The sequence below is a fragment of the Zootoca vivipara genome, chromosome Z (assembly GCF_963506605.1).
Source record: "Zootoca vivipara chromosome Z, rZooViv1.1, whole genome shotgun sequence".
NCBI lineage: Eukaryota > Metazoa > Chordata > Lepidosauria > Squamata > Lacertidae > Zootoca > Zootoca vivipara.
Window position 1 is genome coordinate 23593840 of NC_083294.1, and position 509050 is coordinate 24102889.

The following is a 509050-nucleotide window of genomic DNA, read 5'->3' on the forward strand; positions in this document are numbered from 1 at the left end:
CTGAGGAACTCCAGCCCCTGAGCCTATGTTTGCTCAAAATATCATACAGAATGGCAGCAGGGTTCTAGCAGCCAAGAAGGGTTTTAGATGGATGTGGCAAATTGTGGTAAGTTTGATTTGGTCTCACTGACAATTTAACTGAGCACCACTGGCTCAGGTAGATCATGCAGAACTGCTGAGCAGCCCCTCTGCCAGTTGCTCTAACTTATCAGGAATATGCAAGCAACTGGAAAGCATGGAATGTCAGAGTGGGGGAGAAAAAGGCAAGTGTCACTTTTGTGCTTCACAAAATGACCATATAAAAGGGAAGCATGAAACCATTAAACCCAGGGACTAAAATTCCCTACCTGCACCAGTGAACAAGAACCACCTAGTCCAGTGGTTCCACACATAGCTGCCAAGTTATCCCTTTTTTTAAGGGATTTTCCCTTATGCTGAATAGGCTTCCTCGTGAGAAAAGGGAAAACTTGGCAGCTATGGTTCCACATGTACCACTTGAAAATTGCCAATGGGCTTAATGATTTTCCTGTCTGTTGTAGCAATTGTAATGCACTGTGCTAGATGCTGTGCTGTATGGTTTTAAATTGCATTTAAACTGCTTATTTTATTTATTTTATTATATATATAGGTATACTCTTGTATTGCAATTTGTATACCTAGGAAAGGCTGCATTAGTCATTTTCGCTGACAAATCAAACCTACAGGATCTAGGTAGTTTTCTAGTTGCCGAGCAGGCTGATTACCATATGATCAACCGTCGGCATGTTCTAGGGCAGGTTTCTTCAACCTTGCCCCCCCCCATACATAGTTATACTACTACTCCCATTATCCTTGATCATTGGCTTAGAAGATAGCTAGGGATGAGGGTAGTTATAGTCCAACAATATCCAAGCACCCAAAAGTTGAACAACACTGATTCGGAGTAACAAAAAAGGCCAAAAAAGTACCATATTGTAGCATTGAACTAATTTATAAATAGGTGGGGTCCAGTTTTACACATTTCTGTGTTGACATATATATTATAAAATGTATTGATATGAAATACTGTAACCATTCAGTGACCACTGTTCCTCTGTCTATGGTCCTATTAAATGGAGTGTCAAAGACACTTGCTTGAGTAACAGGCTCCAGCAGTGGAAAACAAGGAGCTCTAAAAAAATTATCCATGGGTGTAGCCAGGGAGGTGCAGGCCCCCCTCCCTAAATCAAGTAAATAAATAAGATAAATAAATAAGATAAGTAAATAAAATAAATAATCAAGTAAATAAATAAATAAATAAGAATACAGTACTTAATTAACATCAAGAAGAGGTGGCAAGAATACACAGAGGAATTATACCAGAAAGATATGGAGGTCTCGTACACCTCAGGTAGTGTGGTTGCTGACCTTGAGCCAGACATCCTGGAGAGTGAAGTCAAATGGGCCTTAGAAAGCACTGCTAATAACAAGGCCAGTGGAAGTGATGATATTCCAGCTGAACTGTTTAAAATTTTAAAAGATGATGCTGTTAAGGTGCTACACCCAATATGCCAGCAAGTTTGGAAAACTCAGCAATGGCCAGAGGATTGGAGAAGATCAGTCTACATCCCAATTCCAAAGAAGGGCAGTGCCAAAGAATGCTCCAACTACCGCACAATTGCGCTCATTTCACACGCTAGCAAGGTTATGCTTAAAATTCTACAAGGCAGGCTTAGGCAGTATGTGGACAGAGAACTCCCAGAAGTGCAAGCTGGATTTCGAAAGGGCAGAGGAACCAGAGACCAAATAGCAAACTTGCGCTGGATTATGGAGAAAGCTAGAGAGTTCCAGAAAAACGTCTACTTCTGCTTCATTGACTATGCAAAAGCCTTTGACTGTGTCGACCACAGCAAACTATGGCAAGTTCTTAAAGAAATGGGAGTGCCTGATCACCTCATCTGTCTCCTGAGAAATCTCTATGTGGGACAAGAGGCTACAGTTAGAACTGGATATGGAACAACTGATTGATTCAAAATTGGGAAAGGAGTACGACAAAGTTGTATATTGTCTCCCTGCTTATTTAACTTATATGCAGAATTCATCATGCGAAAGGCTGGACTAGATGAATCCCAAGCCGGAATTAAGATTGCTGGAAGAAATATCAACAACCTCAGATATGCAGATGACACAACCTTGATGGCAGAAAGCGAGGAGGAATTAAAGAACCTTTTAATGAGGGTGAAAGAGGAGAGCGCAAAATATGGTCTGAAGCTCAACATCAAAAAAACCAAGATCATGGCCACTGGTCCCATCACCTCCTGGCAAATAGAAGGGGAAGAAATGGAGGCAGTGGGAGATTTTACTTTCTTGGGCTCCTTGATCACTGCAGATGGTGACAGCAGTCATGAAATTAAAAGACGCCTGCTTCTTGGGAGAAAAGCAATGACAAACCTAGACAGCATCTTAAAAAGCAGAGACATCACCTTGCCGACAAAGGTCCGTATAGTTAAAGCTATGGTTTTCCCAGTAGTGATGTATGGAAGTGAGAGCTGGACCATAAAGAAGGCTGATCGCCGAAGAATTGATGCTTTTGAATTATGGTGCTGGAGGAGACTCTTGAGAGTCCCATGGACTGCAAGAAGATCAAACCTATCCATTCTTAAGGAAATCAGCCCTGAGTGCTCCCTGGAAGGACAGATCGTGAAGCTGAGGCTCCAATACTTTGGCCACCTCATGAGAAGAGAAGAATCCTTGGAAAAGACCCTGATGTTGGGAAAGATTGAGGGCACTAGGAGAAGGGGACAACAGAGGACAAGATGGTTGGACAGTGTTCTCGAAGCTACGAACATGAGTTTGACCAAACTGCGGGAGGCAGTGCAAGACAGGAGTGCCTGGCGTGCTATGGTCCATGGGGTCACGAAGAGTCGGACACGACTAAACGACTAAACAACAACAACAACTTAATTAACTGACCAACTGCATCACAGATAACTTGGTTCTGCCCACTCCATAAAGCCTGCCTCCCTAAAATAAATTCTGGCTACGCCCATGGAACTCTCTGTGTTAAAAGGAATAAAAATCACATGCCAAGTTGAGTTCAAATCAGTCCCAAGAAAAAGCTACATCCTAAATCTTGGGGAAAGGGTAAACAGCTTCCTTGGAAAATGGAAGGGACTGTCAGAATCCCCTACCCCCACATGTTTCCTCCTCCATTGGTAGTTCTGGGAGAAGAAGCTGCTAAGTGATTTCTCAACCTGATGTAGTATTCTGAAGTGCTGGCCACCCAGTCCCTTTGCTGGAGAGGTTTGCTTGTACATTTTGTTCACATCTTTAATTGTGTCACACAGCAATATTGATGCCTTCCAGAGCTTGCCCTGTTCCTGCAAACTCATGGTCCCCTGAAGATTCTCAGAGGCTTTCCGCAGCTGTACAAAGTATGTTTTCATTGCAAAGGGATAAAAATGATTGGACTGCTTTGACAGGTATCAACTGCCAAGCACCTTGCAGCCAGACTCCCAGCTGGAAGGGAAATGCTTTAAGGCTGCCAGCTCACCAACTAACCTTGCCCATCAGTGCCTCAAGCACAACGTACACCCCAGACAGTAACCGAGCCCTTGTATTTATGAGTTTATGATTTATGCTGTGGCACTAAATGTACCCTCTGGTTAACAGAGTGACAGAATTGCAAAAAGCACAGAGATCCCTGCCTCAGGGAGCTGAAAGACCTCTGTTGACTGGGACTTTTTACACAATAGCAAGTTAAGAAGCTGTGAAATTGTTTCTCACCCATTATGTTTCAAGTCACCCGATGCATATTACCCATTTGGTTTCCCTGCACCTGCAACTCCCTAGGCTCCAGTTCATACAGGCAGCCCTACTTCTAAATACCAGTTGCAGGAGACTACAGAAGGGGAAAGTGCTCTTGTGCTAGGGCTTTGTTTCTGAGTTTTGCAAAGGCATCTGGGAGACAACTGTGAGAAGAGGTTCCTGGACTAGATGGGCTATTGCCCTGATCCAGCAGGACTCTTCTCATGTTCAGGCTACATGGTTCTGTTCACACAGCCTGCGGCATCATAATATGTTTTGGAAATGGGTGCTCCCTAAAACTAATCCACAGTATCAATTCAATGGGTTTGCCAAAGGGCCCCTTTTCATCTTCAGTGTATGTGGTAGTGGTTTGTTCCAACATGGTCCTTTCCCCATGCCTCCTGGGAACATTAGAAGCCCTAAGGTTCCATGCCATATGGCATTAACTGCCTCTCCATGCCAGCATCCCTCTCCTGCAAAACTGGAGCAACACTTGCCTTGGAAAGGAGCTGCTTTGTTATTGCAGTGCAAAAGGTGGGGAACCTCAGTTTGTGGGACAAATGCACCCTCCAAGTTCTCTATCTGGCCCTTGGGAGTCTCCTCTAACTATATCCATAGGCCTCACCCACTCCTGCTGGCCCTGTTTTGAACCCACCTTGATTGATTTTGCCTGGCTGGAATGTGTCCTTGAACTCTGATGGTACACAGGGCCAGCCCTATGGCAAGGCTGGGTGGCGCAGGGCACCAGGGCGCCAGGGTGTGTGTGCTGTACTGCTGGCCTGCGGCAGCCACGCTACACCCACCCAACAGCCGCGCTGGGAAACGGAGCGGGGGGGCGTCAGAGGGATCTTCGCACCACGGCGCCACGGCGCCAGATATGCTTAAGACGGCCCTGATGATACATCTTGCTTGTCTGGCTGCAGACCCTCCAAGTGTCCTTATTTTCCAGGGACAGTCCCAGGTTTACAGGAGCTGTCCTGGTTTCTGTTTTGACCCCTATTTTGACCCCTATTTTCATTGGAGAAATGATGGAGGGCATGGAGATATGCGACCCCCAAGCCAAGGAGACAAGTAACTATACATCTTTTAGAAGACATCTGAAGGCAGCCCTGTATGGGGAGGTTTTTAATGCTTGATGTTTTATTATGTTTTTATATATGTTGGAAGCCACCCAGAGTGGCTGGGGAACCCAGTCAGATGGGCGAGGTGGTAGTAGAAGTAAAGGTAAAGGGACCCCTGACCATTAGGTCCAGTTGTGACCGACTCTGGGGTTGTGGCGCTCATCTCACATTATTGGCCGAGGGAGCCGGCGTACAGCTTCCAGGTCATGTGGCCAGCATGACAAAGCTGCTTCTGGCGAACCAGAGCAGCACACAGAAACGCTGTTTACCTTCCCACTGTAGTGGTACCTATTTATCTACTTGCACTTTGACATGCTTTCGAACTGCTAGGTGGGCAGGAGCTGGGACCGAGCAACGGGAGCGCACCCCATCATGGGGATTCAAACCGCCGACCTTCTGATCGGCAAGCCCTAGGCTCTGTGGTTTAACCCACAGTGCCACCTGCGTTCCATAGTAATAGCAGCAGCATTGAATTGGACATCCCTTTTTTCATCAGAGAAATGTTGGAGGGTATGACAGAGAGAGATGTGTGTGCATAGAAACTAGTCTACAGTACAGAAGAAGAAAAATATGTTCATTGCTATGCCCACATTTGCCTCTGGTCCTGCCCATTACTGGTATGTGGCCCCAAGAAGGCTGCCCAGGAGAGAATGAGACCCTCAGGCTGAAAAAGATTCCTAACCCCTGTGTTAGGTTTTCAAGTGTTGCATGTAGCAAAATCTATGAAAATAATTATAACAACTGATCAGGCTATTGATAAAACCTGACACTACCTCATACTTTTAAAATAATTGATCACAAGTTATGGTGCTTGGTCAAGGACCCAGTGGACAAAACACAGGCGGCAGAAGCATTAGGAGAGGAAAACAATGCATAAGCGTGTTTATATGCCAGTGCTAAAAGCCTCCTGGCCAAAATGGTGAATATGCAGAGTGTGTTATATAAGAACATAGATATTGTTGGCACATTAGAAACACAGCAGAATGGCCTGGAGACCTTTTGGAGAAGATTGAAGGAGTTGGATAACCTGGTGAAGAGACAGTTAAGTGGTGATATGATACTTAAATAGTTGATGGGGCACTTTTTGTTTGTTTGTTCCAGAGCAGCCTTTTGACTCTGTCAGGCCACCCCCCTCCTTCGGTGCTTTTGCCTGGCTGGAACATGTCCTTGAACTGCAAAAATGCCTCTGGAAGAAGACTGTGCACAAAACTCTGACTTTTGAGCAGCTGGAATGTAACCCAAGGCACAAATGTAAATGGTCACATCCATTGCTTTCATTACTTTTGCATCTGGCCCTGCCTACCACTTGTATGCGGCCTCTGGAAGTTTGCCCAAGAGGGCATGGGGCCTTTGGGCTAAAAAATGTTCTCTGCCCCACTGCATGGGAAAAATAGGGATGGACTCAGGTTGGGTGAGCAGAAGGCTGTACGTTCCAAAAATGAGTTGCATCCCTTTGAGCATTCAACTCAAAACATAAAAAGCTTTGGGGATGGGGTGTGAGAGAACAGTGGCAATAACAGTTTGGAACACTGCCACATTGGAGGGGGGTCAGCACCATTAGTCACTGGTTATTTTATTTTTTAAATACTATTCTTAAAAACAAGCTGTCATTCTTTAAATTGACCCCACCACGACTACAAACTCTGTTCCACTGCATTCTTCCTAAGCATAATATGAAAGTTTCATGCCCCCTTAATTAGGACTCTAGAGGCAAATCTTCCATGATTTTAATTCCCTTGCAGATGAATCCTTAAGGAGCAAGGATCCTGTTTTGTTTTTGTTTTTTTGTTCATTTAACATGGGTAATGAATGAGGTCATAAAGTTCCATAAAATCCCAGCTGGACATTCCTGATTTATAATGCCACGGCTGTTTCAAGCAGGATCTCAGTGCCTGTTTCTTCAGCTCACATTCACTGGAAGCCATGTATCAACATGTCCTTTCAAAATATTGCTTATCTTGAAGATGGATATTATTCATGCCTACCTGCAGCATAACTAGGTCCTGGAAACAGAAGCTTCTGCTTGAACCTAGCAGAAAATATTAGGTAAGGAAATGAGATAGCTCAGTCACTAGAGCATGAGACTCTTAATCTCGGAGTTGTGGGTTCAAGCCCCATGTTGGGTGAAAGATTCCTGCATTGCAGAGGATTGGACTAGATGACCTTTGTGGTCCCTTCCAACTCTACAAACCTATGATTCTAAGAAATACAGTATTTCTTTTGTTCAAGGGCTTAGTCAGGCATAGGCAGAGTAGCCCTCCTGCTGCATCTCACTGGCCTTCTGCCTGCAGCCGAACACAGCGAAGCAAACTTAGGCTGTTACACCATGCATTTAAAGCACACACACACCCAAAACATGGGAACTGTGGCTTATTAAGGGTGCTGGGAGTTATAGTTCTGTGAGTTGTAAACTACAGTTCCCAGGGTTTGGGCAAGCTTTTTATATATGGTGTGTACACAGACTTAACCACCAAATCCTGTTTGGGCATGAAAGGGGTGGGGTGGGGAACAGAGGCAGCAACACATAGCTGTCATTTTGCTGATAAACAAATACACTCTGGTAATCAAGTAATTGGAATATTAGCAGCTATATACTGTGGGAGAAGCGTGCACCAGCCATGCTAGAGCAGCAAGCTAGCTTAGGGGCTGTAGGGCAGACTACATGGCACACCTCTCTAGCCACAGAATCTGCCACCTGAAGCAGCTGCCTCCCTTTGTGTCATGGTAGGGCTAGCCGTGAGGATGTGGCTGCAAAGGAATGACCAGGAACTTAAAGTGGATTCCCACCTGTTCCTTTGCAAACAAGGCTCATTGACAGTGCCAACAATTGGGAACTCCTTAGTAGAGCTGAGGAAGCTCAGGACTGTACAAGCGTGGACAATCAGCTGATCATAAAGCCCTGCAATTCACAAGCACCAATGATCATGGCAGCACATGGAAGGGCCAGCAGCTGAATGACAGCGCATGCAAAACCTGCTACCTTTGACTGCAGTAGTTTGATTTCTAAGGAAAACAGATCACCTGACATCACTATGACATTGCATAGAGGCTCCACTCACCAGTCAGGGTTGGCCACAGGGATGGAGGAGGTCCTGGATTCCATTCCTCACCCCTGATCTGCAGAGTCCTTCCTAAATTGCCCCTGCTGCCCCCTCTATGCAGAGGGGTGAAGAACCAGGATATTGCCCTCCCCGCACAGGTAGAATGACTAATTACAAAACTGCTGTCTACAAAGCAAAACCTCCTGACCTGATGGATCAAGCAAGCCACATGGTATGTGGATGGAGATGGAAGCTAAATGCTTACGGAAGCTAAATGTTGAAAACAGAGGAGCAACTCTAGGCATTAAGACCTCTGGGAAACAGACACCTCACAAAATCATGCATCTGGTCACCTGCAAAGGGCTGCTAGGGATTGTCCCACATTTGCTGGAGGTAAAATGTTTGTTTTGGCTGTGCAGTTTTCTGCTAATTCTGCTGTGTGATGAGGCTATTCCCCTTGATGCTGCTTGTAGCTGTTCTATGGTAGGTTCAATTTTCACTGTGTAACTTTCTCTTTTGTTGGTGGGGGGGGGGCACTGAAATCTCTGAGAAAAAGCTCGGCCTTCCATATGTTTTCATGCATGCTGATGACTGTTTCCCTACTTTACACATCCCAGTTGCCTGGCAACTAAGCTATTGGCCCTTGCTAGTTCATTGCCTACTAGCATAGCCTGGCAATACATGTACCCCGATTAAGCTCTAGTCGCACCTTGTTATGGATCATGACTTGTGATAGAAGGTGGCTGTGGATGTGCATTTGGGTGCAAGATCTGAATGTACACCACAGTATAAAACTAATGTTATAGGGATGGATGGTATCTGCATGCAGATGTTTTCCATCCACATGGCCACACCTTCACATTTTGATATCTATTCCCATCCCTCTCCTGATCCAACTATAGCTTCACTTGATTGGTGCAAAGGAAGTAGGGCTGGCCCAAAACATTTTGCTGCCTGAGGGAAAGAACAAGTTTGAACATCTTCCCCCATTCCATATACAGATGCTGACTAGACTGGTAGTTAAATGTTACTTCAACACTGGCAATGGGATAGCATCTTCTACAGCACCAGAGAGCAGCAGTCTAGTCCAGGAGAATGTTACCTCCCCCCACCCCCAGCATCTGCTACCTGAGGCGCTTGCCTCGTTACATCTAATGGTAGAGCCAGTTCTGAAAATCAATATGTGCGTTACAGGCAAGGCCAGCCTATAAGGTTCTTAAGTGGGTGGTTACTGACCAACTTCAAGCACTATTAGATGGGACTGATTTTATAAATCAATTTCAGTCAGGGTTCAGGCCAGGTTTTGGCACTGAAACCACCTTGGACCCTCTGTATGGTGTCCAATGTCAGGAAAAAGACAAGAAAGTGTGTGCTCATTGATTCTTCTTAATCTTTTGGCAGCTTTTGATACCATTAATCATAGCATTCTTCTGGGGAAACTGTGAGAGTGGGGTGCATTGTTTTGTGATGTTTCCACTGCAACTTGGATTGTCATCTCCAGGAAGTTGTGCTTGGCAGATACTGCTGCTGTGTCCCATATAACCTCCAATGTGAAGTTCCGCAAAGATTGGTTTTATCTCCCATGTTGTTTAACATCTACATGAAACTGCTGCATGGGGTCAAGAGTTTTGAAGTGCATTGTCATCAATATGCTGATGACACACAGCTCTACTTATCCTTTACTGCTCAGTCAACTGTAGCTGTGGATAAGCTGGATCAGTGCCTGGCCTTGGTAATGGACTCAATAAGAGTCAACGAAGTGAAGCTCAATCCAGATAAGACAGACACTGTTAGTGGGTTGTTCCACTGCCTGCGCGAGTGGAATACATCCAACTTTGCTTGGGGTTACACTCCCTTTGAAGGAACAGGTACACAGCTTGGGGGTACTCTTGAATCTGACACTACCATTGACAGCAAAGGTGGTTTCAGTGGCATGGAGTGCCTCCTACCAGCTTGGGCTGATGGCTAAGCTACAACCTTATCTAGATGGTGATAGCCAGGCTCCAGTTGTCTATGTTGGGTAACCAGCTGAAGAATGTGGCATTTAACTCCAGTTCCAATCCGACTACCGATTTGCTTCTGGGCCTAATTCAATGTGTTGACCTTTGAAACCTTATACAGCTAAGAATCCCTATACTTAAAGGACCACCTCCCCATATGAAACTGTCTGGGCCCATCACCTGAGGACCTTTTCTGCAAGGAAGTTCAGAGGATAGTGATAAGAAAGCAGTCCTTTGCAGTAGCTCCCCATTTATGGGATGATGCCAATAGTACAAAGTCATTCCTAGACCCTCTCACTGGGAAGCAATGTACAAACTGAGTAAGTCTAAACCTAAACCTTTATTTCATAATGGCCTCCTTAGCAACAACTATTTTAGAAGGTTACAACGGAACATGATTCCCTCCACCCAGATGTCTCTGCTATATTCTCTCAGTGGTTATGAGCCATGGCTGAGGATGGCAATCTCATTAATGCCATTTACAAACCTTGACTCCTGTTTTCACTTCTCAATAGTATGTATCCTTGCACCCCTCTCTGGCATTCTTGCAGTGTTATTTCCTGGTGCAAGTTGCTGCAAAATGCACTTTTTCATCAATTTATTTTGCTGGGGCCCATCCTATTGAAGGAAACAACAGAAACAAAAGCAAAATTGGAATGTTTTTTTCCTACAAAACAGGGCAAGGTAGTCAAGTGGCCTCCTTTACAGAGGACAGTCCTCTATTTGACAGTGTCTACTGTTTAACGGTAGGCTTACCATACGTCAGGAAAATTCCTGACATGTCCTGGTTTTCAGGTGTAAAAATGGAGTCGGGGGGAATTTTGCCAAATCGGCAAAATGTCAGGAAAAACCTGGATGTGTGGCGATGTGATGGAAAAAGTAGCAGAAACAGCTCCAAAAGCTTAAAATCACTATTTTATGGGGAGGTTTTACTTTTTGAAATATGGCAACCCTATTAAAGGAAGAAGTTGACACCACCTCTACAAAGTTAGTATCTGCACAGCAGACTGAGTGGGAACTCAGTCTTGGTGAGATGTATTATTTCCAAATGTATGCATGTATTTAGCATGTGCAGATTTTATGCAAATCTCTGTCTCTGGTGACATATTTTGCTCTGGTGACAATGCATTTGTGGCTGCTTGTTTAGCATTGCTCTTTTTGCCATTCCAGGGGATAACCTTTTCCTCCACGCTGAGAGAAATCCCCCAAAAGAAAAATGACCAAATCCAAAACTAATCCCTTGCTTCCTACTTCCACATTTACTGTATCTCTTAAACATGGCAGCAGGCAGGTGTATTTTTGCAGTATCACTTGCTATCACTGCTCACTTGGAAACAGTTTTTTATTTCTTTATTTGTTTGCCGTTACCTTTTCAGTTCATGGATGGTCTTTGCCAAGCACTTATGCAACTTAGCAGTGAACCTTTCTGTTCCCTGGAGTGCCCGGTTTGGCACAGGGATCTTTTGAACACAGCAGATGCAATTCTGCCCTCGGGTAATACTAAACATTCTGGATCTGTCCTGTGTTCAATCCAAGGGCAGATTCCTGTTATCCTTCTCAGCATTTCACCCCTGGTCACCTCTCATCAAGTAATGGCTAGTAACTGGAAGTGGCATCATGGCATTCAGAATGCTCTCTATTTCAGCATCTTGACTTTTATCCATCATTTTTAAGTTTTAGGATTTTGTAAAATGTCATGGCAATTAAGGAGAGGGAGAGAGAGAGAGAGAGAGAGAGAGAGAGAGAGAGAGAGAGAGAGAGAGAGAGAGAGAGAGAGAGAGAGATGTTCCCTTTTTAGCCATTATACTTTAATTTTTTTGCCCTTCACTTTTTATTTGTTATAGTTATAGCAAGGAACATACATAAAACACCCACCCACACAACTGGTCATAAGGCAGGCACAAGACAAAATGTTACCCATTGCCATAAAATCAACAATCAAAAAAAGAAAAGCAGCCATTGACTTATTTCCCAAACAAATGAACCCAATAACAATGATATGTATTTTTTTTCTGATAGAGAGGGAAATGGTGAGAGATGCATTCAGCCAAATAACAACACATGAAATTATGCAAATAAGGAGTTTGCTTGAACTGCCATGCATATTGAAAGAACATGCATGTTGAAAGAGAGGCATGAGGTCTTACACCAAATACATACCAGAGACATGTTTGGCAATTATGTGTTTTACAGCTCAGCAGGGCCCAGGCACACATAAGAACATTGTTTATTTGTTTCATTTATATGCCACCTTCCCAACTGCCAAGGGTTCAAGGCGGCTTGTGTGGTTCTCCACTCATTTAATCATCACAATGACTCTCAAACAATGCATCTTTTTTAAACAGGGGAATTGCTCCATCCCCTTGATAATTTTGGTCCTTTTGACACATTTGTCACTGCAGTGAGGTTCAAACGACATGTTAATTGGAAGATCATTAACAAGCTCTATCAATGTTTACACACACGTTAACCAAAATGCTGTTATATGGGGGTTGCAAAAGTACTTTGGGGTGGGTTATTTACCCTTTCCACTACACCATGGTGAGATACCACACAGTGGAAGTTTCTCCTAGTACCAGTCACCACATGGAAGCAGACAGTTTACTATTGCAAAAGCTAAGGCTCAATAACCACACTGGCTCTCAATTAGGGTTGCCATATTTTTTTTAAAAAAAAAAAAACAAACAAACCAGGAGACCACAGAAGATCCAAACACTGTGGAGCTTTTTTTAAAGGAAACCACCCAAAATGACTTGCCTAAGATCCAGAACAAAGTGCCGCCTTTCAGAAATCCCCCCCGGATGTCAATTCCACCTTTGAAATCCAGGTAATGTCCGGGAAAATCTGGATATATGACAGCCCTATCTCAATGTCACTCTGTCAACTGCAGCTAGACAAGAAAAATGAGATGAATCCGTGTCTTCTGGGAGGTTTTGTGGATTGGGGTCAGAAGGCAAATAAGGGGTCAGGCGAGGCAAATAAATGGGCAGTGGGCACACCAGTCGGAAGGGCCCCACTGAAGACATCTTTCCCACAGGCCCTCCAAAACCTGGATCCAAACATGGATTCACAGCCATGGATCTTCTCCTTCTACTTTGGCCTAAAGACCAAGGCCAAAACATAGGAAGTAAAGCAGGACTCCTCTTTGTGACTGTTTTTCTCCATGTAAAACCCACCAGGGATTATTTTCTCCTCCTGTTTTCACACAACTGGAAAGGTCTGCCTGGCTAGGTCTGGCAGGCAAGGAGAGGCTGACCTGACTCCTCAGCCCTAAAAAGAACAACAGCCGAGATGAGAGCCTCCAAGCCAGGCCTCCTGTGGCAGGCAGAGGCACAAATGATTCTGGAGAATTAATATGTAATCTGCACCTCAAGGAGGGCCAGAGGATAATGAGCAGAACAAGCATCAAAAAATCTGTGTTTGGCTCCCTGCTGTTGCATATTTGTTGGAAGATTAACTGCATTTGCTCGAGTCAGAACTGTCTGATGGAATAACTCAGCCCAGTTTCAACCTATTTTCCTCAATCCCCATTTGTACTCTTTTCGAATAAATCCAATGATGATGTTTATTCTGCAGCTATCCATGGGCCCTAGTGCAATGGAGTGCACACAGACAGCAGTTAGGGCTCCAAACCTATAGTCCTGTGGTTGGAGGGAATCCAGTAAATCATGCCAATCATCTGTTTTCAGAGGGAGCAGGAAGAACTAAACTCAGCCATCCCTGATGGCTGATGTGCATTCACTGCTTTTCTAATCGCACTCCACGGAGCCCTGACAGCTAGATTAGAGAAAGTACCGTACCCCATGGGCAACATTTGCTTGCAAAGGTTCCTCATGAATATGCTCCCTTGAGAGTCAGTGTGGTGTGCTGTTTAGGGTTCTGGAGAGGCTTGCCAGGTCAGGAGCATTCCAGACCCTGAGATTTAAGGGCCCAAACTTGAGACCTGGGAGACCTGGCCCCAGATGATGTAATGGGGGCAGGCCCTGGAGATGGAGGTTAATTGGCAGAATGGAGAGGAGGGCCAACCCCCCCCCAAAAGTGTCTATTCCAGGGGCATAGCTGCCAAGTTATCCTTTTTTTAAGGGATTTTCCCTTATGCTGAATAGGCTTCCTCGCAAGAAAAGGGAAAACTTGGCAGCTATGTCCAGGGGTCTTTTTCAGCCGGGGGGGGGGGCAGTCCACTGTCCCTCAGACCTTGTGGGAGGCCGGACTATTTTGGGGGGGGGGGAATGAATGAATTCCTATGCCCCACAAACAACCCAGAGATACATTTTAAATAAAAGCACACATTCTACTCATGTAAAAACACACTGATTCCCGGAATATCAGTGGGCCGGATTTAGAAGGTGATTGGGCTGAATCAGGCCCCCGGGCATTACTCTGCCTACCGATGGTCTATTCTATAATCTGCAGCCAGCTTCTATCAGGCTGAAACTTGCAAGCTCCATACACCATTTGGAGAGGGCCAGGCAAGCCTGGAGACTTCAGGTCAGACCTGGTGGTCTAACAGCCCTGGTACAGACCCATGTACAGCAGTTAGAGCCCCTTGGACAAAAGTGGGATATAAACACCAATCATAAGGCACTTTTCCCTTTTTTTGCATATTTTATATTGCAAAATATAAAAACAGATGAAATATAAAAATGAACAGGAACAAACATAGCACACTAACCAAAGCAAAAAAGAAGTTGTTGTCTGCCCACAAACTCTAGCACAGGGGTCAGCAACCTTTTTCAGCGGTGGGCTGGTCCACCATCTCTCAGACCATGTGGTGGGCCAGACTATATATTTTTGGGGGGGAGGGGGGAATGAATGAATTCCTATGCCCCACAAATAACCCAGAGATGCATTTTAAATAAAAGGACACATTTTACTCATGTAAAAACATGCTGATTCCCGAACTGTCCATGGGCCGGATTGAGAAGGCAATTGGGCCGCATCCGGCCCATGGGCCTTAGGTTGCCTACCCCTGCTCTAGCACTACAATGGACATGAGAGTTGGCAATAATTTTATATCTTTATAAAAAAAATTAATAGCACTTTTGGCATCTGTTGTTCCAGAATTCCCACAGGTACCACCAGTTTGGCTTTTCTATTGAAAACCATCAGTCTCTCAGCACCTGAGTTTGGGTCATTGCTGGATTCTGTGGTCATGATGTAGTGACTAAAATGCCATAGCCTGACTGTTAGAATCCCCAGTTCAATGCACACACACACACACACACACACACACACACACACATGCCCCCCAGCAACTTCCCCAGATAAACAGATGGCAAGCTGCTTTTAAGGAGGCAGGACACAGTCCTGGGGTCACTGTTATGGCATCCCTGGGTACAATAGAGCCCTTGAGAAATAGCCAATGGAAGCCTCTGAGTCACCTGCCCACTTTGCTTCTTTCATCTCTCAGAATTCCAAATGTACCCAGGGTGGTGTACATGGTGTGGGTCTGTAGAGGATGGCAGATCAACCAGCAGCCACTTCCTTTTACAGAGGCAGCTGGAGCTGCATCCCATAAAGCTCAGATGGCCAAATCAGTCCCTGTGGCTCCTTCTGCCAGTTCAATAGGGCAGAACTGGCATGCAGTTCCTGACACACCATTTTTATGTCCCAGATTTCCCTTTGGACCATTTGAGATGCTCTCTCAAAGATGCTAACTGAAGAAGTCACTCGCTCTCAAACCTTCGGCATGCCTTGCAGATAATGCCACATGGAACTGTGCCTGCAATTTGCAGAAATGAAGCTTGCATAGGAAAATACTCCTCATCTCTTTGGCACAGAGGATGTTTCCAGCAAACCTATCTACTGAGAAAGAGCTCACGGTGACATAAATGGCAACTCAGGCAGTAGATGCTGACAGCGGAAGGAACCACGTCCACCCTGATTACAATTTTCATACCTTTTAAGCGTCCTCTTCAGAGATTAACATCTCATAGGCAGCCATTTGGTCTTCCTCAACTTGAGTTTTAGAAGGTGAAATTATTTCTGACGTTCCAGCCCTCTGCATCCTTGTAGATTATTTCACTCCTCTTGAAAGCTGAAGCCTTCACTGCTGTGCCTTTATAAATCTATACTGTATTGGGCATTAACATCACAACCCAGAGCTCAGAGTTTTTTCCTCTCCTCTGGCTTTACTATTCAGGTGGAATTTGTTCTGTGTGCAACAGTGGAGCAATGGGAGGAAGTACTGGTAGCCAAAATCCTGACTTTTAAATTGTTGGGGCATTTGGAAGGGGAGGGGGAAATTACACTACATTGCGCTGGGAGTAAATTAGGGCACATTGACAGGATGATCACCAAATTTACTAAGGTTTTGCTAAGGATTCAGACATACCTTTTATTTTGCATTCATGATTATTTGGGCTCATGGTGGTATCGGGATGGTTATATGCCAAGGCATCCCCAAATTTCGGCCCACCAGATGTTTTGGACTACAATCCCCATCTTCCCCGACCACTGGTCCTGTTAGCTAGGAATCATGGGAGTTGTAGGCTAAATCATCTGGAGGGCCACAGTTTGGGGATGCCTGTTATATGCAATCCTGCCTTCATTACTGTTTGCACCTGGAAAACCTATGGGGTAGTCATACTGCTTTGTTTCCAATCACTGCATGACTCATAATTCCCTGCCAAAAACCTGTAACTTTTTGTACAATAAATGTTCCAATTTTGGGGGTCTTTCTTTTGTTTAAACAGTCAGAACTTCCCTTGAACAATTCTGGGGCCTATGGTTAGTTAGATGAGAGTTGCTAGGAGACTCCTGTTTCCCTCACAGAGCACCAATTCCCATAGTGGTTTGATAATCCCTCTTCCTAGGGAACTGTGGAAATTGTAGTTCTCTGAAGGGTCTCCTAACAACTCTTAGCATCCTTAATGAACTACAGCACCCATAATTCTTTGGGGGAAGCCATGACTGTTTGATGTGGTGTCCTAGCACTTTAAATGTATGGCCTGAATGTGGCTGAATCCCTTCCTAGTCTTATTGTATCTTTTTAGAAATGATTTAGAAATGGTGCACCAGGCAGAAAGGCTATCAGTTTAACCACCAATGTATTGAACATTACTCAAAAGCAGAAATTATATTTGAAAGGTTATTTAAAGAATCCTACCCCCTTACCCAGATGTATACAACAAGAAACCATCACTGCAGAACCACAACAGCAAATGAGAAAGAAATTCCATGAACCTATTTGGAGTTTGAGAAGGTAAGCAGTGAGTTAAAACACACAGCATCAATTAAACCTAATATAATATTTTAATAAGTTGTTGGCACACTAAGCCGCTAAGCATGTTTACTCAGAAGAAAGTCTCACAGACTTTGATAGAACTTACTCCCTAATAAGCATGCCCAAGGTTGAAGTTGTAGTCTCTCCTCTAGCTCCCACTGTGCGCTGACCAAGGTGCTGAACCCATCGCAAGTTCGATACTCAGCTCCATTGCCTGCCAGGCCAGCCTGCTGAGCACGGCAGAATCCACCCCCGTGGGAACAGCAAGTAGTTCTCAAGCTAGAGTCTAGCTTGACCTTTCAGAATTAAAGCTTGCAAGGAAGGGAAATGAGCCAAGTGACCTCCCACCTTGCAGTCACTTGGTTTGTTAAAGCACTGCTGCTGAGTGTACAATATCTGAAGTTTAGTGCCTTCTATTCAGTTTGCTAGATGGGCTTTATGTTCTGCTCTCTTGAGTCATGGAACCTTTAGAGTTGGGTGGGATCTGGAGGATCATATAGTTTAGCCCCCTGCAGTGCAGGAATATACCGCTGTCCCTTAGGGGATCAAACAAAGCTGCAACCTTGATGTTATTAGCACAACACTCTTAAGAAGTGTGCATGCACACGAAAAGCTCATGCCAATGACAAACTTAGTTGGTCTCTAAGGAGCTACTGGAAGGAATTTTCCCCTTTGATTCAGTGAGAAGTGGATACAGGAAAGTGTTATAAAAATGACCCCGCGGATGCTTTCCTGCTGGGCGGGTGGAAAGCTTTTCTAGGAAGGACCTTTCTGAGCAAAAGCTGCTATTTTATTTTATTGTTATTCAGTACACATTATCCTGCCTCCCACCAGGTGCTTAGGGTAGCATCCAGTTTCTCTCCCCTCAACTCCTTTTAATTCTCACATAATTCCCACCGTGAGAGAAAAAGCAATGTGATTGGATGTCCTTTTATGCTAATCCTAGGAGAAATAGGATGTGTACGGATGTGTGAGAGTGACTAACCTGGTGTCTCCCTTATGGCTGTCCTTTTATTCTCCCAGCCCTCTTTTAAAAAGTAAAATAAAATATGATTTTAATATCTTAAACCAAAACACTGTTTATGTGTTGTGATTTTTTAATTAACAGTCATCTGGTTTTATTTTTCTCTGTGCTGTAAATGCTTAGACTGTGTGTTGTTTTATCATACCATATTTAATTGTATTTTGTCATTTTGTTTTGGGGATGGAGTATTAAGGGAGGGGTAGAACTTCTGGTCAGGGATACACTGAGCTCCTTTTGCAGTAGTTTGTCCACCTTTGATCCTAATCCTGCACTCAGCTCTCATCTGTGGCTCCTGGAAGCTGTCAGCATGCAACAGCAGCCACAACCTAGTAATGGCTTCTACTGGCCAGCTAAACTAGTTGAGAGTAGCTAATGCATCTCAAACCCTCAGTGAATTAGGGTCTTCCCCTGCATGCAGACAGGCTCTGGTGGAATGAGTGGACAAGACCAATAATGGTCCAATGGTCAAGAAGGCAGTTTCTGCACATGCTGTAGAGCAGGCATAGGCAACCTTGGCTCTCCAGATGTTTTGCAACTACAACTCCCATGAACCCTAGCTAACAGGTCAGGGATCATGGGAGTTGTCGCTCCAAAACATCTGGAGAGCCAAGGTTGCCTAGGCCTGCTGTAGAGGGAAGTGAGGGACAGGTAGGACTCATCAACCTGGGAAGGTAGCCCAACTAGGGGAAGGAATCCTAAACCTCCACTGCATTGTGGGATTTCTTCCAAGAAAAGAAAAGGCTCAGGAGTAAACACTACAGAAATCTGGAGTGGAGTGCCTAAGATCAGGCATCCCCTAACTTCGGCCCTCCAGATGTTTTGGACTACAATTCCCATCTTCCCCGACCACTGGTCCTGTTAGCTAGGGATCATGGGAGTTGTAGACCAAAACATCTGGAGGGCCGCAGTTTGGGGATGCGTGCATAGCTGCCAAGTTATCCCTTTTTTACAGGGATTTTCCCTTATGCTGAATAGGCTTCCTCGCGAGAAAAGGGAAAACTTGGCAGCTATGGATGCGTGCCCAAGATGGCTGGTGCCTGGTACAAGTATCAAACTTGGTGTTTCACCCTCACCAGTTTGGCTTCTATGAAATGAGTGCTGCAATAGTAAATTATGTGATTGGCCACACTCCAACGGCACCCATTTTCTGGCCAGCCATGCCCTCACAGTCACCATTTTGTGAATGTGCCCCAAACACTTTTCCAATACCATAGAGATTGGGGACCCCAAATGGATTAGGCTAAGACAGAAAAAGCAATTCAAGCGCGAGGAGGAAGCAGAGGACCTAATTCACCAAATTTCCCAGGTTTCCCACTATTTCCCAGGAGCACTAGCTAGTACAAGCAAATATGTTATTTAACTACCTAACAGTAAATATTGCCATAATGTAGAATTTTCAGTAGCTATTTGTAGTGGACTTGGGTTCAAATGTTGACTCACTTGTGAACTCACATCATGATAATTGCCTCGCAGGGTTTGTGTGTGTGTGTGAAGTTAAAAAGATTAGAATATTAAAAATGCAATTGCTTCCTGCCTCTCAATTGTCTTCCAGCATAATAAGCTTCTAGCCTTTGTAAATATGCCAAATAAAAAGGGATTATTTGCCTACAATTATCCTGGCTTTCTGGTTGCAAAATGTCCTTCTTCGCAACAAATTTGATTTCATTTCTGCAAATTTATTCAGCGGCTTAATTTCAGCCCTGTTTATCTAACCTTATTTTGCAGATTCCATGCTGCAATCCTATGGATGGTAAGCCAGGCAAGACCTCTCTCCAGTTCAGCAGACATGGAGTTGATTAGCACTCTACATGACTTTGCTTGCATTTAATTCATCAGCAATGCTCATTTGAATGCATCCAAAATGCCACGTCGAAAACTACAGCTACAGCCAATAGCCATGATTGAGATTTTTTTTGGGGGGGGGGAGCAGTGTTTGAACGTGGCAAAAATTCCAAAGACCCTTTATAAATACTTTCCAACTATTACCGGTAAGAATAATTTTTTTAAAAAAAAATCAGTCTGAACTAAAAGATTCCCTCCCTGTCCCTCCTAGGCATTGTCACCACCAGCAATGCTCCTGGATTTGATCCGGTAGGCAGAAGGGTGCTTTCAGGGGTGGGGTTGAGGCAGCCAGAACTGCTACTGACACTGGCAAAGAAGGAGGGTAACTCTATCAAACCCCCTCCTGTGCAGCTTTGAATTGCCATCAAGGCAGGTGCTAGAGAGAAGAACTGTGTGGCAGGAACTGCCCCGTGTTTCTGGCATGCTCGTTGCCACCAACTCCGGTTCTGATCTGGGGAGGGAGTACTTCTTTTTATCAAGACAGAACCATCACTGACATAATCTGTAACTTTAGGAACTGCAACTTTCCAGAACTTATGCTTGAGCTTGCATTTCCCTTCTCCCTCCCCATTCCTTTTTCCTCATGTCATGTCTTTTTAGGTTGTGAGCCAAAGGATAGGAACTGTATCTGCATCAGGCGGCAGAAGCTAAGGGGCTGCAACAGTACCACGTCCTTGTCTGTTCTCTGTTGGAAGGCAGAAGAAGGAGTGCCCTGTATCTCCTAAACTAACCAGCACCCCTTGGGTGTGCAGGGCTTTCTCAGGGCAGACATACTGCTTTGTCTCCAATCAGTGCATGCCTCATAAGTTTCAACTGGAATCATGTATTGTTTCATACTGCATATGTTTTGAAGCTGGGTTTGTTTGTTTGTATCATGCTTTTATTGTACTATGGTGCCAGACTGCAACTCTAGAAATGTGGTAACACTGTAGAAACATCACAGAACAACTAATAAAGTGAAATGATGTGGGGACAGTCCAGTATAAATCCACCACTGATACATTACTAATTAATACACCAATGATATACTGCAGAAAACACCCACCAAAGACCCACATGCACACACAGTCTGGAGGGGGCTTTGGTCTGTCTACCCAGGTGTTATCTACTTTTGAGTGGCAGCAGCATCTCTCCAGGGTCTCAGTGAGAGACAGTGTTGTACAGTGGTTAGAGTGTTGGACAATGACCTGGGAGACCAGAGTTCAAATCCCTACTTGGCTATGAAGCTCACTGGGTGACCTTGGGCCAGTTGCTGACTCAACCTAACCTACCTCACAGGGTTGTTTTGAGAAGAGAAAATGAGGAGGAGGACTATGTATGCCACTTTGAGCTCCTTTCAAAATGAACTGGAGCCCCAAATATATATATATATATTTAATTTAGGCAGAAGATAAATGAATAACCTTTATGATTTGGCTGATATTTCTATTTTAGCTGCTCCTATTTCTGGGGTAGTTTATTATTATTCTGTTTCTTTGTTATCAGTGTTTAGAAGCCACCCTAAGACAGCATTCTGAGGCCAGCTTGCAGCAAAGAACAAAACATATTAAAATTCAGGAACAATTGTATTTTGAACAAGAACACTATTATAATGTGCTAGTTCCAACATTATCCTCATCCTTGTTTGAAAACTCATCTCAACTGGGCTAAGAGAAACCTGGCTCTAGGCTAGATGTCAACTCTTTCATGATAAAGGAAGACTTTTAAAGGTTAGATGGTGATTTTAACTTGCGGGGAGGAATAATTTCAGTGAACTGGGGTTGATCTGCAAGGAATTAAAAGAGAATTGTATGAACTAACATCAGTTTGTGCCTCGAGCACTGCTTTTTCTTCTCACTATTAATATGACTACAACCATCTGTGAGTGTTTGGTCTTAAAAAAAATAATCCTGCCACACTTCATCCATAGGCTACAATTTGTGCCACCTAGAACCAACAATGGTTTAACCAAGGGCAATATTTATTTATATAGTAAAACTTATATGCCACTTAATTGTTGTTGTTGTTGTTGTTATTTTAAAAAACAACCCTCTAGAATGTTTAAGAAACACAATTTGATTGTATTTCAACCATTGTTTCATATAACCATGGAAATTAATTCTGATAACAAACATATACTCAGTCTAGGCTTGACTTTCTTAGCATTTCACATGTTCTGTGCTTCTGTTCCTAGGTGAGTTTAATCTTACCTACTGGAAAGCTGCTCTTCAGTCAGATTCACAAGTCTTGAAACTTGTTCCACATTATTATAAGGAGGTAATTTATTATTAGGTAAGAGCCAAACAAATGTAACCAATTCCACTATTTATTTATTTATTCATTCATTCATTCATTCGTTTGTTTGTTTGTTTGTTTTGCAAACAAGAAAGGCTCAGGAGTCTGGTAAGGATACGCCACCCATTTGCAGTTCCTCCTGGAGGCAGGACGTCGTCAACGCAGCCAAGAAGACGGCGACAATCTTCAGCATCTGCGGAGAAGAAACGTTCAAGATTCCCGAGCCCTCCTCACACCTGAAAATATTGCGACCGTTCCCTACGACCCGATAATGGAATGGATGAAGGAGTACTTTTCACCACAGCTCTCGGTGGGAGCATGTCACAACGCCGTTTATGCAAAGCAGCAGGACCTGACATTCCAGGTCGCCCTAGAGGAGGCACTGGTAACTGAAGCCGACAAGAGGTCAGCGCAAGGATTCTGGCCGAACTCGTCGTCCCAACTGAGGGTCTACCATGAGGACCTCACCAATGACTCGGAATCTGACAGGGAGGACGTGCACTGAGTGCAGCGGTGCACACAAGCCGCACTCCCACAACAACAGCCTTGGCTGGAAGAGGGAAATTGCGCAAGCTGCGGGGAGAGCCACGAGCGGAGGTCTTGCCATTCCCACAATGCAGAAAGGCGGGACACATCGCCCAGGTGTGCTGTACCCAGCCCACCCGACACTCCGCATCAGATAGCCAACCCAGGCCCCACAGTCTGACACACCAAGGCAACGCGACAGAGATCACGGACTGTGAGGTATACCAGTTGCCTCATTCCAATGCGGAAAAAATTACATTGAGATACAGATAGAGGGAGCCCTGTGCCGCATGGAGCTCAATACAGGCTCTACTCTGTCCATAATCTCAATATGGACATTAAGGAAATGGAGGCCCCAAGCTTAGGCCGGCCCTATTCACCCTCTGGGACTTCCAAAAATGCAAGGTCCCCATGATGGGGGTGGGAACCTTCAATGTACAATATCGAGGGTGGAAGCGGCAGTTAGACTTGATCGTGGTCAAAGGGCCCTACATTAGCTTAGTGGGGTTGGCGTGGTTTGGGCCACTGGGGCTAGCCATCACTGGAGTGAAGCGCACCAGCTCCCACATGGACGGCATATGCAAAAAGCTTCTGGAGGTTTTCGACGGGGTGTTGGGATGATACACTGCCCGCGCCCATTGGCCTACAACTAGACCCCACCGTACGGCCCATCAGGCTCAAGGCCCGCCAGGTCCCATTCATCCTGAAACCCCGCATAGACGAGGAATTGGACTGGCTGATGGAGCAAGGATTGCTCGAGCCAGTGCCTAACACCCCTTGGGAAACCCCGATCATCACGCCCGTCAAGCCCAACAGCTTGGTCCACATTTGCGGACCATAAGCAAGGCAGAGTTTAGAAAGGTTGCTTTCTCTTTGTTATGTTTTTGATGAACCACAACACACTGGCAAATGCCAGTGAGAAACTATTGATCCATAAGATGCAAGCTGTAGAAGCACTACTTGCAATATATTTTCCATGAAACAACAGAGTTCTGTTTTTTATTTTTATGCCTGGAAGAAATGAAGGTCTCCAATCAACAAAGATTCCTGTTGTTGTTGTGCTTCAATGGTTTTTCCATTTGGCCCCTGAAAAAGAACTGAACTAATCCCACCTCCTGGGATTAGTACCAGAACTTGTAAGCACCAAGTTCCTATACCACCTTTCCCAAAGGAAACAACAAAGCAGCACAACAATATTATTAAAGCAATAAAAATTAAAAAAAACATTTTAAAACAGTCATATAACCTCAGGTTGCTTCATCCTGCTGCATAGCAACAGGAAAAAAAATTCTGCCTGAGGTGATGGTGGACACCCTTCCATCTACAGAAACCGACTGGACAGAAAATGATTTTTTTTTCAATACTGGCAATGAGGCAGGGTCCTCCACAACACCTAAAAGAGCAGACTGGTTACTGGGGGGTGGGGTAGAATGGGCCATGTAGCACTCACACAGCTCTGTCCTCTAAACAGAGTCTACAGCTAGATGGCTCAGGAGTTTACCACTATTGTCCCCACCCTACGCTGCAACAACTGCTGCCTAAGGCAGTTGCTTCACTCTTCCTAAAAATAGAACCGAACGTGCATAGAATCACAGAGTTGGAAGGGACCCAAGGGTCATCTAGTCCAACCCCCTGCAATGCAGGAATCTCAGCAAAAGCATCCATGACAGATGGCCAGCCAACCTCTATTTCTAAACCTCCAAGGAAAGAGAGTCCACCACCTTCCAAGGGAGTCTGTCCCACTGCTGAACAGCTCTTACTGTCAAAGTCCCCCCCCCCAAAATGTTTAGTTGAAATCTCCTTTCTCGTAACTTGAAGCTATTGGTTTGAGTCCTATCCTCCAGAGCAGGAGAAAACAAGGTTGCATCATCTTCCAAGTGACAGCCCTTGAGATATTTGAATTTGGCTATCATATCTTCTCTTATTCTCCTCTTTTCCAGGCTAAACACCCCCAGCTCCTTCAACCGTTCCTCATAAAGCTTGCTTTCCAGGCTCTTGATCATCTTGGCTGCCCTTCTTTGCACATGCTCCAGCTTGTCAACATCCTTAAGTTGTGGTGCTCAGAACTAGACACAGAATTCCAGGTCTAGGTCAAGGCAGAATAGAGTGGTACTATTACTTTCCTTGAGCTGGACACTATAATTATGTTGATGCAGCCTAGTGTAATTCTGTTGATGCAGCCTAGAATAGGGAGATAGGGAAAGATACAGGAAACTGAATGCAGATTTCAAAAAAAAAAAAAAAATAGCAAGGAGAGACAAGAGGGCCTTCTTAAACGAGCAATGCAAAGAAATAGAGGAAAACAATAGAATGGGGAAAACCAGAGATCTGTTCGAGAAAATTGGAGATATGAAAGGAAAATTGGAGATATGAAAGGAACAAAGATTACCATAATAAAGGACAAAAGTGGTAAAGACCTAACAGAAGCAGAAGACATCAAGAAGAGGTGGCAAGAATACACAGAGGAATTATACCAGAAAGATATGGAGGTCTCGTACACCCCAGGTAGTGTGGTTGCTGACCTTGAGCCAGACATCTTGGAGAGTGAAGTCAAATGGGCCTTAGAAAGCACTGCTAATAACAAGGCCAGTGGAAGTGATGATATTCCAGCTGAACTATTTAAAATTTTAAAAGATGATGCTGTTAAGGTGCTACACCCAATATGCCAGCAAGTTTGGAAAACTCAGCAATGGCCAGAGGATTGGAGAAGATCAGTCTACATCCCAATCCCAAAGAAGGGCAGTGCCAAAGAATGCTCCAACTACCACACAATTGCGCTCATTTCACACGCTAGCAAGGTTATGCTTAAAATTCTACAAGGCAGGCTTAGGCAGTATGTGGACAGAGAACTCCCAGAAGTGCAAGCTGGATTTCGAAGGGGCAGAGGAACCAGAGACCAAATAGCAAACATGCGCTGGATTATGGAGAAAGCTAGAGAGTTCCAGAAAAACGTCTACTTCTGCTTCATTGACTATGCAAAAGCCTTTGACTGTGTCGACCACAGCAAACTATGGCAAGTTCTTAAAGAAATGGGAGTGCCTGATCACCTCATCTGTCTCCTGAGAAATCTCTATGTGGGACAAGAAGCTACAGTTAGAACTGGATATGGAACAACTGATTGGTTCAAAATTGGGAAAGGAGTATGACAAAGTTGTATATTGTCTCCCTGCTTATTTAACTTATATGCAGAATTCATCATGCGAAAGGCTGGACTAGATGAATCCCAAGCCGGAATTCAGTTTGCCGGAAGAAATATCAACAACCAGATGACACAACCTTGGTGGTAGAAAGTGAGGATGAATTAAAGAACCTTTTAATGAGGGTGAAAGAGGAGAGCGCAAAATATGGTCTGAAGCTCAACATCAAAAAAACCAAGATCATGGCCACTGGTCCCATCACCTCCTGGCAAATAGAAGGGGAAGAAATGGAGGCAGTGAGAGATTTTACTTTCTTGGGCTCCTTGATCACTGCAGATGGTGACAGCAGTCACGAAATTAAAAGACGCCTGCTTCTTGGGAGAAAAGCAATGACAAACCTAGACATTATCTTAAAAAGCAGAGACATCACCTTGCCGACAAAGGTCCATATAGTTAAAGCTATGGTTTTCCCAGTAGTGATGTATAGAAGTGAGAGCTGGACCATAAAGAAGGCTGATCGCCGAAGAATTGATGCCTTTGAATTATGGTGCTGGAGGAGATTCTTGAGAGTCCCATGGACTGCAAGAAGATCAAACCTATCCATTCTGAAGGAAATCAGCCCTGAGTGCTCACTGGAAGGACAGATTGTGAAGCTGAGGCTCCAATACTTTGGCCACCTCATGAGAAGAGAAGACTCCCTGGAAAAGACCCTGATGTTGGGAAAGATTGAGGGCACTCGGAGAAGGGGACGACAGAGGACGAGATGGTTGGACAGTGTTCTCGAAGCTATGAACATGAGTTTGACCAAACTGCGGGAGGCAGTGGAAGACAGGAGTGCCTGGCGTGCTATGGTCCATGGGGTCACGAAGAGTCGGACACGACTAAACGACTAAACAACAACAAGAAGAAGAATAGTGTTAGCTTTTTTTGCTGCTGCATCACACTGTTGCATATGTTGGCTCTGAAGACTCAATCAATCCATCTTTATTGAGGTCAAAGACCAGATAGCAAAGTTAACAACAGCAACATTTGCCACATCCTCAGCCCTGAAAGCTATCAACAACAATCAGCAGCAAATGGTGCAGTGGGGCTGTGTTGCTTACTTGACCTCCCTCCAGCTGAGCCACTGCTGCTTGTTGAGCAGAGAGCGGGAGGGCAGAGGCAGAAATAATGGTTGTTGTGGTGCAAATACACCAGCAGAGCCAATCCAAAACCCCTGCTAGCACCATGTTTGCACCATACCCACCTTGCCTTCCCCTCGCACCCTCCCCCTTTCTGCCCCAGTAGGCAGCAGCAAATCAGCCAGTAGGGAAAACAGCTGAGTGGCCCAGATCCACTTTGTCATCCAATACTGCCAACATTCCATACCACTACAAAAAGTTTAAACCATGAAGCTATATCTAGTTGTTGTTTTCCCCCCCAAGGCTCTGTGCTTGCATTAGCAAAAATAAGAGCTTAATGTTCCGGGAAAGCCATGTCTCTGCCTATACAGCAGAGACTACGGAGATGCATTTTGATTCCTCTGACAAGGCTGACTTCCAAGGCTCATTTGTCTAGAGTGGAGGTGAATATGGTGGCACAAAAACAACTTAACCCAGTGCTGTGTCTCCCAATGTTACCGCTATTGTGTTCCCATTCCTCAGACCAAACGTATGGTCCAGTTCAGTGCCTCACAGATTGTGAGTTCAAACATGTTCCTGGATGGTGGTTGCACATCAAAGGGCACTTTCTTTCTTTCTTTCTTTCTTTCTTTCTTTCTTTCTTTCTTTCTTTCTTTCTTTCTTTCTTTCTTTCTTTCTTTCTTTCTTTCTTCCTTCCTTCCTTCCTTCCTTCCTTCCTTCCTTCCTTCCTTCCTTCCTTCCTTCCTTCCTTCCTTTCCTTTCCTTTCCTTTCCTTTCCTTTCCTTTCCTTTCCTTTCCTTTCCTTTCCTTTCCTTTTCTTCTGACAATGCACCCTCACTGTTGTGTAGTGCCATACAATGACAGGCTCATTTTCTCCGTCTATATCAGGGTTGGGGAACCTGTGGCTAACATTTCTTTGCTGAACTTCCCATCAGTCCCAACCAGTAGGGCCGATAGCCAGCAATAATGGGAGGTGCAGTCCAGCAAGATGTGGAAGGAGACAGGTCCATGGCATGCTTCAGTTCTACAGTAAACCTGCAACTGACACACATTTAACTTGTGCACATGCAGCTTTACGTGTGTGGCAAATATTTAAAAAATAAAAATAAAAGGGGGAGGGAAGGAAGTGGGTTTCTGGGAGAAATGACATGCTGGGGTAGCACAGTCAGTACAGCATGAGATTCTAAATCTCAGGGTTTTGAGTTCGAGCCCCATGTTGGGCAGAAGATTCCTGCATTGCAGGGGGTTGGACTAGATGACCCTTACAGTCTCTTCCCACTCTATATAGTTCTATGGTTCTATTATCCTTATTCCACCCACCATGAATAGGTGCGAGCCCCGGAACATAATCCCCATGTAAGCTGCAGGCTTACCATACTCAAATATGTACTGCCCACATACATTGACAATAAAAATGGAAATTAAACTTGTTCAGTGGTAACTACGGGTGTGACATTCTTGCATTTGGTATTGCTAGAGGGGAGAAGTAGGGCTTCAAAGGTGGTGGAAGATGACAGGGTAGCCCCACTTCAAAGCATTTCAAAGCGCTGTTCTAATAATAGCTTGAATGACTGATGCTTTGGGCCAGCTGGTTAAGTTTGGGATCTCTGAGCATCTACTATATATACATTAATCCTACTTTAATTGCTCTGCCAGTGCTCAGCAAATGGCTATGCAGGTGTTCACACAAAGCCGCTGAATTTTAAAATGGAGCCTCTTTGGCTATTTTCATGCCTCTTTCCCCTTCACTTTTCATAAAAACACACGAGTTTCCTGGAAATAATATTTGCTGAGCAAAGTCCTTTTCAGAAATTCACCTCCACACATTAGGCATTCGCTTGAAGGCTACACATTAGCCCTTGCCCCTCCCAGAGCATCAATTGCTCATGGATCCTGATTACATGGAGTGCCTGCATATAAGATGCTGTTGCTGCTTAGATGCCTCTTTGCAAAGGTTGGTGCTTAACACATAAACATCAGGAGAAGGGGTGATGGGGTATGCAAGGCTAACAAGTGCAGTTCCACTCTGTCTCCATGTGCAGGGCTAATGCATGGAAGCAGGTTTCTGAATAAGGCTCTTGACTATAGAAGTAATGCAGAACACATATTTCAAATCAATCATGGTAACTTTCCCATAGAGTTACAGAACTCGGGGGTTTGTAAGAACTTCTTAGTGACTGCCTCCATTCAGTAGCAGATCTTCAAGCACCGGGGGGTGGGGTGGAGAGCAGGCGGGGGCGTGGCTGGTGTGCAGCCCGTAGGGGCGTGGCATGCATCCTGGGGGCATGGCATGCCACCTGCCAGGGCGTGGCGCCCAGTGCGGGCGGAGGGCACCCGCAATGGCACCCCACCGGGATCACGCTGCCGGGGGCAGTGCTCTCCTCTTCCTCCCCCAGTGCCTCCACTGTACCTTGACTGTCACAATGACAATAGCCAGTGCATCTGGGAAATGTAGTTTAAAGGGCATCTGATATAAACCCAAAGGCAAGGGTGGGGAACCCCAGCCCATGGGCTGGCAGCCTGCAGCAGGATTTCATCCACCCCTCATGGGGCCCTTCAGCCAATCACCTGTTCAGAAGGAAGCAGATGAAAGGGAAATGTGCTTCAAGGTGAGAAAGGCGCAACTGCAGCTCCATCCTCTGCAGAGAGGTAGACGTGTTCTTTGCAAATGTGCAAAAGGCGGCCATGCTTCTCTAGCATGAATGTTAAGCCAGGCATTTGCATTATAACATGAAGTCAGCTTGGCGTGTGGGGTCATGGCTCAGGACGTATGTTTTGCACAAAGAAGGTTGCAGGTCTGATACATGGCATACCCTCCAACCAGGACACGCAAAAAAAGGAGGGGTGTCTTCTCGGGCTACAGCCCCATGTGAGTCACATGGCCTGCGTGAGATTGCAGCCTCAAAAGACATGCTTTTTCAATGCCCCAAAACACACACAAAATTCTGTATTCTGCTCTGGTCAGACCTCACCTGGAGTACTGTGTCCAGTTCTGGGCACCACAGTTCAAGAAGGATACTGACAAACTGGAACATGTCCAGAAGAGGGCAACCAAAATGGTCAAAGGCCTGGAAACGATGCCTTATGAGGAACGGCTTAGGGAGCTGGGTATGTTTAGCCTGGAGAAGAGAAGGTTAAGGGGTGATATGATAGCCATGTTCAAATATATAAAAGGATGTCATATAGAGGAGGGAGAAAGGTTGTTTTCTGCTGCTACAGAGAAGTGGACACGGAGCAATGGATTCAAACTACAAGAAAGAAGATTCCACCTAAACATTAGGAAGTAATGACAGTAAGAGCTGTTCGGCAGTGGAATTTGCTCCCAACGAGCGTGGTGGATTCTCCTTCTTTGGAGGTCTTTAAGCAGAGGCTTGACAGGAATATGTCAAGAATGCTTTGATGGTGTTTCCTGCTTGACAGGGGGTTGGACTGGATGATCCTTGTGGTCTCTTCCAACTCTATGATTCTATGATTCTAAGATCATGGGGCCCAAAATGGCCGTTGTGCTCTCACATGAAAAACGGGGTGTTTTACTAGGACAGTTGAGGGGTATGACATGGCTGTTAAAGGGTCACGGAGCAAGTGATAAGAAAGACCTTTGCCTAAGCCCTTTGATGGACACTACCAGTTACTGAGTGTTGACTCAGCTAGAAGACACCTGGCACCTTCATTATACACCTTTAAGCGCCTGGCAAAAAATTTCCTCTTTAACCAGGCCTTGGGTTGATTGACATCCAATGCTCTTTTAAAATGTGTGTGTGTGTTATTGGGTTGTTTTTGTTTTGTATTTTCTGCTTTTATGTTGTGCTTTTATCCTGTGAACCGCCCTGAGACCTGCGGATATAGGGCAGTTTATAAATTTAATAAATATTTAATAAACTATTATTTATAAATAATAGTAGTAATAATAATGCTAACAAATATTCTGACCTGGAAGCTTCTGGGGTGCAAGTTAGCTGCAATCCTGGCCTGCTATTTATCCATATAAGCAATCAGGAATCACACCCATACAGCTTCCTGTGGAAGAGATGACTACTTGTCCTATGGTCAGGGATAGTTTATTTAATTTGGAGAAGTGCCTTTTCTTCTTTGGCTTGGCTTTGGTTGTGTGTGTGTGTGTTTACCAACTAATATACTGCTAAACTTAGAATAAGCAGTGTTGACAGCAGTGCCTTGAAAAGAGGGGTGCCGTTGTCGCGACAAGAGAATATACAGCATTTGATTTGGATGCAGGGTGTGAGTTGACAAATTTCCTGGTTAACAAGAGTTAGGCAGAGAATAGCAACCTTCAGAGAGTGAAGGGAGGGAGCATGTGAATTTTATATGAGTGGATTGCTAATCAGAAGGGATATTTTTCAAAGGGTTTCTGGATCACGGTCAAGGGCTGACATAGTGTGGGGAGTAGTTTCTACCAGGAAAATAATTCTGGCTTCTTGTGATAAGTTTTATTCCCTGATGTCTACTAGTACATCTCTTAACATGCACTTTATGCAAGAGAATAAAAAAACCTGTTCCCTCACTCCCCGTGAGCTACTGTATATATGGAGTTCAACACATTTTCGGGCTACTGTGGGAACATTAGTACTTCCCATAGCAAGCATTTAATGTTTAGGTGCCATATACTCATATACTGTATACAATGCATGCATATTTAAAAGCTGCTGTGCAAATGATTATGACATATATACAGGTGTTTAGAAATGCTTATACTGTGCCCACCCTTTGGGATGTATCCAGTGCAGTGAAAGTAGACCCACTGAAATTAAAAGGACCTGATTAGTCATGTCCACTAATTGCCCTGGATGCACTCTTAGTATAATTAACACTGAAGTCAATCCATTATACAGTAGCTGCAGGAACCATTCCCACAGCAAATGTTCCTTTTGGAGCTCCCATTATTATCTTCATATACGAAACTGCCCTACATTCAGTCAGAAATCACTGGTCCATCTATCTCAGTATTGTCTGTACTGGCTCTGCAGGGTCTCGGGCAGAAGACATCCCCAACTCTACCTCTAGTAGTTCATCTTGATATGCAGAGCTTGAGCCAGTAGTGGATGGGGGGTGGTCACACCCACCTGATCTCTAGTTGCCCATGTTGCTGATACATAACGGGGATGAAGAAGGGGCTAGAGGCTGGGGAAGCTGGTGTGGTGCAAATACACTAGTGTGCCAATGTGTTTGCACTTCACCAGCCTTACACCCCCCTCACCCAGCCCCCTCTATGTCCCAGTATGCAGCAGCAACATGGGCAACCATGCCACTGCTCCACTCCGCCATTCGCTGCTGCCTTGAGCTGATACAAATATGTGAATAAGCTCACCATAATGGGGATTTACAAGCACCAAGAGTCTGGCCTGGTTTGTGGCTTCTTCTTCCCACACTCAGTTGTAGAAGCATGGCTGTTGTGAGCTCAGCAGTCATGCCTTTGCTCTCACTGGACAAAGAACTCACACTCAAGTTATGGTTTCTGCCAAAAACTTTAATGCTCACATCACATGGTACACAGACAAGTTAAGAGTTAAAAGGCACAGCAGTGGATTGAATGGCTAGGCAAGCTAAGACATTGATCCAACAGTTGACATGCCCCTTGAACTAAGTAGGGTGGGCAAACAAATGGGCACTCCTTCTGGTGGGCTGGGCCTGAGCCACCTGTTCTTGCCAGCACTGATGTGTTCTAGCAGATGAGACTGTGCCAGCTTTGAACCAGACTTTTCCCCCTGATGCCTCCTCTGTAGGTGGAGGTTCATCAAGAAGAGTGGATGGTAGGGGCAGGTCTAGCAAAGGAAGTGAAATGCAGGGGCGGGGGATCCTACAGTGCTGGCACTGACTTCCTCTGACAGCCCGCTGGGTCCCTTTGCCCAGATCAGACTTGCAACAATTGGCCTCCTCCCCAGTCACTTCCCAGGGCAGAGATTTGGCCCATCCCAACTCGCTAGGTCCTTTCCATGGTTCATCAACCTTCAACTCTTTAAGCTCTCCTGATCCAGCTAGCCCTTCCAGGATGTCTCCATGGGACACATGACAGGTAGAGCATCTGCCTTGCATGCAGAAAGCCCCAGATTCAAACACTGGCATCTCCAGGTAGAGTTGGGAAGGAATCCTGGGTGAAATCTTAGTGGGACACTGCCAGTCAGAATAGATAGTACTGAGCTTGATGGACCAATAGATCCAACTCAGTGTAAGGCATCCCTATGTTCCAGCATACCTCCCTGTGGCTTGGCTCTGTCATGTCACATACCGTGGGAACTCTTCTTAAGAAATATTCAGCATGTGAACCACATGGAGGTTACCAAATTGTGTCTAAGCTGGGCCTTATGCTAAACAAAACAGCCTTGGGTTTGCTAATAACTAATATCCCAGAATGTCACTTAAGCTCCCCCACCCTTTAAAAAATGGTTGTGGGGGAAGTTGAGGGTCCTTTTAGCAATTTCTATTTAAACCAAATGATTAGTGAGCACACTACCCTGTTTCTCATATTTTAAGACATACCCATAAAATAAGCCATAGCAGGATTTTTAAGCATTCAAGGAATATAAGCCATACCCCGAAAATAAGACATAGTGATAGGCGTAGCAGCAATGCCGGCCACGGCAGGAGGAGGAGGAAAAAAATAAGACATCCCTTGAAAATAAGCCATAGTGTGTTTTTTGAGGAAAAAATAAATATAAGACATGTCTTATAATATGAGAAACACGGTAGGTGCTCTGCTGGTTCCATTAAAGACCAATGTCTTTGGCAAAGTCAACATCTGTCACTGTGATGCATTGTTTTGATTCCTGTTTGTTCCCTGGATCCTTTGAAGTCTCACAGTGGTGAAGTGACTCAAGGGCAACTGCCCAGCTTTCAGACTGAAAATGCAGGAGCAAGGAAGTGATTTGGCCCTGCTGGATTCTGTGTGCACCACTTGGCTGAAATCTGGGAATTAGGGGGTGTGAACATGGGTGCAGTGTAGGACTGGACCTTGAGGTCTGAGTCTAAAGCCCCAGGAAGACACCCCCCCCCAAATGACCACGCAGGAGATGGCAAGGCAGCAACACCAAAAAGACCCTGCATTAGAACCTAGACCACCATGAGCACCACCAAGCCCACCTGGGCTGACTAGCTTAGGACCCAGAAGATCCAAAGCCACCACCACCCATACCCCAGAGAGCTTCCCACTTGATGCCACAGGCAAAAGAACTGCTCCCCAACCACCAGTGGCACTTTGCTGGGGAGCTCCCTGTGCACCAGCTCAACCCCTCCTCATTATGATGTTCTGGAGCAGAACATGCAGCTAAAGTCAACTCTGTAAAGTACCTCATCTTAAACATATCCTGTTTATCTATCTAAATGGTGAGCATGGTTCTCCTCTCCCCATTTTATCCTCACAACAACCCTGTGAAGGAAGTTAGGCAGAGTGAAAGGGACTGGCCCCCAAGGTCACCCAGTGTGTTTCATGGCTGAGTGGGGATCTGAACCCTGGTCTACCAGGTCCTAGTCCAGCACTCGAACCATTACACCACATTGGCTCAGCAATTTAGAAACAAACATTACCATCTGTGAATCCAGTAACCAGATTCATGTGGCTCACAAATGCTTATTATCCACCAGCCACTGCTCAATTCTCTCCACTACACTTGCAAAAGGTAACGTCCAACGAGTAGCTCCTCTCCCCCCCCCCTTTCCTTTTCCTTTTCACCAGACTTGATTATGAAACCTGTTTCTCTCGCTCTGTGTAAGTACATGCTCATTACCTAAATTAGAAATAATAATAATAATAATAAAGCCTAAACCACAACAACAAATGCTTTAATAAACTAGGGGAGCTTACACAGATAGGCAGCAGAAAGCTTTGCCTTAAGGCAATGTGTGACCCACGTCTCTATTCTCATGCTAATGCGTAGAAGTCTTCCTAAACACCATCTGCTCCTCGCAAGGTCTCAGCCTTGGGCACAGAGAATCTGTTGGCTTTATTAATGCTAGGCCATCCAGAACATTAGTGACACATTGCTTGTTTTCCATGGTAATAGGAGTTCTAATTGTCACAAACGTATAGGGATTGTCGCATTCAATAATGCACCAGAATAAGGTGATAGCTCCCAAGTGATTGCTGCCCAGTACACAAAGGAACCATCTTGCAGGCCTTGATTTGTTTGAGGAAAAACCTGTCAAAGGACCTTCTTGGTGCTTTGTCTCCCCCACTTCTCTTCCACCCACTCCACTCCCAAAATCAATTTGCTTCCTCTGAAGGTTATTTCCCTATAAGCATAAAAATCTATTGGTTAGCATGTGTTATAGCTTTCCAAGGGGCCTTCTGTATGGCAGAGAGACAGCTATTTGTATACGGACTCGAATAAGCTGATGCCATTGTAAACTAAAAAGCTTCTAAAAATATCTCATGGTGCCATAAGAGCACATTTATTTTTCTTTATTCATGACCTTTACAGAGAGCAAGGCAGGGGCAGTGTGAACTTGCACCTGCTTCATGATCTTTCTGTGGCAGAGACACAGAGCTGGCACCAGTGGCAATTTCCAGTAAAAGCTCACCGATTTCCAGTGAGGTCTCGTGTGCTTCGCAAGATCTTGTGTGGTTTGGGCAAGATCTCATCAGAAATTGGTGCTGGTGTTGTGCTGCTTCTCTGCCACCCTTGCAATGGCTGGGCCAGCCCTGTACTATGGCTTCTGATACTATAGACCAGGCATCCCCAAACTTCGGCCCTCCAGATGTTTTGGACTACAATTCCCATCCTCCCCGACCACTGGACCTGTTAGCTAGGGATCATGGGAGTTGTAGGCCAAAACATCTGGAGGGCCGCAGTTTGGGGATGCCTGCCATAGACAGTGGTATCCTGCATCCTGCTCAGTGCAATCAAATATTTATATGAAGCTGCTGGGAGTGGTCACTTGGAATTTGGGGGGTGAGGTACACTGACAACACTCACCTCTGTTGACAGCTGGCACAGCCATTAGATGAGATGAGGCCAACTCCTCAGGTGGCAGAATCCCCCGAGGCATCTCCGCTATAGGTGCCCTGTCTGCCCTGCTAAGCTGTATAAGTATCATCCATGGGAAGAGGAATCCTAATTGGTACAGTAAAGGGAACCAATGTATGCATGCTGGTATGCCCATAGGGTTCCTTCACACAGCCATCAAGCATAGAACGGATGGGGCTCTGTGTCTACATTGGCAGAGGGGGGTCTGGCTAACTGGTTCAACCCCTTGTCTCTCACCCCACCTGAATCCCTTTGAAAGAACACACAAGAATTCCCAAGCAAAACATTTACTTGAGCTGGTTTGCTAGTTACCAAGTCTGCTCTCCCAAGAATGAATGAACAGAGCAGAGCAGAATGAAAAGAGTGGAGGACTTGGTCCGAGTTCTTGTCCAGCCATGAACTCATTGGTTGATCTTGCTTTAGTCAGGCTAACCTAACTGACAGGTTTGTTGTGAGGATGAAATAGTGAAGAGAAGAATGGTGTATACATTGCCCTGAGCTCCATGGAGTATGGGCAGGATAAAGTGGTAGGTAAGAATTAGTTTTAAAATACAATGGTAACTTAGGTTACAAACTTAATTCATTCTGGAGGTCCGTTCTTAACCTGAAACCATTCTTAACCTGAGGTGCGCTTTCGCTAATGGGGCCTCCCGCTGCTGCCGCTGCACCACCAGCGCACGATTTCCGTTCTCATCCTGGGGAAAAGTTCTCAATCCGAGGTACTACTTCCAGGTTAGCGGAGTTTGTAACCCGAAGCATTTGTAACCCGAAGCGTTTGTAACCCAAGGTACCACTGTAATAGGCATTTGTGGGTGTAGTGGTTAAGAGCGGTAGACTTGTAATCTGGGGAACCGGGTTCACGTCTCCACTCCTCCACATGCAGCTGCTGGGTGACCTTGGGCTAGTCACACTTCTCTAAAGTCTCTCAGCCCCAACCACCTCACAGGGTGTCTGTTGTGGGGGAGGAGGGGAAAGGAAAGGAGATTGTTAGCCGCTTTGAGACTCCTTCGGGTAGTGATAAAACGGGATATCAAATCCAAACTCTTTTTCTACTACACAACCAACGTCCAGGTGAGCCAAATCTTCATAGCATCAAGAACAAAAGAACACAAGAAGAATAAGGCCAGTGGCCCATCTAGTCCGGCATCCTGTTCTGACAATAGCCAACCAGAAAGCTGTGGGAGACCTGCATGCAGGACCCAAGCACGAGAGCCACGCTCCCTTCACGTGGCTTCCAGCAACTGGAATTCAGAACTGTGGAGGCAGAGCACCGCCATCATGGCTAGTAACCATCTGTAGCCCATGAATTTGTCTAATCCTCTTTTAAAGCCATCCAAGCTGGGGGCCATCACTGCCTCCTGTGGCAGCGAGTTCCATAGTTTAACTATGTGCCGCGTGAATAAGTACTTGCTTATATCTGTCCTTTTATCTGTCTTCCAGGCTGTGTGCAGGTGAGCAGCTGATTTAGCAAAGCTTAATTTTAAGCAGTACAGCAAAAATGCTTCAAGCCGGCGATGTGCTTCCTCTCCATTTCCTCACCCTTGTCGTTTTTTCATGTTTTACAGCTGCAATGTAAAGGTGGCATCGCACACCCTGCCACCATCTAGGTACTGTCAAGTGCTGAGACTGGCAAGATTGCTGCTTTGAAAATCCACATTGAGTTCCTTTTATACCGGGAAAGGGGGGAGGATACCAGCGGAGTGTGTGTGGCCTTTTATTATAGCCTTTGATCAAAAAGGCAGAGAGGAAGCGGCAAAAACATATGCCTGTTAAAAATATGTGACATTAACTTACTTATTAAGTTTTTATTCCAATCCTCTTCCACAGATCTCCACTACTCCCTCCTATTCTGTACTCACAACAACCCTGAGAGGTAGGCAGGGATGAAGGAACAATTGCAGCCAGTTCACATTGTAAAGACAAACCCACCGTGTATGCAATTTCTGAAACAGTCAAACCAAAGCATAGTCTTCAAAGTTCTCCAGATTTTGCAATGTAGGTCTCCAGCCAAGTTATGTATACAAAAACACAGATAAGATGATAGAGTGGGCATACATTTTTAAAAATAACAATAAAAAATGCATTATATTAGAGGATATTGCTTTTTTAAAAAAATGTGTGTATTAAGAGAAATTTGCATCAAAATGCTGATGAATTATTGTGAGGACTTTTGTTTTAATTCTTTTTGTTTCCTTAAAAAAAATCAAAAACTGATACAGAAATGTGAAGAAGTGGACTTAAGATTGGGAAAATGTGAAACTTAAAACAGACAAATTCACCCATCCTTTGGAGTAAGTTAGGCTGAGAAGCAAGAACTGGATGAAGGTCGCCCACTGAATTTTATGACCATGTAAGAATTTATGCACCTGGGACTCCCTGGTTCCATACCTAAACTTCCCAATATTTTTACTTGCTTGCTTGCTTATGGAAGTATTTCTATCTCACAATATGATAAAATATCAGGATGGTGTACTCCATAAAACACCATAAAAACAATACAGATCATCGTTAAAGTGACTGGCAAATGAAATAAATGAATAAACAGCTGCAAGAGCTGGCATCACTAAATGTCTGACTTCTAGTGGAGGCCACGTGGGTCTCTGTAACATGAGGGACAAAAATGAAGTCCCACTGGGTGGTCTCTGTGATCTCAGCTGGGATATAAGGTCTCAGACCAGTGTGGTGTAGTGGTTAAGAGTGGTAGACTTGTAATCTGGGGAACCGGGTTCGCGTCTCCACTCCTCCACATGCAGCTGCTGGGTGACCTTGGGGTAGTCACACTTCTCTGAAGTCTCTCAGCCCCACTCACCTCACAGTGTGTTTGTTGTGGGGGAGGAAGGGAAAGGAGATTGTTAGCCGCTTTGAGATTCCTTAGGGTAGTGATAAAGCGGGATATCAAATCCAAACTCTTCTTCTTCTTCAGACAATCCTTAAGGTATCCTGGACCCAAGTTGTTCAGAGCTTTGTATGTCAACACACAAACCTTTATTTTGGCCCAATAGCATATGGTCAGCCAGTACAGATGACATTGGCTTCCCATCATTCCTGACCAGTGCAGATGTTTTAGCTGAGCTGTCACACACTGTCAGCTGTCTGCCTCCACCAGCAGTTAAGTCACTGCGTTCTGCACTATCTGGAGTTTCCAGACCAGGTGCAGGGGCAAGACCACATAGAGCACCTTGCAGTAATCCAGCCTTGAGGTCACCAATTGATGGACTACAGTGTCCAGGTTATCCTGGTTCAGATACAGCCATGACAGGTATACCAGATGAAGCTGACAAAAGCCAATTCTCTTTCCATTGCACCACAATCACTTTCAAAATATGCTCGAAAACAGAGATATCCATGACCTTCACTCTTTTTCCAAGGAACTCTACACACCTTACTCCAAACTCCTTGTGCATTTATGTTTTCCTTAAATCCCGTCTTTTATTCCTTCGATTTCCAGGGAGGGTGCAACAAATCATAAAACAGACAGGAAGAATAATCGACAAAGAAGCATTTACAATTTGAGCTTCTGAAGCCTGCTTATATCAGACTTCACTGGAGAACTTGTGTTTTTGCAGAAAAACAGACTAAGCAACTTGAAGATAAAAGGCCAAGCTGGTTTCAGCTTTAGAACTGCCACCTGTAGGAATTGCTACTCCGGGTCCCATGTGTCCTACTTCACAGAGTGCAATCCTCTACTTGAAAGTAGCATATGTTTCAGGGATGTGGAAGCTGTAGCCTTCCACCTGCTGCCTGAAACTCAGGAGAGCTGCTGCCAGTCAGTGCAGACAATACTGAGTTAGATGGACCAAAGGTCTGACTTGCTCTAAGGCAGCTCCCTATATTCTCCATTGTCTGCAGACCCTGCCCCCTAGGATTCCCCACCCCCTTGGTGTGACTCAGAATGTGGACTTAGCATAGAGGTATAGATGATGCTTGGCCCTACAGGTGTAGCAGATCTGGGCTACTCTCATCATTAATAAAACCAAGTGCCTCAAGATCAGGCTTCCATTTTCAAAATTCATTCCATGGGCATCTCCAGGCATCCTTTTTATTGTGCTTTCTGGATGATTTGTGCTCATGATGGTATCAGGGCAGTTATACGTGATTTTGCTTTCACCGCTGTTCATGCCTGCAAAAGTTTCAGGGTAGATATACAGCTTCATTTCCAGTAAGTGCATGCCCCATAGCTTCCTGCTGAAATCCATAGCTGTCAAGTTTTCCCTTTTCTCGTGAGGAAGCCTATTCAGCATAAGGAAATTTCCCTTTAAAAAAGGGAGAACTTGACAGCTATGCTGAAATCCCGTAGCTTTATCGCAGAGATACCATCGCCCCCATTCTGGAGAACCTGGCCGACCTCCCAGATAAGGCCAAACTAAAGGCCCTACTATTAGGAAAGGAGCAAACGTTAACTCAGACGGTAGCCAGATTCTGCATGCAGATCTGCAGGACCAGTCTCTCCCCCCCCCCCCCCAGAACAAGACAGCCATTGGAATAGCAAACTCGGTATTGGACTGTGGGAAGTAGTTCCTTCGCTCAGGTACGAAACTGAGAACTTTGAGCAGCACCAGGGGAAAGGCTAGCTGGACTCGCCCTCTGGAAACATAGCCCCTTCAAACTCATAGACTCTTATATCCACCCTGAATGACAACTCCCATAGCCTTGTAAAGCATTTTTTATTTTTAATAGCTGGTATATGACCGTAATAAAGCTTCATTGACTGAAACACACACAGACTGCATGACCCGTAGCAAATGTTTCCACAAATGTGCCTGCTTTTGCCCTCTGCTCCTCTCCCTCCAGCCTTCTTTTTTCCTTCTCTGCTGGGGCTCCCAAACCACCTCCAGTTACTTCAAGCAGTGGTGTCAGTGGCAGAGCGGTATGTACACCAGTTTCTCTTTTGCCTAAGGTGGCAAAATGTCCTGGGCCAGCCCTGCTGGAGCAGCAGGATATGCCTGGACAGCAAAGGGAAAAAAATACTAATTTGGAAGGAGTCTATGCTTTCTTTTAAAAGCATGTATGGGGTTTCTAGCAGCTCATTTGGGTTAGAGGTTACCTATGAAGTTTGCGTCTGTACATAGGCACACATGTATTATTGATTTTATAACAAAATGATATAGATCCGTTTCAACAAAACCTGTGTTTTGCTGGAGTGAATTAATGTCATTTTGTTAAGCAATAATAAATGCCGTTTGTTCCTAAATCAACACAAGAGCTAGATGCATAGCTGCCAAGTTCTCCCTTTTTTAAAGGGAAATTCCCTTATGCTGAATAGGCTTCCTCGTGAGAAAAGGGAAAACTTGGCAGCTATGGCTAGATGTGGCTGTCTGGGGTAGTTGAGAGAGAGTTGCTGGCTTGGCTAGCAATGTGATGAATATGGCTGACTTCTCATTTTGCAGTGTGTGTGTGTGTGAGAGAGAGAGAGAGAGAGAGACAGAGACAGAGAGACAAGGCACCTCTTCATACAAAGCAGAGCTAAACTTCATTACAGAACTTTACACATCTGAAAGAGAATGGGCCTCTTTCATTCCAAGGGTGAATATTGCTAGATGTAAAGAGCAGATCACTAAATCCTTAGAGCATATTATTATTATTATTATTATTATTATTATTATTATTATTATTTGCATGTCGTCCTAATGGTTCTCCTGCATCACAAACTGAGCTAGAAACCATTCACTGTGCCTGTGAGCAAGCGGGGTTAATCCTATCCTTCACAGCACCTGTCGTGTTATGGAAGACACATGACACTTCATTATAAACGTCAGCCACCCTCTGTATCAGATGAGCCACAAGGTCACTCGCCCACAGAATGTCACTAAAAATCCAATCAATAATCACCTAGTTTTTTAAATACATTGTCATGCAAAGGTCAAGGTTCACCAGCCTGTCAGAAAAGGTTTCATTAGTAAAATATGAATTGCCCTGTTAATTGAAAAGAAACCAGGGCTGGTTAAAAATGGGGTTGAATGGAAGCCGGACGCAACATGGAAACCCAGTTGCTGTAAAAGAGAGAGAGAGAGAGAGAGAGAGAGAGAGAGAGAGAGAGAGAGAGAGAGAGAGAGAGAGAGAGAGAGAGAGAGATCCCCTCACCTTCCACTTTCCAGAACAAGGTAACACGAATTTACACATTCTAGTGAACTCAGCTTTCCACCCAGAAGCTCTCAAGGCAGTGGAGGTTGCTCCATTAGGGCAAATGGGGTACCACTCCATCAGTCTCAGTCTGCCCCCACCCAGCCCCCACTCACCTGCCTTCTTACAACCAATCCAGGGCATGATGATGGCTGTCAGCTGCCTCCACCTCCAAAATAGGGATGGCCCAGCATTACTTAAGCTACAGGAGGAATGCCTTAATAGTAACTTTGACAATGGAATCAAGTGCCTGGGAGAGTTACAGGTGCTCCCTCAGTCTCCAAGCAGGGGCTTGGAATAGAGGCCAAACCTGTAAGGCCTCTTCCAACTGTATAATTATGAGATTTATTTAATTCTGTGTCCAGGGCGGCCGTCTACCAGCTGCATCTGGTATGCCGGCTGAGACCCTACCTGCCCGCAGACTGTCTCACCAGAGAGGAGTTGTGCATGCCCTGGTTATCTCCCACCTGGACTACTGCAATGCACTCTATGTGTAGCTACCTTTGAAGGTGACCCAGAAATTACAACTAATCCAGAATGTGGCTGCCAGACTAGTGACTGGGAGCAACCGCTGAGATCATATAACACCAGACCTAAAATCTGGCACCCAGTATGTTTCCAAGCACAATTCAAAGTGTTGTGCTGACCTTTAAAGCCCTAAACGCCCTTGGCCCTGTATACCTGAAGGAGCGTCTCCACCCCAGTGTTCACCCAAGACACTGAGGTCCAGTTCCAAGGGCCTTCTGGCCAGGGCCGTCTTAAGCATATCGGGCGCCCGGGCGTTGTGGTGCGATGATCGTGCCGGCCCCCCTGCCCTGTTTCTCACTGAGGCAGGCAGGCGCAGCGCCCCCCTGCGCCACCCGGGCTTGCCTTAGAGCCAGATCTGCTTCTGACGATTCCCTCACTGTGAGAAGTAAAGTTACAAGGAACCAGGCAAAGGGCTTTCTTGGTAGTGGAGCCTGCCTGTGGAACACCTTCCCGTCAAGTTGTCAAGGAGATAAATAACTATCTGATTTTTAGAAGACACCTGAAGTCAGCCCTGTATAGGGAAGCTTTAATGTTTGATATCTCACTGTGTTTTTGTATTTTGTTGGAAGCCACCCAGAGTGACTGGGGCAACCCAGTCAGATGGCTGGGATACAAATATAACAACAACTTCTATCCAAAGGTGCACTAGAACCTTAGAGCAAATACTGTAATGCACTGGCCCACAAATATCAGCCAAGCCTCATCTTTCTACTTGCAACCAGTCTAGAGGGTAGTACTGCCTGTCAGCTTCCTCTTCCTCCTTAGTCTCAGTATTACCCCTGTACAACTCAGCACAAAATCAGATTATTTGGCTCTGGCTCCCTGCCTGACCTTATTCCTGCCAGATAAAGTACCGTACTCAAATTTGTATTATGGTTTCTTCCAAAAACTTTAATGCTCAGATCAGTATAGAAAGCAAGGCAACAGGTTAAGGCACAGCACACCATAACTAGGCCAAAATTAACTGGGCCCAAACTTACAAAATGTATTCCAAAGGTGAGAAATGTCAGTTTCCACACCTAGTCACAAAGAACTAGGTGCACAAATACAAGATGGGGGACACCTGGCTTTCTAATAGTACATGTGAAAAGGATCATAGAATCATAGAGTTGGAAGAGACCACAAGGGCCATCCAGTCCAACCCCCTGCCGAGCAGGAAACACCATCAAAGCATTCTTGACATATTCCTGTCAAGCCTCTGCTTAAAGACCTCCAAAGAAGGAGACTCCACCACACTCCTTGGTAGCAAATTCCACAATTCTAGTTGATCCTAATAAAGGTGTTACCCTACTACGGCTTTTCAATGAAGGAAGGGCACATCCTATTTGGGGGAATCAAGCTCCAGTCTCTAGGATTCATAATCAAAATCAGAGGTACCTCAGGATAGGCATCCCAGATGACTAAGTTCTACCCAGAATGAGTATACACTGTAGAGGTCTGTGCCAGCATGAATCCCTCTGGCCAAATCAGATTCAATCACGACAGGTTGACTGACAAAATGAGCTCAGCTAGCTGATTCACATTAAAAGAAAAACCTGAAACCAAGCAATTGCAGTGTGAGCTGTGAATGCAATCCTTAATATCCAATCAAGAGCTTAACTTTTATTAAAACAATTTTAACAAGAGAAAACGTAAAGGGCATAGAATAAAATGATTATTCTTTTCTCCCATGACACAACTTGATTAAAGGGTATGACAGAGAGCATCCTTTTGGATGTGATGCCAAATAACAGAAATAATGGACCAGCCACCCAAAAGAGGTTCATCTGGCTTTTTCCATGCCTGCTTTTAAGTGCACATTGAAAATGGTTTTATTGCAGTGGGCTTTTCTTCTTTTTAATTAGGGTATCCAGATGATGCACTTTAGTGCTGTAGCTGGTATACTTTACGGTTGCAATTTTATTGCCATTCTTTGCCATGGTTTTCTGACGGACTCACAGCTTGTTTCATTGCATCTTTTTTAAAGTTTCTATGCTGCTACAAAATGGTGGGATATAAAAGTTGGGATAAATAAAATAACGATGTACATGGCTGAGCAGGGCTTGAGAGCTTGGAGCTCCATTATCTGAATCTTTTGTTCAAAGCATCTTAAAATCCAAGCTGACATCAGCCACCTGGTCTCCTGCTATCATGATGTCGGGTCAGAAAAAAAGTTGTAACAAGAGGTCATGGGGGGGGGGACCTGAGAAAGGTACTGGTGCTGTCACTAGTAGCCACATCTTTAACTTATTATCTAGTGCAGGGGTAAGGAAACCTTTCGGTTCTGTGGGCCAGTTCCTTGTCATTAAGATGTCATTACAACACCATGTGATTGACAGGTGGGTTATCCTGCCTACTTGTCAAAATCAGTGGTGTAATTGTTCGTAGTTGCAAGGAGGGATGTTGAAGACCCATTGCTATTTCTGCATTAGGATCTCTGTATCCAGCATCCTACAGCCACCCAATTAGCATGGGCACAAATTTATGCTTTCTTTTCCCCTCCAAAAGAAGCTGACAAAGGAAACAGGAGATCTTCAGCTTTGTCTCTCTACATATATACTAGCATGATGAGATCTGCAATTTATAGCTCATTCTTAACATTCGTTGAAGCTTAAACTGGGCTTTTACCATAAGCTGCTTAGGAGCAGCATTTAGCTACAAAAGTTGAAGCCCCCCTCCCCAGCTTTTGTTGGCTGAGAAGGAAAGTAAGAAGCCTGTGATCTAGATCTTGGGCAATCAAACGAAATAAAAGTGGGGAAGCTAGAGGGCATTTACAGATAAAAAGGTGGCAAGCTGAGTAGCTAGCTGGAACCTCTCTCAATGAGTCAATTCATTGCACCAGATCTCAGGGACACCAGACCATGCCTGCCAACTGCACTTCACCCAAGCTTCCAACAATCACTGACCATTATGACTGTCAAGAGCATCAACAGAGAAGCAATAAGTTAACAACAAATCTCTGAAAGATTTGCAACAAATAAATGAAAACTAAAATGCAATCACAATGCTCAATTTCTATATGGTACTGAAATAGAGGAATTTCTATACTTCTAATGAAAAAATGCAAATAAAATTCAAGAAAATAGTAAAACAATAGTACAGACAACATGTCTGGGTACAGGGTAAGCCTGCATTAATACAAAGTTTTGTGCAAGCACCTAACTCAGCCCCAGGGACCAAATGTGACCCTCCAGGTCTCTTTATCTGGCCCATTGGACTGCCCTGCTTCGCACCTTCCTGGGCTGGAATGTGTCCTTGAACTCTGATGACCTTGCTCTCCTGGACAGAGGGTAGAGAAGGGTGTGTAAGTGTGTGTAGAAACTAGCCTACTGTACAAAGGTAAGATTAACATTCATTGTCCCACGTTTGCTTATGGCCCTTCCCAGCACTGGCATATGGTCCCTAGAATGTTTACTGGAAGGGAATGCAAGCCTTGGGTTGAAAAATATGCCCTAACCCTGTTCTAAGGCATAGCATTGAGGTGCTTGCCATGTGTCTGAATTTCAGAAAATAGGTGCTGGGAAAAAGCCCTTCTGCAGGTGGCCATGAAAAGGACCTCAGGTGTATGTGGCATGGTCAAATCTGCTTCTCCTGAAGACTGCTGTGATCTGGCGGGCACATGCAGGATAAGGCAGTTCCTTAAATAGACTGGTCCCAAGTTGTTTGGGGCTTATATGCTCATCAGCAGGAGTTTAAACCTTTGATAATACAGTGGTACCTCGGTTTAAGTACACAATTGGTTCCGAAAGTCTGTACTTAACCTGAAGCGAACTTTCCCATTGAAAGTAATGGAAAGTGGATTAATCCGTTCCAGACGGGTCCGCAGAGTACTTAAACTGAAACTACTCAAACTAAAGCGTACTTAAACCGAGGTATGACTGTACTTTTATTACCTTACTCTGTCTCTTGAACTAAATCTCAATAGAGCCAAGAATTTCTCTCTTTAAAAAAATCTCTATCTTCTTTACAAAGTAAGAGCAGCCATCCATATTAGTAGTAGTAGTAGTAGTAGTAGTAGTAGTAGTTAATGTCATTAATTATACCACCCACATCTCACTAGCAAGTACTAGTACAGGTTACAACAATGGAAAATTCAGAGTTGAAAACTGTTAAAACAAATTGCAATCACAGGAGTAGGCTGAAAACACACATCTCAGGAGCCAAGGGTAAAGAGGTACATCTTCAGCATTTGGCAAAAGCTGTATAGTGCCAGGCAGAACTCAATGGAGGAGATCTTCACAACTTACGGTAGGTGCTACCATAGAGAATGCCATGTACCAAACAAGCCCCCCCCCCCACGGCTACCCTCTGAGGGACATGGAACAGCCAAGAGGGTCCCCTCTGCTGATCTGAGTAAGGAGTATCTATAGGAAAGGAGACGAGACAGTCCTTCAGATATCTAGAGCCCATGTTGTTTAGCACATTAAACTGATCACCTTGAATTGGGCCAGGAAACAAACTGCCAGCAAAAGCAGCTGTTTGAGAACAGGGGTTATAGGAGGCCCAGGGCAACCGCAGCCACCACATTTTGGACCAGCTGAAATTTCTGACTCATCTTCAAGGGCAATCCCACATAGAGCACATTGCAATAATCCAGTCTGGAAGTTACCAGAGCATGGAGTACTGTGGCCAAGTCATGCCCTGACCAAGGAAAAGCTGGAGACATGAATCATAAAGAGAGCCTGCAGATTCTATTAGAAGATTTCTATATAATATTTCTCACTCTCTCACAGAACTTCTTGTGTTTCCTCAGTTATGTCATTTATTCTGTGCCCCTGAGAGATATTGATTCAGCTCAGCAAGCCTTCAATGACTTTCAAGGGAGACAAATTTTAAGAAAAGTCCAATGTGCTTGCTGGGCAATTTTAATAGATTTGAGGCCTGCCAGTATAACTAGTCTGGGGACAGTGATGTGGATCATTGCTCAATATCCAATGCACTCATTTGTCTTATTTGCAGAAGTGGGCAAAATGTAAATCAGGATCTACTGGTAGACGTCTGAGTAATTTGCAGTAGATCAGAAGGGATTCTGATTCCAAGTTGTTTAACAAAAGCAGCAACAAAAGGGGGTGTCTGCCCCACCTTCCACATAAACTTACAAGAGCTAAAAAGAAATAGAGCATATATTACTTTTACGTGTCTGACCAGGATTGCCTAAACATTTTTTTAAAGGCACTGAAAAAGAGTGAAGGCATATGCATGATGTCAATAGACAGGGAGTTCCAAAGTGAAAGTGTAGGTGCAGCTACACTGAAAGGTTGATTTCTTATAATGTGGCAGCTGTAGTTTCACAGATTGAATCATCTGTTGGGTGGGCATATATGGGATAAGGCAACACTGCAAGTGAACAAAATAAAATGCCCATTTTGCTCCTGAAGTGAACACATGCATGATATAAGTATACATATTCATATGATGAAACACAGGCACTTGCAATTGGCACAGTTTCCTATGCAGAACTTCAAATCTCAGCACACGAAAAGACACATGTGCATTTGTTCAGGAGAAAACAAACACTTAGCACAGCCCTCCCAGGATCGTACCATGTCAGTATGCAAATGAGGCAAGCACATAATGGAATGCTATAAGGACTGTAAGGTAAGGATCACAGTAGCTTTCTCCCTGACATGCTGGCTTACTTCACGAAGAGATTTCCAGAGGGCTAGCTATGTGAGTCTGTTGCTAAAACAACAACAAGGGCCTTCATGGCACTTTAAAAACTAATACGGTAAATTTTACCATTGCACAGGCTTTCATGGGTGAGAGTCCATCCGATGCATGGACTGTAACCCTCAATTGGTACTGAATCACAGGTTCAAGCAGCATGTAATTCAAAACCATTTTTAACTGTACTTGCAGCACTGGTGGTCCTTAACTCCTGTTGTGTATGTACACATGATGCAGCACCACAGTAGTTCCAGCAAGTAAGGTTGCTCCCATAGGAACATAGGAAGCTGCTGACATAGGTCTTACACTGACCTAGTATGTGATGAGGTCTTCATTGTTCCACCTAGCTCTGTATTGTCTACACTGACTGGCAGTAGATCTCCAGGATTTCACAAAGGGAGTGTATCCTAGCCTTACCTGGAGATGCAGGGGAGTGAACCTGGGACCTTCTGTGTGCAAAACAGATGATCTGAGCTATGGCTCCTTCTCTTAAAAAGAAGTAAGATTCCAGTCTTCATGGTTATGAATGAAGTGCTGAATTAAATAGAAACAAGGGAGGCTGCCTTATTCAGCAGGTGCTTTCTTTGCCAACTTTTAAATGCCTGCTGAAAATGCTTTTGTTTTGCCAGGCTTATGCAGGCAATTAAGAGTACATCCCCCACAATGGTCTATTGATATTTGGATTTAATTCATTTTTGCTTTTAACTTGTTTTCAACTTTTTATAATTTTTTTGTTTGGTTTTATGTTTTTATATTGTTGTAAACCACTGTAATAAAACTTCACGATACAGTGGCATATAAATATTCAGTGGGTTAACCCCACATAATTTAGGATGGTTTTGTTTCCAAGCAAACATGCATCAGATGTGTCTACACAAGGGACTGAGGTCCACAATCCGAGGCATTTTTACTTGGGTGTCATTTAATTCAGTGGGACATAATTGAATATCTTGGTCAGAATTGTGCTGCTTGTTTGCAGTCCTATGTATTCTTCATAGGAGGCATGACTAACTGAACACAGGGGAACTTACTTCCGAGTACGCATGTACAGGGCAGGGCTGCCCACCTGCGAGCAATGCCACCTGGAGAAAGTGGGGAAACATTTTGCACTTGATCAAAGTGGATGAAATTGGCCAGGGGGTGCCCTCTCTCATGGACTGCAGAGGGAGTTGAGACAGATATTAACAGCCTTGGCTTACTGCTTGATAGGCATCCGTGTAGGTTTGTTGTTTGTTTGTTTGTTTGTTTTGCTTTGTTTCAAACCAAGTGTTGTTTCACAGGGAGGCTCAGGCACCCGCAAAGACAGTAGCCCCTTGCAAAGAGCGAGCGAGCCGGCTAGGTAAACAGAGGCACCATCGTCAGCAACCAACGCATCATCCACCCCTTTTTCCAGTGTTACAGACCTTCTCTCTCGCCTCTTATGCGCTGGAGGAAAACACCGGTCGCCCCTCCCTGGCGCTGCTGAACGGAGAGCGCCGCGCAGATGCCTCCTGGAGGGAGAAGAGAGAAAGGATGCTCAAGGGCTTGGCTTACGGAGGGCGGGGCAGGGAAATATCTACGGCCCCGTCAGCTTCCCATTGCGCATAGGAACGGCTGGGGAGGGGGATGTTTTCCCCTTTTGACCGGAGGGTGTGTGTGAGGAGATGATCTATTGGGATTATTCTAATATGGGGGGGGGGGCGCTTGATTCCTGCAACCAGGCGGAAGTGAAACCCTTCCCCTTTCCTCCAGTCAATGAGAGCTCAGCCGGGTGGAGGAAAGGGGGTCACTCCCCTATTCATCATCTCGCCGAAAGCCAGGCATTTCACCCGCCGCTCTCAACCAGCTGCCCGAAAGAAGGAGCCGGGTTTTGAGGCAGGGCTGACATCCAGAGGCGAAGAGCGCCAAGACAGGTGGCTGGAGGGTGCGCTGGCAGGAGCCTCTTTGCAATCCGGTGCATAGCAAGAAAACTGCGTGCCACACCCCCTTCTTGTTGCGTTCGCTCACCAGGTAGTGAGTTCCACTGAGTACAAGGGGAGAATGAGCCATTTTGCAGACATGCAGCCTGAACCTAATAATGTTAAGGTGAATTATGTGTTATACCAGAGAAAGTGGCTGCAATCGACTGACCTGGGAGTAAGCCCCATTGAGCTCAGTTGGATTTACTTCTGAGTAGATATGTAGGCTTGCATAATTTATTGGATTACTTTGACCATGCTTGGGGTATGAAAAGATCTTAGCATGCAACACGGCATGCTATGACCAATAAAAAAATGGAAAAACCCCGCTGTTCCTTTGAACATCTTTTATTGTTGTATATTTTATTTAACAAGTCTACATACTGTAAACAGCATATCTGTGTTCTGCTCTGGTTTCAGTGTTCCATTGTGCCAGAAGCGGGTTAATTATGCTGACCACATGACGCAGAAAACCCGTCTACGGACGGACGCCAGCTCCCTCAGCCTGTAAAGCGAGATGAGCACCACAACCTCAGAGTCAGGGGTCCTTTACCTTTACCTTTACCTTTACCTTTACCTTACATACTGCTTAAGACCATAAGAAGAACTTGCTGGATCAGGCCATTCCCCAATCCAGTCCAACATCGTGTTCTCACAGTGTCCAACCGGGTCCGTGGGAAGCCTGCAAGCAGGACATAGGCACAATAACAGTCTTCTCTCCTGTGGTTTCCAGCAACCAGAATTGAGAAGCATCATTGCCTCTGACTGTGGAAGTAGAGCATAGCCATTGCGACTAGTACACATGGAGAGCCCTTTCCTCCATGAAGTCTGATCCTCTTTTAAGCCATCCAAGTCTTGTGGGAGAAAGTTCCACAGTTCAACTGTGCTAGACAAAAAAGGACTTTCTTGTATCTGTCTTGAACCTTCTAACATTCAGCTTCCTCAAGTGTTACAAGAGATGGAGAATAGATATTTCTCTATCCACTTTTCCCAGGTCAGGTATAATCTTATGAATTGCTATCACATTACCTTGTGTTTGGAGGAGAAATATCCAAGTGGTGCACAATGTACGTACCTTAAAACATCATAAAGAGAGATCAAATACAAAAGAAATGCAATGAAAATCCCACATTATAGAATACTGTATTACAGAAGTAGGGCATTGTCTTAAGGACCAGAAGAAAGCATTCCACATGAAAACAAACCACAAAAATACAATGAAAATCCCACATGTTCAAAGATCATAATTAGCAAATAACAGGGTATCCTTTAAAACAGGTATCTTCTACGTTTTCAGGCCCAGGACCCACTTTTAACCCAAACATGCATTTGGGGACCCATTTCTTAATCTATTAACATATATTTCCATGGTGGCTGTGATACTGCTGCAGCACACTTTGGATCAGGTCACAATCCACTAACGGAAAACCGGTGCTCTCAAACTTCAGATTAAAACATTACAATTCAGCTAAGAAGAAATATAGAATTCAAATGTATGAGATACAAAGCAACACACACAAAGTAATCTGTCTCTAACACAAATCTGACTCTATCACTAACTTGGTGCAAGAAATGGAGATTGATAGAGCTGCCCATCCCTAAGGTGGCTTATTGGCCACAGGATAGACTGCATGGCAAACAGCTCTGACCTACAGCTTTTGCTGCACCCGTCCCAAAATCTGCTGCCTAAGTTTGCTGCCTTGCTGTACCTAATGATAGAGCCGGCTCCACCCACATCTATAGGTAAATATGGCTAATATTCTGTAATATTTCCCTGCAAGGGGTGGTGGTAGCTAGGCTTGGCCAGAGCATCTGGAAGAATATTGCCCCCAGAAAAAATACATTTGTTGCTCTCTTTCTTTGTCTGCCTTTTGGAGAGCCCCAAAGATCTTTTAGCTTTGTTCCAGCTGGCATTTGGATGATTTATGCTGCTGCATTTCAATAACTGTTTTATCCACTGCTGCTGTTTTTAATATTGTCATTTTATCTGCAGCTGAACTTTTTATCTGATTGTTTTTATTTTTCTGATGTTATTTTAATGCTGTTTCATTATTTTGTTGTTTTAATAATATGTCACCTTACTGTGGTGCTTTCTTTACTATTTTGTAATCGCATTGGGGGATAATTTATCCTGAAAGGCATTTTAAAATCTTTTAAATATAATATTTTTGGGGAAACTATATATGTCTACATTGGCGTCGCAACGGGGTCATGGGGGGCAGTATGCCCCGGGTTCCATGTCTGCCGGGGTTACAAGAAGTCACCTTGTGGGGGCTCACGGTGGCGTGAGCAGCCATCGTGCCGCCGCAGCCGCATGTGGAGGATCCTCTGTTCGCAGCTGCAGCCGTGAGCAGAGGATCCCGGCGTCGTTCGTACAGTGCTGGAGCGGCGGCGGCGGCGGCAAACCACTATACAGCACATGTGCGGCATTGCTGCATACCGCACATGCGTCGTACGTATCGATGCCGCACATGCTCCCTGCGTAGCGAAGACCACCCTGGGTGTCACGATGTCTTCCTTCTCCCCTATCTGTCTATCTATCTATTGCCTGCAGCTCAGAAGGAAGCCTTCTAAACCTATATTTAAATCATGTACCCTTTGCCCTCAGCATGTTTTGAAAAAAAAAAATCTCAATCAACAATGAACACACACACAGCAATCACACCAATATGCATACTCAATTTCACCTTAGTATGGGGGGGCAGCTCTTATCAAAAATTCAAGGGCAGAGCTGCATGCTTATTTTGCAGGGAACAAAATAAGTAATGCATTGATGGCATCTCTTAGTTCAACAGAAAAATGAATAGATGCATAGAGGTTTTCTTGCCAAGATCACAGCGAGGTTAAAAGTGGGTGTTTAACCGTTAACACTGCTCCTGTAAGCTTACCCTGCATGCAGAATATATTTCACTCCTTTGTGGTAGGTAGCGCCTTAGTGACCTCCTATGGCTGCTTGGCACAGCCACTGCCTTAGACACTGCAGCAGTGGCCTATTCAAAATGCATTCCTATATGCACCAGCATGGGTAACAGAGGCTGCACACACACACACTATATATTTAAATTGCATGTCTTCAAATACTGACAAATTCAGCTGCACAATGATAGCTGATTGGGAGTTCTTTTTTTTTAACTGATTGATTATTTGTTTTTTTAAATGTATTTATTAAAGATTTTCAAACAACAAAGACATACAAAAATACAAAACACAAAAAGAAAATACAAAACACAAAAAATACAAAAAATATAAAAACAAAAATTCTAACTTATAACCCTTATTTCTAATCTATTTGCTTCCTCCTTCCTCCTCCTTCTGCGATTCTTTACATATCATCTGTAGTAAACTCTAAATCTAGCATACCTATTTCACACCATTATATTAACTACAACCTCTATTTTATCTCCCTCACTTCCACTAATTCTAGTCAATTATATGCTTATTCTTTAAATAAATTTTAAATTGCTTCCAATCTTCTTCTACTGCTGCTTCACTCCGATCCCGGAGTCTCCCAGTCAACTCAGACTGTTCCATGAATTCTATCAGCTTCTTCTGCCATTCGCCCACTGTTGGTAATTCTTCATTCTTCCAATTCTTTGCAAGTAGAATTCTTGCGGCTGTTGTGGCATACAGAAAGAAAGTAACATCCTTCCTAGGTATTTCATCCCCTGTTATCCCCAGTAAGAAGGCCTCTGGTTTTTTAGGAAAGGTGTTTTTCAACACTTTTTTCAGTTCATTATAAATCTTTTCCCAGAAGTCTCTCACTTGGGGACACGTCCACCACATGTGGAAGAAGGTTCCTTCTTGCTTCTTACATTTCCAACATTTATTATCTTGTTTATGATAAATCTTTGCTAGCTTTACCGGAGTCAGGTACCATCTATACATCATTTTCATCAAATTTTCTTTTAACACTGTACACGCGGTAAATCTCATATTATGCTTCCAAAGCCTTTCCCAATCTTCCACCATGATGTTATGTCCTACGTCATTTGCCCATTTAATCATCACACATTTTGTTTGCTCATCTTTTGTATGCCATTCTAATAATAAATTATACATTTTTGATAAATTCTTACTTTTTGAATCTAACCATTCTGTTTCCAATTTAGACTATTTCATTTGAAAACCAACTTTTTTATCCATTTTATACATTTCATTGATTTGATGATATTGTAACCAATCATTTACTCTACTCTTCAACACCTCATAAGGTTTTAACTTCATTTGATCACCTTCCTCCATTAAAATATCACTGTATTTCAACCATTTTGTTGACATATTCAATCTTTTCTGCATCTTAGCTTCTGCCGGTGAAATCCACCTGGGTGTTTTGGGTTCTAGCAGATCTTTATACCTATTCCATACGTTATACAAGGATTTTCTAATAATATGACTTTTAAAGCCTTTATGGACCTTAACTTTATCATACCATAAATATGCATGCCAACCAAACACATTATCGTGTCCTTCCAAGTCAAGTATATCATCATTATCTAATACAAACCATTCTCTTAACCAGCCAAAGCCTGTTGCTTCGAAATACAACTTCAGATCTGGCAGGGAAAAGCCTCCTCTTTCCTTAACATCCATTAAAAGTTTGTACTTAATTCTTGGTTTTTTTCCCTTGCCAGATAAATTTTGATAATACCTTTTGCCATTCTTTATTCTTTTTACCATTTATAGCCCATCTTTCAGGAGATCGTTGGTCCATTTAGAACATGAGGGTGGCAAAAGTGCAACTGGCAGGATCCCTGCCAGTGGTAAGCCCTGAAATCGGGCATTGCACAGTGGGAAAGAGCTGAGCTTGCCTGATTCCATTGGAACCTGAGCTGGCCATGGCATCAAATCCAATTGCTGCACCAGGTCCAGACTGCAGTTATGCCAGACACCTAACAACAACAACAACAACAACAACAACAACAACAACAACAACAACAACACCTTCTACCTAGGACATAACCCTCAACAGGGATGCAGATGCAGTATTGATGATTGCACTCGGTTAAACCCTGCCAGGCAATATCCATAGTTTGGGTTTTGCCTGAATAAACTTTGCACTAGTCAGGACAGTACTTTGGGGCACAAGTTGAGGACACCTACTCAACAGAATGAGCAGGAGAGGCCACAAGTCCAGCTGCAGGATTGTGAAGAGCGGGGCAGCTGGGTACACTTGCCCTGGGCTTTGGAGGACTAAGCTGACTGGGGGGCCCTGCCAGGCTTATTCTGTCATGCCAAGAACACTCCCTGCCTTCTGGACTTCTACCCCTGGCCTCAGACAAGCTCTGTGCAGCTGGGTTAACTTAAGGCAATTTGAAGTTAAAATTTGCATGTGCTGATTTATAAGTATAGGTGCAAATTTAGAAATAATTAGTATGATTTAAACAGAAAGGTTAAATCAGTTTTTTTAAATTAACTTTTATTTTTATAATTTATTTAAATTATTATTTAAATAAACTGCAGCCTGCGGATTCCTGTGGGGCTGGTCAGTCTATTGTCCTGGTTCTAACCACTGGTGGGCAATTTAAAGGCCCCTGCTTGCTCTCCCTTGTTATGGTTCTTTGGCCATCCATAAGATACACTGCACTTGGACTGGAGAGTCCTGCAGTCTGGGAGTGGTATTCCAAACATCAGGAGAATGCCAGGTTGGCAAAGCCTAGTGAAATTTGTTCAGGATCTTCAAAATAATGGGCTAAATACCATACCCCTCAACTGTCCCACTTTCTGCGGGACACCCTAGAAGTACAGAAGCCATCCTGGCTGATTGGTTCCTGGGTTGCCCTGTTTTGGCTCCTGCAAGATTGCAGCCCCAAAGAAAAACATTGGGGGGGGGACCATGTTCTCACACGAGTCACATGACTCACACAGGAGCACAGCCCTCAAAGAAACTCATTTCAGTTTTCCTCTGCGGTATGTTGGAGAGTGTGTAACAACACACTATAAAATATTTTAAAATACCATAAATAAACTATATTTCTCATTGTTTTATTTGCCAAATTCACTTCCTGCTAATCGTGTTCTTAATGCATTGCCAGAAGGATCCATTTGAACATGCCTTGCACTGAGTTGGGCCACTGGTCTGGGGTAGCCTGAAATGTGCACCAATGCGGATTTCCTCCCCTTAATACAAACAGGAGGTTCAGGGAAGGGGCAACATTTAATAGTACTGTAGTAGCTGTTGTCTAGACCACAGTGAGAGGGAAGGATAAAATATTTTTTTCAGATATAAAATTGACATCGCACCGCAGGGAAAACCTTTGGAAAGAAAATTGTATTCAGTAGGTGCTTAAACATCATGACACTAGTGACCTGCCTAAATAAAATAACATATTTCATGTATCGTGGGACCACAGCATGAGCCAATAGTTCAATCAAAACTGCTTAATTGTAATGCTGGGATTTCTCCACTAAGTGTCAGTATTCCCTCTTAAGAAATCAGAGAGGGACACTATTAAAGTCCCCAAATACCACTGTAACTAACAATGGATAATGCCTTTTTAATTGCCAGTGAATCTTTGTACTCTTTAATGCTTTGTTTATTTAAACAGCTACTACTTCATAACACAATGGGCTGCAGCGCTGCTTATTTTGAATTTGCCATCACAGCAAGATGCCACTAACCATCAATTAAATGAGGCATCTTGCTCCAAGAGAATCCTTTCCTTTTAAATTTTTTATCATAAGCCGCCCCACAGAATGTGCCTTGGCAGGTAACTCATTTATCTGCTCCATTTTTGCAATCCCAGCGGGCTGAAGAGTTTTCCAAAACAACTGCTCTGGTTAGAAAGCAGAATTTTCAAAATCCGTTGCCCTAGCAGCAAAGTAAACATTATAAAACAGGTAATCTGTTTGATGTCTGCTTGAAGAATGTTGCCTTTTACATGCTTGGGGTTTTATCCAATGCTATACTTACTCAGAGTACACCCACTTAAATTTATGGACATGACTAAATTGGGTCCATTAATTTCAATGGGTCTGCACTTTGAGTAAAACTTAGCTGGATAAAATTATTGGGATTTTATAATGTGCTTTTCACTGCTGAAGATGCTTCACATTTATTACCATGTAATTCTCACAAGAGCCCTGTAAAGTAGGCAATAATAACAACCTCCATATTACAAAGGGGAGGACTGAGGCTGAAAGAATGGCTTGCTTAAGGCTACCTAGTGAGATCATTCTAGAAGCAAGATCATCAGCATTGTAAGTTTATTTGTATGCTGCTTTTCCATGGTAAAACCATGCTCATGCAGAATAAAATATGATGACATTTAAAGACAATGCATTAACAATTACAGAAGGCAGGTCTGTTCAGTTCACAAGGTCCCACTTCATGGACCATTTCTGGATGTTATTCTACACACACACACACACACACACACACACACACACACACTCCTGTGCACCCACCAATCATTTATAGGATGCTTTTCAATTTCACTTATTTATTTTAGTACATTTTATTTATCCATTCATTTGTATTCATTCATATGCCACCCTTCAGCCGATAGATTCCAGGATGCTGAACAACATGTACAGGGAAACTATAGCATTAGCAATAATAAAAGGTAGCAAAATGCAGCAGACTTGTGGATACCTATGCCCCCTTTTCATTTAAGAAGTATAACATCATAAAATGGCTGGTGGGGGAACACAGCAAGGGGTTGTGGTATCAGTGAGTGGGCTACTCCTCAGGCCCAGGTCTACTGCCTGAAGCAGACCAGCCTTGGTTAGGATTTATTGTGCAGGGAAATTGAAAACACCATCTAATGATGAATAAATAAGGGAAATCAAGGGTGATGAACCTGATGGCCTCCAGATGTTGTTGGACTACAGATCCCATCACCCCTGGCCAGTGGCCATGTGGGCTGGAACTGATGGGAGCTTCGTTTCGAGCAACATGGGGGGGGGGCCACACACACCACAGGTTCCCTATCTCTAAACTAACACACTATGGTAGTTTTAAGGAGGAAAGCCAGTAACAATACAAATTCATAATAAATTGGTTGTCTTTTACTGAGTAGGGTAAGAAATATGGGTTCTTGTCTAAGTTAAGTTATGGTTTCACAGCGTTCTGAAAATTTAAATTGGTCTGTATCCAATGCTAGTCATACTCAGAGCAGACCCCCTGAAATTAAAGGACTATTAATTTCAAAGGCTCTATTCTGAGTAGGGTTTGTTTGGCTACAATTTGGAGTCCACCAGTGAATGCAGAAATTGCCACATAACTTTTCTGCTACCTGTCTGCATGCTTCTTGTGAACATGTTATAAAAGCATCCCTGGGGAGGGCAAGAGGTGGTGGAGGGGCATACATTATTCCAGCTAGTTTTTTGCAGAACTACGGTAGCTGCTGCAAATCTGCCATCAGTGCTCACTCATGGTAGGCTCTGCCATCCTCTTGTTGGATGAAGGAAGAGGAATCAGAAGATTCACCTCCACATGGACTGCTACACTGGCATCTTCAGGCTAAACTGAGAGTCAGGGAGAGGTAATCAGCTTTTGAGGAAGAATTTTCACCTTTGTACCCAGCTCCTCAAAAGCCCTGTGCTCCTAAGAACAAAGTTCTCTGAGTGCAGAGACAATGTGACATCAGCCACTCTGTGTCCTTTTCCAGATATGAATGATTTGACCATATCTTCCAAACTGACTGTGCAGCTTATTTCAAGCCAACACAGCCACATTTGCTAATGTTGCTAATTTGCCAGTTGCTAATATGAAGGGTGGGCGACATATTTACATTCAAAGTATCCTAGGTTCAATCCCTGGCATCTCCAGGGAGGGCCAGGAAAAACTCCTGTCTGAAACCCTAGAACAGTGTTTCCCAAACTTGGGTCTCCAGCTGGTTTTGGACTACAATTCCCATCATGCCTGACCACTGGTCCTGCTAGCTAGGACTGATGGGAGTTGTAATCCAAAAACAGCTGGATATCCAAATTTGAGAAACACTGCCCTAGAGAGCTGTTGACAGTCAGACCTACTGTAATTGCCCTAGATGGACCAGTGCTCTGGCTCAGTATAAGACAGCTTCCTGTGTTCCCAGGAATCTAACATTTTAGATGGCTAACCACATCAGAGCAATGCCTTCTCCCTCTGGTATCAATGTCCCCCACTTCAGAAAATGATTGATGATTTAATTAAGATCTAGACGATCCATGTCTCAAAGGATTGGGAATTGACACCAGCAAAATACAATCAAACTGTAAAAGGCAGCCGTTATCCCAGGACAAAACCTGCTTAGGGTCAGGAGTCCAGCATGCAGATTGGGGTAGAATTAAACTAGTGGAAACTTGATTACCCCCACCCCCACCCCCATATAATCCTCACAGGAGATAACATTTCAGTATGAAAGGACAGTAGTTGGCATTAAACTTTCAGGGAGTGAGGCAAAATTGAGAGAGAGGAAGAGTGAGAATTATGAAATAGTGGGTTGTTGAAGCAATGCATTCAGGATTTTTGTTTGCCTCCAACTTTATCATAAGCAACGAGAGTTTACAATTCAGTCAGGCCACCTGTCCTAAGAGCTCAGATGGGTGATTCTGTCCATTTTATTTTCTCAAGGGTGATGGTGGATTCCCACCCACCAACACACACTTAAAGTTCAGTTCTCCATATTTTCATAGCTCTGTGTTGTTGTTTTTTAAAAGTCCTCGTGAAAATTCACCAGCATTTCAGTGTGAATTTCTCCTAATATACAATTTTTGTATGCAATTTTGCTTCATTCTTGCAAAGCAATCTTACTTAATATACCTATCATTCTAATATGTTATTCTCATTATTATATGCATTTTGATACACGTGCTACATTTTGCTACACGCTGCTTGACTGGATTGCAAAATTCAGAGAAGCGTGAATTTTGAAGGACAACTGTGTTTCAGTTCTCCTGTGGTTTTGAAAAGTGAAAATTAGGTAGGTTCAGGTTCACCTTCAAATGTGAAGTGAATCAAATTATTCCCCCATCCCTACATGTGACCCTTTGCTCTGGGAACAGAACCAGCCAGTCCACAGCAGCAGCCTCTTAGGATCCAGCCAAGTCTCGTTAATGGCTGGTCCTCACCATCACCACCCCCTCCTTTCCACCCACCGGTTGTAAGGGAAGGCAGGGGGGCTTGTCTGATTGTATCTGTGACCCTGGCAGCTCTTCACAAGCGGAGACAGCTGAGTCACTCATATTTAGAAAAATATCACAATTGACTCTATTCAGCCCTGTGGAGGACCCCTGTTGGGTATTCACAGTTAAACATTAGCAAACCATGGCCTTCTCTGGAAGCCTTTGTGAAGGGCTGCCAGAACCGAAGATTGAATTAGATGACCTTCCGCAAATCCTCATTTGCACTGCCAATATCTTTGGGAGAGAGAGGGAAAAAAATAACATTCTTCAAATCCTCAACGTCCATAGCCAAATTGGAGGAGGCAGCTTTTCCTATCTCACTGGCTATCCCAAAACATCAGCCCTGTGAATGTGGTTCAGAAGGATGCCCTCATAAATGAGCCCTGGGATTATTTATGTCTCACAACTTTACTTAAATGTGAAAACCATTATTATCATGTCATCATAACCATTATTATTTCTCATTTATAAACTGCCTAACATTTACTAAACATTGTACAGATTTTTTAAAACACCAAACACACAGATCCTGCCTTAAGGTTTACAATCTAACAGGCATGGCACAAGAGGGAAAGGGGATGGGGTGGGAAGGGGAAAACAAAAAAATTCAGGAACCAGATCTTATGTTCTGTCTGGATGTTCCAATCCCACAGGTGATGAGGAAGAGTGGGAAGAGCATGACAGATCTGGCTTCAGTTTCTCTCACTCTCCATGAGTTGCACAAATAACTCCTGGGGAGTCTGGCCTGAAGTTCTCCATGCCTGTCACAGAACATGACAAGGACAATGAGAAGGGCAAAGTTGTCATGCTCACCTCTACTCTTGTTTGAGTGGTTTGATCTGTAAGGGGGATTAGAATGCCTATGCTTGTTCTGTGAATAACCAGCTTGAATGGAAGCATTTCAGCCAGTCTCTCAGCAGAGCCAATTGAGTGAGCCCCACTGCCTCTCCTGTACCCTGGGTGTGGGTCAGTGTGCGATGTCTTCATATATATATTTATGAATTTGTCCATTCTGTTTGTCAGACACCCAAATAATGATACTTCCTATGTGATCTGCAGCTAGAGACAAATTAAAATGGCACATTCCAAAGGAACAACATTCCACAAAGTAAAACCATCAGTCTGAGCCAGAGAAAAGAATTTAAAGCTCGAAGCAAAAACCAATGAATACAAAACCTTCTTAAAAAAACAACAAAAACAAAAACAACCCACGAGTTAAACAACCACAGCACCACACAATACTGGAGATTAAAAGTACAGACTTTTTTAAAAAAATTGTAGGAATAAAAAAAAAGAAATAGAAATCTTTTCTTAGCAGCAAAAAGAAGGCATTCAGGTGTGCAGCGGGTGAGCCTCCTTGAAGAAGGCATCCCATAATGCAGGGATGTCCAACACGTCAATTGCAATCTACTGTTCGATGGCAGGGGGTCTGTGGTTGATTGTGGGATCCTCCCCCCCCCCCGGCAACCAAAATAAAAATAAAAAAGCTCAACAACTTTGGAATCCTAAAAAGGCCCTTTATCTGGTGACCATCTTTCATTGTTGCCACAGTTACCTGTATCAGAGCAAATTTATTATTGTTGTTATTATTAGCACAGCAACTACAGCTATAATTATATAAGGTGCCTTAATCTGTTATTTGGGATACATTATATTAAAACAATTCAATAGTTCTGCATTCGGCAAGATTTGGAGCCTTAGGAAGATGCAGTCAGCCCCAAATAATTATAGCTGCTTTGGTGCCATTTTCCTAACTGCAGCCTATTCCTCCTGCAAATAAAATCACACAGTGAATGTGATAAATTACATAGTGAATGTGACAGTGCTGTGACACCATGTAGCAAATATATTTTGGTTATCTGACAACTTTCCAGAGCCAGTTCAGAGTAAGGGCAATGCTTCTTGTCCTCACTCTGAATGGTCATGCACTTTTAATCTTGTTTGCAGTTTGAACAGTTTTTTCTTCCAGCAGCTTTGCTCATGCCTATTGGGATGCTTCTCTGGAAAGGCTTTTCATAGGTCTGTGGGAGGTTGCTGGTAGGGGAAAGCTGATAGGCTTTATATTTGAATAGTTTAATATATGAAAATAGCAACAACTATTGCTGATGCTAATAACCCACTGTTGTTGTTGTTGTTTAGTCGTTTAGTTGTGTCTGACTCTTCGTGACCCCATGGACCATAGCACGCCAGGCACTCCTGTCTTGCACTGCCTCCCGCAGTTTGGTCAAACTCATGTTCGTAGCTTCGAGAACACTGTCCAACCATCTCGTCCTTTGTCGTCCCCTTCTCCTTGTGCCCTCAATCTTTCCCAACATCAGGGTCTTTTCCAAGGATTCTTCTCTAGCGTGCATTATTAGCTGTAATCCCTGCAACAACCATGTAAAACAAGGTAAATCTGTATTATCATCCCCCGTACTGCAGATGTGGAGAATGAGATTGATAGAGAACTGGGAACTGGGAACTTCCTGATTTATAACTTAATCGTTTTACTACTCTGCTCCACCAGTTTCCAAAAATGGAACCAAAAAGTAGTTGTAATTAAGGACGAGCAGAAGAAGATCGAGAGGTGGAAAAGGAGGAGGAGGAGGAGAGTCATAGCTCGGTGGTGGAGCATCTACCTTGCTCACAGAACGTCCCACAATCAGTTTCTGTCATCTCCAGATAGGGCTGAGAGAGAAGCCTCCTGGAAACCAGGATAGGCCTTTCCAGTCAGTGTGGACAATACAACATGGACCTAGTGGCGGACCTACAATTTTGGGCCCCTGAAGCTTGACCCGTCACAGGGGGCCCTTCACAATCAACAACAAGGTCTGGGTAACCACTGCTATCTTCAACAGTGGTTATTCCATGATACATCACTACACCTTTATAACATCTGCAGTACTGACTCTCAAGCTCTGAGATTGTTGAAATATATACAACAAAAAGTGACCAATTTGAGTTGTGTGACTCAAATTGGGTCTCCTAGACACAAAAAAATTAAGCAGCGTGGACTAAAGTCACTTCTGGGGCTCGTACAGGATTAGGGGCCCTGAAGCTTAGGCTTCGTTAGTTTTATAGTAGATCTGGCCCTGCATGGGCCAGTGATGTGTCTTAGTAAAATGCAGTTTCCTATGTTTATAATATGTCTTTCACATGAAATCTATGCCACAGTGCTTGTACCCAATGCTAATTCCACTCATAGTAGAAATTAATAGACACAACAACTCAGGTCAATTAATTCCTTAGAATATTTATAGTCTGCCAACTCACCAAATGCCATCAGTATAAATGGTTTCACTACTTTTCAGAATTTGTAGAGAGTTTGTTGGTTTTTTAGAGTTTATAGAAATGGTTTTAATGGTTTTTAGAACTTGTATTTTATCTTATTTTCATCTTGTTACACAGCTCTTTGATAGCCTCAGGCTCTGAAAGTGGTTTATAAATTTGCAAAACAATTTTTTTTAAAAAAAGACTGAAGTACTGTAGTAGCAGTAACAATAAAAGCATTTAAACATAATAAATGTGTAACATAATAAGATGCAAGACAAATGACTAACACTGAAAAAATTTCTCTTAAAACTCTTTGGTGAAAACAAAAACATTTTCAGCAGGCGATGAAACAGCAGGATCGTAGATTCCTTCCTGATTTCAATAGCAACAGTGTTCAAAAGCACGTACTGGTGCCGTGATCCTAAGAGCCTTGGTAGTAGAAATTTTACTCCATTTTAACCTCTTACGATGGATACAAAAAGGAACATTATATTAAGCAGCTTCTGAGTATTAAATGCAATCGACCATCCTATGACTCTGGGAATTCGCTGTTTATTGGCAGCATAAATTATTTGTTTGGGGGCACCACACCCCCTCCTGAAATTCTCCTCCACAAGCCCCACTGAAATGAATAGAAATTGTGCAAGAACACCCGATCTCCCTTCCCCCCTCTCTCTGTATATCAATGTTCCCTGCTGAGTGATGCCATAATTAATCAAGCTTTCTAGGTTTTAGATAATTGCTGGACCCCAATAAATTGGTTTGTACTGGCTTGAGTCCAGGCCTGATAATTTCACAGCCTTGTGTGTTCAGGCTAAACACTGAGAGGTGGAAGGCAGGACAGAATGAATCAAAGAAACGGTTGTTGTGTGACAGGACCCTTAGTATTGCAAATGGACGGACACACACACACACACACACACACACACACACACACACACACACTGTTATTAACTGTTTCTTTCCCTTATGGTTACTATTTCTATTTCTATTTTTTATTTTGCATTTTCATGTAATAGGATTATAGGTGCTTGCTAGAACTTAAGATTTATCCAGCACCTACTTAAGATTTTCATCAGCGTTGAACTAGATTCCCTTGACCTTAAGGATCGGCACTAGCGGCCAATATGCTGCCGAGCCAACTTTAAGGTCTGGTTGTTTTAATTATTGTATTTTATTTCAGAACTAATACCTGCTCCATATTCAAAGAACCCTCCAGTGTTACACAAAACTAGAATATAAAATGTAATATAGATAATAAAAACAGTCTTAAAAACTTCAGAAGTTTTGGAAGAAAAGAATTGTCACTGGTGGACTGGGATGGAAACATCCGATTCCCCTTTCTGCCAGTGAGGCCCCTGATTGGCCCATTCAGATATGGAGTTTTGGCAGACAATTCCTGGTGTGCAATGTGGCCAGCTGGATAGTTTTCAGCAACTGGGTGAGTCCGTGTGTCCTGGCTGCCAGAAATGGTGGCTGACCTGCGAGGTGGCTGCAACCACTGCCCACCTGGAATAGGGTAGGTGACCATTTACAACAACTATTGAATACATAATGATGTTGAGGGTTACTTCTACAGGTAAGAAAATTCCAGAGAACTGGTGCTGTAAGTCAGTGTCTGCCAGTGAGGCATAGTGGTTAGAGTGTTTGACTAGGACCCGGGAGACCAGGGTGTAAATACCCACTTGGTCCTGGAGTTCACTAGGTGACCTTGGGCCAGCCACTGCCTCTCAAGCTAACCTACCTCACAGGAGTGTTGTGGGGATTGAATTAGGAGAGGGAGAACGATTTTGCCACCTTGAGCTCCTGGGAGAAGAAGGTAGATGATAAATGCAGTAAATAAACAAATAAAAGCACATGCTCAACACACTGCACACTTTTCTGCAGGGGTATGTGGTGCCATTAACAGGTCTTCATCCATAGATCTAAGCAAGCCATGTGGGATGTTGGAAGAAAGGCAGCTTCTTAGATACGCTTATTTTATTTATTTCACAAAAATTATATAACACTTGATTGTGAAAAAAGAACCTCAAAGCAGTTTACAAAAAGAATAAAATATTGAAATTTTTAGTAAAAAAAACTCCACACAATTAAAAACAACTACTTTAAACTACATTGTGAAATTTGGAAATGTGCATATTTCCAGGGCAGTCTCGAGCAGGTCGCGCGCCCTGGCGCTGAGGGGCAGAGATCGCTCCGGCGCCCCTGCCCTCGCAGGGTGCAGCATGGCTTCCGCACGGCTTTGCCGCGCAGCACCCTGCCTACCAGCCCCGTGCCACAGGGACTCTACCTAGAGCCGGCCCTGCATATTTCAAAGTATGGCTGTGCTTCAATTCATGTATCATCTCAGGAAGTTCATAAAGGATTTGCCTTTAAAGGCAGACAAAAAATGGGTTTCTTCCCTATCTCTGTCCATAACACACATTTCCATTGATCAGAGGACCTACCACAATGGAAGCTGAGAAACACCTTTTAGGCAAATTCTAACTGCCCTGTACTGTGTCTTTCTTGGGCTTTGTTAAGGTCTTAAGTTCCTTGGAGACAAGCTACACACAGTGTTCAGTTTTACTGGCCTGTCTTGGGGTCAAGGGGAGGGGGACTCCTGACTTGCCAGCAGTGTTAAGTCTCCCATGCCCTGCTACCAAATTAAGGGGAGGGGGAAATAAGCTGTCACTTGTTTCCCTCCAGACAATGATGCCTTTTAAAGATCTTCTCACCCTTTTTCTCAGATCATTGCTCAGGCTTTCTTCCCTGATCTCTTCCTATTAGTTCCATGGGTCACAACAAGCACAGAGACGTCAAAGTCTGACCAAGCAGATGATGTGACTTGAGTCAGGAGTTTAAGCCAGTCTTCACAGAATGTCAAGGTGACCATGACACCTCCTAACCCATGGATGGGGAATCTGCAGCCCTCCATATATGGTGGGGTGCCAATTCAGCCCCAGCCAGCATGATCAGTGTGGTCTGGGATGATGGGGTTTGGAATCTGACAACATCTGGAGGGCCACAAGACTAACCCAATCATCTAAATGGAGTGGACAATGAAGAATGGAAAAGGGAGAATTAGCTGCTTCACCCATCCACATCCACAAATCTACACTGGGACATCATTCTGCAGAGGAGGTGCAAGAAATTTTGTTTCTTGAGGACAACAACAAGACGGCACCCCATCTTGTGTGGGGAACAAGCTTAGTGGTAGAGTATCTTCTTTGCATATGCCCAGGTTTATTTATTGGTGTCTCCAGATAGGGCTGGGAAAAGCTCTGGCCTGAAACTCTGGAGAGCTGCTGCCTGTCAGGGCAGACTATATTGAGCCAGATAGACCAATCTGTAGGAGCAAGGACTTGGTAAGAGGTAGCTTCCTACGTTCCTATTTGCAAACACAGAAGCCAGCAACACTGACAGCTGAACCACACTTTTATGCAGGCAATAAGTCAGGAAGGGACCTGCTGTTGCATTGGGCCCCCACCCCCACCCCACTCCTTCTGCACTGCTGGACCCTGGCCTTCACCTCAAATCCCTGTCCTAGTAGCACCACCAGTGCTGGACATCTCTTTGCTGCACAGCTTTTAGAAGCAGAGAACCCTTGCCAGAAGAAGAAGAAATCAAGAGGACAACTCCACCCCTCTTCATTTCTCACCTTATGTAAATTGTGATTACAATGCACAGCTCTTGTGTCCTGTAGCTTTTGCTCATTCACCCTGTGTCCAGGCAAAAGGGAGACTGAAGGGGAGATGGCATCTTTTACTTGGGGAGGCGGGTGTCTATCTGTCTCCTTCACGTCTTTCTTTCTACAGCTCTTAGTTACTTCAACCCAATTTCCCTGGCAAACAGTCAACTGAGCTCACCATTCAGAATGCACGGAAATTGTGGCTACCAAGAGGACATCACAGTCCACGTTAGAGAGAGAAGAGGGGGAAAGCACCTGCATGCCCCAGTCCCACCTTGCTAGAGATCCCTGCAGCAACCTGTAAGGAAAGGCAGTTTTCACATGCTCAGGGACTCTGAATCGGAGTGACTTTCCTTTAACACCAAACAACCAATCATAGTAGCGAATAAATAAAGGTGTATGCTATGAGGTGAGGATATTGGCACCAAGAAGGGTGTGTGTATGATCGTGTCATTTGTGACATAAGAGTGAGCTTTCTGAGGGTGCAAATCAGGAATGAGAGATGCCAGCATTTGGTTCCTAATGGGGGGATTTCCATTTAAGTTGTTTTAGGGAAGCACATTGTCTGTTTCACTGTATGTTAAGGCCCTTCCTCATGCTGGGATTGTGCAAACAATGAAGAGTGGGTTATAAATAATTTAAATACTATATAAATAAGTAACTGTTTAAGTGGCATCATTCCCTTGCTTGGCTGCTTCACTTGCCAGGCTAAAACAACACACACACACACACACACGTTTGGTGTGCTCCCTCGCTCCCCCCCTCCCCATGCACTTTGTTGACCCACTCCATCCAATGTTTTCTAGCAGTGGCGCTGTACATCACACAACATCGGTCCTCGTTCGCCTCCCCACCTTCACTGGCAATAAGGAAAGGAACCCCACCCGGCGCTACCTTTGTCAATAGACATTTGTGTGCCAAGAAAGTGGGGGGTGGGGTGGGGGGCGGCGGCAGGAGGAGGAGGAGGAGAAAGAAAGCCAGGCCTGTGGGAGGCGCATCTCAGCACTCAGTCAGGCGCGGCTGCTTGGAGAGCCGCCCCGACAGGAGGATCTGTGGTGAGGCGCGCATCATCCACTCGACGGCTCTCGTTGGCAAGAACATTGGGGGGGCGGGGAAGGTGGCGGCAGCGGCGGTGGGCGGCCGGCACAGCAGGTGTCCCTCGTTCTCCGCCCCCCTCCAGAAAAGCAGAGCCTTCGCACCCTCCCTGATCTCTGGCCACTCCAAAAGCTTTGGAGAGATCCAACGGTCCCGACGCCGCTCGCCTCTCTTTCTCCGCGTTTGTTCTTGAAACGGCAGCCGCTCCTTCTCTGCTTCTCTGAAAGCTGCTCTCGGTGAGATTCCTCCACCACCACACAAACACACTTCGATGGTGAATACCACCAAGTGAGCAGGCCGGTGCGATTCGTCCCTTTGCAGTGGAGCAGGAGCCCTCCGTGCTTGTGTGCATTGTGAAGAGCGCGCTTCGCTTTTAGGAACAAGCCGCGCCTCCCGCCCGGCGTTTTGGACCAGTTCAGGGCTGAGGGGAAGTCGCGGAATCTGCCGCTTGAGAGGGTGGCAAGAAGCACGCTAGAAATTGACAAGTCAGGTCAGTATATCGGGCGGCGGTCCCTCTTTACTGAGCAGAAGTCAAGTCAACGCCACGACCAACCTGGTTGTGCTTTGCCTCCGCAGAAAAGTGCGGACGACCCCCGTCTTTGGTCCTCGACAGCTGCACGTGTTGCAACAATTTCAGGGTGCAATCCTAACTCCACCTACTTGGGAGGAAGCTCCAGTGAATTCAATAGGGTTTCCTTCCCATTAGAAATGGTTAGGATCGCTGTGTGTGAGAGTTACAATCCAGACATGTCTACTCAGCAGCAAGTGCTAATGCGTCCCAAGCGGAGTGTGCTTAGGGCCGCAGTTTTACAACACACCCCTAGCCTTGCACATGTCGACAATGAAAGCAAGCCCCATTGAGATCACTGGGACTTGCCTTCCAGGTAAGGCTTCATAGGCGGCAATCTTTCACACGTTTACCTGGGAGTAAGTCTGTACCACTGAATTCGGGAGTAGCTTTAGGCACAAGACTTTGTTTGTTTGTTTGTTTGTTTGTTTGTTTGCCTCCAGAAGCCTAACGGGGCTGTGCTTCTGAATACCTGTTGTTTGTGGGCTTCCCAAAGGCATCTGGCTGGTCACCACTGAGAGGAAAGGATGCTGGACTAGCTGGGCCCCCTTTGGTCCAATCCAACTGAGCTCTTATGTCATTTTGTGGGGGCATGCTGTCTCTCCAATGCACAGTAAATAGGCTCTGGGAGGTTAGCCTTGCTTCCTTTGAGATGGATATTGTTTGCCTAGCTGCAGTTGGAACTGATATCTTTTTTTAAAAAAAAATCCCTTTGTATATTGCTTGAAATATCTTGCAAAAGACAACAGGGAGAGAGAGAGAGAATCTTGTGGCACCCTTGGGACAGCTGTGACAAAAGGCCAAAATGAAACTGTGGGTCTTTAAGACGCAGCAGCAGTGAGACCATGCAGTGAGACCATCTCTCTCTCTTGTGTGCGTGCGCGTGCGCGTGTGCGTGCATGCGCACACGCATACTTGCTTGCTTCCTGTAGCACAATAACTAGGTCTCCCATCCTGAATTTTTCATTTAAAAAATTGACTGAACACACTGATGTAACAATAGTAGCAGCAAACCTTTCTTTCATTCCCGCCTTTCAATATACACTTGAAGCACTTTAGGGTCCTATGCACACTTACTTGGTGGGAAGTCCTATTGAAAATAGTGGTGCTTACAACTGGGTAAAGATGGATTGGCTGCTGCATGTGTTTGAATGGTTCTTTACCTTGCAGCTTGTCCTTCTGGCCCCTTTTTACCTGCCTCCCACATGCCCCATTGAGCAGAAAGGTACAATCAATCCCCCAAGCATCCTTTCTGCTTAAGAAACCAGTAGGCCCAATCCAAGATACAAAGAAGCCACCTACAGTGAGCCAGTGATGAGGAAAAACACTCTGCACATGATCTGAGGCACATGCTCCACATATAACAAAGGAAGCTGGTGTATACCAAGTTAGACCATTTGTCTGTCTAGCTCAGTATTGCCTCCACTGAGTGGCAGAGGTGGTCCAGTGTTTCAGGCAGGGAACATCCCAGACCAACCTAGAGATGCCTGGGATTGAACTTGAGATCTTCTGCACTTAAAGCAGATGTTCCAACACTGAGATAAGCATTGACATTGAATTAAACTGCCCCTGTGGCTGAGTTCTGCATTTCATTAAGCCATGCCTTTTGCTGGGGAAGCTTAGGTACTGGTTTCAGAAGCTCAGTGATGGGGGAAAGCATTTTGTAAAATCTACCAGGTTCACTGGAAACAGCTATAGGGTGGATTCTGGTACAAATGTAAACCTTTGAGATTAGGTGAGTGACAGGAACCCCCAGCTCAAATTGAGCTGATTGGATACATATCTGCAAATTCTTTGTACTATTTAGTTGGTATCTCTTTTTTGGACGGGGGATTGCCCATACCACCCCAGCAGCATTCTGTCAAAATCCACCAACAATTTAATGATGATATATGATCTTGGTAACATGGTACTGGAATGCTATCCTGGCACAAAACACAGTCAGAATAAAGGGACAGCTAAATGAAAGGGTCTGCCTTGTCACCAAAGTTCCAGGTAATTGGGGTTTTTTAAAATATAGCTTAGAGATTGAATAAGGGATTCTTGTTGAAAGAAACAAAATAAAAAATTCCTTCCAGCAGCACCTTAAGAAGTGTGCATGCACACAAAAGCTCATACCTATGACAAACTTAGTTGGTCTCTAAGGTGCTGCTGGAAGGAATTTCTTTTATTTTTTGTTTCGACTACGTCAGACCAACACGGCTACCTACCTGTTGCTGAAAGAAGACACAGCTGGAGGGCTAAAGATTTGTGGTTTCCATCCTAAGATTGGACACAGACCTTATGAGCAGATCTTCTCCAAAGGCATGGTGGAAATTCAGCTAAGCTATGATAGAAGTAGTATTTAGAAATTTCTTTTGCTTTCTTCACAACATGTGAAATGCTTTGCCATTCTTTTCTCACTTGTTCTCACAACAACCCTGTAAGCAGGTTAGGTGGAGGGAGTGACTAACTCAGAGCTACTTCAAAACATTGCAAAATTCTGACCAGTGTTGCTGCCAAGGAATTGGAAAAACACAAATCTAAAGCCCCACTGGGATGAGCTCATTGGCTGAGCACATGGTTATCGCAGAAAAAACAACCACTACAAGTCTTATGCCTTTGCAGCTCTAGGTAAGGTTCGGAAGCAGCCCCATCCAGAACCCTGGAGAGTTGCTGCCAGAATTTATAGATAATACAGTACTGAGCTAGGTGGGTCAATGATCTGAGCAGGTATTAGGGAGTTTCCTATGTTGGAAGGTCATTTTAGAGGTGGGGAGATGCTGGATTCTGGAATCGCACAGGGTGTCACTGAAATTTGAGACACCAAGTTCTGCCACTGGTGACCACAGTGTTCCTGTCTCTCCTCCTTCTGCTCCTCCTCCTCCTCCTGGGAGTCAGTGGTAGTGCAGCATTTTGGGAGACCAGGGTTCAAATCCCATCACCTCAATGAAGCTCACTGGGTGAGCTCAAGCCAATCATTGCCTCCCAGCCAAACCTACCTCACAGGGTTGTTGTGTGGGATAAAATGCAGAGGGGGAGAACCATGCATACCACCTTGAACTTCTTGGAGAAAAGGTGGGATATAAATGCAATGCAATAATCTGTCCATGCCTACTCACCTCTGCTTTCTGAGTATGCAAGCAGTGACAAGGTTGAGGAGATAGATCTGCTATCTCTCTGCTTGCCTTGCACTCTCCCCTGGGTGATTGTGTGAGTTGAGTCTGGATAGAGAAAGCATGTGGATGGGGAGCAGGGACAGTGGTGAAGATGAGGTTGGCCTACCCAGAGACGTAACTTGCTTGGTTTTGCCATACTCCAGTCTTTTTCAATATGGCGCCCTTCACATATTTTGAACTCCCATCACTCCCAGCCAGCCTTGATGGGGCTGATGACAGTTGTAGTCTTACACATCTGGAGGACACTGGACTAGGAAAAGCTGTCGCACACTGTATTGGGTAATATTGTGCACTAACAGCCTAATCCATTTCCTTGAAAGCAGATGTCCCCCCCCCCAGGTTTTAGCTGTTGTGAAAGGGGGGGGTGCCGGTCTGATGATGATGATGAGGGGTGGAAACAGTTGCAAAAGCGGGAATTAAAGAAACTATTGCTGAAAACACTTTTAAAAACCCCACGTGATTCTTATTAAAATTAATCATGTATATTTATAAGAGTGGAAACTTTGGATTAAAAAAAAGGAAATTAACAAATAGTTATGCACATGCAGAGCATTGTCTTCTGGAAATTCTGGTTTTTGTAGCATTCTTCTCATTAAGCAACTTTTAAAGAGGATGAATGGGATTAAAGGTTGCATCAGAAATTCCAAAACATAGCATGCACTGAATGTAGCTCTTAATTTTAATTTATTTTAATTCTCAGAAGCAGTTTTCATTAATCTGTAGGAAATAGTATCAGACAGCTTCTGTTGTTTCATCACCACCTTTTTATCTCATGTGTTTGATAAGAAATGAGAAGCTCTAAGGTTTTTAAAAGCAGTAACACTTAAAAAAAAACCCCAGAATTCCAATTGTTTCTTTTTTTAAAAAAAGTCCATGCATGTCTCCATTAACTATGCATATATGTTGAGACACCAACAAGCAAAAATGCTGAGTTCAATTTTGATCTGCTCAAAGCATGATTCCAGTTCCTGTGGTATGAGAGCTTGATCAATGTCTATTATGACTGATCTTCCCCTGCAAATTTGACCTCAGCAGAGCATTGGGTACCTTGCAGGGCATGGTCATTGTCCTCCCTCAGATATAATGATAAATTATGGTTTATTATGTAATGAGAATGAACCTGCAAGATCTTTAGGTTCAAGTACTCCCTGACCTTCTTCTGAAGTGACTCTGAGGAGGAGACAGAAGTTTTTGCTTCTATTTTTAACTAACCAGAGTTTTGTCTTTTCATATGAACCTCAACAAACTGTGATTAGTCTAAACTTGTTTCAGTATACCATAGCTAAACTGCAGTTAACTGAAAATGAAAAGCTAAAGTTTCCTATTTCCTCCTTGCGGTGTGCAGAAGAAGAAGTGAGGAGAGGGGGGCAGGCAAGTGCAAGCTTCACACAGCCTCATTCACATGATAGTAAACTAGATGTGAACAACTCCACATTTTGACTGTGGGAAGGGCCAGAGCTAACCCAGTACTCTCTTAAAAAGGTAAAGGTAAAGGGACCCCTGACCATTAGGTCCAGTCGTGACCGACTTTGGGGTTGCGTGCTCATCTCACATTATTGGCCGAGGGAGCCGGCGTACAGCTTCCAGGTCATGTGGCCAGCATGACAAAGCCACTTCTGGCAAACCAGAACAGCACATGGAAACGCCATTTACCTTCCCGCTATAGCGGTTCCTATTTATCTACTTGCATTTTGATGTGCTTTCGAACTGCTAGGTTGGCAGGAGCTGGGACCAAGCAACGGGAGCTCACCCCGTCACAGGGATTCGAACTGCCGACCTTCTGATCAGCAAGCCCTAGGCTCAGTGGTTTAGCCCACAGCGCCACCTGGGTCCCACAGTACTCCACACACATAATCTCCATTCCATCCTCACCTAGCAGGCAGCCGGGGAAGTGAAAGTTTCCTCTTGCTAGATGTTTGAACTGATCACATGAGCAGGCTAAGATGAGACTGAGGTTGGGCCATAGGTGGCCCAACTATGCACCAAACCATCATTTAGCATTGTATCTGCACCAATGCATAAGATGAAAGTGTGTCCTAGAATCTCAGAATCTTTTGCAATCCCAAAGAGATTCTGCAGTGGACAAATCAATGTGTCAGGAGTTCCCAGAGGGTAGGAAGCTTGAAAAATGCTGCACTAGCAAAAGACCTCTACAGAGTTCTCTCCTGCTCCAGCAGTTCAGCTAATTTCTAGTCTGAGTCTAATCATCTTTGAGGATTTCATTGTAAATAGCCTTTGGGTTTTCTTCTACAGCTTCAGCTTTCTTTGACAGCAAATGTGTTTTTCCCCTCCCCCCCTCCTTTTCTTTACAGCAAAGATGAGGAAAAAGTGGACACTGGAAAACGTTAGATTCCTTTTGGCCTGTGTGCTCTGCCTCCTTTTCATCGAGGGAAGTAAAACAGAACAAGGAAAATGTGAGTAAAACTCTTGTTGAAGGCCAGCTAGAATCCTGCTGTCCTTGGTTTCATTAGCCCTGACCATGCATTCATCTGTGTAGAATGGGGAGGAATGTTGAAAAGGTGGATACAGGACTCATCCCAACCTCCAGGTGATCAAGAGCCACTGTACTGTACTTACACCTGGATACATGTAAGCTCCTGCATACACAATCCATACCCTGGAAAAATGTGCATGTGGTTCTGCACATTTGTATGTATCAGAATGGTTCAATTGGTTGAATGTATCAATTGGTTCTGCATGCACACGGCCCTTAAACCTGCAAAGGGCAGAGCCTATGGTATGGGCAGCTCCAAGAAAGCCCTGGGAAAAGTGCTCTCTAGTCGGGTCAGCCTCCAGGTCAACCTCCTCTGTGGGTTGAACCTGGAAGGCTTATCTGACACCAGTGGCAGACAGATGGGGAATAATAATAATAATACGGTAATAATAATAATAATAATAATAATAATAATAATAATAATAATAATTTATTTATACCCCGCCCATCTGGCTGGGTTTCCCCAGCCACTCTGGGCGTCTTCCAACAAGACATTAAAAAACACTGATCTATTAAACATTAAAAGCTTCCCTAAACAGGGCTGCCTTCAGATGTCTCCTAAAAGTCTGGTAGTTGTTTTTCTCTTTGACATCTGGTGGGAGGGTGTTCCACAGGGCAGGTGCCACTACCAAGAAGGCCCTCTGCCAGGTTCCCTGCAACTTGGCTTCTCACAGAGAAGGAACCACCAGAAGGCCCTCAGCTCTGGACCTCAGTGTCCGGGCAGAACGATAGGGGTAGAGACGCTCCTTCAGGTGTACTGGACCAAGGCTGTTTAGGGCTTTAAAGGTCAGCACCAACACTTTGAATTGTGCTTGGAAACGTACTGGGAGCCAATGTAGGTATTTCAAGACCGGTGTTATGTGGTCTTGGCGGCCGCCCCCAATCACCAGTCTAGCTGCCGCGTTCTGGATTAGTTGTAGTTTCTGGATTAGATTGTATGCAGAGATGCAGGCCAGCCAGCCCACCCATGAGCATAGCTGTCAACCCTCCCTTTTTTTGCTGGAAATTCCCTTATTCCAGCGCTGTTTCCCGCTGCTATCCTGGATTGTTAGATATACCGTAGAGACTGTCCCAGGGACAGGTGAGGCTGCTGCTGATCCCTTATTTTCAAATCCGAAAGTTGACAGCTATGCATGAGGCAGGGTGAGGCAACTGGCTCAGGTGGCAGGATCCACAGGTGCAGCCTATCCTTATGTAGATCTTTATTCTTTCATTCACCCCTTCTTCCCTAGGTGGGGGGGGCACCATTTTGTAGTTCACCTCAGGTGCCGAAATGTCTTGGGCCGGTCCTGGCAGGAATGCAAGGGGGAGAAATTAGATTTGGTCCACATTGTAATGAAAATAATAATAATAATAATAATAATAATAATAATAATAATAATAATAATAATATATTTGTACCCCGCCCATCCGGCTGGGTTTCCCCAGCCACTCTGGGCAGCTTCCAACAAAGATTAAAATACATTAAAATGTCACACATTAAAAACTTCCCTAAACAGGGCTGCCTTCAGATGTTTTCTAAATGTCAGGTTTATCTCTTTGACATCACCATTTTATAGATCAAGCAGGGAAAAATAAATACACTAAATGGACAAAAGTACAAAGATTCACAAAATGTTTAGGAGTATGCATACCTCTGTGTGCCCCCCCCCCCGGAAAAATCACTCTGTGAAGCAGTTTACAATAAGTAAGACACATTGCCTCTCAACCTGTTCTACCTCACAGGCTAAAATGGGAAGGGAAAGAACCATTTACTCCACCTTGAGCTCCTCAGGGAAAAGGTGGGATATAATTGCAGTAGTAAATTGAATAGTAGTTATGAGAGCAAGGGCATCTGGAAGGAAGAGGACTGCGGGGGAGCGCACCGCCTCCGGCAGCGCGATCCTGGTGGGGTGAAATCACGACTGTCCCCCTGGGCACCACGCCTCCGCAGGCAGTGTGCCATGCCCCCAGGACGTGCGCCTCACCCCTGTGGGTTAAGTGCCAGCCCCGCCCCTGCCTGCTCTCCACCCCCACCCCGGTGCCGAAGCATGAAGCTCCGCCACTGCTCAACAGCACATCTGTATTGGCTGGGGATGAAGGAAACTGTAATCTAGAACATCTAAGGGTACCAGGTTGGGGAAGGCTGATCTTAGGGATCCATGGATAGGGGTGGTCTTATTTGTCCCCTGGCAGATGATGACACAGCTTAGATATTAGGTTTCCAGATGGAGAGGCAGGTGGAGCTGTAGATGAACACAAGGAGAGGCTGGCTGCTTGACCATCTAGCTTAGTGTCCTCTTCCCACAGTTCTCAACCAGATGCCCCAAAGTGAAGCCCGTAAGCAAGACCTGAGTGCAGCAACTAATTGTGCTCACCAACAACTGGTATTGATGGATTCATTCACTGCTGATTGGCAGCAAGAATCCCCACCCACAGAATTTTCTCTCTTGTAGACAATGAATTCAGGAACATTGAAGAAAAATGAAAACACTATTTCTCAAAATCCAGTCTTAATAGTTGGCCAATAAAGCACAAGTTTTGGTTAGAAGCTCCCAGGATGAAAGCAGTGACCACCACTATCATTGTTGATCCCCATCCAGCACCAGTGATGTGGGGTAGACTGTTCTCTGAGGGAAATGTTGGGGAAAGGAAAGGGAAAAAATGTTCTGCTACTTTTTCCACTACTTTATTTTTCCATGATTTTTTTTCCATTTGTAGAAATGCATCAATCATAAAATTAATTACTAACATAATGAATGAATATGATGCAAGCCAACTTGAGCATCTGGAAATGCATGCAATGCCAGCTCAATCCAAAATGAAAGCTGCAATTAAACAATGTCAGGTGACCATCCCTAGGAAATACATATACTTATGTGCACAACTCTTCCAGCACAGGTCAAATTATCATGTTCATAATCTTAACATATTTATAAGCACTGCAATAAAACTAATACGGAAAATGAACTTTGAATTTGTTTGAATATAACATTTACAGCATAAATCTATCCATGTCTACTCAGAAGTAAGTCTAACTGAGTCCAGAGGGACTTAGTGGGGATGGGGGGGGAATTGATTCACATTTAATAATTTGGGACTGGTTTCCCCACAAGATTGCCTAACTCTGCATGTTCCTACTGTTACATTTGCCTTTGTGCTAATCATGTTTAACTTTTTTTTCTATTTAGCTAACTGATAAATTTTATTTTATCTTGAATGAACTCTTTGTTTTCCCCAAGAGTGTATTTTTCATTACCTTGTCAAGAATCTAATGTAATAGCTGGAGGGTCTGTTTTACCTCAGATATAACAAATGCAGAGCATGCTTCATTCCATTTTAAGCACTGCTAGACACATCACCGAGGTTACCTGGGTTCCATCCATGACTTTGAAATCATGTGTTGAAGTTTTCAGGTCATATTTATCTAAGATAAATCAAATAAAGGATGCAATACCATTTAAGGAAACAAATTGTTCAGGCAGTTAGTAAAACATATTAATGAGGTCTTTGGAAACAAAAATACTGTATATATATATCTGAGAATGGTTTTTACCAATCTTAGCAATCTATGGGACATGACATTGCTTGCCAAAAGTCATGAATGGTAGGTGACATACTTGGCGATCACTGGAAATTGTTCAAGACATTTTGCTGCCCCCATTCCATGTACAACCCCACCCCAGACTTGAGTAACAGTTAAATCTGGCTTTGACATTCCTTCCACTGCACCTGAGCAAAGCAAGTTAGCTTAAGAAAATATGAAGAGCCCTCCTGAATTAGACCACGGGCCATCTACTCCTGCATCTTGTTCTCACTGTGGTCAAGCAGATACCCCTGTGGGAAGCCTGCAAGCAAGCTCTGAGTGCAATAGCATTCCATGAATCTGTCTCATCCTCTTTAAAAGCCATCCAAGTTGGTGGTCATCACTACCTCTTGTGGGAGCAAATTCCACACTTGAGCTATACATTGTGCAAATAAATGTCCTCAATTTTCCAACATTCAGTTTCATTGGATTACCCTGAGTTCTAGTATCATGAGACAGGATATGCACTTTATGCATATCAAGAATAAGTTTATGCACCTCTATCGTGTCCCCTCTTACTCATCTTTTCTCTAAACTAAAAAGCCCCAGATGTTGTAATTTTTCCTCACAGGAGAGTTGCTCCATCCCCTTTGATTGTTTAGATAGCCTTTTTCCTCAACATTTTCCACCTTGGGGGCAATAGGACAGACCATGTAGAATACATAGGGCTAGATGTACATGTGCCAGAAGGAACCAGCAAAATGAATTCCACTAGTGCAGTGGGACTCCCCCACCCTCTCTTTCCTCTCTCCTCACCACCCACCCAAAAATCTGGGAAGTCTGGAAACCCCCAGAACAGTGCATGGCAGAAGGTGAGGGAGATTATTCTGTTGGGCAAGCTGAAATGCTTGCACTGACAGGGCAATTGGAAGAGCACAATGTTGAATTCTTACCATAGTTCTGTCCACTCTCTGCCACTGCCTCACTCTGTCTCATGGTAGGGCTGGCCATGGAAATCTCATTTGAAGCTGCTTGGAAACCATGGAATTCCCTGCCTTACCTGCCACTTTTCTCTGGCTTATTTCTTGTATTGCTCAACATTATGTGATAGTAGTTGACCATAGAACAAGCATATTTCCCAACTCTAACCAAACTTCCCTGGCAAGTAGAGGGATACAAAAGGGAAGGAGGAGATGGACGTGATCCAAGGGAGGCATTCTCTCTGCTCGGCTGAGCTTATTCACAAGAACGAGCTGTGCAAATAGCTTTGTCTAAAGCAGGAGCATCACCAAGGGGCTGTCGGTGGCATCCCCAGTTCACTGCTTCTCAGACATGAAAGCCTCATTCATCCCACAGCCGACTGAAGTGGAAGCAGATCTTTTCACACAAACCACCACAGTGCTCCACACAGCCTGCACTCTGTTTTTAGACAGGAGGAAGGAAAGCAGATCATATTGGCCAGGCTTAAATGACCATCTCACAACAACTCTTCTATGGTGCAGAAGTTATCAATCTGAGGTCTGTTGGCCAATACTACTTTGCAAGCTCCTTCAAGTGCTTTCGGGAAACTTGCAGAACTGTTAAGAATGCATGCAGGTCCTGCTATTCAAACACTCGGATGAAAATTCACTTATCCAAACACAAGGAATTAGATCCCAAACCTTGCTATACACAGCACAGGTTCAGATATCCAAACAGTCGGACCTGCATGTAGTACTGTAAACAAATAAGCAACCTTAAACAAGCATTACTATTTTGTGCTTTGCTGCTAGAAACTATGGTGGGTGGGAGGGAGAGGAGAGGAGTGGGAGGGAGGGAGATTTGACAAATAAGAGAATTTTTCCCCAATAGGGATCAATGAAATTTTTCAATTCATTATGCAAACATTCACCTAACAAACAATTTCCTGAGAATGCATTACGCTCAGATAGTGAGACTTGTGAATATACCTACTTGGCCCTGCATTTGATTCTATTTATTTCTGAAAATGGAGATTGAGACCGCTTTGCTCAAGCCAAAGTAGAGTGTGGGCTCTTCATCCTTTGCCACCCTCAATCCTAAATACAGAAGCAAAATGAATGCTGAACCTGAGTTGAGGTTTTAAGTTAAATTCCACCATGCGTCACAAGAGGCCTCTGCTGACTAGAGGCCATTCCATTAGAAAGAGAAGACCACAGCCACTAAAATATAAGTTGTATGTGTGGTTTGATTTGTAGAACAAACAAACAAAAACTTTATTCAGTGGTTCACCAAGACCCTCAGCAATTTCCATGGGAGTGACATTAAAAAAATAAAATGTTTGAGAACCACTGCTGTGATGTATGTCATCTCTTGTGGAGATACTTCAGAACAATAGGGGGTTCAAGGTGGAACCATGGGAAGAGTGTGGCCAAAATAAGAGAAAACAGATTTGCATAACATTTGCTTATAGTGATTTCTATGTATAAATGCAAATTTAAACAGGGGTGTATGTCATGCTAGTGAAAGATACTGTGACCAGGTGGTTGCTGTGCCTGACAAAAGAAAGTACTTCACACAGCACATAATTAATCTGTGGAACTCACTCCCACAGGAGGCAGTGATGGCCATCAACTCTGAAAGAAGGATTGGACAAATTCATAGAGGACAAGGCAGTAGCCATGACAGTTAGGTTCTACCTCCACTGAGAGGGGCCTTCGTCCCCTGAATACCAGTTGCTGGGAATCACAAGTAGACAAAGTGTCGTTGGACTCATGTCCAGCTTGCAGGCTTCCAAAAGGCATCTGTTCAGCCACTGTGAGAACAGGCTGCTGGACTAGATGGGCCTCTGGCCTGATCTAGCAGACTCTTCCTATGTTCCTATGCTCAGTCTGCTATCCAAGTGCTGATTGTTGATGGACAACTTCAAGTGCCCTCCTGCTCTCCCTTCTTAGTGTTCTTTAGTTTTAAACAAGACTTGGGCCAGGCAGCCCTGGAAATAGACAATGCCTTCAAATGGAGGCCTGTCCTCTGGCAGCTTGTTCTCTATAAAGGAGGACACTATATGTGGGTGGGTTGTTTGGTACATTTACCCAATAGCACAACCTTGAGGTGGTTGGTGGTTTTGTTGTTGTTATTGTTTTAAGGCTTTAGGGCCGTTTGGCTAACTGTATGTCTGCCTGGAGAGAAGCAGGGTCTTAGAAAGGAAGGCAAGCAGGTTAAACAGCACACAGAGAGACACAATCAGGTTCAGTGGCTCATCGCTGAAGGCAAAGCTAAGGACAAAGGCTAGAAGATTCAACCAGAAATGGAAGCTTGCTCTCTTTCCCATTTCCTTTAACAGCAAATGTTTGGCATCTTTTAAAAAATAAGTTCTGGCCACTGTGGGAAAACAGAATGCTGTAGTGGACAAAATTCTTTTAATGTTAATATTCTGGCAGGGTGCATTTAGAGCAAGAGAGGGGAAGGGAAGTTAGGAAAAGTGTTAAGCACCCCATTGCTGCCATTCCACTCTGAATTTCCTCTTCTGCAGGATGTTATATTTCTCCTCCTCCTCCTCCCTATTTCTCTTCCTCTTCTTCAAAAATGGCATTTGGTTTTCCACAAAACATTCTGTTCATTTTCAATTAGAATCTAAAATAGAATGGAATGATAAAATATGCAGTAACAGAGTGGAAACTTACAAAATTAAGATCAATTTCCAAATGCAATCTCCAATTTGGAACCGCTGATGTTATCTATACTTTGACCATCTTTATGCCTACCGTACTTGCTTTTAAAGTTTTATTTTACCACTAATTTCTTATGAGTTATGGAAGCCATGTGAAGGTATTAGTGGCTTAAGCAGGATTTAAATCTTGCTAAATAAATAAATAAACATGGGGAAGTTTAGCTCTACAGCAAGATACCCCCAAGGGCCATTGCTCAGGGATAGAGCATCTGCCTTGCCTTCAGAAGATCCTAAGTTCATCTCCACATAGGTCTGGGGATGTCTTCTGTCTGCCTGAAACCCTGGAGAGCTACTGCCAGTCAGTGTAGACAATACTGAGCTAGATGGACCAATGGTCTGACTTGGTATACAGCAGCTTCCTACGTTCCTAAAATGATGGTTACCCCCTTGCTCACCCTTCACAGCTTGGCCTCTTCTCTTTTGCAGACTCAGAGACTTACTGTGTGTTCCAAGATAAAAAGTATCGCGTAGGTGAAAGGTGGCATCCATACCTAGAGCCCTATGGGATTGTCTACTGTGTTAACTGTCTCTGCTCAGAGGTACGTTCCTTGAAGCTAATTCTATTGCTTTTCAGCGCTGACAGTCAGATGGTGACCATTGTGCACAAGAGAGGAATGCCCTTTGTTATGATGGGCAAGCTATATATCACAGGGATTGCTATAAACCTGATTTTTACAATTTAGTTAGTGATCCAACTAAAAGATGTCATTCAGTTTTGCCTTTTGAAGTGAACTAACCTGATTTCTACTGCCCTGGCTAATATGTAGAGAGGGGTACAGTTATCGTTTGGGTTTTGCATGCCTTGGCTCAATCCTTGATTCAACAATGCGGCAAAATGCATGTTAAAATTTGTGTTTGGGGACTGTAGATTTAGAAGTGTCTATGAGAAAATACATTCAAATATGCATTTTTAAATAAAAAAAATCATAGATTAATGCAGAATGGAATGGACATGGTGAATGGGTACATCAATCCATCCCTGCTCCTAAGGGTATCTCAAATTGAACCCCAATTATTTTGCCCCATAGAATTCAATGGAAGTTATTGAGGATCATGACGACCAATGTCTGTATAAACTCCACCCATTAATTTGCATAACTCTACATTGGGCTCAATTTCTTGCTCACCATAGTGGAATTTTACATGAACTTGCCTGAAGTTAGGAAGGATATCTTGCTTAGTTTATTAATCTCCATCCATAAAACGGGAAATCTATTGCAAGGCCGGGATTGGTAAAGCGCTCTACATGTTGAGGGTGCTAAACAGAAATAACCCTTCTTCTCTTCAACTTATTTCTCCAGAATGGGAACGTGTTGTGCAACAGAATAAGGTGCCCGAACTTACATTGCTCCAACCCAGTGCATGTGCCACAGCTCTGCTGCCCACGGTGTCCAGGTAAAGTCTTATTTCCAGTATAACAAATCTCCTTAACTGCACTCGGCTCAGGATGCTGCTGGGGCAGAGCAAACAGACAAATTCCCCATCTAAAAATAACAATGGAATGCTTTCATGCAGCAAACGCTGTTATACACTCCATTTATGACAAGAGAGGCCCATATTCTCAGGAGATGCCTGGCTGAGGGAGCCTGGAGGGGAGCCTGGCCCTCCCCACAAGCCGTCAGTACCATGTCTATATGGCCTCTGCTCATTTTATCAGAGCAAGCTGGCTAGATAAATCCCACATCAAATGGTGCTGTTCCTCTGTGCATGCAGAGCACTCAGTTTTTGTTTATCTTGCACTATAATCCACCTTTTAGGAGCTGTTTTGCAGGCACAGTCCTGTTTGTCTTAGGAATTGTATTTCACTAGAATGCAAGAGGAGCCTGACTGCAGGATCAGGCCACCAAAGGCCCATCTAGGCCACATTCATGCAGCATACATTTAAAGCACTTTTATACTGCTTTAAACAGGCATGTCTTCTCCCAGAATCCTGGGAACTGTGGTTTGTCAAGGGTGCTGAGATTTGTTAGGATATCACTATTCCCCCTCACAGAGCTGCAATCCACGGAACTCCCTGTGAAGGGGTATTGGCAGTTAAACCACTCTGAGAACATATATTAAGAAAATGGGGGTGGGGGTGGGTGAAGTCACACCAAGAGGATGTTTGGGTCTGCCATGTTGATTCAAAATGACATCTGGAATCCAAACAACGGTGAAGTTTGCTGCTCCCATTTTGGGAACCCTCATGCCAAGTTTGGCAATTATATCTCGAGAGTTAGCCAAACCTATTCCAAAAAACTTGTGCAAGAATGCCAAAGTCCTATTGTTGGTCCACCATCTTGATTCAAAGTGGCAACCATATATTGACATCTCCCTCATCTTCACCTCAGGGCCCCTTGTGCAGTGGCATAGCTAGCCACTCGGGTGCCAGGGGCAGTGCACATGCCCTGCACACAGGTGCCACTCACAGGGGATGGGGCTAGCTGCCATGGGCGGGGCTAGCCACCCACTGGGCGCGTTGAGCTGGGACAGGGCACACTGTGTGGAGCCTGCAGGGAGTCCGCCTGCTGCCTCCCCCTCAGCTGGAGGGTGGCCAGGAGGATGGCAGTGACTGGGGAGCTCTGCAGGCCATGTGCTGCATGCGTCCCATGTCACATTCTGCGCTGGAGGGAGCCCTGCAGCCCCAGTGCCATCCATGGTGCTCCACGCTCTCCACTCCCCTTCCTTTGCTACTCCCCTTGTGCTGAGTTTTGCGGTGATATTTTGAGAGGCAGTCAAACCTACATCAGAAAACAAGCGAAGTCATGCCAAAGTGACGTTTTGGTCCACCACTGTGACTCAAATTGGTGCTCAGTGTCCATATATTGTTGGATGTTACTGGACTACAACTCCCACCATCTCTGGCAATTTGGCATGCTGGCTAGGACTGATGGGAGTTGCAGGTCAGCAACATCTGGGGAGCCACCCTGCACTGAAGATGTCGTCCTCGGGGGTTGTTAAATTCCTTGTCCCCCAGTCCCAGGGTCCTGCTCTAAATCCTACTGGCAGATTACCGTATATCAAAGGCTGGCCCATGCCCAAATGAGTAGAAAATTGCCGTTGAATGGTTGTCTGGGAGAGGCAGTAACCCTAAATAAAAGCCATATACAACTGGAGCCTTTCTTGCAACGTAACATAGCTTCATAATTAGGCTGGGGAACTGTAAATCAGAGAAGCAGAGAGCTGGTGATGTTTATGGCTATATAAACTGGGTCATACGCTGTGTAATAAACTCCTGCAGACTGTACATTTATTATATGCTCATTGTTAAGAACCACTGTACAATGCAGACAAGGCAAGATCTCTCTTGGATTTGTTGCAAAATTCCCGACATGGCCTAATGTCTGGTAGGCTTGATGCTTGGCCTCTGCTCCTGCCACCGTCTCTCCAGCTCCCTGTTTCCAGTTTTAAAAGGGTATTAGTTACACAGGGTTGCAAAGGAGGTATTTATTCAGCATTCTCCAGAGGGCTACAGGGTTGCTTTGTTGCTGATAGCAGCCAATGTAGAACAGGACAGAACACTGGGACTGAGCAGAGGCTCTTGTACCAGTTTAGTAATTCATGTGGGCAGAATTTCATCTTTATCCACGGAGACCAAAACAGCTGCTCAGGCTGAGCAGAGAGAGGGGCAATTTCATTCAGCTTCCTCCTGCCTGTGGGAAGATCCATGTGACAAGTGCAAGCTCTCCCTAGCTAGGCTGAATAGGTGGGTTCATCTGGAGCAGGGGCGGGAACCGTTTTTGTCACCATGGGCCAGGTGCTTATCAGGATCTCCCTTATGAGTCAAATTTCACAGATGGGCAGGGCCACCCACCTATCAGAATACCTTTTGCTCCCATCAGAGAGAAATCAGGCTTGAATGGGGAAGGAGAAAGAAGCTCCCCCATCCCCTTTAAGCCCAATTTTGTTGCAGTCTTAAAGAAAGAAGGAGACTTTTGAGAACATTTGCGATTCTTCATCCACCCCTTAAGGTCACAACAAAGATCAAGCTTCACATGGATATGTGGGAAATAATAATAATAATAATAATAATAATAATAATAATAATAATAATAACAACAACAACAACAACAATAATTTATTTGTATCCCGCCCTCCCCTGCCAAAGCCAGGCTCAGAGCGGCAAACAACAGGTAAAAATAGCACAGTGTACATAAAATCGCACAGTCAATTAATTAAAATACATTCTTGAATCAATTCAGAATCAAATTAATGTCAACCATTGGGTTAGAGTTCTATGAAGACTACAGAAGGAGAGAAGGGGGTCAGACTGTGCCTTGGCCAAAGGCCTGGTGGAACAGCTCCGTCTTGCAGGCCCTGCGGAAAGATGTCAAGTCCCGCAGGGCCCTAGTCTCTTGTGACAGAGCGTTCCACCAGATCGGGGCCATGCCCAAAAAATCCCTGGCTCTGGTTGAGGCCAGTCTAACCTCCCTGTGGCCCAGGATATCCAAGATGTTTTTATCTGAAGACTGTAAGGTCCTCCTTGGGACATACCAGGAGAGGCCGTCCCGTAGGTACGAGGGTCCTAGGCTGTGGCTTTAAAGGTTTAGGGCTTTAAAGGTTAAAACCAGCACCAGGAAAAGGTTTTGGGAGTCTCTCTTTAATATCACAACAAGTTTGAGTTTAAAAGGGAAGGAAGAGACTTCTTTCCTTTTCAGTGTGGAATTTGGAAACCCAATCAGATGAGTGGGCTATTACTACTACTATTACTGTTACTGTTACTATTACTATGATGCTGATGACCTCACCAAGAGCTCCTTGATGGAGCTCCATAGTGTGCCCATTCACTCTCCTGAGTCCAGCACTAAGAAAGTTTGTGATCCTGCTTAGTGCTAAGTTTGGGTGCTCCAAAGTGTTGTATGCACAGGGTCTTGCTTAGAAGGCAAGAGTCGGACATGACTAAACAAGTAAACAACAACAACATCAATTAATTGTCTCATGTAATGTTGGTCACATTATGTTGGTTACAAGCCATTTGGAAACCTTTTGCCTACAGCTTCCCATAAATATCACCACAAATTTGGCACATGCCCATGAATCATTAGCTCTTCATGTATACTGTCACACATGGGATTTATTATTAATACCATTCATACTTTTAGAGACTTGCTATAAGCATTGTAGGTATGTTCAGGCTTTCATTTTTACATCTGAAAATAACTAAGTGTTAGTAATCCAACTAACAAACAAATCTTTAGGATTTTAACATGACTGCTTGACCGTGAAGTAAAACAAATTTCCAACAGGGATAAATAAGACCTGTACACAGTACTCCTTAGCATTGCCACTGGGTCTTCCACCTCCTGCTTTGAACTCCAGTTATATTTGACTGGATACCACCATCTTTGGCCATGTGGGTCAGACCATCTGGCTCCAAGAACTTTTTTTAGCTTGTGCCCCAGACTATATTCAGCCTTCCAGGAACTTTTTATGATTAGCTACATATTTATGCTCACATTCCTGTGAATTTATGGTTTTTCGGGACGTCTCAAGTTCAACCTGTTTTCCTTCTCACTTTTCAGTCCTCCTCCCTTTTATTCTTTTGCTATTCCAGTATGGAAAGAACAAAAAAGCAAGTAAAAGCAGGACAGATAAGACACAATTTTTGATCACCCACATAAGGACAAGGAGAAGTTGAGACTGGATGCCACATTTGGTGTTTTTGTTTTTATTTAACAAAATGTATATACTGCTTGATTGTGGTAAAACTTCTCAGCGGTTTAGAAGAAATATTAAAATCGTCAATAAAATTAGTTAAGAAAAATGGAAAACCTTTAAAGATGATTAAAAAATTAACAGTAAAAAATGATTAAAACCTATCAATACCTATGTGTCGGGATAGACTTGCCTAGACAAAAAAAGTTTCAGCAATCACCGAAAAGCGTAGTTCTAAATCATCCTTACTTTCTCATCTCCTTGACTGGCATTTAATGCCAAACTGGACAAGATATGAGTTGCCCAAATGCAATTAACACACCGAGCCTTGGGTTTAGAGCAGTGTTTCCCAGATGTTTTCAGACTTCAGTTCCCACCATCACTGACCACTGGTCTTGCTAGCTAGGGATGATGGGAGTTGTAGTCCAAAAACAGCTGGAGACCCACATTTGGGAAACACTGTGAGTTCCACTCTTTCTCTGCCTGCCAAAAATTCCCCACATTGAACCTGCTTTTCCATTTCTAAGGCATTGGGGTCCATCAGGGGCTAAGAGCAGCTTCCCTAGGAGTACCCTAAGGTGGGCAGAGTCAGCCCAGAAAGCTTTTCACTGAGAAGGCTGTCACCTGCAGTTCAGTGACTCACCACATGGGGTAGCCACACAGAGATTCTAGCTCCTGGGAAAGGCAGTAAATTAGCAGCATGATTATGATTGTGGCAATGTTTAATGGATTAGTCGCCCTTTGATTGGATTGGCTGGAAAGGTGCCCCTCAAGCTGTTAAGGGCTTTATATACCAGTAATAACACATTGACTTTGGCCAGGTAACAAACTGGCAGCCAGAGCAGCTCTTGGAGCAGAAGTGCAATATGCTGGCAGGGTTTCACTCCTGCTGTCAATCTTTAACAAGTAATTTCAGCCACCTACAAGCAGCTACCTAGTGCATGTGGCTGCTCCTGTCATATGCACTGAAATCAACATGGCAAGATCTGCTGGGAGCAAATTATCGTAACGATGTGCCATTGCTCCAAGGGGGAATTTTTTTTACATATTTCGTGTAAACTTCATGTATTTTCCATTCCATTCGCTCTAAGACTAAAGGGAAATTGAACATAAAATTTGTATATATGCTAAATATATAAATCCCACCCAGAAAGTGACAACACATCATGAAAACCTGTCACTCTCAGGGAATTTGCTGCATTGATTTCAACGTGCGTCGTGGCATCAGGAGTCCCATAAGCCAGCCAGCTGCTCTTAGGGAACAGAAATCACTTCGTAAAACAGAAAAAAGAAGCCAGATAGGCAGCCTTTAGACAACCTTTTCTTTTCTTACATAAACGTGTTCCATGTATATCTTAAAGTATTTATATTAATTTGTCCTTTAAAACCTGCATTGAAATAAGAGGGTACAGACTTTAGCTCCATCTCATGATGAACTGGCCCAATATGGAGGATGCCTTAGGCCCTTCCCTAGACAAGGGCCCCTTTTTACTAGGAACTTTTCACCGCTGGGCACTGACTGAGGCCCACATCCCAACAGGGGCTCCACTGCTGATCTCTGGAGCTTCCTGACCCAACTTACCCTCCTTGTTTTTCCTCTCTGCTCACCTGCCTTCTTGGAGTGGCCAAGCACTGAGAGGAGCAGTGATTGTGTGCTTTGCTTTTAGTTGATGTATGTTTGTCCTTCCAAGCCTCAGCTTAGAAGTCTGTGTGACTGAGAAAAGGAGGTACTTCTTTTAAATAATGCAGGCGGCACCAGGAGCTGCTCTTGTGTGGCTTTAATTGCTTTTTAAATATTGCCGAAGGGAGTGAGACCCTGCAAGCATATTACACCTCCGCCCTGAGAGTGGTGTTGGCTGCCAGGCCAAAGTCAAGGTGTTAATGTTGAAATGTAAAGACCTTAACAGCTTGAGGGAACAAGCTTTTTTTTTTTAAAGGATCACCTTACCCCATGTATGTACGCTTTGATCTATGGAACTGGCACTTTTGCAAGTGCCATATAAAGTTTGCTGCAAGGCAACAATCCTTCAATGTGGCAACACTGATGCTGTGGAACTCCTTGCCTTTGAACATTAGGTACGTGACTTTGCTGTGCTGCTTTTGGTGCAGAGTCTGGGAGCAGCCACTGAGAAGATCCTCTCCCATGTCTCTACCAAGCACATTTGTGAGGGTGACTGAGAGGATGGCCTCCCCTATCCTTAGTTCAAGGTGGAATCTTCCCCATGGAATCTGCTTGGAATCTTCTATCCTCTAGAGCAGGGATGGCCAACTCCCAAGAGTGCAATTAAAAACTGGGGTTCAGGTCAAGGTTGTTGAGCTTCCTTGGGGGGAGATAGTGATCTACCAGTGATCTACTACAGACATCCAGTGATCTACCGGTAGATCACAATCTACTTGTTGGACGTGCTGGGGCTAATCGAAATGGAGGCTTCCTCATGCTCTCCTTGAATGATTTATTTAGACCACTATAAAAAGAAAAACGCAGGAAATTAAATCACATGTGCACCCACAAACATAAAACCATTGAGGAGGGAAAGCTTGAAGAAACCTGAGCATCAGAATTGAAACTTCACCAATAACTTGATACAGTTGGGTTGGCCATGTCCCGCACGCTGGTTTAATCACTCCAAGCGGTGGGTGATCTTGCGTGTGCTACTGGCTGGCTGTGTTAAAGGACAAGTTGCTGGAATAGATTGGCTTTTGCAAGCTTAACGGAGCCCTTGAAGTTGCTTTCAAAAAGCATTGGGTAGCATAATGTGTTTGACACCTGCGCCTTAAGGCTGCACATATGGAGGCAGTTAGCATCCACATTTGCTGTTGCTTGGTGCTGGATCGCTTCCCAATCCTGTCTCATTGCTCTCAGCCACTGCTGAAAAAGTAACCCAGTGAGTTGACTCTAGAAAGCAAATCTTGGGCTCTCACCCAAATCACTTTGTATTTTATTTAAATATTAAATTACAGCATGCTGGAGGATTTGAGGCTGGAACTGCTGGGGTTCGATTTATCGGCAGATGGATTCCCCATTTGCTTCAAAGCACGTTTAAATCCTTGGAAAGTTTCCCATCGGCTTTGAAAATAACATTGCTCAGTAGCTCTGATGTTAATTAGTAAAAAAACAAACTCTCCTTTTAGAAAAAAAAATCAGGAGTATTTTTTTTTTTCGATCAGGGAGTTTATGCTCCTGGTTTGAATATCATTTCTTCTTTCAGTGTTTAAACCTTTTGCTATTTTGACTATTGTCATTTAGAAATTTAAAAAGATTAGCCAGGCAAATACAATTTTTCTAGCATCAGGTTCCTTCCATTTCCCTGTTACCTCTTCGGAAAGGATATATATTGCATTTATCAACCAGGATTGAAGAAAATAAAAGTTAGAGTAAATTTTGAGCAAGTCTATTCCCTGCGTAAGTCAGAGCATCAACCAAACCCACATACGTCCAACACTCATAATACATTTACTGTATGAAGATTTGTCCTCATGGTGGTATTATGGTGGTATATAGGTGTTCCTGTTTTCAAAAATGTTTGCAGTGGAAAGGTTTTGGGACAGTCATGCTGCTTTCTTTCTAAGTGGTGCACGTCCTGCAGTTTTCCTGAAATGCTGTAACTTTTCATAGCACAAACGTTCTGATTTATTTATTTTTCTCACTTTTGTTGCGCTATACAGTGGTAACTCGGGTTAAGAACTTAATTCGTTCTGGAGGTCCATTCTTAACCTGAAACCATTCTTAACCTGAGGTACCACTTCAGCTAATGGGGCCTCCTGCTCTCGCTGCACCACCGCTGCGCGATTTCTGTTCTCATCCTGATGCAAAGTTCTTAACCTGAGGTATTATTTCTGTGTTAGTCTGTAACCTGAAGCATCTGTAACCTGAAGCATCTGTAACCCGAGGTACCAATGTAGTTCAAGAGTCCCTGTCCTGTTAGCCGTAATACAATAACACTGGGGAAGCATTGCTAATAAAGCAGAACTGTGTGCATGATCCTGTATAAATCCACAACTAATGCACTATAATTGTGCCAAATACGTTGCAGAATTACATCTGCAAAAAAAAAACACCTCACCGGTCCAGCAGGTGAGAACTCTACACCTGAGTTGTACTTGCTCCTGTTTGCCCTTGCCTGAATGCCATTTTAGCTTTAGAATATCTTAAGAGAGGTGTCTCCTGAACCCCATATCTATTTTCACACTGTGGACCATTTTTGTATTTCATAGTTGAGCTCTATATAACCCCTTTACATGTACTGAGTGGCACAATTCCTGCTTTTGGACTGGGTCTCAAAGTGCTGAATATTTTAATATTTCGGGCATGGGATGTGTGGCAGTAAAAATGCACCAGGGACATATAGATAACAAAAGGAGCCAACTAGGATTTAGGGGATCATATAGGCATGTGAGACTGTAAGTTGTTTGGATTTTGTGTACAACACAGAGGTCCTGGCATTTACTTTTCCTGTTACTTCAGAAGGTGGTTCAAAGGCTTTGAGGTGCCCGCATGACAAAGTAAATGGTTCACAGAGCCCTCCAAATGTCACTGTTTAGCTCATATGCCTAAAACCTGTAACCTCTTGCTCCTTTGGTTAAGTGCCCAGCTTAACAAATGAAGAAGAAGAAGAAGGGGGGGAACAACCCAAAAACCTCATGCATTCCTCAGTAGCACAATAATTATGGAGAGTTTCTTTTTACATGATTTTATGCCACTGATGTAAAAGAACTGCAGTCACCCGTGAATTCTGGAGGTCAAGGAAACCCAATTGGGGGGGGGTCTTTTTGCACTGGGCCTGCAAACCCAATGAATTCCTTGCATGCCAACATTATTTCAGTTCTAACAAACAAACACTTTGTTCTTAGTGCTACATAAAGCTTTTATTTCAAATGGCTGTGCATGAAAGCAAACGTATAATATTTCCAGTGTGTAGGGGAGGCTAACTAATCCTATGCCCTAGAAGTACATCGAGCAGAAATTTGGAATCATAGAAAGATGCCGTATACTGATTCAGACCATGGGCTAATCCAACTCAGTCTTGTCTACACTGATTGGCAGAAGTTCTCCAGGATTTCAGGTTGGGAACATTCCCAGCCATACCTGGAGATGCTGAGATTGAGCATGAACTAACACAGAGATTGAGCATGAACTAGCAAGGAATAAGTGGCTGCTTGAGGTTATTAAAACCAGAATTCTGTTCTGTGAAGTCCTCAGAGACACAAACTCAAATGAACAACTAGCCTTGTATTGCCTGTTGTGACACACAGTGGTTTTAGGACAGAGATAGCCAAAATGGTGCCCTCCAGATGTAATAGACTACAGCTGCCGTTAGCTCCAGACATCATGAACAATGATGATGGGAGCTTTCATCTGCCAACTTCTGGAGAGTACCACTTTGGCTGGCCTTTAACAAGGGTCTCAATAGAGGGTCTTTCATTGCCATGCTAGCTAAGATCTGTTAATGAAGCCAGCCTAGTGCATTTCAACTACAGCGCCCTTCAACATCAGCCAGCGGGGCCAATGGACGGCATGATAGCTCATGGTTGTGGGTTCAAGCCCCATGCTGGGTGAAAGATTCCTGCATTGCAGGGAGTTGGACTAGATGGTCCTCATGGTCCCTTCCAACTCTTTGATTCTAAGAATTCTGTGATTCACTTCATTAATTTAATGTGCTTATATGCTCCTTTTTGTCACAAGTGATCTCAAAAATGCAGTTTACATTTTTTTAAAAAAAAATCATATTGCAAACCACAGAACACAGCTGAGAGGGGAGCAAAATATAATCAACTAGTTATGAAGTCCATTAAATTAACGGGTGCTAGAACAGACCTGTTGCTCTAGCAACCTCGGGGACATGTGCAGAGCTGACATTGCTCGCCCGCCGCCACTTGTAACGGCCGCTGCCGCTTAGAAGTAAGTCCACGCGAGAAGTAAATGACCTCGCGAGTGCGCCTGTGTGGAGACAGAGCTCGCGAGCACGGGGCTATCTCGCACGTCCTCTGGATTCTCTCGCGAGAGCTGCTCCAAACGCTGAGAGGCTGAGCTCCCTTACACGCCGGCCAACACGCTCCGTCTCTGCGCTCCAAGTCCCAACGGCTGTCCATGGGGCACATGCGCAGTAGCGCAATCCCACGGACACAGGGACTGGACGCAGAGACACTTGCACTTTATTATATAGGATTTCAATAGCCGAACCACAAAATTAACACTACAAAACAAAACCAATTCAAGGCTCTAAACCATAGTTCCCAAAAGCTAGAAAGAGCAAGCAAACTTCCATTGTGAACATTGAAGTCCCAACAGACTTGTGACTATCCATGATTCCAGGAGAGTGTTCCAGAGCTGGGGCACCAGTACTATATTAGACCCATCTGGTTTTTCCGCTTCTCCATATGCCTGACATGATGGGAGCTTAAGTCCAAAAATGTCTGGAGGACACCATGGTGGTACCACTGATTTAGCTGGTGGTGCTCTTCCTGGTGTTGCACTTCCTGATTGCTCAGGGAACCCTGGTTTGATCCCTGGTGCTGGCCATTGTGAGAACTGAGTGATGGACTAGGTGGGCCTTGGCGTGATGCAGCAGAGTTCTTCTGATGTTCTTAATGAAGGTGAGGCAACAGATCTAAGAGATAAGGCAGTCTCTCATTGGGGGATTAATCTGCCATTACTACCCTGTTGGGGTAGACAGAGCGCAAGCAGAATGTTCCCTCTGTGAGTTGGGGAGCCCTTCTACCTGCCACACCAGAGGAGACACATGAGATAACTTTGTTTTGTAAATTGCTTCTTCTTTCTGCACTCTTGCAGATGATTCACTTTTTTCTGCTGGCAGTAAGATAACCCGGAAGTCCTGTGAGTACAATGGTACAACCTACTACCACGGGGAGATGTTTGTGGCAGAGGGGCTCTTCCAGAACAGACAAGCCAACCAGTGTGCCCAATGCAGCTGTTCCGTAAGTCACGTGATTGTGTTAAACCAGTGTTGTGGCCGCATTCCCTTCTGAGCAACTTTCCAAGGGCTTTGTGCCAATGGTGGGCAGGGCCAGAGGCAAATGCAAGCCAAGGAATGTTAATTTTAACTTTGTACAGTAGGCTAGTTTCCACATCCACACTCATCTCCATCCAGACAAGCAAGAAGGATTATCAGAGTTCAAGGACGCATTCCAACCAGGCAAAAATACTCAGGGTACAAAGTTGAACCAGGAGAAGGTGTGTGGTCTGGGGAGAATTATTTTTGAGTGTGTGGAATATTTTATTAGTTTTATAATAGAATGACATCAATCAACTTCAGCAAAAACCTACAGAGCATTACATTCACACTTCAGTCACATCTGAGCACATAACACCAATCCTGGCTTGACTGCACCAGCTACCAATTAGTCTCTGGCCCCACTTCAAAATGCTGGTTTTGACCTATAAAGTCTTATGTAGCTCAGGTCCTTAATAACTACCTCAATGACCTTCCCTCCCCATGTGACCCAACCTAGCCCCTGCAATTTGTCATCTGAGGCCTTTTCCTGTAGCTCCTGCTACAGGAGGTCTGGGTGGTGGCAATATGAGAACCAGGCCTTCTCAGTGCTGCCTGCACACTTGAAGAATACTTTGCTGAGGGAAACTCACCTGGCACCATTGTTGCATATATCCAAACCAAAGGCAAAATCATTCCTCTTTAATCAGGCCTTTGGCTTTTAAATATCTATGGCCTTTTTTTGTGGGTGGGATGTTTTAATGTAGGAGGGTTTTTTAAATGCTGGTTTCCATGTGTGCATTTGTTTTTTGCTTAAAATGTTGCAAGTCACTTTGAGTTGCTGTGGCAAATAAGTGACTAATAAATTTATTGATGTTATTAATAATAGAAGGGAAATGGAGCAGGGACACTGTCAAGTAACTGAATCAGTGAATGCATTGCCAAGGCTTCAACTATCTATGACACAGCTTCTCCAGTTGGGTGAGGAGAGTAATATATATCCTTTGTAAGTCACTTGGACCTCTGGTATTGAACCAGTTAGATTCTTTGCTCCATTCTCTATTTTAAAAGATTAGTTATCCAACATGGAACATTTCTCAGAAACAGTTATGAGGTGGGCTGCAGAACCTGTGATGGAGCAGGTGTTGCTACACTACAAGCCCCGTCATCCCAGACTGTTCACCATGCTAGCTGGGGTTGATGGAGGTTGGTAGTCCAACAACATCTGGAAGGCCATATGCCCCCCATCCCTGCTTTAAGGAATTTATAATCTTCAAAGGAACTCCAGTGCCCCCCCCCCAAAAAAATACCTTTCGAAAGCCACAAGAATAAGCCAACTGGGCAGTTCCAGCCTGTCACACATTTCATAGTGCTGAAGGGAATAGGTAGGATGCACCTCTTGTTGCTACTGAGATTCTCAGTCCTCCTCTACATCTGATTATTTGAGAGGTCAGTGACATGAGAGTGTTATGAGGATTCCAGAGCTTTGATATGTATAGAGAGAGACAGCAGCTCATCATTTTAAGCTTCGTTGCAATTAAATAACGCTTCATAAAAGGTAAAGAATGTACATGGGATTGTTTTGCTGTTATGGCAACCATCTGCCATTTGAATCTGTGCGCCTGCATCACGCACTAACTAGCCCTACCTTTGTCTTTGTGTGTGTGTGTGTGTGTGTGTTTAATGGCAGGAAGGAAATGTATACTGTGGCTTGAAGACCTGTCCCAAATTAACTTGCACCTCTCCAATGTCCACACCAGAATCATGCTGCCCAGTTTGCAGAGGTAAAATATAAAATATATATGTATGCAATTTCTTACATTCCAAGCCCAACCTGCCCATCTCTTGAGAGAGCTCGACAATTAAGCATGTTATTCAGGCAGGTGGAATGTCACTGTTTTCTTCAGATACTGAATTCATCAGCATGACTACTATAGCTGGAGGAGCCTTATCAGCAACTTTCCCTTAGGTAGAAGGAAACTTAGGAACATAAGTATAAGGAAGATACCTTATATTGAGTCAAACCACTGGTCCATTGACCTCAGTTCTGTCGGCACTGACAGCAGCCAGCCAGAGTTTCAGACACGGGTCTGTTTCGCAACCCTACCTGAAGATGTTGAGAAAGCTCTAAGCACTGAGCTATGATCCTTCCCCTAAAGTTACTTTTACACAGGAACCTGCCTTGCCAAGAAGCCAGACCATTGGTCCACCTAGCTAAGTAGTGTCATAGCATTAGATACCTGTAGAGTTGGAAGGGATCCCAAGGGTCATCTAGCCCAACCCCCTGCAATGCAGAAATCACAATACTTAGTTGTCAACACAGAGTTTCCTAGGAAGAGGAATTGATTGGCAAAACAACTTTGGGACTTGTAGCTCTGTGATGGGAACAGGGGTCTCCCAACAACTCTCAGCACCCTTAACAAAGGACAGCTCCCAGAACTTTAGGGGAAGCCATGACTGTTTCAAGTGTCATGGGAGTGGTTTGGTTTGTGTGCCTTGAAATCCGCAAGCACTTCTAGCCACCAGTACTAGATGCAGAAGTGTGTGGCACAAGTCCTGATATTGAGCCTGAGCCTGGAAACCATGAAGACCTGGAGCCCAAGACCCCAGAAACATGCCAAAAGTCAATTATCTTATTCAAGAGTGAGGCTGAGGCTGTTTCAGAATTTAGGACAGTTCTGTTTCCAGTTTAGTTAAACAGCAGAAAGCTCCATAGAGATGTCCTCAGGCTATCATTGGAATATAACTCCTCCACGTTGATATCTTCACTTTCATTACACGCAGGGACATCAGGGTGGGGAATCACAAATGGCCCCAGTAATTCTTGACATCATTGTCTCTTGACTACAGGAGACAGGGAGTCTTCGTGGGACAACCCAGATGGTGACATCTTTCGGCAACCAGCCAACAGAGAAGCTGTAAGTGAAGTTCATGATCTCATCAAAAGAAACAGAACTCTCCCACTGAGTTGTGCACACACCCAAGGCAAACATGGCTGTTGTGTGTTTTGTTCATTTCACACCCATCCTGTTTCAAAAGGGGAATTTCTGGCAGATGTTTTCATAGTAGTGAGACTTATCTTTGTGATTGAGACATCTTCTGGGAGTTGAATAGTTGACTAAATTGATAGAAAACTTAAAGCTAGTTTTGAAGTTCACTGGCTTGAAACTGGAAGAGGCCTGGCTTTCTTTTCCTGGAAAAAAGACAAAGAAAATCTATCAAAAGTTTTTAGCCCATAAATAGTTGAAATGCAATCAAGGGCATGAGTATATCTCATGTATCTGGGGAGGAGGGAAGGGGAGAAAACATCTTTTGTTTAAGAAAAAAAAATAGCAGTGAAGGAAACATAAACAGTTGTTTATTTTCTGTGGTTGGAGTATACTGAATTGCCAATCAGAACAGCGCCTGTATCCATTTCTGTGGCCACTGAATCAGCAAGCGTTTGGGAGACTTTTGGGGTGGAATGCAGTGGTAGAGTGATAAATTTCAAAGGTCAAAAGCAGAAAGTGGAACAGACAGCCTCAGAAGGTGGCGGGTTCTCCTTTGTCAGAGGCTATTAAACAGAAACTGGATGGCCACCAATCTGTGATGTGGTAGCAGCTGATTTTCTGCTTTGGCAGAAATACGGGGGTGGGGGCTAGGTGGCATTCCAAGTCCCTTCTGACTTCATGACTCTGTGTCCAGTTGGGGACAGGCCAATCTTAGGATCTTACAGGAAGTGGTTCTTCAGGATTTTGGAATAAGAACCTTCCTAGCCTTACCTGGGAACACCAGGGATTGAACTTGGAACCTTCTGCATGCAAAACAGATGTTCTGCTAATGAGCTGTTGCTGTTCCCCTTCCTGTGTTGGCCTTCTTGCTGAGATGGAGGTAGCAGAACTCCCCAACAGCTCTTTGACCTCTGGCTAGTGATGATAAAGAATGCCTCCCCAACCACAGCCGCAAGGCTACAGAAGTTTGGAGCAAAGTCCTTGCTCGGAGGGTGTATATCCAACTCATTCTGAGGAACTAAACCTGGGTCTGCAGTGATTTTGGTGTCTGTATTATGAAACCAAACTGTCAGATATTCAGTCCAGCAGAACTGATTGTTACAACAGAGTAATTTGAAATGAAAGCTCAGTATTTTGAAATGTGAGGAGCAAAACCTAACAAAAACAAACAAATGCCTCTCTGTGCGTGTGGGGGGGGGATGAATGTTTTTGTTGCCCAAAATAATGGCTGTAATCCAAAACAGATTTAGCCAAACCTAAATCCACTAGAATCAATGGACTCAAGTGCCCTCAACTCTGCAAGAAATTGAAAGGAACCCCAAATTACTAGCTAATCTGACAAGGGGAAGAATCTGAGAACCCCAAGTGTTAGAGCAAATAATTGATCCCTACCCTGGGCTCTTCTTTGTCTTTTAAAAAATGCTCATACCATCTCCCAGCTGCCACCACCTCCGCCCAACAACACCAACAAAGTTAAAACAGTTTCCAGGACATTACTGAGTAAGAAATGACCACCATTTTAAACACAAAAAAAACATAGAAGATTCTTCATTGGCTATTTACGTTGGCCACCAGTGCTGCATCACCAAAGAAAGTCCACCATAAACCCTATGGGGACTTACCAGACAACACTTTATTGAGAGCTCCTGTTACTCCAGAGTCATCCCTATGTGATATTAAGACCTTTAGCAAAATGCATCTGTGAAGTATCTATGACAACTTTGGGCAAAATCAGCATAGGCTGAGATTTAGGTGTGTTAGACTCCATCCATAGGAAAGCACTTATGAAAGTAGCTTGTGGGGTGCTAGCCTATGCATATGGTAGCGTTGCCTGGGGATAAATGGGGCACTGGGGCAGGCAGCTGCATTATTCTTCCCTGAAAAGCTTCCCAACATCCCCAAAAGTGGATTATGGTTGAAGTCCAAGAGAAGAAGAGGTTGTACCTTACTCTGTACTAAAGGTATTGGTGCATGGGTGGGAAACCTGTGGCCCTCCAGGTATAGCTGTTGTTAGTGCTTATTTATCTCACAAGATTTATATGCCACTTGATTGCAATAAAACTTCAAAGCGGTTTGCAAAAAGAATGTATTAAGAAAACCATGTGTAAAAAAATAAATAAAAGTTAAAAACAACTGTTTAAAACATTCAAAACATAATTAAAATCTGCAATAAGCTAAAAACCAGATTAAAACATGCATCAGTCTTCTACAGGGAAATAGGCAGAAGGGCTTCTCAGTAGTGGCACACTCTCTGTGAAATGCCCTCCCTTCAGATGTCAAAGAGATAGAGGATTACACAACTTTTAGAAGACATCTGAAGGCAGCCCTGTATTGGGAAGTTTTTAAGGCTTGGTGTTTTTAGATATGCTGTAAGCCACCCAGAGTGGCTGGGGAAACCCAGCCGAATGGGTGGGGTATAAATAATAAAATTATCATCATCATCATCATCATTATCATCATCATTATCATTATTACAAATCTAGGTATGCTTGCTGAAACAAAAATGTTTTTAGCATGCACCAAAAAGAGTACAGTGAAGACATGCTGTTTATGAACCTATTTCCATTTAACATCTTGATGTTGTTAGACTCCAATTCCCATTAGCCCCAGCCAGCATCGATCCTTGTGCAAAGCCCAAGGAGCTCAGATTGTACCCAGTCTTTATCAGACATTTGTTATGATTTGTTTGCTGGGAGGTTTTTCAACAAAGCACATTCATCCAACATTCATCCTGATTTACTGAAGTGGCATTTAAACTTCTTCCCATTAGTCCTTAGTTAATCCCACACTTCTCAATGCCTTTTCCCATTACTTTCCTAACTGCAAAGTCTGTTTCTTTTGTGGAATGGGTTTGTCATGCTAGGGCAACTGAGCACATTAATCCACTTTAAATGCACAAGCCTAAAGTTCCTTCCTGCAAAATACCAACAGTCTGGAGGCACCCATGGACAGAGCTACCCTCCTGGAATGTGGTCCTGACAACAGGGGCTTCATAACGGAGGTCAAAAGATTGTTCCTCTTAAACAGATCACTGGCAGATCACTGGCTCCCCCCAAACAAGCTCAACAACTTTGGCTCCCCTAAAAAAAGTTCAACAGTGTTGGCCTGCATCCCCAAGAAACATGGCTGTCCTTCCTAAAAAAAAAGCTCAACAACAACTTTGACCTGAACCTCAAAAAGGGCGTAGGTCACTGCCAGTTTTTAACTCTATGAGGTAGATCGCAGTGTCTTGGGAGTTTGCCACCCCTGCTCTAAAACCTTCAGTCTCATGAAGCTCTCCTATTCCTTTTCTCAGAGGGCTTTCCCCTCCCCTCTCTCTTTCATGCAGAGGCACTCTCCTCATCGCTCCCATTATGACCCTCCACCCAGCAATTCCCGACAGGCAGCCAACATTCCACGGGTGCCTGGTGGCAGAAGTAACAGAGGAGCCCTGCCGGATATGCAACAGGCCTCTGGGACAATTGTACAGATTGTCCTCAACAGCAAACAGAAGCATGGGCGAGGTAAGGGGAATGTAATGTCTTGTTGTTGTTTTGTAATTGTCTTCTTCTTAGAGGGTTTGGAGGAAAGAACCCAGCACCACTTACACACAACTCAGAAGGCCCCAGATTCAAGTCTGTGGCTGGAAGGGCTCCTAGGCAATCTCTGGGATTCCTGCACATTTTATGGAGCTTCTACAAACACCTTTGGTAGCTTGCTTTTGCTGACTAGTGAAAGCATTTTTATTTCCCCAACTTTTTTATTTTAATCATTTTTTTTCTCTCATCAGCATGCCATGCTGCACTTTTACCTGGAAAGTTTCAGGGAAGGATGGGGTCCTGAGCTAGGTGTAGCTAAGAGTGACTTACACTGGTCAGGAGTGGTGCCTTGTTATTGTCAAACATCAGCCAGCATTTTATTATAATGGAATGTTTGTTCTCCAGGTGCAGGGGGGGGACTTTAATTTTAGTATATTTATTGTTTTGCTTACATTCATATCCAACATTTTTCCATCATAGAACCCAAAGCATGTGGTACCCAGTAGTCAAACGCCCAGGCACTGACTAGACCAAGGGAGCATCTGCTTCGCATGCAGAAGGTTCCATGTTTAATCCCCAGCATCTCTAGGTAGAATTTGGAATGCCCTCTGCATAAAGGGATGCAGGTGGCACTGTGGTCTAAACCACTGAGCCTTGGGCTTGCTAATAGGAAGGTTGGTGGTTCGAATCCCCGCAATGGGGTGAGCTCCTGTTGCTCAGTCCCTGCTCCTGCCAACCTAGCAGTTTGAAAGCACGTCATAGTGCAAGTAGATAAATAGGTACCGCTCCAGCGGGAAGGTAAACGGAGCTCCCGTGCGCTGCTCTGGTTTCGCCAGAAGCGGCTTAGTCATGCTGGCCACATGACCCGGAAAAACTGTCTGCGGACAGTTTAGGCTCCCTCAGCCTGTAGAGCAAGATGAGCGCCGCAACCCCAGAGTCGTCTGCAACTGGAATTAACTGTCAGGGGTCCTTTACCTATTTTACCTCTTTACCTCTTTACCTTTTTACCTCTGCATGAAATCAGTGTGGACAATACTGAGCCAGAGGGACCAATGAATCTGAATCAGTATAAGGCAGCTACCTATGTTCCTATGCTATGCCTCTTCCAATGTGTGCAGCTTCAGCAAGGTGGCAGGATTCATACAGTACTGCTGCAGAAATACATGTGAAATGACTGGAGGCCGTTTCGGACCATCATCAGCCAGAGGTCCTGTGTATCAAGTGGAGAGCAGGCCCACATGCATGTGCATCCCATGTGCTTGATTCCAGCAGTTTATCCACCCTTTTATGGGGGAAGAATTTGCAGGGAGTAGACACAAACCCCATCAGATTTATGCCCAAACAAATACTGTGTCATGTGTTACCTAATAAATGCATTCTTGTTGTTGTTTGTTGAGCATCATCAGTGTGCATGGCACTTTACAAAGAATAAGAGGGCAGGTCCCTGCCTCTAGGAGCTTGCAATCTAAATTTCAGCAGGGGGGGGGGAATAAGATGGAAGTAGGGCTAGATAGGGATATAAATTTCTACCCCACCCCACCCCCCCAGTTACATGGGCATAAGCTTGTTTAAAGTTAGGGAGGATGAAGCATTCTCTTTCTGGTTTTTCAGATATTTTCATTCCTAAGTCTGTTGCATATCATTTCTGCATGAATCTGCTACTTTAAAACAACAACTCTGCATTAAAATTGGTATTTCAGTATGTACTTTTTGAAGAATCTTCACAAAAATATGCATTTATAACCCTGTTTTATCCTAAAACTTGCATTTTTACATGCACCTTAGTACACCTAGGAATGAAGGAGAAATTTGATTCTGTTTTGCATTTAAAGGCAGAGCCACCAAATTTGCACTTTCTTAAGCAATATACAAACCGGAAAAAAACTGTCCTCCAAAATGCACACTTCTTCAAATTTTGCATTATATTAGGGGTAACAGTTCTGCAAAAGATGTGTATATTTGGTAAAATTGAATGCAAATATGTGTATCTTCAAATGAATTCACACTAAACTCCTGGTGAATTTTCATGAGGACATTTGAAAAAGAATTCACAAACTGATATGGAAATATAGTGAACTGAATTTAAGGCTGGAAAAATGAGAAAGTGAAAGAAAGCCAAATAAACAGGTTCATAAGAATGTAAGATGAGCCTTGTAGACCAGCCCAGTGGCCCATCTGGTCCAGCATCCGATTCTCACAGTGGCCAGCCAGATGCCTGCAGGGAGCCTGCAAACTGGACATGAGCAGAACAGTAACTCTCTCCACCTGCAGTTCCCAGAAACTGGTATCCATCCATTTCTAACTGTGTCACAGGATAACCACATTCCAATCTGTATATTAGTTTGCAAGGTCCAGATCAGAAGTCATGCAGAATGAATTCTGCAAGCATCCTTAGTTATAGCAGAGCAAGGGCAGCCAAAGTGGTGCCCTCTAGATGTTGGACAGTGCCTTTCATCTGCCCTGACCATTGGCCATGCTGGATGAAGCAGATGGAATTGGAATATCAACCAACTGTCTGGAGGGAGCCATATTGGCTATCCCTGCAGTAAAATATGCAGACTAAATGATTGTGCCAAAACTTTAATCACACACACACACACACACACACAGCAGAACCCTCCCCCAACTTATGCATAGGATTTCGCACTAGTGATTGTGTGAATGATCCCAGAGGTTTGCAAAGTGAAACCCAAAAGGGTAGTAGAAAGGTTTTGAAGTAGAAAAAGCAGTTCTGCACAAAGCCAACAGTCCATGGGCTCTTAAAAGTGGCCTGCAATATGGTAAAAGCCTTTGATTTATGGCCAGCTAATCTTTCAAGGTATTAACTAACTGAAGGAATGTTGGCTATAGAGTCTATTATCCACCTGAACAATCATGGAATAACATTCAGCTCAGGCCGATGTTTCATGTTGGATCTCAAAGCAAGAAATCCCCGCCCGCTGCAATGTCTCCGACCTCCAGTTCACACACGAAGATATCATCAAAGCAATTTCTAACTGATTTGCTTCAGTACATAAAAAGCCTCCAAATGAATAGCACATTTCCCATGCACGGTACCACATCAATGGGGGGGCAGTTTTCGGGGGCTTGTATGTGCTTCTCACAGAGTCCAAGGTTACACACACACACACACACACACCCCCGATGGAAGCAAGAATGCTGATGAGGTCTTTTCCTTTTGTTCTATGCAATTAGTGTGAGTGTTATTAATTAACTGGAGAGGTAACTTCAAAAAGGTCATGGGCATGAATGCCATAGGATTCGAGGTTCTTATGGCCCATTGTAAATGCAGACAAAGGGCTCCGCTTTCTACAGGCACCCACCATCTCTAGCAAGAGAAGGGCATGCCAACATCAGTGATCCCTCTTCCTCCCCACTTCCAACAATGATTTTTGGAAGTTGCCCAAAATCTTGTTTTTTTTAAAAAATGCAGGCATCTGTGCTGGCGTATTTGTAGAACAGGGAATCCAAATAGCAGCAGTAATAGTGGTTGAGATGTCAGATTTTACCTGAGAACTAATATTGAAAAAGAGGGACGGGGGGTCCAAAGTAAGACTGCAGCCACACCCCTAATTTAGGAACATACAAGGGGAAGGTAAAAAGCTAACTGCAAGATAAGGATGTCAAATAATTTCAAGGAAAATAGAAATGGTAGTGGAGATTACTAATGTTTATTTATTCATGTCCAGAACAGAAATCAAACCAATGAATACGATTAGTATTCACTGTTGTTGCTGCTACTGCTTCTTCTTTCAATCTGCAAATGATACATCATTGATTATGTATTGTCCTCGTTTGCATTGCATTTCCTTTGCATGGAAATGAACGGAATGGAATAACACCATAATTGACATATTGAATTGAATAAATTATGTAAGTTACATACTTATGCCACAGAAGAATGTGAGATAAATAGCATAATTTCTGGTGAACTGTTGAACTGCAGCATAGTAGAAACAGTTCTGCTAGTGGTGAATATAGGGCAGAATGGGAAATGATGCCTTCTTACATCCCTTGTGTCAGACTACATCCTTCGGATGCAGAAGCTTCCCGGCATCTCCAGGTTTGAGGGTGAAAGAAAGACCCCTATCTGAAACCCTGGAGAGTCACTGCTAGTCAGTGTTGAAAAATTGTGGGCCAGGTTGACCAATGATCTGGTTTTGAAAAAGGCAGTTTTCTATGGTTATTTGGTGGTGATAGAATGTATAGAGTCTTTTGAGACTTTTGATAAGAGTCTTTTGGGACTTTTTTAAAGTGGTCACCTCTAGCTGGCAGAGACATGGAGGCAGCCGTATCAGTCAACAAGTGAACAATTGCATGAGGCTTGCTATTAAGCCCGTGCAAATAGATCAGACATATTGCTATCTACTGACTGGTTGGCTACTTCATCCAGGGGAAAGAGGGGATAGAACGTCTCATTGGGTGAGAGGCTCCCCTTTGAAGTCACGGTCTTATTATCACACATTTGGCGCCAAACGACACAACTCCAGATTCCTGAAATACCAAATCAATGACCATGAAGTTCATTGCAGATGTTTAGAAAGGTCTGAAAGGCACATTTGGATGCCAGCCAGACAAATTGGTTACTCGGCTTGGGTTTGTAGACTTCTCACAGCAAGATGTGCATGGCTTTTTCAAGTCCTAATGCAAAAAGTATTGCTTTAATTATTATTATTTAAATAGAGACACATTTAGGTTGCAGTCCTACACATGCTTGGGCTGCAATCCCAGCCATACTTACCTGGCAGATAACCACATTGAATTCAGTGGGACTTACTTCTGAGTAGACATGCTTAGGTTTGCAACCTTACTTGAGAATATTTAGTGAGTCTTACATTTGAGTAGGCATGCACAAGACTGCAGTATTTATGGATCTCCTAAACACACATGCATACTGTATGTGTTTAGAATCAGGGGTCAGCAAACCTTTTCAGCAGGGGGCCGGTCCACTGTCCCTCAGACCTTGTGGGGGGCCGGACTATATTTTTTTTGGGGGGGTGAACGAATTCCTATGCCCTACAAATAACCCAGAGATGCATTTTAAATAAAAGCACACATTCTACTCATGTAAAAACACCAGGGAGGTCCCACAAATAACCCAGAGATGCATTGTAAATAAAGGGACATATTCTACTCATGTAAAAACACACTGATTCCCGGACCTTCCGCGGGCTAGATTGAGAAGGCGATTGGGCCACATCCGGCCCCCAAGCCTTAGTTTGCCTACCCTACTGTATTAAGCATTGGAAGCTAAACATGCCTTTAAGATTACTAGTGACATATAAAACTGCAGCAAAATGTTGCTGTGTACCTCCTCACCTCCTGACAGGAGTGCTCCTGTTTGGAATCCCAACCTGTCGGCCATGTTAGAGGCTCAGACAGGGCATTTGCCTCCCCCACCCCACCGACTTTCAGCATTACAGTACTTGGCTATTGAGCATGCTGAGTTCTCAATGGTCTGTTGTGCATTTTGTTTGTTTTTAAACAGTTGCACCATTGGCTTTTTATTTGCAGACCATAATATGTAAAGGATGTGTACAATTGTGAAGAGATAATGGGAGGCAGATTAAGAGTATTTGGCTAAAAATTGTAGGAGAGGGAAACAAGGTTGACCTTAATGCTATAGACCACTGAGCAAGACTGAAGACTTGGAGCAGATTACCAAACATTCAAAAATGAGAGATATAAGTAGTCATAGGAGGCTTCAGCTGCCCCAGTATCTGTTGGAACTCAAACTCTGCCAAGAATGTAAGGTCAAACAAATTCCTCAATTGCCTCGCTGACTATTTCATTTCCCAGAAGGTAAAAGAAGCAGCAAGGGGGTCTTGGACCTGGTCCTCACCAACAAGAAGGAACTTATCAACGAAGTGGAAGTACAGGGAATCTTGGGAGGAAGTGATCATGTCCTTCTAGGTTTCATTATACAGTGGCAAGGGAAAGTGGAGTGGAGTGAGACAAGCACTCTGGACTTTAAGAAGGCTGATTTCAAAAAGCTTTTAAGGGACTATTGGTTGAGATTCCATGGTCAGAAATGCTCCAAGAGAAGGGAATCCAAGAGGGATTGGAGCTTCTTAAAGGTGAAATATTGAAGGCACCAAGGCAGTCAATTCTAACAAGAAAGAAAAGTGGAAGGCATTTAAAGAAACCAGTGTGGTTGCAGCTTAAAGATGAGCTGAGATTTAAGAAGGGCATGTATAAGAAACAGAAGAATGGGGAAATCACGAAGGAAGAGTATACACAAGCAGCCAACAGTTGAAGGAAGAAGGTTTCTCAAAAACAAGTCATGCAAGACAAAACTCATTTCTCTTTTTTGATAGAATTAGAAGCTTGTTGGATCAGGAGAATGCTGTGGATGCAGTGTACAGTATCTTGATTTCAGCAAGGCTTTTGATAAAGTGCCACACAATATTCTTGTGGTGAAGTGGGTAAAATATGGGCTGGAAAATGTTCCATGGTTTTTGAGTAACTAGTGGGCAAGGTTGTGGCTACTGTATCCCTTTTGCAGCTATATAAGTTCTACTTGTTTTGTCCTCCCCCCTTTTTTTTCATCACAGTTTGTGTTTCCAATGGAAAAACCTACTCCCATGGAGAATCCTGGCACCCTAACCTTCGGTCCTACGGAATCGTGGAGTGTGTGTTGTGCACCTGCAACGTCACCAAGCAAGAATGCAAAAAAATTAATTGCCCCGATCAATATCCTTGCAAGCATCCAAGGAAAATTGAAGGGAAATGCTGTAAAGTCTGCCCAGGTATGGATAACAGGTTGCTTTGGGTTTAAAAGGGCAGCCCACAACCCCATTCTCAGACACTTGAGTCTTTTAGCATCTGTGGAACAGGGCACAGGGGAACAGCCACCACCTGACAGACATTTCAATCTAACCTAACCCTAACCTACAATGTAGGATTGTTGTGAGGCTAACAGGGGAATCCTTGGAGTAAACGAGAGAATAAAAGGTAATACGTAAAATATGAATGCATCAACCTATTTCCCTTATAGATGAAATTGGAAGTCAGAACCTTGACAGCAAAGAGTACTTCTGTGGTGAAGAGATGCTCCCTGTCTATGAAGCTGTTCTCTCTGAGGAAGGAGAAACCATACGCAAGATAGCACTGGAGACAGATCAACCACCGCAAGTCAAAATCCACATGTGGACCATTAGAAGAGGTGAGCTGAGAACATTCTCTTTCCATTATTAAGGCATGTGTTTCGGGGTGGGTGGGATGTATGGATCTGTGTTACAGCACAATCCCAACCATGCCTACTCAGAAGTTGTATTGAATTCAGTGAGGCTTACTCTCAAGCAAGTGGGTTTTGGACTTTAGCATTAAAGCAAGCAAAATGGAGTCAGGTATTTTTAAGAACTTAAAGCAGAACTTGGCAACCTGTGGTTCTCAGCCTTATTCTATGCAGATGGTAAGGAATGGGGGAATTGGGGGGAAATGGATAAAAGGAGTAGCAGAAAGTGAGGGAAGCTGAGAAGGTAGAGAGAGAAAGAGTGTGGCAGAAAGAGAGGCGAGGAACGGGAGTAGCAAAAGGAAGACATTTAAGACAATCCATTAAAGGGGGGGGGAATAAAACACTAAACAAGACAATATGCTAAGAAGTACCTCCCCAGAAGATTGCCGTGCCTATGTAGAACAAATTGAGAAAGGCATTCTATCAAGTATCTAGGTCAAAGTTCACCAACATAGTGCCAACAGACACCAGTGTGCCTGCCAGTACCTTCTATGATACCTTCAGAAGGTTTCCATAAATATCCCCTTAAAAATTCACATCAAAGGAGAGTCTGCTTGTTCTTCCTGCTCAGTTCCTCTTTGCACAGGCTCAGCCTCTCTTAAATTGAATATTGCCCCTTCAACTACCCATGTTTCATTTGATGCCCACCTTTCCATCTGTTCTAAGCAGAGAATAGGGGTAAAGAGCTTCTCTAAATGAACAAGCATGTTGGTGGCTCATGTAGGTGCTTTCTCCCCCTACTGATGTGGGGGGGACATGCCTGCAGCATTTTGTGACCCCCTCTTTAACAGAGATCAGCCATTACACTATGTCCCTTCAACATCCATCTGAGATAATTCCTGCACAGCAACAATTCTGTGATGGGTCCAAAACTATTGCCCTCTGGTCCAAAATTTTTGGAAACCCATGATCTAGGTTAATGTCTCCCCACTCCCCCTGCACCACCTCCAAATGTGATATAAAAACAAGTTTCTGCATCTGGCACTAAAATGAGTTGTGTCCCCTTAACAGACTAACCACTTTATTCTGACACAACTTTTCATGGGCAAACAAGGGTAGGCACTCTTCAAAGTCTACTTGGTTGTTGTTTGGTTGGCTTGTTGGTTTTTACAAGGTACACAGGGTTGTGTTGAACCCCTGTATGTTTTGACTTCTTTCTAACTTGTTAAAACATTTTAGCAGAAAATATGCAGACCTGCTCCCCCAGCCCACAATTGATAAGAGATTTGCTTTTAGTCAAGCCAGGGTGAGCTGAAGCTTTGTGGATAAAGCGAGGAAAGCCTGTTGTCAGATCTGTCTGTATGAGATGATTCTGTTTGACACTGGAGCAAATGGAAACATTTAAAGCCTATCAAAAATCCTGATAATTACTGGTGCCCAATTGCTGCACAATATGGTGCAGTTCGCGGGTGGTTCAAGCTGTGCGATCAAGTTGTGCAAGGCCTGGTGTCAAGAAGCAGAAGGTGGTTCTTGAGTGTACTCTTCTAACCATTTGCTGCAGGTATCCTGAGCCACTTTGACAAGGAAACAGTATCCAAGGATGAGTTCAGCGAACTACGCCACTTCAAGCAGATCACAAAGACCACATTGAGTAAGTCAAACACTTTCTTTGATTTTTCACCAAAACTTAGTTTTGAAGAAATATGTTATCCTACGCACACGCACACGCAAACACACAGACACACATTCCATACGCAGAACCTGGACCTTTATATCTTCAGTCTGAAGTAAGTCCCACTGATCTCAATGTGTGCGTAGGGTTACATCCTCAATTTACTAATTAGATTAACCGTGCCATAGTCCCTGAGAGGTTCGGATCTGATCGTTTTGGGACATAAAGCAAAATGATCATGACAGATGTTTATATAGGGTTGCCGTATTGCAAAAAGTGAAAATCTGGATGTATGGCAGCCCTCATTTATAAAATTATGCATGGCATGGAGAAAGTGGCTAGAGAAATGTTTTTTCTCCTTGTCTTGTTACAATAGAACTTGAAGCCGAATGCTGGGAAATTTAGGAATGACAAAAGCAAGTACTTCTCCATGTAGCGCATAGGTGAACTTTGGAACTCTCTTCCACAGGAAGCAGTGATGGCCACCATCTTGGATGATTTTTTAAAAAAAGTATTAGCCAAATTCATGGAGGAGAAGGTTATCAATGACTACTGGCTGTAGTGGAGATGCCACAGCCCACAGTTGAAGGCAGTAATGTGTCTGAATACCAGTTGCTGGAAATCACAGGAGGGGAAGGGTGATCTTGTGTTTGAATCCTGATTGCATGCCTCGCTGGTCACTGTGAGAACAGGATGATGGGTCATTGAGGATATCCAGAAGGCTCTTCTTGTGTGCTTATATGAACTAGCACATCAAGCAAATTAATTTTGCTTGCCAATGTCTTGATAAAGGGTGCTTCCACATTGTCACTATTTTGTGGGAGAAATTTAAGCATGTATCAGAACTTTAGATTTTCACAGTTAAAGACTTTGTCACCCTAGCAAAACAAAACCACTTTTTAAAAAAGAATCTGACTTTTTGCAGTTTAGAAAGTAAGACAGAAATGCATTAGAAAGTGTGAACAAATAATAGGAAGACCTATAAACACCCAGCAAGCAAGTCAGGATGTCCTTTGTCATATATTCACAAGGCAAACAAATCAGAATGGGTGCTTGATCTAGATGGGATATAATCTAACTTCCACAGAAGTTTTCTGCAAGCAAATCAAGATGGGTGCCAGTGCTGAAGCCTAGGGCCTCTAAATCTAAGGGGCTTCCGCGGCCCGCCCACCCACCCCCCAGCAGGCAGTTTCCCGTCTCCCAAAATTGCAAACCCAAGACTTCATGCAAGGGCAGGGCAGCTCGGGTCCAGCAACTATGAGACTCAGGGCCAGCCAGTGGGGGCCTATTTTTGGACCCATGTGCTAGGTCGTTTTCAGCAAAGCCCTTCAGAAATCAGGCCTGTTATTGAGTTCTTGTGCAAGTTTGTACAGCTCTCTTCTGGATTTTTTAAAGGAAAATTAGAAAATATTTTGATGAGGTTGAGAAAAAAGCATTTTGCACATTGAAAGTGACAAACATAGACCAACAAATTTTGATGAAGTTTTGGATGATTTTGCTATAAGGAAGGCTAGGGAAAGATATTTTTAGTCTTACTGTATTTGATGTTTGTAGTTTACTTCTTAATATGTATTTTAAAACTGACTGTTTAATGACAACAGTTTAATGGCTGTTTAACGACTGTTTAATGATAAAAGTGCCACACTGTCAGGTAACCATGATCATATTATTTACACTTCCCAGGCAATATAATTTGTAAACTCAATGTGTGTGTTTTTTTAAGAATAACATTACCACTTCATTTTCCTAAAAATTAATGCTTATTCCACAAAAGTTTTTACAAAGTTCAGTTATTGCAAAAGTTTTTCAGTGTCAGTTTTAACATTTATGCATTTTTTAAAATCACCATGGTATCCTATATAATAAAGTCCAAGTTGTCCCTGCGTCCAAGCTGTCCCGTGTGTCCCTGGGTCACTGCGCATGTGCCCCAGGGATACAGGGATTGGACAGCAGAGACTGCGCGCGCGCACTCTCCCCCCCCCCCCGCCTCCTCTAACCTCCGCTCCCGCCAGACACCGCCTCACTGCAGGGCACGTCAGGGAAGCGAGGGTGGAGGTCGGCGAAGGCCTCCTCACAACCCTCCCTGGCCGTGAGGAGCGGCGGTTGGAGGAGGCAGGGGGGGGGAAAGTGCGCGCGTCCTTCCTGTCGGCAGCTGGGGGAGAGGAATGGAGGAGGAGAACGCAGCGCTTTCTCCTCCTCCGTTCCTGTCCCCCTGCCACCGACAGCAAGGGCAGGTCCCAGGGTTCGGAGAAGCACTGCGCAAGCGCTTCCCCGAACCCTGGGATGTCTTCTTCCTGTCGGCGGCTGCGGGAGAGGAACGGAGGAGGAGAAGGCAGCGCTTTCTCCTCCTCCGTTCCTGTCCCCCTGCCGCCGACAGCAAGGAACAGGTCCCAGGGTTCGGAGAAGCGCTGCGCAAGCGCTTCTCCGAACCCCAGGATGTTCTAGCGCCTGTTATTAAACGGGCTGAAATACACTAGTTTAACAATAATATCTTATGTCCTTTAGAGGAGAAATTGTGAATTGCAGAATTTTAAATACCCGTCATCATCCTTGGCTTCACTCAATTTTGTTTATAACACTCTTCTATTTTCTTCTATTCGTGAGGGTGGGGGATTGGGAGGGGCCTCACAAGTGGAGTAGCCTAGGGCCTCATTTCATCTAAATCCGGCCCTGGTGGGTGCTCAATAAACAGGTTGTCTAGAGAAGCCCACAATCTGACCATACCAAGAAAATTTCCAAGGCTGCAACTTTTGAAAATATTCTGATCCTTATTTCATTTGTGTGAATCAAGGGGCTGTTTACATGATCAGTGGTACTAGACAATCAAACCCTTGATTCTTTTCAGCCTCTGATTTGTTTACATGTACGTGGAGTGAGTCAAAAGCTGAAGCCTACTGAAAGTCAAGAATGACTGGCAAAATTAAGCCTTCTTAACTGATCTCTTCCAGGAATTTCTGATATGTAGAAAGTGGGTGGGATACACAGTTCCCTAGAGCCAAATTGTAATCTGACCAGAGATAGTCAGCAAGAGCTAGAACACCCTAGAATTCCATGTCTGTGCCGCCAGATGCCTTTGCTCTCAAATTGCAATCTCTGGATTATTATTTTTTTGCTGTGTACAGAAGACCTTGGAGGTATCCAAATAGATTGCACTGAATGAGCATGATGCAAAAAGGAAAGCACCTGCCTCTGTCTATGCATTGCTTCATATGTTTCCACAGTTAGTTGTAGGAAAGAACAAATAGCAAACAGGATTTTCTCTGTTTTCTGTCTGTAGCCATTATTAATGCCTTTGAAACAAACCCACAAGAGATTTTATTCAAGGGCTTCCCAAATAATGCCTAGTTTGACATCAAGGCTACAGCAAAGAATAGCAAAGTAGGCATGTAAAGTTTACCATTGCACATACATCTCTCAGTCTCACTGCACTTCACAGTTCTAGAGCTGATGTTAGGCAACTGAATGGATGGACTGACTCCTTGAACCTTGTGGTTTGAGTCAATATGTAGTTATTTCATTGGTATTATATCTACAACAAAATGTTGCCGTGTGTTTCCTCACCTCTTAGCAGAAGTGCTGCTATTCAAGCTTCCAGACAGGCAGCCATGTCCTCCTCCAAAGATAACTATAGGTCACATCAACAGCGTACATTTCAAGCACATGGCTTCTCCCAAAGAATCCCAGAAACTGTAGTTTGTTAAGGGCACTGGGAACTGTAGCTCTATAAGGGGCGAACTACAGTTTCCATGATCTTTTGGGGGACTGTGCAATACTAATGTAAACCAGTGAGACCCAAATGTCTTTAGGATGACAATTCTCTTAGGAAAGACATGAACATATAGAGGCTCTTCCCATCAACCTTCTGGGGTTCAGGTGTGCTTCCATGTGATAAAAAGCTTCCCTGTGCTGTAACATATTTGTTTGAAGTGAAATATTTGTTTGTGCTTTGTTTTAGGCCAGTGGAAAATATTCAGTGAAGGAGAAGCTCAGATAAGTCAAATGTGTGAAGCTCGGGTGTGCAGGACAGAGCTGGAAGATTTGGTAAAAGTTTTGTACCTGGAGAAGTCTGAGAAGGACCACTGCTAAGAGAGAAACGCCAGAGAGCCAATGAAGGCATGGATCTGCAGCTGGACTGCGGGCTTAATCTGCTTCTCCTAAAAGCCCTAAAAGCCAAACTTATAATGCGAGTCAATATTCATCTCATGCCCAATGTAACCTGCTCCTTCATGTAGATCTGTCTCAGGCTTTTCAGTATCTCTCCAAAAGACTTAGGAGGCTGTGTTACTGGCAGGAGACAACAGGAGGGTTTAGCTTCGTGTAAAGGGCCGTGGCTTTACTGGTTTGGGAAAAATAATAATAGTAATTAGATCTGGCAAGCTTAATGATCAAGGAAAAGGCCTAACAACAAAAATGAAAATGTTCTTTATGCAGATCTGGAAATGACTCTGACAGCAATATTGGAGAGCTTGGAATATAAAGTGAGATTTCAAACTAACAGGTACCATGGCTTTTGGCACAGTGCCTCTGGGGCTAATGACACATTACATGTTAAAATGTACAATACTGCCTTGATGCAGGTCTTGTTTTGTTTCGTTTTAAGAGCAAAGCAGCTTCAAGAGTGGGGGCAGGCAGGCAGGCAGGAAAGGTGCTTATCCCTCATAAACACACATGTGGAAAACACCCACCCCTGCCCGGGTGGAAGTAGCTTGGAGAAATGATTTTAGACATCATCATCAAAAAATGGCTGGTGATGAAAGGGTTAAGCCAGATGCAGGGAACATTTTTCAGCTGAAGGGTTACATTTCCACATGCGCAACTTGCCATGGGCGGATGTGGTGATGGATGTGACTCTTACCTTCACAGAGTAGGCTCCAGTCCAGCCATGCTGCTTTCTGGGCCTGCATCTCTCTATCCAAGCAAGCCAAGGACATTTTTACAGTTCATGGGACATATTCCAGCCAGGCAACAGAACTGGAGGAGAGTGTAGGGCAGGGTGATGGGAGTGTAGCCTGAGGAGAGTTCCAAGGGACAGAGAGGCAGGGGCGGGGCATAATTTGCCTCTGGACCTGAGGTTCTCTGACCTTAGTTTAAGCACTCCCTGTCCCTTCCTCTGCTTCTCCACTCTTAACCTTGCTTTCCAAAAACTGGCATCAGGGTATTGTTGCGTGCATGAGCATGTAATGCCTAGTTTTCCTGTTCTGTTGAAATAGCAGACATTAGCACAAATTACTCTATTTTTCTACTAATTTGAAGGAAAGGCTCCCTTTTAAATCATTTTCACTCATTTCCAACTCGGTATAGGTAGCTCAAAGCTGTTTTCCAGTGGTCCCCTTTAGCATGCATTCTGGCCGCTAAGCAGCCTTAATGAAGTCATAATCCCTGGAGCACATGAAGAACTTTAAACTGTTTATGATGCTCTGCAGGGGTGGAGAAGAGGAAAAAAAGAAATGGTGCATTTTGTGAATGATTTTTTAAAGAGTAAATGGTAGACCAGGGGTCCCAATCCTATGCATTGGGTAGCTGGGAAATGAAGAGTTGCAGCTCCTTGACATACATGTTTCTGCTATTTAGTCTTTAAAAAATACATTCACGAAATTGCTAACTAGTATCATTAGGGAACCTTCCAGTCAACTGCTGTTTTTCCAGATTTTTCTGCATGTTTCCACATGGCATCATTGTCATTCCATTGCTATTCTGCAACATTGCAGTCATCAATACTACTTTTTCTTCTGTCACAAAATTTCCAGCATTTGTGGAATTTCTGGAACAGTTCTGCAATATCTGCACTGTGAGGAAGGTGTCATGCAATTTCCCAAATTCTTTTTTTTTGGGGGGGTGGGTTTCAGCAGTTTCTGTTTCCCGTATTTTCTCTATCCTTTTTGATACGGTGACACTAAATTAGAGGATAGCTCAGTCTGAAACAGTGAATTCAAGTACTGTAGTTCTTGCTGCCTATACTCCTAAATTCCCATAGAGTCAGAATTCCAAGTGTTATATACCATACCTACATCCACACAGACAGACACCCCAGCTGCAAAAAGCCTCTCAGTAACTTGTATTTCTGCTCATAATTCTGAGATTTACTGGTTGGTGGAACAAGAGAATGGAAGAGGTGTGGCTACAGGCACAGAACTTTTCTCAGTGTGAAAACATGATATCAACCTCCAAAGAACAATGACAAGTGACCAATCTGGCAGTCTGCTACAATTTCACTCCAGAAAGAAAACAAGAAGTAACAGTAGGTATAGTGCTGTAAACAGTATTTCTGGAAGAGCTCCCAGTTTGGCCTGGGGAAGGAAGCATCATTTCTTGCCAGAACTGCAGGCCACATTCCCACCAATCCTTTTAACTATACCAGTTCCTGCTTCATGCATTCAGCTACACCAGGCATGTCCAACAGGCAGATCATGATCTACCGGTAGATCACTGGACGTCTGCGGTAGTTCACTGGTAGATCATTGGTTCCCCCCAAAGAAGCGGAACAACTGTGGCTCCCCTAAAAAAAACCTGAACATTTTATCTCCTCCCTGCAAAAATTCAACAACTTTGACCCGAACCCCCCCCCCAATGGACCTTCCTCCTTCCTAAAAAAAAAGCTCAAGAACTTTGACCTGAACCCCAAAAAAGGGGGTAGATCACAGCCAGTTTTTAACTCTGTGAGTAGATTGAAGCCTCTTGGGAGTTGGCCACCCCTGAGCTATGCTAATGGCTTTACTGCTATATCATTTGCACACATGGCTTTCTAAGCAACCTCCTTGCCATCAGCTTCTGTCCATTATTTGACACCATGTAAAACGGAAGGTATGAGCTGATGAATATTTTAGGTTTGGTTCAGTTCAGGAAGGTAGCGCTCAGCAAAACTGGCAAATGCCACAGCAAGGAAGGGGCCCTACCTTAGTGGTAGAACTCACACTTTATTCCAAGTTTAGTCCCTGGGTTCAGGCTCCAGGTAAGACTGGACTGGGTGGGACTCCTGCTTGAATCTGTGGAGAGTCATTGCCAAGGGATAGACAATGTGGAGCCCACCAGATGCTATTGGACTGCAGCTCCCATCACCCCTCAACTAGCATGGCCTATGGTCAGGGATGTGGAAGCTGTAGTCCAGCAACCTGTCTTGCCCTTGTTGTAGAGGATACTGAACTTGATGGTTTGACTCGGCAGAAGGCACCTTCCTGTGTCACAGTAAAGTTACAGCAACAGCTGGTGCACATTTGAAGTCTGCTGTGTGGGCTGTCATAGCCGAAGGCCTACTTTGTCAGGTGCAATGCTGGAGTTGTATCCAACACCCCACCTCCCCTTCCTCCGCTTCTCCCCATACACACACAAAGACTGTTCCAGAGGAGCCCCCCCAAAAAACCCTCTGGAACAGATTTTGCATGAGGGAGTTGTAGCAGGGAGGAGAGGAAGGGGAAGTTATGTTGTGAAGTGGTAGTTGTTTTGTGAACAGAAGAGAAGCGTTGGATTTCAGGCCCGGCTCTACGTAGACCCCCGGTGGCGCAGGGCACCATGGCGCCGGCCCACCAGGAGGGCGCCGCGAGCTGCGCCCGCCCGCTGGCCGGCCGGTCCGCCGGTCCGCTGCGCGTGGCGCCCATCTGCCCACCGCGCTGGGGAACGGGGCGGGAGGGCGCCGGAGAGATCGCGCTGTGCCTGCCCGCCTGCCGCGCAGCAGTGCCGCGCCCACCCGCCCACCGCGCTGGGAAACGGGGCGGAAGGGCGCCGGAGAGATCCGGCACACCATGGCGACAGGGGCGCTTAAGACGGCGCTGTTGGATTTAGGCCCACCACAGCCAGAGTGGTCTACAAAGTGATTCTTCCCAGACACTGAAGTATAAATCTGGAGCATCAAACACATCTCTCAGTGGAAACTTAACGAGCACTTAGGCCTAATTATTAGCAGATAAGGTGTGGTATACCTATTTCTGGAGTATACCACTGTGAAGTGGGACGTTCATGGAAAGTGTACAGTACTTATTTTTTATTTTTGAAAGAAAAGTGAATTACTTTCTGTATTTGTGACAAGAAAGGTGGGGTTCAGACTGTGTATTTATTTGTATGATAACAACTTTTAAAGGAAAAGGAAGCACCAATATAGTGAGTTTGCTTAAGATTAACAAATATACACCATAGCCTGGGTTTAGGTTGGGCTTCTCCCCACCCACTTCCCAAGACACATACTTGTAACCATTATTTATGTATTTGTTCTATCACTTTTATAAGTTAATAAACTTGAAGTTGTTCCAAACAGGAAAGTTTCTTTGGGGATGGGCCTAACGTGCAATTTCATTGTCTTAGACAGTTGCCATTTTGTAAAGCAGTCTTTGACACAAAAGAGGCAACACATATTCTAATCTTGACGGTTTCTCAGAACCAACACCTACTTAATGTATTCTTTGTCTGCAGAATGAGCCAAACATTTTCCATTATCTATCCTGGTCTTTCCTCTAAGGAACTGAGGGAGACATGCATAACTTCCCCCTCTGTTTGGTCATCACCACAACGCCATGAGCCATATTAGTCACTGACTGCTGGTGACCAATGAAAGGCAAGCTGGGTTTGGTTTATTGAATTTATGAATCGCTTCCCACAACAAAAGTCCCAAAGTGATTTACAACAGGAATGTAAAACAGTAATAAATATACATAAACATATTGAAACATAACCGGAGTAAATCATCCATTCATTGATGCTACCCAAATATGTGGAAAAACAACAACATATTCGCTGGGTACCAAATGATAAATAAAGTTGATGCCAGATGACCTCCTTGGGTAGAGCATTCTGTAGATGGGTTACTAATATAGAGAAGGCCTGTTCTCTCAGTTTTACTCACCAGACCTCCCTGAAGGGCCTCAGTTGATGATATCAGGGTCTAGGAAAGTTCATATGGGGAAAGGCGATGTCAGGTACCAGGGCCCAGAGCCATAGAAGGTCAAAAACAGCTGTTTGAACTGGGTCCAACAAAATCAGCAGTCAGTGCAGTCAGGCTAGAACTTGTGCCTTCTTGTCTCAATTAACAATAAAACTAGCACCTCTTGCACTTGCTGTAGTTCCTGAACTGTCTTCAAAGGCAGCCCCACAAACAATGCAGTGCAGTGCAGTAGTCATCATCATCAACACTTGATTTGCATTCAACAGACCATTTAATTTTATAAAAATCGACAATTACTAAAAGTAATAAAAGTACACATTAATACAACTGAAAAACACAGAATCATAATGCTGTGTGTGTGTGTGTGTGTGTGTGTGTGTGTGTGTGTGTGTGTGTGGATGAGAGAGAGAGAGAGAGAGAGAGAGAGAGAGAGAGAGAGAGAGAGAGAGAGAGAGAGAGAGATAATAGATATAAAAACAATAATATAACAATAATTTATTATTTGTACCCCACCCATCCTGCTGGGTTTCCCCAGCCACTCTGGGCAGCTTCCAACAAGATTAAAATACATTAAAAAGTCACATATTAAAAACTTCCCTAAACAGGGCTGCCTTCAGATGTTTGATAGATAGATAGATAGATAGATAGATAGATAGATAGATAGATAGATAGATAGATGATAGATATAGATACAGATGATAGATAAATAGATTAGATATAGAGTCATAAGTGGCTTAGTAAGGATGGACGTAGTCAAAAACTTTGCCACTTGCCCCATGACTGGAGCTCTGGAGCAAACTGACCATAAGAGACTCAGAAGAGTGGCCATGCAGTGACTGTATAATGGGATCTATTAGGTCTTTCCTAACTCCTTGCCAGAAAAGGACATGGAAGATAGACTCCATCTCAACATTGTTACAAGGGCAGCATCTATAGTTCCTTGGGTACCTACCTTCTAACAAATTGGAAGGAATTTGCCAAAAATAAAACCTTCCTACATTCAGGGATACATAGTTTACCATCCCAAATATGGCAATCAATCTCTGCTTCTGCTTCTGCTTCTTCTCTTCATTGGCGATCACTTGTAGCCAAGTAAGATTGTCTTCCATAAACACGGTTTATTCTGGACCCACACATCCTTCCACAGTGAGTACATTGGTTTCGAGGCGGGAGTTGATCACGGTGTGGATTTGCCACATCCACTGGGGGAAGCAGGATCCCTGTGCAATTCCTTGGGGCGCTTGGAAATCTATATCCAGAAAGCCTCTGTTAAACAATTGATTTGGCACCCTTTAGAACCCGAGTTAATAGGTAAGAAGGTGAAAAACCCTTGAAGTGACCTTTTGCACCACAGCCTTCAGCCAATGTGATTCAAAAGAACAGAACATTAACTTAAAATAGGGTAACCAGACTTCCCTGTTTCCTGGGGACAGTCCCCAGATTTGCGAATAAGTCCCCGGACAAATTCCATCCCCGGAATGTCTGCAGATTTCATCTAATGTCCCCGGGAAACGCAGCAGCGGCAGTCTCAGCAGCCTAGAGCAGTTGGATCTGGCTGGCTTCAGGAGCTGCTTGGAAGTCCCCATATGATGGTGGTGCAGGGGCTCTAAGATGCAGCTTCTGGGCTGCCTCCACCTTCCTTGACCCCAGCAACTAAGCTGTGAAAGGAGGCTTCATGCTGCCTATCAGAGCTCGTGTGCAAGCAGGAGGGGGCAGGGATATCTCAATTAGGCAACAGGAAGCCTCCCTTCCCCGCCCCCTCCTGCTTGCATGCAAGTACTAATGGGATTGGGGGTGCTCTGATGGGAAGGGAGGCATCGTGCTGCCTGAGAGATCCCTGCCCCCTCCTGCTTTCATGCAAGTAGGAGTTGGGATGGGGCTGCTCCAAAAGGCAGTGTGAAGCCTCGCTTCCCAGCTGAGGGATCCTTGCCCTCTCCTGCTTGCACACAAGTAGGAATGGGATTGGGGCTGCTCCGATGGGAAGGGAGGCATCGCACTGCCTGAGCCTCGCCGCCACCGCTCTTGGCCCTCCTTCTCTGCCTTCCATGCCTGACCCACCGCGCACCACTTCCCCACCACCACCACCGAACCAACAACTCAAGGGCTGCTCAGGCTCATGGAGAAAGGAGACAGAAGCCTCAGAAGAAGGGAAAACATGGTGGTTGAGGTCAAGGTGGCTGCCACCCCTCTGCCACTGCCATCGCTGCAGCATCAACATCCCGAACATGTACCGGTAGTATGTATGTATGCATGTATGCATGTATGTATGCATGTATGCATGTATGCATGTGTGCATGTATGCATGTATGCATGTATTTAAAGTGTCCCCGGATTCATTGAAAAAAATATGGTAACCTTACCTTAGAAGCCAAGGCATTAGGAGTAAACACAAGATAGCAGCAAAGCCAAAAAATGAATAGAATAAATCCATGCTAGGCACTTTAAAGAGTTCAGGCTGGCTTCCAGATTAAGGGTGGCTCAAGTGGCATGCCTTGAAATGTTGAATATTAACCTTAAGGGGGTGGAGTTTTAGTTCCTTTGAATGAATGCTTAAAATCAGGAAACCAAGTTTGTGCCCCAAAAATAATATTTGGCTTTATAAACCTGGATAGCTACTGGAAGAAATTTCCCATCCTTTTAGAAAATTGTTTTTGTTCCACGTTGGTCCTGGCATATTTCCCCCATACCCTCCACCCTTACAGTTTCATGAAACCATATGCCCAGATATTTATTGGAGGAAACTTGTTCAATTCTATTGTGCCCCATACAATCAAAGAATCTGAATTTCCTCTATGTAAACAAACAAACAAAAAAGTACTTTGGTTTCGGAATAGTTACCGTAACTGTTAATATATTGTTCTTACAATACGTATTTATAATTGCAATTTAGTGCTAATTTCCGTGTTATTTGCAAACAGATTGTTCTGAAAACAAGTAACACAGAAATAAGAGCTAAACGTGCCCTATACAGTATTGTGCTATATTTCCAGAAGTGGCTTTTAAGCTGTGTTTTATACTCAAATATAATGCAGAAATTAACTGTTTGAGAAACATCAGGGAAATGGAATAAACTGCTGTGTGAATGCAGCCAATGACAGCAGATGTCACTTAACCCAGCATCCTTGCTTTTTAACCCAATTTAGCAGCAGGACTAAATATGGAGTCAAATAGGTAGGAATAATACATAGTATGGTCCTTCATGAGTACTCCTCCATGCTGAAAACAACCATACAGAACCTCCATTTACTTTGAATGAAAAGCTAGAAAGTCAAGGGGAGAGGTTTATCTGAAAGTGCTTCCTCCCATAATGACCTGCCTGTTGGAAGTGCTACCACCCTCTGTGGTTCAAGGGGTGGTGACACATGAGAGGGCATTCTCCATGGTGACTCCCCATTTCTTGAATGGATGCTTCTTGGGCCATCACCATATGCTTTTTCAATGATTGGTCAAGACACACATATTTGCCCAGGCCTTTGTTTGCATAGGTGTTTCCTATCTTCCTATATTCCTGTGCATGGCTGAGCACTGCAGTTCTGTCCCCCTGTTTTGTTATCTTCCTATTGGTGGTGTTTGTAGTTTTACTTTATTATTTTAAATGAACATTGTGCTTATTTTAAGTGTGATGTTTCTGTAAGTCAGAGACCCAGGGACCATTTGATGAAGGCTGGGCTATAACTATGTATGTATGTATGTATGTATGTACTGTATGCATGCATGCATGCACCGTATGTATGTATGTATGTATGTATGTGTGTATGTATGTATGTATGATGTTGTAGCCTAGCCTCCTTCCTGATGAGATGTTGTTTTTCTGGCTGCTGGCATGCAGAGAGAATTTGCTTTACAGTGGTACTTCAGTTTACAAACAAAATTGGTTCCGGAAGTCTGTACTTAACCTGAAGCGCACTTAACCTGAAGCGAACTTTCCCACTGAAAGTAATGGAAAGTGGATTAATGTGTTCCAGACGGGTCCGCAGAGTACTCAACCTGAAGCGTACTTAACCCGAAGAATGAGTGTAATAGGTTCTGGAAGTCCGTACTTAACCTGAAGCGTACTTAACCTGAAGCGAACTTTCCCATTGAAAGTAATGGAAAGTAGATTAATACGGACAGGTCCGTGGAGTACTTAAACTGAAAATACTCAAACCGAGGCATACTTAAACCGAGGTATGACTGTAGTTTTTTACAACGATACATAGGAAGCTTCCCACAACTATGACTACAGCCTGAAGTGATATATCTGAGGAAAGGCCAATCTGTGTTTGTACAATTGAAATCACCTGTAAGCCAGTGTAAGTGGAAATACAATTTACAGAATTTGAGGATTTTGCCAGCATCATTTCACCTTGTCCCCGCAGGCCCTGTGCCATCAGCATGGGTGCAATGCATCCTGGGATGATCATAAGCCCAGTTTAGCTCTCGGGTGGAATTTCAAAAACATTGCCACTTAAGCAGTCAAAGGTAAGGCCTCCCTCAGGGCAAGAGGTTTATGTACCAGGCCTGGCTGATGTTAAGAAAAAGAAGACTTATTTCACAACATAAAAGAGCTAATGTGTCAGCCGCTAAAAGCAGACAAACAGCTTCAAGCACAGTGGCTCTTTTCCCAGCTGGTTTATGATGAAGAAGAAATAGATTTATTACATGTTGGGCAGGCAGCAGGGGGGAAGTAATCCTAATCCCAAATATATAATCAAGAGTTGATGTAAAAATTTTAAAAAAGGTAGTGGAGGGATCTGCTTAATTGCACAACAGATACTGGTACGTAAGCAAGCCTTTTCTGTTACTGCAGCCAACGGTGACTGTTAATTTGTGCATGAAATTAATCCTCTGCTGCTCTGATCAGCTTTCTCGTTGTTTGTTAACACAGCCAGTATTTTGCTGATCCAATGACTTAAAAAAATAAAATCACACCCAATGTTGTATCAGCCTGTATAAGTGTCTGAAAATCCAGTAAAATCAAAGTCCTGTCAGTGATCAGAACTTTGTCAGATTTCATCTTTGCCCTTCCCTACACTCTCCAGAACCAATCTTGTATCCACTCCTGCCTTCCCAATTTCCTCCAGGATTTGCCCCTAACTTTCCAGTTGTTTACTTCCCAAGGCCTCTCTACCCTCTGGCCCAAGCTAGAAGTGATGTTAATGGCATCCCCTTTCACGTGTTAGTCTTCAGAATGAAATCACTACATGAGGGAGAGCAGAGATGTGGGAGTGGAGATCCCACCACATTTGCCTTCTTGGTTGCCCTCTGCCTGCAGTGCTCTAGAATGCCTGCTCTGGAATGTGGAACCCTGATTTTCCAGGGTTCTGTGTCATGCAAGGGAAGCTACATGATAGAACAGCTCCCTGGTGAAGAAGGTAGCCCTCCAACTTGTGGAGGGCATCAGGAATGAAGGGTGGAGCTAGCACACTTGTTCCCTACTCTCAATACTCAGTATGCTGTTTTAATTGGGAGTAAAGCAAAATTTACCTGAACCGGTGGGTGGGTGCGGCAACAGACAGAAAGGCAAACTAACTTTTTGGTAAAGTAGATAACTTGCTTTTAGGCTTTACTTCCTGTTGGTTCTCCAATGTAGTTCAAGTCAGTCTGTATGAACAGAAGAACAGAAGGGGAGCCTGCTGAGTCAGGTCAATGACTCATTTAGTGCAGCAGTCTTTCCTTACAGTGGCCAACCACATGTTTGTTGGAAGCCCCAAAACAAAACATGAGTGCAACATCACTCTGCCCACCTGTAATTTCCAGCAACTGGTATTCAGAGACATACTGCCAATATGACAGTGAAGGTAGAACATAGCCATCACAGCTGGCAGCCATTGGTAGCTTTGCCCTCCCTTAATTTGTCTAAACTTCTTTTAAAGCCATCCAAGTTGGTGGCCACCACTGCCTCCTGTAGGTGTGAGTTCCATAGTTTAACTATGTGCTGTGTGAAGGAGTCCTATATTTTATCTGTCCTGAATATTCCAACATTCTTCGTGGGATGTTCACAAGTCCCAGTATTATGAGAAAGGAAGAAAAGTGTTTCTGCCCCAAAGGGGCCACAGAATATGTACAGAAGCAGACCTTCAGACTTCCCTGAGAATCTCCTATGCTCCCCCATAGTCAGAAATGACATTCTGATGAGTGCATCCCAAATGAACATGCATTCAAACACAAAAGAGACTTATGAAATGAGACAAAGACCAGCGGTCTCACTTAGGCAGTAATCCTTATCATGTCTAATCAGAAGTCTTATAGAACCATAGAGTTTTAGAGCTGGAAGGGAATTCAAAAGGTGTTCTCCAAGGTAGGTGGGTTTAGGATTGCAGTCTGAGATACATGCTAGGTAATATGGAACAAGATGCACTAGGTAAGAAAATAAAAATGGTATATCTACTTAGTGAATTAAGCCCATGTCTTGCTGTGTGGGTAAACAGTTGCATACGAGGCAGCTGTAAACTGAGTGTGGCCGGCAATGCAATCAGCCCCCCTACCGCCAACTAATGAGACTCTTTCCTTTATTACATTTTATAGACCTTTAAAGGCAGCCTAGGAAGGATTATATAGGCTGGCTGTCTACCCACGTCTGTCTTTCAAAGTGCCACCAGCATTAACACCATGCCTAGAGACCCTGATTTCTTGGGGTGGGTTAGCCAGTATAATATAAAAACCAGGGAAAGCAAACCATGTTCCACCTCTTTTCTCATCTCCTATCCCAACTCCAAAAAAGAAAGACTAAAAAAAAAAGTTAACAGTGAGTCAACTGGAAAGTGTTTTTAGAAATCCTGGAAAAAGCCTTTCTTTGGCCATTGAAGTAAATGATACCTTTTATTCCTATTACAAGCGGGAGTGGGGGGAGCTTTAAAATTGTGCCATCATTAGAAGAGGGAGAATTAAAACAAAAGATGCATGTCAGTCTGGACATGATAGTTTTACAATCTCTATAATAAAATCTATAATGATTTCAAAAGACTGCAGTGCCATTGACACATATGCCAAGGGAATGGGGAGTTGTTCCTTTCTTTTTTTAAAAAAAGGAAGATATCAAGGATCTCCAAGTGTGCTGTCCTTTGGGTCACTTTGACTCCATTTCTGCCAGCTCTCACTGACTGGGGGCTTACCCATATTTCAGTTTACATTGCGGCTTTCCCTTGGGAAAACCCACTGTTTAGCGTGGAATCAGAACAAATGGCAATCCATTGCTGTTTGTTCAGATTTATCACTAAAGAGTGGGTTTTCCAGGGGAAAGCAGTGGGGCAAAGGCAAAACTGCTCACGCCTGTGGAAGTCACAGGACAAGTGGAAATGCGAACGAGCTGAGATTCATACAAAGTCTTGGTTTATCAACCCAGTAACAAGAGTAAAAGTGGTATGCTCTTCTGTTCCCTTGCTCACCTGTTTTGCGCTTCATTCCTGGCATTCCATTAAACCAGAGTGGCACGTTACTGGGTAACTGTGATTTAATTTACTGTTATTACTGTGAACTTCATAGCTGAATGGGGAGTTGAACTCTGTTCTTCCAGGAGCTAGTACAACACTCTAATCGTGACACCACACTGACTCTTCAGTGTTACGTCATCCCTGACCACTGGCTATGCTGCCTAGGGGCTGGAGAGGGCTTGCTGTTGTACAACCATGGAAATATTCCTCTTTCTTTATTATAATTGCTATCAGGCACTCAGCACTGTGGAGATGCCAAATTGCTGGCGAGTGCTTGGTGCTATATAAATGTGGGAAATGTACTCTAGTCAGGTTGCATGGCAGGAAGGGATGCATTTGATGGTTTTGTCTTAGTCGCCGAAATGTCTTGGACTGGCCCTGCTGACAGCACAGCTATTTTTGCGAATTTTCCTGCTAGTCAGTTCATTCTTTTTTAAATGTTGGCATTACTTTCAGCCATGTGCCGGCTATTTAGGCAAATTATTTAAGGAAACGTTACCCTTCTGTGGTGTTAAGTCATTATGTTCAACAGCTGCAGAAGTTATGTTGTTGCAAAACTGTTCCAAAGGGCTGGCAGTCTGTCCTTTTGATGCTTGGTGGCGTTGGGAAAGGAAAATATCTGGAATGCTTTGGAAAATGGGAGAATGTGTCTTTGTGCAAATGTGACTCAGTGTGCATGTTTCCATGTGAAGTCCGTCCCCCCCCCCAAAAAAAATAATAATAATAATGAATGGGGTGTTATTACGTATCTTCTCCCAACTACAATCCTTTATTAGGGAAATTTTTCATTTCTTGGTACAGATCTGATATTTGATGCTGCAAACTCTCACAACTGAGGCAGAATGCACAATAGAACGTAAAATAGGCTAAGTTCTCATCAAACCAATGACTAGCTATGCTTAGGAATCATGTCTGACCACAAGGGTCTTTGCTAAATCAGAGGAAGTAATTTACCATCTTTTTTATTCATGTAAACAATGAAGGGGTACCAGGTAATGAAGACAGATTTCCATATTTGAGCTCCTTTCGTCTGTCTATTGTGCTTGTCTGTCTATTTCTGCTCCACAACTAAAACCCCAGATCTTACTCCATCAAAACTTTAGAGTAAAATGTATGTGAGCAACTTCCACAAATGCAGCTACAAGTAAGAACATGATTAGATCTTCATGTGACACGTTTTGCACTGTATCGGGAAATATTGCCAGTAATGCTAGTCAAAAAGGTTGATAAGAATAACTTATTGAACTAAAGCAGAGTCTTCCTCAAAATGAAATGTTACTGATCAGAAACCCATTACCATTGTAGTGGCTACAAATCGGTAAATTGTCAAAGGATTTCCACGGCGCAATCCTAAACATGGATATTCAGAAGTCTCTCCCATTGAGTTCAGGTTAGGAGGGTATAACAAGGCTTGAGGAACCCCATTTGCTTGTGGCCCCACCCAAAAGGCATGTGGCCCTCTGAAAACTGCCAAGAAGAGAATGCGGCCCTCCCACCCACCCCACCTAATTCATTCCAGTAATATGAACTGCTTAAACAACTGATCTAGCCATTGCAGGTGTGGATAGCATGCCCAGCGTGACAACCAAAGAGGCCACCCAGAGCCCCCAAGCCCCCCATCAAACCCTAGGCCACCCTCTACCTCTCTCATCACCAAGGAAACACAACAAGTAAATAGTAAGAAAACCCATACAAGTAACGCTGACACAAAACCACACACATACACTAAACAGAAGAATAGAAACATAACCACTACACCCCACGCAGCACTCCCCCTCTTTCCGCCTCTTTTCTTTCTAACCTAACCTTGTATGTATCATTAATGTCTCATAAGAAATGCAACTGAATTGTAGAAATCACAACTTGAAGAAAGAGACATCACAGTTTTTGTATACTTAAGAAATATTTACTGTAATAAAAAAACATTTTAAGAAAAATATTTTAACTGTTTATTTTTAATTCAACAGCTTTACTGCTTTTAAAAACAAAAACAAAAACAAAATACACATCATGGACATGGTAGGTATAAAAAGAAAAAATAGTGTGTGAGTGTGTGTAATATAATACACTACACACACACTTTTTAAAAAAAAGATGAAAGAGTGTTAACAAAAAATTGCAAGGAAAAGGGTAGGGTGGGGATGAAGTAAGTCATGAATGAGGAAAACAAATGCGGAAAATATATAATTTGTACCAACTATTCATATTTCTCTACTCGTACCCAGTTTGATCTCTGTTATGTTAATTCATGTTATGTTACTGATTAATTTTATGAAACAGCACATTTTCAAAAGTGGAAACATTTCCATGGAAAAATATAGTCATGGAAAATTTTCCAAGCCGGGGTGTGTGTGTGTGTGTGTGCAAATGCAGAATGGCAATTTTTCCATCGGATCATGGCCCAAGACCCACACTTGGAAACCTTCACCCTGGAGGAGTCATTCTGGGACACAAACTCCTCCACTACTGGAAGGGGAAGAGCATGCAAAAGGCCCATGTTTCAGTCACTATCACATCCAGGTAAGGCTGGGGAAGGTTCAGACCTGAACCCCCAGAGAGCTGCTGCCCGTCGATATAGACCAGAAGTGGGGAGCCTTTTTTTCCAGGCCAAGGGAAACCTTCCATGGGCCAGTTGCCCAAGGCGGTGGATAGAGCAACAAATGTAAATGTTACCTTTGTGTGGTAGGATAGTTTCCACCCACCCACCCTCTGTATTGACAGATGTGGGGCAAGTGAGCATGATTTGGGGCACGTGGCCTGGCAGGCTAAATTTTACTTGAAGGCCAGAGGTTCCCCTCCCCTGACTTTTAAGCTACGCTGAGCCTTTGCCTCTGTGTTTTTGAAGTGACTCTGCATCTGACCTATTAGCTATCAGTTAAGGTAAAGCACAGATTATGGTGGCTGAGAAGCATCGGACACAACGTTGGTGGACTATGAATGGAACTCTATCATAGCTCAAATTAAACAATTTAAATATTTAGAGATCACTTTTACTAGTTCAGGGAACTTGAAAGTGCCTGCACAGTCATCTAGAGAAAATGCTGGCCAAACAATTAAGGTAATAGTCAATTCTTATTTTGGCAAAGGAGGTCAAGTAATTCAGCCTACACTTAAAGTTTTCAGACGAATGCAGTGTAACAGCTGGTCTGTATAGCTCTGGGTAACAGATTTGCAAACGATTGAATCTTTTCAAAATCAATACCTGAGAACAATATTTCAAGTACCTAACTGTACACTATCTTTCCTGTTATCATCATTGGCTATTTTGCTAAAGTTGGCATCTTTAGTACACAGTATAAGATAATTTATTATCTTGCTAATTAATTGTTTTAAATGCACAGTGCTGTGGGTTAAACCACTGAGCCTAGGGCTTGCTGATCAGAAGGTCAGCGGTTCGAATCCCTGTTATGGGGTGAGCTCCCGTTGCTCAGTCCCAGCTCCTGCCAACCTAGCAGTTCAAAAGCACGTCAAAATGCAAGTAGATAAATAGGAACCGCTACAGCAGGAAGGTAAACGGTGTTTCCGTGTGCTGCTCTGGTTCGCCAGAAGTGGGTTTGTCATGCTGGCCACATGACCTGGAAGCTATACGCCGGCTCCCTCGGCCAATAATGCGAGATGAGCGTGCAACCCCAGAGTCGGTCACGACTGGACCTAATGGTCAGGGGTCTCTTTACCTTTACCTTAAATGCACATTTTATATTTGATTTCCTTTTGTAATGTTTTCTATTTTTAACTTTGCTGTGTTACATGTGCATTCTGTAGTGACCTTTTTAATGTTTTATTTTGAAATCTTTAAGATAGTATTTCAGTTTCCTGCTAATTATGTTGAATGTATACTTTTTAAAACTTTATTTTCTAATGTTTAGTTCTGGATACATGTGTGTATATTGGTATAGAACTGATAACAACAACAATGACTTATTGGATCAAGTTGCCATATGGGGAGTGCCAGAAACTTTCCAGGTTAGCACTCATTAGCATTCCAGATAGTAGCTGGGTTAAATTAGTCCATATGTTGATAGCTACAACAGGATTTCTCAATAGAATTTTAGCTAAAGCAAGGCGAAAAGCAAGTTTTGAATTTGGTGAAACAACATATTTTGGATTTATATTTCCATAAATTGTTTGGAGAGATTAACACACATCTCCCTTCAATTCAAGACTGGAAATTAGGAGCTCCCTCCCAACATATATAACAAAACTTAAATATCCACAGTGTCAGAGATTAACTACCTTGGCTAGAATAAATAGCTTTGCTTTTGCAGCTATATTAGGATGGTTCAGAGGGCTTCCACTAAAAGAGTGCTGGCGTCAGTGTGGAACATACAATGTAGTCAGAAATTCACAGCAAAGTGCTTGCAGGGGGAAGGGAGTGGGCGGGAGAAGATGTAGTGGTCTTTTTGCTGATAAACCAGATCCGTAGGGACATATTTGACTTAGCTAGTTTTCTAGGGCCTGCATAGGAGATGTCAGCTCGAATAATGCAGCAATGATTCTCACCATTTATGTACCTTTGGATGTGCTTGGCTATGATGTATTCATTATGATCAGGGTAAATGTGAGGATAAGTGCCTGCATGTCTTTTTTTTTAAAGAAAAAAGAAAAGGAAAAGGCACTGAGAATGTAAACAAAGGAGAACAAAAATAGCCGAGCCTGTGCAGATCAGGTTGCTCTGTACCAAAACAGAAGAGTAAAACTTTCCATTCCCTTTTTGCAGTATGTGCTGGAGACCAACAATAGTTTCTGCAGAGAGCTGAGTTCAGGATTACTCCTGACATGTCCTCCTCATCCCATTTTAGCCTCTACTAAATTAGAAGGGTGGTTTATATATATATATATACATTTTCACTGACTAGAAGCAGTGATTGGGCAAATGAAATAAATGGAAAATATCCAATGTTAGCTCTACTCATAGTAGACCCAATGAAATTAATTGTCATCGCCAACTTAGGTCTATTACTTTCAGTGGGTCTACTCTGAGTAAGACTGCAATTGGGTATCTCTCTTGGCATTTATAATGGGAAGTGAAGCCTCTCTCATCATTTTCTCACCATCATCTTTCTCCAACCCCCAGTGAGTACTGTACTGTAGATGCAACAGTGGGCTTTATCTTCCTGCCAAATGTAACATTACTGGAAGGTGACGAGAGATAATGTATCAAGCGGGATGGGGGGAGAAATGCAATTTAGTTCCTATGATGGGAAGCCTACCTGATTCGCACCTTCCAAAACAAGATATGAACCAAACACAGTCACCCTTCAGAATTCTCAGTTGTCCAAGTTATACAATTAAGTTGTGCAGTCAAATAATGTCAACAAAAATGCATATACTAGGGTACAATGTGCACACAAAAAATCATAAATTGGTGAAAGTAACAAAAATGCATTATTGTAGAGGAAATCGCTTTGCAAAAATGCAAAGGACTAAAATGCTGGTGGGTTTTCATGTAGAGTTTGGAAAAGTAAATGACCTGTCTGGAACGGATTAATCCACTTTCCATTACTTTCAATGGGAAAGTTCGCTTCAGTTTATGAACGCTTCAGTTTAAGTACTCCGCGGATCGTCTGGAACAGATTAATCCACTTTCCATTACTTTCAATGGGAAAGTTCGCTTCAGTTTATGAACAGACTTCCGGAACCAATTGTGTTCATAAACCGAGGTACCACTGTACAGGAGATGTAATGATTAAAAAACCAAGGCTGCAATCCTAACCCCATTTACCTGAGTGTAAAGCCCACTGAATTCAATGGGACTTACTTAGACAAGGGTGGAATCTAAACACATATAAAAACCGTTCTGCAAATGCTTCTTTTAAGCATTTTTTAAAATACATTGAATTTTCCATAAGGCTCACCATCGCCATCTAGTGCCACTTTGTATATTGCACTTAAAACACACCAAAACGTTTCATTTGTAGCTGTATAGCTGATCCAAGTTCTGAAGAAGTGTGCATGCACACGAAAGCTCATACCAAAATAAAAACTTAGTTGGTCTTTAAGGTGCTACTGAAGGAATTTTTAAGCTGAATCCAAGGTTAGGATTGGGCTGATAGGGCTGCAATCCTATAAACATAGTGCAAGGAATCTGTGGTCTTCCACAGTTTGGACTCTACCTTCCAACTCCAACTCCAATGGCCATGTTGCTGGCTGAAGATGATGTGAATTGTGGACCAATAATATCTGGAGGAAGACCACAGGTTAACCACCCTTAATACCTGCTGGAGGCAACTCCAGTTGAAGTCAATGGGCGTGCCTCTGGACAGACTCTCTACAGTGCAATCCTTTGCATGTTTACTCAGTGGGAGTTCTCCCAGATATATATGTACATAGGGGTGCAGCCTTTACTACAAGTACAATATTATGAGATAGCTTCATCATACAGGCAACCCCTACCATTTACGTGTCTTCAATAGGTGTTTTACCATGCACACACACATTGAGCTGAACCCGGAAGTTACCTGAAAATGTCATAGAAATGTCATTCAAAGGGGGCAGAATGGGACAGGGTCTTTGCATGCTTTTGCAATGGTGTTTGAAATATACATGATTTCACTTAGATATTTGGTGCCTTGGAATGTAAACCCCACGTAAATGAAGAGTTGACTGTATATAAATAGGTACTTCATGCTTGCATAAAACAGGAGCATAGGTCAGTGGAAGAGCATATTGCATATGTTGTTGTTGTTTAGTTGTTTAGTCGTGTCTGACTCTTTGTGACCCCATGGACCAGAGCACGCCAGGCACTCCTGTCTTCCACTGCCTCCCGCAGTTTCGTCAAATTCATGTTGGTAGTTTCAAGAACATTGTCCAACCATCTCGTCCTCTGTTGTCTCCTTATCCTTGTGCCCTCAATCTTTCCCAGGGAGTCTTCTCTTCTCACGAGGTGGCCAAAGTATATTGCATATAGAAAAGTCCAAGTTCATTCGCTGCCTGCACCCAGTGGGATCTCAAGTAACAAAACCAGAAGGACCTGGAGCCATGTTCAGTAATACTGGACTGGACTACATGGACCAATGGTTTGATGCAGGATATGGTCCTTTTACATGTTGAGGGTTATGACTCGAATTAACCCAGCACACTAGCAGAAGCCTGCACGAGGGCTCCCACTAGCACAATGGGGCTTTCCCCATCTCCACACCCATCTGCTCAGGGCGGTCAGTGTAGGAGCAGTGTAGGGAAGGGATTATTCTGTTCAAGCATAAAAGCATTTGCTGATGGAATGGTCAGAATAGCACAACATTGAATTCCTACCTATATATCCATATTCTCAACATCTTTCATGCAGATTGGGAAGATAGAGATTGTTTAACATATTTAATAGTCCACATACAGGTAGTAATGGAAATCTAAGAACTTTTCATTCCCCCAAAGCATTGCCTCGCTGAGCTACCACTACACTACTGGAAGAAACTCATTGATGAGGGCTCTTCTTACTTAAAAAAACAAACAAACAAGCAGAACACCTTAGACAACTAATATTAGACCTTGAAATGTCTACTCAGAAGTTGGTCCTGTTGGATTAAATGGGGATCCCTCCCTAGATAAGTGGAGGTTAAGTGGAGTTATGACTTCAACTGTGGTTGCCTGGCTAAACTGAATTGCACACATAGACCACAAGACTAGGGCAACCAAAAATGGAATTTCAAAGGTGCATTTTATATATTTATGGGGTGTGTATTTTGCTTCTTGACAACTGGAAGACACACATAGAAGCACGCACGCACACACACACATGCACACACACACACACACAGAGAGAGAGAGAGAGAGAGAGAGAGAGAGAGAGAGAGAGAGAGAGAGAGAGAGAAGGGAGAGAAAAAGAGAGGGAGAGCGAGAGAGCGAGAAGTCACTGAGAAAATGAAGCGCACCAAAATGAAAGCCCTTCTTTCCCCTGCTTTGTCCCACATTCATTTAATGGCATTTGCAAAGAAGCAGAGCTCCATGGGTTGCACCCAGAAAGTGCCATTTTCACTATTTCTCTGCTCCTGCATTTCTACACATTTATTCAGTGCAGCATTTGCCATTATTCCCAATTAGTTTCACAGAGTAGATTCCGAAAAGGAGGGATGGGAAGATCAGATTTGTTTTGTCTAAACACAAAATTGGGAGAGTTGTGAGATCCTCCAGTGACACAGATGTTTATCTAAACATCTACATTCCTTTCATGCCGTGCTCATTTTTATGCAATGGAAAAAAACTTCACACATTCAGTGGTGGGTATCTCATTTTTCTGGGAAGAGAAATTTTAACAGTGGGTAGAGTAACTCTTTCACCTGCGGTGCTATCCCAGCTTCACAGCTTACCTTGTCCACATATATATGCTGTCAAGTCTGGATCAGCCAACCATCTTGCACCATTCTTATTTTAGGCATGCTGTCCACCCTAGGGGAAAAAATGATAAGAAGCATATATGCATGTAGGGTTTACATGCAGTTGCAAAACTGTCCCAGGGATTAGGAGGTGATGTGTTCTTGGTGTCACAGCTGCTAGACAATAGGCACCCTCCACCACCATTCTCTCCCCTCCCCAGTTCAAACCAAAATATTACTGAAACATTACATTGCTGCTTTTTTCAGTGTTGCTTCAGGACAGAAATATGTATTGTTGATTTGTGCTAAATGTGCTGTTCAAATGCACTGCTTAAATGCTTAGCATTTTGTTTTCTAGCATATTGCTTCTTGTTGATTTGCAGCTTGCTACGCAAAACATGATCTTATTCTTCCTCCAGTGTCTCAATAGTTTGGCATTTGCACTTTTTGAACATGGTTTCGTGTGTCTATCCAGTTGCACATAGGGCAGGTACATCCCTTTTTATAGTGCTAACTTCGCTGAAGTTGGCAGCATGGGATAAAAGCAGGAAGCAGAAGAACCCTTGTGAAACAGGCAGATTAGTGAATAAGCAGATATGTTCACAATCCCTTGCAGCATAGTTTTAATGAATGAAACCTCTGCTAACAATAAAAATGGAAAGGCAAAGCAATGTCAGGGGGCTGGACTAGATGACCCTAGTGGTCCCTTCCAACTCTATAGTTCTATGTTTCTGTGTCAGACTATTTGTCCATCTAGCCTAGCGCTGTTCACTTTGACTGGCAGCAGTTCTCCAGGGTCTCCCAGTGGAGAGGAAGGTGAAGTTCAACTGCACCTGTGCAAATCCTTGCACTAATGGATCTATTTAGTTGCACATCACCTGTTCGCATCACCCTGAACTCTTTCCCTGACAATCAGGGCATCTTTATGTCACAACACTGAACAACATTCTTTTTTGCACCTTGCTTCATTTTAGCAATTCCTGGCTAATAATAAGAAGAAGAATAAAGAATAAAGAAAAGAAACACCAAATTAAAAAGCCTGACTTTACAAGGGCATTTCAGACAGAAACAACAGAGGTTTTGGCCAGCAGGGCTGCATGTTGAGAACTGCTGTTCCTTTCCGAAACACTCTTGTACATTCCAGAACATCAGCTCCTCTTACACTAAACAAAAGTACATATTTAATTTGGCTCTCCCATGTTGATGTTCAGTTGCTTTTTGCTGGAAAAAATGAAGCATAATTGGACTAACTCAGTATTGTGTATCTCCATTTATGCTTCTTGGGGGAGTGACAAAATAAGGCAGCAAAAAAGGGGGGAGGAAAGGGAAAAGGTCTAGATGCGTGGGGGTTTAAAATTTTGTTTTCTTTTGTTTCTTAAGATATGGCTATGAAAGCAAACAGAAGAATTTACATGCTGAGAGTCAGCAAAAAAGAAGAAAGAAAGAAAGAAAGAAAGAAAGAAAGAAAGAAAGAAAGAAAGAAAGAAAGAAAGAAAGAAAGAAAAGAAAAGAAAGGAATAAAAAAGGCAACATTTTAAAATACTAACCCTAATGGATGAAAACAGCCTGAGAGTTGGCAGTAGAGATCTCTTTGTTGATCCCTAGTTAGGGTTAGACAGAGCAGCCTAAGGCTGTCGCATTTTATTTTCTCTGGCACTCAGTCATCAATCCATTTCATCCCATTTTCAGCAGGTTTTTTGATAAAATGCATTATGAGTTCTCATATAAATTGCATGTATTATATGCATTTTTGCACTCAATCCCCTCCCAAAAGCTGAAGTTCCTTACCGTTTTAGATTATGATATGTCAATGATACAAGTTTTAATCCCAATATAGTATGCCTTAATGTATTTCATAGAGAGCCATTTTGCTTTGGTTTTATTTTCTGTGTATGTAGTTAATCTAGAATCTTTCATGGGCTACAATGGAGAAAGCAATGAGTTCCATTCAACTAAGTTCCACTGAGAAAAGACCCACTGAAATTAATGGACCTGAGCTAGTCATGTCCATTAATTTCAATGGGTCTACTCTGAGTGTGACTAATATTGGCTACAACCCAATGTTTTCTTCTCTGTGAAAGTGAATGTGGGAGTCATAGCCAATCAGGAGCCCTGTCCATGCAAGACTCTCTAACGTGACCAATGGAACATTCAGACATGGGGATTATACTGCCATGCTATGCGGACCGTGACACAACAGTGCATGTCATCGGGCATGCCACACTGACATCCACCCTTTTATTCACGTGTGTGCTTCTGTTCCCCTGCAATTCCCTCATGTTAATGCCATTCTGACAATACAATAAAGTGCCAAAGATTAATCAGCAAGGAAAAGAGGTGGAAATCACAACATAGAAGGACCAGAGAAGAGCCTTCCAAAGCTAGGAGATTAAAGGGCACTCTCACCCACCCTGTATCACATGTTTAGGGACTAGAAATATGAACAGATAATGATAAATACTCTAAAAGGAGAGGGGTGGCCAGACTTGTCCCAACTAGAAAAATTAAGGCTGCATACCATACCCTATTCTAACTATTCCAGGGCTAACAGGGAGCATCTTCCCTTTCCTGGGGCAGCAAAAAAAATCAGGTCAGAGCTCCTGGCTTCCTTAAACTCAGCTGAAACTAGGAGCCACCCAGTGCAAGAAAGTCAGCAAGTGGCTTCTTCTCATTTTTGTTTATGCAATGCTGCCACCTAGCAACTGATTTCCAGAACAGGACTTAGATGATTTAACATTCATCTAAAAGCAGTTTTATTTATTCCCCCTCCCCAGCTTTTTTCCCCCTCCCCAGCTTTGGCCCATCCAGACTTGCCCATAAATTCCACATTTTATGTAATCCATTTGTGCCCCCTTGACATTCCATACCCAAGCATATATTTGGATGTGATTTTTAACCTGGAGCCTCTATGTTCATTTCCCCCATTATCCACTATTTGTCATTTCAGGAAATCCTGCTTCTGTAAGAACTGTTCCACATAAATAAATAAATCTCACATTTAAAAAAACAACAACACAGAGAGAGACAAAGAAGTCTGGTCGGAGCACTTTTAAATCATTTTCGTATTTTCTGATGGTGGGCAAGCTATGGATTTTGCTGGCAGAAATTGGGGACAGCAGCAGTTTCTGGTGACCATTGCATGGATGTGGAGTAAGGGAATTAAAGGGTGCACAGGGGATACATATTCCACATTAAACTGTGGTGTGGATGGGTTCTTTGTATTTAAGGCTGCCTTACCTTAACAAAGGAACTGGTTTGGCTATGTGCAAAGCACATAGGGAACCGTCTGCCTATGTGCAAAGCACCTGTGCAGCAGGGGAGGCATTATAAAATTAGACTTTAATTTGAATCAGCAGTTTTGAGCTAGAGGACTTTCTGTGTTTCTTTTCTTTCTTTTTTTAAATAAAGTTTTTATTAACGTAAAATCAAGACCATAAGCACAAAGCAGAAGAGCAGTACAGAGGCTGTATTTTTCAAATAAATGGAGAACAGCCAATGAAGAAAAATAAAGGAAAACACATCATGAAAGCCAGATCTGGTTGGGCAAGATAATTTTCTATATCTGAATTTGACATATAAGAAATAAAAGCCCACCAAACAGCACATAAATGTTACAGGTCTTTCTTACCATAAAACATGAATCCAAACTCCACATATTCTTGTACCGCAATAAGAGGTTGAAGTCCTGCAGTGTTTTCCATCTCTGAACCAATGAAGTTCTCTCTGCAGCCACCATCCACATAAGAGGTTTCTTAGATTGGAAAGTTGCTGTTTGATCACCCTACAAGTTCAAAAGGAGAAGTTGTGGGGAGGCTTGGATAAGGATTTAAAATAATAATAGTTGCCACTTCTTCAAAAATTTCAGTCCAAAATTTAGATGCCACCATAAGTAGAAAAAGCACCACACCAACCCTTCCCCACCCCTTTGTTCTGCAAATTCAAAGCATTTTTTAAATGAAATGTACTCCAACAACATGCGCCTTCTGCTTCAAACTAGTCTTCATCATGCCATTCCTCTCCCCCCTACCCCTTCCCCTTGCCATATTTCCCACTGTGCATCTCCCATGTCAAACTGGCTATGAGCCTGGTAGTTGCAGCATTCTGGATGGTGTCACCTCTCTCCCTTGTAAACACCTGCTACAAGCAGCTGCTGTGGGGCATAAGTGGGGAGAGTACTCAATAGATGGGTCATCTGCAAGCGACCAAGCCAAAAGCAGAGCAAGAGGGAGAGAATTGCCCGCCCTTTTAAATCTGGCAGATGCCCCTTTCTTTGTGGAATGCCAGGTCACCTCAGAATATTTTGGCACAATAGGAAAGCTTCTGGGGGGGGGTGACCTCATTTCCTGAAAGGAGAGGGGTACATCCCATTTAAAAAGTGGCACAGCCAGGATCTGATTTAGGTTTGATGAGGCCCTAAGCTACTGAAGGTAATAAAAAGGTAAAGGTAAAGGGACCCCTGACCATTAGGTCCATTCGTGACCGACTCTGGGGTTGCGGCGCTCATCTTGCGTTATTGGCCGAGGGAGCCGGCGTATAGCTTCTTCCAGGTCATGTGGCCAGCATGACAAAGCCGCTTCTGGCAAACCAGAGCAGCACATGGAAACGCCGTTTACCTTCCCGCTGTAGCGGTTCCTATTTATCTACTTGCATTTTGACGTGCTTTCGAACTGCTAGGTGGGCAGGAGCTGGGACCAAGCAATGGGAGCTCACCCCATCACAGGGATTTGAACCACCGACCTTCTGATCAGCAAGCCCTAGGCTCAGTGGTTTAACCACAGCACCACCTGGGTCCATGGAGACCTTTATATGTCCAGCTGTCCTTTGTCAACATAAATTGTCGCTGTTTTTTGTGTTGAATATATACTATATTGTAATTTATGGACCCAATAGGTATCTAAAGCCATTTGCACATAACAAAATATGTACTTTATCAAAGTAATTGTTGAACTGAAATACAATTAAGAAGAAGTATATTAATAGTGAAATACAGTTAAGAAGAAGTATATTAATAGTGAAATACAGTTAAGAAGAAGTATATTAATAGTGAAATAATTATTATGCTCTAACTTAAAATGATGTTTTATTCATAGCAAACTTAATAATGCAAACACATTGGCATTTGGCAATAACAAAAGTTCCTTTAGAAACACAATTTACAAAGACTCATAATCTAGTCTAGTTTTGGAACGCTTTGGTTTTGGAACAGACTTCTGGAACAGATTAAGTTTGAGAACCAAGGTACCACTGGATATAGAAATGAGCAAACCAGTGATGTTTTAGGGAGCAGGCTAGCAGGCAGGGCTCATTACTTACATCATAGGAGCCTACACAACACAAAACACTGTTGCTGTATGTAGGTTTTATTTTATTTGTTTTTTATCTTATATTTTGGAAATGTGCGTCCATTTTTCAACCTTTATTTCCTCCCCCCCCCCCGAGAGTGGGGTCCTAACCTATACCGTAGCTTGTTTAGCTTATACATAAATCCAGCACTGGGCACAGCACAGCCTTATAGGGGAAGCAAGTACTTGGGTTCTGATGAGGAATTGTTGTTACCCCTTTGGGGGGCATTTCCCCCGCATGTGAAGGAGTTCACCATTCTTGCAGGCCCTACCTGTTGTACTATTTACATGTTGGGGAGGGAGGGGGTCCAAATCAGGGACCTGCTGCAATTTAGAACACTGTGCAGGTGGCAAGAACCCCCCCCCCAAAGGGCTACTCCCTTCTTCTGCTGGAACTCCCTTCAGCCCCTGCTATAGTCCAAAATATCTGGAGCACACTAAATTGGCAGAAGCTGTTCTAGGCACTGTGCAGGGATTTAAGACAAACATGGCAGACAGGCTCATGATCCAAGAGGAGGAGGAGGAGGAGGAGGAGGAGGAGGAGGAGGAGGAGGAGGAGGAGCTTAGATAGATGACTCTCGGGTGATGGGTTGGCTCTAGGATAGGAAAGCCCAAATGGCAATTGGTTCCAGCCAGAATGTGGTTCAATGTTTTCCCCTCCCTCAGGTTGTGGGCAAGGTCACTTAATGAAATCTACAAGCTCCATCTCCAAAAATGGACCAGTACTTAAGAGAAGGTGACATCGCCGCCATGTAATCTGAGCACCAGGTTCTTCAGAGTCTGTACTCAAGTATTTTCTATTATTTTTATGTCATGGGACTGCATGGATAGCTAAGGCTCTCCAAGTATATTGCTGAAAGCAGCATTTCTAGGGCAGTGTAGGGGGTTAACAGAATATCCGGTCCTTCCTCAAGGTCAGAAATTGCTGAGTGGTTGCTGCAAGCTCATCCTTTTAACAGTGAAGGAGACAGATAGTAAGAGACTTACCTTAATCAGCTCATATTCATTCCAATTTCTGCATAATCTGTCACCTCAACGCAGACGCTGCTCTCTGATAACACTCAGAGTCTCATACTCTATTTCCCACCAATGATCTGGAAGGGTGCATAGTTCAATGGCACGGCACATGCTTTGCATCCAGAAAGCCCCATAAACAGTTCTCACAACATCTCTGGCTGAATCAAAGATCAGCACCTGGAACAATCCTTACCTGTGACCTTGGAGAACAGTTGCTAGAAGAGGAGACAAGGGACCATATTAGTCTAGTGCACAAATCTTGGGTCCATGGGCACCCACAGGAGCACGGCAAGAAGAGCAGCTTCCCCCTGTCCCAGATGAACCATAATGCCCTGATTACCAGCTTTCATTTTAAAAAAGGACGGAGGGTATGTTTCTAGCATTTGTAGAACCTGAGATACAAGGCAAAATGTGCAGGCACTATTCTCCTCATTTGTTTTGTGAGTAACTCACCTGCTGCTGCTGCCTTTTGGGAATGTGTGAGTTTTAATTTGGAATTCTCCTCCTCCAGCATCACCACCCTGGAAAAATTCCTGTGGGTGTCCATATTTGGGTCTCCAGTTGTTGTTGGAATACAATCCCTATGATCCCCAGCTAACAAGGCCAATGGTCAGGGGTGATGGGAGTTGCAGTTCAAGAGCTTAGTCTTCCCACATGCCACTTGTAACAGTTGTTGTTGTTACTGTTGAAATCAGTGGTTGAAATCAGTGTTGTATTGGAAGGTTCAGTGTGCCATCTTGAATCAAAATGGCACCCGGTTTTATCCAAACACAGATGAAAACATGCTTCTTAATCTCAGGAACCATTATGCAAAATTTGGTGAGGATACCTTAAAAGGTGTCCAAATGCATAGTGAACAAAGAACAGATTTTTTTAATTAAAAAAAGTTTTATGTATGCTGTTGTACTTGCACATATTTTTACCATGCTGTAAATTGCTCTGAGATGCAACATGGGAAGCGATTCATAAATGAAATAAAAAAACAAATGAATAAGATAATAAATAGTCCAAACCCTGTTAAGAATTCACCTTCAGGGGTATTTTTTATTTATTTATTTTGCCCCTCGTATCTATACTCTCCCTGCATTGCCATTGTTCTAATGTTAAGCAACATGAGCCCACAGCTGCTTGAAGAAGAAAGCTCCTCCCTTTTAATCTATTAAACCAAAAACATATAATTCAACAACATGTAGGAAATAAAGTAATAAAGAAAAAATATATATAATTGAACAGAAATTGAAATTAAACATATATTTGGGGTCATTGTATTCACAGTCCCTGGGAAGTATAACTATTGGCACTGGAAGGTCCTTTTTCTGGTATAAATGTTTCTGCTTTAGTGATTGTGCAGGCCCACTTCTGACCCCATGTAGTATCCGATGGGTTTTGGCAGGGTACTCACTGTGTGAGAAAACCTTCCAGTGGGTCTACTCTAATACCAGGGCTCGTCCACCAGGCAAGATGAGTCAATTGTCTTAGGCAGCAGGATCCACTTTAGACAGTATATCCCTATGTGGATCTTTCTTGCCCCTTGTTCTTGATGTAGAACTTCCCCCACCTGCTCTTCCCTGCTGGAGAGGGGTCTATCTCAGGTGCCAAAATGTATTGGGCCAGCCCTGCCTAATACCACAAAGCAGCAGGAATCAGGATAAGAACAACAGTTGTGTTTACTGGTGAACAGCAGATACACTCAGTATAGCACCTAAGACTTGCTTATGCAGGCAAGGCTGTGGCTGTATACACCCCACCCCTCCCCAAGAAAATATTAAGTAATCCTGGGCATTGTCATTTGTTAAGGGTTCCTGGGAATTGTAACTCCATGAATTCTTTTGAGGGAGGGGGGGTCTATGTGCTTTGAATGTGCTTTAAAGCTATGGTGTGTTCACAGCCTAAGACTCCCAACTTAGTTCCCAGGAAACTATGGAGGGAACCACACCCAAACAGGGGAGGGAGTTTCTATCACAGACTAGGCACGTCTCTTTAAAGATACAAGCCACACACACACACACACACACACACACACACACACACACTGAAGTAGTATCAGGCAGTGGTCATCAGATTGTACAATATTCTCACTTAAAACTGAAGAGTTGCTAAAAATTCCAAATAGTGGCGTATCTCACTGTAGGCACCAGTATTAATACTGTTGTCCTCATTTATATATAAAATAACTTTCTGCCACATAGTTGAAAACAAACATTGCTCTCTGCTATGCCATACGTTCTGAATGAATTCTTCAGCAATAGCTGTGAACCAGATTTGACTGTGCCATAAATCCTTATTCTATCCCTCTAAACATTTCCATTTTATTACCAACCTTTCACTCCCTCAAACAAACAAACAAACAAAACCAAAAAAAACCCGGCCCTGGCAGCTACCAATATATAATGAATCAATTCTTTCTTTATGCAATCTATTTTCGTTTGGACCGTCCCATATCCTTAATAACGCTAGCGACGGGGAAACTTGATACCACGCCCCTGCAGACTTTTTTCAGACTCAGCATCAGAGTGTCTTTTCGTTATCCAGCTGCCCAGAGGCCAAGGGAGAACCAGCCAGTAGAAAAGGAAGCCCTGCTACTGATGGGTTAAAATGTGCAGACATCTGCATAATGTCAGGACGCTGGAACACTGTGAATTCTCAGAAGCAGGGACGCTGCCGTAATTCAGCGCGTCACCCAACCCAAAAAGAGAAGGATGATGAGGGCAAATATAGTGGTTCTTCGAGCGCGTTCGCCTCCTCCTTTTAGGCTGGGCTGTTAAGGGTTAAGACGAAGCGTTAAGGGGGAAGCGTTGCTGGACGCACAGGCCGGCTCATGTCCTGTCAGTGGCGAATTCGCAATTTCACTCCCTTTCTGAGAATCCTTGCTCCCTACTGCCAGCAATTTCTTGCTGTGGTCGTATACTCCAGCAACCCAGATTCTCCACCGTTCCGCAAATTCTTGCTCAGGTTTCAAGCAAGCCACTGACAGCAGCCTGTCCTATTTTGGGGAACGTAGCCTCCTCGACTGCGGATGCAGCTTAACAATAACGCAGGAAGCATGTTAAAGAACTGCAGCTATTTGCCTTGCACGTTGTGTTCATTTCTCTTTATATCTCCATTTTCCTGCTCCGAACCCATAAAGGACAATCTCTCTTGCAAACAAAACCCCCAGAGCCTAGTTAGCGGGACCGAAGGCTCCCAGACACGGATTGCCTGCCAGCCACAGCACGGTAAGGACATGGGCACTTTTGGCTAGTTTTGCATGGCAGTTTGATGGAGCTTACTGAATGTGGTTCTTCCCACCTACCCACCCACCCCGTTTGCATCCATCATTTCCAGATCAGATCTCTCGGCATGGCAGGCAGCCCCTGGCAGTCCCAATCTCCATTTTCATACTCTGAAATCTTCCAACCTTAAGTAACACATTTAGATTCGACGCGTTCCTCTCTCCATTCTGGAAACTGACGACGCACATCGCCAATGCTGTTCAGTTCCATTCAGCTTACCCAGAAAAAAAAAAAAGCATGTCGGGGTTTTGCTGTCGTCGTCGTCATCGTCGTTCTGTGTAAAACCTTATCGAATCCTAGTTGCTTTGCTTGCCTGGATTGCTTTAGATATTAAAGAAGGCTCATTTTATCCGTGCTTGGATATATCTGAAGAAGTGTTTCTGGAACAGAACCCACCACTTTCGTTGGGGTGGTGTTTCTGTCGCCAACCTTATCCAGAAGCTTTTCTTCCAACGTTTGGATACCTTCTTGCTAGATTTAAATAGGTGTCTTGACTGACTGACTGACTGACTGACTAAAAAAAAAATGCAAACGCAGCAACAACGCTTCAGGGCTATTTTACACATTACTCAGCAGCAAACCCATGTTTGCCCATGAGTGTACACACAGCAGGAGGTTGCGCCAAGATGAAGGTTTGGAAGGATGTCATTGTCACATTCACACATTCTGAGCTGGGGGCTGTGTGTACATGTGATACATTATACCTTTGAGGTGAAATGTGGAGAGGCCCTTATATGGCAGATGCAAAGGGTTTTCTTTGGCATCTCCTTATTACACGTGCTGTAACTCAGTTGTCGAGCATCGTATTTGCATGCAAAACGGTCCCAGGTTCAATCCCTGGTTTCTCCAGGTAGGTCTTGGAAGGACTCATGCAGGAACCCTGGAGAATTGCTTCCAGTGGGGTCCCAGCAGCTCTGCACATTAAAAACAGTGTCATATCATTTTAAATGGCCATGGCTCCCCCAAGGAATCCTGGGAACTGTAGTTTGTTCAGGGTGCTGAGAGTTGCTGGGAAACCCCTATTGTTCCCTCACGGAGCATCAATTCCCAAATGGATTGGGAATTGCAGCTCTGCAAGGGGAAAGGGAATTAGGAGGCCTTGTTTGGCGATTTATTTGTTTACAGGGTGCCCTCTAGGGAATTGCCCTTACAAGACAGCTTACATAATCATGAAACACACACAAAATGTTTGAAACAAGAAAATCCAGACAGCAGCTTAGCAATATTTTTAAGCGCTGATCATTTTCTTCACATGTTCCTAAAGCAGCAATATGCATTCCATTAAATCCACACAATGTAATTGCTTTAACTTGTTTTACGGCAGAGGTGGCGAGCCTTTGGCATTCCAGATGTTGCTTGAGCATAACTTCAATCAACTCTAGCCAGCATGGCTCCTGGTAAGGGATGGTTGGAACTATATTCCAGCTATCCTTCAACATCTGCATTTCTTTTGATTTTGCAATGCAGGCCACCAACCAAAATAATTTGTGCAGAGATGCATGAAGTAACATACAGATATACATTGTATTAGGCGAAATCATGATTTGCATTGAGAGGGAGAGCTGAGGAAAATAACAACTTTGGGAAACCAAAATTGACAGATTATTCCATCCCTGGATGGGTGTAGGCATTCTTTCAGATAACCTGATCCAAAACTTTAGGGCTTTACAGCAGAAAACCAGCACTTTGACTTAGGCCCAGAAATGCCCTGGCTTGCATGATAAACTTACAACTAGTTTAGGATTTGCATTGCTTGTTTAGACCACCTGGCCCCAACCAGGATCGAGGTAGCCATGTTCTCCACCAGTTCAAGTTCCTGAACCATCTTCAAAAGCAAACCCACATACAAGACATTACCTGCAGTCTAGGATGAGAAAGATGTTGGGTGATTATGGTGCTTCTTTGCCCAAGGAAGGCTTGTGTAACTAAAACAATCATTTATTTAGACTTCCTATCATTTTCCAGCTGCCCACTCAGAGCATAGCCATGCTGTATTAAGACTGCTAAACAATTAGGAATTGCAAGGTTACTAATCTGGATAGCTCACTTGGTTAGAGCGTGGTGCAGATAACACCAAGGTGGCAGGTTCGATCCTCATATGGGGCTGCATATTCCTGCTTTGCATGGGGTTGGACTAAATGATCCTCAGGGTCTCTTCCAACTCTATGATTCTATGATCTGGTAGTGCAAAATGGCCAGCACATATTACACTGATTCTGTACCAGTAAATTGGCTATTTATTATTTCATTTCTGTGTTCGGTAAAGAACACTGGTATTAATGTTTGATTCATTTTCCATATGAATCTGTCCAGGCCTTTAATATCAAGCATACTTTTCCATGTTTATTTGTAACAGAAGAAATATTTTAATAAAAACTAATTAAGAAAAAATACAAAGCTCAGAGACTGTGCTCTTGGTCCCATCACTAGTAAGTAGGGATGGATGAATGTCAGCGTCAATTCCTCTCAGTTTCATATTTTTCCAATCTTAATTTCAATCCTCCACATTTCCACATCAGTTTGCAAAAAAAAAAGGTGGGTGGGTGGGTGGGTGTAAAAAGACCTCAGGAAAAATCACCATCATTTTAATGTGGATTTCTTTTAACATGCAATTTCATCTAATATACTCATTTTCACAATCTTCCCAATATAATGCATTTTTTTATAACTTTATACATTTTACGGTTTATCCCAGTGAATTCAATTTTGTACACACTGCTTGGCTGCAGAACTGCAATACATGATTCAGGGAAATGTGAATTTTCAAGAATGGTTGTGTTTTGGTTCATTTATTGTATAGTTTCAAAAAGTGTGATTTAGGTAGATTTGCAAACAGAACAAATTTCTCCCCCATCTCTGGTACTGTATTAGGATATGAGAGTGGAGAGATAAAGCAGGCCTGGCATCAGCTATTGGTCAAATGGAGCATTGGCCAAGGGCACCCAGAATCTTGAAAGGACCCCTCACTACCCAACATAGCCCAGCTATGTTGCCATTCACTGTCCATGGTGCCTACCTGCCAACTTAAGTTACCAAAAATATAATGCCCTACCCTATACAATACATCTATGAAATGCATTGATTCCATAGATGCATGTTGCAGGCAGAGCCATACCCATCCTGGTCAGGTGATAATCGGGGGAGGGAGAGTGGGGTTCATTGTCAGCCCCATGCCAAGGGCCCATCAAACTGTGGACCTGGCACTGAGATAGGGTCATTCACTGCAGGTACTTTGAAGGTAAGCTCAAATACTTTGTGCCAAATCCAAGGGCAATCAGTGTTGGTGTGCTCGGTGCTGAAAATTTCTCCTGCATCTTGTTTTGTTTTACTTATCCTCTATCAATTAATGAGAAAAGATCCTTCATTTGGTAAAGAGAGAGAGAGAGAGAGAGAGAGAGAGAGAGAGAGAGAATATTGTGGTTGGCATACAGAATTTTTTTCAGGCTTTCATTGTGGTTGAGATGGCCAAGGGTGGGTTTTGAGTGTTCTTCCTTTCTGCCCACAAATCATCATCCTCTCCAAGTGCCCACGCTTTCTGAAACCCAAAGAAATCTACAGCTGGGATTTCCTGTATGCATGGGGAACCAGGAAGGTTGCCTACCATGACAGCTGTTCGTAATTGTTTCTTTAAGTGAATAATTTTTAGTTCTTTTTCTTTTTAAAAAAATCAGTGGATGATGATGATGATGATGATGATGATGATGATGATAGTTAACTCCCCCAGCTTCCACTAAAACTCACAGAAGACCTCATGATGTAACTCTTCCCAATGGGCCTTTTTTAGAGTAGGGAGCTGGGGAGGCTCATGGTGCTGGAGAAACGTTTAATGGAAAGGGGGGGACACCCACCACCCACAGCCAATTCACAATGATATGGTAAGCTCAACCCTACATCCACCAAGATTTTGGGAAAATTCTAAAGTACCCTGACAACGAGGAAGGTGGAAGGAAGCCTCTTTTCAGAGAAAGAAAACTTTAGAATAATTGAAGAGCGTGTTTCAGCATATCACTAGTGAGTGTAGGAGTTTGGGGTGGAGCATCAGAGCAGAAGTTCATCTCCAGGTTCTACTGCCTCAGGAAGTGAGGTTGATGGCTACCAGGAAAAGGGCCTTTTCAGTGATGGTGTTCATTTATGGAATGCACTTCCTAGAAAGGTTCACCTGGTGCCTATGCAATGGCTTTTTAGGTGCTTTTTGTTCTCCAAGCCAGTTTAACTAGAATGGGCACATATATCTGGTGCATTAGATATTTGCACCAATGCAACACAACAACTACTAAATTAAAATAATACTCTCCACTTTAAAGCCTTGTTGAAAAATGAAGACCTTCAATAGGCACTGCAGCAACAACAGCAACAACAACAGCAGCAGCAGCAACAACAACAACAACAACAACAACAACAACAGAGATGGCACTTGTCTGATATGTAATGGGGGGCAGTTCCTAAGGGCAGATGCCACCACATGAAAGGAGCACTTCAAACATTGTACAGAACAGGGCTCGGGATTGGATGATATCTAAAGGAGACCCTCTTCTGCAGTGCACAGCGATTGGTTAGGTATTTTAATACAGTATTTTAGCTGCTGCACTGGTTTCAAATAGATTATCAATAGTTTTTATGACTGGTATTTTTGTTATTTCATTGGTAAACATTTGCATAAATTTGTATTTGTATATTTCTGCAAACTTCCCAAAGTTTTGTATACTTAAGGGTGCTTAACAAATGGTAAACAGTTTTGGTGGCTGAATTCAAGATTATGATAATGATGGCAAAGATGGAGTTGTCAAAGTTAAGGGCAGAGATGAGAAAGTTGCAATAGTCAAAGCAAAAGAAGATGAGAACATGGAACAGAGGAGGGAAAGGTCATGTTTTGCAATATTGTACAAAGCAGCAAGGTTTTACAACAAATTCAATATGGGGAGCAAAGGAGAGAGAGATAATGGCTTCATGCCTGAAGAACATGGTGAATGGTTATATTGATAGAATATGAATATATCATGCGGGATTGGATGCAGTGGCGGAGAGCAGGCGGGGGCAGGGCTGCCGCGCGTCCCGGGGGTGGAATGCGGCACCCGCAGGGGCGTGGCACGCGTTCTGGTAGCGTGGCATGGCGCACGTTTTGGGGGTGTGACGCACCACCTGCAGGGGCATGGCGCACGTTTTGGGGGCATGGCATGCCATCTGCAGGGGCATGGCACACCTGGGGTGTGTGGCAGGGACATGGCATGTGTTCTGGGAGCGGGGACAGCCACAATAGCACCCTACCGGGATTGCGCTGCCCGGGGTGGCGTGCTCCCATTGCCCCCCTCTTCCTATGTGCCTGATTGGATGGAGGACATTAGCTATAATCACAGAGAGGTAGAGTTGGGTGCTGTCAGCTCTCATTAAAAGGCATGAGATTTGACCACACCATGCAAGATCAGGGTGCAGACAAAGTAGCAGAAGACTACAGGTGAATCCTTGAGAGGCCCACAAATATGAGGAAAACAGAGAAAGAGTGTTCCCCTGTAGAAAAAACAGGTTGGGGAAAAACAGACTGAGGACTGGAACCCAGACTATGTGATGATGCCCTTTGCAAAAGCCTATGCTGCCTTTCCACTCATGGACATTTAGCACAAACATCAAAGTGTCCTCAATAAAGACTGTTCACTCTTTGCACACAGCACTGATATGACTTTATCAAATCAAAATGACTTTCACTGTCAGTTATATGCAGAAGATAACGCAGCTATATCTTTCTACCCCAAACCACCATCATCATTTCTGTCCAACTGTTTTCCTGATTCTTGGGATAGTGGATAACCAACTCAAACTCTACTATGTCCAAGACATTTCTCACCAAGTCATTCTCTCCAAGATTATTTTCCATGAACTTTTTCATTTCCTACTATGACCAGCCCAGGGCAGCACCTGCAGGTACTTGATAAAGCAGCTTTGATTTCGCTAAGCTGTTATGAGTTTGCCTGGGAACCTTAAAGTGCCTAGGGTGCAGCAGAATAAATTGGGAATTCTTGGTCAATTGAACTAGTTTCAGTCTGGAGTATAAATTTACTCTAAAGCCAAATTTCTGCAAGGCTACCCAGCAAAACCATTGCTGGAGTGGGTTTTAATAGCTGCTGCAAAATAGGTGGGAATCCTTATGCAGATGCTGCAGCATGTAAGGAGATCGTGATGGCACATCAGAAAGCAATCTGTCAATTTCAGTATTTGTATTGGAAGGGTGACCTTGGTGCTAAAAGCTTCTCACTGTGGTATTTGCCTTCCTGCTGGTGTGAGATTCTAAGAGGCAACTTGGCAGCTAATTCCAAACAAGCACATGAAAGGCTAGCCAACTTCTTTGCAAGAGATCACAGCATTTGGCCTACATTTGGCCAGTCCACCCATGGGGCAAGGTGAGGTGACCTGCCCCCCACAGTAGAATCCAAAGGGGCAGCAGATCCTGATGCAGATTCCCACCCCACACCCACACCCCACACCTTCTTCCCTGGCAGGTGCCATTTTGTGGTTCGCCTCAGATGCCAAAATGTATTGGGCTAGCCCTGGAACTGCAAGGTGGTCATACTGGCCTCAGCTGTGTGGCCTATCAAGGGCATCCATTTACAAGCAGAAGCCGGGCCAGAGGCATGGATCTCACACCACTCCTGGCTGCTCAGTTAAACAAGCTCTCATCAGCAAATCAGAGGGTGAGCTTGATTTCACTCTGAAAGAAGGAGGGTGAAGTCTGTGCTTGAGCAAGGATGTACATATACTAGTGTATGTACATATATTTCTTGTAGTGTGCATGCACACGAAAGCTCATACCTATGACAAATTTAGTTGGTCTCTAAGGTGCTACTGGAAGGATTTTTTAAATTTTGTTTTGACTACGGCAGACCAACACGGCTACCTGCTTGTAACTAACATAAGGAATTTTATGCTACACAGGATTCATTTGTATGTTTCTGGAAGGAGTATTTTTAGCAAAATGCAGCAATTGATTCATTTTTATTTTATTTTGTGTGTGTTTGTGAATATAGGATTTTCTCCAACATTAGTCCTACTTAAAGGTGTGGGATGGGTTTTAATAGATAGGAAAGGATATTTTATTGCAATTTATCCCTTCAGGTGCCCATGTGTATGGGTTGCACGTGCAAAGAGATCGGCTTACCACTTTGTTTAAAATGTGGGGCTGAGCAGAGTTCAAAGTCCCATCCTTAGCAGAAAATTTGAAAATGTAGGAGGAATTAGGCTGTGAAATCTTTTAATTAACTAAGTTCACAACCCACAGAAATAAACTGGCAGCCAGTATAACTACTGGTTGAGATGTGCTCAATTCTCCAAGTTCTAGTCTTCTAGTTCTGAGCAAATGACCTTAAGCAATTTCAGCTTCTGGACACTTTTCTTAGGCAGTCCCATCAAAAACCCATTTGTAAGAATATATTGTGCAATTTCTGTAATGGGATAATACCTCCTGTTCTCAAAATAGTTTGTGGATCTAAACCACCAGGCTCCCTGTGAGCAATTAGTGGCTATCCCCAGGTCTAAAGAGAGAATTATCTAATGTTAACATGTGTGCTTGAGAGACCCCTAAGACCTCCAAACATGCTTTCAGAAAGGCAGGATCTTTTACTGGAGTCATATGGCATGCTATCCCGAGTATGTGCATCTGTAAATACCAATACACCAAAACTACTGATATTTATTCAAAAGAACAATAGGTATTTGTAATGATCCATTGTTGAGTCATGCCAACATATACAGCCACGAGCTGTATTTTATGATGATCATGCTCCTAAATGTGAAGCAATAACCGTTCCTATGTTAAAATGGGGAAATAGCAGTGGAAAGATACAATACAAATATAGGTACAATGTTCCATCTTCTAGCACTCCAGAATCTGCATGTGTTCATCTGCATGTGATGGTATGCCATCAACAAAGCTTATCACTTAGATGGTGCTCTTGAATAGATTGCCTTGTTGGGGGCAATTGCTTTGGCATGTGGCTTCTTGTTTTGACAGAGCAGCCGCATCGGGACACTGGTCTCTATCGGCATTTCTGCAGGACTTCCAGCCTGATGCAGGAGTTTTAAAGTTCCAAAACTTGGATCTCATCATCTTTTGTTTGCCACTTATTTTACCTTGTTATCTTTATTGCAACCCAGCATTTCTGGTGATTTAGTCAGTAAGGTTCCTGTCATTCAGTGGCCTTACCGGTAAGAAGGTAAGGCATCAAGGGGAAAGTATGATGGCAAATATGGTGCAGGCATGGAATTTTACCCAAGGTCCTTAGCCAGGCTAACCTTTGGTTAACTTCCAAACTCAAAATTGAGGCTGACAGTTGAATCGCTCACTAATTCACACTGGTATGAATTGCAAAAAAACCCAAAGCTTAAAATGAAATCCATGCCAATGATTATTATACACATAAATGAATGAGTGTCTACCAATTTGACTGCTTGAAGTTTGACCGGTTTCATGGAAGCTAAACCAAGCCTTGTCATTTCATACCACTAGAGGGTGCCAAAGCATTACCTAATCCAGCACAATTTCCGATTTGGGGCACATGGCCTGATTCAATCTGTTACCATCCCATGAGACAAAGTCAAATCATATCCTGATAGACAAATGTCTTTATTACTATAAACAGCCAAAAGGATCCCATGAATATGAAGCAGGCTTTGATACTTCTTGTTGTTGTTTAGTCATTTAGTCGTGTCTGACTCTTTGTGACTCCATGGACCATAGCACGCCAGGCACTCCTGTCTTCCACTGCCTCCCGCAGTTTGGTCAAACTCATGTTCGTAGCTTCGAGAACACTGTCCAACCATCTCATCCTCTGTCGTCCCCTTCTCCTAGTGCCCTCAATACTTCTTAGGTTAGTGGTATTGGAAGCTCTGGAGTTATTAAGCAGCAATTCTTCTGTCCAGCATGGTTGGCGAGTTTTAAACTCCATTATGAACATTGCAGTCCCCAGTGCATCAGAATTCGGCAAATATTGTTTGAAGGCACCAGTAGCACATCTTGTCAGAGGGTGGGAGTGTGGGTGTGAGAGAAAGGCAAACATAATCACCAGATCAAGGGGGTGAGTTTCCTACGCTTGTTTGTTGTTGTTGTTTAGTCGTTTAGTCGTGTCTGACTCTTCTTGACCCCATGGACCAGAGCACGCCAAGCACTCCTGTCTTCCACTGCCTCCCGCAGTTTGGTCAGACTCATGTTGGTACGGTAGGTTCAAGAACACTGTCCAACCATCTTGTCCTCTGTCGTCCCCTTCTCCTTGTGCCCTCCATCTTTCCCAACATCAGGGTCTTTTCCAGGGAGTCTTCTCTTCTCATGAGGTGGCCAAAGTATTGGAGCCTCAGCTTCACAATCTCTCCTTCCAGTGAGCACTCAGTGAGCACTCACTCGCTTGTTTACTCAGAAGTAAATCCCACTGATCTCAATTGGACTCACTCCCAGGTTAGGTACATATCATCTTGCACTCTCAAACATAAAGAAATTGTCACACCTCATTTATAATTAACCTGGCCTGGCTACTTCACCTAGTTCTGCTTTGTGGTCCTGTATGATTGCGGCTCCTTCCCTGAGCACTTATATGGTGCTTTTTCTCTGTCTTCTTTCAAACCCCTTCTCAGAACCTTCTTTTCTAAGAAGTCTATGGTTTATCCCTTTAGGGCACAAACCTGGCGTTTCTCACCTACCCTGCTGTGGGGTTTTGCAGAGCGTTGGGGCCACAACCACATTCTCAGCCCTACTGCTTGCAACGGGGCAGAGGGTCACCTCCACCCAATCCAACCCCCTTCCCAGCCTGGCAATAGGGATGGTTGGGTTGCTCTGTTAGTCCCTGTCTCCCACTGAAACGAAGCCCATCTGTTTTTAACTGAAAATACTCCTGTACATATTATCTCCAGCCCTATTCAGATGATGGTATTATTCTTTTCTTATTTTTAAGTTCACACAATCTGTTAATGCTACCTCCAAACTGCCTTTACCTGTTTCTCCAACAGTAACCCATTAGTCTTCTAACTATTACCCAAATAAGGTAAAGGGTAAAGGGACCCCTGACCATTAGGTCCAGTCGTGACCGACTCTGGGGTTGCGCGCTCATCTCGCATTATTGGCCGAGGGAGCCGGCGTATAGCTTCCAGGTCATGTGGCCAGCATGACAAAGCCGCTTCTGGCAAACCAGAGCAGCACATGGAAACACCGTTTACCTTCCCGCTGTAGCGGTTCCTATTTATCTACTTGCATTTTGACGTGCTTTCGAACTGCTAGGTTGGCAGGAGCTGGGATCAAGCAACGGGAGCTCACCCCATCACAGGGATTCGAACTGCCGACCTTCTGATCAGCAAGCCCTAGGCTCAGTGGTTTAACCACAGCGCCACCAAATACTTTCCCTTAAATACTTCTCAGCAAGACTCCATCTTATCCTGTTATCTCACCCCGGGCATTTTATACGTTTGGCCTTTTACAAATGACATTTATAATTTGTGTTCATCGAATTTTATTGTATTATTTTTGGTCAAAGCTTTCACAGCAGACAGTTGGTGTTTCCTCTGCAGAAAAGTTGCAGAGTTTTTAAATAGAAGTGATCATATGTAACTCCCTGAAGCATTTAAAAACATATGTAATTTCCATAGGGCCAGGACTGTCACACGTAGGGAATCTGCATGGAATCAAATGGTGTCATCATTAACGGCTATTTCCATACCCTATGACTGACATGAAATCCACAGGAATCCCAGTACCTCTGGCTATTTCATCCATTTCCTCACAGGAGGAAAAGCTATTTACTAATGGAAATATTCCAAGGACTCCCCTCTGGTACCTTCAGGAAGTGCATCACGGACCTTGCTTGGCTCAACATGGGACTGCAGAAAGTCATTTGCAATAGGCATGCATTAATGTAATACTGTACATAGCAAAAGAGTTAGGAAGTGGTAAATTGAAGACAATGTTCTTGCTGCTACAATCCAGAGCAAATGTCACGACCACACTTAATAACCATCTCAATGCATGCTTATGGAATCTGGTAAATGCATAGAGGATGAGGCTCTCAGTGGCTGTGATGGCTCTCTTCTTCGTCCACTGTCAGTGGTGATATGCCTCTGGACACCAGCCTCTGGGAATGGCGAGTACTGAACCCTTTTCAGCCTGGGGGCCACATTCTTATCTGAGCAATCTTCCAGGGTCCACATGCTGGTCGTAGACAGGGCCAGAGGCAAAACTGGGCAGAGCAATTAATGTAAATTTTGCATTTACACAGTAGGCTAGTTTCTACCCTCACTCATGAATAATAATAATTTGTAAACTGACACACCTGAACAGACACCTGAACTGCAAACCTTGGTTCATACTATAAACTTCATTTATAACATTAATTAAAATGTGACACCAGGAAGAGCAGCAAGCCACCGGCAAAGGGTAAAGGTAAAGGGACACCTGACCATTAGGTCCAGTCACGGACGACTCTGGGGTTGCGGCGCTCATCTTGCTTTATTGGCCGAGGGAGCCGGCGTACAGATTCCGGGTCATGTGGCCAGCATGACTAAGCCGCTTCTGGTGAACCAGAGCAGCACACAGAAATGCCGTTTACCTTCCTGCCAGAGCGGTACCTATTTATCTACTTACACTGTGACGTGCTTTCAAAATGCTAGGTTGGCAGGAGCAGGGACCGAGCAACGGGAGCACACCCCATAACGGGGATTCGAACCGCCGACCTTCTGATCGGCAAGCCCTAGGCTCCATTAAACATTTTACAACGTTATATTTTATAATGTTTAGAAGATCAATGCAGATCCAGCCTATATGCTAAGCCAAACCTTGGCTTAGGTACAATGTCATGTTGTGCTAAAAGGACCAGGAAGGAGTAAAGCTCCTCTCCAGAAGCCAGAACATTTTAACAGTCTCAGTAAGCCATAGTTTGGCTTACTATGACGTGCAAGCCAGGCCATTGACTCCCTGAGTGCCATTATGTTCCATATAAGCCTTCTTTCTTTCCACCAGCAACTCCTCTATTGAGGTAAAAATAAATATATGCGGTGCTTTTTTTCTAGAAAAATAGGTGCTGGTACTCACCATGAAGTTGTTACAAATAAGTGCCACACTTTTTAATCCCCAAAAAGAGGTGCTGGTACTGTGTACCCTTGAGTACCCCCTTTTTTAAAAGCACTGAATATATGTACATTCCAGAGACTTGCTTGCACAAATTTTGCCAGTGTGTTTAGTAAGAAGTTAGAGGAGCTGTGATAAATGATCTGATACGAAGTGTTTTTTGGTCTCCCTGCCATTTCATTTCATTCTCTTCAGGGCCCTGCAACTGGTTATTTAATGCCAGACCACACATATTTCTAGATAATATGTTATTTTAAATGTCTATTCATTTTGAATTCACTCACCATTCTTTTCATAAGCAAGCAAGGATCATAATGGACTCATCTGTTATTCATGCAAATGTCAAATGGGCTCCCACAGGAATCTATTTTATGATGTTTCTCCACTAGTTACCAGCAAACTCTAAATCAAATGCCAGCCCTATAACTGTTCATCAGAGGGAAGGCTAAATATTTTCCTTAGAAGTTTTTTTTTTAATTCTTGGGGGCAGTACATGAGATGGGAAAAACAGATTCCAAATGGGTAGCCTTGCTAGTCTACTTTATGGAATGAATTCCCGTTGCAATACAGAAGAACCCAAAGTGGTGAATTTCTGTAACTTATTTAAAATGTACCTTTCAGGCCAGGCATTCCCCAAAGGTCAATACCAGTTTTTAAGTGATATATGTACTGTGCGGTATTTAATTTCAGCTTTTATAGCCCACCTTGCTCAACATGGTTCTCCCCCTCCTCATTTCATCCCTACAACACCCCCCACACACACACACACAACTGCCCCATCCTAAGTAACACAGGATCTGAGTAGGCACCATTTTTGACCCCAGCGAAGGTGCACCGATTGGGGTTGGGGGCTGACATCGTACAATATGTCACAATGTTGCATCTGGGCATCACGCATGACCTCACGGCATTGTGTATGATACCCAAACATTAGAAGGAATGCCCAGATGCAACAATGCTACTTCCATGGCTGGTGGCTCCTGCTCCAGTCACAGCCACAGGTTAGGGGGCTGCTTCCTCTCTGTAGCAGGAGAAGGATCCAATGTCCTTCTAGAAGCACACTTCAGGTCTCACGCCAGTGGCCTGACATGCCTCGTGGAGGTGGCAGCAAGAGGCTGCACATCACCTTGGGGGCGGGGGGACTCAGCCCCATCAAATACATTGGGGGGGGCTGAAGTCACCACAGCCCCTGCCCAAGAGTCACATTTCTTCTTAGCCAACCTTTGGGAGGCTGCATGCCATGGTGGGCATGATCACTAAGACAAAAGACAATGCCCACCAAGGTTATGCCAAGTCAAAAGTTGGTATGACACCCAGAGACACCCAGAAATACACATGCGCGCGCACACACACACACACACACACCTCCCTTTCAGCTTCTATTCAAGCATAAATTTCTGGAGGGTAGGTAATCTTAAGTAATCTTCCTGGGTTCCTAAGTAATCTTCCTGGGTTCATACTTCCCTCTTCAGCTGCATTCTCCAGGAAGATCACCCTCCACCCTGCGTGAAAGAAACCACAGTGGGGAAGTTGAACCCCGAGCCTCAATTTGGCTACCAGAACTTTTGCGAACACATTTTAAAATGAAAAGTATGTATTGCTTTCTGTGTCACCCTGATTAAGAGCAGAATAAGGCAACTGGAGTGTGTGCAAGAATACTCCCCCTTCTCCTTCCATCCTTTGGCCAATTGCACCTTTGGGTAGGCAGGAAAATGTCTTCATACTTGAACTAACATGCACTGTCTAAACACGGCTGATGATAAGATATGAGAGAATGTAGGGAGAGCTCCTTTGCATCAATAAACTAGCAAGGGCAGCAGTTAATCAAGTTTCCCAAGCCAGTTAATCAAGTTTCCAAAGAGCAAGTGTGGAATAATGAGTAAGGCAGGGAAGATAAAAACTAGCTATTAACATCTGTCCCTTGTAACATATTGTATCCCTTCCCCACACTTTGGTCTGTCAAGCAAACTGGAATTTAAGAAAACAAATTAAAAGGTAGTAGGTTTCCAGGTTCCTTTTGATGTAACAGAGCTTAATTAAGGTTATGGCTGTTTATTAAGTGCGTAAAAGAGGGGTGGCTTGAATCATTTGAGTGCCTGGGGCAGAAAAAATGACACAACCCTCAACACAGTGTGCAATCTGGTCTTTCCGAAAGCTTCTGGGGTAAATAAAAATAAAAAATAAAGATAAAAATCTATTCCAAATGAGTTCACAATGGTCTGCATCCATTGTTCTCCGTCTGCTGCCACAAGGGCTCTTGCACAAATAGACAGGTGAAATCCAATGCAACTGTTGCATTTGCAGAAACTCATTGGAAAACCAATTGTGCAATCTGTTGTGCAACAAAGTCAACAGCAACCTGCTTATGTGCCCTTTAGTGCAGCAGCACATGATGTGACTTTGGCTAGAACCCAATGAGTTCCACCACATTTCATGAACACTAAATGTGTATAGAATGGCACGCACATGCAGACAAACCTCACCACCAATGTCCCCACATGGGTGAGCATAAAGAACTGAAGGGGACTTTTACATGTGTTTCATTTGTTTGTTTGTTTGTTCATTATTTAACAAGATTTATGCACTGTTTGGGGTTTGTTTGTTTGTTTGTTTGTTTGTTTGTTTGTTTGTTTGTTTTAAAAAGCCTATCCAATGCTATTTTTCTAGAAAAGAGAGGTGCCAGAACTCACCATGGACACCTCCCTTGTTCTCTTAGAATGCCAATGGTGCCCACCTGAGAGGTGCTTAGAACTGAGTTCCTGTGAGTTCCGGCTGGAAAATAAGTCCTGCCTATTATGCAGTTTACATGTTCAGCTGAATATGCTTACAAACCTGCACATGATCCTTACTGAGATTCCTGATCCCACAGAAGCTTCAAAGCACATTCAGTCAAATCCATTCAGACTTTTGCATTCAATGCATGAAAGTCTCTGAGAGGCGCTCACACATGTGGGGACATTAGAATCTTAGAATCTAATAATTCTAATAATAGGAATCTTAGAATTGGTAGGTACCCAAGGGTCATCTAATTCAATCCCCTGCAATGCAGGAATCTCAGCTAAAGCATCCATAAGAGGTGAGACTTGTATGTGCACTCCCAGCCCTCTACACTTTTCGCCTTCACAAGAGGGCCAAAATATCAAATGAAAGTGATGACGGTAGCATTTGGGGAGGATGATCTGAAATTCATGTGGGAATGTTCTAGGGTAAAAATATCTATAGCATGGCCAATGGTGTGTGTGTGTGTGTGTGTGTGTGTGTGTGTGTGTGTGTGTGTGATGTTCCATATTAATGGATAACATAATGTCTACTTCACAGGCTGCTTTTTTAAATTATTTTACCATGATGTTTGAAAGCACGAGCAAAAAGCAGCAGTTCTGGTTGAGCTAGGGCCTTGTAGAACTAGCAGTTGATGGACCGGTTTGCCAACATTCTGCAGTGGAATTACAGAGGGGTAGGGGTGGGCGGAGGCTGTGTATCTACATGAAAAGCCAGATGCAGTAGAAAGGAAATGACAAAATGCTAAGGGTTGTAGATCTGTTATTTTTTCCCCATCAGAAAGAAAGAAAGAAAGAAAGAAAGAAAGAAAGAAAGAAAGAAAGAAAGAAAGAAAGAAAGAAAGAAAACCCAAATGCCTTTCTGCAAATGGAAAACTTACCAATCAGAATACATCCTGCCACTTGGCGCAGTGCAACTGCTTAGGCACATGTTGTATTGTTTAATACAAACTGTATGACAATCCTGGTTTTGTTTCTATACTGTATAGTCTATCACCCTCATGCTGTTTTAATCTATCGAGAACTTGCCATTGCCGAAAGAATTAATTCCATCAGGTAGTGAAAAGCTTTCTGCAATGTGCAATAGTGGGTGGGTGTAGTGTACAAACTGATCTTTGTAATGAAAGAAAGGGTGTCAACAGACATGACTTTATTTTTCCGCTTCCTTCTGCTGCTCTCAGTGCCCATTGACACAGCCTCCTCATCCATAACAAAAATGATTCCTCCAGTGAGAGTAGCCACACTATGTTAAGAGGTGTCTAAATCAGTGTAGCTTTTTAAGGTTCTGACTGCCATCTTGATTCCGAAAGACATCGAATCAAGGCTTCTTTTTCAGCCAGATCTCACTGGAACTCAGTTCCATCACATCTCAGGTGGGCACCATTGCCATTATAAGAGGACAAGGGAGGCATTCATGGTGAGTTCTAGCACCTCTTTTTCTATAAAAATAGCACTGCATCCAATTACAGCCAAACACAGGCAAAAGCTTCTTCTTCGAACTCAGCAACCATCATGAATAATTTGATTACTGTCCTGCTTCAGATGAAATTTGGTAGCCATAACTCACAGGTGCAATCCAAAAAGCAAGGTCACAGTTTAAAGGAAAAACACAAGGCCAGCCTGAAAGACTATGTCCAGAAACAGGGTAAAAAACAACAACAGGGAGCTTAAACATAAGCCAAAACCTGCTCTCTGGAACAATTTGGCTATATCTTAAGAGGTGACCAAATCAGTGTGCTTTTGACAGGTTTGGTCCACCATATTGATTCAAAATGGTGTCTGATGTCAATCAAACGCAAGCAGAAAAGCCTGCCCCTCATTTTCAGGAACCATCCTGCCAAATATGACACAGTATATTGTGAGGTGTCCAGATGCATAGAGAATGGATCAACATTCCAGAAAATATAAATAAAATCATACACAAAAATATATAACCACTGGGTATAAATAATAAATGTTCAGAATAATTATAGCCAAGTTCTTGCCACATGAAGCAAACCTGCACAATTACCTCCTCTGGCCTCTGGAGTGCCTCGAGGCCGTCCATCAGGTTCGCAGGGTGGGGGTGGGGTCCAACAGCTCCCCGGTTGCTGCACTGGTGGCCCCCAGTGTCTGGGCGGTGGCAGTGGTGGTTTTGGTGGCTCAGGAGCCCGTCCAGCAGCTCCTGCAGTGCTGGTCACTTTCAGGAGTTCCGCGGCTCTGTGCTGACCGCCATCTTGCCTCACCAGAAGTCCACAAGGCCCCCAGAGATGCGTCGCCGGCGGCTGGAAGTGACGTCCCGGCATGCGTCCACGTGTCACCGAAAATGCCTATGCGTGTCAGTGGTCACACGCGTGTCATAGGTTCGCCATCACTGCTCTATCTACCTACTGTATCTATACAAAGAGATAGAAAGCAATGGGACAAAAGAGAAAAGGGAAGGATACTTTGCTTACTGATCTCATGCTTGGATGGGCCCTTTTAATGCTTTACTCACCACTCCCAGCTTATTGCTTCAGTCCTTAAAATCAGAGACAAGGATGCATACTGAACCACTGTGCAGATGATTCTATAGGTCCTGTTGGAAATACATGTTGGTTCATGGAAAAATAGGTATGAGGTCCAGCTCCGAGGGCCTTCTGGCGGTTCCCTCACTACAAGAAGCCAAGTTACAGGGAACCAGGCAGAGGGCCTTTTCGGTAGTGGCTCCCACCCTGTGGAATGCCCTCCCACTAGAGGTCAAAGAGAACAACAATTACCAGACCTTTAGAAGGCATCTCAAGGCAGCCCTGTTTAGGGAAGCTTTTAATGTTTGATGGATCTCTGTATTTTAATGTTTGATGGATTTCTGTATTTTAGAATTTCTGTTTTGTTGGAAGCCGCCCAGAGTGGCTGGGGGAACCCGGCCAGATGGGCGGGGTATAAATAATAAATTATTATTATTATTATTATTATTATTATTATAGAAAGGAGAATTCTGGATGCCAAGATCCAAGTTTGGGGCAAGTACTCTATGGTGAAAGAACCCCAGCAGAGATGTTAAAACACAGCATATGCAGCAAAGTAAAGCATGAAAATATAGGTTTAAAATATGTCTTTGTGAATTCCAAAACTTCACTCTTCCCATAAGAAAATATCACATGTTTGGTAAGTTACAAATTGGTTTACTTACAAACTCTTCAATTCAGCCCTCCTCACATGCTGAGCTTTTCAGGTAGACTGTAGGGAGGGGGGGGGGAGTGACTTGATTACCTAGTCCTACCCAAGGTGAGCTAAGCCTGGCATGACAGCTTACTGAATGGTCTTAACCCCTTCATGCATTAGTTAGACTTAAGCATGTTGGTTATATGATGATGGTTATCTCACAAAATACATGTGTGCTGTGCAGGAAGTGATTATGGGGAAACACTACGAATACTGTACTCCTAGAAATATAATTTAAGAGTTCTCTCTGTCCTTCATAAAAGTTGGTGTGTGTGTGCGCCCTTTTCCTTTCAATCTTGGCACTAAATCGGTCTCTCTCTTTTTAACGGAAATGTCACTTGGGTGTAGCCTTTGAATTGTATTGAATGCAATACTCTATCTGAAGTCTCATTTCTCCCCAGATTTACAGCCTTAACAAGACTTTGCCTCTTTACTTCAGAGACATCTATTTTCAATCCTTATGCAATTTCCCCTTTTTATTTCATTTTTTTTATATAGCCAAGTGTCAGTTCCAGACATCTTGTTATTTTGCAGCATAAAATGGGTCTTGGGGTGAATCTAAGGTGATCTGTGGAGCTGCTAACCTGCAGTGCAGCAAGATAAACTGCTGCATTTGCCACTTGTGACTGGACAAATTGGGTACAGATTAAGTTCATTTATCCCCCGTGCAGAATTGGCCTTTTGCTCATTGCTTTAAAGAGATGTGACTTGATATTCATGCTGACTTAATGCTTTACATACATCTTCCGATGCTCAAGCAAAGTTGCTAGCTAATCAGGAGAGGTGACTGTTTGCAGGGGCATGGGGGGGTGGAGAGGAGAGAAAATATGCAAAAACAAGTGGAATAGAAAAACATTATATGGACGGAGAAACCAAAGGAGTCATCATGAGGTCATAAAATAAGAAACATCGAGGCAACAAAACAGTTAACAGTATATCCTAATAATTTACCTGAAGCTAGAGACTCATAAAAGTGTGGCAGGTTTTCAGAGTGGATAGATTTCAGAGGACAAAAAGCAGAGTCTTTTTTTCAGTGGACAATCTCTTATGAATTAGGTAGATGTGGTTGTATATATAGCCAATCCTGATTAGATTGATTCCCTTCCAAATGGATGCCCTACTACAGGGATGGTGAAACAATGGCCCTCCAGTAGTTGTTGAGCTCCAGCTCCCTGAGCCAATGTGACCAATGGTCATGAGTGATGGGAGTTGTAGTCTAGCAACATCTGGAGAGCTACAGGTTCCCCACCCCTGCTGTAGTCTAAGGCATAGATGGAACACCCAGTGAGCTCAGGTTCTCTCATTCATTGTCAGGACTGGTCCTACCATTAGATCACCATCTCTGATCATTTAACCATACTCACTAGTGCTGATGGGAGCTGCAGTTCAATAACACCTGAGAGACAAAACAGATTCCCCATCTCTGTACTGAAATATTTTGCAATGGTGCTAGCAATGGTAAAAGTAAAGACATAAGAACATAAAAAGAGCCTGCTGGATCAGGCCGGGGGCCCATCTAGCACAGCATCCTGTTCTTACAGTGTCCACCTGGATAGCTCTAGTTACAGGTAGGTAGCCGTTTTGGTTTGATGTAGTCGAAACAAAATTAGAAAATTCCTTCTAGCAGCACCTTAGAAACCAACTAAGTTTGTCATTAGTATGAGCTTTCGTGTGCATGCACACTTCTGTGTGTATCTGAAGAAGTGTGCATGCACACGAAAGCTCATACCAATGAAAACTTAGTTGGTCTCTAAGGTGCTACTAGAAGGAATTTTTTAATTTTGTTTCAACCGGATAGCCTATTAGAAGCTCACAAGCAGGATGTACCGTAAGTGCCCCAGCACTCTCCTCACTTCCAGTTTCTAACAACTGGTATTCAGAACCATACAACCTCCAATCAGGCTCATGCAGAGCTTGTCTGAGGCCCAAGACAGGAGTCTTGTTAGAATAAAACAAAAAACTCAAACAAAAAAGCAGCCAATCCCTGCCAGGAGCCCCTGGCCAGTTTTGCCCTCTGAAGCTCAGGGCAAGTGTACCTGGCTGCCCCACCTCTGTACAGGCCTGCCTGCAGCTGTGGTGCAGAACATACCCACAGGGTTAGTAGCCATTGATGGCCTTATTCTCCATGAATTTGCCTCATCTTCCTTTAAAGTCATCCAAGTTGATGGCCATCACTGCCTCTTGTGGGAGTGATTCCTATAGTTAAACAATGTGCTGCGCCTTTTTTTAAATCCATCCTGAATCCTCTAGCATCCAGCTTCATCGGATGTCCCTAAATTCTGGTGTCATGAGAGAGGGAGAAAAACTGTTCTCTACCCACATTATCCATTCCACGTGTTAAATTATACACTTCTATCAGGTCACCTCTAGTTCTCCTTTTCTCTAAACCAGAGCTTTCCAAACATTTCATGTTGGTGACACACTTTTCAGACATGTATCATTTCATGACACAGTAATTCAGTGTTACTAGCAAACCGGAGGTTAAACTAACTCCTTATAAGAGCGACCGCATGACACACTTACACTGCAGCCGATACACTAATGTGTTGCAATACGCAGTTTGGAAAGCTCTGCTCTAAACCAACAAGCAAGCTTTCCCCGTATGGGAGTTGTTCCATCACCTTGACCATGTTGGTTATCGTTTTCTGAAACCTTTCCAGCTCTGCAATTTCCTTTCTTTTTTCTTTTTCTTTTTTTGGTGACCAGAACTGTCCACAGTATTGCAAATGCAGTTGCACCATGTAGGTTTCTCAGGGCGGCCATACATCCAAGTGCCCAGGTGGAATTTTCAGCAACAATTTCAGATGTCCAGTAAAACCCGTGTGTTTAGCAGCCCATATTGGAAATGTTGCCTTTTTGGCAAATGTCCGGGAAAATAGCTAAAAAAACAACTTCTCTTTTTTTTTAGCTCAACAACTTTTATGTCCAGATTTTCACTTCTTGAAATATGGCAATATACAAATCTAGGTTTGTATAATTTTATGCCATTTTGATAGCGGCAGTTTTATTCTCACTTGCCTTTTTCATAGCTTCTGCAGGGATCCCTGCCCCACCCCAGTGAAGGCGACTTGCTCCTTGCACGCTGTGCTCCCTGGACAACGGCACGCAGTGAATGGGCGCAGATAGAGGGATGTGGGTAAGGGGTGACCTCCCAGTGCAGCCCGGCCTGGCACTCCTCACTGTGGCCATCAGGGGGGCTTCTCCTGCCAAGGGCTGCATCAGCCAGCCGGGCTCCCCCCTGCATAGACGGGCAGGCAGTGCAGCTCAGCCTTGCTTGGCTTTAGTTGGGAGGTCGCTCTGATGGTGGCTTGCCAGCCCCAGGCACCAGCAACCCACCCTATGCCACTCCTCTGTCCCCTTTCTCCTGTCAGCTTGCACCACACTGTTCCTCCCAGGTTTTTACTGTCTCTGTCTTTTCTAACATCAGCCAAGGCGTCAATCTTTTGATGTGGTAATGGTTCATTATCCCAAGGCCATCACCTCACAGGAAACTAATCTGACTCCATTACCTTTTACACTTTTTTATGCTTATTGCATACTTGTTGATCCACCAGGATTAGGGATGTCTGCTGCACAACACATATCGTAAGACAAACAAGTCTGACATCCTGTTTTAACATACAGGTCCTAATTAAATCCCAACATTTACTAAATGCAGGCATTTAGCACCCTCAAACTTACAACAGTATTCTTTTATGTGCTTGCCTTGCTAGCCTTGTGGAATGCATTCATTTCCTGCATTCAAGTCATGTTCAGACTTAGGGTTGTGGGTTCGAGCCCCACTTTGGGCAAAAGATTCCTGCATTGCAGGAGGTTGGACTAGATGACCCTTGTGGTCCCTTCCAGCTTTAAAATTCTGTGATTCTATGATTCTAAGTGTGTAGCACAGGGCTGGAAATTGAAGAGGCTTGAAAAAAGTAGTTGAGGCGCAGAAGTGGTTCAAAGCTTTTTTGTCTCTGGGCTCCAGAAGCAGCTTAGATGCTCTCAGTGCTTAAACTGCTTTCCTACAGTCTCCTTGCACACTCAAAAATCAGATTTCCCCAGGTAACATATGCCTCCAGTGTTTTCCAGAAACCAGATAGATATTTTGTATCTAAGAATGAAGAGGAAAAGAAACCCCACCTAAAGACATAACTCAGTCTAAGGAATAAAATTGTTTCCCCAAAAGCAACAGGTGTCACTGCTAGTTGAAGCTAAGCATAATAAGGCCACACTTTTGATGGCAACTTTAAAAAGGTATTGAGGCAGCAGGTTTAATTTTCCTTTTCCTAACTTTCACTTAGTCAATACAGATTGCAATACACATTTTGAGCTTGCCTGTATTGTACTGGCTTTGCAAGTAATGATCTAGTCCAGTGTTTCCCAACCTTTGGTATCCAGCTGTTTCAGACTACAATTCCCATCATCCCTGACCACTGGTCTTGCTAGCTAGTGATGATGGGAGTTGTAGTCCAAAAACAGCTGGAGACCAAAGGTTGGGAAACACTGATCTAGTCATTGCTGCTATGAGAATGACACCATTCTTGTAGTGAGACCGTCACCTTTTGATGACACATATATATGCCTTCCTATGCTTCCATCATGAGTATTGGCCAATTGATGTTTTAAGCCACTAGACACTTAATAGAGAACTCTCCAAGAAAAAATTCCCACTTTCTGTGAAACTACTCTGCCAATTTGCCTTCTCAGCTTGGGACTACAGTACAGTGGTACTTCGGTTTACAAACTTAATCCGTTCCGGAAGTCCGTTCTTAAACCAAAACCGTTCTTAAACTGAGGCACGCTTTCCCTAATGAGGCCTCCCGTCGCCAGTGCCCTTCCACCCTTCAGATTCTGTTCTTAGACCAAGGCAAAGTTCTCAAACCAAGGCACTATTTCCAGTTTTGTGGAGTTTGAAAACCAAATCATTCTTAAACCAAGGTACCACTGTACAAGGTTGGCTGTCCTACCAAGACATTCTCTCCTGTTTCTTCAGCACAGGTCTATCTGATTCCTAAAGGGCCTGAGACAACAAGAAAGGAGACACCTGGAGCAAAGGCATTGTGTGGCTTGTGCTGAAATAGGTTGTCACATACTTAACTGTGACAGCAGGAAACCAAATATTTTCACAGCTGCCATTGCACCTGTTACCTGTCATCCATTGGATTATCTTATTGTCATAAATGACCTGGTGAATTGAAAGCCACTTTGCAAAAATAATAATAATGAAAAATAATAATCCAGGGAAAGGTTGTTGAGTGAGCAGTTGCTTTCCAGCTTTAGGTTGAACTGGATATCACTGATGTTTGGGAGGCTTGAATTTCCATGAGTTTCCATTATTTTGTGGGCACAATTTAAGCTGCTGCTGCTGTTTTTTTATAAGGACTTTAACATACAAACCCTCCAAATGTCCCTATTTTTCAGGGACAGACCCAGATTTACAGAAGACGCCCTAGTTTCTGATTTGATCCTGTAATGTCCCACCTTTCCTTAGGACGTCACTATTTTCGCTGGAGAAATTTTGGAAGGGTATGGAGTTATGCAACACCAGAGCCAAGGAGATAAGTAACTATACAACCTTTAGAAGACTTCTGAAAGAAGCCCTATACTGTATAGGGAAGTTTTATTAAGTTTTTATATACTGTACAGTATGCTGGAAGCCACCCAGAGTGGCTGGGACAACGCAGTCAGATGGGTGGTGTATTATTATTATTATTCATTATCATTGATCAGACAATTGTCGGGTGGTATGCAAGAATTTCGACTAAAGCATCCATGACAGATGGCCATCAAACCTTTGCTTTAAAACTTCCAATGAAGGAGAGTCCACAACCTCCCAAGGGAATCTGTTCCACTGTCAAACAGCTCTTACCATCAGAACTTCTTGTACCTTGAATCCATTGGTTTGGGAACAAAAGAAAACAAGCTTACTCCATCTTCCATGTGACAGCATTTAAACTGACATTTAATGAACAATGTACAGAGTTGAAAGAGCAATGACATTAAAAAAAAACCCACTGGTAATACTCAGCTGAAGTTTTGCTGAGGACCTGTTGAAATTAAAAGCCCTAACTTGCTCTTGTTCATTAATTTTAACGAATCTCCTCTGCGTAAAGCCAAGTTGTATATTGTTTTTGTAAACTGCTCTGTAAACTCTGTGGAAGGCCAATGTAGAAATCTTTAAGAAAAATGAATACTCAACAAAACATTTTTAATGGCTGTGATTAGGCCAAGGTGAAATAACTTGAATATTTTATATATATATGCATTTAGGCTGTGATCCCATAAACACTTAGTATCTGGAAATTAGTTCCATTGGGGCTTATCTTTGGGTAGACACAGATAATATTGCAGTGTTAAATAAAATGCTTATTTATTTATTTATTTATTTATTTATTTATTTATTTCCTCAGCCTCTTATTAGGCATGTGGAGAAGGATAGAAACTGATAGAAATATCCACTGTTAAATATTTAGAGAGATTATTTATATCAGTTTTTATCCAATTCCCACCCAGTTTGGCCAGCAATGTCATTTCCCCCAAATGACACCCACCTGTCCATCAGTTGATACCACTGGGTTACAGGATGGGTGAAGGTCCATCCTGCTGAGTGCAGTGGGATAATGTTGGTGAAGCAGACTCCGGCACAGAGCAGGTCTGAACCCTCTATCTATCAGCTGATGAGCAGAGAGTTCTATCCTGCTAGGTGCCAATTCACCAGCACGTTTCCTTTGAGGAAAATGCTGGCAAACCAAACCCCTCTGCATTACCTGCCAAAGTTGGTGTGCAGAGCAAGGGGAGACAAAGATCTGGCCTGATGGTCCCTCTCTCTGATTTAACAGTTAACAGAAATGATCTAGACAACCTTAAGCTTTTTGAGGTTGCCATTGATCGCAATGGGAAAGTTACTCATGGCTGACTGAAATCAATAGGATTTTAAAGTGCTGAGGTTTGTGTAGACCAGGGGTTGGTCCCTACCACCCACTAGCAGGCGTTTCAGGATTCTAGGTGGGCGGTAGGGGGTTCTACGGCACAAGCTGAATCCTCCCTCCATTGAGCACTGGTGGACGGTAAGGAAATTTTACCATTAAGAAAGATGCATTAGTGGGCGGTAGGTATAAAAAGATTGACTACCCCCAGTGTAGACCATGTTCTTTACATTTAATGTGATCAATATATAGGGTTTAAAAAAAATATTTAAAAAATCCTTCCAGTAGCACCTTAGAGACCAACTAAGTATGTCATTGGTATGAGCTTTCAGAAGAAGTGTGAATGCACACAAAAGCTCATACCAATGACAAACTTAGTTGGTCTCTAAGGTGCTACTGGAAGGAATTTTTTTGTTTGTTTGTTTCGACTACGGCAGACCAACATGGCTATCTACCTGTAACTAGAATACTGTATACAGGGTTGTTTGCTACTGTTCTTGCACTCACAACCTCAATTTCATAATTTCAAAGAAAAAAGAGACCATATTTGGTCTCTAAGCATACCTGAGCAGAGGCGCTGTCTTGCACCCAAGATTGGGGGGCAGTGCAGTGCTCAACGTTGCATCATTGGGAGGAGGTCGAGCTGAGAGCCCAGCACGGTGTGGTTTCCTCTCTCATGCTCAGGAGATAGCCACTGAAACATGCCGTGTTTGACTCCGTACTTGGTTCCTCCACCCCCTCAAATGCCAGCAGATTTTGTGAGGGGGAGAAGACACCTCTGGCCCTAGAAGTTGGTGTGCCTGTAACTGAGCTATGTTAGCTCAGCACATGATTGGAAGGAAATCCCATCCAGAAGTTAGGTTCAAATTTAGTGGATGGAATGTTCCTTCTGTGCTCAGTCTCATGGTAGTGGTGAGGTGCACTTAGGCAATTTTTATCTCTGGATTTAATGGTCCTACTTTTTAGAGGGTCAGTGCTTTCATTAGGCCAACTAGGCAGCCACCCAGGGCACAGACCTCAGAGGGGCACAGTACTGACCTTTGAGGGGCATAGTTTTGTATAGATTAGTTTTTGTTTTATAAATTTCTGGTAACATTTTACTTATATTTTATCATTTTTGAAGTCATTCATTAGAATTGCTTTTTGTTTTTTTCCTATAAGACATTGTTTTTTTGAAAACTGAAGTTAGAAATTTGTTTCTGGGGGGTGCAAAATAGCCTGGCACTGGCACTGTTTGAGGTCAGTGTGTTTTATTCCTAAATGTGGTAAGCAAGATAGCTACTGTATGCTGAGAGGACCCTTGGATTTCTGCCCCAGCATCCTCCTCAGATGACCTAGGTGCTCAGACTCCTGGTATTAGAGCGCTGTCATGCCAAAGATGTATCTTGACAAACACTGTGCAGATTAGGCTCACTGTGACTGTCACAGTTCCTTTGAGATACTTTTGGGGCAATACTCCAGTTTGGATAATTACATTTTGTCTCCCCACCCCCTGTTGCTCTTACAGTTAAGATGATGCATCTCCTTGTTCTCTTCAATCATTATGTAGCACTCTTTTGAAACAGCTGCCCAGATTCGCTCCCCCAAGGCTGTTTCAGCTAGGAATGATTCACAGTTTCTTAAACTGATAGATATGAACACTTTTGAGTTCCATAGGATGGAAGTGAGCCAGTCAAAGAAAATGGGGTACAATTCATCTCGGGTGGGGAATAAGGTGCCGGTACTGTGTATCGTTGACTGCCACCAGAAAAAAAAGCACTGGTTTTACTACTTTGCTGTTTGCTAAACCACAGAGCCTAGGGCTTGCCGATCAGAAGGCTGGCGGTTTGAATCCCCGTGACGGGGTGAGCTCCCTTTGTTTGGTCTCTGCTCCTGCCAACCTAGCAGTCCGAAAGCATGTCAAAGTGCAAGTAGATAAATAGGTACCGCTCCGGTGGGAAGGTAAACGGTGTTTCCGTGCACTGCTCTGGTTTGCCAAAAGTGGCTTTGTCATGCTGGCCACATGACCCAGAAGCTGTACGCCAGTTCCCTTGGCCAGTAAAGCAAGATGAGCGCCACAACCCCAGAGTCGTCTGCAACTGGACCTAATGGTCAGAGGTCCCTTTACCTTTACCTTTTACCTTTGCAGGAGAATGGTAGAGCTTCATTTCATTTACAAATTATCCAGAAAACTAAAGACCAGTTTCAAATACTTTATACTATCTTCTGGATCACTTAATAAGTACATGTATTATAGACTTATACTGTTATAAATTGTGGTGTATGTACAGGAATACAGGCTTTCATAATGTATTTTGGATGGTCTTCAGGTAAATTAAAAAAAGAAAGAAAGATAACAGTTGTTATTGCAAAAAAAGAAAAACAATATTTCCAACTCCACTGCATTACTACAGCGGCTGAGGTCCTACCTGCCTGCACACTGTCTCGCCACAGTGGTACATGCACTGGTTAACTCTTGCTTGGAGTACTGCAACACGCTCTACGAGGGGCAGTCTTTGTGGGTGTCTTGGAAACTACATATAATCCAGAATGCAGCAGCTAGACTGGTGACTGCGAGTGGATTATAACACCAGTCCTAAAGGAGCTACACCACCTCCCAGTATGTTTCTGAGCACAATTCAAAGTGTCGGTGTTGACCTTTAAAGCCCTAAATGGCCTTGGCCCAGTATACCTGAAGGAGTATTTCCATCCCCATCATTCAGTGTGGACACTGAGGTCCAGCTCCAAGGGCCTTCTAGCAGTTCTGGTGAAAAGTTACAGGGAACCAGGTAGAGGGCCTTCTCGGTAGTGGCACCTATCCTGTGGAGTGCCTTCCCACCAGATGTCGATGAGATAAATAACTATACAGCTTTTAGAAGACACCTGAAGGCAGCCCTGTATAGGAAAGGTTTTAATGTTTGATGTTTTTATTATGCTTTATATTTGTTGGAACCTGCCCAGAGTGGCTGGGGCTACCCAGTGAGATGGTTGGGGTACAAATAAAATAATAATAATAATAATTCTTATTCTTATTATTACTACTACTACTAGTACACAATCCTAGGCATCCCTACGCAGAAATAAGTCCTACTGCGTTCAGTGTGTCTGATTTCCAGGCAAGTGGATATAGCATCAAAGCCTTAGTTTTTCAAATTCTGAAAGGTCTCTTAGGAACCAACTAGATTTTATGGCAGCAGATCTGGATGTTTACACATTGACCTTCCTCAATTGTATAAAAAGGAGTGGAGTGGGTGTTTTTTGTGGGTAAGGACTACAGAACCTTTCCTTATCTGCTGTTTGTTCTCTTTGGTGCTTTTATTCTCCTCTGAGAGAAAAGAACCCCAGAAGAACTTTTTTTAAAATACCAAGGTGAGAAACCATCAATAAACAAGAGATGTACTATTTTCTTACTGCACAAATCGCTATTCTATATTTGTCATTATGCATCCTAAAAAAAAGAAAAGCCTTCTATATACAGAAGAGTTGTTAAGGACCCTAAAATGATTAATCATGTTCAGTTGGAGTGTATCATTCATAATTGTTTTAAGTATTCTAAGATCACAGTCACTGTTTCTGTAAGGTCACCGCATAGCTATCTTGCCGCTTAATTAGTTCTACGCCTCTGCTCCATTTACAGCTAGTGCCCTAGCAATGTTGATCTCAGGAAGTAGTAGACCCAATTTAGTGTGACCAGAATGTTGAATGCTATGTAGAGCAGCTGGGAGTTATCATTTAACCCCCCTGAATTCTGTGGGATAGTAAAAGCAGGCTGCAAACTAGGACACAGGTGAATGGAGACCAAAAAAACAAACCCCAGGCCTCTATTCCAGAGACTGACACCACCAAGGACAGGACAAAGAGAGAACCTTGAAGGTTCACATCACAAGAGCCCAACTGGATGAGGCCAATAACTAATCTTGAATTTGGTTCTCACAGTGGCCAATCAGATGCTTATGGGAAGCCCACAAGAAGAATCTTGATCATAAGAGTACTTTCTCCACTTGCATTCTCAGTTGCAGTGCTTCAGAGGCATACCGAGGTGAAGCTTGTACTGCCCCACCCCAGCTACAGGTAGAGGAGCAGAACGGCAGGTGGACAAAAAAGCAAAGAGAGCTGCTGCCTTAAATACTCTGCTTGAGAGCTTCCTGGAGGGCAAGTCTTGCATCACATACACATCATACATTTAAAGCACTGTTAAACAACTTTAACCATCAAGTCTGTGCACAAAGAATCCTGGGAACTGTAGTATGTTCAGCACGCTGACCTCACAGACCTACAGTTCCCAGCACCCTTAACAAACTGCAACCCCAGGATTCTCCATGACTGGTAAAGCAATATAAGAGTGTTTTAAATGTATAGTGTGAATGTAGATCAGCCTGCTATAACGACAAACTTTTAAAACTAGTGTTTTACATAAAACAGTCTTTAAAAAAAACCAAACACTGCTACTAAAAACAGTGTTCTGGATTTGATATGAGTCTGATTACTGTGTGCTGAAGTATTGTAATATATCATTAATCAAAAGGGGTTGTGAGTGGCTTTAAAATAAGTTGCTCTAGCAATGTATGATGAAGCTGCAGAGGTGGTATGATCTGCCTTAAAGGCCATTCCCTGAACATAATGACATCTTGCCACACTAGATTAACTCCCCTGCTTCAAGGCTCAGATATATAAAAATACACCCTATATCTCACATTCATGTCACTTGGCTTGGTTTTAAAAGTCAAGCTTCCTATGGCTCTTGTGGGAAACTACAGGATTTCAACATGGAGGATGTTGTTCACTGCCCATTTGCCCTTAGGAAGAAGCCTCAAAGGCAGCTATTACTTCTCCCCCACTAAGTATACATAGGATTGTCACTTAACTGTTAAGTGTCAATGGGCAATGTTAAAAGCTGGGGTGGGGTGGGGAGAGAGGAAGGAAGAACAGTTTCAAATAATTATTTTATTTTGCTTGTTTATATGTATCATTCTAAAACCAATGGAAAAAATGTATGCACTTCTTGGGCTGCTTCACTCACCTTGCCTATAAAGGATGCCCTTCTCTCTGGTGGCGTTTTTGGGAGCCATGGGCGAACCCTTCCCACCAAATAATCAGTCACAAGGTAGCCAACGGCAGATAGCAGCTTGCACTTTGCTGGTTTTTTTTGGGGGGGGGTTGGGGGTGTTTAAAAAAACAGGATCCTCCCAGGCTCTGGCTTGCTGACTCAGACTTATACATTTCGCCTTCCTTCTCCAAGCCAACTCAGGTCATGTGAATTATTTAGTAGGGCATTTTTCAGTTCTCTCCGAAGGGAGGGGTGGTTGGGAGGCAGGCTGAACTACAACCTTACAGACAGTATACCTGGTTTTGTGTGTGCAGTGTGTTTTTAATAATGCGATTAAAACGAAAAGGGGAAAAAAAGCGCAGACCCAAGCACCGTCGTAAGCTGAGGCTATAAAGGCTTTCCTGACACTGAGAAACGAACGCGGAGTGGGGGAGGGGGAAATATGGGATCTGGAGGGGATTGTCAAAATGGGACAAGGGGGAGGCTACTAATGTTGCTCTTTCATTTTTCTCTCGTTATACCCCTTCTTTTCCCCACTGTGTACATCAACGCCGCCCGCACCCCAATTCCCACGTTGTTGTTGTTTTAAATTTCCCAACACATCTCCCTCCGTTCTCCTCCACATCCCTTTCCCTTCATCCTTGTTGCTCGGCCATTATTCCCTGGGTCCTTCTTCTCTCCCTCCCTCCTTCCATTCAATCAATTCTCCCTCGCTCCTTCTTCTGCCGCGTCTTCCTCGCACACCGCTCCTTCATCTTTACCTTCCCATCTCCCATCTTCCGCTTGTCCTCGCATCCCCCTCCTTCCATCTCTTTCATTTCTCCTTCCCCACATTTATTTCTTCGTTTGCTGCCCCCACATCCCCCGTCCCTTCCTCCTCCATTCTCCTTCCCCACATCCCCGCTCCCCTTCTCTCTTCCTTTCTCACGTCCCCTCTACTCTTTCCCGCACATCCCTCTCTTTCTCTCTCTCTCCCTTCTCACATCCTCCCTTTCCTCCCCGCTTTCTTTCTTCCCTCCCCACATTTCCCCCTCTTCTCTTTCTTCTCCTCATCACACCCCCCTCCATCTCTTCCCCTCACCCCTCTCCTGCCTCCTCGTACTCCCTCCTTCTCTCTCCCCCCCTCCGCTCGCCCCTTCCTCTCCCTCCTGCCCGACTCCCCTCCTCCCCGGCTGCAGGCGGAGCGGGCCCGGCAGGAGGCGGAGGCGGAGGCGGGGCGGGCGGGCGCACGTCCCCCGGCCGGCGGAGCGGCCCCCCCGCCATGGGTCGGAAGCGCTGCGTGGGGGGAGACGGCTCCAAGATGGCGGCGGGTTGCTGCGGGGTGAAGAAGCAGAAGCTCTCCAGCTCCCCTCCGTCGGGCTCGGCCGGCCCGGGTAGCGGCGGCGGCGGCAGCTCGCACTGCGGCGGGGCGGCGGCGGCGGCCGGGTCCGGGGGAGGCTGCGGCGAGCCGGGGTCCCTTCCTGCGCTGCCGGGGGGCGCCCCCCGCCTCAACGGCCTCGGGGGGCTGGCGGGGGGCTCCCCCGGCTGCGCCCTCTCCCCGCCGCTGCCGCCCAGCTGCGGCGCGGGACCAGGAGGCCTCTCCGCGCCGGCCGCCGCCTCGCTCCTCTCCTCGCCCGGGGTCGGGCCCGGCGGCTGCAGGAAGATGGTGGTGTCGGCCGAGATGTGCTGCTTCTGCTTCGACGTGCTCTACTGTCACCTGTACGGCTACCAGCCCCCGCGGAGCCCCCGCTTCACCAACGACCCTTAGTAAGTGAAGAAGGTCCCCCCCCTCTCCTGTCCGCGGAATGAAAAGGGTGCTTGCTTGCATTTGTGGGTGGGAAGCCTCCCCTTGGAAAGACCCCTCCCTAAGTTCAGTATGTGTGTGTGTATGGGGTGGGGAAGGCGGTGCGGGGGGGGGGTTGCTTCTTTAATGACCTTTGGCTCATAGTTTTATTTATTCCCCCCGCTTTGAAAAGCCAGAAGTCTGTAGGAAACCCCCCCCCAATGTCATTTGCCTGTCGTGTACTCTTTCCCCCCCCCCACCCGCTTTCCCATCTAGTTCTAATTCGTAATATTTATAATGGCTGCGATCCCTCTGTGCATTCATTGAACCTTTCAGTAAGCTCCGTTCCACGTAGTGCAGGTTTGGGCTGTAAGGTGGGTGCCTGAAAAGTGTACTAATGTAAGTATGCTTACAGTGATGCAAAGTGGTAGCGTTAGTATGGATATGTGATTGCACATATATTAATGCAAACAATGCGGGAAGCAAGCTTTTCCTCTCCGTGTATTTTTAAAAAGTGTACCAAGAAGTATCCGGCAACCCTTCCCGATGACCCTCCAATACATAATGCTCCTCTTGTTCTAGCACAATGTAACCCCAAACCGATTGCTTTCTGTGTAAGAGCCCTCCCCCTCCTGTTACTAGCAGGTAGCTCTCCAGTTTGTCTTGTTGCTCCAGTGTGCTGCTCCAACTACTTTTGTTAGAATCCCCCATATTTTTCCTGCTCTAAGAACAACTTCTCTCTCTCTCTCTCTCTCTCTCTCTCTCTCTCTCTCTCTCTCTCTCTCTCTCTCTCTCTCTCTCTCTCTTTCTCTCTCTCTCTCTCTCTCCCTACTCACAGCCATTCTTCTCACAAACCCTAAAGCCTTACTTACTTTATAAAAACATGCAACCTTTTATCTCTGATAGCACTCCTTTCCAATGTTACTGTCCTAGTGTGCTCCCCCCCAATGTATTTTTCACCCTGCCTAAAACGTCTGACCTAGATCCCCACAGTGCTCCCATCTGTATGTAGCAGGAATCCCCCGCCCATTATCTCTAATTACTCTTCTATTGTAAGCAATAGTGAATATTTCAGTGCATCTGAATGAAATTGCTCCAGTCTAGTGGATAGCATCCTTCTCCCTCTAGGGAAGAACTAGCAGGCAGAAAGAGAATCCTTGACACTTCCATCCACCTGCAAGTTTTTCATCTGAGAATACAGCCCCCTCCCCATTTGAGAACAGAAGTAAACCCAGCTAAGGGGGGGGTGGACCAAGGTGGCTGCAATGGAGAGTTTCATTGGCATGAGAAAAGTTATGTATTCTTCCTCTCACCTGCCAGTTCTCCCTGCATTCTCTTACCATAGCTAAAGTGAGTTTAGTAGTAGAGTTTGCTAAGGTAATTCAATAGTTTTGCCTTCAGACCAACTGCTTCATCAGCAGCAACCTTTAGTGAATAATCCCTTACTTCCTTCCCATATAGCTTTCTCTTAGCTGAAATATAACTCCTTCTTTCTCCAGTGAGCAGTTCTGTAGCTACCTCAGTTGTGTTCCTTGGCTTCTTACACTGGCAGGAGTGGGGAAGAACTTCCCTAATGTCCCTTTAGGACCATGCACCCCATAATTCTTCCACCCCCACCACCCCACATCAAGCATAAAATTCACAGTGGATGTCCTCTTTCAAAGTACAGCCCCTCATTTATTAATTTTAAAACAAAATCATATACCACCATGTTTTCAGGTTTTCATAAGCAATCACTCAATAACATTTATTATATTTATATAATATGCTCAAGGTGGCATACAGTTCTTCCCTGTCTTTTTTACACTCTCAGCAGCCCTTTGAGATAGGTCAGGGATAGCCAATGCAATGCCTTCCAGGTGTTTTTGACCTCAGCTCCCATCATCCCTGACCACTGGCAGTTCTGGCTTGGGCTGATGGGAGTTGTAGTCCAAAATATATAGTAGACACTATGTTGGCTACCACTGAGTTACTCCAAGAGATAGTGCCTAAACCAAAGATAGTAGGTAAAAAAAAGATTGGCAGTGTAGGCTCCAGGGAAGGGAATTCTATTGACAGGGTACCAACACTGAGAAGGCTATCTCTCAGGTTACTGGTCAGACTGGTCAGACCCATAAGAGAACTCATTGTGGATAGTCATGCTCTAGGAAGCCAATATACTGAGGCTAAATATGTCCAAGAGATGTTGCAGCTGATGGAATATATTTTATGCCACAGAGGCCACTTGGGTAGCTGGATCCAGGAACATTCTTAGACTGCAGACTTCTTTCTTATGAGGAGTACAGCCCTGTAGAACACCATCTTCCTGAGTGGTGTTCTACAAGCCATGCATCCCCACATAGTAACTAGCATCTATCCAATCCATGCATCCCCACATAGTAACTAGCAAACTAGCATCCCTACAACATGTTTGAACCTGTACTGCAGGTTTTGCTGCAGGATCTTCACCACTCTATATTGCAGAAACATTGTTGCCGTATAGTTAAGGTGGAAAGATCAAATGACATTCTGCTATTGTAAAGTCTTGCCACTGTAATCCTAATAAAATCAAGACTATTTGTCCAAATTATCTAAAGGTTAACACAGAAAATCTAAATGCTAAGCACACTATAAATCCACATTAAAAATAAAATCTGATAAGAAATTACTGAGATAAAGCAGTTGTTTAAAGATTCCCCCAATAAGTGCAAATTTATCCACTTTGTGACAATTATTTGCACATCTAAAATATACCTTCTGTTTTTCCCTTTTGCTGGTTTAGATACACTCAAAAATTCAAGGAAATTGCAGAGGTCTTCTCCTTCCTGCTTTGGTGAAAATCTGTTGTGTATCCATAAAAATGTGAGGTTTTAAAATTTCAATTTCAATCCATCATTTAAGTAAGGGCAAGTCATATTTCAACACACATTCAGGGCTAGGTTGTGCCGGGTGAAGCTTCTCAGTTGAACAATCATCTGCTGCCAGACTGACAGCACAATCTTATACTAGCCTGCTCAGAATTAAGGCTCATTTAGTTCAATGGGATTTACTATCAGGTGTAGGATTTCAGCCTCAGGAAGCTTGCAAAAGCCAGTAGGTCTGGGAAATGGGGGTGTAGGAGCAAGAGGGAACAACAGCCTGTATGTAGTGGTTGGTTGTAGTGCTTTGAGTTATGTGTATGTTTGGATTTATTTGTGTGAAGTGATTGTAAAGGGCTGAGCCTGAAGCAGTTTTTTTGTGTGTGTGGTTTTGCATTTGTGTAAAAAGGGGATTGTGAGAAGTGCCTGTAAATGGTTAGACCAGGAGTGACCCAGACCACTTCAGGGAGAGCTTGATGGCTAAGTAAGGAGTTGAATGCAGTGTATATCCATAACCATGTACAGTATATTGATAATTTATTCAAAGAAATTTGCTATATAAGAAACCATTGAAATAATAATAAGCACTGTTTGCTGCTTTGCATAGAATCTACTGTGTGCTTCACTAAACTATTCAATACATATATTGTGAACTTTGTATATTTATCAGAATATTTTTTTGATATGTTTGTCATTGAGATTGATCTATTTGCCTCTGAAGCCAGAAATCTGCATAGCTAAACACAAAACTAAACATGAATATCTCATATCTGTCTCTGTATTCTGTTCAGTGTGGCATTAGACCATTGAATTAATTTTCTCTTTGCTGTACTGTATCAGAGTTAAGTTATGAGTTCTCATAACCTCTTAAAGATGCACATTTGCCATGACATAACCACATTAGTATAGGACGCGGGTGGCGCTGTGGGTTAAACCACAGAGCCTAGGGCTTGCCGATCAGAAGGTCAGTGGTTCGAATCCCCGCGACAGGGTGAGCTCCCATTGCTCGGTCCCTGCTCCTGCCAACCTAGCTATTCGAAAACACGTCAAAATGCAAGTAGATAAATAGGTACCGCTCCGGCAAGAAGGTAAAACAGCGTTTCCGTGCGTTGCTCTGGTTCACCAGAACCGGCTTAGTCCTGCTGGCCACATGACCCGGAAGTTGTACGCCGGCTCCCTCGGCCAATAAAGCGAGATGAGCACCACAACCCCAGAGTCATCCACGACTGGACCTAATGGTCAGGGGTCCCTTTACCAAACCACATTAGTTATTGTTTGTATGACCGTCCTACAAATAGGAATGTAAAAGGATAAGAAAGTATATTTTACTTAGTGGGTGAAGTGAGGATTCTAATCCAGGTTACTGAACAAAAATAAGGAAGCTTGGGAGGTAGCAATTGTTCTTGATTGATTGATTGATTGATTAACATAGCACACAGGATTCTGACCTTTGTGTGGCATAGAAAAATGCTGTACAGCTGTCATACACATTGCCCCTATATACACAACACCCCTCACACAACATTTTCTGTTCAGTCAGGAACCTTATTTTCTTTTCTATGAATTGCCTGCCTCATCCTAGCTAGTTTACCTTATCCCTATGTTTCAAAGTACAGTCATACCTCGGGTTACAGCTGCTTCAGGTTGCGTCTTTTCAGGTTGTGCTCCGTGTCGAACCTGGAAGTACCGGAGCGGGTTAGTTCTGGATTTTGATGTGCAGAAGCGCCGATTCACGACTCGCGCATGCGCAGACGTGGGGTTGTAAATGCTGCGGGTTGCGAATGTGCCTCCCGCACGGATCACGTTCGCAACCTGAGCGTCCACTGTACTTTCAAGCCACCTGTGTTAGAATACTCTGTCCAACAGCAAACTTAGATGGTGAGTGCTGATAACAATGCAGCCCAAACGGCGGATTGAGAGATTTGTGAAATGTTGAGATTAAAAGAAGTACAATTAAAAAACAAACTGAAAACCTAACTAGATTTAAAAGCAACGCCACACCCCAACAGATCTGTGAAGACTGACCACATTTAGTAGCTATGGAATGTTGAATGTCACCTGGAATAGAAAAATGAAGGGTGGCGGTGGAGTAAGTATCCTGGAGGAGGGCATGGCTGCCTGATTGACAGGAAATCTGAACTTCTTCCAGGAGATGAGGATACACAGCCACATTTTGTTGCAGCTCCCACTTGTCCCACTTACAGAATGCTGTCTTATATTACTTTCAACCTTCACTTCACGTTGAGCCTCCCATTATGCTATGCAGAAATACCTCTGTATTGTATTCAAGTGTTCAGTGAACTGGAAATTCCTTTCCCCTCATGTCATCATTCAGTTGCTGTACAGTTTCTAGGTCCTATAGATGCATCACTTCACTAGTGGCCACTGGTGAAGTTGTAATCTCTGGTTATCCCTCCTGCAACTGTGGGTTGAAACAGATGGCCAGTTTCCATGTGGTTTCCAATGTACAATATTCCCCATGGCAGCTGTAACATGAGAGGCAGATGGTTTAGACTCTGGCCAGATGGAAAGCCAAGTGTAACTGCCCTCCATTTCTCTGGACATCCGAACAACTGTAGTTGTTGGCTTACCACATGACTGCTGTCTTTCTCAAGCTGTATTGGCTTCAGTTTCACCAAAATTCTTCCTGTGTATTGAACCTCCACAGTTACCAGGGCAGTACCTATGCTGCTATTCTATGAGAGTTAATCATGATGTGCTGAACATAGAATTCAGCTTCCTGGAATTCTGAGAGTTTCTACTCCCTTTTGTCTGCAAAGGTAGGCTTTGAGATATGCGACCAATGCCTGCTAAAATGTCAGAAGCCAAGGAAGTTGATGAGTAATATTTTAAGCTGTGGGAGAGGAACAAAGAGGGAGAGAGAACATGCATCCCTGCCAAAAATGCTTCCACTTTCAAAAACATATAAAAACAAGAAACAGTTTATGCCTTTTGGTGGTCTCCATGCTTCTTCAGCTTCCTGAATCTCCCATTCCTTTCCTCCTCCTCAGCCTCTTCTGGACTAGGAATGGTGAAAATTCCATACCCCACAAGCTGTATGACAAATTAAAATGCACACACTGTGTTTTAGTAGTGACACGCACCCTACTAGGGTTGCTGCTGATATGTATTGCTGAACTCTTGCCCTCACCCACTGTCTGCAAAAGTGAATACCTTATTCACATATAGGAGAAGACCTGTAGGTCCATGGCCATGTGAATGCTTGATGTTCAATTCTAGGCATCTTAAGGTAGGTTTGGGAAAGACTCCTGTCTACAGATCTATGGTGAGAGCACAGTTACCTTACAGCTTTGGTTGCTGTAAAGCAGGAAAGGGGCATCCAAAATGATAAGTGGGCTGGAGTAACTTCCCTATAAGAGTTGTGACTTTTTTTTTGTTTAGAATGAAATAGGGTAATAGGGATCATGTATATAAAATATTGTGTTGAAAAGGATGGCAGAACCTTTTCTTTCCCTCTCATACTACAGAAACCTAGGGTCATCTAATGAAGCTATAAGGGTGACAGATTCAAGATACAGAAGACAAAAATGTTTTATATTGTGAAGCGCCCTGAGATCTGTGAATGGAGGGTAGTATACAAATTTAATAAATAAAATAAACAAAAAACAAAATAAAAACTAGTTATTTGCAAAGCACATAATTAAACTACAGAATTCACTACCACAAAATGTGGTGAGGGACCTCAACTTAGATGGCTTTAGAAAGGCATGATACTCAGATGATGGGCATATATTTTCTCCAGGATCAGAGCAAGCTGCCTCTGAATGCCAGTCTCTGAGAACAGGAGTGGAAGATTGCTGTTGTGCTCATGTCCTGCTTGTGAGCTTTCCAGAGGCAACTATTGGTCACTATTGGAAACAGGATTCTGGACAAAATAGCTCTTTGGTCTGAAAGGGCTCTTATGTTCTGAAAACCCTGGAGGGCCAATACAATACAGTATCTTCAACCCTTTCAGACCCAGGACCAGGGTGGATTTGATTTAAATCAAATCGCTTTAAATCACAATTTAAATCACTAGTCAGTAAGACTTGATTTAATATTTTTTTTTACAGAAAGACTCATTCTTGCTGGTATAATTTTAATATTTTCAACCTGTTGAAAGTTTCATTTTTGGAATAATAAATTTTCAGAGTAGTTTTTTTACAGTTATATCAAAATTACTGATTTGATTATACTATTAGAAATACATAGACAGTTAATTATGAAATTATTGTGAGGTTTAATAAGTTAACTGTTTATATTTTGACAACTTTTCTATTGTACTTTATTGGAAGGAGAAAAATAATCATTTCCTAAATAACAATTTAAACAATTTATTTAACTAAACCAATAACATTATAGCATATGTATCCGTTTGTTAACTGATGTGGTTAAATGATTTAAAAAAAAAAACTTGCACTGAGTTTTAGCACACATGAGAAACTTAAAACAAATCCTTATTTCCTGATGGAAAATAAGCCTTTGGACTATAATGTAACTTATATAGAAAACTATCTTTAGAAATATTTTTCCTACAAAATACTTTTATTTTAAAAATCCGATTTCTTTTATGTTTTTTTAATAAAAAAACATTGATTTTTTTTTAAAGTCCCCAGGACCCACTTTTAACCCAAGCATGCATTTGGGGACCCATTTCTTAATATTTTTTGCATGCTAGTAGTGCTCCTGTTGTGACCCATCTTGGATCAGACTCCAACCCAGCACTGAATAGCAGTGGTGTAGGTAATACGCACCTAAAGGGATCAGTGCTGTGGCTTGGCATAAGGCAGCTTACTGTGCTGCATCTTGAGAGTTACATGCCCAGCCTCCTTATTCCATGTGCTGACTTGTTGGCTGGCCAGTAAGTCTCTTATCTAAGCCTTCTAGCTTCCTCCAGTGATTTCTGCATCCCTAACTCTTCAATGATTCCTAAACAAAACATATGCTCCTCTTCAGAATGTAATCTGAGCTACTCCTGATAGATTGTGGATCATTAAAGCCCACCATTATGTCATTCTTGCTAATAATTACTTTATTTCTTGGATCCGTTGCATAGGCAGGCTTGGGCAGTGGTTAGTGTCAGACAGTGTTCAAAACTTCTATTGTTCTAGGCACATTTTGCAACAGGGAATTTCATTAGCTCAAGCAGTTTCTGAGCTCGGTGCAGCACTGCTGCTAAGATTTTAGATTAAAACTACAGAGTGGAAGGAAAGGAGGACCTTTTTCTGCTTCCCCAGTTCCAGCTACTCTACGAAGACTAGAGAAGAGACCCTCTTAAGAATATTAGGGGGGAGGGCAGGGGAAGGAATAGACCATGTGGAAAATGAATGATATTTTAGCTGTAGTTCATTCATTTTCAACTTTGTATTCTTGTTATATCCCTGCAACGGGGTGAGCTCCCGTTGTTCGGTCCCAGCTCCTGCCCACCTAGCAGTTCAAAAGCACGTCAAGTGCAAGTAGATAAATAGGTACAGCTCTGGCGGGAAGGTAAACAGCTTTTCCGTGCACTGCTCTGGTTCACCAGAAGCGGCTTAGTCATGCTGGCCACATGACCCAGAAGCTGTCTGTGGACAAACGTCGGCTCCCTCAGCCTATAGAGCGAGATGAGCGTGCAACCCCAGAGTCGTCCGCAACTGGACCTAACGGGCAGGGGTACCTTTATTCTTGTTATAAAAAAGCACATTCCGTTGTTGCCTCCATAACCTATGTTTATCTCAGTTTCTAACATTGGTGTCAGACTAGACTAAAGAAGCCCAGATTCAAATCCTCACTCAGCCATGAAACTCACTAGGTCAGGGGTTCCCAACAAAATTTTCTCGAGGACCCCTCATCGAGCCGCTATTGTGACAAGGACCCCCATTAATTCCTAATCCTAAATCTAATTCCTAATTAATTTTTCCAGTAAGCTTAACACTGATCTTGGAAGGGTTAGGTTCAAGGGACGCCGACGATTTAGGTTCAATGGACACTGACAAGATCGGTTCGAGAGTCACTGACTTACTTGCTTGAACATCAAATGCATTATCTTCCTCTTCATCTGTAGGCCTTTGTCGTTTTAACGAACCACTTTTTAACCAACGGTCCATTTTTAACTATGCGAACTGTAGCTTCCGCGAAAAACAACGCTTTGTTTACAAACACTACTGTTTTGCAAAGAGGCAGCGCACGCCAGGGAGGAGGGAGGGGAATGGAGAAGACAGGGTACCTGCGCAGTAGCGCACAAATGAAGCCGACGCGCGCAAAACATCTTGGGGAGGTGAGCGTTAGTAGAATGCGCGCGCTGCCTCTTTGCAAAACAGACTCTGCGCTAGACTCTGCTCATGCAGGAAGCGGCCAAAACAAAAAATCTGTTATCATACGAAATATATTTAATATATTTTTCATTCTAATAGCATCTTGCGGACCCCTCTGGCATAGCTCGCGGACCCCTGGGGGTCCCCGGACCACCTGTTGGGAACCACTGCACTAGGTGATTTTGGTTCTCCCTCCTTCCTTCCCTCCCTTCTCCCTTTGTGTGTGTGTGTGTGTAGGTGTGTAGGTGTGCAGAGTGGATAAAAATCAATGATTTTTTAAAAAGGGATTTTTTTTATTTAAATCAAATTTTTTTATTTAAATTGGATTTTTTAAATTAAATGCTCTTGGAGGAAAACAAATCTTTCTAAAGATAGTTTTCTATTTAAGTTACATTATAGTCCAAATGCCATCAGGAAATAATGATTTAAAAAAAGTTTTTCATGTGTGCTGAAAAAAAATGTTTAACCACATCACTTAACAAACATGGATACATATGCTGTAATGTTATCATTTTAGTTAAATGAATTGTTTAAATTGTTTTTAAGAGAATGATTATTTTTCTCCTTCCAATAAAGCACAGTAGAAAAGTTGTCCAAATATAAACAGTTAACTTATTAAACCTCACAATAATGTCATAATTATCTGTCTATGTATTTCTAATAGTATAACCAAATCCGTAATTTTTGATATAACTGTAAAAACTACTCTGAAAATGTATTATTCCAAAAATGAAACTTTCATCTGGTTGTAAATATTAAGATTATACCAGCAGGAATGTCAAAGAAAAAAATATTTAAATCAAAGCTTACTGACTAGTGATTTATATTGTGATTTAAATCGTTTTGCTTTAAATCAAATCCACCCTGGTGTACATGCATGTGTGTGCCTAAATTATCACAGGGTAGTGGGGGGCGGGGATCCATGCAGGCCATCTAAAGCTCCTTGTTGGAAAGGTGGGATGAATGTAAGAAATAAAATTATAGTTGTCCTGTGAACATGTTTGAAAGCTAGGGCAAAAGTGCCTAAAATAAAATGAGTTATGAACAGGAGTGAGTTTTCCTTTCACAGTGTTTTGTAAAACTCTATTCTGTCAGTATAGTTTTCTGAATGACTCCACCTTTTCTACTGATAAGGTTTTTTCCCCTCTATAATAGTATTTCTCATGCTCAGTCTGTTTTATTAACAAATTTCACTAAATACCTTGCCTGCTCTCCATAAACTAGTTCCATAGTTGCTCAGTGTATCCTTCTCTGCCACTGTGCTTTAAAAAAAAATTCCTTTGTGTCACCAAGAAATCATCTACCATTCTACAGTCCATAGTTGCTATGGTTGTAGCTCCCCATTGTACAGTATGAGTATACTGTATATATATAATGCTCTCTCTGCTTCAAGCCAGCTAATGATTTTGACTTCACCTGTGATGCCATATTAACCAACACATCCATTGTGCAACCAGTAATGCTGGGTGGAGGCTTGTCGCTGACCTTGTCCTGTGTATCTAAAGCACAGTGCAAAGTTGGAGACAATTCTTTGCTCTCTTCTCCAATTTCAACTTTGGAGATTGGTTGGGGATTCTGTGTAGTCCGTTATCAGCCTCCCACTCTGGTCTCTATCCCTACCCTTCATCTAGCTTGGTGGGGTAGAGGCAAGGCTTGGTTTGCTGATCTTTTGGAGTACCCAATGAACTTCAGCACAAGCTGACCCAAATCTGCCTTCCTGCTCCAACTTAGAGCTGAACGGGGAAGGCAGAGGCAAACTTTGGCTTTGTACTTGGTAGTCCGAACTCCCAGTGGGCATAGAGCCAAAGTAAATCCAAGGCTTCCTCTGATCTTTGTGGCTGGGGAGAGAGTGGGAATCCCCCCGCCTTGCCTGGGAAGAAGCCTAGACCTCCTCATGCTTGTGAGGTTGTGTGAGCCCTTGCAGTGCTGAATAAAATTGTTGACCCCTGGGAAGAAAGCTCCACCAGGGAAGCTTCAGACTGCCAAACATAGCTGTGTTGTTATACTTGGCCTTAGTTATGTGCTTACATGTCTCATTAAAACAGGCACTTTGAACCCACACAATTTTGGGAACACTGAATGGATTTTCACCAGACCAGCAGAAGGCACACCTTCACAAAAAAATTGAATTGTTAAAATAATCTGAACTGCCAAAAGATTAAGATTCAACTATGTTTTCAGTGGATACAAAAATGCAAACAGAATAAAGACTATGGTTCAAAGCAGGCTTTTAAACTGCGAGAACTTAGTCATTTTTTATCAGATGTTCTAAAATTTGTTCAGTCTATACCCCTCACCAGGTAGATTTTCTGTGCCAGCTTCCACACTGACAAGACAAATTGTCTTGATTGTTTGATCAATAGATTTTTAGGCTTTGAAATGACAGAATGCCAAACTGGTGGTCACTTAACTTAATTTTAGTGCGGCTCTTGTACCTATGGTTAAGAGCTGTGGTGAATAGCTTGAATGCTGCATAGCACCAGCCTCTGATTTCCTGTGTTTTCTAGAGGCCCCTTGATTATTCTGAAGACAGCTCTTGGTGGGGACCAGAAACAGTAGTCTTTCCAAGTGCAAGAACACCTTTTCCCATTCTAAGTTTGGTGCCTTTCTGTTCTTACTCATGGCTGTTCCTTCTTACTGTATTTCCATGGCAGTCATGTCGTGTCATGGTGGACCATATTTTAATGCCTTATTGTGAGCATGCAAATAGCTTCTGCTTTGCTCCTTTGCTAGTGGAAGCAACAAGCCACTGTTCTTGGTTTGGCCCTTCAAGCCCAAGAATGATGGTTTGTTTCACTCCAAACAAAACATAATTTTAAGCAATTTTTTGATAAAAACAAACCACAATCCTCTGTTCAGCTGTAAAGCTAAGTCCCCTGATTTGTTTCTCTTGCTCTAGGGGAGGAGCAAATGGGAGTGTTTTCTCTGTTCACCATTAACTCTGAAAACTAGGCCATTGTCAGTAGAGTGATGAGTGCAGGATACTTGAGGAGGCTCCTTCTTAGACCACTCACCCATCTAACTCAGTATTGTCTAGTCAAAATAGCAATGGTTTTACAAGGTCCTTGGCAAAGGTCTCTCTCAGACCTGCTACCTCATGTCATAGCATAATGTTTCCCAAACTTGGGACTTAAGCTGTTGTTGGATTACAACTCCTATCATCCCTAGCTAACAGGACCAGTGGTCAGAGATGGATGGGAGTTGTAGTCCAAAAAACAGCTTGAGACGCAAGTTTGAGAAGCATTGTAATGGATTCCATGGATGAACACGGGGCTTCTGCATTCAAAGCATGTGCTCTGCTATGGAGCTATGTCTCTCTTACTAGACTATTAAAAAAACATTTCAAATTTAACACGTACTATTTGAGATTCAAAGTGCTGAACACCATGAACTACTCAAACAAATGGTCGCTTTTCAGCTCCCACTTTCTAGCAGCATCCCCTGAAAGTGCCCCTCCTCAGGATCTGGACTGATATCTTCAATAGGAAATACCTGCTTTCTGGGTGGATTTCTCTGGGGTTTCAGGAATGCTAAGATTCTGCCTCCTACTGCCTTTCAGTCCCTTAACAAGCATCCTTGCCTATGCAAATGTGCATGTACCCGGTAGTATTGAATTTAAATAGACCTCTATGTGCTTCTTAACCTTTGTAAGCACCAGTGTTTGTAGAGCCTCTTAATTTCCCCCAAACTCTAGCTAATTATTGCTAAAGCTGCATATGTGTTTAACATTTTGATTACAGGATTTCATTGCTTTAGAGGGTCTATCATCCACCTGTTTTGTGAATTAAGGATTGCAAAGAAAATAGAAGAGACTTGCACAGGCCCACTGTGCTTGATCTTGCCATTTGCTCCCTCTCCCCTGAGTTGTCATTTGATTTTAATAAGGGTTTTCTTCCCAATAGATTTTGTGTGGGTGTAATTTCTTAGGTTTTCTGCTGGAGTAAATAAACTGTGCACAGATACCTAAGGAAAATCTGTGACTCTATGAAAATTCTTAAAAGTGTGTTTAATTCCACATGGTTAGCTATATTTCTCTGTTGCAGGGAAAACAAGAGTTTGTGGCACCTTCAAAACTAACAGATTTATTGTAGCATAAGCTTTCATGGGCCAAAGCCCGCTGTCAGATGCATCAGCTGAAGAATACTGAGTTTCAGCTTTGCATTTAATTAATGTGTGAGAAATTAATTCCACCTACAGGTTAGTTTGTGACTACTCTAAAAATAATATTACCCATGGAACTCCCTTCATTAAGCTATTTAGAGATCACTCCCTGGAATGCCACAGTTATGAGTTTTCAGTGCTTAATGTTTTGATGAAAAATAAATAATTTTGCTTGCACATGAATGTTTGGTCACAAGTAATTTCAGTTTGGTTTTATGGGAATCAATTTGATGCTCCTTAAAGTTTAGAATAGCTCAAACATATTTCAAATCCAGCAAATTTATGTTGAATCTGATTAAACTTGCATCATAGAGTCTATTTAAAGGACTATGCTCTGGTTATGAAACAGTGATGAAGGCTTACTTCACCATCAGTGTCAGCTCAGGGCTGTCTAGTAGGGCTCTTTAAGGCAATGAGAGAACCTTTACAATCTCCTGCTTCTTCACTTACAGATGCCTCATCAGCTTGCTATGGCATTTTTGCCAGGCACTTTGAAGATGAAATTGCCTGTGTTAGGTCTGACTTGGCTGCTGCTGACATGGAGAGTATAGAACTGCAGTGTTCAATGCCCTGTTCACTCACATTTGGTTAGGTAGGTTTTAGCTGTTGTTCGCCGAAGATTCGTCAACAAGAGTTTTGTCCACACAGCCACTTGCTTGTTGGATATTGGCGACTTATGGCTGGTGTGGAAAAGTTTGCACTTTCAGTAATGGCTGTAGCCAAATGTAATATGTTGGCCCCCTTTAAATAGGCAGAGGTCCAGATGTCACTGAAAAGCCATTATTTGATCTGCAAGATTTTGGAAATTATTGGCCAACATCTCATTAACTTCTAAGTAAGTTAGTTGGTGGGTCGTCTCAAATAAATCTCATGTTTTACTAGATTAAACTGATTTTTCTGGATCCTTTGGTTTTAGAACTAGCTGTGGGGTGGAGATGGCTTTGGTGGGTGACCTGAATCTGAGAGTGGGAGGAGGACTTGAGACCCTGTTAGTGTTCATGGTCTTGAAAGACAGTAAATGTAGCTATTTCACCTGTAGGTCTTGGGAGAATTTGGAGGTGTTTTCTGTAACTTATTTTCCACCTCATAGGTAGTAATTTGTGAAATTCCTTAAGCTTTTATTCTTTGCTGAATTCTTTAATATCTGCCTTGATTGGGTTTGTTTGGAAATTTTGAGAGAGGTGCCTATATAATAACATTAGATTCTAATTTGGATCCAGGAGCAATTGTCTCTTCCTTGAATCAATGTCTATAGGCTGCATTGGATTAAGGTAAAGGTAGTGTGGTTGCTGACCTTGAGCCAGACATCTTGGAGTAGGGAATCAAGAGATAAAAGGAACAACTGGCAAGTTTGGCCTTGGAGTTCAAAATGAAGCAGGGCAAAGGCTAATAGAGTTCTGTCAAGAGAACAAGCTGGTCATCACAAACACTCTCTTCCAACAACACAAGAGATGACTCTACACATGGATATCACCAAATGGGAAGCATCGAAATCAGATTGATTATATTCTCTGCAGCCAAAGATGGAGAAGCTCTATACAGTCGGCAAAAACAAGACCTGGAGCTGACTGTAACTCAGATCATCAGCTTCTTATAGCAAAATTCCAGCTTAAACTGAAGAAAGTAGGAAAAACCACTGGGCCAGTAAGATACAATCTGAATCAAATCCCTTATGAATACACAGTGGAAGTGAGGAACAGGTTTAAGGATTTAGATTTGGTGGACAGAGTGCCTGAAGAACTATGGATGGAGGCTCGTAACATTATACAGGAGGCAGCAACGAAAACCATCCCAAGGAAAAGGAAATGCAAGAAAGCAAAATGGCTGTCCAACGAGGCCTTACAAATAGCAGAGGAGAGGAGGCAAGCAAAAGGCAAGGGAGATAGGGAAAGATACAGGAAACTGAATGCAGATTTCCAAAAAACAGCAAGGAGAGACAAGAGGGTCTTCTTAAATGAGCAATGCAAAGAAATAGAGGAAAACAATAGAATGGGGAAAACCAGAGATCTGTTCAAGAAAATTGGAGATATGAAAGGAACATTTCGTACAAAGATTACCATAATCAAGGACAAAAGTGGTAAGGACCTAACAGAAGCAGAAGACATCAAGAAGAGGTGGCAAGAATACACAGAGGAATTATACCAGAAAGATATGGAGGTCTCGTACACCCCAGGTAGTGTGGTTGCTGACCTTGAGCCAGACATCTTGGAGAGTGAAGTCAAATGGGCCTTAGAAAGCACTGCTAATAACAAGGCCATTGGAAGTGATGATATTCCAGCTGAACTATTTAAAATTTTAAAAGATGATGCTGTTAAGGTGCTACACTCAATATGCCAGCAAGTTTGGAAAACTCAGCAATGGCCAGAGGATTGGAGAAGATCAGTCTACATCCCAATTCCAAATAAGGGCAGTGCCAAAGAATGTTCCAACTACCGCACAATTGCGCTCATTTCACACGCTAGCAAGGTTATGCTTAAAATTCTACAAGGCAGGCTTAGGCAGTATGTGGACCGAGAACTCCCAGAAGTGCAAGCTGGATTTCGAAAGGGCAGAGGAACCAAAGACCAAATAGCAAACATGCGCTGGATTATGGAGAAAGCTAGAGAGTTCCAGAAAAACGTCTACTTCTGCTTCATTGACTATGCAAAAGCCTTTGACTGTGTCGACCACAGCAAACTATGTCAAGTTCTTAAAGAAATGGGAGTGCCTGATCACCTCATCTGGCTCCTGAGAAATCTCTATGTGGGACAAGAAGCTACAGTTAGAACTGGATATGGAACAACTGATTGGTTCAAAATTGGGAAAGGAGTACGACAAGGTTGTATATTGTCTCCCTGCTTATTTAACATATGCAGAATTCATCATGCGAAAGGCTGGACTAGATGAATCCCAAACTGGAATCAAGATTGCCAGAAGAAATATCAACAACCTCAGATATGCAGATGACACAACCTTGATGGCAGAAAGCGAGGAGGAATTAAAGAACCTTTTAATGAGGGTGAAAGAGGAGAGCGCAAAATATGGTCTGAAGCTCAACATCAAAAAAACCAAGATCATGGCCACTGGTCCCATCACCTCCTGGCAAATAGAAGGGGAAGAAATGGAGGCAGTGAGAGATTTTACTTTCTTGGGCTCCTTGATCACTGCAGATGGTGACAGCAGTCATGAAATTAAAAGACGCCTGCTTCTTGGGAGAAAAGCAATGACAAACCTAGACAGCATCTTAAAAAGCAGAGACATCACCTTGCCGACAACGGTCCGTACAGTTAAAGCTATGGTTTTCCCAGTAGTGATGTATGGAAGTGAGAGCTGGACCATAAAGAAGGCTGATTGCCAAAGAATTGATGCTTTTGAATTATGGTGCTGGAGGAGACTCTTGAGAGTCCCATGGACTGCTAGAAGATCAAACCTATCCATTCTTAAGGAAATCAGCCCTGAGTGCTCCCTGGAAGGACAAATCGTGAAGCTGAGGCTCCAATACTTTGGCCACCTCATGAGAAGAGAAGAATCCTTGGAAAAGACCCTGATGTTGGGAAAGATTGAGGGCACTAGGAGAAGGGGATGACAGAGGACAAGATGGTTGGACAGTGTTCTCGAAGCTACGAACATGAGTTTGACCAAACTGCGGGAGGCAGTGGAAGACAGGAGTGCCTGGCGTGCTATGGTCCATGGGGTCACGAAGAGTCGGACACGACTAAACAACAACAACCAGTCATTCATCATGCAATGAAACCCTTGTGACTTTACTGCTGCAAAGCAGTCTTAAGACATTTTGAAAGCTTCAAACTGGTGTAAAATATAGCAGTCTTTTACAAATGTTTGGTTGTAGTTTCATTGGCTTTCTATTAGCTTACAGGTTTGCTTCAAAGTCTTTGTCATTAGCTGTCTAAAGCATTTAACAGCTGAGAGCTGCTCTATGGTATCTGCAGGAACGCCTTCTTGTTAGATACTTCTCCCATTTAGGCTCTAATGGCAAGGCCTTATTTCAGATCCCTTTCTGTTGGGATGCATTATCCATGAGGGTGTGTAGGAGGTGTGTTCACTTTTTCACAACTTTTGTAATATTAAGCTTCTATAAGCCGATGGGAAAAGCTGGAATATTTTTAGGCCTTTGTCAGACAATAAGGAAATATTAGGGTTTTTAATATTTACCTTTCGGTATACCAATCTTAACAAAGGCTTTTGGAAAAGCAGCATCTAAATTATATTACAATAAAATACAACTGAAAGTGAAAACAAACAAACCACTAAAAAAAGCACCTGGTCAGACCAGTACATTGTTTGCAGGTTAGCATTTAAATCAGGGGTCTCCAAACTAAGGCCCGGGGGCCGGATGCGGCCCAGTCGCCTTCTAAATCCGGCCCACGGACAGTCTGGGAATCAGCATGTTTTTACATGAGTAGAACGCGTCCTTTTATTTAAAATGCATCTCTGGGTAATTTGTGGGGCCTGCCTGGTGTTTTTACATGAGTAGAATGTGTCCTTTCATTTAAAATGCATCTCTAGGTTATTTGTGGGGCATAGGAATTCGTTCATATTTTTTTAAAAAATATAGTCCGGCCCGGCACGAGGTCTGAGGGACAGTGGACCGGCCCCCTGCTGAAAAAGTTTGCTGACCCCTGATTTAAATGGTAATGCTCAGATGTATCAAAGCATGGGGCAGAGATAGCAAACTGATTATTAGAAAAAGAATACCAAGCTGTGTAAAACATCCACAACCTGTTCAGGTGGCACAACATAACTTCAGCTTTTGATGTTGGGACATATGAATAGTCTAACTTTAGCAAAATGTTTATGAGTTGGGGGCCTCAGTTATAAGAAGTTGAATGTGGCATGGGTGTAAACCAGGCACCTCCAATCTGCGGCCCTCCAGATGTTTTGGCCTACAACCCCCATGATCCCTAGCTAACAGGACCAGTGGTCAGGGATGATTGGAATTGTAGTCCAAAACATCTGGAGGGCCAAAGTTTGGGGATGCCTGGTGTAAACTGAATTTGAAGAGTGGTTTGAACACTTTAGGTTCTCTCCCTGTCCCCTGCAGTACATTCCTCTTTGTCATCTTCATCTGTTTAAGCAAATGGATAGACATTTTACTAAGTAGTGTGAGCCCATATAGTAAGTGCTTCTCGATCTTTTGCACGTGATAGGCTGTATTCTTACAAGTGTTTCAACATTACTCTTATCATAATCTTAAGTATATTGCTGTAAGATAACTTTATATTAATAATTTTAAATTTGTAAAATATACATCTGGTTATGACTTCATTTCCTAGTACAAAGAGATGTGGCTCATTTATCATGCTACCACCTTTACTTGCCTGTTCACCGGGTGTTCCTTTTCCTGTGTCTGGCTTTTTGTCTCAACTCACGCCTGAAAATTGTTCCTAGGAACTGAAGCTGCTAGTGTTGACAAACTTCCTTTGCCAATTTGGATTTCTTTGTTCTCAGAGATTGTATTCTTTAGGAGCCAATTTCCAACATGACTCTAATAAAATCAGCTGCCCTTCGTATCTAGAGCATGTCAACATGTTTGGTGTGTTTTATATTTCTTTTCCCTCAGAACATGTAGAAGTGTGTTCAGACAAATACGAAATTTATGCAAATATGAATACTTCCCCTTGACTAATTTCACATGGCACGTCAAATCAAGGATCGGGAGATCAGAAATGAGACTTAGGTTTATGAGTGGCATATTCCTATTTAATTTAGCTACTGTATTAGATCAAAATCTGCAAGTTATAGTTAGGGATTTTCCTCTATACCAAAACGGACAATCAAATTCAGCCAGCAATTTCTGATTCTGATTTGGAAGGCAGCTTCTAAGCATAGTTCACCATTATAACAAGGTATGTTTAGCATTATACAGGAATTGATGGGGGGATACATGTGTTATGTAAACTGCTTAGAGGTTTTTGTTGATTAAAGTAAAGGTAAAGGCACCCCTGACCATTAGGTCCAGTCGTGACCGACTCTGGGGTTGTGTGCTCATCTCGCATTATTGGCCGAGGGAGAGGGCGTATAGCTTCCAGGTCATGTCGCCAGCATGACAAAGCCGCTTCTGGAAAACCAGAGCAGCACATGGAAACGCCGTTTACCTTCCCGCTGTAGCGGTTCCTATTTATCTACTTGCATTTTGACATGCTTTCGAACTGCTAGGTTGGCAGGAGCTGGGACCGAGCAACGGGAGCTCACCCCGTCACAGGGATTCAAACCGCCGACCTTCTGATCTGCAAGCCCTAGGCTCAGTGGTTTAACCCACAGTTGATTAAGCAGTATATAAATATTATTAAATAAAAAAGAGAAGGGAGAAGGAAGCCAAGGGCACCTTGGCTCATTCATAATCCACCAGGCCCTGGTTTGGAGGATTGTTGAAATGTAGTGTTTCAGTGTTGTGCTAAAGAATACCCAGATATTTGACCATGGCTATTCAGCCACCTTTCATCTGGTCCCTTTTCATAGTATTCCCACAGAATCCATACAGTGTGGAAGATGTGTATTATTTAGTCTGCTGTTGCATCTGTCTGTCTCAAGAGACAATGGAGTATGCCTCCAGTGGTGAAGTCAAACAGCTGTGTTAGCAGCACCAAAGTGACCTCCCCAGTACACAAGCCTGGGCAGTGTATATGGAGGTCCTAGGCTGCTCAGTTGACAAGACCTCCCTCTTGGCCTTGCTGATGTGGACCAAAGGAAAACAGAAAAATACAGTTGGCTTCAGCTTGGCTGCAGGAGCACTTGCAGAATCTGTTTCACCGGTGGGAGGGGTGGAACAGGGAAGGGACTTCTCCCTCTTCTTCCTAAATTCATGTGGATCATCTACTTGAAAATTCTTTTCTGTTAATTCATCAATCCTTCCATCCATACTTGTTGAAACACCTTTGGGGTTACGAATCTCCTCTGTCATTTCCAAAATTATTGTCAAAATCAAGTCCCACTGTGTACTATTCTTCTCGCAGTCCAGAACATTCTCTTCCTTCCTGTTGATGCTTTCTGCCTCCATAATTGTGGCAGAGCAGGAAGTGTTGTTGTTGTTGTCCTTATTTTATATTTTCCAAATGTAAAAAGCATAAAGTCCCATCTGAACTGGATCCAACCTCTATTTCTTTACTTTTCCCCCTTATTATGCAGTCTCAAATTCAACACTGAGTAGCCTTAAAGTCTATTTTTTAAAACTTCTTCTTTTGCTTGTCTGTAGCACTCAGTCTCAGTCTCATACAAGCAGGCACATTCTTTTCCATTGTGACGTCATAAAGACGGCTAGCCGGTCCTTCCTTTGACCCGACTCCAAGTTCACCGGGAGGTTTCCCCTTAACAAATCACAGTCTTTTACAGAGATTTTAAAGCACTTTTTCCTTTTCCCTTACTCTGCATTAGGAAGAAGTTTCCTTTTAAAACAAAATTTCTGAGCTTTCCAAAACTTTACTGCATCGTCTGATACTCAATTTGGGGGGGGGGGCTGATTTCCCTTTTAAGCCTCCTCCCAGTGCCAAATTTCTCAGTCCTAATCGGAAATTTTGACGTATTCCAAATCGATCTTTTGATGGGAAGAATCCGCCGCTTGCATGCTGGAGGCTCAGAGCTTCGCTGCGCGGAGGTAATGTTAGTGCTCAAAATGGCTCCCGCGACTACAACTCTGCTGGCTCTTGGGGCTCTTACGAGCTTACCGGGCAGCGGAGAAGTCGCTCCTGGAGCTCCGCCAAGCTATTTTGCCCCCGGGATGCTCTACCTGGGGTTCTATGGGGGTCCGTGTCGCCCCTGCGGAATCCCCCCCCACTAAGCCAGAAACCTTGGAGCGCGAGGTTTCTGCGCCTCTCCGGCAGCGCGGCAGACTGGAAGTCCCCTGTACTGTACTTTCAAAACAGATTGGTGAATGTACCTTGGTATTAAAAGCCAGGAAGAGGGTGTGCCAAGTTGTTGAAAGGGTTGCAGAATGAATGCGGAATTTAAACTTCCTTGAATTAGCAAGATTTCTTGGAGCAAATGAGGAGAAATCTGTTGCTGGCCTCTCTTAATTTGCAGATCTTCACTACAATATCTTAATAGGTCCGGCTAGAATCTTGGTTAACTGATTAGCAGCACCAAAATATTCAAAATGTCACCACTGTAATTATTGTAGAAGTGGCAGTATGGAAAAGGAGCAAGAGCTAAGGCCTAGAGCCCTATAAATTTATATGAATTGTGTTAATTAAGCTGATATTGATAATAGACAAAGGAATTGCTGCCCTCCATCCCATAGGGCTCTTGGTGTCAGACAAATCGGCTGCTCTAGGGTTAGCTATCTAATTCATTGCTCTGTGTTGCATTTTACTGATAGCCACGCACAAAATTAATTATTTGCTAGTTGGTGCAGATATGATACCACTCTGAAATAGAGTGGAGAAAGTCCACTGCAGAGCATCTCCTTTGCATGCAGAAGGCCTCAGGTTCAATCTCCAGGATCTCTAAGTTGGACTGGGAAATATCTCTGCATGAATTTATTGTGAATTCAGGTGATAGTAAAAATGCATTTGGGAACCACAGGTTAGAGCGTCAACTGAGCTTATTCCTGGAATGGGGTCAGATGTTGTGTGTTAGTTACACTGAGACTGGATTACGGCGGTGCTCTTTCCTTTGAGCCGCCTTGAAAGTATTTGGAAAGCATTTGGAAACTTTCAAGTGATGCAGAATGCAGCAGCAAAGGGAGCTGGTTCTTAGGAACATGCATTGCAAACCCCTTGCTCCAACAGCTATGGGCTTTCCGTTTGTTTTTTGACACAATTCAAGGTATCAGACCTTTTTAAGCAACTTAGGTTCAGGATATTTTATTTCCCATTTCATTCCAAATGATCCTGTCTTATTATAAAGATTTGTAGGTGAGGCACTTCTTTCTTCCTGCCGCCCCAGTTGTATTCTCCGTGGCTATACTATGGTTGTGGAACTCCCTACCTAGGGAGGCTCATGTTTTCCGTCCAAAGGTCTTTTGGCATCTATTTACGGTAAGATACTCCTTTTTTGGCAGGCTTTGTACTTGTTTGAGCTGAAAGGCTTTTTACTAATCCTATGATGTTTATATTTGTATCTGCTGTGAGCTGTCTTTTAGTCTGGAATTTTATTATTAGTGCTAGATACAGAAGTTTGCTTTGTAAGTGTTGAACACCATTTTAGGGAACCTTGAGCTGGTGTAAACAAAATAGATGTAAAGGCAGGGTTTTTAATTGATATATGAAAATAATTAATTCCATTTCTTCTTCAAGTCCGTTCCCTGCTTCTTCCTTGCTCATAAGGCCCCCATCTCCCTGTTTGTCACTGCTGCAATTTAATTGTCTCTATGACGACTGCCTATGTTACACCCAAACAGGTGATGCAAGCAATATTAATCGTGCTCTGAGGCCTCCACAGGAGACTGAAGTCTGAGATTAAGATCTTAGGTATTATACTGGTCATATATTTCTAAACTTCAATTAAAACTAGTCAGTTTTAGCCTGTGTAATCCTCCCTTGAGAGACTTTCCCAGAGCAATCTCCATTGAAGATTTAAAGCCTAAGGGGTAGGCGAGCCTTGGATTACAGAATATGGTTTTGTGTTTAAGGCATATGACTGCAGCCTGAGATAACTGGCTTTTATCTGTGTCTGTCTCTAACATAGCCACCCTAACGTGTTTCTCTGAAAATAAGACACAGTCTTATATTTATTTTTCCTTTAAAAAAACTCACACGGTGGCATATTTTCAGGGGATGTCTTATTTTTATTACATGTCCAGCCTAGTCTCTTCCTTGGTGGCCTCCAGAACTGCGCCTATCACTATGTCTTATTTTGGGGGTATGGCTTATATTGCACAAATGCTTAGAAATCCTGCTACGGCTTATATTATGGGTATGTCTTATTTTCGGAGAAACAGGGCAGGATGATGTAGGTCGAACTGTGCTGATGAATTTTTCCACAATATTTCCTTTCCCTTTTTCTCTTTCCACCCCACCTCTCTGTTGTTAAGTGATTCTGCACTAGATCTAAAATGTTTTTAAAAGGCACTTGTGTTCACAGCACAGTTAAAATTAATGGCAAACTGTAGGCAACTGACAGCTCTGAAAAAGCAAAGCTGAAATGTTGCAATCCAGAAACTCATTCATTATCATGTGCGAAAGTTTAGGAGGTATAATCTTCCTGGTAGGGTTGCCAGACTCAATAGAGGACAAGACTTCTGCGCCTTTAATTGCCCTGTTCTCTTTTGAGTCTGGAAACCTTAAAGAGAAACCAGCAGACCCTTTGCTTGGAAATTAAACAAAGGGTCTGCTGGTTTCTCTTTAAGGTTTCTAGACTCCAAAGAGAGCAGGGCAATTAAAGGCACAGAGTATTAAAAAATGAACATTACAGGAGGCTTCTAATTTGGAACAACAATCTCTGAATGTTGTTTTTTCAACTACTATGCTAAAATTCTGTAGACATAAGCCAGTGGACGTGATAGAGTTGGTGTGGTGCAGTTGAGTGATATGCTGGGGTCAGAAAGTGAAAACCATACAGATCTGTGCAAACTCTGAGTTTTCCTTGGCAGCTGAACGACAAAACGGCTGTGCTCTCGGGAAGTGGAGTTTGTCACTGGCAGAAGTAGCCATAACTTATGTGCTGCTGAGCTTGTATTCCCAGTTTACTCTGTTGTTGGCTTCCATGTTAACTTCTTCATTCACATTTCCTCAGTGACTCTTTCCAGGCTTACCCTTGTTTTTTCTTCCTATGTTCTTCATACTGAGGATAAAGTTAATCCTTACACTGATTTGGCCAGATGTGCTGTAACTCCCATTATAGTTTTAAGCAAAAGGGTCCTTTTCTTCCCTGCTGTTTAAACATAACATAATCCAAGGTGTTTAACTGTCATGGTGACACAATGATTATCTAAAACACTATACAGTACACAGTTTGCATCAGAACAGGCTGTCCTAATTTGATCTAGGGGTCTTGTCTGCATCTTGTCTATGATGGTTTGACTAAGCTCCTGATACAGTGATGGAGAACTTGAAGTGAGTGGAAAATAATATGTTTAAACCAGCATGATGAATAGAGTATGAAAATTGATGATGATGATTTTGCTGCAGTCTTTTCCAGGACTTGGTTTTGGCATTGGCTGTACTATTAATGTCAGAGATGTTCAGTAGCAGATGGATCCTTTGTGTATCCTTAAACTGAAAGCAGTAATAAGGATGAGGACATCCACTGCTTTATTTTTAGCCAGCTAATACAAAGTGTAAGCATTCTCCTGTGCTTGAAATCAGTAGCAACTAGCTCTGTGATGTGTCCACTACCATTGCGATGTGACTCTGGAAGGCCTCAATTTATCTCTTCCCCAAAAGGATTTATTTATTTGAAAATATGAATATGCTGCATTTTCCAAGGATGAACTCTCTCAAGGTGATTTAATGTGATCAAAATAAAACACATAACAATAATACAAAATAGGAAACATGCAGCATAATTTCAACAAAACACCCTCCCCCACACAAAGTGAGCCAGCAGTAGTGCAGCGTCCGAGCAAACCCCAAATCTAAATACAGTTCCCCCTGATTTCTCCATTACATTGTGTAGCACATAAAGAAATGCTACTCATGTACAAATTATTCATGAAACAAATAAAGTTTCCAAACCTTTCTAAAGAACTGTTGTGTAGTAGCTTCCTGATGGTCAGTAGGAATGAATTCTAGAGCTGTGGGGCCACCACAGAGAAGACAGTCTCTTTCACACTCACCAATCTAGGTGGTAGGCAATTGAGGAGGGCCTCTCTTGTTGAATGTTAAGGTATAGTCAGGTTACTAGAGATGCAGGCAGTCCTTGAAACCATTTAAAGCTTTTAAGATCGAAACTAGCCTTTTTAAATTGGCTCAGAAACACACTGACAACCAGTGCAGCAGATATTATGATGATGTTGCATGATCTGACTGCTTTTTCCCCTCTGGCAGCCGCATTTTCAAACAGCTGAAGTTTCCCAGCTTTCTTTAAAGGCAAATCCATGTAGAACGATTGCAGTAGCCAAGCCTAGATGTGACCAGAGCATGGATTATTCTTGCTAGGTCTGCTCAATTAAGTTGGTGCACCAGCTGAAACTTAAATCACACACCTTATCACCCCCAGTACCCGAGCCTCCTTGGCTGTTTGCTCCTGAGATGCTTCTCTTTGCCTTGGCCACCTCCTCACATTTGTGTTGGAGAGCTCAACTCTTGCCTTGACACAGTGTGTTTTTTACATGTGTTGGCTGTACTGTATAGCTTTTCTAGCTCATTGTTAGAATCATCTGTACAAATGCATTTTCTGAGCATCCAGGGTACTAGTGGAAGATTCAGAAATAATGACTGGAAGATTTAAAAATGTGGTATCCATGAGTGCCATTCAGTATTCTTGCACCAACCAAGCATCCTAGAAGAAAGGATACCAGGCACTTCATTGAACTCTTGAGAGCTCAGAAATGGTCTAAGAAAAACTGAAGGAGGCTACCTATCAGTGGCACACCAATAGTACATGAGAATAAAACTATCCAGGTTTCTGTTTCTGAAACTGCATGCACAATAATAACCATGTTGATGTTGGAGAGAGGTTGTGTATAGGGGTCTAGAAGTCAGATTCTGTGAGACAGCCCTTTTCATGATTCTGGTTTTTCAAAAGTAGACTTAGATGCAAGCTTTAGAGCAGCTACCCTTACATTATGTTATTTGTGTATAAGCTTGACATTTGAAAAGCATTCACAATAAAATCTTAATTCTCAGCCCTTTGTGACAAAAAAGCTTTCATGAAGCATTTATTAGTTACATTTGAAATTGACATTTGGTAGCAGGCATCTAGAAATACAGTACTTAAAAAATTGATGTTAGAAGCATAGAAAAGGTGAATTGCTTTCACAAAAGAGATGTGCTTATTTCAATTGTCTTAATAACAAAACATTATTCTTTTACACTTCCTAATCATATGTTGATCATGGTGCTATACAAGACTATATTGATGCTAATACTGTATATCTATTACTTCATTCCAAAACAATAGCCTACTCAGATATGAATTTGCAAGGTGGGCTAAAGGTTCTCTTTCTAGAAAGGTTTCAACATTCCAGGGTTAGGACAAATCCTTTGTTCAGATTCACTGAATCTACTCCTTGAGATCCACCAGTTTGAAAATTTCTTCCATTGACTGCAACCGTGTGGTCTGCTCCCTGAGAGAATTTCCAGACACCTCAACATGTAAGCTTTTATTCTGCCAGCAAACTGAAATTTACCCATCCTGTGTGTATTTGAGTTAACGTTAATATAATTTAAAGATTTAGCTCCCCTTTTTTGTTTAGTATTTGATACTTAAATGTGCATGTTTTCGAAAAACACAAAAATAACTTTGTTTCAAATAGTGGTTTTATGTTTCCTAAATTGCAGAAGTCGCTTTTGTTTAGTTCGTGTTTCAAATACAGTGGTACGTCTAGTTATGAACTTAATTCATTCCGGAGGTCCGTTCTTAACCTGAAACTTTTCTTAACTAGAGGCGTGCTTTCACTAATGGGGCCTCTTGCTGCCGCTGCACCGCCGGCACACATTTTCCGTTCTCATCCTGGGGCAAAGTTCTCAACTTGAGGTAACACTTCCAGGTTAGCGGAGTTTGTAACCTGAAGCGTTTGTAACCTAAGGCATTTGTAACTTGAGGTATTGCTGTAACTTTAATAAGAGGCTGTACCCAATAAAATTAAAGGAGCTTGAGGATGAGGATCTCAGAGCCTTTGTCTATAACAGGCACCCCCAAACTGCGGCCCTCCAGATGTTTTGGCCTACAACTCCCATGATCCCTAGCTAACAGGACCAGTGGTCAGGGAAGATGGGAATTGTAGTCCAAAACATCTGGAGGGCCGAGGTTGGGGGTGCCTGGTCTATAATCTTTGAGAATTCTTGGAGAATAGGTGAGGTCCCTACAGACTGGAGGCAGACAGATGTTGTTGCCCCATCTTCAAAAGGGGGGGAGGGAGAAGACCCTTGAAACATCTTAACTCTATGATTCTATGCTTCTATGCATCTGATGGAAATGGTCTGCAGTGCATTTTTTGCCTCCAAAACTTCAGAGAGGAGCCAAAAGGATCGGGTGTATCAGCAGAGCCAATAAGGTCTTCCCATCTCTCCCTCAGACTTTTTGGAATGGCTGCTACTTGGCAACAAGTTTTAGAGGAGGAACAACCCAAGGCAACTAGTCTGTCATTAAAAGTTAAAAATGAACCAAGACAATAGTCTAACTTTTTATTTGTCTAAAAAATGGTAGTAATTTGTGAGTATGTGGAGCTAAACAATCAAACAGATTAAATGCTCACTCAAGGGTATTGATATGTGGTTTCTTGTTCTTTTCAGTCTTCTAGCACCACTCATATAATTTCTTGACTTCAATTCTTGGATAACTACACTACTGCATTAGGTGCCTTGAGTTGCTCTTAAGAGGTTTTGTACTTCCTGGTAGGAGGTATGAAGCTGATTCTGGGCTTGTGAAAAGATGACTAATTTGAAGGTGGAAGCCATCCACACACACACACACACACACACACACACACACACACACACACATATATATATATATATATATATATATATATATATATATATATATATATATGAAATGTGAGATTCTCAAAACAGCTGTGTGATGAGATCTCACTGTCAGAGCAGATGGGTAGGAAAAGTCATAGTAAGCTCCTTTATATGTACTTGGTTGAATATCTAATTTATGCTTGATCCTTTTTGACTGAATAGCAGCATTAAAATGCTTTGCCTAAATAAATAAAGTACTATGGGAATTATTTCCTTTATTTTGTTTTACTCATTTCCAGCTAGTGCCCCTTGCTCTGTCTGCTTCAGAGACTGCAGTACCAGCACTTGATGAATATGCTCAAAGTAATCTATGAGCACAAGTACATGGGTGTAAAACAGAAACCCACTAATGGACAAAAATGCCATAATGCTTCCACCAACCTTCCTTCAAACTTCGGGATGCTGTTGATTCTTAAATTCGGGCATTTTATGCTGTACTTTTAACTCCTAGCCCATAGCAGCTATTGCCATTATAGAAATCTCAGAATTTGATTGAGATCTTGTTAACTTTATTCTATAAAGGTTTGATTTTAGATGAGATATAAGAGATATAAGAAGTTGTAGCTACTTGAATAATTACTTGTTTGTTATTTGTTTACCAACCAGTGTCAGAGGGGAGGTCGTTTCATAGGTGGCTTTCAAGAACAGAGACAGTCCTCTCTCAAGTTACCATATAATAAATTGAAGTACAGCCAGAGAGCCTCCCTGATTATCTTAATTTATAATCAGTATAGATCAGTATAGAAGGAGTATAGAAGAAATATAGAAGTATTTACCATATTTGCTTGAATGTAATGTGCACCTTTTTTGGCCAAATTAGGTTGTGAAAATGAGGGTCCACATTAGATTTGTTGGCACAATTATATTTGCAAGCAAATATCTGCAAGCAAACCTTGGTTTCAAGGTTTTGAAAATTGAGGTGCACATTAGATTCAATGCCGCATTAGATTCGTGTAAATATGGTAGATCCCAAGTTTATTCAGGCGTTTTGAACCATTACAATCACCTTGAATTGGGTTCAGCATATAGGCAGCCACTGCAAGACTAGTGTTATATATTCTCAATAACCTGATATGCTCAATAACTGAGTGACCATATTTTGCACAAGCTGCCATTTCCGGACAGTCTTCAAATCCAGCATTATGCAGAGCATAAAATAGCAATCAATAAATGCTGCATGACTGCTTTGAAAAAAGCAGCCCCACATCACCTCATCTGTTGCTCTGTAACATCTAGTAACATCACAAATGTGATTACATCTTACTTTATGTTTTAGACATTATGAAAGAAGGATGAGATGTTGGGTTACTACTTTTGGTGGCTATCTTACCACTTCCATAAGGTCCAGTTTATTTTGCAACTGGTCAGTTCATGTCTTCATGAATACTAGTAAGAGTTCATGCTGTCTTGTAGAAATCCTGTTACAATAATAACAACAAACAACAACAGCAACAAATTATTTATTCCCCACCCATCTGGCTGGGTTTCCCCAGCCACTCTGGGCGGCTTCCAACAAAATGTTAAAATACAATAGTCCATCAAACATTAAAGCTTCCCTAAGCAGGGCTGCCTTCAGATGTCTTCTAAAAGTCTGGTAGTTGTTGTTCTCTATGACATCTGGTGGGAGTGCGTTTCACAGGGCGGGTGCCACTACTGAGAAGGCCCTCTGCCTAGTTCCTTGTAACTTGGCTTCTCGCAGTGAGGGAACTGCCAGAAGGCCCTCGGCGCTGGACCTCAGTGTCTGGGTGGAACGATGGGGGTGGAGACGCTTCTTCAGGTATACTGGACCGAGGCCGTTTAGGGCTTTAAAGGTTATAAAGCAACATGTGTTAGTAGCTTAGTAAGCTGCCTTCTACTGGATCATGCTATTGTCAATCTAGTCTGCTATTGTTTACTTTTGATGGACAGCTCCTCTGCAGGTTCTAAGGCAGAAGTCTTACCCATCATCTGCTACATGTTCCTTTTGAGTGGAGATGTCAGGAATACAGGGCATTTTGCTTTCATAGTATGTGTTGAGTTTGCATTTAATTGTATGCTGTGGGTGGGACACATGAAGCTGGCTTCCATCTTCCTCAGTATGGTCTACACTGACTGGCAGCAGGTCTCCATGGATTCACACAGAAATTTCTTCCATCCCTACCTTGAGATACTGGGGATTAAACCTGGGACCTTCAGAATCCAAAGCATAAACTATGCCACCGAGCCACACCCCTTCCTTTGGGGTGTTTGCATGTAATAACATCTGTTGGAACTTTCAGTTGTTTTTGGCTGCTAGTGATAAACTGGTGTAGAGTTTATCTTCTGGTACATTTTTTGAAAGAAAGTATACTTGGCAAACCTCCCCTGAAAAGTCTTTATAGATTAAACAATCTTTTGTAAGCACATGCAGTCATAGCTAACTGGCTAAGATATTCACTGTACTTAATTACTTTTGGAGGATGGGCACAAGATTTTAAACACTTTTGTTTATTTGAGTTGAGTTAACTCTTGGAAGTTGCTGACTCGTATCCTGCAGTCTACCAGCCTAAAATAACAAAGTAGAGAAAGAACCCAATCTGCAGGCAAAGCAGATACTGGCTGCTAAATATACAATTGAGTTCTTAAGTGGAAGGGTTTTGGTGGGGGGAATGTGAGAATGTCCAGGAAAGCAAAGAGAGCTAGATGCATGGAATAGGTAAAGGAAAAATAGAGGCTTGTTGAAGGAAAGACCTTCTTGCTGCACAGAAGGTCCCAAGTTCCCTATCTGAAACTCTGGAGAGCAGCTGCCTGTCTACATAGACAGTACTGAGTCAGATGGGCCACTGGTCTGACTCAGTACTAGACAACTTCCTATGTTTCCTGATTTCTGAGTCAGAGAGAATACTGTACTTAAAAAGTTCCCTCTCAAGGTTGACAAGCAGGACTTCATCAAGGCAGGGTTCTTACGTTAAAATTCCGCTTTTCAATGTGAAACATGTGACCAATCAAGAAGCTAGAGGTGATGAAACAGTGCAGTTATAATGAATGCCATTGACAAGGCTGGTGGATAGGAGACAGCAATGGGGACTCAACACGACGGTACCTGTTGTATGATTTTTGGGAGAGCCAAAATCCGACATGCACTGACTTGATCCTGCTCACCAGCACTTCAGCTAGCATGTGTTCATGCATGGTCTCGATGAGTACATCTCCTGTTACTTGCTTGGTATATATTTGGAGAAACGCCATACAGTCAGTCAATCCCCACATGCCTCTCTTCTCATATTCATTGTCACATACTTGGGCTATTGAAGAAACAATATCTGCTACGTTAGTGTTTCATGTTTGCCTAGTGATATTTGTGCTTCATAAAGGAAACACATGAAAAAATAATAGAAAAGTATTGTAGGAAGAAAATGTTTTCTTGCGAATTCTGAGGTGTGTGGTGTTGAGATGCATCTCACAATTTGAGTGCCATGTGACAGCTACTTTAAATCAGGCACCCCCAAACTTGGCCCTCCAGGTGTTTTTGGACTACAACTCCCATCATCCCTGACCACTGGTCCAGTTAGCTAGGAATGATGGGAGTTGTAGTCCCAAAACATTTGGAGGGCCGAGTTTGCCTATGCTTGCTTTAAATTAATTTTGTGTAGTACCTCTTTACCCAATGTTCCACTGTTAGGGGATGATTGTTTGCCATACAGATTCTCCTTTCTCCCTTCCCCACCAGATATTCTTGGTGGAAACTAGATTACTGCAATGTGTTCTATGTAGGGTTGTCTGGAAGCTTCAGCTACTGCAGAATGCAGTGACGTAACTGCTGATGGGGGCAGATAGAATGTGGTACCTGCGCACTGGCTACCTAGCCAAATTCAAAGTTACTGTTTTGACAGACAAAGCCCTAAACAACTTGAGCTCAGGACACCTGAGCCCTTATATCCCAGCTGAGGGATATATCAGTTGTTCCCTGTGTTACAGAGACCCAGCTGGCATCAACCAGAAGTTGGGCATTGAGTATTGCCCGTACTATATTGTGAAAGGTTCTTCCACCAGACATTAGGCAGGCACCCTTACTTTCAGACATCTCTTGAATACCTTTTTAATGCTGTAGGCATTAATAGCTGTTTAATTTTTAAGTTTTTGATTAGCTGCTCACTTTAATGATTTTCTGTATTGTTTTTAATGGTGATTTATGTGTTAATGTTGCACACTGCCTTGATGTTTTATTATAAGGGGTACCGAAAAACTTAGAAATAAATTCCTGACAGCAACATGGAGCGACACAATATGGGGCTGATCGGTGTAGCAAGCTGGAACACATGGAAGGCTGTAGTGTATGGAGGAGGTACAGTCTGGAGTCAACTGCAAGAAGTTTCCATATGGTGGCTGTCAGTCAGCACCAGCCTAGTATGTCTGTTGAAGAACAGGCTCTTTGAGCAATGAACTTCTCCCTTCAAACAGAGAAGATAGTCCTAATTAGAAATACCAAATTTTCCTCATGGTATCCACTCTTGAAAATGGAGCATTTTAGAGCTGTTTATCTGACCAAACTCTCACCAGCTTCCTTACGAAATGTCGATATTGAGCTGCATCCAGCTTTTTTGACTCTCTAGATTCAGATGTTTTAAGTGTGTGCATTTCAGGTTTTCTTTTCATACATCTTGGTTAATAAAGTTTTCTCTTGGCTGTGTTTTTGGAAGTGGCCCAATACTCACTTATGCTATAAATAGGTATTTCAGTCTATCCTCAAATCTGCTAACTTTAGCTGCTATGGACTCTCCGAACAATGTCTGAAAGAATGTGCTTCATGGAGAAGTTGCTTAGTTGGCATTATGTTTCTTTACTACAAAAATAAAGTTAATGCCCACATCTGTGCTAGTGACTTTTCACCGTTTGTACAAAAGAAGCAAAGATAAGTTGAGCTTGTTTGGTCATGTCTAAAGTAATTTCTGCAGCCATCACTTAAACAGGGGAGTGGAATCTGCGGCCTTCCAGATGTTACTGCACTTGATCTTAGCCAAAAGGCTGAGAAGTGATGGCCCTCCAGATGTTGTTTCACTCCAGTACCTATCAGCTTCAGTCTTTATAGCCAATGGTCAAGAATGATGGGAGTAATAAACCAACAACATCTGAAGGGGGAGTGCATTGGCTATGCCTGGCCTAAAGATTGTTGTCAAAAGAGAAAAAATGAGTTGAAAATTCCATTTGCTGATTGCAAACACACAACAGGACAAATTAAAATATCACCTCTGAGAAAACATGTGGAGAATGCGCAAAGCTGTGAACATGCAGCTTTATAATATCTGCATTTACAGTCATACTTTGGAAGTCGAACGGAATCTGTTCCGGAAGTCCGTTCGATTTCCAAAACGTTCAAAAACCAAAGCAGAGCAGCCAATCAGAAGTCCCGTTAGACGTTCGGCTTCCAAAAATAGTTTGCAAAACGGAACAGTCACTTCCAGGTTTGCGGCATTCGGGAGACAAAACGTTCGAGAACTGAGCTGTTCGAAAATCAAGGTACGACTGTATTGGTTTTATACAAGTCCAAGAAATTTCACCCATGGGTTGATATGCTTTATATGAGAGAGTTCTAGCCTTTCCTTTTCCAAGTCTTGTTACATCAATGTGGCCTTTATTCCTCTTCACTTCTCTGGCTTCCATGTGTTTTCCCCACTCAGCATCCCCACTTCCCAGTTTCTCTTCCCATTCACTACTCAAACTTCTTTCCCTTTGTGAGCATAGGGCAGGCCTGGTTCTGGAAAACAGGCCAAATTTCACTTCTCCCTAGGTCTATGGTAATGACCACTGATGAATTGGGAGGGCAAGGAGATGGGGGTGGACAATTGTCCCATAAATTTGTCCATCATAGAGGCCATTTTTGTGAATTGGACTAGGCCTGCTTTTGCAATTCTGCCCAGGCTCTGCTTACCAAAGCAAGGAGTGCAGCTTGCTAGAGATACAGCTAAGTAACTTGTTGCTTCTCCCTACTTCCACCAAAAAACGGGGGTGGGGGGAGTAAAGCAGAATGGAGACAATGCATCATGTCTTATCTGTTTTCAAACCCATTTCCTTGCTCAGGTTGAGGGGGAGGGTTAAGCATTTTTAAAAAATGCATCACCTTCATAGCCCTTTTCCTCCATATGGGACGGGAGGAGATTCATTTTCTCCCTGCCTTCCTTTCATGGATCATGGTGGAATTAGGAGAATCCTAAATATGTTTCCTATGCCGCTTTCCAGGTTACAGTAAACTGACTGAATGCTGGAAAATGACTTTTATATATCAGGGTGCAGAGTCTGTGATCTTCTAGGTGTTGTTGGATTACAATTCCCATTACCTGTGACTTGGGGTAGGAGAACAACATCTGGAGAACCCACAGGTTCCCCATCTCCTATACAGATTCTCCATTGTCTTGGAAGGTGCCTAGATTTGCTGTCATTTGTGCAGGTCAGGTATATCAGTTCATGTAGAAAGGGAAAAGTCATTATGGATATCCCTCCACCCTGAAAAGTGTTTGCATTTTTGAAAATGCAAAGCAGCACCTGCAGGGCATGTGGTGAGTTGCATTTGGTGTCCCTCAGAGGAATAATTCAGGCATTTGCTGCTGAGAGCATGACAGATCCTGGATCATTTACTCTTGTAATTTGCTGGCTGACTACTAAAATAACTTGCACATCTTTGATTTTTAGAGTACCTCCAGTGACATTGTATGAAAGTAGGTCACTGGTGCAGTGTATGGAATTTGTTGTAAAACATTAATGAGGGGGTTGCTTATGGTGGGATTAAGTCTGCAGAAGTAAAGTATACTATCATGAGGCAGTGATGGGAGCATCTGAACTTCTGAACCATTTTGTACTTCTCAGTGGTTCACTTTCCCTGTTTGCCTTCTGCTTTACACAGCAACTGAGGATAATAATCCCCTACAAAAGGTAATCCATAAGTATCTGGAACATTAATCCTCAGACTATCAGTTTCAAAGAAGAAAAATACTTTCTTGAGTCCAGTTATTATAGACGCATATTGCGGTGATTCAAAATAATGTCCAATGGGGTCAGAATAATGAAGGGGGGGGCATTGAAAGTAAGCGATGAGGAGGCTTCATCCTTTTCCTGAAATTTCTTACCCACAGTGAGAAGTATTTTATATAATTAAGGCAGGGTTCTCTTTGGGGCAGATATCATTGCCCAAAGCAGTGGTTTTCAGACTGTGTTCAGCAATCACTAGGATGGCAGAAAGCGCAATAGCAGTTTCTCAGTGAGGACATCATAGGTGGTGGGAAAGCTTCCCCTAAATGTTTTAATAAATAATATAAACTAACAATTCAGTTATTCCAATAATAGCATTGATTTTATATTGTTTAATTAGTGTAACCTCTGTTTAGATCAGTGGCTCAATGCATCAAGAATCCACCCAATTAAAAGCCTGACTAAAGAGTTAGTTATGGTAAAAAACAACCAGTGTTGGTACCAGATGGATTTCAAAAGGAAGGGTATTCCAAAGTCTAGGCTGTTTCACTTCCAGTTTCTTAATAATACATTATGGTTCTGTGTCATCAAAACTCCATGTTACATATCCAAGATACTTACTGTATAAACCCATTAGCAGCTGTTGTTTCCAGGTCAACTCAGAATGCTAGCAATTAGCTATGAAACCTGAGCCCAGTACCATAGGCATCATGCTCTGCCATATGGCGTGTACCTGTAAGGGAGTCTGTTAAGATCTCAAGGAAGGGCCCTGCTCCTGATGGCATCTGCCACTGAATAAAATATGAGTGAAATATGACTGTTCGGTTATGGCACCATAGCCATGAGACTCCCTTCCAAGGGAGACCCACCAGCAGAGATTTGGGGTGTGTGTGTTTTTTTTTAATCTTTGTTTTTGGCCTGTGCTGGTAATACCTACTGTTGGGGCTGAAGGCCACTGAACACAAACTGTAAAGTTTGCTACTATTTTCATTAGTCCTAATCACTTTCATTAGACCTAATAATAAAGGTATTGATCAGCTGTGGACTCAAGATGATAGTTTGTTGTAGCCAGCTTGCATTAACTTCTGATTTTCAAATAAGTTTACTATCCTACATGGTGGACACAAATTCATGCTAACATAAAAGTCTTACAAACTTAAATCGGTATAGGTATATGCAAATAGACTCCATATACATGAAATTGTTTGTGGATTGAGCTAACTTTTTGTTTTTGTAAGTCAATTTGAGTCATTTTTATAAGTAAAGTGATGATGATGATGATGATGATGATGATGATAAACAACAACTGGAGCTTATGTTGAAATTCATGGGGAAAACCCTGGTTGGTTGTCAAATGCTTTACAATGCTTCAGCCAGTTTTTTTTTTTTAAGAATTCTGAATATTCCTCCCTAAGCCTGGGAAAATTAGTGTGATGAATTCTCTTAAGGGTATCCATCACCATAAACTGTGTGCTTCTATTAATACTTGAACTTCTTGTGTGGTCTATGTAAAGGGTTCTATGAGTGCGGCACCCTGACTGAATTTTGCCTTGCGTTGAGCTCTGAGCAGCAACACTTTCTGCACTTCAGCAGGTTGGTGCACTTACAATGAATAGCCAGCGTTGCTGTGAATAGCATTTGCTCTCCTCCTGTTTCTGAAAAAAGGCTGTCTGCAAACAGTGGCTTTGGCTCAGAAGTGGCAGCTTTTCTTTTGTGCAGACTTGTGTGCTTCCCAGCCTCACTTGCAGAAAGTTCATGGCACTCTTGATATTGAGGACCAAAGATTTTCCAGACACTGCACTGGAATAGAGTGTGATGAGAGAGATCTTTTTCATAGAAGGCTTAAACTACTACAGCCGTACCTTGGTTGTTGAACAGAATCCATTCTGGAAGTCCGATTGACTTCCAAAAATGTTTGACAGCCAAGGCACGGCTTCCGATTGACTGCAGGAGCTTCCTGCACTCAGTCGGAAGCTGCGGAAGCCACATCAGCGTTCAGCTTCCAGTGAACTTTTGTAAACCGGAACACTCACTTCTGGGTTTGCGGCATTCAGGAGCCAAAACGTTCGGAATCCAAGGTACAACTGTATTTTCCCTAAACTTATGATAGTTGATGAACACTTCATTTATGTTCTTTTTCCCGATTCAAAAATCTTCACTCTCATCCTGGAAAACGTTTCCTTTTCCTGTGCGAATTAGGAAAGTTTTCAGTTTGAATCAGAAAATTTTATAATGTCCTAGAGAATGATCTAATTTAGCACATTTGCTTTACACTGTTTAGAGAACAAAGCTAAAAACCTGGAAACTGCCAAGCTTTCCATTCATTGTTGCTAATGAAATTAGGAAATAGAAAATTTCCTGCAGATAAATTAAGTGGGGCGGGGGGTCCCCACTCCCTGTGTGGATACATTAGTCACTCTCCTGGGCACATTTCGTTCAATGAATTGTAATTCTGCTGCTTTCCTTCATCAGCTGAATGGAATGATTGAGAAGTATCTTCTGAGGTACTGCAGAAATCCTTTCCTGTGCAGCTCAGTCTACCTACATGTAATTGCATATTCCTCCTGTTTTACCTACCTTCAGGCTTATCCCCTTCCACTATTATCTCCCTTTTTCCTGTTTCTACATTTTAAGCTGCTTGAGGCAGGGACCTTTCTTCTTCCTTGCTAAAGGAATACATGGATGACACTATATAAAGGACAGAGGTGTGTTTAGTTAAACACAACTGGTTCCTCTGCCTAAGGGGCACTGCTGGGTGTCGCAACTATGGTGTAGTGAATTGATCAGAAAAGAAGGCAAGAGGCGCCCGGAGGAGGGGGGCGGCACACCGAATATTGGGCTTGTACAGGCCACCACTGAAATTTGGAAGACAAAATGCTGCCCATAAGTTTGTTTCTCACAGCATGCTAGCATTGCTTTCTTGGCATGGCACTTTGGAATTACCAGCGTAAACAGACTAAAATTACTGATAATTGCCTACTTTCTCAATGTAACTTGCTCTGGCCTGCCTCAGAGTTTCCTAATGCACTTCTGCTACCTTTCCCCATCATTGGGAGATGTTCTCTGATTTCCTCCATCCTGTTCTTTCTAAAGCAGGGATGGAAACTCAAACTGCCATGAGTACCAACCAACCTGTTTCCCTATCTGTGGTATAGAGACCAGTGGATGTTGAAGTCTGCTGACCTGGTTGATGGTTGGCTTGCTCTGGTTTTTTTTGGGGGGGGGGGTAGGATGTCTTTCCTTCTTCATTGATGTTCTCCTATTCTGTTATTTTAATCATCATTCTGTGGTTTTATATTTTATGAGTGCAAACTGTAGCAGCCCGGGAAGGAACATTATCTGTGGCAGCCCCTAAGCTATGCAGTTCCCTCCTCACAGAAGCATGGCATCTTCATTGTATAGCTTTTATCGTGTGCTGAAGATGCACCTCTTTATCTTGGCCTTTGACACTGGAGATATATTTTTATGACCCACCCTATTCTTCAGGTTGTAAGTTTCTTTAACTGGTTTTAAACTGGCATTTTATATTGTTATAACCTACCCTTAGACCTTACAGTCAAGGGTAGATAAGAAGGCCAAGAAATAATAATAGTAAGGCTAATGAGATTTCTCTTCAGCATATTGGGACGGAAATCTACAGCCTTCTTCATGTGAAATGCTCCTGTTTTCCCCACTTTAGCTCACAGTTAACCACTTACCTGGCCACTTGTGGAAAGTTAATTGTTTCTAGGTGTGTGTGTCAACGCATAATTCAGAAGTGTGTGAGTCATCAAGAGGGAAGGGGGTAGTCAAATTTGTGGATAGACTTTAAACATTTTTATCCTACCTTAGGGGGGGAATTGTAGGCAGCTTTCAATAAAATGGAAACATCACTGAAGTAGAATGCTATTATTCAAAACAAATGTGGTAAAATTAGTAGTACTTGGAATAAGCAGAAGCAATAAAATCTCAAAATCTCCAAAAGCTGACTCCACTAAAGTCAGCTTTGCTATTTATTCAAAGCCTGGGACAGATAGAGCAGATTTAAACTACCAGGTCTTAAAGTTTCATTTAAAACAGCTTGCTGGGGCTGATAGGAACTGTAGTACAAAACATCATGAGGGCACCAGGTTGTGGAAGGTTGATCTACAGTCAGAAGCAGTAGTGAAACATGTTGTGTATTGTACAGTGTTGCATAGGAAGTTGGAGAAGTGCTTGAAAAGTATTCTATCCTTCCTATTCATTTCCTTCCACTAACCTGTGTTTTTGACACCTCAACTACAACAGCATTCAGGGGTCAGCAAACTTTTTCCGCAGGGGGCCGGTCCACTGAGACCTTGTGGGGGGCCGGACTATATTTTTGGGGGAAAGATGAACGAATTCCTATGCCCTACAAATAACCCAGAGATGCATTTTAAATAAAAGGACACATTCTACTCATGTAAAAACATGCTGATTCCCGGACTGTCTGCAGGCCGGATTGAGAAGGCGATTGGGCCGCATCTGGCCCCTGGGCCTTAGTTTGGGGACCCTGCTCAAGGACATGTGCAATGAGCCTTGAGGCATATTTATAGTAATACTGTTAACAGCATTTCACAAGCATAGTTTTGTTCTCAACTATGAGGTGGGTGACTTGATTTGATCACAGTCAGAACTCCTGTCATGTTCTCCTTTCACCCTTCCTCTTTCCCAAACAGCCCACTCTTTGTAACGTGGAAGATTGGTCGAGACAAACGATTGCGTGGATGTATAGGTACCTTTTCTGCCATGAACCTGCATTCAGGACTCAGGGAGTACACGCTTACTAGGTAAGATTTTGTTTCTTTTCATCTTTTAATAATAATGCCTTTATTGTCATTGTACAACCTGTGTTGTACATCTTTTCATTTATCTCAGCCACACTCAGCTGATAGGAATTTCTGATCACTTGACATGCAATAGGTTTTTCTCTCACACAGTTACTGATTCCATAGGCCTGTTGTCACAAAAACTTGTAACTGGTTTCTGTTTGTTTGTTTGTTTGTTTTTTGGCCTAAAATTTTCTGTGGCTTTTGTATAACAGACCCTTATCATAGCACCTTTCTCCAAAAGCACCTTTCTCTGAGGGTTTTTTTTAAAATTATTTGAGGAAAGTGTGACACAAAATTTTGTGTGTGTATATAAAGCTTGGATGCACATGTTCAACATTCTCAAGCAGCAGCTATTATCACTTCTTCTCCAGCAGTTGCTTCCAATCAGCTGCAGTTAACTTAATCCTACACATTTCCATGACACCTTATTTTTCAGTGACATCTTGTTCTTGAGTGGGAAGCTGCTGGACTGGAGAGGTAAGTAGTAATTAACCCTTCACTTCCCTGGCACCTGATGCCACCTGTGAGTCACAGCTAGGCTGATACATACTTTTTTATTCTTCTTATAGCAGTGGCCAATAATAGAATTAGTATCTGGACTTCAATCTCTTAGATTTTTAGGTTATTTTCTGTTTTCTGAAAGATGGGTATACTGGATCAGAGTTAGCTAACTTCTCTGTTCTTACTGCGTTCCTTTTCAATCTTCAGGCAGTGGTCCAGGGACTGGAGATGTATTTTGCCATGCAATCTATTTACTTGAGTCAGCTGCCCACACTGGTGTCAATAATTGCACAATTGATTTAAATTTGGGAATTGCAACAAAAATTTCCAATGTGTGTCGTAAGAAGAGTACTTCTGTTCAGGGCTCCAGGGAACAGGAACCTTTCAGGTCTTGCTAGGGCAATGTTTGCATGAGACAGAGACAAGAGATTTGGCACTCCCCATCCAGCCTTTGGGACTCTCTCCAGCCCCACTCCAAGTCCTCCTTGAGTGCTTTGTCTGCCTGGAATATGCCATTAAAACGTTTACAAAGCCTCATGGTTGCCTGGATGGAGAGATGGGGGAGTATAGAAACATATGGCTTTTGCATGCCTGGATGTGACCTGCTGTATAGAGGTAATAGTCACATCCATTGCTCTGCCTGCTTTTGTCTTTGGTTCCACCCACCACTGACATGCAGCTTCTAGAAAGTTGCCCATAAGGGAATATGGCCGTTGAGCTGAAAAGGGTTCCTCACCTTTGTGCTAGAAAGATCAGGTTGCAGGTGCCCTGAAAACTGTCAAGAGACACCCCCCCCCCCCCGAGAGTCTCTGCCTGTCACAGTAGATAATATTGAGCTAGTTGGACTAGCAATCTTCTTCCTGTGCTCTTATTGTGCTTAAAGGTTCAGGTTTCAGGCTGCCAGTCCCAAATGTTAACATTTCATATCCATGCGGTTGGGGGTAGAGAGTGGGAGAGGGAAACAGGGTCCTTCCGGAAACATCCCTATACAGTGGATGGAGGGGAATTATTTTTATTTTAATGATGTACATTCCTTCGACACTGAGTGCATACATAGCGTCATCTTGGAGTCCCTCGGTTTCTCTGCCTGGCACAGATCTCTTAGTATGTAGACCCAGGCCATTGAGCCCAAGCTTCTACAGCCGCTGTCCACCATGAACCAGCAGTTGCAGCAACAGCAGCAGATATGTGCTATGTTTAAAATAATATTTTATTCTTTTGCTGTTGTTTTAAATGTTGTTTTAAATGTTAAGTTGTTTTAAATGTTTATTTTATATTTTAGTCTATTTTGGAAAGTTTGATTTTTTTTGTTAACTTCATTTCATTAAATGTGTATTCTGTACTTGACCTCCTTTATTATGTTTTATTTTGAAATCTTTAAGTTGTAGTTTCCTATTAATTATGTCCTTTAGAGTTGATTTTTGTTTGTAATGTTTTGATTTAGATCGGGGTTTTTTGATGTTTTAATGTAGGTTGTAAACTGCCTTGAGATTTTTTTCTTACAAATCTAAAGTGGTATAAAATAAAATTATTATTAATAATAACAATAACCTCTGCCTCACTCCAGGATCCTTTCTGTAAACTGTTCACAGCTTGATCAAGCCTGTTCCTTCTTCACTCACCTCAAATTTCTTTCTTTCCCCCCTTTCTCAACTAACTACTCTACATTCTGTACTTGTTTTCAGTCTATTTACAACCTGAAACTTCACAGGTGCTTGAAAGTCCATTTTTCTGTTGGTTTGTTTTATAAATGATTTCATTTACAGGCTCATATACTTCTCTATACCTTGGAAGCCTCCTGAGCATGTACAAAGTACACCTTTATTTCTGGGTGGCCTTGTTTCACTTCCGGACTGAAAACAAGTTCAGATGGTTGCACACTGCTGATCAGCGCACTCATGGTGTTTGAAACTATAAAGGAGAGAATCACCCCCTCTTTGCCTTACTTTTGAAAACTGTTCTTTCCCCTTAAAACTGAATTGTTTCGGTAGCAACGTAAGAGGAAAAATAACTATTACTCATACTTAATCTAAGCACAACTGCAAGGGCTTCTGATTAGGCTTGTAGTTATGTGATGTTGAATGTTATCTGCTAACTCTGTTCTATCCTGTTTCCCCTTCATTATTGTTTTCTTTTAAACTAAGTCACGAACCAAGTATTACTGCAAATTTATTATGCTATTTTTGTGATATACAAATGGCATGATACTTGTTCTATTTCTTTGTATCACTTGTTATTCCTATGGTAATAAAAGGTAAAGGACCCCTGGAAGGTTAAGTCCAGTCAAAGGTGACTAGGGGATTGCGGTGCTCATCTCACTTTCAGGCTGAGGGAGCCAGCGTTTGTCCACAAACAGCTTTTTGGGTCATGTGACCAGCATGACTAAACCGCTTCTGGTGCACAGAACTCAGTGACAGAAGCCAGAGCACACAGAAACGCCGTTTACCTTCCTGCTGCAGTGGTACCTGTTTATCTGCTTGCACTGGTATGCTTTTGAACTGCTAGGTTCGAAAGTATACCAGTATTTCTATGATTGTTGTATATACAACCCAATGATAGTTATTTTTAAAGTGAAACTTAGCTTGTATTTTTAAAAGACATTTTGTAATTGATTTTATACTTGTAAGCTGCTTAGAAGGCACATTGAGTAGTAAATTGATATAAATAAATAAATAGTAGTTAAAATCTGGTAGCTCTACCAGACTGTGGAAAATTATAAAAATTACTCTGTGAGCCAGCATAAATGGGCTCTCACTTGGCCAGAGACTCCTCTGTCTGGCAATAGATTGTATCATTCCATAATTCTTTAAATGGGAACAATATTAGAGCTAGCAGCAAAGAGTGGCTGGGGCAACCAAGTCAGATGGGCAGCGTACTACTACTACTACTACTACTACTACTACTACTAATCCTTTAGCCCTTTAATTCCCCTTTGAGTTCTGAAGGTGAAAGACAAAGCTGGGACACACCCACCCACCCACCCAAAAAAATCTGTCCCAGGCACATACTTGCGTAGCACCTGAACATTTGATATGGGTGCCCTGGAGTATTAAATATTTTTTTTCACAGGGCAGACCATCTGTAGATCTGGTACTGGTTTCTTGAATACTCCCACCCTCAGTCTTAGTTAAAAATTATAACTTCTTTTTCCTTTTTACTGTGAATACTCCATATTTTTGCTAATACAGTAAGCTTGCAACTTAACGTGGGGGTTACAGTCCAGGGATTATGCCCAAAGCCAAAATAGTGTTTTGTCCAAACCCTTTGGATCCAGTGGTGGCTGGGATTGCCAAAGTCATTTTCCCCAGAACCCTGCCCCCTTTCTTCCCCTTTGGTTTTTTTCTTCCTTTGGGAACATTTCCCAAAGAAAAGAATATATACTGTTGTCAGATTGTATGTAGCCATGGTCAATTATCTGCAGAAGGCCTGTGCAATCTAATTTTTCTTCAGTCTGATACAGAATTGATGCCAACAACGTTTCTCATAAAAATAATTGATACCTTGCCATTAGTGCCTTGTAATTTGCAATATTAAATCACAAGAGCCCCAGAAGAATTCTGTCTTCTTGCTAATGAGTCCACTTGCCTGCCCACTTTGTCAAAAGGAGTCATTATCTCTGGTCCTTACGATGCCCTTGGGAGACCTTCGCCCCATTACAAAATGAGGAGCTGGGTGAGTTGGGAGAAAAGGAAATGTCAGTTCCCTGCACTGGATACAGACTTTTGTGATGTTGTCCTGTTGCTGAGCCCAATGTTGACTTTTCCTGGGTTCCCTTTTGAAACTTTCAGAATTCCTAGAATAAAGGGATCAGCTACTCCTTTTGGAGCCAGTTTAATAGGATCTGAATAGCATCTTTTATATGTTGTGGAAGCAATGCCTGGATGCCAATAACTGAAGAATTTGCTTTATCAATGTGGAAATGGGAGTTGGATCTTATGGTTCCCAGCTCTGATGACCTTGAGGGGTGGGACAGTTTAAGGGATAATCTTCACTTCCAGACACAAAAGGATCTAGCTTAACAAATAGTAATGTGTTGCATCACTGGCATGAGACAAATCTGTTTTGTGCTTACCCTGACTACTCATAAATTTATTGCTGGCAATCCAACTCTCTTGCACACACTGAAGGAGAGGAATCTGAGGGCTGTGGATTTGATTTTTCATTGAGTATTTTTGCTTTCTTGTGATTTGTCTGGACAGTTTCACAAACCTTTGCTATTCAAATTCTTTTTATGCTTTATAAACTCAGCAACCTTCCTTTGGGAGAGCCCTTTTTTGAGGAACTGCTACAGCCCTGTTTGCACTTTCTTTGAGGGGCTATCACCTTTGTACTGTCCCCAGTTGATAGCAGATGTTCAAAGATGCACTGCAGGGGACTGGCTTTTGGAGACCATAGCTTAATAGCCCAAGGGCCAAACTACACATGACAAGGACATCCATGTTTGTTCACATCTGTTCAATTCATGTACAAAGTGTGGGAAAGTCTAATTCTTGCATGCAAATGCCGTTTGAGTCAGGGGAGCCAAACCCTCTGCCTTTTCTGCCTTACTGACCTGCAAACTTTACTGGGTTACAATAATTTCTTAACTTGTCCCCAACTTATCTGCTCTGATATGAGAAGTGATCGCTGGGCTTGTGTGCTTTAAGTGAGGCCGGAAGAGAGAGAGGCTACCTAGAGAGGCACAGCAGAGAAGACAATCAAATTGAGAGCATGCTTTGTTGTAGCCCCAGCTCTGAGGCACTGCACTACGGCAGGTTCAGTCACTGAAATAAGTTTAGACTGCCTGGTAGGTCACAAGGTGGCAGTTTTCAGGACAGTATTCCTGTCTTGGCAGGTGGTAGGCATATAGTGGAGTGTGCTTCATGTAATTATCGCTGTGGGTTTTGTAATATTACATTTTGCATTTCCAGAATTTCAGCTTTTTGAATCGATTGCAGGAAGTTCACCTGCTGGTATGCTCAAAGACTGTGGCTTCATATATTTCCACATGGTTGTCACAGTAGCTTCTTGCTTTACATTTTTGTGCAGTAGTTAGAAAACAGCCTGGGGCAGTGTTTGCCAACCAGGTGCCCTCCTGATGTTCTAGGCCGCAGCTTCCTTCAGCCCAGCAAGTATGGCCATGCTGGCTAGGTTTGATGAGAATTGTGGTCCAAAACATCTGGAGGGCACCAGGTTGGCAAAGGCTGGCCAAATGATCTTTTGAAAAGGTGATCAGGAAAAAAAGAATTGAGAAAGAATTCTATGCCTGGTAATGTCACTCTTTGTATGTAAGGAATAAATAGTGGAATTGGTATTTTCAGAACTAACTTTTTATGCTAATATTTTTATTAAAGGGAGAGGTGAGCCAAGGGCACTAGTGTAACATGTTTCCCCCTCATTCATGAAGTCAAAGGTTGCAATGTGATGAAAAATCAGCTTTCCTAACATTACTGGCACTGATTCTGCCCCCCTCCCTGTCCTTTCTGAATGACATGGAGTGGAGTTCTTGTTAACTGGCCACATCACACAGATTATGTAGAAGGGATGAGACTACCCACAGTGAAGAACATTTCTGGCTATATGTTTCATGGATTTTTCTTTTGGCACAGTCTTTACTGTTATTCATGACTATAAATGTGATGATATGGTAGTAGGAGAGAGTAATGTTTTATTTAAAAAAAATATGCTGAAGCATTTGTTGTGTTTTGCACCCAAATAGTGTACGACAGACCAAATGTATGATTTTGAGTAAACCAGCAGAATGTGTGATTTATAGCAATCTAGATTATGAAAAAAAATGCCTTGTGTTTTCCAGCTTCTTCAAGAATTTACTGACCTTGGAAGCAGTTTACTACACCATTTCAGAACAGGTTGACAAACTATTTTTCATGTATTGTTGAGCAGTCGTTCTTAAGGTTCTCCCCTTGAATTTGTTATGGTCTTACTATTTTTATTTTCTTTAACCCCATTTGGCAGGGGTGGGTGGAGAAATTCTCAAATTGAAGTTCCCATTATCCTCTAGAATGCTAGTCAACCACTGGGTTCCTTGGGCATTTCTAGTTTTGAGACCTATTTCCCATGGATCCCTGTGCATGGAATGCTTTTGGCCCAGAGTCCTGCTGTCTAATTAAGACTTTGCAGCAGGATCTTTCTGGTGCAACTTAGTAAGCCTAAACAAGGAAAGATAGAGGGGCATATGCAGCATCAGTGAGGTAGGGACTGAGCCAGGCAAGTCCATTCTGAACTGGGCCTGACATTTAAGCAGAGATGGGGGTTGTCTTGGTCTGATTCAGCATTTATTTGAAGACGCCATAAAACATAAATTCATAGTCCAAACCGCTTTCTGGGCATTCCTAAATTTAACATTGTTACCACCTTCATGTCATGAAGGAAGCATGATTTTGAGCAGGTGTTAATTGACCAAGAAGTTTTGCTAGCCTTAGTGTTGATGGTAATTTGTATGTTAACTGACAGGGGTAGGGTTGGAGTTTTAAGGTAGTGGAGTCCATGATTCTTGGCCTAGCAGGATTCTTCTTGACTGCAATATAGATCTATTCCACTTCTATGAGAGGGGAATGAAGAAGAAACTAAATTTGTACCCCAGAACACAGATAATGTGCATGCATGTATACTGTTTAAAGTAGTGATGTAAGCACTTGGAGATAATTGCGCTTTCATTTATTGCACTGTTTTTGGTACTTTAAAGAAGCCAAATACAAAATTTTCCTCAGAGTTAGTGCCCATGTATCCAAATTCGTTCCTATAAATTAAGACAGCTAAATTAGTTTTAATGTAATAGAAGCATCCATATTTCTTTGAGGGTTTCCCATAAAGCAGAGCAAAGAAATAAACCCATGAAATACAAGAAAGCACAAATAAATGTGATATCTTCATTGACTTATTTGATTCACAATACATAATCTAATATTTTTTTCCAAGTTATCTAGTGTTCATTCATTTTTGGTGCCTTTGGTCATACTGACTCTATGTTGCAAGAGGTCATCTAGCTTTCCCAGATGATGATGATGATTTCTGTAGCACTTTCAGTGTCCATGTCACTTTACAGAGTACAGAAGAGCATGTCCCCCTGCCTTTAGAGCTTGCAATCTAAAATTTGACATGTGGGGAAGAGTTGAAGGGAGGAAGATATGTTATACACCTGGGTGTTATTGGGGAATAAAGACAGGAGCCAGCATAACTGGTAATTGTTTTAATAATTCCAGTCTAGACATGCACTCTTCACTGCAAGATTCCTTTTCGAAGCTCTTTACAGCTTATATTTTCACAATGAAGGCAGCCTGTTTCACCTACTGATACTATTTTAGCATTTTGCATTGAGCCTATTCAGAGACCACACAGTGACATGACCAGCAAGCCCGGTGGCCTAAGTGAGAAGAGCTATCTTGTCAGGACTCCAGAAAAGGTGAAAATATTGGGGCACTTGAAGAAGAAGACAAATGGCTCCTTGCACACCAAGGGTTGCAAATTGGAAGCAGCCTCCCTTTCCCCCTGCTCAGTGCAAGGGGCATTTGCTGCCTCAAGATAATAGTAATGGGCACTAGTTGCATGGGTGTAAAATGGAATTAAGATAAATTATTTGAGAAACAGCTCAGTCAAAGGCATTTTAGTTGTGATGAAGCCTCCACTTAGGAGTCAGCATGCCACTACATACCCATTTGTTGGGGAGCAACAGCAGGGTATGTTTATTGTCATCATGCCCTGCCCTACTTGCAGCCTTCCTAAAAGCTCTGAGAAACAGGATGCTGGACTAGATGGACCCCTTACTTTGATTGAACTTGGCTGTTTCTGTTTTCTTTGTTCCTTTCCCTGTGCCTAAAGTGGGTGTAATGCTAAACCAGGATTGATGCTAAGCAGGTTTGAACCATATAACAGTAGTTTAAGGCAAACAAAAAGTGAAAGGGAGAAAATGCATGCTGCTCATTTGCAAACTTATAGCTAGTAGATAGCCTGGGTTAAAACTGCACTGTTCCAAAAGGTCTTAGTCAGTAGTTAAGACTGAGGGACCATTAGTATATGGTTCCCTTGACTGGGTGGATGGGAGTTCGCCTGCTCTTGGTGGGGTTACACTCCCTGTGAAGGAGCAGACACACAGCTTGGAGGTACTTCTGGATCCTTTGCTGTCACTTCAGGCTCAGGTGGTCTCAGTGGTGAAGAGTGCTCTCGGGGGACCACCAGGGGTCATCAGAGAGTCCGGCGAGGTGGTGCAAGGGGTCGGATGCAGGGAGCTCAGAGCACCACCCAGGAGAGTCCGGGAACTTTGTGCCAAAGTGACAGGCAGGCACGGAGCTCTGCGGAGGGAGAGGTCTCGGACGCTAGAGACCCTGGTAAGCGCTTAAGTGGCTCAGGAGGGGCGGGGAATGTAATCGCCCCGTCTCCTCAACAACGCAGGGGTCAAAAGCGTTGGGAGGAAAGGAGGAGACTTGGGGTTTCCAAGATACTGTGTTGGAGGCGGTCCCGCCAATCACCACTTCCGGGATCTGAAAGTGACTGAATGGTCATGGAAACTTCAGCTCCGTCTTGTACATATGTGTATAATAAAACTTTGTAAATACACCGAAGTGGAGTCGGATGTTGTCACTTGTGGAAAGCACAACCAGTGTCCTCACAAGTGCCTTCCGTCAGCTTTGGCTAGTGGCCCAGCTGTGCCCCTATGTGGACAGGGATAGCCTAACTAATGTTGTCTATGCTCTGGTAACCTCTAGGTGAGATTACTGCAATGTGTTGTAGGTAGGGCTGCCTCTAAAGACAGCTTGGAAACTTCAGTTGGTGCAGAATTTGGTGGCCAGGTTACTCTCTGGCGCAAGATGTTTTGAGCATATTATACTGATCGTGGCCCAACTATACTGGCTGCCAATTAATTTCCGGGCTCAATTCAAAGTTCTGATTTTGACCTATACTGTAAAACCTTAAACAGCTCAGGAACTCAATACCTCAAGGGCCACCTCTCCCCATATGAACCCACCTGGAAGCTGTGGCCATATTTAAGGCCCTTCTCTGTGTGCCTCCTCCACAAGAGGTCCAGAGGGCAGCAACATGAGAACAGGCCTTTTCTATGGTGGCTCACCACTTGTGCAGTGCTCTCTCCAGGGGGGCTGATGTGGCTCCTTCATTACATATCTTTAGACACCAGGTGAAAACATTTCTTATGAACCAGGCCTTGGGTTGTTTAACATTCTATGGCCTTTTAAATATGTTCATGGGATGGGGGCTATTAGTGGAGGTTTTTTTGTTTTATTATTTTGTGTTCTCATTTTGTATTTTTATGTTGTGAACTGCCCTGTGATCTTCAGATGAAAGGCAGTATACAAATTTAATAAGTAGTAATAATAATGAATAATGATGGGTTGGGGCTCTTTCTCAAACAGAAATCCTTGAAAATTTTAACATAATTGCCCTTGAACTGCCAACAGGTGCTTTTTTTTTCTTTTTTGCATTAACACCATCATTATGCAACAACTGCAAGTCCAAACAGATCAAATCTATACAGTACATGCATTTGAAAATTAACAGTATGTGTAGCAATAGACTCCTTGCATTTGGAGTGTGCCTACCAAAAATGATTTGAAGGCTTTTGGGCAAAGTATTCATAGCAGTCATTGCCAGGCAACAGTCTTGTCAGATGATGGCAGGCACTGGGCACTTCATCTTTGTATTAAATACATTCTTCATGTTTTTGCTACTAACTGTCTCCAGTCAGTGGAAAGATAAATTTGACTCACTACCCAGGGAGGCATGCCCATCCTTCTTTATTGTGACTTGTTGTATGGGAGAATATGAATAGAATAATTTATTTTGGAAGAATGTAGTTCAAGGGAGCTGGGTTTCCTTTTCCTTTCCTGCCTCCATGTAAAATGTTGATGCCTTTTGCATTCTCCACTGTATAAAAAAACCCTAAAATTTCCCAGGCTCATGGAAATGTATTAAACTTTGCCTTTCAACTCTGTTTCAGTTTTTGAATTGCAGTTTCCTTTCCTCACTTGCACACCCTTCCAGGGTCAGTTGCCCCAAACATGCCTTTTCCTTTTAATGAAATGAAAATTTGCTTATTTTTGTATTAATATGTTTGAAATATTTGTGCACAATTTCATGGGCAACTTTCATGACATAAACTAGGGGTTCCCAAACTGTGGTCCACGGTCAGTGAGTATCAAGCTGTGGTTGCACAGTGTGACTCTGAAGAACAGCAGGACCAGGAGCTGCTCAGTTGTTCTCATCACTTGAGAACCCAACTGGCTTCTTCTCTCCTTTGTAGAGGGTGGGGAGGACATGGGTGTTGTTCTCTCTTCACTGGGGATGAAGGGAAAGAAGGAAGCCAGCATCTGTTGCTCCTGTGGAAAGCCTTTGCTAGTCCCGCCCACCCTTTGAGATTTGCAGTCATATTAGGTTTAAAAGAAAAGTGGGGAGAAGTCTCCCACCTACACATACAAATCCCTCAGTAAATTCCTCTCGTTTCTGTTCTGTGCATACTTTCCTTAGCATTCTAAGGTTTGTCAGTTCTATTCAAGAAATGTAACCCGGGTTTCCTGTTCAGTAGTTAAGATTTGAGTATCAGAACAATTTGTTTTCTAACAGATAGGAAAGGAGTGTGTACACACAATAGTACCTTTCTGTCTGTCAAGCATGTAGGCTTCTGGCGTTTTAGTGCTAATTAGCAAAACAACAACAAACAAACAAACAAAAACCCCAACCCCCTGTTTCATTAGGCTGGCTTATTTAAAAGTGCTGAAATACAGGTATTGTTTCCTCTTCAGCATGTGTAGCCCTTGACTTTTATAATATTGGCTGTGCAACTAATGTCTGAAAAATTATTTTCTTGTGTCTAATATTTGGTGCATGTTAGCCACTCTGCTTGCTTATACCTTTGCACCAGTCTTCCCCAACCTGGTGGCCTCCAGATGTTTTGGACTGCAACTCACAGCCTGCACCAGCATGGCCAATGGCAGGTGATGATGGGAGTTGTGGTCCAAAGCATCTGAGGGGGACCAGGCTGGGGAAGGCTGCTCCTCACTGTTTCCCAGTTCTCATTTTAAGTGTCTTGTTATCCACATTACATTGAGGGAAAGTGATTTCTTAACTTGTTATATATTATTTTTGTAAGAAAAATGCTAAGCAGCAGTTGGCTTTTCCATGAACTGCAGCATGATGACAGAGCAGCAGGTAGGCAATGTAGACAGGCAAGCAACCAGTGTAGGTTTTGGGGGGGGGAGGCGGAAGAGCTGCAGCGGAATAGGTAGGGCAGTGCAGTCCCCTAGCAATCAATTCCACTGCTCCGGACACAAACACCACTATTTCAGGGGTTATTAAATGGGTTGTTCCTTACAGTGGCACCTCAGAACTCAAACGTAATCCATTGCAGAAGACCGTTCAACTTCCGAAACGTTTGAGTTCCGAGGCATGACTTCCGATTGGCCAACAGCTAGCTTTTTGCACAGCAGAAGCCACATTGGACATTCATGTTCCGAGGAACGTTCGAAAACCAAAGCACTTACTTCTGGATTGTATGCGTTCAGAAGCCAAAATGTTCGCGAATGGAGCCATTCAAGTTCCGAGGTAACACTGTATTGGTTTGCAGTGGATGATTCTCTTCTTAGACTTCCTTAGTCTTACTCCTGTGTGACATGGCTAAAGACTTTTAAAATAGTATGATTTCACATGCTTCCCAAACAGTATGAAGCATAAAAAGCTTTCCTAAAATGTAAACTGTTAGCACTTTACATAGTTCAGGGTCTTACTGGAGCCCATTATTAGGAAATTATTTCTACTATTTTTGAAAACATGATGCACAATCAAAAAGCTCTGGAATTATAACTCTAAATATTGACCATCTGGCCTGTGCAATCATATTGATGTAGAAATAATGAGATATGAGATAATAATCAAACTGAGTAGTTCTGCTTTGGCCTGCTGATTTGATTCTTTTGGGTACACTGCAGTAATATATTCCAACTTTTCAATACCAGTTGCTATGAACAGTACAGAAAAACATTTCCTCCTGCTGCCTCAGAACTGGCTGTTTTTCTCACTTCTATATTGGTTTCTAATATTAGTTCACAAAGCCCCTGTGGGACTGATTGGGGGTCACAGAGTATAAGTCCACACATACAGTACAGGCTTTGTTGAGTAAAGATACATCCTGTGCATATGCAACCTAAGTTAAACACCCCTTCAGTTCTTAGCCCTTTGGTTATGCTCTGAATCATATTCAGGTGACATTGGGCTGTATCCCATCTTGGGTCTCCACTACTGCAAGGGCTCAGAAATGCTAATGATTAAGTGGTATATAAGTGTCTTAAATAAACAAGCAAAATAGAATTTTTAGAGTTGCGCAACAGAGGAATCCAACACGATATTTACCAATTCACCCCACATAAGCGGGGGACCTGTTGGGATGATCTGCCACCAGAGATTTACAGACTCAAAAGGATGCTGCCAAGATGGTGTTGAGAAAGGTCGTTCTTGGCTGAGCTCCGCAATCTGTTTTAATTATTTAATTGGGGTTTGTTTGCTTTTTGTGTGATACTGCTATTGCTGGCTCAGCAGCAATCTACCGTAATTTATCAGGGGCTAGGACCTTTTCAGTGTTGTTTTATACTATGAGGAGCCAAGAATCATTAACCAGGTTTAAAGGGAGTTCAACAACTGCAGGTCTTCTGTCCCTTTGGGGTTCTTGTTGTTTTGTCTTTACAGGTTTTAAATTTTATTCTAAGGCAGGCATCCCCAAAGTTCGGCCCTCCAGATTTTTTAGACTACAATTCCCATCATCCCTGACCACTGGTCCTGTTAGCTAGGGATCATGGGAGTTGTAGGCCAAAACATCTGGAGGGCCGCAGTTTGGGGGTGCCTGTTCTAAGGACTCAAAGGGATCTCTGAATGCTCTGAGGGATTTTCTAGTTGGTAGATCTGGTGAATGTCCTGAGGCCCTTGACTTGCTATGGAATGGTGAGATTCAGAGGGCTATAGATATAATTGCTTCTGAGCATACTCTCTGACACAGTGGAGTACATTCGGCTCCCTGGTGTACTTGGGAGTTACATGTGAGGAAACAAGTCAAGGACGGTTAGAGTGCAGTTAGTGCAGGGGTTGTCAGCCTGGTCCCTACCTCCCAATAGTGGGCGTTTCAGGATTCTAGGTGGGCGGTAGGGGGTTCTGTGGCACAAACTGAATCCTCCTTCCATCAAGCACTGGTGGGCGGTAAGGAAGTTTTACCATCAAGAAAGGTGCATTAGTGGGTGGTAGGTATGAAAAGGTTGACTACCCCTGAGTTAGTGCAACAATGACTGGACACATGCTAGAGCATGATGGTGAAAGCAGTGAAGAGGGCCTGCTTTGGTGGATTCTTGAGAAACAGCCCAGAATAACTCTTCAGGGTGGTCCTTTGGCTGTTGACACCTATAGTATATCAGTGGATGGAGTCTGGGACCCCCAGAAACCCTCCATGTTAAGCACTTTGAGGACAAAGACATTCTTCTCTTTAGCAAGCTAGGTGCCATGACTGATGCAGTCCCAGAAGAGATTTCCAGTGCCCCATCAAACCATGTTCTGTGGGATCAGTTTCAGTTTTTGCAACCTGATTACATTGACGTAGTGCTTGCACGCACCTAACAATGTGCCCTCTTCATCCTTCCTCTTCTTGGCTGATTTAAACTAGCTGGGGTGAAGCATGACTGGCTGAATTCAGGGGGTGGTACTGCCCACCCTTGAAGAAGGTGTTAGTGTTGCAACTCCTGGAAAAAACCCATCCTGCACTGAATGGTACTGAACAACTACCATCCTATTGCAAATACCCATTTTGGGGAAAGGTACTTGAGAGGGCTGTGATGACACAGCTGCAGGCATTCTTGGAGGGAACTGGGTTCAGACCTTGCCTGTGATACATAATATAAGTGCCAAATTGCAATGTAAATTGAACCTGAATTAACAGTCGTGAAACTTTCAAAAGCTACTTCTGGCATGTAAGCCTGAAACTAGAAATGATGTAGACTCAGATCGTGTTGAAACCATGTGGGTTTTTTAAAAAAAGAATTTAAGTGTGATGCAATTAAGGAGTGCTAAATTCTCTCTCTCTCTCTCTCTGCCCACTGCTTATCACCCCTCCACCAGGTGCTTTTCTCACTTTCAGTGTCAAGAGCCTGGTTGAGAAAAGGCATAGAGGATAGAGGTAATCTGTGGATTCAGCACCACTTCCCTATATGTTCCTTTGCTCTTAAAATCAACCTTGCCCCCTGCTTCATCCATGATTGCAGTATGTTTGTACTTCTCAGAATAGGTCAGCCACCATTATGACTCCACGTGTCTTGGCAGGGGCGTAGCCAGTATAAAGACTGGGGGGCAAGAGGGGGGCCAAGGCACGGGAGGGGAGAGGCCACAAAGTGGGAATGTGGGCGGGGCTATGGAGCCCAGGTGAAACTGACTCGGGTCTCACCTAGGCGCCGCAATTTCAAAACTCCTGGCTCCTGAGAGGGAGGGGGGCGGTGAATTGGGCTCAGCGCTTCCACCGCACTTTAAAAGTTGCCCATGGACTTTGCAGCAGGTCGCCAATGTCCCAGTTGAAAATAAACATCTAAACGGAAACATGCAAAATCCACCCCAGCCGATCCCCCGGGGGCCCCTACAGCCCCCTCCCGTCCTGCTCTGATTGCCCCAGAGAGCCAGCAGCAGCTCTCACCCCAGGGCTGTCTTAAGTGTCTGTGGCGCCATGGTGCATGGATCCCACGGGGGTCCCCCCGCCCTCTGCAGCCAGAGGATGCCTATTGGCAGCGAGGCTAGACTCTCAGACAGCAGCCCCGGAAAGAAAAAGACCATTGTTGCATCACCACTTTTGCCTATATGGGGAGGGAAGGGGAGGAGGGGGGTCGGCGAAGTCGCCTCAATGGCCCTTCTCCCCCGGGACTCGCGCTGCCTGGCCGCCAAGGTGCAAAAGCTGCTGCCTGCAGCTTCGAAAGGCGCGCGGGCGCTGCTGAGGGCTCCCGCGATCCTAATTCCTTGCAGGCAGCAGGAGATCACAAGGGAGTCTTATCTTGCCTTCCTCTCCCCGCCCCTGGGAGAAGAAATTGGGCACAACAGAATAATCTCAGAGTCCAGCAAGTCAGAGTTCTGGCTGGCAGAGCAACTCACCAGCGCACAGTCGGCTTTGCCAAAGGCGCGGCAATCTGCGCCCTGAGGAGCGCGCAGCGCCGGGCGGCTGCGCTGGGCTGAGCAGGCGCTGCTCCTCGACAGAGGCAGCTCTGCTGCCGCCTCGCTTAAGGCTCCGCTGCTGGAAAAGGAGCAAAGCGGACAAGGCGGCCTCTGTGCTTTTTACGTAGCAACGGCAGTGACAGCGCCCCCCTGGTGGCCTGGCGCCCTGCGCCACCATGGGCCTCCTCAGGGCGCAGATTGCAAGCGCAGCAGGAACAGCATCCGCAGCTGCCGCTGAGTTGCCCGCGCGTGTGGCGGGGCGCGAGGAGGATCCTGCGGAGGGAGGAGGGAAAGAGGGGGGGAGGAAGGAGGGACGAGGAGGCCGGTGAGGGAGGGGCGCATCTTGGCCAGGAGCAAGGCGAGGAGGCCGGCCGGGAGCCCAGGCAGACGGACGGACGCAGAGCCGCTGCTGCAGAGGCCCCGACCTTGTCCACCTCCTCCGACTGCCGGGTGCTGCACCTCTCAGCTGTTTTTTGCTTCTAGGGGGGCAGCTGCCCCCCTAGAAGCAAAAAACAGCTGAGAGGCGCAGCGCGGCGGCTCCAGCTCCCGCGTGAAGCTCCAGTGGTGCGCGGGGAGCGTGAGCCTGGGGCCACCGCACTGTGCCTTCTGGGGGGGCAGATGCCCCCTGCCCCCCTGCCTACCCCCATGTGTCTTGGAAATAGTTCCTGTGTCTAGTGTATCATGCTAAGGTCAAGGAAAACATGTAGACTAAATAAAGATGGGAGTGCAAGAAAAAAGGTGAGAGGGGGGAAGTTACACATTGCCTTAATGAAGTCACCAGCTCTTTGGAGACCTTCCCCCAAACACAGTATTAATATTCAGCAGATGACTCTGTAAAATTCAAATGAGCCAGCTGAGGTTATACACGTGTCCCTTTCTCTGGCAGCCCACTTAAGTGCAACACTCCCCCTGATATTCCTCTTCTGCTTGTGGTTTGGCCTGGATAGTCCCCCATCAGGTTGGATGTTCTGTGGACTGGGGAGACCAGGTGCATTTACTGCTGCTGTGAAACCACTGTGCATTATGGATTGTTTGAGCTTGGATGCTCCCCCAGCAGTGACTTTGCAGGCTGCTGAAATAGTTGCTCCAGGGCCACTTTTCTCAAACTCTCAGGGTGTCTCTGTGTGTGTTGGAGTGGCCTTTCCAGGGATGGTGTCACGTGCTGGGCCTGTTGCCCACTGAATCTGTGTAACTGCCTGCCAGATTCATTTGCAGGAATTTGTACACCACTTTTCAGCAACTGCTCCTAAAAAAAGCAATTCTACAAAACAAATTAAAATTTGCCACAGAAAACAGCCATTGGAACAGCAGGAAACCAGCCAGGAGGGACAGACTTCCAAAAGCAGAACAAAATATGTCATCTTTACTTGCTTCCAGAATGCCTTGAGAGAGGGAGTCAAATGAACAGCTCACAGAGGAGTGTTTCAGAGCTCTGCTGGCCACTGGAAAAGACCAATATGACTTCGTCATATGATGAAATTTGAACCAAGGCATCACTGACAGATCTTAAGCTTAGACTGGGGATACCCCATCAATTGACATAGGTACCCTCTTGTCTGTGTCTGGTGTTGCAACTTCATGCCCCAGCATACGAATCACCTTCTATGCTAGGAAAGGAGACAGCTTATACCTTATCTTAGATCTGAGCTATTTTATCTGAGAACGTTGTATATTGTTTGAACGTTTATTTTGTGTACGCTCAATAGAAAAGATTTGTTGTACTTAAAGCAAGATAAAGATAGAGGCAACCAAACAGCCCACACTTCCTTTTCAAAGCTGCTTCTCAAACCGTGCTGTTCTCAGACTGCTAGAGTCTTGGTAGGTGAGGTACATTGTATTGCATTAGACCCGTGTTGAGGGTCCTCAAGCTCTCAGGTCCTTGGAACTCCTCCCCTCAACTCTTTGCAGGGCTGCAATCTCTTCATACAGTCCTTAAGGCATCTCTAGCTTGCCCTCAGACCTCACCATGGGTCACCCCCACTTGCTGGCCCTGCTTCACATCCTTAGTGTTTTGCCTGGCTGAACTCCTGATTATGCCTCTTGCTTGTCTGGGCGGAGGATAGAGAAGTGAGTTGCAGTGTTTGAGGTGAGTGAAAGGTTACATGATAGAAGTTTATGAATTTATGCATGGAGCAAGTGGATAGAGAAAAGTTTTTCTCCCGTTCTCTTTAATAATAATAATAGTAATAGTAATAATATAACAAAGACCTTACAAATACAACTGTTCCAGAGTCTTGGAACAAGGAACAGCGTAATGGATGCCAGAAGAAACCCCAGACTGTCAATGTGGTGCCAGCAAGCAATTCTTTTCGAATCTCAGAATAATCAAGAAGCAATTTACTCCTGATGCATTTGATTGGGTGATAACCTTCCTCGTTGGTTTTAACGGGACAAAAGCTGTATAAAATTGGTAACTAATTCTGACATTTTTCTGGGAGCAAAGCAGTGGACAGGTTCTCTGCTGGCCTTCAACCTCCAAGATCTTTTGGTAACATGGGTGGAGCTTAAGGCAGTGGTGGGTGGGACCAGAACTAAAAGTAGGTGCAACATCCCCCCCCCGCCACAACCTGTTTTTCTCTGTCGTTCTGACACCTCCCCCTCTCTCTTCACACTCACTTATCCTCCACCTCTCTTTCTGTCACCCCCCCTTTTTTCTAAAATCAGGGCCACGAGGGATCAAAATAATAATAATAATATATTATTATTATTATTATTATTATTATTATTATTATTATTATTTATACCCCACCCATCTGGCTGGGTTTCCCCAGCCACTCTGGGCGGCTTCCAACAGAAAAATAAAACACAGTGATCTATTAAACATTTAAAGCCTCCCTAAACAGGGCTGCCTTCAGATGTCTTCTAAAAGTCTGGTAGTTGTTTTTCTCTTTGACAACTGATGGGAGGGCGTTCCACAGGGCGGGCGCCACTACCGAGAAGGCTCACTGTCTAGTTCCCTGCAACTTGGCTTCTCGCAATGAGGGAACCGCCAGAAGGCCCTCTGTGCTGGACCTCAGTGTCTGGGCAGAACGATGGAGGTGGAGACGCTCCTTCAGGTATACTGCACCGAGGCCATTTAGGGCTTTAAAGGTCAGCACCAACACTTTGAACTGTGCTCGGAAACGTACTGGGAGCCAATGTAGATCTTTCAAGACCAGTGTTATGTGGTCTCGGCGGCCGCTCCCAGTCACCAGTCTAGCTGCTGCATTCTGTTTTTTTAAAAAATATTTTTTATTAGATTTTATCAAACATTTAAGAAAGAACATCACAGATTAACATTTTAACGAAACAAACATATAAAATACAAAACAATAAACAACAATAAACACATCTCATCTCATCACATCTTATTAAATCATTTTCTCTTTTGCTTCCCCAAATCCCTTCTAACTGATTTTCATTTTAAGATCATCTATAACAGTTTCTAACTCATTGCATTTAATTTTCATCATCATATTTTTCTTGAATTCCTCTTAATTTCCATCTTTTATTTAAAAACTCTCTTTTTCTACTTGTAATCTTTTACTTTTTTCCCTAATGCCTTAACATCAATATTTCCCTAGATCAGGGGTGTCAAACTCAAATTCATCGGGGGCCGCATCAGCAGTTTGGTCACCCTCAAAGGGCCAGTTGTATCTGTAGGACTATGTGTCCACTCTTTATTATCATAAATTATTGTCACTGCATTCAATTATTACTGTTTTTTGTAATAATGTAAGTAATAACTAGCAGAAACATAGTCAGAATAATGGCAAGTAGATATTCAAATGTACAATTATTGTACAATTTATTGAAAAATGATTTTTGGTAACTGCACTGGGTGAAATAAAAAAATTCCTTCAGTAGCACCTTAAAGACCAACTAAGTTTTTATTTTGGTATGAGCTTTCGTGTGCATGCACACTTCTTCAGATACTTTCGTGTAGCTTTCGTGGGCATGCACTGGGTGGTGGAGGCTCGCTAGGGTTTCATGCAGGACCTTTGCAGAGCTACTAGTACCTGGAGATGCTGGGGTCCTTCTGCATGCAGGACAGATGTTCTGCCAGTGAGCCACCACCCTTCACCAAAGGGACTGGCTGAGGTTGACTCACTGGAGCTGCTCTCCTGGTTCCAGGGTTTAAGGGCCAGAAGTATAAAGCAGCATCCTATGTTTCTGATGAGAGGGAGGGGAGGGGAGGGGAGGGAGGGAGGGAGGAAGGAAGGAAGGAAGGAAGGAAGGAAGGAAGGAAGGAAGGAAGGAAGGAAGGAAGGAAGAAAAGAGGGAGTGGGAGGGAGAGAGGAAGCAAGGAAAGAGGGGAGAGAAAGAAGAGTAGGAAATAAGGAAGGGAATAAAGAAGGAAAGAAAAAGAAAGAGGGAGAGAAGACGGAAAGGGAGAAAGATGGAAGGAAGTAGAGGGAAAGAAAGAATAAGAATGAGGGAGAGGAAGAAAGTTGGGAAGGACGGAAGGAAGAAAGGAAGTAAGGAAGAAAGAAAGAAAGAAAGAAAGAAAGAAAGAAAGAAAGAAAAGAAAAGAGGGAGCAGGAGGGAGAGAGGAAGGAAAGAGGTGAGAGAAAGAAGAGTAGGAAAGAAGGAATAAAGAAGGAAAGAAAAAGAAAGAGGGAGAGAAGACAGAGATAAAGAAGGAAGGAAGGAGAGGGAAAGAAAGAATAAGAACGAGAGAGAGGAAGAAAGAAAGGGAAGGGGGGGTCGCCGCCTTGATTCAGCGCCAGAAAAGAACGCGAAGGGACCCAGGGGCAAAAAGCATTTCCCCGGCCCCAGCTGTTTGTCGGCGCTTTGTTGGCGCGGCGCTTCAGCAGCAAGGTCCCACTGCTGGGTCCCGCTGGCTGGGGCGCTCGGCGGGCCATATGACGAGGTCTGGCGGGCCGGATTTGGCCCCCGGGCCTTGTGTTTGACACCCGTGCCCTAGATGTTCAGTCTTTTATTACTCAAAAATGGTTCCCTAAATACACTGTGAATTTTTTCCAATCCTCCTCCATTCTCTCATCCGCTTGATCTCGGAGTCTTCCTGTCAATTCTGCAAGTTCCATAAAGTCCAACATTTTCATTTGCCATTCTTGTAGAGAGGGTAATTCTTCTTTCTTCCAATATTTCACAATTAATATCCTCGCTGCTGTGGTGGCGTACATGAACAAAGTAACATCTTTTTTGGGGAGTTCTTCCCCAACTATACCAAGTAAAAAGGCCTCTGGTTTTTTCACAAATGTGTTTTTATATATCTTTTTCATTTCATTATAAATCATTTCCCAAAAGCCTTTTATCTTAGGACATGTCCACCACATATGATAGAATGAGCCTATTTCCTCTTTACATTTCCAGCACTTATTATCACCCTGCATTCTGGGTTAGTTGCAGTTTCCGAGTCACCTTCAAAGGTAGCCCCACGTAGAGTGCATTGCAGTACTCCAAGCGAGAGATAACTAGAGCATGCACCACTCTGGCGAGACAGTCCGCGGTCAGGTAGGGTCTCAGCCTGCATACCAGATGGAGCTGATAGACAGCTGCCCTGGATACAGAATTAACCTGCGCTTCCATGGACAGGTGTGAGTCCAAAATGACTCCCAGGCTGTGCACCTGGTCCTTCAGGGGCACAGTTACCTCATTCAGGACCAGGGAGTCCCCCGCACCTGCCCGCCTCCTGTCCCCCACAAACAGTACTTCTGTCTTGTCAGGATTCAACCTCAATCTGTTAGCCGCCATCCATCCTCCAACTGCCTCCAGACACTCACACAGGAGCTTCACCGCCTTCACTGGTTCTGATTTGAAAGAGAGGTAGAGCTGGGTATCATCCGCATACTGATGAACACCCAGCCCAAACCCCCTGATGATCTCTCCCAGCGGCTGCATGTAGATGTTAAAGAGCATGGGGGAGAGGACAGAACCCTGAGGCACCCCACAAGTGAGAGCCCAGGGGTCTTAGCGCTGGAATTCATGGACATCCAATGAAGCTGAATGTGGGAAGATGCAGGATAGATAAAATAAAGAACTTCTTCATGCAATGAAGAATTAGACTATCAAACTTGTTGCCACAGGCGGCACCAACCCAGATGGCTTTAAAAGAGGGCAGGGTTATCAGTGGTTACTAGCCATGATAGCTATGCTCTACCTCCACAGTTTGAGGCAGTAATGCATCTGAATACCAGTTGCTGGAAACCACCGGAGAGGAGAGTGCTCTTGTGCTCAGGTCCTGCTTTCATGTTTCCCATAGGCATCTGGTTGGCCACTGTGAGAATAGGGTGCTGGACTGGATGGGCCGCTGGCCTGATCCAGCAGGCTCTTTTTATGTGGGTAAGTGTAAAATGTAACCTTTTGTAGATAGGTAAAATTTGCATTTGTTGCTTCGCCCACTTTAGACTCTGGCACCACCAACTACAAGCATGTGGTCCCAGAAAGGTTGCTCAGATGGGCATGTGGCCCTTGGTCTGTAAAATGTTGCCCTCCTTGTTTTAGATCAACAGAAATACCAGGTATGTTATGCTGAAGTAGGTGTGGGCAGTTTAGCCACTACAACTATGAGAACACATCAGGTTACTATTTATTGGGGCTGCATGGGAAGTGGCTGGCAGATGAGCTTTCTGGGTAAGGCAGCTTTGGAGGAGGGAGACAAATTTCCCCTCCTCTTTTACCCCAGTCCCTCCATTTTCCACAAACTCTCCCAGGACTCTTCAACTTGTCAGCTTCATAAATTCGGTGTTGTTGTAAAAATAAGAACTTTCTCCCTTGAGTGAAAGCAAAACAACATAAAATAAGCATAGCATAAAATGTCTAGGATACTGGGGATGCAGATTCTAAACAATGTATTGGAAACTAGTAAATGCCTTTAAAACTTTCAAGAGGACTGAAAAAAGATCTCATGGAGAATTTTTCACTCCTGTTCTTACTCAGGGCAAATATCCAATTCTCTGTTGTAACATATCAATTCCATGTGCTTTTTTATTTCTGTCCTCTGGTATGACCTCTGTCTCAGCTGGCAGCCTGTGTGATCTTAACGCATTTTCCGGTTCAAAATAATAATACATAGGAAATTCAAGTGGTTTTTTTTTATTATTTCCTTTCCTGCCTTCAGCCAGTGTTCAGGATGTACACATAATTCATAGGTCTGGATATAGGGCAGCAGTTGTTTTGCTGTCTAGTCTCAAGCATAGACACTGGCTATGTTGGCACATCACGTCTTGTGCTTGTGCTGGAAAGAAAGAACTGCTTGTTGCATCTTCTGGACCCAGAATTGTTGTTAACATGAACCAGTTTCAAAAGCCATAGTTTGGAGTTGGATTGTTTGAAGCTAACCACAGTTAATATTAACCACAGTTCATCACTCCCCATAATACAAAAACCAGTTGTTAACCAAACCAAAAAGCTTTCCAGACAACCCCTGGCAGCATAAGTGTGAGTGCATAAGACCAAGGCTTATTGCAGCTCATTCCTACTCACACAAGTTGCACTAAACCATGGTTTAACATGATGTGCAAAATCAACTTAGATTTTGGATTTCAAGTTTTCTTCTCAAAGGTGGGAAGGGGACTGCCTGAAAATGATCTCTCTCAAACGTCTTTACAAAAACGAATAAGAATTTTGCCTGTTCTCTCAAGAGCAGTATTTCTCTTTATACTATCAGATGAAAGAAGCTGTTGGTTTGGCTGCTCTTTTGATAAAGCTAAATTATGCTTATTGCTGCTGGGGTTTCACTAGGAAAATATTGATTGTCAGTATAACAAGAATTCCCTCGCTGCCTGTTAGTGGCCTCAGCCAGCTAAAACCTGGCAATGGAAAAATCAATAGATGTTAACAAACTCCCTCTGTCTCTAAATTAATGTCTGTCTTCATAATTCTCTTGGTTCCTGTCAAGGGAAATCCCAGGGAATAGATGTTCCATGGTGGCTGGAATAAGGGACTGATTTCAGGGAAAGCCCTACCACACCACACATTCCTTTGCCCTGAGTCAAAGATCTGGGTAAACCATGACCCATCTCAAGTTTCATTTGCTTCCAGTTGGCTCTTCTATGTGCAATGCCAGCACCACCCCCATGATGGAGGACATGGGATGTGCTGGTAAATATTCAGTGCAGAATTTTGCTGGGAAATGCTTAGCAGTATCAGCAGCTGTGTGTGGGATTTCTTTTTTTGTCAGGCCATCCACAAAGAGTGAGGCTGTGCCAAGATATTATGAATCCCCTTAGCTTAGCTTCTCTGGGACATTTATAAATTCAACAAAACTAAAACTGTAAAGCTATGCCTGGACTGTATCACTTTAAGTGTAAGTGGGGGATTTGCACATTCAAATGCTGATGGGTGGGTGAGTTCCTTGCATATTTTTAAAAAACTTAACCCATCGGCAAGAAGGGTTTGGTTTGTCCTCTTTCCTTTTCTGAAGGATGCCTTCTTCCCTCTAATTGCTTCTTTGTCTCTGCTATTTGACCATCTGGCCTCATCTTCACCCTGGTGGTAGTTTTCTTGATGAGCAGTAGACCACCTAGGTGAGCTTTTAATAGTATGCTTCTGAACAACCCCAAACATTCTGGTGAGACTATTTTCTTGAATTGGCCTTTCAGCTTCTTTCTTACCAATACCAAAGTCTCTTTTGAAGCCAAATATGACTGTGTGTGATTTACTTGGCTATTGGCCACTTACATATACAGTCATACCTTGGTTTTTGAACGGCTTAGTTCTTGAACGTTTTGGCTCCCGAACACAGCAAACCCAGAAGTGACTGTTCAGGTTTGTGAACTATTTTTGGAAGCCGAACGTCAAATGGGGCTTCCGCAGCTTCTGATTGGCTGCAGGAGCTTCCTGCAGCCAATCAGAAGCTGTGCTTTGGTTTTCGAACATTTGGGAAGTCAAGTGGACTTCTGGAACAGATTCCGTTCGACTTCAAAGGTACGACTTTATGTTGAATTTGATCCCAGTTTATTCAGCAACACTTGCATCTTGAACCAGGTCCTGGACAGTGTTTTAGGGTACAGTCATTTAGGGTATCTAGAAATCTTAACTTTGTCCTAACTGGAACAGTAATGTACCCATTCTATCTAAGGGTAAGTGAAATAACCCACCACTACAGCATTTTCTCTTTTGAATGCCTCCTTGATTTCCTTTTCCATCTCAAAATTGCTCTGGCCATTTTGGTCAAGGGAACAATAGCGTGCCTCTAGTACTGAATCGCTCATGAGACCCAGTTTCACTTCCCACTGTTGAATCTGCCACTTTGGGGATTTCTGGCTCATTGGGCAAGAAGTCTTCTTTGTTCCTCACATATGTTATCTTGTAATCCATATAGGAGCCCTGTATTATCGGTAAGTATTATTATTTCCATGAGTGTAAGGGACTGAGGCCAAGATAGAATCTAAGGCAAATTAATTAATTTGTGGCTGAAGTAGGAATCACACTAAAGAATTTCTGATTCACTGTTCATTCTCTTAATTCTGATTCTCCACCAATTCACAGCCATAATAAACATCAGTTGACTTTTCCTTGCTCTAAGAGTGGGACTAGTTTTACTTTAATGGTTCCCTCTGAAACTGGATTGAAGCTGCTTGCTATTGAACTCTTGGGGCATGGCAATATTTTGCATAGCTTGTGTTATAAAAAGGGAATGGGTGTGGGGAAGCAAGTAAAAAAGCAGGCAGGGAAGCCCTGACTCGTGAGTTCTATTCTTGGCTGTGTCACTGACTCATTGCAATCATTTTGCTGAAATGTAATGTTGGACTTGCCCTCTGGCTGTTAAAAATAAAGTGGGGAAAGCTCTCTTTCTAGAGCTTTGCCACCACTCTGTAAATACTTTTGGTCTGCTGTCAAACTGAAAAAATCTTAATTGACTCACCATATTGAGTTTGAACTTTGGGTAATTAAATGGATTAAAGTTGCATTTGAAAAATGATAGTTCTAAGGGAAACAAACAAACTTTGTTTTTCAGCTGATGCACACACATGTAGCAGTAGGCATTCCCTTTCAGAACTAAGCATTCCCTCTTCTCCATTGGCGAGGGAGGGCTTTTTCGCTCTACATTTTTCATTTAAAAAAATTTTTAAGCAACAATGGAATCCTTATTAAATCAGGAGTATCTTTTTGTCAATCAAAATTATTTAATTGGTTTAATGCACCAGATTAATCTATCAGACACTACTGCTCTACTTAAAAGTCTTGCCCTCACTCAGTAGCCAACTTAACTAGACTACTTCGTGGAAGCTGTGTTGCCCAGGTGAAGGCAGCTGGTTTTCAGTCCAAATTCAGTAAACCAGTTTTATATTTGCACAAGGAGAGGTATCCCTTTTTGCAGTGTGCATCTATAACATCAGTAAGGTTGGGAGAAAATAAAGCTCTCCACAAGTATCAGCCCTACTTATGTATCTACATAATGTATCTATCTGTCTGCTCACTATCTGAAAATTCACTTATCCCCATTTAAAGAATTATGCACAAACCTTGCTATATGTTCTGCAGATTCACTTATCCAAACAGCCGACTTCCTTACTTCCTTGTTTGTTTCTGCTTTGCCCGTTGGCAGCAGCCATTTTTGGACAGAAAATGCTCCTTTGGGGAGCAATATTGGATATATCAGAGAACAGGAGAGTTCAGACAAATCCGTTAGGGTTGGGTTTTTTGTTTGCTTTTTGTCTTTGTCTTTCTTTTGTTGAATGACTGCAGTCATTTCAGGAAGAAACCATGAAGAGAGTGGGAGAAAGTGTGTGGACAAATCCTGCATTATAAATATTTCTATAGGAAATAATGGAAATCATTGGCTCATTATGCAAATACTCTCTCCTAACAAACGATTTCCAGGAAACACATTGTGTTCAATAAACAGGACCTACGTATCATTAAATTGTTAAAAGACATCAACTATTATTTTAAATTTTCCATCTACCGTCCATGACAGTCTTTAGAATTACCTTTCCAAGTCCACAATCAGGGTTTTCTCTGGTATATTCCAACCCACTCAATCCCACCCCCAGTTTGCTTACCCAGACAAGTTATATTTTTAAAGCCATTGTATTGCCAAGCATTGCATGCATCTCTTTTCTGGTATGCCATCTTGAGGGTGTTTTGGTGTTTGGTTTTTTTAGATGTTTATCACACATCTAAAATTAGGTGATGAACATTTAGCATCCTTTGCCTTTGTTCTATAATGTTCAGAACACATTTTGAATTCCTGACAAATGCCTCCCTCATGCTGTTGGTGATGCTCAATTAAATTTTATAAATAATTTATAAATAAATAACTGGGACTTGCAACAAAATGTGGAGTTTTCCTGATCAGGATTCCAAACACTTCACTCAATTTCATTCTCTTTCCCCTTCCTCTTAGAGTGTTTTTTTTTAATAAATAAAAAAAACCACCACCACCACCAAATATCTTTTGAACTTCTCCAAAGCATGACATTCCCCCAAGGCTGCTAAAACTTCTGCCCCTCTTGCGCATGGGTGGTGTGGTGTCTCTTTGGCTACATGAGTGGCACTTAACAGTCTGAACATTAGAAACAGAGATGGTTGTGGTGGTGATGGCAGTGATGATGGCAGTGATTCACTCCAATCATGTTTTGCTGAAATGTCTTCTGTTAGCAAAGAGAGCAGAAGCTGTCACTCACCCTCACTTGGGTGTGAAACTTTCCTTATGTTATTGCCGGCATACATCTTTGTGGGCACTTTAAAAAAGTTTCACTCATGCCAGGTTCCACTCAGTTGCTAGTAGTGTCATGCCTCTTCCTGCCTTCTGCTCCAGGCAGCAAAGCCATGCCGTTTGCACTCCTCCCCAATGGTTTTGGGCAAGTGCTCCACTACTGGCTTTGCACTGGAAAGTAGTACTAAGTAGGAGTACACTTCTCAAATCTATACAGTGGATGCTAGTATCACTGTGGGTTGTGTACCACTGTATTGGCCATTTGTTTTGTGGGGTAGCCTTCTAATTTTCATTGACCTTTATGTTTCTTAAAGCCTTACTCAGGCAGCCACATGCCTCCGAGCGCTGAAATGAGAGGCAGCTGCTGTCTCAAAACTTTTTGTTCGCATTTGGCAACATCCCAAAATGGTGATGGGGAGCTGGTTTGATATGCAGTGCTGGGTTGGAGGTATGTCCTGAACTGAGAACAGTATGTCACTGATGTATATTGGTGACATGAAACACCATTTGCGTATCATTTTCATGATTGAGGTCATGCTGTTATTTATGCAGTCCTTAAAAGTGTACTATTATGCTTAGTACTCTTAATCTGAAATCATTGCCACCAAAAGCACAGGGTTGTAGCCATTATTCCCAGAGTTAGTCAGATTAGACTAACAACGGGTCTGCTCTGAAATCATAATTAAAGTTGTAGGTGGATCATAGTAGCACATACCTCTGAAATGTCATGATTTCAAGAAGTGAGACCTTAAGCAGCAGTCAATCTTAACTATAGTTTATTGAAACAAGCCACCTTCATAAACCGCAGTTTGAAGTTGAACTGCGGTTAGCAAGAACAGAAGAGAAGTGTAAGCCTATGGCTCACCCAGTCCTGCTTATGTAATGCTAAGCCATAGTTCAGTATTGTGTCTGGATGTAGTTGTTATTGCTTTAACTTCATCCCTGCAACTAGGAATCACAAATGGGGAGAGTGCTGCTGTCACACCCAGGTCCTGCTTGTGGGCTTCCCACAACCACCTGGTTGGCCACCTATTAATCCTAAAATAGGTGCTGTCCTGTGGGTTGTGGACCGAGATGACTACTTATGCATTTTGCAGACTATCTTAAATATCAAATGTCAAAAGCTATCCATTTGGACTTTCCTCATTGTTTGGAAGCCCTCAGAAACCAAAAGGTTTTTAAAACCATGTTGGCATTTTCACTGCTAAGGGTAAATCTTAAAATTAGAAAGGAACAGGTATGTTAGCATAATCTTTGACCAGGCAAAGTATTGCAGTTTGTAGTTGACACACAACCACATTGCAAATCCAAATAAATATAAAGCTATTACTGCATTGTGGGGGGTTGGACCAGATAACCCTCAGAGTCCCTTTCAACTTTACATTTCTGTGATTCTATTTATTTATATCAATATTATAAGTTAATAGCTCAGTCTTAACAGGATTTACTTAGATAGGAGGAGTTCTCACTGTGTTCAGTCGGTCTTAGTGTGTTTTCAGGATTTCATCCTAAAAGTATTACTTGGAAATGTCAGAAAGCATAATTGTTGCTTTGATGACATTTTGATTTAAAGTAGTAAGGGTGTGTGATTATTCGGCCTCCTTCCTCCTCACTCTGGACGCTGGGAAGTGGAGATGTGGCCACACAAGGAAAGATGAATCCCAAAGCAAAGTGATGACCAAGGTCCCCTTCAGATTGTCAATATTTTGCAGGAGGGAATCAGCTGCAACCTGGCAAATGTAGGACTTTTTTGTTTTTGTTAAGGCAAGTGACAGGAAAATTCACTAGAAAGTGTGAGGAAACAATCAGTTGGCAAGTCATATAACCTCAGTGCAAGCAAATCTGGGTGAATGCTCAATAACCAGGTTGCCAAGAAGCAACCTTGTGAACAGAAATTTCAGTTGGCACCAGGCTAACCTTTTCTTGCTGGTGGCCTTACTTGAATAAAATGTGATAGTTGGCCCAGCAGCCCTTGTTCCTCTGACTAGCAGCAGAGGCCAGAGTGTGCTTTCCCTCAACTTTCACAATCCCCAGACAACTGCAATTGGCAGGAGGAGGAGAGAGTTCTTTATCTTGGGGGCGATAGGGTAGAAAGAAGAGCAAGCTACTTGCAACTGCTGCTTCTCTGCCTGATGGATGGGTCGAGGTTAGTCTTCCCTCTCTGTCATTTTCTTCCTGGGATAGTTTCACTTAAATCTCTGTCATTTAAATTCAGGAAGGAAATTTCTTCATCTTTCTCTGACTGTGCCTCTGCATGTGTTGTCCAATAACATTGTTTTGTCTTCCTGTAGTAATGGCTGACCACTCAGTTCAAACAGAACAAATGTTCCTGCAGCAAAATGTACACCTCTGAATTGTCCCAAGAAACTCACTGTCCTTTCAGCTCTTTTGCTGATGGCCAATTATCTAAAGCAAACATATAATTTACCATAGACAAGGGTTTCCACTCCAGAGAGATGTGGAAAAAACTCCACCCAACTGCATTTTGCTTAGTCCAGACGGATCTGTGGTTACTTCACAGGCATTTCAGTGCTTTGGGAGTCTTGCTTTGTGTCGTTTTTGGTCACAGCTGTTAACAGTGCTGTGGAGTTTATAAGATGGCTCACACCCAGGGAAGATTGCCCTGTGGAGAGCCCTGTGGCTGGTTTGCATCCAGCTGATTAGCACAGCTTCAACTTAATCAGAGTACTTTTGTACTCCAGTGCAGCTAGAAGCCACTGAGGCAACAGATAAAAAAAAGAGCTAGAATCCTATTTGCACATGGCTGATCACAGTTTTGTAAAGTGGTGGTGGAGAACCAGTTAATGCAAGATGATATTTCTGTTGCTTACTAACTCTGCAGCTGTCCTGAAGAAATCTGGGGAAATCTGTTGAGATGGAGGCTGCAATACTAAACTTAAATTGTTTGAATATAACTCCCATTAAAATAAATGGGACTTCCTTCTATGTTGGGACAGACAGACACACACACAATCCATTTCCACCCACACTGTACTTTGCCCACAATTGGTTTGTATGGGAAATTCCTTTGATTTCACAAATGGCTTATGTATTTATTTCTGCTGCAACTTTCAGTTCTTTTTGTTTGTGTAATTTTCCTCCATTTGTGTAATGCATACACATGAGCAATTCACATTAAAACACCCTACAAACACTTCCTTGTATGCAAATAACCTTTGATTTTTTTAAAAACTTAAATGGAAGGATATGTGCTGCTGTTTACCAAAAAACTTAAAAGGACACTATTTGTAAATGAATTGGAAAACTATTTGCACTAAGGTCCATTGCTAACAAGCTGGGACGTTTCTGTTAACTAAAAGAAGCATTGAAGTGATTGTGCATTTCGCTGTGGGGAGCAGACAGGTGACTAATAGACATGGCTTACCTCAGGGGTCAGCAACCTTTTAGAGCCGTGGGCTCCACTGTCCCTCAGAGCTTGTGGTGGGCCGGACTATTTTTGGGGTGGGTGGGGGGAAATTAATGGATTCCTATGCACACTGCACATATTGTATTTGTAGTGCACAAAAAACAGGAAAACAATACAATATTTAACATAAAAATGATTTTAATCAACACAAACTTATGGCTGCTACGTGTGTCTTAAGCGGCTCCAGGCCAGTTCTGTGGGGAGAGAGCGAGGGAATTATATTATTTTATGGTTCTGAAGGTCTCAGTTCCGCGCCACAGCATATCCGTTCCATTCTGAGACACTCTCCTCTCTGCAGAAGGACGTGTGTTCTCTGCTCTCCCATCTTGGAGGGGGAGACGCATTTGGTAGTGGAGTTAAAAACAGGGAAACAAGGCTTCATACACCCCAGAACCCTGGAAGGGTGTCTTAGAATGGAACCACTTGCTGCGGTGGTGGCAGAAGGAGCAGTGAGCCAGGAGAGAGCCGGAGAGGGGCTGCCTTAAATCGAGGCCATCAGGCAATCACGCTGGCACAAACAAAGCCCAGGCCCCTTCCTCTCGGCTCTAGGAGGAGGGAGGGAGGAGGAAAGAAAGCTGCAACTAATCAGAGGAAAACAATGCGGCTGCCACCAATGAAAGGCTAGCCCCCTTCCTCCGCAGGGCGGGGGAGAAACCGGGAGGGAGGGAGGAGGCGCCGCTGTCAGGGTGAGAGAGAGAGAGAGAGAGAAAATGGCGGAGCCTGTACAATATGAATCAGAACCATGTGGCGATTTCTGGACCATCCACGGGCCGGATCCAGAACCCATTCGGGCCAAAACCGGCCCGCAGGCCCCAGGTTGCCGACCTCTGGCTTACCTGAATAGGAAGAAAAACCTCACACACAGTAGCAAACTTCATGCTTTTTAGAAAACCAAGACGGAAAATTGGTGGAACACAAGTACATCAGGGCCACTCTTCAGCTAGGACAAGGTAAATTAAAACTGTTAAATTCAAGGGGAAATTCTAAGAATCTATGCTTCCAAGTAATAGATTCAGACTATAAAGAAGAGTGTTCCCAATAAGAACACTCAGTGGGTAATCTTGGCTTTAATGACTATCCCATTTATTATTAAACCAGACTTCTCAGAAATTTTCCTCTTATAAAAGCTGATGAATATAATGGTCTTCTGAAGGCCAGAAGAGTGCAAATAAACCTAGAATGCATGACAAAACCATCTTCCTGAGTAAATGCAGGCGTTTAAGAAATAGCTGCCAGTCTTTAATTTGCTGTGTACAAACCTATTGTTCTCTAAACTTATTACTTTACAATACACTGTCTGTACATATTTCCTTTACTAAGTGGCAATGGGAGTGAAAGAGAAAACCAAAATGTTTAATGTTGCAGTTCACATTTTGAATTCGAAATTTTACTTCAAAATTTGAGTGCTTTAGATAGCTGATGCCTGTCATTCATTTTGTGTTCGGTGCTCTAATGCAAAATGCTGTCATGTACCAAGGAGACATACTGTCGAATATGTATAGTCTGAAGAAAAGTAGTGCTTTTTTTTTTTTTTTAATTTTAAAAGTCATCTTTATTTCAATCCTTTAAAATGCAATACATCAAAAAAACAACAACACAACAAAAAATAATAATAATAATAATCCTAAATAATAGTAATAATATCAAACTTCACAATTTACATCTACTAATAAAGCATAAGAAAAAGAAAAGAAAGAACAAAAAAGAGAACTGAATAAAAATTACTTCCAGATCGCAACACATCGCTTAACTTTCCCTTTCCCTTCACTTGCGATTCCTTACTTCAAAGTAATATATGCCTCTATATTAGAAACTTTATTTTAATTACTCTTCTTATTCTCTATGTTATTTCCCAAGGCTATCTAATTTAAACAGACCATCAGTTCCGTTTTTATATCTCTTTTTTTAAAATATTCTTCCACCCTCTCCCATTCCCCTTTAGATTTTTGTTTTGGAATATTTCTGATCGCTGCTGTCATCTTCTCCATATTCATAAATTCTATTAATTTTAACTGCCACTCCTGAATTGTGGGTACTTCTTTTTTTCTCCATTTCTGAGCTACCAATAATCTAGCTGCCGCACACGCATATAAGAAAATATTTTTCCTGTCATTTGGCATATTATCTGGTAATATGCTTAATAAAAAATATTCTGGCTTCTTCCCAAAAGTGATTTTCAACATTTTTTTTAATTCATCATATATATTTCCCCAGAATTTAAATATTTCTTTGCATCCCCACCAGCAATGAAAATAGTTCCCTCCTTTGGCATCACATTTCCAACAATTATCATTTTCATTCTTATATATTATTGCTAATTTTTGTGGGGTCAGATGCCATCTATATACCAATTTGAGCATATTCTCTTTTATGCCCATACAGGCTGTGAATCTCATTGAGTTTTTCCACAAATTATCCCATTGTATTTTGTAAATTGGTCTCCCCAAATCCTGGGCCCACTTTGTCATTGTCTCTTTTATTTCTTCGTCTTTTAATTCCCATTCGAGGAGAAATTTATAAATTTTTGATAATGGTTTCGTATTATTCTCCAATAATAATTCTTGTAATTTTGACTTCCCTTTCCCGAATCCTATTTGCTGATGTTTTTTAAAAAGGCTTTGTATTTGGTGGTACTGCAGCCAGCTATTGCAATACGGTTTAATCTCTTCATAAGGTCGTAACTTCCATTGCTCATCTTCTCTAATTAATAAATTCTGATACGTCAGCCATCTCTTGTTTGTACCTTTCCCTCCAATTGATGTCATCTCAAGGGGGGATGCCCACCATGGTGTTTGGGGTTCTAATAATGGTCTAAATTCTTGCCAAATTTTAAATAATGATTTTTTCGTCACATGATTAGCAAATTGTCTATATTTCTCTTTTTCTTCCTGGAGTAAATAGGTGTGCCATCCGGCCACATTTCTAAATCCCTCCAGTTCTAGGAGTTCCTCGTCCTCCATAACTATCCAGTCCTTAAGCCAGCACATACATGCGGACGCATAATATAGCCTTAAATCGGGGACCCCCCATCCTCCTCTTTCTTTGATGTCTGTAAGTAATTTATATTGTATTCGTGGTTTTTTCCCCAGCCAGATAAATTTACTTAACTCCTTCCTCCAACCTTCAAAAATATCTTTTTTCCCCAAAATGGGTAACATCTGGAATAGGAATAGAATTCTAGGTAAGATTGACATCTTAATTGTAGCAATTCTACCTGAAAATGATAAATTCAAATCTTTCCATCTTTCCAAATCCTTTCTAATTTCCCTCCAAACTTTCCCATAGTTATTCTCATATAACTCAATGTTGTTTATACTAATTACTATGCCTAAATATTTAAATTTCTTCACCACCTCCCAATCCAATTCCGATTTCAATTTGGTCATTTCTACTTGTCTTATGTTTTTGAGCATTACCTTTGTTTTATTCCCATTTATTTTTAACCCTGATACTCCCTCAAAAACTTTTAATACTTTTTTCAAATTTCCAATTGACTCCTTCGGTTCCTCCAACATAACAATCATATCGTCTGCGAATGCCTTTATCTTGAATTTTTTATCTCTTACTTTTATTCCCTCAATTTTGGTATCCTTTTTAATATCCCTCAATAGAAATTCTATTGATAATATAAATAATAATGGTGATAAGGGGCAGCCCTGTCGCGTTCCTTTCTCTATCTTAAATTCCTCTAACACCTCCCCATTTAGGATTAATTTAGCTGATTGTTTATTATAAATTGAATTAATTCCTCTCATGAATCTTCCTCCAAGTCCAATTTCTTTCAATGACCTTTTCATAAAATCCCATGATAGAGAATCGAATGCTTTCTCTATATCCAAGAAAACCAGGGCTGCTTTCTTCCCTGGTGACCAATCTAGATATTCCAATAAATCAATTAAAATCCTGACATTCTTTGACATTTTTCTCCCCGGGAGGAACCCTTGTTGATCTTGCCCAATGATCCTATTCAATATTTTCTTTAATCTATTTGCCAATATATCTGTAAAAATTTTATAATCTACATTGAGTAATGAAATCGGTCTAAAATCCCCTACCTGTCTGCCTTCATCTTCGCCTTTAGGAATTAATATCACATACGCCTCTTGCCACGATTTAGGTATAGATCCTTTATCCATAATATCATTTATTACCTTTTGGAGGGTTTCGCCTAATTCTTCCTTAAATATTTTGTAATGTCTACTTGATAAGCCATCCGTCCCCGGTGATTTTCCTAGTTTCAATTTTTTTATTGCTTCATATATCTCTTGTTTTGTTACCGGTTTATTAAGCAATTCTTCTTCCTTTTCTATAATCTGAAATTCCTTCCTCTTCGCAAAATAGTTGTCCAAATTTCCCCCCCCCCTATTTTCTTTTCCTCATATAATTTCCTATAATAAGAATTAAAACATTTTTGTATTTCCTCAAGCTTCCTCAACTTCCCTCCTTTATACATTATCTCTGTAATTAATCTTTCTTTTTGGTTTTTCCTTAATTTCCATGCTAATAATTTCCCTACCTTATCTCCCCATTCAAAATTTCTTTGTTTAGACCACCTTATTTTGTTTTCAATTTCTTGACTTACCAATATAGAGAGTTCCTTTTGCAACACCTTTAATCTCATCAACTTTTTTTCATCCCTTGGATCTTTTACCAATTCTTTTTCCATTTCTTTAATTTCCTCTTTAATTTTCCCCATATTTTTTCCCTTTCTCTTTTCACTTTGCTTTTTTGCTGAATATATAATCCCCTCACGAAGGCCTTACCTGCGTCCCATGTTGTCGCTAGCTCCACCTCCTCTGACACATTAACTTTGTAAAATTCCTCTAATAATTTTTTAACTTTTTTGATAAAATCTTCATCATTTAATATCCTTTCATCCATCCTCCATCTATAATTTCTCGTACCTTTCTTTTTTATTTTCACCATTATTTGATTGTGGTCGGTTATTGACTTAGCTAATATCTCACTTTTAGCTACGTTCTGTGCCAACCCAGGTGAGAGCCATATCATGTCAATTCTGGAGGCAGTCTTTTTTGCTCCTGAAAAATAAGTAAATTTTCTCTCTTTGGGGTTTTCCCTCCTCCAAACATCTTCTAAATTATAATTATGAATTAAATTTAAGAAAACCTCTGGCAACCTTCCTCTGTCTCCTCTCCTCTTCCCCGATCTATCTAAATCATTTTGTATAACTCCGTTAAAATCTCCTAGAAAAATTATCTCCTCATCTGATATGTGCTCCCCCATCTTCTTTCCCAATTTCTTGAAAAATTCCTTTTTACACCCATTTGGAGCATAAATATTCACTACACAAACCTTTCCTTTTGGCAAGTACAGACGCACCCCAACCATTCTCCCTTCGTCGTCTTGGAATAATTTTTCTGCTTTAATCTTTGGTTTGACATAGATGACTACTCCTCTTTTCTTCTTTTTATGTGATGAAACAAATTCCTCACCTAATCTTTTATTTATCAATACTCTTTCATGTTTCTGGGATACGTGGGTTTCCTGGAAACACATAATATCCCATGTACCTTTTTTAATTATATGTTCTACTTTATTTCTTTTCAATTTATCATTTAAACCATTAACATTCCAGGAGATGATATTAAGATCCATTTCTTTATTAATTTTATTAAAATAAAAATCACCAAATTTTCAAATTTCGAAAGGAAAAAAAATATTGAAATTCAAATTCGACAATTTCCCAGATTTCCCGCCCGGGATCTGGTTTAGAGGAGTGTGTCTGTACTTCTTCCGAGTCCTACCAAGAAAAAAAATTTCTGAGGTTATTTTCACAATCTCTTATTCTATGGGTTACCCTTTTATAATTAAATTCCCCAAGATAGAAGCAGAGGGGGGAAAGCGAGAAAGAAGAGAAGAGAAGAGACAGGAAAGCTGTTCTTTAAACAATGAGTGCTCCCCCCCCTTCCAAAGTGGGAGAAGCCACCCCCCCTCCTTTGAGAGAATTACGCTTTTAATATTACTTATTTTAATTTTACTTTGTTATAGGAGAGATGCAGTAGTCCTTAAGAAAATTAGTCACTTTGCTGAATTTAATTTTCGTCTTCCTCCTTGTCTTCTTCCAGTTCTTTAAATAATTCTTTCTTGTTTCTGTTGCAGAACTTCTCCGCCCCGTCCACCGTTCTGAAAGTTCTTTTCCTTCCTCTGAAAGTAAAAGTGATTCCTTCAGGGTACTCCCATGTAAACCAAATCCCTTGTTTCCTTAGGGCATCTGTCACTGCTTTGTACCCCTGCCTCTTGAGCCTGAGCCTCCTCGGAATCTCTTTAAATATGGCCACCGTTCTTCCTTCAAATTGCAAATTATTTTGCTTTTTCTTCTGTAAGATCTTATCCTTGAGCAGCATCGAGTTCAGGAATATCATAACGTCTCCCGGACCTTTAAAGTTTTTCGCTTTGTCCACTTTTACTCTGTAGATTTTATCTATGTCCAGGCTCAGATCTTCTTCTCTTACTTGTAGCCATTCTGCTAGGCCTTTTATCATTTTCTCCTCTATCTGTTCGTTTGACGATTCCGGGACGCCTCTTACTCTCAAAACCAGCTCTTTCTGCCTCATCTCCAGAAGAGCTATTTGATCCTCCAGGTCTTCTTGTCTCTTTCTCAGCTTTTGTGTCATTTCATCCTCTTTCTCTCTCTCTGCCCCCAGGTCTTTATTTTCTGCAGCTATTTTTTTAATTGCTTCATCTTGTTTTTCTACCTTTGTGTTTATGTCCTTCACTGCTTTATCCAGCTCTTTATTCTTACTATGTAAATCTTTCATCTGACCAGTCAGTTCTGCTATCATTCTAGAGTTTCCTTCTACTTTGGTCTCCAATGAATCTAGTTTCTCATTTAAGGTTTTATTCATTTCTATTATCAGTTCTTTTATATCCGATAAAGCTTCATTTTCCCCTGCATTTGGATTTGCCATTGTGATTGACTGTCTCCTTGTTGTGCTCCCTGTCGCTGCTGTGGAATTTACTGTATTTTCTTTGTATTTCCTTAAGGGCATTTTCCTTTTTTTTTTTTTTACCGCTTTCCAGTTACCCAAAACAGAGTCCTAAGATTCTCTTTTCTTAGAGAGTACCCTTTTTTTTAAAACTCTAACCAGACATCTCTTTCCTCTGTAGCAATAGCTTCAGAAGGGGTGTGATTTAAAGAAAGTTCGGGGGGGGGGAGTGAGGTTTTAACAAAGTCACACATTTAATGAGACAGTGTATCTTGGCAGAGTTCCAGCTTGTAACTTTCCTCCTCTCACAGCTAGATCCTTGCAGCTGTTGCAGTGAGCTCTTTGATCTTATCTTGCCTTTCCTCCGTCTCCTCCTCCTCCTCTCTCTCTCCCTTCGCCTTTCGCCCCCTCTCCGTTGTCTTTATTCTTTGTTCTTGGAACCGGAAGAGAAGCTTTCAAAATGATTTTACACAGCTCACAGACTCCATCTTGTAATGGAGATCCAAGTTTAGTTCTTAGTTCTTTATTTCGTTATTACGTCCGCTCTCCCGTCTCCCTCCTCCTCTCTGCCTTCCCCTATCACTTCGGGAGTTTGGTCTGTTCCCCGTAATAAAGTTGCTTTCGTGTCTGGGAATGTCTTTCGCAAAAAATCAGCGATGCGTTTAGTGATCCCTTCGACTTAGCCTCCCGACCGTGGTCCGGTTTTAAAAGCTTTTAAAAGAATTCTGTCACACTCACGGTCGGTATATTGTCTTGATACTCTTTGTCGAAGAGCTTCGGTGCTCGCTAGGCGGATTTTCCGGGCGCCGCTGCAGCAGACACTTTGTAATCGCCGCCCAGTAGCCACCAAGTAGCGTTCGCGAACGGCTCCTCTCCGCAGCTCTCACCGTTCAATGAGGTGCCGCTGCCGAGTTCTGCCGAGTTTTCGCTGCTTTTTTTAATCTCAATGAGGGACCCGTACCCCCACCTTTCTTTAGAAGGGTTAAGGCGCCTCACCCTTCTAATTTATATCGCTGTCTGCTGTTTTTCCGCTCCGGTATTGCAGGAGCTCTTCTTACAGCGATCCGCTCCCTAGCGCACCCTCACCGGAAGTCGAAAAGTAGTGCTTATTAGGGCTGAGCGACATCAGCTTTTCAACATCGCAGTATATCACCACCCAAACATCGCAGTCTGGCGATATACCGTGATGTTGAAAAAAACAAGCTGCATTGGCCTCAGCCTGCAAGGTACTGGGTGAAATTGCTACAGCTCTCACTGTGGGAGCTGAGGCAGTTTCACCCCAGCACTTAGCAGGCTGGGACAACGCAGCTTGTTTGTATGGCTCAGCTAGGGTGCGAGAGGTCTCCTCTTCCCTGGCAGAGCCATCCCCGGTGCTCCCTCTGCTTGCAGACGACCTGGGAGAGCACTGGGGGTCCTTTTTGCGGCTCTGCTGGGGATGGGGAGGATTCCCCATCCCCGGTGCTCGCCCTGCTTGCGCGGGAGCCAGCGTCAGGCTGGGGGATCCTTTAACTGCTCAGTTGAGGGGAACCGGCAACCACACACTCCTCAGTCGAACAGTTTAAAGATGCAGAGGGAGGAACAAGATGTATCGGCAGAGTGGGACTGGGTTTCACTCAGCGATATATTGCTGGTGAAACTGCCACCGCTCCTGGGTCCCTCTGCTAGCAGGAAGTCACTAGCTGGCAAACTCGGGAGCTGTGGTGGTTTCACCAGCGATATACTGCTGAATGAAGCCGACATCACGGTCTGCTCCTCATACTGCTCCTGGGCAACATATTGATATATAGCCCAGGCCTAGTGTTTATGTGGTCAGCGACTATGTGGGATATGATGTCACACACTATGGGTGTCTTTAGGAAATAAATGTAATAAATCAATAACATCAAATGTTGAAGTTCAGTATAACTGGGTATCAAATATGGATATTGCACATTATGGCAGATTTTTTATGTTCAGAGGCTAGCTATTATAATCAACACCACAATTTTCAAAGAAATATTTGGAGCAAACTTCCACCCCTAGGTATAAGTGAGCACACATACAGATTTTCTCTGCTCTTCAGGTTTGTGCGCTTGCCTCTTCCAAATATTGTACAGTACTCCAATGTTCTTTCAAATATTGTTTGAAATGTATTGTCATTAACGATTTCTCTCCAGTTTATCCCAATTCTTCATTTAAATCCGTGATGTGTCATACTTTCTACTCTCTAGTAGGAATATGGAGCTGTTGCTGATTATCTCATTCACAATCTTCTCACTGACTAACCATTTCTCTGTTCCTCAAAACACCTTGTGCTCCAGAGCTGCGATACATGCCATTTGTTCTCTGCATACTGCAATTCTGATAGCAAACTTGTAACATCTATGTGACATATTCATCCTTAAAATATTAATCATTTATGTCTAAAAGCTTTGACGGTTCTGGACTTTGGTTAGCACTGAGAGCTGTTTCCATAATGTTTTTCTCCCATTTGGAGCATGGTCTTGTCTTGTACACTCGCAGGGGATGAATTGCTTGATCCATGGGTTGCTTCACTCTTGCTTAAGCTGACTGGGTGCTGGAATCAGAGGGGTTCAGGTCCACTTGGCCATGGAACTCACTGGGTGGCCTTGGGTTGGTCATTGGCCTGGTTTGCACGTAACATAGCACATAGCATAGCACCTTGGTTTAGTGCTACATGAACAAGCTACAATGAGCTCAAAGCTGAGATTGCAGATTACTGCATAGCCTGGTTAGTTAAACAAATCAGTTTCATAACCCATGGTTTGAAGTTGGTTTGTCTGGAAACTGATCAGAGTTTGTTTCTCTGTTCATAACCACAAACCAGGATTTGTGTAAAGTAAAACTAAACTCTGCAGAAGTCCTTCTGGGAGAGGAAGAGAAGGGAGAGCTTGTCAGCCTAAGACTTTGCTTAGGCTCATTCCAGCTTGTGCACATAGCACTAAACAATGGTTTAGTGCAGGGCTGGGGGCCTGTGGCCCTTCAGAAGTTGTTGGACTCTAACCCCCATCAGTCCCACCCAGCTGACATCCAGGGATATTGGGAGTTTTAGTCCAGCAACATCTGGAGGGCCGCAAGTTCCCCATTCTTGCTTAAAGGTTATGTGTGAATTTGGCCAGTTTCACTTGGCCTAATATAACTTGCAGAGCTTTCTAAAGATACAGCTGGCAAGGAGGGGGAGAACCTTTATCCACCCACCATGAATTCCTTGAAGGAAAGGTGATAAATGTGACAAATAACTAAACATATGGTGGAAAGAACAGTTTTAGTGTCCAGAAGCTTTCCATTTAGTGCTAAGAATTTATTATTAAGGCTAAAAATATGTTCAGCTGTGCCGTTTCAGTGCATTTGTTTACCATAAGGTGCATCAAAATCAAACCCCCCCCCCTTTCTTTTTTCTTTCGCAGTGCCCTTAAAGATAGCCGATTTCCCCCAATGACGAGGGATGAGCTGCCACGGCTTTTCTGCTCAGTGTCTCTACTTACTAATTTTGAAGATGTCTGTGATTACTTGGACTGGGAGGTAAGGATTCTCAATCTTTTTTTTCTCTCTGTGAAAAGAGTTGCTGCTTTGTTGAGCACAATTTCTCTGTCTTTGTTAAAACAAACTATGACTAGAATACTTTAGCATAGTCGCTTAGTACTGTCGTCCTTCATTAGCGTTTGTTTTGCACTGCACTAGGGTAAACATGCACAGAGGAGATGGTTATAGACCTCTACTTAATCAAAGTAAACATATGGTGTTCTTCTGGAACAGTGTGTAGCCTGGCAAATAAGCTTTCAACATTGCATTTAACTACAAGCACACGGAATTTCATTTTTTTCCTTTGGCCAACCTTCGCCCAGATCATATCTAGCCACAGTACTATCTCGGAGGCCCATTTCTCACTGAGACAGTATATATTTGTCAGGAATTCCAGGTGAGGCCCATTTGGTGGGATGCTTCTCCTTATAAGAAAATAACTCACACTTAAAATAAATAGTCATCAGGACAGAGGGCTTTAAAGTATCCTTCCCAACATGATGTTTTTGTGTGAGTAGGAATCATTCCTGCCATGTGAAGTACTCCAGCCCAGGCACAGTGAGAACTAGGCCTAAGGAAGAAGTTTTGAGAACCATAACTGAAATGAGAGTGTCCTTGGACAAACACGGTGCAGGCCACACGGGAAGAACCACATAAATGTGCTTTTATCTCTTTTATTCCATAAATGTTATGGATGTGGCAGCACCTAAGTGAGCATTTGCCATTTAAAAACTGCATGTGGTTCTTTGCAGAACATGAAAGCTTGCAGGACAAGAGCATTTTCAGCATTTTTTACATCTCCTCATTGCAACAGCCAATTTATCTAGGCCTCTAGGGTGCCTAGATAGGTTTCTGAAAATCATGTCACTTGCAACAATAATGGGCTCCTCGTGGTAATTGCAGAGTGCTACGTAAAATTACAGCATTTTGCTTATATGCCTCAGATGAGTTCTAATGTAGGGTTTTGAGTGTTCCTGATTAAGTGACCATTAATGTTTCTTTTTCCCCTCTGTCATGCAGGTTAAAAATGTGTAATATCTGCCATGGTTGCTTTCACTGATAAGGCTGTAAATTACCTTTAGGGTTAGTCACTTATACAACGCAGAAGAGGAGGAGAATGCACTTCACAGATGGAAAGGGCTTCTGATTGCCTGGGATTTTATACCCCTTTTTGTTCTTGTTTTTTTAAAAAAACAAAACCAAAAAAACAAACCACCCTTGAATGTCAATATTCAGGCACAGCCTGATCTTTGTGGATGTATCTACAATGAGAAAAGGTTCCTCTCCCCTCTAGAAATTCTACTGGCTGTTTTATAAGCTGCAAAAATAGAAATGGAGTTCTTGGTTGTATCATGGTTCAGATATTAATAACTATAATGTTCCTTTGCATGCAACTTCGCAGACTGCCAGTTGGCTGCTCCTTGTGAATAACCTGTTGCTATTAACTGCAGTTCATTTAATTATTGCACTCAGATAAAAATGTACAAAATTTCAATAACAGTAATTAGTAGCAGAAAACTGGATATGGATATGCTTAGAAACTACCTTTGTGACGTTCAGATAGCTAACATTTTAGAGCAATTGAGCTGTGAACAATGTAGTAAAGTACACTAAAGTACTCTGTGAAGAGCATTAAGTTCTCTAAAGATGCACTTGAGGTTTCCTAATAGTCAAAATATGGTTTCAGGTCTCTTCAAAGCAGCTATTGCATTCTGAAGCTAGCATTTAAATAAGCAAAAGGATACACAATTAAGACCAGTTCTCAGTGTCAAGTTTGGACTTTCTTGTTCATTCTAGTACATTGCCAAATGTCTGTCCATATAATATAATCAAGTTGCTGAATGTCTTCTGGTTGCAATGGGCTGCAAAGCAAAGTCCCATAGGGTTTCACAGATTACTGTGTAGCACACACAAAAAAAAACCCAACAACCTTCAGGTAACCATGTTTGTATGTAGCTCCAAGTCAAAATAATGGCTTAATGGAACAAGCAAACATGTTGGGGTCCTGCTGTTTCGCTTAGTGTTATGTCTGAACCTGGGCTTGTAGTTTATCTCTCTCCAGACACACCACAAACAGTAGTCAAAGGTTTGTTCTGTAGCATGCCACTCATGTGTTTGGGGAGGTAAACCATGAGCAAACCTGTGGCTTAGCTCACAGCAGGGCTGGAGGAGGAACAAAGTTGCCTCTTCTCTCTTGGACCTGCACATTTGCTTGTTCATGCTAAGCCATAGTTTGGTTTAATGTTAAGTATGAACTGGACTAGTTTGATCTGCAATCCAGAAGAGGCAGCGATGGCCACCAACTTGGATGGCTTTAAAAGAGAATTAGAGAGGTTCCTACAAGAGAGAGGTTATTAGGTTGCTAGCCATGATGGCTATACTTTGCCTCCACAGTCAGAGGCAATAATGCTTCAGAAAACCAGTGGCTGGAAACTGCAGAAGGAGAGAGTGCTGTTCTGCTCAAGTCCTACTTGTGGGCTTCCCACGGGGGCATCTGGTTGGCTAATGTGAGAACAGGATGCTGGACTAGATGGGCCACTGGCCTCATCCAACAGGCCTCTTTTTACATTCTTACATGCTGAAAACTCTAAATTCTTACTGTTTTATATTCAGTCCTTTTGTTGGGGAGGGGGCAGGTAGTCAGGGAACTTAGGACTGAGCTGCACATTACCTAGGCAAATCTACACTCAGAAAATTATTCCTTCTCCTTTAGAAGTGCTCTCTCTGAAACCCCCATTTTCACTCACCCAACTTGCTTCCATTCTCTGAGCTTAGCTGATGGGGAGGATAGGCCAGGGGGTTAAAAATGGCACTGAAGAACCTTTTCAGGAGGCAACCAACAGTTGTGGGAAAGTTTTCACCACCCTTTTCCACCAGGTGATTATTCTCTGCATGTGTTTCCCCACTACAATACTTTCCTCACAAGGAAAAACACAAGGTTCGGAACATTCGGATTTCCTTATGCTGCATCGTTCCACCATTTAAAAGAAATCATAAAGGGATATGACTAAGTTCTTCCTCCAGCACCTGAGGCATTATGCCTCCAAATGCCAATTGTTGGGGATACTGCTGTTGCACTCTAGCCCTGCTTGCAGGCTTTCAATAGGCATTTGATTGGGCACTTTGAGAACAGAATGCTGAACCAGATGGGCCTTTGGTCTAATACAGCAGGGCTTTTCTTATAGTCCTATAGATACCATTCAGGATCAAAAAAAAGTAACCACTCATTCATTAACACTTAGAGGTGCCACATAATGTACTTAACCTTTGCTTGGTTAGGTACTCATTCTAAATTATAACAGTTGGGAGAAAGAAGGAACGGATTTCCAGGAAGATTGGCGATTAGTACTTAAATGTCAGAGAGTTGGGACAGCGGAAGTGGCTGACTGGTTTTTAAATGTGTTTTCAAACTCTTGGCATTTATTTGAAGGGTCTTCACATTGAAAACTAATTGTTCAGTGGGACTTGGGGTGCCTTCCCCCCTTTATTTCCTAGTATCCTTTAGGCTGTGGTCCCCTGTATCATTGTAGGCAGTGGTGAAAAACCATTTCAGTCAGGGTTGTATTGTCTCATGTCATGGGCAACTTTCTGGAAACAGCATGCCAGTGGTGGACAGCAGCACAGACAAAGTAGGTAGGACAATGTTTGTGACATCTATCTTTGTACAATGGGCTACATTCCAGTCATACAAATGTTTGATAACACGGGAAGAAGAGGACCCACTTGCACACTTTTCCATGCAGGCAAACAAGAAACATTTAAGCCAGACAAGGCTCTCAAGGAAGGTGAGGAGGAAGTGAAGGAAGTGGCCAGAGAAAGGAGGCATGACATTAGGAGTAGCCTAATGGCTGAACAAGGAAGTGTGGAGGGCAGCATTTGGTTCTCGGACCTGAGGTGTGTGTCTCCCCCCCCCCTGTTTTAAGCAAGATGGTAGCATCCTCTGAGAGAGAATGAATTTTATTGAAATATGGGACCCTAAAAGAATTATTCCCCTCTGACAGTGAGAGCTTATACCATCCATGTTTCTTTCAAGGAAGATGCGGTTATGCAATGTGAATGGCCAGAGGTCATTTCAAGAATATGAAGAGAGAATGTGGGTCTTCCATCTGGCATAACTGCTTATTTCCAGGTCCTCCTGAAAGGAGACCTTTCTTCTGTAGGCATGCTGTTAATGATATTGTGGGAGCTAATACAACAAATAGCTGACAGGTGCGAAACTACCTATAAATTTCAGGTGCTTAGATGGTTGAATGTGGTGCTTTTTATGGCAAGTGAAGCTAAGGATGTAACTCAGGGATGCATCTGCACTTTGGTGCGGGCAGACAAAGGATCCCCTCCTCCCACTGGACAGTTTAATATTTCCCCCTGAGAAATACATACCTCTTCAGTGGAGGATGAGTGAATTGGCTGTGCTGTGGGTTAAACCACTGAGCCTAGGGCTTGCTGATCAGAAGGTTGGCGGCTCGAATCCCCGAGACGGGGTGAGCTCCCGTTGCTTGGTCCCAGCTCCTGCCAACCTAGCAATTCGAAAGCACGTCAAAGTGCAAGTAGATAAATAGGTACCGCTACAGCGGGAAGCTAAACGCCATTTCCATGTGCTGATCTGGTTCACCAGAAGCGGCTTTGTCATGCTGGCCACATGACCTGGAAGCTGTACGCCAGCTACCTCAGCCAGTAACGTGAGATGAGTGCCACAACCCCAGAGTCGGTCACAACTCGGTCAGGGGTCCCTTTACCTTTTATCTCTCATATGTTGTATTTTCCCCCCCCCCAAAAAATGGGGCTGTTCCACCTGTTGTTCAAGTATAATTTGCATGTTTTCCCAGCTACTTGCCAAAGAGTCACTTGGGACCACAGTGTACAAATGCAGGCATTTTCATTTGCCCCATTCATTCTTCCCTGGCATGGCTTTGTGGAACGCACCCTGCTCATCAGCTCTTGCTATTAGGAAACTGGGTGTGTTGTTACTGTCTGCCTGTCAGAGCAAGGGTTTCCTACCCCACAAACTTTGCCAATGTCTTAGTGGGGGGGGGGGAGCTGATGCATTACATAGGGTAAAAGAAATGCCAGTAGCTAAGGGCTGGTTCAAATGCAAACATATTATTCATCAAAGCAGTCTGACTGGCCCAGGGACACAGACACATGGAAGAAGAAGTAAAGCGATCAACTGGCCTCTGGACCATAGCTCACTGGCAGAATACATGCTTTGCATGCAAACAGTCTAAAAATTGATCCCCGGCATCTTGAAGTAGGTCTGGCAAATATTTCCTGCCTAAAAATTTGGAGAGCCATTGCCAGTCAGTATAATCAACTCTCAACCTAAGTGGATTTAACTTGCACAATTTCAACTTTATGCGCTTGGCAGCCAGCCAACTCAAATCACACAAACACACAGAAGGCAGAGAGCTTAAAAGCTCTTTCTGCGCTCTGCCTTGCTTACTGTGCTCCAGAAAACTCTCATGGTCTCTGGAGGCCTTCACAAGATCTTGCAAGATCTCTGATGGCTCTCAACATCTCATGCCAGCTCTGGAAGATAAAACTGCTCATACAGGGGTGGTTCCAAGGAGTTGTTTTGACTATTTACAATTTTGGCTTTACATGCTACCCCAAAGAACATAACCTCCATGCAAGACATGATCCTACTCTATAGACAGGACTGAACCAGATGGACCAATGCTCTGGCTTGTTATTAGATTGCTTCCTACGACTCCCTTTTACGTTTGCTAAATCTTTGGATATACAGGGCCAAACATTGCTTCTTCCTCACATCTTGGTCCTGAAAACATTCGAGCTACTCCATGCAAAGCAGTTTCCTAACATCTGAACTGTATGCCAATAATGGGCACGGCCCTACTTTTATCACAGCAACAGACATATAGGACGACTGTTCTCATCTCCTTACCCTAGTTCTTGAAATTTCCTTACTTCAAGTGACATTCCTGGTACCTTCATCCCTTGACCACAGCTAGACCCTTCCCAGAATAAAGCGTATTTGGGCTGCCTAGATGACAAGACCCCGCGTTCAGCCTCTCTGATGTGGTCCAAAAGAAATCAGAGCAGTACATTTGGCACCAGCTTGGCTGTAGTTATTGCTGGAAGGTGGCATACAAGCCGCCATCAACTGTCTTAGGGATTCCACTCCAGATTTGTATAGGGTTTACTCCTTAGGTTTTTCTTCTCCTGGAGATATCCCACAGGGCAGCAGAGGTTTAGGACCAGAGTTTCCCTTCTCCCAGAAGGGCTATCTTTCCAGGTGGACAAGCCCCATCTGCCCCTCACTTCCCTCCACAGCACATGCAGGAACTGCCTTCTTGACCATTGGTCCCATCTTCTCAATCTGCAGGAGCCTGTATTCATGTGCATGGGAAGTCCCTAACCTGGTTTAGCCAGCCAGTCGAAGCCGTTTGCAGGGTTGGCAGCTGTCATATGCTGACAGCTTTAGGAGTCACAGATGAGAGCTAGGAACATCTGCCTTGAGGGGGGATATGAGAGGAGCGAAGGAAACATGAAACAAGAGAGAAGGAATGATAGTTTACATTTTCATTCTGCCTTTCCTTCAGATCGCTTGAAGCAACTTAAATTTGTTAATCTAGTGATCCAGTCAGAATCAGTGCACACTGGGCCAAATCCTGGTCGGTGCACTGACATTCATTGGATTCAAATCAAGGTTTGATTTTGCCTCTCCTTAAATACCTTTACTGGATTCTTGTCTTCTCCTGGATCCTGCACAAATTTCTTGCTGTGGCCTTTAAAGCTCTCTCTGGCACAGCTGCCCCTATCTTGCTCTTAATATGCCAACATATTCCTGCCTTTGCTCACTCAGTTCTACCACCTTGGCTGCTTGAAGGCCTCTGGCTCCCACAAAAGAGTCCTACTTCCCTTCTATTGTCTGGAACTAACTCCAAAATGTCCCTCTCCCCTTCTCTTTTTTCACTTTAAAATCCCTCTTCCATGAAGTATTTGACACATTTCCCTGTAAACTAAGCCTAGGTTTATGCAATTGTACTAATCACATAGCCTTGTTTTGTTGTCTCTCTCATGATTGATTTCTAGATTATAAGACCTTTGAAACAGGTACTTGTTCTCTCATTCTTTGTGAAGCACCATTGCACATGTGCTCCCAAGAACACAGAATTTAGAGCTAGGAGCAGAGAACTGTAGTTGGAGGAATAAGAGCAGAGAAGGAAGATTGTTTTCTTTTTTATAAAAATTCAGGAGGATTAAAAATATTTCAAAGTAGAGGTGTAGGAGGGAAGGAGAAATAGAAGAGGGAGGGAAGAAAGTATATTGTAGGGTTGGTGACTCCAAGATCTTGTGAACATTCTCTTGGTGAATAGATACTGCAGGATGTAAATTGCAGTTTGTGCAAGTGTGGCACCGAGAGAGCCAGGAAGCTCTTTTGAGATCAAGGTAGCACAGTTGTGCCCAAGAAGAATGCCAAACTTGCATGCAAGAAGAAAAAAAGACTGGATAAAGTGTCTCTCTTTCTCCATAAAAGCCAGAACATTCTGCCACAAGAGCCAGAGGCCAAGATGGAGCTAGGCAGAATTCTCACCAAAGATAGAGAGCAAATTTTGCTCTGTCCACATTGCTGTCCTGCTTGTTTGAGTGAAACTACCCTCCTTTCTTCCATGGAAAACTTAAGGAAGGAGAAAGGGTGCAGGACTACTTTCCAATGGTTGTTTTGTTAAAAATTCTCTGCAAAAGCCCAGATTATGGGCAGATAACCACCTCCCCTTTCCACCATGGACAATTGGGGGGAGATAAGTGGGGGAGTTTTCTTCCTCCCCAACTAAGTTTTTGCAGAAGGAAGCCACAGCGAAGTGCAGGGCATACAGCTTCCCCCAAGTTCTCTGCATATGCTAGAGAAGTTATGGAAGGAGACTACACAATAATGGCCTGGTTTGTAAACCAATGGTCTTACTAAACCTGAAACACCACATATATAGAGAATGCCGGCATATGGCAGTTACCAATTTCATGCAAATGGTGATGGAGGGATTATAGTAGTCAGGAATTGGGTGAATAATGTCTGGTATTAGGCTTGTTCCAGTTCTAAACAATAAATAAATTTCTTCATCTTTTGTTTTGTTCATCTTGTTATTCTTCAGATTTTTATAGTCCTCTTGCAGTCATGCTGATGATTACAGTGTCATTCCTAAGCCTCACCCAGAAAGTCTAAATTGCAGAATAGGCAAATTGAAGGGAATAACAAAATCTTTAGGTTTAGTTGTTCCTCTGTTGAAGCCCTCCAGAAGTTTTAAACTACAACTGTGTTGCCTGGGGCTTATTGGAGTTGGTAGTACAAAAACACCTGGAGGGCACCTGGTTGAAGGTTCTCAGTTGTGTTATGAATCTCCTCTGCAATACTCACAGGGGCAGGAGTTTAAAGCTGCCACTTTCAGGCAGGGTTTGGTTCAAAATATTTTTCCATCCTTGATACTGCTTTAGGAAAGGATAGATAGATGATAGATAGATAGATAGATAGATAGATAGATAGATAGATAGATAGATGGATTTTCTAGTGAAAATTATAGGAGTAGATGTGATTACTGTATTTCTTTCAGTGTATTTGCTATGAACTGGATTCCTGTTGCAGCAAGCTCAAGAGCTGTGCGTACCTGTAGAACTCTTCCAAAGCTGTCATCGGAAAGAAAAACAGTATCAGAACTGGCTTGCCCCATTGAGTGACTTCAGAGAATTAATTTCTTGTATGAAGTTTCATTATCTGGGCCTGTCAAATTTCCTTTTGATGTAGCTCATTGATGGTAGATGCTGGACATAATTAGGTGTTTTTTAAAAAATCTAGTTACATTTTCTGCATTCATTTATCGTGTTTGAAATCCTTGTGGATAAGAGATCAATGATCTCTTCTTACTGCTGTAGTGGTGGTTGGTCCATTTGAGTCTTTGATCCCACCTTTACTAGACTCAACAAAATTATTTATCAGATCCAATGGGAGGGAATAGATGTCATTGTTACAGCTGCATTTGTGCTGGATGTCTCATTATCTGATGAGGTTTAGATTTGAAGCAGCCTCTAACTTCTAGAGGGGTGGGGGAACCTTTTAGGATGATCCACTCCCTGAGAATTATGGATTTCAATGTTCTCCTGGTGTCTCCTTGAGATTTTTCTGGCTAATATGATTAACTGCCCAATTAATGCCCTGGTTGATCTCTAGAATTTGGAAGTAACATAGGCTGTCAACATAATTGCAACCATACGTCCTCTCCTGTCTTGTAGAGTTGGACCATCTCCTTGGTTTTCTGAGGAGTGGGTTCAGTGAAATGAGAAGGATGATGACTAGAGCATAAGTGACGAAAGACTTGGGCCAAATCCGACCATACACAGGTAAGAGCCTATTCTGTGACTGTGTTGGTGGCAAAAAAAAAAATCTTAACAATATCCACTCCTTATGTAGATGCCATAGTTATAGCAGAATAGTTTCCATGACTCTAGGACTCTGCCTACTCTGTTTCCTATACATACTTTTCAGTTTCTAAAATCTGATACATGGACAAGATTATGGAAGAGTTGAGACCCACCATGTATACTTTTGACCTGTCCTCATCTTGTCTTTTTAAATCTGCCAGGACAAGGTTTGGAGTGTAGGTCACTGAGATGATAAATGCCTCATTCAGGGAGAACAAAGTTCCAAACAACACTTAAGATGGTTGAAGTTAATTCCTTTCTACAAAAGCCATCGTTCGAATCATCCAATTTGAACGACCATTGCCTTGTCTTGGATCACAATGTGTAGATGTACATTTTACCAATACCATCTGGTAGGCCAGCAGTGTCTTTCCTGGAAATGTTAGACCTAGGCTCAGTCATTGATACTCAAATCATGTTTTTAGGTTGGGTTACTGTAATTCATTATACATGGGATTGTCCTTGAAGATGGCTCAGAAACTTCAATTGTTGTAAAATACGATCACCAGGGTACTGTCTAGGGCCAAGTCCTTTACCAGCTGAATGTTTGCTAATTTATTTCCAGACTCAGAAAATGATCTGGGACCATGGCACCTTAGAAATTAGAATGCCAATCTACTTCAGCTATCAGATGTGGGTACAAAAGAGAGGTTTTTTCCCCTGTTTTTGGCACCCGGGATGTGAAGTAGTATCCCAAGAGAGTTATAACAAGTCCCTTGACTGCCCATCATTTGGCAGGCTTTGGAAATAGTCTGGGACATTATCAGAACAAGACTTCATTTAGACTGCTTTTACCCTACCACTGCTTTCAAATCTTTATTGTACTCAGTTGTTTTATGCTATTTGCATTATTTGTTATGCTGTTTTTATTGGCTTTTGCATTCTTTAAATTCCAATATAGAAAGATAGCTGTCAAGGGTTTGAGAATCAAGGGAATTTGGCCTCTCGATTCCAATATGCTGCCTGCCCCCAGATCATAGTTCAAGCCTGATCCAAAGTCCAGGTCGGTGGCTGTCTGTGTTGAAGGCAGAAGTTACGCTCAGCCCCAGGGTAAACCAACCCTCAAAGGAAGTAAGCTGCCCCCACTTGTTTGATTCACCCAGTTTGAGTCAGGAGATTCTCAAGTTGCATACCAGATGTCCCTAAGATTCCAAGGAGCAAGAGCGAAAAGTACCACTATCTGCTTCCTGAAGCCTCAGGCAAAGTCAGCCAAATGCATAGTAGCAGAATGTGACCAAAGTGATCCAAGACACTGATTTTCGAACCAAAGCCCTACCTAAATAACCATGCCTAATGAACTTTGTTACTGAATAGGAATAAAGGGTTTAGGAAACACACGCACAAATAACAAAACCTTGCCTAAACTAGATACATTACAAACACTCATTGTCCCCTCAAAGAGGTGTGGCTCAAGGTTTAAGTCAGAAAGTTCAGAACCAAGATAGGGGACAAAGGAGTAATGTTAAGGAAATGTCTCGTGCCCTCTAGCATAGTAACCTGCTTCTCAGCTGGAACTTTCCAAAACTCTTTGATGAACTCATGACAGCACAGTTGAATAATGTTTGCCCAATTAATGGACTGGTCACTTTCGGCCTTGAGACGCTGGTACCAGATAGCACAGGTGCAATAAATTTTGCAACTGCTAGCAGTTTGCTAAAAGAGAGAAAACTGCTTTCTCATAATTCCAGATCTTACTTCAAAAGTCTAAGCTTCTTGCTCAACTGAAGTTTTAAGAACTGAACCAAAGTTTGGGCACAGAACTGGTACAACATCTCAATATCTTGACAGTAGCAGATGGGATCTTGTCCTTTCCTATACTGTTGCCAGTTTCCATGAGATGGTCTGCCTAGATACCTGGAACCCATTCTTAGTTAGGCTACCAATAAAGTGGTGGTTATCATCTCTGGACCCAGTTGTCAACTTAGTCGATCAGTTCCCAGTCCTGTGCAATTCCTATCTTTTGTCTTGTTTTGAAAGCCTTCAAGACAAAAGATTCCACTGTGTCCCAAGGCACCTAATTCCAAAGTCGAAATGCTATTATATTTCAAAACGGTTATTCTCGCGTTTTATGGCTTAAATCCATTGTTTCTTATCCTATGGGGGGAGCAGAGGGGGTGAATTCTTCTGCATTCTCCGAGAATATGATATGCGAAAATTGTGATTGAAATGTAGCGGTTTCTCCCGGTCGTTCTCCACAGAATCCAGAGCAACAGGTGTGTGTTCCAATCAATGTTTGATAAAATATTTCTATATTTTCCATGTGTGTCTGATAGAAAGTGGTGGTGAAAGCTTCACAGGAAAATGTATAAACATCTGGTGGTTTCACACATAGTGCCAAGCCATTGCGCCTCAGTGCTACAGATTGTGTTTCCAAATCACAATCATTCTGCGGTTCTGGATACTTCTGATCTTCCCATTTCACATGGGGCCATTTCTGTTGTAGGTAGTGCTTAGCTAATTGTCCTGCAGACTTACAGTTTGCCCTTCTGTTTAGGGAAGGTCTATAAGTAAGAGATTAGCTTCTTACTGGCTCCCAGTCCACATGTCATTCCCTTAAAAAATGCTTAAAGAAATTCTAGCCTACTGTCTCCAATGCATTTGCCACCACTGCATAAATCATTCAAAAATCTTTCCATGGAAGCCACCAATATTACTTCAGAAAGGGCTCATAATCGTAATCCATATTTGTGAGCAGGAGATGTTTATTTATTTCATGCTCACCTTTAGCTGTGCCTTCCATCTTGATTTTTCACATGGCATTAGTGTTTATATACTGATTTCCAGAAAAATCCTCGATTACAGCCCCTCTGTATTATGTCAACCTTCCATCTTGTGTATTGGTATAGCACTGTTATCCAACCCTGGTTACAAATAACTGGGGCATATAATAAAGTAAATCCACAGTAACCTCAATCTGATCAGGAGGTTGCTTTTGAAACATGCTTATCCTTTCACTAAAACAATTCTCAGGATTGCTAACAACTGCAATTAAATAGCACAGTAGTGATCCCTTCAGGAAATGCTAGATGCTAATCTAAAAACCATTAAAAACATGGGAGTGCAAACAATTTAACCTGGCATCTAAAATATGCCCAATTTGGCACTAAGTGAAAGGGAGGATTCCATAGCTAAGATGCCACAACCAACAAATTCTGCCCCTGGTAGCCAACCTCCCCATCTCAGAAGGCACCCAGAACCCAGGCTTTCATGATTATTTTAGTAAACAGGAAGGAATAAGTAGTCTTGGTCCCACAAGACTTAGAAAGCTGAAAGGACTCACAGGTCATGTTTTGACATAATGCTAAACCATAACTTTAGTTCTTGGTCAGGGAATGGGAACCTACGACCCTCCAGGTGTTGCTCGACTCAAGCTCCCATCAGCCTCAACAAACATGGTATTTGTAACCACCTGGGAGGAAATGGATGTAGGTTTGTCAGGCAGGGAGTGTATGTGAAGATCTGCAACATCCATCTGCATCCCAAGTGGTTTCTTCTACTCCTCTTCAACCATCCAAGTGTCAGCTCTTGGACTCTTCTACCTTTCCAGGCAAGCTAAGGTATCCAAGCACAGTGGCATGTCTTTAGCACAATTGTATCCTTGGATGGGTTGGTATGATTATTTTTTCCTAGGGGCTGTGAATATATAATGGGGAAACTGTGGAGATCCCATTGATGACTAGCTCCTCCTGTGAAGTTCTGATTAGGTATCTAATAAACTGGATCATAAATCAGTTTTAAATTGAATCCTTCATCAGTCTTGGAATTAGTTAGTTTGCATCGTCACACCTGACTCTCCTGTTAAACCTGGTTGGTTAGCCTGCCTGTCTTTTGCCTCTCCATGGCAAGTTTCCCAGAGGTGCTGTAAGTCATTTGCACTAGTCTTTTCTTATTCTTAAATGAATTTGTATTGGGAAGTTCAGTGTATATTAGTGTACTATAAGTTAGAGTTCTCAAGGGTTATGAACACAAATGCTACTTCTCCCATGAGGATGTGAAAGTGAGAATAATAGCGGTTTTGTATTGCATTCTGAAAAATATCTGACTCTGCTAACTGTGTAGGCCTCCTTGAGCCTCAGTATTCCAGTGCACAGGTCTAAGCAGGCATGGGGAAGACTTCTGTTGTGTGTAATTTTTATGAAAATACGGCTTTTGACGCCCAGCCAATTACACCCAGTAATCTCAGTTTGACATAACTATTACTTCCACATGAAGACTACTCTAAACAAGGGAATACAAATAATTATATAACAGGGTTCAGTGTGACTTTCTTGAGACTGTGGGATCGACTTTTACGCTTATCTTCTCTGAAGCAGCTGTAAAAAAATATTGCAAGTCTCTTGTGTCACCCCATCGAAGTCTTAGCTTGTATCAGTTCTATAGTTTTCTGTTTGGGGGCTTATGATTGCGTAAGCATTTAGATATCTCTCAAGCCACTTTGAATAAGTGAGATGCTTTGCCATGAAAAGGACTCAGAGGGCACCTTTCAGAGCCTTTAATTATTCAGCTATTTGATCCGTTGAACTTCACTAAGCTGGTTGGCCATTTGTTAAAATGGAGTTAGTCCTATTGATTTTGGTAAGTCTCTGCTATAATATAAAATAACTGCTTCACCTGGACATGGACAGTCATTTCAGCAGATGTATCCTATGTTGAGTATAGCAAGAACACTCCATCACTTTTGACAATTGAGTGGGAGCAGATGTGCTCACATAGGAGACAGTAGGACGAAACTTCTGGCTTCAGTAGGAGATGCTGATGGAGTCATTCATATTCCATAGCATCCTAAGTGAAGGATATGCTTCTCATTCAAGAGAGGCTAAATGTGTCTTTAAAAAAATACCCTGGAAGAGCAAACAAGGTCAAGACTTGGGGTGACCTTTTTTTAAAAGTGCAGAATTGACTCTTTGAGATTTATGTTTCTAACTATCTATTTTCATTTTTCTTTTTTAAAATGTCTTAATAATGTTGTCCATTTCTTTCAGGTGGGTGTACATGGTATTAGAATAGAATTCATCAATGAAAAAGGATCAAAACGCACCGCCACCTACTTACCGGAGGTTGCAAAGGAGCAAGGTCATTGTTGCACTTTATCTCATATGCTCTGGTGAAGAATTTAAACATACCTAGGAACTTAAAATGCAATATTTGACCTTGCGCTGATGTCAGATGATGGAGCGATACTTTTAATTGTAAGGGATGACTCTTCTTTAAATGCCACTTATGTATCAATAGAAAATAAAGGATTGTGTCCAACTAAGTCACACTCAGAGTAGACCCACTGAAACAAATAGACCAGTTAGCCACATCAATTGATTTCAGTGGGCCTATAACTTACTTGCATACAACCCTAAGTCCCTTTATTGGGAATCCTTCCATACATTGCAGCAAGCTAGCAATGTGCTAAAGTAAGGTAGCTGAGTATCAAGATCAGTTGCATACCAAATAGGAAACGTAGAGCAAAGTCCACAGGGTCTCTGTGACAAAAAGCTGTTCTTTGGTGCACGGGGCTATCAGCAGCAGCATGGGGAAACTATTTTATGGGGAAAGTGATGAGACAGTTATTCATAATTGCTATAATGTTCCTCTTGTCTGGCAGTCATTGTTGGTACTTCATCTGCATGTACTTCGACTTGCTGCTGTTTGGAGGAGACTCCTGCCTCCATTTTTCTTTGAGATGTTTCGTACGTTATGGTTTTTGAAATGCGCTTCTAAAAATACGATGTGTGAGTGAACATTATTGGAAAAATGCAAGTCAGAGTGCCAGAATTGAGTGGCTTCAACCTGTCAAGTGCATAGCGGGTTACATACAGGCTTGGGTGTTGCTGTCACAGGATGTGGGGAGTAGGCATAAGGCCATGAGTCAATGATACAAGAAACCACATTGTGATACAAAAAGACTATGTGACACAGAGCCTCAAATTCCTGTATTAAATTGAAAGCTGCCATTGGCCAGGATCACCTATCAACATAGAGCGGGTGATGCTCTGTCCCTTGGCACCTCTTTGGCTAAAAACCCAACATGGTTTGCAGCAAAAGTTAAGAGTAAAAATTGGTTTGATTTTGGGCTATAAGTAGGACTGCGCTTGTATATGACTCTGGCCCTCTTCTTATCACAATGAAAACCATGCACTAGTTAGGACTCCCATCTAAGTCCACAGTCTGAAGCAGCCTGTCAGCAGCCCTGTCCCATGCCATGCTATAGCAAAGGCACTGAGCTGTCAACTTAATAGTTTGGGAAAGTTTGGTGAACTTTGTCATTATATGAAATAAAGCAGCTAATGTATACTTGCCAAAGGTTTTCTCAGCATTATTACCTTTATTGCATTGGTTGCACATTTTCTGCATCTCTCTACACGAGTTTCGAGTTTTTAAAGGCATCTCATTGGGTTGTGTCCTATGTTAGTCATACTCAGACCTGACCCATTGAAATGAATGAATGAGGCTAACTTAAACCCTTTAATTTCAGTGGCTTGACTTGTGAGTAGACCTTTAGTTAGGTATAATCACTTGTGTGGACTGGGAAGAGATCATTTTTTCAAAACAAAAAAACAAAAAACCTGCATTGAAATGCTTGGGATAATTGTTCATCCTGCATCTTTATACACCTGTATCTTCTAAGAAGCTGTAAAGGTCTCTGGAGATAACAGGCTCTCTAGATTTACAAAGCAAAGGAAACCAAGGGCAGGGGGTGGGAGAGTGGGAATGTTCTCTGAAACACAGTGATGGTTGGCACAGTCCACCAAGTACCACAGTCACCATTAAAATGGGCAAAGGTTGATCAACAGTTGTACGTGGTTAGATTGTTCTTCGTTAAATAACATTGTTATTTTGTGCATTGCTATGACACAGCATCTTTGATAAAATGTAAGTTGTGCATTTGCTGATCACCATTTTGTACTGAGATGTAACATAGGGTTCATCTTAAGGAACTATGAAGTAGGCTACTTCGAAGCCATGGTTATTATCAGTTGCCCACATGTAATATAAGCATGAAATAGGAACATAGTTCTGATTTTGATTTTGATTTTTTTTTAACAAAATGTTTAACCTGTTCTTCCTCCAGGGATCTCAGGGTGATACGCATAGTCCCCTCCCTCTATTTATCGTCAGCAAAAACTCTGTCTCAGAAGGGTAGACAGTAACTTAGGATCACCCAATAAACTTCAGAATTGGCTGAGGTTGTGAACCTGGGTCTTCATGTAGTCCAGCACTCTAGCTTGTGGGTGGAGCTCCAGGGGACCTCCAGATAGCTGTTGGACTATAGCTCCCATCATCCTCTCACCATTTGGCCAGGCTGGCTGCGGCTGATGGGAGTTGGAATCGCAACAACATCTCAGAGGGTTCCCTAGCCTTGCCCTGTTTTGATGCTGCAGTTTGAGAGTGTGTGTGTCTCTTGTGGGGCCAAGATTTAACCAACATACAGTATTACCATTAGAAACTTCAATTCCAAATGACTTCATGTAGTTTTTTAGTGCCAACATGGCAGCAAATTTCTTGTTTGCTTATTACATACATATTTAAAACAAGTTACAGGTAGGTAGCCATGTTGGCCTGATGTAGTCGAAACAAAAAATAAAAAACATTCCTTCCAGTAGCACCTTAGAGACCAACTAAGTTTGTCATAGGTATGAGCTTTCGTGTGCATGCATAAGCTCATACCTATGACAAACTTAGTTGGTCTCTAAGGTACTACTGGAAGGAATTTTTTATATATTTATAACAGTTATATGAAGCTGCTCTTCCATATAAAACATCACAAGTCATTATACAAACTAAAAGTATCAAATGTTTTTTTAAAAAATGAGCTCTAGAAAGCAGAACTGTGTGTGCCTTCTGACTGCCCAACCTTCTTCACAGGAAGAAATAGGTCAGATTTCTTCTTGCAAGGGCATTTTTCTAGGAGAGAGAGTTTGCATGCTGCATGGTTCGACCTGGCCTTGGGGTCTACACAGTGTCTTCACTAGTTATGCCTTGCAATTTGGCTTTTGGTTTCTGTGTTCTAATAGTATTTTCCTCCCCTGATGATTCTTAACAGGATGGGACCATATTCAGACCATAGATTCCTTACTGAGAAAAGGAGGCTACAAGGCTCCAATTACAAATGATTTCAGGAAAACAATAAAACTGACCAGGTAGGAGTCCATTTTTCTCTATGCTTACAATCTGCATTTCATGGGCATGCCGGTTTTATTATTGGCAAAAAGTGAGCTGTTTCCTGCAGCATCTCTCCTGATAATGGCAGCAAAGATCTAATAATGACCCTTAATAGAATATTCTCCCCTTTCTTCTGCATCTGGATCTAATGGATTCTAGGAGTCTGGGCATATTAGGGTATTAGAGCTTTGCAAAGAGGAATTGATTATGATGATGAACAGATTGGAGAATGAGAGAGCAGCAGTCCTGAAGCTCTTCATTTAGAGGCTGAGGCAGTTGCTTTCAGGCTCTTAGTCCAAAGCAAATGTGACATTAAATGTATGACTGTATTAGTTGCAGGATTGAGGCTATGGGCAGAGGGGGCTTAACCCTTTCTCCCTGTGCTGCACCCCTGCTGAAAATCCCCAGCTGCTTTTGTTAACTGGGAAATGTTTGTTTGTTTGTTTGTTTGTTTGTTTAGGAAAGTATTTGTATACCACCATTTCATGCAATACAACATGGAAGTGCACAGCAGCATCCTATATAATAATGTCCAAGTTGTCCCTGCGTCCAAGCTGTCCCGTGTGTCCCTGGGGTACTGCGCATGTGCCCCAGGGATACAGGGATTGGACAGCAGAGACTGCGCACGCGCACTCTCCCCCCCCCTCTGCCTCCTCCAACCGCCGCTCCCGCCGGACACTGCCTCACTGCAGGGCACGTCAGGGAAGCGAGGGTGGAGGCCGGCGAAGGCCTCCTCACAACCCTCCCTGGCCCGTGAGAGGAGCGGCGGTTGGAGGAGGGGGGGGGGAGAGAGTGCACGCGTCCTTCCTGTCGGCGGCTGGGGGAGAGGAAGGAAGGAGGAGAAAGCGCTCCTCCGTTCCTGTCCCCCTGCCGCCGACAGCAAGGACGGGTCCCAGGGTTCGGAGAAGCGCTGCACAAGCGCTTCTCCGAACCCCAGAATTTTCTAGAGCCCGTTATTGAACGGGCTGCAATACACTAGTATACCATAAAATGTAAAACACCACAAAACAGTATACAATTACTAAAAGGACTGATGATTAAAAATAGACAAATACAGTGATTAAAAGTAGGCACATTGAATAAGTTCATGCATTTAACATCAAAAGCTTTGGCCCTCAGATCAGCGCACTGTGTCACTGTGTTCAGCTTTTGTGCTGAACAGATCTAGGATCAGTTTTGAGCCCTTGAAAGCTATCATTGGACTTGGCCATTGTTCTGGGCTCTTAGTTTTAGCAATTTCTTGCAGAGCAGCTTCCCTCATAGCTCTGTATTGGCACTTGGGTCAGCTTACAGCTTATGATCTATGCAAGAGCCTGTGACGATCCAGAACTGGCTGCAGCTGATATTCCACCATGCCTCATTCTAACTCAGGCTCAGGAGAGTTGAGAGTCAAACATCTGGGTGGCCACAGGTGCCATGTCCCTGATATTTGTAAATTTGATGGAGAGGTATGGTCCTTTTAACTAGGCACTACTTCCCCGGTCCTGTACACATTGCCGAATGGGTGGACTTAATTAGACCCAGATTGCAGCAGCTTCAGTTTCAAGCCAGTTTAGCTTTTAAGGGAAACTTTAAACACAGCAGAACGATTCTGCCTTTTTTTCTCTTTAATGGCTAAATGTTTGCCGATCCATTCTGTTTGTGTAACTAAAGATCAAACTACCTTTAAAAGCAATTCTAGAACTATTCCAGATAAGTGTGTGTTGCTGATCATGGGCCAGATCCTGTTTTGGCAGCCACAGCAATATGCACATGCATCCTTAGTAGAACTTCTGGTTTAATTTACAATGCTTTTGTCCTCCTGGGTCTTACTTCCCCTCGCATTTACCCTCACAACTTATTCTTCTTCGGCAATTCATTTTATTCTGATATATCAACAGTTGCACTTTTAAAATCATAGCAGTACATAAAACAGGTCCTGTGTGTGTGCTTTCTGTTGATTCTTTTGCTGCCCTTCACTGCCTCTGATGCACATTCAAGGCATTGGGCTAGACGCCAAACCTTAAGGTGCGAGTAGCCAGCATAGTATCATCCAGATATTGCTGGACTACAAGTCCCATCATCCTGAACAATGGTAATGCTGCCCAGGGCTGATTGAATTTGGCAAGGAAAGGGTAAACAAAGAATGCTAGCCCAAGAGCTGCTTGGTGAATTGACATGTTGGTGTGTGCTTGATTAAGAAGCTTGGACTCTGATGAGTTCTTCCCTGTGCCAAATCTGACTGTGGCTGAAAGCAGGTCTCTTCTGACTAATTGCAGGTCTCTTCTGACTAATTGCCTTCTCCTTAGCCAGTGGGTCATGGAGGTGATGGATTTCATTAATAAAATACAGATAAAAAATATACAGGAAGCCAGTTTTTTAAAAGGGGGAAAATGTTTGTTTGTTTGTTTGTTTGTTTGTTTTTAGTCTAGGTCATAAGAGAGAGGGGAGGGCATTCCACAAGCTGGTTCTAGCTAGCATTCTCCAGCCCTAATGACTAGTTGTAGGAATCAACATTGGTATACTCTTCCAATTAATTAATAATGGCCTTGTCCCTTCCAAGACTTACCCTATTTAGGTTATTACTCATAAAATCCATGCTCCTAGATCATTGGTGGATAATGGATCATAAATGGGGGGCAGGAACCTGTGTGCGGACATATATGTGTCTGGCCTCTATATGCAGACTGCAATGTGTGTGCATTGTATTACTCACTGAATCTTTTGTGAGTTTCCTGGTATGTTGCTTTGGGAAATCCTTAATGTTTCCTCCTTTTCTTTAAACCCTTCTGTCTCTGTTTTTCTCCCTCTTCGGCCCCTATAGGTACCGCAGTGAGAAGATGACCATGAGCTATACAGAATACCTTGCTCACCGTCAGCATCATCACTTCCAGAATGGCATTGGGCACCCCCTCCCACCATACAACCATTATTCCTGACACTGAGCCGCATGACCAGTCCCTGGACTTCTCTGCAGACCTCTTCCCAGGAGACCCCACCCCCTCTTGGTCTAGCTATCTCTATTACTGTACCATTTTATGATGATAGTTTCCGTTGCCATGATGGCGCTTCTCCACAGCAGGTTAAGTTCATCATGGCAACGGATGGAAACGCTGCATCATTACAAAGAGCCCCTTCACTCTCTTTTTAAAAAATTCTTACTTTGGCTAGTATATAGACCTTTTGGGATTCTTTTGATATAAAACCTTAAAATTCTAACTTCATTAACATTGAATTATATCAGTCAAGTTTCTCTGTAAGACTGTGGATGGAAGGAAAGAGTATAATGCTTAAAGGGCTTGGATTAGAAAATACAAGCATGATTAGCTGCTCATAAAAACAAAACATACAAGATCTAGGTCAGAAGCCTAGACTATGAAGGAGGCCTGAGTAGGACTAGCCGTACAATCCTCAACGTTCCTATAAACTTGTTTTTATTTCGTGTAAGTAAATATGTGAGCCTCAGATCCTTCTGATAATCCTAGGAGAGGCAGATTTTAAGATGAATTGCTTGATTATGAATAGAAGGCAGCTATGGTTTTTAGCGTGGTGTACAATGATCATAGGAAGAATTTTATTGCAAAGCTGCATTGGCCAATGCGTTTGCCATTCTAATTGCTGCACATCTAGGAAGGGGGTGTGCCACCTTTTTACTCATGGGAGTAAAAGGCCCCATGTATAGCAAGGTGGCTTGTGCATGAGTGACTGTTTGCACCAATGCCATTCTAAGACTTCAGTGATAGAAGCTGCTTTTGTGCTGAAGCAGTTGGCATGTAGCAGCTGTCGTATTAGGAAGTCAATGGATTTAGGTATTAGTGCCTTTGACAAGGATGCAAGGTTTAATCAAAATAATAGGGGAGGCATAGGGAGAAACTGGAGAAAAGATGGCTATATTGAACTCCTTTATTGAGAGTTGGCGAGGAATGAAATTAGTTCGAGAGCAGAAATCGGTTTTCTTCTCTCTCTTCCCATCATATTCCAGTTGCCTGGAGTTTGTTACAATCAACCAAACACAATTACTGTTTTAAGTAGTCATGGTGGTGGATATGAAAAATGTGTTTGGATTTAATGTGTCGTCTGAATGGTTCTGAGCCGGAGGGATCAGTCCTGTGGCAATGACTGTCTTTCTGTCCTACGTGAAAGGGGCTGAAAGAGTTATTGTCTTCATCAGACTCTAGCAATGAGGAAGAGAGACAGGGAAAAGGCATTCGTGAAGTTGGAAGCTGTTAGTAGTTTGGGACTCACCTTATTTAATGTACTGACAGAACTCTTGTGGACAGTGATGAAGTTGTATATTCAAGGGGATAGGCTCTTTGCTAAACAGCCCTGTGATCTTCAGATGAAGAGTGATATATAAATTTAATGAATAAAATAATAAATTTTGGATGAACCATATACATTTTCACAGAAATCCCAGCATATTTCATTCACTAGATGTGTTCATATGCATACCTATAGGAGAATAGATGAGTGTGGCAAAACCAAACACTATTAAATGTCAAGCAGCTGGTTAAGAATTCTCAAATGTACTCTTAATTCTCATACATACAGAGAGGCAAGCAGAGGGTGGCTCTCACATTAACAGGGAAGTTAGCAGAGAAAGTTCTCACAATGAATGCTGTCATTTCCTTCATCCACAGCATTTGATGTCCAAATATTAACTTTCTGTTTTAATGCCTTAATTTTAAGTGAACAGAAGGCCTGAAAACACAAGTAGCCAACAGATGTCTGGCAGACATTGCAGGTCAGGAAAAGAACTGGCCATTGCTTCTGTTGAAGTTATGTGGGGACCCTTTCCATTTGGGTGTTGGAAAGCAGATTCACCTTGAAACAACAGGTATCAACAAGTGGCTTTCTGAATGCAACTTTTTCATTCTTGCCCTTTAAAGGGAAACTTGAGCACAAGCTGAAAAAAATATTATCTGCTGCAAAACATTTGAAAAATCAGCCATGGCCACCCAATCCCATCTTTCCTCTATTATCTCATTACAGCTCATGCTTCTGGGTGAGCTCATTGTTAGAAGTTTTTTAAAAAGATCTATTATATATATATATAAATATGTGTATTTAAAGGTGCTAATCAACCTTGAGCAGGTCACGTGACTGGTCATGCGGACTCGGAAATCATATCAGATTTTTTTAGAAAAAAAATCCTCAATATATGCAGATGTTATACAGAATTTCTTACCAGTGTAATAATGAAATACTGATTTAAATAAAATATCCTGCAGGGTTTGAAGGACGAGGTCAGCAATACTTCCCACCATGGCTTGGGGGAGGAAAAAGGATCATTTTGTCTCTTTTTTTGTACACAGTGTAATGCACAATGCATATTTGTCTATGTTTCAATAGCTGTTGCTGAGGAAATTAAAACTAGTTCAAAGGGTTATACAAACTGGAAAGGTGTGCTTTAAAAAACAACAACCATGAAAAACCTCCAGACCCTTCTGAGCCTATCTTGCATATGTTCATTTAAGAAGAGTTCTTGCTTGGCATGTTGTGAGACAGAAGCTTCAGCAAATGTTCTGTTTTTACATATAGATGAATCCGTTTCTTGCTGACAATTTTTTCCTGGCACTTACCTCTTGAGCATGGAAGTGCCAACGACACAAAGGATTATGTTTCTTATGTAATTGTAGGTTTATTTGTACCAAACATGGTGTACTTCACAGGAACATAGTAGCTTTGTTCGCTGAAAACAAATCAATGAAAAAACAAGGCTTGAAATATGCCTTGTGGTTTGTTCCTAAATATGCAAATTAAAATTGGAGCATTTCGTGTTGATTTTGAAAATCCCAGACAGATTTCTCACCTTCCTGTCAATATTGATCACTGAGCTTTGGGCAAGCATTGATCAGTTACTTTTGCCTTATTTCATTCCAAAAGGCGCTTTCGTTCTAGCTTTAAAAGTTTGCTTCCTGCACCCGTGTGTATGAGGCAGTTCCAGAACAAGTCTCTCCGGTTGTGCTGAAGTAGTTGCGTCCCTGAGCTGCACACACACAACATATACCCTTCCAGTAGCTGGAAGAGTCTTGTGCAGTGATGTGTCTTGCATCGTTGCCACTTTCCCGCTGGGGCCACAGCAGGCTCTGGTGGGATGGGAGGTGCTTTGCACCAACCGCAACACAATTGTCAGCTGGAAGCACCGGGCCACACCACACACCCTGATGCGTATGTATCTCAACCTTTTCACTTGTCTTCAACTGTGCGGGTTCTTGAAACTGTTGCCTGGAGTAGATTACATCTCTTGCGTGTTGGATCGAACCAAAGAATCCTCCAGCCAAGCCTAAATGCTGCTCCTAATATATATATATATATATATATATATATATATATATATATATATATATATATATATATATATATATGCCTGCCTTCCAGTCCTTCCAAAGTCCCTGCAGGATGAAATGGGTTAACTTTTTTTTTATTTTTGTACAGTTTCTTAACTGATTTTTTGCTAGTGATGTTAATTGAATTAAGTTTCGAGGAGCCTAAGCGACTCCTCCAATGAAATAAAACTGGTGACTTTTTGTGTTTTAAATAAAATAATATAGAAACCCGAAGTGTGCCTCTCAGATTTTAAGGGTTTCTGGTTACATTTATTAAGACCAGCAATGATTATTCTTTATATACAAAGATATGGTTTTTTCCTTGTTTTTTTTATTACTGTTTCAGAAGAAGACTAAAAAAATAAATAAATAAAATACCTTCCTTTTGCTCTGGATCCAGTAACTTTGCTGGTACACAAATGCACTGAGAACAAAATAACTTTTGTAACAACTTATGACTGTTTTGTATATCAAAGTTGATTCTTTTCAAAAGATTGGATCTAGTTTCTAAGTTATTTTCGTGTTTTATATGTTACAAGAATTAATGGTTCACCAGCATAATGAGTTCTTTAATGCAACAAGGTGACACAAATGGGCAAAAAAAAGAAAAGCTGCCTGGAGTAGCTTAAAGGCCCCTATTTTTTTCCTTCCTTAGTAACTTGACTATTGATTACAATATTATCACAGATTACCACAAACCTCCTACCATTTAAACTAGATCCTTCCATGTTTATTTGCTATTAGTGTGAAGATACTGTTGAATAAAATGGGCATTTTTATAAGTATGGCTTAAAGGTAAAAATGAGGAAAAAGGAAAAAAAAATCTAGAAGGTAATTTGTGGGTCTGTGAGATATGGCTGTGGAAAGATATTGTAGTAGTTTTAACACTATTGTTATTACCTTTTAAATCATTTACCCAATAAAAAATAAGCAGAAAAAAAATCACTGCTTCTATTTATGCTTTTCCTTAAAAGTGTTTTGGCCTGGTATATTTCAACCAGAATGTACTGCAGTCATCCAGTTATGTTCAGCTGCCACCATTCTGCAAGAAAATGGCTTCAAGTTAACCTTGAAAATGCATTTTAGCTTTCCAATATGTAAGCAGAGGGCTTTTCTTTGAAGTACAGCAGGTACCCATGAGGGGGAAACCATACTGGGCATTTTCTGGGAAGCATCATGTAAGATTTAAAGGTTTTTCTACCTATTGGCAACTTGTTAGCCAATTCACTGTACAGTGGTACCTTGGTTTATGAACTTAATCCGTTCAGTTTCTTAAACTGAAACTGTTCTTAAACCAAGGTGCACTTTTCCTAATGAGGGCTCCCGCCGCCGGTGCCCTTCCACTGTTCAGATTCCGTTCTTAGACCAAGGTAAAGCTTGCAAACCAAGACACTACTTCCGGTTTTGCGGAGTTCGTAAAAAGGACTGTTCGTAAACCGAGGTACCACTGTACTTGGTGTTCCTCTGTTACATGTAAATTCAACCTCCTGAAGTGTTTCAGTAGACTTTTTCAACTTTTTGAAGTCCACTTGGAGTAATAGAATTCCACAGCCCCTTCAAGTGTGATGTATGAGCTGCAGTTTGTGGCTGAATACCACTGTCCTTGCCACTCCTTTAACATTTTTTTTCCAGCTTCTAATCAGCTGGCTTCAGTTGGAGCTACTGCTAGGCAGGGCCATCTTAAGCATATCCAGTGCCGTGGTTCAAAGATTCATCCGGCGCGCGCCCCCCACCCGGTTTCCCAGAGTTGTTGACTGTTCCCCAAGCCTCTGCGGGGATCACTCTCCTCCTGCGGAGGCTTGGGAGGCAAGCTACATGCCCGCCAGCCATATGGTTGACAGGGCACAGCTGGCAGGCGTGCATGGAAAGGGGAGGCCGCCGGCAAAGCTGCACAGCTCCCCCACTCGCTGGGGCGCCCCTGAGAGGCAGTGCCCTGGCGCAACGTGCCAGTAAACCCAATAGAAAAGACGGCTCTGCTGCTAGGCGCCTTCCATTATGTAAAAGACCCATGTTTGTGTAAATCGTAATGAAAGATCTCCCATGCTTTGTAATAAAAGCTACTTTGGGGGCATGCTTTCCACAAGCTCAGAATTTGAGCTGTGTTTTGTTTTTTTGTTTTTTGAAACTCGAAAGCGCTGACTTTCCCTCCTCCCCTCCAGTTGGGTGTGTGATTGTGGAGTAGCAGAATGCCATGCCTATTAAGTATCTAGACCTCCTGGTCTTAAATTAGTATTGATGCAGTAGTAATATGGTGGCTTAGGGGGACTTTCAAAGCTGCAAGTCAAATTACAGTTTACAAGTTCGCTTTCACAATCTTAAGAGTCTTGTGGCACCAAATGTATTAAGAGCACAAGCTTTTTTTGTGAACTACAGTTCACTGGGTCAGCAAGGTAATCCATGAAATCTTATTGCCATCATGCATTTTAATATTTGAGATTCCATAGGACCCTTTGTTCTTTGTTCTAGCTGGCTAACATAATTACCCCCCTTTGGCAATTCCACAATCTATTATGCCAGCTGTAGGCATCCTGCTAATGTGATATGTAATCAATAGATTAAACTAGCTGATAGGCTCCAAAATTATTATATTTGGCTACACAACCACCAGTCTCATCCTTAATTTTTATCTATTTGCTTTCCTAGAAATGTGCATAGCTCTCAGGTACTTACTAGCTGGTGCTCTTGCGGTCAGTAGCAACTATGAACTTCCTGCAGCTCTGTAAGACTTTTAGAGCAAAGGATGGCTTTGGTATTTTTGCCGTGGGGTGTTCCAAGCCCTTTAGATTCTGGATGGACGTTTTAGCCACCATCCCACAAATGTCCAAAAGTGGAAGTTACCTTTAGCATAACTTGTTATAATTCCTTTACACCACAACAGTGCTAATTGGACGTAGGAATGTTCTTTTTAAATAAATGCAACCAACTTCCCCAGGAACAATATTTTATTAAGAGATAAAGATAGTCATTTGAGACACAAATACAAATTCCCATAAATTCAAGTACGCGGTATCTACGTTTGTGTGTGCATTTGGAAAATGTTACCTAATGGGTTTTTATTACATTTTTAAAAAAGGAAGGGATAGTTTATAAAATTGAGCCTACGATAAGACACCTAGGATTTAGTGGAAGAGAGGAGGGCTTTAGGGCTTCATTGCTGGCACCTGGAAGAGCAAAGCAGATGGACTAAAGGTGGGTTATAGGTCAGTGGAGACACACACACATCCCACTGCCAGCTTTGATGATGGAATAAGCCTCTGCCCAACGGATACCACTGAAAAGAAATTCAAAGTAACAAAAGTAATACAGTTTGGCCAAGGAAGGGAGAAAAATGAGATGGCTGTTTTTAAAAGAACTGGCTGGAGATGCCTACTACTGCAAGAGAATGACAGCTTCAGATTAGTTGCCATTAAAAACTCATTTTTCCCATATTTCTAAAGAGGCAAAAAAGGAATAGGAGTTCCCCTGATCTGGATGGTGGCCCAAACAGCAAGGATAGGTTAGCTATCCTAAAGACACCTAATAAATCATTTATGGATCACAGTTCCTGCTTAAAAAATAAATACTTAATCATAGCTGCTGTAGAAATGTATCACAAGTAGGTTAATCTTCACCTCCATCACACAACACAACCACAAATGTACAAGAGATCAGGGTATTTTGCCCTATAAAGCCTACTGGTGTACAAACTCAAGTTCATAATACATAGCAAAATAGTTCATTCTAAAAGAGGAGTAATGAATACGGCCTTTACAAAACACAATTAGCAATACAGAAAAATATCAGAATTCTGATATGGGCCACAGAAAAGATAGTCACAGCTATACTGAGGTTCTCTAAAAATTGTCTTCCTCAACCAGGTACCCTGCAGACAGGAGTTGTTCGAACCATCTGATGGGCACCAGGTTGAGTAAGGCTGATCTCTAATGTTAAAGTGCACATCACAGCCATCCTTCCCAGGCCTTCCATCTCTGGCTTTCCAAAAGGACAGCTTCTGCTGAACAGAAAGCTACCCTGCAGCCCTAGGGAGTTCTACAGCCAGAAAGATTATACAAAAAGCTCCAAACACGAAAACACTGCAACCCAAGTCCATGCTGATCTAGCCATATAATCTAAGTGGAGGAGTAAAAATCCACAATGCACAGCAACACAGGCATTCTAAGGTGCAGTGCTTTTTTCTATGGGTCCTCAAAAAAATGTTAAAAAGTGTGGCACAACTTCATAGTGCCAGCACCTTTTTCTATTAAGCAAAAAGCACTGCTAAGGTGCAATAGACTTCGGCACCCCACTTACTTCAAGCACCATATCCTAACAAAACCTACACTTTGCCTTGCAATGCTATGCCTTGAAAACTAGCTAAAGAAACAATGAAGACAGTCCTTTAGTTAGGGGCAGGGGAGGTACGAGGCCTGTAATGAAACCTGTAATGAAATTCTAGCCTCTGGCTCCTTAAGACAATTTACGCCTCCACCTTCAATGAACAGGACACCATAAAAAGGCAAAGTAGGTAGGGGGCCCAACTCCCCTGGAAGTCAAGCACTGGACAAACACATCTATCAAAATTCTCCCCAGCTGTGACCTGTTACAAATTGTCCTATCAGAATTGAAAAGCCCCTTTTGGCAAAGGATGCAATTCTTTAGGCTTTACCTATGGTAGTGGTGAAGAGCAGGGATGTGGAACCTATGGCCCTCCAGGTGTTATTGGGCTCCCACTTCCATCAATGCCAACCAGCATGGGCAGGCACTGTGGGAGTTGCAGTCCAGCAACATCTGGAGGGCCAGAGTTTCCTCATCCCTGCTGTAGAATCTCCCCCAGTGGTACAGAGATAAGTGCATAACTCTGGACTAGTCACTAGAAATTTCAGGCTCCAATCAGGATTTTGGAAGTGCTTAACAGGGAAGGGGGTTGTCCTGTCACTAAAACAAAACACCCACCCCCAAAAAAAGTTTATAAGAAGGGTCTTTTTGGCTTCAGGAGGTAAAACTCAGGAAAACCCAAGTAGAATACTGACTCAGAAAGCGAGTTCTTATTAGGTGAAGGTCCCTTTACTGAATGAGCTGGCCAACTTCTGCAACTACCAAGAGCAGACTTGGCAGCTCTTTCTCTGGAGTGAAGCCAAACACACTTTTGTTCTACACTGACCAGCAGTCCTTTTATTTCAAGAATGTAGCCCAACTCACCAATATTCACAACTGCAGACTGGAATATGCCACAGTGCCTGAAGGGCATACTTTCATGGAGCGCCCTACACACTGATGCAGGCGCTACTCAGAATATGTGGCAGCCTCCCATTCATCAGTCACGAAAGTATGTGGCACAAGTAACAGGCAGGTGATAATCCAGACCAGTAATGCTGTCACCGAAACTGTGTGTGTGTGTGTGTGTGTGTGTGTGTGTGTGTGTTTAACCCAGTCAAATTGATCATTAATGCAGCTTTTGCTTACCTCAGAAGAGGAGTGTCAGCCTTAGTGACAAGTTTGAAGTTGCTCAGCTATCTCCTCTGAAAGCAAAACTAGGTGGAACACTTGAAAGAGGGCAGTGGGAGAAAACATGGCACTTTTTAAGAGTGGCAAATCACTTCCAGGGAGAATCTGAAGCATCGACTAAGATGATCAGGAAGCACCAACATGTTTGTTGAAAGGGGCTGGGAAAAGGTAAGGCAGAAGGATTAGGCCCCTTGTGGATGAGCAACATGGCACAGGGTTGAAAGATTTGGCCACTCTCAGTCAATTCAGAAGTTTCATTCAAAATCTAAAAAACAACAGCTACTATTTCTGCTCCAGGGAGGGACTGATAGAACTGGAAACTAGTACAAAAAGGGTAATCACTGAGGGCTAGGTGGCTTCACTGTGATCAAAGAAAGAAACCTACTCTTCTAACAGATAAAAAGGTCAGGTACAATTGCTTACAATTTTCAAGCGTTTGTACTCTTAAGATTTTATACTGCTGAATCCTACATTACTGTCTACTTGTCTATTATAAAGGATTACAGCTATATTAGGAATTTCACTGTAGTATGCCTTTGCTTAAATATGCCACTTTGGGAGAGTAAACAACCTAGACATTAAGATTCACCACAGCAACTGCAAAAAGCAACCCTGGACAGGATTACTGAATATTATGCAAGACTCCCTCCTTCAGCGCTCTGCCAGAAGCAGAAAATAGGCATATGAAAGCAGGCTGTGAAACAGGAATTCATCAACAAGCATTTTTGATAAAATTCATGGTAGTAAAGAGTATTCACAGTATAACATGTACAAAATTCCTCACACACTACAAATATTCCCAAAACAAAAAGGTTTACAAAGACAAAAGTCCAGGATACTCTTCTTTGTATGCCAAATTGCAGTTAAATATTCAAGTTTTGGTCAACTGAAGTAAAATACTCAGTCATGTCTTTTGCAGTTTCACAGCTCCACGAATCTCCATCCCACCATCTTCCCTTGGTTGAATGAAATGAGCTGCAATGTTGACCATTAAGGCAATTTCTCTCTCCTTGAGGTATCAGTGACTGCAGAACACATCCTGTTGGAGAAATATACCTGGAGGAAATATGGCAGTTGTCGTATCTTGCATTCCAAAACTAAGGCAATGCAACCAAAAGAATGGGGGGGGGTGAGGGAGAAAGAGAATGCTTAAAACATTGTCACTACAGGACACTGTGTGACCATTAAGCAGAATAGTTCTTCAGAGGGTTACAGAGGAGCATTCTTCACCTTTCTCTTCAAATCTGGGCTAACACTGAAAAAGTAACAAAAATCCATTCTACTTGTCACCAGCAAGCACTTGCTTCCTAAAAAAAATTATGCACCTCTGCTCAGGCAAACCAACTAGTTCTTCATGGGAGTGGTTAAACATAAACATAAACATCAGGAGTGTTTAAGTAAACACCATCATTAATTTTAAATACTGTATGTTTCAGTTTGCAGAAGGGTAAAATTCTAACCAACCCAAACTGACAGTGTCTCTTTGTAGAACAATTATTCCTACACAGGCATTGCTTGTATCAAGAGCATAACACCCCATAATTCATCCCCTAAATTTATTACATACATTCCCCCTTCTTCATGTTTTTCACTTGTCAGTATAGAAAACCAACCTATGAGCTGGAAGCAAATACAATATGGTTGGATTTGAGCACACTGGGACACAAATCCACTGTAGCTTAGAAAGTCTTTATTTCTTGTTTCTTTTAGTGGGCTGTTAATTGTTCCCCATGGTTTCAACCAGCTTAAACAGAACAGAAACTTGCTAATTTGTATTGAAGATCAGGGGATTCCAAACATCATGATCAATTAATGATTACGTGGAAAGTGAACCAAGTGAAATTGGCAGAAATAGGATACTACAAGATGCTCAGTGCCCACAGAACAAAATAAACTGCATTTTATTGGTAAATATAAGAACCACCACTAGGGCTGGTAGATATCTGGTTTTCAACATTCCAATTTATGTCTGAAACATGGAGGTTTGGGGAGAGTGAAGATCGGCCGAAGGAGCAGCCACGAGGGAGATCAGGTGAAGGAGCAGTTATGGAGCTAAATACCTGTAGGTATGTGCTATGCACACTGTAGATTTCTCCTATCAGAGGCAGGCAAGTCCTCATGTTTGGAGTACAAATTCCTTCCACTCCTCCCTAGACAAAGGGAGAATGAAGAAACAGCCCAGCCAAGATTCCTGCAGTGTGTAGAGACACTGCAATTAGTGTTACGGGGAGGTGCTGAGGCTGGGAGTAGAGTGCTCTGCCATTGGAGGGGAAAGGGAAGGCAGGCAACCAGCTGCCAGAGGGCTCTCAATTATACTGCCCTCTAGAGTTGTGAAGTCTGTGCTTTGCAATACAGTACATTGTCAGCTCAATTATTCTGAAACGGTTCTCACAATGTGGTCTGCAAACTAATTCTGGACAATGCATCAATACATTGCCCAGCCCTAATCACCACCCTGTGTGATATCTACTAAGAACTAGTGGATGCAGTGAGAACACCATATACCAAGATTTGGGAGACCCTGGAACACTTCAATCCAAAGTAGCAATATTCTGCTTTCTAAAGGATAGAAACTGCTGGGAATGAATGTCACCCTCTCAGTGGATAAGGCCACAAGTTTTGCCATTGGCTATGGGCAGTGAAAAATCAGTAGTCAGTTGAGAATGGGAGGGAACACCTTATTTTGTAACAAAAGGAATCATTAATCCACGGTGCTTTTTCCTCTTCCCTTTTTTCCTGCAGCACACCCACCAGTCCTTTTACGCTTCCTATAAAAAAACCACTTCCTTCCAAGAAGAAGCTTCAGTAGATTTTCTTAGCTGGGAGTCGAAGCAAATCCACACAGAACCTAAAGACAGGAACAGCACCGTGGAAGATGCCAGTTATGAGTTTCCCATGAATCAAAGTCATGATCGTCTGGTGGCCGGATGCCCAAAGTCTATACGAAGGGCCATAGAAAGGATCCGAGATGGCAGGGCACAGCATATTGTTCAAATTCACTTGTGTGGCCTAGGAGAAGGGGGGGAAAGGATGGTTCAACAATCTTCACAGCAACCAATTTGTTTACCCAACTCCCTTAGCAACCCAGAAGCAGCAAGCCAGTCACTCCCTGAACCTCCCATGGCGCTGTTAATAGGTACAGGGCTGGGCAAGAGCAGTTGGCCAGATACAGCATCTGCAAAGAGAGGTGTGACTCGGAAGCACCTGTGCACAAAGCAACATTGCCTAGGTAAGTCAAATAGCATTAAGCCCCTACACACAGTAATTGCTCTTTCAACTACTGCCAGGCATATATAGCAAACATTAATGTTCACTCACCAGTCCCAGAATTTGTAAAACGCTAAAGTGGTAGACAAACATCAGTCCAGTAGATAATAAAGCCCACCAGAAATTGCAAGATGGCTCAGGAGTGTAGACACCTATTAGGAACAGGGAGATGGAGAGGAAGCAAAAGTCAATGTTTCATTGATTGCTATAGTTCCCAAGTAACTAGTGCCTCTTTAATAAGGCATTAATTTTCGCCCCAAGATTACAAACTGAGCACCATTTCTGGGTCTGCAACCATTAGGGTCTGCATCTTACCTCCAAAAGATGGGGATACCTCAGTTGAAAATCTTAACTTATGAACACAGTCACAATTTTATGCCGTGTATGTTTCCAAAGGCATGTGAACAACACACACATGGTTACAGATCCTGCAGCCTTTCAAACCAGACATTCTGAGGATGTAACCAGCAAAAGAAGGCTTCTGCTTCCACTACTGCCTCAGATGTAGGATTCTGAGTTAGGAGAATACAGTGGCATCAATGTGTAGTTTCTGCCAAGGTATTCTCCAAACCTGCTTCTCCTAACCTTTCAGCCTCTAGTTCACTCTTGCTGTGTACAGCAGGTTTCTACTATCACCACCTGCAAACACATGGATAACTTTTGTTTGTTTGTTTACCACACAGTAAACAAGACAATCTGATTCTGCACACTGATGCTCCCTCTTCATGAGCAGCTTCCACACACACAAGGGAAGCCACTTGCAAAGGAGCAGAAGCAGCTAAGTGGGAGGATCAAATCCTGTGCAGGTGGCAGGAACAGGAAGGTAAAGAGGCCTTGCAGTGGCGGAAAGGAGGAGAGGCCTGGTGGGAAAGACATCTCCTCCCACACATACACACTTTATCCTGTGAAGATGCAGCTGGCCAGTAGTTCTCTCCTTTTCACAGTTTCCTCAGGCTTATCGCTCACGTCTGCATCTCTTTCTTGCCTGACATCCTGACTCTGACAGCCCCAGATGGCTCTGGGAATCTCAACCCAACCGGTCACTATAGTGTATCTGTATCACTCTCTGGGGGTGCCTCAACCCAACTTGAACAAGGCACAGATCCCTTCAAAAGGCCTGATTTGGCTCAGTGATTTGGGCTGTAGCTGAATCCAGTGCACAGCACAGCCCTGCCAATTAGGCAAAGCTGCCTGAATATTGTAGTGGTCAATGCCATTTACACAACCTTGGCATTCGTCACTGAGCACCTTGACTTCCCAGGAGAGGCGGTTACGTGCGCTTCCAGGGAAGGAAACAGCTTTCAGGCACAAAGCAGCTTATAAGCTTTCTTAGTCAGTGGGTGGCTAAAGGTCAGCACAAGCTTCAGAGGGAGGGGGCGGATTTTGGAAAGCAGAGTGCCAGACTCCGTGGAGAATCCTGAGAAATCCCAGGAGTGAGCACATGCTTCTTCAGCAGAAACAGACAATGAGAGGGAAGCTTTACTTGGGGGGGGGGAGGCTGATCAATGTGGCCTCTGAATGCACTTCTTTCTTCCTACCCACCCCCCATGAAAATAAATGCTTGCCTATAAAACAAAGGGCAGTGCTTCTCTTGAAGACAATATTACAATAATGGCAAAGCCAATTAACTTAGGAAGAACTTTCAATGTATACTGTAGGAAGAACTTTCTGACAGCTAAGAGCTGTTTGGCAGTGAAGAAGACCACCGTAGAAGGTGGTGGACTCTCCTTCACTGGAGGTTTTTAAGCAGAGGTTGGGTGGTCATCTGTCAGGGATTATTTAGCATTGATTCCTGCATTGCAGGGGGTTGGACTAGACGACCATTTGGGCCCCTTCCAACCTTTCAATTCTACAGTCATACCTCCGGTTACGTTTGCTGCGGGTTGCGTACACCACGGGATATGAACACGCCAAACCCGGAAGTACCAGAACGGGTTGCTTCCAGGTTCGGCAATTCGTGCATGCGCAGACGCACTGAATGACGTCACATGCATGTGCAGAAACGCCAAATCGTGCGGCGAGCATGCGCAGATTCGGCACTTCAGGTTGCGCACTGCTCTGGTTGCGAGCGGGGTTCCGGAACGGATCCCGTTCGCATCCAGAGGTACCACTGTATGTGTCTATGAATTCTGTACTGAAGGCAGCCTCTCACTGATGGGGTGGGTGTTATTCATGCAGCTAAAACAGACCACGGGGGTTTCTGAAACATACAAGTTATCTTGAAATGCAAACCTCACTGGTCTCAGTGCTAGAAGAGAACAGGGAGACAGAAAATGTATTTCAACTTTTCTGAAATGTGTCTGCTTTTACTGCACAAGATGATAGACCCATGCCTGAACCGCTTTTTGTGTGGAAGCAGGATGATATGAACCTTCGGCCTTATCTACTAGGGCATTTTATTGCTATATAGTTCAGAACCCCCAAAAAGCCACTCACAAATAGCCTACACCTAGTAGAAACTGCCCTAGAGGCTCCTGACTTACTCATGGATTTCCAGCACAGGTATATCCCTACTTAAAATAAAAATAAAAATCCACAGCAGGCTCAGAAGAGTTCCGAACAAATGATGCATGTTTCAGCCAGCTGGAGAAGGGAGCAAAACATTGGAAGGCTTTCAAATGCAACTCACTCCCTTCTAGCCTTTCATCTTCAGTTTGTGGTTGCTTATCTCCTTAATGAAATTCTCTCTCTGGATAGGGCTGAAAGTTATTGTTTGCGGCTCCATTAGCAAGGTCATGTATGGAAATACTGGTGATAAAAGCAGAGGGTGGGAGAGGAAGACAACTGAAATTAGGTTAGTTTTGCTCTCTCTCTTTTCATTGATTGATTGTACATATAGACCATTTTTCATCAGTCTTCAAAAGCAATTTCCCTGCTTCCTGGCTGCTCCTCCTGGCCTCTCATTAAGTTTAATTTCCTCCAACCTACTCCTTCTCCCCCTTCCTCAAACTGCTTCACCGCCACTGCTGTTTTCTTTGAACAACTGAAATACAGAAACAGAAGGAGCCACGTTATGCAAAACAAGCAAATCCGCACATTTGGATGCCTGGAATCATCTAAGGGGCAAAATCCAAATTTATTTCAAGTTTAGTGCTAAATAAACAAATAAATAAAGCATATCACTGCCATGAATTCCCTGTATATTTCACAGAAACATAGAATCATGTTGGAAGTTGGAAGAGACCACAAGGGCCATCCAGTCCAACCCCCTGTCAAGCAGGAAACACCATCAAAGCATTCCTGACATACGGCCGTCAAGCCTCTGCTTAAAGACCTCCAAAGAAGGAGAGTCCACCACACTCCTTGGCAGCAAATTCCACTGTCGATCAGCTCTTACTGTCAGGAAGTTCTTCCTAATGTTTAGGTGGAATCTTCTTTCTTATAGTTTGAATCCATTGCTCCGTGTCCGCTTCTCTGGAGCAGCAGAAAACAACCTTTCTCCCTCCTCTATATGACATACGTTTATATATTTGAACATGGCTATCATATCTCCCCTTAACCTTCTCTTCTCCAGGTTAAACATACCCAGCTCCCTAAGCCATTCCTCATAAGGCATCATTTCCAGACCTTTGACCATTTTGGTTGCCCTCTTCTGGACACGTTCCAGCTTGTCAGTATCCTTCTTGGACTGTGGTGCCCAGAACTGGACACAGTACTCCAGGTGAGGTCTGACCAGAGCAGAATACAGTGGTACTATTACTTCCCTTTATCTAGATGCTATACTCCTATTGATGCAGCCCAGAATTGTATTGGCTTTTTTAGCTGCTGCATCACACTGTTGACTCATGTAAAGTCTGTGGTCTACCAAGACTCCTAGATCCTTTTCACATGTACTACTCTCAAGCTAGGTGTCACCTATCCTGCATTTGTGCCTTTCATTTTTTTTGCCCAAGTGTAGTACTTTACATTTTCCCTGTTAAAATTAATCTTGTTTGCTTTGGCTCAGTTGTCTAATCTGTTAAGGTCATTTTGAAGTGTGATCCTGTCCTCTGGGAAGCCTCTGGGAAGCCACCCTTCCCAATTTGGTGTCATCTGCAAACTTGATCAGGATGCCCTCAATCCCATCATCCAAGTCACTGATAAAGATGTTGTATGACTGGGCCCAAGACAGAACCCTATGGCACCCCACTAGTCACTTCTCTCCAGGATGAAGAGGAGCCATTGATGAGCACCCTTTGGGTATGGTCAGCCAGCCAGTTACAAATCCAGTGAATGGCAGCATTGTCTAGCCCGCATTTTACCAGCTTCTTTACAAGAATATCATGGGGCACCTTGTCAAAGGCCTTGCTGAAATCAAGATAGGCTACATCCACAGCATTCCCTTCATCTACCAGGCTTGTAATTCTGTCAAAAAATGAGATCAGATTTCTCCCAACACAGATGCCTCAACTCTGTTCCGCTGCTTCCAGAGCTCAGGAGACCATTAGGAAGCCAGTTTATTCCTTCACATTTCTAAGTGTGAGCAAAAGCAACATGCAATATTGCAAGCTTCATCCCAGACTGGCTTTTTAAAATTTTCTTGCATCAGAAAAGAGATAATATGAGATGAACCAACACAGGCCAACCAGTACACACCAGCTTAATGTCCAAGAATACAGCACACACACCGTATCATTACTACAAAGCTGCAGTTGAGAGGTCTCCCTGCATACCTCTTTTGCTGATTCAAGAATAATAGAACTGTAGTGTAGAAAGGGCCCCCAATGGTCACTGAGTCCCACCCCCTGCAGTGCAGTTATCTCAACTAAAGCATCTAAGACAGGTGGCCATCCAACCTCTGTTTAAAAAGTTCCTATGAAGGAGAGTCCACCACCTTCCGAAGTTGACTATTTAACAGTCGAATAGCTTTTCTAATCTGAAAGGTATTCCTGATGTTTCGTCAGAATCTTCTTTCTTGTCATTTGAATCCATTGCTTCAAGTCCTGCCTTCCAGAGCAGGAGAAAACAAGTTTGCTCCATCTTCCATGTGACAGCCCTTCAGATATTTGAAGATGGCTATCATATCTCCTCTCAGTCTCCTCTTATCCAGGCTAAACATATCCAGTTCCTTCAACCATTCCTCATAAGCCAGGCATAGACAAACTCGGCCCTCCGGATGTTTTGGGACTACAATTCCCATCATTCCTGACCACTGGTCCTGTTAGCTAGGGATGATGGGAGTTGCAGTCCCAAAACATCTGGAGGGCCTGGCTTATGAGGAATGGTTGAAGGAGCTGGATATGTTTAGCCTGGATAAAATTGTACATGTATTTCTTCTTTAAGAATTTTTTTTGATTATTTTATGGAACTGCTTTTAATTGTTTTTACACTTTCCTTGTCTTATTACTGTATATTTTATTGTTGTAGCCCACTGTGAGATTTTTTTATGGTAAAAGAGCACATAACGAAGGAAACAAACAAACAAACCACTTAAACAAATCTAAGTATTTTACAATGTAGGTTAACACATCTTAAATAAAAGATGAATGCCAAAAATACCAACAACCCCCCATACACCTTCTATAAAACACAATTATCTAAACACAGCTTCTTCCTCAGTGTCAGAATAAACATACATAAAAATCAGTCACAAAAATACAAAGGGAGATTCTGCATCATAAAACATAGGAAATAACTAAATAAAGTATCATCTTCTAGACATCAGGAAATAAAAGAGTATGAATTCCATATTTATACTGTGTTTCTCAAAAAATAAGACACCGTCTTATATTTATTTTTCCTCAAAAAACACACTAAGGCTTATTTTCAGGGGATGTCTTATATTTTTCCTCCTCCTCCTGCCGCGGCCAGTATTGCTGCTGTGCCTATCACTATGTCTTATTTTCGGGGTATGGCTTATATTCCTTGAATGCTTAAAAATCCTGCTATGGCTTATTTTATGACTACGTCTTAAAATAGGAGAAACAGGGTACACAGAATGGTGGATAACAAGTCAAAAGAAAAATCAACTTGCTCTATGCAGTCACTATAAGTTCATAGCCCTTTGTGCAGCAACAAACACAACTTAGACTGACAGTGCTGAAGGGGGGTTAATAAATAATGCTACACGCTACCCCCCAAATCTCCACTGCCCTGCAAGATTTCAGGCACTTATCCAGGGTCTGTGTTTCATTTTGGAAATATGAGGCACTGCAGAGACTGTGGTGTCTTTATGGTGTATGAATTATTTGCACATATATACAACCTGAGCATACAATGGAGAGGTCCACAGCATACATACCCCAAAAGGTTCTGGCTTCTTCCATAGCCACAGTAGCCTCAGACTTAAGCAGACCCCAACCATTGTGTTCAAACATTGCTCCCTCTCCAGCCCACTGCTTCCCAACACACTTGCTTAACTCCTAACTGCCTTTCTAAACAAAACCTCTCCTTAAAACACGGGCACTGCCTTTTTAAACTAAATCCTCAGTTGAGGGACCAATAAAATCCACTGATTTGCAAATGGTGTACAGTATGTCCTTTCATCCTTTGGCTTGCTAATGGATCATTACCCCAGGCTAACACCTCAAAGGGAAATTATCTGACTTAATTAACTCTTAAAGCATGTTGATTTCCTAGGCTTTAGAAGTGTCTAACGTAAATAAATGTATAAAATATAAGAATGAATTTAGAAAATAAATAAGCAAGCAAGCAAGCATGAGGTGGGGGTGGGGGGGTGGGGAGAGAAGTGCCTAATAGACGATTCAGGCGGTTTGCCTTGCCTTTTTCACACAGGCTAATTCCAAAGGGTTAAAAGCTTCTAACACACATCTTAATACACACTAGTATTGGTGACTTTCTAACACTCGGGAATCTGATAACACTCAATCCTTAATTAAATTCTAGCACCTACAACAAGCCTATATAGCAATATTATGCACGTGACTCTCAACTCACACTGAGGTTATGTTCCAGGGATAGTCTGTAAAGCCAAAATTGTGATTAGTCAAAACACACTGGTGCAATGGTGGGTGGGCTTGCCAAAGTATTTCCCCCCCCCCCAGACACCTGTCCACATTCTGCCCCCTTTCTAATTTTTTAAAAATTGTTTTGCTAAGCACGTAAACCTGAATGTGCGTGAGTTTAATGTGCGTAAGTTGTGAGTTACCTGTACATACATAATGTGTAATGCTACTGTGGGGAGGGGGAGATTGCACCAGCCCTCTTGCTTCTCTTGCACTCATGGGTTTCAGTATCCAGCTTCTGCAAATGGTACACTAAATGAATGGTGACATTGTGCTGAAAAGGGCACCAAAAGGAGCAACCACATCCTCTTTGACAGAAGAGGGAGCTCTGGCTCCTCCTGCTGGGTGATGCAGGCCACATACACAAGGTTTAAACTTAAGGGGAACTTTCCTAGACAGAGACTGCGATCAAGCTACACATTAAAAGCACATGACTTCCCTCAAACAATCCTGGGAACTGTAGTTTGTTCAGGATGCTGGGGATTGCAGGCCTGTACAGGGTAAACGATTGCTCCCAGGATTCTCTGGGAATCTTTAAATGTTCAGTGCTCGCAACCAGAGGCATGCAGGGGCTCTTGTGGATACACGTTGTGATGCAATTGTAAGATAGCCTCAGTGCTCATTTGCACCACTGCTTTCCTGCACCAGCACATATCAGATGCTAACATGCAATTTACTGTATTTTTCACTCCATAGGACGCACCTCATTTTTAGTGGAAGAAAACCAGGGGGGGGGATTCTGGTTTTCCTCCTCTAAAAGGCTGAGAGGGGGGCGCTGGAGGGGGAGTGAAGGAGGCAGCGGCAGTGGAGAGACCAGTCCAGCTTCCCCTGCCTCCCACACCCCCTTCCAACACCAGCTTTCTCACTGAACGCGGGGGGAGGCGGAGGAGATGCTGTTGGTTGCTCCTTGCCAACCCCGGTCGTGAAAGCAGGCTTGTTTTTGCAAACGGGGTTGACGGGGAGCAACCAGCAGCATCCCTCCACTGCCCCCCCCCCCCGCTTCTTGCTAAATACGGCGGAGGCGCAGGGTAGCCGAGGAGATGCTTCACGGAACAGAGAAGGAGGGGCGGGCAGCTGTCGCCCACCCCTCCTTCCCTGCTCCCTGTGAAACATCTCCTCCCCCCCCCGGGCTGTTCTTCCTCTCCCCCCCCCCCCCCGACGCAACAGAAAGGGCTCCTTTTGGCCGCTTCTCCATCTGTCTGTCTACCTCTGCCACTGCTCGCCTCTGCAGCTCGCAAGAGATCGGAGCCTGCATTCGGGAGAGACACAGCGTAGTGCTGTGTCTCTCCTGACTGCAGCCTCCGATCCCTGCTCTTGCGAGGGGCAAGGGTGGGCAGCTGCAGAGGTGGACAGGGGGATGGAGAAGCAGCCCAAAGGATCCCTTTCGGGCACTCTTTCTCCGCCGCCCGCCACCTCTGACGCTACCCGCCTCTGACGCTCTCAAGAGATCGGAGCCTGCATTCGGGAGAGACACAGCGTCGAGCTGTGTCTCTCCCGACTGCAGGCTCCGATCCCTGCTCTTGCGAGCCGCAAATGCGGGCAGCTGCAGAGGCGGGGGCACTCCTTTCGGCCACTCAGCCACACACACACCCGAAAGGAGCGCCCCCGCCTCTGCAGCTGCCCGCTTCTGCCGCTAGCAAAAGCAGGGATCGGAGCCTGTGGTTTGGAGAGGCACTGGCTTGGCGGCAGAGGCATCCCTCCCCTCAGACTGCAACGGCAGCCGAGGGATCCCGCTGCCGGAGCCATGGCATTCGCTCCATAGGACACACAGAGATTTCCCCTTACTCCTGAGGAGGGAAAAAGTGCGTCCTATGGAGCGAAAAATACGGTAAATCTCACATGTGAAAGTGTCCTAAGGCTGAGCAGCAAGCGATGTAATCAGCAGCACTGAGTGGTTAAAGCATTGTTGGGCTGTACCACTTCAGCCTGCAAGTGAAGGATTGGATGTTTTGGTGCTGATACACACACACACACACACACACACACACACACACACACAACCACCATCTCCCTATGTATACAGAGCTAGCAGGAAGAAAGCCAAGACAGAACCCCAGGGATCATTCACACATGCAACACCTTGTGTTAAGAGAGACAGAGCCAAGCAATTGCAGCACCACCTGACCCCCTTGTGCAGCTTGCTTTTAAAGTCCAAAAGGGATGCAAAATGTGCAGCAATTGTAAAGAGAGAGAGAGAGAGAGCGAGAGAGAGAGAGCATTTAACCTTTGCAAATTCCAATACAAACTGGCATCATCCACATGTTCTACTACACCAATATAAATGCAGTTATCCACTAGCATCTACACCTATCAAATGTTCTGGCATGTAGGAACATAGGAAGCTTACTTATACAAAGCCAGACCACTGATCAGCACTGGCTGCACTGACTGGCAGAGGCTCTCAAGGGTTTGAAGCAGAGGACACTCCCGGCTCTGCCAGGAGATGCCAGCAGGGGCATACGAAGGGGGCAGGGTGGAGGGGGCAATCCGCCCCAGGCACCACCTGGGCGGAGGGCGCGCACACAGTCAGCATGGGCGCCACTCACGATGCATCCGCACGACCACCGTACAGGCTGCCGTGCCTGTGCAATCCGTATATGGACTGCCACTTGTGCACATCGTCCGCACAGACTGCCGCTCCCGTACGGACGTCCAGCATGTGTCACCAGGCAGTTCGCCCCGCCCCTCGGCATCCCACCCTGGGTGATGGAGAGGGTTCCTCCACCACTGGATGCTAGGGATTGTACCACTGAGCAATGATGTCTTTTGAACATTTCTCTGCTCCATCGTGTATCTAGAGCACATTTGTGAATGAATATTCCCTCCAGGCCAGCATTCGATGGGCCACATGGCAGTGGTGGCCAATGCCAGAGAGAAAAGCTACAGAAGCAAAATTTACCTCAGGACAGCAGGCAATCTTACACACAAATTCCTTAATCTAGGCAACCAAGGGGCATTATCAAAGTCGAAGAACATACTGCAGCCAAGCAAAAGGAGTAAATGATAGTAAGAGGCAGGGTCAGGAGCCAGGTGTTGCTCAGGTGAGTCCAAAGGGCTAGGCAGAGTGGCTCAAAGGGCTGGGGAACAAAGATCTGCTGGGTTGTGGTGGGGCTGGGTGGGATGAGAAGGTTATAGAATCTTTTAGCCCATATATACAAACAAAGTTGAGAAAGTGCATGGAAGAAATGGTGAAGAATAAACACTAAGTTGCTGTGAATTGTGCTAGAGAATATTTTCCCTTCCTTGCAGTTCTGACTGCTTTCCAGTAGGCTAATCTGGAATTCACTTTTTCTAAGCAACCGTCCTACAAAGCCTGGCACTCGCCACACTTCTAGAACCCATGTAGGTGGTATAGATGCTGGCAACAGCTCCTGGATCTCATGTTGTCAAGGTACTGCTCACCAGCCAAGATCCTTCAATAGGCTTTTGTAATGCAAAGATGGCCTCCTGGCTACAACTTTGTGTATATATCCAAGGCAACCAGGTTTTTAGAAGGGAAGCTGGTCAAACTCTTGGGCCAGCACTAGAGGGCAGCAAATAGCTGTAAACCAGCAAGAGGTACCTCTATCTTAATGCAAGGCAGCATTATCCAGATGGGAGTGTCACAACTTTGACCTTTGCTCAAAAAATCAGAGTGACCATGAAGAAATGTGAGGCTTTATATGGTTTGTCCCCTTCCTACGAACTCCCTAGGCTCCCAAATTATTATTTTTCTGTTCCAGCAGGCTTTTAGCCTCACTGATTTCATGTTCTGCTTCCCAAGTATAAAAGTAAAGGGACCCCTGACCATTAGGTCCAGTCGTGGCCGACTCTGGGGTTGTGCGCTCATCTCGCATTATTGGCCGAGGGAGCCGGCGTATAGCTTCCAGGTCATGTGGCCAGCATGACAAAGCCGCTTCTGGCAAACCAGAGCAGCACACGGAAACACCGTTTACCTTCCTGCTGTAGCGGTTCCTATTTATCTACTTGCATTTTGACGTGCTTTCGAACTGCTAGGTTGGCAGGAGCTGGGACCAAGCAACGGGAGCTCACCCCGTCACAGGGATTCGAACCGCCGACCTTCTGATCAGCAAGCCCTAGGCTCAGTGGTTTAACCACAGCGCTACCTGGGTCCCATGCTTCCCAAGTATAACATGGAATAAATGTATCTAGGGATGGAGGAGAAAAAAGTCCTCACTCGGAAGTCTCAACTTCTATACGGATTGATAGATGTGCTCCAATTGGATTGTGCACCTCTCCAAACTTAGGGGATGAAGGCATATAAAATATGTATACAAAATGTGTACAATTTAAATGCAAAGCGGGGGGCCTTAAATAAATATCTCCGAATAAGCCTTACGCACACTTACACATGCACACAACATACCTCTTTTATGCAGTAGATAGATGGGAACAATGTACAACATGACATGCTGAATGTAATAGACCTCCAATTCAAAAGGTAGCTGGGGAAAGAAGAAAAAGAAAGCAGTAAGTACTTTGCATAAATTAACACAAGACTATACAGTGGTGCCTCACTTAACGAATGCCCTGCTTAACAAAATTTCCGCTTAACGAAAGGATTTTTTGAGCGGAGGTTGCCTCGCTAGACAAATGCGTTTTACGAAAAATTCGTCTAGCGAATCGCGGTTTCCCATAGGAATGCATTGAAATTCAATTAATGCGTTCCTATGGGCAAAAAAAAAATTCAATGCATTCCTATGGGATTCGCTAGACAAATTTTTCGCTATAAGAAAAGACCCGTGGAACGAATTAATTTCGTCTAGCGAGGCACCACTGCTGGATCAGGCAAAAGGCCCATCTCATCCAGTACTCTGGTCTCTGGTCTCACATTGACCAACCAGATGTCTTTGGAAAGCCCACAAGAAGGATCTGAGTGTCATAGTGCTCTTCCCACCAGTGACTCTCAGCAACCAGTATTCAGAAGCATCCTGCCCATTTATTTACAGAACTGCATCTGAGAATAGCCATTCAGGAGATATTTCAGCTCAACTTTCCATGCATTTGTAGAGCAGGTAAAAATTAACATGGCAGCCTCCTTTAGTTTTCTTTAAGAAATCACACAACAGGAAAACAGTTTTGAAATGCTTTCCAATTCCAAAGCTTCACTGGTGCCCTTGGGTGACTAGTTCAAGGGTCACCGTGGAGTCAAATCCTGGCACAAGAGAAGCAAAGGCTTTTGAGTCTTCAATCCCCAGCTGAGGATATATAGATACTAACAAGTACTGACTGTCAAGCCTTAGGGCAAAAATCACACAATTATGGTCATGAGTTTATTCACTTACTTAACAGGTTGTGTGGGCCATGTAATTTGTGAGATAATAACCCATCTAATTACTGTGGTGTAATGTACTGCTATCCCTAGTGCATTTAAGGTTCATCATTAATATGTTTCCTGGTTGTCACTGGTGACTAGAAAATGTTCGGAAATGAGCAATTGTGACTCACAGCCTCTGATTTGCAGCCCATAGCCCATAATGCATTTGGTCTTTTCTTCTTCTTCTGAAAGTGCACTGAACAACTTCATCACAGCCTCCCAGTAATTATGGAGCCAATTTTTCAAGCTTTGTCGCCCTTAACTTTGGTTTGCAAGGAGTCCAGCTGTTTAGATTTCAGGCTGAATTGACTGGCTAAATTGACATTTGCAAGAGCATCAGATGTTTACTTGCAAAGCTTTGGTTACTTTGTCTTGGATCTTCAAGGTTTGTTCTTGACTCACCACTCCTGGTTTGTTTGAAGCTAAAGAAATCATGGGCCCAGATTCAGATGTAATGCTTGAGCAAAAACTATGGCTTAGCTCCTGGTACAGCTGGGTGATATATGATCAAAAACTGGTTTGAAGCTGTTATCATTATATCGGTTTCATAATTTTTGACCTGGCAATGTATCACAAATCATGATGTATGTGTGCGTGTGTGCATGCTGTGCAAAAATTACAGGAAAAACTGTGACACCAACTGTCCTTATTTCAGACATTGTGATATATCGGTATATTGTAATGTTTAGCTGGTGCAGGAGCAGGTTTAAGTGAAAGGACTGTGAGATCATTTCTAGTCCTAAAAATAAATGCCTCCTTTCTAAATGTATAGAGCAGGCATCCCCAAACTTCGGCCCCCCAGGTGTTTTGAACTACAATTCCCATCTTCCCCGACCACTGGTCCTGTTAGCTAGGGATCATGGGAGTTGTAGGCCAAAACATCTGGAGGGCTGCCGTTTGGGGATGACTGGTATAGAGGCTCCCTGTGCAAACATTTTGCATCTGGCTCTGGTTGGTGACTCTCAAAGCTATAGGGAAAAATCTAAGTAGATCCATCCAGCATGAAGTCCACCCACCCCTAAATTATACTACTTAGAAAGTGTCTTAAATAAACAGCAAATCCTCTTAAAAATATAAAGAAATCTTCACAAACTGCTAAATATACACTTTGGCCAACTGTTTAAAAAAGTTTTATGTTGCCAGGGGGGCCTTTTATGACACTTGTTGTTAAGCAAGGTGACAATTTAATGCCACCAGAATCCCAAGTGTCTTTCTGTAAAGATTTAATGCCACAGCATTTGCTAGTTTAATCCTCATTGCTATCTTAGCCACATGTCTGTATTTAGACATCATAAGTATATCTCCCAGTGATATTCTTAATATGCAGCTGTCAGGTGTTATGCTCTTTTTGGATGTATTTTGTTACCTATTACTATTTATTAATGATAATGATGAAAAAAACCATGTAAGAAAACATTTTTAAACTGATTTTTCCGAACGGTTTTAGGTAAAAAAACAAAACACAAAGTAATCATTTCTGACAGGGTTTCTCTACTGTTGCCGATATTATTTGTTGCTGATTACATAATTGTCACAATGGGAACACTTCTGAAAAATGATTCTGCTGCAACAAAATCCAGAACAAAAACAACCTTTCATAGAATGAGAATGGTTTGTTCTCCAGTTCGGCTAACCAAACAAGTATGTTTCCTGGTACATCACTGGCATCTGTCTAAACAACATAATTAAAACAAGGAAAAACCAACACCCACTGTAATCTAAAATGAAAAAAGGAAGAACATCACACCTATCAAATTAAACACAGCCATACAAAGTAAACAGCAGTACATTTATTTCATGTATTCATGACACCATGTATGACAGGAAACAAGGGTACGCATATCAGGGCACAAAGGCCTGAGTGGGCCCCTGATGGAGGAAGCCAAAGGCTCATCTAGTGCAGAACTCTGTTCTGACAGTAGCCAATCACTAGGATTAGTGCAACATCACTCTCCCCACTTGTGAATCCCAGGAAATTGTATTCAGCAGCAGTATCCTAGTTTAAGAACAAGTACCTGGGTTCACAAGAGCAAGAATTAATACGCTCAGTTCCTTCTCTTACAGCCAGGGCTGGTGCACCCATGAGGCAAAGTGAGATGCAATGACAAACGGTGGTGAGTTGAAACCCAGACTTGGATGCTTTCAATCGGCTCCTCGGGGCCACAGGAGTTTACATGCCAACCTAGCCATTATATTACAGAGCCATACTATCATTTTAATGCTACTAATGGTTTTGAGAGCACAAAACACTTTGCCTACATTATCATAGTACTCCTTGCAACCTATTATGCTAAGCATTTCTGCTCCATATAATGCAGCTGGGGAGATGCTTGGGCTGAGAGAGAGAGAAAGGCTTGCATAAGGCTGCCTAATAAGTTTATTGCAAGATTAAAACAAGATTTCAAATAGGGCCATTCCCATTCTTCACTCTTAGCCATATTTGACAATTTTGTAAGCAGCCTGTCAACCCTGAGGAGGGCCAAGAGAGGCAAACAAGGTAAGACAGGAGCAATCCCTGAGATTCTCTTAACTATATGCATTATGTAGCAAGGATTGAAGGAAATGGGGAGTGCAGGGGGGGGGGAACCTGGGTGTTCTGGATTTTCCAGTGTTGATGTTGCATCATCATAAGCACTGACAGCTATCTAAGAAGAAGCCATGAATGTGCAAATCAGGAGCAGCTTAGTCCAAACCACAGTTGCTGTTTGTTAGTTCAGGCACATTATTGCACAAGCATGACTATTCTTACCAGTAAATTGTTACAAAACATTTTCCTGCACATGATGAAGTTTGAAATCCTGGACACAAGGGTTGCATTGACTGGTGACCAAAAAGTAAACAAAATATGCAAAATCTGATCCCATGGCCAGAAACTTTGTCAGACAATTATATACATGCCATTTGCCATTAAAGGTACATGTAGAAAGAAAGGGTGATAATTCAACTGCCATACCTGGAGTAAATCCATTTAATTCAATGGACTAACCCCTAAAGGCTGTTAACCTCACTTACCTGTGAATAAACCCCACTGAATTCAACAGGATATACTTCTGTGTAGATGTGGTTAGAGTTGTGCTGTAAGAGCCAAGCACTGAATGCACACATGCCAACATGTGAGAGAGGGAGGTTCTCACACTGTGCATCTTACCTAGCTCTTATTTATTTAGAGTATTTGTAATATGCTCTTCAGCCAAAAAGGCTCCCAAGAGTGCCTTACATACAGTCAAAACAAGGCAGCCCCTACCTGAAGGCTTGCAATCTAAATACAAAATGAAACCCCAACACATACAGGAAAAGGGACAGGAAAGGAAGAAGAAAATCGAAACCAAAACTCAGAGCCCAATTCCTAAGCAGTTCTTCCCAGCTAGCACAGGTCAGGGGCAGGAGGTGCCTGGAGGAGTTGGGCTACCAGTACCTTGTGATGCTTAAAAGTTAAACATGCTTTAATAGATGAAGCACCCACAGTTTAACTACCATTTAAGTTTTACTACAGGCTCTACATCCAGCGGACTTAAATGTGTTTCTTGGTTGTGACAGAAAATTGACATGCTGGCAACTCATCTACAACTAAAGCCACTGAAAATTAATGACAAGGGGAGCTTTTATTAGTCATCAACTGCTATTATACTCTATTCATATATCCAAATATGCACCAAGAGTTTGGCACAGAACAGCAAGTTACTGTTGCGCAATTGGTGGCATGCATCTGCCTTGAGAGACAATGGAGTGTGTGTGACTCTGGAGATGAAGCCAAACTGCTGCATTAGCAGCACAAAAGCCAAACTCACTCTCACACACACACACCCTGATGCAAGCCTGGGCAGTGTATATGGAAGTCCTGGGCTGCCTAGCCAACAAGACTCCCCTCTTGGCCTGCACTCTAACAACTCCCCCTATTTCCAGGATCCCTGTTGTTGTTGTTTAGTTGTTTAGTCGTGTCCGACTCTTCGTGACCCCATGGACCATAGCACGCCAGGCACTCCTGTCTTTCACTGCCTCCCGCAGTTTGGTCAAACTCTTCTTAGTAGCTTCGAGAACACTGTCCAACCATCTCATCCTCTGTCGTCCCCTTCTCCTAGTGCCTTCAATCTTTCCCAGCATCAGGGTCTTTTCCAGGGAGTCTTCTCTTCTCATGAGGTGGCCAAAGTATTGGAGCCTCAGCTTCAGGATCTGTCCTTCCAGTGAGCACTTGGGGCTGATTTCCTTAAGAATGGATGTTTGATCTTCTTGCAGTCCATGGGACTCTCAAGAGTCTCCTCCAGCACCATAATTCAAAAGCATCAATTCTTCGGCGATCAGCCTTCTTTATGGTCCAGCTCTCACTTCCATACATCACTACTGGGAAAACCATAGCTTTAGCTATACGGACCTTTGTCGGCAAGGTGATGTCTCTGCTTTTTAAGATGCTGTCTAGGTTTGTCATTGCTTTGCAAGCAGGCGTATGTACACCTGTACACCATACCATTATCATCATCACTCTTGGCCTGATTTTCTGGGAATGATCCATCCAGTTGATGGATGGGGAGCGTGATGCTCTCCAGATGTTGCAGGACTACAACCCCCAACAACACCCAGAGGCCACTATGTTAGCTACTCCTGCAACTGTACCTAGAGGGACGCAGGTTCTTCATCATTGACCTAGTTGTTCCAACACAGTGCTTTTGCCATTCAGCCAGCAAATGTACTAGCAAATACAATGGCAGGTGGAGTTTGGGGGTGGAGCCGGAGTTCTGAGCGGCCCTACTGTTTGGGAGGAAGTATTAGCTGCCGCTGCTAGACTACCTCCCTTACATAAGAATCAAGCATTGTACAATGGAAGAGGCAGCACACAAACTCACACACTCCTCTCTATTCTCCACCTTGGTGAGAAACAGAGTTGAATTAACATATTCCGGCAAAGAGGGTGCACACAGTTGGCCTAGTGAGAGAGAATTCACTGAGGAAAAGGTATGACCTGGGAAGAGGGATTCTGGCTAAGTAGGAAGCCTAGTACGAGGAGAGTCCTGAGGCTCAAAGAGAGAGGGCTGTGGGGGGTGCATTTGACCCCTGGCAGGAGGTTCTATGCCAGTTTCACCATCGTTCTCTACACCCAAATCCCTTTCAAAGTAGATTAGAAATCAATGCTTAGGTTCTACTTTATCTTCTGATTTCTAAAGTAAATGCCTCTTAAAATCACATGTGACACACAAATTAATGTGGCAATTAACTGAGATCTACAGGATTAAATAAATAAATAAATACTAAAAGACCACATGCAAAGCTCTTCAGAGTTACCAAGTTTTCTTCCTAGACTTACTTTTTCCACGACAAGCCCCTAAATCTAAATTCCTTCTTAGAATAACCCTAGCCTAGGAGATCTTTTTTTGTGAGCTCCTCAGGGAACAGCTATAGAGTAGTCTATAAACTCTATGAATATACTGTACGGAGAAATTTTCTCCAGTTTACAAATGGAAAACCAATGCTGATGAATTCTAGTGCTTTGCCTGAAGCCGTATAAAGAAGTCCGAGCCAAGGTGGAACTCGATCCAATCCCCACAGGCTTTGGGGCACTACAGTGGTACCTTGGTTTACGAATTTAATCCGTTCTGGAACTCCGTTCTTAAACCAAAGTTTTCTTAAACTGAGACACGCTTTCCCTACTGAGGCCTCCCGCCGCTGGTGCCCTTCCACCGTTCGGCTTCCGTTCAGCTTCTGAGGCAAAGTTCGCTAACCAGAACACCTACTTCCGGTTTTGCAGAGTTCGTATCTCAAATAGTTCATTGACAGGGCTGTTCGTAGACCGAGGTACCACTGTACTTTTATCTGACAAACTGAATCGATGATGCAGAGCTTGTTTTTGATTTTTTTTAAAAGTACATTGCCCCTGCTACCTAGGATTCAAGCTGTGCTTCTTGGAAGTCGAACTTCTGCTCTGCCTCTTCTTGCTTCCAGAATACATAGGTCTACAGGTGAAACTCGGAAAATTAGAATATCATCGAAAAGTGCATTTATTTCAGTAATGCAACTTAAAAGGTGAAACCAATATATGAGAAAGACGCGTGACATGCAAAGCAAGATATGTCAAGCCTTTATTGGTTGTCATTGTAATTATTTGTCATTAGGCAGGTCAATTATAAATGGAATGTAATTATTGAAATGTCACAGCGATGTTTATTTGTGTTTGTTTTGTATTATTGTAACTATTTGTTTTATTCCTGTGGAATTTCCAAAAGAAAGCATTTGTAAAAATTAAAATAAAAATAAAAAATAATACCGGTAAGTTGCATAACTGAAATCAATGCACTTTTCGACGATATTCTAATTTTCCGAGTTTCACTTGTACGTTTCTAGTTTCAAAGAGGCCTTATGAGGTAGCAGAACACCATTTGGAGGTTTGCCTTGGAAAAGGCAGTTGAGCAAAGCAACATCGAAGCTTGATGTTGCCATAATCCCTGTCCCAAGAGGACCTAGTTCTTCAGTGGTCTAAGTTTAGCATTCGTCATCCGGTTACACAGGCAGGGTGCAAATGCAGTTAAGAATTTTATGAAAGCTGCAAATGTTTCCAGATTACACAGTTTATTTTACTAGGTTGTCTGGAACCCAAACAACTTAATGTTTTTCTCATGTGTTCTTTTATGGAGTTTAGATTTGATTCAATGCTAGTCTAATCCTCACTTGGCCATGGATCTCAAAGGGCAAGCTTGGGCTTACTCACTGCCTCTCAGCCTAGCCTACCTCACAGAGTTATTGCAAGGGGAAGACCAAGTACACTCTAAGTATTTCCCTGGAGATATGGTGGGATAAAAATGAAATTAAAAATAAACCGGTCTGCATATACCTGGAGTGACCACATTAAAGACATTAGGCACAGGGCCTACTGTATGATAGACCGAGCAGGAAATTTTTGCATCAACTTTTGTCCTTACATACAGTCTGGTTTTAAAAGATATATTATTTGCACCTTTCTACCAGGCAGATGGGGATTTCCAAACTGTGGCCCACAGATTACAGGTGGCTTTTGAGCTTCATTCAGTTGGCCTGTGACATGTCTGTGGATTTGTGGTTAAAGATGGAAGGCACCATATGCATTGCATTATATTATATCTACTGTTTTTAATGACATGTTCCTGTTTACAGTATTTTATTTTTTATATTGTATTGCAATATCAATTCCTGTGTGGTGTTGGACTAGGACTTGGGAGTCTCAGGTTCAAATTGATGCTCAGCTATAGGACTCACTGGAAAACCTTTGCCCAGTCACAGTCTTGGGCCTAATTTACCTCACAGGGTTGTTGTGATGATAAAATAGGGAGCAATTGAACCATATATGTCACCTTGAGCTCCTTGGGAAGATAAGCAGAATGTAAATGAAATAAATAAAAGTTTTAAAAAATGGAAAATTATAATACAATAAAATACTATATAAAATGAAAGAAGCGATTTAAAAAAAAAATGCAGTTAAAACCCACACAGCATCTAGCACAGTGCATTGCAATTGCTTCAACAGGTAGAAAAATCATTAAGTGGTCCACAAGTAGGTGGCTTGCCGGGTTGGGAACCACTGCTACAGTTAATAGTGAAAAAATATGGAAGGAAAATGTGTGTGGGAGAAGATGAATTAGCCCATAGGCCCATGGGGGCTCTCTTTTCATTGGGGGGGGGCAAACACTTAACCATGTTTGAGAAGTTGAGAGGGTGAAACTGCCACATTTGCATGAAATGCTAAACCAGACTAGGGCTTAGTGCAGGCATAGGCAAACTCGGCCCTCCAGATGTTTTGGGACTACAACTCCCATCATCCCTGACCACTGGTCCTGTTAGCTAGGGATGATGGGAGTTGTAGTCCCAAAACATCTGGAGAGCAGAGTTTGGCCTTTGCCTGGCTTAGTGTGTATGTGTAAACTCTCAGGAAGGAAACTGCAACTACTTTGTTCCTCCCCTCCCAGGTAATTTTATCTCAGTGCTGCATTGCAATTAAGACAGAACTCTAATCAGAATGTCATCCAAGTCCTTTGGAACTCCCTTCCTAAAGAAGCTAGATTGGCTCCCTCCTTGTTGTCCTTCCTCCAGCAGGTGAAAACTGTTTTATTCTGACAGGATTTGGGAGACTGGTTGTTGTTGTTTTTTAAAGGAAAGGGCTTTTAAATAGTGCTGTGCTCTTTTTATAATCTGCATCTTAAAATAGTTGTTTTTATATTGTTTTAATTCTATTAGAGTTTAATTACTTTTCAACTATTGTTTTTAATATGTTTTTAGCTTTTTGTATTTTATCAGTGCTGTTTTAATTTGTGTAAGCCACCTTGAATCCTGGTCTGAGAAAAAGGCAGGATATTATTATTATTATTAAATTAAAAAAACCTTGATCTGCAGCCAGGAATAAACCTGGGCTGTAGCTCATGGTTAGCAGAGAAGTATTTATTACCCATGACCCTGGGTATGAATGATACATTAAGCCAAACCTTGTCTTCAAGGCTGGCCTAATACACTTTGGCACACCTGAAGCGAACAACAAAATGGTGTCTCCCTCCCCGCCAGGGAAGAAAAGGTTAAAGAAGAGCTACATCGGGAACAAGGGGGGAAATAAAGACCTGTATCAGGATTTGCTGCCCCTGGGGATACTGCCACCCGAGGCAGTTGCCTCACCTTGCCTCACTGGTGGGCCAGCACTGCTTGTCTGAGCTGCTCTCCCACACACTAGGATAAGAAAGACTGGAGAGGAACAAAGTGGCTGTGATTTTCTCCCTAGGGGGCAGTGCATTCACACTGTCTCAGTACATCATACCGTGTTTCCCACATTTTAAGACACCGTCTTATAATTTTTTTACTCAAGAAAATAAGCCTATGGCTTATTTTCGGGGGGTGTCTTAGTATGGTTCCTGCCTCCTCCTGCCGCGACCGGCGTTGCTGCTGCTGGGCTGGCAGCACTCTGCGAAGGCAGGAGAAGCCGGCCAGACCGCTGGGGGGGTGGGGTAGAAAAAAGTTCGGAGCGCGTCCCAATGGCAGCACTCCTCATGCGCCACAAAAGCTACCAAACAACTGGGGGGGGGAGGTTAAAAAGGTGGCCGGAGCGCAGCCTTATGGCAGCGCTCCTCACACACCACAAAAAAGACGCAGAAAACTGGCAAACAGCTGGAGGGGGCTAAAAAGCAGCAGCGGCCACAGCTTTAAATGGCTGGATCGCGCCTTCCGTCCCGCGCTTGCGCTGCGCGCCAGGTTTTGCCCGATCCGTCGGGGAGCAGGGAGCGCTCAGAATCTGGTGAGGGGGGTCTTTCTTCCCATTTGGGCGCCCGAGCATCGCCGCTCGAGAGGCCGGAGGCTCTCGGCGGAGTGGTCTGGAGGAGCGAACGCAAGCTCTTGGCTGGCTGGCTCGCTTTCTTTTTGTTGCTCACGGAAGGCGGAAGGGGCCAGCAGGGCTCCCGCCACCGTCAGTCGCCCCGCCGCCCCTCTGCCTTGGGCCATGCAGCCCACAACGTTCCGGCAGCGCGGCTCCCGCTGCCGTCAGTCGCCCCAGCGGCGCGGAAGGGCCAGCGGACCCGGCCGCCGCTCTGCCGTGGACCATGCCGCCGCTCTGCCGGCCGCCGCTCTGCCGTGGACCATGCAGCCCACAATGTTCTGGCGGCGCGGAAGGGGCCAGCAGGGCTCCCGCCGCCGTCAGTCACCTCCGGCCGCTGCTCTGCCTTGGGCCATGCGGCCCCAGAACGTTTCGGCGGCGCGGCTCCTGCCGCCGCCTGTCACCCGCCGCCGCTCTGCCTTGGGCCATGCGGCCCCAGAACGTTTCGGCGGCGCGGCTCCTGCCGCCGCTTGTCACCCGCTGCTGCTCTGCTTCGGGCCATGCGGCCCCACAACATTCCGGCAGCGCGGAAGGGGCCAGCAGGGCTCCCGTCACCGAGGGGTTTCCCGTCACCGAGGGGTTTCCCGTCACCGAGTGGGGAGGCTCCCAGCGCGGCTCGCCTGGCGACGCCGAAAGAGGGCCGAGCGCGCGGTGCTTGTGCCTCCTCCTGCTTCTCCCCCCCCCCCCCGCCCGTGTGAGAAATTAGCAGTTGAGGGCGAGGACGGATAGAGAGCTGCACGGCGCTTCAGCAGCAGCAACAGCAGCAACCAGTTCCAGGTGGCTCGGGGTATGGCTTATTTTCGGGGTATGGCTTAATTCCGCAAAAGTGTAAAAATCCTGCTACGTCTTATAAAATGACTACGCCTTAAAATAGGGGAAACACGGTAGTTTCCTGCGAACCAGGCCTTTATTATTTCTACATTTGGCTTGACAAAGCCTGCTCAGGCAGAGAACCCTGGGCCTAAATTGCTGCTGTTCACTATGTGGCTAACATGGCCAGGCTGCAGGAACAAACACCCAAGAGCTAAAGTGGGGGGTTTGGCAGATCTTTGAATTTTAAATGTCAGCGAGCAGATTGTGAAACTGAGCACTGGAAGTACTTTGTTTGTACATCATGGGTGTTTCAATGACACCTTGTTTGTGTCAATCTGTTCAGCGGGTTCTAAGCTTTCCAACAAAAGCTGGGAAAACTACTCCTGCTGGTTGTAAAGAAAGGTTTGGTGCTGTGCATATTAGAAATTACCGAACTGACTTTTGTAATTATGACAGCTGGCTTCTTATACGCTCGCTTTCATGATATGTGACAATTTCCTCTCAGCCCTAATTAAAATGGTCCAACAGGAAAAGGGGGATTAGTAAGGAAGGCCTGTAACAGATAAAAGTTGTGCTTTATTTCATTATCTTTCTGAAGATTAAAGCCTTTAAAAGACTTGGTTTTTTAAAAAAATAAAAAACCTTTTCAAGAAGGAAACTGTACATATTTTGCATTTCTTTTTAAAATTTCTGTTTAACTTCCCCGTTTTGTTTATTTTATATAGAGGTGAGAGAGAGAGAGAGAGAGAGAGAGAGAGAGAGAGAGAGAGAGAGAGAGAGATCAGGAAAGCTCCTGTATTATAGAATGTCCTGGACTGGCTGCATGCAGAGGAGCAGTGGGGGCACCAGCTGGGTAACCCACGAGGGAAGAAGGCTCAGAGCCAGGGGATTGGGTGGTGGGATGACATTGAATGGTCAGAGGGAGAAGAGGGAGCAGGCTGGGAGGAGGAGGTGTCAGAAGCTGAAGAGGCAACAGGGTTTGGTAAGCAGGGAGAGTCTGGGGCAGACAGCAGTCCAGAACCAGAGGCAGAAGAGGAGGCTGGAGAGGAGAAGGGTACATAAAACAGAGATCAGGCAGGGTGCTGAAGAAGCCAGGGAGTCTCCTCATCCTGCTGCAATCAGCTCTGCTGCCCCCCTGGACAGAGCAGAGGGCAGAGCGAAGGGAGACAAGGCAATGAAGTCTCAGATTGCTTGGGAAGGAACAGGGCAAGGAGTCATCTTAGGGTGCTGTGGGAAGGCAGGGACTTTCAGGCCTCATAATTGCCTAGTTGGGGCAAGATCTACTGTGGAGAGTTACTGGGCTCATTAGGCCTGAGTTTATTTTTGTTTCTTTGAATAAAGAGTTAACTTCACTGGCACTCTGTGAGTTCACTGGCCCTCGTATCTGTGTCTGACATAGAAGTGGCTTCTCTTAATTCCTCTGCATTGATTCAGAGCAGACACTTATTTGTGACTCGCCACGCCAAAGGCCTACAGCAAGCAAAAGTCATTATATCTGAATTCAGCATTTTGCAGGCAAAGGTTAGTGGAGGCAGGTGAACAAATATTTCAGAGGACTAGTGTGTGCTAGACAGGAGTGCCTGGCGTGCTATGGTCCATGGGGTCACGAAGAGTCGGACATGACTAAACGACTAAACAACAACAACAACAAGTGTGTGCTACCACCATCACCGCACCCAGTGAATCTTACACAAACAGTCTAAAACAGCCTCCCTCTAGGAACACCCACTTATGAGAGGCAAGCAAGTCCTGAATTGGCTTGTCCAAACACAGGATGTTGCTATGCTGCCAGCCTAGTTCTTACCAACAAGACAGATGTCATCTACCAGTGGCATCCCTTTCTCTGCACACTCAAGTTGGGCACTACGGGGGGAAAGAATCAACCGTTTTTCTGACATGAGAGAGTAGGATAGATTAACCATGTCAGTTTCACTTGCGTTCAATCATTCTGTTTTTAAAGAATGCATTGGGGAGGGGAATCTGCATTTAAATTGTACGTGTTTTGAACAGGTTGTATAGATTCTTCCTCCAAAAATATGTGCTTTCTATGCTTTTCAGTATATTGCCCCCTGGAATGCATAGTTTTAAAATTACATTTTAAAAGTGAAATTTGTATTCTGTCCACATTTGGGGGAATGGAAATGGCAGTGCAAAATCTGGAGATGCATTCTGGTTTGCCAACAAGTTCACTTCTGCTCCTCTCAGCTAAAGCCAATATAATCTTGATAATGAAGGTAATCATTAATCTGGTCTTAATCTAACCAGCTGTTGATTCATAAGACATCTCATTAAGATTCTCTGTAGATTGGGAAGAACTGCTAAAGTATCGAAACAAGATTTGAGTTTGCTAACCCAATTCTTTTCAATCACTGTCATCAAGACAGGACACCTGTTGCTCTAAAATGATAGGCTGGAGAACAAAATTTGGATAAAGAAAAATACGCACAGCTCCATAGCTCATTCCAAAATATGAATACCTGGTTATTTTATTTTTAGAAAAGATGAAGGGAGGCAGCAAGTTATGAGTTATCAATCTCTGCAGTCACAAGAGGTACTGTGATTCTTCAGTGGTTTGACTTCACCTCCAGAGGCGCACTGCATTGTCTCTCAAGACAATTGTATTTTAGTCTGTATTTTAATTGTTTTCCTTTCTTTTATGTCTTATTGTAATGTTATTGGTATTAGCCTTGAGCCCGGTTTTGACTGGGGAGGGCGGGGTATAAATTAAAATTTATTATTTTTATTTTTATTAAGACAGATCAGTGCAAACAACCAACAATACACAAAATTGCACTCTGTGCATTCAGATTCTAGTCAAATAATTTGGGGTTCTCTTGCTTTAAGTGGCCCACGTAGTTATATAGCCATGGCTGATTGTTTAATCATTTGGGTTTAATTGTTGCATGATATCTGTTTCAGTGTATCTGACGAAGTGTGCATGCACACGAAAGCTCATACCAAAATAAAAATTTAGTTGGTCTTTAAGGTGCTACTGAAGGAATTTTTTTATTTTGTTGCATGATAAACATTCTTACCTGAAAAGGAGACATTAGCATAGCCCGCACTTCCATTATTACCAATGTGTGTGGTCGAAGATCACTCTACTCTGTTAAAAATGAGAGCTGCTAAATCAGCATTGCCTACGTGGTACTGAGTGCTCACTTCCACGTTGGCCTTGCCTGGAATCCACTGCAAAGGTCAAGTGTCATTCCAGGGAAAGAGTGTGTTGTAGAAGGACATAAGAGTAGTATCTAGGAGAGAACAGAGTCAAGTAAGGAGAGAGGCAGGTTTTGCTTACTCACCAATCGAGTGTTAACCACAGGAAACAGCAATGCCAAGAGTGCCCCATTAAGCATATGCATCTGCAACCTAAAAAAAGGAAAGTACAGAGTCACCTTTACAATGTAAGAACATACGTTTTTTAACAGATGTTAGAGAAGACTGCATAAAATGTAAGAAGGGTTTTTTTTAAATGCATTATTCATGCCTATCCATATAGGCATTCTGCTGGCTTCAGATGATGCACCTATTATACACAAGCATTCTCTTCATCTCTCAATCCAAACCTCCTGTTTTAATTACTGTGTTTGTTTTATTGCATACTTTAATTATAGATGTTTATATTTCAATGCACTTTACAACACATTTAAAATGTTTTATTTGCAGCTGTGTTGCTGAGTCCTTGGTCTAAACTCAAACATTTTTATTTTTTGGTCTTTGCCACATCTACCTTCACAAATTAGCCCAGAGCTAGCCTGAACCCCGCAGCTTATCACAGGGTGGCTCAGAGAACAGGACTTTTCAGTGATGGCTCCATTTGTAGAATATTCTCCCTAGGGACCATCACTTTTTAGGTGCCAAGCCAAGGCACTTTTTATTTATCCAGGGTTTTGGTAGTGCAGATAGCCACGACTGTGCTGCCCACCTTTCAGGGAGTGGGGTAGAACTTATCATCCTTATTGTATTGCTGAGTGAGCATTTTACGAATCATGTGATGTACAATGTGATTGTTTTAAATTTTCTGATTTCCAATTGATTTTATCTGTTTGTATTTTATCTTGTCAAGTCACCTTTTAAACGAAGCGACTAACAATCGCAATAAGTTTTTTTCTCTGACATGTGGCCTAAAATATTTCACATAAAATTAAATGAAATATGAAAGTTGCTAAAAGTATTACCTGAAGAGAACCATTGCAAGATGACAGGGTGGACAGGCAAGCAGAAAAATCTGAAATATTAACAAACAAACAAATCAAAATAATTATGTTTTTTTATGCAGAGTATGATACAAATGGGGGACCCAGGTGGCGCTGTGGGATAAACCACTGAGCCTAGGGCTCGCTGATCAGAAGGTCAGCGGTTTGAATCCCTGTGATGGGGTGAGCTCCCGTTGCTCGGTCCCAGCTCACGCCAACCTAGCAGTTCGAAAGCACATCAAAATTCAAGTAGATAAATAGGAACCGCTATAGCGGGAAGGTAAACGGCGTTTCCATGTGCTGCTCTGGTTTGCCAGAAGCGGCTTTGTCATGCTGGCCACATGACCTGGAAGCTGTACGCCGGCTCCCTCGGCCAATAATGCGAGATGAGTGCTGCAACCCCAGAGTCGGTCACGACTGGACCTAATGGTCAGGGGTCCCTTTACCTTTACCTTTATGATACAAATAGTTTGCTTCACTGTTTTAAACTACTCCAACAGCTTTTGCCAGATGTTTCCACTTATCGGACATTCCATCAAGAGTGCAAATATTCAGTTTCAACTTCTCTCGGGATCTTTCTCCTAATTTCAACAGTGGCTACTATGACACTCCTGATATCAAAGTTCACCGCCAGTTCACGTTAGCTCCACCAGCAGAACCATAACTTATTGCTCAAGTGGAAGCACTGGTTACAATACCCTACCGAGTTTCTAAGAACATAAGAAGAGCCTGCTGGGTCAGACCGATAGCCCACCTAGTCTGGGCATCTTGTCCTCACAGTGGCTAACCAGATGCCTGTAGGAAACCTGTAAGCAGGACTCAGGCACAAGAACACTTTCCCCTTCTGCAGCTTCCAGCAACTGGTAAAAGCAAACATCTTATTCCTGCTATTCATATAGCAACTGTGTGAGCTTATCAAACAGAACTTGGGTGTGGCCACATAAAATAGGGTTCCCATGTTTCAAGAAGTGAAAACAATTCAACCCTTTTCCAATGTGGGCTGCCATACGCCCGGGTTTTCCTGGACATTTTAACCGATTTTCAAAAATTCCACCCAGACGCCATTTTTGACAGATGAATCCTGGCTATGTTTGAGAAATAAAGCACAACAATGACCAAATAAGTTCGTGTGGCCTGTTAACTTTCAGGGGGAAGCAGAAGAGTAGCAGATTCAAGAGCCCACTTGGTATCTAAGTGTTCTGTGACACTTGTGGGGCTTGCTCATCCAAAACATTTGACAACAGTCAAGTAACATGAAGTGTATCAATATCCCTAGACATCTTGTCCATCCCTCTGCTCAGTGCAGGTAATACAGAGTCAAAGCATCTCCAGCTTCTGCCCGAACCACCCCCCCCCCCAAGCCCCTTAGGTTACTGGTTCCATTGTCCACTTGTTCCTGCCATCAGTAAATTCTTGATGTTTAACCAAAATGAACCCTACTGTAACGTAAGCCCATTAGAACCAGTCTTGCCTCTGAGAGAGCAGAGAACCAAGCTACATTCACATTTACAGCAATGGCTCCCCCCTAATAATAATAATAATAATAATAATAATAATAATAGAAGCCATAGTTTGCTAAGGGCACTAAGAGTTGCTAGGAAACACCTAGAGATACAACTCTCACGAGTTCTCTGTGAAGAAGGAATGATTGTTAAACCACTCTGGGGCTTGTAGTTCTGTAAGGGGAATGAGAGGTGGGCATTAATTTCAGTGGAGTGTGGCTAACATTGGATACAACCCTGAGATCCCATGAGATTGCAGAGCTCATCCACAAGCATTCCCAGGAGCCTCTACTGAAGATACTGAAGATCACTGGTAACCAGATCACTGAAGGGCTGACCCCACACAGGAGGGCAAAGAGTTAGACCACATTAATACCATATATTTAACCAGTTTTAAACCAGTCTTCTTTGTGTTCACTGGAACATCTGGAATAATAATGCAGCCCTCCCGGCCTGCAAAGTCTAGTTTGCTGAAGTGTTAAATAAGTTAGATGCTGAGTTTATGTTTTATTACATATTGCACTCTGCTTACGGTAACTCTCCCCCATGTCCTTACTAATTGCTTTTCTAAAATAAACTCTCTTAACCTTTTTGAATACAGTAGGTAGGCTGATTGTTATAGAACATTATGGTTTATCTCCCACAAGCCAGACTGCTTTAAGTTTAGGGAATATTAAAGATAGGGATCGACTCTTGCACCCAGTGGAAGCTGAAGGGAGTTGGCTGGCAGCTCTCCCAAATTCTAGGATAACAGCCCAAGGACTTATGGGGATCCTTGCTTTCCCCACTAGTTTGGGAACTTACAAGCACAGTGGCAGCAATATGGAAAGGTTGGTGCCATGGATGACAGTTCTCTATGTTCTTCTGCATACTTTAAATTTCTGTGTCCTTATATTCAGATAATAATTACGAATTAAACCTGGGAGAGAACAGCTGCTATGGGATCTACACAACTATGCCTTACTGGGCAAACAGCAAAGGAAAAGTTGGGTGGGTGGGGGGAAATAGCCAAGTGCAGGGCTGGCCCAAGACATTTTGGCACCTGAGGAAAACCACAAAATGGCATGACACTTCCCAGCCAGGGGAGAAGAGGTAAGTGAAGATCTGCGTGAAGAACAAGGGCTGAATGAAGATCTACATCGGAGCCGAGGGTCAGAGGAGACCAGTAGCACCATCTCTGTAGGTGGCAGAACTGGAAGGAGCTGCTGAGGCAATAGCAGATCTGGCCTCCAAGAACTGCACCCCAGCAGTTATAGCCACTAAGGCAGCAACTGCAGCATTGGGCTATGTATTTCTTGGAGGCCAAATCTGCTGCCCCTGTGGATCCTGCAGACCAAGGCAGTCACCTCACCTTGCCTCATGGGTGGGCTGGCCCTGTCAAAATGACAGTGGACAAAGGTGGGTACACATGGTTTGAGCTCAGTAAGCAGACAGCAACATCATCATTCAGAAACTCACATTTCTAGATGGAGGGAAAGGGGAGGTGAAACACCATCCCCATAAATTTATCTAGAGCAATGCCAGTGAGAAGGTAGATATATAAAGATCTTTGCCAGCAGCAGTTCATGAAATTTGGACTGCATAACTGTGATTTATTTTTTTTAAAATGTTGCCCTCTCGCTCAGCTGTTAAACATCAAGTGATGAGTGGTTATGTAATGTGACAGGCAAACAATTTATCTTTGGTGTATATCCCAATTGCGTCTATATTCTTTTTTATACATAATTCAAGAAAATGCTTTGAAAATGGTTTTTAATAATAATAACAATAATAATAATATGTAAATATATGAGGGCTGTTGTCTGAGTTATTCCACACAAAACCCCTCTCTCCTTTCAAATATTCCCAACCGTTTTGGACCCAATGTGAAAACTAACAAACTGTTGTGGACAGCACAAAATATAATTTCATAAAACAGCTGGTACTTAGGGACCCCTCTCCCCCAAAATTAGGACTCCCAGAAGGCTTTGGTTGGCACCAAGGACCCCACAGTCACCATGGGAGCCATGTTGGGAACTCCCAGCCGTTTATCAGGCTTTAGGAGTGCAAGGAATCAATACATTGACCAATTAACGTCTTTAATGACACCTAGTTTGTAACAAGACACCAACAAGCATGGAAATTGGAAAGGCCAATCCCTGCTTCATGTATGAAATAAAATACATTTGCTACTTCAGTGTTCAGATTCATACCGGTAAATCACTAGTGACGCCGTCATATGCCAGAAGCCCTATCATCTGTCAGGGCTGTAAACATTATCCAAGACACATCAGATCTGCTTAATTAACATCAGTGCTATTCCAACAGCAGGAACTCACGTAATTCCAGAGTAATTAATGTCACCTTAACACATGTGCACTGCTAATGACACCAGCCTTGCTATATCCTGTGTAACCCATTTGGTGAACTCATTTTTTATTTTGGTCCCTTACTGTGCTTAGAGCTGTATTTTCACATAGATAAAGAAGACAATCAATAATCCATTTCCAGCTTTCTCCAAATATCGAAGGCTGTGATGTGGTAGCATACATTATAACTGGGTGAGAACTCGCTCATCTCAAAAATTATTTATATTATTTAGAAAATGTGTTAACTGCATTATAGTCAGATGCATTATAGTAAAAAGAATCCAAGAGTCAAAAACAAAACAGAACTCAAATACACCAGTACAATGTACTAATCATCAAATAAAAAGCTATTAAAATAGCATTATTCAATCAGTAACAGCCACCTGCATCTGCAAGTACATATCTCAGTGAGTCACTCTGGGAAAGAGATCTTCCTCCGTTCTGTGGCTGCTACTGAAAGGGACTGAAAATCAAACTGCTGATACCATAATACTATTATACAGGTCTATGGTGAGACCACACTTGAAATACTGTGTAGAGTTTGAGTAACCTCTCCTCAAAAAGGATATTGCAACCAAAGGAAAGGGCAACCAAAATCATCCAGAACAAGTTCCCCATGCGGAAAGGTGACAACATTTGAGGCATTTTTAGCTTCGGAAAAAAAGTGAATCAGAAGATACATGACAAAGGTGTATAAAATTACGCATTTCCCTTTCTCATAATACTAGAATTCAGGGTCTCCAAATGAAACTAAACGTTGGAAGATTCCAGACAGACAAAAGAAAGCACTTCATCACACGGCAGATAGTTAAAACTGTGGAATTTGCTCCCACAAGATGTTGTGATGCTACCAGTTTGAATGGTTTTTTAAAGAGGATTGGAAAAATTCACAGTAGGGGAGCAAGGCTACCAGTGGATACTAGCCACAATGGCTATGTTCCACCTCCATTGTGAAAGGCAGTATTTCTCTGAATACCTGTTCCTGGGAATCACTATTGGGGAGAGCACTGTTGAACCAGGGGCGTAGGATGGTGGGTGCGGGGGGTGCGGTCTGCCCCAGGTGTCATCCCTGAGGGGGAGACAAAACGGCACACCGCGGGGGGTGGCACTTACCATGGGGACTGGCCTGCAGCGTGCCCAAGCCATGCATATCTCCTGGGAGTGACACAGTGGCTCGGAACCCCATGCTGCCTGAAACAGCTTGCCGCGGCACCCCCCTAGGCAGATTGCCATGGCGCCCCCCTGGGTGGATCGCCGCCATGGCTCAGCCTGCCCCCGCCACTCTGGGTGCCAGAACAGCTACGGTAGCTACGCCCCTGTGTTGAACTCAGGTCTTGATCGCAGGGTTCCCATAGTTGGCCATTGTAAGAATAGGATGCTGAACTAGATAGGCATTTGGCCTGATACACCATCTCCCATCATGCAAATTCATTCCAAAAGATTTGGAAAGAACTTGGATCATTTCCTGAGGCAATCCAAGGTTTGGAAAGTCACCAATACACATGCCTCAACTCCTAAAAACCCTCATCTCTCCCTTTATTCTCATCAGCATCATTTAAATTTGGGTTTCAGCATTTGCTATTTGTGGTGTGGCCTCCAAGGGCTGGATAAATATAAAATCTTGAAAGGCAATATCCACTAACTGATATTGCAAACAAACAAACAAAAAACCAGCACTGCAGATACAAAATTCATAGCCTTCATTCCAGATTTTTCAAGGCTTTAGCACAAAACATTCATCAACTATTTAAAAATAAAATAACAAGAAGAAACCAATTTATAGTCTTCTTCCTTGGTTTGATAGCTTAAATCACCAAAGGTGTGAACTAAAACCATACAATAAACTATGCGGAACTTGTTATATTTTAAACTACAGAAAGTTGTTTCAAACAACCACTTAGAAGAGGGCAGCCCAACAGCCCTGAGGTCTTTTTGGCCGCTCTAGGTCCTAGAGGCCTCCCGCCTTCTTCCCAAAGCACAGTTAGCACTTTTCCAGCTTTGGGAAGGGGGGCTCTAGGACCCTGCAAGAGCCATATGACTCTTTCCTAAAACCTTAGCTGGTTTTAGAGCTGGGGAGGTGTTAAATTTGGGCCTTGCTCTCCCCTCCCATACGCCAAGGCAGTGTGAGGCCCGCAGGTTCCATATTGTCCAAGTGCTCTCATGGCCCACTTGGTATGAAAAGTTGGACCACCCTGACTTAGAAGAACACGTTACCTGTGCTTACCTTTATACAGATACTGTTTTCTTGAGTATTTGTTTTGATAGCAAGTTCATGTCCTTTTGACTTTGGTGGGCCTACACCAGGCATCCCCAAACTTCGGCCCTCCAGATGTTTTGGACCACAATTCCCACCTTCCCCAACCACTGGTCCTGTTAGCTAGGGATCATGGGAGTTGTAGGCCAAAACATCTGGAAGGCCGCAGTTTGGGGATGCCTGGCCTGCACTCAGTATGAGTAACCTTGGATGTTATCCAATGTCCCTTCCTCATCAAACAACATCATGGCTACAACTGTGCTTGGCACTGATTGCAAGCAAGATTGGAAGGGGTCCAACAACTCAGTGGCATCCAGGATTGGCCAAGATCTTATCCATGATCACTGCAACTGTTTATTACACTAAGGCCACATTGGCACCATGTATTTAAAGCACTCTGATACCACTTTAAAATAACCATGGCTTCCTCCAAAGAACTGTGGAAGCTATAGTTTTTGGTGCTGAGAGTAGTTCCCAGAGAAGTTTAATAATTAATCCCTTTCGCCCAGGGAACTCTAGGAATTGTAGCTCTGTGGAGGGGAATGGGGGTCTCCTAACAACTCCTAGCACCCTTCACAAACTACAGCCCCCATAGACTGTTTAAAGGGAACCTAGACTGTTTAAAGTGGTATCATAGCACTTGAACCCCTTCATGGATCAATGACTTGTCGTGGCGAAGGGGCTTGAATAACTCAGAGAAGCTATGAGCTATGCCATGCAGGGCCACCCAAGATGGACAGGTCATAGTGGAGAGTTTTGACTAAACGTGAAAAAGAAATAGAGGATAACAATAGAACGGGGGAAACCAGAGATCTGATCAAGAAAATTGGAGATATGAAAGGAACATTTCGTACAAAGATTACCATAATAAAGGACAAAAGTGGTAAGGACCTAACAGAAGCAGAAGACATCAAGAAGAGGTGGCAAGAATACACAGAGGAATTATACCAGAAAGATATGGAGGTCTCGTACACCCCAGGTAGTGTGGTTGCTGACCTTGAGCCAGACATCCTGGAGAGTGAAGTCAAATGGGCCTTAGAAAGCACTGCTAATAACAAGGCCAGTGGAAGTGATGATATTCCAGCTGAACTATTTAAAATTTTAAAAGATGATGCTGTTAAGGTGCTACACCCAATATGCCAGCAAGTTTGGAAAACTCAGCAATGGCCAGAGGATTGGAGAAGATCAGTCTACATCCCAATTCCAAAGAAGGGCAGTGCCAAAGAATGCTCCAACTACCGCACAATTGCGCTCATTTCACACGCTAGCAAGGTTATGCTTAAAATTCTACAAGGCAGGCTTAGGCAGTATGTGGACCGAGAACTCCCAGAAGTGCAAGCTGGATTTCGAAGGGGCAGAGGAACCAGAGACCAAATAGTAAACATGCGCTGGATTATGGAGAAAGCTAGAGAGTTCCAGAAAAACGTCTACTTCTGCTTCATTGACTATGCAAAAGCCTTTGACTGTGTCGACCACAGCAAACTATGGCAAGTTCTTAAAGAAATGGGCATGCCTGAACACCTCATCTGTCTCCTGAGAAATCTCTATGTGGGACAAGAAGCTACAGTTAGAACTGGATATGGAACAACTGATTGGTTCAAAATTGGGAAAGGAGTACGACAAGGTTGTATATTGCCTCCCTGCTTATTTAACTTATATGCAGAATTCATCATGCGAAAGGCTGGACTAGATGAATCCCAAAACGGAATTAAGATTGCTGGAAGAAATATCAACAACCTCAGATATGCAGATGACACAACCTTGATGGCAGAAAGTGAGGAGGAATTAAAGAACCTTTTAATGAGGGTGAAAGAGGAGAGCACAAAATATGGTCTGAAGCTCAACATCAAAAAAACCAAGATCATGGCCACTGGTCCCATCACCTCCTGGCAAATAGAAGGGGAAGAAATGAAGGCAGTGAGAGATTTTACTTTCTTGGGCTCCTTGATCACTGCAGATGGTGACAGCAGTCACGAAATTAAAAGACGCCTGCTTCTTGGGAGAAAAGCAATGACAAACCTAGACAGCATCTTAAAAAGCAGAGACATCACCTTGCCGACAAAGGTCCGTATAGTTAAAGCTATGGTTTTCCCAGTAGTGATGTATGGAAGTGAGAGCTGGACCATAAAGAAGGCTGATCGCTGAAGAATTGGTGCTTTTGAATTATGGTGCTGGAGGAGACTCTTGAGAGTCCCATGAACTGCAAGAAGATCAAACCTATCCATTCTGAAGGAAATCAGCCCTGAGTGCTCACTGGAAGGACAGATCGTGAAGCTGAGGCTCCAATACTTTGGCCACCTCATGAGAAGAGAAGACTCCCTGGAAAAGACCCTGATGTTGGGAAAGATTGAGGGCACTAGGAGAAGGGGATGACAGAGGACGAGATGGTTGGACAGTGTTCTCGAAGCTACGAACATGAGTTTGACCAAACTGCGGGAGGCAGTGCAAGACAGGAGTACCTGGCGTGCTATGGTCCATGGGGTCACGAAGAGTCAGACACGACTAAACGACTAAACAACAAAAAGCACTTGAAATTTATGGTGTGAATGTAGCCTTATATTCTGCTTTTGTTCCATGATGGATGTCAAAGCAGCACACAAGGGGATGCCATGCAGCCCTCCTCCCAGGCAATTATTGGACCTAGATCTGTTTACCTTCATCAAGATTGCTGTAACTATGTACCTTCGGGTCATCCTCCAAGAAGACGGCAGCCTTCACTGATGGCAATACTTGTCACCACCCTAGAAAGGCGTGGAATCCTTGGAAAACCAGTCTCCATCTGTCTATTTAAGAGAGCCACCCACCTCTGTGATAAAGGCTAGGCACCAGCAGTCAACACCACCCCCAAATCACATCATCCTATCTCTATAAACACCTTCAGACCTCCAGTGTGCTGGTCACAGCCTCACTATGCTTTTCCACCATCTAGAAAGGTATGATAGTTTCCCTGATCCTCTCACTCCTGGTACACAGAGGACATGTGCATGGAGATGGCAGCTTCAGCACCGTTTTGCCAAATAGGTCTTCAACCATTTTTCAGAGAGAAACTGCAGAAGAATAGAAATGACCCTCCTGGTTTCCCTGCCAAGGAAAAAGAGGAGCACACAGTCATCTGCCAATAAGAGAGGCAACAAGCTCAGCAGAGTTTCCTTAACTGAGAAAATTCAGTGTCGCAAGCAAAGCCAAATTGATTTTGCAACAAAAAAATTGCTCTCACAAAACCAGAATTTCCTGTGCATTATTCAAGGTTCAGGCATTAACCAATGCTAAGAATACCAGATCAAGGAAGATCATACCCAGTTCACTCACTAAACCTTTCAAAGACACCCATAAGCCTAATTGCAAGTGTTATCTAGACAAGCTGGCTGCATTTGGGTTATGCTTTTTGTAGAACCTGCTTTTTATCTAAATAGTGCATTCAGTAGATACTCTACTCCACTCCACAGAACTCTTTCAGAGCAAACAAGTCTTGGGAACATCATCACTACAATGGAAACACCATTCAGCTTACAGTAAATTAAGAGCTAATGGATGAACACAAAATCAGTGCAAGGAAAGTCTTGGGGAGAAATGGTAGAAAGAAAGACCACTAGAAACAAAAACAAAAAATAAGTTAGGTTCATGGGCATAGCCAAGGAGGTGCAGGGGGGAGTTTCTCCCCAAATCAAGTAAATCAATGGAAAAAATACTTAACTGAGGTTCTGTCCCCACTAGCTAAAAGTCTGCCCCCTCCCTCAACATAAATCCTGGCTACAGCCAAGGTCAAGTTTAGTGAAAAGCATGAGCTACTAGATGCACATCACTCCTTTTAAAAACGTATCTGTTCTAAGTGCAACTCTAGTTCATGAAGTCTGATAAAACAGCCATGAAAATGAAAAGGGCAGGTGTTATTAGGAAGGCACAACATGCTGGAAAATATTGTTTACCAACGCAATTGAGCCTTGCGTGATTTTTCAACTCTCCACTTGCAGCCTTGCTCCACAGCAAGCAATAGTCTAGAGCATGATATTAAACCAGTCCAGACTAGTGTGGCATCACTTAGAAACGGACCACTCAGGAGCATGCTCCGACAGCTTTGCAAATCATGTTGAGGGGGAAACTACTCAGCTCCATGCCGCAATTGGTTAAGGCATGTTGGAGTTCCCTGCTACCCTGCCCAATTACAGCTTGCAATATCAATTTCAGTTGCCGCAGTCCAGGAATGTTGATAGGACACTTGCAGTGGTGTGCCCTGTTGATCCCTTCATGTATGGCAACATATCACTGAACAGGAATGACTGGATGAGTTCAGATCAATGCCATACCACAGGAGGGAGTTGCGGCCACTCCCCTGAAACAGGTGATGATGTGAAAACCAGAGATTCTAGATGGCACTACCAACCAGTCTCTAATATTCCCTCCCTAGGCAAGGTGATTGTGAGGGTGGTGCCTAGCCAGTTTCTGGGATGCTTGCAAGAAGCAGATTCTCCAGATCATTCCAGTCTGGTTTCACACCAAGTTTTAGAAGCACAACACCCTTAATTACCCTGACTGATGACTGCTATCAAGAGAGGGGGAGTATGACCCTGATGGTTCTTTACCTTTCAGTGGCTTTTATTTATTTATTTCATAAAAATTTATACACCACTTCATTGTAAAAAACAAAACAAACCCAACAACCTCAAAGCAGTTTACAAAAGATAAAACAGTAAAATCAAGAAAAATGATTTAAAACATGTTAGAATACTAAAGCATACTATCACTTTTGACACCATTGACCATGGTGGTGGTGGTGGCAGCCCGGTTGGCAATGACCTGGCCAGGGCCTTTTCAGTGGTAGTCCCTCATTTTTTGAATGCCTTCCCTAATAAGGTGTATCTGTCCCCTGCATCACTGACTTTCAGGAGGAATTAGAAAACACTTCTCTTTACCTAGGCATTTGATTGCTAAAAGACACTGTTCCTGGCACACCTCAGATCACTGATCGAAATTTCTTTTAACTGTTGAGAGGAGGGGTGTTAGAAACAGTCTTAGTTGTTGTTGTTATTGTTCTTTTTTATATTTTATCTTTGCTGTGTCTGCAACCACGGGCTCCTTCAAAAGGAGGGGAAGTATATAAATTGAATCAATCAACCAACCAACCAACCAATCAACAAATGTTCAACAAATGATGAGTAAACAAGCTAGAAGTTGTTCCTCCAAAATTTGGCGTGTTTTCCAGCTGCTCTCATTACTTTGTAGCTTAAGCAAGCATCAAGGGTAGAGAAATCAAACAAACTATGATTAAGCAAGCTTGCGACATTCAAATAAAACACCATCATTTTAAAAACCCATAGTTCACAATCCAGCAAAAACTATGGGTTCTCACCAGGGCTGTCTTAAGCATATGCGGTGCCAGGGCGCAAATATCCACCGGGTGCCCCCCCCCCAGGTTGCCTAGTCCCAGCCGCGCAGGATGGCGGAGCCGGCCAGCCGCCTCAGCATCTTGCTGGCTCAGTCGCCCCCAAACTCACGGTGCAGAGCTGCCCACAGCAGAAGAGCCCTCCGCGATGCTCCGACCAATGGGCAGGCTGTTCCCCGGACTCTCGGGCCCCAGATTCGAGGCCTGGCGCCCCTGAGAGCCCGGTGCCAGGGTGCCCCACACCCCTAGAGCCTATGGGAAAGACAGCCCTGGATCTCATTTGGCTAAACAAATCATGGCTTAATCATAATAAACCAGGCCATTGAGTAGCTCAAAAAAATGTTAAAAAGTACAAATTGTTACAAATTTAATGCTCCAGTTTTTGAAGTTGATAGAACCACAATTAACACAGTTATGACAGACAATTACAATGAACTGGAATCTACAAAACCTTACCCCTAATTCAAGGAGCTGTTATTCCACCAACCCAAACCTTGGTAAAGAAACATTATTAGACAAAGGAATTTTTGTCCAACTGCTAAGTACCTAAGTACCTTCTGGGTTTTTTAAAAGTAGTTAACTAAATGTGAATTCTACTGTAGACAGTGACATGTCTACAGTAGAATTCACTAAACAGCCTTCAGGAGAGCAGTATTTCGGGCCAATCCACCGAGCAAATAATTTCTGTTTGCTAAGTGGAGTGTGGGAAATGTAACCTTTTCAAAAGGAAAAAAGGATCAAAAAGGAAAAGGTTAGGTTTGTATGCTAGAAGTGACAAACCTCCAGCCATTTGGGTGCTGAGTGTTACGTCAAGGTGGGAGCATATTACTCCAATTCTATTTATTAATTATTATTAGTATTTATTGTTGTTGTTGTTGTTGTTGTTGTTGTTGTTATTTCTATACAGCCCTTCATCAAAGGATCACAGGGTGGTTTACAATATAAAAACACAAAAATATATACCATAGTAACAAATAAAAACAATAAACCCACCCACACACCCACAGTTTAAAAGGCCACCCATTATTTAACCACCTAAAGCTAGGACATTTATCATTTGCACTGCCTACCTATATTCTTCCAGGCCCAATTCAGGATGGTGACTTACAGCAGGCTGAATGACTTGGGCTCAAATATTTGAAGATCTGTGACCATCGTTTTGGGCCTGAAAACTGAATTAGCCCACAGGAAAGCTGCCAGAGACTATAGTCCATGTGTGAGAGGGGCTATAATCACACACCTTTCACACACCATATCACACACACAGAAAGAGAGAAAGCCATTTTCCATGAAAACAGAACCATATTCTTAATCCTAATTCCAATTCTTCTTAATATCTGTATTAATATTACTGATTCCAATTCTTAATTCTAATTTTAATGTTGTTCAAGTTTCCCTTTTATATTTTCTTCAAAGACCTTTCCCTTTCACAAAATTTGTGAATGTATGCCCTTTATCTGTCCAAAATGTGGAAAAGGCAAAATCCTCAGTAATCCCAGAAAACGCAACACTAATGCAAACCTGAGCTTCGCAACTATTTAAAACCTCTGATTTCAACTTGTGTTGCAAGAGCAACAATAGCAGCAAACTGCATGGGCTGCTTCTTCTATATTTCCAGGGAACACAAGCCTGCTGAGACTTTATCTTCTTGCAGAGGAAGCAGCTGCAACTGCACACTTTGAAGAAAACCAAAAGCCCTTTCCCTTCAGAGGGAATTAAATCTGGCTGTCAGAGGTTCACCACACCTGGTCTGTGCCATATTGATTTAAACCTGATAGCTATCCATAGGCTTATGCTATATGCAAAGCCTTGCCTTTTGTTGTTGTTCTGCTTCCGTTCTCCCCATGTGGTTGACAACCCAGAAATTAAATGTAAAATATTAATATCTGTATCTTCCTGACTCCCAAGGACAGTCACACAATTGCTTCTGTCCTTCCAACAGCATCACTGGCTGGTCCTTAGAGTCATTTACTACTTGTTTGGTTACCTAGACAACTCATTCCTGGACATTAAATCAAGAGTGAAGAAAATTCCTCGGCCTGAGAGCCAGATTCCCTGGTGAGAAACCTTCCATGGTTCACATGCCTGTGTTGGGTAGGTAAATGGATCATGGAATCACAGAGCTGAAAGGGACCACGAGGGTCATCTACTTTAACCTCTGCAATGCAGGAATCTTGTGACTCTCTCTGTCTGTACATGTTCATCTCTCCATCCAGGCAACCAAGAAGCATTATTTACAGTTCAATAACATGTTTGACAGGGACCCAGGTGGCGCTGTGGGTTAAACCACAGAGTCTAGGGCTTGCTGATCAGAAGGTTGGCGGTTCGAATCCCTGCAATGGGGTGACCTCCCGTTGCTCGGTCCCAGCTCCTGCCCACCTAGCAGTTCAAAAGCACATCAAAGTGCAAGTAGATAAATAGGGACCGCTCTGGTGGGAAGGTAAACGGCGTTTCCATGCGCTGCTCTGGTTCACCAGAAACAGATTTGTCATGCTGGCCACATGACCCAGAAGCTGTCTGCGGACAAACGCTGGCTCCCTCGGCCTATAGAGCGAGATGAGCACCACAACCGCAGAGTCGGACACGAATGGACCTGATGGTCAGGGGCCCCTTTACCTTTACCATGTTTGACAGCCTGGCAAAACAACTAGAGAAAAAGTGGAGCAGTGTCAGTAGAGTTCACATTTTTCCCCTGCCTACCCACCCACCCCCCCAATATTCTTAAAAGGGTGTCTTCTCCAGTCTTCAGAGAAAAGCTGGAAATAGGGAGGCAGGAAAAAGTCCTCCTTTCCTTCCACTCTGCAGTTTTAATCTGAAATCTTAGGTGCAGTACTGCACCCAGAGCTCAGAAACTGCTTGCACTAATGAAATTCCCTGTCGCAAAACACACCTAGAACAATGGGAGCTTCAAACACTGAGAGCAATGTAGGCTGGGCTGCATGGATCAGTGGTCTAACACAGTAAAAGGCAGCTTTCTATGTTTGAGGAAGGACTACAGCTCAGTGGTAAAGCCTCGGCATCCCTCGGCATCTCCAGGCAGAGTTGGGAGAAAGCCTAATTTGAAATCCTGGATAGCAGCTTCTAATGTTCTTGTTCCAGGCACCTCTGCTAAATAAAGTTTGGCACATGTCTATCAGAAGTAAGTAGGTGCCAAACTAAATCTTGGGTTTTTCAGAGAGGTTTTGGATTAAACTGAACTTGTATCTGATTTTGGTTTGGGCCTTTTGGTTTTGTTCTGCTTTTTTGTTCATGTTTGCTTCAGCCAACTCCTATTGACTTTTTCTTCCCATTATCTGCCCTTCTTTGCTTTTTTGTGCTGTATTTTTTCTGCTGGTTTTAGCGTGGTTGTTTTATTTATTTATGTAATCAAACTTTTTGATTACTTGTTTTATTTGGTGATGGAAGCTGCTTTATGTCACTCTTTATGTGAGGATTCAAACTTTTAGGTAAAAAAGACAAATCCATCCATTTCACAGCTTCTTTCTGGCAATGAATGAGCCACATGTAACTAGAATGCTAATAACTCCTTGCAATGTTTGAAATGATGCTACAACCCTGAATAAGGATGAGTACAGTAAAATCGCTTTCTTCCCCCCCAGGAGACTTGGGATGACATCTTAAGTGGATACCTCCCTTACCTTTGCTGCTAGAAATGCACTGCAAAGGCTCCGCCTAATGGGGTAAAGGTAAAGATAAAGGACCCCTGACAGTTAAGTCCAGTCGCGAACGACTCTGGGGTTGCAGCTCTCATCTTGCTTTACAGGCCAAGTTTTTCCAGGTCATGTGGCCAGCATGACTAAGCCGCTTCTGGCAAACCAGAGCAGCGCATGAAAACGCCATTTACCTTCCTGCCAGAGCAGCACCTATTTATCTACTTGCACTTTGACATGCTTTCAAACTGCTAGATTGGCAGGAGCTGGGACCGAACAATGGGAGCTCACCCCATCACGGGGTTTCAAACCGCCAACCTTCCGATCGGCAAACCCAACCGGCACAGTGGTTTAACCCGCAGGGCCACCCGCGTCCCTATTGCAAATGATGCATCCACTTTAGCTTACATGCATATGACATCTTTTGCCACAGTAGGTGCATGGGCAAGAACAGGAATAGCCCACATGCTGCCTTCAGAGTTCCCATGCTGTGAGTTCCCATCATCCTTGACCATTGCCCATGATGACTGGGGATGACAGTAGTACACAATATTTGGAGGGCAGTACATTTGCTATCCCTGGACAAGAGTCTGGGAAGGGCTCTGCAGAAACCTTTTCCACTGAAATTTGTTTCAGTCCAAAGCAGCGGTTCCCAACTAAGGCCCGGGGGCCAGATGCGGCCCAATCACCTTCTAAATCTGGCCCACTGACGGTCCGGGAATCAGCATGTTTTTACATGAGTAGAATGTGTCCTTTAAAATGCATCTCTGGGTTATTTGTGGGGCCTGCCTGGTGTTTTTACATGAGTAGAATGTGTCCTTTTAGTTAAAATGCATCTCTGGGTTATTTGTGGGGCATAGGAATTCGTTCATGTTTTTTTTCTTCAAAAAAGTCAGGCCCCCCCACAAGGTCTGAGGGACAGTGGAAAGTTTGCTAACGCCTGGTCCAAAGTATGCAACCAAACGATACAACTTAATTATCCAGGCCAATGACTAGGCAAGGATTGGATTTCCAGATCATGCAGGACCCCATAAAAATTATGGATTAAAGTGACAGTGTCTATTCAACATACTGTCATATAGAGACAGCAACTGTCCTAAGCACACTTAGCTGGGAGTAAGCCCCACTGAACCTAGTGTGGCTTGCTTCTAAACTAAGCAGACATGCAAAGGATTGCATTGTTATTTTTTGTACTCAGCATTACAAATAGGTCCACAGTTATTAGGCCACCAGCACATATAAACACATATGTAATACACAAAGCAACAGAGAAAAAGACAGCCAAGTATTTAAATCTGTAATTCCCCAGCATTGTTACCTGAACGCAAATCTTACCCAGTGAAGGCAAATGGATATTGACAAGCCTACATTAAATCTATGGTATTTATACTTATCACTTCAACCCGACTGAAACAGCAGTCACAACATATATAGTTGCTTATAGACCCATAACTGCTGGTTTTCATATTTCCAAATGCAAAACTAAATGGTTTGTATCCAGTGTAAATCATACTCAAAGTAGACCCATTGAAAATAATGGTCATGACTAACTTAGGTCCATTAAGTTCAATGGTTCTACTCAGAGCAGAACTCAGTTAGATACAACCTAAGTGTTTCCTTCTCTGTCCTTGCATCATCTTTGTAACCAAATGTCTTTTGCATTAAGGCACAATTCCAAACTCATTAATCAGTTCCTTTAATCACCAACTTAAGACTGAAACAAACTGTAGAGAGTGTTTTACATCATGCCCTCTTTTTACCCATATTTCTCTCTCCCCCGCATCCTGTTCCATTTGCTTTTAAACATCCAGCACGAGGAAGTGTGTCTACGTATCTCAAAAGCTCAATTACCACAGTGTGAACTTTGGCTGGCCCTGATTGAAAGTATTTTGCTACCGCTCTTGTTTCAAAGATTCCTGCCTGGAAATCAGAAGCAGAGAGCTGAATGAAACAGCTACTAATAAAATATAAAGGAAAAGAAGTTGCATACCCCGCCCCCAACACATACACAGCTGAAAAGGACGCTGCTGCCTTAAAGCTGCTCCCACACACTGTTCCTCTGTAAAAACTAACTTGTCTGATTTCAGTGTTGTCAACATAGATCATTTAGTCCAAGATACAGTATCACAACAGGCCCTCTTTAAAATGTGGGGGCAGTTCCCTGTGTAGTAAAGGCAGAAGCTATGTTTTTCTTGGCTACTTTAGGCTCAGTAAGCAGCTGTGGTTGGCAGCAACTCAATCTTTATTTGCTTATCAGGAGTTTGGCGATAGTCCCACTGATGCAATTAGAATCGTAATTAGTAGGACCCATAAACTAGTAACATAAGCACTTCACCACACAGCCTAGCCCAGAAATGCCCACCTCACATTCCATTCGTAGGGTATTAATTTAGCTAGAAGTCAACCATTCCCAATTCTTTCCCCCCATGGAAATATCTAAGCTTCTGCATGTTCAGAACCAAGTATTTCCCTGCCCAGGAAAGCCCCCATGGTGCCAGTCTCATCTTTGGGATAACAAATACGGCTCTGCCAGGCTTTTGAATACAATCTTATTGCATGCCGCTATTTATTACATTAGCTATTTATTTTATCTTGGTGCTCTCTTTTTTCGTAAAGTACCCTAGAAGCTTTGCTGAAGGGAGGTCTCTCTCTCTCTCTCTCTCTCTCTCTCTCTCTCTATATATATATATATATATGGATCAGCATTCCGTTTCCCAGAGTGCTTAACTAGATACCGTGTTTCCCCCTTTTTAAGACACCGTCTTATAACTTTTCCCCCCTCAAAAAACACAGGGTGGCTTACTTTCGGTGGGATGTCTTATTTTTTTATTACCGGTACGGTTTTTACGGTTCAGGGCGCTGGCTCAGGGCGCTGCTGGGCTGTCTTGAGTGCTCGGCGCTGCAGCAGCCCCCAGTTCCGGGTGGCGGGGTGGCAGGCGTCTTTGGCCAGGCCAGGCAGAGGCCGCTGGCTCATGCGCTCCGCCCGCCGCTGCAGGGCGCTCCAAGCTCCTTGGCCGGGCCAGGCAAGGAAGATGCAGTGAGCCCAGCAGTGGCGGCAAGCACGGAAGTGGCAGGGATGGCGGTGGACGAGAAGGCAGAGCGCGGGGATGCAGCCAGCAAGGCGGGAGCGCGATCAGCTGTTAAGCGGAGCTCTTGGAGCGCCTCATCATAGCTGATCGTGCTCCTGCAGTGCTGGCTGCATGGAGTGACTCTGTGAGTGGAGGTGCCTGTGGAGGTTGGTTTCCGCGGCGCGGAAGTATGGCTTATTTTCGGGGTATGTCTTATATTTCTCAAATACTTAAAAACCCTGCCATGGCTTACTTTATGACTACGTATTAAAAAAGGGGAAACAGGGTAGTTACAAGAAGCCAAATAGCAAAACGAGTGCAATGATGCTTTCCTCCTGGTCACATTCAGCATCTGTTATTCAGAGCTGGCATACAGACTCTGATCCTAGAGAATACAACACTGCTAAGCAGGATAATTTCAAAGGAAATGAAACCTTATCCAATCAGGGGTGCCAACTTGAATAAAATATTGGGAGGGGCAGATAAGCCCTGCGCCACACAATCATTCACAACACACACACACCATTTGGATGCTAATGCCCATTAACTTGGGGGGTGGGGGCCTCAAATATTTTAGGAGGGGGCTGAAGGGACCTTGGCCCCTAGGAGTTGGCTCCTATGATCTCCATAACTGGAATGAATGCCTATTATGCTATTATGGTTATACCATCTACTCCTATCCCTGGGGGGGGGGGGGAGATATTTCTAAAAATTCTGTTTCCAGTGTTGCTAAACAAAAGGGGTCCAAAGGCCTTTTTTTTGCAATGGTATTCCTCACCTGCATCATCGTAACTACATGGCAGGGATTCAGCAAGTAGATGACTGTCCTGGAAGCAAACTTGAATCCCACTTCCAATCCAAAGGTGAGGCAGAAGAACACCAGCAACAGGTTCTTCCCTATGCTCTCCTCTTTCCTCCGAGACTGAGCAAGCAGGTCCCCCACCTCCTTGGAATGGGTCCGCCTGATCTTCTGTAGGGACACCACCACCTCCAGAACTCCCACACATAAGAAGACCAGGGTCTCGACCAGGCGCTGTTGCCAGGGGAGGAAGGCAGCACACTCAGGACCCCCATTGCCTTCAAAGCTTGGGTCCACCCCACCGTACATCCAGTCCAGAAGATTGGAGAAGCTGTAACGACTCATGGCAAACCCCTTCTGTTCCTCTTCTGCTTGGCCGTCCTGGAGTAGGTGGGAGCTTGATGAGATCAAAGCCAATATGCTGTTTGGGTGACGAAACATGAAACAGAGAAGAGTCCTTATCAGCAAGTCCTCTCCCTTCCACTTGTGAGACACAGAAAGGAACTAGGCAGGTGATCCTCAGCTCTCACTCTAGGCGCTCAGGTAAGAAGCTAAACAAACCTGCAGGGAGGATAGGAAATGAAAAACAACTTACCGTAATTTTCAAACCAGAAAACAGGATAAAGAAAGGACAGATAACAGAACCAAGTTCTCTGCTCTCTCTTCCAGCAGAAGGCCAGTCAGCAAACTGTTGCTTTATGACCCTAAAAGAACTTTGGCAACCTGTCACAATCCAGATGTTTTGACCTACAATTCCCAGCCCCAGCCGGCAAGGCCTCTGGAGGCCACCAGGTTGAAAAACCTGCCTGAAAAGCCCAGGCACTATGTAACCGGCACACTGTGTACAAACACACACCACGTATAAACAAACACACAGTGTGCCAGTTACATTGTGTCTGGTTGCCCAGGTTTCTAAAGCAGCATGGCTGGTACTACCTGGGTATATAACAATACAAAATAACCACACAAAAACAGCTTTGAAGGATATATATATTAATACTCCCTCTCTCTCCGACTCCTATTTCTCTATTTGAAATATTTCACAGCCACATCATCCAATGGAATCCAGGGTGTATCTGCTACAACAGGCACGACAATGCACAAAACAATGCAATAAAACAACATCCTTCACAGTAAATTTGCGGACAGAGGCAACAAAAGGCTACAGAAACTAAAAGTAAACAGAGGCAACATTACCTTCTTTTTTCTTTTTTTAAAGAGCCACGGCAGGTTTTTGGGGTTTTTTTAACCTCTTTAACTAGGCAGGGCTCCTTTATCCCCCCAACCCGGCTAAGCTCCCCACGCAAAAAAAGAAAAAGGCGCTTCGCCGACGGGATGTGGTCGCCGAACGGGATCGTCAGCAACCACAACCCTTGAAGGTAGGCCTGCTCGCTTAATCACCACTTTCACCAAATTCCCGCGAAAGAGGAGGGAAGCGGAAAGGGGGCGAAGAGAGGGAGGGGGGAGCAAGAGAGGAGCAATTAATTTATTGAAGAGTTGGAAGGGACCCCGAGGGTCATCTAGTCCATTTATTTCCCTCCCCCTCACTGGCGCCACGCTCCGCCTTCCCCCACTTCCTCGCGACACCATTCTCTCTCGCACGCGCGCCCCTACCTTCCATGGAAGTCCCCCCGCAACTCTTTCTCTCTCTGGAAGGGGCTAGCTATAATCTCCCCTCCCCGGGGAAAAAAAGCTGCGCTTTCTGGTCCTCTGTCTCCTCCAGCGAGACTTCCCTCCCTTTAGTACCTCAAAGGAAGGCGGGAGCGAGGGAGGGGGCGGGTCGTGGAGGTACTGCAGGCCCTCCCTCAGCTCTTGCCGGGGCAGGCGCTACATTTGGAAGCCCAACAGCCCGGCTCTGGGTTACAGACCGGAGGAGGAGGCGCAGCGGCAGCAGAGGTGGCGGCCAGCGCTTATCGCCTCCACTTCCTCAGGTGTAGCCCGAAACGCAGCTGGGGCGCAATCTGCGTTCTGGACGCTGCTGCTGCTGCTACTCTCTGCTCGCCTCTTCCAGGAGAAGACCACCACCACCACGCCGCCCCCACCACAGCAGCCAGCGAAGCAGCATCACCCCACCGACGTGCTCGACTAAGGCTAAAAAATGGAAGGTGCACCCCGGATTGGTTGCGCGGGTCTTCCCGCTCCGCCTCTTAGAAGGCGGCTCCTGTGGTTCCGCGCTGCTGTTGCTGCCCCCTTTTCTTCTCTCTCCGCCTCGCTTCCACTTGTCGCCTCAGTCAGCCCGTCACTACAGCGTAAGGAAAAAAGGCGGAGAGGTGCGCTTTGCCGCGCTTGCTCCGCGGGCTCGGTTTCTGCCCAGTCTTTGCCTCCCCGCTTCGCCACTTGCGAGCGCAAACGCAAACAGTTCCTCTGGAGTGTGTTATGTTCCACCGCCTTCAGTGGGGCTTAAAGGTAAAGGTAAATGTGTGTAGGTGACTGCACCCTCAGTGTTCCTCTAGCTTTCTGCAAAGTGTTTTTGCCTCGGTCCAGTATACCTGAAGGAGCGTCTCCACCTGTTAGGGGAAAATCTGGGTCCAGATTTTTCCCTAACACACACACACACACACACACACCTATCGTTCTGCCCGGACACTGAGGTCCAGTGCCGAGGGCCTTCTAGTGGTTTCCTTGCCGTGAGAAGCCAAATTACAGGAAACCAGACAGAGGGCCTTTTCGGTAGTGGCACCCGCCCTGTGGAATGCCCTCCCACCAGATGTCAAAGAGAAAAACAACTGCCAGACTTTTAGAAGACATCTGAAGGCAGCCCTGTTTAGGGAAGGTTTTAATGTTTAATAGATTATTGTATTTTAATATTCTGTTGGAAGCCGCCCAGATGGGCGGGGTGTAAATAAATTATTATTATTAAAAAGAAAAAAACTAAAAACCTCCCCAGAAACAGCTAGCATCAAACCGGTGGCCCTCAAGATATTACTAAGCTCCAACTCCTATCACTTCTGATGCTGGATTGGTGGTGGGAGTTGAAGCCCCGAGGACATCTGGTGACCACAGGATCCCTTCCCCTGAAACTGCATTTCATGGGAAAGGGTTCTAGCCGAGCCTTCCACCTAACATGCTGGATTTCTAATTGCAGGGTTGGTGGGGGGGTTGTTTTGTTTTGTTGAAAAGCAGGCACATACCTAGGGGTTGTCCAGGTTGCCCCCTACCAAGGGCTCAGTCCAGGATGTGTGTGCAAAAATTGCACCTGTTCACTCTGGCTCAGTGTGCCAATGGTGCAAGGGATGCGGGGGGAGGGGGTGCTGATACAGCTCCTTGCCAAGGGCACAAGGGAGCCTAGGATTTCATCACATCAGCCCTCTGCACATAGGAACCTAGCATGTACAGTGCTTAGAAATGCAGATGACTAAGTGGTATATAAATGTCTTGAATGAATAATTAAATTACCAGCATAACAGGGAGAGGGATAGCCTTCTTTCTTTCAGCAAGGCAGAGAGGGGAATCATCATAATCTCTGCAGCCCAGGAACTCCATACACACTGCCCAGGCTTGCACCCCAGGGAGGTCACTTAGGTGCTGCTCATGCAGTGTTTTGGTTTCATTCCAGGAGGCACACACTCCATTGTCTCTGTGACAGACGAGTGCCTACAACTCTCCACTCCTGCCTTGGGTGAGGCATATGAATAAGGACCTCTAAGGAAGAAGAGCACAGGATCTGGACTATTTATGCAGGCAGGTAGCTAGCCCACTGGGCCTCAAACAGCTTTTTTCTTTTATTGCTGTAGGAGGTGGTAATCTCAACCCCAAAGTTTCGAGATTTAGCCACAAATCATGCTTGCCTGCTAAGCCCCCTTCTAAAAGTTTAGCTCAATAGTAGAAAGGAAAAGTAACAGACTTGCCAGTACCTGTAGATCTTAAAAAAAAAAAAGAGGTGTAGAGGCTGGATGGCTTAAATCTCCCTACCCTGCATGTACACAACCAGCAGCTACAGAAAATCCCAGTGACACCAGTGAGGCCTGCAGCCTAGGAAGAGTTCCAAGGACTAGATAGGAGGGTTGGTGAGCCATCTTCAAGCGGAGGTTTCCCACCCCAACACACAGGACCTAACCTAGCACAGTTGCATTAACAATGTACTTTAAATCCTGGGGAAAGTTCTTGGAGAAGAGCTTAGACTTGACATCAAGATAACTGGAAACCTAATACAGTATAATGGTCATTAGGAGGCTCAGAAAGAAGATATCCACAGAGAAAACATCCATAGTGATAAACAATATTGTATTATCACTAACAGAGCGACTTTGCAGTGTCAGATATCACTGATGATATGAATAGCACTTGAGGCAGGTTCCGTGTGTCCAGTCTTGTACTACAGTGAAAGGCTGGCTGCTATTTCAGCTAATTACAAAAGATGGCACATGTTCCAGCTATCACTTTTCGCCAGGAATGGCCCCTATTTTCATGTATCTTTCTCTAGTGAATTGCTGCCCCAGTGCCCCTGTCACTGAGCTACATTTGCACCTGAGTCTTCACCTAAGTACACCCTTGCAGCCTTCTTAGAACCAAATGGGCACCCCTACACCCAAATCTAGATTTTCCACCATATCATTCTTAAGGTCAAGGTGGCAAAGAGGAGAGATGTGGATCAAGGCACAGCTGGGGTTGCAGTGGAATAGATTATCAAGGGGGCTGTGGTGGGAAGACATGCATGAGACACTTCAGGCTGCCTTTGGAAGTCCTGCAATTTCTGAATTGTATGGGGTTCCTTGCAAAACCCCTTGCTTCTTCCTCAAAGGTGATCTCCAGAACATTCAGGTTGGGTAGGATCCTAGCAGAAATTAAGGAAGAGCCACAGTGCATAACTGTTATTAGAGTATTTGCAACAAAGGAGAACTGGCTGGGGGCAAAACCAGAGATGGATGGCTCTGCCTACTGTTGCTTCTTGCTCTAACTAGCATTGGCCACCCTGCCATTTAATTGCACCAACTGCTATTACTCTTTCGCAGGTTAGTTTTTCTTTCAGACTACCTGTATTAATCTTTGTGGGCTTATTTTTCAAGGTTGGTGTTCTTGCCACAGTACTCTGCTAAGGAATTGTTACTCTTAAAGACTTGTGGAACTGTTTGCAGTTTAACAAAAATGCTCCTGACTCTTGCTGCTACATTCAGAGCCAAGTTGCTGTTCCCTATTTGCAAAGCTTTTCTCCTCATTGGTTAATCTGCAACCTTCCTATGAACCTGAGCAAACATCCATATCTTGTGTTAACAACAGAACAGACCTCCGAAAGCAATAGATTCCCTGGATATGAGACACTTTACCTCTTCACTTTTCCTTTCATTTGACCTCAGATGGCCTCTCTTCATCCTGTTGGCTTTCTGAAAATGGTGGCAGTGCCATTGGCGATTAAGAGCAAGTAGGCACATTCATTTTAATATCATCCATTGAACCCAGAAGGCTTTAGAGCAGCGTTTCTCAACCACTGTTCCGCGGCACACTAGTGTGCCGCGAGACGCTGGCTGGTGTGCCGCGACGTGCGGCGACGAGAAGGGCGATTTGCATTGTCACGTGCCTGGCGGCCGCCAATAATCACCGCTGACCCGCCGGAAAGCAATATTTCTCCTCCTCTTTCCCAAAGCTCAGTGCAAACGAGCCTGGCGGCCACCAATACACAGTGCTGACCCGCCGGAAAGCAATATTTCTCCTCCTCCTTCCCAAAACTCAGTGCAAACGAGCCTGGAGGCCGCCAATACACAGCACTAACCCTCCGGAAAGAATATTTGGCAAGTGTTTCTTACAGTCATAATTATAATATAGGGCGGCACAGAGTTAAATTTTTAAACTTTTTTAATGCTGGTGTGCCTCGTGATTTTTTTCACGGAACAAGTGTGCGTTGGCCCAAAAAAGGTTGAGAAACACTGCTTTAGAGTAAGTCCAGTGGCATTTCCTAAAGGTGACACACTTGTTGTTGTTGCTGCTGCTGCTGCTGCTGGCATCTGTCTGTCTCGAGGAAAAAATGGAGTGCACCTCCAGGGGTGAAGTCAAACTGCTGTGTTAGCAGCACCTAAGTGGCTTCTCTGGGGCACAAGCCCAGGAAGGGTATATGGAAGTTCTGGGCTGGGCTATCTAGATGACAAGACACACACCCTTCAGCCTTGCTAATGTGGTCCAGAGGAAAACAGGGCAATACATTTGGCACCAGCTTGGCTGCAGGGGTTGCTTGATAGAGGCCTACAAGCCTACAAGACACCATCCAACCACCATAACCCTAACCCTTTTCTTCTCCCAAAGATATCCTGCAGAGCAGTAGAGGCTTAGGGGCAGAGATGGGCTACCTTCCCAAGTTGATGAGCCCCATCTGCAACTCAATTCCCTCTACAACAGGCATGTCCAAAGTCCATTTCGGGGGCATAATTCGGCCCGCTGGCCGGTTTAATTCGGCCCCTGGGGCAGTTTATTTCCTGGGGCAAAATCATAAAAGCTCAACAACTTCAATCATTGGGGTAAAATCATAAAAAAGCTGAACAACTTCAATCCTAAAAAAGGTCAACAACTTTGGTCGGCCCCCACGGCCCTTCACTTCATCAAATCTGGCCCTCTTTGAAAAAAGTTTGGACACGACTGCTCTACAGCATGTGCAGAAACCCACTATTGGTCTCACCCGCTCAATGTGCCGGAGCCTGTCTTCGTATGCAAAAAAACCAAGAGTTTGAGACCCATTAGCCACCCTCACCTGGTTTAGCTGGCCCGTTAAAGCTGTTTGCTGAGGTGTGGCTGCTATTGCATGCTGACAGCTTCTAGGAGCCATAGCTGAGAACTGAGTGCAGGGTGGGGACCACAGATGGACCAACTACCCCAAAATAAGCAAGACATGTCCCCTATCAGAGGTACTACCCCTCCCCTAACACCTCATACAGCTAGAACACTTTAGAGGAAGTCCACATGCATTGCCTAAAGGTGACACAGTACTTGTCATGGAATCATCCTGCCAAAATAAGGATGGCTCCCCAAGTAAAACCCTTTTCAACACTGTGCTTAGGAATGTCACTGCACTGCAGGGACCATACATGGTCTGATGGCCTACAAATCAGAGGTTAAGCAGGCCTGAATATGGTCTGTGCCCTTGAGTTCCATCATGGAAAGATGTGGAATATAAATGTAAGAATAAGAATTTTCAAAATATCTAAATAATATACTGAAGGTGGTATAACAGAAAAAGTATAGCTTGAATGGAACTAAGGACTACAACCAACATGCCCTCAATCAAGGTTTCAGCAAAGCTGTCACTGTTAAAGTCTGTTCTCAAACATGAAACTTTTCAAGTAATGCTGTGTCACAGGAACACACCCACACATTAGCTACGTAATCGTGGTTTGTGCACACAGAGGCCTCCTGCTAGGATGATTCCATGTTCTTCTCTTTCCTCTGTTATCTCCTTTGCACCAGACTGCATGCTTGTCTGGGCCAGGAGACCTATCTTAGGCCACATCTGCACCTTACATTTAAATCAGGAACAGCAATGGCTTCCCCCAAAGAATCATAGAATCATAGAGTTGGAAGAGACCACAAGGACCATCCACTCCAACCCCCTGCCAAGCAGGAAACACCATCAAAGCATTCCTGACAGATGGCTGTCAAGCCTCTACTTAAAGACCTCCAAAGAAGGAGAATCCACCCCACTCCTTGGCAGCAAATTCCACTGTCGAACAACTCTTACTGTCAGGAAGTTCTTCCTAATTTTAGGTGGAATCTTCTTTCTTGTAGTTTGAATCCATTGCTCCGTGTCCGCTTCTCTGAAGCAGCAGGAAACAACCTTTCTCCCTCCTCTATATGGCATCCTTTCATATATTTGAACATGGCTATCATATCACCCCTTAACCTTCTCTTCTCCAGGCTAAACATACCCAGCTCCCTAAGCCATTCCTCATAAGGCATCGTTTCCAGGCCTTTGACCATTTTGGTTGCCCTCCTCTGGACACGTTCCAGCTTGTCAGTATCCTTCTTGAACTGTGGTGCCCAGAACTGGACACAGTACTCCAGGTGAGGTCTGACCAGAGCAGAATACAGTGGTATTCTGTGGAATCCTGGGAACTGGAGTTTGTTAGAGGTGTTGAGTGGTTAGGAGATCCCCTGTTCCCCTCACAGAGCTACAATTCCCATAATGGTTTAACAGTCAGTCCTTCTTCCCTGGACCCCTTTTACTGTAGTTAATAGCAACAGCTGGGGATAGAACATCATAATCTCAGGTCTTGCAATTGTGGGTGTACCTCAGTAGTGATTTATTTGTCTGGTTTGTTTATTATGAAAAAATATGTGCAGATCAAACTTTATCTGCACTGATACCAGGCACACCATAAAACTGTTGGAATTTTTATTAGCAGGAGGGCCTGCATTCCCCTGTAGGGATGACACTCACACACACACCCCAACTGCATGCCAATGGTGCATGGTGCTTAGAGGCAGAAGGAGGGAAGCAGATAATGTGGCTCTTATCTTTGTGCCGTAGGCTCTATTCCAGCTCTGCAAAAGCCAGAGGTTTCTATGCCTGCCCTCAAATATTTCAGTCCACTTAAGATGCATTATCACAGTTAAAGGAAACATTCCAACAAAGGCAAAAAGCACTTGAAATGTGGAGTACAGCTGGAGAGGAGCATGATCTGGAAGAAATATGAGGGTAAGCTGCACTTGGCTTGTGGGCTGGAGGTTCCCCGCCCCTGTCATAGAACCCAAGGGTTATATTCAACCTTAGCTGGATTAGCTTGGCTCCTGCTAGTCCTCTTCACATGCTCTGCTTGCTTTTGCAGCCCTGCCCCTCATGCCAGGTGAATACTGCACTCATAACCCCTTCTGGCCCATCTGGAGAGCCAAGCCTTCCCTTTGCCAGCTGGCGGTGATGGGGCAAGCCTGGAGACTTCAGGTCAGCTCAGGAGGCAGGGGTCTGGCAACGCTAGTTACAATTCCCAGCAGCCCTTAACAAACCACAGTGTCTAGAATTCTTTGTCTCTCTGTGAGCAAGCACTGCAGGTGCCTTTTTTTGGTTGATGGAGGTCATGCTTGCCCCCATTTTTGTCCTAGTCTATATGTATTGCATCTGAAGTTGTTTAATTGCTTAATTAATTTAATTCACACACCACCTTTCATCTGAGGATCACAGGGTGGTTTACAGTATAAGAATACAAGAATGCACAGCTTAACAACAAACAGAACAGTAACCCGCAGTGTTCATTGCTCTGATTAATAAGATTGCATTATATATGTTCTTTGTTAAATCAGTTTGAGATATTTTATAGGAAGCATAATGGAATGGAATGAACAATTTTATGGTGCTGTCATTTTTTTCTTCTCTTATAGAGGTAGCAGCCATTTTGTGCCACACTACTCCCTAGGACAGCCATCTTCTGACTAGCATCCATGGCATTTTCTTATAACTCCAATGGCAACTGGCCCCCCTCCCCCCAAAAATATTATTTTGAGTCAGACCATTGGTCCATTGAGTTCACTGTGGTATATACGGCTTCATCTGTGATTTAAATGTGATACCCTCCAAGTACCCAGGGGCAGTCCTGGAATTACAAAAACCACCCCGGCTTCTGAATTGATCCCAAAATGCCCCTATTTCTCCTGCCACTGCAGCTGCCGCCAAGCCTAGGGAGAAGGATGAGCCAGCACTTGTCCTGAGGAGCAGCAGCAGCGGCTGTGGTGACTGTGAGGGAACACCCCGTTGCCTCTCCATAGCCTCTCCATGACTCCCTCTACTGGCCTCAGCTCATAGTGGCTGCTCACATGATGTGTTGGCTCTTAGGCGCAGGGAGGGAAAAGAGCAGCCCTGGGTGGGAAGGAAGGGGGGATGGAGTGGAGTGCATGGAATCTTGATTTTGAAGGGTAGTACTTGGCCCTTTGAAGTGTGACTTTGAATAGCTGCTGTTATAACACTAGGAACCGTTTTGCAATGCTGCAGTCTGGAGACAATCCTTTATTCATAGCATCCTTGTCACCCTTGTTCATAGCATCCAGTTCTGGTTATTTAGAGAGTCTTCAGAGGGCTCTTTAGACACAGAACAATTTTCTTGGGCCCTGCAATACAGTAACAAATTTTAATCAGCGCGGGGTAAAAGGTGTACTGTTGCACTTCTTCCTTTTTTAAGGAGTGGGGTAGGGTTCAGAACTTGCAAGACATAAAAAGGGTTTTTGAATGTTACATCACTCCTTGAGAGTTGAATGTGAAGCCCAAGGCATTGATCCAAACACACATTTCCCCTAACTATGAAGCCTTTTAACTGGGGCTGACATTATGCTAGAGCAGTGTTTCTCAACCAGTGTGCCTCCAGATGTTTTGGGACTACAACTCCCATCATCCCTAGCTAGCAAGACCAGTGGTCAGGAATGATGGGAGTTGTAGTCCCAAAACATCTGGAGGCACACTGGTTGAGAAACACTGTGCTAGAGTTTAAACACTCTGCAGAGGCTCCTTTTCGTGTCCCAATATATATTTCCAGCCCGCAGTTCACCATCTGGAGAGTGGGTTACCCCTGGAAATATGAAAGTCAGTGGTCTCTCACCAAGAAAGTTGGAAAGGGTCTTTGAAACCTCTTGTTTTTCTACAGTTTTATGGTGCAAGCAGAGCCTTTGCCATGAAGCAGATGTTTATGGGGGGCCTGCCGCCCTCAGGAAGATTCCAAGCCCCTTCCCTGAATGTTCAGCTTTTATATAAACAAGGTCAGCTATAGGGGGGAAAGGATGCAAAGTGCTTTATTCCCAATGGTTTGCTAAGAAGCAAACCTGATCCCATCTTGATAGAAGAGCCGTGATCGATCAGACCCACCTAGTCCAGCTTTCACCCTGTCCCAGATGTTTGTTGGAAGCTTGCAAGCTGAACATGAACAAAACAGGTAGAACATAGCTATTGAATTTTATTTTAAAGCTACAGTAATAGCTTTTTAATAGTGGCCATCCAGATGCCTATTGAAAGCTAGTACAGCAGCACTCTCCCCCTTGTGGTTTCCAGCAAATAGTATTTGGCAGGTATATAGTACAGCCTCTTACTGTGGAGGCAGAGAATATAGACATTCAATGTGGTGTCCATCACTATACGGTATACAGTGGAACCTCGGTTTATGAACACCTCGGTTTACGAATTTTCGGTTTACGAACGCCGCGGACCCATCTGGAACGGATTAATTCACTTACCATTACTTTCAATGGGAAAGTTCGCTTCAGTTTATGAACGCTTCAGTTTATGAACAGACTTCCGAAACCAATTACACCCATGCTTCGGGTTAAGTACGCTTCAGGTTGAGTACTCCGCGGACCCGTCTGGAACGGATTAATCCACTTTCCATTACTTTCAATGGGAAAGTTCGCTTCAGTTTATGAGCGCTTCAGTTTATGAACAGACTTCCGGAACCAATTGTGTTCATAAACCGAGGTACCACTGTATTGTGAAAGCCAATTCCAGAGGTTTAACTTTGTGCTGTGTGAAGAACTCCTTCCTTTTTTTGTCATGAATCTTCCAGCATTCCACTTCATTGGATGGCCCCAGGTTCTAGTTTTCTGAGAGAGATATCTGCAAAGGCAAGGGGAGACTAACAGTCAAGTACTAAGCATTAAAACCTTTATTTTAATAATATTAAATGCAACCAAGGATACAATCTTTCAAATTATGCTGGATGGACAGTATAAAGATTTGGAGTAAGTCATCTACAGTAGCATTTTTAGAGAAACATCGCTGTTGAGGACTCAATGGTGACAGAATGTCAGGGTCACACCATCATCTCTGCACTACTGACAAAATGCAACTAGTAGAAGCCAAGAATGGACAGCACTGGGAGTATGTCAGGGAGAAGCAGACTTAATCTAATTACTGAACTTCCTTAGACTCCACTTGCAATTTCTAAACTGGCATAACAGTACGGTACATTAGTGAAGCATTATGTGTGCATGGTGGTTAAAGTGTGTGTTAATATTGGTTTCTCCCTGTTATTAATAGTTCATTCATGAGATGGCTTTGCTCACCAATTTCTTCACTGAATGCAAAGGTAAGCATTCAGTCTTGGAAGCCAGATGGGTGCAAGCAAAGTTGTGTCATAAATCTCCATCACTTTCTGTCAATTTATTTTTGGGGATCTAATTTAGCAGGAATATTCTGCCAGAGAGTGCAGAATAAGCTGTCAGCTTTGAGTGCATAAGTAGAAGCATATAAATAAAAGGCACACTGTGGTTTCATGATTTTTCATCTGAACAGCTGCATGTTTTAATTACAATGTAGCAAGTGGAATGGCTTAGATCACATATCTGCCAACTTTCAGGGCAATTACTTGTGCTGTTTCTCTCTTTTTCTGCAGCAGCTGGTTTTCTTTTTTCACAAGGCAAAAAAAAAGCATTAGAAATTAGAAACACTTGTCTGTGGGAGACGAAGGTGGGTGAAAAGGAGGAGTGAGAAATGGAAGAATATCTGTTAGCTTTAGGTTCTGCCCCCCTCCCCAGCCCCAGATATAAAAAGCTCAAAGCCTTGGTTTGCTCTGCAGTGAATCTGTTCTATCCATGTTAGATCAAAGGAGCCCCGTTTACCTCTCAAGGTGATGTTGAATCAAGAGACCTTTTGACAACATCCGGTCCAGAAGAAAAAGTGGATAGGAAGAGGCCTGGCAAATGAATTTAACAAATGCCCCGAATGTGTCACCAAAGTATCATCGCTTTGCTGAGAGAATATAATAGGATTTGAAATGAAGCTTCTGCGACAAGAGATACTAGAATCCAATGCATTTCTGAAAGGACTGTCAGAAATGTTTCTCTTATATGCAAGTTAAAGAGACTGCTTCTGCTGTGGGTCCCAGTTAGTTTTCCTGTGGATTCCTTGACTACTGTCCTGCAACAGCCAATATAGGCAACAGCTTGAACCCTGGGGGAAGTGGCGGAGGAAGGGGGGGATGTGGTCCGGCACCAGGCACCCGAGTGGCTAGCTATGCTGCTGCCTGGGGAGATAAGATAGTGAAGGGGAAAGGCGCAAATTCCCCTCCACCTGCACATTCGTATTTGCCTGCATCTTTTCCCATCTACTGCTTTGACTCCTTACCCCAATCTCCAAATGCATACAGATCACATACAGCTTATGCTGAGATAAGTTTAACTTCACAATCCAAAGGTGACCTAGATACAGATAGGAGTCACTGATAAAAGAAATGACATATTAGGGTCATTAACTGATCACATATATGTTAGGGGAAGAGATGGATAGAAGTGCTGATGCACAGTTTTCACATTTCCTTGATTGCCAATTACTGGCAGTTGCAAGTTTAATGGCAGGATGTCTGCAGTGGGCTGTGAATGAATGCCAAGTGTATAAATAAGTTCTTTGTTTCGTACAAAAATCTATATTTGGAAAGAACATCAGTCTTCTACATGTTGCAATCCTACATATATATATATATATATATATATATATATATATATATATATTCAGGGTGGGTAAGCCGATCAGAGTGGCTTCACAGTCAGCTAACACTGTTCACACTTCATTAGCTCCTCTGAGGATTTTGACACTCTGAAGTTTATGTAAGTGCTGTTCTCAGAAGAGAAACACTGAGTTGGGGGCAGAGTTCCTTTCCCAGACCCTCCAAGTGTCCCTGTTTTCCAGGGACATCCCTGATTTAGAGAAGCAATCCCAGTTTCCGATTCAATTCCAAAATGTCCCACTTTTCCTTAGGACATCCCTATTTTCATTGGAGAAATGTTGGAGGGTATGGAGTTATCTGACCCCCCCCCGAGCCATCTGAAGGCAATCCTATATAGGGAAGTTTTTTTTAAAAAAAAAAGTTTAATGTCTTATTGTGTTTTTATATTTGTTGGAAGCTGCCCAGAGTGCTAGGGCAACCCAGTAAGATGTGTGGGATATAAATAGTAAAATTATCATTATGGAATGGGGCATCCCTATTTTCATCGGTGAAATGTTGGAGGCTATGCTTTGCTTTCCACCAGTCCTTGTTATTTGTTTCAAATTATAGGAATCTTGGAAGAGAAAATGTAGCGCTTGATGGCCTTTAGACTCTCCTAGCAATGTGATTCTTTTAGTGTGTGAACACACTGTCGGGCAATGCATGCATTTGAGGGGGACAGGGCATCTTTCCACCGTGCTGTACACATAATGTCACCCACCCCATGCTTCCCAAAGTGGGGAATTCTACCCCTTTGGGGGGGCACTGGAACGATCCAGAGGGGCGGTAATAGCCTCAGGTATAATTAGGGGGCACTGAATAAAAATCAGGGGACGGTGTAAACATAAAGAAGAGAAGAAGAAAAATGAAAAACCATTTGTACATGTTTCATCTGTCATGTAATGATGCTTCTTGTCAGGTTGGGGCCCGTTGCAGGAGGGCAACAATGCCTCCCCTGGATCTGGCAGTCTTGCTAGAGGCAAGGGATTTCCCCGGGTTTGGGTGAACCCTTTTCAGCTTCATCCAGACCCAGGAAGTAGATCACAGCTTGCCTGCCTATTTGGCCAATGGCAAGTGGGCCGCAGGGGCCAGCCCTGCCCTTGGGACAGATCAGACTGAGCCAGCAGGCTTCACTCCGGTCCACTCCATGGTCCACCCCATTCGTTTAAGGTTGCAGGCCTAATCACACACTTACTAGAGAGTAACTCTTATGGAATTCCATTCCATTATGAGTAAACATGCTTAGGATCATGCTACACACTTAGTGGTATGACCAATCCCAAAGGATCAAAGTAAGTTACAAAATTTTTATTTATTTTTTGTATTTTCATTGAACTTAACATCTCCTGTTAAAATAGAACAGGTCTGTAGGTGCTCTTTTTCCGTCAGTGCAGCTTCCCAGATGATAATATCTGTCATTGTTACAGCTCAATAAACTATTCATGTTGACATCCATCTCTATTTCTCTTTTATATCTGAGTCAGGTAAAAGAAAAACCAACAATGGATGTGCTAAGCTGGTGCCAAAAACTGGTAATGGACTGGATGAGAACCGATAACTTGGAAGTCAAGACAAGACAAGACAACTCCTGACAAGTTGGAAGTACTGTTGATAGATAGCTCATCTAACCAGAAAGGTGGAGTTCAACTTCTTTCTCTAGGACGGCTGCATCTGCCCTTACAAGTCAATCTTGGATGGCACTGATGTTTTGGAGTGCCTTTCACCAGCTCTGTCTAGAGCAGCTTTGGAGAATCTTCTGCCTTCCAGATGTTGCTGAATTGCAACTCCCAACAGCCCCAGTAAGTGTGGCCAGTAGCCAGGAATGGTGTGAGCTTGGGACTCAGCTACATTGGCAAAGAAAGAACACTTTATATGTCTTGTTTATGCAGTCTAACACTGTGACACCAGATGGCGCTGTGGAGTTCCACATTGTATTTGCTAACCCAATTTCTCATACAGTACAAAGTTTGAAACACATTTAACTGAAACCCCCTTTGATGTGTCTAGATCCAGCCTTTGAGATACCTTGCCCACAATTATCCATTATGATAACCTCTAATTACAGCAATGTGTTGCTTGCAGAGCTACTTTTGAAGACACTTCAGAATCTTCAGTTACTGCAAAATACAGCGGCAAGACTTGACCAAGACCAATTAGTCAGGGGCAGACTTTGGTAATATGGCACCCTAAGCAAGGACAAAATTTTCCCTCCCCCCAAATATTTCTTATTTTCACAATGATTCTTATTCATACAGTTGGATAGGATGCAGTTTCTTAATGGATCTTCTCACTATTATTATTTTGTGCCCCCTCCGCTTGGGACCCTATGTGGGAGAACCGCCCGCACCACCCTATATCCAGCGCTGAATTAGTTGGAGCACATATCAGATATTCTTAAATATTCCTACTGGCTATTGGCTGATTTCTGAGTAGCTATTTAGTGCTGATGCTTACACTGAGAGCCCTACACAACTTGGGATCAGTGTACTTGAAGGAACCTCCGCATTAGCCTGTCTGCGTGCCGACATCATTACCTTAGACACCCCTCCAAATACCCCCATCATCAAATGACAGGTGGGTGGCCTGCCCAGTGGTGGCTCCCAACATGGAATTTTCTGCCCAGGAAGGTTAGCCTAGTGCTTTTTTTTTACAAGATAGGCATGTTTATTTCCCCAGGCTATTAACTGCTAATTTGTGTAGACTTGCTGCTGCTGCTAGTTTTTATTCATTGTTTTAAATGTCTAGGTTTGTTGTTGTTCTGGGGTTATGCTACCTGTTCTTGTTGATTCTTTTATTGCTGTGACCCACCCTAAGAATATTTATATTGGTGTTTGGCATAGAAAACAAACAAATAAATTATGGAATATAACTTCCCCACCTCCACCCCTCCCTTGGTTTATTAAAGAAAAAGAAAATTATACAGTCCTTCCTAGAATTCTGTGGTGGAAAATACAAAGAGAATGTCATTTTCTAAAAAGACAAAGGCATGTAGTATACCTTTTGAACTCAGATTGTATTTTAATTCTGTCAGCTCCTTAATGATACTTTGTGGAGTGTGATGCCTCCTGGTGGCTGTCTGCTGTTTTAAAATGTGCATACGCTCTCATTTCAGTCCTGCTGAAGGGGGGTGCAGATCAATTCTCTTGTAAGATTTGTGGTTATTGCTTTTCATGTCTTCTAAACTGAAATATTGCTACAGTTGTACAACCAATAATAAACAAACGTTGCAATTCATTGCACTTGATGCAAACAGGTCTGTCATAAGTGGAAAACAGGGCTGTGGTAATACCTGTATTTTCTTTTAACCTGCATGAATTCATTCAGAATCAATAAAATCTTAGGCTCCCTTCTGCCAATAGCTACAGGTGAGAGTTGCCAAAATGCAATTAACTCTTCAAGTTCACTTCGTTGCTTAAATTTAATTCCCTATTTGTATATCTAAGTGTGTTTTGTTTTCAGAAGGGTGACTTTCACATATATTGACAACATTGCTGCAGTTGCAATATCTAAAAGATATCTAAAAGTTACTGCAATAAGTAAGGGTCCGCAAATGTACTTACCAGCTTCCAATAAAGAGCTTTTAAAAATAATTGTTGAATGCCACTCCAATCTCCAAGATGTAAGAGGTGCCAGGAGTTCTAGCACTTGCCCCGAGTTCAGTTTCCTTGGAGTGAAGGTTGGCAGACACTGTCGTGTCATTAGCATCTATGGATTTATTTACACATATAAACAACCTGAGCATAGGATGGAGAATGTTCATAGTATTAACACTCCCAAATATATTGCATCTCCATGAGCCACAGCTTTGGATCCAGAACTTAGCAAGCATGTCTCTGTGTCTCCAGCTACCAGCCCACTTCTAGCTCTGCTCATGTACAACATTGGCTATTGTTCTCCTACAAAGATGTGGGGGGAGGCCCACCCATTTGTTCCATGCACAGAGCCACTCCTTTGGTTATGCAAATCATGGTGCTTAATTAATCATCCAAAGACAGTACCTAAACAAAGGAACTGGTTTGGCAAACTTGCTCTCAAGCATTCTAGCCCAGGCATCCCCAAACCTGGCCCTCCAGATGTTTTGGGACTACAACTCCCATCATCCCTAGCTAACAGGACCTGTGGTCAGGGATGTTTTGGACTACAATTCCCATCTTCTCCGACCACTGGCATAGCTGCCAAGTTCTCCCTTTTTTTAAGGGAAATCCCCTTATGCTGAATAGGCTTCCTCGCAAGAAAAGGGAAAACTTGGCAGCTATGGACCACTGGTCCTGTTAGCTAGGGATCATGGGATTTGTAGGCCAAAACATCTGGAAGGCCACAGTTTAGGGATGCCTGTTCTAGCCCCTCAGATACAGAATCCCAAGAATTGGGAGGAATTCAGGGCATCATCCAGGCTGATCCTCCAAATTCATAACAGTATTGATTCTGATGAAGTCCTTTGTCCCCTTTCTGAGCTGACAAGCACCAAACATCTTGCTGCCTTCTGCAGCTGCTTCCACACTTAGCATTTAGTGTGGAATAGCCATGCTTCATTTAGCTGGTCAATTTATAGGTAACTCTTAATGCCAAAATGGGCATTAAGGAGACTCTGGTCAGGAGAACATGGAAATGCCTATGTAAACTTGTTTGTTCGTTTTTTAACACAGTGATCTAAGTGGTGTCATCAAATCACTGTTCTCCTCTGTGTTCCTTGTGTTATTTCCACCTTTTCTCAAGTTACAGAAAATCCAAACTTTCTGGAAAGTACAGAACACAGTACAGTGGTACCTCGGTTTACAAACACAATTGGTTCCGGAAGTCTGTACTTAACCTGAAGCGTACTTAACCTGAAGTGAACTTTCCCATTGAAAGTAACGGAAAGTGGATTAATCCGTTCCAGACGGTCCGTGGAGTACTTAAACTGAAGCGTACTTAACCTGAAGCGAACTTTCCCATTGAAAGTAATGGAAAGTGGATTAATCTGTTCCGGACGGGTCCGCGGAGTACTCAACCTGAAGCGTACTTAACCCAAGGTATGAGTGTAATTGGTTCCGGAAGTCCATACTTAACCTGAAGCGTACTTAACCTGAAGCGAACTTTCCCATTGAAAGTAATGGAAAGTGGATTAATCCATTCCAGACAGGTCCGTGGAGTACTTAAACTGAAAATACTCAAACCGAGGCGTACTTAAATCAAGGTATGACTGTATCTTCCAGGTGTAGATGGCCTTAGCACAGCCTTCACCAACCTGGTGCTGCTCCCCCAGGACTTTGGACTGCAATTCCCGTTGACCCAAGTCAGGTGGTTGCCTTCATGTTACACTTCTTTCTTTAAAAGACACCTGGTTGTGCTACATGTAGTGATGTACTGAGGGGTTGAGCCTATTTCTATGCAGCTGAACACTGTCTATAATCATCTTTTCAGTAGATGCCTTGTAGCCACATATTCTTTCCAGTATTTTAATTCATGCCTTTTTAATTATTAAAACACTGTGCAATAGTGTTTAAAGGGAGGGAGTTTTAACAGAAATATTAAAAATGAACATAAATAACCACTTTGCCTTTAAAAGAATACTTGCAGTTGGTGCTGTTTTATCAACTGCTTCTAATTTATTTATTTATTTGCTAAATATTATCAGAATATGTTCAATAACTGTCCTTTAAAAAGGCTTCAGTTCAGATTTGAAAAAGACTGGGGAAGGCCCCAGGGGAAGACCTCTTTCCACCAGAGGCCATTAAAAACAATATGGACTTCTGGGTCCCTGCTCTGGCCTCACTCTATCTGCCATAGACTGTCTCACCAGAGTGGTGCATACTCTAGTTATCTCTCACTTGGATTACTGCAATGAGCTCTGTATGGGGCTACCTTTGAAGGTGACCTGGAAACTACAACTAATCCAGAATGTGGCAGCTAGACTAGTAAATGGGAGCGGCCACCGAGACCACATAACACCGGTCTTGAAAGACCTACATTGGCTTCCAGTACATTTCCGAGCACAATTCAAAGTGTTAGTGCTGACCTTTAAAGCCCTAAACGGCCTCGGTCCAGTATACCTGAAGGAGCGTCTTCACCCCCATTGAGGTCCAGAGCTGAGGGCCTTCTGGTGGTTCCCTTGTTGCGAGAAGCCAAGTTATGGGGAACCAGGCAGAGGGCCTTCTCGGTAGTGGCACCCGCCCTGTGGAATGCCCTCCCACCAAATGTCAAAGAGAAAAACATCTACCAGACTTTTAGAATACATCTGAAGGCAGCCTTGTTTAGGGAAGCTTTTAATGTTTAACAGACCATTGTATTTTAATATTTTGTTGGAAGCTGCCCAGACTGGCTGGGGAAGCCCAGCCAGATGGGCGGGGTATAAATTATTATTATTATTATTATTATTATTATTATTATTATTATTATTACTCCTCTTCACCTACATTGACACCCATGGTCAAGCCCCCCAAGGACTGAGGACTTGCAATCATTGCCCCTTAAAAAATATATTTTAAAAAAGATAAATAGTTTCAAATGGTTTAAAAAATGATCTCTTCCTTGCCTTGCCTACTCAGCTGCTGTTCCCAGAACACTGCAGGATAGTGGCCTGCTTCATACATAACACCAACCCACAATTAAAGCAAACCAAAGTTCATAAGCCACACAGACTATGGTTAAGATTCTGGTGGTTGGCAATAAATAAACCATAGTTAAGCTGCTGGGCAGGGTGTACACATAACACTAAGCCATGGTTAGGGTTTCAGGCAGGAATATTTCCCAGTCCTGCTTGGAAATGCTGGGACTTGGACTTGGGGTTTTCTTCATGCATAGTGGATGCTTTGCCACCTACTGCCACGCTCCCTACCTCACTGGCCACCACTGAAACTTCAAATGTGCTTTCACAGTACCTGTTCATTTCAGCAGGGCTTGTGCAGAAGTACTTCCTAGTAGGCTGTGCCCTACTGTAGGTTGTGGGAGGAGCCACCTGGATTTGCATCTCCAGGCACCAAAGCATACTGGGCAAAACCATACTCAGCAAAATAAATAAACCCAACTCTGAAAGCTGTGGAGGAGGGACATCAGATGGAAAAGGACGGGACTTGTCAGAAGTGGTAAGCAGAGCAAGGAGGGACTGAGTTGTGACTAGCTGGGCGGAGACCTTGAAAGTAAGCCAAAGCTGGATAGGTGGATACCAAGAAATTGCAGGTACTGGAGCAGGATCGTCGGCATCTGAAGCATGGATGTGTTGAGCCAGGAAACCAATTCCACCACACTGGAGAGGAGAAGAGCACAGGCAGGCAGGCAGGAAGCCTTTTTCACATGCTGAAGGTGAGAAAAGAAAACAGGTGGAGGAGGTTTGTGTTATTTTGCTTCAGGCCAGCATGAGAGCTGTAAACGTTATAATGCTCATAGAATCAAACTGAGTTATTTGTCATGTTTTGAAATGATGTAATATTTTATTGTTATTGTAATGGTGTATCCGTCTGCATTTTTTTTTTTTGTTCTGTCATGAAACGCTTTGAGCCTACTGTACACATTTAAATACTAAAATAAGCAAGTAAGGTGGTCTGTAGGTGCCACTGTTGAATAGCAGCTGAAACAAGAGTACAGGTAAGCAGCAGGCAGGCAAGTCTATGAGTAAATAAGGAGCCTGGCAGATTGGGAAAGCAGTAGGTACTGGTAACATGAATTTGGGATGATGGCTGCTGTCTTTTAAAAAGGTATTGGGCAAATGCTTGGAGAAGGATGGGTCTGTCAGTGACCACAAGCCATGACCACTAACTGCTACATTCTGAGTCACTGTTAACAGATAATACTGGTTACTAAAGCAGAGCAGGACTATTGCCTTCAAGCCCTTTTTTGGGGGGTCTTCTCAGAGATATCTGGTTAGTCACTGCAGAAAGCACCATGCTGGACTACCCGGTAGGTACACACGTGGCCAGATCCAGTGGGGCTTTGCTTTTGTTCTTAAACTGAGAGGGGGGGAGCAGAAAGAGCTACCTGGTGCAAGAGAAGGGAGACGTGGGGGAGACAGGCCCCTGGACAAAGGTCCAGACCTGAAAGCAACAGTTCCTCTTCTTCTTTTGAAGTGCATCTTCAAAGGAATAATCCTAACACTGTGGAGCCTGCCCTCCACGTGTCCACATAGTGCTGTAGGTTAATAATGAGGATATGTTCCCTTTAAAAAATTGTTCTCGTGGTTCTTGGAAGCACCCAATTGTCTCAGCACAAAATGTTCCACCTGTTATTTGCCTTGAAATAAAAGAAAAAGGAGGCATTTCCTTTAAATGCAAATAGCAGGCGGGGCGGGCTCAGCCCAAATTTAAATCATATCATAGGGGGCAAGGGGTTAGAGCCTGTCTCTCTCTGCCCACCACACCAAGGTCCTAATCTAGATTTGGGCTTCCTGTGCTTGCTTCTTCTCCTTCAAATGCCTTTCACACATTTTCTCATTTTGTGTACTGTATAGCGTTTTGCTGCCTTGGCCCTGATGCAAGTGGTGGGGGGGTCTGCCTGTCGCTAGCTCTGGCTCCATGTACTTTTGGTCTCCCTGCCTTTAAGCATGCCAGTCCCAAGAAGAACAAACAACCACTGGAAATGTCCTCTTGCTTCCTTGTGTTGTGATGCAGTGGCCAGCTGGCAGTTTGTCCTGGAGATTCACCTCACTGGCTGCCGCTGCTCTCTGCCTCTTGTCTTGCTGCTTTTCCAGCCATATTCATGCAAATGCTCCTGAATGGTCAGGAGGGTGCTGTGGCTCACATCCAAAGCCACGTGTGGGCAACCATACATCAGTAAATTGTCATTTGACCATATTGTATTGGCATGCTCTGATAAGTAAGGATGAGGGATTCAGGTAGGAGAGGCAAGGAGGGTTAGAATCCTATGGATATTTTTCCTGCACCCTGAAAGCCAGAGCTAGAGTGCAACACTCCTGTGTCCCATAGAGTCATATTCATAAATTTCTCATCACTCAGAGACTCCCTGGAATTTTTCCTGTCCAGCTCTCCAGGTACCGGTATAAGGTATAAAATTTGAAATCAACTGTTGCACCAGTAGAAGCCAGCACAAATCCTGCTAGCGTAATGGGGATTTAACCCTCTCCTCCCCCATGTGCCCTCCCCAAATCAACTCTGGCTTGTTGAGAAAATCCCCAGAACAGTACATTGTAGGAGGCAGGAGATCCTTTAATCTGGGAAGCAGAAATGCTTGCCCCGATGGAATGAACATAATAGTATGGTGTTGCATTCCTCCAGAGGCATCCAACTTGTTGCTGGTCTTAAGTATCTGGTGCTTGTTTTTGAACATTGCTTAAGTATCCACTATATTTCTGAAACGAAGGAGGATGGGAAGTAAACAAGTAAGATGAGTATCTCTATTGACTTCTGGGCTCTACTGCCCATTAGTTAATCTGCCCACTGCGTCACCAGCTCCAGTGGTCATCAGCCACTACTTGATTCAAGAGACAAATGGGTTGACTTAATGTTTTGGGGTTGAAGCAGGCTAGGCAACTTTGGGAAATCGTTATTATGCAGGCAGAGGGCAAGACTGTGACCATTGTTGCCATTGCGTTAAGGTATTTGCCTTATATCAGAGCATTGGTCTGTTTGGCTCAGCATTGCTTACACTGAATCACAGCATTTCTCCAGGGATTCAGACAGGGGTGTTTCCGAGTCCTGCTTGGAGATGCTGGCGGTTGAACCTGGTACCTTCTGCATGCAAGGCAGGTGCTCTGCTACTTCCTCAACACCCAAGAGTTTTTCTGCCGTTAATCACACAGTAATCCCGGCAGGGTTTCTACTGCAGGTATGCAGTCATGGAAAAAATAAAAGGTGAGTGGGTGTGTACCGCTCTCTGCCGAAAGTGATCAAGGTGTTCTAATTAGCCTATCAAGAGATGCAGCAAGAAGCTGTTGGCACTCTGGTTGGGCAAGCACATCTTGGGAGTTACATGACTCCCCTTTCAGATGTTATTGTGTAGAGCTGCTCTGAGACATGTGGCCACTTCACCCTGCAAGTGGCTACTCTGTGGAATATAGGCTGTTTAGGTACATGAGGCTGCCACCTTGAGTCCAGCCATTGCCTGAAAGGGTCTGACCTCATGGTGGTTGCGTGCATCCTGCCTTGGGATTCCTGATGGAAGAAAGGTGGAATACAGAAAGCAAGATAGTTAAATAATTAATTCCCTGATGGACACTGCATTGGATAGTTGCCCTCTTGCCTCCACAGTCACAAGTGATATGCTTCTGAATTCTAGCTGTTGAAAGCCAACAAATGAGAGAGCGCTGTTGCACTCAGATCTTGCTTGCAGGCTTCCCATTGGGGCATTTGGTTGGCCACTTTGAGAACAGAGTCCTGGACTAGATGGACCACAAGCCTGCTCCAACTACAGGGTTCTTCTTATTGGGCAACTCTCATTTCCCACTGGGAATGTTTCCCAGTGGCAGTGAAGGGAGCTAAATGCAAGGTGGTTGAATTGAGTGGTCTCCCATTTTCTGGTGTGAAGGGACAGCAGGGAGCACACCCTGTCTCTTACACTCCTCTTCAGCCTTTTGGTTGGCAACTTAGGCGCACAACTCAGTGCACAACTTATGGGGGGGGAAGGGAGAGGAAACTTAAATGAAGTCCACCAGCCCCTCCCAACCCTTCCTAATTTTAGCCAAATCAAGCTCCCTTCTAAAAACAGTTGTTCATCCTGTTGCTAGGAGACTTTCCTCTTCCCCCTTCTGAAAATCTCCCTGTTCCTGTCGTGTTTCTCCTGTAACGTCAACTTCTGTTTGTTTCCACATCTGTTATTTCTCCACATAAACACGTCATCATGACTAGTGGTGAGGCAGCTGACACCAGCTGCCTGTCCAGCCTAATTCCTGTTATTTTTATGACTTATCTGACCACAAGTGGGGGCTGAGAGCTAAGTAAGCCTGTTGTCTTCAGCTCTAACACTCTGCATGTTGAAGTGAAGGTCAGACAATATGTGATGCTGGAGACACATAGTGCTAGCCCAAACGTACGTACAATACTCAGAAATGGGGCTGACTCTTAGTGCCAGTAGAGGATTGCATCTTCAACCACCTATTAAAATAAGGCATAGGGGCTCTCAGTTTGATTGGAGCCATGATGCCAGAGGTGGGGGTGTTCCTACATAACTCAGTGAAACACACAGGAATGAACTACTTTCACTTACAGGGAGGAAATGCAGGGGCAAATATCAGATTTGTAGCAGGAGGGTGCACTAGACTGGGGGGGGGGAAGAGAAGGAGTAGTGGGAAGGTTTGAAAACCTTTTTAAACAGTTGAGATATCTGATCATTAATCTTCTCTATCAGTGTTCTGCAGGTGTTTTGAAACTGCTCTGTGGGGTGTTTAAAAGGAGGGGGAACCTTTTTGGCTCCACGGGCCAGATCCTTATCAGGATCAGCCTCACTGGCCAAATTTGACAGGTGGGCAGGGCTACCCACTTGTCAGTTGCATGACATTACCAATCATATGATTGACAGATACTGACCACCTGAAAATATTTTGCTGTAAAGGGCCCCCTGACCATCAGGTCCAGTCGTGTCCGACTCTGGGGTTGCGGCGCTCATTTTGTTCTATAGGCCAAGGGAGCCGGCGTTTGTCCGCAGACAGCTTCCGGGTCATGTGGCCAGCATGACAAAGCTGCTTCTGATGAACCAGAGCAGTGCACGGAAATGCCGTTTACCTTCCTGCCGGAGCGGTACCTATTTATCTACTTGCACTTTGACATGCTTTCGAACTGCTAGGTTGGCAGGAGCTGGGACCGAGCAACGGGAGCTCACCCCGTTGCAGGGATTCGAACCGCCGACCTTCTGGTCAGCAAGCCCTAGACTCTGTGGTTTAACCCACAGCGCCACCTGGGTGTAGTGATGTTAGTGAAGTAGTGATGTTAAAGATGGGGAGGGGGATATACTTCAGAGAGGCAAACCACTCTCTAAAGCACCCCCCCATTAAAGGTTGCCCCAGTGAGCTTTAATAAAGGGAGGGAGGTGCTTCAGAGAACATCCACTAAAGGTCTCTCCAGCAAAAAGGTAAAGGCACCCCTCACAATTAAGTCCAGTCAGGAACGACTCTGGGGTTGCGGTGTGCATCTCACTTTAAAGGCCAAGGGAGCTGGCGTTTGTCCACTTCCACAGACAGTTTTTCTGGGTCATGTGGCCAGCATGACGAAGCCGCTTCTGGCGAGACCAGAGCAACATACGGAAACACTGTTTACCTTCCCGCTGGAGCAGTACCTATTTAACTACTTGCACTTTGATGTGCTTTCGAACTGCTAGGTGGGCAGGAGTTGGGACCAAACAACGGGAACTCACTCCATCGCAGGGATTCGAACCGCTGACCTTCTGATCAGCAAGCCCAAGCGGCACAGAGGCTTAATCCACTCTCCAGTAGGATGTCCAATATGATGTCTGGTGCTGGGTAGGCAGGCACAGCTTGACCCAAACAGCCTAGTGGGCCAAATTGGGGAGGCCAACAGGCCAACATTGGCTCACATGCCAAAAGTTCCCCACCCCTGTTTTAAAAGTGGAAGGTAGGAGCTGGTGGGAACATATAGAAGACATCAGATTGGCAAAGGTTTCTTTCCAACTGGCCAGGACCCCTCAGATTATAGTGGTGTTAAGGAGCCAGACTTTTTCAGTGGTCCATTTGGGTCTGGAGTGTAATGATGTGTGGTCTCTGGGAGTATATTGGGATGTTCAAGTAGAAAGGAAGCATTCCAAAAATCTGAATACAAGTCCACCGCAACAGGTTTCGCAAAACAGGCCCAGAAGAACGTATGGCCCAGCTGCAGTTTCTGCAATTGTTTTTCAGCTACTGCAAGCACCAAACACAGAAACCCAACTATACCTGTGCGTGGGTTGATTCACCAATTATATCCAGCATTTCCATATTACACATCGTGCCTAGTTGCTGTTTAATCAGTGAAAGCCTGCCTGCTCTCACATTCCTAGCCTGGCCGCAGGAGCATATGAGCCACACCACACCACCCCCAGGCTTCTTCCGTTGTCTTATGTATTTGAAGTGGGTACAGGGGCCTCCTTGGACACAATGCTGATTACAATGATCACCCTCAACAGTTATTTTATCTTTTTCATAGAATTAATGCACCGCTTGGTTCTCTCTCTCTCTCTCTCTCTCTCTCTCTCTCTCTCTCTCTCTCTCACACACACACACACACACACACACACACACACACACACACATAGAGCAGTTTACAAAAAGAATAAAGCAGTGATATTATTAGTAAAAGCAACATTTTAAAACAATTAAAAGCAGATTGGCCAAAAAAAAATCAGCGTTCTAGATATCTGGGTAGGCTTGTCTAACCAAAAATGTTTTTAAAAGGTGCCAAAAAGGGTACAGTGAAGGCACCTGCCTCGTGTCAAAAGGCAGGGAGTTCCAAAGTGTAGGTGCTACCATTAAAAGATCTATTATTATAAATGTGAAATGAGTAACAGTGCCACAGATCAAAGTCGTTGAGTGTGCATATATGGGGTATAAAGCGTATAATGTATTTTAGTGGTAAAGCATGGGTTTTACCAGGGGAAGTGCCAGGATCAAAAGAAAGGGGGGGGGAGAAACCACCTGGACAGGGGTCTGGAAAACACAGACCTATGCCTAGAAAGTGTGGAGCAAAGTGTGAATGAGCCCTTAGCATATTTTCTCTCTCTCTCTATGGTCTAGGCTAATACAGAAAAGGGTTGGTATGTAGCTAAAGATTTGTTCAACACTAACGAGCGAGATTTACAAGATTATCAAGCTCAATTAGCATTAGTGTCGCCCTCCAAAGGTGCTTAGTATGGCTTTCTTGCACTAAACTTTTAAATCTGGTATTATGGAGAATAGCTTTTAAAATTACATTATGAAACAATTAGTTTCAAGTTAAGACTCTAATGATCAGGATAAACCTTTTCTTTATCCCAAATTCTCCATGTGCGTCCTAAACCACTGTGCTATGGTGCCAAGAATCTCTACCTTACAAGCTAATGCTGCGCGGTTTTTATGCAGATCCATTTCCTACATGGGATCAATTCTGGTTTTTGAGGCCTACAGATCTGGACAAGGTGCTTGCGGCTGTCTATCTGACTTCCTTCCTTCTTGGCTTTTGCCCAACATAGCTCTTGGCCAAGCGAATGGAGAAGTAACCAAATGAGTCCAGAGCATGAGGAATACATCTTTATTAAGTCAATACAGTGGTACCTTGGTTTAAGTACACAATTGGTTCTGGAAGTCTGTACTTAACCTGAAGCGTACTTAACCTGAAGCGAACTTTCCCATTGAAAGTAATGGAAAGTGGATTAATCCGTTCCAGACGGGTCCGCGGAGTACTTAAACTGAAAGTACTCAAACCGAAGCGTACTTAAACCGAGGTATGACTGTATCTTGATTAGTGCCCAGAAACACACTGGGAGCCACACTGGATGTGATTGTTCTATTGACCCAAACCTCCAGGCTTCCCAATATGTATCACCTCTCTGTCTATTTACTCAGATGACAGGAGGGTTGGCAGGACTGACATATGCTGAGCTGTCCCCATAATACAAGAGGTGATATTGGCACACCATCCTTACACTATCTGATGGCACACTCCAATTTGGGTTGCTTTGTCCAGGCATCCAGTTGTGAAGCTTTCAAAAAATGAAAACAGAGAAGTGGCAGACCCAACATATTCTTGGCTTGTCTGCTGTTACTGTATTATTATTATTATTAATATTATTATTATTGCTTGGGTGTGTCTTTCAACTACTTTGCAAGAGGCTGGGCTGTGTAGATGACAGCTGTTATTTCTATTTGTAGCATTAAAAATAATGCACTCATCTCCAATGAACATAAAACAGTAATTTGCATTGCCTTGAAATGACTCCAAAGACTTTAGAAACAAATAACTTTTTTGCCAATTAAGTAATGAGTAAGTTTTCTTGGAATCACTAATAGCAATGTAATTATTGTAATTCTTAGTATTTCAAATTGTAGTTTCCTTTAATACTGAAACAACACTATGCTATGCTTCTATTTTTACTGTGATTCAGGAGCCCTCAGAGAATGTTTCCTGAGATGATAGCTGCTATATTAATTACTAAAATTGCCTGAAGGTATTATATATTTTATTTTATTTTCGTCCTGGCTTTTCATCCAGAAGGATCCTCAAGGCAGCGTACCTAAAATTACTAACATATAATTAATTACATTGTTGTTTCTTCTTTCTCCTCCAACACTTAATGTTCCTTGGAAGCAGCATCTCTCTCCCCTGCCTCCATTAACATTAGGTCGTTGTGGCAGCTCTCATTGCCTTTCATCCTAGCTCATTCCCCAGCTGCAGCAACTGTGTGGTCCTCTGTCAGGTAATGTGCTTTTTACTCTTGTTGTCCTCCATGGACTGATGCTGTTTTAGTATCCAACGGCCAAAAAGAAGGAGTCAAGTGCAGCTGTTGTGCCTCAGGTGAATTCATAGTTGATGGCATTTGGATGGTAAACCCTTAAAACATATCTGGTACATCATGAATACAATCCAGCCAAACTTGCAGTGCAATGTTAAGCATGTTTACTGGGGCTCATCAACCTGGAAAGGTAGCCCATATAGAAGAAGAAAAACTCTGATCCTAAACCTTTGGTGCCTTGCAGAATATCTTCAGGACCAGAAAAGGTAAAGGAGTAAACCCTACACAAATCAGAGTGGAGTCCCTAAGAGTGGGTGGCACATTGTACGTCTCCTTCCAGCAACTGCTGCAACCAAGCTGGCCCCAAAGGTATTGCTCTGCTTTCCTTTGGACCACATCAGTAAGGCTGATGGTAGAGGGTCTTGCCCTCTGAGCAGAACTCTCCTCACCTCAGCTGACAAACCTCAAGATACTTTGGGGAAGGGCTTACCGATTAGTGATGCAACACCAATACAGTAATAGAGAAGGGATGTCCTCAGATGCTTGCTGGCAAATTTCTGTCTTCTATCTACTGCCTTCCAAAAATATTTCAGGAAGCGCAGGAGGAAACCTAAATTGCCTAATGGCTTGCAGTACAGACAGGAAGGGGGTGGGGAAGGCTGAATGAATGAGAAAAGCACACTGCTGTTCTCATTTTACATGCCTCTGGCCTCTCTTTCCAGTTTCCCAGAAAAGTGTGGGCCTCCCTCACACCTTCTGAAATCTCTTAGAGAATGAAAGTTGTTTCCATAACAGTGGAATCCAATCCAGGAAATGACACTGTGTGTAAGAGACAGAGGCAAAGAGAGTCAGATTGGTAGTGGAGAGAAAGAAGTAAGTGAGCAAAAGGATTTTGTGTTATTGCCATCTGTCCCTTGCTTGTGTGCAATGTTTGTGAGTTGTACTTTGTTAAGAGGAGGGGGGCAATAAGAAATAAAGATTATTAAGTCATTTGATTAATTATTAAATAAATTAAGGTTAACAGGTAAAATGTTTGTTTACTGCAGGCTAAAATAAAAAAATCCTGGTGTATTGAGTTTTAAAGCTTCTGTATCATTCACGAGACTATTTCTGAAAAGATAATCTTGTGGATTGTTCCAAGTTCTAAAGACATCCTGGCAGGATAAAGTTATGTTCTTTTTGCTGGCTACTAGCAAAGTGTAATGGCTGTGGCAGCATCAGTCGGGGGCAGGTGCTGAGGGCTGTGGAACAAGCAGTGCTGCAGTTTACTTTGCAATTCCCCAAGCTAGTCTGCTGCCCTCAGGATCCTGTCTCAGTAGTGAAGTTAAGATTCAAGTGCCAGTCTGACTGGCTTATGTATGAGAAATGGACAGTTGCATGATTTTGTCCTTAGCTTCAGGCAGCAAAATGACTCAAGCCTGGCTTGCAATTTACAGCACAGTCCTCATTTTACCTGCTAAGGTACGTCTCATTGAGTTCAATGGGGCTTATGGTATTTGCAGGGAAGTGGGTAGACTGTTGCAGCCATGGTTATCTACCCTCAGCCTCCTGGCTGTAGAACAGCACTGAGTGCTGTTACCAACACAACAGGTGCTATGGTGTTTGGAAAACTGGGCAGACAATAAGGACAAGCGAAACCAGCCAGTTCATTTTTTTGCTTTGCTTTCTGGCTTCTTGCCAGAAAAGCAAAGGGCAAGACCCTTTGTTTTCGCTTTCATCTCCTTTGTTTCCAAAACATATTTTTGGTCTGCTGTGCCCAAGCGTGAAAACACACTCTCCACCCACACAGTTTGAATGACCTGAGGCTGCACAATGAGCTTAACTGCTGCCAATTGACTTTCCAAGTGAGAGTGGCAAGTCCCTTTGTCACTAGAAGCCATAACTCAGCAATGGCCCTTCAGCCACTGTTGCAACTACCCACCCAGTGCTGTCACTACTGGTGCTGCTGCTCTCCTCTGCTGCTATCTGAAAATGTTCCCCCTTTGCTTGCCATTGCCTTTGCTCACTTCCAAGTGCAGCCCACCTGCCTCTGCCATTCCTGACTGGGATAGCAAGCTGAAGCAGGCACTTTGAGCTGGGGTGCGGTGCATCTATGGGTCTGGATTATCTGGACTTTGTAAGGTGTGAGTGTTGGTTGCTGTTGTTGTTTTTGGTGTGTGCATGTGATGATGATGATGTAGTATAATTTTTGTGGGTTATATGCTTGTGTGAGTCTGTTAAGATGAGAGACAATGGTTTGCCCAAGGCTTTATAGGGAGCTTCATGTTCAAACAGGGATTTTAAACTGGGTTTTCCATCTTCAAGCCCCAACCTGAGCCACATTAGCTCTGCATTAGCAATTGCAAGTGCAGTCCTACTTGAGTCTAGGAGTGGTACAGAACTACTTAACAAAGCAAGGTTTCATTATTCTGTAAGATAGGTCTTTTTTTCTCCTGTCATCCATTAGGCCTCGCTACTGTCTTACTTAGATCTCTGAGGAACTTAGCCCAGGAACACACGGAGCTGCCTTAAGACAAATTGGACTGTGTGTCCATCTAGGGGATTATCCATGCTTACCTTTCCTCTGCTCTTTCAAGGCATGGTCTGCGATTTAAGGCCCCGTGTCTGGGCATTCCCTTTCTTTTTGCTCCACAGCTTTCCCTACAAAAACCCTGCCCTTTAAAGTCTAATCAGAACAAACAGCAACATATAGAAAACCCGAATTGATATTTGCTCTGATTGAGGACTAAAGAGTGGGACTCAATGGGGCGAAAGAAAGAAAGAAAGAAAGAAAGAAAGAAAGAAAGAAAGAAAGAAAGAAAGAAAGAAAGAAAGAAAGAAAGAAAAGGTAAATGTAGATAAGCCATAGCTCAGCATTGCATGTTCTAGTTGGTAGTGGCTATCCAGGGTCTCAGGCTTGTTTTTTTCCACACTTTCCATTAACTGGATGACAAGGATTGAACCTGATACCTTCTCATGCACAGCATGTGCTCTACTGCCACTCAGCTATGGTATGTCCCTTGAATTCTCAAGGTGGGGGCTTACATCTCTCCCAAGTTCCATGCCACACATCTTTGTTGAAGATTAAGACAGCAGAAGCCCTGGTAATCTTCACTTCCTACACACTGCAGTCCAGGCCCTTCTTGGGTTCCCCTTTGGCTGCTGCTGTTAAAGGAGGTGGGAGACCAGAACTTCTAGATGCATTCATAGATCTAATATCATGACTGTTTGGGCCCTTGCAAAGAGGGGAGAAAGAACAGCTTTGTGCCCCAAAAGACCTTACAGTCTAACAAAGGTCAATAGAGCGAGGGGAGCTGAAGGTGAGAGAAACAAGCAGCAGAAATAAAATTTTAAAAAAGGAAAAGCTGAGGAACAAGGGATACCAATGTGCCTGCTTGGCATTTGCTTATTTTCATACCCTCCAAACTGACATTGAAAGTGTTAGTTTCTCATTAAAAGTTAATATTTAATGACCTATAGGGAGCAGTAGTCAGAGCCCCCAGCTGCTAGAACAGGAACAGCGCCTGCATTCATATGTCGCATAACGGAAGGGTTGGGAGAAATGGAATAGCAATAGGTGTGAATTTATGTTCCTTGGGCACACAACAATTCTCATTCAAAGAAGCTGAGTGGGAGGCAGGCTTGGCTACAGAACACGTCATAGAGGAACATAATCACACAAGATGTTACTGCATCTATTCACAGATATTCCAGAAAAAGAGAAAGAGGGAAAGAGGGGGGGCATCAGGTAATCAGAAACCCCCAATGCATTATGCTTTGACTATCCTTTTTAGCACGGGTTGCCAATATTTTTGGGCTTGTGCACAAATTTGCAAACTGGAGAAACTATCATGGGTGCCACACACAAAATGCAACCAAATGCACAGCACAACTGACTTTATTTACAATAGAAGACTTCTTTCAAAACTAATTTTGGCAGAGGTAGTGAACTTTGGGAATCAGGGAAGCAACCTTTTATTTTATTTTTTAATTCTTTACATTTATATACTGATTGATTGCAAGGGGGGGGACTTCCTCAGGTGCAAGTTCGTTCATAGTCACCACAATGTCTCCAGCAATTAGCAATCACAGAACCATAGTATTGTAGAGTTGGAAGGGACTAAGAGGGTCCAACCCCCTGCAATGTGGGGCTCAGCCTACAATCCTGAGATTAAGAGTCTTATGCACTACCAACTGAACTATAGGAATCTAGGAAGCTGCCTTACGTTGAGACATAAATTGGTCCATCTAACTGTATTGTCTACTGAAACAAAGTGGCTCTTCCAGGTTTCATACTGAGGTCTTTCTTAGCTTAACAATAAGGAATGTGGTACTTCTGAACAAATTCTTAAGCCCAGGTATTTCAATATCGGCTCACAATCCTTTCACTTCCTCTTCTGGTTTTGCTTAAAACTTTCTTCAGTTCAGTAGCCTAATTTGAGGGGGATTCATGTTTTATTGTTTAAAAATTAGAAGTCATAAACTCTTGTCAATGTACTGCAATTCAAACAGGGATCTACCAATATGTTTCCTGCTGCCAGTCCCTGCCATAGCTGCCAAGTTTTCCCTTTTCTCACGAGGAAGCCTATTCAGCATAAGGGAAAATCCCTTTAAAAAAGGGATAACTTGGCAGCTATGGTCCCTGCTCAAAAGCGCATATAGCTAAGAGAATGCATATGAATAAAAAGGCACGTTTCAGTGCACAGAAAGACATTTAAGAACATCCTGCTGGATCAGGCCATCTGTATATCTCTGGGAAACCAACAAGCGAGACCTGAGCAAAAGAGTACTCTTCCCTCCCTGAATACCAGAAAACTGGTATTCAGAAGCATTGCTGCCTCCAACTGTGGAGGCAGAGCCTAGCCATCATGGTTAGTGCTATCAACAGCCTTCTTCTCCGTGAATTGATCCAGTCCTCTTTTAAATCGATCAGAATTGGTGATTCTTGCTGCCTCCTGTGCAAGAAGGACTTTCTTTCACATGCTACAATTGAACAGTTGATTTACAAGAAAAAAATCATTAACAACAACTCCTCATTAAGACTTTGGCTACCATTATTGTAGCCAACCAAAAATGTCACAAGATAGTATGCAAGCTTTCAAGTTCTCTAGAACTCTTCATTAGGCTAGCATACCACCTAAAACTAATATCCAGCTTTGTTCATCTAAAAACTGCATCATTTCCTCTGTTTTCTTCCTATCAAGGAACAGTGTGTTTCACCCAAGGATGAAGACAAACCTGAATAACAAGAGAGTTTTATATTCTAGAGATGTGGAATTGGCCATGGTATGAAATTTGAAAACTGTGTAGCACCTAACAGAGCCCACTTTAAATGTCTGCTGCCTCCTCCCACATGCCATATTAAGACTCTTACCAGATGCAGACTCTACTCACCTGTAAGACCAGCAAGTCCAGGGTCTAAGGTTACCTAGCTGCACCTCTGAGCACAGGACAGGCTAGAAAGTGCAAATGAACACAACTAAATAGACAGACAGATTATTATCCTTCAGCAAAATTATGATGGTGGTGATTCAAAGCCTCGGGAAATAATTGTTGACATGAGAATGGGGTTGTTACAAGTGTGTCCCTACTTTCACGTGTAAAATGTTGGAGTGGTGGGTTGTTGTTGTTGTTGTTGTTGTTGTTGTTGTTGTTGTTGTTGTTGTTTGGGGGGTAGGCTTCCCACCCTTCTAAAAAAGAGGACTCTCTCTTGGGCTAATGAAGGTTTATCTGAATTGTCAGCTCCAATGTCATCTTAGAACCCTCATTGTTTTCTCTTGTAGGATTAGCCAGCAATGCAGCTTCTCATATGAACTGTCAAAGACAACACACACACTCATGGATTTCCTTCCATCAGTGGCACCACGTCACTGCAGCCATAGCAACCGCTTTTATCTTAAAGGCACAGGAATGCGTAATGCTCCAGTTGCATGAATTCAAGGCAGCTGCTTTGTTAGCCTTCCTCAACAAGCCAATGAATGATAGATTATTATGTCCCGTCTGGGAAGCAGTGGGGGAGAAACTCTCCTCTGGGATGGGAGTGCTGACTCAAGGATAATTTATTTCACTGAGGGAGGGTGGTACGAATCTCTTGTTAAGAAGAGAACATGAGGAGCACAATTTGTGCCTCCCAGGCTGCATATTTTTCTTGTCCGCAGCAACAAGAACCAACTGTTCAGAAATATGCTGCCGTCACCAATATGGAAATAGATTGCCTGATAAGGAGCTACTGAAATAAACTTGCTCTGTAAAGACAGTGGGAGCGACAAGTACCTGAATGAGATGCTTTCACTGATTCTATTTTCTAATTATTCTAAAATACTAAAATTCTAAAATGACCTTTAATTAATAGTTGTCCTACTATTGTATTTTTGTATTTTTCTTCATTTTTATCCCTTGTGGCTTTAAATTATGACAATTACAATGAATTTCAACATGACAAAAAAATAATGCAAGTGGGACCTGCAATGAAGTGTTGTGGGGTGTTTTGTTCCTAGCTCGCTGTCTGGAACTCTGCTTTGTTCTATGATATTCCGTTCTATTAACCCTCACTTGGAGGTTTTGTGCCAACTCCTTCAGCATTCCGTGGCCACTGGGCATGCTCAGTCTTCATTGGAGGGATTTCACACATGAGGTTTCCCCCCCTAAGTTTTTGGTACTTCTGTAAACCCTGAGGTTTACCTAAGTCTGCTGCTACCTCCCTCTTGTGGATGGCTACATAAGGATCACCACTCCTTTGCTATTAAGCAGTAGAATATCTTTACCATTACTTACTTATACAGGTCTTTATATTCTGAACTGAAGGCAAAGTTTATTCTTGTGGCTGAAGAATGCTGTTCCTAGCAACCTCAAGATCATTGGATGTAATAACGTTTTTAACTGTAGCTGCTTTTAGAATATTTTAAACTCAATTGTTCCCAGAATGTTTTAAGTGTTCCACAGTGATTTCTTCGGGAGGAATAGAAGGTCAATCAATAAAATCATCCAGTCAATAATATAAGCTGTGTTACATATCTAAACAGGCTCAATAATAAAAGATCTCTGGAGGCAAGGACGCCAAGGGACAAGATTGTCAGTGCATCAGATTTATCATCAGAGGTCCCTCTCCAGATGCATCTGCCTTCAGAGATTAGGTCAATGGTGGTTGGGAAGAGGCACTCTAGGGTTATACAAGAGACCACAGAGAGGCATTGTCTCCCCTGGAAACTTGCCTGCCACCTACAATTTTTGGTGGCAAGTGAAGCTCTTTTTTGTGTGTTAGGGATGGAACAAACATTCAGAGCAAATGTGTTCACAAATGCAATCACTTCTGCTCAAATTATAAAGAGTCAGAATGGCACAGCCCATCTCAAGCATTGATTTTGATCACCTGAGTCCACCATTCTCCACTGCTGAGTTCCCCATCCATGCCTCCCAAGAGGGCAAAGAACTCAGCTTAGGAGCAGAACCAGGTGACAGAGGGATTCATTGAAGATGGGTTGAAGCCTGTAAAATGGGATCTTATCATGAAAATGTGTGCATGTGCATGCGTGCGTGCCCACAAAAAATTATAACAAAGCATTCCCAAAAGTCAGAATAGGGACCACTTTGTACTAGGAATAAGTACAAGAACATTTAGTATAACTGTCAACTTTAATTACTTTAAACATGAAGTAGTGGTTACCTGCTGAATAAAGTGTGCCTTTCATTCCATGCAACTGTACAGACTGTGTATTGTTCCTTCAGGCTAAGGTAAAATAGACAAGAGAGCATGTTTGGTCTGCCTATAAGGAATTACCTGCTGAGAAACATCCTAAAAAGAGCTTCACAGAGCACAAAAATAATAAAAGAAAAATACTCCTATAGCTATTTTCTGATAAATCCAATGGGTGAAACAAATATAGGCTTAGATTTCAATTATGAAGTAGAGGCCAATTTATACATGATGGGTGGGGTGGCAGCAGGAAAGAAAAGTGCAGAAATGGCTAAGAAACCTTCACATGGCTAATAAGCAGGTGCATGGAAGCTACAATGAAGCAATGTATGGAGGGCCACTGGTTCCGATAGTGGCCTAACATTCCTAATACTCTCTTCAAAGAAGTGGCACATACCTGGGTGGTGGCAAGCTATGGACTGATGCCACAAATAAAGGTCCTAAGTATGAGCTTGTGTCATGTTTTGCATCCAACCGAGTGTACACTGTTCCCTGTGCTTGGGTGTGGGTGTGCCTCTAGTCTCTTGAGCCAGGGATCAGGCAAGAGCATAGCACACAAGAGACTGATAAAAGGCTAGGTCTGTCTTTATGCAATTTGCAGGCCTTTCTTCCATTGCTGCCCACGCCTCTGATGACTACATATGCCTTAGGACAGGGATGGGGAATCTGCGGCCCTGGGGATGTTTTCAAGACTACAGCTCCTCCCACCATCACCAGCTGGGGCTGATGGAAGTTATAGTCCAACTGCCTTGGGAGGGCCTTAAACTCCTCATCCTTCCTATAAGCATCAAAACTCAGCACTGTAATCTTAAGTATGACTTTTTTAAAAAACCACCTTGTGACTGAAGGTGAGTGAAGAATGAAGAAGGGGGGAAAGGTGACCTGGGAGAGTGGGGTGGGAACATTACATTTCTCTTCTGCCACTGCTGAGTAGAAGCCTAAGAAGGTGGAAGGTCCAGAAAGTTACTGACCAAAATGAAAAGACTCAGTTCACAAATCTTAGCAGCTGCAATACTATGATGAAGGAGGCATAAAGTACTTACTGTATGCTGCACAGCTGCAGTGTGGATAACATCAGCCTGCATCGATTATGGTTGGCCCCGATGCAAAAACCCTTTTGTATAACTTGTACTGTGACAACTTCCTTAACCAAGTTGCCGCTCAGTGGAGGCAGATGGCAAGTACAATGTGTCATGACTGTTGTTGTTGAGGACAAGCAGGGATGAAGAGGGCAAGAAATGTCACAAGCTTGCACTTCTTATTGTCCCTACCGTACTTCTTGTCATGTTCAAAACTGATGTTTAGGAGTGGCCAGTGTGGTGGGGCAGTGCTGCAGAGCTGCTGTCCTGGCATTGATGTCATTGCAATTTTCCTGAATGGTGTGGGGGGTAGGCAGACAAGAGGTAATAAGCTGAAAAGCGAGGTAAAATGTTTTACATACATAAATGAATAGGAATTCAGCGTAAGATGCTACCAAACTAGAAAGGGAAGTGGGAGGGGGGCATATCTCATGCACTAGCCATCAACTACCATGCAGGGTGAGTGCTACCAGTGCTTGACTTTGTGGAGTTTTGATATTATTGTTTTTTGCCACATAGTTCTTGATAGCTGTTACGACACAAACTGATTCAGCATGATGGCCACTCAGGGAAGCCTTTACCTGGGAGCACTCATACAACTGAGTCCCATGAAGAGCTAAGAATGCCTTGGTTCACAGGTGCACCTAACAGAAACCACTACAGTATTGTTATTGTACAGTAGCTTCAAAGGAGCTTTGCCCCAAATACAATGGAACTCCGTGAGATATATTTCTGAAGAAACAAGCTTAGAATCTGGCTGCCTGCATATTGCTAAAGAGTTGTGCATTTTTAATCACAACAAATATGCATATGAGCAGTTTTTATCTGAGTTATTTTTATCTTAAAGAACATCTAGCTGTCAGCTTCACACACATTTCTATCACAAAAGAATGCATGCACATTCAAATTGTCTCACCATCTTATTCCTGCAGAGCTGCCATGGTGAATGGATAACAATGCTATATGGGTGAAGTACCATGAACACCATAGCTCCTGACCTTTGTTTCAATTGGCAAGCAACTAAGAGATGTAATAGATCAAAGTCTGAAGAATTGAATCATGAACTACAACATGTTAGACAAGCAGAAACTTGCCAGTTGTGCTCTCATTGTTTTAGGAGTAGAAATTAAAAATGCCTTTTTTAGTTAGCCAGGTGACAATCAAAGGGGGCGGGAACAGAGTCAGATTGAGATGGCCAGACTTGCAAATCAATAAACAGACATAGGCATGTTATGAAACATCCTCTTGAGTTGACTCAGGATATTAATTTGCCTAGTGCAACAAAAAGCAACAAAAATCCAGAAAAACATGCACCTCTGTTTTGCTTGTCTCTCACCTAAATGGGTCATTTCCTAAAAAAATATTTGAAAGTAGGAGGGGCAGGAAAACAAGGGAGGTGCAGGTCTGAAATTTCACAACCTGGATCCAGTGTTTCAGTTAGGCACCATTGGTTGTCAGAAAAGTATTCACTATCAGAAAAATAATATAGGGCAGTGGTCCTCAACCCCCGGGCCATGGAACGGTAGCGGTCCGTGGATCAATTGGTACCGGGCCGCCTAAGGATCATTAAATACAATTAAATTAAAATTATTAAATCAAAACAATCTAAATAAAATATAAACAATAAACGTCCCCCCCCCTCAGCAGGCCGCAGTAAAATTATCAAACGTTGACTGGTCCGCGGCAATAAAAAGGTTGGGGAGCACTGATATAGGGCATTGGGATAGCACTTTCCAGAAGATGGGCTATGGAAATTCTTTAAAGGAGAGATTCTTTGACTTTACTTCACAATTGCACAAATAACCATATTTAGTTGCAGGGTGCATATTCTGTCAGGTCAGCCTGGATACTCATCAAATATGTGGATGATACTAAGCTGGGAGGGGCATAGGAGCCAACTTCATTGGGCTGTGGGTGCTTGGGCACCCACAAAGTCAATGAGCAAAGCCGGAGAGAGGCAGCCAGCGAGGCTCTGTGGCACAGCCTCCGAGAATCAGTTCAGTTCCACCCTCCGCAGCCAGCGAGTCACCCTTTTCCGGGTGGGACTCGGACATGGAGGCAGAGTCTCTCTGAGCCCCTCCCCGCGGAAAAGGATACCTCACTGGTCGTGGAGAGGAGGTGGAAGAGTCGCCGTCAGCCACAACACAGATGTTGTCACATGCACAACATGCAATGTAGCACTGCATTTTTGGAGGAGCCCCCCCAAACATGACATGAGGTTGCGTGTTGTGTGTGTGACATCACATACATTATGTGTAGGTGTGTGTATGTGACGTCACACATCTGTATTACGGCAGCGGGCCCCCACAATCCTGAGGGTGAGATTGCACCCCTGGGGAGAGGTAACTAATGAAGCAAAAGACAGAATCGGGATTCAAGATGACCGTAACAGATTGGAGAACTGGCCCCAAACTAACAAAATGAATTTCAGTAAGGACAAATGTAAGGTTCTGCATTTAGGCAGGAAGAACCAGATGCACAAATATCAGATGGCGGGGACGACACACCTGGCTTACTCATCAAATATGTGGATGATACAATAGCCATCTTCAAATATCTAAAGGGCTGCTGCTTAAAAGAGGGAGCACGCTTCTCCTGCTCGAGAGTAGGACCCAAACCAATGGCTTCAAATGACAAGAAAGGAGGTTCCAACTAAACATCAGGAAGAACTTTCTGATTGTAAGAGCTGTTCGGCAGTGGAACAGACTCCCTTGGAAGGTGGTGGACTCTCCCTACTTGGAGTTTTTTAAGCAGAGGTTGGATGGCCATCTGTCATGGATGCTTTAGTTGATATTCCTGCATTGCAGGGGCTGGGACTATTTGGGGTCCCTTCCAATTCTACAGTTCTATGATTCTATAATAGTGATGTTATACACAGACATCATAAGCATAAGTCATTGTATTCTATGCTTTAGACACACCGGATTACTATGCAGAGAACTTCTATCTCAGGATGTTAGATGTCTGGGCAACTTGGTCTTCAGCAGAAGTGGATTTAGAGGAGCATGACCTGCTTGGTGGCACTGGGCCTGGATGGTCATTTGTCATGAATGCTTTAGTTAAGATTCCTTCATTGCAGGGGGTTGGACTAGATGACTCACAGGGTCCCTTCCAACTCTACAAGTTTATGATTCTTCTGATAAGTAATTCGCTTGCAAAACCAAGTCATTATCTTTAGCTAGAAATTTATGTTGATATGAAAGATGATGAAATGTATTTAAAGAATTTGCTGGCATGCTCTTGCTGCCTTCTCTGCTGCTCTCAATCACTGGTTATGTGAAATGCTGTAGACATCTAGAGCAAGGCAAGTCTTTAACACATGCTTTGGCAGCCCAGTGTGACATATCTGTTGCTAGTCCATTCCCACTAGGCTGAAGGTTAATGCTGGTCATTGCCACCTTAGGGCTTAAAACTGGGTTTGCTGTTATATACAAGCATATTACAACGCTGCACTTCTACTGCAGATGTGTGTTTTGCTGGCTATTTATAATACACCATGATTGTAAGCATACACAGAGATGGTACTCATGCCAAATCAGAAGTCAAAAATAGACTTCAAGGGTATGTGACAGCAAAACTGCTGTACGGCAATTGATGAAACTACAAGTTCTCAGAGCCTATAGATGGGTTTTCTGTTCTTGTATGAATACGTAATTTAACTTATCATCATACAGTTATGAAGTGAGTCAAGGATATATTTCCAAAAAGTAATGTGAATGGATAGAACATCTTCTGGCTTAGATCTATTTGTCTGGGTTTTGTTGGTCACAACCTGATCTTTTTTAAGTTTTCGGAATAAAATTGTTCTACAAAACAACATTCCAAATGACATGCAATCCCTGCTTCTTCTGCTTCCCCTAAAGCCATATCAGACCCAAAAGTCTCCCCAGTTTCCAGAGGCATAGGTGAGTTAGTCAGTAGCAGCAAAACAACTTTTGCAGCCCCTCCAAAGGCTTGCCATACATCAGAAAAATTCCTGATGTGCCCTGACATGTCCAGCAGAAATAGTTTGTTCCCCCCCCCCAACAGTATCCAGAGCTGTTTTTTAAGGGTTGAACCCACGTCATGACAGCGCTAGTGGGGGAAAGGTGCCATTTTCAACAGAGAAGTGGACAGGAGAGGTGTTTAAGTCTCCCCCTGCCTTCCATTTCACCCCACAATAATCTCTTTCATCACTAGCCAATTTTCTCTGTGATGCAGCAGCATGGGCCTGAATATTTTGATGGGATAGAAACCAGCTGTGGTGATGGTGTTGCAGAGGAAAAGGAGTATCCTGCAAGGACTTGTATTCAAACCAGGACTCAGGTCTGAAAGATGTAGGTATGTTGCAGAGTAAAAATAAACTGAGTATATCTGGGCATGTGCAGAATACTTTCCAACCATCACTGAGTAAACTCAACCATACATTACAGAAGTATATCCAGACTGAATGCCACAGCATTGGCATAGGCAACAGCACAAGAATATGACTTTTAAAATTAGGCTTTGGATCTCACTCCCGCACATACAAGCATAGGGTTATGATCCTATTGACCAGTTAGTTATTGTGTAAAAACAAGTGTCCTGACCTGTTAGATAAGACAAAGGGGTCCATCTACTCCAGCACTGCTTGTGGACATCCAGACAGAAGCTTCTGTGATATTCATAAGCAAGGCTTGAAGGCAACAGTACTCCCCCAATGGATGCCTTCTAACAACTGGTATCCAGAGGTACGCTGGACCAGAAGATTGCATTTCAGCTATCATGGATAATAGGAGTTTTAGGCATACACTCCATAAATTTATCTAAACTCCTTTAAAATCATCTTTGCCATGGCCATCATGGCCACCATACTGGGTCTGAAGCACTAAATATTTTGTATCACTAACTGTCTAAAGTGGCCAAATCATTATTCCTGTGGACATGTAAGCCTTCTCTGTTTTCCGTTTTGGAGAGTTTACTTTTGCAGAACTTGAAAGCTTACATAGTCTTTGGTAAACACACACAAGAGGTAGTTATGCTGGCCTGTAAGAAGAAAAAAAATCCAAAATCCACATTAGGGCAATACCATTATTAGTCTAACTACCGGTAAAATGTTACAAAATAGTGTGCAGGAGTTTCCCAGAACACTTCAATAGGCTAGACAGTAAACAAAGAGGAAGTAGGAGAAGAGAAAGAATGGAGCAGCGAAGCCAGCAAATCTACATCAGGTTAGAAATTCAGGTTTGTTAAATTTATAGAGATTACTTCTCCCTACAAAAAAAACACACACACCCAAATCTTGTACAAAGTAAAAATACAATAAAAATCACACAAGCATGCTAAAAACATAGAATAAAATATCATAAATGGGTTCATCCCCATTACAGCCACCCACCCATTCTAAGATGAAATAAAAACAGGACAAACATTTAGAGTCTTAAGGTGGAATGTGGAAGGAGGCAGCAGCTTGAAATTAGGGCCTGCTAAGAGCTTTGTGGGTTTCACGTTTCACCTGTTAATAATTAGAAATGGTGGCAAATAATAGAAATGGGAAAATTAAAATGGCAGTATGTTGAAGGCACTGGAAATCCTTATGGCTTATTTTTTTGGGTCTGCAATGCTTAATTTAAAAAAATATGCATAATTCATTATAAATCTGAAAAGTGCATACTTCACTCAGGGGCAGATTAGGATTGTGTGAGCAGTACACAAACACTGGGCAATGAGCTGAAGGGACACACCATCTCTAAGGCTAGTAATGTTGATTACTGTACATGTGAAGACCTTTTAACCACCCCCTGAAATAAATTCAGACAACACTCAAATCTTTGGTTTGGTTTTTGGCAGAATTTAGGCCACAACTTTATTGATTACAATCAAGTGAGTGGTTGCATAGGCTCTGGTTTGACTAGCTCCCTGCACGCTTGCAGGCAGACCCAGGGCACACCGTAGGTCAGCCTTGGGTGAACACCTGGGGCAGTGGAAAGCAGGAGCTCTGCCAGTCCTCCACCCAGATGTCCCCTGGACTCAGGCTCAGGACACAACCCCTCACAGTGAAGACCAACCACGAGTCCATGGATTCCTTTAGCAGAATACCCAACGCATAGGGATGGCGAGACCCTTCTGCCACCCCTATCAACTTGAACCAGAGCCTATCCGCAACCTTACAAGTTGTGACAGTTTGCTACATGGCAGGCAAAACCCAAATGGCACCAGCCAATCAGCCAAGTGGGGAAAATTCCAGCCATGCCCCTGTCCCAACGACAAACGACACACGACAGCATAGCAAGGTCAAGCGCAAGCCCTAAATATAGGGAGAGGTGGGCGGGTGTTCCGATGCACAAAGCCCAAAAGAGGAAGCTCAGAGACACGTGCATGGGCTTAAATAGAGGTCCCTCGATGTACTTTAACTGGCATCCAATTGGTCTGATTGCTCCCAGCATCAAGGGACCTCCAATAGTGTGTTGTGGCTATCCAAATGCTCCCAGCCACAACATAGGGTCTGGTTGCCAGGTCACACCGCAACACGTGCCCTCTTGTCAGGGAGGACCCAATTTCCTTTGATTTAATTGTGTTCCCTTAGACCAGGCACGTCCAACAGGTAGATCGTGATCTACCGGTAGATCACTGGACATCTGTGGTAGATCAGTGGCTCCCCCCCAAAGAAGCTCAACAACTCTCTAAAAAAAAATCTCTCTAAAACAACTTTAACCTGAACTCCCCCCCCAAAAGAGGGTAGATCACTGCCAGTTTTTAACTCTGTGAGTAGATCGCAGCCTCCTGGGAGTTAGCCACCCCTGCCTTAGACAAAATAGATAACAAAAAGAGCTGCTTGGAAAAGTAGACATGATGCTACAAATTTACCTAGGTTTTAGGCAACTATACAGTAATGAAATGGGCCTATAAGCTGGTTTGCTGGAGGAGTAGGGTTAACTCAGACATCCTCAAACTTCGGCCCTCCAGATGTTTTGGACTACATTTCCCATCTTCCCTGACCACTGGTCCTGTTAGCTAGGGATCATGGGAGTTGTAGGCCAAAACATCTGGAGGGCCACAGTTTTGGGATGCCTGGGTTAACTGTTCCTCCAGTGTCACTTTCCAATATAAATCTCCCTTCCCGTCCTTAACTACTCTGTGCCTATCTGGAAATGTTTTCTCTAATGGGACAAACAACAACTTGTTTATGTGCGTGTGCACACAATTTAGATTTAGAGCAAACAGTATGAGGGGAAGGATTATATCTTGTTTTAGTGTTGCGGACTGGATCCAATTTGGGATCTGGATCCAATAAACATTGGGGAATGTGATTATTAAATAGTGGGTAAGCATAGCAGATGACACAGCAATCTCTCCAAAAGCAGCTCTTTATTCGGAAGCTGGAACAGAACTGAACTGCATTGCCGAGCTGGCCTGCTTTTATAGAGGCTGGCTCAAACAATGTATCAAACATAATTCAAAGTTCCCTCCTAAAGTTCCCCCCTAAAGTAACTGTCAGGGACCGGAGGACCTGAGGGAAAACTATATACCCTAATACATAACACCCCTCCCCACCGAGAAAAGGCATTAGTTACATTCATAATGGTTTCAATTAGGTACAAGAGCATAACAGTTTCAAGGTACATAGCTTCTATTTACAATGCAACATTTCAAATGCAGTTACTGTACTGATATAGTCCCATAATTAGGATGGCCGCTTGGTGACCCTGGTGGAACGCCGAGGGCCAGTACCAGTGTCCAGGGGGTTGGCCGATTCCTGCTGAGACTGTGGCACCACCGATGTTGGTGGTAAGTCCAAGTTTCCTGTCTACGTGACTGCCGAAGGAACCGCCACGTGCGGACTCAGCGGATGGTCAGGCACAGCAGTGGCCCTAGACTCTGGAGGGCCATGCTGAACCTCTGACGCGCCTTGGCTAGGATCCACGTCCACCGCTTGTGAGGGAGGAGTAGATTGAGCCTCGCCTTCTGTTAGAGCTGGCTTCTTAGTGGAGTGTGGGCTGCTGGCCTTGCAGATCTCCTGGGCGGAGAGTTCAGCAGCTTCTGCGGCTGCGGCCTCCTCCATGGCCTTCTGTAGCGTGGGGTCTGGCTTGGCGAGGAGGCATTGCTGCAGACGGATGTTTCGGATTCCGCAGACGACTTGATCCATCAGGGCGTCGTCAAGGTCCCGGAACTCACAATGAAGGGCGGCCTTGCTGAGAGCAGTGATGCAATTGCTGATGGACTCCCCCTCAGCCTGGTTCCTGTGGTAGAAGGCGTGGTGGGCAGCAATTTTAGACGGCTTGGGCGCATAGTGGGTACAGAGCTTCTCTTGGAGCGTGTCCCATGATTCAGAGGCTGGTGCGAACAGCGGTAGAGGCACGAATGAAGCCATGATTGCAATGCCAACGTGGAGGGCGATGGATGGAACACAGTGCTCTAGCCGGAACGGTCAGCTCTGAATTGGTTCTGCTCAGTGATTCAGCTCATTGCTTGTCCGATTCTGACTGTGCTCTGCTGTCCTTCCATCCCACCTTCGTCGCCAGTATTAAATAGTGAGTAGACAACACAGCGGATCTTTAAGAAGCTCTTTATTCAGAAGCCAGAACAGAACTGAACTGCATTGCCGAGCTGGCCTGCTTTTATAGAGGCTGGCTCAAACAATGTATCAAACATAATTCAAAGTTCCCTCCTAAAGTTCCCTCCTAAAACAACTGTCAGGAACCGGAGGACCTGAGGGAAAACTATATACCCTAATACATAACAGTGATCACAGACTTCCTATAGTTTACCTATTTTGGCCCTCCGAAAGCAGTAAGAAGTCTTACTGTTCAATTAACAAGTCACCTTTGCACTGAAAGCCATGGAAATGACCCACTGTCTTATAAAGGCTGGATTGCTTCTTTAGTTAACAAAGAGGTTCGGAAGAACACATTACAGATATGTGTGGCATAACTTATTTATCCTGAGTCAGTTCTAGCACACTACTGTGTACTCTGATGGGCAGAGGCTATTCAAGTTTCAGGAAAATGTATTTTCCAGCCTTGTTACCAGTGACTACTCTTAGAAGAATAAGAAATTGGTTCCCTTCAAATGTTTTGTACTACAGCTACTATTATCCTGGAACAATAGCTCTGTTGGTTGGAGCTGATAGAAGTTGTAGTCAAAAATATCTAGAGAGCACCAGGCTGAGGAAGGCTGGGCTAGGAGTTGAACCTGGTACTACATGTGCAAGTTAGCCACTATTTTTTTTAGTGCACTTGTGTGACAGAACAGCAAACGAAACAAAGGTGTATTTACAAACTATTTACAAAAAGGGCTCACCCACACTTCCACTTGTCCCATGATTTCTGGACAAAAGAAGAACCTTTTGGACCCGTGCCTAGAAATTACAGGGTAAATGGAAATGCAGATGAAACCAAAGAGGGAGAAAAGTTTGCACAGCAGAAAAAAAATAGCAGTATGCCATTGAATACCAGCTGCTTGGAATTGCAATGGGAAGAGTGTTGTTGTGCTCAGATCCTGCTACATAAGCATCCGTTTGACCATAGCGATAACAGAATGCTGGACTAGACAGGCTCTTGACATGATCCAGCAAGCCTGGTATGAAAAATCCAGTATCTGACAACCATGTCCACTCCTGCTAATAATATATGCAACCTTGTACAGTAATCTAAGATTGCATTTCTATCTCACATGAAAGAATAAGGAAGGATTTAACTGGATGTTGACTACACATCCATCCACTATTGGAACAGAAAGGGGAGAGGGGGTAGAAAGTGGGGTTTTCTTTCAAGGATTAGGCAGGGAACGTGCGCTTAAACTTTAGGAATCAATTAACATTTTTTTCTTGGTATTTCCCAAAACAGTTCAAGAATTTGACATACCCATCCAAAACAATTAGAATCACATCCTGTTGATTTTAATGGATCTTCATTCGAATTTTGAATGAATCACTAAATTCCACTATAGCTTGCTGCAGTTTTGTTTTTGTTTTTACTATGTAGTCAGAAAAGGAACTGTGACTGTTGTGATCTCAGATTGGATGAAATGGGGGTGGGGAGAGATTCCTCATCCTCTGTGTGCTATATACAGGAGAAAAACAAAGCCTTGTTGACTGTGTTCTTCCTTTTCATTTGATAACATCTTGTACGCAACTTCAACACCAAAGAATCAGTTCTGAAGTCTCACACCAAATATGGTCATGTCTTTAAACTGGAAGTTGAGGGGATGAAATCATGGGAAGATTTCAAGTTTCAATTATTTGCATGCCAAACCAGTCTGTTGAGCGCACAATATTTCATACCAGTGTGTACAAGGCCATTTTGAGTACTGTATACTAATCCAGAATTTGAAAACGTCTGTGGTAATAAATAAACACTTTGATTTTTGATTTTTTTACAATGTGCATTTTAGCACAAAGAACTGTCCTAGCTGCATTTTCTAGTTCCTCTTATATCAACACTTTAGTTTCCATTTCCTGTAATTTTCTCATGAGTCTCAAGTTACTGAGTTTACTAAAGAGTTCTGCCACCAATTTCATTAAGTGACTTTTCAACTGAAAGGCAGTTTAGTGTAAAAAAAGTAATCTTAAAGATGAGCAAAAGGGTTTATTTTTCCCTTTTTCAATTTCACATATTTTAAAATAACCCACCAGGAAAGCTTTTGTATGATTAAGTAGTGGATCTATATTTCTAAAGTGCATTGAGCTGCAATTATACAAATAACAGACATCCGTGGACTTTGATTTAATAAAGAGGAATCTGGGTATTAAGCTAACAGATCTGATTTAAATGCCATTGAAACTGTCAATACATACCTGCCTCTCTCCGTGCTACAAATAGTAGGTGTTTAAAGCTGAAATCCAAACACACTTTCTAGGTCCATGTTGGTGAGAAGAAGGAAGATTAGCATCTACTAGCAGATTTTCAGGTGACATCAATTTCCAATTGTCTAACAATAGCAACAATTGAAGTGATTTTTTTCTCTGAAAGTATTTGTAAGCTTGGTTCTGGTACTGATCTCAAATTCCTGGGATGAGCATTTGTTCAGAAGCACTCTATTCCATAGCCATCTGCCTGAGCCACTATTTTGCATCTTGAAGTGGATGTCAGGGATAAACTTTAAAAGGCAAAAAAACCAATGTTAATCCTACAAGGCTAAGATCTGATCACCCACGTTCTAGAGAATAGGCCCAACTAAGGAAAGTGAAACTTACTTCTGAGTAAACAAGAACAGGATTGCACAGCAAAGCTGTTACCCTATTCAGTAGTCTAACTGTGCAGTTTCTGCTTCCTATGTAACCACCATATGCATTGATTTGCATGAGTATCAGGCTTAATTGGTGTGTGTACTGACTGGCCAATATACATATTCTCTCCACTTGGGTACTGTGATAATTACTTGCCTACCCTCCAATATTTATCTGATGAAAATAGGGACGTCCCCTTCCATGATAATTTTACTATTTATACAGTACCCCACACATCTTATAGGGTTGCCCCAGACATTCTGGGCAGCTTACACCATATATAAAAAACATGATAAAACATTAAACATTAAAAAAAAAACCTTCCCTATACAGGATTGCCTTCAGATGGCTCAGGGGTTGGATAATTCTATACCCTCCAACATTTCTGCAATGAAAATAGGGATGTCCTAAGGAAAAGCAGGACATTCCAGGATCAAATCAGAAACCCGGACAGATTTCTAAATCAGGGAGGTCTCTGGAAAATAGGGATACTTGGAGGGTCTGTACTTGGACAATGTATAAAGCATCTCTCATCAGTTCACATTCTCTGATGCCCATTTGGTGATCATCCATTGTTACCTAACTAGGCAAGATGATAATAATAATAATAATAATAATAATATATTATTATTATTATTATTATTATTATTATTATTATTTATACCCCACCCATCTGGCTGGGTTTCCCCAGCCACTCTGGGCGGCTTACAACAGAAAAATGAAATAAAACAATTAAACATTAAAAGCCTCCTTAAAGAGGGCTGCCTTCAGAGGTCTTCTAAAAATCTGGTAGCTGTTTTTCTCTTTGACATCTGATGGGAGGGCGTTCCACCACCGAGAAGGCCCTCTGCCTGGTTCCCTGCAACTTGGCTTCTCGCAACGAGGGAACCGTCAGAAGGCCCTCGTTACTGGACCTCAGTGTCCGGGCAGAACGATGGGGGTGGAGACGCTCCTTCAGGTATACTGGACCGAGGCCATTTAGGGCTTTAAAGGTCAGCACCAACACTTTGAACTGTGCTCGGAAACGTACTGGGAGCCAATGTAGATCTTTCAAGACCGGTGTTATGTGGTCTCGGCGGCTGCTCCCAGCCACCAGTCTAGCTGCCGCATTCTGGATTAGTTGTAGTTTCCGGGTCACCTTCAAAGGTAGCCCCATGTAGAGTGCATTGCAGTAGTCCAAGCGGGAGATAACCAGAGCATGCACCACTCTGGCGAGACAGTCTGCAAGCAGGTAGGGTCTCAACCTGCGTACCAGATGGAGCTGATAGACAACTGCCCTGGACACGGAATTGACCTGTGCCTCCATGGACAGCTGTGAGTCCAGAATGACTCCCAGGCTGCGCACCTGGTCCTTCAGGGGCACAGTTACCCCATTCAGGACCAGGGAGTCCTCCACACCTGCCCGCCTCCTGTCCCCCACAAACAGTACTTCTGTCTTGTTAGGATTCAACCTCAATCTGTTAGCTGCCATCCATCCTCCAACCACCTCCAGGCACTCACACAGGACCTTCACCACCTTCACTGGTTCTGATTTGAAAGAGAGGTAGAGCTGGGTATCATCTGCATACTGATGAACACCCAGCCCAAACCCCCTGATGATCTCTCCCAGCGGCTGCATGTAGATGTTAAAGAGCATGGGGGAGAAGACAGAGCCCTGAGGCACCCCACAAGTGAGAGCTCAGGGGTCTGAACACTCATCCCCCACCACCACTTTCTGAACGCGGCACAGGAGGAAGGAGCGGAACCACTGTATGACAGTGCCCCCAACTCCCAACCCCTCTAGACAGTCCAGAAGGATGTTATGGTCCATGAAACCATGTGACACTGTCTATTTGTGTTGCTTTTCCATGTGAACATTCACGGCTACAGGTGTATTTGGTTAGTTAAGCTGTTTCTAACACAGCTGAGTCCTCATTTCTGATGCCTGATTCAGTTCCAGAGACAAGCCTATGTCATTTTACACACACAAATTTCAGTTTTTCACCAAAGCATGCTGGGGGGGGGCGGAGGCAGGGTTAGCTGTTGCATTCTTTTTCTATAATGGGTAAATATAATTATGGAAAAAGAGGAGGGGGGATCCTTGAGCTCCTTGCAAGAAAAAGGTGGGCTATAAATGCAGTAAATGAATATACATGAGGGATTCGGCACAGGAGACTGCTGTTGGGAGAAATGGGTGGGAAACTGTCCTTCACTAAACTTACTTAATAACGAAATCCTATACGTCTTGGACGCTGGTTGCGCTGTGGTCTAAAAAACCACTGACCCTAGGGCTTGCCAATCGGAAGGTTGGTGGTTTGAATCCCTGTGACAGGGTGAGCTCCTGTTGTTTGGGGTCCCAGCTCCTGCTAACCTAGCAGTTCGAAAGCACGTCAAAGTGCAAGCAGATAAATAGGTACCATTCAGGCGGGAAGGAAAACGGTGTTTCCGTGCGCTGCTCTGGTTCGCCAGAAGCAGCTTAGTCTGTCATGTTCGCCACATGACCTGGAAGCTATATGCCGGCTCCCTCGGCCAGTAAGGTGAGATGAGTGCCACAACCCCAGAGTCGTTTGCGACTGGATCTAATGGTCAGGGGTCCCTTTACCTTTACCTTATACATGTCTAGCCAGAAGTAAGCCACACAAAATCAGACTGGCCTTTTTCCTATAAAAGTGAACACCAGATTGCTGCCCAAGTTAATATATCTTATGATCCAAGATTCTGTGTTGCCATCATAATTTTTAATAACATCATTTCAATAGCTTGAGATTTTACACTGGTTTATAATGGTTTTCAATAAATTATTGGGTGTGGCGACATTAAGTTTGCATGATTTTATCGTGTTTTGTGTTGGTACCCCCTCTTTCTCAAGAGACAGTGAGTGAGCCTATGGGAGTGAAGTCACACTATTGCGTTAGCACCATTTAATTTCCCCTGGGCACGTGCCTGGACAGGGTGCATGGAGTCCTAGGCTGAGTGGCTGGGGAAACCCAGCCAGATGGACGGCATATAAATAATAAAATAATAATAATAATAATAATAATAATAATAATAATAATAATAATAATTAGCTGCCTCCTCAGCCTTGGTGATGTAGGAGTTGCGGGAAGGAGGCATACAAGGTGCCATCCAACCGTCTTAGGGACTCCACTCTAGATTTGTGTAGGGTCTACTCCTTAGCATTTTCTTCTTCCAAAGATATCCCACAAGGCAGAGGAGGTTTATGGTCAGAGTTTTCATTCTCCTACATGGGCTACCTTCCCAGGTTGATAAGCCCCGCCTGCCCTACACTTCTCTCTACAGCACATGCAGAAACCGCCTTCTTGACCATTGGACCCTCTATTGGTTTTGTCTGCTAAATCTTCCAGTCTGTCTTCACATGCAGGGGAAGTCACTAACTCATTGAGGGTTTGAGACCAATTGGCTACCCTCACCTGGTTTAGATAGCCAGTCAAAGCAAATTTGAGACAAATTGCATTTATTTCCTTAGAATGGCCGTCATAGCATCATCTTTTTTTCTCTTCAAAATATGGCAACCACACTGGGGTGTGACCACAGTCGCATGCCAACAGCTTCTAGGAGCCACAGGTGAGAGTTGAGTGCGGAGTAGGGATCAAAGGAGGACAATTTACCCCAGATAGAGCATGATACTACTACTGTACTCCCCTAACACCCCATACACGTACTGTTACATTGTTCATGGTACTGTTAATGGATTTAACTCACATGATTATCCACTTAGATTTAACTTAATTTCCTTGTGCTCTTAACTGGGGGTCATGAAGTAATTTTCTTGAATATTTCATTGTGTCCTTAAATTAATTTAACCGGGGGAAGCTACTGTTTGATTTGTCCTTTTGTGATTATTTTTGTGTACCAAAATTATAATTGTTGCTGTTACCGGTAATTAACAATTATGATTTTGCCCCAGCCACTCTGGGGCAAATATTTAAAACCATAAACTATTAAACATTAAAAACTACCCATTACACATTCTGCTTTCAGATGTCTTCTAAAAGTCACATAGTTATTTATCTCCTTGATATATTATTGAAGGGCATTCCACAGAGCAGGCCCCACTACCAAGAACGCCCTTGGCCTGGTTCCCAGTAACTTCACTTCTCCCAATGAGCAAACCGCCAGAAAGGCCTTGGAGCTGGATCTGAGTGTCCAGGCTGAATGATAGGGGTGGAATCACTCCTACAGATATACAAGGCCAAGGCCATTTAGGGCTTCAAATGTCAGCACCAATACTTTGAATGGTTCATGGAAATGTACTGGGAGCCAACATAGGTCTTTTAGGAATGGTGTTAAATGGTCCTGGTGGCCACACCTAGTCACCAATCTGGCAGCTGCATTCCGGAGTAATTGTAGTTTCCAAGTCACCTTCAAAGGTAGCCCCGTGTAGAAGCGCATTGCAGCAGTCAAAGTGGGAGATAGCCAAGGTATGTACCATTCTAGTGAGCAAGTTCACTTGTTTTGATTTTCCTCTTCCCTCCCTGTCCATTTTTCCTTGTGTGCGGTGTACTTTTTCTTTATTGTTGTTGTTGTTACCCTGAGGGTAGGGTCTGCTTTGTGTATACACATACATAAAAATAATATTTTGGGTGAAGGGCTGTATAGAAATTTAATAAACGTATGAAACACATATATATATGTCTGATCTGTTATACGAACTTGGCGGTCAAAAAACCAAAGCCAACAACCCAGATCGAGAGAACGGCTTGAATTCCTGTCAAGACCTCGCGCTCGCCCACCGCCACCTCTGAAGAGAACCTCACCACCTCTCTGGGCGAGGCTCTCTCTTCCTACCTAGCCCGCCTCCAGCCCGTCACCTCACCCTCTAGCCGCCTGAGCAGCCGACGCCGTCAACGACGACGACAATACCGTCACGGCCGGCTCCGCTGTCACCACCACCAAACCCACTGTCTCTCTTTCTTTCGCTCGCGCCCTCCCTTCCTCCTTTCTGTGAGGCTGCCCTTCGCATCAATCAGCGGAGCGGGGCTTCGGATTGGTCTATGCGCCGGGGCACACCCCTCCCCTTCCTCCCCCTCACTTCCCCTCCCCCGTGTTACCTCAGCCGGCGCGTCCCCCGCCTCCTCTCCCGTGGTCTTGCTTCGCTTTCTTTCCCCCCTCAGCCATTTTAAACAGCGTGAGGCGGGCAGCGGACCGGCTCCAGTTGCGGGAGAGGAGAGTTTCGGTTACGGCAGCCGGGGATAGGAAAGTGTTCTTGCTCGTTCCCCGCCCCACATCACGGTGAGATTCGTCTGGCGGCGCCCCGCTTCTTCGGGGGGGGGGGCGGAGAGGAGGTCGCTTCTCGCCCATTTTTATTTAGGAGAGATTATTCATTTGCCCACCGTATATATAGGGTACGTATATATATGCCGGAAAGGGGTCGCTTCTGCCTTCCGCCGCATGAGGTGAGTGGTGCTGCGTGGACCTTACGAAAGACAGATTGCTTCCTTCCCTCCAGCCGTCGCCAAAGGGGATGAAAGCGGCGCAAGCTCTTTCCCCGGTCGGATAGAAGCAGGAAGAGGAGCTCTCACCTCCCCTTTTCTTTCAAAGCGGGCTTTCGGTTCGCTTTCCTCTGACCTCGCCTTTATTAACACGCTACCTGCGTTGCCTACCTTCGCGTTTCTCTGAGCCACCCATTTTCCCCTCAGCCTCACTGACCCCCCCCGCCCTCCCCTCAGTGTGGGATGTAGCGATAGATCAATCAATTCAATGCCATCCGGTTAATCGGCACCCCTCCTCAGGTCGCGCTACTTTTGCCTGGACGGGTGTACATCCTCAAAGCTGCTTTCCGGTAGGATGTAGGTGTGTGTAGGGAAACCTCTTTGTGAATTTACATGGCTGTCATGCAGCCTAGAAAAGTAAGGATTGCGTTCTGGCCATACCGCTATATTCACAAACGGTTGTCCATGAGAGGAAATGTGGTCCTTTGGCAGGGAAAGGGCATGCTGCCTGCCTCCCTAAGCCAGGGTTTCTTTAATCAAGTGAGAGCCCTAAAATTTGTGTTTGTATGTTTAATGTTGATCCATTCAACAGGATTTATATTCTGCTTGGTCATCAAAACCTCAAATATTTGTTATTAATGCCATTTTTGTTTGCCTGTTGACCTTCTGAGTCTTTTTAAAAAAGATCAATAAAAAATACAACATCAATAAAACATTATAGAAACTCAGTATACATAGCGGCCCTCATACTTGAGTCGTGTGTGTGTTTGTGTGTATAACATACATTTTATACACATTTCATAGATCAATCAGGTCAGTTTAGAATTCATGCAAATACTAGTAGTGTAATCTTGTATATGTCTGCTTATTGAGTTCAGGGGGGCTTACTTTTGGTAGGTGGGTAGAGGATTCCAGTACAGTGGTACCCTGGGTTACAAACACCTCGGGTTACAGACTCTGCTAACCCGGAAGTAGTATCTCGGGTTCAGAACTTTGCCCCAGGATGAGAACAGAAATCGCACCGCGGTGGCAGCGGGAGGCCCCATTAAGTGGTACCTCAGGTTAAGAATGGTTTCAGGTTAAGAACGGACCTCCGGAACAAATTAAGTTTGTAACTAGAGGTACCACTGTATTTGGTTTCCATGCAGTACAATTCTGTTAACTGGCAGTGTAAAATTGCTGCCTTTGCTGTTTATATGTATGAGTTTTGACTGATTTAGGCTACAATTTTCTCCCACTTACCTAGGAGTCTACCCCACTTCTAAGTAGACATGTATGGATTCTGCTACAAATTAAGCTCTTATATCTACATATAATTGCTTATGAGGAAAAAACAATGGGTTCTCTTTCTTTTCTCATTTAGATGATGCATTCCTGGGCTGCAATAGGTATCCCAGAAGAGGTCTTCTGTTTTCTCTTGCACAGGATAAAATTCTTCTTCAGGGAGAACTTCTAGAGAGGTTGCCATGGTAGTCTGTTACAGCAAAAACAACAGGGTCTTCAGGTAACTTGAAGATTACCAGATCTATTGTGGCATAAGTTTCCATAGTTGATGAAAGCTTATGTGACAATATATGTGTGTGTCATTATGATGCCACAAGACTTGCTTGTTGTTCTAAGAGGATGTTGCTAATTAGAGTGCTTGTTTTTAAAACGTTTCTTTAATAAATGTGGTTCTGGAAGCACCTTTTAGCCAATCAGAATGCTTTGTGCAGTACAATCCTCTGCATGTTTACTCAGAAATAAATCCCACTTTGTCCATGCATGTTTAGGGGTGCATTGCATGTAAGTATGTTTCAGGTTACAGCCTTGGCTAATGTAATCACTTAATTGACTAAGGGTGCAGTCCTAAGATCTTGCAGCTGAGGAAGTCTCTGTACTTGATGCCTGTGTAGAGCAGATGTTCCTCCTGAAAATGAAGCATGTTGAAGGAGGTATTGAATGTATCAGACCCCCTTGTTCCCTAACATGCCTCCAAAAAGGCCTAAAACTATGTTAGCCCTGGAGCTGGTGTATTTAGTCCTCCTATTAGTGTCAAGATGAGGAAATGAAATGGAGAAGGGGAGGGAGTGTGTTGTTGTTGTTTAGTCGTGTCCGACTCTTCGTGACCCCATGGACCATAGCACACCAGGCACTCCTGTCTTGCACTGCCTCCCGCAGTTTGGTCAAACTCATGTTCGTAGCTTCGAGAACACTGTCCAACCATCTTGTCCTCTGTCGTCCCCTTCTCCTAGTGCCTTCAATCTTTCCCAACATCAGGGTCTTTTCCAAGGATTCTTCTCTTCTCATGAGGTGGCCAAAGTATTGGAGCCTCAGCTTCACGATCTGTCCTTCCGGGGAGCACTCAGGGCTGATTTCCTTCAGAATGGATAGGTTTGATCTTCTAGCAGTCCATGGGACTCTCAAGAGTCTCCTCCAGCACCATAATTCAAAAGCATCAATTCTTCGGCGATCAGCCTTCTTGATGGTCCAGCTCTCACTTCCATACATCACTACTGGGAAAACCATAGCTTTAACTATACGGACCTTTGTCGGCAAGGTGATGTCTCTGCTTTTTAAGATGCTGTCTAGGTTTGTCATTGCTTTTCTCCCAAGAAGCAGGCGTCTTTTAATTTCGTGACTGCTGTCACCATCTGCAGTGATCAAGGAGCCCAAGAAAGTAAAATCTCTCACTGCCTCCATTTCTTCCCCTTCTATTTGCCAGGAGGTGATGGGACCAGTGGCCATGATCTTGGTTTTTTTGATGTTGAGCTTCAGACTATATTTTGTGCTCTGAGGGAGGAAGGGAGTTTAACAGAAGGTAAAAAGGTAAAGGACCCCTGGACAGTTAAGTCCAGTCAGATTTGACAATGGGGTGTGGTGCACATCTCTGCTTTTAGGCCGAGGGAGTTGCCATTTTTCCTCAGACAGCTTTCTGGATCGTGTGGCCATATAACAGAACAGGAAGGTTATAGGAGAGCCTAGCTCTACTCTTCCTTTGCACAACGACTTTGTAGAGTAGGCCAGCGGTGTCTTAACTATCAGGTAATTGCTGCCATTGCACCTGCCAATTATTTCTTTCAGCTCCCAGGCATGGTGAATTTCGAGAAAACAAAGCATTGGTTTCAGAGGGATCCTGAGGTAGCACAATCTGCACTTCTCAGTCAGATCCCTAACAGTTTATTGGGGAGTACGAACAGTACCCAACTTATCTGACTCTCCCAGAGAACAGAGAAGCCTGCTTTTATCTAACCCCACACTTTCACCCAGTAGAATACACTCAGTGGTTAGGCATGTAGGAGATTTCTAGAATCCTTGAGTCTGGTTGGAACACAATTCAGAATCCAGCAAGCAGGCTTCTGGTCTCATGTGTAACACAGCATAGGTGGTCTGTTGCAGTGGTTTTGATTATTGATAATGGACCCTGGCATGAGGGACTACTAGTCTCTCATGGAAAGGACAAAGAGCTGCACATCACAGCCTATTTTTAAGGGCTCTTGCACCAAGTTGGATTGAGTGACAGTTTGTATTTTTTAATATACAGGTTAGATTTGCTAGGTAACTAGTGTGATACTTTGCCAGGAGATAGGGAGATGGCATAAACCCCAGAGGAAGGCAAAGGTTATTGCTTGTGAAAATCAACACTAGATTTTTGTATCTTTCTGCCAGTCAAAACATTCTGTGCATTGTGGATTCAGGAGTTGGGAGTATGTGTTGGCCTTGCTTGGGCAAACGGAAAGGCATAGAATCATAGAACTGTAGAGTTGAAGGGATCCCAGGGGTCATCTAATCCAACCTCCTGCAATGCAGGAATCTCAACTAGATCATGCATGACAGAGGACTTTTATCTACAAGAAAATTGAGAAAAGCCACAAACACATCCTGTTTCACCCTAGATAGAGGAAGTTATAAGGGCTAGGTAATGGTAGTTCCTGTGCCATTTATTCCCCTTCCCCATAATAATAATCTAATTCATAACATACATTGAGACCATCTTAAGCTAAGCAAATACCGTATTTTTCTGTCTATAAAATGCCCCCATGTTTAAGAAGACCCCTATTTTTTGAGCCCAAAATTAAGAAAGAAATATTTTAAACATTCCGTGTATAAGACAACCCCCAATTTTAAACTTAAAATTAAAAATTAAATTTAAAAATAGTTAAAATGATCTTCCCTTTATCCTGATAATGATCTTGCTTAGAAGAGAAAGCTACACTGTGCTTGAGTTGATGGACTCATCTGTGAGCTCACTTTCTGTTGCATCAGAAAGGATGGGTTGTGTGGATGTGGGTGAGGTTGTTTGTGGGGTTGTCATAGGATTTTTCACTTTCAACCGCACAAATACTTGTATCAACGGTGTGCAGTACTTAAGTTCTCAGAAGGGAGATAAATTGCTCCTATATTATTTTTAATTGCCTTTTTTGTATATTGTTTGTCACATTAGGCTACATTTAGGTAAGGAGACTTAACCACAACATAAATCCCTATACTGTATATCTGTTCATCTGTAAACTGATTGAGTTCAGTGGAATTTACTTCCAGATAAGAGTGCAATCCTGGGTACACTTAATGCTTGGGAGTATAGCCCATTGAAGAGAAAGGGGCTTAACCGCAAGTAGACATTCATAAATTTGTGTGTAAGATATTTATGAATAACACCAATTTATATATGTTTTATTATGAATTCGAAGAATTATAACTAACATGGGATATATTTGCAACATTAGGATTGTAATCTGTTTTAAAAGCAATTTAGCTTGTATGGGACAATCTAATTCTTATCGCTGTCTTGGTCAGTGAAATGAATCCCAGACTATTTGATAACCTAAGTTGAGAAATTATTTGATACCATGTATTTTCCCTAGCCAAACTATGCAGGACTTTCATTTCTTGGAAATTTGTAATCATGCTATGATGATCACTATATTTATGGACTTTCGAGGAAAGCAAAGTTGGACAACAGTGTTAGGAAAGTGGGAGATGTAGAAACAGAAGAGTAAGAGAGAAAGAAAAGCAGAAATGAAGATTTAGAGGACAGTATAAGAGAACAAAAAATTGAAGGAGAGGAGTAGGAAGGGACGACATAGGTGTATGGTTCTGAAAAAGTATCACAAAGGGAGTATGAGCAGTTTTAGAAACAGATATAAAAGCTTTTTGCCAGATGGTGCCTTAAACCTAGGTTGCAGGCTCACAAACTGAATGTTTAGTCACCTTTTTTAAATACAAGATTACAAAGCTGAAAATGAATTGTGTACTGTATATTTTCAGTTCCAGCTAAAATCTGACGCATGCCATAGCACGGCAGCAAAAAAACTGCTACTGTGCACCAGCCAGCCAGATGGAGATGTCAGGCGCCATCTTGGCACCCAGGCATCTTTACTTGGTAGTAAGTGGCCAATAGCCAACTGAAAAGGGGCTAATTTTGAACGCTGAGTATGAGGTGGTCACCTGGGATGAAGTTCATGTGAACAACACTGGAAAGAAGTGTAGAATTGGCAGAGGAGTGGGGAGGAAAGCATCTGTATAGTTGATGAAATGTGGTCAAATGGGGATTGGGTTCTGTAAGTTGGAGAAGCATATGCATGCCAATCAGGGCTAGTGGCTCAGGTTTCAAGATGTAATGTGAGGCAGCTCATTTCAGGGTATTCCAGATAGTCTTCTTATCTGTAATGGGGTGCTGCAGTGGTTGGGTGAATATATGTGGGCACATGTTATTTAAGTTTTGTTTTTGTTTTTGTTAATATTAGAGAGATCTATAGAATAGGCTTAACAAAACCCAGCAGCAGATGTTTATTTCATATTTAATTTACTTACAGAATTTCTTCCCCACTCTTCAGCATAAGGTCCCAGGGCAGGTTACAGCTACATAGTATGCAATTATAAAAACAGATAAAACTGTTAGAATTATAAAAGTAAAACTGTTCCAAATGGAACAGAATAATGTAAATTTAACAAAAGAGGTGGGTCTTGCAAAGAAACAAAAGCAAACCCTTAATTGTCAATATGTGTTGTGTAGCCATTGTGGGAAATGCACTTTGACTTGCATAGCGTTCGGAATGCTGCCTTTATTACGGCCTCAGGTACAGGGGTGTTTGTGTGTGTAGGTGTATGTGGCTTATCACCACATATGCTCATCACTGTTGGTACACTCTGCTGTAATTGTCATTTCACTTCCGTCTGCCACTTTTAAAAAGTTCTAGCAGCCGTTTGCATTACCGGATGTTTATATTTTGTTGCTTATGAGAAAGAGATGTTATATTTATTGTCGGTGCTGTACCTTAAAGAGTTATATTCTGGATTACAAACAACTCTGTGAGCTGATTCTGGCCTTTGTCCAGCTAGAGTATCTCCTTCCCAGGAACTGAATGAGAAGTAGGCAGTTCTTTGTGATTCTTTCCCTGAATCAGTAGCATCTTTCTGGCTTCAGACCAGATGGTTTCCTTTGGTCATTGGTTTTCAGTAGTATAATCTCCTTCCTCTCAAGCCCCCTTTGTAGACCAGGAGGCTGGGCTCAGGATGTGGCCTGATGGTGATGTAACAAGGGAGGGGGGAGGCAGAAAGAGAGAAAGAAAACCAAGAAAATGTGATTCACTGCTTAGCAGCTTCCAAGATTGCATATTACATCTTGTCTATTATGATAAGAGTGGACACTAAAGCAAAATGAACAAGTGTTCTCTTCCGCTTGAGGTAAAAGACTACATCAGCTATGTTTTGTGTTCTCATATGAACTAATTGATGCATGTGGCTTTCCTTGGTTGGGTAAAAAGTAAGCTTTCTATTTAGTATATACAGTATATATTGGAAAAGCAGTCACTAATATGGCAGCAATTAGCCAATTTGTAGATATAAAGCAATTATTTGAATACCACAGGGTTTAATAGCATTGTCTCATGCAGTACTGAAGAGCAGGAATTATTATTATTATTTTTTTACCTTTCACACTAGCACTGTTTTGTCATCTTCCAAAATAGGCACGTTAATATAAGGATATGAAGCTTTGTTATGTTCCAACATAGAGGGATGACAGCAGGATATAAATAGTCAGTTGACTTTTATTCATAAGTGCTACATTCCTAATTGTTTTAGGCCGTGGGCATAACCAGTTGTGCTTTCCCTTTCTAGCCATTCATATAAAAATGCAGTCTTGTGGCTTGGGTAACTAGAAAAATGAATATTGTGATCACAGTATTTTTCTTTCTTTTTGGTGGGTGTTCATAAAACGAACTGGGCCATTGCTGCTAAATATGATCAAACATTGTCTCTGGCCAAAAGGTTTTTAATAGAAGAATGGCAATTAAAACAGCTGTTGTGGTCAGCTTTATTTGGAAACTGTCTATTAGACATAATACTGTTTATTATGCAATTTATACAACTTTCCCATACTTAATTGTTGATTGAAAACTTAATAGGGATGCTTTCATTGTTATCAATGGACTGTTGTATTGACTTCTCATCTGTATCATCCCCAAATCTAAGTAATAACCATTGAATGACAAGAATATTAATTACAAAACAGAGAAAGCTATCAAACACTAAAATAGTGTTCCTTATTACTAAAGAATAGCAATCTTAATTAAATGTATTTGGAATCATGATATATATTTGGCTGAATAGACAAAGAAAATAGAAGCATTTGCTCTTGGTTTGATGTAATGTAATATATGTAATGTAACAGCTTTTGCCAACCTAGCAGTTCGAAAGCATACCAGCGCAAGTAGATAAATAGGTACTGCTGTGGCGGGAACAGGGTGGATAAAAATCAATGATTTTTTTAAAAAAATCAAAAAAATCGGATTTTTTTGATTTAAATCGGATTTTTTTGATTTAAATCGATTTTTTTGATTTAAATCGGATTTTTTAAAATAAAATGCTTTTTGAGGAAAATATATTACCATCCAAAGGTTATTCCATCATGAAATAAAGATTAGTTTTTTAATTATGTAGAATAAGGTTGTATATGTTTATTTTTTGGGGTAAATAAATGCCATTAATCCATTCACAATGTCATGCTCTTCCAGAGGTTTTTGTAAGATTATTGGGCAGATTCTCTGCCTACAATATATTATCACAGATGCTTGGTTTACTTTTGCAGTTCTCAAAACTGAATTTGACTCAACAGAGATCACATGCCTCTTCTTCACAGCAAAAATGTTATAACATGAACAGAGTTGAGAAAAAGACCTTAATCCTATTGTTCTACAAACCTATGAATACAGAAACAACCCCTTCAGTGCTAAGTTTCAAGAAGTTCAGTGAATAGAATAGAAACAATATTTTTCTGCTTGTTTGGAGTGGACAGTATTTAAGTTTTTCATGTGATTTAAATCGACTATGATTTAAATCAAGCCTTACTGACTAGTGATTTAAATCGTGATTTAAATCATGATTTAAATCAGTTTGATTTAAATCAAATCCACCCTGGGCGGGAACGTAAACGGCATTTGTGTGTGTTCTGACTTCCGTCACTGTTCTGTTGCACCAGAAGTGGTTTAGTCATGCTAGCCACATGACCTGGAAAGCTGTCTGCGGACAAACGCTGGCTCCCACGGCCTGAAAACAGTGATGAGCACTGCACCCCATAGTCAAATTCAACTGGACTTAACTGTCCAGGGATCATAGAATCATAGAGTAGGAAGAGACCACAAGGGCCATCCAGTCCAACCCCCTGCCAAGCAGGAAACACCATCAAAGCATTCTATTTCTGCTTAAAGACCTCCAAAGAAGGAGACTCCACCACACTCCTTGGCAGCAAGTTCCACTGTCGAACAGCTCTTACTGTCAGGAAGTTCTTCCTAATGTTTAGGTGCAATCTTCTTTCTTGTAGCTTGAATCCATTGCTCCGTGTCCGCTTCTCTGGAGCAGCAGAAAACAACCTTTCACCCTTTTCTTCTAGCCCTCCTCCTTTTCTCGGACATGCTGATTCTGCTAACATGAAATATGCAATCAACAATACTTATCTGACCAGATTGTTTTTCCTCTTGCCTTTTTTGAATCCTAGTCATTCACATCTAGACCATAATCATGACGGCGCAGAGTCTTTGGCAGTCATGTATTCTGAACAAAACAATTTTAAAGAATGTTTAAAGAACAGGTAGATATTCAGCTCAAGGAAGGATGTGCACTTAATATTCTCATGTGCAGTTTCTCTGGGAAAGGATTTAAATAAATGGAAAAGCAGATAAGTAACATGTTTTATAGATGTTGACTGCCTTGCTTTCTAGAGCTCTTAATCCACCATTCCTAGGGGTTTGGATTTGTCCATATACGTACAGTGGACTCTCGGGTTGTGAACGTGATCCGTGTGGGAGGCAGGTTCGCAACCCGCAGCAATCGCAACCTGCATCTTTGCATGAGCGGGTCGCGATTCGGCACTTCTGTGCATGTGCACGCACTGAAACCTGGAAGTAACCCGTTCCAGTACTTCCAGGTTTGGCATGGAGCGCAACCCGAAAAGGCGCACCTGAAGCAGCTGTAACCCGAGGTATGACTGTACAGTTGTCCTTTTGGGTTGTCACACATTTTTAGAGTTCAGTTTTTTCCTTTTATGGTTTCTTGCTCAGTAGAACAATTTCTTAATAAATAAGCTATTTTGTAATAGGAAGTGTCATGCAGTGGGGTTTTTTTTAAAGCAACAATTGGTGCAGCAATAAAATTGCTAGCACATTTGTAAAGTTAAGCAGGGTCCGGTATGGTTTCGCATTGGATGATGGTGTTGTTGAAATTCCTGCATTGCAGGGGGTTGGACTATGAGTTTTGGAATCCCTTCCACTTCTATAATTCTATTATTTTAGTACCTTTGAAAAATGATTTTATAATTCCAGAGTAGGAGAGTCTTTTAACCAGTGCCCCAGTATAGCATTCTTTTCCATGTGCAGAAGATGCATGCATAGAGTACTCATAAATAGATTCCATACTAGTGAGGTTAAATTCTTCAGAATAATCTTTTGGAGAATATTCTCGATTAATGAGAATTTTCATTAAAAATGGGAGAATATTCATTTTAATGCATTGAAAATTATATAATTTTAATGCATTGAAAATTATATAATTTTAATGCATTGAAAATTATATAATTAGTTAATATACATGTATATTCATGGGTAATCTTGTTCAGATGGCAGCCAAAAACTGTACAGATACTTTTATTCAATGGGGTAATGCAGTGAATTCACATTCTTTGATTTTTTGCGCCAAACTTGAAATTGAAAATTCAACGTGAATGACTCACGTTAATCGCTAAGCCTGCCACTAACTGTATATTTAGTAAAGGAACCACAGTGAAAATATATAAGCACAAGCCTACTTGTCACTTGAAAGTGTCAAATTAAAAAGTAAAACATGTTTTATAGTTAAAGTTAAACCATTCTAAGGTGATGACACCAGTAATTGGCATGTTAAGGTTTGATACAAGTAAATTCAGTAATAAGCTATCTTGTGCTTCTAATAACACTTAATAACTGTTTTGGTGACTGAAACACAGCTTGATAAACAAAACTATATGCATACATATAAAAAAGAAGCCATTAACATTAAATATATTATCATATGAAAATATATTTCAGTATGTCAATCTCTGGTAAATGGCACCTTGTACCATTGAATGGTACTGCAAAAGCAGTTACTGGCACTAAATAGAAATATAGAAATGTTAATTGTTTAAATCAAGGCCACCTCACATTCTGTTACACATAATTGTATAGACCTAGGTACTTTAAATGTATAAAGCATTAAAGCTTTCTGTAAAAAAAATCACACTGTATGGCCAAGGGTATAGAATTGCTAAGAATAAGGTCACATCAAAATAGAAAAAAAGGCTATTACATATAGTTGAACATTTGAATTTGTATGTATTTCAAATTAAAAGAATAGCATTTTTTAAAAAAATTTAAAAATGTTTTCTGTAGCTCACATTTCAGAATTGCCAATGGTGAATGACACAATGCCCAGCAATGTAACTGGATTAATAAATAAATAAAATTATTCATTACTGTCAGGGGGCTCCCAAAGGGTCTGTGGTAGGAGGGGGATGCCAGATCGGGTTACAGGGATCCCTGGCCCCTCCTCTCCAGCAGTACCTCTTCCAGCCAAGGTAGCAGCGAGTCCTCCAATGGGGAGGAAGAGGAAACGGTCAGACAGGTGGGAAAGGGGGACAGCAATGCTAGCAAGGAGCTGCTGTACCACCTTCACCAAGAGGGCTCAGAGAGAGAGACGCAACTTCCGTCTCCCCAGCTGCACAGAGGCGTCACACGCAAGGAGCGGAGGCAGCCCCTGGGGGTCTCCAAGTTCTTATGCTGGGGGAGGAGCAGGAAGGGGGCACTCCCGGATTCTGCGAGTGACTGAGATGGACGTGTTTAGTTAGCTCTGCACTGTACATAGTATGCACCATAAACCTGTAAAAAGCCAGGTTGGACTCCAGCATCGTTACTCGTGAGCAACCACCTCATGGCTATTACAGTTACCAACACTGGCAATATCACAGCTTGACTTATTATATACTAGACTTTTTAAAATGTGGGTTGTAAAACTGGTTCTTACATTAGAATTTACAGTTTGTGGAGAATATTCTCGAGAATTTTCTCACCTCACATCACTTTTCCTTACTTCGTTTCAATTGCTTGTATATGGACCAAATTTAAGCCTATAATATACTGCTATTTAAGAAGTAATACTTTTTCTTTGACTATTTTATGACTAGATCCAGTATCTGGCTAAGTAAGAACAGGATATGGATAAATATTTTTTTTAGCTGGTTTGTGAGTTGTTAAATTTCATTGAAATTAGCTGTAGTAGTGATTTATGGAGCACTGATGCTACTATCTGACTCTTCGTGAATTTAACAGTGGATTCAAGATGCCAGTGGATGCAAGCAGTTTTGTCCTCAAAATGCTTTGCAAACAAGTCACAGCAAGATACCTTTGGTTCCACCACCTCCTTTGGGCAAGAGTATAAGAGGCTTTGCAATATTCGTAATAGTTATTTGCCATGTATCAGTTAGCAGAGCCTAGAATTACAACAATTAGCGTATGGGTGTCTGCAAAATAATTAAGGTTAAAAAAGGCCCTTGGGCTCATAAAAGTTGGGAATCACTGCTATATGAGAAGTAATGAAGCCTAAGAACAAGTTACAGGAAGCAGTAGTGGAGGTGGTGTTATTGAAGAGGGAAACTGGCAATAACGCCTTTGGAATTGTTATGAGATGGTTCTGGGCATCCTTACACAAGCTCCATGTAAAACTAGAAAATGAAATGAGTGAGTAGGGTAGCCAACAAATAATTGTATTCTATAGCAGTTTTAGATGGGCTTGGAGTAATGTGATTACCCTTTGCTAGAGGAATAGTCTCATTTAATGGGTAGTGCAGTTCTGCCCGCCTCCCCCAGGACAGCTGCAGTTCAGTTTCTCTTAATGTGTTCTGTTGTCTTACACAGGTTGGCAAAAAGGGATTTCTTTCAGACATTCTAAACTAGATTATGATAAGTTCTTAGAGAAGCATTTTTGCTTTTATCTTTATATGTGTATTTAACTCTTTTAAATAGGTTATTGGTGTTTATAAAGACTGCACATTTGGTATTTAACAATCTTATAACTGTTATAAGAAAAAACAACAACTGCTCCTTCTCCCTTATGGGGTATCCAAGAGCCCGTATAGAGACCTTAAGTAGGTTTCCTATCGGTAGGAGAAAATAACAGAGGCCAACCAGAGAATATTGAGAAGTAAGCAGTTAATAAGCCCAATCTTTATTAAACTGTTGCAACAGGGTCCTCCACTCACCCCACGCAGGGAGGGAGGAGAGGAACCCCATACAATGGTGTGCAAGCCCTTATATAGACTTTTGAAATTACCCACCCTGTAGCTCAAGACTACCCCCCAATTTACCATTCATACATCACAGAAGAAGGTGGTCTCCAACAGAAATACATCACAGGGCTGTTTACCACCGAAATCCTGTTTGTCAGGATACCTAACAGTGGCAGCCTGGCCATTCCTTTTGAGATGCTAAATACTTAGTTCCTGAATCCAGGTCACAGGCTCACCGTATTCATACACAAATACGCCCTTAAGACTGGATTTGAGCAAAGGGGCAATGGGGAAGCTTTCCCATTTCCTTCCTCACTGCAGAGAATATTTGAGGTCACTAGAAAAGTCAAAATGGCTTCAGGATTGCTCTCCTGTACTATTTCAGACACATGGTTTATATACCTATATATGTGTTTGCCTTGTAAATTTATGGACATATTATTTTTATATATGAGACCTTAGAATTCCTATAACATAACCATACTACCAGCGTAAATATATCTAAAGGCTAAACGGCTTTAGAAATGTTTATTTAAGTAGAAGACTCATCTTATTCAGTGTTATCACCATCTTTATAATAGCAGTAACGTTAGCCAGTTTAGAAACTCTGAAGATGAAAAACCCTTGAAACCTACTTATTGGTTTTGTTGGAACTGCCTGCTTGTGCCGTGGCCCATTATGGTTGAATAGTTGCACAGGTGGTTTTTTTAATGGTGTTGGGTGGCGGGTAGAGAAGGAATGACACAATATTTCCATCTTTTCAACAATTTTTCTGAAGATAGAACATTCTCTACCTCTTGTTTGCAGTTCTCAAAATCTGGATATTTATGTAGGTTCTTCTGATGCTAGGTAAATAGCTAAAGAGGGAACCAAACTATGCAGATTAGGACTACTTCATAGCAAGAATCTTGTTATCATTATCTTATTATGGTAAACATGACCATTTGGCATATGCCAAAGAGGGCAACTTGGTTCCCTCATAATCCTTGTAGTTTAATGTTGATGTTACAACTTTTACAAACTTAAAATAACATTTTGATTACATGGCTTGTGTTTCAAAAGCCAACAAATGAAATATGGAGACGATGTGTGCTTGCACCTGCTATCTAAAGAGCACAAGAGGCTTGTGCTAATCCAATGCTGACTTTAGCCTAAAATTAGTGAAAGTTCATTTTTTTTGTTTGGGGGAGTTGTAATTGGATTGGTAATCTAGAATGTCTCAATTGAGCTGATGGAAATTTGCTTTTATCATAGCCTACGCAATGTGGTTACTAGGTCATCAACTATTGTACAGCTATTATTGTACAGCTATGTGTACAGCTATACTGTATATCTTCTTAAGAATTTGCTTCATCACTTCCATAGTCAGGAGGTTATTCTAGGACATCACTGATAAACTTGTGTGCTTTTCCTACAGGAAGTACATTGCTATTGAGCAAGTCCTGTGAAAGCTGTTTTCTGATACGTTGCAACTTAAAATTCCTTATGAGTGATGTCGCTTTCTGCAGGAAGTCTGCTACTGCACCATTTCTGTCAACCCTAACAATTTAGCAATCCTATTTCCTATTGATCTAAAATTAGGATTTATCTTTTATTTCCTATTGATCTAAAATTAGAACTTATCTTTTGTATTTCCCAGTAGTAATTTTAAGCATGCAAGTTGCTACCCCCAATTAAATGTTGTGGCTTGTTCTGAACTTTAGCACCAACAAGGAAAAATGTTTTGGAAGAGGTGAAAGGGACAAAAAATTACTTTTTCTGTTTCCATTCTGAACACCCCATTAGCCAACCATACTGAAAGCTAGCTTTATATACTGGTACACTGTTAAGCAAGCTACAGAACTAGGTTATTAGGCTGCATCTTGTTCTTAAGCAGCCCTTTACAAAAACAGAAGTATCATGTACAGACCATGCCCCAGTTGTTTTGTGCCAAGAACAGGGAGTTAAGATAAGGAAATGGTCAAAACATACTGCCCACCTGAACATTTAAGGCAATTTTATACTTGGTTAAAACTGCAAGTAGGAATGACTGAATAAATCTTAGAAGTAAAAAACAATCTGATTGGAGAAAAAATTGAGGGATTGTGTTAAGTGTTGCTGTTCATCATTGCAACAGTGAGGGTTCCAATTGCCACCAAGGAAAACTTTGGACAGCTCTATCAGATCCCATTGATATAAGCGTTGCAGAATTGTTCCACTGACGACTCCACAGGCACTAGCAGGAACCAAATGTGTGGAACCTACTATTGATTATTTGAAAGTGCTCTGTGACTTCTTTTCCTAACCAGTATGTTGATCCTTCAACTGACACTCGACTTGATCTGACTCTTTGTGAATGTCTTCGCTGATCAGTGTGAACTGCAAGCAGGTGTGTGTGGAAAGCATGATCAGCTAACCACTCCCTCTGCTCCCCCATCCCATACGCACACATTTCACACAGACAGAACTGCCAGGCTGTGTGAACATAGTTAATAGTCTACATTGCAATCATATTGGGTGGCCTGCCCATTTTTTCGTTTAGCTTCAAATGTTTAAAGCTAATCTTCCAAATAGCTGAATTTAGGCTATGTGTGTAGTCTATAAATGAATACTTCAGAAAGTGACTTTCTTTTAAGCATGTTTCTGATTCCCTTGGAGATTCTTTTTTAATGATTAGAGATTTTTTTGTTGTTGTAAAAATGCTAATCTTCAGTGATCAGAAGTTGGGGAAGCTCTGTGGCTCCTAGTACAGCTTCCCATTTTGCTATCCCAAATCTTGATTTTGCCATAGTTAAAAATGTAGTGGCAAGATGCAATTCAGACTGATGGAATACAGCAGTGTTAACATGGAGATCCTACAATTTCAAAAGGATGACCACCTATGTGATGGATGGACAGTCTAAAACTAACAGCAGGGCTTATGCCGATGCAATAAGCAAACAACCGAAATGCAGTGTATCTTAATTTACATTTATGAAAATAACACTGAAGGCAGAATAATTAAAATAGTACTGTACTCAGGGTTATTTGCCAATTGCCCTTTGCTCCCAATTATGTAAAAGTGGGCAGCTTGTATCAATGAAGCAAGAAGGCACATACGATTGGTTTTCCTTTATACCCAGAGGAGTGTGTGGTAATGATCATACGTCAGTGTGATATGTTATAGCTTGCAGCGCTATAAAAACATGATTAAGACTAGATTTATAAAATATTACTGTGTTGGGTGGGGAAAAACCATTTACGAGCCTGCTATTGTGGCAGAGGGGTTGGAAGAAGAGAGATAAGGAGCACCATGACTCTTCCAGCAGCTCACTACAGTTCTACACTTGAGTGTGGAAAAGAGGGCTTTCCCCTTTTCTGGCAATTCAAAATTCCTCTGCCTGCCTGTTTATTCGCCAGTGTGGAATTAGTTGTTGCCAATAGTTCCCAAGCAAGTGTTTAAACAGAGCTGTTGAAAACCTTGCTAGGTTTATCTAAACTTGGTCCAGCTAAAACAGTTAACTTTATCCTGAAATTTCTTTGATCCTTAGACTCAATGAAATTGTGCTTTTTGCCAAAATAATTGCTGTCTGCAACCATTTAAAAAAAATGTGGCTGACAACTTCAGCAATGCCAGTCCTATTTTTTGCAGCCTAGACCTACAAATTTGTCTCCTTATACAGTATTTACAGGATCCGAAAGGGATATTGTGCTTATTGGGGAAAGAAAAATATTTGCTCCCTAAATGTTAAGAGAATTTTTTTAAGCATTTCAAAATGTTTGAGATGTTATTCTCACTTTCTATTAAGTGATCTAATCTCATGGAAGTTTGCATCCATCACAGCTGGTTAGATCTGCAATTCAGGGTTATGTGAGCACAGTGGAGGGTGTTGTTAAATTACAGGAGTTTGTGTATTCAATACTCCGTAAGGGTGTTACATGAGAATATAACCACAGAGCATTTCAATCCTGATAATGGACCCAGTGATGTATGACTTACAGGAGCATGGGGGGATGCTGAGTCCCCTGACTGTAAAACTTAGGAGAGGCCGTGGAGTGATGATAAAATTACTTTGCTGTACTGTTTCCTTTGTGTACAAAGTTCTCACAAGGACACACCCAAAATGTCCCCCAAGCTTTAATAGTTTTAATGGACAGAGATATGGTAGATGGGGTGCAATAAAAGAAATGCCTTCTGTCTGATAGATGCCACTATAGCTGGTGTTCTGTTGAGTATGTGATGAAACGGTACCCTGTCCCTATAAAAGCATCCTTGCTTTAACTTCCTTGGCCACTTTTTCTAAAAGGGCTATGGTCCAAACTTTTTGTTACAATTGTGACATTTGCAAAATGTTCCACAGATTTCCAGTTAATGGGCAGCAAGATGTCAAGCTGTTACTAAAAGAGAAGTAATTCAGATTGACATTTTCATTTTTAAAGATTATTAACAATTCTGAAGTTGGGATACAAATAACATTTTGTTTTGTAAGCAAGCTTATTTAATCAACAGCATTCTTCCAAAGTACCGGTAGCTGTAATCTGACACATGCCCACTACATGTGATAGTTGTTCCAACCTTTTTACACCCGTGCTAATATGAGTGTTAAATGCCACCTGCGTAGCAGTGTAAGAGTATTTTATACACATGGATACTGTTTAGGGAAGCTTTTAATGTTTAATAAATTATTGTATTTTAATATTTCTGTTGGAAGCCGCCCATAGTAGCTGGGGAAACCCAGCCAGATGGGCGGGGTATAAATATATTATTATTATTATTATTACTACTACTACTACTACTACTGACTTTAAGGGCTTTTTAACCCACAGGCTCTGCCAATCGATCTCCTCATTTACTGCTTCTAGAGCTGTATTTTAAAAAATTACATTTGACCCCAAAAAAGGGCCCCATGGCTATTTATACCATAAAATCTCAATACAATTAAAACTACAGACCGCTAAAATACAGAGTATAAATAAATAAAAGTGCACTGTAGCTAGCATGAATAAAATTTATTAAAAGCCTACTAGAAAAAAAATGTCTTAGCTGCTTGTCTGAAAGATAATAGATAAGGGTCCAGATTTCAATCTCCACTAACAGTACACTAATATTTTATCACATCCTTTACAGTTCATACACTAGCCATTCAAGTGTCTGCTCAAGGGTCAACCATGGTTATTAGTCTCTGCTGCAAGACAGATGACTCCTCATTGTAAATAAGCTTTTGGGGATTTATAATACATCATGTACATCATACATTGTGGCTATGTAAGAAATTGCTTAACCATATGCAGAATATTTATATTACAGCAAAACAGCAGTTGCAAACATGGTCAGTTCAGTTTGACCTTTCAGAAACATCACCATTGCCATGACAAATATTGACTCATTTCCCCAGAATCAGAAGTAATAGGTCATAATGCTTACTTAAAAAGAAAAACGTATTGTCTTAGTAGGTGTGTTCTTGTAGCCTTATAAGTTCCCTAATGCATATACAGACTAGGAGACAGACTTAGAAGGCTTCGCTTGGTGAGTAGCTGCAGTTTGTGTGCGTATTTGTAGTTTTACTTGGATGTGCAAACTAGCATTAAGTATTCTGATCTTAAACCATTTGTTTTCTTTTTTTAAGCTGCTAGCCATTTCTGTGTGCAAACGGAACAGTGCTTTAAAAAGTCACATATTTAACTTTTTACCCTGTCCTTGATAACTTTACAAATATTTTGTAGTGGACATAAATGTTTCAACTTCTACAACTTTGTAAACCTTTGCAACTTTGAACAAAAATACCTTTTAATTATGCAGTGCCTTTCATCATACTTCTTTGATAGTAAATAACAAGTATATTTCTGTATGAATGTTGTAATCTCTGGTATCTTTTCTTTCACATTAAACCTTGGGGTGGAGGAAAAGAGCAGTTGTGGAAAATGTAATCTTGTCTTTTGCTTATTCCATGTGTGGCATTTTAAAAATTAATGATACTGTAACAAGAGGGCCTTCTCATTATTCTTGTGACCTGTTTTTGCCTCTACAGGTCATGACTGGGGGGGGGGGGCTTAACCATGTGTCCCAGTTTTGGCAACATGGTAAGCAAAACCTTGGCTTGGCATGACAGTAAAAAGGACCAGGAGGGAGCAAAGCAGCTGCAGACTCCCCTTAGTCTTAGTGAACCTGTGCTATCCTCGTAAACCATAGTTCGGCTTACATTGTATCTTTTGTAGTGGCTAAATGTATGGGCTAGGTTGTCTGTCTCACTAATTTTACTATGTGAAGCAAATGTTGTCACAGAGTATACTTCTGCTGCTATGCTTTCCATTTGCTTTATACCATCTATGCAGCACATGCAGATTTAATTGCATACTTATTCACTGGTGGTCCTAATTAAACATTTTGAAATTTCAGAATCAGGCTAGTGGCCTAATTCACACAATCAAATCCTAGTTTAATAAGTCAGGGTATGCACAAACTTTAAACACTAGAACACAGTACCTTTGATCCTCCTTTTGTGTGAGTACAGAAACAAAAGCTACAGTTTACTATAGTTTCCCTTGACATGCAATCAGGCACTATGATTAATAGGTTCCATACAAGCAAGGATTCAGAAATCAAACGTTTTGATTGCGTGAATGGCGTCTCATTGTTGGGCAACATGATCTTCTTGTGTTCTCAGTTCTTCTGTTCCAAGACGCCTTTTGTGATACAGTGGTACCTCTGGTTAAGAACTTAGTTTGTTCCGGAGGTCCGTTCTTAACCCGAGACACCACTTTAGCTAATGGGGCCTCCTGCTGCCGCGCCACCGGAGCACGATTTCTGTTCTCATCCTGAAGCAAAGTTCTTAACCCGATGTACTATTTCTGGGTTAGCAGAGTCTGTAACTTGAAGTGTTTGTAACCTGAAGTGTTTGTAATGCGAGGTACCACTGTATTGTAGAATTGTAAGAGGTTCAGAAAAGAGCAATCAAAATGATAAAGGGGGTGGAGCAACTCCCGTATGAAGAAAGGTTGCAGCATTTGCGACTTCTCTTAGTTTAGAGATCAGGCAAGTAAGAGGTGATGTGATAGAAGTTTATAAAATTATTATGCATGGCATGGAGAAAGTAGATAGAGAAATGTTTTTCTCCCTCTCTCATAGCACTAGAATTCATGGACATTCCAAGAAGCTGGATGTTGGAAGGTTTAGGACAGATAAAAAGAAGGTCTTCTTCACTCAGTACATAGTCAAACTTTGGAACTCCCTCCCCCAGGAGGCAGTGATGGTCACTAACTTGGAAGCTTTAAAAGAGGATTAGATGAATTAATGGAGAAGGCTATCAATGGCTACTAGCTATGAGATAGCAATACCAGTTGCTGAGGAGGGGAGAATGGTATTGTGCTCATGTTCTGCTCACTGGTTTCCCACAGACATCTGGTTGGCCATTATGAGAGCAGGATGCTGGACTAGATAGGCTATAGACCTGATTTGACAGGCTATTCTTAAATTCTTGCGTTGCCTTTTAAAAAAACAAAAAACCTATCATTTTGTTGAAAAGCAAAACTTGTTTAAGATAAATAGCCATATAAAACTTGAAAATTAAAGTTCTGTGTAACTTTAAATCTAGAGTTACAGTCTTCCCCATTTTACTGTGGACTGGGCAACTTCTGAAGAGTTCTCATTTCTCCTGGAAAAACTGTAAGTTTGAATTTTGGCATATCAATACTTATTGTTGAGAATGTTTCAATAACATATCTGTTTTTTATGTACTGTTTTTAAAAGTGTGCTGATTGAAGTAATTCCCTGTTTAGAAATATTTCCTAAATGTAGCCTGTATCTTTCTGATGTCATATATTTAATGTCTATAGCAGTATTTGATTGAGTGTGTGGTTACTATCAACCTTTGAATTGGGATGACTAGCAACTTTTTCAAAAGAAGCCTTGTAGGTGTTTTTAAAACATCTGGATCTGAAAGTTTCTCAGGTGCAATTTACCATGCAATTTGCATGGTAACACTTCAGGTACTGCTTGGAAAAAAAGAGGAAATAAGATATTTGTGTGACTAATAGGATTACCCAAACTTTTAATAGGTTATGCGCCATTAACTCCACTATCAATTGGATATAAGCTTTTTCATATCACACCCTGTTTTTAACTGGTGGATTACTCTGAAGTGCACTAACTTTTAATAACATTATGTGTTTAAAGGCTTTGAAGTGCACTTTTCTTGATGCTAGTGGGTTGACCTTAAATAATATGGAAACAATTAAAACACTATTTATTGGTGAGACCTTTCCTCATCATTTTAAAAAAAACACCAATATATGGAGCACCTTTGGGCAGTACTACTTTCTACATGAAGATACCGTACTTTTCTGTGTATTAGACGAGGGTTTTTTTACTCCCAAATACAGTGGTACCTCCACAGCCGAACGACTCGACTTCCGAAGGTTTCGACTTCCGAAGTCGACAACCCCGGAAGTCTAGGGTGCGCACGTTCTGCACCTGCGCAGAAGCGGCGCACGCAGTCAGCGCATGCGCAGAACAGGCACTTCGAGAACCGAAGACTTCGACTTACGAAGACGGCCGTGGAACGGATCGTCTTCGTAAGTCGAGGTACCACTGTAAAGTAAAAAAATGGGTGGAGTCGTCTTATACCTGGGTAGTGCAGAGGTGGGATGGGCAATTGGTTGCATCCGCGAGCAGGATCTAGCAATTGGGTAGGTGAATGGTTGCTGCAAGGGCTGCTTTGGATTGGCTGCTGCTTTGCCAATTGGGTGGGTTATCTGTGGATCCATAAAGGGCTGCTTTAGATTGGCTGCTGCTTTGTCAAATGGGCAGGTTATTAGCATATGCGGCAAGGGCTGCTTTGGATTGGCTGCCGCTTTGGCTTGCATTGCTTGCGATTGTTAGCATTTCCAAGTGAGTTGAGTGATACTTGGTTTGGCATCCCCCCCAAAAAAATTGCTCAACAACCGTGGGCATCCCCCCCCCAAAAGCTCAACAACTCTGGGCCATCTTCCCCATTTTCTTAAATTTGAGCCCCCCAAAATAGGTGGCATCTTATACATGAGGGCGCCTTATAGACTGAAAAATACAATTTATTTTCATTGTATAGCTTTTTCAGTCTGTCAAGGAGGTGCTTCTTAATAACTACTCTTAAACTCTGCACAGTGCAGTTTCCATCAGCCTTAGTATCGAATGATTATTTATGTTGCTTAGGTAGCCTGTGTTGATTTCAGATCTTTTATTGTTGAATTGATGCTATTAATTCATTATGAATAGAGATGACAGCACTGAGCCTTTTGCAAACTGTATTTTGGCCTGCATTAGCCAGTTCTGAGCGTTTTAAATGTATATTGCACGAAACTGAATCCTGAGGGAGCTCCTCCCACAGCCCGAAAAAGTTACTTTAGGAGGAGATGATTGGGATGATTGGAAGTAATGGTGCATGATAGCGGGGCCCTAACCAATCTGCTGCTTCTGTTGCATCTCCTCCATGGAGCCCAAGTACATGTTTTACATTTTGGAACCAGGTGAGGGAGACAGGGTACGAAGTGATGGGAAGCGTAGAAGCAGCTAAGGAATTGTGCATGCATGCATGCACACACATACTTTCTCCAGTCAAAATCTCCCCATTCCAAAGAAGCTTTTCCTGGATGGGAAGGAGAAGGGGGTTCAGATGCACACATTTATGTCTAAATGTAAAGTTAGGCTCTGAATTGGTGTTGCATGCTTTGTTTGTTGTCAGACTTTGAACACAAATTTTCCAGATTTTTTCTTAAATTATGTCATATTATATAACTGTTCCTCACTAGAGCTTTAACAAGCATTAACATTTCTGCCCATGTGTTTTTGTTTTATGCGCAACTTACATCTACTGGAGTGTTTAATTAACTGGGGGGGGGGCATCAAAACAGGTTTGAAGGAAAGAGCTAATGCAAATTACTGTAATGTAATTTACTTGAAAGTCTTCGGACTGGCATTTTGTTTTTGGCAAACACAATATATTTTTAGAAGTCCTATTTGGAGCTGTCAAAATATACTTCATTGGAGAGCCATGGCTGTCCCATTTTAGAATGGGAAAACAAAATGAGCATGCCATTATGTGAAAAATAACTAAATTGCAGGTAGCTATGCTAGTTTATCAAAATAAATGCAAAAGCAACAGTAGTAGCTTTTATTCAGAACAATTCAAATATCAGCAAATACAAAGCAAGCTTTCATTTTTAAAGAACTCGCCTTCAGCTAGATGCTAAGCTTAAAAAAAGAAAGAGAGAGGAGTGGAGAGGATAAAATGAACTTTTGGAGCATGATGGGGGAATTAAAGTGTCTATAACATCAAAATGTAGCATGTCAATTGTTATATAAACCTACATTAGATCATGCTCAAAATCTACAAAACACTGGGTTCAATCTTGCTACAGCATGCAGACTTGCGGGGGGAGGTATTTTAATCATGCCCTCAAACAGAGGCTTTTAGATAAATGGAACTTATTCATGCAGCACATAGTTAAACTATGGAATTTACTCCCACAGGAGGAAAGATTAAAAGAGGATTAGATAAATTAATGGAGGAGAAGACTATCTATCAATGGCTACTGGCTATGATAGCTGTGTTCTGCCTCCACAGTTGGAGGCAGCAATACTTATGAATGGCTACTGCTAGAAACAACAGGAGGGGAGAGTGCTTTTGTGTTTGAATCTTGCTTGCCACTGTGAGAACAGGATGTTGGACTAGATGGGCCGCTGGACTTGATGGGTCATTGGCCTGACCCAACACGCTCAAACTGGTTCTCTTAAACTGGTCCACAAGCCACCAGGTGATCCATGCAAAGGTTGCAGAAAAGTTGAGGATATCTGTATTTTGCACTTTATTCATTTTTTGTTTTGATCAGAGCCATATTTATCAATAAGGCCAACAAGGTCATGGCTGAAAGCATCATAATACAGTGCTGTTTTTAACAATGTCAATATGGAATACGAAAAAGTGCAAGTTGAAACTCCCAGAAATTTTCAAGTCATCACACAGGCACAAAGGTGTTCAGAACCGCTGCCCTAGAACCATATTTTTTCCTCCCCACCCCCGGCCTTTTTTTTTTTTTTGCTGAACATCTATCTCAGGCATCCCCAAACTTCAGCCCTCCAGATGTTTTGGACTACAATTCCCATCTTCCCCAACCACTGGTCCTGTTAGCTAGGGATCATGGGAGTTGTAGGCCAAAACATCTGGAGGGCCGCAGTTTGGGGATGCCTGATCTAGCTGCTCAATAAAAATCCTGGGAAACTTGAAAGCTTTCTCACTTCCTTGTGATATTTTGGTTGACTCTGATAAAAGTTATTATACCACAGTTGCTTTGGGATTTAACTAAATTAGATTTAAATTCATGGGAAATGTCTATTTTGGAATATTGGTAATGTAAAGCATATTCACCTATGGATGTAAATCATATATTTATGTTTCTATAAAAGCCAGACACTCTGTAGTAATTACTATTCCAATTTGAGAAAATGGAAACTAGGGGATTTCTAACAAGTCATATGACTGTTACATATGAAGCACATCTTTTTATTTATTTTAATGGTTTACATGGCTGGCTTCTTTGCTAAATTTCCTCAATGGAATTGAGGCCTTGACAGATAAAATTTTACTGTAATTATAAATAAGAATCAGAAATTCATCATGTTGCACTATATAATTAAATAACATTTATCAGCTGAGTAATACATGCTACTAGTCTGTAGCTGCTGCTGTACCTTAGAGCAAATTCAATAATCATGATTAAATAATGGGTGCTGCAGAATCTTAATTATTGACATGCTAGTCTGTCATTTAAAATCTATTTTTAAAGCACAGCGTGTTTCATCCTGAAACATCAAATATGTTTATACATCACTTTTAATACTGGGGTATAGCTGTCTGAATTCCTTGTTCCTGAGGAATTTCCTGTCCTGTGGTTCCTCTGCATTTTGCTTCATTGGTCTGTCCAAAATAGTCCTAATCCTGAAGCACTCTGTGTAAAGAGAGGATCCTTGCTTTTTGCTCCCTCATATCAGAATGTTTTGGGCCCATTTCACAAAACAGTGTTCTGTGCAGCTTCCAGCATTTTTCCTGGAAATTGTGGGGAATATTTAAGAAAGCCCCAGTGAAATGGGAGTGAGTGTTGTTCAGTCGGTGCCTATCATTCCTCTATCCATCACTCACTTTCTCCTTTTGCAAATTTAAACCCTAACTCCCATATAGAATCAAAGAACTATGAAGATGGAAGGCACCCTGAGGGTCATCCAGTCCAATCCCCTGCAGTATGTCCATATTGTGCACAAGACCACTGAGGCTGATCTGATTGCATATAAGGATAGGTTTTATGAAACCATGGTTAAACTGCAGTGCTGTTTTTTGAACAGAAGAAGTTCCTTTCACATAAGAAGCCCAAATCACATACTGTATCTATATTGGCTCATGCCTGATCGTTAGGATACAGTCATACCTCGACATCCGAAGGCTTCGACTTCCAAAGATTTCGACTTCCGAAGTCAAAGCCTCCGGAAGTCTGCCCAGCGCGCACGTTCTGCGCCTGCGCAGAGCGGCGCGCCTTCTGCGCATGGGCAGAATCACGCTTCGCGCATGAACCGTAGCGGCACTTCGACAACAGAAAACCTCGACTTGCGAAGACGATCAGGGAATGGATAATCTTCGTAAGTCGAGGTACCACTGTATGTTTAAGACCTTGTTTATATCAGACTGGTTGCCAGTCTTAAAGCAAGGTCAAAAGGGAGGCTATGGAAGCATTTTGCAATAAGCAATTGCAACAGTTCAGTGTTTTGGCCTGCCAAGGAATCTGAATGTACACAAGTCCAGTAAACAGTGAATTAATGTAGCTTCTGAGTCATAAGCAGCACTGCTAAATCCTCTCCTGCTCAAGTAAAAATATTTAAAGAAAAAGCTATGAACTTTTGAACACAATGATGCAATACTTATTTACTAAACTGGATTAAAAGTATAACATTTTAAGAGTGCTTCTCTAAAATATTGGAGTTGGGGTAGATGGAACAAATATTTATTTCAATTTTATTCTCCTTGAAATCAGTTATGCCACATGTATATAAGTATGAAACCAGTTTTTTCAACCTCCAGTATCTAGCTGCATTTTATGATGAAACCAATAAAGGATTGAAGCTAACAAACTGTTACTAATTTTGCCTCCTACTCACTGATTACCTGTGATCTTCAACCACCAATAATCTGCTGCTGGCTTCCAGTATTTCTAACATTGCAGTGATTACTCTAAAACTGAACCACCTAAACCTTCATTCTGCTTTTGTCTGCGGCTGCTTCCACTTTTGCCTTGCAAAAAACTAAGGCACTTCAAATCCCTGAAGGACAGGAGACAGAAAGCCATCCATTATGAAGCTTAAGCTAGGACTACGCATCTTTCTCTTGCTTCCTGTGTACTTGTTGATAAATCTGTACAGTGCCCTTATATTCATTCCGTGGTATTTTCTTACAAATGCTAAGAAGAAAAAAGCTATGGCGAAGCGATTAAAAGCTAAACCTGTCTCGGACAGTCCTGGAAGCCCATACAGAGCCATTTCACATCTTGAGTCATTAGCCACTATAGACTTGCCTGGAGCAGACACTTTGGACAAATTGTTTGACCGTGCTGTAGCAAAATTTGGAAAAAAAGATTGCCTTGGAACAAGAGAGATCCTGAGTGAGGAGAATGAAATACAGCCCCATGGAAAAGTATTTAAGAAGGTAATAACTTTGGTAAATGTTTAACACCATTAATAAGGTATTTTAAAAACGTTGATTGATGTCTTCAATATCTTACTTGCAATGAATTGGGGTCATTTTTAAGCACTTTGTATGTTTAGAGTGTCTTTTGAAATCTGTGCACTTTATTATTATACTATTCAAATAGTAAGTTCAAATTTAAAAAACAAACAAAATTAGTAATAAATAGGTCAATGCTCATTTCAAAAGGCATTACCGACTGTTGTTACCTTGTCAAGCATACATAGATATGAAGTTTAATACTTATTCCAAGTATTGGAACTATGTGCTTATGTCTGAAGATACCGTGTTTCTCATATTATAAGACATGTCTTATATTTATTTTTTCCTCAAAAAAACACACTATGGCTTATTTTCAAGGGATGTCTTATTTTTTTCCTTCTCCTCCTGCCGCGGCTGGCATTGCTGCTGTGCCTATCACTATGTCTTATTTTCGGGGTATGTCTTATATTCCTTGAATGCTTAGAAATCCTGCTATGGCTTATTTTATGGGTATGTCTTAAAATATGAGAAACAGGGTACTTACTTTGTATGTATTTCTGTCGCATTTCTATTGCCATGTGAATTGTTGGCTACTAATAAAGGGAGAGGGACCCAGGTGGCGCTGTGGGTTAAACCACTGAGCCTAGGGCTTGCTGATCAGAAGGTCGGTGGTTCGAATCCCTGCAACGGGGTGAGCTCCCGTTGCTCGGTCCCAGCTCCTGCCAACCTAGCAGTTCGAAAGCACGTCAAAAATGCAAGTAGATAAATAGGAACCGCTACAGCGGGAAGGTAAACGGCGTTTCCATGTGCTGCTCTGGTTCGCCAGTAGCGGCTTTGTCATGCTGGCCACATGACCTGGAAGCTATACGCCGGCTCCCTCGGCCAATAATGCGAGATGAGCGCGCAACCCCAGAGTCGGTCACGACTGGACCTAATGGTCAGGGGTCCCTTTACCTTTACCTAATAAAGGGAGAGGATTCTAAAATACTTTGGAGAAGAATGTTATTGAACAAGCTGTATTTATCAATATAGTAGGAAAGCGTAGTATTTGCATAGACACCTTACTGGGCAGGTTTCTTAGCACTACAAACACAGTTGGCCTATTTTGAAAGTTACCTGCATTTCTTTTAGACCAGAATTGTGGCTGACTTTCTTAATGATTAATAAAATATTTAGATTTTAGGCACTCTTGTTCTAGCGAATACTGTCTCGTGTTATATTGCTCAAGTCATTCAACAGTATATTTTACTTATTTATTTAGGAGCCTACTAACCAAAGTTCTTATATATTAAACAAGTGTTTTACTCTTTGACCAGCTGATCTTAGGAAACTATAGGTGGCTGAGCTATGAGGAAACTAACCAGAAACTGAACAACTTTGGGAGTGGATTAGTTGCACTTGGGCTAAAACCAAAGAGCACAGTTGCTATTTTCTGTGAAACCCGAACTGAATGGATGATTGCAGCACAAACCTGTTTTCGATACAGCTTTCCTCGTGAGTACTGATGCTTTATATGGCCATATATGAGCAAGTTTGTGGAAAAATAGGACTATGACCCCCAGGCTCCTTGTTCCCTCCTTCCCCGGTCCTATATTTCCCCCCTCACTGCAGTGTTATCTCCTAGTTATCAAAACAGGTATGTAACTTTAAAATACAATGCCAGAGTTTGCTGTCCATGATGTTTCTGTGTAAAACTCAAATGTACACGAGGGTAAACAAGTCATTTGAAAGACTCATGATTTGCGTGAATAGTCACAGTATTTTTCTTACAAACCGGAAATTTGCATAGGTATGTCACTTTTATTTACTTTGGGATAGTCGTGGATTTTTTAAAAAAAATTATGCAGTAGATGTGAAACATAAAATGAACATGAAAAACCAGAATGCTTTTACTCATTCCTCAATACAAAATAATTGATGATGGCTAGAAAATACAGATTTGGTTTTAGCTTTTATTTTTAAAGCAATTTCCCCCTTTCTGTTAAACAGTTGTTACTTTATATGCGACCCTTGGAGAAGATGCAGTAACCTATGGACTGAACGAATCTGGAGCATCTTATCTAATCACTAGCACAGACCTTTTAGAAGGCAAACTCAAGGTAAGTCTTGATGAGATACCTTCATTTCGTATAAATAATAATAATCTTGCAAAAGATATGGGTTGGGTTGCTCTTTTGCTTCATGGAAAACTAATTCAACATTAGGCTGAAATTCTGGAGATTGTGTGGACTAACTTGTGGCTATGTGTATTTTGCAGTGGGGCTGCAAAGTATTGTCTTGGCTCATAAATCAGTGGGACTCTCAATAAATTCCCTTCATTGAAATTATTTGAAAATTCTAAACAAACAAGTAGTATATTGACCACCATGATTTGGGCACAAAGCTGGAAAGCCAAAGGGCAAATATTATTGATAGCTTCTCTACCTTTTGTGGAACGTTCATCTGAACGTTTTCATAGTTCTAGTATGAACCAATATATAAAAATATGCTTCCATTTGGACTGGGTGTTTAATAGCTGCAGGTAAAGGGAGTAGATTTTTAAAGCACTAATACTAGCCCAAGCCATCATAAGGATAGAGGTATCAAAATAAACAGGCAATATGTTAAGATCCTGTGCTGTACACTGTGTAATCAACCTTCAAATATTTCTTCATCAGAATGTTTTGTCAGAAATCCCCTGCCTCAGACATATCATTTATGTGGACAAGAAGACTATCAATAAATCAGACTATCCTGAAACACTAGAGATCCTTAGCATGCAAGCAGTAGAAGAACTGGGAGCCAAATCAGAAAACTGTAAGTGGACCAAGTGAAAGGCTAGCACAGCTGCTTAAAGTTATAAAACACTTCTTTCACTATAGTAAGCAAAGTTGTAAATATATAAATCATAGGGAAGAAGTATGAAACTGTAAGCTGTTTAAAATATAAGCTTCTCAATATTGTATGTACATGTGTATTTATTTAAAATATTTCTAGCCTATCCATCCAGCGTAGGAAACTCTTTTCAGCCCAGGAGACACATTACCTTATGGTCAACTTTCTGGGAGCCACATACCTGTGGTGGTGGGGCCAGATGCAAAAGTGGGCAAAGCAATGGTGTGACTCTTACCCTTGTACAGTATCTTACATTCTAGCCATGAGGTTTCTATAACTACCACACATCTCTTCAGCCTCCTTTCAGGCAAGTGGCATTATCACAGTTCAGTAACACATTTCAGCTCAGGATAAATGAGTAAAGCGAGGTTTGGCCTGTGGGATGTCCCAAGGGCCAGATAGAGAAGGTCACATTTGGCCCCTGGGCTTGCAGTGATCTCTATAGTTATGAGGCTGAAGTACAATATATACTGTACACTACATAATAGAAACAAGCCATAAAAAATATTATAAAACCCTGCATCTGAATAAATAGAAGCAGATAGAATCAGGTGAGATCAAACTATCAAACTCTTAAAATGCTGGGTCAAGTAAGTCTTTACAAGCTGCTGAAATAATAACAATGTCACCAGCAGTTGCACTGCTAAAGAGGGGGCATTCCACAAGCACTCTAGCTTGGCATCTCTCTCTCTCTCTCTCTCTCTCTCTCTCTCTCTCTCTCTCTCTCTCTCTCTCAAAATAATTTCTATTGGAATTTTATTTACAACATAACACAAAATCCCCCCCCAATACACAAATCTGCCCTCGTTAAACGTGAACATAACATACAGTGAACATAACATACAATACAAACAACCAAATAAAAGACTTCCTTTATCCTGTATCTGGCCTCCTTATTTACTTCTTATAAACTGTTTCCTTTATGAATAATTACTAAGATTTTTCTAATTATAACTTAAATATTCACAAAGTCTCCTGCAGACATTAATCAAACAAGTTCAGGTATGTATTTTAGGGCACTGTTTTGTGAAATAATCTCTGCATTTCCCCCATGCTTTTTGAAACTCTTGTGTAGTGTGATCTCTAATTGCCTCTGTTAATCTAGCCAGTTCAATATACTCTTAACAGTTTACCTTACTTGTTGGCACAGTTTCTTTTTTCCAGTTTTTAGCAATTGACAATTCTCATTCCAGTGAGCAGAGTATTAAAATTTTGATAATGCAATATTCCAGGGATGGGGTCCCATTTGGTCCACCAGGCTGCCAAATTTTCCAAAAACCATGCCCACCTCTCCCACATTGATGTCATATGTGAAGTTGAATGTAGGACAGGTAGATATGTGGCTGGATCAGCTGCAGAAAGCAGGACTGAACTCCCTGTGCAGGGATTTTAATTGTGCTGGGTCACAATCTCTCTCAATTCCCACCTCTAAAGCTTTGGTAAGTGGACAGAATTACTACCCCAGAGTATATTCCATACTTGTCCTGTTCTGGTCCCACATATGAGCTCACAAGGCAAGGCAAGATTGGCTCTCACAGCACCAAGGAGGTCTAGTGAACAATTTGTTCTGACAAGGGTTGGAAGTGAATTGAAACCTCTTGTGCCTTTGCCTCCAATCCACCTCTGTTCTTTGCTTCTTGAGCACTAGAGGTTTTTTAAAAGACTAACTCTCTGGCCTGAAGACAGATGCATCTCCTGCAGTCCTTGGCTTATCACCTTGTGTAGTCCTTGTGGCGCTAAAGTAGTGAGGTAGTGGGAGAAGCGTGCAGGCCCTCAGTCCCAGGAAATACACTTATAAGAATACCGGATTTGGTTTTATTTCGGTCCTGCTGCTATAGGAGCTAGTTAATGGGCTCCTGCCTGCAAGCCTCAAATTAAGTGGTCCTAGCATCAGGCTCAAATCCAGGAAACTGGCCTGGTTCCTTTGCTAGTGACACTGTAGCCTCTAACCTGATGCCCTGGTCACTGCTGGATTCCAGGTTCACAGCACCACTCGCATTCATTTTAAATCTTGCCTCATAACACTCACCTTCAGTGGAAGAGCTTTATCCTGTTCCTCTGAGCCTGCATTGGAGCAAAGCATCAGGAAGCTGAACCTTCCAGATGTCACCCATAAGTTGATAGTTCTTTCAAGTCTACTTGAAGCCTCGGCAGAGGGGCAAGCAAAGCACCCAGTCAACATTGACTAATTTGTCAATAAAGATGAAGTCTACTTTTCACCCATAGCCAGAACCATGCATCCTGTTCAGCAGGAATAGATACAATCATAACGACACCAGCAGGGTATGGATCCCCTTCCTGAGAACTATTTGAGCCCTTCTCCAAGTGCGATACTTTTGATTAACATCAAAATAAAAATGGCATGTAGATATGTCACATATCTTAGTATTTCACTACTTTCTTCCTAATGAGATTAAAGTTGCTTTGGAAATTTCCATTTCTAGAAAGAAGCCCTTCCAATTAGTTCTAAGCTAAAAGACAGAAACTTCTGGGACTTTTTGACCTTTTATAGGAATGCAGATAAGAGTATTCTGGTTTTGGTTTCCCACACAGAGAAAGTACTTACAGTCAAATTTCTTCATAAATTTTGTTTATACCTTGTTTTACAGCTAAGATTGGCATCATAAAATACAGTTTAATTCATTTTCTGTGATGTACTGATCTTTAATGTTTGTTGCCCCTGATCTTTTTTCTAGTAAATATCTCTCCAAGTCGACCTACTGCCACAGATATGGCCTTAGTAATGTACACCAGTGGCTCCACTGGGAAACCTAAAGGAGTGATGATGATGCATAAAAACTTGATAGCTGGAATGACAGGACAGTGTGAACGGATACCAGGGTTGGGGTAAGCATTTCCTGTTTTTCAAAGATGTATGTCAAACTTTTTAAGACAACACTGTCTTTCTGTAATCATTTATGGTGCAATCCCGCTTCTTCCCTATGGAGGATCAGGGCACAGCAGCATACCTGTCGACAGTGTGGCAACCAGAGGAATAGGGCCAATTAACGCCTTTTTGGTGTTTCCTCTCACCAGTCACTTAGCAATGATTAAAGTTCATGTGGGCGCGTGTGGCACTTGCTGTTAACTGCAGCTACTGATGGACAAGCAAGGAGGCAGGGCAGAGAGGATTAGGTTGGCCCATTTTAAACCCTCTTCCTATGACTTTCCATTCCTTCCTCTATGTGTTTTTACATCCTGTCCCCAGCAGATAGAGAGGGGGATTGCACTCTGGATGAATCATTAGCATGAGACTTAACTGACAAGGACTAGAATGGGTTAAACAGAACAGTGTTCAAAACAAGAGATAAATTAGTCTGTGTAAGATAAAAGTTATGTGCTTTTCCTAGGAAATGTTATTTATGGATCCTGGGTTCATATTCTGGCTATTTACTTGCTTCTTACTGGATTATAACCTTGCACCTTGGACAGGATCATTTTAAGGCAATGATAGAGTATTTAACTCTAGTGCTGCTAAAGTTAAGGGGGAGACATAGGAGTGGAAAACAAACAAACCCTTTATAAAACAGAGGTCTGAGATGTTTGAATACCAGTCTGAGGATTTTGTAATAGACTTTTTGGGCATCATATATCTACTCTGCTAGATAAGTGGGGAGAAGGCCAAACAAAGGAAACGTAAGTGCTCGTGGCTGATACTTCACCAGTTTTTTGGAAATTGGGTGCATCCTGGAACTGACATGAATGCACCAAAGGGAAGCTTTCTTTTTTTATTGCCTGGAAGACTATTGGTGAGGAAGTAGGAGAATAGAAACAGACTTTAAATGGAAACCTGTTGTAGCCTTAAGAAGGGCAATAATAAAACCACAGTGGAAACCTATTTTAACCTGATGTCTCCAAGCTGGAGAGAATACTCTGCTTGGAAAATAATTGACAAGTCCAGGAAGTTGAATAGTAGGTACAAAATTCTTTCCATTGGTGAGATGTATTTAAAGCTTTCATCTGTTAAGTAATCAAATTGGCCTGGCTGTATGTTAGAGAACATAGATCCAAGAAGCCCTCAAGTATGAAAAAACAACAACTGTTTTCTGTGCTTTATAAAAAGAGGATTGGACAAATTCACAGAGGGCAAAGCTATCGGAGGTTAGTCTCCAAAATGGCTATGTTATACCTCCACTGTCAGAGGCAGTATGCCTCTGAACAAGAATTGCTGGAAATCACTGGTGGAGGAAGTGCTGCTGCACTAAAGTTCTGCATGCATCCTTCCCATGGATATTTGGTTGGCTACATTGAGAACAGAGTGCTGGACTGGATGGGCCTTTGACCTGATCCAGCAGGGCTCTTTTTAAGTTCAGATACCCTGCATGCTATACTGAAGCACATAATTTTTCTCCTTTAGACCCAAGGACACATACATTGGCTATTTGCCTCTGGCTCATGTATTAGAACTGACAGCAGAAATTTCCTGTATTACTTACGGCTGCAGGATTGGATATTCCTCTCCTCTCACACTATCAGACCAGGTAAGCAAATGTATTGACCTCTCCTGTTGGTTGTTCACAAAGAAAGAAATTCATTAACATTCAGTTGAATTAACACAACTGTTGTGAATAGCATGGAGATGAATAGCAATCCTAGACTCGCCACATTGAAATGTTCAAAGCACAGTAGTGGCTAGTGTAGGAAAGTGTAACATCCAAAAAGGCGCTCGGGAAACTGCTTTTAGAAAAATCTAGTTAAACAGCATGATCCACCCCTCAATACCTATAGTCATCTTTAGGATCCGCTTTACAATTAAATAAAAAGAATTGTATCCATCCATAGCACTTTTAACAGCCTGCTCACATATATGTGTATATAATAGAGTGTCTTGAACAGGCAAGCCCATCAGTTGCTTACCCTGACGCACTATAATATGTTGAACATGCAATAAATAATATTTATCTTACTCAGTAACTGAATAATTTTAGCCTGCACAGATCTGTGATGCCAGGAAAAGTTTTGCAGCTCCCTTATTGTGTGAAAAAATGGATTTAAGCTAGGTTTCAAAGAGCACCACTCCCCAATATTTTGTCTCATTACTTAGTTGCATCAAGGCCTGCAGATAACCACCTACAACATTGCTGTTTCTTTTAGTATTGAAAAGTGTGTTGTTAGTGGGCTTCCTTGTATTTTGAGGTTCATTCTCTTTCACTAAATGGAATAAAGTAATTGTATTTGGAATGTGGCAGTCTTTGGGCTCTTAATGTACTTTTAACTGGGATTCTCATACTCTTTTCTTGCAGTCAAGTAAAATTAAAAAGGGAAGCAAAGGAGATTGTTCTATTTTGAAACCAACATTGATGGCAGCTGTGCCTGTAAGTATGGGTTGGGACAAGTGGCTAGTAAAATACTTGTATTTTCCATAACTTTTTGAAAAAATAATATTTATTAAGTTTCCCTATTTAACAATCCAATAAAGGCCACATTAAAGACATTCCGAATTATAAAATAATCAAACAATCCAAATTTTAAGCCAAATCATAAATCTTTGTTTGACTTCCCATGCTCTGAGATCGGAGGATTGCCATCTCACATTTGTGTTGCTTTCTTAATTAGTCCAGGTGGTTCCTATAATCAATCCAATCTTAATCTTTTGTCCATTTTCACAGCCTCTGAGTTCGTCCAGCAAGCAAGTTATGTCAAAACAATTTGTTTCTGTGTGGGTGTTTATTTTTTTTCATGTCTTTCACTTTTGCTTCTTCCACTCTTAACAGTCCCATCAGAATTAATTGCAAGTTCATAAATCTTTTCCACACAGTTAATAATTAGATCAAAATTATATCAATATTGCAATATAGTTCAGTCTCACTTGCGTACATAATCAATCGGTATTCAAACTTTCCAGGGGGATTTGCCAAGTAAAATAGCAAATACGCAGTATATCAAATAGAAACAAAGGTGGCTCCCTCCCCCCCTTTCCATTCTGACATACCAGTTTCATAGAAAAGATAATCTCTCTTCCACTCAAATGCTTTAGCTCCTCAGTGGCTGAACAGTTGGCAGAGTAGTTTATTTCCCCTCACTCAGAGCATGCCCGATAATTAAGTCCGAATTATCATCTTAAAAAACAGGAGTTTGTTCGCTCATGGTGGGGACTTTGGAGAGTCGCCAAAGAGACACACAGTGTTTTCTACCAAGCACCCCCTGTCCCCTCATTCCTACCAGATTGGAGGGCAGGTGTTGGGTGATCTGTGGGTGAAGCCCCCCCCCCCCGGCCCTGGGGTGGTTGGGAGGATGATTACTTCCATCTCATCCTCAAAATATCCTGTGCGAAACGGCAGAGAAGTAATCAACAGTCTCCACCATGGCAAGCCAAACCGGAAGTCTCCTTTTATTTTCCATATCATTCACTCCCAACATCCTCAACACTAAGAAGTAGAGTGAATCTGTATGGTAACTTTTTATTTTAATTTAGTAGTTAAAAGGTACAGTAACATATCTTCCATATACATATATTGTGATGCAGTATATATGTATATTATACATTTTAGAATTATATTTGGTCTTTGAGTCTGGGATATTTGAGTGCATGATTGAGTGCAAATAATCCATGCTATTACTATAGATATCTTAGCAGCTAATAATTTACATAGCTGACTGTTGAATATAGGCAACCTAACTTATCTTCTTTCCCTGCCACCACAAAATATTATGATTTTAACCAGCAGTTGATGCTGCAAAACTATGTCCCCTTTCCTAAGAGTAGGCTCCATTGTATTTCACTGGGATTTGCTTCTGAATAGATATGTACATGACTGCACTGTGAAAGACCTAATACAAGCTATGGCAGAAAGTCCAACTTGCAGAAAAAGAACATACTTCATAAGCTTCATGAGTGTCCCATAAATCTGACCCATGCTCAGAAAATAAACAAAATCAGTGCTGGGGCAATTGGAAAACTCCTTTATGAGTTGGTTTTTTTAAACAAAAAGAAAAGAATGTGGTGGTTAGAACTGCAGACCTTGAAGGTTGTCTTCAGATACTATAGTGATGCAAATTAGATACTGTTGTAACTATTTATTAAACATTCAAAACCAATGTGCTATACTAAAACCTTGTTGAAATAGCATAGCTCTTAAGGGAGGAAAGCTCAATTTTTCCATTGTGCATTTCAGCTTGTGCCTACGCAGAATGGCTCCCGGCTAACATTGACCATAAATAGATTAACTAGACTGTACGCTAAAGCATTGCACAACTAAGGAAAAACTAAGCTGTTTAAAATGAATGAGATTCCTGTTTCCTGTTGCCTTTTTAGATTGCCAGACTGTACTAGTATAAGCAGGACCAGGAATTGTAATTTTTCTCAACACTCACCTTTATAAAAAAAATCTTTCTATAGGAAATCATGGACCGAATTTATAAGAATGTTATGAGCAAAGTTCAAGAGATGAACTATATCCAGAGAACACTATTCAAGATAGGATATGACTATAAATTGGAACAAATAAAAAGGGGTTATGATGCACCTCTATGTAATTTGTAAGTATATTTCATATATGTGCCAGTTAATATGTTAAAGCTACAAGTAATTATATAGCTACAAGTAATTATATAGGGAGCAACAATTTAGGAAATGCATTTCTACTAATTTTGTATTCTAAAGAACCAGTGCAAGAAGCATCCCAAATATGGTCCTCCTGCTGTACATCCTCAAGTGTATCTGAATGATACTTATGTAGAGGTTAATGTATTGCACTTTAGGCTACTGTTCCAATATGATCTAGGTTTCGAGACCTTTTAAACCTTTCTACCAGATGAAACATTTTTAGTGCTAGCACTCAACGAAGGGCATAGAGTGGAAGTGAAGGGCATAGAGTGGAAGAGCACGTTGTTTGTCAGGAAGGAGATATTGGAATTGCACATACTTGTTTATTAATGCTAGATTCTTTTCCTTTAAGACTCTTATTTAACAAGGTGAAAGCACTCCTAGGGGGGAATGTACGCATGATGCTTTCAGGAGGAGCACCCCTTTCACCTCAAACACAAAGATTCATGAACATTTGTTTCTGCTGTCCTGTTGGCCAAGGATATGGGTTAACAGAAACCTGTGGAGCAGGGACAATTACTGAAGGTAACAATTTAGGGTTACATCATCTCTGTTTCCAGGAGGTCTGTATGGTTTGCTGCTAAACAATTGAATTAACTTTTCACTGGTTGTTCTTTTATCTAGTCTCTATAGTTTAACTTACAATGCTTCCAGAGAATCTGTTTGTTGAGCATTCATCTGATTTATTATCTTAAATTTATGGGTAGGTTATACAGTGTTGCATCAAGCAGTTGTTATCTCATGCTTTTCAGTGCGTTTTCCCATTGCTTTCTTTACCACAAAAGTCTTATTTTGTTTTATTTTGGAAGTGGGTTTGTTGCACAAGAGCGTCAAATCCACTTTAATTGCATTAGTTGAATTTGCCTGTTTCTGCTTGAATATCATCCACAAAACAGCAACTATCTGGAAGCACCTAGAATTTTAAATTGGAAAAACTCTTTTGGCTGCTGTCTTAAATCTTTTCTGATTTTCCTCTAGTTTCTGACTACAGCACTGGCAGAGTAGGGGCTCCTCTAATCTGCTGTGAGATTAAACTGAGAGACTGGCAAGAAGGTAAGAGAGCACTGCATGTGCAGTACAAATTGCAGTAGCACTTTCCATTTTCCATTACTAATACTGTATAATGCACGTATAAACTCTGAAAAACTTACCAGTCAAACTTACAGACCAATCCTTATGCATATTTGTTCAGCAGAAAATTCCAGTTAAGTTGAATAGGGCTTGCTTAGTAAGCTTGTACAAGATGGCTGTGTTAGCTGCAATTGTATGCTCACTTACTGGAAATAAACCCCGCAAATTTTTTGGGGGGGGGCCTTAATTCTCAGTAACCATGCATAGGCCAGAGTTGGTGTCATCTTCATGCCTGTCATGTAACAAGCTCAATTGGCTTGGCATTAAAGGGGGGAGCATTGTAGGTATTTGTCATTCCTAATAAAGGATGGCATTTTGTAGTCCCTGTGAATTTGGTATCTTGATACAGTTAATCATTGATGTTCACTTCTTCAGTACAGCACTTTCTTATTGTATAGCTTTACTGCTTACTTTTATAGCCTGCTTTATAGCTGCTTTGCTTTCTTTCTCATTGATTGCAGGAAAGCAAGAACTATAATTGTTATTGTTAATTATTTTATATAACTTTTTCAGGAGGCTATACGACCAGAGACCAACCAAACCCTAGGGGAGAGATTATAATTGGTGGACCTAATGTCTCAATGGGATACTTCAAAAATGAAGAGAAAACAGCAGAAGATTTCATTATTGATGAAAATGGTCAGCAATGGTTTTGCACTGGAGACATTGGAGAGTTTCATCCTGATGGCTGCCTGCAAATCATAGGTGCCTTATCTTTTTTTCTGGTTGGGGTGAAGTTTGATACTTAAAAATTTAATATACAATGTGTGTCATACTGGAGAAGATCTGTAGAAATCAGTGGACTTAAATAGCTTCCATTTATTTCAGTGAGTCTACTCTGAATATGATTTGTTTGGATTTCAGTCACCCAATGTATTATGTCTTCCTGTTATACAGGAGTGTGCTATATTAGAGCCTTAACCAAATTCTGTCTTGCCATACATCTTAACAGAAATTCTTTTAATCGTGCCTTTAAATTTTATGTATACATTTTTTACTTTGGCATCGAACTCATAGTAGAGTCCCTGTTGCAAAGGCAAATCCCTTGTCACTTTGAATAACAAAATGAAACATCTGATTGTATATTGAGCTTTCTCCTAACACATGGTGTAAATGGAAACATATATCTGGGTGTTTGCTTCACAAATACAGTGGGACATAGTTCTGAGTAAAGATGTATAGGATCAAATTGCATGCTGTCTCTAAAGCACCATTTCACCCAATTATTTCCCCAGATCGCAAAAAAGATTTGGTGAAGTTGCAGGCAGGAGAATATGTATCGCTGGGCAAAGTTGAGGCAGCTCTGAAAAACTGTCCACTTATTGACAATATATGTGCTTATGCCAAAAGGTAGGTTTGTATCAATTTGCTGGAGGCTTTTAAAAAACCCAAATCACTTTGAAAAGCAAAGTAGCATATTTAGTTAGAATGAGCCTTGTTCTTTCTTTACTATCCAAAGGCTTTCTTGCATGACTATAGAATTGCAGGAGTGGAAATTAGACACAGGACTGCTTCAACAGGTTTAGAGCTGACACACACATGCCTTTCCCTAGCTCAGGTTACAGGTACATTAAGTTGGCACAGAGAAACAGCAGCTGTTAACTCTCTGATAACTCTGGAAAGAATTGCTGTATTCCAAATAGGTAGCACCTGAATGTCTCCAGCATTTTACAAGTAAAAAAGCCAACCCTCTTTTTCTTCATCTTTAGCCTTTATATAGAAATGAGATAATTAACAGCAAAAGACTTTTCCTATAGGTAGTAGAAAAACATGGCGCTGTATTTTCCTTTTTGTTCTTATTAACACTTCTGTGTTGGAATTGTGTTGAATCTTACGTGCACTCCTTTTTTTTCTTTTTAGACTTAATCAAACATGATAAATGAGCTGTCTCCAGTGGTTTATATCCAACTAAATTTTACTTAGAGCTGACCTATTGAAATAAATGAACCTTTTAGTTGTTGCCACTTATTTCAATGTGTCTACTCAGAAAGACTAGCCTTGGATACAACCCACACTACAGATTTGTAGGATTGGAGTACGTTTCTACCTAAAGCACATAGGAGCATATATTTTTTGCAAGCAAAGTAGTATGATTATGGGTCCTGAACTTACCTTCCAAGTCCCGGACTGCAGAATCCGGGACCGGCAGCCGTGTGACACCAGAAGTTGCGTCGATGTAACTTCCGGTGTCGCTTTGCCCTTCTATGGGCACCAAAATGGCCACCGCCGGCTTCGAAAGTCGCTTGTACGCATTCAGGAAGTGCGTCAACGCAACTTCCGGCGTCGCTCCGCCCATCTATGGGCACCAAAAATGGCCTCCGCTGACACCGGAAGTCGTGTCTATGCACTTCCGGACATACGTAGATGCGACTTTTGAAGCCGTCGGCGGACATTTTTGGTGCCCATAGAAGGGCAAATCGGAAAGAAAAAAATGGCCGCCGGCAGGAGAAAATAACGGAGAAAAACGGGAGATGAAGTGATACGGGGGACCACCGGGAAAAGGTAAGTAAAATCGGGGTTTTCCCGGAGAAAACGGGGTACTTGGCAGCTATGGTCCTGAATGAATTTCTCCTGCGTTCTTTTCTAGTGACCAATCTTACGTCATCAGTTTTGTGGTTCCTAATCAGAAGAAATTAACTGCTCTTGCTGAACAGAAAGGTGCAACTGGCAGCTGGGTGGATATCTGTAACAATCCAACAATGGAATCTGAAGTCCTGAAAGAGATTAAGCAGATGGCTAACAAAAGTAAGCAAACAGCTATTTCTGGGTATCAGAATACTGTTGTAATGATACAAAAGTCAGACCTGCAACAAAATGATGAGACTATAGCAGGAGTGGAGGACCCTCTTTGGCACAAGAGTCACATTGAGCCCCACAAGCTTTCTAACTGGCCCTCAAGACTCTTCCATGCCACTGCCTCTCACCCCAGGCCATATATAGCCTTATCGCCTATATACTTGGGGTGTCAGCCATGCCTTCATTTTGGGTTTTTGTTTTTAAAACACACCCCTAGAAACCTGCTTTCCCCAAACATAGTGACACTTTCCTCTTGTTTCCATGCTGGTTCTGTTTCTTTGGGTGGCAGGCAGGAAAAGGTCTGGACAAACACATTTTGGTTACTTGCCATTAGAAAGTGGGAAATATTGTGTGACTCTCTGAAATACTGCCTTTTAGGGATCCAATTTCCCCATCCTCCTCTCCTCCCTTTCATTTTAAAAGAAGTTATACTGGAATAGCCCATGGGAATTCGGTATTCAGCTTTCCAGATCTGCCATCCTTTCCATTCCCAAGATTCCAGCTCCTGGATGCATGCTGAAAACACAGCTTACTTGCAACATTGCTGTGCTTCCTTTTACTTGAAACTTGCTGCATGGTATTTAACGCTATGAACTGTGCCAAGCAGTGTAAGCCTAGTACTCAAGCACTGCAGCATAGCTGAATGTGTTGTGGGCATAGCAAGAACTGTACTGTAAAGACAATTCAAATTAGGAAATGGCATCTGGTTAAAACCAAAAGGATTAGGAATAAATGCAAAAATGGATCCTGACCTGGGTTCTCTCTCAAAATGTAGTGACTGGATATGTCATTACTGTTCAATAGATTTAAATATATTGATTGCTGGGGTTGGGGAATGGTCACTTAACATTAACTGGGCTGTGTAAGGGTAGAAAAGGCAGAATTGCTTCTAGGAATACAGACAGCCCTTGGGAGCATCCTAATTCATTACTCTCCTGCCATCTAGTGGCTATAGGTACACCTTTTTCTTTCTTTTTTTAAAAAAACACCAGCAAAACATTTAGGCTTTACAGTATAAATTAAATACTTTACAGTATTTAATTCAATTTTGCCTCATATTTTTAGCAAAATTCTCACAGCAGGTACCAATTCAGGTTTATATTGACATACTATAAACAGTAGAGAAAATATTCTAAAACATCAATTTATACAGTAATGGGTTGACAAAACAACAACAACAATGAAATGTAACGAAAGAACAGTATGACCATTCCTCCCACAGAATAACAAACTTAGCATGTTCATATGGGAACAGGCAGTCTTTTAATAAGTACTTTCTTAACAAAAACTGGTACATTTTAAATGGAAGCTTTTAAATTAATTTCTTCCACGTTGGCAGTTCACTCATCATAGCTTGCTTATTCTTACAGCAGTAAAAACAAGTTGTTAAACCAATTGCTTTCCAGGAGTCCCAGTTTAATTCAATGTAAGCCAAAACTGGAATTCTTACTTGAAGAAGCACAACACACTGAAATTAATGTTCATTACATTCTGGCAAAATCAATAGCCTTAATTTTATTTCAAAATTTGTTTAAATGTCTTGTTATATTATAATGATAATTTAAAATTAAACATACTTATTGAGTTACATTCCTGCTCACACTTCAAAGCAGAAAAGCAGCACATGAAGCTCTGCTTTCTTAAATTAATTTATACCATACTTTTCTATATTACCTTGAATTGATGCTGTAAACAAATTAGCAACCAGTGAAGATGTCTAAGGATTGGCATAATTTGATCTGATCCGCTGGCCCTGGGCAAAAGCCTGGAAGTGAACCAAATGCTTTGGAGGTTTCTGTATTGAATAACCAATATGCATATTTACATTTTTAAAAAATAGTAAACTAAAATTCATATAGTCTAGTCAGTTCCCTGGTGTTCCTTGGAAGATTATCAGTGAGGGGTTCTTCAGTGAAATTAGCAGCAATGAGTGACGTTCACTTAAAAAAAAAAACTGCAAGGTGCAGCTGCAGGAATGTCTTGGACATATTCTTAGTCACATGTGAGTAAAGCCCAACAGACTTGACCTGAAAATGCAGAATCTGCTGCAATGCATGAGGTTTCCATGGCAGACATTCAGGAGAGCATTGATGAACAAACATCTGTGGTAAGAGTTCCCTGAAGCTTGAAAATCAGTGTTGTTTCCTGTGTTAATCTAGGCAGTAAAAGCTCTCTTTACTAGACTTCACACAGTTGAGTATTTTGTGCAGGCCATGTTCCATATTTTTCGCTCCATAAGACGCACATGACCATAAGACGCACTTAGTTTTCAGAGGAGCAAAGGGGGAAAGCCCCGTTTTTTGGGGGATCAGCTCACAGTTGTGCAGCTTCTTTTGCAAAGAGGAAAAGCCCCATTTTTAAAGGATCAGCTCAAAGTTGTTGAGTTTACTTTGCAAAGGGAAAAAATCCTGTTCAACTCACAGTTCTGCAGCTTCTGATAATCTAATCAGCCAGATAATCCAATCAACCAGTCACATGTTGCTTGGGAAACAAACAGCCTCCCTCTGCAGAACATTCAACAATGGAGGCCTGGGCAAGGGGCCGGAAGGGAGCTAGCATCCCTTATCTCCCTTCCCAATCTCTTGCAATCAGCTGGCTTCCTCTTTCCCTCTTGTTAGCCTTTAGCTCTTTCTAAAAAAAAAAAAGCACGATCTACTTTTCGCCCCTGGGCAATTCGGCTCCAGGGACCACGCATTCATTCCATAAGACACACAGACATTTCCCCTTCTTTTTAGGAGGAAAAAAATGTGTGTCTTGGGGAGCGAAAAATACGGTAAACCACTGTCATGTTTCCTAATCTCCATTTTTCACTCTCCCAAATTGATCCTGCAGTGAAACTTGAAAGATTTGAAATACCTGTCAAAGTGAGGTTAAGCCCAGAGCCCTGGACTCCAGAGACTGGGCTAGTCACAGATGCTTTCAAATTGAAAAGAAAAGAGCTGAAGAATCATTACCTCAACGACATTGAGCGAATGTATGGCGGTAAATAATCTCCAGACATCGGGAGTCAAGATGTTGTACAGGATTCCTTCTAAAACAAAGCAACAAATGTCATTCCCCAAACGTTGGCTATAATTATAAATGGAGAAGTGGCATTTTGTGAAATGGATGAAAGCTACACTTCATTTTCAAGAAGGAACAGTACTGGCTTCCCGAACTGTACTTTCAAGACGCTGTCCAAATGACTGACCCACTGCCGTAGTTTCATTTGATCACTCCCAGTAAAGAATGGTTGTGTCCATATGAAACTCCCTCACTGGGTAAACCATCATTTCTATCTTTTTATATTCTGGCTTCCCTTACTCATAAGGAATTAAATCATCTTTAATAATTTCACTATGATGATTTTCAAGTGGAGGAAAAAATGAGCTTGTATTTAATTTATGTGTTGTATATGGAAAAAGTGAAGAAAGAGTAAGCAGAATGAAGCTTATACTTTCCAGAGTGCTGCTCATAAATCTGCAATCTCAGGTCCTTTGTTACCGGTAGAGAAAGTAGTTTCTTTTAACTTGACTGTCATTATGAAGAGCTGAGAGACAGAAAAAGATGTTTCTCTCTTGAATGCTACTTTCACACAGCCAAAAACAGATCCACAATGATCCTAGCATGCATCTGCTTTGCACCATGTGTGTGTTTGGTAAACACACAGCAATTTAGTTTATTAAAATGTAACTGATAAGATTTTTTTGGAACAGAAATGTTACCACAGGGTACTGTGGGTTGGTGTTTTTTTTAATAGTTAACTGAATACACATTGAGTGTAGTTAGTCATAGTTTAGGCTCAAAAAAGCACACTTTAGCTGTGTGGAAATACTCTGGAAGAAGAGACACCTGTGGTACTTTTTATGGTATTAACGGTCCAGTTTCATTTTACTCTACACTGAATAACTGTAAAACTAGCTTCTGCCCTTTATTGATCACAGGCCACATCATTCCATTCAATGAATTTAATGTGGAAGGGGCAAAAAATGCACTACTGGTGAGATCTTCAGCTTGCCAGTATTCACAGTGTTTTTAGTGTCTAAAAGGGAAACAAGTACACTTCATAACTGATCTGTAATCCATATTCAGATGCATCCTATCTGCTCCTTAAGGGTTGTGTGCTATATTATCACAAGGAGTTTTCCCCCATTCAAACACCAAAGGATCTAAAATCCTTTTCTAAATGATGACAAGTTTGTGATCTTTACCACCTCCAACACTACACTGACTTCCAATGGTAATGCAGCATCCATAAGTTTTCAGATTATTAGCACATTCCCTTTGAAATCAATGGGACTAAACACATTTGATGGCTACAGTAGTCTGTTTTCTTAAGCATACATTTTTTACTTACCAAGTATGGTGAATTGGGATCTCTGCCTGTCCTTCCAAGCACATCAACACCAGAAATCAAGTCCTATGGGTTTTTATGTTATTTTATTTTCCCCTCTGAAAGGGCATTTCTATTTCTTTTAATACACCACACAAGTCATATGTAAAAGCTTAATTTTGTATTTGTGAGTGATGAATTTGGTCTTTGGAAGTTTTTGTTTGAAGATGTGCTTAAAGGGAAAATACTGTATTTAAAACTTCTGTTTTGTGAAAATGTTTGTTTGAAAACTGGAATTCTTGGTGTGTTGAGAAGAGAGTGGGGCAGCAACTCTCCTGTATTTTGTGTTCTGTGTACTGCATTCAGCTGTTTCTTACTTTTTCCACCCCCTTGAGTTCATGCTCTGGACTTTTATATCCTTGCTGGCAGTTCACACTTGAATTAGAAATGCTGTAAGATGTGGCAATTCTTGATGCTGTTCTATTTTGCACTTTTTTCTTAATCCCTTTTTATACATTGCTTCCAGTTTTGTACAGCTGTGACCCTTGATTGCAATGTGTCATACTTTGACTTGGCTCTAAAAATATTTATAATAGATTTCTTTTATTCATAATATTTAAGTGTGTATATTATGGTCAAAAGAAAACAATCCAGTATTGTTTCTAAATAATGAAGGGATTTTTGTATGAAATGTTGTTTCTGTACTCAAGATTTGGGCAAGATTTCCTTCTATGAAGTGTATGTGTGGGTCAGTCAACCTTCAGAGCAACAACAAATCACCAGTTTCAGTTATTGTCAAACCTATTGAAATATTGTTCTGGCCAGAACTGGCTGTTCTGTCCTTAAGGACCAATTTTAATTTTTGAGGCACAAGGATAGTTCAGACAATTTTTCAACCATACTTCTCCCATCAAACCAGCACACTGCCAATTGAACTTGTTGAGTCCAATCTGAGGGCTGCCAGTGTATGAAGAGTCCTACATTGGGACCAGAAAAATGCCTCTAGGTAGTTCCTCACTAAACACATACACTTGTTTACATAAACAGGAAATCCTTCCCCTATTGATTAGTGGTCCCCCCCCTAAACGAGCTCGTTGTTGAAGTCTACTATATTCGGTATGTGATAAAAATTGCTCTTTCTTAGACACAAATTTGCTATATTGACTTTGTCAAACACGACAAATCTTTAAACAACAAATGTATGGAGTTAATAGCTGTTGTGTGCTTTTAAATCTTAACAGCAGCTTGTGGTGTTTGTTTAGAATGCACTGAGTATATCTCTGACCTATATAGTCTCTTTGCTCTGGTGTTAATGTGGCCTTTATTGACTAACCTCATTTTTGGTATTCATGAAGATATATTTTTAAAAGTTTCCACTGTGAAAGTCTCACAGTTTTCTTCCACAGCTTAAGACTCATCATAGTTGTGTTTTGTTTTGTTTTTTAAAAAAGTCAAGTCCATATAAGATTCACATGACTTTCTATTCCATAAAATACATTTACAGCACAATCCTTTACATTTCTATCCAGGAGTAAGTCCCATTGAGTTCAATGGAACTTACCTGCAGGCAAGTGAATATAGCCTTAACTAGGTTATGCAGCCCCTGCAGCTTACATACTATGTAATTACTATAGACAAACTAGTGAGGGAACGCTTTCTGTGGAACTCATTTGTTTTCAGTTTTCTAACCTCCATAATTTGAATCCCTGCATAGCAATACACTTTCCCTGCAGCTGCAGATGGACTGTTACTTAATTTTTAGATACCTCCTACATTTTCATATCTTTGTCTTGGAATGAAAAATATTCTAGGGCTTTACCAAGAAAATGCAGAGAGATAAACAAGAGTGTGGGTTTTTTTCCTTTTAGGGAAACTGAAGTAGGCAGAGCCTAGGTGATGGTACTACCAATAGATGTCCACCTGTATCCAATACCTCTAAGGCTATGATTTGCGAGAAACAGTAAGCCAAGCTGTAGCAAAGTACTTTTTACTGCTGTGCCGAACTAAACCAAGATTTGGTTTACCATGTCAGCTGAATTGATGTTTAAGTTCTCCTCTCACTAACCACAAGCTATAGTCAGGGTTGTATAGCTTGCTGTTACTGCAAGAGCTTAAATACAAGTCCCCCAGTTGGGATAACACACTAAGCCAAGCCTTGGTTAAGCTTGGCCTATATAGAAAATAGTAGATGGGAACAAAGCAGCTGCATGCTTCTCTGCAGAAGGCTGCACATTTACGTAGTCTTACGAAACCAGTTTGGCTTGCTATGTTGCACAAACCAGGTCAGTCACTGATTGGAAGGCTCCTTTTTGTCACTGGAAAAAGTATGAAATAAGCCCTAAAATCTTCCTGAATTGGTGCTGGGAAGTGAGAGTAGACATCAATAAATTTGTCAGTTGAGTTGCAGATTTGTGGCTGATTTGTCTGTTCTTTCTTTGCTTTTTTATTAGATTCTCCTTTTAAAAAATACACCACTCTTCAGCCACAGAGGCTTCCAGAGCACTGCATTATAGAAAGCTTTCAAGAGTGAAAACTAGCTCTAAATGGTTCTTCAAGAACTAGCTTGTAAAAAAAAACCTTGATATCAATTAATTACCGGTAGGCACTAAGTCACCAAATTTCAGATCAATTTTCTTTTCCATGTGTGAAAATATAACTGGAATATGCATGTCTTTAAGGAACTAGCATTTGCCTGTTTCAAGGCAAGGTTTTGTGGAGAGCATATACTGGCTTTTACTCAGATCAGTCAGTAAAATGTGGCTATTACAGAGAATAAAGCTTGAGAGAGGCCCTGGTTGGTGTTACTGAGATGACATCTTAATAGTTCATATTTTAAAAAAAAGTTTAACTATGGGGGCTGCCTTTGAAAAGGAGGAAATAAAGAAAGAATATAAAGACCTTTGCTTGCCTTTAATTGCCAGCTGTGACAAAAATATTAACTTTCGGCTATGATATTGTGTTTCCTTTAATTAGATTTGCACTGCCTCAGTGCTTGAACAGGAAATAAGTTAAAGCAAACCACCTTATACATGCAAAGATTTGCCATTTTATGGGTGGTTTCTGGCTACTGCAAAGAAAACCGCATACATTCACAAAATGTTATAAAACAAGACAAGTTACTCTCTGAGGTTCCATTAGAAGTTGCTGAAGACAAAGATGTAAGCTTGCACCACATGGTAATTCTAGCTGTGAGCCAAAATTTAAAGAAGAGTATCTTGGTGGCATAACAAAAGTTGGGCGTTAGCATCATTGGACACCTATGAAGGTTCCACCATTGTAGGGTTGTACACTACTGATCACTGGAGCTTGCATATTTTCCTCAGTCAGAGGAGAAGGTAAAGTAATGTCTACATGCCTTATTTGCGCTCTCAGTACTGTTGATTAGGCCCACAGGGGGAAGCAAGTAAATGGACAGTGAACAGGCTGGAGGCTACTAAGGAGACACCCCCCTCCAAAGAAAACCCCAACAACCTGGAACCAGTACTACTGAGTGGTACAGGTAGGGCAATGGGGGGTTAGTTGGTTTGCCTATCCCATAGAACTATATACCTGCCTGCTTCTGCAGGGGCTGTGGTTGTGTTACTTCCAGCCTTGTTCTGAAGCAGGGAGCCTCATGCACTCCTGGAGGTGCTCTGTATTTTAGAACCCAGATTTTCCAGGATTCTATAACTTGGGAAATGTCCACGTATACAGGAGCATCCTCACTTCAGATTACTTTGCACAAGTTGAAGGACGACAAGAATAGCAGTGCAGGGTGGAGTTAGCACCTTAATCCCTGTAGACCCTGCTCATGTGTTTACTTGACTACCTATAGTTTTTGCCACCTTGTGGGCACTAGCACACTGAAGATTTGAGGTGGGGGTATTAAACACCTGTTTCCGTGATGTGATGATCAGCTTATGTGAGCATTGGGACCAAGACACCAAGCACAAATCAGCAAACTTCTGGGTTTCTGCCACAAACCGGGAGACTTTAAAACTAGCTACTCTCAGCCCCAGGTTTGCAATATGGGGATATTGCCACCTAACTTGTGGAAGTATTTCGGGGATTTCAACCACCTAATGCATATGGAAACTGAAGTTGACACTCCCACAGAACCAAGATGCCCCAGTATAGCCACTGCTATTATAGCATATAAACTCAGAACTGAATTATTAACATTACTGTGATTATGCCAGCCTTTATTGGTCCTTCCTATTGCAAAAGAAAATACAATAGTATTTGTGAAGAAATTCAGAGGCTTTTGGAAGTGGAGAAATGGTGCCAATGAGGGCATTTGTTTTAATATTGTGGAAGAGGAAAAGGTTAACTCCTGGCTACATGCTGAAGTCCAAAACTTGATTACCCTACCCACCCAGCAGCTGATACTGTTAGTTTGGATGTTCATGAAAGGAAAGTTTCCTGCCCCCTCCTCTTCATCCTGCTGTCCCCTGTGACCCCCACAAATCTCTGAAGGGTGAGGGGCCCCTGAACAATATATGATGGAGGCAGAGACCAAGCCGATGTGGCAGGTGGTGGTGGCAGCACAACAAGCCCTACAACAGTTTCTGAGTGAGCACAGGTATACCAGGCCCCACTAGCTGCCAGTATTTGCAAATGTTTTTGTTGGGATGGCTGAACAGCAAGACATCTAATGTCATTTTCTACCAATAAAAAATAAAAAATATGGTGCTTACTCCCAAGTAAATTTGTGTATCATAAAGACAGCAGAAGCAAAGTCCCAATTTATTCCTACCGTGTTTCTCATATTTTAAGGCATCCCTAAAAAATAAGGCATGGCAGGATTTTCATGACCTGGCGAAATATAAGGCATACCCCGAAAATAAGACGTAGCAGTACCGGGTTGTGGTGGGAGCAGGTCTGTGCAAAATACGGTACCGTAAGAAGAAAAGGAAGATGCCTCCTCGGAACCGGATGCCGCTGCCACGTGGAGCTCCGTCCGAGTGGGAGCCAGCAAGAGCTGCAGCACGCACAGCAAGAGCTGCAGCAGGAGCCTCAGTGCGAAGCCCGGCTACGGTAGAGCCTCAGCGCGCGGCGCCGGGACCCTGCTAGACCCGCAGCTCAAGCCGCGCAAAGCCCGGCAGCCGGCAGGAGCCGCGGCGGGCAAAGAACAAAGGATCGGGACCCTGCTAAGCAAAGCCCCGGCAGCTGGCAGGAGCCTTAGCGGGCAGCGCGCGAAGCCCGGGAGCTGGCTGGAGCCGCAGCTCAAAGCGCACTATCGGTAAGCCCCAGCAGCCAGCAGGAGCCTTAGCGGGCAGCGCGCGAAGCCCGGGAGCTGGCTGGAGCCGCAGCTCAAAGCGCGCTCCTGATAAGCCCCGGCAGCCGGCAGGAGCCTTAGCGCGCAGCGCGCGAAGCCCGGGAGCTGGCTGGAGCCGCAGCTCAAAGCGCACTATCGGTAAGCCCCAGCAGCCAGCAGGAGCCTTAGCGGGCAGCGCGCGAAGCCCGGGAGCTGGCTGGAGCCGCAGCTCAAAGCGCACTATCGGTAAGCCCCGGCAGCCAGCAGGAGCCTTAGCGGGCAGCGCGCAAAGCCCAGGAGCTGGCTGGAGCCGCAGCTCAAAGCGCACTATCGGTAAGCCCCGGCAGCCAGCAGGAGCCTTAGCAGGCAGCGCGCGAAGCCCGGGAGCTGGCTGGAGCCGCAGCTCAATAAGACATCCCTTGAAAATAAGCCATGTTGTGTTTTTTTGAGAAAAAAATAAATATAAGACATGACTTATAATATGAGAAACACGGTACAACCATGATGGTGCCGTGATTTAAGTGAGTTCTTAAACTCAAAACCACCTGTTCATATACGTCTTTTTATTTATGGTATTTTTCAGCCATCCATTTGGCCCAAAGGAATACAGAGCTCCACAAGCTGCCTCTTGTTAAGAACAGGTGCCAATGCAGTTGTGGTCTGAGCCTTTTTTGGTCATTCTGCTGCATTGCTCTGTGCATGGAGGAACTGAGTTGGCTGATGGAGAACAGATCTAGCTGCTTTCGGCTCGGCAAGTCCCAACCTTCAAATTTCTCCCATATATTAACAAAAGGGAAACTAGGAAAGAGAAAGCAAGATCTAGAATTAGAAGTGCATGCTACAGGTTTCTGCTTAAGGTCTATTTAATGCCTTCACACAAACAGCTCTTGACACCTTACTGTAGCCCAGCCTTGTGCCCTCCATATGTTGTGCACTACAACTCCCATTAGCTGCAGAGCCAGCACATCTGTGCTGGCCTAAGATGGGGGTCTGTTATGCCAAACATCTGGAAGACACCAGGTTAGGGAAGTCTTATTCAGGCTGTAGACCTGATTCCTCAGATTTTAGTGGTAATCTATAAAATGGGAACAAAAGAGATGTGCAACCCATACTTAGAAGGAAGTGGGTTCAAAAGGCCTTACCTTCTTTTGTGAAATATTGGGGCTCAATACCCAATACTGTGTGGGTTCAGCCTGGATGGCCAATAAGATCCAGACTCCAAATGTCAGTCGAACAGGATGTTTATTTAGACATTGCAAGGCTGGTGCAACACAACCTCAACTAACAAATAGTTTGGGGGGGGGGGTTCACACCAAATATGAAAAAGCACAAGCATTTATACACTTGCAAGCAAAAAAAATCAAAGGGGTTATCTTTCCCACCTTTGTTCTCATGTTACGTTACATCCATAAGCTAGGTGCCAAATAGCTCCTTATACCAAGGTTACCAAGACAGGAGTGCCTGGCGTGCTATGGTCCATGGGGTCACGAAGAGTCGGACACGACTAAACGACTGAACAACAACAACAACCAAGGTTACAGTTGCCAAAATGGAATGTATCGTTGGCATTTTTGGGTATGACGGCTCTAAAGTCTTGTTCAAATGATGGACTGACTGTGATTGATTCTCACTTATACATCTGGCTAGTTCAGATGACAACCTGGAGCTTGGAAAACGTAAAGAAGAAAAATCACTTGATTCAGGGATGGTCCACATATACGGTATATTGGCCTGTTCCGACCACTTTTTCTTAGTGGTGACATGAACCGTTCATAATGTAGCGATATTCTTCACAATTGTGAGCAGGACAGTGGGGTGGGTAAGTGAAAACAGGTTACAACAATTAATTTTAATGCTGTTGACTGCTGCTGCTCAGACTGCACAGAAAAAGCATTTTGGTTCCTGAAATTCGTTCTGATCATGCAGATAAAATATAACTGATAGAAATCTACAGGTTGTGGGATTACTGTGTTAAAACAGTCAAGATCCAAGGATCCCCTGGTATGCACTTCCAGATGGTGGAGATGCCGGGCACCATCTTGCCGCCCAGGCATCTTTACTTGGTTACAAGTGACCAATAGGTGCAAAATGTGTTACTTTTGAAATCTGGTGATCAATAAAATGACTCCAGGCAGCCCACAAGCAGGGATGCAGGATCTGTGGTCCTCCAGAAGTTGCTGAACTACAGCTCCTATCAGTCCCAACCTCAGGCTATGCTGGCTGGCGATGATGGGAGAGCCACAGGTTCCCCTCTGCTGACTTAAAAGCAGTAGCCAGCACCTACTGTATATCTGCCACAAACTGGTGTTCAGCCTTGCTATGCCATAGTGAGTGGCAAACTGCTAACTTGTCCCATTACTAATAGTCAAGGACAGATAGTCATCTATCTAGTAATATGAAGGAGAACTTCCTTTTGTCTCTCCAGCAGCTACAGCAAGTAGTTTGAGGGAAGCTCTTCCCAAGGCCTTACAAGGCAAAAGTTTACGGGTGAAACAAGGATTCGATCCAGCTTGGTGATTGTGAGTCTTGAACATTCCAGATGAATTAACACAGAGGATAGCTCTGGGTTTTAAAATGGCCTATCTATGTCACACGACCTTTATTCTTTACTGCATGTATGCATAGCCTACACAAAAGCATCTAGGTGACTTCATTAAAAGCAAAGTGCAATAGCAATGCATTTCCTCCAAAAAAACAAAAACAAATCACAAACAACCAACAACGAAAAATCCTTCTTAAAGCTCAAATCTGGATAAATTGCCAAAGCCACATTCAAAGATCTGACAACAACAATAAATATTTAGCCACCACCTGAGGTGGGGAGAATAACAGTGTTTAGTTTTTTACAGTTACCTTGAAAATTGCAGCACACATACACCAGCAAAAAGAAAGAAGGGGAAAAGACTCCTGCTTCCCAGGATTCTAATGTACAGTATGTCTTAATTTGGACAGCTTGACCTGAAAAGAGAGAGTATTGTGCTTCAAGCAAAGAGTAAAGGTAGCCGTGTTGATCCCTAAGAAAAAATCCAAAATCCCTATTAGGGCAGTGCTTTTATTAGACCAACGAATGTATCACAAAATATTGTGTGTGTTTTCCCACTAGTGTGGTTATAACCGCTTGGGCAAAAAGGAAGATTTAGATTGTAGGAAATGGCGAAATGCAATGGTTCCTCTGCATTGCCGGTCCAAGTCCCCCCCCCCCCAATCATTTTTTAAAAACCCAGAGATGGAAGAGTATCCTGTGGTGATGCTTGGCAGTTGAGACTTTAAGTGCATGAAATTTCAAGCCTGCCTTCCACATGCACCAGGAAACAGTGTCAGAGCACACAGTCTACATGGGGAAGGTCCCTTTGGATAGGGTTACCATATTTCAGTCATTCCTGATACCCACAAAATTGTTGAGCTTTGGGGGGGGAACCTACCTCAAAAATAGTGATTTTAAGCTTTTTAAGCTGATTGCATTGCCATACGTCTCGGTTTTCCCTAACATTTTGCTGATTCGGCAAAATTACTCCCTGACACCATTTTTACACCCAAAATGCAGGACATGTCAGGAATTTTCCTGACTTATTGCAAGCCTACCTTTGGATAACAAGTGCTGAGAAAAACCTCTCCACCTGAGATGCTGAAGATCCAGTCTGTGGAGACTACAGATGGGGGGCCTCTCACCCTCCAGATGTTGCTGCAGGACTACAACTCCCATCATCCCTGACCTTTGACCTCACCTTTCTGGGATTTAAGAGTCTATCCACATCTGGAGGGCCACAGGCTCCCCAACACTGGTGTAGGCCAGTGTTTCCCAACCTCAGGATTGTGGCATGCAGGTGAGTTGCAAAACCCACACAACTGAGTCATGAGCTGTATAAACAAACCCTAAATAAGCATGGTTTGTAATCCTTGACTGGTATGATGGGCTTTTTTGTTCATGTATTATAATGCTGTATTAGCACAGCACTTGCAAATGAATGTCACAAATCCCCCAATTCTTGCATTTCAACCCTTGGAAACTGCTGTCTGGTGGCTGGCAGCAGAGAAGATCCAAGGTCCAAAATGTAATGTGATAATAAACTGATGGGTCACCATACCAAGTAAATTGGGACATGTGGGCTGGCATAGCAAAAAAAACTTGGGAGCTGCTAGTGCAAACATTTCTTGGCCTGATAGACAAATAGTCTGAACTGCAGCTTCCTATGGGTGTCCCTGTGTCCCATCTGGTTTTGGCCCTTCCGAAACCACAGCAACTGCAAGCCTCACGCACAGAGATCATGGGTGCCACCCCTCATTCCCAGTGCCTTGGTCATACAGCTTGTTCCATTTTCCAGAGAGTGGTTCTGAGGCTGGTGGGACTTGTGGTCCAAATCATCTGGAAGGCACTTGGAAAAGGCTGCACAGAAATAATCTCAAGCATCATTGTGCACATTTAGGCAAAGCAACAAGAAGAGACCCAATAAGGATGCCCTTGCCGCTAGCTTTTCATCTGCACCACCAGAATTAAAGCAAAGTTCTAGACTTAGCAAAACGATGATGACTGCAAAACCTCTTTTAAAAAATCAAACAAACTGATGGACCCATACCCCCAACACATTCGCTGAGGGTGACAGGTAAGGGGAGTTTCAGATCTCAAAGCAGCAGCACCCCCCAAAATTTCAAAGACACCTTCCTATATTTGAGTTCGTGGGCGGAATGGAGAGTGGGAGCAGACCACTGGCAATATCATAAGGCAGCCAGGCTCCAGGATTACCAGTTAAGGAACAAAGAAGCTTTTTAGAGGCGGAGAGACTCTTCCCCCACCCTGCCCATCCCCCTTGGAGAGATCTGGGTAGCAGGCGGCCGAGAGAGGGGGAAAGGCAGGCACCCCCTGCTTTCTCCCGCAAGGGGGTGGGGTAGGGTAGGCTGCAGACGCCTTTGTCCCTCCAGCGCCAGGCGAGAAGCAGATGGCCAAGGCGTGAGAGGCCAGGAGGCAACGGCTGCTGTTGCTGCTGCGTGGGCAGTGCGCGTCTGCAAGGAAAGGGGCGCGGAGCAAGGAGGCCAAAAAGGACTCGAGGCTAGCGAGCGTGCCAAGGCGGCGGATGCAGGGGCCGATGAACTGCAGCGAAAGTCTCCGAATCCAGGTCCTCCTGAGCCGGCTCTGGCAGGAGCTGCACGGCGGCGGCGCTGCTCCCAATGCCATCCGCAAAGGCAGCAGCCTCCTCGACGACTCACTCCCGGCTCCAAGCCAGGCGACAGCGGCGGGCAGCAAAGCGGGCGCAGACGATGCTTACCTGTACATCTTGCTCATCATGATATTCTATGGCTGCCTGGCCGGGGGCCTGATCCTGGCCTACACGCGCTCCAGGAAGCTGGAGTCCAAGCACGACCCTTACCACTTGTACATCGAGAGCGACTGGACGGCGAGAACGGGAAGCCTGGGAAGGGGCGGAGGAGGACCAGGAACGAAGCTGGCGGCGGTGGCCGGGGAGCCTAGCTTGGGCGAGGGGATGCTGGCGGCTGCCAGCGGGGAGAGGGGGAGCAGCGGCGACGACAGCGAGCATCTGTGAGAGAGGAGGAAGGCTCCGGAGAAGGATCGGATCGGCCCACCCCAAATCTGAAGAAATGCTCTCGGGGGTGGGGGATGCGGTCCGCTCAAAGGCTGGAATTCTGAACTGCGATCTGCGCCTCTTAGCTAGGCGGGGGCAAAGATACAACAAAAATTAACCAAGCAATCAGTCCTGTCGCTTCATTTGCCCCACGAGGAAGCCGCGTGCAAGCTTTGAGTTCAATCAGACTGAATCTAGCATGGGGAGGCAGATGGCGCTAGGCAAAAAGACGGTTCGGTTAGTCTTAAGCGGAGCGAGCGTTGTGCTGCTGTGCAGGTATATTTAGGTATTTACACCAGCGGTGCGGAACCTGTTTCCCTCCGGATGTTCCCACTAAGACTTCCAGCTCCTATGATTCTTCCAGGGTAGCCATGTGCTTTAAATGCATCTGGAGGAAACTAGGTTCTCCATCTCCAGTATGGACTGTGCTGACTGCAAAACAAATCAGTGGACACATATGCCAGAGCGAGGGCATGTTGTGCAAGGTAGTGGTGGAGTTAACAGTGGGATGCTCTTCCTTAAGAGAACACAAGTCACCCGGACTGGGATCCATCTCTGGCTCTGTTTGGAAGACAGACATGTTTATCTGGTTCCCTTGGGAGCTCGCAGGACATAAAAGTCTGCCTGCACACCCTACATTTAAAGCACATTCCGCCGCCCACAACCCAAAAGAATCATGGGAACTGTAATTTGTTAAGGGTGGTGGGCAGTGGAATGTGCTTTATATTGTGCAGGCAGTCCTATGATGGAGAGCATTTCATATAAAGTATCTGTAGCTGTTCTGCTGCTTAACATCCATTTTTATTTCTTTTTCTTTGATGATGGGTTTTCAATTAAAAGGTGCCCACCACCCTGGAAAGGAGAGGATAATTTGTCTTCAAAATATCATATTGAAATGAGCTTTGGCTATGAACACACAAACCCTGCCATTCAAGCAAATACTTTTCTGGGGCCCTGTGTTTCAAGCTTCTCCCCCACCCCCCTGCTACCCTCAGCAGCTGCACAGCCCATCAATAGTCCTAAGAGGAGGGGCGCTGGCCAGGGAAACAAAGAGAGCAAGCCATGTGGGTTGGAAGGGGTGTGTTTGTGTTTGTGTTGAGGCTGGAGACCTGGTATGACACCGCTTTGGGTTTTAACAGCACAAACCTTTTGTTCCCTTTAATTGCCGCCAGAGGAAGAGAGGACCCCCTGCCCCAGAAATGAACACCAATGTCTCTACTTTTCAGTAGGGGTGGTGGGCTACCCCCAGTCTTGCATACTCTGCCATTTTCTCAGCTGGAAAGTGTTCTGGATCTCTTGACACAGCCTTAAACAACCTGGCGTCCTCCAGGTGTTTTGGACTACAACACCCATCAAGAACAGTCAGTAGAACCAGGTTGGGAAAGGCTGACCTGCATCAATGTATTAGGTATCAGGCGGTATTTCCCTCCTAGGCTTTGCCTTTTAACCTCTGGTGTACACTAGATAATTTTTTAGGTGTCATTAAAAAACCCCTCTTTTATGCTTTTTATAGTGTTTGTATTAAATATCGCAAACCTCCCTGGAAATTTTGTATTAAAGGGCAGCAAAGTAATGTTTTAAATTAAAAAATGCTAGGTCCTGTTGCCAACATCTATATGGAGTTTTATTCTCCGCAATGTAGGATTGCCATATTTCAAAAAGTAAGAACCAGGACACCCCAAAGTTGCGCTCTCTCTCTCTCTCTCTCTCTCTCTCTCTCTCTCTCTCTCTCTCTCTCTCTCTATATATATATATATATATATATCAGTGGGAAAATTTTTAAACAAATTAATTTGCCTTCAAATGCAATGTAATTGAGGACAAATCAGTACAAATTACTGTATGAATGTCTTCTGCTGACTTCTGTTACTTTTTTAGTGTCCACAGCCTCTCTCAATGTGTTCAGTGGGGTATGTGTGTGTATAGAGAGGAGAGTAAACCCCACTGAACTCAGTGGGACTAACCTCTAGGTAGACATTTATAGGATTGCACTCTAAGATTGCAGTCTTAAACACTTACTGTACTAATTAACACATTGAGACTTCCCTTTGAATAACGTGTATAGGATTGCACTATAAGTTACCGTAGTTGTGCTGAAGACCCATTAAAATCAATTGTGACTTTTCAAATTTGTTTGAATGAGATTTAAGTGCAACTAACTTAATCTGGCTCCAGTCCAATGATAATAAATGACAATTGTAATTTGCGGTTACTGGGAAGCAAAAACATTTGGCTGATAGCAGGGCCCTGTTATAGTCTCTTGTAGGTATGTCCACTATCAACAGAATTTTGCAGCTCCACAGTGATAATAAATGAGTACGGTATTTATTATCCTTGTAAACGATAGTCATTTTCAGTAACAGGGAATTTTCTGTGCCTTTGATAAAGGTCCAATACATGTCAAACACTGCAGTGTATTTAGAAATGAAGCAAGCAAGTGCTTGTTTGTTCCTGTTGAGAGAATAATAATTTGAAACGGATTAATATTTTGCCTGTTGTGTTCATGGACTTTGGAGCAATTTTATACCCATGTATAGACTTTGATACACCTCATGTGTAGACCTTGATACACCTAGCAACTGTTTGTATAGGGGAGACAGGAGTAATTGTATTTCCAGTATCTTGTTTTTTCTACTTTGATGTAGATTCACATACCATTCCTGTGACTTTTTCTAATTACTGTATTTGTGACAAGTTACTGCAAGCTTTCTAGTACATTTCTGAGAGGCAGACTTCACATGTCCCTAATTTTGTTGTCATGGTTCACTCTTTTCCTACCTGCATTTGGGACTTGATGCCCCACATAAAAACGTAAGAGCCTGCTGGATCAGGCCAATGCCCAATCTAGTCCAGCATCCTGTTCTCACAGTGACCAACCAGATGCCTGTGGGTAACCCACATGCAGGATTCATGCACAAGAGCACTCTTTCCTCCCATGATTTCCAGTAACTTGCATTCAAAAGCATCGCTGTGTGGAGGCAGAGCATAGCTATTGTGACCAGTAGCCACTGGATAACCTTGTTGAATTTGTGTCAAGAGAATAGGGGCAGGAGTAGCAGTGAGCAAGTGACTAAGCCCCAGCTCCCTCTACTGTTAAGACAGTACTAGACATGGACCATCAAGGTTTCAAGACTGACATTATTCTGCTAGGGTGGGTAATCTGATTTCCCCGTCTGTAGGCTGTATTTTCACAGACATTCCAACAGCCACATGCATCATAACATAGTTCTAAGGCCGAGCTATAATGAACTGGGGCAGGCAGGAAGAAGGTGGTATAAAATGGGGCAATGGCAAAAGCAAAATAGGCAGACATCAAGGAAGGTAGAGCTGGGCTGGGTGAAGATTTAGGACAAATGAGAAGCAAGTGGTGTAAATAAGGATGACCCATGGCAAAGGAAGGCAAAGAAAAAGCAAGTTAGCAGGAGAGACCCATCTATGAATGTAGGAGCACCTCTTTATGTTTCAGTTCACATTCCCACAATTTGGTGGGCCTCTTGCATATGTAAAAGCTTCCGGGTGGAAAGATTTCTCTAATACAGCGTCTTTCAGAAAGAACATTTTTGAAAGGCAAATTATATAGTCCTGAGATTCGGAGGAATCTCTCCATATGGATATGTCATTGAATTTTTTAAAATAATTTTGCATTGTAAAAACCAAATAAAAATGATTTTTTAAAAAAGGCAAATCATATTAATGGGTCTCACACCATTCTTCGGTTGCATACCATTTGAAGCTTCTGTAAAGTAAAAATAATTTAATTCCAATACCATACATTTATGGTTGAAAGTATGCATAAGGTATATGCACATTTGGGAAAAAAAAGATTACAGCATACCCAGGGGCATTCTACTTTATCACATAGGACTCATGCTAATACAAAGACAAATGCCTGCACAATGAAACATCCGGAAGAATAAATCACATGCAAATGTACATGTCTTTGTCAAATGTTTTTGAGTTAGCAGTAAAGCCTTATGCGGTAAATATTCTTTTTTTAACAGCCTACAAATTGAACAAAAAAAAACACTGTTACAATGCTGAGATTGGGGTCTTACTATAGACTTGGAACTAGATAAAATTTCACAGTTGTCTGAGGTGTCGCTCATCATCTTGAACTAAACAGTCCAGTACTACCCACAGAATTATTCTGAAGGCTGCACAAAAAGCCATCCGAAAATATTGATTAATCGCAAGAGGAGGCTTTGTCCTTCAGATGGCTCAGACAGGTCATCCACAGAAAATGTTTTTCTCCCCACTATACAAGGTGTAAGGCACTTGAGGGGGGCTTTTTCTCAGGAGAGGCTCCCCAACACTATTTACTGCATAACATGGGATTGCCATCACTTCATCTATGAACAGAAGCTTACTGCCTTTCAGCAAATGTGTGTATTTTGCCACAACCTCATCCACATTAAGCAATTAATCTCACCCATCACCCTGTTCATACACTGAAAGCTTGGATGAAATAGGGTAGCCATACATTCGGAATTTGGACAAAACTAAAAAAGCACCATAACTTTTGTGTCAATTTTCACTTTTGAAATATAGCAATACTAGGATGAAGGGGTTGCTGGGTCGTTCTGGTTAGCCCAACCCTCTTGCCAATGAAGCAACCACTCACAATGGCTTTTTATGCGGAGGCTGTGTGAAAGGGCCCCACACATTTGCACCATCAAACACACACAAGTACAACTCCACATGAGAAGAAAACCCAATTGGCCTGGGGTTCTACCTTGTGTGGAACCCAAAAATGAGTATGCAGGGACTCATATGGGGCTCATTCACACAAACCACCAGGTGGCACTGGCTGGCATTTGTGGCATCATCAAGAGGGATGGCTAACTTGTGTGACCCAGTGAAATCGCCTTGTGTGTTTTAAATACATAGAGGCCAAAGGATGACACCCACCTACAGCCATGTGCTAATGAACCCCTACAGTGTGGCTATGGCAGTAGCATGAGACAAGAATTCTCCAACATTTTCATCCCCCACAACCACAAAAATATATTTTTCTGCTTCTGAGGCAACCTCCCATCCATCCAGTCTAGGGAACCTCCTACTAACAGTGCTTCAGTCTTACCTGGATTGAGTTTCAGTTTGTTGGCTCTCACCCAGTCTGTTGCTAAGGCAATGGTCAAGTACAACCACTGCCTCACCTGCAGGTGTAAAGGAGGTTCATGTAGATGTTAAACAGCATGGGGGACAAAACTGAACCCTGAGAAACCCCACACTGAAGGCTCCAAGGTGAAGAACACTCCCCAAGCATCACCCTCTGGAAACGACCACACAAGTACGCCTTGAACCACCACAAAGCAGTGCCACACACCTCCAATTTGGACAGCTGCTCCAGGACACATTTCCTATCTCTCTCCCAACAGTGGTCATCATACAGGGTGACCAAAACAGTTTCTATGACAAAACCGTGCCTAAATCCCTATTGAAATGTAGTGGTACCTTTGGTTGCGGACACAATCTGTTCTGGGGGGCCGTTTGCACCGCCAAAATTCCACAACCAGAGCGGGGCTACTGCGCATGCGTGAAGTGCAACAGAGCGCTTCTGCGCGTGCACGAACCATGCAGAACGCTTCTGCGTGTGCGGCAAAACCTGGAAGTAAACACTTCCGGGTTTGCTGCGTTCTTAACCCGAAAAAATGCAACATGAAGTGTTCGCAAGAAGAGGTATGACTGTATATAGAAAATCAGTTTCCTCCAAGAGTGCCTGGATTTGATCTGTGACCACCCACTTAGATTTTCCGAGTCCAGTGAGGGTTTCTTAAGGAGTGGCTTTATCACTGCCTCCTTCAAGCAGGCAGGGACCACCCTCTTTTGCAAGGAGACATTAATCACCTCTCTGGCCCAGCCACCTGGCCCCTCACTGGTAGTTTTTATCAGCCAAAATGAACTAGGGTCCAGAGTGCAAATGACCGTCCTGATCAATCTAAGCACCTTGTCTACATTCTCAATTCTTACCAACTGAAACTCATCCAACACAACAGGACTAGACAATGCTCTGGACACTCCTTGGTCACCTCTGCTGTAACAGAGATCCTGGGGGATGCAAGCGGTTTTATTATTTGCAAAGCTAAGTGTCTATGATTTATTCCAGCTCAAGTATTTTCATGCGGAACCTATATTTAAAGGTGGATGAGGGCAGATGCAAAATGTAACCAAGTTTTAACATGCTTGGAGCAATCACCATTGTGTGTAACTGCTACAAAAGAGTCAAAATCTCTCAACCCCTTTTTAAATTTTATTTTTATTTTTTTATGTAGCCAGTAAAACGGCTACATACAAACTCAATAAATCATAGAGAATACAGCACAAAGCAACACAGTGTAACCAAAGCGATTCCAAAGCAGCTCAAAAAAATAGCCTCAGGGTGTTGAGGTCTTCCAAATACAGTGGTACCTTGGTTTAAGTACACAATTCGTTCCGAAAGTCTGTACTTAACCTGAAGCATACTTAACCTAAAACGAACTTTCCCATTGAAAGTAATGGAAAGTGGATTAATCCGTTCCAGACGGTCTGCGGAGTACTTAAACTGAAGCATACTTAACCTGAAGCGAACTTTCCCACTGAAAGTAATGGAAGCGGATTAATCCGTTCCAGACGGGTCCGCGGCGTACTTAAACTGAAAGTACTCAAACCAAAGCGTACTTAAACCGAGGTATGACTGTATCTCTCCAATAGCTTCCTTTACTAGAAATGCATGGCAGCCCAGAGACAATTACAGTGGTACCTCAGGTTAAGAACTTAATTTGTTCTGGAGGTCCGTTCTTAACCTGAAACTGTTCTTAACCTGAGACACCACTTTAGCTAATGGGGCCTCCCGCTGCCGCCACACAATTTCTGTTCTTATCCTGAAGCAAAGTTCTTAACCCGAGGTACTACGTCCAGGTTAGTGGAGTCTGTAACTCGAAGCATCTGTAACCCGAGGTACCACTGAACACATTGTCCTTCACACAATCTTCTTCCAGCTGTACTTATTTGCACCAAGATTTTCAGATTCTAGGGAAGACTTCAAGTTAGTCAGGAACTGCATCCTCACCTTGTTGTTACAGCTATTTTAATTTCTCACCAAAACAAATACAACTTGTGACCGATAGTGCTTGTATACAATATGTATGAATGAGTCATCAATGCAAATAAACCATAACAGTATTTTCCTATGTTGATTTACTGAAGCCACAGACAGCATTCTTAAATAAGTAAGTCTGATTTTTGCTGTTCTGAAGTTGGTAATTCCTGGCAAGAGGAAGTTTCTTTCAAAAAGGAGGTACTTTCTCACATCCAGAGTATGACCATCCTGAAAGCCAATTATCTTGTCCAGAAGACGTATAGCCAACTGCTGCTCCCCACTAATTAGGGTAGTCCTGGAAGCGGAAGCAGTCACTCGCAATCTTCCACACTGTGTTGTTGTTTGTGGTTTGTGCTGTTAGCAAGAAGTTCTGATTGAAGTACTGCTGCTTGCTCCCATCAAATTTGACAGATCCACATGTCACAACAAGGATGGTGTTATGGTTCTGAGTGGCTTGCTCTTCAGAAAGAAACAGAACAGAAGATATTAAGGCATGCCAGTAAATCACGAGCGTACTTTTATACTGTACAGAATTGCTATCAAGCATTTCAAAGTTATTGCTTCTTCCTCCTCTTTCTAACTAAAACACCTGTAAAATGCAACCAACAATACAATCAGTATTATAGAAGCTTGCAGTGCAATCATGAAACAGGTATGCATGTGTGTGAAGCTCAAGAAGTATGAGTAAATTCATCTTGTTATTATACTGTTTAACCCTAGGATGGCTAACCTGTGGCCCTCCATGTATTGTTGGACTCTCATTTCCCAGCATAGCCAAAAGTCAGGGATGACAAGAGAGAGAGTCATTGGTGCCACAGCTTACCCACCAATGGTTTAGTCCAAGGTGCCACTTTACAATGTTCTATGGGTGTCTAGAAAGCAGCTTCTACCAAGTCAGAATATTGGTCCACCTAGCTCAGTGTTGTCTACACTGAGTGGCAGCAGCTCTCCAGGATTTCAGGCAGGGAGTCTATCCCAGTACCATCTTGAGAGGCTGGAGGCTGATTCTGGGACCTTCGGTGTGCGAAGCAGATGCTCTGCCACTGAGCTATGCATCTCCTCTAATTTGACAACTAGCAACCCCCCCTCCCCGACACAATTATTCGTTATTTCATTTTTCAATATGTATATATCCAATAACAATACAAAAATGCAACATGAAAACAGAATCTACAAAAAGAGCAATAATTTCAGTGCTACTGTTCGCCATCCTGACTATGTTTTGTTTGTTACTATGCTATGCTATGCATACTTGTTTTATAGAAGTGAGTCCTGGGCAATTTACACCTGCTAGGAGCAAAACCCCAATGTCTTTCACATGTGCTGCATCAGGTAGATTTTGGGCATCACATGGCAGGGCAGAGTCTCAAACAAAGATGTGCTCTCCCAAGCCCACATTCCTAGCATGTTCACATTTCTGTTTCAGAAACATCCACACTAGTTTAGTCATGTACACAGAATGGAAGATGGTAGGATCCCCAAGGATGTGCTCTGAGTGGAACTGGCTTCAGGGACTAGGCCTGCTGGCAGACCGACTCTGTGTTACAAAGATGTCTGCAAATGTGACACGGAGGCTGGGATTGCCGCTGTATGTCAATCCCTTACAGACAATTGCAAAGCCTGGAGACAGACAGTCAGGTTGTGTGTCCACAGCAGTGACCAGAGGATGAATGACCACTGGAAGGAGCACAAAGAGAAGAAATGCCATGGTGCACCTGCAGCAGCAAAACCAAACATCTTCATCTGCCCCACTGGACTCTACAGCCAAAGCAGGCACTGTAACTCTCCAGTGGTTTGACTTTATCCCCAAAGGTGCGCTCTTCAATTATCTCCCTAGACAGAGGGATGCTAACATTGTAAACCGTCCCGTGGCCCTCAGATGAAGGACAGTATAGAAATGTAATTTTAAAAATTAAAAATATGAAATAAGTTGGGCAAAGGACTGTTCAAAGAGGCGACTTACAGGAAACTCAAATTAAACTTTAAGGCTTCTAAAAACAATTATATTCAGGTTATGTCCACACCAGCACTCTTTCTACAGTTCATAGGATTTTGTTCTGTCCTGTCCAGCATCCTTGTAAGGTGGCACAGGAACTGATGTTCTAAAAAGCATACTGTCCAACAAGATTATGACCTATCCCCAACAACAGCATACAAATCAATAAGGCTAATTTGACACAACACCCTTACACACAAACAAACAAACAAACAAACCTTACTGCAACCAACTGAAAACAACCAACCAAGCTCTGGACTCTCCAATCTCTCACAATGCTAGTAAAAATCAGTAACTATATAAAGGACCTACCCATTAAATGCTGACACAAAAACCCTGCACAATAGAATGAAAAGACCACTATCCCCCCCAACCCTCTCCCTCCTTCTTTCTCTCCCCTGTTCCCCCTAAGTCTGTGACAATAGTGTATCACACCGAACGTAAGTAAACTATGAAAAAGACTCTATGAGTTGAAAGTGGAGACACTATATGTACTTTTCCTTGTTTATTTGTTAGTTTTGTATCACAAAAAATATTTAATAAGCACTTTTAAAAAGCATGTTGTCACACTTTTTGCAAGAGTTTTCTGCTGGAGCTACAAAAATAAGCACAAATGGGAACAAAGCTGTTCCTTGCAACCTTTCCCCAAAGACCATCAGGAACACTATGGATGCTTTTCCATTTCTACAATTTTTTGGAAGAATATGCAGAAACATCACAAGAACAGACTGGGTAGACATAATTTAACCACATAATTCAGAAACGCAAAGGAATAGCTGAAATTTCTGAAACTGGAATGGTTGCAAGTTACATAATGTGAAAAGGTTAAATAATTCAACTTACATATTTAGAATCAAGCTAACTTCCCTGATTTGTGGGCTACACTGTTTGACAAGGTATCTTACCATGAACAGGCTGGCAATCAAATGTAGTAACTTGAAAATCACTTGAAGGCAACATTTCAAAGAATTCTGCAAGTGCTGCTTGCCCAGATACTGCATTCCCGTTCCAAACCAGGGTCGCTTTGTCCAGGTAGAGTTTGGTCAACACCTGAGAAATATTAGGCAGCATTACATGAACTCCAAGGGGGTACTGTGCTTTAATTACAGCACCGCTTCCTATAGGTTGCTGCAGTATTTACATTTTCCCCTTTCCTTTAGGGTTTTTTAATTTTAAAAAATCTGAAAGGCTTTTTAAAGAAGTCCCCCCACAAAACCCAGCAAGATGAAATTCCACAGAGATGCATTGAAGTCTTGTAATTAACACACTCAAATCAAAGCACCAAATATAGGATGTGGGAGACCTTGCTTGGCAGCAGTACACTGGAAAAGGAACTAGGTATCTTAGCTGATGCACCTACTAAAACATTAAGAGAAACAACCTAACATTAAGAACTGTTTTAACAGTGAAATACGACTGTTTTGGGAGGCAATGAGTCTCCTTTGCTGGAGGTGTGTAAGCAGGAGTTGGACAGCCATCTGTTAGGGGTGCAAGAAGTTGCACCCTGCAATGCAAATCCTACACTGAGCCAGGACTTGGCTTCCAAGGTTCCTTCCAATTCTTTGGTTCTATGTCTACAGAAAGGTGAGCCCCACTGAGTTCAAAGGGAGAAACACTCAGGTCAAGTAGCTACCATTTCATGTCAAGTAACTGGAACTGCTCAGTCATTACTTCCACACTTCTGTGTACCTGTTTGCACTATTTATAACACAATCCTATACATGTCTATTTAAACACCACTGCGTTCAGTAGGACTTACAGGCAAGTGGTATAGGATTGTAGCCTTTGGATGCAGTTCTTTACAGATATTCCCACAGAGTAAACCTCCCACTGAACATATTTTTGAGTAAACATATAGAGGATCAAGCTGTTAAGAGATAGAAACAAATGACATGTGATTGAAGGCTGTGTCCATGACAACATGGAATGATCTAATAATCTCAGCATGTACAAATATGTATATTAGCATGAATAATATCAGCACATACAACATCAGAACTCAGATATGTACTTTGTGAAATGCAGTAAATAATTCTACTAAAAAAAACCCCCACACCAAATACAAAACCTGTTAGGAATCTACATACCCGTCTCCTTTTATCCATGGTTTCATAGTAAATATTTGCAAATTCTTCAGCAGCTCTGCAAGCTTGATCCACATAGGTTTTAAAATTCTAAACATAAAAACACAGCTCAGTGAAACTATTTTTGAAGGGTGTCAACAGTAAGGTAAAGATGTCAGATGCAGAGAAGGGGACTCCATTTTGTAAAGTTCTGAATGATTTCCTTTTTGTGACATACAGGAGTTAGTATGGCTAATAGATGGAAATCTCTTCCATAGTTTTGCTTTGTTGTAACCCCTGCCCCAAAGCCATACCACTTTATAGAAGTGACTGGCAGAAATGGCCTATGACTATGATTTTGTCGACCATAATTACATGAAACAGTCCCAGACAGTATCAGATTAGAGGAAGAGAAGCAGCAGTGAAGTTATGCCTTCAACTATGTTCTAGGAGAAAGGCACCAAAGGGATTGTTTCTTAGGAAAAAATGTGCTCCTGCACTATGAACTTTTTAGTGGGCCCTTCTACAGTGAAGGTCACCTAGGACCACATACTTGTTTGTTCCATCCCTCCCCATTCCATTCACACAAGAAGCCTGTTAGGTTAGGCTGAGAGAGAAACAGAGCACACTAGTGGCTCAAAATTTTCCAGTGGCTGAAACTCTTGAACAAAGCAACCCCCAAGGATCCGACCTCATTTGCCATTGCTACTGCAGCAGCGGCAGCCGGCAATACATTCCTTGGAAGTCGGTTCTTCCGCCCGTTGCTCCTGCCGCCCGAGGTGGTGGCCTCACATTGCCTCAAGGGCCAGCCCTCCACCTAGGTCGCATGTGTCCCTTCCTCCCAAATTTATCAACACAACGAACCCAGTTAGGCAGGCAGAGGCTAGGCCACCCTAAGAGCTACGCGGCAAGGCGACCTGAACCCACGTCCTCCGTCTCCTGGGCCGACACTCTAACCACTGCCCCGTGCCACCTCCTCAGCTTCCACTCTTACCACAGAGGTAGCCATGTGGGCGACGTCCCTCGGGGACTGAGGCAGAGAAGTGACAGGCCAGGCTGACCTTAGGAAGCACGCACAGCGGTTGGTTGAGAAGCTCGAACAGTCGAGACGGACGCGGGAGACTGCGAGAGGGGTAGGCGGAAACGGAAGCGCGGTCTCCGAGGAAGGAGTTCCGCTATAGAGGTGCCGAAGTCTAGAGTGGCACCGCTCTTGGAAGAGATCCTGGCAAACGGGCGGCTTCATGCGTCGGCCAGAAGTTCCGGCCGCCTGTCGCTATGGCGACGAATGAGAGGCCTTCCGCAGCGTTTGGGCTCCCCCCGCCCGCCCGGTGTTCTGGTTTAGCGTAACTCTTTCTCCAGCCCCCTCCGCCACGCCAGGCTTAGCATTGCAGCTCCCACCAGCTTCACTCCAGAAAGGCAGTCTGGCACAGTGGTTAGGACGAGGGAGGGTGGTGAGTCAGCGGCCCCCCAGGCGTTGCTGGACAGCAGCTCCCATAATCGCTGTCCATTGGCGATGTTAGCTGGGCTGATGGGAACTGCAGCCCAGCCACACCTGGAGCGCAAATGTTGGCAAACCATACAGTACATTAAAAAGAAACACAAACATACAAAGAATCCTGGGAACTGTAGCTTACCACCAAAGAGCTGCAGTTCCTAGCACGTGGGAAGTGTGCATGCACACGAAAGTTTATACCAATGACAAACTTACCGGTAGTTGTTCTCTAAGGTGCTGTTAAAGTTCCCGGGATTCTTTGGAGAGGAATGTGCCTAAATGTAGGGCGTGTGCTCGGTCTAATCCTTAGTCGACTGTGTGTGGCATGAGGCTTTTTTACTCTTGAGTGAGCTCTCACTTCCTCTTTCCGCCGAACTTTACCTCACAGGGCTGTTGTGAGGATAAAAAGGAAAGAGAAGGAACCAAGTGTGTTGTCTTTGGCTCCTCAGAGGAAGGTGGCATGCAAATGTAACACACACATAAATGTGCATGAAATTACACTCCTGGTCACCTATTGCCAGCACAAAATGTATAGCGACAAACTTGTACTGGGCCTCAGTTGAATGTCCAGGACTTTTGTAGGAACATTGAGCAATATGTTATTTCTGCGCCCACAACTCTTTAGTGGCTCATACAATATCTCCCACTCAAAATCAGGCTGTGTTTTTTTCTTGCAAAAATTTTAAATTCCAAGGAGCTAAATCTGGCTGCAGATATGGAAAATTCCGTATTCTTTTCTGTTATGATGCTAAGTGGGGATGCAGCAACGAGTAAAATTACAATACAGTAGAAAACAAATCTATCCCAAACATCCCTTGGTGGGCATAAATTAGCTGGTGCTTGAATCCATCTTTAAAAATATTAAATATTTATTATGACCATTTCATTCCTTTCCCAACTTTTTCTGTTTCTGTGTTTTAAGAAACAATAGGGGGCATAGGAGTGCTTTGCATTGGTAGAAACTGAACAATGAACTGCTTTTGCTTTAGGATAACAGTAGAGATGTGAGTTCCAGTGAAACTGATGTTAACTGAACATAACTGCTGATTTTCCAAACCAGCTAATAAAATGGGTAAAAAACTAACCAAAAGGTCTGGATGACCCAGAGACCCAGGCACAGGGGATGGGTGGCAATTTCTAAGAGGGTGTTTGTTTTACCTCAAATTCTGGTTACTGTACCAAGATTTCCAGCTGTTCAGCAGGCCCCTACTGGTGTGCTTTTATCTAGGGTGAACATGTGTCTTACTTGTGTCTTACAGAGGAGAGTCCTCTATTATGAAGGGTTATGAGAGGACAGTCAGTCCTCCGTCTGAAGGGCTGTCCAGGTCAAGTCCAGTTTAAGGAATAAGAATCATAAGAAGAGGGCTTTGAAGCTATCAGCACCTAGACAGCAGAATGAGAGGGCAAACAGAAAACCTGGTCACAGGTGAGATACCTGGTGATAATCAGATTCTCACATTTCTATTATGATAGCAAATTTTCTGATAATGCATGCATAGCTATAAGTTAACACATGCAAATTTTATGCAAAATGGCACCTTTTGTCCTCTTTGCTGTGATGCAGTTCTTCCTCAATCTTTTTCCCGCAACAGTGCTTAAGTGGCTACCGTATTCTTTGATCTTCAGCAACAACAAAAAACGCTTTTCAGAGCATGGATAGCTATTTACCAGTATTATCCAACAAATGAACACAGGGTGAGTGACATTAAAAACAAACAAACAAGAAGCTACCTTCATTCAGTCGGAGTTTTCAGCCTAAACTTTGGCTCTGTACATATTACCGTTTACTCTGGCTGCAGTGCACTCTGACCACTGGTGTTCTGAAGCTGTGTACACACGACATTAGCCACAATCCATATTTGTCCTGTAGTTTCTTGAAAAATACAGCATTTTCTGTCAAACCAGATTCTATCCGATTTGAAAATGTAAGTCACATTCACTTTGCAGTTAAACTGATGTATGTACATTTGAGGCGACCATAGCTCATGCACAGATGGCAGCTTCACTGAATAGAACTTTGCTATTCAGTGAGGGTGTGTAGAGGGGTGTGTGTTGCAGGCATGGGGAGGAAAGTCAAGGTAAAGCACATCAGGTGAAGACATTTCTGCCCCACTTTCACATGTACAGCAACATGCAAATATGACTTGAAAAGCAGCATGGTGTGTATGTGTGTGTGACCTTGTTACATTTTAAGTCACTGATGTGTACATAGCCTTTGACAGAGGGGAAGACAAGAGCTGACTCAGATAGTGGCAGATTTTCGAGACTTTGTATGAACATCTCGGCCAATATAAGTGGGGCCACCAGCTTCGGTGCTTGTTGCCATAGGATATTGTTTTAAGAAGTATTTTAGTGTTGGGCCAGACATGCATATGATTACAGATGCACATTTTTTAATTTTTTAATTTTAAAACAAAATGGTGCTTATTTCCAAGTAAATTTATTTAGCATTAGCCCACCAAAAGCAACCCCTGTTTTATTTGTCTACTCCTGGGTGTGTTGTTATTTCTGTGAGTTTAAATGCAAAACTGCACATCTTAAAGCAGGGTTCTTTCTTAAAGCAGGGTTTAGGGTGGGAACCTGATGGGGGTGGGAAGAATAGAAAGGTGAATCAGAGAATTATAGAGTTGGAAGGACCACCAGGGTCATCTAGTCCAATCCCCTGCAATGCTGTCTAAAGGGGGACCACCCATAAGTTCAGGGTCTTAAATTACCTAAAACTGCTTCTAGGAAGGAAAAACTGTAGGAGCAAGGAACAGCAGGACAGACTTTTGGAAATGCAGTCACATACACTGCTTGTTTTCTACTGCAGATTAAGCCACCATTCAAGACAGAGCATCAGGGTTTAGTTGAAAAGTTGGCAATACATTACTGATAATGAGAGTTATTGGCAACCTCTGTTGCTGTTTAAAACCACAATTTTCCTCTCAGTGATGCAGGAGGTTACCATGGGGGATGGTTTGTTTGTTTGTTTGTTTGTTTGTTTGTTTGTTTGTTTGTAAGGAACAGATTGCAGAAAAGGAGGGTGAGGGGAGACCTGGACATGGATGTGAAGGTGAAAATGCAAAGCGTGGGTGCAGAACAGAAGAGAGAAGTGGCTTCAGAAATAGGGTTGGGATGGTGAAAAATGAGCTTAGTAGGAAAGGGAAGCTCTAGGAGGTTAATGTGGGGAAAATGGTCAGGGATTGGTGGGCAGAATGAGCAAGGGTCCAGCCCCTAGCACTGAGATATTTTTGTTTGTGTGCAGCAAAATAAGAATTGGAAAAACAGGGTAAAAAACAACAACAACTTTATTTATCTCACTTATCAATGGTCTCTGCGACAAAGGGAGCCATCTCTCTACACAAAGGAATAATAGAATCTCATGCTGGAAGACACTTATTAGATCATAGCCTGTCTCCCCGCCAGTCAGGCAGGATTGTTCCTGACAACAGATTAATAGTACCATCCACCAACAAGTGTTGCAAGCAAACAGATGATCTTTTCTTTTGCTTGCTATTCTTGTAGAGAGAATATTGTCATTTCAACAAGATTTTGTTGTTGTTACTACCAATGAAATACTGTTCCTTAAAAATAAAATCCTGCAGATGCCTCCTCTCAGATTGTTCCTAAGTGAGGTTCTGTCTTCTTCTCAAGTCTGTGTTTCCTTCCTCTGAGTCTGCAATAAGTTGGGAAGGAGACCTGGCTTCCAAGCTACTTCAATGGAGCCTTCTCATCCTCCAGACAGACCAATGCCTGTTAAAGGAGTCAACAGTGGAAATGTCCATTCCATGTGCTTGCGCGCGCGCACCAACACACCCACACACCCAAACTTTCTCTGTTTACCAGGGATGTTTCTGAAGCAAGTGATATATTTTTATTTTCAGATGATCCATTTCAATGAAACTTTAGAATTAACTTGATGTTGCAAACTGTGGAACAGACTGACATGGGAGGTGGTGGGCTCCCTTTCATTCTAAACTTTTAATCGGATGCTGGATGGCCACCTGTCAGGGATTTCTTGTATTAGCAAACAGACTAGATGACTTTTCAGGCCCCTTCCAGCTCTGTGGTTACCAATAATTTATTGTGTATATTTGTCTTTTTTTAAAGTGTTGTAATATGTTTGTTTGTATGTTTTTAAAAAACTGTTTGATTGGATGTACTCTTTTATAATTTTACCGCCTGCTGTTTTTGAAGTCTGTTTTCATTGCTAATTTTTAATGAACCACACCTACTCTTATGCAGTTGCTTTTTTCCATTTGACTCAATAAAATCACCATTTTATAGTTCAGATCGGGGGAATATAAATACAGTAAATGGACAAAAGTACCTACAAAGATTCACAAAATGTGTGTACCCCTGCATCCCCCCAGAAAAAAAGCACTGCTCTTATGTAAACCTCTCTTTCCCACTTTGTGTGGTTATATACATCTATGGTAGCCATTGTTGGTGTTCATGTTTCTCTCTGAACTTTCTGCAATATTCATAGTTAGCACCATATTCACAGCCATGAATGATACATAACTAGGATTAAATACATCAGATATATGTCTTTAAGAAGGGTGCAGAATAAATAGTACACCCCTGTTGGCATTCTCTGTTGCGGGAGAAGAAAAATCATGAGTGTAAGATGTGAACAGGGTGGACATCTAAAACACTGTCAAATCTTATCTGTTCGCCAAGATAAATTCCTCAAGGTTCATCATACTAAAATCAAAGGGATTTGGTCAAGGAGGCCACATGCTTTGGTACAAAGGATGAGGTGACTCTGACATTTCCTGTTCCTCTTTTTTTTTAAAAAAAAATTAATAAATTTAAACTTTATCAATTTCAAAATATACAATAATCACAGCAAACACTTATAGATATTAATCACAGAACAACTATTACATTCTCCCATCAGATGTCAAGGAAATAACTATCTGACTTTTAGAAGACATCTGAAAGAAACCCTGTTTGGGAAAGTTTTTAATGTTTGATGTTTTATCGTGTTTTTATTATTATGTTGGGAGCCTAGAGTGGTTGGGGAAATCCAGCCAGATGGGCGGGGTATAAATAATAAATTATTATTATTATTCATAACCATTTATATTATATATATTCTTTATAAACTTAATAAGAGGATTCCACTTATCTTTAAGATTTTCTCTTTTTTGTATACCAGCTCTCTGATTAACTGACAGGGCATACATATCTTTTGAAAAGTAAATCTAATTGAGTTCAATGGGTCTTACTTCCAGGTAAAATAAAGGGACCCCTGACCGTTAGGTCCAGTCACGGACGACTCTGGGTTTGCGGCACTCATCTCACTTTACTGGCCGAGGGAGCTGGCGTACAGCTTCCGGGTCATATGGCCAGCACGACTAAGCCGCTTCTGGCGAACCAGAGCAGCGCACTGAAATGCCGTTTACCTTCCCGCCGGAGCGGTACCTATTCATCTACTTGCACTTTGACGTGCTTTCGAACTGCTAGGTTGGCAGGAGCTGGGACCGAGCAACGGGAGCTCACCCTGTCATGGGGATTCGAACTGCCGACCTTCTGATCGGTTTAGACCACAGCGCCACCCACATCCCTTACTTCCAGGTAGTAATGGACAAATTTATGAATTGGTATGGCATTTCCCCGGTCCAGTTCCTTGTTTTTTCAACCTTAAATTAAATCCCCCTTATTTCCACATATTTTTTTTTAAAAAATGAAACCTCATGAAAATTCAATAACATTTTACTGCAATTTTCTCCAAATATTCACATTTTAAAATGTAATATACACATTTTTGCAAAGCAATTTCTCCTAGTAAAATGCACTTTCTCTATGTTTTGTTGTACATTACTTTCTCCAGTATAAACATTTTAATGGAGGAGTGCACTGTATGATTTGGAGAAGTGTGAATTTTGAAGGATGGCCGTTTCTTTTCAGTTCACATACTGTTTTGAGAAAGTGCAAATTAGGTAGGTCTGCCTTTAAATGGAAACTGAATCCCCCATTCCTCGTTTGATACCAGCATTTCCCTTAAACAGCGTTGAGAAGATTGGGAAGGAGAGCAAAGCGTCATGATTGAGACATTGGTTGCCGCCACTTTGGTACGTGCTGAATAGGCCATTCCTGTAGTGTGGGAGCAAAAGCTCACTTTTCAGATTTCATTATTCCATATGAATTCAAACCAAGTGGATACAGTATAAGGAAGCCTGCTCTTGCAGCATCAACCTGTTTAATGCAGCCCTGGGTACATACAGTTGTACAGGGACTCTGACCTCTGCACTGTTCCGCCTTGAATTCTTGTCGTTCCAAAGGTATAGGAATGCAAGAACATTTAGTAAACAGCTTCTCCAGCAAACAAGGCCAAGGAAGTGTATCAGTACGCTGCAGGACTTGCAACAACAACCCCCCCCCCCATACACACAAACACCTATACCTGACTTCTTGCAGTTAGGAAAGTGGCGAGGAAATGCAATAAAAAGTGTGGGATAATTGATGGGAAGATGTATAATAACCTCTGTGCAAACAAATTGGGATGAATGCTCATTGTCATATACCCTCCCTGCAAACTAATTAGAATGAATGCTCAGGAAAAAGTGGACACAGTATAACTTCTGTGCAAGTTTTGTACAAGCAAATCAGCATGAATGTTCTGTGACTCTGGTGTAACAAGCCCAGGCTTTTCGGAGTTACCAAAGCTATGATGGAATGCACTGGGAAGTGTGAAATGAACAAATGATTAACGAGATGATGAACAAACGCTGCACAAGCAAATCAAGATGAATGTCCATTGTTGTATAACCTCCCCACACACTAATCAGAATGAATGCTCAAAAAATTCCAGACATGGTCTAATCTCTGGCTCTACCTCTGGCCAACAAATTGGGATGCATGGTCATAAACAGCTTATCTGGAGGAGTTCAATGATGATATACTGGAGACAAGCAGGACCCAAAACAAAATGTTGCAGCTGTATTCCCCTTACAGTACTTCCTAGTGGGAGTTCTCCTTGTGGTTCAGGGCTCCAAGATAACATTTTTGTGCTACAAGGAACTCAGGCGTTCCACTCCCACCCCTCACCCTGCAAACCAGTTTTCCACTTTCATTTCTCAACTGACCCTTATCATTCTGTGGCTACTCAGTATGCTCAATCCTCATTAAGCTGGAAGTGGTTGAGGGGTTGTGAGGGAGGAGAATTGACCGCAAACAGATAAACCAAAAACCTCTCTTCTTCTGTAAATGAAAATACATTTTGCTCTGTAGGCTTTTGCCATCCTTCATAAACCCACCAGGGGGAGGCATCTATCGGCTGATGCTCCAACTTGTGTCACAATTGTTACGACCCGCCTTTTCATGAGTTTTGCTTCAGTAAGAGAAAGAATAAATACATATGCAGAAATAACATATTGAAAGCCACTTTCCCCGTGGCAGGACAACAACAACAACAACAACAACAACCAATGCTCAGAGCTTTCCTTACAAATCATGGAACTGTGCCTAGAAATTGCAGCACAAACAGAAGTGTGTATGAGCCCTTAGTCTCAGCCCTGCCCTCTGCTGACTGGAGGCATGCAAGGTTGCCTAGCCCTATACAACTTCACTGTGCTCTAAGGCAATAATGCGAATATACCCTGAGATCCTGGAGATCAGCTGTTAGAGTAGATCAGGGATGGGGAACCTGTTGGCTTTCCAGATGTTGCAGGACTACAACTCCCATAATCCTGAACGTTACATATGCAGGCTGTGGTTCAAGTCATTCCCCCCCTGCACCTCCTAGCTGCTTTCCTCTACTTGATGCAGCAAGCATATGACTGGAACCTCAACTAATCATAGAATGGTAGAGTTGGAAGGGACCCCAAGGGTCCTCTAGTCCAACTCCCTGCAATGCAGGAATTTCAGCTAGGAAAGTACTGCTGTTTGGGTGTGAGTGGGCATAAGCAGAGAGTGGGAGAAGGGTTAAGCACACTGCCTCCCTCCCTACCATTTCTCTGCTGCAGATCCTTTCCCTCTGTCACCCTTTTTTATAGCTGGTGAGCAGCAGTGGAAATGGAGCATGTGTGCTGCTTGTTGGTCATCTGATTCTAGGCTGGGGAGAACACAGAAGTCCACCCCAACTCATGCAGGCTTGATTTGTTATCTTATTTATTTATTTATTTATTTATTTATTTATTTATTATTATTATTATTACATTTAGATCCCACCTTTCCTCCGAGGAGCTCAGTGTGCTGTGCACAGTTTTCCCACTCCCTGTTTTATCCTCACAACAACCCTGTGGAGTAGGCTGAGAGAAAGGGACAAGCCCAGCGAACTCCACAACTGATCAGGGATTTGAACCCTGGTCTCCCAGGTCCCAGTCCTACACTCCAACCACTACACTCTAAGCACTATCCGGGGAGCCAATTTTAAAAGATGTGAAAGTGGTCTGGAATTTATTAGGCATCATAGGCTCCTCCTGGCTCCGTTCCATTGCTAACCCCTGCTGAGTACATAGTTTGACTGCCAACACCCCGTGAACAACTAGCTTACTGTCTGATCAAATGCGACGGGACCATGGAGCCCCAGGGGTTGCAAGATTTTCCATTTGCAGTGTGGCACCTTATATTTAAGAGACGTTCAGTGACACATTTTGTTCTTTGCCAAGGCCTTTTGCAAAACACAGTGACATTTGGATGGCTTTATCTCTGTTTTTAATGCACTTAACATTGCAAGGCATCCAGGACTGCCAAGGCGGATAAGGGTTCAGAGAATAAAATCTTATTAGCATAATGTAAATGATTTCTGATAACTGTTTACCAACTGTGGGCACCTTGTCCTTTTGAGTGGCTAGTGAAATTCCTTGTGACCTCAAATGTGAGCAAGAAAGCCAAAAGTTAATCTGCACTGGAGCCCCCAACACCCCAGTAATGGGTCCCTTGTACTGCCATTATCTAATGACATTAGGAGTGAATTACAAAATGTACATTTTGATGCCTATGTTTCAGAAGCCACCCATACCAAAGGCAACACACAGACAGTCCCCACCATTTTTTAAAAAATAATATTTTAGGGGCGCTTCCAAACATCTTTTTTGTTGTGTGTTTATGATTATTTGTGCTCATATTGCTATTGCAATGCTCATGTGTGATACCACTACCACTATCAATACTTATTGCTGCTGCAAAAGGGTTTGTACAGAGAGCAAAAATGTTTCATTGACCTGTTCTAGGGGTGGCACAGCGACCAATGTGCGATGTTTAGCAGTGCAACCAAACATTAGTAAAAAGGTAAAGGTAAAGGACCCCTGACAGTTAAGTTCAGTTGCGAATGACTCTAGGGTTGCGGCACTCATCTCACTTTACTGGCCGAGGGAGCCGACGTTTGTCCGCAGACAGCTTTTCCGGGTCGTGAGGCCAGCACGACTAAGCCGCTTCTGGCGAAACCAGAGCACAGCATGGAAATGCTGTTTATCTTCCTGCCAGAGCGGTACCTATTTATCTACTTGCACTTGACGTGCTTTTGAACTGCTAGGTTGGCAGGAGCAGGGACTGGGCAACGGGAGCTCACCCCATCATGGGGATTCGAACTGCCAACCTTCTGACCGGCAAGCCCTAGGCTCATTGGCTTAGACCACAGTGCCACCTGCGTCCCCACACACCACCCACATCCCACCAATGTTTAACAGTGGCAACCAAACATTAGTAGTGCTGTTCAAATGTTTATTTAAAATATTTCTATTCCTCCCCCTTTCAGTCCTGAGGGCCTACAAGGTAGCTCACAGTTTAAATTAGGACAATGTACAGCAGGGGTGGGGAACATCAGCTCCTGAGGCAAAACACAGCCCCCCATACCTCTCCCCATACCAGGCCCTTGGGACTCTCTGCAGCCCATTCCCCCCAAGGCCACATACCCCTCACCAGCCTTGCCTCACACCCTCCTTGAGCTGAGTAAACCCAAAGCCAGGATGTTTCGCATGCAGAAGGTTGCAGGTATGTGGCATGGAGAAAATTTCATTGCCCATGTGACAATGAACTACTGAATATACTACTGAATATGAATCACTTGCCATTTGGTACCAGTGCAGTTCTATGTTTTTGATGGTTTTTAAACACACATACACACAGAATTGTAAGTCGCTTGCAGACGTTTTAATGTAGTAAGGAACAATAATAATAATAATAATCATAGTTCAGAACATTATGGCTAGAAGATTAGCAGGAATCCAGTGAAGAGATTGTATCTTTCGTGCCTGTATTGAAACAGTTCCACTGGCTCCTGGTAAGTTTCCATACTCAATTCAAAGTGCTGGTTTTAACTTTTAAAGCCTTATAGGGGCTAGTTAGGAGGACCCAAATACCTGTTGGACCACCTTCTCCCACATCCATCTACATCTCCCCAGAGATTGTCAAGGGAACTCTTGAGGTGCAGATGCCGCCATTTTTAATTTGGAGTAGCTCATATTTTACTGCCCGTTTGAATCGACCATTCCTGTTTGAGTTTGTTGTGCTAGTTAATATGCTTACTTTTATTGTTTTTTTAAAAAAATTGCACGAGGAACACAAGTTTATAAATTATGTAAATAAATACAGTCACTCGAGAGAGAGAAAGTGTATAGGGAGTTTGATCAAAATTTATTTCACCCAATGCTGGAAGCAGATAAGTAGTATATTTAGTCATTACTATTATGAGAGATGGGACGCGGGTGGCGCTGTGGTTAAACCACAGAGCCTAGGGCTTGCCAATCAGAAGGTCGACGGTTCCAATCCCCGCGACAGGGTGAGCTCCCATTGTTGGGTCCCAGCTCCTGCCAACCTAGCAGTTCGAAAGCACATCAAAGTGCAAGTAGATAAATAGGTACCGCTACAGCGGGAAGGTAAACGCCGTTTCCGTGTGCTGCTCTGGTTCGCCAGAAGCGGCTTTGTCATGCTGGCCACATGACCTGGAAGCTGTAAGCCAGCTCCTTCGGCCAATAACGCGAGATGAGCGCCGCAACCCCAGAGTCGGTCACGAATGGACCTAATGGTCAGGGGTCCCTTTACCTTTATTATGAGAGAGATTTACTATTTTGTATCTGATATGAACAGTTAGGAACATAGGTCTATAAGTCTCAGTATTGCTTACTCAGGGCTGGATTTAGGTTTGATGAAGCCCTAAGATACTGAAGGTCATGGGGCCCTTTATATGTCCAACTGTCCTTTGTCAACAACAAATTGTTGCTGTTTTTTGTGTTGAATATATGCTATATGGTAATCTATGGACCTAATAGGTATCTAACTAGTGATATTTTAGGGAGCAGGCTAGCAGGTGGGGACCATTGCTTACATCTTAGGAGCCTACACGACACAAAGCACTGCCGCTGTGTGTAGGTTTTGTTTTATCTGTTTTTTATCTTTTATTTTGGAAATGTACGCCCAGTTTTTTCCCCTTTAATTTTTTTGGGGCCCCCAAGAGAGTGGGGCCCTAAGCTATGGCTTGTTTAGCTTATACCTAAATCCGGTACTGCTTACACTGACTGTAGCACTTCAGAATTTGAGACGGGACATTCCTAGCCCTACCTGGAAGTGCTGGGCATTGAACCTGGGACCTTCTGTATGCAAAGCAGATGCTGTGCCATTGAACTATGGTCTATTGAACCATGGTCTATTGCAGGGGTCCCCAGACTTACCGCGCAGTGGGCCGGTGCCCGCCGCGCCGACCGCGCGGCGGGCCGGAGGGTAGGGGAGTGCGCGCGCAGCGGGCCGGAGGGCGGGGGAGTGCGCGCCTGTGCGCATGCGCACACGCGCCCGTGCGGGAAAAAATCGCCGAAAATCGCTTGTGCGCATGCGTATTGGCCTCCCCCGACCCGGAAGTGCATCGGAAATGACCTCTTCTGGGTCGGGAGAGGCCCATACGCATGCGCACAAAGGATTTTCGGCGATTTTTTAGATCGTTGCCGCGCCGCGCGCCGCAAGAGCGGGCGGCGGCAGCGGGCGGCGGGGGTCGTCGCGGGCCGGATTGGGAGGCCGATTGGGCCGCATCCGGCCCGGGGGCCGTAGTTTGGGGACCCCTGGTCTATTGTAACTATGTACAGTGGTACCTCTACTTACGAATTTAATGCGTTCCGAACACACATTTGTAAGTCGAAAAAAATTGTAAGTCGAATCCCATAGGAATGCATTGGGAGAAAAAATTTGTAAGTCGAAGCAACCCTATCTAAAAATTTGTAAGTAGAAAAAATCCTATCTAAACCGCATCCAAGATGGCGGACGGAGCTCCATTTGTAAGTAGAAAAATTCATAAGTAGAGTTATTTGTAAGTAGAGGTACCACTGTATAGTGAAAAGAAGCTATATTGGCTGTTGTGCTATCTTTATCTGATTTTAAACTCTGGCCCCAAAGGCAATCAATTTTGCAATTGTTTGATGCAACAGGAATGCCCAGTGATTATATGAAAACATACATGTCTTGGCAGCCTTTTGAGATCCTTACCTCTGTACCCCAGTCTGTTCAGCTGACTCTACAGCACAAACTCAACATACCTCAGCAATCTTCTTAATGGGGACTGCTGTAACTTTAATGTAGATTAATTAGATTCTTGCCATAAGGATAAACACCCAAAAATGGTTTCAGGAACATAAAATGCAATCTGCCTCATTCCCACTCATTACACAGATTACAGCACATTGATTGAAAAGCAGTCAAATTTTATTGGCAAAAACAAAGCACCTATTCTTATCTATTAAGATGCTTGTTAAATTATATGGAAAGTGAAGCACATCATCTTTATGTTTGCTTTCTTTAGCTTGGTAGTTTGCTAATTTATAATCTGGAAACTTTTGGTCTCTCTCTCACCCACCTCCCTTTATGACCTGCTGAGATAACTGAAGGAAATTACCAGGAATGTTTATGCAAAGTGACTGTTCTGCATTGCCTTACCTTACGTGGCAAGACCAAGGCAAAATCCTTGGGTGCTTCCAGACTCATTTTGTGGCTGGGATTCAAGGACATGTTGTTGTTGTTGTTTAGTCGTTTAGTCGTGTCCAACTCTTTGTGACCCCATGGACCATAGCATGGACATATCAGAAACCTAAAAGCTTTGGGTTTTTTTTTTTTTGCACACAAGCCTCTTAATCATAGGATGGTGCCTTACAGCACATCAGAGCATTAGTCCATCTAGTTCAGTACTGTCAACACTGACCGGCAGTGACTTTCTAGGGTTTCAGGCAAGGACTCTTTCCCAGCCTGGGGGATTGAACCTGGGCCCTGCTGAGGGCCAAACAGGTGGGAAAGGCGGCGGCGGCGGAGATGCCTCTGCACTGTCCCCCTTCCTCACAACTAGTGTTATTGTTGTTAGTTTTTCTTTTTTCGAAAAAAGGTGCCAGTACTCTCCATGAAGTTGTTACAGTAAGTACCACACTTTTAACATGGGAGGGGGGGAAGATCAATCGCTGCTGCTTGACATAAACCTAGGGCTGCAAAATTCAACTTTTGTGTCAGGATTTTCACTTTTTGAAATATGGCAATTCTACATAAAGCAGAAACAATGGTTGGGTGCCATGTTCTCCTTCCTCCTACCATCATATTCAAGCAAAGCTGCCTGCTCCGCATGCCAGCAACCAGCAAAGGAAACACATTGGTAATGGAAGATTTCCTACATTTCCACTCCCCTGCCCACATTGCTGCCCAACTAATTTTCAGAAGGTCCTTCAAGCAGTTGCTTGCTTACTGTTCCACATGGCCAACAGGTGACATGTGATCCCCATCCTTCTCCCTCCCACTCTGGCATACACAGCTGCCTGTTGACTGTTCTATTAAGGCAAAGCATTGGCTTTGTACTGTGAGATGTTAAACACAGAGCAGTCAAGTACAACGTTCCTAGAGTGGACATAAAAGGGGATGTCTGCACCAGCCAGTCGGAACTTCCTATTTCCTCCTGGGCTGAGACAGACTTCCTCTACATGTGACCAGAGGTGGGCGTGGCCTCACCTGTGCAGGTAACAAAATACCTCAGCAGAGGCCGCCATCTCTCTCTCTCTCTCTCTGACTCCATTCGTCAAAGAAACATCTTAGCCTGAGATGCTCTCTTGGCTTGCAGCTAAGATGTTTGCAGGCTAAGATGTTTCTTTGACGAATGGAGTCAAAGAAATGTTTCTTTGACGAATGGAGTCTTGGCTTGCAGCCAAGAGAGGACAAAGGAGCTATCTCCTTATGGGATAGATTCCAGGTACAGTACATTACTTTTGGAACTTAAGTCTGCCTTCTGGGATCCATTTGTGAACAGAATGTGAGTAAACTCTTTTATATACTTTTATACAAGACTGTGTCGTGTCTAATCTTTTTATGAGGGACTAAAGGGGAAATTACCAGGAAACTTATTTTAGAGGCTTATACTGTACAAGGCTGGCAAACCTATCTGCTGTGCAAGTTTAAAAAGGGGAATGTTACTCTGCTAAATTATAGAACTTGTTAACACAAGTTGGAAAGGATATAATTAAACAATATATCCTCTCCTGCCTCCCTGAACATTCCCACATATACTCACAAGGCCTTTGGTTCAACCTCCTGGGAATGTTCTATGTCTGAAAGCTTGCTTAGGGAGTCAGTGTCAATAATACTGTACTGATCTAGATGGACCAATGGTGCAACTTGGTAGAAGGCAACTTCTTATGCCCAACCATCTGCCCATCATCCACCCATCTAAGACTGGTCTAAGACATCTTGTTGCCTCAGGCAGAGCAGCAAATGGTGCCTCCCTCCCTGCCGAGGTGCCCAGTGCCCAAGGGGAATCAAGTTACTTTGGCACCTGAGGTAGAAAATCGCACAAAGCCCTACCAGTAAAAATACAACAATAATAAATTAAACTAGCTGCTAGCTGCCCTACCACGACATCCAACACCAGCTGCCTACAGCAACCAACTCACTCTCCCCAACATCAGGGCTGGCTCTGCACCTGTCCCAGTGCTTCTTCAGGTCTTTAATGCTTCGGAAATCACACCTCATTCCACACAGAAACAGAGAAGGAACAGCTGCTGCTTATACATTACTGAGACATGTGAGGAGCGGCTGGTGGAATGGGAATAGCATTGACTGAACAGCTTCACTATTCCATCTTGTGTGAACACTCCTTGTGTACGTTTAGTTAAAACCAGAAAGCTTTTACAATAGAATAAAAGCCAGTGAAACAGTGTGATGGAAGATTTTTTTTTGTGCCAAAACAGGAGCAGCGCTACTTGGAACAGACAAATCATGTCTGAAATAGAAAATCCACCAAGTGAGATGTAGCGCAAGGTCAACAGCCTCCTCTTCCTGAAGCTGTAACTCATGAATATCTCTGTTTCCAATTTCTTGCTCACCACATTTATTTATTTTTACAAGGCTGTTTCCAGAAAAGACAATGCCCCAATACAAATGAAGACATTTGATATTGGGAATTGTTTGATTTACATGTATTATTTTCTTCATAAGCTTCCTAGTCTAATTTTTGTTTGATTTGGGCCACCTCCCAATGTCCTTTTTTATTGCATATTCATTATGATTTGTGCTCAAGATGCTATTGGGCCAGTCATATATAATCCCCCTTTCACTACTGGTTGCACTTGCAAAAGGCGTGGGGTGGTCATATTGCTTCATTTCCAATGGTGTACCTCCCATAACTTCCTGCTAAAATCATAACTTTTTATGCCACAAATGTTCTTGTATATTTCGGTTCCACTTTTGTTGCATTATAGCCTTTCTGAAGAGCAATAATGTGGTTGCTCTGGGGAAGCATCTCTGAACAGACTGAAGCAGAATAAATCCACCACTAATGCCATATTATCATGTCAAGAACATGTTGTAGGAAGATATTCACATAAGAAAACCACCAGTCTGAAAGGTCCTTTCATGGAGCATTAAAAAAGAGCCAAACAAATTAAGGTGCATTAAGGTGAGCAGCATTCGTGAACATCTTTAGTGGGTGCAATTGGAGGCTTCCCTTCTGAGACTATAATGTATTCTGTGATGAGAAAGTCTTTAAGGGAGCAAGCCTATGCCCAAGAAGCTAGCATAAAAGCAAGCCTGTGTGAAGTCATATCAGTTCAGCAGTGGGGCTGCTCAGCTGAACCTGGCAGAGTGAAAGCAAGCCTCTAAAATAGTGTCTTATGCTGGGTTGCCAGGTTACAGTCTAAATCCCCTCTGGTCCTGCCTTCATAATGCCCTGGAACACCCCTTTCAAGGTACTGTACTTACACTTGCCCTGGATCAGCCACTGAGTCAGAGATCTGCTGTATCCTAGCTGGTCATCCCATCAGAACTTGCCATAGGGGATTGCCCCATAGCGACTTGAGAAACTATTGTATAGATACTGTGGATTGCAGTTTATAGACTGGGGAATATTTTCAGTGCTACTTTTCTAGAAAAAGAGGTGCCGGAACTCACCATGAATGCCTTCTTTGTTCTCTTATAATGGCAATGGCACCCACTGGAGAGGTGCTGGAACTCGGTTCTGGTGAGTTCTGGCTGAAAAAAGCCCTGGCTCATGGGCTGTATAACTCCATACCCTCCAACATATATGCCCCTAGTCCCTTGTTGCGATCCCTTTCATATCTTTCTAGAGCTGTGTAGCTGTGTCAGTTAGGGATGGAGGGGAAATTCATTTCTGTTTGCATTTAAAGGCAAACCTACATAATTTGCACTTTCCAAAACAGTAAGAGAACCAAGGCACAATCTTTCCTTCAAAAGTGGCACTTCTCTGAATTTTGCAATGCAGTTCTCTAGCCAAGTAAACCAATGTGCGCAAGAATGCATATACTAGGGCTCTGTGTACTCAAAAAGGCATATACTGTATTAATGAAAATAACATACAAAATGCATTGTGTTCGGGGAAATTGCTTTGCAAAGTTATGTATATAAGGAGAGAGACACACTAAAATGCTGGTGAATTTTCTTGAGGACTTTAAAAAAAAATCATAAATAGATATGAAAATACGGAGAACTGAATTTAGGACTGGGAAAATGAAAAACTGAGAGAAACCAAAACTGACATATTTGTTCACCCCTAGTCTGGCCGCTTTTAATAAGTGGCAGATCTTGGCTTGACTTTTTAAGATCTGTATTGTTTTCAATAGAAAAAAATATATATTCAGAAATGCTTATCATGGATCCATATCTATGTGTTGGTTACTAATCACTTTTAATTGCTGCAAAACTAGAGACCAAACGATTTGAGCTTTGGGGTATGCCACATCTCAGCCCTTCTATACATGTTTCACTTCTGAAGGTTGACGTAACCAAGTCAAATAATCACAGACAGAAATGCTATAGGAAAGAATCTCCAGAAATGGCATCATGACAAGAAAGTATGTCTCTCTTACAGCATTGTTTGGTTACAGAGAAGTGCACCTGGGCCTTACAACTGCTCAAACATGTTCCATCTGCAGCAACAGCTGTTTGCTCAATAGTGTTCACACACAAACAATTGCTTGCTCAGTTTGTAGTCAAGCAGTCAGTACTTTGGTTGAAATACTGGAAAATGTCATGTTGTACTTGGATGTGGAAGACTCTTGCCCTGCCTTTGGAATGCCTTCTTGCCTCAAGGGCTTAGGAAATGCATTTTGTCCTTGGCTGCCTCTGTATTGGATTTCAAAATTGTTTTTATATACGAAATAGATTTAATAGGGTTCTCTCTTTTTTGGTGTGTGTGTGTGTGTGACAATATTTTAATAGTTTTTATTGTTGGTGTTTTAACTGCTAACCCTCTTTGAGATGTTTTGTAGGGAGTGGTTCCTAAATGGAAATAAATATGTAAATAAAATTTAAAATTTAATTAAAGCCTATTTCACTCTGCTCTGTTCACTTATACCTTCCTTATATTAAAGACAGATCTAGAGGCTATTGCGATTGCAGGACTACTGCTCGGGGGGGGGGTTCTCTCTCAAGTTTTCCCTCTTCATAAAATCTATGGTTGCCAGACCCTCCAGGTCTGACCTGAAATCTCTGGGTTTGCCTTGGTGAGTTAGGGACGTCCCCCTACATGCGAAGACAGGCTTTGATGAGTTGAGTGGACAAGACGAATAGTGGGCCCAATGGTCAAGAAAGAAGTTTATGCATGTGCTGTAGAAGTAAAGTGTGGGGCAGATGGGATTCATCAACCTGGGAAGATAGCTCATCTAGGAGAAGGAAATCTCTGGCCCTAAACCTCCACTGCCTTGTGGGATATGTTCATGAGAAGAAAAGGCTAAGGAGTAAACCCTACAAAATCCAAAGTAGGGCCCCTAAGATGGTTGGATGGTACCTATACTCTACCTTCGGGCAACTCCTGCAGCCAAGCTGGTGCCAAACGTATTGCACTGCTCTCCTTTGGACCACACCAGTGAGGGCAAGAGAGGGAGTTCTGTTGTCTGGGCAGCCCAGGACCTCCATATACACTGCCCAGGTTTGCGGACTCCCCAGTGTTGCTAACACAGATGTTTAACCCCTGGAGGTACACTCCATTGTCTTTCAAGACAGACAGGTGCCAACAGCAACAAAATCATATAGCTATGCATGCAGCTTTCAATCTTCAGCCTGGAAGGAGCTGAGAGCAAATTATAGCACAGACACTCTGGGGATCTGCCCTCCTCCTCTCCCCTCTCCCAATTAACCTCCATTTGTTTTGTAACATAGCTCCTGACTGAGCCAATTCATTGTAAGCAGCAACTGACACAAGCAGCCTACCTCAGCAGTGAAAATCAGTACCCTTCTAGATCAGCCTGCACCCTTTGCTCACACCAGATTTAAGCAATCATTCCCCACAGAGATCAGTCTGGAGACAACTCTTGTTGTCTGCCTTCAACTTTATTGATTACATGTGATTTACTAGGGTTGTTTTAAAAAACAAGAAATGTGGTTTTGGATTCTGGATTGTATAAGTACATTGAAATAGCAACTTGATCCCTGGGCCTAGAAAAACCCAGTTGATATGGAGATCTTGCACAACAAACCCACTCCCTGCCCCCACCCCTGGGGACTTTTTGCAATAAGGAAAGTGATGGGGAAATATGCTGGAAAGTGTGGGGTAACATTTGCTAATCTAACCTTTCCACAAACAAATGAAAATAGATGCCCAACAAAGCAAACCAGGATGAATGCTACAGTAGAGCAGTCATCTGGAGGCGATAACAGAATGGTTGTTGCACTATTTCTCATTGTAGAATACATTTCGGAACCAATGTATTCTTCTGAAGCTATGGGAAGTTTCTGTGATGTTTGGGCAAATGGTCAAGTCCCAGCCTAGAACTCTCAAAGGTGTAGTCTATTGAGTCAAGTCACCAAGGACACTAATGGCACCATAAAAAGGAACAAATCATTGCAGCATAAGCCTTTGTGGACTAAAGCCCACTTTGTCAGATGGGTGAAGTGTCTAACTCTTCATACATCTGACAAAGTTGGCTCTCATCTTTGAGACCTTCTGTCACAATCAGTCTGTTGGACTAGAGCTCCCTTATTCCTGAAACAACAGTGGCATAATAGTTTTTCTTGCGACCAAGTAAAAAAATTGTCTGTTTAGTGAACATGCTTTTGAGTTCCCCAGAACTCTTTTTCTGGCAGAATTGTTCAGCAAAACAAACCAACATGGAAGACCAGGCAAGAAAAGACAAGGAAGCCCTCCATACTCTGGTTTATAGTGTACTTAACCTAGCTTTCCCCAACTCTGAGGTCTCCAGATGTTGTGGGTGACGATTCCCATCAGCCTAGCCAGCATGGAAGCTGTAGTCCAAAGCATGTGGAGGCCACCAGGTTGGGGAGGGCCACTATGGTACCACTTGGGAGTAATCTCCACTGGATACTTCTGTACCCCAGGGACAGCTATAATGCATCCCTCCAAGGGTGGTTGGACAACAGCTATCATCATCCCTGACTGTTGGCCATGATGGCTCAGGATGATGGGAGCTGGACTCTAACAATATCTAGAGGGACACAGGTTAGCCACTCTTGCTATACCCACTTAACTGGGAGCAAGATGCACCTGAAAAGGATATCATAGAGCTAGAAAAGATGCAGACAACGGCAGTGAAAATGGCGAAGGGAATGAAGCAGCTACCCTGTAAGAAAAGGTTACAATGTAAAGGGCTTTTTAGTTTGGGGGGAAAGGCAAGGAGGATCCTGTGTGGGAAAGTGCCTTTGTGCTCAAATCCTCCTTGTGAGCTTCCCACAGACATCTGGTTGGCTACGGTGAGATCAGAATTCTGGGCTAGATAGGTCTTTTGCCTGATCCAGCAAGGCAGTTGTTATATTCTTGTGCATAGATGTGTGCTGCTAATATGGAGAAGAAGATATGTTAGGCTGTGTGCAGCAAAATCCTGTGCCTTTTTAGTTAGAAGTTAGGTCCACTGGTTTCAAAGGGGGAGGGGGTTTCTCCCAACTAAGTGCATATAGCTTTGCTACTTTTTTTGTAGGGGAACAGTTAGGGTTGGAGGCGCCAGCCAGGTGAGAGGGAGGGGGAGGGGGATGTCACACACGTGACCATTGTGCCTTCCTTCCTAAGCTGGGCAGAAGCTTTCTGGGCTTTGGGAAGGTGGCAGGAGGGCTCTTGGACCTGTTGGAGTATCATGGTTCCCTCCCTATGTGGGACAGAAGCTTCCCAGGGTTTGGGAAGGAGGTGCCAGGGGAACATTTAGGGGACTGACTGCATGCAAATGAATCCTTTCTATATTTGCTTGACTGAACTTAGTGGAATTTACTTTTACTTTTTTAAAAATGTATTTATTAAAGATTTTTTTCAAACAACAAAAACATACAAAAATACAAAACACAAAAAGAAAATACAAAACACAAAAAGAAAATACAAAACACAAAAAATACAAAAACAAAAATTCTAACTTACAACCCTTATTTCTAATCTATTGACTTCCTCATTCCACCTCCTTCTGCGATTCTCTACATATCATCCTTAGTAAACTCTAAATCTTATATAAACTCTAATTAGTGGAATTTACTTTTAAATAGCCATAGTGCTCCCTGTTCTTGAAGTTAGATCAGGGAAAGCTAACCTGTTGTGCTCCGTAGTTGTTGGACTACAGCTCCCATCATCCCCATGTTGGCTACAGGGGCTGATGGGAACTGGAGTTCAATAGCATCTAGACAGCTCCATGTTGATTACCTCTGGGTTAGATAGTGCTAGATACAAGACAAGCTGTACTGGAACATAAAGGTAATTTGGAATCTGCCTCTGGGATTAATTTGAACACATGTTGAAACACTTCCACCTCTCGCCAACAGGTGGCACATAAGCAGCACTTGTGGATTGACTTTGACACATTCCGTCGGGATGACAGCATCCTTCATGTATTGCTACACCCCTGTAACGATTTCTGTGTAAGGTCAGAACATTCTATGACCACCAAACAATATATGCTTTGAGTTTTAGGTCGAACATCTATGTAGCAGTCATCATTGTGTCCAACTAAAGTCTAAAGGCCAACATTTGGTGCAATATGTTTGCCATCCATCTAAAGCAGAACTTTGGTTTCATTTCGTGAAAGGGAGGTGGGGTGGGGTGCAGCACGGAGAGAAGTTACAGGAAATGTAACTGAATATGAGAACGTCTTTAATAATCTTGAATTGGTTGCAACGAAAGCTGTTTGTGTGGAGGGAATATGGTGGTCAGCACATTTTTCCATTGTTAAAAAAAGAAAATTGAAATAAAGGTGAATGCTAAGCATTCATGAAATACCTGAAGCCACAGTACTAGACACACTTACTAGGAAGGAAGATGAGAAATAGATGTGTATGTGTTTTATCTTATATGTGTGTGCGTGTGTTTTCTTTCTGGAAAAAATTATAAATTGCACTTGCACAATTGAGTGGGATGGTGGGATTTGCTGCAATCACATTTGTGGAAGCAAATAGCAGCTTGGGGTTTTTTTTCCCCAGGAGGAAAATACGGTAATATGTGGGACTGTGATTTACTTTAAAATGGGTGCTGAGTCTCACCTGTGGGTGAGGGAGGAGCAAATCTGTCCATTTTGGTTCCTCTCCATTTCTCATTTTTCTAATACTAAATTTAGTTCTACACATTTCCACATCAGTCTGGATTAAAAAAAATTCTCATGAAAATTCACCAGTACTCATAGTGCAAATTTCTTCCAACACAGAGACAATTCCCCTCTAATATATACACTCTTTTTTGCTAAGCAACCCCCCAATACAATGCATTTTTGTATGTTATTTTCACTAAAATATAATTTTTTTGCTGGAGTACAACAACATAAGGTGGGTCACAGTTTGTCCATCCCTGTCTTAAAGGTGCCACAAGACAGGAATCTGGTGACTAAATGATGATGACAATGCTATACTTCTGGATTGACAAGGTGCACTTGGAAATTAACCTATCCTGTTTCAGAAGCCCAGGATAAAGTAGAATGTATATTCCAATGCTTTTCTAAGCCTTTTCCACATTAGGGGACAACATAACTTTCTAAAAGTTTGAATCTAAGTAATTCACTTCTTGTTACAACCTGATTTGAATGATGTACACATTCAGAAACTAGTCCTTATACTGGGCCAATGTTGGCCTTCTGAAGAATGGCAATTGTTAATGTGGTAGAGCGTACAGAACAGGAATGAACAGTAGCAGGCATAGCTGCCAAGTTTTCGCTTTTCTCGCGAGGAAGCCTATTCAGCATAAGGGAAAATCCCTGTAAAAAGGGGATAACTTGGCAGCTATGGTAGCAGGCCATGTGGTGGGACTGTACCATTCACTTGACCTCCCTTAGGCTGAGTCACTGCTGTATTTGCGGATGAGGAAGTGCACCATATCTGTGATATCAGTGTGGTGCAAACCTACAAGCAGAGCCAATCCAGCACTTCTACCAGCACACTGCACCACATTGACTACATCCTGGTTGCAATGACAGCCTAGCTGGGTGGGAGGAGTTCAGGTAAGCAGTGCATCCATGCTGCTGGGAATGGGGAACCTGGTGCCCTCCAGATGTTTTTGGACTCCACTTCCCATCAAGCCCAGTCAGCATGGCCAATGGCCAGAGGTTATGGGAGTTGTAGCCCAACAACACCTGGAGGGCCACTGGTTCTCCATCCCTGGCATAGAAGGGGGAATGTGATGCTCTAGGAGATGCAGGGGAGCCCCAAATCAGGTCCATTCCTGCCTGTTTCCCTACTTTTGTAAAAAACTAGTTGCTAGCCTGCCTGTTTTAGCTTCATGGGAGAGTCCGATTCTGTTCCATGTCTTACATTGCTGCCTGCCATGAAGCCAGAGCCCAGAATAATAAGCTAGAAGCCACGCTCATGAGCTCAAGAGTTGATTCTTATAGGAGTGCAACGAGTCTTTCAAATGTAACATTAGAAAGACATAACGACACTAAGCCATAACATATTGGCTTAATGGAACAAACAAGGAGATGGTAAGGACTGAGCACCACCTGCTTCCCTAATGTCATGAATTCCCCTTGGGGGAAAACACAGAGCAGGATGTACTATGGTGCGATCTGGATGGGTGGGAATCGTGGAGGGAGGGTGAGCTAACTGAAATACTGAGGAAATGGTAACAACGGCATCACACATTGTGCCACCTTTTGCCTTGAAACACATTAATGTATCCAGATAAGAGGAACAGGATGTTGCTTGAGACCAGCCATGTAGTGAAGTCGTTTCTCTGTCAGAAATATGGGAGCCTGAACTGCAGGCTACAATGTTGTGTCTGCATACGCTGAAACTGTCCTCACAAACTAGGATTTGTCCAAGCCTTGAGGAAAAATCTAAGTTGCTGGGATTTCAAAAGCACAGTGCAGCAGGGCAAAACTAGGCTTTATTTCACCCGGGTCAAAGACCCAGTTTGGCTGGCATGTAGGGCCAGCTCTATGGCAAGGCTGGTTGCCGCAGGGCGCCAGGGAGGCGCCGCGTGGGTGCGCCTGCTGCAGCAGCGCTGTGCGCTGCACCTGGCAGCCGCGGTGGGAAACGGGGCAGGGGTGCGCTGGAGTGATATTCGCGCCAGGGCGCCCGATATGCTTAAGACGGCCCTGCTGGCGTGCGCGCGCACACACAGAGAGCTGGAAGTCTCAGTGGTGCCCCTCTGGGCTAGCCCCCCCCGCCCCTGCCATAGCTATGGCTCTGCAGTGCAGGCACTATGCTTTGGCTGCTTGTGATTGTTCAGCCAAACTGAGCAGGTCTGATCGCACCTGATAAGCAGATGGTTCTGCTGGCTGCAGGGGTCTGCTTCATCAGCGCCTTCCTCACAGGGCATGGTTTTGGGGGAAAGAGCCTCATGGGCCAACTTGGACCTCCCAGTGAGTCAAGCTTGGCCCTCAGGCCAGAGACCCCTAGCCTAAGGCAATATCAGCCATGGACCCTGCCAAGGCACTGAGGTCCCAGCTGGTGCTTGCTTTTGTCTTTTCTTGGGGTCTAACTTCCTCCTTCCCCACCCTTTGCCAACCTGATATCCTCCATATGTTTTGGACCACCACAACTCTCATAATGGTTGTGCTGGCTAGGCCTGCAGGGAATCATAGTGCAAAAGCTATGGGGATGCCAGGTTGTGGAAGGTTGTGCTAGCAGTTAAACCTTATAAGGAAGAATGTATTTTCTTTGTAAGTACATGCATAGCAACACACCACACACACACACACACACACACACACACACACACACACACACACAAACACACAATGCAGCATACAGCCTGTCAATTAACTCACTCCAGCTGCTAAGGCATATTTTGAATTCTTTTAAGGATATATTTAATGGAAAGAGGAAGTGCGTTCTTGGCTTTTATATAAAGTGGGGGACAGGTCATTGCAGAATTAACTGATGCAGCAGGTACAGTGGAACTTTCACCATGGTATAATAGGGAAGGGTGTGTGTGCCTAGGCAGTGATCCTTGCTATGAAGGTCAAGATGTTGACGAACATGCTCATGTTTTTATCTGGTGAAATGTTGAAGGATATAGGACTGCGTATCTAAGGCTGTTTGAGGAACTTTCAATGTCAAGGTTGTGAATGTCCATCAGTAATACGCTTTCATAACAACAAACAGGCTCTGGTTATCTTCCCTATTTCATGTGAAAGAATCCTTGCATATTTCTGCAGCAGCTTCTTCTTCTTCTTCTTCTTCTTCTTCTTCTTCTTCTTCTTCTTCTTCTTCTTCTTCTTCTTCTTCTTCTTCTTCTCCTCCTCCTCCTCCTCCTCCTCCTCCTCCTCCCCCTCCTCCCCCTCCTCCCCCTCTCCTCCCCTCCCCCTCCCTTTCTTCTAATAATGTACTTGGGAAAAGCTTTACAGTCAGCAAAAAGAAAGAAAAAAAGAAAAAGAAAATTCCAGGTGGTGATTAAGATTCAATTTCTGGGTTTTGTACTGAGGTGCTGCATTAAAGAGATCCTGAAACTAAGGAGACCTGGACAGCCACTCTGGCTGTTGTCTACTGCTTAGTATCAATTCATTGGCATTTATTCTTGGTTACCTGTGAAAATCATTCCAGGGCAACAACTAGCTTGTTTCAATTAATGTTTAGAGGTGTGTTTATGGGAGAAGAGGGAACAATGATAATAATTATAACAAAGCAGGGTTAATTCACTTGAATTCATTGGTGGTGCTTGTAAAACTCATTCCAGAGTAATCAATTTGTTTCAGTTAATGCTTAAATGTGTGTTTGTGGGGAGGGGAGGAGGAATAAACATTATTATAACTATCATTTGTTTAAAAAAATCAAATTCATTTCTATTAAGGTACATGTATGTGTTTGCCTGCCCGCCCAGATGTGTCTCCCTTGCTGCTGAATGTAGTATCAATCAATCAATCAATCAATCAATCAAAGTTTATTGCATTAGCCATATAGCCATAGCACATATAAAAGATCAAACAGGCAACTGTCGCACAACAACATAGAATACAATAAATACAACTATAACATTAAATATAAAATCCAGCTGAGTGCGACTGGTAAGGTAAAAGACAAAGCAAGGCGTGTCGACTGTGAGTATAACAGGGATTTACATAGGACTAGGGCTGGGCAAGTTAGCCAAAAAGGTGGCCCTGAGTTTCAGGGGCTGTAAAATGTAGATGGCCACATCTCGTGAAACCAAGGGGTTGGCGTCCACCAATAGGTACTTCATGCGGTCGATGTCGCGTGTGATGGTTGTCGGAATTAAAGAGAGAAGCCTGGATCTAACTGAGGCATATAAAGGAAAATAAAAGAAAAAGTGTATATAGTCCTCAATCTTTCTCTCATTGCATGGGCAGAGTCAAAGGTTCAATGGTGTGTTGGAAAAAACGCCATGTAAGAATGCTGTGGGAATGACGTGGAATCGAGCTAGTGTGAAGGTCCTTCTTAACGTGGGGTTTGTCAATTCGCTCAGATAGTGGGCCAGAGATCTAACTGCCTTCACGTGGGGAAGCCACGTGGAGAGTTTGGCCGCTTTAGATTGTGCTAGATCGAAAGCTTCATCCCTAGCTAGGATCCAACTGCGGATTTTATCGTTGTCCCATGAGGTCAGGGCAGCAAAGTCTGGAAGGGAGTAGCGGTCACAGATGAATTCCATGGCCTTAGACCAGGTACTGCTGCCGGTAAGGGCTGTAAAGGCTTGTTTAACTAGTCAGGAGTTTTGAATTTCTGCAAGGGATTTGTAGTAGATAATTATCCTGGTATGGGCTTTAGCTACTATAGATGGTAATCCCAATTCTAGTCTCAATTGGGCGGCCATGGACCCATTAGGGAGGCCCAAGATTTTTCTTGCCAGGAGATTTTGCAGAGACTCCAGATGCTGGAGTACATGCTGAATGTAGTGTTCTATCATCTATCTGTCTATCTGTCTGTCTATCATCTATCTATATCTATCTATCTATCTATCTATCTATCTATCTATCTATCTATCTATCTATCTATCTATCTATCTATCTATCATCTATCTATCTATCTATCATCATCTATTATCTCTAATATATATTTTTCTATGCCACCCCAATCTCTGATGGCACAATCATAAATAAATATATGGTTTATTTACACATATATACAGCCTACAATGGAGGGGTTCATAGTATCAATACCCCAAGAGCATATCCCACAGCTGCAGCTATGGATTCAAACAGGCATCAGCCATGGCTCTGACCCTCTCTCCAGCTTGCTGCCTCTACCAGACTGCAACCTTTTTCTTCCAGGTCACGTTCCAGCCAACTCTAAACTCTAAACCCTGGCTTTTGTTCTTCTAACTAACTCTGAGCTGAGGGAAAGGCCACACTCATTTGCTATCTGGCCCAGAACCTTTACCTTTGTAATAACTTTCTTAATAGCTCACCACCTTCATTTTGTCCTCCTAATGGCTCATCATCCCAGGTGATTTCCTGGTCAAGGAACTGCCCTGGCTTATATTTTAACATTTGCCTTGATTAAATTCTAACATATACTGGAACACAGGAATTTAGGGTGTCTAGCACTCACAAGCTCATATATATATGTATATGCATGTATTTGCTGCTTGTATCCTCCACCCTGCTGATGAGTGTGTTCTATAAGTGCATGTGTGCAAATGTGCACCCGTGCATCCAAGCAAGCATGCACATTGGCAGGTGGCCCTCAGAGAGCTGGTGAACCCTCAGTGTAGCTGTCAAGCTGGAAAGGATTAGCTTCCCCTAATATAGCCTTTGCCTGAGCCTGTTTCCATTTTCCTTATCTAGTTTTCTCTCTGCTTTTTATAGTGTTCTCCTCTGAAGGTTATATTTTCCCCAATATTACTTTGATTATTTCCAGCTCTCCTGCCTTTTGCATCCCTACACTAGCTTGTAAAATCCTATTTCTGCTTCTTCCTCTGAAGAACTTTGGAGAGATTTATCTAGAGCTCACATGGAAACTATGATGTTGCAGCGGGAAATCTCTGCTACCCTCCCCCCCCCTAGCCTCGCCACTGTAGAAAAGATCTGTTGACAGTTACCAGACATGTGATGCTCATGGATCTTTCCTGCGTAATCCAAGTGGCTTTTCCATTCTGATGTAATGCTCTCCACATATGGAATCATTCCAGAGCACCCTCTTGAAGGAGGAAAACAAATACATTCTGTTGATATATCAGTTACCACCTCATTATACACACCCTTTCTATTATGATTGTTGCGCTTGAGCTGTCACTAGGTTTGACCGCTCATTCAAGGGGGACTATATATTTTCATATAATGCATTCAGCTCCATATAGAGTTAGTTTCTCAGGTTAATAACTATTGCACCTTTAAAAGAGAGATGAGTTGTTTTACATACTAGGGGGAAGAAACTTTTTTTCAGACTGAAGCCCACATTCTCTTGTGGGCAGCCTTCCAAAGGTGACAATCCAGCGGCCAATGGGTCCAGAGGCAAAAGTGGGTACAGCAATGGGTATGACTCCAACCCTTTTCATACAGTAGGCTACATTCCAGTCCTGTAGACCTCAGTGGTTTCCGCATTTACACACACACATTTCAAACAAGCAAGATGAATTTTCACAGTCTGAGGACACATTTCAGACAGGTAAAGGCACGGATCAGGGTGCTAAAAGGGTGGCCTGGGGAGAGAGGTGTAGCCAGGAGACGGAACATTTCTTAGGGAGAGTCCCGAGGGCCAGAGGCTTGCCCCCCCCCCAATTCCCCACCTTGGATTTAAAGGTTCAACTTTTCATATTTATGCACATAGGGTCATCTCCAACATCTCCTACACAAAGTAGACCCACTGAAATCAATGGGTGTACTCTAACATAGTTGGCCACAACCAGTGCTTTCCTCCCTAGAAAAATATGTGCCGGTATACACACCATGATCCTCTTCCTTTGCTTTTCTCTCTCTCACACACATTCTCACCCCCCCACACAATTAATTAAAGCCCCACTTTGTGTGCCCCTCCCCCTTCTTCAACCTACCCCATCTGCTCTACCCAGCGTCCCTCCAGCTCCCTTCTCCTCCTCCTTGTTTTCCCTCTATGGCTTGCCCCAGTCACAGAATGGAGGACAGTGGCGCAAGAAGTAGAGGCTGTTGCCTTCTTCTCCTTCTCTCCCTACCTCCCTCACTTTCCCCTGCCTGGCAGACATGGAAGGAGTGAGCAGAGATGAAAGGGAACCCCAGGTGCTCACAGTGCAGCGAGGTAATGGCATGGCAGCTGGTCCAGGGGAGAGAGCGCATTGCAAGGTAGCCACTTTTCGCAATCCCCTTTTAGCCAAGGTTGCTTGCTTGCTCTCCCCACCCTCCATGCATAACATTGAGTACCGCCAGAAAAAAAAGCACTGAGCCTAACACACACACACACACACACACACACACACACACACACACACACTCTTCATTGCTTGTCCATATAACAAGATGCTTTGCCAGGCTGCATGAAAAGAAACCCTATCAACTTCCATGTTGATTCCTCCTTCTTGGGAATAAATCCATCAATCAAGGAGGAAGTTGTTACTCTTCAGAACTTGCCTTACACATACAGGCCAAGTGGAGCTGACTCTTGGGTTGTTTAGGGAAGTCTTTTGGCATTTAACAGCTTCTTTATGTAGCCTGAAAAGCCAGCTAATTACTGATTCATGGGGCTGAATGGGACTCTGACACTTCCAATAACAAAGTACGGTACTATACCTTCAATGAAACATTGTCTTCTTGAATATAACAGTACATATTTGCCAAAGCATGTTTTTCTTTTTCTTTTTTTTCGTCCCATCCTGGGCGTCACCAGGGACCAGATTAAATTCTTAAATGGAATGGATTAAAAAGAGACACTTGTAATAATAACAATAATACAGTATAGCAAATGCAAACTTATTGCTGCCAATTCTGACATGCTGGCAACCAGTGCATAGCTAAGCCAAGGAGGCAGTTGTATTGACATTTCATAAGACACCCTCTTTAGACTTGGAAGACTGAAATAACTATATTCCCAGTTGCTAATAGCCCCCTTTTTGACAAGGTCCTTGACAAGTTGTTCAATTCTAGCAGTTGTTCAATTCTGGGATGAAGCAGATTATCTAGATCAGTGTTCTCCAACCTTGGGTCCCCAGAAGTGGAGGCTGGTGGCACCTAGACTTAGTTGTGAACCTGGGCACAGTCTAAGAGGTGACATGTGCAAAACCTAAGAGGTGACCCCCTTGCAAATAAATAGTGAACACTTAAGTAGTACAGTTGTTCAAATGCTTAACATCTAAAAGTATCTAACCTTGGTTCAGAAGGGGTCCCTGCTGTCACGCTTCTCTGTAATCACCTGTCTGGAACTCCAGTTAGAGATAAAACATTTGAGGAAATCTAAGCACCACTTCTCCATACAGTATAATGAATTTTTTTCTGGTTGTATAAGAGAGGTGAAGGGCAAAAGACTCTCATTCAGTGGAAAGGTATGACTTTTTTTGTTTTGTTTTTCCAATCTCCAGTTCAGTTCTTCACATTCTGACATCAGGTTGCAATTTTCAAAAACCCTCATTAAAATCTATCAGCATTTGAATGAGAATTTTCCCTCACATGTGCCATTTCCCGTAATAAGCACATTTTTGCAAAGCAATTTCCCTCAGTTTTATGCACTTTTGTGTTTTATTTTCACTAATATATGCATTTTTATGCACACACATATGAGTACACATGAATTGGCTGGTGGACTGCATTGCAAAAATTAGTGAAGTGTGAATTCCGAAGGATTGGCTGTGTTTTGGTTCACCTATTGTTTTGAAAACTGTGAGGTTTGCCTTTAAATGCCATTTGCCTCCTACCCCCAGCTCACACATACAAACTAGTCTTCCCTTCTCATATCCAGGGTTACAAGGATACTCTTCCATGTTAACCAGGCTGTAAAGGCTGTGGAAGCCAACAACCATTTCTGTGGTTTCAATGCCACCTTGTACCATAGCTGCAATCACTTGAAAAGGTGACGATCCTTTGATATGCTTCCAACTGATTTTCTAGTTTAAGCTTAAAGCCTTGACGCCCTGATGCCATTATTTAATGGGCCCCTTTCTCTCTTTTTTTGCACAACAGGATGTGAAAGATGTTTTGTCACCGAGGAGCACCAGAACATTTGAATAGAGCAATTCAACAGTCTTGAACATTGTCCTAAATACAACCCGCAGTGATTCAGCAATGTGAGAAGAAAGACTGGTTTCACATATTTCTTTTCCCCCTTCAGGGCTCTGCTTTTCAACCCTAGGTTGAAGTCTGATTTTGAAATGGAAGTGAGGGCTGGGAATAAAGCTGGGGTGGTGGTGGAAAACACAGCATTAAGAACATAAGAAGAGCCCTGCAGGATCAGGCCAAGGGTCCCTTTAAACCAGTATCTTGTTCTCAAAGGAGCAACCATGTGCCCACAGGAAGCCTGCAAGCAGGGCCTGAGTGCAACATCACTCTTCCTACTTGTGAATCCCAGCAATTAATTGGTAATGGGTCCAGATTTCAGTGGTCTTTGACCAAGACACTCTCCATTCCTCTAAGAAAAAAAGAACATGAGACAAACCTGTTTGGTCAGGCCAATGACCCATCTAGTCCAGCTTCCTGTTATCACACTGGCCAACCAGATGCCCCTGGGAAGCCAGCAAACTGGGTGCAAATACAACAGCACTCTGCCCACCTGCAATTCTCAGCAGATGGTATTGCAGAGGCATAATGCATCTGACAGTGGAGATAGAACCACCGGCAGCCTTCTCCTTCATGAATTTGTCTAATCTTCTTTTAATGCCATCACTGCCTCCTGGGGTGGAAGTCCTTTCTTTTATCTGTCCTGAATCTTCCAGCATTCAGTTTCATGGGATGCCCATGTGTTCTAGTGTCATGAGAAATGGGGGGCTGGTGGGTGGGGGACTTTTCCCTATCCACTTGCTCCATATAAATTTTGATTATGTCTCCTCTTACTCATCTTTTCTCACCTCATCCTCTTCCTCATTTCTGCCACTGCCACATTCATGCTGTCTCTTCTTCTGAGCAGAGCCTGTTTCTTCTGCTAGCTTCTGTTACTGTGCATTCACTTAGAGTGGGATGGTGAACACTCTGCTTTAAAACCCTCCAGTGAAAGAGAGTCCACTACCTTATGAGGGTGTTCATTCCATGGTCAGCCATGACTGAGTACATCTGTATGCATCATGAGAGACTTATCAATGTTTATATCTCTGTCAATTGTCATGTGGCTGCCTCTGGGAGAAATGAGAAGCAGGGCTCATTCCATCAGCTTTGCCAAAAGGCCAGCTCCGTCAGGTACCTCCTGAACTATGCAAACTGGTCATTATTAGAACAACTGAATTTGCTTTCCCCGCCCCTTGCTCGTCCCTCCCTGTCCCTTTTCCCTTGTGTGTCAAGTTTTTTGTTTTTAAATCTAAGCCTGCATGAAGAGATTGTCATGTTTTAATTGATTGTATATAAGCCTGTTGCCTTGTCCATGGAGTTTTCTTGGCAGGGATACTGGAGTGGCTTGCCAGTGGATCACTTTGGCCACCTCATGAGAAGAGAAGACTCCCTGGAAAAGACCCTGATGTTGGGAAAGATGGAGGGCACAAGGAGAAGGGGACGACAGAGGACGAGATGGTTGGACAGTGTTCTCGAAGCTACCAACATGAGTCTGACCAAACTGCAGGAGGCAGTGGAAGACAGGAGTGCCTGGCGTGCTCTGGTCCATGGGGTCACAAAGAGTGGGACATGACTAAACAACAACAAATATAAGCCACTCTGGGAGCTTTTTTTGGCTGAAGGGGAGGATAGAAATGTCATAAATAAATAAGCAAATAAATAAATAAATAAAGGTTAATGTTAAAAATAATTTATTTATACCCCACCCATGGACATCTCCACCTGCTGCCATTTATCAGCACAACAAACCTGTGGTTTTTAAAATAAATCTTAAGATGATTGGTAGAAACAATTAAATACATTTAAATATTGTTTTAAAAATAGTGGTTAAAATGATTTATTTATTTATTTCAAACATTCATAGCCCACTCTTCATTGAATGCCAGAGTGGGCCACCAAGTAATAAAAATAAACAGAGAAAAACAATATACAAATATATAAACAGGACCAATAAAGAACTAAACAATTCTATCATAAGGTAAGCAAGTAAAATTAAAACATGCCAATGTCTACGTGCCTAAAAGAGTACCAGCGAAAGTGTCTATAGATGGGAATCCCGAAGTCTAGTTGCTGGCACACTTTAGAATGTTCTTTGATGACTTCGGAGTATCCTTAGGCGGTGCTACTGAAATGGGAACGTGCTTTTCTTTTCTTTTCAAGGCACATTTCCAGTGGAATAAGAAGCACTAAGCAAAACCTATAAAATGTTGCTTATCATCCAGAGAGCCAAAAGGAGACAATAAAAATTGCCTCAGCCGCTCCATCCCAGCTGTTGCATTCCAAACACACCATGTACTCTGCTCTCTTCTGCCCCTGAAGGAAGTTCTTGCCAAACAGGTTTTAGGTGCATGGCCTTTTTGGCAGGCTTCATCAGTCACGTATAGACCCAGGTACTTTTCCACACTGGTCAACCTCCATTGACCTAGGAGGCTCAAGGCAGAAGAACCACATAGTGCAGACGTGAGTGCAGTGTGGTGGTTAGAGCAGTGGTTCCCAAACTTGTTCAAGCCAATGCCCCCCTTGGTTCCATAAAATTATCCCCCATGCCCCCTACCATATAAAAAGCATTATTCAGAATAGCAGTTTGCATGACCCACTAACAACACTATAAAACTCAAAACGCTAACAATTATTTGCACATTTATTCAAAACCCAATTAAAACTGTTAATCTGTTTTTGGTGGCAATGGTGCATGTGGTCATCACCACTTTTTGGAAAGAGCTTAAAGGAGTCAGCCCAACATCCTGGTATAAGAGTGTAGTGAGTGTGAGTGCCTGGAGGCGGTTGGAGGATGGATGGCGGCTAACAGATTGAGGTTGAATCCTGACAAGACAGAAGTACTGTTTGTGGGGGACAGGAGGCGGGCAGGTGTGGAGGACGCCCTGGTCCTGAATGGGGTAACTGTGCCCCTGAAGGACCAGGTGCACAGCTTGGGAGTCATTTTGGACTCATAGCTGTCCATGGAGGCGTAGGTCAATTCTGTGTCCAGGGCAGCTGTCTATCAGCTCCATCTGATTACGCAGGCTGAGACCTTACCTGCCTGCAGACTGTCTCACCAGAGTGGTGCATGCTCTAGTTGTCTCCCACTTGGACTACTGCAATGCGCTCTATGTGGGGCTACCTTTGAAGGTAACCCGGAAACTACAACTAATCCAGAATGCGGCAGCTAGACTGGTGACTGGGAGCGGCCGCCGAGACCACATAACACCGCCAAGACCACATGAAAGATCTACATTGGCTCCCAGTACGTTTCCGAGCACAATTCAAAGTGTTGGTGCTGACCTTTAAAGCCCTAAACGGCCTCGGTCCAGTATACCTGAAGGAGTGTCTCCACCTCCATCGCTCTGCCCGGACACTGAGGTCCAGTGCCGAGGGCCTTCTGGCAGTTCCCTCGTTGCGAGAAGCCAAGTTGCAAGGAACCAGGCAGAGGGCCTTCTCGGTAGTGGCGCCCGCCCTGTGGAACACCCTCCCATCAGATGTCAAAGAGAAAAACAGCTACCAGATTTTTAGAAGACATCTGAAGGCAGCCCTGTTTAGAGAGGCTTTTAATCTTTAATCAATTATTTTATTCTTCTGTTGGAAGCCACCCAGAGTGGCTGGGGAAACCCAACCAGATGGGCGGGGTATAAATAATATATTATTATTATTATTATTATTATTATTATTATTATTATTATTATTATAGTGAACAACCCTTACTGAGAAATTAAGGCAAACACTGAAGCTAGCAAGAGTAATGAAACCCAAGGACACAGAAGATGGAGAATTGTGAGACTTTATTACTCACACAAATACACTGGAAAACAAAATACCAGCCCCACCCAAAGGTTTATGCCAGTATGTAGTCTGTATAGCAAAATGTTCTTTTTATTTAATTTTTGTTATATTTTACAATCCACTACTATAAGGGAATAGCTGATGTTATACTACAAATCAGGGTGTCCTTGGGAAGGAAGTTGGTAGAGTTTGTTAGGATTTTTTTGGTGTACTTATTTTGCTGTACTGTACGGGATGGAATGTTCCAAAACGCCTGACAAACAACAACAAATAATATTCTTTAAAAATACTGTAATTGGATGAGCATTGGACGAAGACTTGGGAAACCAGGATTCAAATCTCCATGGATCCCATAGAGTGACCTTAGGCCAGCCATTATCTGCCTAACCTTCTATGCAAGGATTCTGTGAGGATAAAGAGCACAGATAAACGAAAGTCCTTCGTCATGCAGCACATACACTTAAACCCACAGAAAGTAGTGATGGCCACCAAGATGGATTTAACAGAGGATTAGACAAATTCATGGAGGATCATCAGGTTCTCAATGGCTACAGGCTCATCAACCTCCACAGCTGAAGGCAGTAATGCTTCTTAATACCATTTGCTGGGAACCACAGAAGGGGAGGGTGCTCTTGTGCTTGGGAGATGTTTCCCATAGGCATCTGGGTGGCCACTGTGAGAGCAGGATGCTGGACTAGATGGGCCATTGACATGACACAGCAGGCTCTGCTTATGTTCTTAGGAGTGGGGGAGACGTGTCCACACCATCTTGAGTTCCTGGGAGGAAAGCTTGGATATCAGCATAGCAATCTACAATATATTTTGGACATCTGTTTGTTTGCTATGCATTTGGACACCTCTTAAGATAAAGGTAAAGGTAAAGGGACCCCTGACCATTAGGTCCAGTCGTGACCGACTCTGGGGTTGCGCGCTCATCTCGCATTATTGGCCGAGGGAGCCGGCGTACAGCTTCCAGGTCATGTGGCCAGCATGACAAAGCCTCTTCTGGCAAACCAGAGCAGCACACGGAAACGCCATTTACCTTCCCGCTGTAGCGGTTCCTATTTATCTACTTGCATTTTGACGTGCTTTTGAACTGCTAGGTTGGCAGGAGCTGGGACCAAGCAACGGGAGCTCACCCCGTCACAGGGATTCGAACCGCCAACCTTCTGGTCAGCAAGCCCTAGGCTCAGTGGTTTAACCCACAGCGCCACCTGGGTCCCTCTTAAGATACCACAGCCAAATTTAGCAATGACATAGGTCTGTTTGTACTATGTATATGATGGATAGGTAGGAATGCAAGTGCATTATTATTTCTCGATTATTTTCTGTTATTTTCTGTTATATAAATCTATGTGTATTATCTCTTTTGTATTTTCATTTGTGTAATAAAATATAATAAATAAATAAATAAATGCCCTGGTTTTAACCACTGACTGATTGTACTGACTTTTTGGCTTCTGAGAATTACAGAGCAATGCTGGGAACGAAACTGCTCATAAATAATTAGAAGAAGCAAGGCATTCCCATATCCACGAATCCTCATAATATTATTGTTGGTGTAGGTAGGTCATTTGGAGCTTTGACCCATTCCTTCCCTGCTGAGGCTTTAAATCCCCCTCCTTCCAGATGCAATTTTCTCAAGGGGGGAAAATTCCAATTTCAGTGCTGGTGGGAGAGGGATTTCCCCACTACCACCCATGATTTCTGCAAGAGAGAAAATGGTTAAAGACCTCATCCAGGTGCTTTGCTTCTCAGCCAGGACTGGAAGGGGCTGTGGTAGCAATTGTCTTAAACTATACACAGGTTTCATCCACACTCACCATTGTTTCACATTTCTAGGCACAGATCTGGGCTTTCTAGGTCTGTGAGGTGGGTTTTTTTGTGTGTTTGCCCCACCACTTCCGCCATGAAAACACACTCATTACTGGCAGTCCACGGAAAACGAGAATTGCTGTTTGCTCCATTTACAAAAGGTCATACAGAACCACAGAACCATAGAATTAAGTATGGACATGTCCTTTGTTAAATATTTTAACACAGTTAATGTAACATGCAATTTGGTCCGGAGCTCCATTGGAAGGATTGCAGAAATCCACCTACCAATTGGGTTGCCATGCTGCATGCTTGACAAACTGGGGGTGGGGGGATGGGTTTGAGATAGTTCCATGGCAGGACTGGACAAAGGACCATCCAGCACTATTGACCTTTTGCACTGAACATCCAAGTAGGCCAGGGGCAGTAGTGGACCACCTCTTTCAAGTTAAGGGAGCTGTGTGTGCATTGCCTGAGATCTTTAAACTTTGGAGTTGACACTCTTAATGGAGAAAGTACTTGGGACTAACTGTGGCCAAGTGAAGAAACCCCAAGAAACTGGATAACTGGAGAGTGGGGGAGAACTGTAACTCAGAGGTAGAGTTTCTGCTTTGCATGTAGAAGGTTCCAGGTTCAATCCTAAGCATCATGAGGTAAGGCTGGGAGAAGCGCCTGCCAGAAACCCTGGAGAGCCGCTTCCAGCCAGTGTAGTAGACAATACCAAGCTAGATAGACCAATGGTCTGACTCACTGTAAGGCATCTTCCTATGTTCTTGGAAGTTATGATGGATCTACTTAAGGTGGACAAATGCACAGTCTCCATTTTGGGAAGGGCCATAGCTCAGTAGTAGAACACCTGCATTGAATGCAGAAGATCCCAGGAGCTGGGAGAGACACTTGTCTGAATTACTGGAAAGCCTCTGCCAGTCAGTGTAGCAGGCAACACTGAGCTACATGGACCAGTGGTGAAAGGTAGCTCCCTACATTCCTAAATTAGTCTTCAGTTGGAATGAAATGGAGTCTAGTTCAGAACTACAGTATCTTTATTCCTTCCTTGGTTGCTATTTCATATCTAAAACAAATTTTGATTAGAATATATTACAGATCTGCAGTGTGGTCCCCATGAATACCCTTTCCTCTGCCATCCTCATCTTTCTTAAAGAGCTCACATCAACCTTTCAAAAAGTCAATGTTGCTATTTCAAACAGTATCATTCCTCACTGACCAAAGAGGACCCTCAGACTTTACACAGGAAATCGTTAAAATTCCTCATATTCCCAAAGCAAATCTGTTAGACCTTCATTCCAATTAGATTTTAAGGAATCTTAAAAATAAATAAATTGCATAATGCAAGGCAAAGTTTAAGAAACCACAGACTTGAGTTTTCTGGCAATAGACCACCCAGGACATGATAAGAAAGAGATGTGAACTGAGTCCAAATGGGGTTCTGTTTTGGCCACAGATGCAAAGTGCTCCCAAGTCTGATCAGAGTACTAGCAGAGAGGTTAATGCTTTCCCTGTCCGCCATTTTCTTGCAAAAAATACTTCCAGTTACTTAGCTCCTATCAGAAGAAAAAATAAATGGACCTAGCACTTTCCCTGCTTATGAGTAAAGCAACTTTAAGAAAAACTACCTGCAATCAAAAGGATTAAGTGCCTCTTGTTAGCAAAACCACTTAAATGGCACAGAAGGAGCCCAGAGAGAAAAGTCCTCATAACATTTTACTGAGTAAACCAAACAAAGACTGCTTGTGGTTGTATTTCTTACTTCAGGCCTTGTGCATAGCAGGGACACAAGCAACCAGAGTTTTTCAGTTTCCCATGAAAAAAGCTCTGCATTTATGGCACTTTAAACATTATGAGTTCCCCCAAAGAATCCTGGGCCCACAGCCCCGGGTACCCACAGTTGCGGGGCCAAGCTGGGACTCCTGGTGATAGGAATATTAGCTCTGTGCAGGGTTCCCTTGAACAAACTTAGTTTCCAGGCATCTTTGGGAGAAGCTGTGACAGTTAAAGTGGCAAGTTCTTAAAATGTAGGGTGTGGATGTGTTACTTTTTGATTCTGACTACTTGTCCCATGCCTCAGTTAAAGTGGCAAGTTCTTAAAATGTAGGGTGTGGATGTGTTACTTTTTGATTCTGACTACTTGTCCCATGCCTCAGAATTCATCTCAGACCACTGCTCATGGCCGAGGCCTGACAGCACCTGCTTAGATGCTCAAATCAATACCAGAGGTCCTGTTTTGTGTACCTCTGGTCTCGGGGGTGGGGTGGGGGTGAGGGTGGTGATAAACAGCCACTACAGAGCCTTTTCAGTTGTGGCACCTAAACTGTGGAGAACCCTCCCATGAGAAGCCCCCTGGCCTCATCATTGCTTGCTTTTCAGTTTCAACAGACATTTGGGCTGCCTATTAATTGATTTGGGATACAGCTGCTAATTGATTTGGGATACAGCTGTTTCATATTTTGTTGTGAGGCTGTTTTGCCTTTTGTGTTTTAATTGCTGTTTCATACTTGCTATATTATTTTGCCTTTAGCTGCTCTGAAGGTGTTTTTTTTTTGGTCCAAATTGTAGGATAAAAATATGTATTGAGTTTCATTCCTGTTGTCTTTTCTTCTGTCTCCTACCAGATTTATTGTTGAATTTGTATTTTAATTCTAGTTCGTTGTCCACAGGGGTCAGCAAACATTTTCAGCAGGGGGCCGGTCCACTGTCCCTCAGACCTTGTGGGGGGCCAGACTATATTTTGAAAAAAAAATATGAACGAATTCCTATGCCCCATAAATAACCCAGGGATGCATTTTAAATAAAAGGGCACATTCTACTCATGTAAAAACATGCTGATTCGCGGGCTGGATTTAGAAGGCGATTGGGCCGCATTTGGCCACCGGGCCTTAGTTTGGGAACCCTGTCTTACTGTTTTGTGGGTTTTTAAAAAAAATCAAAAGGCAATATATAAGAATGTTAACTAAATAAAATCAAAATACATACAGGGCTAGTTTCCATATAATGCTAAACCATGATTTATTGAAACATGTATGAGCAGGAAGGTGTCAACAAAAACCACAGGTTCGCATGGTCGCCCTACCCTTCATGTGTGACCAAAGTTAGGTTCCCCAAACCTCTGGACCAGATTCTGAGGGTGGACTGGGGCCTGCAGTGGAGAGGAGAGAAGGGGAAAGTTCCATTGTGCAAGAGGAAGTTTGCAACTTGAGCAAAAGGGCAGTGTTGGGCCACTGGCTTGTTGGATTAAACAGAGTTTGCTATCAGCCAAGGCCCCTGGTTTGGATAACACAGTAAACTGAGGATTCAAGGTAAGTGAAACTAAAAACTGACCAAGGCTATTTATTACGCAGCTTAAAATGCAGCGAAGTCGTTTTCCCCAGCTGTGCTCCGAGTCACATTTTTACATTGCTGTACACACAAGGGAGGAAGTGGAGGTATCTTCACCCAATATACATTACCTGATTTGTTTCCCCATGCTTGCAACACTACTGAACCCCTATCCATGGAGCTTTCATCTGCAGTTGTGCTGTAATTTGTGCATGCGCAATGGCTGTCTCAAAGGTAGACACACCAGCTTAACCCTGGTGTTGAAATTTTGGGAGGTTGGATAGTTACAATGGAATGGACTCAGGGGTGGGGTGCACATTTATTTGTTTGTTTATTATTACTTTGTTAAAATAATATAATAAAATAAAAGGGGGGTGATTCTATGTGAAACACCACAGCACTAGCCCTTTTGAGTCAGTTCCTAAAGGCCTCTTGAAATAAATAGGTCTCCACTTGCTGGCAAAAGGTCAACAAGGAGGAAGCCAGTCTAAGTTCTCTGGGAAGGGAGTTTCAAAGTCTGGAAGCAACCAGAGAGAAGGCCCTCTCCCACATCCCCACCACATGTGCCTGTGAGGTTGGTGGATCAGGGAGAAAGGCCTTCCCTGAAGATCTCAGAGCCCAGACAGGTTCAAATGAGAGAATATGGACTTTCAGATATGTCTTTTGCATCAATGCCTCTGTGCAGAAACTCATCGGACTGGGCTGTATGGTAGAGCAACACTGGTGAGAGTCAATGTAAGTTGAATATCTGCACTTTCCTTTCACTCTAGTATGAACTCAGCTGCAACCACAAGTGTAGTGAGGATATCAGAGTGTAGAAGAACCCCTCCTATTTCTGTAGCAGGGTCCGGAATCCTGGAGCTGCCCAATCAACATGAAAGGGGAGTGTTTTAGCCACTAAGAAGAAGTCTTCTCTCTTATGCTGATCAGAGCCTTTCAGAACGAAAGGAGGTGAGTCAGCACTGAGGATCAGTTCCTAGGGTCATTCTGCAGAACGTGTGCAGGAAGAACACTGAGGATGAGTTGTTGCTCATGAGCCAAAGCTAAATCATTTTGGAACACTGCAAACAAACGGTGCTTCAGTTTCAAGGGAATGGTGTGCAAGTTCCGTGCAATGGAATTTCAAGGAAAACACACACACAAAAAAGAAAATATTGGAGCCCTCCAAATCATTTGCCCTTGTGTTGGCACAGAAAATATGTCAAGTTGAAAGATGGCATTCTGGACTGATCATTGCAATACACCCCTAAGTATAGTTACTGTATAATGATAAGACTGTTGTATAAGAAAGTTGTACAATCTTCAAAGGGGGTGTGGCTTTGAGGTGTGGCTTTGAAGGGACCATACACTTCTGAATTTGCCACTACAACCCCTGGTTGTAGCTTTTATGAATTGATAGATCCTTGCCTAGTTCTGATTTCTCGGGTGGAACGGAGGACACCACACAAAACAGCAGAAATAAAGAAGCAGGCAAAAAAGCTTCTCCTCTGCAGGGACATTTCAGACGTTTAAGCCACAAATATTCCGTAACATAGCTGCCTTTGTTTTGACAGAGCTGTTCCAGGAATCACCACAAGGAAGTAGTAAATTGGGAAAGACTTGTCATAAATGCTTTTACATGCAAATCCAACAGACGGTGATTACGCTGAGGGTGTGCATATCCACATTCCACTTTCTTCCCCAACAAACAACAAGGCAGAACTACTCATGAAAGTAACACAGCTTCCCTGTGATGTGGGATAGATTACAAGGCCATCAAGTATCCCAGTTCTCTCTTTTTCCAAAGGCCCATTACACAGTAAGATGTAGAGATCATAGAATGATAGAATGGTAGAGTCGGAAGGGACCCTGAGAATCATCAAGTCCAAAGCCCTGCAATGCAGGAATACACAGCTGTCCCATACAGGGATCGACCCTGCAGCCTCGGCAGTATCAACACCATGCTCTAGTCTAACCAACTGAGCTATCCAGATGGTCATACAAAATGCGAAACAGTAGGTGAGTGGTGGGGAACCTCAGGTCTGTGGGCTAAATTTAGCCCTGCAGCCCTTTCTATCCAGTCCTCAAGGCCCTCTTCAGACCACACCTCCTCACTCTAAGCCACACCCCTCACTGGACCTGCTTCACACTCTCCTTGATAGTTTTTGCCTGGCTGGAATGTGTCTGATACCGTGTTTCCCCCTTTTTAAGGCGTAGTCATAAAGTAAGCCATAGCAGGCTTTTAAAGTATTTGTTAAATAGAAGACACCCCCTGAAAATAAGCCATACCTCCGCGCTGCGCGGAGTGAGACCGCGAGCGCCCAGCCAGCCAGTGATACACAGCATGCTAGCCGCAGGAGGAGGAGGAGGTTGTCTGCCTCTTTTCGGGAGAAGGAGGCAGACGCCCGGAACCGGCTGCCGCAGCTGGGCCCAGCAGAGGCGAGGCCACTGCTTGCCCCTGGGGGCTGCGGAGGCAGCTGGGCAGGGACAGCCGGAGCCCAGCTGGGCAGCAGCAGCAGCAGGAGGACGAGTACGGTGCTGCTGCTGGCCACGGCAGGAGGAAGCAGGCGCCCGAAAGCGGGCCAGGTGGAGGCGAGCCGCTGCTCGCCTCGCCCCTGGGGGTCACAGAGGAGGCTGGGCAGGGACAGCCGGAGCCCAGCCAGGCAGCAGCGGAAGGACGAGGACGGCGCTGCTGCTGGGTCCTGCTGCCTCGGGAGGAGCAGCACTGCTGCACGCTCTGTCGGGGCTGCAGTAGCCGCGCCGCCTTCGGGCGCCTGCTTCCTTGCCGCGGCCAGCAGCAGCGCCATCCTTGTCCTTCCGCTGCTGCCTGGCTGGGCTCCGGCTGTCCCCGCCCAGCCTCCTCTGCGACCCCCAGGAGCCACCTGGCCCGGCAGCAGCAGCAACAGCAGCGGGAGGATGAGGACGGCGCTGCTGCTGGGTCCCACTGCCTCGGGACGAGCGGTGCTGCTCCGCGCTCTGTCGGGACTGCAGCAGCCGCCACTTTCGGGCGCCTGCTTCCTCCTGCTGTGGCCAGCAGCAGCACCGTACTCGTCCTCCCGCTGCTGCTGCTACCTGGCTGGGCTCCGGCTGTCCCCGCCCAGCCGCCTCCGCAGCCCCCAGGGGCAGGCAGCGGCCTCGCCTCCGCGTGGCCCAGCTGCAGCAGCCGGTTCCGGGCATCTGCCTCCTCCTCCTGAAAAGAGGCATAGAATCATATGATTCTATGAAAAGAAATGCCCCGCAGCAATGAGGGAGGGTCTCTGGGTTGGCTGGGCATGGGAGTTGAGCGTGGCAGCCCCAGGAGGAGCGCGGGCACCACTGGGCGCGCTCCTGGCTCTGACCACGCTCGCTTGTGAAAAAGTATGACGTGCGCCCAGCTCCAAAGGTCAAAATGTAGATTGCTTAATTAAAAAAATATGACACCCCACCAAAAATAAGCCATAGGCTTATTTTCTTGAGTAAAATAAATATAAGACGGTGTCTTAAAATGTGGGAAACACGGTAATGCCTTGGAGAATAGAGAGGGTTGCATGAATGGCTGTAGAAAGTAACCTAGTTAATAAAAGTAATTTCCCCCATTAATTATTCTGCATTCTTTTACTTCTAGTTCTGCCCCCCCCCCACTGGCATCTGCTCCCCACCCACCCTGAGGGAATCGCAGAAGGGGCTGTGGCCCTCTAGCTGAAAATAGGCTCTCTTGTGAGTTTCCTTTTGAAAATGTTAAAATAAGCAGGGGGTGGTTTGGGATTGGGATTGGGGAAGAAGGTTCAATCAGAGGCAGACCTAGCACAACCTCATTTGCACTTTCGGGGTTTCTTTTAAACTCACAATTTGTCGTTTGCCTCCTTTTTTGGGTGGGCAGGTGGGAAACAATGCCCTCTCCCTTTGCACCATTTTTGCAATAGAAACCGCCCCCTCCTGAAGCTGATGTTTGCCCCACAGGGAGTTGCATGCCTGGGCAATATCAATATGTAGAGAATACATTATGCCTGGGGTGTGTATGTACGTGTGATCTTTCACTGGGGAATTTCCTAGATCTCCTAGCTCAGACTCTCAGTAAGAGAGAGGCATGCAATTGAAAGGGTTTGGAACCAGTGGCAGGGCTGGTGGCAGCATTGCTTAGCATTCACCAAGGCTCATACGCCTGCAGAAGGCTCCTCAGCCTGTGCCCAGAGTCCCCTGGTCCTGATAATGCTGCAGCCCCTCATTGCTGCCACTACCTGTTCACACTCCCCACCCACCCCGACCCCTGCTTCATAACATGCAAGAGTCAGTAGATTAAACAGCAGCCGTTACTTCTCCAACTGGGTGGTTGTGAAGACTGAGCTAAGAGGATGTGGCGGAAATAGTGACAGAGGATGCCCCCATCAGAGAGGGTGGCTCAAACCTCTCCCTTAACTGCCAGCTGATGGCAGCCAGAACATCAGACTGCCTCAGTGGGGGAGATGGAAAGGAGGGCTCACATCATCAGTTCTGTTGTGACTGGTCAGCTCCATCAGGTACCTCCTGCCCCAGAATTGACAGCATGTCATTATAAGAACAACTGCTTAAAAACTGGTGACTGAGTTGGATTTTTTCCCCTCTACCCTCCCTGTTCCTTTCCCCTTGTGTGTTGTGTATTTTTATATTGTAAGCCTATGGGCAGGGACTGTCTTGTTTTAATGAATTGCATGTAAGCCACTCTGGGATGCTTTTGGCTGAAGAGTGGCATACAAATGCTCTAAATAATGGCCTATTAAGTCCTCCCCAACCCCTGAAGATGGCACTGATACCTATTATATGCCTTTTGCATCTAAGGTTAGAAGTCATTGATTCTGTTTATGTTATTTTTTTCAAAATACATACATACGTGTATATAAACGATTCCTTGCAAGATCTGCTGTTCTGTTTAAGACTTCATTACACAAGGGCTTTTTTTCTTGTTCAATTGAACCTAAAGCAATTAACCTATTTCTTGATTCAAAACTAATTGTCATGTACCCTAATTAAAGAGGAGGACTAGCACCACAGCAGCTGGAACTACTGCCGCATACTATGGCCACACCCACACTATTCATTTAAAGCACTACTGCACCACATTAAACAGCTATGGCTTCCCCCACAGAATCCTGGGAATTGTAGTTTGTTAAGGGTCCTGAGAAAAGACAACTAAATCCCTGCACAGAGCTGTAATTTTCAGAATGGTTTAGCAGTTAATCCCTCTTCCCAGGGAAAATCTGTTTGGGGAAAGCCAGGACTCTAAAAGTGGGATAATAGTACCTTATTTGTATGATGCAGATGTAGCCTAAATATCAGAGCTGAGCCAGGAACCAGGAGCCAAAAGTTGTGCTAGGAGTGGTGGTGGTGGTCAGTATTAAGGGATCAAACTAGGAATCAGAACCAAGTAGGAATGGAGAAGGATAGCATTTTGGTCTGCCTATCAATTTGTAATTATTCTTCAGATTTCACCCTTCTCTGAATTCTGTGAAACAGTTCTCAGTTCAAGAAATATTATTAGAGACTTGGGGTAAACCCTAGAAATTAGTAAATGCTAGGATTTTTGGGTTCTTTGTGATATGAAGGGAGAATATAAGCTGCAAGGGATTCCTGGGGTGCTTAAAGGCAAACCAGTCTGGCTGGCTGACGGAAGAGCAGAGCTGTTAGCATTACAATAGAGAGCCATTGAGGGTCCTCAACCACTCTTTGCCCCAGGTGTGACCAGAGACTGGAGATTTGGAAGGTTGCCAGGGCAACTGCTCTGGGGGTGGGCAAGGGGCTTCTGGGAAGAAGGGAAAGAAAGAGAGATCCATCTTGGCGAGGGTGAAGGAAGGACTGCTGCAATGCTCTGCGCAATGCTATAAGAGCTTGCACGTTCCTATGACCCTTGTGTTTCCCAGTAGTGATGTATGGAAGTGAGAGCTGGACCATAAAGAAGGCTGATTGCCGAAGAATTGATGCTTTTGAATTATGGTGCTGGAGGAGACTCTTGAGAGTCCCATGGACTGCAAGAAGATCAAACCTATCCATTCTGAAGGAAATCAGCCCTGAGTGCTCACTGGAAGGACAGATCCTGAAGCTGAGGCTCCAATACTTTGGCCACCTCATGAGAAGAGAAGAATCCTTGGAAAAGACCCTGATTTTGGGAAAGATTGAGGGCACTAGGAGAAGGGGACGACAGAGGATGAGATGGTTGGACAGTGTTCTCGAAGCTACCAACATGAGTCTGACCAAACTGCGGGAGGCAGTGGAAGACGAGTGCCTGGCGTGCTATGGTCCACGGGGTCACGAAGAGTCGGACACGACTAAATGACTAAACAACAACATGACCCTTGTGAGCGAAGCCATCAGGAATCTCGTACTCCCAGCAGACTCACCCAAGGCGGTAAGGTCTAGGGGAAGGAGCTAGACAAAGAATGATCCAAGAAGTCCTCAATGACATAACAGGTGGATGATAACAAGTGGTATGTTACAATGGCTGTGAAGGCGGAGGAAGGCTGCAGCAGATAGGATCTACCGGTTCGTCGTGACTACTCATGCCATTGGAACAGAGCCTTACTGAGAAGACTGTGCATTGGTCAGCGTGCACTGATCTACACACATAGAACAAATTCACGCACAGGCGTCTTCCAAAAACCCAACCCAAACCCCAAACGTCCCATGGTGATCGGCAAATGGTAACAGGGGCAGGATCGTGAAATCTGGAAGCCCCTAGTCATGAACCGGCACATGGGCGGTGGATACAGATTCAGTCGTTCTGACTCAAGGAATGAGGCAGTTGCGCAGCTCGGCAGCTGTATCCATGACAGAGCAGCCCTTTTTAGGATCCACTCTTCTCACCCCGCAAAAGGGGAGGGGCTAGAAAAGGTGTCCTAAACAAAGTCTGCCTCCCTTTTCCCCTGACTGGATTACCGTGCCCAGTGGGGTCACCACCCAGCGGTCGTAAAAGACAATTGAACTTTGGAACATGGAATATACGGACTTTGTCAGATAACACAGACAGTGAGCATCCTGAACGCAGAGCTGTGAGGTTTTAACATTGTTAACATTTGCATATAATTTTGTGCATAATTTCCCATATAATTAATTTTTTTAAAAAACAAACAAACAACCTGATAATTCACTGGAGGCTCCTGCACAAGCTCAATGCAAGAATCAATCCAGTGCATCAGGTTAGAATGGCCAAAATCCATGTAGGAATCCATTTATAATGGATGTTCCATCTCTAGTCTATGGTGCAGGAGGACTATTAGAACACCCGAGGCTCAAGTTTGTGCACAAAAGGCTCTAAACTGCTTCTCATAGTATTTATTATTATTTGTTATAAGGAAAAAAACTGCTCCTTTTCCCTTATGGGGTACCTAAGAGCCCATATAGAGACCTTTTGTAGGTTCTCTATTGGTAGGAGAAAATAACAAAGGCCAAACAGATAATATTGAGAAGCAAAGCATCTTGTAAGCCTGATCTTTATTAACTGTTGCAACAGGGTGCTCACAACCACACGCAAGAGGCAGGGGGGACCCCGAACAATGGTGTGCAAGCCCTTATATAGATATTTGAAATTGCCCACCCTGAAGCCCAAGACCACCCCTCCATACATCATACATACATCAGAGAAGAAGGGGCGGTCTACAACAGAATCCTGTTGATGCGTTTACCTGGCTGTTAATGGGTTTACCTGGATATTCTTTTGTGATGAAAACTACTTAATCCCTGAGTCCAGGTCACAGGCTTGCCCTATTCATATCTTAAGTGTGCCCTTAAGGCGGGATTTGTGAGCAAAGAGACAATGGGGAGGTTTTTTTTCATTACCTCCCTCCTTGCAGAGAAACATTTGAAGTAAATTTGGGAGAGACAAAATGGTTTCAGGGCTTTTTCCCTGTACTGTTTCAGACACGCGGTGTGTGTGTGTGTGTGTGTGTGTGTATGTATGTAGGTATGTATGTATGTGTTTGCTTGGTACATTTCTTTTATATCTTAGACCCTATAATTCTCATAACATTATTATTATTATTATTATTATTATTATTATTATTATTCCCTGGAGAGAGCTCCACCTGGAACTCCCTGACCTTAAGTTGGAATCCATTTACTTGGGATTGTCCACTGCTTTCCTGTTAAGGGCTGTGAATAATCATACCAGACTCCTTTGGATCATACAAGACATTGCGTGATCCTGGGTACTCTGCCTCACTTGCCCCAGTGTGAATTCCCTAGCCTACAATGACACTACCAAGAAGTTCAGAGAAGACACAGCAAGTGTGTTCATAGTGTCTACCCCTACCTTCCAAGGATCCTGGATTTACCCGAAAAGTATGTTGTTGGCTGGCTTTCTCCACTCCCCATACGTCTTGAGCTTGCAACTGATTCAATGGCCCTACCAGTGCTTACTGTGTGCACAGTGCTTTTTTACACATGCTGTTTCATTTATGAGATCATACAAAGAATTCCTGCTAAATGTTTCTTGAGAGGCTGCCTTATCCCTTATATACCCAGCAGCATACTGTGACCTGCACCAGAGCTTCAAAAGATCTCAGAAGCCAGCTCCACCACAGTAACTCAGAGCAGGGCTTTCAGTGTGGCTGCCCCTGTTCTGTGGAACAGCCTTCCTGTCAAGATACAGCAGGCACTTGCTGTCTGGACTTTCCGGAAACAATTGAAACATTTTTGTTCCAACAAGCTTTCCCAGGTGTATGAATAGATCTCTGATATGGGTGTCTACTTCATACTGTTTTCAATTATGGTAGCTGATGTTATTTTCTGCATTAACTGAAACATGAGCATGGAAGGTAATTACAATAATAATATAATATAATATAATATAATATAATATAATATAATATAATATAATAATATAAATCAACAAGACATTTCCAGCAGTTGGCTCCCTAGATGCTTCCAAGAAGCATATGGACATTTTTACTGCCTGATTTTGGTAGTGGGAAAAGTGATGCTATCGCAGAAAATTGAATACTGCCAGGGGCGGAGGAAGACTTTCCGCGGCTCGGGGCGGCACCGTGGGCGTGCACCCGTGGGCGGGGCGTTGCCGCACGCATGCACGGTGTCGCCATGCACGATGCATATGCAGGAAGCGCACACGCATGCATCGTACGCAGCAGCTCCACTGGGGATGTTTGCCGGCGGCTCCGCTTCGCTGCATAGCAGGGCCTCTCTGCGATGGTGGTCATGATGCGGCAGCCGCCGTCGGTGAAGGTGGGGGGCAGCGCCCGGGGCGCCTCACCCCTATCACCTCTCCCTTGCTACGACCCTGAATACTGCTACAAGTTTGGGGTTGGTAGGGTCCATGTGGATGATACCCTGGATCCCTTCCAGTTCTTGGGGTCCTGTAGCTGTGAGGGTAGAACAAGCTTGCCAGACCAGTTTGTCAACGTATTGGTTTTGCCTGGCTAGTTAAGTACCACAATTTACCATAACCAAAGAAGTTGTCCTGAACAGATATGTGAGCCTCTGTTCCCTGCACTCACTCAGCTGCTGCACGGGAGAACAATAGTTTTGTGTGTGCAAGCAGGAAAGGCTAGAATAGATGATGACAGATGGGGGGGGGAGAGAGATATGTTTGCTCTGTGTTGGACTTTGGGACTTCCCTAGAAACCAAAAGGGGAAGCAAGATCTAAGGGAGTGCTAATGCTGCGAGTGCCTCCCTCCTGTGTTCAGGTTGCATATATGTGTAAATCAACCCATATATCCTAAAGACACCAGGTCTGCTGACCTTCATTCCAAGGAAACCAAGCCCTGGGAAAGTGTTTGGAACCACTGGAGTCTCTTGCAACTCGAAGATTGGGGTGGGTGGGTGTAACAATACAACAGAAGGAGCTGAACCTTCGGTATAGCATACTGGGACATATGACCAAACTCAGTAGCACCCTGAGGATTGCAGATGTACAACATTTTTTAGGAAGCTATTGCCCCTCTGCAAAAAAAAAAGAGCACAGTGAAGACTGAGCATGCCCAGTAGCTATGGAATATTGAGTGTGTAAGCAGGGTCATGAAGGCAAATGTCCTGTCCTGCAATATATGAAATATATATAAACAAAACACCTGTGTTTAGACCCCAATGAACACAGTAGGGTGTACTACATCAAAGCCAACATGTATAGCATTGTGACACACACAATGTTTAGCTATGAATATAGAGACCTGATTTGTTGTGGTAGTTTTCTTCAGTGTCAAGAAGTTCAGTGCACATTTTTGGAACCTATTGCTCTGAGATGTGGCAGGAGAAGAGAGAAATCTTTCTTGGTGTGATACACTGAGCTTGTGTATGACTGACCTACAGACTAATAGAACTGTACAGAGATATCCTGTCACCTCACAAATTTAGCAGGGTGTAAAAGGGCATGGCTGACTGTGTCAACTGATTCATTTATCTGTTACTGGCAGTGTTGGGGGGGGGGAGAGACTTCACTGCTGTAACATTCTGTACTTTAAAGGTCACAGGGAACAGGACTCTGATAAATCAGGTTTGACAACCACACAGTGAGTCAATGATAACAAAACAGGACGCCTTGAAATGAGTAAATAGTGAAGCAGAGCAGTAGGAATAACTAGAGTTCTAGATTATACTAGATGGGTTAGCTGTTGGGAGAAGGGTAAATGTTCTAAAAATCAGAAGTGGCATTGTGAGTTAGGGCTTATTCACTTGTACATTTCTTCCGCTCTTTTCTGGCACAGTATGTGATTTAAAGTTCTGCATCTGACTGCCCCCTCCTTTTTTCTTTTTGCTCCAGAGCTTTCCTGGCTAAAACCCGCTCTTTAAAACTCAATTGGAGCAAGCATCAATCGTCAGAAAACCTGAATTGACGTTTGCTCTGATTCAGCTTTAAAGAGCAGGTTTTCATGGGGAAAGCTCAGGACAAACCAACCAACCAACCAACTTGGACATGAAGTATTAAAGCAGAGACCTCTGCCTGGAAAGAGTGAGGCAAAAGGTTAGCGTGGATAAGCCCTTAGTGTCTGATCCTGATGGCAGATTGCATTCACCCATGTGAACCTTACTTGTGCCTATGATTACTCTCAGAGACTCTGTCTGCAGGCCTACATAAGATCAGGCCAAAGACTCATCTAGTCCAGCATCCTGTTCTCACAGTGGTCTATAATGTTCTGTTGTGGGTGCTGTGTACGGTATTAAAGAGCGCACACACTCTGAGATTACTGAGTAACAAATAGCATTTACTTACTTTCACACACCTTATTCAGTTCAAGTATCACGAACACAAACTAGTGAGATAAACAATAACAACACTTACATCAGCACTACCAAATCCTATAGGTTACATGGCTAACCAGATACCTCTGGGAAGAGAAAAGGTAAGTGAAAGATGGCACAAAAGAGTCTATAAAATTATACATGGCACAGAGAAATGTTTTTCTCCCACTCTCCTGAGACTAGATCTCGCAAGACAGACTAAAGAAAGGACTTCTTCACACGGTGCAAAGTTAAACCATGAAATTATTCTCCACAGGAGGAAGAGATGGTCACCAACTTAGATGGCTTTAAAGAGGATTAGACAAATTCATGGAGCACACGGCTATCAATGGCTACTAGCCATGATGGCTATGCTGTGCCTTCACAGCTGGATGCAGCAATGCTACTGAATGCCAGTTGCTGGAAACCACAGGGCAGAGGAGATCGCTCTTGTGCTCATGTTCTGATTGCTGGCTTCCCACGGGCATTTGGTTGGCCACTGTTGACAACAGGATGTGAAGTAGATGGGTCATTGGTTTGATTCCGCAAAATGTCTTCATGATGTTTGTTTTATGATAAGATACATTTAGAATGTTGGACTTTTGAGATAAAACACACATTTTAATAAATATTTTGTGACAAAATATTTATT

General features: G+C 43.2%; 6 protein-coding genes and 1 long non-coding RNA gene across 19 annotated transcripts; 4 read left to right on the plus strand and 3 right to left on the minus strand.

The window, feature by feature from the left end:
* The first annotated feature begins 68335 nt into the window (after positions 1-68335).
* CHRDL1 (chordin like 1) lies at positions 68336-116987 on the plus strand. The gene is made up of 12 exons (XM_060270531.1): positions 68336-68892; positions 74441-74542; positions 82242-82354; positions 83117-83210; positions 94240-94385; positions 96090-96183; positions 97250-97317; positions 100718-100892; positions 107462-107656; positions 107905-108072; positions 109646-109735; positions 113712-116987. The coding sequence occupies exons 2-12, from the start codon at positions 74446-74448 to the stop codon at positions 113840-113842; spliced, it is 1371 nt and encodes a 456-aa protein (XP_060126514.1). The 5' UTR covers positions 68336-68892; positions 74441-74445; the 3' UTR covers positions 113843-116987.
* LOC118084301 (uncharacterized) lies at positions 97311-138311 on the minus strand. The gene is made up of 3 exons (XR_004692471.2): positions 137975-138311; positions 134341-134419; positions 97311-97592 (listed from the first exon to the last, which is right to left on the minus strand). It is a non-coding gene; the product is annotated as an uncharacterized LOC118084301 (long non-coding RNA).
* A 36912-nt stretch (positions 138312-175223) lies between these two features.
* Positions 175224-280735, plus strand: AMMECR1 (AMMECR nuclear protein 1). 2 transcript variants are annotated; one of them, XR_009557029.1, is made up of 6 exons: positions 175224-175708; positions 215177-215287; positions 256394-256508; positions 270923-271129; positions 273976-274072; positions 276898-276933. XR_009557029.1 is itself a non-coding variant. In XM_035113674.2 (6 exons), exons 1-6 carry the CDS (start codon positions 175224-175226, stop codon positions 277010-277012), a joined length of 1014 nt encoding a protein of 337 aa, XP_034969565.2. In that variant the 3' UTR covers positions 277013-280735. The 2 variants fall into 2 exon arrangements, 1 of the variants encoding a protein (XP_034969565.2); XM_035113674.2 differs by having other exon boundaries at positions 270923-271013; positions 276898-280735.
* Positions 280736-281421: 686 nt separating this feature from the next.
* On the minus strand, positions 281422-336842 carry TMEM164 (transmembrane protein 164). Of its 4 annotated transcripts, none has more exons than XM_035113677.2 (7): positions 336481-336842; positions 334714-335295; positions 315716-315765; positions 314840-314906; positions 300464-300542; positions 289205-289305; positions 281422-288895 (listed from the first exon to the last, which is right to left on the minus strand). In XM_035113677.2, the coding sequence occupies exons 2-7, from the start codon at positions 335173-335175 to the stop codon at positions 288689-288691; spliced, it is 966 nt and encodes a 321-aa protein (XP_034969568.1). In that variant the 5' UTR covers positions 335176-335295; positions 336481-336842; the 3' UTR covers positions 281422-288688. The 4 variants fall into 4 exon arrangements, with proteins under 4 accessions (XP_034969568.1, XP_034969567.1, XP_034969573.1 ...); XM_035113676.2 differs by having other exon boundaries at positions 336349-336842; XM_035113682.2 differs by having other exon boundaries at positions 334714-335155; positions 335932-336842.
* An 18354-nt stretch (positions 336843-355196) lies between these two features.
* Positions 355197-436359, plus strand: ACSL4 (acyl-CoA synthetase long chain family member 4). Of its 9 annotated transcripts, none has more exons than XM_035113690.2 (16): positions 355197-355388; positions 409143-409213; positions 414776-415271; positions 416609-416786; positions 417282-417391; positions 417950-418088; positions 420863-421013; positions 422524-422647; positions 423410-423481; positions 425506-425645; positions 426065-426237; positions 426691-426765; positions 427357-427548; positions 428079-428193; positions 429431-429588; positions 432472-436359. In XM_035113690.2, exons 3-16 carry the CDS (start codon positions 414921-414923, stop codon positions 432627-432629), a joined length of 2136 nt encoding a protein of 711 aa, XP_034969581.2. In that variant the 5' UTR covers positions 355197-355388; positions 409143-409213; positions 414776-414920; the 3' UTR covers positions 432630-436359. The 9 variants fall into 9 exon arrangements, with proteins under 9 accessions (XP_034969581.2, XP_034969584.2, XP_034969579.2 ...); XM_035113693.2 differs by having other exon boundaries at positions 355199-355388; positions 415032-415271; XM_035113688.2 differs by lacking the exon at positions 355197-355388 and adding an exon at positions 388430-388730.
* A 7450-nt stretch (positions 436360-443809) lies between these two features.
* On the plus strand, positions 443810-448676 carry KCNE5 (potassium voltage-gated channel subfamily E regulatory subunit 5). Its single transcript, XM_060270284.1, has one exon. The coding sequence runs from the start codon at positions 444257-444259 to the stop codon at positions 444722-444724; it is 468 nt and encodes a 155-aa protein (XP_060126267.1). The 5' UTR covers positions 443810-444256; the 3' UTR covers positions 444725-448676.
* Positions 448677-451812: 3136 nt separating this feature from the next.
* NXT2 (nuclear transport factor 2 like export factor 2) lies at positions 451813-457046 on the minus strand. Its single transcript, XM_035114095.2, has 4 exons — positions 456895-457046; positions 455925-456011; positions 454743-454887; positions 451813-452300 (listed from the first exon to the last, which is right to left on the minus strand). Exons 1-4 carry the CDS (start codon positions 456907-456909, stop codon positions 452122-452124), a joined length of 426 nt encoding a protein of 141 aa, XP_034969986.1. The 5' UTR covers positions 456910-457046; the 3' UTR covers positions 451813-452121.
* Between the last annotated feature and the right edge of the window lie 52004 nt (positions 457047-509050).

Bases quoted from the DNA above. Each gene is read 5' to 3' on its own strand.
- CHRDL1 (XM_060270531.1), top strand. From the start codon at position 74,446: ATGAGGAAAAAGTGGACACTGGAAAACGTTAGATTCCTTTTGGCCTGT. The intron at 94,386-96,089 runs GTAAGTCACGTG...GTTTAATGGCAG, and splicing joins GTGCCCAATGCAGCTGTTCC to GAAGGAAATGTATACTGTGG. The intron at 96,184-97,249 runs GTAAAATATAAA...TCTTGACTACAG, and splicing joins ATGCTGCCCAGTTTGCAGAG to GAGACAGGGAGTCTTCGTGG.
- AMMECR1 (XM_035113674.2), top strand. From the start codon at position 175,224: ATGGGTCGGAAGCGCTGCGTGGGGGGAGACGGCTCCAAGATGGCGGCG. The intron at 175,709-215,176 runs GTAAGTGAAGAA...TTTCCCAAACAG, and splicing joins CGCTTCACCAACGACCCTTA to CCCACTCTTTGTAACGTGGA. The intron at 274,073-276,897 runs GTAGGAGTCCAT...CGGCCCCTATAG, and splicing joins AAAACAATAAAACTGACCAG to GTACCGCAGTGAGAAGATGA.
- TMEM164 (XM_035113677.2), bottom strand. From the start codon at position 335,175: ATGTTTCGTCACCCAAACAGCATATTGGCTTTGATCTCATCAAGCTCC. The intron at 314,907-315,715 runs GTAATACTTTTA...TCCTTTTTTTAG, and splicing joins CTTGCAATGGTTCTCTTCAG to GTTGCAGATGCATATGCTTA. The intron at 289,306-300,463 runs GTATGTTGTGTG...TGTTCCTAATAG, and splicing joins CTATCTACTGCATAAAAGAG to GTGTCTACACTCCTGAGCCA.
- ACSL4 (XM_035113690.2), top strand. From the start codon at position 414,921: ATGAAGCTTAAGCTAGGACTACGCATCTTTCTCTTGCTTCCTGTGTAC. The intron at 415,272-416,608 runs GTAATAACTTTG...CTCTTTGACCAG, and splicing joins ATGGAAAAGTATTTAAGAAG to CTGATCTTAGGAAACTATAG. The intron at 427,549-428,078 runs GTGCCTTATCTT...TTATTTCCCCAG, and splicing joins TGGCTGCCTGCAAATCATAG to ATCGCAAAAAAGATTTGGTG.
- KCNE5 (XM_060270284.1), top strand. From the start codon at position 444,257: ATGCAGGGGCCGATGAACTGCAGCGAAAGTCTCCGAATCCAGGTCCTC.
- NXT2 (XM_035114095.2), bottom strand. The intron at 454,888-455,924 runs GTATGTAGATTC...AATATTTCTCAG, and splicing joins CCATGGATAAAAGGAGACGG to GTGTTGACCAAACTCTACCT. The intron at 452,301-454,742 runs GTAAGATACCTT...TTCTTTCTGAAG, and splicing joins TGATTGCCAGCCTGTTCATG to AGCAAGCCACTCAGAACCAT.